Raw genomic sequence first — 452355 nt, forward strand, 5'->3', positions numbered from 1 at the left:
CGCGGGCTCTTGTTTTGCTCCGGGCGCGAAGGGATGCCTCGGTCGCCTGGGAGCGCCCGCCCGGAAAGGGCGCAGGGGAGGCGGCCCCGGCATCCTCCGAGGCCCGGGTCTGGCCTCGGCCAACGGGGCAGCGCTCGGGCTCCAGAGCTCCGCTTCGGCGCGCGTGAACTTGCCCGGCGGGCGCGCTCCTTGGCGGGCGGCGGGTGTCACCCGGGGAGGTTGCGCGGGTGAGCTGAGCGCGGCCCTTCCGCCCCGCAGAGGCGCAGGCGTGACGGGCGGACACCCGAGGCCGCGGCAGGAGCCGGAAAAGCCACTTTCGGGCCCCACTCGGGTTCCAAGGGCCGCTTTGCCAGGGAGGGAGGGAGCCTTTCCCAGCGGCGCCTTTCTCGGCCGGCCTCGGTGTCCTGCTCTCGGCCGGCAAGGCACCCAGGGTGCTGCTTGTGATGAAGCCAGAGCTCGGCACGCTGGGGCTGAAAGGGGGTGTTCTCCCTGCTGCTGCTTCTTAGGTGCCCTCTAGCCCAGGTGCACCAGGCCTGGACCCTCCTGCAGGCAACGCAGGGGCTCCACACTCAGGGCGGCTCCTCTCATCCCTTCCCCGGCACTCGTGGGGCTGGCGCTTTCCTTGGCTTCCCGGCACGTTGGCCTTTAAGCTGGCCAGGACTGTTAGCAACTGTTTGGTTTGCAGGCAGCCATGCGATCAATATAAGTTTGGGTGTCCAGTTGCTCGGTGTTCACCTTCAGAGAATGCACTGCTGCATATTTCCCCCTCCAGCAAACCTGTTGCGTCTTGCCAGCCACCCTGCTGGCTCTCCCGATGCCCAGCTTCCCCACCCCATCCGTTAGCCGTTGCTGTGGGCGTTGAACGTGGCACATCTAGCCACAGGCCTCGACCTGCAAGGATTCCCTCGGCTTGAAGCGGGAGAGCAGATGGTTGCCGGGGAATTGTGCCCGCTGTTTGTTTATGGCAGTCGCTCTGTTTTCCTCTGATCCCAGATCCCCGTCTGGGTGAGGAAGGATCCTTCTTGGCCAAGTGGCTTTCCTGGGAGTGGGACGGGACCCAGCCAGGACTTTCCTCTCTTCAGGAAAAAGCCAGTTATATCAGCGGTGGGACAGAACAGAATAGCCCGTTGAAGGCTATTCTGGTTGTATACTAAGTCCTTGTGGAAATCTGGGATCATAATGTGGTGTTGGTTTCTAGACAAAATAGGTTTTCAAGTGTTTTGGTTTGCTTCGCCTCACCCTAATGATTGAGCTTCCTGCCTTCTGACTCGCTTGGAAAAACGGTGTCATTTTTTAAGTATTCAGGCAAACACTTTCGTGCTTCTGAAGAGTGCCAACAATTGCAGGATCTTGGCTTTGCAGTGTAAAAAATGAACGACAGCCACATTCTGAGGCCCAAATTCTGAGAAATCTTGGCAGGGTGGGCAGCTTTCAGAGTGGCAGGTGAACTCCCAGTATTAAAAATAAGCGGTAGAGAAAGAGGATCTTGGTTGTCAAATAATCACTGATCCAGAAATATCAACTGTCCTCAACTTGTAGGCGTGTGTATTATTCAACGGCACAAAATCTCACATTGTCTATATGGGAAAAGGCTTCCCATGGATCTGCTGCTGCTTTAAAAGTTTAGCCAGACGTTGCTGCCTGTTTTTCACAGCTACATTTGTTTTGTCTGCAAAATACAACACAATAAATCGTAGCTCTGGCTCACCAGAGTTGAATTACAGCACCACCAACTTTTGTTTACTGCATTTTAGGCAAAACGGTTTCAGGCCAAACAGCCAGTCTGTGGGCCTGGGTTGTGTGGGGCTTTAGTTCAGAGGCGTTTGCAAACGAAACTGAGTTGGCACGGGTGGTCAGTGCCCATTTGGCCCTGCAGTCAGCAGGATTTGATTTCCTTGCTTGTCCTGGGCAGCTCTGGTGTTGCTCTCCGCTTAGTCAGTGGGAGAGGGACCCGCCGAAGAGCTGCGGAGCTGTTGGCGCTTAAACGGTGCTGCCAGGTCCCGGCTTGGTCACTGGGGGAGAAACGTGCTGTGCTGTGGGTTTGTAGGTTGGGGCATGAAAGCTGCTGGAGTTCCCCTGGGTGCTGTGGGCCGGGTGGGTGGAGGGAGTGGGCCAGTTGCCTCCTGACTCATCTTGGCCTAAACTTGGGAGCAGGAGCCGGGTAGGGTGAGGAGTGGCTGAGTGCAAAAGGCTTTGCTAAATTTGGCGGCTGGGAAGCTAAGCGAGTCACCTCAGGTCATCCCCGGAAAGCCGGCCAACGTGAGGCACTTTCTCCTGGTTATGGTCGGTTCCTCCGAGCTCCCAGAAGGGAGACCTGGCAGGGCGCTGCTTCCCTTCACCCTGTGTGCCCAGAACCCAGTGGGGCCGAGGTTCCTTGGCGTTCCTCTTCCGCCCTTCTCTGGCTTGCCTGCCTTTAAAGCCCCTTCCCCTTTCATTTGAGGACATTTTGGCCAGCCCTCCTGCCAGGCTCAGTCTTGGCGTGGAGAGCCACGCCAGGCCCCCAGGATGGCCCAGGGCTTTCCCCCAAAGAGCGGTCCAGTGTTGGCCCCTTCCCCACCGCTTGACTTGGTTGCTGGGCGGTTCCAGACACGATGCGCAGGGCAGCCATGTCTTGACCCAGAAACATTTTTGAACCTTTCTTGCAGAAACCAATGGGGGAATCAGGGGGAAAGGTTGGGGTGTGGCAGAGGGAGGTTTTCATAAGGCTTCCTTGACAGCCTCCCCCCTTCCCTTGGCCAATTCCTAAATTGGTGGGATCTTTTGCCATTCAAGTAGCTTCCCTGTTGCCACCCTCCTTTCCCAATTAAAACTAGCCATTAATAATCTCTCTGCTGGGGTTCTGGAGAGGCCACCGAGAGAAAGGACTGAGCTAATCTTCTTACCGCATTTTTGGGATTGCTGCAGAGAAAAGGAAGGAGGCAACAAGGAAGCATTCTCCCTCCCCTTCCCCTCCCCCACCCCCAAGCTTTTTCCTTCCCCTCCTCTGGAGTAGCGGGGGAGGCACCACCTGGCCCTCTGAAAGAGGTGGCCCTGCAGGATTTGCACCTGTGGCATTACCCGGGCATTGGGTGAACTGCAGTTTGCTAGTTCAGGCAGGGTTTTCCTTTGGAAGTGAAGCTAGGAGGGAATCCGAGGCCCTCCAGGCAGGGCCCCCCAAGCAGGTTTGGGGTTCTCCTGGAACAAGGCGGACTTCAAGGCTGCCACAGGAGTTTCCCCTTGAGGTTGGAGCCCAACTGATCTGCCTTCCCAGCTGGAGGGGCGTCATTGAAATGCTGCTTGCTTCAGGGCGCATTAACCCCCTCCCCAAAAGGTAGGCAAAGCGATGCCCGGCCGGAGTCTTCCAGATGAGGGAGGGAAATGGCCTCACCTCCCTTCCCTGCCTGATCTCTCTGCTTTTCCGCAGGACTGGAATCTGACATGGTACACGAAGCGCCCGGACTTCACCCCTGCTTCCAGAACACAGTCCTTGCCTGGACCCCCTGCCTTTACCTCTGGGTGGGCTTCCCCATCTACTTCGCCTACCTCCGCCGCCATGACCGGGGCTACATCCAAATGTCTCACCTCAACAAAGCCAAAACGGTGAGTCTGGGCCGGGCCAGCCCTTTGCAGCCAGAAAGCCCCTTCTCCCTTGGGAACCCTAGTGCTGGGGGGGCTGGAAGGAGCTTCTTTGGCCCCCCACCCCCCCGCCACCCCTTGGAGGCCTCTGCTGGGAGACTGTGTTGCAGCCCAGGGGGAATCGGGGAAGGATTGATCGGAATGCAGGTTTCCCCTTCCTGAGTTTTTCCGACTTTGCTCCCCTGCAGTTCTGTTGGCCTCTTGGTGTCCTTTCTGTCCCCTGAAAAATCACCTCTCTTGTCTTGCAGGCCTTGGGCCTCTTCCTGTGGCTCGTCTGCTGGACAGACCTTTTCTACTCTTTCTGGGAAAGAAATCACCACACTGAGCGAGCTCCAGTTTTTCTAATTAGCCCTACCATTTTGGGCATAACAATGGTGAGTGAGAGTAACTGGGATCGTTGGGCTTTGTGCATTTTTATCCATCAAACTTTCTCCCTTGTAACCACAGACGGCGGCCGTGATGCCCAGGACCGGAGCTGGGAAGCAAATCTTGGATCTGGCCTGTTCCGGGGCAAAGTGAGCAGCTGTGATCCCGGGAGAGCCTCCATAGGCAGTAACAGTCTATTCTTTTGACTTCCCTATCTGTAGCTGCTTGCCACGTTTTTGATACAGTACGAGAGGATCAAAGGGGCCCAATCCTCAGGAGTGATGCTCCTTTTCTGGCTGATTGCATTGCTGTGCGCAGTCGTCCTATTCAGATCCAAAACCATGCACGCCTTGTGCCCGGTGAGTGCCAGCTTTTTGTGGGCAGAATCCTTGGCGAGCTGGAGAGGCAGCTGAATGAGTGAGGCTGGGGTTAATGGCGGGCGGAATGCTCAGGGGCCTTGTGGCTTTAGAGGCCATAAATTGGCCCCTGGGGGTCTCACTTGAGGCTAACCCAAGCCTCCCTTTGAGCTGGCCCATCCTCTGGGAAGAAAGACCCCTCTGCCCACCCTGTGGCCGGCGGTTGAGGCCAGAGCTGGTGGGGGAATCCTTCCGTGGTGATCACTCGAAGACTTTGCTGCGGGGTTTTTCAAAACGAAAGACTCTGAGACGAGGCAAGCACAATGTGCATCTCGTAGCGGTGAGCTCCCTCGATTAATTCAGCACCTGGGCAGATTCAACCAGAATTTCCTCTTGGACAGCACTGAACTCTCTCATTGGGAAGAAAGGGGCTGATGTTCGCAATCTAGGGCAATTCCACAAACGTCACTGTGGCATCCTTGTTTTCCTTCCCAGGATGCGGAAGTAGACGCCTTTCGCTATACCACTTTCTACATCTACTTCGCTTTGGTGCTAATTCAGTTTATTCTGTCCTGTTTCCCTGAACGGCCACCTCTATTTTCTGAAAACATTCATGGCCCGGTAAGTGTTATCACAGCAATTGGCTGAATGAGTCATACTTGGGTATTTAAGTAATGTGTGTGCTTAACGAAACTCTTTTTAATCTTCCGCCCAACTGCATGTAAAGAACTTTATCTATTAGCAACCGTTTGTCCAACCTCGGTTGTTTGAATGTCCAGCCTGCGCTACAATTGTTGGCTGCGGTTTGGGTTAGTTGTTTGTTTTGCAAAAGGTTGTTCTTTTTGGGCAAATAATGTTTTGTAGAGATTCCTCTTCTCTACAGAGATTCCTCTGTAAATAATGTTTTGAAGAGATTCCTCTTCTTCCCATTGCGGAGTATTTAGGGAGGGCGAATGCTTCAATGCTTAGGAATGCTTCAAAAAGCCAGCAGGCTTTTTCCATCGTCTCTTGGATTATGGGCTTGAACCCCCTAATTCTGCTCCCACTTATGGACTATTTTTAGAGTGTGGTGCAGCTGGTGGCCACTCAGGCCTCAGTGACTTCAGTGGCTGCAGCCGCACCTGCAAAGCCAGGAAGGAGCTGGATAATTGGCTGAAGGTGGATTCTGCTGGGATCCTTCCCTAACAATAAACACACCGCAGGCAGCCTTTGCTCCCAAGGCACGTTCCCTTCTTCCTTGTATGCAGCCAAGTTGGGATCACCAACTTCCTGCTTCAGGAGGTGACCCAGTTAGGTTTTTCCATCCTGTTGAAGGGGCTGAACCCTAAAACTGGTGCTGCTTTCAAGGGGCTCTGAGAGAGGCTTGCCCTTGGCTGAGCTGGCGATTTGGACACAGCTGCCCTGCTTCGTGCTTGCCCCCCCGCCACCCCCCAGCTGTCTGAAGGCCATTAGAAGCCGGTGACCCTCGATAACCAGCTGAATCCTTTCTGCCCCCACCCCCACCCCCATCCAGAATCCCTGCCCGGAGTCCGGGGCGTCCTTCCTGTCCAGGATCACGTTTTGGTGGATCTCGGGGTAAGAAGACAGATATTTCTGTAGACATGAGCTTCTTGAGTCTCCAGGCTGAAACCTCCCAGCTGAGAGGGGACTGCACCTCCTCATGGGTCAGGATGGCTGGGGATTCTGGGGGTTGTAGTCCCACTTACCTGAAGGGCACCAGGCTGAAGAAGCCCGGCTGAGCCGACTAGCCCTTTGGGGGCTCTGTGGGGTGTTTTGCGGTGCCACCGTACCGTTTTTCCGAGAGGGGCCTGGGGCCCTCGGCTCGGGGTGGGCAGAGTGCCCACTTCTGTGTAATGCTGAGGCCGAAACCTCCTCTTCCCCTCAGGCTGATGATTCACGGGTACCGGCAGCCGCTGGAAGCCAAAGATCTGTGGTCTCTGAACAAGGAAGACACGTCGGAGGAGGTGGTGCCTGGCTTGGCTGCCCACTGGGCCCGGGAGTACGCCCGGGCCAGGAGGTGCGTGTTGCTCACAGCGGCTGGGAGCCCTCGGCTCTGCTTTGAAACCTCAGGCGGCGGGGGCCTCGGAGGGCCCGGCAGCGCCTTTGCTCGTGGGCTTCTCTCTAGGGCCCCTCCTTCCACGGAGGAGGCTGAGGCGGGCGGGCGGGAGGCGGGAGTGACTCCTGCCTCGGCCTGCCATTTCCTTTGGGGCCCTTCAGTGGAGTCGGCGATGACCAGCAGCCCCGGGGTCTTCCAGCGCTAACTGGGGCCGGGGGGCTTCTCCTCCCAGGGCAGAAAGAGTCTTGCGGCTGCTTTCCCGGCTGATGCCTCCGGGGTGCCGTGAGACGCAACTCTCATCCTGGCCGTGGTCTCCTGGCCAGGAGCCTGGTGGTGCTGGAGGGGTCCTGGTCCCGGGGAGTCCCACACGCCACCCGATAGCCGGTTGGGGTGACCTGAGCAGCTCTTTGGGCCCTGAAGAGGCCTCTGTGCTAGCATCCTTCTGCCTCCGCAGGCTCCCCAGCCCCCTGCTCTACACGCCCAAGAAGCCGGCCCAAGGGAGCAGCTCCAGCTCGGATGTGGCGGAAGAGGCCGAGGCCCTGATCCTCGGGCTGCCCCCCAGGAGCCGGGAGCCCTCGCTCTTCCGGGTGCTCTACAAGACCTTCGGCCCCTACTTCCTGATGAGCTTCCTCTTCAAGGCCTCCCACGACCTCATGATGTTCACAGGGCCCGAGCTCTTGAAGTGAGTGCCGGACGCCCCCCCTGCCCCTCACCGCACGGTTGGTGGCTTGACTGTTCCGTTGCTCCCTTGCCGGGGCTCCTCCTGGGGGCAGCCTGACACCAGGAGGTCAAGAGGCTGAGCGCAGCCACCCCTGGCTAGCAACTTCTCTGCCCTTTGATGTCCTGAATTGCAGGCCGTTTTCTTCTCGGGCTTCCTTTGCTGCTGTGAACCTGGCAGGTGTCTCCGCTTTTGTCCTACGGGCGTCCCAGCGCCCGGCCTGCGGTCTCCTGGCCTCGGGCGGGGGGATGTTTGGGCCGGCCAGTCCCAGAGCCCGGCCTGGGGTTCCTTCCTGCAGCAGCTCCACCTTCTCCTCCCTAGGTTGCTCATTAACTTTGTCAACGACAAGAGCGCCCCCAGCTGGCAGGGCTTCCTCTACACTGGCCTCCTCTTCTTCACGGCCAGCCTGCAGACGCTGGTCCTGCACCAGTACTTCCACATCTGCTTTGTGACGGGGATGCGGCTCAAGACGGCCGTCATCGGGGCCATCTACCGAAAGGTGCGGGGACAACGGGCACAACCCCCCGGCGAGGCGGCTGCCTTCTGCTTGCGGGGGGGGGGAGGCGCCTCCGTCCTTGGCTGGACACGGGGACCGGGAGCTGCAGCCACAGCCTGAGACGCCACTGTCCCCCCGAAGGAAGGGGCAGCTGCTCCTCTGGCGGGACAGGAAGCCTCGTGAGCCCCGAGGCCGGAAGGGCAGGAGCTCCCAGGGGCCGAGGGACATTTCCCTCTGTGTCCCTGCCAGCACTGGCTGTGGAAGGCGCCTCCTCTGGCGCAGGCAGGGGTGGCGCTTCGTGGATGTGGCTTCTGGGGGCAGATCTGGCAATTCATTAACTGCCAAAGCGTTGGGGGACCTTTGGTGGGAGGCTCTGTGGGCATCGGGCCCATCCGCGGCTCATGATGGGCTCGATCGGCCCCTAACTGGTTGCCCCTCCCCAGAGCAAGGCCTGGCTTGTGATCCTGGCTCTGTCGTGCCGCCTCCCTGTGTCCCCCCCTAGGCTGGCCCAGGGATGAAGCTGAGGAAATCCCACGATACTCAAGCCCTGAATGATGGTTCACGTTAGCTGTCTTGAAACTGTACTAAAACTTAATTAGGACGAAATGTCACTTGCTTGCCCCAATTCCACCCCCACCCCCAAAAAGAGCAAGGGAATTTGGCGTAGCCACCGCAGGGACTATAAGCCCCGGGCTGCCTTCGAAAGGCTTGTGGTGGCTAATGGGGCCTCCAGCTCTGATCTCCCACCCGGCTTCCGTGTTTCATGTGGTGGGCTCATGCTTGGCGTGGGGACTCCCTCGATGCTCAGGGCTCCCTCCCTGTCTGCTGTCTCTCCTGCCAAGGCCCTGGTCATCACCAATTCGGCACGGAAGACGTCCACGGTGGGCGAGATCGTCAACCTGATGTCGGTGGATGCCCAGCGCTTCATGGACCTGGCCACGTACATCAACATGGTGTGGTCGGCCCCCTTCCAAGTAATGCTGGCTCTCTACCTGCTGTGGCAGGTAGGAAGCGCACCTGGGTCCTGGGGGAAGGAGCTCCCTGCCTGAGGGGGGCGCCGCTCGCTCCCCGCGAGGAGGCCTCTCTGGATCGCGAGGCCTGACGAGCCTCCGATGGTCTCCTCAGAACCTGGGCCCCTCCGTGTTGGCTGGCGTGGCGGTCATGCTGCTCCTGGTGCCCGTGAACGCCGTGATAGCGATGAAGACCAAGACCTACCAGGTGGGAGGAGGAGGCTCTGCCGGGGCGCTCGAAGGGCCGTAGGAGGGGCTGCCGTCTCTCCCCATATTGGCCACAGCCCAGGAGGCGGCACTGCCTGCCTCCCCACAGTCTTTGGCCTCTCCAGGCCACGGTTCTCGGCCCCTTGAAGGTGGCTGGGCTTCAACTCCCAGGACCCCCCGGCCAGCCTCACCTTCAAGCGGCAGAAGCTGGGAGACGCTGCCTCCGACCCCTCGACTCCCCTTTGGAGTGCAGGAACAACCCAGTCGCTAAACGCCAATGAAATGCCCTGGGCTGTTTGGAGGTGCTGGAAATGGGCACTGCGTGGGGCTGATGGGAGTCGGAGTCCCAGGTGGCCAGAGGATGGTGGGCCAGGCTGCAAAGCTGCAGCCAGCCCGGGATTTGGGCCACTGTGCGGGGGTCTGACGGGCTCCCTGCGTGGCCGGTTCCAGGTGGCTCACATGAAGAGCAAGGACAGCCGCATCAAGCTGATGAACGAAATCCTCAACGGGATCCGGGTGCTGAAGCTGTACGCCTGGGAGCTGGCCTTCAAGCGGAAGGTGCTGCAGATCCGGCAGGAGGAGCTGAGGGTGCTCAAGAAGTCGGCCTACCTGGCGGCCATCGGCACCTTCACCTGGGTCTGCGCCCCGTTCCTGGTGCGTCTCTCGGGGGCCCTTGAGGGGCTGCCTGGCTCCTGTGGCCTTGGGGGGTTGCGCCTGCCCCCTGCTGCACACCTGGCCAGGTGCCCCTCCGGGCGTGTGTGCGTGACTCTGCCCGGCCTGCTTGTCGCCAGGTTGCTTTGTCCACCTTCGCCGTTTATGTGTCCGTTTCGGAGAAGAACATCCTGGATGCCCAGAAGGCCTTCGTGTCCCTGGCGCTCTTCAACATCCTCCGATTCCCCCTCAACATCCTCCCGATGGTCGTCAGCAGCATGGTGCAGGTGAGGCTCCCTCGCTCTGCCGTCCGGGGGACTCAGCGGGGGGAGCAGGTCTGGCCAGGGCTCAGCAGGAGCTTCAACCAGCCGGGCAGGCTGGGTCCTCCTTGGGCTTAGAGGGTCTCCAGGGGAGGGAGAGCCCTGCAGGAGGGACTCCCGACAGTCCCTCAGGGGCAGAGCGCTCAGGAGAGGCCTGTCTTCTGTCGGGGGCCCTTCCCTCGGGGGCGGCACTGGGGGCAGCTGGGAATTGGGTGGGCTCTTTGTTGGGCCGGCCGGCCTCCTGCTTCCAAGGGGTGACCTCCAGGCCCCCTCCCGGTCTCCTCAGCCCTTGAGGCAGGCACCCTCTGGGGAGGGCCACGGGCCACGGGCCCACTCTCACCCCCTTGGGGTCGGCCCTCAGGCCAGCGTGTCCCTGAAGCGTCTCCGGGTCTTCCTGTCCCATGAAGAGCTGGATCCCGACAGTGTCGTCCGAGGCAACCTCAGGAACGGTGAGTGGAGCCTTGTCGGCCAAGGGGGCCCTCGGTGTCAAGAGCAGCTGCCAGATCCTCTCCCCCCCCCCCATTAAACTCAGCAGGGCTCATTGGAACCCCCAACACCTGCACCCTCACCAGGGCTCCAGGTTTGTGACGTTCAGCCTGGTGGGCGCTGTGGGGCCTGCAGTGGAGGGGGTACAGAAAAGCACCCCTTGGGGAGGGCCAGGGGTCCCCACCTCTGGCAGGTGCTGCCCTTGGCCGCCTCTGCCCTGCTCAAGGGCCCTTTTCCTCTTGCCACTGGCTAGCGGGCAGCAACAGCGTCAGCGTGAAAGGTGCCTCCTTCAGCTGGTCACGGACGGAGCCCCCCGTGCTGAACAGGTAAGACCCTGGATGGGACCCGCTGCCCCTGGTTGATCTCCAGCTGGGCCCCAGAGGTGGCTCTTGGCCTCTCGGGCCCTGCAGGCACCTGCCATTGCTGAGGTCCCCCCATTTGGGCCTTCTGGGGGCCGAGGCTGAACTGGCGATTCCTTTCCTTCCAGCATCAACTTGGCCATCCCGGATTCTTCCCTGGTGGCCGTGGTGGGCCAGGTCGGGTGTGGCAAGTCCTCCCTCCTGTCGGCTCTTCTGGGAGAAATGGAGAAGCAGGAGGGGCACGTCTCTCTCAGGGTGCGGGGGCAGGCGGGGCCCCTGAGGTGGGCAGGAGGGCTTGGGGGCCCTTGGAGGGTTCTCTGATGCTTGGGCCACCGCAGCCCTCCCCCCGCCTGGACTGGGCTGGCCAGTAGAGGGGGCCTCCCTTCCCTGGGCGCCCCCTGTGGTGGGCTACAGCCAGGGGAGTCCTGGGGAGGGGCAGGCAAGCGGAATGGGGGGGATGTGGGCGCTCAGGGCGGCGGCAGCAGCAGGCAAGGGAAATTCAAGGGGGGGCATCTCTTCCTGCAGGGCTCCGTGGCTTTCGTCTCCCAGCAGGCCTGGATCCAGAACGCCACCCTGATGGAGAACATTCTCTTCGGGCGGGAGCTGGACGGGAGGCACTACCAGCGGGTGGTCGAGGCCTGTGCGCTGCTGCCTGACTTGGAGCTTTTCCCTTCGGGAGACCAGACGGAGATTGGCGAGAAGGTGCTGGAGGGGGCCGCCTCCATGGGCGCCACCCCAGAGCTCAGGCTCTCCTTCCCCCCACGCCCTCTTCTGTGGGGGCCCCGTGGCCCCTGGCTCCTGCCCAGCCCTGAGGGCGCTGCTCTCTTCTGCAGGGGGTGAACCTGTCAGGCGGCCAGAAGCAGAGGGTCAGCCTGGCCCGAGCCGTCTATGCCGACACGGACATTTACCTGCTGGATGACCCCTTGTCGGCCGTGGATGCCCATGTCGGGAAGCACATTTTCGACAAAGTCATCGGGCCGAAGGGCCTCCTGAAACACAAAGTAGGCCTGGGGGAAACTTTCGCCCTCTGGGGACACAAAGGGCAGTGGGGGCGGGGGGTCAGATCTCCTCGCCCTTTGATAGGCAGCTTCATCGGTTGCCTTCAGCCGGCCCGGCAAGCCCGCCGTTTCCTCCATCCCCCAACCCCCCTGCTTGGCCTCTTCCTTCCTGCCCAGACTCGGATCCTGGTGACGCACGGGGTCAGCTACCTGCCGCTGATGGACACCATCGTAGTGCTGTCCGAGGGCAAGATATCGGAGATGGGGTCGTACCAAGAGCTGCTGAAGCAAGACGGGGCCTTTGCGGAGTTCCTGCGCACGTACGCCGGGGTGGATCACAGCGCGGCTGGCGAAGGCAAGGAGCGGGCCCCGGCGGATGTAGATGCGGCCACTATTGCGTGGGCAGCTTTCTTTCCGTGCCCTGTTAGCGCCCTCTTGGGTTGCTGAGATGGGAAAGAGCCCGGGCAAAGGTGGGCAGGACCCCCTGGGTGGCTGAGAGCTGGAGGTTCCCTTCGACCTGTCTCTCGGATGCTTCCTGTGGCTTGTGTGTGTGTGTGTGGGGGGGGGGGCTGCTCCTGTGTTTGTTGTCTCTGCCCTTTTTCAGTGATTATTGACCAGGCATTTGTTATTGAGGCTTGTCTGATTGGCCGGTTGCTGTGCGATGTTGTGTGTGAATGGGGGCCCTAAGCATGCAGCCTCCGAGGCTGAAGAGGGGAAGAGGCCCAACCCCGGAGGGGTTTTCAGCTTCTGGCTGTTAGACATTGAGTCGGAAAAAAATCTGTCTTCTTCCTAAATCGTTGTTTTCAGACTTGGCTCCTCTTAAGTGTCCACTGGGGACTTCTGGGAGTTGAAGCCTTGAAGTTGCCATGGGACGCCACTGGTGTGGCTGCTCCCAAACCTAATTTGGGTTGCTTCTCATTCTCGGGCAGGATTGTAGGTGCCTGGTTCGGTGCCAGTCAAGGGCTGGAGCTGCTCCCTCAAAGCCAGCCCCGGCCTTCGGGTATCTCGGTTTAGAAACAGCCTCCAGGACTCCTCGGCTGTTATGGCCCAAATCGTTGCTCTGCGGGACAAAAAGCTTCTGGGCTTGCCAGCTGGCACTGCAGAAACAAGGCCGGGTCATCTAATACCCTGAGAACAGAGTTGCTTCGTTGGGCGTTTTCAAAGCTAACAAAACTTTACTTGATTGTGGGAAGTGGAAAGGATGAAGGGAACTCTGGAAATCGCTTGTTTAACTCAGCCAGATTGAATTACACTTTGCAGACTCTGCTCCCCTTAAACAAGCCAGCATAAGCTAAAAAGGGGCAACCGGGAAGAGCTTAAACCACCTTCGCCTCTTCTTTGTTCATTTTCCTCCTTCTCCTTTGGATTTATAAGAAGCACTTTGAGCAGAGGAGGGTGGAGAGAAGTTATTAAAATCCACACATTTTTGATGGCTTGTATTCTTTACTAGGGGAAAACTAATGGCCCAAATTCTTAGCGGCGGTTCAGCAAGTCGATTGAAATTAATAGCCTCGGTTCTTAACTACCTGCAGAGAAACAAACCTCCCTGTCCAGAGTGGAGGATAGTCCTGGATGGTCGCGGATTTAATGGGGAATCTCTTTTTCACTTTGGCTGTTTCGTTTCCTGCACCAACCCTCGGTCTGCCTCTCTTTAATTCCTGCAGAGACACCCGGTCTGGTCACAAAGGAAGAGAAGCTGCTGGAGAATGGGGTCGTCGCCAGCGAAAACTCGGTCCAAGTGAGGAGGTGGGCAAGGGAGTGGCCAGGAACGATCCCCCTCCCTGCCTTGGCTGCCTTCCTGGCATCAGCAGGTGCCTCAACCCCACCTGGGGCCCTTCGGTTGCTGGCCGAGGGGGTCTCATGGGGGGGGGGTTTCTGTCCTGGAGGCAGACTCTTCCAGCACAGGGAGGGGATTCCTGCTCAGCCTGGATCTTCCCCGCTAGAAGGGATGAGGGCCCAAGGGCTGCTTCCCAGCGGCTTCTGCTCTGTTGGAGGGCCCTGCCAGCGGTTGCCTTTGCCTGCCGTGGTCCCAGGCCTTTGCAACCGGCCCCTGGATCGGAGCCAACGGGGTGCCCACACGGTGGGAGGTCTTTGGCGGCTGGGGGAGTGGGGCACCTGCAGGGGGCACTGCACCAAGCAGCCCGGTTCAAGCAGGGCACGTGGGCCTTGCAGGCAGCTGAGCCTCTCCTCGACCTACAGCAGCGACACGGAGAAGTCCCCGGCCCAGGCGCAGGCGGCACCGGATGGGAAGAACGCCTGGAAATTAACCGAAGCGGACACTGCGCAGACAGGGAAAGTAAGGGCCCAGCCACTGCCCACCCACCCGGGGTCCCCCAGTTTGCTCCCGTTTAGCCCAGTAAAATTGGCTCCCCTGACCGGCAGCAGAGGGCTTCGGAGTTGGGGGCTGACCATGGTAGCCTCTGCCCAGAAAAGACCCTCAGTGGGGAAGATGAGGGCTGGATGAAGGGAGGGGGGAGGGAAGTGTGAGAAAGAAAGTCCAGGCAGTTTGGCAGAGCGGATCCCTTCCCAGATTCCGTGAATGTGCCCGAGAGGGATCCAGTGGCCTTCTTGGCTTCCCTGGCCGGCCTTGGAAGGGCTGCCAGTCCCTTTATTTGGGGATTAGTTCAGAGATTAGATGCATTCCTTTGTTCAGGGATAAAGTGCTTTAGCAGTATTTATGTCAACAATAACATGGCCTTGTCCTCTCCTTTCAAAAAAAAAAGAGCCAGCTGCTGATCACAAGCACTTCACACTTGAATGAGGTCACAGCAAATGGCTGGGGGCTGAACTGGCTGTTTTCCTTCTGGAAAAGGCTCCCGGCTGGAGTTTGGCCAGCTGGCCGCAGCCCCGGTGCCAGTGTCAAGTTCAGGGCCTTAACTCCTGGCCGCCAAGGTCGTGTCTGTTTGCCTTTCCCCACCGGGAGGCTGTGAACTGGCCATGCGGCAACGATTCCTGGCTGCCCTCCCTCGGCCCGCCTGGACTCCCTCGGCCTGTCTCAAGCCCCCCCCCACCCCCCCACCCCCGGGAAGGGATGTTACGGAAAGGGCGCCGTTGCCTCTGTCCCCTGATCAGCCAGGGGGAGCCTCCCCGCTTGAGAGCGGACCCAGGAGGAGGAGAGGCGGTGTGAGCTGGGACCATCTCTCACCCTGGCCGTCCGGGGCGGGGGGGAAGGGAGAGCTGGAACTGGATGCGGGAGCAGCGGGGGGCCTTCTGCGACCTGAGAAAAGGGGGCCACTTGTGGAGGCAGCAGATTCCTGGGCTGCTCTGAGGGCCGCCTTGTGTGTCGCAGGTGAAGACGACTGTCTACTGGGAGTACATGAGAGCCATCGGGCTGGGCATCTCCTTCCTGAGCATCCTCCTCTTCCTGTGCAACCACGTGGCCTCCCTGGCCTCCAACTACTGGCTCAGCCTGTGGACAGACGACCCCGTCCTCAACGGGACGCAGCAGCACACCAGCCTGCGCCTGAGGGTGTATGGCGCCCTGGGGATCTCTCAAGGTCTGCCTCCCCCGCGGCCCTGGCGGGTTTTCTCTCCTCCTGGCCTGCAGCCCACCTGGGGAGGGAGGGAGGGAGGGAGGGGACTCTTCCCGGCTGTGAATCCTGCACGTGGCTGGCCCAGAACTCCCCAAGTTTCCGGGTCTGCTGAGGATGAGACGGAAGGGACTGGAGAGGAAGAATGGAGGGGAGGCTGTTATGGGCCGGGCGCTGGCCTCGCCTCCTCCCTTCTCTGCCCTGGGGGCTTCAGAGTCTGCCCAGCGAGTAGGGTCTGGGGGCCCTTGCCCTGCTCTGGGGTGGCTGGAGGCCCAAAGCTGGTATCTGTGCCAGCTCCATGCGGCCTCTTGCTCTGAATGGGGTATTTCTGTGGTTGGGAATCGGGTCTGAGGCCCATCGGCTGGCGCCCTTAAAGGCATCCCCTGCAAGGGAAGCGGGCAAGGCAGCCTCTTTCGCTGGGATGGGCGACCACGGGCAGCCTCTGGGACCTCCCAGAATGCTCTTGGGCCCCCGATGGCCCAGGTCTCGTTGTTAGGGCTGAGCGGGCCTTCCTGGGCGGCTCCAGCCAGACCCACGCTCTCTTTGGCCTCTCGCTCCCCGCAGGTGTGGCCGTGTTTGGCTACTCCATGGCGGTTTCCGTGGGGGGCATCTTCGCTTCCCGCCGCCTCCACCTCGACCTGCTGCACAATGTCCTGCGGTGCCCGGTGAGCTTCTTTGAGCAGACACCCAGCGGGAACCTGGTCAACCGCTTCTCCAAGGAGATGGACACCATCGACTCCACCCTGCCGCAGGTCATCAAGATGTTCATGGGCTCGCTCTTCAACGTGCTGGGCGCCTGCGTCATCATCCTGCTGGCCACGCCGATTGCAGCCGTGGTTATCCCTCCCCTGGGACTCACCTACTTCTTCGTGCAGGTAGGGGCCCCGCGTGCTCTCCATGGGGCTCCCTTCCTGGTTCTGGGGACCCCTCTGACCGCCAGCCCTTCTCGTGCTTTCTCTGCAGCGCTTCTACGTTGCCACCTCACGCCAGCTGAAGCGCCTGGAGTCGGTCAGCCGCTCCCCGGTCTACTCGCACTTCAACGAGACCCTCCTGGGCGTCAGCGTCATCCGAGCCTTTGGAGAGCAGAAACGGTTCATCAGGCAGAGTGACCTGAAAGTGGATGAAAACCAGAAGGCCTACTACCCGAGCATCGTGGCCAACCGGTAACCCTGTTGGGGAGAGGACCGGGAAGCCCTCCCTGGCCTTTAACCTTTAACCCTTAACCCTGCTCTCCCTGGCCTGCGCAGGTGGCTGGCCGTCCGGCTGGAGTCGGTGGGCAACTGCATCGTCCTTTTCGCAGCCCTGTTTGCCGTCATCGCTCGCCACAGCCTGAGTCCGGGTCTGGTGGGCCTGTCCATCTCCTACTCGCTGCAGGTAGGACAGCTTCAGGGCGGCCTGGCGGGTTTGAGCCCTGCCCCCTCGTGAGCCAACCCTTCTCCGATGGGAGGAGGCATCCTGCCGTGGGAGGGATTCCGGTCAAAGGGGGGATTTTAGGATCGCATAGATGCGATGGCCGTAGCCTCTCGCACGAGAGGGCATTGGCTGGCCAGGAGGAGGGGCAGCCTGCTTCTTCTGGCCCCTAAGACCCGGTCCTGCCTTGGGCCAGGAGCCCTTCCCTGCCGCCTCTCGTGGGCTGCGTTCACCTTAAATCGGGGCCCTCAATGGCCCACCGTCCCTGCTGGCGGCTGCCTCCAAGATGGTGCCCTCCTGCTCCGATTCCTCCGGGCCTGACCAGTGCGCCCTGCCTTTGCAGATCACCACTTACTTAAACTGGCTGGTCCGAATGTCTTCCGAGATGGAGACCAACATCGTGGCTGTGGAAAGAGTCAAGGAATACTCGGAGAAGGAAAAGGAGGCCAGTCTCTGCTCACAGTTGGGATGGGTTGCTGGGCCCCAAAGCCTGGAGAGGGTGGTGGGGGGTCAGCCCCCTGAACCCCTCCTAGAATAGATCCTATGCGCCCCCCCCCCATTCCTTGGTCCACCAGTAAGAAAGACCTGCGCCCTCTCCTGTTCTCACTTCCTTAAGATAGACTGCGCCTAAACGAGAAGGTTCCGCCTGGCTAATGCTTCGGAATGCCCCGCAATTGGTTGAATCCTCTCTTTAGAAGCCTCTCAAGACCAAAGCCCGGGCACCCCCTGGCTTGCTCACTCTGCCTGAGCTTGGGTCCTGTCCATCAGAGGGCAAAGGGGCCACAGGGGCCCCATCCAGTTTCCGGGCCACTCCACTTGCAGAGCAACAGTGCCCTCTGGTGGCCAAGAGTGGTGGCATGGTTTGCCTTAGTCCATTTGCTGGGGATCGCCTGTTACACGGCGTTTGCATCCTCCAGAAAACCATCCCGTGGGGGGTGAGAGGCCAAGTGCTGGGCAGGGGGGCTGGGCCTAAGGGTTGAGCCGGTGGATGGTCTTGGAAGGTCCCCAAACCACGGAATGGCTGGGGCGCATGAGAGCCTAATTTCCCACCTCTTGCAGGCCGAGTGGACCTCTGAGCAAGTGGCTGCCCCACCCGGCTGGCCTCAGGAAGGGCGGGTGGAGTTCCGGGGCTATGGCCTTCGCTACCGGAGCGACATGGACCCTGTGCTGCGGGACGTCTCCGTGGTGATACGTGGTGGGGAGAAAGTGAGTTCCGGGCAGTGCTGGTGGTTGGAAGCAGGATGGAAGGTGGCAGAGAAGAGGTTTGCTGGCCCTGGGGGGCGGGGGGAGAAGCTGGTGAAGGCAGGAGCTCCTTCCATGCCCATCTGGACCTGGGAAGCAGTACAGAGACCGTGCCCCCCACCGAGGGTCCCTCAGCAGAGCCGCCTCTGCCTGCAGAGGTTGGGAGGGTTTCCTGAATGTCCGTCCGGTGCTGCCCACACATCCCCCCAAATGGGCTCAGCTCCTCTTGGAAGGCGGGGCCCTGCTTCTGCCCCAGCTCCAGCCTTCGCAGCTGCCTCGGCTGCAGGCCGTTCCATCTCTGCTCTCCGGCCTCGGCAGGTGGGCATCGTCGGACGGACGGGGGCTGGCAAGTCCTCCCTGATGCTGGGCTTGTTTCGGATCAAAGAGGCTGCGGAAGGAGAGATCCTCATTGACGGGGTCAACATCGCCAGAATCGGGCTGCACGACCTTCGCTTCAAGATCACCATCATCCCCCAGGTCAGTAGGGGCTGCCTTGGGGCCTGACCTTCTCCGCAAGGCCCCTTCTCCTGCCCCCCCCCCCCCAAACTGGAGTCCCATTGAAGGGAATCCCCTGGGAGGGAAGGCAGGCAAGCAGAGCCTGGATTTGAGCCCATGGAAAATGCAACGCCCAGATCCACCTCAGTGGTGCGTTTGTAGCTTTGAAGCCCTTTGGAGATTTTAAGCTTCCCACCCAGAGGGCTGTTTCAGGAAGCGGGGAGAAGCTGCCCCACGAAACGGCTGAGGGGCCCTTTCTGTGACCTGTCCTTCTCTCTGTCCCCCTTCCTCTTGCCCACCTAGGATCCCATCCTGTTTTCTGGCTCCCTGCGCATGAACCTGGACCCTTTCGAGCAGTACTCCGATGACGACCTCTGGATGTCGCTGGAGCTTGCTCACCTGAAAGCCTTCGTCTCCTCCCTTCCCGATAAGCTCCTCCACGAATGTTCAGAGGGCGGAGAAAACCTCAGGTATGCAGGCAACAAGGCTTCAAAAGCCCCAGAGTTTTTACCACGCACAAAGGTGCACGCATGTCAGGCACGTGTTTAAGAACAGGATGCTGAGCTCCGTGAAGCTTGCTTGCCTCTAAACTCTGGCTCTGCCGGCCCCTCGTTACGCTGGCACTGCCAAGGAAGCATCTGCCCGCTTTGCAGGCGTTGCACAGCTTTGGATCAGTTTTGGCTGCTCTCTGGCTGTGAGCCCAGCTCTCCCTCCAGGACTGATTCACAGGCTTAAGAACCAGGTGTGATTCTGGCTGTTTGGGAACCTAGGAAGAAGCAGGTGGCCCTGGCTCCGCCCCACACAGCGCCAGGAGTAAAACAGTGCCTGGTGTTTACCTGCTTGGTTCTCTTTCCTGGCGGGTGGGGAGGGGCGCAGTCCTTCAGAGTTTGCCTGTTTAGTCACCAACTCAAGGACAGGCTGACTCAGAGACCTTAGAGATAGTTGTGTTCTCCTAATTGTGTTGTTATGGAGGATCACACACCCAACTGATACAAGATCGTCTTTATATATTGTACCAAGTTAATACTTCCAGTTGGATAACAGAGAACGCATTTCTTCTTCCTTAATACATTTAGTTCTCTTTCTTCTTTGCTGTTCCTTTTTTCCTCTGGATCTTTTTCTGTTTTTTTCTGGTCCTCTTCTTCACTTTCTTTCATTGCAAAAAAGGGAGCTGCCCATTCCTGGCTGCAGCCTTTTTGCAAAAGGAGGATGCAACGGACGCCTTAAGTATTCAAGGAAATTGGTTTCTGATACGGGCTGTAATCAGGGGCAGTTTTTGCTAGGGCCCCGGAAAATGCGACTGAAATTATCAAAGTCCAACAGATCCGGGCAAACATCTCCACCCTTTCAGGAGCAGCTGTGAAAAGTCAGTTTTGAGATAAACAGAAGCCAGGCTCTGGATACACACGCACACACACACACAATACACAGAGCACCTTATGCCGGCCTGTGACTGGGAAACGGGCACAAGGACGCCCATTGCCTCTGTTTGCAAAATTCCTGCTTTGTTTCAAAGGAAACAAAGTTACCCTTTCTGTCTTCAAGCGTGGGTCAGCGGCAGCTGGTGTGCCTCGCTCGGGCCCTGCTGCGGAAATCCAAAATCCTGGTTTTGGACGAAGCCACCGCCGCGGTAGACCTTGAGACGGACAGCCTCATCCAGTCGACGATCCGGACGCAGTTTGAGGGTTGCACGGTCCTGACAATTGCGCACCGCTTGAACACCATCATGGACTACACGCGGTAAGGCTGCGGGGGCATCGACTGCTGGCAGGGGTTGGCCCAGGGTGGCCCTTGTGGTGGAGGGAAGGGAAGAGGGTGATGGACGGGGCTGTTGTACATTTAGGGTGATCGTCCTGGAGAAAGGCCGAATCGTGGAGTGCGGGGCTCCTGCTGACCTCATCGAGAGGAGAGGCATCTTCTGCAACATGGCCAAAGATGCCGGCTTGGTTTGACCAGGTGAAGCCGGCCTTCACACACACACACACACACACACACACAAAAGGGAAAGCACAGGCAAGCTGGCAGCATCTGCTGGGATTCGCAGTTGCCTGTGCTCCCATTTTGCACAAAGAGCTGTTGGCACCTGGACAGTAAGGCAGCTGCTTCCTCCTCCTCCTCCTCCTCCTCCTCCTCCTCCTCCTCCTCCTCCTCCTCCTCCTCCTCCTCCTCCTCCTCCTCCTCGCTGGAGGTGGGGAGCATGGCTGCTTGGAGCGCAGAAAGGGGCTCCCCTGACTTGAATCTTGCTGGAATTTCCATCTGCACCCAAAAATGTATGTTTTATCTTATTCTGGTGGTGGGAGAAAGGATCCAGAGAAGCTGTAGGTTCGGCTGCAGGAGTTTCAGAAAGGGCCCTTTCAGGTTTTTAACAGTTTCGTTCAAGAGTTGCAGAAGGTCAGATGCTGTTATGATGCAAAAATGCAACGTTTCTATGCCCCCCAGGCGCCTCCGCATCTCTTCCGGCATTTGCATTTGCCTTGTCCCATTTTAAGTGAAGGAAAAGCCCTCGGCCAGCTTGGGAGATTAGAAACATTTGTTTGAATAACGTGGACCTTTTTTAAGGGAAAACACCCTAGACATCTCTTTTCATAGAAGATAATTATTTAATTTTTGTAAATAAATTTCTCTAAAGTTGAGCAGACTGAAATTTTCTTTGCTATTTTTGTAGTAAATTGTTTTTGGTTGGAACACGACCCTTTCTGTTCCTTCTCAAGCGGCTTGGGGGTCTCGGGGGCCACATTTCCACCAGTCCGTTTGAAGGTGAAGTGGTGCCCCTGATCTAGGCTGCCTGGCCCCAGTCCCCCTGCCTCCCTGCGGCTGCCCAGCCTCGCTTTTTCCCCACGGCAAGGAGGGCTGGGCCAGGTCTCTCCCTTTGGAAAAACTAGGGTCGCCTGCAGCTCTTTCTTTTTGCGAGGCAGTTTTATTTCAAAAGCTGAAAAAGTCAGGACTAACGTTTGGAAGCAAATCAGAATAAAGTTGGACTTGCAGAGCCAACATCTTTAAAGTGCTCCAGAGATTCGCCTCCCTCTCCAGCTACGTTGCTCCCCCCCCACCACTAATCCCCAGGACAAAAGGCCCTGCTCCCTGGCCGCAGGAAGCCCCCTTGAGCCCCCTGGGGTCAGGCTGCCCTGGGCCAGCAGCACCCGTTGTGCTTCTCTCTTCCCGCTTGGAGGGCTGGGGCAAACGCTGAGACCGAAGGGAACACCCAGCCCTGGCATCACAGCAGGCCCTTCTGCCGCCCACATCGGTGGCTCCATTACTTGGCGTGTGCCCAGAGGCAAAGGGTGGGAGCCCTGCAGGGCTTGGGTCAAACCCTGGAAGCGTCCTGCCATCAGCCTCTGTAGGTGTTGCCGCAAGCTCCCCCTGCAGAGGAGGCTGGGCCCAGAGGGGCAGCCTCCGCGGGACCCTTTGCTCCCCACGGGCCTCTGTGCAGGCTGCGGCAGGCCGAGGTGGGGGGCAGAGGCTCGAGAGGCGGTCTGCGTTGCTCCAAAGTCTTGAGGAGGGGCTGCACGGGCCCCGCAAGGCTCGGTCCAGGGGGACGTGGGCGAAGCCAAGGGGGCTTTGGCTTCCTGGCACGGGGGCCCAGACCCACTCAGAGGCGCTTGTGGACGCCCAGGAAGGCGTTGCAGCAGGGGCAGAAGTGCTGGACGTCCTGCATGGCGTCTACGCAGAAGGGGATCAGGCAGCAGCCCAGCCAGCACCTGCGGGAGAAAGCAGAGCGTGGCTGCTGCTTTCCAGCTGTGCGGGGGGGGGGGCTGCCCTGCTTCCCATGGGACCAACTTACCCCAGCAGGGCGAGGCCACCACAAGAGAGCCAGGCCAGAGCTCCGGGCTGGTACGAGATGCGGGTCACAATCATCTGGTTGCAGGCAGGGCAGCAGATTTGCATGGGATGCTCCAGGAAGATGAGGGGCCCCGGGATGTAGACAGTTTGTAGGGGCACTGGAGAGAGAGGGAGAGGCGGGAGGTTCCGGGTGCCCATTGCGATGCCCCAAGACCAGCCCCCGGCAGCCTCCTGCAGGCGCCGCTGGGACTCACCTGGAGGCATCGCTGGGGCCGGCTGGGGTTGCATGCCATAGGGCTGGGCAAGGAACGGAGGCTGGGGCTGGGCTGGGTAAGTGGCCGGTGCCCCCTTTGCAGGAATTCCCCCTGCAGGCGGGTAGGGAAACGGGACTGGATTACTGGTTCTGGCCGATTCTTCGTAAGACGGTGGAGGAGCTGAGGGAGGAGCAGCCATGTTTCTAGGAGAGAGGCCAAAAGGAAGCTGGGGTGCTTGGCCGGCCCCTTGGAGGAACAGCCCTGCCAGGCGGAGGGGGAGCAGGAGCGGCCCAGAGGAGCTCCGCACTCCTGGTCATCCCCCCGCCAGGCTCCTTGCCTGCATTCCCAGAAAACAGGCGTCTGTTTCCTGTTCCAGGAATTAAACGCCACCCCTCCCCCAACAATATTTACAAAACAGGTCAAACAATGAAGCTCTGAGTCAGCTGCACAGCCAAGGGGGGGCACGAGAAAGACACAAAGCAACGCCATCTTGGTCTGGTTTAGTACCGGATGGGGGGAGAGAGAGGTACAGCCCTCAGTTGGCCTTCCTGGCATGCCCGGCCTACCTCGCAGGGCTGCCACTCTTGTGCCAGGAATGCTGCCACCCAGAGCAGGCCCTTAGCCCAGATCTCCTTTGCCCCGGGAGAAGGCTGCCAAACCAGGTGGTGTCACCAGGGTCCCTAAGAGGAAGAAAGTGCTGGGGGGGCGGGGGGGGGGCGTCTAATGACTCAGAAGAAAAAGGAAGAACTTCAGAGAAAGATACACACGCACACACACCCCAACTTGGTCTCAAACTTTTCATTCAGGGAAGTGGATTCTGCAAGGTCTGAGCAGCCAGAACAAAACCCAAACAGCTAGAAGTGAGGGGTGGCTGTGGCAGGAGGGCCCTTGGCAGGAAGGGGGCAGCCCCACCAGCCCTGAAAGGGGCTCCAGGAGGAGTTTGAGAAGAGGTTGCACAACTTGGTAAGTGTGCAAAAACATTGCTGGTCCTTGCAGCCTGCTCTCAGCACTGCCTTCCTCCTGGGGGCTGACCTTGGCTGCCCCCCCCCCCATGCAGGGCTTCAAGGGCCACGCAGGTGTCAGAAAGCCAGGCAGGGGCCGAGGGACAATTGGTCAAGGGCCCCCAAACCAGACCTTTGGCAGGCAGCCCCAGCCACTCTGCCTCCACACAGCCAAACCCCACCCTGCCATTCCCCAAAGCCGAAGCCGGAACTGCCTCTCCCCAGGCTGCCATTCTGCAATGCTTCTGGTTACACAACCGGGACTTTCGGCCTGATTGCCAACACTTCCCCGAATGAAGCAAAGCTGCCCCACCCCACTTGCTCTCACATGGCCTCCTGGGCCCCCCCCTTCCCCAGCGAAGAGGCCTGGGCAGAGGAGGCAGCACCTGCAAAGTGTGGGGGGAGGGGTCCCATTCTGCAAGGGGAGCAGCTAGCCCCCCCTGCCCAGGACCTGGGGGGAGGGGAGGGCATTTCCATCTCAGCCAAGCCAGTTGCTGTTAGAATTCCTCAAGGGGAAGAGACACACGCACCTGCTGAGGCCCCAGAGTGGCTCTGGAGAGGCCCAGGCCCCTAAGAAGCGGGGGAGGGGGCAGCCAGCCTTTGTGAGGTCAGAAGGAGCCACAGCTATGCCAGCCTCAGAGAGGGCAGCCCCTTTGACTGCCTGTGGGGCAAAGCAGCTCACCTGCCTGGGGTCACAACGCTGCCCTACACCGTCACCTCCTGTGTGAGTAATGGTCACCCACCATGACCGCCTGCCCCATCCCAGTGTGTGGGGAAGTGGTCAGCTGTCCCAAGCGGTGCTAGGACTGGGGGCGGGGGGGGGGCTGCTGTAGCAACGGGGCCTGGAGAGAAGACGGGAGGGAGAAACTGCCTTTTGCTTTTGGGCTGCTTTCCAGGGGCGATGCCATAATCCATACCCAGGGCTGTGATTGTGCCAAGAAGCCTCACCGGTGGGGCAATTTTCAGGATGCCAGGATGATGATGATTAAACTCTGCCACCAGAGTCACTTCATAAATGCGATGAATAAATAAATAAATAAATAAGGAGCGAGTGGAAAGTTTCAATGCCCAGCCCCACCAGGAAACCGGATGTGGGTTCAAAAGAAACTCTGCTTCAGAAGGAAAGCACAGGATAATGGGACAGAGGATAATGGTCCATCTGAAAGCCTGAAAAAGGCTTTCCCTCTTCTCCTTATGGGCCAGGGGCTGGACTAGATGGTCTCTAATGTCTTCAGTCCTTGCACTCTGTGATTCTAACCATTCCGTGTGCTACGGCCCCGCTGCCCTGCCTCCTGTCGCATCTATCCTCCATTACCTTCCTCATCACTCGTCCCCCAAAGGCCTGAGGCCCGAGCACTGAAAGAGCCGCCTGTGCCGGCTGCCTGCCCTGGGCTCGGGGCCTCTTTCTTGCCCCCAAAGCCAAGCACCGACCCCCTGGGTTGAGGGAGGGGGTCTCCCGAGGCCAGCCCGCCTCATTTGCAAAGCCCCCTTCCAGCCCGCCCCTTCCCCGAGCGGCTCCCGCTTGTGCTCCTAAGCCGGGGGCCGGAGCGGGGGGCGCCGGAGCCCCCTCCCCTTCCCGTCCTTCCCCTCCCCGGCAGAAGCGCCGCGGCGCCCCGATGGGCCTCCAGCCACCCGGGAAGGCGAGCCGAGAGTCCGGCAGAAGCCGCCCGCTTCGCCCTTCTGCCACGGGCTTCTTCGGGGCGCTGCTGCAGGTGGGAACCCCCGGCCGCGGTGGGGCTCGGACGCGCCCGGCAGGCGGAGGCTGCCGAGAAGGAGCAGCGGCCGCGCTTCGGAAAAGCTGCCCGCGCCGCCGCTGCCCCCGCGGGGCCAGAGCTCCCGGTCCCTCCCCGCCGGTCCCCGAGGGGCCCAGCCGGCGCGCCCTCCCGCGCGGGGCCCCGGCGGGCCAGAGCCGCCTTACCTCCCGGTCGCCAGGGACGCTTCACCTGCTCGCCGTCGGGCTCTTCCGCCTTGCTGGACCTCCAGCTCCGCGCCCCTCCCGCGCCTTCAGGGCCCGCCCCAGCCCAGCCCTCCTCGCTGGGCTCCCGGCCGGCTGGGCGGGCCGCCGCCCCGGGCAGGAAGCCCAGAAAGGGCCGCCGAGGTGCTTTGCCAGGCCGCCGAGCCCTCCTGACCGCGCGGCGCTTGTCAAAGCGGCCCAGACGCCGGCGCCCGCCGAGGGCGCCCGCTCGGGGACCGGGGCGCGCTGCCGAGAGGAAGGGGCGCGCCGGGGTCGGGCCGGGCGAAGGGCGCCCCCGGCCCGGCTTCTCCGCTCCGCTCTTCTTCTGGTCGGGCTTTGCGAGCCGTCGAGCAAGCGAGGGCTTTCTGCCGGAGCCGGCCCGGGAGGAGGCGGCGGGGACAGGCGGCTCTCCGGCCTGGCAGAACCAAGGCTTTGCCGGCAGCCTTCGCCCAGGGAGGCTCCCGGGCCGCTCCACCCATGCCCACCCGGACTGAAGGTGGCATTGCCCAGGGCCCAGGCGGGGAGCCATGGCTGCCCTTAGGCGTGTTCCGGAGCCAGCCTCGTCCGCTTGGCAGGGTGGCCGCCTGGGGGTCGCAGGCTTCCTTCGGTTCCTCCCGGAGATGTGCTGGAGGCCCCGGGGTGGGCCTCTCTGCTTTGACAGCCCTCAGCAGCCGAGGCTCAGCGGGAGCAACGGGGGTGGAGGATTGCACAGAGAGCGGCCATCCGGGCAATCTGGGCCCCTGGAGGACCCGAAGGTTTCTGAATGTTCCGGATGTCAACAGGTCACCACCTGCAGGGAGGGGGAAGAGCAGCTCATTGCTATAGCCTGGCTTAAAATGGGCCCCCACAATTAAGGGCTCCCCCCCTTCCCCTGCTTTCATTTCTGCCTCCCCCACCCTTGTTCCTCTCTCCGTTCTTCCATTTATTTCCCCCCCCACCTTTGCTGAGCTCAGACTTCCATAAAAAGATCCGTCCTGCTAATTAAAGCTCCTGCCTTTCTTGACAACTGACCTGTTTCCCTCTTTTCCTGGCTGCGCAGCCCCTGGACCCAATCCTGCCCCCCGCCATCACAGGCCACCTCACGGAAGAAAGATGGGGAGGGTGAGTGTGGGTCATCCCCGTCTCCCCTTCTGCAGGTTATGGTCCCAGAGACCATGCTGAACTGGGAAGACTGGCTGTGGTGGTGGTCCTGCAAGGGCCGGCAGGAGAAAGAAGAGATGGCCCAGAGCACCCTGCAGGTCGCAAGGATGGGAGTCAAGCCGCCTCCTCTGCCACCGCCCCCCCAGCCCCTCCCCTCTGAAACTGGAGACAAGGAACTGACTCCCAAAACACCTGGTGCTCGGTGGGACACCTGAAGAGTCTCTAGTCCACCTTACATTGAACAGAGGGACACGGCCCTTCTGCCACTGTCTTTGCTTAATTCTGTTCCAGAGATTGTCTTTGCTTCTCCGGCAGAGGTTGCAGGGGGGGGGGCAGCAGGGCACTTCCTTTCCCAAGCTGCGTTTCAAGCCAGGTGGGTCTTACTGAAAGTCAGTGAAAGCCATGATGCTGGGGCCTCCATTCTGAGTCAGGGAGCTCTGCCCCGATGCTGCTGCTGCTGCTGCTGCAGAAATGCATAGAGGGGGGCAAAAGGGACCCCCCAGGCCAAGAGCTCTGCCACCCCAGGGCCACGGGGTGAACTCAGCCCAGTTCAGCTTTCAGGGATAAGTCCAGGAGAGCCGCCGCCAGCTAAGAACTCGGAGAAACATTGGGCAGGAACTCAATGAAAAAGCATGGCTGAAGGTGGTGGTGTTTCCAGATCTTCCCTCGGGCTGCTCAAAATTCACTTCAGTCAGTGAAATTTACTTCCTTGGCTTCTGACATTCTCTACCTGTTTGCTAAAGAGCATTTATGGGCCAAGAACCTGTGGTGTCTCCTTGCTGTCCATTGCATTTTCTGCAGATAAAATACCCCTTTGTCTACTTGTGAGCATCGTGACATGTCAACCATCTCTAAAAATACTTTGCCTGCAGTTTCCTGCGCATGAGATCACAGGGAGGCAGTTGAGGGCTCTCTCACTCCAACGGTCAGTCATGAAGCCCGAACCCTTTGGGGCCAGGAGCAGCTGTCTCGCCTCCTCTCTCAAAGGAAGGCTCCCCCCACGAGCCATGTTGGTTTCCCAGCTGCACCAAGAAGTTGGATGCAGAGAGGGAATTCTTCCCAGTCTGCTCTGCTGGAGAGAAGATATAAATAATTTAAGCTTCCATTACAGGAAAAAGCAAAGAAGCCAGGAAACGTCTCCAGTTAGGTCTGTTTATGTAAGCAAGTGTGTCCAGGGTCATCATTTGTGTGATGCTGTTACCTGCAAAACCAGATTTTGTAGGACTCCCTTTCTCTCCACTGCTGCCTGGTGTTCTCTGCCAAGAGAGGAGACATGTGCAGCTATAGTCTCCCCCCATCCCCCCGTTTGTTTATTTTAAATATGCCATACTAACTTTTTTCCATAGTAGCAGTGCATGCAAAAATAGCTTAGTATAAAAATATAATATAATCTGACAATGTTAACCAAAAAGTATTTTTAAAAAGTCTTCCCCAGGAAGCAAACAAGCCAATCCTTTGAGAAAGAATGAGAAGACTTTGACAAAAATCCCACAAACTTTGGAGGGTCCCAAAGAAGGCCAGGAAATGATTCTAAAAATGGGGTGGCACTACAGACCTCTTTCTTAGATGGCTTTGCAGAAGGTCTGAGCATGTAGGCAGTGCAAACTGCTCCTCCTGGATCTGCTGCAAAGCTGCAAAGAGCGCGCAGGAAGTGATGGTCCTTCCTGTGGCGAGCAGAGCCGTGGCGAATGCCGCAGGTTCCTTCGAAAACAGCATCAAGAGGCCTTAATGGAGGATAGTGACCAGCACAATACCTGAAGACAGGTGCGTGGGTGGGAGAGAAGCTACTGAGCATGGCTTCCCTGGGCGGAAGGCCACTTTTGCTTACAATCAATCCCGCCATGGGCACAACTCCAAGTTACATCATGGCAGTTCCATCCGTTTGCAATAACATATTTCTGGATTTAGGGGCTGCTGGTTTAAGCACTACATTTGCTTGACCAGTTTTAGAATGACCACCTACAATCCTTTTTCAAAGCAAGCAGGGGAAAACCATCGGTCTGTCAGCTGAGACTCCTCTCTCTGTCTCTTACAGACAGGAAATACGGATGAGGTCAACCCAGGTATCCTGTTGAAGCAAAAACCAAGATGTCTCCCCTTCCGTCCCAAAGCAAAAGCCTCCCCTCAGTGACCTCTTCTTTCCAGGGATAAGGACCAAGGACAGCACCAAGTCACCCTCCCACTCCAGAGAGGGCACTTCCTGGGCAAGGGACTTGGCACCCCCCCCCCCCCCGAGCCTCCTACTCTTTTGGTGCCCTTTTGCGGGAACATTGATTGGAGTTCTTGCAATTGCTATGAAGGGTGAAAATGCTTTGAGCCTGCAGAAAGGGGCAGAGTCTGCAAGGAGGCAATGAGAGGAGACCCAGGACTTGAACCTTTGGACTAGCAAAGTGGGCAGAATTCCTGGGGGTTGAATTCTGGACAGATCCCTCCCTCTATGTGACTTCCTAATCCTGGGCTTCCTAATCCTGATGGAATCTGCTTTGGGAAAGCAGACCAGGATGAAAATCTAAGCACTGTTGAGTTGACAATGGCAGCCCTGATACCTTTGGGGTCCCCAGTGAGTCAGGGAGACGGGCTGAGAGAAATAAAGGCCAATGCTTGCTGATCAAGAATATTCCCCTGAAACTTGTGAAATGAGAAATCCTCTTTCTGCATTGCACAATCAGTTCCACATCAGGAATTTTCTAAATATAAAACTGCTAAAAGCAGTCAAATCTCTGCTGCTCACAAGGCAGAGAAATTAAAATACAGTTTCTGTTCAAAATGAGCTACATGAAAGCATTCTAATGAGAAGCTGCCAACATTAGTAATATTCTAAGTCAAGGAGGGACCAGCAAACAAGCCACTAATAAATACACCACAGAAGATGCCTTGACCGCCTCTAGCTAAACACAGGTGAGGTTGGTAAGTTATTTATGGTCTCTCTCTACCTTTGGATCTGATTTGGTCCCTCCCTAATGCAACACACAGCATTTACCAGGGCAAGTGACAGGGCTTCTGACATCACGGGGTGCAAACCAGTAGAACGAGGAAGCAACTTTTCTCCAGTGTTCCATCGAGCCTCCCTGGGCAGAGACTGGCACAGCCAGAAAGAGAAACGGTTGAGCATGGAGAGCCCTAGCTATGAAGCTGGACGGTTGGGCCCAGGTGGCCATCAGCTTGCAAAGGGGTTGAGCGGCTCACGTTGGTCAGCCCTGACTCTGCACCTCCCTGCTCTGAGATTCCCTCCAGCACTGGAAGCTCCGTGGGATGAGTTCCACGGGAGCTGCCAGTGGGAGGGGGGTTCTTGCACTCATCCTACTTGAGGTTAGCTCGGAATACCAGAGGGAGCCTTTGCCTTGATCTGTGGGACCCTCCAGGAAAGCTCCCTTCCTTGCTGCTGCCGCCCCTGGAGCAGATGGAGGGACTGGAGCAAAGATGGCTTCAGAAAGCAGCCAGGGCTTGTTATCGGGAAGGTGTGTCACAGCCAGCCAGTTTTCCTGCCTGGTTCAAATTATTCCAAGGTGCCTTGGAAAGTGAAACCCATCAAGGGAGGGAGGAGGGGACGGACCCCACCGGCCTCGGACCGGGCTCCCCTTTGCTCTGGGCCTGTGGGACCCCTGCCCTGAACATCCCCTGCGGGGGGCTGCCTTCGGTTCTCCGCCTTTCTTCTCATCACGCTTTTCCTGAGAGTCGGAAGAGGGAGCGGAGGATGGGCAGGAAGCTCTGGACTCCGCCAGGTCAAGAGACCACGGAGAGAGGGAGAGACGGTGCTGGGGGCCTCATGAGCAGGAGATCCGCAGGAAGGATCCACAGGAGGGCGAGGAGGCACCGGGAGGCTCCAAGCGCCCGAACTGCGGCGGAGCTCCCAAGGCCTCGGGGCAGGGACCCCGACGGGCTCCACCGGGGCTGAGCTGCAGCCCACCCGGCAGGGCGCGACGCGGCGAGGGAGCCGCCGGGGCCGGAGAGCGACGCCCCCGCCGTTGCCAAGCGGGCTCCAGCGCCCGCGCTGATTGGCCGCCGCCGCTCCTTATAAGGCTGCGCCGAGGCGGCGGCCGCCAGTGCGGGCGCTCCGCGGCTCCGGCATGGTGGCCGGGTGGGGGCTGCGGCGCGCGAGGGCCCGGGCGAGGAGGAGGAGGACGGCGGCCGGTCGCTCCAGCTCGACGCCTCCCCGGCTGGAAGCGCCGCCTCCCTGGTGAGCTGCAGGGCCGGGGCCGCCGAGCCTGGGGGGCGGGGGAGGAGGGGCGGGGGCCCTGCAACGGCGCCTGCGGCACAAGAGACCGCCGCCCTCCCCGGCCCCGCGCTGGGCGGACAAAGGGAGGCTGCTGCGCCGGGCCCGCCCCTCGGCTTCGGCCGAGCCCCTCCGCCCGATGGCCGCGTCGGCCCCGCGACGGCCTCCTTTGTTCGGCTGCGGCGAGCGCGCGCCTTTGCCCCGGAGCCCGTGACGCACTCGGCTCGGCCGCTCCGGCGCAGCTGCTCCCGGGTCCCGGGCTCGGAGGGCGGGCAAGCCAGGCCGGGGGGGCAGTTGGCCCGGGTCTGCGGCCTCACGTGCTCTCTGCCCTCCGCCGGGGAGAAGGAACCGCTGGACTTGACCCCGTCCCGTCTCCGCTTCGGCCTTTCCTGCCAAGGGAGGCGGCGGAGGGCAGCGAGGCCGAGGGCGCAGCCGCTGCCTGTCCGGGGGGGCTGTCATCGCGGGCCTTTGAGCAGCGGAGTCGAGCGCTGAAGCCGCCGCCCCGCCCCCACCGGGCGCCTTCCTCGCCCGGCAATGCCCGCTCAGGCGCTGGGAGACCGGAGACCGTTTCCGGCTGGGCCGGCCTCGCCTTCTCTGAGCAGGCCGGGGCAAGAGGCAGAGCCGGCAGGCTGGCCTGGAAGTGCCTGCTTGGGGCTCCTGCCCGGCCCGTGGAGAGCAGGCCCGGGCGCGCTCAACGTGGGGCGGAAGGAGCCCGGGGCTTTGGGGCGACACCCGGGAGAGGCGCCTCCCTTCTGCTCCGGCTCCTGGGCCCCGGCGTGCAGCTGAAGCAGGCCTGGGCTCCTTGGGCTTCCTGGCCTCACCGGTCTCTCTCTCTCTCTGCAGCCGCTGAGCCCCTTCCTCTCGCGAGGGAGGGAGCAGCGTCCCCCAGCAGGGCCCGGGGCCCCTTTGCGGCCGCTCGCCATGTCCATCATGGACCACAGCCCAACCACGGGGGTGGTGACCGTCATCGTCATCCTCATCGCCATCGCGGCCCTGGGCGCCCTGATTCTGGGCTGCTGGTGCTACCTGCGCCTCCAGCGGATCAGCCAGTCGGAGGACGAGGAGAGCATCGTGGGTGAAGGCGAAACCAAGGAGCCCTTCCTCCTGGTCCAGTACTCTGCGCGGGGGCCTTGCACGGAGAGGAAGCCCAAGCTCAGCCCTGGTGGCCCCAAGGCACACGGCTAGCAGGATTTGCACCGGCTGCAAATCCATGGATACTGTGAAGGACACGCAGGGCTGCACCTACCACCGTACCCAACGTTTGGCCACTGGCAGCCATGCCTGCCAGGGAAGACGACCCTCCTTGCTCGGGGGCATATTCTCCGTCACAAGGTCTGTTGCCAGCCATGGACAGGTGGAGGCCCAGCGTGAACCCCACTCACTCAACCTGCTACTTGAATCGCCCACTGAGCCCTGAGGAGATAATGTGAGCCTCTCCAGGAACTGGGAAAGAGCAACCTGCTGGCTGTGTGCCATGCTTGGATTTAGGAGACGCTGCATGACTCCTGCAGGGGTTTCTCCAAAACCAGCCGGGGGTGGGGGAGGGGGTGATGTTGGCCTTGCACCTCGTGTTCCAGGACAGATCGGTGCTTGCACTGGCAGCTGCAGCTGCAAAATGCTGCAGTTCTGGACGGCTGCTTCGTTGGTGTGCTTTAATGTGCAGATGGGACCACCACCTCTGAGGGCCCTGGCAATGCTGCCCAGGAAGGATGGCAGTCTGCTCTCCCTGAAGGAAGGGGGGGGTCTAGGGGGAGTAGGCATTTCCGACTGCTGAAAGCAACAGCAGCCCCTCCCCCCCCCAACAGCCAGTGATGACGGCTTTCCCTTTGGGGTGCAGTCTGAAGGCGGCTGGGAGTGCAGCGAAAGGGCGGAAAGGCCTTTGAGTAACTGGCCACTTCCTCCTTGCCTGCGGATGCACTGCGTTCCGCTCTCAGAGTGGGCTGGGGGCTTTGCTCTTGTTCCCAGCGAGTGTATTTTTGTAGCTAAACCCACCCTCTTCAAGGGGCTTCTGGGAATTCCCGGCCGAGCACCAGACAGCATCCTTCTTGCCTCCCAACATCTGCGACCCTCCCTTTTGCTCATTTCCACGTGGGCTTTTATGGCCACAGGGAGACCCTGACGCTTGGCAAGGCCCCCCCTCCTTTCTCTCTCTCTGGCTTAAGCAGCACTTTCTCCAACCAACGGCAAGGGGGGGGGGGGAGCAGCTTAGAATCCCACATTGCAGCCCCTCTGCTGAAACGCGGTAAATGGGGGGGCGGATGGATGGGCTCTTGCACAGCTTTGCCTGGAGCTCCCTCTCCTCTGTTCATGGCCAGCAGTTTGGTGGCCCCCATCCAGTTGCCCCCAACCGCTTCAGTGTTGCTTGCCACAGACGGCCTCTCATCAACCCCCCCCAAGGCTGCTTCATTCTCCCAGAGCAGGTCAGGCACGGCAGAGGCTCCCCCAGCCAGAAGGGGCAGAGAAGGGGGACACGGTGGGGTGGACGCCTTGCTCCCCCCACTCCTTAACCGTACAATTGACCTTCCTGGAAGTTCTCTAAACACAAATCTGGAAGGTAACCAGGTTGAACATTTTGTGTTTTAGCCCCCAATGGAATAATCTTGCTTTGTTTATGGGTGGGGAAAGAGACGCCTCATATGGCCACCCTGCAAATTGTTTAATTTAGGTTAAACGGATACAAAATCTTATCAAATTAGTGCAATTTTAAAGTGCAAAGAACAATCCCTGCAATTTGACAATTTCACAAATCCCAAGACCTGCCACTCTGGGTCCACGACGCTCTTAAAAAACAGCCCCCTCCGGTCCAGCAAAAGAGGAGGGGGGAGGCTTTCTAGGGACACTTCAATAAAGGTTGCCTAGAGGCCGCCTCTCTGCTCCAGACTCGGCTGTCTGTCTGTCTGTCTGGTCATCCCAGGTTCAGCAGAGCTACTCGGTCCAATTCTCCTTGCTGTGCTCTGCGGGGACCCTGGAGTCCAGCGGGGCAGCCCCTTCCTTTTCCACCGGGGGGAAGTGGCCACGCCCGGGGGACAGGAGGCCTGTGGGGTCCTCGGCAGGAGGGCTGCGTTCCGGGCCCGATTCTGCTGCCCGGTGTTTCTCTGCAATGGCGAGCAAGACTTTCAGGAAGGCGTTCTCGGTCAGGAGAGTCTCGGAGGCCTCGGCCAGCTTCCGCAGCTTCTCGGCCAGGTCCTCCAGCCGCCAGGTCCTCTGACTGCACAGCCCCTGCAGCTGCTCCTGGTGGCTCTGCTGCTGCTGCTTCAGGGCGCGAGTCTCTCGCTGCAGCCGCTGGCTCTCGCTGCGGGTTTCGGACAGCTGCCCCTGCAGCTGCCCCTGGGCCTGGTGCAGGGCCTGGATCTCTGCCTTCAGCAGCCCGATCTCCTTTTCCAGGTGGGCGATGCGTGCCTGCTGGAGACTGGTCTCTTGCCAGAGGCCGGGCCCCCAACCCGCAGCCGGAAAGGGTGGGCTGGAGTGGTAGAGGATGAATTTCAGGAGGCTGGGCACGCTAATCAGAGAAGTTGCAGGGAACTTGGAGCTCTGGTCCTTCCTAGGAGAGCAAAGAGAGGGGTGAGCCTTTCTGGGCACAGGGGGTCAATCATGGAATAACAGAGTTGGAAGGGACCTTGGAGGTCTTCTAGTCCAACCTAATCTCTTCTGGACAACCTTCTGCTGATGAGAAGCCCTCTTTGCCGACTGGACCCTTTTGGCTCGTCCCTCCCAGGCAGCCTTTCCTTTGGTTAAGTTAGGAGGGCAGTGGGGGGGGGGGTGTTCTTGGCTTGGAGCAAGTCTGGCTTCTGGTGCCGGACTGTAACACTCCCAAGAATCTACCCGAGGATTTGGAGACGGCAGGGTTAGGAAGCTGCTCTGCCAGTTTCTGTCCCAGGAGAGCAGTAGTGCAGGAAATGCAGGCTCTGGGCGGCAGCGGCAGCAGCAGCTGTGAAATACTGAGAAAACCAGCAGAGCAGCTGTTCCTCCTGCCCAACATCTGGGCCAAGATCCCTCCTCTCTGCAGGTCCAAGCCACAATCCGGCTGGGCCAGCGCTTCTTACGACTTCACAATAGCTGAAACTCCAACCTGATTTTCCAACCCGACTGGAAAGGAAAGGTGGCCCTGATGCTTCCAATTGCATCAGCCTGATTTCTTAGACCTTTTGGGGTCTGGGAGATTCCAAACGGCCCCTGAGCTGCACCGTGCCAGGAACTGCACCAAGGTGCAAAACACAAGTGGGGACAAGTGAGCTGGCATTTACAGCATTCTTTTCTTCAGAGGCAACAATTAAATGAATTGCAGCTGAAATTCAGTCCGCGTTCCCATTCAGATTACTGTAATTGGGGGGGGGGGAGAAGCAACCTCTGCTGCCCAGTTTTGCCCCCTGTGCTCTGCGGGTTGTGGGGGCCTCATTTAGGCCTCAGAATATCTCTTGTTTAATCTGGAAGGCAGGTGTGGGAAGAAACGGAGCAGGAAACACTCGGGCAACCTGCTCACCCACTTAATGGCCGCTTCACTTTGCTAGAGAAAGCAGGTCTGGCCTATGACGTCATGCCAAGGCTAAGGAGTGGCTCGATTATCCAGACCGACCGTGTGGCTTTGGGAGGTGTTTGTTTAACCAGGGGACTATGAGTTCCAATTGTGCCAAGACTTGGGCCAGTCTTCCTTTCAACCCTAGGAAAGGGCCTTGCCAAGAAAACTGCTCATCCAGGAATCAACACTAATTTGGAGGCAAGAACGACAACAAAAAAATGTTACTTTTAAGCAGCCCTTTCAGATACAAATCGGTTTCTTGTTGCATTGAAATTCTGCTTTCTGAAAAAAAAAAACTATTTTATGCTAATGATTTATAAAACTAGGGTGTAAACTGTTTTCATGAATATTTGAGAGCCTGAGAATCTGCTTGCTGTTTTATCTTCAGTTATCCTGCTTGTACAATTGCAATACATTTTTTCTCTGATAATCAAGGCTTATACTCAAGACTTAATCCAACATAGTATTGTCACAATTAAGTTTCCTTCCCATATTATACATATATTTTACTTAAACCTCACAATCCAGATGCAAAAATGTATTACTTGCCGATCATGAGGAAAAAAGAGGATGTTGGGTAGGTGGTCCGTCATGAATTCCCAGGGGAGGTCATTCTGAGAAACGTCAATCCTATTAAAACAGGGAAGGGGGTGACAGGCGGGAGGCTTTGGTAGAGGGGTGTCCCAAAGGTGTCCCCCCTTTGTTCCCGGGGAAGAGCAACTGGCCGGGGGATGAGTCAAGCGTCAGCAAGCTCTCCTCAAAATCTCTGACACACAAAAACAGCAAAATGGCTTCATTTGGATTTAAACAACTGGGATTTGTTCCTCCAGCATTCAGGTCACACCTGGCAAACACGAGCAAAACCACCAGGGAAACCACCTCTAGAGAGCACCTCTCCTCTGGCCACTGAGCCACGCACAGCACCTGCCAACTAGGGGTCACCCCGCATGTCTCCTCCCCCTCGAAAGGCATGGGGAAAGGGGGGCCGAGGCACCCCAGGAGACGCTTCCCGTCACTTTCCTAGCGTGGACGGCCAGGAATAGGCAGGAGGGGCCTCGGCTGCAGACAGAAAAGCCGGGCAGGTGCCCAGCCCCATTGGCCCTCTTGGAGCTTCCTGGGCTCCAAAGTGGCATTGGGACCCCCAAAGGCAGAGGGGGGGGGCAGGAAACGATCCCCTCGGATTCCAGGAGCAGGAAGGAGGCGCCTGCCTACCTGGCCACCGTGAAGCGTTTGGGGGGCAGAATCCGAGCCAGCTGGATGAAGATGTGGCTGAGAGAGGCGCAGAAGCCGCACCAGGGGGCATAATAGAGCAGCAGGACAGCCTGGCGGGGGGATGGGGAGAGGCAGGTCAGGAGACGGTGGAAGGAGACCCCGCGTCAGTCACCCCAACCTTTCATGGGAGGGTGGGGGCAGCCTTGGCCAACCCCCCACCCCCCCCCAAAGGCAGATCCCTGAATGGGAACGTCCTGGCAGCCTTCCCCAAGCCCTAAAGCAGCTGGGATGCAAAGGAGCCCCGGAACAAGCTCTGGGCATCGCGCCATCCTCACCTTTGGGCTCCTCAGGATCAGCTCGTGGAAAGTGCTGGTGGTGACTTCCTGAACCAGGTGCTGCTGCAGGCGGGTCTGGCTGGGCCTGGGGTCACCGACGAGATGCCTCTTCAAGGGGCTGTACGGCACAGTGTAGTTGCGGATGAAGGTTTCTGCAAGGAAGAGGCGGGGGGGTCAGTGGGTCAAGAGATCTGCTCTGGGTCTCCTTGGTATTTTGTGCAGCCTCAAAGGTTTGCAGGAAAGGAGAGAAATTGCAGCATTCCCCGGGCAAACTTTCTTGGCTGCCGTCCTCCTCCCACCGCCCCTGTCACGCAGGTGGAGCCGGTGGAGGGGCAGCAGCAGGCCGTACCGAGGCTGGCTCTTAAGAGGGCCCGTTTCTGGCCCAGGACGTAATGCACCTCTTCTTGGAGGTCCACGATGGCAGCGAACTCCTTCACTGGGGGAGAACCAGCAGCCCCCAGCCTCTCCGCGTACATCCAGAAGAGGTTGGAGTCCAACAGGTAGAGGTTGAGGGTCTTGTTGGTCCTGCAGCTGAGACCAGAGAGGCCGGCCTGCTCCTCCTCCTCCTTCGATGGGCTCTCTCCGAGGGGAGCGAGGGAGACGTCCTGCGGGTGGAAAGAGGCCCCTTTGGCCCTGACCAAGTCCAGCAGGTCCCTGTTCACTGTCCTGCAGCAGGCCGTGTAGGAGCTGAAAGGGCTGTAGAAGCTGAGGAAGTGGCTGCACCAGGAAACCGTCTTGGATACGACGTGGAAGGAGGCCTGTTCCTTGAGGTAGAAGGAGTCCACGGCGGCCTTGATGGCCACGAAGCTGCAGTGCACACGCACCAGGGGGCTAGGCTGCACCCCATCCGTCTGGCTGATGCACAGCTCGCAGACGTTGTGGGTCCGGGAGAGGCCGTGCCACTGGGCGGGCAGCAACACCGTGTTGCAGCAGGGGGGGCTGGAGGCAGCTTCAGCTGTGGGGAGGTGGAGGCCGGCAGCCCCCAGGGGATCCTGGGGCTCCACGTCCTCTTGCTGGCCTCGGTTGCAGCTCTTGTACTCTAAAGCCAGTTTGGAGATCTAGAGAAGAGAACAGGAGAGCAAACCATAAGCTCTGCCCCCACCGGGGAACCTCACTGCCGCAGACACAGCCCTGGCAGCACGAGGGCCCAACAGCTGTGGCAGGGCATAGGATCCCAAAGGACATCTAGGCTGGTCAGCAGCCATGCCAGGCCTCCTCCTCCTCTCCTCCTTGGGCTTGTTCTGGGATGCCTGGCCAAACAATGGCTTGGACCCCAAATTTCTGAACTGTAGATTCCCCAAGGGTGACCCTGCTTAGGGGCAGCCCTCCCTCACCTCATCCAGGAGGGGGTGGCTCTCGGCCAGCGGATCGAAGGGCAGGAAGAGGAGAAGGGCCGGCCCCTTCTTCAGCTCGTTCTGCAGCAGGAGGCTCTTCCCCCCGTGGGGTCGCAGCCAGCGGAGGAAGGTCTCCCGGTTCTCCAGGGCCCACTTCCAGACGTTCTCCGCAGTGAAGTTCAGGGTTTCGTGGGGATAGAGCTAAGCGGGGAGAGAGTCAGTTCTCACAGAAGAAGCAGCTGGACTGGCCCCCTGAGGGGATGCAGACCCCCCTCAGCAGACGCTCCCACCACCCACCTCTTGCACCCCAGGCCGGCCTGCCCACGAAACTCTGCAAGGGCCCCAGGAAGCCAATGCAGGGAGGGGCAAGCTTTGCTGTGGCTGATACAAGGGACGGGGTCAATTCCCAGCAGGATCCCTCGGGTCCCAGGGAAGGCACAGCTCCGAGCCCGGGAACTGCTGAGCAGAATGGGATTGCGGACTGGTGGAAGCGGCTTCTTCCAGAGGGACAGAGCTGCGTTTCTTTAGGCGCCGCCTTTGCTCAGCAAAACTGCCGCTGGGGCTGGTGCCCGCAGGGGAGGGCAGCGCTTCAAGCCAAGCAGGAGGATCTCTTGGGGGCTGCTGGGGCTCCGCTGGCTTCCTTTCGGGCCGAGACCTGGGATGGCAACACTCACAAGGGAGGCGTTGACATGTCTATGCAGGTAGATGGTGCCCGAGTCAGTCAGCGCGATTTCCTTGGCAAGCAGCCTATCGGTGATCACCCCAAAGTGAATGGTTCCCAGGTAATCTGTCAGAATATATCAGGGATCCCGTCAGGAAAACCACAGCTGGCTTTTCCCATTTCCAGCTGGCTCCCTCTGGTGGCTGGGAGCGAGAGAGAAAAGCCGCCAACCACCATCTCTGCGTAGGCAGGCAGACTAAAAACAGAAGCAGCAACTGGAACGCCGCCAGGTGATACTTGTCCCCTGTTCTTCCTCCCTTGCCTAATTCAACTGGTCTACTTTGAAAAGCATAGGAACGCAATTTCAAAATCGGGCAGAGGGGGGGAGGGAAGGCAGGCAGTGCCTGCAAAGAAATCCTCCCCTCTGTTGCTGGCTTTTCCCAGGCGGCTTCTCAGCAGCAGCAGCAAGGCATTTTTAAAGGAGTAAACGCACCCAGGGAGGTGGCTTTCCAGCCTTCTGGGACTCCTGCCCAGATCTGCAATTGGTGTAGCCACCGCAGCAGCCAACTGGGAAGCATGGGGCCTCCCCAGCCTCTGCTCTCCGCCTGTCATGGAACTAGGCGGCTGCGGGAAGACCCCTGCAGCCCTTGGACAGATCAGGACGGGCAGATTCTCCCTAAGCTCCACTATTGCCCTCAATCACAAGAACGGCTGCCTGTCTTCAGGTTCAAACAGGGTTAACAAGGAGTCCCTGCAGAAAACCGTTCCCAACCCCCCAACCGCCCCCAGGAGTGAGCAACCAGCTGCGCTTTTTGTCGCCTAGGCTGCTTCTGTTGCCATGGAGGCCAGAAATGGAACCTCCTGGAAAGCAGTGCTGGCCCCCTCCGGACACAGCAAGCCACCACCTGAAGTGGTGCAGCAGCAGAGACTCCATAAGGGCCATTCCTGCCCTCGTCTCCCACGAAAGGCCACAGCCGAAAGGGCGGCCCCGTCACTGACCTTTATTTAAGGAGTGCAGCGCTGAAGCGAAGAAGGTCAGGTAGCCGGGAGGCTGGGGAGAAGCGTTGAACTCAAAGTATCCCAAGACGACGGGCTGCAACAGGCACAGGAGAGGCGGGGCAAAGTGAACACGGGGATGCCCTTCGCGGAAGGGAGAAGGCCGGACTCGCTGCTGCCTGCCATGATGGGCCGAGGGAAGATAGACTACAAGCACCCCGTTTACAAAAAGAGCGGGACTTGCAACGGCAGCAGCTTCCAGCAAGTGCCCAAGCTTTGCAAGAGCAGGGAAGGTTAACACCTGACTAGGGCAAACTTATTTGGGGGAGGGAAGCAGCTACAAAGACTGGGCAGAAAAGCCTTTGGTGGCTGGGAGCAAGAGAGAAAAGCCGCCAACCACAATCAGAGCACAATCTCTGCTTAGGCAGGCAGGCGTTAAAAACAGAAGCAGCAACTGGAACGCCGCCAGGTGATACTTGTTTCCTGTTCTTCCTCCCTTGCCTAATTCAACTGGTCTACTTTGAAAAGCATAAGAACGCAATTTCAAAATCGGGCAGAGGGGGGGAGGGAGGGCAGGCAGTGCCCGCAAAGAAATCCTCCCCTTCGTTGCACAGAGATGAGCCTCCTTGTGAGCTATTGCCAGCTGTGCTGTACCAAAAAAAAAAAACACCCCATTCCTTGAACGGAACACACATCCTCGGGTTTAAAGTCTCTGCTCTGAGAACAGAGAGGCAATAGCTTCCTCCAGCAACTCCCTTAATTGACACAAGTTTCTGGCTTTGGGAGGGGTACAGATATTTCAGAATGTCATGCTGACACCCCCCCCCACAGCCATATCCCTCTTTCCAAACTTTATCAGAAAGAAATGGACTCAGCCAATTAGGAAAGATGACAACCAGTTTCTAGTTTTGAAAAGCTGCAATGAGAAACTTTTCAGGAGCCTCAAAAGAAACAGCTCTTGGCAGTGAGGGATGGCAGGATTGCCGCTGAAAGCAGCCAGAGCCAGAGGCCCAGCACCCCCAGAGCAAATCAGGTTACCTCGTAACTGGAGAGGAACCGCTGCAGTTTGGACTGAGATGAGATGTAGAGGAGGGGAGTCATCACTCGACGGACAAATTTCTCAATGTAAACAGCATTCATTGGCCCTTTGTATTCGATGGGCCCAAAACTGCCATGGAAGAAAACAGAATCTGTCAGAATCTGCCAATGCAGATCAAATTCCTCTGCTGAGAACAGCTGGAGCTGGCAAAGGCACAACCTCAGCATCGAAAGCCAGGAGGGTCTGCCAAAGAATTGAACATAAATGGAAAATCGCTTTCTTTGATCTCAAGACACAGCCCGCCCCTGCTGGCTGGGAAGGAGGTCGTGGGCACCCCAAACAAGAAAGGAGCTCACTGGCGGCCTGATGCCCTCCTCAGCCTACCGAAACTCCCTGCCTGGCCCCAAAGAGCAGCCTGAGCTGCTGGAAAGGTCGAGCAGCACTGAGCAAAAGGCTTGCAACAGACAGGCAGAAGATACAGCAGGTGAAACCAGAGCTGGAAAGAGCCTGACTGGAACTACCCTCAAGTCCCACTTCCTTCACTTGGCTCAGGCCTCTGGGATTACGCAAAGGTCAGTCCAACTTTTTCCCTCCCATTACAGCCCCAACTCCATTTCATGGAAGTTCTCACCTCTGATGGTACAAGTATATCACGGGAAAGTAGAAAAAATGCTTCTGCTTTCTGCATTTCCCTTGGTTCCACCAGCAATTGATGGCTACAAACAATACCTACCGGAAAAAAAACCGTAAGATAGGCGACCACGAAAGGCTCGATTCAGAAAGCCTTTTTGAGACACGCACAGTAATCAATGCGATCCCAAGCTGCAGGCTGCACATTAAAGGATCTGCAGCGGATCCCAACTGGCAGCCCCTCCAAGGCCTGGCACTGTGCTGACCCCTCTCCCTTACCTGATCGGCGAGGCTCTTTGCCACTCGCTCGATCTCTTCCCGCACGATGGCTGACTGGCCGCACCAGGGAGCATAAAAAAAAAACAGCGAGATCTCTGAACTTTGACGAATGTCCTCCGCTTGATCCAGCTGCCCAAGAAAGAGATCGTGGACTGGTGACGTCGAAGGGAAGAAGCTGAGAGGCAGCTTGGCAGGCATCGTCACATCTTTTGCACGGCTGGCAGGGGGAGAGAAGGGGGCTCAGAGACCCTCTCCCTACTATAGACAAAGCAGGGAAAACCCCTGCCTCCTTTCCAAGCCGAAAAGGACCCTCCCAAGGCCGGAGAAGGAAAAGGCAGAGGGTGAAGCCAGCCGGGGCTCAGCTCCTCCACACGTTCCCCGCCTTTCTCATCTTAGTCCCACTCGATTCCAAACGTGCTGAGGGAAAGTTTTCAACCGGCGCCTCCTGGGCTGGACCAGAGGACCCCGCAGGGTCACTTTGGAAGGCCCGCACTAGAGCTCCCGGCCCTTCGCATTCACACACGCCCGCAGCCCCGTTTGCTCGCTTCCAAGCAGGTCCCCGGGCCGGTCAAGCGCTTCCCTTCAGCCTTTCCCCCTCGGGAAAACGCGGTTCTCCCCGAGGCTCCACGCGGCGCCTCCACCGGCCCTTTCCTGCCCTGCCTGACCAGAAAGGAAGCGGGACGTGGCGGGGCGAGCCTCGTGGCCTTTCCCGGCCACCTCTCCCCGCACAGCCCAGGCTCGGGAGTCCGGGGGCCTCGTCCCCGCACGCCTTCCCGGCCCCTTCCAGGCCTTGGCATCCCCCGCCCAGTCGCTCCGCAGGGCCCGGGCCCGGCCGACCTCCCTCACCTGCACGAGGCCCGCAGGGCCGGCAGGCAGGCGCAGCCCAACACCACAGCGGCGCCGCACAGCACCTCGGGCCGCCGGGCCATGCGGGGGACGGCGGGCGCTCCGCTCTCCTGCGCGGGCGGAGGCGGCGGGGCGGCGGGGCCTTCGTTGGCCGACGACATCCCCTCCCCGGCGGCCGGGCCTGCCTGCCTGAGGCGGGGCCGAGCGCGCCTCCGGGTCGGGCCCGCGCCGGGAAGCCGAACGGGGCGCCGCCACGTCTCCTGGCCCGCCTGATGACGGCGTGACGGGGCGGGGGCGCGCCATGCCCGGCCTCCGCTTCCTCGGACCCGCCCTCCGCCGCCATGGCCCGCCACGCCAGGAGAAATCTATCGGGGGAGGGGCGCCCGCCTCCTCGGGGTCCCGTCCGGGCGCCGACACGGGGAAGGTGGAACGTGAGGAGGAGCCCTCGCCCCCCCGCGAGTATTCGGAGCAAGAGCGGCACCCACGCGAGGGCCCCGGCACCCCTCCTTTTAAACGGCTGGGCCGGCGCCCCAGCCAATGGGAAGGCGCCTGCGCGGGCATTGGCCCATCAGCGGGCCAATGGAAGGGGAAGCTGGCGTGGGTGCAGGTGTCCCGGGAGAGGCCCCCCCTCCCCTCCGGGCAGGCAGGTGTCACATCCTCGGGGCCTCCCTTAAGCAGGTTCCCCTGAACGGCCCTTTGGGGAGGCCGAGGTCGCTTTAGGGAAAGTCTTTCTGTAAAGTTCTCTTTATTACAGGCAATATTGGTCCGTACAATACACAATACTGACATACAAGCGGAATCTTTCAAAATCATCATTTAACAGTAACGACCAAGAAACAATTTTTAACTACTTGATTCTCAAAAAAGTAATGAGTATCTCTCTTCCAAGATCCTTTTTGGCAAGTTATATTGAAACATACAAATAGAGAAAAATACCCCATTCAACATATATTGTCGTCAAATGGTTATTTTGCTTAAAATCTTTTTAATAAGAAAATCCTTTTATTAAGCAACCTACACAGACATAAATAGCAAACTGGTTTTTAAAGAAATCCCTTCCATTAAAACATCTGAAGAATTTCATCCATCATTTTCTTCTGAGCTCAAACCCTCTGTCTGAAGAAAGGTTTCACCTTAAAAGGTTTCAGCTGGAAGGCCAGCCGGAGGGCCTCCCTTGGCATTACAACACCCTCCTCTGGCTATTTTCCAATTTCTTCTGTCCAACAGAAGGCGAATAAGCATGTAAGACTTCAGGCTGTGGTTTTTATTATAACTTCACCATTCTGTTTCATGAGAGCACAGACAGACCTGCCGACTTACTCCCCCTAACACATCTACTACATTTTGTTCTTCAGGAGGAACAATACGGGCCAATAAAAGCAGAAAATCTGCAGCTTCTGTCACATGCTTTGGATTATTGTCAAATTCTGATTTTATGCTTCCATCTGGCAACACAATGCATTGTTATCATTAGTTTAAATCTTTAAACAAAAAACTATATTTTCCAAAGTCATTATCATTGGGAGCAATCAAGTGGTCTTTTCGGGCCTTGTTGAACTTCATCCTTAGGACGTGTCTCCGCTCCTCCCATTCACCGAGTTCAGCTGGTCCATGTGCAAATTTACAGTTATTCCCCTCGATACACGAACCAGCCATAAATCTGCACAAAAGAACAAGCGAGTTACACCTTCTTCTTCCTCGGATACATCAATGCATGGCCTCAGGGACCCAATGCAATGCCCAAAGCCTTTGGCTTCCAACCTGGCTGGGCCTCTCTCAGCAGGCAATGAAAGCGGGGGAGGGGATGGCTTATTTATTGTAGAGACAGTGAAATGGATTAACCCTTTTACTACAACTCTGCTCAACTGGGAGCCTAAAGGAATCGTAACGCGGCATAGCCGGCTTGTGGATACGATAGCAGATCCCAAATTTTCAGAAGGAACCTACCTATCACAAATGCTGAAATACCCAGTTGGAAAGCGATGCTGCCAGCGGTTTTGGTCATCTTCAGTGTGGAAAACTTTCTCTTTATGTTTTTCGGAAGAAATGTGGCCTTGCCATTGTTTCTCACTGTTGCAGTTTTTGCCACACATCCAGCAATGGAAGTCCACCTGTTGATACAAACCCAAAGGAGAACTGCAGGGCAGGCCACACGTGTGAATCTAAGCCATTTGCACAGAGCCAACCCTGCAGCTTTCTGGCTGCGAATGCCTCAAGGCATTCCTCACAACACCTGCTGGCTCCTTCCAACAGCCATGGGCTTCAGCTGCCAGGTGCTGCTACCAACCAGCAAGTAGCCCTCCGGAGCTGGCTTTAGGCGTGCTTAGGTTATACCCAGAACAGAAGGTTTTGGACATCCTGACCTCTTGCACTTCAGACCATCACAAAGCTCACTCTCCTCTACCCAAAGGCCAAACAATCATCAAGCCAGCATTGCACAGCAAGATTGATCTCTGTGACTTACTGTGACTTCAGCATAATCGGTTGGCATATGAATTTGTTTCCCATTTTCTTTGTTTGCTTGAGGGGCTGGATCCTCTCCTTTTTCTGGCTTTTGACTCTTCAGCCACATTTCATACAGCTGCTCCATGTCTTGAACTGAAAGAAAGTCCACAGCAATTGACATTTGAGCAAGGAAACTCTCGGAGGGGGCATTAACTTACTAGCAGAATAAATTGAAGGACTCTTATTATTGTAACTTAATTCTGTCATAGAAACCTGGGGTTATTCTCTCATATCTTTAATCTCTCTGGGAACTGGACTACCGGAAGCCAAATGTTAACCAGATCATCCCCAGAAAGAGGAGACAGAAATGGGCAGACACACCTACTAAACGAAGGGGAAAGGGAGGGAGAGCACACTCGAAGGCAGAGCCACCAAGGCAGAAGGCCTTCCTGTGAGTCTCAGGGATTGTTTACTTACTGCCGTTCTCTTTCATGTACGTCCACATTTCTCGCTCTTCTTGACTGTGAGCAAAGGAGCAGTTCCCAACATACAAACACTTCTTGCCTGATGCAATATGATTGCACAGCTAGACAAAGGAAAGGAACAAGTCAGTGACGCCTTGCTCTACCTGAGGGGGAAGAGAAAGAGCTCTGGGCAATCCAGGGGGGAGGACGGAATGAAGGAACCAAAGCCTGGCGAGATCAGGAAAGGCCTGTTCTGGCCTGCAGAGGATTCTGAGGGCAGTCCCTAGGGCACTGAGGGCTTGGCATGTGCCCCTGTGGCCAAGCTCTCAGCCCAGCACCTTGGATACTTTCAGAGAAAAAGAAAACATCCACTCCTTTAAGGTAAAATTTAAACTTATTTTCCTAATTTAGGATTAAAATTTTTTTTTTAAAAAAGGTTGAAGACATTTTAAAATAGGATAACAAATTGACTTGGATAACATTCGGATAATCAAGCAAAGTTATTTCTCTAACGAAGGACCCATTAGGAAAAGGAAAGAAATGGCTTATAAAGACCTGCTCACATCGAATTGCAGAGGTGCCTGCTTCTTTGCAGGAAGGGGCCGAATTGTGTTCCATTTCCTGCGCTCGTTTGACATCACCAGCATGACGCGGCGATCTCTGGTCCACCTGTGAAGGAAAGGCCCCCTCTGCTACATCAAGTTGGCGGCCTCAAGATGGCAGCCTCCGAAACAAAATGGAAGCGTCTCAGCTTGTGGCTCTGAACAAAACTTGGGAGTTCACCATTGACACCCTCCTCCGAAACAGAAGGACATCACAGAGCTGTAACTTGGCTTCCAACAACTACTTGCCACCTGAAAGCACCTGGACGTCATCCTGGCAGAAGCTTGCCTACCTAAAGTCTCCTCCCTGAGTCCATCTTAACTGCAGATTCTGGGGCTTTAAACAGCACCTGCTTTGAGGTGAGAGGGGCTTATCTAGCTCAGCATTTCTCAACCTTGGCAACTTTAAGATGTGCAGACTACAATTCCCAGAATTCTCCTTCAAGAATTTGAGAAGCACTGCCGAAGAGCTTTGCCGCTTTTATAGCTCTGCCGTGGCTCTGAGGCCCTCTGTGGAGCCGAGGACTTTATTGAGGGGCCAGCGAAGCAGCTTTCAGGATCAGATAGCAGAAGGAAAGACTCACGCTTGGTCTCACAGCTTGAAGCTCTGCTGTCAGCCAAGTCAGGCAATACAGAGACAGACAGGCAACCAGATCTGACCAAAGGGAAGTCTACATCGTTGCTAAGGGTCAGCCTGCAAACACAGCGGGCCACAGATTCCCTCAGGTGGTGAATACAAGTGTCACTACGTGAATAAGAAACCCCCACGTAACTTGCTGCCTCCCTCCTGCACCTTTGAAGGCAGAAAAGACTTACGGGTGCCTGGCTTTTGCACTGCAGTATTTTCTGTTTTTGTCTGGCTCGCTAACTTGGCCATTTCTCCAACACTGAGCACAGACAAACTTCATTTTCAAATTCAGGGAGCCATGCTTCACCTGGCTGCTGAGAACCTTGAGAGACACAACAGAACACAACAAGGCATTTTAGATGGGTCAAAATGATTCTTTGGGAGGAGACAAAGCCATAAAAGCCACTTTCTCCAACGTGGCTCTACCTGAAATTTAAAATTTGGTTCAGAACCCTCCCCCCCCCCAACTGAATGCAACGGCAGGAGCAGCCTGGTGGATGGCAATTGTGGAGAGAGCTCTGGCGGCATTTATGGAATATCTTCCTCAGCAAGCAGTGAAGGGAACCAATGCAGTGAAGACAGCCGTTTAAGCTTTAAGAGGGCTTGTTAGCTTTTGGCATTTAAGTATTTCTGAGGCAAGAGATGGCTATAACATCTACAGGAATTGAACCTAATTCCTTCAGCAAATAAAGCCACTTTCAGGAGAGGGATTTTTGGGTGTCGTTCCCCACTCCCCCGCCCCCCCAAAAAACCCCAGTACTATATTTTCATCTCTTTGAGAGGCAGTCTGAGAGAAATACCTGTGCTCCGTGTGTAGTAGAGTCCAGATTCTGCCAATATTTTTTTGACTCTTGAACAATAGCCTCCTGAGTAATACCTGCAAGGAGGGAAAGAGCCAAGGAAGAAGAAGACTACTTCATGAACAGTTCAATATTGTGATGCAGTATTTCAAAACAGCTTCGTCTTGCCCAGGGATATGAGCAGAGCAATGCTAGGCGCTGATTTTCCCCTTCTGCAAGGGCTTACTTTCAGGTAACACAAGCAGAAGACCACAGGTGATTATACACACAAATTATTTTCTGCTTTCATACTGCTACATGAAGAACACCAAAAGCAGAAGAAAAGATTTGGCTCTTGAGAGATTTCTGCTTAAAGAGCGAGCACATTTAGAAAAGTTGTGTTTTACAGCATATGGATGGCTGGGTGAGAAACTGCCTGCTTAACTCCCGGAGGGCTGAGAGAGCTTTCTAAAAGCATAGTCTCACCTGTCTTACTCTGCATCATCCACACTTGGAGTTCGACAAGACTGTGAGCATAGAAACACTCATCATCCCGCGAACAGCCATAGCGAGCTTCATGCCTGCACAGGTCTAGCTGACCTTGAGGATGAAAGGGTCGTATCTTAGAATACTTCACGGTCGTTTCTCGCAAAATGTGGACAAGGCACCTAGGTTATGTTGTTGAGGGGGGCAGGTTAGAGAAAGGTCCAGTGTAAGTAAAGGAAGTATTTGAAAATCGTATAAACCATTTTCATTAGCAACACCTGGTCACTTAAGTGACACATTTGCACTCTTCTCTCTTACTGCAGCCACCCTCTCCTCCCACACTCACATTCTCAACGGGGAAGGGGGCACAATGGGAGCCCTGGAGAAGGAGCATACATGCACACCAGAAACAAAGCTGCACATCTTATCTGAATTGCAAGGCAGAAAAGGGACATACTTGTTCTCCTCAAAGTCGTGCATAGCAGGGTGAGAGCAGGAAGAGGAGTTATCCTTATTCCTCTTGCTGATTATTCTGGGTTTATGCTCAAAACATTTCTGCAATGCAAAACCAAGGTGCTTCAGCAAAACAGGCAACCCACTCCTGACCAATTCTGTTTGCAAGGACCAACCCAAAGGCAGTCAAGACCAGAGATCTGGGTAGAAGGAATAACTCTGGGGAGGAAATCGTTGTCCCAGGGAGAGGAGAAAACTGGCTTTACAGCCCAAGAGATGCTAAAACAGAGAAGGCGGCTAAAAGACCTTGGCCTTTTGCCCTGCTGCTGGGGGGCTCTGGGCGGGAGGGCAAAGTGTGGCTTTCCTTTTCTGAGGCTTGTTTGAGTAGCTACCTTCTATTGATTTGGTAAACCAGCAGAAAAGCAACTAGAATTTATGAGGGGCAGGTTGCCGGCAGCTATGCCTTTTGTTCCCAGACACCTACCCAAGGTCCTTGTAGGGGCCACACTGCTGCCAGGATGAATTGGTCTGATGTGGCTCAAAGGCTCACTTGACAAAATGGCAGCCAAAGCCAGGACCATCAGCCCACCCTTAATGGGACCATTCCCCAAAGCCACAGGGCCTCTACGGTGAAGTTCCCTCATGCGGCCTAAGAAGAAAAGCACCTCGCACAGAAACATGAAGAGTCCGTGATGCTCCTGAAGAAGGCGGGAAACGGTCAGGCTGATCTCTCCGCTGCCTTCAAAGAGGGCTTCGCGGCTGAAGGCCCCTTTCCGCTCCAGGGTCCACACGTCAATCTCCTCTTGACAATAGGCAAAAGTGCAGTGGCCAGAATATCTGCATTCCTCTCCCGCGGCCACATCTGCAGCACCACCAGACAGCAAGTGAGGCAGAGAGGAGGCTGCTGGAGCCCCCGGCTGGTCCTAGTTCAGTCTCCCCTGTGGGAAACCAGGGGCCTCCCAGGGAACGTCCTTCCAATAAGTCAATAAGGAAATGCTGCTCCCACCCCAAACCCCCCCCCCTGGGAAATGGGGCTCTCAAACAGGCATCTAAGAAAGGGCACCCTTACCTTTACATATATAATAGGGTCCCACGTACTGGGTTTTCGTTGGTCTTGGCCTTATTTTTTTCCAGAATTTATCTTCAGAGTTCTTTATTCTACCAATTAAGATGTCCTTCTTACATATATGCTCTAAGTTCAGATGGTAAGTGTACTCCAGTGATTTGGGATCTAAAGGAAACAGGAGAGAGGTTACGACGCTTGTCCCATTTTTTCCCAGCCCACTTGATTTTCTCTAGCTGCCAAATGCTGGAAGGGGGGAATCTGGAAGCTAATGTTATCAGGATCTGATGGGAGGAAGCTGAGTCGAGCACAACGGGGTCTGCAAGAGGTGTTGGGTCTCCGTCAGGGGAGGCTGATCTCTTGGGAGATCATTTAGTTTCCAAAAGCAACAAATTTTTACATTCTATAGTCTCACTCTTGAAATGCTCTGAAACTAACACATGGGCAGTAGGGTAATCGCTACCAGTTATATATACTGAAAAAGAAAGAAAGGGGGAAAAAACAGGTCCTGTGGCTGAGTTATAAAGCCTCAAACGGCAGGTTTCATGCGCAGAAAGCAAACTTCATACACACAGCTGCACATGCTGACCAAAATGTCCTCTTACACAGTCAGCCTGTATTTTAGGGATGCTTTTAGGAACCAAAAGAAAGAGCAATTGAAGAGTTGAAGCTAAAGAAGAAAAGGAAGAGGGGCAGAAAGGACGACGACCCTTCTGTTCTCAGAAAAAGCCTGAAATGTGGGAAGCTGCCTTCACCCCCCACGTCAAAGGCCAGGCCACCCCCAGAGCCCCCTTCCCCCCAGCTCCTCACCCTTCTTGATAAAGCACGCCTGGCAGGCCTGCCTGAGCTCGTGGGTGCCTTCCAGGGGGTTTCTTGCCACTAAAGAGGATGCCACCGTTGGCACAGGCATGTTGGCAGGTGTGCTGCTGAACATGCCAGAATAGTCGCTGCAAACTGGACTTGCAATCCCCATGTAGGACTCAGCCCCAAACAAACTTGTGGGGCCGTTCATCTGTTGGAGGAGACAGACACATTGTTGCTGGAAGACAGTCTCACTGCAGCTGTGGAATCCATTTTTACACCCTGCCCTCTTTTCCAGGAACCCAGGGAATTCTTTGGGGGTCTTTTCCTCTGCTCCTTCTTATCATTCCTACCATTTTGCAAACTGGCAGCTGACCCCAAGGCCATCCTGGGGCCTGACAGAGACCTGAATCCAGGCCTCAAGTCGCCCTACTTGTTTTAAAATGTATGGAGATTGCAATTCCAATTAAAAAAAGGACATGACCAAAACAAACTCATCTAAAATTTGCACACAACGGTATTAGAACTGCAAAGTGTTTGTGAAAGATACTCACAAGCCGAAGAGGGGAGTTGCTGTTTAATGCTGTGTTGACGTCTCTAGAAAGAGAATTGGGTATATCTATTGGAATTAAGAACAGCACACATTAGTTTGGTACAGATGGGTTATGCATGCAAAGCAAAGCGGGCCATGGCCTCACTCAGGGGATGGGATTTGTTTCTGTCAGACTCCAGTCCCCTCTCAAGACCACCTTTGATTTCAAGTGGGGAAGTCAGAACTTTTCCCCCCCTGAAATTGATGCCCCAATATGGCACTGCTTTCCTGGGGCTGCAGCCTTGACAGAAGTGCTTCTCCTCTTAGGCTTTGCTTAAGAATGATCTTACCTCTTTTAGAGTCGCCGATTGAGAAACTGTTTAAAGAGGAACAAAAGTTGTCCAGGGCAGAAACCAAGGGCTGGGAATACATTTCGGAAAGAGAGGCGGCAGGAACAAATCGAGCCCCAACTGACAATGTTCCAAGCAAAGGGGCAGAAAACGGGATGCTGGAAGCAATGGTGGCTGTTGGCATGGCTCCTCGGATGATGGCACTTGGCTAAGCAGGGAAGAGAAAAAGGCTAATTCTTGCCAGGTCCCTGCCCAAATTTCACTCCCTCCTGAGATTGATTCTGCTTCATGTGATGACCACTGCAGCTCTAACCTCCCCCTCCCCAAAGGAAAGAGAAGGCACAGAGAAGGGCCCGGACCGCTTGTGAGAAGCCCTGGAGGAGAAGGCAGCCCCCCCACCCGCCACATTCCCTAAAGCGAGAGAACTGACCATTCCACCATCCCCCGGATCAGACACCGAATCGAGCAATTCGTCCAGCTCATCTCCAATGATGTCGTCCCCGTCCTCACAGTCCAAGCAGCCGTCCGGGATAGAGAAGGGCCCTCCGTTGGCCAGCGAAGGGGCAGAACACGCGGTCTTCTCTGCCGGGAGAGCCATGCGGGACACGGTTGCTAAGGGAGGCAGGTCACTTGGCAGTTCAGGAGCAAAACTGGAAGAGGAAGAGGAGGAGGAAGAAAGAATCTTTTCCGCCCAACTGGAAAAATCTGAAAGAGATATTGGTTGGGGAAGAGAGCTTTTAGCAGAGATTCTCAAAGGAGGAGGGCTTGGAGGCTGCCACATCCTCTCTCGGCCCCCCACTGATTAAAAAAAAAGTACCAATGGATGCTTTCCCCAGAAGAGAGGCAAGGCTTGTGCAACAAATCAGAAGATCCGGAGAAGTGTGACTGTCCAAAATGTAAGCAAGCATGACTCTTTACCCCTCTTTAGAGAGAAAGAAAGAAACAAGCAGCATGTGTTGAATGGCGAGGCTGCAGCGGGATATTCCCTCTCCTTTTAAATTCTTGGATACCATTTAGCCCAGACTCTCTCTTGCTCACTTAGAAACCAGTGGGACCCAACTGAGACCTTGGGAGGGGAGAAATGTCTCTCCATCCCACAGAAATTCAAAGCAGCAAGAACAGACAGAGCCACCTCAAGCCACACAAAGTGGATACTGTTGTTTACAAAAACTTCCTCCCATTAAGTCCAGGAGGCCTCACCTGATTCAATGTCTTCTACAGAAGAATTTGAGCTCTGAAAGCAAACAAATGATCAGTCATCCAGAAGTATAAGCAGCAAAAGACTTACGCCAGCTATTTTGTAAAATGTGTCGGACTTGGCTAAATAAAAGACAAGATACTCCTGCAATTTTGATACCAGATATCCTTTCAATTAACCACTGAAAGTTGCTAGGAGTCAGGTGGCATATACTGTACATGCAATAAATTGCAAATCACTTTTGGCAAAGTGGCCACTGAAGCCAGTACTGTTTATATGGGAAACTTGAAATCAGCAATCAGCTGACCTCCTTTCAAAAGCAAATCTGACTTCTATTTTCAGTTATGAAAGGGGAATCTCAGCTAAAAATCCTAGTACACAGACCATTCAAATTGAACAGCTAATTATTCTAGATATTTAAATTGAACAAATCTCTAGCAGAGAGAGGTTCTAACTAGAATATTTAAAAATTAAGAAAGACATGTATCTTTGAACCGTCACATTTTTACTTCACTAATAGGATCTAAAGGGAAAACAGAACAAAATCTTACCTTTGCTACTTCTCCAGAAACAGCGTTGGGGGAAGGCTGCAAGTGAGCATATCATTGTAAGTAACAAACGCATTAGGAAAAACTTCAGAACAGAAGCACACAACTATTTTCACTTACTTTTGCCCTAACGTAGGCTTTTCTTATTTTCAGTCCAAGCTTCTGAGCAAGTTCTTGGGTTAATTTTATCACATTTTCATCCTAGAAATTAAAATAAAAGCAGGATGCAATGCACATTAGCAACAAAGGTTTTGTCAGAAATGTCACACAACTGCATCAGGTACATCAACGCCACCTGCATCTGATCTGGGTTCTGTAGGGACTCATCCTGAATCAGGACTGAACATCAAGAGGCTTCTGGAGGCCACTGGAGTGGGGTGCCAGTAAACCTAAATAATTCTTGCAGTGAGTCCAGGCAAGGTAATGATGTACATTTATGCATCCATTTATGCATCATTTATCACTTCAGTCAGCTATGATTCTAGGCCACATGCAACATTTCAGTAAAATAATACAACATATAGTCATTCACTCCCTCCCAGGCCATGGGATTGCTAGCCCAAAGAAGATAGGAATGGAGTCAAGCTTCTCCAGCATCTTTTTATTTTAGAGGAATTTTCTACTCTCTTCTTGTTCTGAAATCACATGCAGGTAAACTCTTATTAATGCGCCACCCCCGCCCACTAGCTGATGTGACATGCGTACCTGGGGCACTGCAAGAGAGCATTTTGCCACAGCATCGTAAGCCTCTTTATATCTTCCCAGTTCTTTTAAAGCTTTGGATCTCCGGTAAAGGGCTCTGAAATTATTTTCATTCAACTTTAAAACTATCCCACATTCTTCTAGAACTCTATCATGCGACCCCTGTAAGAATGAAGGACGAACAGTGTCAAGCATTTTGCGATTTGAATCTCAGGCTGCAAGCATATTCCAAGACAATACAATGCCGCACACACAAACAAAAAATGTACATCAGGCCAGGTCTTTTTAAGCTCTTAGGATCTCAGAATGCTCATTGCCAAGACTGCTATTATTGCTGCCATTTTAAGGTGATGAAACTGTTGTATTTTGCTACATTTGTGTTAACAATCATAGTGTTTGTTTTTAGTACTATACTGTTAACTTCCTGGGCTGATAAAATGCTGATTCCATCACACCCACCAAGGTTACAAAATGGAAACCTAGTTCTTGATAAGCCATGAGCTTTTTTTAGGAAGCACCTACCTTCTTGGAGTAACAGGCTATACGATTAACATGCAGTTTCTCTAATATCTCATCAGAAATGTGGATTCCTTCAGAATTGGCATAATCGGCTATGTTCAAAGCCTCAGAATAATGGTTCAGTGACCCTTCCCAATCACCTTCTCGGTATGCATCGTTTCCTTCATTAAACAGGTTTTTAACAAGTTCTCGTATGAAGATCTGAAAACATAAATCCTCTGTTAAGTCACACAGGTAGTTCTGCAGCTCGACAAGGGGCGCTTTGCTATCATCAATAATTTGTTCTGGAGGGACTCCAGGTAGCAGCGCATAGCAAAGCTTTAGATCAGTTTGGAGTAATGTTCCATCTAACAACATGTGGTAAAAAAATCCTGAAACCTATTGTCCTTCCGCTACTTCCACACAACGGCTACTAACAACCAAGCACTAACTAGACATGGCTGATGTGGGTCAATAAGGTAAGAGAAATCATCACATCCTACAACAGCCAAGATTCTAGAAGTTTCTACCCACTGTTGAGACCACAATGCCTCAGGTAAAGAAGTTCAGAAAGAAACATCAGTTACCTCATATTGTTCTTGAGACCCTGGGTAGGGTAGAGTAGATCTAGAAATCACAAAGATAAGAGTATCAAAGTCACATTCAAGGATCTTGCACACCCAAGGCACTTGCCACTGAAATTCTCGATCATGGCTTGTACCCGTGCTACACACTTCACACAAGAATTAATTTTGCAATCCAGATTATCTCCAAAAACACCAATAAGAAAATATGATTGGAGCATAATATTGCTAACAGGGCAGAATGTGCAGTTCCATGTATAGCAGATATTCCAAAATAAAGATGCAATCAAATGCAAATTAAAGAGTTCTACTTAACACAACATATGAGAGACAATGCACTAAGATAATTTGTTTGCCTGTGTTTTATTTTGTAACAGCAAAGCTATGTGATCTTTAATATAAACTTAGCACAATGTATGTAAGAAGGAAATATGTTGCATCATGTTTTAAGCAGTGGCTCAACAGTTCTCAGACACAGATGTCTAGTTACTCAAAGTACTTACTGTATAAACTGCAGCCCTTTCTTAATGTCCTGTAGCCTGATGCTCCTGTCCACTGAAACACTGGACATGTTATCATGAGCACCCTCGTCTTCAATAGGCAGCTTCTGAAACAAAAGTAATAGCCTGTCGCTGGTTTGCAAAACAATTTGTGAGAAGTTATGGAAACAATCAGCTCCAACATCAGCCTAAATTATTCAACATCAACTCTTATAAAATAAATCCATGTTTACAAAATAAGTTTATTTATATTAACTATATTGATAAACAACGTTTAGAGTTGTTTCCACCTGAATTGATCCATACGTTTATTAGCTCTGTTAATCTAGACCAAGAAAATAAATTAGGCAATAAATACTGCCTCTGTTCTATCATATCCCTCTGAACCTGGGATGTATATAAATATAATAACTTTCGAAATCTCATTTTCAAAAAAACCCAAAACCCAACATATCCAAGGGGGGAAAGCTACAATGCACTTTTGCTAGGTTCTCTTCCCAATACTTGAGATTACAATTCCCCTAAGATATCCACCCAGCGAGGTTGTTGCAATATATTTAAACCAATCCAGCAAACAGCAATAAAACCCTTTCATTCTCTGTGAAAATCAAATCTAGTTCACAAAAAATATGATGCACAATGTTATACAATTTTTCACTGTTTTAGCTAGAAACTAATCATTCTAAATACTACAACATAAATCCTATACTATTACAGTAAAAGTAAATGCAAATAAATACAGCCATATTTTAAAGAAATTTTCAAGATAAGTCCCACCATCTAGGGGAGAAAAACAAAATACTTCAAATAACGCAGGACTTTTGATTTGAGTTTACTGAAGCTAACCATTTCAAATATTTCCGAAACATTCCAGACAACTGGTCTACTTCAACATATTTTAAGAAAACATAATCTAAAGTAGGATTAAGAGATTCGCTATTAATTGTGAGTCGCTTTCTACATCTAATCCATTTTAACAAAGAACAGCAACGCCAAAAACAAAAAGGAAAACCAAAGCAAAGAACAAGGCACAGACAGTCCTTGACGTATAACAGTTCATTTAGTGACTGTTTGAAGTTACAACGGCATTGAAAAATGTGAGTTATGACCGTCTCACACTTATGACCTATGCAGCATCTCCATGATCAAAATTCAGACTTTTGTCAGCTGGCTTTCACTTCTGAATGTGATTCCATTTTGCAACCTTCTGATAAGAAAAATCAATGGGGAAGCCAAATTCACATAAAACAACCATGTTACTAACTTAACTGCTTAACAAATGTGGCAAGAAAGGTCACAAAATAGGGCAGAATTCATTTTAACAACAGTCTCCCTTGGCAACAGAAATTTGGGGCTCAACTGTGGTCGTAAGTCAAGGACTACCAGCAAAGAAGGAACGGCGAACCTCTGAAAGGCATCCCCGAAACGGTTGTCTCCCCCCCGCTCCTTCGCCCGGTCTCGGTCACTCAGAGGCAGCCGGGACGCTCTGCAAAACGCCGGGGACCTGGTTACCCCAGCGCCCCTTGCCTCCCAGGAGCATCCGGGAGCAGAAGCGGAGCCCGTTTCCCCTGCCAGCCACGCGCGGGACAAGCTCCCGCTCGGACACAGGATGGCGACCGAGGCAGCCGAGCGAGGAAGGGGACTCGCGCTCTATAGAACCAGGGGTCAGAATCGCTCCCGGCTCACAAGGAGCAAACGTGGCGGCGCCGGGCTGGGGTGGCGGGAAAGCCCCTCCTGGGGCTGGCAGGGGCTTCCCGCGGGGAGGCCGGGGGGCAAAGCGGCCGTTCCCCTCCGGGGGAGCGCGGGGCCCTTGCCCGCCGCGGGAGGAGCTGGGCGGCCCCGCGCGAGCTCACCTCCGTTGTCGCGTCTGCTCTGCCTGCGGCCTCTCCGGCTCCCTCAGGCCGGGGCCGAGTCGCGGAGTCGGCGGCAGCTATCGAGGAACGTCGCCGCGAGCCAGGCCCTCTGCCCCTCTCTCTCTCTCTCTCCCCCCGCTGCTTCCGCCTCGCCGGCGTCCCCTTCCGGCCTAGACCTCTGGCCACGCGAGCTAGAGCGCCCCCTCTCGACCGGAGGCCACCTGGAGGCGCCGCAACGTGAAACCGCGGTCGAAGCGGGCAGTCGCTTCGGGGGCGGGGCCACGGACGACTCGGCCAAAGAGCAGGGCCGAGATTGTTCTCCCTCTCGTTCCCATTGGTCTGGACGAAAAGCTGCTCCCTGCCCATTGGTTACTTTGCATGGGCGGGCGCTTATGATAGGCCAATAGTTTCGATCCTGGGTCCTGCACTGTACGAGCCCCCTTGAAAGGGCAACCGGATGTCCCTCAACTCTGCAAGGAGGGCGGCTAAACAGGAGGTGTGCCTCTCCGAAATTGCCTCCCCCGCCCTATACGCAGACTCGCTTGCAGTCCGGACGCTAACAAGCGAGGGAGGCGTGGAACGGCTTGCGGGGGGGTCCCGAACACCTGCCCTGGCCACAGACTTGCCCCTCCGCTAGAGGGGTGGCGATGTGCGCCTGCGCGCGCCTTTCCGCGAGGTGAACAGTAGCCCCTCCGTGGGCGGTGCTTAGTGGAGGCGAAGTTCGAAGTCGCGACGTCACAGAGGGTCTCCCTGTGACGCAATGGGCCTTCGGGGAAGCCCGCCAGCTGGGCGGGGGGCTCGGCCGCCGGCGCGAAAGGCAGCCGGAGGAGTGGCGCCTGTTCTGACGACCCCGGGGAAGACACGTGTCGCTGCCAGAGCCCCGCAGCAGAGCTGGAAAATGCCCGGCCGCCGCGCCTTTGGGGGGCTGACTCTGCCGCTGCTGCCCGTCTCGCTGGGGGTCTTGCTGGGCCTGGCCCCGCGCGCCTCCCCGCTGGACAACGGGCTGCTGAGGACGCCCCCGATGGGCTGGGAGCCCTGGGGGCGCTTCAAGTGCAACACGGACTGCGGGAAGGACCCCGAGAACTGCATCAGGTGTGGGAGGCGGCGCCCTCGGGGGCCTGGAGGGGGTTTTGCCCAGGGGAGAGATCCCTGCCCCGGCCTCCTGGAGGAGACCAAGGCCGCCTTTCCTGTGCCACCAGTGAGCACCTGATCAAGGCCATGGCCGACCGGCTGGCTGCGGACGGGTGGAAGAAGCTGGGCTACGAGTACGTCACCCTGGATGACTGCTGGGCAGCCGGCAAGCGGGACGCCCACGGGAGGCTCCAGGCAGACCCGCAGCGCTTCCCCAGCGGGATGAAAGCCCTGGCTGACTATGTGAGTGCAGGGGAGCCCTCGGGCGGGTGAGAAGCCGCCTCCTATGCTGAGGTGTAGCTTCAAGCCCCCCCTCTAGGGAGCACCAAGCGTCTGTGCGGTTTTAGGATCCATCAATGATCAAAGGAGGCTGCACATGTGTAGAAAAGCTCGACCTCTTGAACCCAGTGCCCAGGGTGGGTCTCGCAATGCAGTGACCTGGCCCGGCTCCAGCTGCCAGCCGGGCCCCTCAGCCCCTCAGCCCAGACAACTGCCCTGGGCATCCTCAGCCCCTCTTTCCTCCTCCTGCTCAGGTTCATTCCAAAGGCTTGAAATTTGGCATCTACAGCGACTTGGGCAATGCCACCTGTGCAGGTTATCCGGGCACAACCCTGGAGACGGTGGAGATGGATGCAAACACCTTTGCAGAGTGGGAGGTCGACATGCTAAAGCTGGACGGCTGCTTCTCCGACTCCTCCTTCAAGGCTATAGGTGCCCTCCCCCGTGGCAGAAGAGCACCTGGGGGAGCACACAGGGCACGGGGGGGGGAGGGGTCTGTGGGTCAGCTGGGAAAGAGCAAACCAGGTCATTCTAAACGCTGCCAACGCTTCATGGCTGCAGAGTTTTCATGAGGCTGTTGCTGCTCCGTATGGCAACCGTTTGTGTGTGTGTGTGTGTGTGTGTGTGTGTGTGTGTGTTCCCCTTCAGGGTGGCTTTGCTTCGGATGAAAGCCAGAACATGAGGCTTCGTCTTTTGAGGGAGGCCGGTGGAGTTGGGCTTCTCAAAGTCCATTGGCTTCATCCATGCCAAGGGCAGGACGGTGCTGCCAGGTTGCCCCTCCCATGCAAGCGGTGGAGGCCAATGGCTTCTGGGAACCCCCCGGGGTTGGTGGGGGAGAACTATGAGATAACTTAGGCAGCCTCTGCCTGCCCAGCTGACATCCTCACTGTTTTTCAGGTTACCCCAAAATGAGCAGAGCACTGAACCAGACTGGGCGGCCCATTGCCTTGTCTTGCAGTTGGCCAGCTTACGAAGGGGGCCTTCCGCCCAAGGTAGTCCCAGGCCCAGACTCCCGCCTTTCCGCAGCAGGGCCCCTTTACGGGCCTGGTTCCTTTCAAGGCTGCCTCTTGAGCTGCGGTTTGTTAAGGACCCCAAAGTGTGTGGCAAGGGTGGCGGGTGGGGTGGGGGCAGTAGGTGCCAATCCCTCTCCCAGGTTTTGGACAGGCTGTTTGAGGTCTCCTCCCCCCACCCTTCCTGAGAGCATAAAATGACACATCTGCCTCCCCATCTGAGATCCCAGCCCATTCGTGGTGGTGGCCATTCCTCCGCGTTTCCTTTGGTCTACTAAGCAGCTCTGAGGAGAGCAGCGATTCTCATGGCTTCTCCATGGCAGGCCTACCTTTCATTTCAGAAGTCTAAATCTGCTTGTTTCAATTCAGGTGAATTACACCTTACTGGGCCAGATTTGTAACTTCTGGAGGAATTACGCCGACATCGAAGATACTTGGGACAGCCTCTTCCACATCATTGAGTGGTACGGAGACCACCAGGATATCTTGCAGCCGGCCTCGGGGCCCGGAAGGTGGAATGACCCTGACATGGTGAGACCCTCTTCCCTACCTCCTGCCCAGCCCTGAGCCCAGGGAAGAGGTCGAGCTATGACGGCCACTCCTAGGGCACCCGGGGGAGGCGAGGGGGAAATGCAGGCCTAGAGATTCTGCTTTCAGTGCCTGACTCTGCAGCTCCGAAGCAGCTCCACGTTCTGGGTCTGCAGGACCCCCACGTGGGCTTCCTTTGCTTTCTCTTCCGGAGGGGTTGGGTCAGGCCACCTGGCATCCTGTCTCCTTCCAGCTGATCATCAGCGACTTAGGCCTGAGCCAAGAGCAGTCGAAGGTGCAGGCGGCGCTGTGGGCGGTCCTGGCGGCCCCCTTCTTCATCTCCTGCAACCTGAGGAACATCTCGGAGGAGGCGAAGGACACGCTGCAGAACCCGCTCCTGATCTACATTAGCCAGGACCCAAGGGGCGTTCAGGGCAGACTCCTTGCCAGGGTGTGTGTGGGAGAACCTCTTCCCCAGAGCAGGGCTGCCTTGTGCCCGGGGAAACGGCTCCGTTCTCTGGGCGCAGGAGCCATGGTGGGCTTGTGAATCTCTGAGCAAGTCGGGGTGAACAAGAAGCCTTTCTGTGCCCCTCGCTTGTCTCTCGGACAGAAGCAGAACTTTGAAGTCTGGAAGAGGCCCCTGGCCGATGGCCAGTATGCGGTCGCAGTCCTGAACAACAGAACTGATGGGCCCCCACGCTCATTTGCCACCACTCCCAGCCTCCTGGGCATTTCAGGCTGCAGAGCAGGCTATAGGCTCTACGATGTGCTGGGCAAGCTGTCCATGGGCGCTTACGCCCTCAATGACACCATCAGTGCCAAGGTGATGCCCACCGGGGTGCTGCTGCTCTTTCTGAACCCGCTGTGCTAATCCTGCCATTGCGCAGGGCAAGGGAGCCAGGGACGTTTCTGGGAAGGACCAGCTGCTTCCTGCTTGCAGTGAGGCTTCAGGTAAAGTGACCACCCCTCCCAAACTGCCCTGCTGATGCTGCTTCTCCTAGGGGGCCTCTGAATTTTCTGAGGCAGAGCCCCCACCCAGTTTACAAAGGGCAAAGGACAGAGCACCAAAGCAGGCCCATAGCAGGTCCACGGGGCTGGGAATGAGTGACTTGTCAGGAGGCCGGGATCTGCTGGGATGCTGGCTGCGCCCCCTTGCTTTCCCAATGGGAGTGAGTCCGGAAAACCCCCCATCATCCCTGCAATTAAATGGTTCTTATTTCAGTGGCTCCAGTAATCCTGTACGTGTTGCCTTCCAAAACCCAGGGAGGCAGAGGGGGGATGGGGCAGCTCACCTGCTTGCTCTCCCACGTGTCTCATGCGCTGGTGCTCCCAGCATCGGCTGGGCCAAACGAGGGGAAGCCAAGGAACCAGTGACGTTTCTGTGCTTGGTGGGGGCGGGATGTTTGCAGGTTGCTGGCACTCCTCTGGTTCAGAAAGGAGAGGAGACTTCTCTGATTGGCCTGTTTTCCTTCACCCAGCTTCAAATCTCTTCCCCCCCACCCACCCCGAAAACTTCTCTGAAAGGCCACATTCTGCTTCTGCTTGGAGACTCGGAGGAAGGCAGCCAGCAGAGCCAGCAAAGGGTCCGAAAAGCAGCTGTGCTGTGCAAGGCAAGTGATACCAGAGCACAGGCCTGAGAGGGTGCCCTGTAAGCCCAGGCAGCGGCCAGTTTGGGCACTGGCCGAACCCCTATTGAAAGTGTTGACCACTCTGGAGATGCTGTCCAAGGCTGAGGGGCTGCTGGGGGCTCCCCTGGGAGGGCTGCCAGAGATGGAAGCCAAAAGGAGGGAGCCTTGATCCAGTTGATCTGGGTTGCCTTAAGATCGTATCTAGATTGTACTCATCTGTTCTGAATCCTGATAGGTATTGGAAATTATTTTTCAATGTGTTCCCATGCTCCCCCTTGCAGTTGCCCATCGAAACATGGCCGGTCAACAGTGGCAGCACGGAGGCTCCCTGAAAGACCCAATGCCACATGACTGATGTGAGCACCTTCTGTGGAGCATTGTGCCTTGTGGGAATTTGACATCATTCTGGAATCCTTTACAGCAAACTGGGTTTCCACAGGAAAGGAGGTCAACACGAGAAACCGTCTTTTGCATAGAGTATCGGAAGGGTTGGTACACGAAGTAGTCAGAGCAGGATCAGCCTTTTATTGAATATCTTCTGGCTAAATGGCGAAAGTTCAAATGATGTAGTTAATTATAGGTTGTCTTCTTGGTAAATCAACTGAGTTATTAATTCAGTGATTATATTTAAATGAGACACCCAAAATCAATTTGGAAGTGATGACTAATATATTAATGATAACCAAATATATAATTGCAAAATGTATCCGGTCTGAATGATTTGTTAATTGCGTTTATGCATGTGACTGTGACAATGAAACTTGCACCAGTTTTTGTAATCGTTAAACTGGAAGATCTGTTGATAAGTGCATAGCTTCCTGTTCATCAGTGACACCTGTTGCACTGGCAACCCCCCTCCCTGCTCCCCTCCACCTTCCGGCCGGCCACCAAGATGGGCTTTTCACCAGGCGCTGGGGGGCATCCCTGGGAGACAGAAGGAGGCACCAGGTTTGGGTTGTGTTTTACGATTTTATAGTTTGGGGTTTTTAATTGTTATTGTGAGCTGTCCAGAGTTCTGTTTTTGAGATGGTCAGTCATGTGACTCTTTAAATTAAAATCAACCCACTTTGCACAGGAACTGTTGGAGGGGATTACAGGATCACCAGATATGTCAGCATCTCCAAGCTGAGACCCAGAGGGCACATCCCGTTTCGGCTGGGGCACATGTGGAAAGGGGTTTTACTAGATTGCATTTGGAGTGTGAGCTGGCAGGGTGATGCATCTCTAAGCTTTTACTGTGCTGTTCAGATACTCCGGATTTTTGCAAGGTCCTTGAATCCCGGATGGCAACATCTCGGCAAGAAACAGCTATGCGGAATTTCACCTCAGGCTCAGATTAATGGGAGCGGTCCTGAGACCACGGCTTGTTTTGGGCCTCTGCATAGGAAGAGGGATAATCACACACACACACACGCACGCACGCACAACCAGCAATGGACATATTCAGCCAGAGCTGCCAGGATGGCTGTTTGCATTCATGCCGATTCCTGCAGCTGTGAGAACACAATTAATAGTGTCTGGAATGCAGCAAACAGAACCTGCTGATTTACTGACTGCTGCTGCTGCTGCTGCCTTGTTGTGGTGCCAACTGGGCAAATATTGTAGAACAGATTCTGTTTACTTTAGAGCCAGTTTGCGTGCAGGCAACTTATGCAAGACGGCATGTTTCCAGAAAGTACAGGGCAAGCCGCCTGCCCAAAACTGCAATTAGCTGGATGTTCATGGTGCCGCCTCTGGGAAATACAGAAGAATGGATTTATTGGTAGGAAGGAAAAAAACCTTGAGAAAGTCTCAGGGTGCCTGTTGGTGCTCCATCTCCTGGAGGAGTCTTGGTTGTGTGCCTGGAAACGTGACTTCCATTGCAAGGGGGGGGGGAGGGGGCAGAGAGGGAGGAGGACACCCTGCCCCCCTCACGACAGGGCTGCCATGAGTAATTCTTGCCTGTCTTTGCAAAGAAGCGCATCATCCACCATCAGGTTAAAGAGCAAGTCAAAAGGGCGAGGCTTTAGCTGGCTCCAAGCAGACCTCCTCCCACCAAGGGAGCAGGGGGACCTTTGGAAGAGGATCTAGAGGGATGGGTGCCAAGGGCGGGCTGGAGGAAGGAAGGGGGATGAGCAGCCCCACCTGACTGCCCAACCGGCCCAGCCTGCTTTGGTGGTGCTGGTCAGACAGGATGAGGTGACCCAAAAGAACAGGCTCACCTACCCCTTCCCGGAGACACAGAAGCAGAGGTTGAGATTTACAGGACCTGCCAGCAGGAAGGCCAGTCTGTCCCACCCAATGGGCTGCGCAGGTGACTTTTGGGAGACGAGCTGCAGGGAGCGAGGGATTCATTTTGCAGCCGGTGATTTGCAAACACAACTTTTTCTTTTACCCAGAGAAAGCAGGAAGACCTGCTTGCGCTGCTGGGAGTCTTCAGCCACAAACACCTTTGAAAGCCAGAAGGCGCTGAATGGCAAGGAGGGCTTTTGTCAGGAACAAAGTGCTCTTCGCCCTTTTTATCTGGAACTAACCCATCAAACTGGAAATGGGGACAAACTTAGTCTAAGTTAGGTGTAAGTACACCTGTTCAGGAAGACCTGAGGCTGGGAGAAGGGTCCTCCCCCATTCGCTGCTCTCTGGCTGCCCCACACCACCTTCGGCTCAGGCCCAGCTGGAGGTCCCTGGGCTCGCTCTGTCCTTGAGCTCTTTCGTTTTCAGACTTGGCGGGGGAGGGGGCAGCTGGGGGCAGCTGTCCAAGGGAACCAAATCCCGCCTCCCTCCGGCCATCCGCTGAGCCCCAAGAAGAGGCGCTGCACCCCCCAGCCAGGGCAGGCGACCTGGGCCCTGAGCAGCCTCTCTGGCGCGTGCGGGGCGTGCGGGCGGGCGCGGCCGGCCGCGTGGGCGGAGAACGGGATGGAGGCCGGCGGGTGGCGGCGGCAGAAGCAGACGCTCCTGCGGCAGCGCCTGGACGGGACGGACGTCTCCCCGGATTGCAGCTGATGGCCCCGACGCTGCTGCTGGTGCTGCTGCTGCTGGCGCTGCTGCGGACCGGTGAGTTGGCGGCGAGGCCGCTTTCCCCGCGGGGTCCCCCCCCCTCCCGGCGGCCCTAGTGAGAGACTTGGGGCTGTGTGAACTCATTCGTTGGGTGAATCCAGAGTGGGGGTTCATTCGGCAACCAGGTGGAGGGGAGGATCGGTGGGCTCCCAGTCGGCCCTCACTCCCGGCCACTGCCTGGACAGTCCCTGCATGCAGCTTCCTCCGCTTGCCATTGCCGCCTCCCTAGGGCCCAGAGAGGGGGAAAGAGATGGACTTCTGCCGGTGTCTAGACTAGAACCGGCGTCTCCCTGCTTTTGTCTCTCGGTGGGGGAGATCTGAGTTGCCTCTCCCTGCAGGGATCCTGCTGGCGGCCGCTGAGCGGAGCCGAAGAAGCTGGGAGCAGCAGGGAGAAGGGGGGAACCTTTCCAGACCGGCATGAAGGGGAGCTGCCCAAATGGAGGTGCCCGAGAAAGGGACCCCGCTGCTTTGGGGGGATTGCCTTGGACACCCCCCCCCCTGTGATGGGCGGGTGTCATTTGAGGTATTGGGGATTCGCAAGCTTGGTGTCAGCCTTGTAGACCAGACAGCAAACAAGAAAGCTGCATTGACAAATCTTTTTCCCCAGCACCCCTGCCCCACTTGTGCCGAGGCGGCGGCTCCCCGTTTTACCTGACGCCCCAAAGCCAAGAGGGAGATGGGAAGAGGCGAGAAGGCTGGGGGCAGGGGCTCCTGTTAGTGCCCAAGGGAGCTGGGCGGGGGGAGGGGGGCTCCCACCTTCCCGCTTGAACCCTGGCAGCCCACCTTGGAAACAGCCCGGTGGACAGTCTCCTAGGACACACACCCCTGCAGCTGCTGGTGCTGCTGGAGGGGAGGCTTCTTGGGAGGGAGGGGCTCAGAGCGTTAGGTGGGTCCTGCTTCAGGGCACCTCCCTTAATGAGAGGCTCTCCTCATGTATGTCTTCCCTCCTCCCCCTCCAAGTGTATTGTTGGGGGGCCCTAAACAGCTTTATTGGAAATCCCCCACACACACACACACAGCCAGGAGCAGAGTCAGTTGGCAGTGGCAGCAGAGGATGGGCAAGAACCCCCCCTCCCCAGCCTCCAGAGCTGCCCTCTGATGCCACACATTCCTTCCTCCCCCATTACAGGACACCCTTTGGGCAAGGCCCCTTCCCGGCCCCGCAGAGGAATCCTCCAGCTGGCCGGGATGATCCAGTGCACCACAGGGCGAACTCCCCTGGCCTACATTCGTTACGGATGTTACTGTGGCTGGGGAGGCCACGGTTGGCCCAAGGACCAGGTTGACTGGTAAGTGCCCCCACCAGCCTCTTGCCCCATGGTTGGCAAGGGCTCTGGTTGCTTCTGAGCCTTGGAACCCTGGGTCTGGAGGAACCGGGCGCTCCTCCTGGGGAGCTGAGTTCAAAAGCCAGTTTGCCAGATGCCTTTGCTTGAAGCTGTCGTGGAGCCACACAATAAGAGTGTGCCCAGCGGATTGTGGGAAGGGCTGCCTACATCTGAAATTGCCAACGTGGAAGGCACACCATCCTGAGAGACTCGGAGGATGCCAAGCCACCCTCCACATCCTGCCACTGCTATAAACTAAACTCGAAATAGAAACTTCCCCGAAGGACAATATTTAGCTCCACTGTATTTTAAGCAGTTGGAAATGCACATTCTGCAGCTTCCGCTGGTTCGGCACCATGAGGCCTTTGTGTCAGTCGCGAAGGTCAGGCACAGCCAAGAGTGATCGACCCATTTTGGCCAGGAAACGTGTTTTCCTTGGTTCGTGTTTTGCCCCACATCCTGGCTGATGTGGGCCAGCTGCCCAGCTTCGTTTTTAAGGGTGTGGCTTCAGGCAAGCTGGCGCCGGCAGCACCATCACCTCATGTAGACCTGAGGGTTCTGGACGGATTCTGGCCACTGCCTTCCTGGGCATCCAGGATTCGCCCATGAACCGGATGCTTCCAAATCCAGCTCAGCTGTAACTTATTCAGGGTCATTTCAGGTGACTGAAGTGAAGTTGAAAGTGACAGCACTGGGGAATTGGGGAAACAGGCCCCTCCCCCAGGTTTTCTTTACAGAAGCCATTTCAGGCAAGAGGAGGAGAGATGAGGAAGGCGCCCCACTCTTGGAGGCCTGGAGCTCCAACTGTCCAAAAGAGCAGTAATCCTCCTCCAAAAGTTTTTGCCACACACAACCTGCCTACCTTAGAGATGTAAAAAGGATCCACCCACCTGAGTAAACACAGCCTCCCTTCCTGGTCAGCAGGCTGAGGGGGGCGGGGGCGGGTGAGGGGGCTCACCTTGGCTCAGTGGGACTCCTCTGGTTCTGCCAGGTGCTGCTTCAAGCATGACTGTTGCTATGGAAAAGCGGAGGAGGAGAACTGTGCCCCCAAGACGCGGAGGTACCCCTGGGAGTGCCAGGACAGCGAAGCCGAGTGCGTGAGTTCCCCCCCGAGACCTCGGCAGGAGGAGAGGCCAGAAGAACCTCCCCCAGCCAGGCACCACAGCCCACCTACTCGGAAAGCTGCCTTTCAAAGCTTCAGGGGGCAACTCCAAAAGTCGGCTTCACTGCTTGTTGGTCTCTTTTCCTTTTGCAGACGACATTGGAGACAAGTGCCAAAAGATGGCTTGTGAGTGTGACCGCGACGCAGCCAAGTGCCTGGCAAAAGCCCCCTACAACGTGACGCTTTTGTTCTGGCCAGACAGCCGGTGTGCAGAGAAGGGCCCCACGTGCCCAGACGACTGAGGCCGCCCTCGCATGGCTTCCCTGCCTGTCCGCCTTTCCCCTCGGACGGCCCAGCCTCGTCCTGCTGCAGGGACTCGGCACCGCGAGAGTCTGCGGGCAGCTCTGGGGTCTCACTTCAAGGATGTCACGCGACTCCCTTTGCTCCAAGGAGCCATGGCATGCGGGAACGAGGCTGGGCAAAGAAAGGCAGCTAGGGACAGTCAGAGAAAAGGCAACCTAGCCCTCAGCCAGAAAGTGGGAGGAGCAAGAGGGCTAAAAGAGCCCCTCCCTAGCTTTGGGGTTGTAAAGGAGATGGGAGGGAAATCTTAGGACTTCTAGGACGGGCGTCAGCCACGCGAGTGGACTGGAGAGGAAACACGGCCTGGGGGGCTATTTCTACTTGACTCTAAAGCTGCATTAACAGGTTCTTGCAGGTCTGAAAGTCCAAATCTCTCCTCGCCTCCTTTACAATCCACGAAAGTCGGGAGGGGCCCTTCTGGCCCCCTTGGCCCCCTCCTGGCCACTCCCACATTCCATCCCTGGACAGAAAGCAGGAGCACCAGGGTGGCAGAGCGGAGAACCGGTTGCAGGAACATCACAAAGTTCAACTCCCTTCGTCACAGCCTGGCCATGGATAGGCACCAGGCAGCCATGACACCTGCTGCTATTCAGCCCAGCCTGCCTCACAATCCAAACAAGAAAGGGAAGGAGGGAATACTGGGCAAAAAAAAACAACCATCACTATTTTTAGAAAACATTATTTAATTTGTAAAAATGTTCTATGCAAATTTAAAGATCATATTAATACAAATGCAGAGTCAAATTTCATTTATAGAGACATCACATTTAACATAAAGGTTCACTAGAGATTTAACACAAAGCAACACAGAGGGAATTTAGACACACAGAGAAACCAGTATTCACCTACTTACACACAAGGGGTCCTTTTCCAAAGAGATTGCAACAACCTCGGCTTCAGTTGGCTCAAAGCAAGATTTTGGATTATGCAAAGATTACATCTTCTCTGCTCTGAGGAAAATGTGCCTTTTCCTCCTGAAAAGAAAGGGGGGGCCGCAAAGAGCTGCAAAACGAGACCGTCCGGCTACCCATGGACGGAGCACGGGCTGAATTCAGAAGCACAGGCAGGCGGCCCTGATCCCTCAGCATCCAGACGGGGCCCTCCTCCACCTCATAGGACTTGTGTTTCCAGGCGGCGGACTTCCTTCACTACAAGGTCGATGTTAATGATTGGGTTGAAGTACAAAGCCCAGTAAAAGAGGCAATTACAGGCAAACTGGGGGATAACTGGCCAGAAAATGGCCATCAGGAACCCCTGGGTTGACATTTTCCAGAAGTGGCTCCACATCCGGTAGGGAATTCTCCTGAAGGAGGAGGAGGGGGAGAGGGGGGAGAGGGAGAAGAGGGTCAGCGCCTGCGCTTGGCAGCCTTCCGGTTCACCCAAACGACATCCTGGGTCCCTGCAGTGCAGGCCAGCCCACCCACCCACCCCCCGACTCACTTCAGCTCCCGCCTTGACCAGAGCCTCCAGAAGGAGAACAGCTCCAGCACGGAGAGCAGCATGGCGTTCACAATGATGAAGCGGGAGGTCCAGTAGTGGGTCTCCAGCCAGTCCCAAGCGAACTCGGCCAGCAGCTGATAGGGCAGGAAAGCAAACTTCACCAGGAATTCCCGCCACTGCTTCCACACCGGGTCCTTGGGGTCCTGCGGAGACAGAAGATGAGCGCCAGCTGCCTGGCTGTGACCCCTTGGGAGGGCGTCGGCAGTGCCAGGGCACCAGGGCTGCCCACGTCGAAGGCCAAACTGCCCGGGACTCCAGACCTACGTGCAGCTTTGCAATCATGTCTTCAAGCTCCTGGGCCTCCGAGACGGGGCAGACGGTGTGGATGAAGGGCAGGAAGGTGTCGCTGTAATCTGACAGGTACAAGTACAGCATGGCGAGCCGAGGGGAGCTCTTCAAGGCGTAGAGCAGGAACAGCGAGCGCCCGGGCTGTACCGCCTGCAAGGCAAGGGACCTTTGTGGCGGAAGGGCTTGGCTCCACCCCCTGCCGGCCTCTCCCAGGCACGAGGGGGCTTGCTAGGGAAGAGCCCCGCCTGAGCCCCCGCAGCACCCACTCACTTTGTACTCCCAGAGGTTTTGGGGCGGCTTCACCCCCAGCAGCTTCACCCGCTCGAGTTCCACAGTGATGGCCTTTCGGTGGCTGCCGTTCTCCACCTGGTAAGGCGCCTGCCGGAGGTCTTCGTCGGTCAGCGTCAGAAGCAGCCTGCAAGACGAACCATTCAGGCTGGGGCAGCCGCTTTCGGCGCCAGCACTGTCAAGCCCCCACGTCTCCATCAGGAAACTGCCTTAAGAAGCCACCGAGCAAAGCGAAGCTGCCTGCCCTAAATGGAGCGGAAAGGCCTGGCCGGGCAGCAGCCAGGCGCCTCTGACTCCCACGCAGGCCACAAGCCTTGCTCCCCGTTTGCATATCCCCTGGGAATGACAGGCCAGGTTTTGTGCTCGAATCCTCCCGCCCTCTCCCGCTGGCTCACCTTCCATTCACCCTCTCCTGCAGGAACCTCTCCCTGTAGAGGGACGTCCAAGGCCCCAGCTGCCCAAGCCAGTGGGCCACCTCCTCTGCGGTCCATTTGGCCACAGGCTTGCGGACCAGCAGGCCGTCCTCTGACTCCCGGCTGCTCCAATGATAGCCCAGCAAAACCACCTAAGAGACCAACCGAGAGCACCTGAGGCTGGGCTGGGGAGGGGCTGGGGGTGCTTAAAGCGACCACAATAAGCATCATGTTCAAAGGCTGGTCATCTGTGCCTGGAGAATAAGCCACGTGTGGCCAGTTCTCTGGGATAAGGTCACCTGAGAGGCCAGCCAGCCGCAGTCCCCTCCCTTCAGCTTCACTCCGTGAGTGCCAAAGAGAAAGGGCAGCACAGCTCTTAGAAACTGGGCAGGCAGCCAAGCCCCCGCTCCCGCCATTTCCAAGCAGGTAGTAAGAAAGCCCCACCAGAAGCTCAGCCTCCCTGGTGGAACCTGCTCAGCGCCACTGCTCAAACGGGGCCCTGTAAAGCCAACCCCCCCCCCACCAGGTGTGTCAGTGCTTGTGAAAAATGTCCTCGGGGAGCCGTACCGCCACACAGGTCAATGCGGTCAGGACACCGGAGAAAAAGCCACCTCCAGGTGGGTTCACCCTCCCGGCACTGGGGGCTGCCGTGGGCTGGTCGCTCCCATACTTCTGAAAAGCAGCCAGGCTTTGCGTCACCTCGTGGTTTTGCAGAATGTTGTCTTTGCGCTGCTCGATGGCGGCTGGGAACAGCTTCTCCACGGCATTCCTGGGAGGGGAGAAAGGGCTTGAGCCAACTGGTGGCCGTGCGGCCCCTCCAGGTGAGCCAGCTCGTCCATTTCCGGAACAGCCTCTTCTCCATTGCAGCGAGAGGCACGTCAGGCCTCCCCAAACCCTCCAGCAGGAATCACTTGCTGGTCCTGCCAGCCATCCTTGCAGAGGGTTGGGGAAGGAAGACCCGTCTGCCCTGGGAGGGAGCAATGCGATGTCAGGCTGGCTCCTTGCCAAGGCCGCACCCGGCTAAGAGGAGCAGAGGCAACTAGGCCAAAGGACGGCGTTCAATCCCTCCCTCCTGACTTGCCCAAAGGTGCAGCTGGGGACGCCCTGAGGCTCCTGGCCAGAGCAGAGACGCAAGCCCCACCTTCAAGCCTCGGGCCTGACGGCCTCCCCCCACCTGCCGGCCTCTGGATGCCTTGGGACCACTGCTTGGGTCTAGGCCGGCAACTGGGAAGGGTGAAGCTGGCAGGGCAATGGTCACCTGAGGAGGATGTTGACCTTTGGGAACCCTTCCCACTTCTCCCGGCACTCTGGACATTCGTTTCTCTTGGAAGACATCCACCACAATGCCAGGCAGTGCCGACAGAAGCTGTGCCCGCAGTTCAAGGTGGTGGGGTTGATGAGGATGTCGTAGCAGCAGTGGCAAGAGAACTCGCTGACCGAGATCCGCCGGCTGATCCCTGGAGTGTCCAGCCTCTCTGCTGGCCACGGAAGACTCGCCTCCTCCATGTCCTTTCCCCCGTGGCTGCCAGAGACGGCCAGCCTCACATTCTCCAGCCCTGAGGGCAACTGGAAGAGGGCAAAAGAGGCCCCTTTAGTTTCCACAGGGGAATCTCCGGGAGAAAATCTTAGCAGCTCCTGAAATGCCTTCTAGATATAAACCCTGCATAAGGACCATCATTTGTGCCAATTGAGATTCATTTTACATGCTGACTATTACCAGTTTCGCCTTCCTTCGGGGTAGAAATGGACAACTATTAATTAATGCAACATAAGTCTTATAGCACATGAACAATGTCCCCGTAGTACTGTGTCGTATACACATCTGCATTTTTAAATGGGTCCAAAAGGTGATTTGATTTGAAATAAAACAATAGGATAAAAAGTGAGGACATTGCTAACACCCCGAGCATGTAAAGGAAAGGTGGGGTTGCTTTGTAATAAATCCCATTCTGAAAATCAATAAACACGTGGCAATTTTCTTACTGAAGTGCAAACTTCCTGTGCCTTACCTGTGGTCAAGAACACACCTGGCACCTTTGTTGCTACTTCAGCGCAAATCAGCCTCTGAAAGGAGCTCCTCTCGCTCGGCAGTCAGCTATTTGTCCTCAGCCGCCGTTGAGAGCAGCCAAACGGACCTTTCTCCTAGAAAGCGGAATGAAAGCGGAGCTCCAGACCGCGTGTGCCTTTCGGAGCGCCGCTCTCCCCTCCCAGGCCCGCCTGGAACGGGAGGGAATATTCGGGTGGCCGCTTCGGCAGCCTTTGAGGAGGGAAGGCACAAAGGGCTGCCCTGGTCTGTCCTCGAGGCGGAGCGAAAGCTCCGTTTTGTTCATGCTGGAGCATTGTAACCCTTCAAACCCGGAGGGCAACGAGGGCAACCGCCTCGCTATTCACCGAAGAAGTCACGGGCACGTCGAGCCTCCCGCTTCAGAGGCAGTCTACCTCTCCCCACACCTGCAGCCCCTTCCGCCCGGCCACTCAGACCGGACCCGCCCGGTCAGCCTCGGGGCAGCAGATCCTCCACCTGGCAGGGCGGGGAAGCCCCTCCGCGTCGCAAGACCTCTGGGAGGCGCCCCGGGATGCAGGGGGGGTGGGCGCCGGAGGGAGCCTCCGCAGGCAGGGGCAGTCTACCTGGGGATGCGAGCCGGGATGGGGGAGGGGCGCAGCGCCGCTCACTCACCGTGGGGGGAGGCGCGCGGACCCCCTCTGACAGCCACTTCCGGCCGCGCATGCGTGCCGTCCGCGCCGTCTCACTCCTGGACCGGGAATGCGCCTGCGCGAGAGGGGGCGCTCTGCCGAACGCAGACCCGCCACAGCGCCCCCTGCCGCTCATTCCTGAGCAGCGGTGCTGGGGGGTGGGGCGGGAGGAAGAGCTGCCAACAGCCCTGCGAGGTAGTCCGGGCTCCGAAGGGCCGCGGCTGCCCCACAGGGGGTCGTTCGAGGCGGCGCCCGGCCCGGCGGCAAGGAAAGGAGTTTTACCGCCGCTTTCCCGGGCCGGGTCTCTCTGCGAACAGCTGCCTCCTGCGGCCCCGGGGATCTTTCTTGGGGGCTCCTGTGTTGGGGTGTGCCCCGCCCCTCCGAACTGACTCGTTCGGCCTGCCCTGCCCGCCCCCAACCGGGCTCGGCGCGGCGCAGCACCGCGTGGCCTCCCGCCCTGGTCCTGGGCTGGGCTGGCGCCTCCCTCCCTCCCTCCCGCGGCGGAGCTAAAGCGGGCTCCGGGCTCCCGACGGGGCTGGTCTATTCCGGGCGCAGCCAGGCGCTCCTGCCAGGCAGCCAGGCAGCGCAGGCTCGTCTCTTGGGGATGCGCCGCGGCTTCGGGATGCCGGCGGCGGCGAGCGTGGTGCCCGTAGCCCTGGTCCTGGCGGCCGCCTGTCTGCGGGGCGCCCTGCTGCAGTCTCCGGGGGCGGCCGAGCCGAGGCGGCCCCTCTTCGAGAGGCTCCGGCGCCTGGAAGCCCAGGTGAGCCGCTCCGCTCCCTCCTTCCCGTCCCTGTCCGGGCTCGGAGCGGGCGCTGGTGAGGGCAGGGGCGGCGGGCAACGAGATCCTTTTTCCTGCCCCGACGGGAGTCCACGGGGAAGCCCCCCGCCTTTACTCCGCTTCTGGCCCCAAAATGCGGACGGGCCGGGCAGCCTCATCCCCTTTCCCCCAGCCCAGGGGGCGGACGCGGTGCCCGGTCTGCAGGGCTGGTCTCCCGGTCCTTCTCCTTCTTTAGACTTTGCTTTGATCTCCTGAAAAAAAGACAGCGGCTCATCCCGGGGCTCCCTGCTCTCTCGGCGAAGCTCCTTTTCCAGGAGACGCTTTCAAGTAGATCACCTGCACAAAAGGCCAGTAAAATCGGGCAGAATAATGGACTCGGGAGCAGGAAAAGGAGGCACTGCTGAACTCGGCTGCCAGCTTTGATCCGAGTTGGATCAATGTGGTACTTACTCTGCTATCCAAGCTTTCCTTTCTTTAACTTGCAACAAATAAGCCACCCACCGAGTCCCTTTAGGAGGCTGCTTCTGTTCTTGAGCCCCAACATGGGGGGGGCGTTGATTCCAGATAGAGAGGAAGGGCGGGGGCAGAGGGGAAAAGGCAGCCTGGAGATGACAAGGATAAATAAAGTGATGGAGCCGTTTCAGGAAAAATAAAAGAAGCAGACGCAGCTCAGAAAAGGCCTGGATTTTACAGGTCCCAACAGGCAATAATGTGTGTGTGTGTGGGGGGGCAGGTTGCCAATCCTTGTTCCCTTGGGTTCTTTGGCCTCTGCAGCCTGGGAGGGCTAGGGGATGCTCAAAAGCCCACACCCCATGGTGGCTCCCTCCCTCCCTGCTCCAACCCACCCAGCTCCTCAGGTCATGTTTCACTGCAAAAGTTAGTGGCAACAGCTGGTGTTGTGATATTTAAGCGGTTCAGGTTTTGCCAGAGGCCATTTTAGGCTAAGATTAGCCACAGATAGTTGCAGATAATGGCCCAGTAAAATATATTTCTGCATTTTCAATGGATTTAAAGATAAAGTTATTTTGTGAAAGCCTTTCCTGGGCTTTCTTGCTAGCCTGGGCCTCCAGAGTCTTGTACTGCAACTCCCATCAAGCACAGCCAGAGTGTCCACTCCCCATGAGAGCTACGGGTAAGAGGAATAGTGATCCACATTTAGAAGAGCTGGCTGAGGGAGAGTAGCCAGAGTGGATAAATTAATACAGATTGCCACAAATAGCCTGAGCATTTCAGAAGACAAGAAAACAAGCTCAGGACATCTCAAAAGTGTAAAACAGTGAAATAGTTGTCACCCAAAATAGCAAAATAAGCACACCAATTGTTAATAGTTACACTCGTCAACCATTTACAGTTAGCGCTATAAATAATTGTACTTGTTATTGTAAAAATATCACTTCCTAAATATAGTTGAGATTACTCAGTAGCTCCAAGGAAGCTGGTGGAAAAATATAATCCTGTATTTTGGTCCAAAAATCTGGCCGCTGGCCGGTGTCCTTGTGCAGTGAAACATCTAAACACTTCACGAACACTTTCTATATAAGTTCAACACCATTGGCACATATTGGGAGGGAAATGCTCCCCCCCCCCCGCCCCCGTTTTGTTCCTGTTTTGGGACCCTGTTTTGCTTTGCTCGCAGAGGGCATCTTGAGCAGCACTTGAAGCCATAGTCTTAGTCCCACCTCTGGACGCATTCAGAAGTGCATGTTTTTAGTGCTCTGGGGTGCCCTAGGGTGAGGCTGCCAAGCCAGGCAGGAAAAGGGGACCTTTGGTCCTGGGCGTTGGTCGCAGGGATGCCAGGAACACCGCATGAAGGGCCCCTCAAGGCTCCTGGTGCTTCATAACCCGCCATGCCCGTGTCCTTCCCAGGGAAAGAGAGGGTCCCGCTTGTCTTGCCCCCACCCCTTTCCCGATGCTGCTCTCCTGGCCCTCCCCTCCGCTTTGAGGGGCCTGACCGCGCTCCTCTTTCCCAGTTCCGACAGTTTCAGGAGGTCACCCTGATGCGCCTTCAGGAGACGGCAGAGAACTACAATCTTTCTCACAGCCTCCACACCAAGATGGACAGGTTGCTACAGAAGCAGGAGAGCCTGCAGCTGGTGGCCAACGGGTCCCGGGCTTCCACCCAGGAGGAGCTGCATCGCTTGCAGACTTGGGTGAAGAAGCTGGAGAGGAACAGCAAGAAGCAAGCAGTGAGGATCCGAGCGCTGGAAGGGGCCTGGCAGGATACGCGGCAAAAGCACCTGGAGAGCCGCCTGTCCAACCTCACCCAGGAGCTTGAGAGCCACCGGGAGGACTTCCGGGACGTGGCTGCCCACCAGCAGAGCCTGCAGAAGATACTGCAGAGCCTGCAGGATGCCCTCCGCCGCCAGGGAAGCAAGCTGGGCAGCATCGAGCGGAAGCTGAAGAGCCTTAAGCAGAAGGAGGAGCTGCCCAGTCCTCGGAGCGCAGCCCGTGGCTCCGGGCCAGAGAAAGCATCGGAGGCAGCTGGAGGGCAGAGCCCCACCTTGAAGAAGCTGCGTGCCAAGCATCGCCAGCCGGGGGGCCACCTGGAGGTCCCGGCCGAGAGCCCAGCAGCGCTGCAGAGGGGCTCCCTTCTGGGCCAGGCGGCTTCTCCCCTGCAGGTGGATCCAGGCCCGGCCTCTTCACCTGAGCAGCAGACCCTCACAGAACAGCCTCCTGGACCGGCAGAGCAGAAGCCTCCAGGAGGGCCTCGGAAGCCAGGGACAAGTAGGTAGAGAGGGAGGATGTGCTGATGCATGAATGCTGCCAGGCTCCTTAAGCGCCAAGGCAGTGGCCCTTCTCGGCCTTAAAACGTGCTGGAGGCCACCCTTCAGCTCCCTGTCTCAGGAGGCAGGTTGGTTCCGCAGGTGGGGTTGGGCTTTCCTTTTGGAGAGACTTTGGAAGCTGCTGCCCTTGCTTGCTTCCACCTGGGTTGAACTTGGAGATGCTTTGTACTTGGCTTTTGCATTTTATCTGCTGTACTGACTTTAAACATTGTCTGGACCCCGAGTGACCTGCACGCTTTAGACTAGAAATCTTCAGTGTAACTATCACCACCTCGATGCAAAATTCCAAACTGGAGCCCCAAGCTGGGGTGGGCCAGTGCTGCAACTGGCTGTGAGCCCCTCGACACTTTTGGTCTGGGCTGCTCCCCAGACTCGCCCAGTTATTTCCAGCCTCCGTAGTTCAGGCACGAGGCACCTGTCTGCCCATACGAGCCCCTGGGTCTTTCCTGGGAGCTGCCCCACCGCTCTCTCTTCCCTGCAGGGTGCAACGTGGACTCCATGCTGGTCTTCCCCAATGCCTCCACCGAGAACTTCGCAGCCTTCCAGCCCGGCCTGCAGACGAGCTTGCTGGAGCTGAGCCTCTGCAGCTGGGTGAGGACCAGTGCCCCTTACCTGGGCACCATCCTGTCTTATGCCACGGAGGAGAACGACAACAAGCTGGTGCTCCACGGCAGGGACGCTGCCCCCCGCAACTCCCTCCATTTCGTGATTGGAGACCCCGCTTTTCGGGAGCTGCCGGTGGGGGCCGTCTTGGACGGCAGGTGGCACCACGCCTGCATCATCTGGTCCTCCATCCAGGGGCGCTACTGGTTCTACCTGGACCGAAGGCTGGCCTCCCTGGGCTCCAACTTTCGGAAGGGCTACGAGATTCCGCCCCAAGGGTCGCTCCTCCTTGGCCAGGAGCAAGACACTCTTGGCGGGGGGTTTGACTCATCTGAATCATTTGTGGGGCTCCTGGCGGGCTTTGCCATGTGGGGCCGAGCGTTGCTGCCGGGGGAGGTCTCCAGCATCGCCCTTGGAGAAGGCCTGCCCCACGGAACGGTGCTCACCTTGGCCAATGTCTCCATGCTCAGTGGTTCTGTGCGGAAGGTGGACTGCACCTGCCTTGAGCACTGCCTGTGACGCACACACACACACACACACACACACACCCCGGAGGCTGCTCGCCATCCCCGCCTCCCCCGAATGAGCTTGGCTGGATTTTTTCCAGAGAAGGGACCCTGCCAAACCTGCTGAAACCCCAAAGCTGCTCTAGTCCTCCCTTAAAAGAATCTACTCTAGCCCCAAAACAGGGTTGGTGCTGCCGATTTCCGGGATATTTGTGCAGGGGAAGGGACCTGCTCATCATTACTCTGCCTGGTGTTCCAGATTCTTCCTTCTGGCCTGAGAGAGGGTTGACCAAAAAAAAAATTTTCTCACGTGCCATTTTCATGATAAAATTCTTTTTAAAAAAAGATGGTGGGCTTTGTTGGTAAAGTACATTAGTTTCCCCCAAGATGAGGATTCCTTTTTACATTTCCAAAGCCAATTCTGGCTGCCTGCCTTGCTTAGCTTGTGTAATGCATTGGAGAAAATAGATTAATTTCATGGTTTTGATTTGAAACAATAAATATTTATTCAAGACCTTGGCCATTCCACTCTTTCCCTCGGAGAAGTGAAAAATTGGGGTGGAGTTTAAGATTGAATGCTGGAAACCCGGGATCAGCCCTGCCAGCAACCTTAGCTCGTCGGAGGGGTCTGCAGCTGGCGAGCGTCTCCTCCAGGTGCTCCTGGGCCCTCCGTCCATCGGGTCCTTCCAAAAGGTTCATTCCTCGCAACGTCCCAGCTCGTTCCCCCGGCAAAACCCACCGCCGCGAAAGAGGCATCGCAGTGCTCCCCGTCCGCTCAGGGCGGCACCGGGCGGGCGGGCCCGAGGGAACCCGGGTGGTATCCTCCTCTCCCTGGCAAAAGCTCCGGTAGCCTCCCGTGGGGAAAGGAAAGGAGAGGCGGCTCCCCCGGGCCCCCAGCCCAGCCCCGTGCCTGGGAAAGGCCGGTGCGGCGTGGCCGTGAGCAAGCAGCGCCTGACCCGCGGACACGCTCCCCTCCCCTTGCAGAGACGGTGCCTCCCCAGCTGCGAGCCGCCGGAGGGGCGGCCCGGCCGGGCGCTGGCTCGCAAGCGGCTGCAGGGCGCGAGGCTGGCCTGGCTGATGCCGGGGCCACAGGGACTCCATCCCCCGTGATGCTCCGGGGCGGGCGCATCACGTGTCTCGCCAGCTGCGGCAGGTCACATGATCGCCGCTGCCTGCCTCGCTCTCCAGTCGGCCGGCCTGCGGAGCGGCGATGGCGAACGTGGCGACCCGGGTGTCGTGGTCCGGCCGGGAGGCCGAGGCCGAGGCCCGGGGCGAGACTACGCCGCTGCTGAACGGCACGGGCGGACAGGTGAGGCTGGCGGAGCCCCCGTGGCCAGGAGAAGCCTACCGCTGGACGGGGAGGAGCCCGCTGGGCGGGCGGCTGGGGACCCGCGCCTTCCGGCGCGTTTCCTAAGGTTCCTGAGCATGTGCAGAAGGCCTTTCCTACGGGCTCCCTTGTTAAAGAGACAGCCGACCTCCAAGCCCCGGCATCCAAAGTGGGTGGCCTCTTGCGGGGGAACTGAGCTCTGGGCTCCAGGCGAGGGGAAGCGCCGGTGCGGCTGGAAGTTGACGGCGTGAGAAAGCGGCGCTGAGCAGGCTGAGGGGGCGACGGCCTGGGACCCTCCCTGTGGGCGCTCCTGGAAGCCCTCCCAGGCCTGTTGCCTGGCCCAGCCAGACGGCGCATCGGATCCCGGCCGTTCCCTTTGTGCCGCTCTCTTGGGTGAGGCCTTGTTTCTGGAGGGGCTCACACAGACAGCCCTTTGCCCATCAGCTTTGTGGCAATCTCTGGGCAGTTTCTGTTGATCCTACCAACACACAACAGTTTACAGGAAACGGTCTCTCCATGGCCTACAATATTGCTCTAAACTCAACACATTTCAATCTGCCTCTCTTGCATCCTTCAGTCACAGCCAAAGCAGGCCACCCACCCCCTCCCCACCCACCCCCATCCCCGAGAGTGACACAGAGGCTCCCCAGGAACCCGATCCCGATGCCCCCAAGCACTGCCTGATTGGGCGACAGGCCTGTGTTGGCTTTGTGAATCCCTTTCCCGTGACTTTCCCCGTGACTTTTCTGCTCTTCCTTCCTCTTCTGTTTCCCCCTCTGCCCTCCGGCCCCAGGGCAGCAGAATGAGGCTTTTCATTGCCTCACAAGCTCAGGGCTGAAAAGGGAAACTTAATAATTGTTGCTAAAACAGCCCCGCTGCCTGCGGAGCTGTTGGGCTTCCCGGGGATAAAGTGTGTTTGCCCCAGATCCTTCCTGCCCCAAAGGGAGCTGGGCAGCTCAAACAAGGCGGATGTGTTTTGCCTCTGCAGCTGAGCCCGTCTTCATCTTCCTCGCGATTTGGGCGCCTGAGCAACGTGGATCTTGGGGACCAGGAGAGCACGGTGAGCAAGCCGCCTGGTGGGAGGTGTGCAGCGGAATGGGGCTAAATCCAGGGGTCTTGATGGAATTTTGGTTCCTTGTAGGAAACGGAGGCCCCTCGGTCCCTCCCCAGTGAGATTCCGCACAACAACAAGCTTCTCTCCCTCAAGTACGAAGTGAGTGCCCCTGTTATTCCCGGGAAGGGCCCCGTGCGGGGCTGGGGTCAGTGTGGAAAGGGAGCCCTTCTCCCAGTGAGCCGGAGGCAAAGCTGGCACTTTGCAGCTGGGCTGGGGGTGCCCGCTTCCCCTGAAGGGGTTCTCCATCTTTTGGCCCCCTGCAGAGCTTGGACTATGACAACTGTGAGAACCAGCTCTTCTTGGAAGAGGAGAAGAGCATTAACCACACGGTGAGTGCCCTTGGGCCTCTCTTCTCTGGGGCAAACCCTTGGACGCTTTTCTTGGACCTGGTGCAGCCGAGGAACCTCAAGGGAAACCAGCAGGCACTCTCCCTGCTGCAGCCGCGGCTCTGGGGTCCTCCCACCCTCCCTTTGAGGGGGGCGATGCTCCCTGGCTTCCCAATGGTATTCTCAGCTGTTCCTGGGGCCGAGCCTGGAAAGGGGCATCTGGCAGCCAAAGGTAGCTTTGAAGGCTGGTTTTCATCAGCTCTGCCAGGAATGAGGGAGGGTGCAGAGGGGGTGGGGGGTGGGGAGCCCACCCGCATAGAACAAGGGGGAGTCCACATTAAGGGCTTGCAGGTCAGGTCCAGAACCTTGCTTTGCCAGTTGCCATGCTGCCTTCTGGGCCACAGTGCAGCAAACATCAAAGCCTGAGAAAAGGGGGGGCTGGGCTCTGATCACCCCCTCCTCTCTATACAGGCCTTCCGAACAGTGGAAATTCAGCGCTGGTTCATCTGTGCCATGATCGGCATTCTGACCGGCCTGGTTGCCTGCTTCATTGACATCATGGTGGAGACCTTAGCAGGGGTCAAGTACAAGCTGGTGAAGGGCAGTATCCTTGAGGGGGCCGGGGGGAGGGGGAAGGTCGCCCCCCCACCAAGGGGTGCTGCGGGGCAATTCAGCTCTGCTTGGCATTGGCATTCCGGGGTGTTCCCGTCCTCTCCCCCAGGCCTGTAAACGTGGGTGCCAAACTAGGAAACGGGGTTTTTCTTTTCTTCTTTTCCTTTCAGCCTATTTTTGCCCAGATATTGACAAATTCACCGAGTCTGGACGCCTCTCCTTCTCCCTGCTCCTCTGGGCCACTGTGAACGCAGGCTTCGTGATGGCCGGTTCCCTCATTGTGGCGTTTGTGGAGGTGAGGCTGGGCTAGGCTTGGGCGCGGCCTCCCTCCGTGATGGCTGTTGGGCTGCCGTGACCAAGCGCTTTGCCTCCTCTGCAGCCCGTGGCCGCCGGCAGTGGAATCCCCCAGATCAAGTGCTACCTGAATGGAGTCAAGATCCCCCACGTGGTCCGGCTGAAGGTCAGGCGCCTGGGGTGGTGTTGCGTTGTGGTTCTTCTTCACAAGGGCCGTACAGGCTTTGAGGGCGGGGGTTGTCGTGTGGCGTGGCTTCTGACTTGGGGGCTTCAGCTGCCAGGCAGCAGCAAGTCAGGGAGGAGCGTCCCTTTTGGGGTGCAGAAATGCTTCTGGCAAGGGCCCTTGGGGGCCTGGGAGGTTATGGTGGAGTCTGGCAACCCCCTGACCCATGGCCTCCTGTGTGCTCCCCTGGCAGACCCTGGTGGTTAAAGTCTGTGGCGTGATCTTCTCCGTGGTTGGAGGCCTGGCAGTGGGGAAGGTAAAGGAGGAGGGGGGGGGGGGGCAGCTGCCCTACCAATTTGATGCAAGGGGGTTCTGGGAAACAGCTTTCCTGCCCCCTCCCCCAACAGCCCTGGCTTAGCTGTGGCACTGGATGGACGGGGCCTGCCTTCGGGCCAAGCAGCCCCACAAGGGAAGGGGGAGCGGGATGGATGCCAGGCGGAGGAGCAAGTGAGGATGGCTGTCCCCAACTGGGGAGACCCTTCCCCCGCCCAGGGCCCACCCCCACTTGTCCCAAAGCCTCTCTGGCCCCTCTGCGCTCTGCTTCCAGGAAGGGCCGATGATCCACTCGGGGGCTGTCATCGCAGCTGGCGTTTCTCAAGGGCGCTCCACTTCCTTGAAGAGGGACTTCAGGGTCAGTAGCCCCCCTCCCTCCCGTGAGATCAGGGTGGGATCTGGGCCGAAGAAGCCAGCCTGGGGGTGGCACCTGGGAGTTTCCTTGGGCAGGAGAGGCCAGGCGTGTCCTGCCTGCACACAGGCTCCTCCTTTTGTCGGCCTGCAGATCTTTGAGTATTTCCGGAGGGATACGGAAAAGCGGGATTTTGTCTCGGCCGGAGCTGCCGCCGGCGTCTCAGCTGCCTTTGGGGCCCCTGTTGGTAAAGCCCCTTCCTTCTCCCCTCCCCGAGCCTCTCTTTGTCAAAGATGGGGCCCCCCTCCCGATGCCTAGGAAGAGCAGAGCTGGGCAGGGTGAGGGCCGCGGGGGCCCTGGGGAACGGCTGCCTGCTCACCCAGGTCCCCTCCCCTCCTCCACAGGGGGGGTCCTATTCAGCTTGGAAGAAGGCGCTTCCTTTTGGAACCAGTTCCTGACCTGGCGGATTGTAAGTGCCGGGGAGGGGAGCACGCGCAGCGCCTCGGGACCCCCCCCGAGGGCCTTGCTGCTGCCCCTTCCTCTCCTCTTCTCTCTCTCTCCCCCTGCAGTTCTTTGCCTCCATGATCTCCACCTTCACCCTCAACTCCATTCTCAGCGTCTACAAGGGCAACCCCCTGGACCTCTCCAGCCCCGGCCTCATCAACTTCGGCAGGTTCGATTCCGAGGTGGGCCCCCCACCCAGTCATTCCCGGGTCCCCTTTGCCACCCAGCTGGAGCTGCCTGGTCTCCCTTTCCTCTAGGGGACGAGGTGTCCAGAGGGCAGTGCTGGGGGGTGGGGCGGGTGTTTGAGGAACGGAGCGAGTGGCAGAGCCCCCGAGTTTCACTGGGGAAGGCCGGGCAGTTGCTACTGCCCCCAGGTGGGCATCAGATGGATGGCTGGGCGGAGGGTCCTACACTGAGGGGAGGGCAGTGCCAGGAAGCTGCTGGGTTCTTGGACGGACTCCCCGGCATTCCTACGCCTCTGTTCCTTTTCAGAAAATGGGGTACACGTTCCAAGAAATCCCCATCTTCATCTTCATTGGCGTGTTGGGTAAGAAACCCTTTTGGCCTGGAGAAGGGGCTTGGGTGCATCCACGGCTTGAGCACCAGGCACCAGCGGCCCTTTGGGGAAGGGCCCCCCGTGCTGCGGCTGTGTCTCCCTTGACAGCCGGTGGCGTACCCAGCAAATACGCCGACCGTTTGTTGGGGCGCCCTTTTTTCCTCTCCTGCGTGGCTGAGCCCCCCTCCATGTGATGTGGGTTCAGCCGGGAGGAAAGCGAGAGAGGCCGAGGGGACCCCGGGCTCCCCAGACTCTGCAGTGGTGCGTGTGTGCCCTCGAGGCCGAGCGCCAGGGCCCTTGCGGTGCCCCTTTCCTGACCCCACCTCTGACTCCCTCCGGTTGCAGGGGGGATCCTTGGTGCCATGTTCAATGCTCTGAACTACTGGCTGACGATGTTCCGGATCAGGTGAGGTCCTGGCGGGGCTCAGCCCGATTCTGGCCTCTCGGGGGCTGCCCTGTTCCACCCAGCCTCCGCCTCACCTGCGCCTTGGCCCCTCGGTTCCCCAGGTACATCCACCGCCCGTGCCTGCAGGTGATTGAGGCTGTGCTGGTGGGGGCCGTGACGGCGGCGATTGCCTTTGTCCTCATCTACAGTTCTACAGACTGCCAGCCTCTCCAGGACAACAGCATGGCCTACCCGCTGCAGGTAGGGGGTCGCTGGGTGGGAGGCATTGAGCTGGGAGGAGCCCTGTTGCTGAAGGGGCCCAGGCTTGGGCTCAACAGGTGGGCCAACAGCAAGCAGAGCAGAGTTTCAAGCACGGGGGGGGGGGGCAAGGGGGGCAGGTGCTGCCGGACTGGCCAGGGGCTCCATGCATCTCCTTCGGTTCTGAGGCTCCCCCCGAATAGGGTGCTTGTGCGACGAGCTTCTCCTCTTTCTCCCCGTTTCCTTTTCACCAGCTCTTTTGCCCCGATGGGCAGTACAACTCCATGGCGGCTGCCTTCTTCAACACCCCCGAGAAGAGTGTGGTCCGCCTCTTCCATGACCCGCCAGGTCAGCTGCCTCTGCTGCCGCACCCGCAGGGATGGGGCTCAGCAGGGCTCACCTGGGAGCTGCCTCTGTGGCTGCAGGGGTACCTTGAGCGGCAACTTGCCAGCCACGGGGCTGCTAAGCAGAACCAAACTACTCGGCGGGGTCTCCTTGGTCTTCTGCCGTGGAGCAGCCCTCAGGGTTGTGCCAGGGCCCAGCTCATCCACCCCACCCCCCCGCTTCTCTTGGGGGGGGGGAGAGGAGTGAGGGTCTTCTGTTGCCCCCCTCCAGGCACTTACGACCCCATGACCTTGGGCTTGTTCACCCTGGTGTATTTCTTCCTGGCCTGCTGGACCTATGGGCTGACGGTGTCCGCCGGCGTCTTCATCCCTTCCCTACTGATCGGGGCTGCCTGGGGCCGCCTCTTCGGCATTTCCTTGTCCTACATCCCCCACAGTTTCGTGAGTCCGGGGCTCCCCCCCCCCACCGGGAGAATCTTGAGGGAGGGCCTGGGGGTCCAAGAGGCGAGTGTCATTGCAGGGGCTGGCTGGAGCCCAGGATGCGTGTCTGGGCCACTTGGTCCTGATCCTGGGGTCAGTTCCTCCCCCTCCCCTGTACTATGGGGGCTCGTGGGGTAAGGGGGAGCCCCATCTGCCCTACTACCTGCTTCCTCTCTGGCTTCCAGATCAGGGCTGACCCAGGGAAGTATGCGCTGATGGGAGCCGCAGCACAGCTGGGTGAGTACGGAAGCCTTGGGCCCATTTCCAAGGCCTCCATGGTGGGGGGAACCGGTGGTGGGGGCAGGCTGTGCTTCAGCAGAGTCCAGTTCTGATGTGCATGTGTGTGCATGGTGGGGTGGGGGCGAGCTTGGCCCCTTTGGCAGGAGCAGAGCCAGGCTGGGGAGGGTCAATCTGGCCGCTCTGGCTGGGCCGACCGCTGGATGCAGTTGGGTGGGAAAAGGGCTTTGGACACGGTGGAGCCTTCCTGGCTATTTGGGTTCCTGGTGGCCAATATGGCCGTCGTGTCTGAGGAGGCAGCAGCGCCTCCTCCTGGTGGTGGGGCGGGAAGGAAGGAGACGTGCCAGCGGGGGTCTCTTGTTCCAGGGGGATCGTGAGGATGACGCTGAGCTTGACTGTGATCATGATGGAGGCCACGGGCAATGTCACTTACGGCTTCCCCATCATGCTGGTCCTGATGACTGCCAAGATTGTGGGGGACTTCTTTGCGGAGGTGAGAGGCTGCACCCTAGAGGGCTCCGGCGGGAGGTCGAGAGGCCCAGAAGCCTTTTATGCCCGTGGCGGCTGGGAGGGCACCACCCTCGAGGCCACCTTGGCGTGACTCAGGCCAGACGGGGCCTTCGGTGACTCAGTTTTCCCTCCTGGCTGCCGGCACAGACTTTCCAGCATCCGTCTGGCAGGACTGTCCTCCTGCCGCCAAACAAATTGTTCCGGAAAGTTCGTCTGCCAGGCCCTCCCCCCTGGTGGCCTCAGGGTCTCTCTCGCCCATCTTCAACCCCTTCTCCCCATTCCAGGGCTTGTATGACATGCACATCCAGCTCCAGAGTGTCCCCTTCTTGCACTGGGAGGCCCCGGTCACTTCACACTCATTCACGGCCACGTAAGTTGAGGGGTCGGGAAGGGGCCAATCGCCTCTCCCGCTTGTGCCCCCAGGGCTGCCCTGGGCCCAGCCTGAGCCTGGGCTCCCCTCCCTACAGCCAGGTGATGAGCACCCCGGTCACCTGCCTGCGGCAGAGCGAGAAAGTGGGGACCGTCGTGGACATCCTCAGCGACACGGCTTCCAACCACAATGGCTTCCCCGTGGTGGAGAGCAGCCCTGGCAGCCAGCAGGTAGGCAAGTGTCCGCATGGCCTGGGGCCCTCCCTGAAGCCCCAGGGAGTCGCGGTTGCTGTGACAGGCTCAGGTCTCTGTTGCTCCCGGGGGGTGTTCCCCTGCAAAGGGCCTCCTGGACACTTCAGCCCCAAGCAGCCTTTGGGGCGAGAGACCGCAGGGGGGTCAGGGTGGCGTTGCAGGGGCAGACAGGGAGACACTGAGCCCCCAGTGCCACCTGGCGTCTGCTGAAGGGGGGCCCCTCCTCTCTCCACTGGGCCTCCCACTGTTGCAGGGGAGCGACCCAGGAGAGCCTCTCTCGTTGCAGGCGATGGGCCTGCGGGGCCTGATCCTGCGCTCTCAGCTGATCGTGCTCCTGAAGCACAAGGTTGGTGTGCGCTGGCTGGGGGCAGCGGTGGGGAAGGCCGGGCGGCTGGGGCAGAGCCAGACCTTGAGCTGGGCTGCTCAAGGCCACCGTTGGCCGCAGGGGAGCCGGTCCGCTCCCTGTGGCCTGGGCCAAGTGGGCTGCCCCACGACGCTCCCTGTCTCACGGCAGGTCTTTGTGGAGCGGGCCAGCCTGTCTCTGCGGCAGCGGCGGCTGAAGCTGAAGGACTTCCGGGACGCCTACCCCCGCTTTCCCCCCATCCAGTCCATCCACGTCTCCCAGGACGAGCGGGAGTGCATGGTGGACCTGACCGAGTTCATGAATCCTCGCCCTACTGTGTGCCGCAGGTGGGGGCCCCGGGGGGGACACACTTCCCTAGCGGCCAGGCCAGGCAGCTGCAGGGGTGCCTCCTCGCTCCTGGGCCCAAGCTGGCCCACCTGCTGCAGGGGCAGTGCGCTCACCTGGGGCGCCCACCCTCCGCCTGACTGGCCTGCCTTCCCCTTGCAGGAGGCCTCTCTCCCGAGGGTGTTCAAGCTCTTCCGAGCCCTGGGCTTGCGCCACCTGGTGGTCGTGGACAATCAGAACCAGGTAGGGCCCCTGCTCTGGTCCTTAGGGGGTGGGAAGAAGGGGGTGTCTCTTGCAGGGAGGGGCTCCTCCAGCTGATGGGGGGCTGGGGCTGCTTGCCCAGCCTGAGCGGGTGCACCCGTCTTGCCTTGCAGGTGGTGGGGCTGGTCACGCGGAAGGACTTGGCTCGCTACCGGCTGGGGAAGAAGGGCATTGAGGAGATGCTCTTGGCCAAGACCTGACTTTGCTGGGCTGCTCAGATTCGTGTGCCGGAGCCTCCGGCTCTTCCCTTGCGGGGTACCGGCACAGAGGTCCCATCGGGGGCTCCTGCTCCCAGCTACACCCCTGGCTGCGCCCGCCTCCCCATGGCCCTCTTCACTGCTCTGCGCGGGGTGGGGGCTGCTGCAGGCTCCTCCGAGAGACCTGGTGGGGCCCAGAGAGTAGCGACGGCAGGCAGACCTGCTGCAACCTGGGCTTGGCATGGCTTTTGTGTGTCTCTCTCACGCCTTCACGGCTCTCGGCACATTTCCCTTGGCCCTCCCCTCACCGCCTGTGCCTTCCAAGCCCTCCTCAGGCAGGCACCATGCCAAGCAGGCCCAGAGCCCGCCTCCTTCAGCTCCCTCCCCTCCAGCAAGGAGGGGGGCTTGGCCTGGGTGGGGAGGTGTGTCACCAGAGGGCTCTTTCCCTGCTTTTCTCTCTCTGGTTGAAACGGACCAAGCAAGGCTGGCCTTGTGCCCCCCCTTCACTGCTGCCCCTCCCCAAAACATCCAGAGGGTGTTAAGTTGGAGGAGGGGGGCTTCTTCGTCAGTTGGGCCGACCAGCAGCCCTTTTCCCGAGACTTTGGTTTTATCCTTTCTTCTGCACTGCGAGGCCTCGAAGCTTTGCTGTCTTCTACAGCACGCGCAGCTGTACCTCAAAAGTCCTTTTTTTGTGCTGAAATAAAAACGAATTAGGTTTTTCTCCCTTCTGCTCTTGGTCCTGATTGCCCTGGCTGTGCCACCCACAGAGCGAAGAGGGGCTGCGGCACAAGAAATGGAGCCGGAACAAAAATGGTGTAGAAGTTGGATGTGGGAACCTCCATTCATTCCCCCCCACCCCGCCAAGCAGCAGTTTCCCAGCACCAAAGCCAGGTCTCTTAGCAACTGCACCCACAGGGGACCTATTGTGACGCTCCATTAGGCAGCAGCCTGGGCCCCTCCCTCCTGACTGGTGCACTGGACACCCCACAGGTGAAGAGATGGCAAGTGGGTGCAGCTTGCCGGACGGGCCATGAGGTCTGGCTATGCGGTCTTGGTGCTCGGGTCCCTGGTGCTGCAGAAGGACCTCAGCGGGGGACCCTCCCTCCGGAGCCGGACTGCTCGGGAAGCGGATGGAAGAGATGACCCTGCTGGCTCCTGCCCAGAGGGAAACCTGCTGCCCCAATTCCAGCACCTGTTGTGTTCGCAAGGCTTCTGCTGGATCTCGGAGACGACCTGGGGGTTCCCCCTGGCTGGGGCAGTCCTGCTGCTGTTCTGGTTGGCCTTCGAAATCTGGAGCTCCTCCTGCCTGGCCAGGTGGCAAGCCCAGCTCAGGCAGCCTGTCGCTACAGACAGCCAAGCAGCGCAGCCCAGCTCTCCTCCCCCCTTGGTAAAGAGATGGCTTTGCGTATTGCGTTCTCTGATGCAGTCCTGGGCAGCTTGCATAACACACCCACCAGCCCGGAGCTTGGCTGACCAAAGGCACCCATGAGCCTTTTTCCCCCAGGGCTTTTCTGCATGAGCTGAGCCCCGTCTGAACACGGCTCTGAAGCCGCCCGCCCCTCCTCCCCCCGTTGTGGCAGGTGGAGAGTCTAGGTTTGCAGAGGGTCCTGGGGAAGCAGGGAGATCAGCCAGAAGTACAAACTCCCACTTGCGGGGGTGGGCTTTGGAAAGGGGGGCATGAGTGTTGAGCGGAGTTGACCCCGCTTTGCAGGGTCAAAGTGGGCACCCACCATATCCAGCTTCCTGTCTGCAATTGCCGGCAAGAGGCTTGGGAAGCCGATGGGGTAGACTGCCTCTGAATATGGAGGGGTCATCTTTCAGTGGTACAGAATGTGTCCTTCAAGCATTGGAAGGGTGGCGTTAAAACAGGTGACCCTGAACCACCTTGTCCTTAATTTTCTATGGATCTATCTGGGACTGGCTGTATTTCAGAGGGAGGGCTTGTCCGGGGGCAGGTCGTTGGCCTAGATACGCCCAAGTTGACCCAAAGCATCCTGGTTTTTCTGAAACGATGGACTGTCCCATACAAGGACAAGTCACCATGGTTTACAATAAAACAACATTTGATAACAAATCCAAACCATATAAATCATCTCCATTCAAAACACGTTACACGTGTCTGTCCAGGGAAGGAAATTGGAAGCAGAAATCAACTCCCCCTCCCTTTGCTCAGAGGAGTCCTGGCAGGTCAAGGTGGCCCCAAAGAGACCGTTGTAGGGATCCCTCCAGAGTGCAGGTGCCAACTCGGCCAAGCCCTCCCCAGAGCTGGCAGATGGCACCCTATGGGCAGCAGAAGCAACCTGGACGTTGGTGCCCTGCTGAGCCTGAGAGAGTCCTCCACCCTCGTGCTGAAGCAGGCGAGCTGCCCATGGTTCCCCAAACCGGAAGGGACCAACTTAACCTTTTATTAAGTTTGCTACGATTCACCTCGTGCCTTTGGGAGGCCAGAATGCATCTTCACCATGAGAAAACTTGAAACCCAGTAACATTTTTCCCCATTACAGCCTGAAGCAGAGTGCGAAGAAGAGAAAGACTTTCCAGCCACACAAGCAAAACGTATGTTTATTCCAACCTCATCTTTCCCTGGACTACCGCTGGCCCCAGTGGCATTAGATCTCCAAGTTCACCAGGAATGGTGGCTGTTTGCGCTGTGAATGGGAGCCGGTGGCACCTCTCCCCCCATGAAGTTTCAATCCGAGCCCGCCCTGCCTTTTCAAGCTTCAGCAGGAAGGCTCCCCTCTTGCTGACCTAGGAGGCCTCTTGCAGTTGTAGAACTCAGGTTTAAGACTTTCCAAAGGCAGCATCGATTCTCTTCCTTCTCCACTGTTCAAAGAGATCCCTTGTCAGGTTTTTCTTTTCAATAGTAAGATAGTCAAGGCAGCTTGATGGATGTTTTAAAAATGCTTTCTATAAGTCGATTAAAAATAAATAACAAATATATCCTTTTTTCTGTTCTAGACTCCAGCTGCATTTGTGGGAGGCAACTAGCATCTGATTTTGAAAGGTAGGTGAAATCTCTGCCAATGCACTTTCTGCCCTCTCCATAATGGCAGAAAAACTCCTTTGTGGAGGCCACTCAAGGCTGTGAGGAGCTGGCTGGGCCCCTTGTGTTGCTGGGGAAGGCTCAGTGGGGCTCACCTATCTGGGCATCCTAAAACAGTCGTAACAGGTTCTCCAGGCAAATTAAGGTCCGGAGAATTCCCAAAAGGGCAGGGATGGGCATGGTGAAGAAGTGCAGTGGTTATTTTTTTTATAAATGGGGTCATCTGGAAGTGGAAACACTTTTTTCTCTGCTTTTTTCTTTATTTCTACAGTTATGAGCTGCCTTGTCAGGTGCACAGACATCCTTATGATCCACACCAAACTCCACAAAGCGTGTGTCAAGATGAGAACTTATACCAAAAGTACCTCCCCTGTCTACCTCCTTTGTTACGGAGCACTGCGATTCTGCCAAAGCACTCCTCCTCCTCCTCCTCTTCCTCCCCCTCCGGCTCCTCCTCCTGCTTGCCGCTCCTAAAACACTTGAACTTGCGCTGTCATGTGGCTACAGATGCTTCTCGGACAATGCACGATTCCTCTGAGGCTTCCGAAGCCAGCAGCTCTGATTCTTCTTCCTCGGATTCAGAAGATCTTTATTTTCTGAAGAAAAGAAAACAACATGGGCCATCATTTATCCCTTTATTCCCAGAAAGACTTCCTGAAATAAAAGGCGCACCACTGCTTCCGGAGAGTCATCCTGAAATTAAGGGAGCCCCGCAGATGTCTGTTGCACAAATAAACATTGTCGAGAGCTCCACTTTTGAAAAGGAGGATCAGGTCATTTTGGTGGAGAAATCTCTTGAAATCCGCATGGGGCCCCTGCCAGCCCCCACAGCCCCCGGCTCCCTTCCCAGCTTGAGAGTCAGGGATAAAGAGGCAGCGGGAGAGAGACCTTCGCCCTTCCCCTTGCTGGATCAAATGGCCATCCAGTGCCTTGACTTCAGGGTGAAGGAGCAGCAGGAGGAACTTGCAGAGAAAACCACAGAGAAATCCTCCCCCAAACCTTCCTCTGAAAAAGAGGAAGAGCCCACTCAGCCCTTCAAGGTCACTGCAGACCCTGTGGACGGCCTGCCTCCCAGGGACTCAGAGGAAGTCCCAGCTGTTCTAAAAGCAATGGACGAGAAAAGGAGAAACTTCTTGGAATTTCACATCAAGAAGAAAATGGTTCAGAGACGGTGTGGAGTTCCCACTGTGGTCATCAACTCTGTGAACCGGTTTCAATCCGTGGGGAAAAAATCCTTCCGTGAGGATCTTAAAAAAACGATGCAAAATGTTTTACTAATCCCAAGGGAGGCTGAAGCATCAGCGCGCCCTGCCTTCCTCCCGAGAAACGCCATGGCCTTCTACACGAAATCTTTGCAGGAACCTCCAGGAGCCAAAGGGCACTATCTTTTTCACAAAGCAAACCCAGAAGAAATCAGAAAAGTGGGCTCCTTCCCTGCTCCCGAGGAGCTGGCCCTTAAACCAAGAGATTCCCAGAGAAGTCAAAGAAATTGCGTTCTTTTCTCAGTGGAGCCAGAAAAACTCCGGAAGCTGCTTTTCCATTTAACAGTGAAAATGGTGGAAATCCAGAAGGAAGCCTTTCCTGAAATGGTGGAGGACTCCCTCCGCACCTTCAACATCCTGTCTGTAAAGCCTCTGCCGAAGCCAATCCGTTTTGGCAACAAAATCTCAAGGCCCCTCTCGCTGGCCTTCATGGCCCAGGAGGCGCTCTGCATCATTGATTTCAACATCAGCCACAAATACATGGTCTTCACCTGGGGAATCCCCACCCCGCACTCAAGACCCACGGAAAAGGCTACCCGGGGCCTGTCAAAGCCCGCCCAGGGAGTCCCTCAGAAGCCCCCCATTCCCATCCTGGTCCTGAAGTCTCCCAGGAAGGGGGCCTCGTCCCCCGGGGGGGCTGAGTCAGGGCAAATCCTCCTGATTCCAAAGCCCCCACGGCTCCAGGCCCCCCACAGAGCCTGCCTGGCTCCTGCAGAAGAGCCCCAGGAGGTCCAGTTCACAGACCACTGGAAGCAGAGCTGCTTGGCTCCCGGCGCTCCTTCCAAACCGGCCAGAGGAGCCCCTTCCCGGTCCCTGGCAAGGCCTCTCAGAGATGCCCCCGCCCAGGAACGTGTGGAAACCGAAGCTCCGGGTGAAGTGGCTCTTGCCAGGCCTTGTCCTGAGAGCCAGGGAGCTGCTGGCAAAGGCAGTCCCAGCACCAAGCCAGAAGCCGCAGGGGATGGGAAAACCAGGACGCTTCTCAGAGCTGCAGCAAACGTACAGGAGCTACAAGACCGGCCTTGCTCTACAGGTCTCCCGGCTCCCCTCGAGGAAGGAGAGAAGGCAGCTGCGAAAGAGGCAGGAGGCAAGAAAGGTGGGGGCCAGCAGGAAGAGCCGGAAGGCCCGCTGCCCTACAGGGCTCTCCCACTCTCCCTGGAAAGGGGGCCAAGCAGACGGGATGCAGGCAGGCAGGGAGAGCTGGAAGGGACCATGCACTACGCGTCCACGCCCCCCCAGACAAGAGCAGGGACTGGAAGCAGAAAAGGGGAGCCTCAACAGGCGGAGCTGGAGGCAACGATGCACTACAGAGCTCTCCCACCGTCCCCCGAAGAGGGGCCTGGCCAAAGAGACGGCGACGAAGAGGGAGAGCTGGAGGGGACCATCTGCTACCGGGCTCCCTCCGAGACCCCCAAGAAAGGCGCAGCGACAGGAAGGCCAAGAGATGCGGACCGAGCGGCAGAGCTGGAAGGCAGGCTGCGCTACGCCGCCGGCCCCGACACGGGAAGCAGAAAAGGCGGCGAGGGCCAGGCGGGGCTGGAAGCAACGATGCATTACAGGGCTCGCTCCCGGTCCCCGGAGAAGGGAGCGAGGGAGGGGGACGCGCTCGCAGAGCCGGGCGGGACAGCCGAGGCCGAGGGACAAAGAGCCGCAGCGGAGCGAGCCAGGAGCGCGCAGAGATTCCCCCGCCCGCGCAAGCGACGCCGGAGTCCAGAGCAGCGGCCAGACGGACGGAAAAGAAGCGGTGGCGCTCAAGGAAGGCCGGACCGGCCGGAAGGGCCGGGAAGGAGCGCCCCGCGGCGAGGCCCTCGCCCTCTCGGTGGGCCTGCGGGCGGCGGGGAGCCGGCGGGACGCGCCCCCACGCGGGCCAGCCTCTTCCTCCAGCTGGACCTGGCCCGGGAGAAGCTCCACCTGCGCTTGCAGAAGCGGCTGGAGGCGGCGCTGCGGCCGCGGCAGAGGGCCGGGCTGAGCCTCCGCGTGGAGACGGGCGCGGGGAAGCGACGGGGGCCACCGCCGGCCCGACCCTTCTGCTACGCCTGCCCGGCCCCGGAGCGCCGCGGGGCCGCCGTCAAGACGGTGTGCTGGGCGCTGCCGCAGCGCATCCTGGACATGAGCGGCGGCCGGGTGCCGCAGGTGGCCCGCCTGGAGCGCCGGCCCGGGAAGCCCCGCAGAGGCGGCCCGCAGAGGCGGCCGGACAGGCGACGGCGAGGCGCTGGACAGGGCCGCCCAGGGGAGGCCGCGCCGGGGGCCATTAAACCGTTTGCTTGACAGCCGAGTCTGGGGGTGTCTTCCGGGCGCGCGGCGGTCTGGGGTCCTCGGCCGGAATTAGGCCTCCGGGCTCCCGCGGGCTCCGCCGCTTCCCGGCCAGCCACGAGCGACAGGCAAAGGCGGCCCTGCGTGGCCGACTCCGGGGCAACGGGGCGGGAACGCATGCGCACGGAGAACCAACAGTCCCTTTTCGTGCGTTTGCGCAGCGCGGCACCGCGAAGCTCGACCTGCCCTCACTTCGGAGCCCACTTCAGGGCGGAGCGTCTCGCGCAGCAGGGCGGGGACATCCGCGCGCGGTTCTCGGGAGCGCCGCCAGCCTAGATGGGAGCGAAGCACCCCGTTCAACGCAGGCGCGGTGGCCAAGTGGTAAGGCGTCGGTCTCGTAAACCGAAGATCACGGGTTCGAACCCCGTCCGTGCCTCGCGAGTTCCAGCTGCCCTTGGCTTACCCCGGCAAGGGGGCGACAGGAGGAATGGAAGAGGGGCTCATTTTTAGGGCGGTCCGCCGCCGTCGGCGGCAGTTCCCACACGTGTCAGGGGCACCCCCCCTCCATTTTCTAGTGGGCAGCCGTCCGCGCTTCGAGACATCGGGAGCTCGGTCGACATCCCACGCGGGAAAGTGGACGGGCGGCCGCCTTATCTCCCTTATCACCCCGCAGTCACACACCCCGCCCTCCCGTCTGTGGATCCCTGCGGCTGCGTCCAGTGGCTGCCCCGCGGGCGGAGGAACAGGCCTTCCTTTCCAAGCGGCTAGTCCTCAAGGGCTGTCCTGCCGGGGGCGGGGAAACTCCCGGCCAGCCTCTCCGCGGCCACACCCCTGCCAGGCAGTCTTTGCCCCGCGGGCGAGGAGCGCCGTCCGAGCGGAGCAGCGGTAAGTGCCCCGGCGCGCCCGGACAGGTGGCCCGCGAGGGTTCAACTCCGCTGCCCGCCGGACGGGCCATGCGCCTGGGCTGGGCTCGCCGTCAGTCAGAGGGTCCCGGGCTGCTCTTGTGGCGGGGGTTCCGCGGGCGGAAAGCCGGGGAGGCGCGGCGGGTCCTCTCGGACTGGCGCGGGGAGGCTCTTCAGCGAGGCTTCGCAGCCCTGGCGCGGCCCCGCCCCCTCCCAGCCTGGGAATTCTGGGAGTTGCAGAATTGCAGTCCAAACGCCCGGGGAGCTTCGTTGTCTCCCCCCCCAGTGAGCTCTGCTGCTCGGGACGTTTCGCTGAGCGCGCTCAATTTCGCTGACGCCCCGTTTCCGTCCGAAAAAGAGCGAAATGAGCGAGATATCGCGGCTGACCCCGGCTGGGGGTCCGGAGAAACGGCCGCAGGCGGGAGGAGCCGGCGGGCTCCCAGCTGAGAAGATTCGCGGCTGACAGCCGGAGCCCGCCCGGCTGGGCAAAGAAAGGGCGCTCCGGCCGGGCTGCCTAGGGCGGGAGTGACCCCGCGGTCCCTCGGGGCGGGGGCTTGCCTTGCGGGAGGCCGCGGGGGCCGGTTTTGCGGTTGGAGGAGGAATCCCCCCCCCCCCCGGGAGGCTGTGAATCCAGAGTCGGGGTTTTGGGGGCGAGATGAGCTTGCTTGGTACCCAACTGGCCCACAAAGTCCCGCTTCCGGGCTCGCCTTCTGCTCTCGGGCGCCGCGGGGCTGGGGGCTGTCCAGGGAAGCGGCTGAAGGAAGGGGGTGGGGGGGCAGCCCAGCCCCTCCGTCGGCATCCGCCTTCTATGCAGGTGGGGGGGGGGGCTCAAAGAGCTCAGAGTCCCAGCCAAAGTGGAGGCTGTCCTAGGGAAATTGGGGGTTGGTGGTGGCTGGCAAGACCATCAAACAGGCCTTTGAGTGGCAGCAGGCACAGCGACCGAGCCCCTGGGCGGGGGGAGCAGCTTCTGGAGATCCGGAGGGGCTTCCGAGCGAGGCATGCCTGCGTGTCCTGGGGGGCTGGAGAACTCAGGCGTGCATCCTCTGCACAGGAACTGCTGGAAGGTCAGCTGAGGGAGGGGGAGCAGGTGGGCCCCCCAACCACCGGTTGCTCTTTGCGCAGGGAAAATGAGGGACTTTTGGGGGCAGCTGTGTTTTTCCATGCTACCATAATGCCCCTAAAAATCCTTATTGCTCTTGCCGTGTATCTCAAAGCTGGGCCAAGGAGTGAGTGTGCAGACTACGTTGTTTCAGGGCAGCTGCTGACCCGGGGAAACTTCCTCCCAGGGACCAGGCAGACTTCAGACTTGGCCTTGGACAACTTCCTGACTCTTCCCTCCTCCCCCAATTCATTGCTAAACGGGGCTGCCAAAAAGCCAGTCTTTCCATCCTTTGTCAGAGGCGTGAAGGTTGAGGACGGGGCATGGGGACTAATCGCAGCATTCGTGGGCTCCCTGCACCCCTAAGGCCACTTTGGCCATCAGAGAGTCTGCCAGAGTAACCCCACAACAAACACCCATTCCTGCCTGTCCAACTCAGCTTATCTAGGCTGAAGAGGAAGGGATTATCCCTGGGAAAAAGAGCCTCCCAGCAGAAGGGACAGTCCCCTTGACCCCTGGTGGTACAGGGCAAAGAACTGACCCTGCCCAGGTTTCCCTCCTACTGGACATTGCTTCGGACAGTGACACAGAGTGGTGCCCACAGCTTTCCACAGCTGGCTGCTACAAAAGAGGTGAGGCCGCTGAAGCAGCAAAAAGGAACAGCCCATTTGCTTGCTGGCTCCCCGTTTTCCTTCTGCCAGCAGCAACAGAAAGTGGGAACTCCAGGGAGGAGCTGGGGATACTACCTTTCCGCAAGGAAAATGGCCTCCCTCGGCTGTGCCAGCTGCTGCAGCACCCCCAGCAACTGTTATGTCCTCCCTCTGGAGCCAGAGTGGGTGCCTGGCCCTCCCTTCAATGATTAGCCTTCCACAGGAGGAGCCCCGTTGGTGGGGCGGCCGTGCTGCAGCCGGGCCAGCTGCTTATCAGGCAAAGAGAAGCCCACGAGCCACTCCAGGTGGAGGATTTACGTGGCTGCAGGAGAAAAAAAGGGCCCAGCCTTAGAAACATAAACAGAGTTAGATTCCTCAGAAAAAGATTCTTTATTTTTTCACTGTCAGGAAGTAACATTTTTCATTCCACGATACAAAAACGTTAAATATCAAACCAAGTTTATGAAATCTACCAAAGCAGATTGATTTTTCAAACTAATAAAAGCTGGTGAAGCTGCTGGTTTATCTTGTATCTTTTTAAATATAGAATGCTGGTCACAAATCAAAGGAAAAGGTGCCCGAGAGGCTTCCCTCCCCTCCAGGTACAGTATGCTGTTCTCAAACTTAACATGAAGCTTCATGACTCTTTTCTTTCCCAAAGTGAAAGGACAGTTTCTCTTTTAATTGGGAGGGGGGGAGAAAATGCACTTCTACTACTGCAAAAGACGGCAGGGAAGAAAGTGGTGGAAAGTGCCCGGCTGGCCGCTGATGTGCCTGAATGTCTGCAGGGGATCAAGGGGACCAGCAGAGCAAGCTGCACACAGACTCTGTGAAGTTTCTCAGCCACGCTACAGGAGTGGATGGTCCCGCCCAGGGTTTGGCCTTTCGATCTAATACACACGACAGCAAAAGGCTTTCACATAATCAAGGGAACGGACATGTACACACATGCATACACATAAAAACAGGGACTGTGATTGTTCAGTAGAGATCAACAAAGCAGATTTCCAAGAAGCGCCCTGCTTCTCCTTTGTGCACCAGCCACCTCTCTTCATTCAGGGTGGCTTGGGAGGACTGTGCTGCCGCTGGTTCCTTGGAATGGAAGCCCTTTCATTGGTGCTCCTGGCAGCTACCATGTGTCCGGCACGTCAAAAAGCCTGGCGGGAGTGGCCTTGAGCCCCCCTACAAGAAGCACAGCACAACCACACAACTGAGCAAACACAGAACCCAACCCTCTCACGCCAAAGCCTCTGTCCATGCTGGCTGGGATGCATCCTGGGCCAGCAATCGTCTTGTGCCGCCCCCCTCCCGCCGCAGCTCCCCCAAGGAGACTCCTCCTCCTCCTGGGCTGATTGTTAAGGAGTGTGGAGAGTGGCTGGGTGGGAGGATGGGGTTGAATCATCTGAGCGGCCTCAGCAGCTCCGTTTGGTGTGCTTTGAGTACCCCAATGCTGGGCAAAATAAAGACGACAACTGGGGTGCAGTGATCTCCTTTGCCCGTTCTTTTATCGGTCATTCAAAGTTCTGAGATTATGTAGAAAACCACAAACTGACAGTTTCCCCTCCCTCTAGGCCTGCTGGTCAGCAAACGAGCTGTCAGATCAAGCACCCTGCAGAGACCACCTACCATCCAATGTTTCTTCCCTTTCGCCCGTCCTGAGCTTCTTGGCTTGCTTCTCCTCTTCTTCAGGGGGCTCCTGGAAGGAGCCTGGGGGGGGCAGGTCTACCTCTTGCACCGTGGCCTCCTCCACGTCATCTGTGATGCTCTCCTCTTGGATGGGGCTCATGCTTCTCTTCCCCACAGAGCTGGGCGTTGAAAAACTGGGGCAATGGGAGAAGCCCAAGAGGGAGACATTTTAATCTGTGGGGGCTCCCAGGGAGCATCCTGAAGCAAGGAGGAGGAGGAGGAGGAGCGCAATCCTGCCCTGCTGTCCTTCCTAAGGCCATCTCCAGCTGTTCTGTTCTCCTGCACAATCCTGGTTTGTGTCACAGAACAGCTGCCCAAACTGGGTCTTCTTCAAGCCGGACTGGTCATCTGCAACGGCCCCGGTCATCCAAGCAGATGTTTCTGTCTCCTTGGAAGCGGCAGGCCTGCCATCAGCACTTACTCTCTGGCTAAGCCCCAACTGCCGCCATCTTTCTTGTGCCAGTTCAATATATGAGTGCTTCTCATTTCTGTTCGGCCCTTGAAATGTCATCCTGGCAGAGCAGCATGCCTGCTTCTTCACCTGTACTTTCAAACTCCTAGGCTGTTAGCAGGACAGGGCTGACTTGGTTCCCGCATGGGGCAACCGCACTGCCCCCTGGCATCCAGACAACCAGACTCCTCCGGCCTCCCAAACTCGGAAAGAAAGAGGGGAGGCTGGCACGGCATTTCTGGCTCGAACTTCTTTCCCCAGGTTGAGGAAAGAACTTGAGTCCCAGGAGGCGCCTGGGCTTCGTGCTTTCCCAGCCGGGGCTAACTCTCTTCTGCTGAACTGGCTGGGCCGGTTTCTGGCTGCGGGAGTTGCTCTCCTGCCCATGAAGCCCACCTGGTGCAGAACCAGCCGGTGCCCCAACGTGCCTCACCTGCAAATGCTGTAGCAGCGGCTCTGGAGTGCGAAGGGGCTGGCCTGCGTCTTTAAGCGCTTCACTTCCATCTCCTTCCAACTGTCTTCTGCCCATTTCCTCTTCGCCTGCCTCCTCTCCTCCTCCTTCTTTTCATAATATTCTGCGTAAGTCTGAATCCGGTAACTTTCAGCATACTTGCTGGTATTAACAGCTGTGGAAACAGTTCAGCACAAAATCACTCCGAGGGGAATCCTCTCCAGGACGGCTTCCAATCTTCCTGGCCCAAAGAGCTGAAGGGAGGGATGGCCCCTCCTCTTCCTCTTCCAAGGAGGGAGCAGGGGAGCTCTTTTTTTGAGGTGGGGGGGGGGACACTCAGGCTACATTCGGGAGAGCATAACCAGGATGCTGGTGAAGGAAACCAATATCCTGTTCCTAGGAAAATAACCAGAAAACTCAAGGGAGGACTGGTACAAATTGTGTGTGTGGTGGGCGGGGGGGCGGGGGACGACGACGAGCTGTGTGTTGGCCAGAGACCTCGCTCGTTTCTTTTAAATTGTCCTCAGCCTTCCAGAGAGATGCCAGAAAGAAAGTCGTCCCAAGCAACGGGTCTCTTTCCCCACCCGGGGGCTACAAGACTGAGCCTGGCTTGTTAGAAAGTAGCACCCAAAGCTCATCAAGTCATCCATTCTTCCTTTCCTCTTCTGTGCCAGAATTCTCCCAACCCTCAGGAACAGGAGAGGTAAAGGTGAGGCTTTGGCAAAATGAACCATCACCTCAAGGATTTTTTGAAAGTGATGTTGCAGGAGAAAAAGGGAAGGGCCGATGCCCCAAGGAGTGAAAGGCACCTGCAGCCCGTCTGCCAAGGGCTGTGCCTGCTGCAGCAACCAAGACGAACTCAGCCTTTGTTGGTCCGAGGCAGCCCTGCCACGTAACCGCCATTCCAGGCTGAACCCTTCAGACCCTGCTCTGGACAGGAGGTCAGGTCCTCCTGGAAGGTAGCTGGATGGGCGCCTGGACAGACGCTGCGGGGGCACGCCTGCCCATCACGCCCAGGCAGCGCACCTGCTCCAGGTGCTCAGCTCTCCTGCTGCTGACCCGGCAGGACTGAGAGCAGAGCTTGGCCTGCAAAGGGTCGAGGGGACGGTATTCCTTGGTCCCTCTTTTCCATGCCTTTCCTCTCCTGGCATGTGGCCACTCCCATCCGGCAGGCCCCCAGGAAGAGGGAAGCTAGCCCCACAAGAGCAATCGTGGAGAAAGAGCTAAAGATATAGGGAGCCGCTTTACACAGTCAGACTATTAGCAGAGGTTTAGTAAAAATAAGCAGCCGTGAACCTTACTTCTTCTCAAGGTTTGATGGTACTCACCAATCTGTACTTGTTCAGGCTGACTCAGGGATACAAATGCTGATGTATCGTCGATCCAACAGACATGAATGTTTCCTAAAATTGGAAGGGGAATGTAAACTCTGTTCTGATCAGATCTGTCCAAGCATAGTGAAGATGACATCACCCGGACAGGGGCAGCTCTCGCCCTGGAGCAGGGAGGGCCGAAGGGAAGAGCAGCACAGGGACGCGTTGAGGGTGGGGCGGAGGTTTTGCTGAGCTGTGCTGCCCAAAGGGCCTCGCAAACCCCACTCCCACCCGCTCTCTGCCCACCAAAGCCAGGACCCTTTGCCTTTGGCCCTCCATTTTGGCCAACCTCCCCTCCACCCACAGACGCCCCTCTGCCAAAGACGGGTCTACTTACCGAAAGCACTAAAAAGCTGGTAAAGGTCACTTGTCTTCCACTCTTTGGGAAAGGTAACATAAAGGACGTGATCACGTTTTGGCTGCACTACAAAACCAGAAGAACCTGATATGAGGAAGTGATTTATATTTTTGGTAAGAGCTGCTGCACGCTCCCCCGGCCGCACCAGGAGCCAAACAGCGAAGATCAACGTGACACTTTCCCCACTGGGCTTCCATACAAAAACACCCCTCTGGGGAAGGTAGAGACTTGGATCGGCTCACACGCATTTCCTACCTAACCTTCAGTCGATTCTTCCCTTTTCTGCAGCTCAGTCCCCCCACATTAAAAGAGAGAATGTTTCTCACAGGCTGCTGCGAAATCAAAAAGGTGTGAACCATCCCTCTTCCATTTTGAGATGGGGGGGAAAAAAACACTTACAATCTGGTCCCTGCAAATTGAGATACGGAATGTCCATCACCCTCATCAGGAATAATCTGAAGCAAAAGTTAGAGAGTCACTTGGATATTATACTGGGCTCTTATAAATAAAAACAGAATAAAATAAAAAGATGTCTTTGTCTCTGCTTATCCAGCTCCATGAAAAGCTAGCAAAAGAGCACCTCTGAACTACATGGCAAGAGCCAGGGGCCACTAGCCTCCCAAAGGCTGGGCCCTTGTGGTCTCAGCCTAGGGCAGCAGTTTGCACTATACGGCAGGGCAAGAAAATCTCTCTAGCAAACACGTTGGCACTGCTCTACATGCCAGCTTTAGACTACAACACAAACTTGGCTGAAAAAGCCACAGCAGAATTTCAGAAAACAACATTATGGTTTTCAAGGAGGTTGTTACTTACTTGTTGAAAAAAGGCTCGATCAGCTTTGAACGGGCAGAGACATGATTTGTGGGAGGGCTGAGAAAGGAACCTAATGAGCAAAAACAGGACAAAAATCACTACGATGAGCTGAGCGGAGGCTCTGGCGCAATGGGAGAAGGCCAGAGTACCTAGGAAGTTTGCCATGGAGATGAAGCAGAGGCCCGTGATGTATGCATCATATCCAGCTTCATGAAGCTGCTCTGATGCCGTGTTGTAGCTGGGAAACCCCTCGGCGCTTTCTGAGGAAGGAAAAAATGCTTTTACTCAAAGTCACCTGGATGGAAGGAGGGACGCTTTAGTCCAGGCAGGGGTGCAGAGAAAGCTTGAGGTACCCAGTTTCCCCCCAGAGACTGTTTTGCTGGCCCCATCCCAGCAGACTCAAGAATGCCTTTAGTCTGCCTCTGATGAAACAGTAGCATAAATTGCAGCCTTTTTCATCCAGCTACAGTTCAATATTGCCCCTCGTTTTGTGTGTTTCTGAAGCCCCGATCTAAATTGCCCATCAAAAGTATACAGAAATGCCAGCTAGAGAGAATCCAATAAGTTTCTCCCTACCAAAGTGAAAGCACAGCTTTAAACGCTCTTTTGCCACGCCTACTAAAAGCCGCATTTTTCGGCTGCTCTCTTTCCTTACCAACTCTTGGAGGGCTGAAGGGCGTCTCCTTCAAACGCTTTTCCAACTCTGCCAGGGATGTATTCTTAATGATTTCCTGAGGAGAAGAACACGAGGCATCTCTGATTGCAGGCTGAGGTCAGCACAGTACAAGTGCGTTCTCCCTCTTTCTCTCCCCCACGCCCCCCACACCGTGCAGGCATGGTTCCCAAAACCTTGGCCCCCTTGGAAAGACCACAGTGGTTGCAAAGTCTTTTTAGAAGTCAAAACAGAGTTTGAGAGTCTTAAAACCAGCACCATCTCAGAAGCTTTTAATTTTGCCACAATACACTAATGCAGTTTGGGCCACTATTATCAATACCAACTGACAACAAGAAAATGAGAAGAAGATGAAATCTCTTCTAATGTTTCACCAATGTCTTAAAACATTTGGAATTAACCAAAATATACACCCACTTGTGAGCTCTATGTAAATCACTTCCAAGGCATGTTCACCAGCATTACTCTTGCCTTCACTCTAATTAGCAAAAACAGTTAAAGGCCCCTGGTGGCACTGCTCCAACTGAGCAACAGGTAAGACTGACCATGTCAGAGGCACCAAGAGCTCCTGCTAAAGGCAGAAAGTGACACTCAGGATTTCTTCCAAGGCACTCGTCTCCCCCCGCTTCCCCCCCCCCCCAAAAAAAACAGGCATTTTAAGGAAGGTTAGCTTTTGTTTGTGCTTAGCGGTTTTGCCTTCTGGCAAGCACCAATGCCTCCTGAGGATAGGATTCTGTGGCCAGGAAAAGGTAGTTCACTGGGTGCATAAATGGCATGTTATCTTCGTTGCAAAACAGTCTTGTTTATCTGTCTGTTTCACTTCATTAACTTTGCTAATGACAATACTACTTTAACAGGCGCTATCAAGAAATGCAAATGTCCTACCTTGAATGGCTGAGTGCTTGCCATCAATTTAGTGTCCAATAGTCTGTAAAACAGATTTTAGAGTTATAAATTCTGGAAAACATACAAGGGATGGCAGGCTTGAAATAAGATGGCTGCAATGAAGAATCAGCAGGAGCTTCCTAGGTTCAAATGTTCCATAAGAGGATTATAGCAATACTTTAACTGAGATCTCAGCTGCTTGTGGGCATCCATGGTTCTTCTGCCAGGGGAAATGGGGGGGGGGGGCCTCTTTGGACAGTTGGAGGGCCACTGAGAGAACAGACAACTGAACCGAACTGGCTTACCTTGGAAAGACGCATGTTGCTAGTTCTTTGAACTCCCTGAAATCCTGAAATTTAAAAGGAATCAGATTGTTGAGAGCAAAAGAGATAATGTAAACTGCATCAATGCAATACTAATTTATTTGAGAAAAGCAAATATTGCAATGCTAAAGAAAATATTACATGGATGTTACACTGAAGACGCCATCCAAACCATATGGGGTTTTCAAAATACAACAGGTGGTTGCCAGCTTAAGAGAACTCCAATTGGAAAGTTTTGGAAGTTAAGAAACCTATCAAGCTTCCAGGCAAAAGCAGAGGGAATGTCAAAGGGAAGCAGTCCCACTTTGGCTATCAACTACTGGGAGGAGCTGTTGACTTCCCGGACCAACTAGAGGCAGAGCATCTTTCTCACTGGACCCAGGACAGGTGCTGGTCCCCACCTTCCACCCAGGATGACCGGTCTATGTGTGCCCCAGACAGGTGAGTCTCTGCTGGACCGAGTAGGGAAGAGGTGACTTTCCTGCAAAGGACGCATTGAGGAAAAGCAGGTTTGAGTGCAAGGAAGGAACCACCAACCTCGGGGAGGGAGCAGTAGAACTGATGGATGGTGTGCATGACGTCCAGCAACATGTTGTGTCCGACCACCAGCTTGCCCTGTGGAGAAGCAACCCAGCCCAATGCTCAGGGAGAGGCAGAGCATGCTCTCCCTCACCACCACACTACGCTGGGTGTGAGAACGTCTGTCTGGCTAACTTCAGCTGCCGATGGCATGCCTACTTTCCCTTCAACGTACCGAATTTGCAAGGGCGTGAATGACTCTGGAAAACCCCACTGCATCCCTCAGCTCCTCCTACAAGTGAGAAGCCCAGGGTGAGTTCCTTTGCCCAGTTCAGCCCAGCCTTCCTGCGAATCAGCCTCCCTGACTGGAGCTGAGAGGCTGCCCCCAGCCCAGCAAGCCAGTCCCTGCCCGGCATCGGAGGCACCTGCCTGCTCTCTCGCTCGCTTCTCCTGCTCTCTTCTCTTGCGCTCCTCTTCATCCATTTTGCTGATGATCATGTATCGCTCCTTCTAAGAGCCACAAAGGTTAATGCAGGCACAAGCAAGCAAGAGCACAATGACCGAGCACTCCTACACAGCTTCATGCATCAAATTCCTGGGTGGAGGAGGAGGGAGAATCAATCTGACTTTCTCACATGGTTTTCCCCGCCTGGGAATCCTGCAAGTTCCCACCCCAACGTATCTGGAGGGCAGCAGCCCAGGAAGAGCAACTTTTAACATATTGCTCCTCAGCTGCAAGGTTCAGAAGCGGGAGGCAAATCCATGAGCCATCCCACCAGAGGTCTCTCTTTTGTAAGGGCCCCAGATCAGACCAGCAAAGGAGCAGCTGCCATCTGCCCGCCGGAACTCGCCTAGGGATGCCTGGAAAACCCCACAGCCCTACCAAGGTGGGAAATGGAAAATGCAGAACTAGTCACCTGTTCTGTTTCCACGGTTTCAACATGGATGCCTTTTGGATATCTATGATGAAATTAAAAATAAATAAGGATTAATAATAATCCTCCTTAGGTTTGCAGAAAAGAAATAAAGTGCCACATTTGGCAATAACACCAGAAACACAAGTATCAGTGTAAACTCCATGCTTGGTGCATTAAAAAAAAAAAAAAAAAAAAGATGCCCGAAAGGAAAGCAGGAGCTCTGCCTCAACACTGCCCAGGAGACGGGGAGCTTGCCCTCCAAGGAGTGCAGCACTCCCAGCTGTGGCTCCCCAGAGGCGGAGAAGGCTGCTTCAGCTACTTCTCCTTGTAGTAACCAGCACCACTCACTTCCAGCTCAGCGTCTGATAGATTAGTTTCCTCTGAAATCTACAAGAGAAGAAGAGAAAGTTGGTAAGGTTGCCATTTCCCCTCCTCTTGGCTGCCCAATCAGCCTCCTCTACGCAAAGCTCTGCCCAAGACCCAGAGGAACAAACCCAGTGCACGGCTCCAGCTGCACGGTGGTGTTTCCTTCATTTTGCAGGAGATCTTCTATCCTTTCTCTGAAAAGGGGAGAGAAGCAGAAGGTGCCTTCTTTCGGGTTGGCCTCTTCCCACCATGGGGAGGACCGTCTGCAAACAGCCCAGACAAGGCAGAACCATCGTCCCCCTGCTAGTGCACAATGGCCTGTGTTCTCCAACATGGGAGAGCTGGCAGGTTTTACTGTTTGCTGGATCCACACTGTGCACATTATCGCAAGTAACTATTTAAGTCAGTACTTTCCAAAATTCAAAGTAAATGGGGCAAGTGGGTAAAACAATGAGGACCAACATAACTGAATTTCCATAAATGTAGCATCAATGGACACTAAGCAAGCAAATGCCTCGTAACCATCTCTTCCTGAAGAGCCCCTGGTTGGCACCACACCTGCGAAAGCCCTGTCCCTTGTTAAAACCTCCATACCCTGATCGTGAGGGAGCCCAAAGCCCAAAGCAGGGCCTCTCTGGCTGAAAGTGCTCCAGAGAAGTGTGCTGAGGTGGTCAGCCTCCATCAGCCTCTCCACTGCATGAGACAAGCTGCAAATCTATTTCCAGTCTGGCAGACAGCAGCAGGAGGTGGCTCCTCTTCCTGGCCAAACTTTGTCTGACCCAGGAAATAATTGAAAACCTAAATGCAACAATTACCAGTGGTGTTCTGAGTCCCTCTCCAAGCACAGACTAAATATTCACTTACACAACTTTCTTGATGAACTCCTTCTGATCCTCAGGAACAGCCGATGGAGGCTTGGCAGCATCCAAGCCCCCAAGTCCATTGGCTTGACAGCGCTTCTCGTCATATTGCTCCCGTAATTGTCTTTCTTCTTCTTGATTTAAGTAAGGGATACCTTAACAACAGGGGAAGGTGGGGATGAGTGGGTGGAAGGGACTCAGGTGAAGTTCTGTTTTAAAACTGTTCCAATTTAAACATCTGGGCATCTAGTCATCCTTTCCTATCCTAGTATCCTCCAGATGCATTGGAATAGAAGTTTTAACTCTCTTGGTAGGAGAGAATTCTCAGTGATGGAGATTAAACTTTAATCACAAATAATTACAGAATCATGATTTTCTTTCTTCAAGATCAGATCACAAAATACTGGAAAGAAAAAAGTTAAAGCTACAGCTATGGAAATGCAAAGTTACTTTTAAAATATTTACAAAAAGCTTACCATTTCGAAAAACTTTATTAAAATCAAATCCCTGGTTTGCTAAAAAATCTATACTTGAGCTCTGGAAGAAAAACAGGAAAACAGATTTATAAATGATTCTACAAATGATTTCAATCTAATAAAATTAATTTTTACCACTAAAAATGCCAATTCATGGTGGGTTATATACATTTTATTCATTTGACAAACCAATACAGTAACAATCTCCCAGATAAAATTCAAACTGCTGGCCTTGAGTAAGGTACAAGGAACTTCCAGGCAATTTACCTTTTCTCCAACATCAGGCTAGAAACCACATCTGTGGGTGACACTGAAGTATGGAGAGTGCAAAGAAAAAAAATACTTCCCTCTGAAGTCACTTCATGTTTATGAAACTTTTCTCAAACTGACAAGATCATTCTGACTTTAACAAAAACATCTTTTTAATAATTTATAATCTAGCTTCTTAACGATATATGAAACATTATGCAGCTTGCAGCACTGCATTTGTGCAAGATTGGTAGTGGAAGATTTTCCTTTGGATTCTCTGTTAGTTTTGAATCAGAAGGGGGAATACCTGACAGACAAACTTGACATCTGGTGATGTTCTGTTCAAAGGTTTGGGGAAAATATAGAAGTTAAACGATTTCATGTTATACCTAAAAGAAAACACAGTTGAAAATCAATTTACAAGTTATCATGCTACACACTTAATTTTAAAAACCAAGAAAAGGACATACTTAGATTCTGTGTGATCGTACTTAAAAGTGCATAGACCAAACTGGAAGAGCAGGAAATCCATGGAATGCTGGGTGGAAATGAACAGAAACTCTAAGCAACCAGTTATTGATCCAGAGAAACTGGGGAGGGGGCGGGTGGGAGGCGCCCAGAGGTTTTACAGCGTTCCCGCCGGGAGCAACTCACCTTCCGTAGCTTCTGGTACCGCTCCTCGGGCGTGTCGAAGCCGTTGGTCAGCGCGCTCACGGACGGCCCGTCGCTGATGCCTGCAAGCAGAGCGAGTCCTGAGGCCTCGGCCGGAGCGAGGGGGCTCGTGGCCCGGGAGGGGGACCCCGGGCGCTCGGGGTGGGGGCGGCTCGGTACCTGAAAACTCCCCGTCGATCGCCAGGAAATCGGCGTCTTCCACGGCCTCGTAGACGGTGCCCAGCGCGCTCTTGAAATCTGCGGACAAAGCGAAGGTCAACCGGGAAGCCGCCCGCGCCCCGCGCCCCGCGCCCCGCCCCGCGCCGCCACTCACTGCCCCGGGTGATCTCCATCCCGCCTGGCGCCGGGTCACCCCCCACGGCCGCGCCAGCACTTCCGGAAATAAACGCGGCGACCCGGCGCGCAGATGCGTCACGGGCACGTGACCAGAGAGCGTCGCGTCTCACGCATGCTCAAGAGCGCCCGAGAAGCCGCGGCTGCCCGTCCTTTCGGTGGGACGTCCCACGGGCGGATGGCTTGCCCCGCCCCCCAGCAAGATGGCGGCGAGATTGTTGGTTCGGCTGGTGGACCGGGCGGCCGGGCCTGGCGGGGCCCTTCCGCGCCCGCTGACTCGCCTGGCCTTCCCTGCGTGGCCGAGGCGCCGGATCAGCGGGGCCAGCCCGGTTTTGGTGGAGCTGGACGAGCGCGCGGGTGGGTAGGGCGGGCGGGGGTAAGCGGGGCGGCGGGCCTGCGGCGGCCTCTGACGCGCCCTTCCCCGCAGGCGTGGCGGTGGTGCGGCTGCAGCAGCCGCCAGTGAACGGGCTCAGCCTGGCGCTGCTGACCGAGCTCTGCCTGGCGCTGCAGAAGCTGGAGGACCGCCGGGCCTGCCGCGGCCTCGTCTTCACCTCGGTAGGTCGGGCCGGGCCGGGCCGGGCCGGGCCGGGCGACGGTTGCGGGTGGCCGGCCGGCCGGCCGAGGGAGAGACCCTAGCGCCTTCCCCCCGTAGGCCATCCCCGGGATCTTCTCGGCCGGGCTGGACATCACGGAGATGTGCGGGCGGAGCGAGGAGCGCCTGGGCGAGTTCTGGAGGGCCGTGCAGCAGCTCTGGATCCTCCTCTACGGCAGCCGCCTGGCCACCGTGGCCGCCATCAACGTAAGCCGCCGGGCCGCCCGAGTTGCGGGAAAGGCTGCCGGGCCCGCTGCGCCCCTGACCGGCAGCCATTCTGCTCCCCCCGCCCAGGAAGCGGTTTCCCTCGCTGCTCCGTGTGGGCTGCCTGCAGAGCTCCCGGCTGCCGAGCTCCCCTTCCCCGGGGGCCTTCCGAGGCACTCGGGCGGGGCGGGGCGGGGGGCAAGGAATGGTGAAGCAGGGACCCCTCCCCGCCCCCACCGACTCAGCTCTGTTCCTGGCAGGGTTCCAGCCCCGCGGGAGGCTGCCTGGTGGCCTTGTCGTGTGACTACCGGATCATGGCTGAGAATCCCAAGTACAACATTGGCCTGAATGAGACAAGATTGGGCATAGTGGCCCCTTTTTGGTGAGGTGTGGAGGAAGCTGTGCAGACAGTAGGATCTTTCCCGGCTTGTCAACCCTTTCAGGCCAGACCAGCTTCGGTTTGGCTCCAGTAGCTAGTTGGAGGACACTGTCTGAATGTCTCTTTTGCACCCAGGTTCAAGGACTCTTTGCTGAACACTGTTGGCCATAGGGCCACCGAGCGCTCCCTCCAGCTGGGACTCCTGTATTCTCCTCAAGAAGCCCTCAAAATTGGCCTCGTGGATGAGTTGGTGCCTGAAGAGAAGATTCTAGCCAGAGCTGCAGAAATCATGGGCCAGTGGCTGGCCATTCCAGGTGGGACACCCAGGCCCAGTCTCCTGCTTGAGGTCAAGACTCGAGGCCAGCCTACTCCTTGCTTGTGCAAGGAGAACCTAATTGCCTCGGGGAGCCCTCCTCTTCATTACTCTTCCCATCCTTGCGCCTAGATCACGCCCGACAGCTCTCCAAGTCCACCCTACGGAAGCAAACTCTTGACCACCTGCTGATGCATCGGGAGGCTGACATCCAGGACTTTGTGCGCTTTATTTCCAGGGATGCTATTCAGAAGTCTCTCCAGAAGTACATGGAGATGTTGAAACAGAAGAAGGCCTGAAAAGGAGTGGGGGTAGCCTTTCCTCTTGTTGGGGCTTGAGGGAGTTTCCTGGCAGCCTCACGGTTGCCCCATTCTGTCCTTGGGCCTCGGTAGACTGAACGTGTGGTGTCTGACTTTAATGGCCTTTGCCTAATTTGTTGCTGGAATTTGGACTGCAGGGCTCAGCTGGTGGCTGGAGAGGTTAGAAAGGGTTGCAGGGAGGCAGCTAAGCCACCTGGGTCTGCTTAGCTTTTGTCTTTGTAGGAAACAGGCGGAATGGCAGTTTTCAATAAACCCTTACAGTAGAGACTGTTTACGTTGTTGCTGGTGGATGGGGATGCCTCTGGATCTCTTTAAACCATCTTTGCCAGGCGAGCAAGGCTACCATGGCTGCTCTGGCCACCCCACTGCCTGTGCTTCACAGGATTGGAGCTGCTGTGAGGTGTTCCTGGGGTGGGGGCAGGCCACCAATTGGGGCATCTGGTTGTGTGAGTAAAATGGTGTGTGATTTTCTGTTTGACTGGTCTTTTTTCCCCAGTCTGGGGAATCCAGATCTAGAGATTGGTTCTCTAAAGCAGCTTCTCCTTTGGGGATGACTTGTGTGTTCTCAAGAGCTGCTCAAGCTACTTTATTTGGATGGGGATTGCTCTCATCAGTTAGGGGACCTGGGGAAGGGCGGGGGGGAGTTTGCCTTCCTGAGCAGTTTGAAGCTTACCAAGTGACTGTTTGCCCTGAGCAGAGATTCCTTTTGAGTTGTGCTGTGTTCTGAATGGATGGCTCTGTCTGTTAAAAAATGGAACTCAATTGTTTTGCTGAGTTAGTATTTTTTTATTACACTGTTTGTCCAAAAGCTGTAGACATAGTTGCACAACCCATCATTACATGAGGAAGGTTAAGCTGAGTGTTACGGTCTCAGAGTTCTCAAAAGACTTTTGCAGCCAAATAAGGATTTGTACTCCAGCCTGTTACAAGGACACACCGCAGTTGTCCCCATTTGGACCCCCTCCTGTGGTATGGAAGGACAAGGTCTGTCCAGTTGGCTGGAGGGAGACCTGGCCTCCTAGCCTTTCTAGCGTCCTCTGCTTGCCTCTGGCTTAGCAGGGGCTGGAAAGGAGAGGGAGGCCCAGCAGAAAAAGGATGGGAAAGATGGACTCAGGCTGAAGCAGTTGTGTCGGAAGTCCAAGCGCATTTCCAGCTCAGAAACTTTGAAGAAGCCGTTCCTTCAGGGTCCCAGTCAACACAAGGCTCAGCAGAAATCCAAGTCACTGGAAATCTAGAGATGACTTGCAAGGCAGGATGTGTGGTGCTGGTGCCTGCCAGAAGCCCTGCACCCCCTTTTCGTCCCACCCTTGTCAGGCCAAGCAGCCTGGCAATTGAGAGCTTCAGGGGGACGTCAGCTCCACTTCCACTGGGAAATGATCACTGACAGCCAGAGCCTGTGATCAGAACAAAGCAGGAGAGTCAGGTACCCCTTGGATAGTATAAGGAGGCTGGCTGGGGCTCGGGGACCGCAGGCAGAGACCTCCTGAGCTTGGCTGCCCAGCTGCTTGGAGACCCTGTCTGGCTCTGAGTGCCCAGGCTGCCCCTGGGAGCAGCCCCGAGGTGGCAGTCACACGCACAAAAGAGACATGGAGCAGAACTGGAGTCACTAGAGGGCTGCTTGGGTGATTCAGCTACACCCAGGGGCTGCTGACTCGGCATCCCTGATTTGAGGGGTCCACATTGGGTGGAAGTGCAAGAAGAGCCTTTGTGATTCTCTCCCCACCCCCCAAAAAGGAGATGGACACCAGGATAGGTGTGATTGCATACTTCAAATCCCTGGCTTCCTTTTATGGGGAATGTTTATTTTCCTCCACAGAAGAGGCAGGGAATGTTTTTAATTAATAGGCCTTAGTTATAGATCGGTATCTTTATCTAGGCCTTAAGTTAGAACGCTAGGCAACTTGAAGAATTATCAGGGCTTCTAGGGTGAAAACTTACCTCTTCTTGGCTCAGCTTGAATGCCCTCTGGAAGTCAAACACTTTAGCGGACTTGGGCACAATCCACTTCCTTAGTTTCGAGCCGCTCACAACAATCCTAAAAGTACAAATATGACACCAGTGAAGGAGAGCTTTCCTTGGGGGTGCCCCCTTTTGCAAGGAGGTCTCTGGGGAGCCAGGGGGGAGGAGGAGGCGGCAAAAGTCCAGGGACAATTGGGCTCTGATGCCCGGTCGTCCTGGGTACCGGAAAGCTGTTCCCTTCAGCATTTGTGAAGGGCTGCTGCCCCCCTCACCTATCGTAGGCACAGTCGGAGTTGCCCACGGTGGTGTCTGTGTCATCTGAAATGAGCCACTTGAAAACCTCGCTGGTGCGCAGACGGACGGAGCTCCAGTCTTTCTTCCCCACATAGCTGCAATCGGCATTAAAGTCCCCCAGGAACATGATGTTCTGCCAAGCAACCGGTTATGGGAAAGGTATGGAGGTTAGCTTCTCGTGCGTTTCCTGGATCTGCCCAGGTCGGGGCTCTCCCTGCCTCTGCATGGCCAGCTGGTTGCTCTGATTAACTCTCCTCCCGCCCTCTCCTCTCCCAACTCTCCAGTTGCGACAGTAAAGGCTGATGCTACTTTTGCTGCAACACTGACAACACCCAACCTCCTTCCTCCTGACGTCCTCCAGACAGTGACGGTGACTCGCTGCACTTCTGGAGGAGGCCAGTTTGGAGAAAGCAGGTGAGGGGGTTCATCAAAGGCTTCTGCATGGGCCAAAAGGTGTCCTGAAGAATGGCCTCCCTGCCTGCAACTCACACAGCGAGCGGCAGGGCCTCTGCTTACATCAGTCTGCCACCTGTCAATCATCTTCAGATAGACGTCGTAGAGAGCATCGATTTCTGCCACAGCCTCACTTGGAGGGGTATGAAGGGGCACCAGTACCAGCTCGTTCTCTGCAAAAGAACCAAGTCAGTGCTCCAAATGGCACTGGTCCCATGATTATCCCCGGGGAGAACGGGATTGGCAGGTGCACAACAGAATCCGTGCCCTGAAGCCTTTAGGGTGGCTGTGCTGGGAAGGAGCCACACTCACTCTGCGTTCCATCAATTACCTACTGTGTGATCGCACTAAAAGCAGCTTTGCTGATGACATTACATTAACACCACTGACAATGCTGCTATCCTACAAAGCGATCCTGACTATGTGTCAGAATGGTCGCGCATTAGGCAACTCCTAATCTCAACTAATAAATGCTCTGTCCTGCATTGGCAAAAAAAATCAGACCAAATACAAGTTGGATGGAAACGATCTCATAGGCAACCCTCACTTTGTCAAGGACCTAGTACTCATCAAACAATCTAAGCCCGAGCTCATTGTAGCAGCATTGCCAAAAAGGCATTAAGAGTTATTAACCTAATTTTGCGAAGCTGCTTCTCTGACATTGTATTGTTAACTAGGGCAAATCAAACCTTTGCCAGATCAATTCTTGAATACAGCTCATCCACCTGGAACCCACACTGTATATCGGACTAACGCGATTGAGAGGGTCCAGAGGTATTTCATGAGAAGAGTGCTCCACTCCTCACAATAGAATCCCTCATGCCACCATGCTCGAAATTCTGGGTTTGGACAATGTGGAACTCTGTCGCCTGAGGTCCGATCTAAGCATAGTACATAAAATGGTCTGCAATAACATCTTACCTGTCAACGACTTCTTCAGCTTCAGTCACAATAATACACGGGCAAACAATCGATACAAACTCAAGGTAAACCGCTTCAAACTCGATTGCAGAAAATATGACTTCAGCAACCGAGTGGTCAACACCTGGAAAGCTCTACCTGACTCGGTTGTTACAGCCTCAACCCCTCGCAGCTTCAACCTCAAACTGTCTACCATGGACCTTCCCCCATTCCTAAGAGGTCCTTAAAGAGGCGTGCATAAGCGCACCAGCGTGCCTACTGTCCCTGTCTTACTCTCCCCATCTTCTATATTTACTTCCTTTCTTCATGTTTATGTTTATACTTATGCCTGCTATCTTGTACATGTTTGACAAACAAACAAACAAAAAGCTGCTGCCTTGTGGATCTCTTTTCCTGGCCGTTGTCTTGGACCCTTGGCCTCCTGCCTGTTTCCCCAGAGCATTCCTTCCTTGATCCGATTTGTTCCCTGGCTTGGACTGCAGGAAATGCCCACTCTTAATCTGGTATGAAGCTGGCCCAGCCTTTGGCTTCACTCACTTGAGTCAGAAGCAGCGAACTTCACGATGAACGGAGGCCTGCTGAAGATGCTGTCGGGATTGGGATACTGGTACTGGTCCACAAGAGAGAAGCTCTGTGTCCTGGAAGGGAAGCCAAGGCAGGAGTGGGAAAAGCGGCCGGCTCCCACAATGACAAACCTTATCAGCTTTCCCTGAATCCCGAATTAAACGATCCTTGATTCACCCGCTTGCTTTCTGAGAAGGGCACCTGCAAGTCCTACCTGTACAGGAAGAGATACATCTCTTTGTAGTTCTCCCGGCCCAGCGACTCACTGATCACGTAGTCGTAAGAGTGCTTGGAGGCCCTGCAAGACAAGAACCAGGGCACGCCAACCCCAGGGTTGTGGTCTGCACAGAGCGACCAAGCAACACCCCGCCTCCATTTCAGGCTGGCCCTTTCAGCACTTCGGGTGTTTTTTCCAAGCCTGGGCAGGGGTCAGGACCTGCCCAGAGTTCCTTCAGTCTAGTCCTTGCTGCGTAAACCAGGTGGGCACCATTTCGCCCCCAGGAGTGCATTTGGCAAGGGAGAAAATCAGTCACAAGCCTCACTCCTCGTCCTGCTGACTCCAACCCCATTCATTACCTGTTGAGTCGCTCCCCCAGTTCCTGGACTGCGCTGAGGTCAGCATCCCTCACCTCTTGCACGAGGACAAGGTCATACCGGGACAGGATCTGAAACGGACGAGCACAGCTTGGGTTTGCATGGCAGGTGCTGGCACAGGAAGGTGGGCAGAAGGGCACCCTAGCTAGATGTGAGCCAGCCGCCGCCACAGGAGGACCTCTGGCAGGGCCCTTCTTCCCAATATACTTTTCAGCACCATTGCCCAAGCAGAGAAGCTCCACTTGGCTTGGATGCCTAGTGGTTACTGACAAGTCACCTTCCTCTGCTTCTGAGCCAGCCTGCCACCTGACCCTGTGGACAGTTACCTGCCCTCACCTTCACAATAATTTCGGAAACACTCTGGTCCAACAGTTTTCTATCTCCAAAACTCCGGATGTTGAAGGCGCAGATTTGCAGGGCCACTGCTGCATGGAGCATCCAGGCCAGCCCAAGGAGGGCAGTTGCTACTTTCATGCTGCTGCCTGAAGCGGGGAAAGAGAAGGGCGTGGACGAGGCGGAGAGTGGCTGCCCGCAATTTGACTTCATGGTCAGCTATGCTGCCAACCGGTGGTGGGGCTGTACTGGCAGCCCCCAAATGGCTCTGTCGCTCTGTCCGTTTTTGTACTCAAGGTGCGTTCCCAGTGCAATCCATGAGATGCAAGAACAGGAGCAATGCTGGGTTCCCTGGGGCTCTTGGGAAGTCAGCCCTGATCTTCCTGAATTTCCTGAGAACGCAGACTGGGAATTTTGCTCGCCTAACCATGTGCAGCTGCCCCCAAATGGAGCACCTAGACAATCCCTGGGGCTCTGCTTTGTGGCCCTGGATCATGGGACCCCTGCCCACCTGCTCTGCTGTCCAGGCGGCATCTCTGGCCTCTTTAGAGATCCAGCAGAGAAGAGCAAAGAAGCCCAGCAGATTTCACTGAATTGGGGCCTGAGGTCATCTGACTTTGTGTACTTATTACTCAATAAATGCCAAACCAACCAGTTGAGTAGCATAGTGAAGGATGCGTGCTGAAGTTGACCGCTCTGCTGCCCTGCCTGGCTTCATTTCCCCCGTTCCTCTGGGGCAGCTGTGCTCTGTTCCTCCCCACCCAGCCCACCCAGGGAAAGCGGCTGGCTGAGCACTTCTTGCTGGCACTGCTTCTCTTCGCTGTCAGCTCCCCTCTTGGCCTTTGGATGGCCTGGAGAGCACCCTAGGGCTGAGCAAGTAGTTAGGGTGGTCAGAGGGTTATTTCCCCCTTCGGTGAGTGTGTTGATTGTTCATGAGAACCAGCCCAGCTGCTGGCTAGCCAAACCGCTCCAAGGTTTTGTCGCTGTGAGCTCCAAAACTCTTGTGCCAATCCAACCAGCAGTGCATTTGCTTGAAGGGACCCCCAAAGAAGAGGGAGCAAGAAATGAGAAATGGCCATTCCCTCCCACAAGGGCAGAGCCAGGGAGCTTCAAAGGCCTCCACTAAGAAGGTGCCTACCTTGAATTGAGTCCAAAGGTGGCTTGGCAGAGCCTCTAGACTCCCTCCGAGCCCTGGCGCATCCGGTTTCTCCCTCAGCTTGAAACTCCGCTGCTTATTAAGGGGAGAAGAGAGATGCCTCCTCCTCCTCCGCCACCCCCCCCACCTGCCCCTTGGCTGCAGTGATGCAAGGGCCCTGCCCTGGCAGGGGTGGAGAGGATGCTCCAACTGCACCCTGGGAAGCCCCAGCAGCTCTTGGCTCATCAAAGCCGCAGAAGTTGTTGCGCAGGGCTTGCTCTTCCTCCCTTCCCACATAAAGCTGTTGCTCAACTCTTGCAGGTCGAACTTGCTAAGCATGGGGCATGGAGCACTTTTACCCGTTGGATTTTAGCTGAAGACTCGCTGCCCCTTGCCCTTAGTGCTGAGTCCATCCTGGGCTTGCCCGGCAACTTCTCAATTATAGAACTGTCACTCAGCTTTTAAAATTGGGTTGAAATGTTCTCCCAGTTTTAGAATGGAATGTGGGAATCAGGCTGAGCCGGAGAATTGCCAAGGGCTGAGCATGCCGTGCAAGAAGCTGGCTGGGGTGGGACCGCAGAGCAACTTGAACCTTGAGCCTTGGAAAGCAAGGGGGGGGGCATCCTGTGGGTCTGTCCTTGGGGTCAGTGGAGGCAGGAGTGGAGTGTGAATGCCCAGTGGGGATAGGAGGGGCAGAGCCCCTTGCTTACTCTTCCCAGGCAGGGATAAGGGGCCGCATCCGAAGCAGAAAGATGCAGAGTTTGGGGACCAAGGCGGCCGCCCCCCCCCCGCGCTGGTTCCAAAGAGCTGTGCCTGAGGGGCTCCAGGGAACCCTTGGGAGCTCAGCAGGGCCTGCTTGGAGACCTCCAACCAGACAGCGCCTTTGCCTTCACACACGATGCAGCTGCTTTGTGCTTAGTGTCTCACGTGAACCCAGTCATGGTGGGTTGTCCTTGCATTGCAGTAACTCAGCTGTGGTCTCCCATGATGTGCGTGTCCAGCCTTTGTTGCTAAGATGCCCATTTGCCTGACAAGTGGACAAGCCCAGAAGGAGCAGAGTGGATGCTGGCTGGCTGAGGGGATGGTACACCTGACTGGTGAGAGCAGCTGGAAGTGGGCGGCCATCCTTCTCAACTGCTGTGGCTGCTGCGCGTTGCACACCTGGCTGCTCTACAGGGTGCGAGTGGCCTTGGGGAAGAGCCCTTGGCTTGCTGCAAGGCCACATGGTTCACAACCTCTGGACCCAGCATGCGTTGCACCTCCAGTTTGGCCCCTGGGACTGGCCAAAAGCAGCCTGGAGCTTCCCCACCACCTGAGGCATGGTCAAGGACTGGGCTCGGCTTCCTCACGGGGCTGCCAGGGGCGAGGACGTTTGAGGAGCAGCTGGGGCAGCCATGACTGGTGCAGGCAGCCCCTCAGCACAGGGCGTGGAACAGCCCCTTTTGGCAGGCTGCACAGTTCCTGGGCCCACAAGGGGGCTCTGGCTGCAAGGGATGTGCCCTTGACTGCCCTGGGGTGGGGTGGGGTGGCCCGCAGAGGCACCTTTCCAGCAGCTGGGAGCCATTCATGCTCTCCAGGTGCTTATTGGTTCTCTGTGAAAGTTTCTCACCTGGCAGCTTCTGTCACTCATCAAATCCATGAAAGCATTTGAATGCAGCTAATCTTTTTATTATTTAAGCTTCCGTTGTGTCAGAAAGAGAGCCTGCTGAGGTATTGCCCGTGTCCTGGGCTTGGCGAGGGAGCCGTGCTGGGCTCCAAGGGAATCAGAGCGGCTTCTTTGAACTGGCTGTCTGGGCCTGGAGGGCTCAGGTGGATTTCAGGGTCACCTCCACCGGAAAATGATCACTTACAGCCAAGGCCTGCCAAGGGCAAACACACATCAGATCAGGGGCCAAATTTCTTGATCAGGCTCAGCGCTGCTGTGTGAAGGGTAGTCCAAGAATGGGCAGCAGGCTGCAAAGCAAACCTTCCACAACGTGTCTTCAAAACAAGGATTTGGGGTGAACCTTGGAAGAACCTTGGAACTTCCAGCCCTCTTTTGTAGCTGTGGCAGAGCCCGGAGTCGTGACCTCAAACCGCTTCAACTCACAAAAGTGGTTTTTCTCCTGGGGTCAGAGAGGCCCCGGGAGTGTTCCAGGATGGAGGCAGGTTCAGACCACCCCTCCTGACCCCTGCCAGATGTTTCACCCCTCCTCCCTCTTCTCCCCCAGAGGTTGCAAAGGAACCCTCACATCCTTGGAGCTCAACTTCAGGGTCTTCTGGAAGTTGTCCACTTTGGCTGTTGCAGGCAGGATGCTCTCTCTCAGTTTTGAACCCACGGCCACAATCCTGTAGCCAGACACCGTTGGAAAAGAGCACAAGAAGCCCGAGGGCGACCGGAAGCTCAGGGAGAGCTGAAAGCTTTGTGAAGGGAACTGAGGCAAGAGAGATGGTGGTGGGGAAGGAAGTCCTTGCTGGGCTCCTGGCCTTCCCAGGGATGCCTCTGGGGATAAGACTGGTCAGTCCCAGCCGTGGCCAGCTGGCGAGGACTGAAGGCAGCAGCTGCCTGCGTGGGAGGTGCCCGCCATCTCCCCCTCTGCCCCACAAAGAACGGCCCCGCTGCCTCCCACCTGTCGTAGGCACAGATGGTGTTGGTCACCGTGGTGTCTGCCGTGTCTGGGATGAGCCACTGGAAGTCCTTGCTGGAGCGCAGGCGGATGGAGGGCCAGTCCTCCGCCCGGACGTACTTGCAGGCGGCATTGAAGTCTCCCAGGAGGAGGGCATCCTGCCAGGGGAAAGAGTAGGATGGGTCTGCCTGGCAACTGTTCCACCAGCCCACAGCTCTCCACCTTTGTGTTGAATGGGGAGGGGAGGGGCCCTGGAGCCCCCCAAGGGAGGCGCTTACCGTGGTCCCCCACCTGTCTTTCACATCCTGGTAGACGTCGTAGAGAGAGTCAATCTCGGTCACTGCGGCTTCAGGAGCTGCGTGCAGGGGCACCAGGACCAGTTCTTTCACCACTGGGGGTGGGGGTGGGTGGCAAACAGAGAAGGTGGCTTGCAGAAGAGACAACTCCCCCCAGCCTAAATGCTTCCCTTTCCCGGGTGCTTCCTGTGGCCTTCTGGGTGGGCTGCCCCTCCCCCAGAAGTTGCTTGGCCTGCACTGAACCGTCCCAAGACGCTGGCCAGCCACAGCAGGCTTGCCAAGCTTACAGGCCACCTGAGAAGCCCAGCAGGGCTGCTCACCTGATTGAGGGACAGCAAATTTGACAATGAAGGGCTCCCTGCTGAAGGTGTCGTTGCCACAGGGCTCACAGCCGTCTTGGTAATAGTAGCTCTTCACTGGGGAGACCCTGCCCTGCCTGGACCAAGAGAATCAGCCGCCACTAGTGTCTCCCCCTCGGCGGCTCGTCCTCCCCCACTGCTAAAGATCAGACCCTCGAAGCTGGAGGGGCAGATGGAGAAGGGCGGGAAGGGAGAGGAGCAGAGGGACAGCGGGCATTCATTTTTATTGATCTCTCATCTTTCCAACAAGGATGCCCGAGGGCATTAAGAACGAAGCAGAAAAACAATTGCTCTATGCAAAAGAAAGCAACAACAGCAAAGGACTTCAAAGCCTGGTTGTGTGTGTGTGTGTGTGTGTGTGTGAGAGAGAGAGAGAGAGAGAGAGAGAGAGAGAGAGAAACGCAGAGAACAGTGAACAAAAGGAGACTTGCTGAGATCCAGAAACTGACTGGCAGCAGAAGAGGAGGCAACAATCCTCAGGATCTCTTTGGCAGCTGCCCACCAGATGTTTCCGCCTGGGCCCTACCTGTAAATGAAGAGGTACTGCTCCTTATAGCTGTTGCGCCCCAGGGGATTGCTGATCAGGTAGTCAAAGGGATCTGGCGAGGCCCTGGTGAAGAAAGATGCGGGGGGTTTTCATCTCCACTAGGCCTGCTGAATTCTGACTTGCTTTTCCCCAGAGGAAAAATCCACCCACCAGGAAAAAGTGTTTGCTAGGACTTTGCCCTCCTTCCCTGGGCTTATGCTGGAGTGTGCGGGGTGGGGGCTCCACGCTCTGCTTTGCCTCCAAAAGGGGCTTTGTCCCCCTCCGCAGCCATGAAGCTCACCCATTGACCAGTTGCATGAGCTTCTTGACGGCACTCAGGTCAGCGTCTCGGACTTCCTGGATCAGGACAAGGTCGTAGGCAGTCAGTATCTGGAGGGACAAAGCAGAGGAACCTGTCTGTCCGCAGCAACTGAGGGCAGGCAGCTCTGGGTCAGCAGGGCGAGAGACGCCATGCAGCCGAGTGGGGCAGGCGAGCTCTGAGGCAGCTGGGACTCAGCCCAAGGCACGCGGTTCCTGGCTGCCAGAGGAGAGTCGCCCCAGGGCAGCCGGAGGGACTCACTCTGGCAATGAAGCTGGAGATGGTCTGGTTGGAGACCTTTCTATCCCCCAAAGCCCTGATGTTGAAAGCGCCAATTCTCAGGGAGAGGGTGAGCTGCGAGAGGGAAGCCGCCCCAAGGAGCGCCAGCAGGAGGGTCTTCATGGCCTCGTCCTGTAGAAGAGAAGGGAGCAAGGAGGGCGCCACACTGGCGCCCCCAGGAGGCAGCTGGGTCCTGCACTCTCGGCCCTTCCACTTCAGGGCAACCAAGAAGCATTTCTGGAGCGTTGATAGGACATGATCCAAACAGGGTGAAAAAGAAAGTTGGCCTGGTGCAACACTTGTAGTGGCATGAAGCTCTGCAGCAGGGGCGTTCGGCCATCAGTCAAATGCAAAGGGGATTCACCTGTAAACTTACAACAGGGGCATGATCTGCCACACTGCATGACGTCCGGTATCCACAAATGCCACAAAATCTTTGCCAATAGCAGGAGGTGGCACTTCACCAGAATTTGGAAACTTACATGTGAGGCAGGGGAGGGCACTTCACCATCCCTGGGGAAAGTCAGAGGAGAATTTGGAAGGCTTTCGCTTGATTAGCTGGCAGAGTTGGATGTCCTGGGGCTTGGCGGTTACAAGGATCTCAGCCAGATCTCAGCCAGGCAGTGAATGAGCTAAAAGCAACCTGGGAAATGAACATTTCCCTCCCCCGCCACAAGGAGGATTTTGGACAGTCTATTGTCCTGTGGCTGGACTTTCTTAATGCAGCACTGTTGCGTCCAGTTGTTAGGGCCGGTTTTCCTGGCAGAAAGGCAGCCAGGGGAAGGCATGGAAAGGCATGCCAGAAATGGGGTCAAAAGCACCAATGAGAGGCACCAAAGGCCAAACTCACCCTCTCTTGGTTTTTAGGCAAGCACCTTCACCATTACCTCCAACTGGCTCTCTAGGTGGGCTCAGGAGGCAGGTGGTACCTAAGTGGGAGCATCCTGCTTCCTCTGTCCAGCCAAATTCTGAGGATCAGAAAGATCTCGCCCAGTGCCGGTGTCCCTGATGCTCTGGGTCTGCCAAAGGAGAGCTTCGAAATCTGTTCCAGGAGGGACAGAGCTGCTCCTTACCTGCACTGCTCCAGTCCCGCTAGTGGGGTAGCAGATTTCCCAGCTCCCTTAAATAGGCTGGACCCCTGGCCTTGGCAGCTGATTATTCTGTTTCTTATCTGAGCAGGTGTTGGCATTGGGCATGTTCCTTCTTGACCACGTCAGCAGTGATATGGTGCAAGGCGGACGGGCAGGGCACCCAGGCCGTTGCTTGCAACGCCAACCACTTTGACAGATGCCCAAGGGCCGCGTGGAAGACCTGGGCAAAGGTGGCAGGACACAAAGAGGGCACGACGGGGCGGCTGCGTCGGGTCATGGGGGTTGGTGTCCTTTCACGAGCCGTGGAGAAAGGCCGGCCTGAAGAGGAGGAAGGGGCGCCTTCTGCCAGGGCAGGACGGAGGAACTGAGGACGGGCGCTGCGCTGCCCACCTGAAGAGGGACAGCCTCGCAAGGAGCAACTCGAGCCGGGCCTCTTCTGCCCTCCTGGCCCGCCATGCCCCGTCCTCCGGATCAAGGCCTCGGGGCGCACCTGGCCTCGGCGGGCCTTGAAGCGCACCTGCCGGCTTCTCAGCTCCAGGGCCAAGCCGGCCAGCGTGGCAGCATCCCCGGGGGCGGGTCCCCGGCAGGGACAAGAAGGCGGGGGGCTCGGAGGCGCCGGGCTGGCATGCCCCCCGCGCCCCCTCCTCCCCGCTCAACCACGCAGCCGGGCGAGGCACGTGAGCGGGCGGCGAACGGCGGCGCTGCCGGCAGGGGGCGCTGCGGAGCGCCGCCCTTTTTGGCCCGGCCGGGCCTCCGTCGCCCGACGGAGCGCGGCGGCGGCGGCGGCGAGATCGGCCATGAGCGAGGTTCGGCACGCGCTGCTCCGCCGGGACGCGCTGAGCGCCGCCAGGGAGGCGCTCTACCACCTGGACGTGCTGGTCAGCGGGCAGCTGCAGAGCGCGGCGGCGCTTCCAGCCGGGGACGCGGGCCCGGTGGAGCTGCTGGAGGAGTTCGTCTTCCAGGCGCTGCAGGAGCGCGGCGGGGCGCAGCCCAAGGTGGGCGGGCGGGCCGGCGGGCGGGCGGGCGAGGGGCTCAGTGGGGAGCTGCGCGCCTGACGCCCCGCTGTGCCCGCAGAGGCTGACGGCGGTGCAGGAGCTGCAGCTGCTGGAGACCCTCTGCGGCTACTTCCAGGAGCAGAGCAAGGAGGCGGTGCGGCAGGTGGTCTTCTCGGCGCTCTTCGCCCCGCAGGGCAACAAGGCGGACGAGAGCCGCATGGCGCTGCTGGGCAAGCTGGTCTCCGTGGCCGTGGCCGTCTGCCGGGTGCCCGTGCTCGAGTGCGTGGCCTCCTGGCTGCAGGTGCGCCCCCGGGAGGCGGGAGGCGGCAGGGAAGGGCGGGCGTGCAGCCCAGCCGGCCTCACCCTGACCCTGGCCTGGCCCCGCTCTTGCAGCGCACCCCGGCCGTCTACTGCGTGAAGCTGGCCCGGGCGCTGGTGGACGACTATTGCAGCCTGGGACCCGGCTCTGGCCAGACCCTCCAGCACATCTTCAGCGCTAGCCCTCGATTCTGCTGCCAGTTCATCACTGCCGTGGCCATGCTCTACGACCTGTCCTCAGGTACCGTCTTCTCTGCTGGAGAGGCTGCTTGCTCACATTCAGCCATCCTGTATGCGCTAGGGGTCCTTGCTGCCAGAGTCCCAGCTGGTCCTAATGCACTCGCCTTGCTGGGATGTTGTATTTGGCTGTACAAAGGCCTGCAGAATCCCGGGCAGGGCCGCCCATGACCCAAGGGCTCCTTCCGGGGATGCCAATTGCTGCAATGAGTGCTCGTGTGCACCCACCCTCTGGGTAGGTACTTAGAGGTGGCTGAGTATCGGTTCTTCTGGCCTATCAAATGCCAGTTGTATGAGGGTTTGTATTCCTTTTGTTTCACTAACACTAACATTCAGTCTTCATTCACCTTTCTGCATTATTAGCTGCCTTGGGTGTTTCACGGAGAGATGGTACACAGAAGATCTCGCTGGTTGTAGCAAATAAATGTGACCATTGTTGAAATGCTGTGACAGACAATGGCAGAGGCGGCATCTGGAAGGAAGAGGAAGTTATGTCCAGTTCTAGACTATGTAAACACAAACTGTTCTAGAACTGAGGTCCACTTTGGTTTAAGAGTTCAGATACTGGCCTAGAGACCAGGAGATGGGGAGTTCTAGGCCTCCCTGGGGCATGAAAGCCACCTGGGTGACTTTGGGCCAGTCACTGTCTCAGCCCAACCCACCTCACACGGTTGTGGTTGTGTGGAAAATAGAAGGAAGAAGCATTGGTTATGTTTACCGCCTTGAGTTACTTATAAAACAAATAACAGTAAGATTTTAAAAATTCAAATCTATTTTCTAGCCAAGAGTCCCAGCCACAGGTTGATCCTTCTCACCAACATTTTACCACCCTTTTCCAGATGACCTCATCCCCTCCCCTGATTTGCTGGAGATGGTCGTCTCTTGGATTTTTGAAGACCCCCGGTTGATCCTGATCACCTTTCTGAACACACCTATTGTTACAAGCCCGCCCATTGGCTTTCTGGAGCTTACTCCACTCTGTGGCCTGATCTGCTGGTGCGTGAAAGCCCCCTTGGCTTACAAGAGACAAAAGCCGCCTCCCTCCAATGGGGCTTTTGGCGGGAAGATGGATTTGCTGGACAGCTTTGACAGGGACTGCCACCTGCTGTATTCCAAGCTGCACCTCAGCATCCTTCAGGTGCTGATGCTGCTTCAGGGGCACCTGACCGAGAAGAACCTGTATGGACGCCTTGGGCTGGTGACTGGGGAGCAAATGGCTTCCCTGGTGGAGGACGTGCGCCTTCTTTCTGACAAGCTGAACCCTCTCCATGCAGCCAAGGAGATCGAGCTGGCATTGGACCGGCTGGCCCAGGTCATGCAAGTGGCCATGGCCTCTGGAGTGTTACTTTGGACAAGAGGTAAGTATTTTGCGAATGGTCAACCTGAGGGCATGTTTTTGAGCAAAGGAAAGGGGGGGACAATATGGAACAACTCTATTTGCAGATCTGCTCCTTCTAATTTCCCTTATGCTCCTGCAGCCTTCTGGGGTCATCTGGGGCAGTCTTGGATGGGGCAGTTGTAATAAAGCAGATGGAGCACGTTGGTTTTTACCCCTTATTCTGATTACTGTGTCCTCTGTTTTCAGAGAATCTAAGGACAGTGTGCTCTGGGTTGCCACATAACAAGTAAGGAAGTGTGCCATACTTCATGGAAGCAGGGCAGAGGGGTGATGCTAACCTATTCACCACTGAGGCATGTCTCTTCTCCTTCCGCAGCTTGCTCCAGCTGGTGATTTCGGGTCCAGTCCAACCGTCAGCCCATGCTGCTCTGCCCCCAGGATTTTATCCCCCTATCCATACCCCTCCGCTTGGATACCCTGCCCACGCCGCTCATCCTGTGCAGGCCTTCATGCCAGGCATAGCATTTCCATACCGGCCCATTCGCTGAAGGCTCGGCTCCATCACTTCGTCTTTTTCATGCCTGGGGGGGAGGGGGGATTTCTATATTTATTAGAAAACAGGTCTTAAAAGAAAGAGATTGTCTAATTGGAAGAGAGAACTGATGGTGCTGGACTTTAACAAGGGGGAATTAACACCGATGCAGGCATAATGGATCGACCATAAGATGTACAGTTCCAGCTTTTGAATGAGCAAGAGCCTTTTTGGTCCTATTGTTGACTTGGTATGATGTTTACAACTATAGAGGAAGCTAGCAGATTGTGGTTTGTTTGTTTTTTACCAATAATGTTTTTGGGTAACTTTTCTTTTCCTGTCCCCCAAACAAAAGGAGTGGATAGTTATGTAAAAATGGCAAAAGAATAGCTAAATCACATTTTGTAAGCTGTTTTGGTGAATCTTTTTATGTGAAAAACCTGAATGCATTTTTAAAACAACAGATTTCTGCTTTAAAACTCGTGGTCTCTAGCATTTTCTATACAAGGAGTTGGATAGTAAATCCAAATTTGATAAAAGAAAATGTCCACTGAAATATCTTTTTAGTTAGCTGACAAATTATGATTAGGAATGTTTTATGATAAGCAGAGGCCCACTTGGAAGAGTTTACATTCTGTAGCAAAGATCCCTCCCTTTAAAAGTGTATGACATCTTCAAGAGATGACTTTCGTCTTAAATGCATTTCATGGTTAAGGAGAAGATGCATTACTGGACTTGAGACGTCAGTATTCCTGCTTGGTGGACCCTTGAAGTTTCACAGAAATCATAATTGTTGTTGATAACTTGTTTTAAAGGCCAGATTACTTCTTGACTTAAACCGCGATGCTCTTTCATTCTTTGAAATCGGGATGCACAACTTATATATTCATCAAAGTGGAAGGACTTGGCTTTGCAGCAGAGAAGAGCAGGTGTTTTGCTCAAATTGCACTTGGGAAGCAGCCTTCTGGTCCGACCCACGAATGATTCCCACAGAAGTTCCACAGGGTCAAAACTGACTTCTCTTTCGAGATGCAACACAGTTTAGAGTGACCTGTTTCGCAGCAATTCTTTGTTAGGGCTGCTTCTGATACACCGACAGCTGCGCCCCAATTTATTCCTTGGCTTTTGTTCAGAGCCGTCAGATTAGGAATTCCAGCGTTTCTCCGCCGATGAGCGGAGCTCAACCGCACTCCTGGGCTTCCGTCTCTGCCCTGCGGAGAGAGAACGACGCCGATGGAGCTTCCATGGCCAGGAGCAGCCCCGAGGCGGGCTGCCGGTTGCGTTCTCCGTGGGAGAAGGGCCCAGGAGAAGGCCGCAGCCGGTAGACTGCTTTTGGGCGAGGAGGCTCGCTCGGGCAAAGCGGCGCTCCGGGTGGAGGAACTGCGCCTGCGCCAACTCGCTTCCTCAGGTCACACCAGTCAGGTGGCACTGCGGCGGCCAATGGGGCGGCGCCTTATTGCGGGGTGCGCTGCCGCCGCCGCCGCCGCCTCTGGTCCGGGATGCAGTGAGCGAGGAGCTGGGGCAGCCGCCGCCCCTTCTCAGGTGAGCGAGGGCCGGCGCTTCTCGCGGGGTCAGGGCCGCGGCTGTCGGGCTTTGCCGGGGGGCTCTCCCGGGGACCGGGCGAAGGCCGCGCTCGCTCCGCTCACCGCCCGGGAAGCGCGACTCGCCCGCCGGATTCCCGCAGCCGCTGGCCTTCCAGGGGTCCCGGCGGCCCTGCTGGACGGGTGTGGACCGGAGGCTCCCCGGCCGCCCCTCTTCGCCGCCCAGGGCAAAAGGTGCCCCGCCGCCCCAAAGTTCCGAGCGAGCTCCCGGCCGGGATGGGCGAGGAGAAGAACGAACGGCGCCTCCGGAAGCTCTCGAGTGGCCGAGAAGAAGCGGCGCAGGAGGCTCCTCGCCTCGGGGCCGAAGAACTCCGCCGCAAAAAGGCGGCTCGGCTTTCCAGGAGCAGCCACGGCCTCCAGCGTTATTGAGCGAAGCCGCTTGACCCGCTTGCTGGGCTGCTTCGCGTCAGTCGGGAAGGCCGCCCCGCTGCGCTGTTAAAGGAAAGCAGCTCCCGGAAAGCTTGCTGGGAAATACGGGCTTAAGACGGGCAGCTTTGTTGCCTAATTGGGGCGGGTGGGGGGAGGGGCGCGGGATGGAGGACTTGACTGACTTCATAAGGAAGTTTGGATTCCGTTGTGTTGTCGGGGCGTAGGCGCTTACGTGTAAATAGGTCAACCTTAAATCCTCCATGCGTTGAATATCTAGAGATGTTCTGGGAAGAATCAAGATGAGCAGTTTTGCCGTGTTCCTTTCCATGCATCTGTCCAATTGACCGCAATGTATTTCTGACCTCATGTATTTTTAATTTCTCTCCTTCCTGACAGGCAAACGTCTGTATCGCTGTGGGTGTATACGGTTATTTATAGTGCTTTATGCAATAGCAACACAACTATTATCTAGATCCCTGGCTGAGGTTTAATTTTATCATGTAACTAATGTGCCTTTTTGGCATTTTTGTTTAAGAGTAAAGTACGGGTATCAATTTACCATGTCATGTAACATATGTACTCTTGCTCTCTTGCACTTGGTCAGTCAGCTTAGCATTTTGCTAAGCATTGTTTTAACCATGCCTACTCAGCCTGTTCAGGCCTTGCTGGCTTGATATTTATCAGTAATTTTCTGTGGGAAAAGGATTGTAGCTCAAAAGAAGCAGTAGATAAATTGCTTGAGCAGATAACAACAGACTTAGGGGCTTTGGAAACTGGACTCCCGCAATTTTAGAACCTCTGGATTTGGGCTAGGGCTGATGAACAGGAACTGTTGCAGCAAAACTCTTGGCCCCACCAACTGCATCTCTTTTCTTTGCAGGTGTGAATGACAGAGGAGGTGCCTCCGACCGCACTCAGCGAAATATACCTTCGCCTTTTGTGTCATGATGACATAGACACGGTCAAACAGCTCTGTGGTGATTGGTTCCCCATTGAGTATGTTGCATTTGTCTGCCTGTAGCCACTTGCTAGGCCAGAATGAAATCTGCCCTTGAACTGTGTAAAAGGGAGTATAGAACTGGGTTTCCACTTAAACACTTGACAACTTGGAAGTGATAATATTTTCATGAATGAAATTATCATCTCGTCCAATTCCCTACCCAGCAATAAGGCCATTCAATCTATTCTTGCCTGGATATTATTGTCTTGCTGGGAGCCTGTCATGAGCACAGAACAGTTGGGGAGGAGGCCCATGTGTTTTTGGAGGGTTTCTAGTGCCAGTGAAACTGCAGGCAGAATTGTAGGAGTCACTGACTTGGAAACATTGCATCTTCTGATAAGATAAAATTGGAACTTGCGTGATATATTTAGTAAATGTTACTAAAATTCAGTATTTTAAGAATTTAAAATATTAAAATGAATTCTATAAATTTCTCAGAAATTTTCCTAGTAAACAAAAGTATTTGATGGGAATTACATAATTAGTGCAAAGATGGTCTGTATTATGTTTAATGTCCAACATTTTCATTTTATTGGGTTGCTGTGGTTTGAAACAGATATCCCTGTATATGTGACAATTGTTGGTTCCTTCCTTTTACTACTCTGCTGTTTTCCCACAGATATCCTGACTCGTGGTATCAGGACATCACTTCCAACCAAAAGTTTTTTTCCCTGGCTGCGACTTACCGTGGCACCATTGTGGGCATGATAGTTGCTGAGATCAAGAGTCGAGCCAAAGTGCACAAAGAGGTAAAATGCTGAGGCTCTGCCCTGCACAGCCTTTGCTTTTTTGGGCCTTTGCACCATTCTATCTCCCAACCAAATTGTTCTTTTGCAACTCCCTGATCTTCAGGCTTTTATGGGGAAGCTTTAAAAGGGGGCAGATTGCATCAGTAACAGAGACTTGGGGTGGACTTCAAGGTCTCCTCTTCCAACTATCCTCTTGATAATTGTTGGGAACCACCTGTTTCCTTTCCTCTTTTTTTTAACCCTTTGAGCATAAGGGGAGATTTGCCCATGCGCCCGAAACCCTCCTTTGCTGCCTTCCTATCCAAACCATTCCCAGATGTTCAGTAGACATTGAGCATGCTTGAAAAAGAGGCTTGGTACATCTGTATCCTCACTGTGTCTTTCTTGAGTTTCTCTCTAGGATGGTGATATTTTAGCTTCTGGTTTTCCAGTTGATACTCAGGTTGCTTACATTCTAAGCCTAGGAGTGGTGAAAGAATTTCGAAAGCATGGCATAGGTAACCATGTTTTTAATATTTGTATTGTTTGCAAGTATTTAAATGGTATAGAAAAACTGGCTTCATGCATGTGTCAGGAGAGCAAGAGCTACATTGTTATTATATACACGGTACTTTTTAAAATGCAGATCTTAATTGTCTGACCCTAGTCTGTAATTGTAAGTGTCCCCTATCCTGGCAAGACCTTGTCCTCTGTGGATTCCCTGGTATGAAAGAGGATGGCCTGGGAGCGGAGAAGGAGTGTTCAGCAATTCCTGCTCCAGAATAAAGAGCCAATTATCTGTGAATTGATCAGTTTAAACAATAGAATGAATGGCAGTAGGTCCTTTCTAACACGGCTGCTGGTCTGGTGGCAGGTTCTCTTCTGTTGGAAAACCTGAAAGATCACATTTCGACCACTGCCCAGGATCACTGCAAGGCCATTTACCTACATGTCCTGACCACCAACAACACGGCAATACATTTCTATGAAAACAGAGACTTTAAGCAGCATCATTACTTGCCCTACTACTATTCCATCAGAGGGGTCCTCAAAGATGGCTTCACTTACGTCCTCTACATCAATGGGGGACACCCACCGTGGACCATTTTATATCCTTTGCTAATCATCTGGCTGCTCCTTGGCTGGTCTGTGAGTTTTGAGAAATGACCTCCTGGATCTGGGTGAGGCTCATTCTTTTACAGGGACATGGTACTCAAATCAAGAAGTCTGGGTTGGGACACTTTGCTGTGGGGCTCGTGGGTAACTGTGGGCCCACGTGATTCCCTCTGGGCTGCTGCTCCTGGCTTTTAGCAGCTCTCCTGGCCTGGTGGGTTCCTTAACAGCAGGGCACTGACTACCTTCAGCACATCGGCTCGACTTTGGCCAATCTGAGCCCCTGCACAATTCCCCAACGGATTTATCGCCAAGCCCAGAACATCCTCTGCAACCTTTTGCCCTGGTCGGGCATTTCAGCCAAGAGCGGCATTGAATATAGCCGGACCATGTGACCCGAAGGTAGGCAACCACCCAGCCCGCCCATTGCCTTGTTCTGTGGTCTTGGTGGATCAGGACATACAGGGCTGATGACCCATCATTGCCATGTTTCTCTTTTCCAAAAGCCTTCTAGCCCTTCTCTCTCGTGGGCAACGTAAGGGAAAAGTAATCCCAGTAATACGTTCAACTGGGGTGAGGAGGGAGAGATGTGCGTGTCCATGCAACTGAGCTCCTGCCTGGCTCAGGCCAACAATTTGGCTGTGTTCCTGGAAGGGTTGCCCTCCACGACCTTTGCTAGTTAATTCATCAACCATCTGTGTCATAAAACACTCCCAGGTTGGAGCACGCAGGGGGGTCTCTCTGTTCCTGTGGAGTTATTTGGGCTGAGCTCACTGATGGGCCCACATTGTGGTTCTCTTCTAGGGAGTCCTCTGCACAGCTGACATGGCTCCAGCCCTCAACCGTTTGTGAACTTGACAGAATTCCTGCTGCTGCTGCTGCTGCTGCTGCTTTCCCCTCTTTAGTCCAGAAGCAGAAGGAAAACAGGCAGTTCTGCTGCTCCGGCACGTCAGGGCGATGGCCTGGCTGCTCTACCCCCAACCAGCCTCTCTGCAGTGGGGTGATGCTTGGCACAAGGGGCACCGTAGAACCGAGCGGACTGTTGGCAGCTGAGGCCTCCTCCCAGGTGGTGGTTGCTCGGCATCTCCGCGTCCCTCAGGGATGCCTCTCTTGGCTGAGCAGTTCTTGCCCAGGGGAGCCTTTGGCTCTTTCAGGCTGAAATGTCTATGTGCCGAAGGACAGACACACCCTCTGTATCTTGCTTTCTGCTAGTCTGAACTTGGCCTTAAAGTGTGGACTGGAAGTAGGGAAAGATGCTGCCCTGCTCTCCCTCCCTCTGCCTTGGGCCCCAGAGGGCAGCTGCAGTGGAGCCCCTCTCCTTCCTGGCAGAAGCAAGAGGCTTGAACACTCCTCGCAAAATGGGCACGTCATCGTAAGCTCTTTCGGCCTGCTGGCCTCTGTTGGGCCAGCTGTGGTTTGCACAGGTGATTCCCTATCCTCGGTGTAAGCTCTTGGGACAAAGGGCCAGGTGTTCAGCCTTGCAGGTCATTTCCGGCCCCTCAATAGCAGTGGGAAAACATGGCTTCCCCTCTCCTGGACGAGCTCCAGCTGTCTTAAAGGCCAACAATGCTGACCCTTCTCGAAAGGTGCTGTGAGGAGCCTCTCCTCCCCCTCCTGCACCTGCAGCATAGATAAGTAGCATCACCTCCCAAGACCTGCCCAATTGATGCTCCTGAAGGAAGATGTGCTCCTGGTCACCCCTTTCTGCAAACACTTGAGAAAGCAGCAGGCTTCCACCTTTAGTTCTCGGCGCTTTTTTCTGTGGTAGGAAGAGCCTGGGAAGCCCCGATGAAGGTCCACACTCCCTTGCCTGCCCTGGGACAGTTGCCTTTCCAGGAGCTCCATCCTCCAATATTGGCTGCGTTTTCACACTTTGGCTCTTTGGCTGGCACTCCAAGTGGAAACCTTCCTCGAACCTGGGGAGTTTAGGCAGATTGTGTGTGCGTGTGTGTTTGTGTCTGGGTGGTGGTGGGGACACTGAATTAGGAAAAGGGCTTTGAAAAAGAGACTGGGGGAGGGGACTTGCAGGCCTCTCAGATTTTGCCCATCTTGCTGGCTGCACCGAGCAGCAAGATGCCCTGCAGAGGTGCTGCCCTTTGCTCCCAGCAGGCCTTGGGAAGAGGGCAAATCAGCCTACGAGACTCTACCAGTGCCTCAGGCAGAGGTTGCCCTCCTTTGGGGACCCCCTCAGCTTCCTGATGGCACCATCTGTGGTAAAAGGGAAGTCCGAAGGGCCGAGGGTCAATCCTGGGGACAAGCGACACCATCCTGATGTAATGAACACCCTTCAGAATTTGCTCAGTGGTGAGGCCACATCACAATGCCAGCAATGACGTGGCTTGTGCCAGAGACCTGTGGCATCTCTCGTCTTCCAAGTGGAAGGACCATTTAAAGGCCAGGCCCAGCGTAGCATCTTCCTGAAAGGTTTTGTGCTTTCAAACCACCTCTTGCTTGAAAATGACGGTGCAGTTTCATCTGTGTTTCAGTTTATGGTTTCTGAATAGTGCATCTCCATCGTTCCTGTATGCCTGCCTGTTGTGTAAGCAAATTCTCCCCTTCCTCCCTCAAAAGGCATTTGTATTGGGCCGTCTCCTTATTTATTGAACAGCACGTCAGCCAGTCATTTTAAATGTCTTGGATTAAAAGGGTTTGTTTTGTGGGTGATTCTGCAGTGTTGTCCTTAAACCCGGTGGGTGTGCACTGGGAACAAATGTGGAGCTTCATGGATGTACGGAGCGAGACCAAGGTTTGGACGACCTTCCATTTTTTCACAGAACTATATCCAGCTAGGACTCCTCCTTTCAGAAATGTTTACAGGGAGTGGAAACCTGTCCTTAAATAGCAGGCTGTTGATTCCAGGAGATGCAGCTGGAAAGGCCCTGACAGACTGCTGAGCCCTCAGAAGTAGTGAAATTAGGGTGAAAACTTCGGCTGTTAAGGAGGTGCTGAATTTTGCTGAGGGTGTGAATTGAATGGCACTGAGAGGTGATGCCATGTAGAAAATGTGGATTGATTCACCCGCAGCATTCTGCTCTAGAGAGCAGGATTTGGAGGACAGAACAGGGCAACCCTCCCCAGCACTTGGCGAAGCCAGAGTTTTAGTCTTGCTGTTTGCCAGAGGGATGGTTGGGTGGAAGTGGCACAGGATTATGGTTACTGGAGTCTGACACTTCCCCTTAGGGCTAAGTGAGACTCATGGTCCCTGATCAGCCTCTGCCTTCTACGGAGCATGAAATTCCCAGCTTTTTCTAAATCTGGCCTTCGCCCGTTAAGATTGTTAGTAATGGAACATAGCATTTTTGCCCAAAATGCTTTTAGCGTTGCTTTCAGTTTACTGGGCAACCTAGGAAAGCTTAGCCACCGCCCAGTATAAACACAAAACCGCCTCGGCAGTTCAGTTGCCAAAATTTCTTACTTTCAGGAAGGCCCAGAACCAGGTGGTGTCCACAGCCCCCACCAATGATCAGCCTCAAAGGCAGGCCAAGGCATTTCCCCCCCACCTCCAACACCAGGCACAACCTCATGCTGTCTGGTCACCCTTACAATAATAGTGGTATTAGAATTTATACTTCTGGTTTCCTGGTCTGGATTATCTCAAACAGCTGACAAACCAACCCCTCCGTTCCTTTGCTTCAAATGATGAGCAGCACCAGAAAGTGACTGACACCAAAAGAAGGTTTATTACTATAAATATAGGAACACACCTCCTAGGTGTGGAAAGAAGACAGGCACTAGAAGAGACTTGCGGGAGGGAGGCGGAAAGGGCAGCGGGGAGTGGCTGGCAGCAGAATAAGGGGCCTCCTCCTGCACAAGTCCTGAGGCCTGGAGGGGGAGAAGAGTCCCAGAACCGTGGCCACAATCAGCAGGTGGCAAGTGCTGCATCTGGCAGGGAGATGGAGAGAACAGCCCTCTAACACACAGGCCTGGACGTGGGGAGCCGCTTGAGGCTGGCTGCTCTCGCAGAGGCCCCAAACGGCTGACTGCGTCCAAGAATGCCTAAGTGAGAGAGCAGAGGCTTGGAAAGGGTCCCCACTGGGGGAGGACTGTCCATGGCAGCAGACCGGGGGTCTCCCATCACGGCTACAAAGGGGTCATGCACGTCCATACAAAGACACACATCCAGGAAAGAGGCAGGGTGCTGGCCTGAGAGCGGCCCAGAGGAGGAGGAGGGGGGGGAAATGGGTCCATCTTGCTTTGTGTCTGAAGCTGTGTCCCTTCCGGGAGGGAGGGAGGGAGGGAAAAGGGGCCCCAGCTTCTTGCAGGTGGGCGGCCTCAGTGCTCGGAGTTTGATTCTTGGGCCAGGTACTTAGGATGGGTTCGGCCCACTTTCAACACAGAGGTGAGGCTGAAGGAAGAGAAACGGCTGCCCGGAATTGCTGCTCCCGCGGTGTGGGAGGGCTCCGGTGAAGTCCGAAGAGCCTGGAGAAGAGAAGAGGCAGCTCGGCAGTGTGGCAGCCCTGATGCTCCTAGGGCTGTAGGGAGCCAGGCGGCAGAGAGAAGCTGTTTGGGTGCTGCAAAACTGCTGGAAGAGCCAGGCCCATTTCGTCCCCTCTGGATGGCGGTGGGCAGAAAGGGCCAACCGAACTCAAGAGAATGAGCGCCCACCCGGTTGTGGCTGCCCTTTTCCCAACCCAGCTTTGGAGAAGGCGCCTGCTGACGCACAGGAAGAAAGTGAAGACGTACCGACTTACTCCTCTATCCCAACAGAGCAGGCATCCGGGCCAAGGGCTGCCCAGGCAGGACAGGGCCAGAGGGCAGACAGAAAGGAGGGAGATGTTAGAAAAAAAGGCTCAGAATCGATGATGCCCCTTGTCGGGGCCAAACACGGGGCTCCAAGAGGGAATGGGTCCCACCTTTCCCGCCCAGCCCGCAAACACTGATCAGGCCCCATCTTGAGCCACTGCTTCTTGCCCTCTTGAGACCCACAAAACACACCCGGGCCTCCCACACTGATCTGCAAGCTGCCTGTGGGGCTCGACCTTCCTTGTGGAGGAAGGCTAGAAGGGCCAAGGGGGCAGACCCAGCTCTCCCCATTGCAGCCCCCAGGGAGTTACAGAAGCAAGGAAAGAAGAAAAGGAAGGTGCAGAGAAGCCAGGCTCTTTCCTGCCAGCTGCAAGGAAGGAGCCCAAGACCCAGGCCAGACTCCCTGAGACCTGCAGGCCCTTACCTGGCAGGTAGACATCAGCAGGCAGCTCACTCTCCTTTTTCTGGGGGGCCTCACAGGATTTGCTGCCCTCCTGGACAAGATCCTTTCTGGAGGAAGGCTGGCTACCTGGGGGGACAGCAGAGGAAGCCCACTGGGGTTGAGGCTGAAGCAGGCCTCAACCCGCTTCCTCTGGCTGCCCAGGACCTTCCCTCTGCACCCAGCAGGCGTCTGTCCTCTGTCTCATGGGACCTTTGGGGCTCAATTCCACAAGGGGGAATTATCTATCCCCCAGCAGCCCTGGCACCAAACAAGCCGCCTTCCCCAAGACATCCTGCCCCCGAATCCCCAGTGGGCTCACCTGGTGGCAGGGCAGTAACCACCTCGGCTTCTTCAGCTGCCAGGCTCTGGGGGAGAAGAGAACAGGGCAAGCTTAGCTCTGCACCTCACACTGGGTGTAAACCAGGGAGTTCTACTGCACCAATATCTCGTTTTATGTTACATGCCTGTCTCCACTTTGCCAAAGAAAACACTTCCAAGGCACAAGGGAAAAACTTCAGCAGTGCCTTCCGGCCCCTGTCAGAAGGGCCTCCCACAGCCCTTGGGTGGGGGGGTGGGGGGGAATCGTGACCTCCAAGCCCAGCAAAAACGATCATCTGTCCCTCCATTTCTGCCTGGATTTGGGCTGCAGGCTTGAAGAAGTAGGGAAGATCTGGGAATCGAGAACCCCCTCCCAAGGACAGCAAATCCTCTTGTGTGCTTGTGCCATGTGCTTGTGCTCATGGTCTCCACAGGAATCTCTCTCGGGAGCAAACCAGCCAAGTCCTGCACCAGGGAAGGCTGGGGGGCGGGGGAGGGGCGGCGCAGAGCTCAGCCACAAGATATGGTGCACTCTGGCGTAGCCTAAACTGCTGCTTCCAAGACACGTGTGGCTGTTCCTCAACATTCCACAAACCATGGTGCTGAGCTGACCAGAGCCTTCCAAGGAGGAAGAGGGTACGAGAGCCCTTCTAAAATGGAGAGAGGTTCACCTCAGGGGAGCTGTCTTCACCCAGGATGTGCCCTGTCCCAGCAAGAGGCAGCTCCAGGGCCAGGTCTTCCGAGAATTTTTCCTCGTCTTCTTCATGGATCGGTGAGGAGGGGGACCGGAGAGCACTGCAAATGGGGGGGGGGGGATTGCAGGGGTCATTAGGGAAAGGCAACACCTCTCCCTCCCGAAGGGAAGCAAGAGGGACCTGTGGGAACAGCCGGGCCAGCCAGCTCTCGGCCGCTCACCTGTCCGGGGATTTGCTGTGCTTGCTCTTCTGGTGGTTGTTCTCCACACCTCCTCGGTCAAGCCCCACGAGGGGCCGGCTAGGTGGAGGGAGGCCATCCAGCACCCCGGAGTAGCTGATCTCGTCATAGAGGGGAGCCGAGGGGATGGAGGGCGAGACAGAGCGCAGGCCGTTCAGGGCTTCCAGCAGGGAAATGGGCTCGTACCCTGGGGGGATGTTGTCCGAGCACTGCAGGGAGGCAGAAGGACAGTTCCAGGTGTGAACAGGGACCAGCACCCGGCTAGTTCTGCTCTCACAACCACACAAGAAATTGCCAAAGCCTGAATTTGTAACACAAACTCCACCTTTAAGGGCAACCCTCAAAGTTGGCCAGAAACATCAAGAATAAAAACCTCAGACAGGGACTGAAACAGAGCCAAGTGGTGGTGGGGGGGAATAATCTTAGCACCCCAAACTTCCTTCCCACGGTGGAGAGCGGCTTCTGGCGTCCCTGGGGGAGCGCTTTCGACCACTTTCCCTCCTTCCAGACCAGGAACCCGGGGGAGGGGCCCTGCCAGGCTCACCGAATGCTCTTCCCGATCCAGGCTCTGGGCCAAGACGGGGCTGAAGGAGAGTGGCGACAAGGTGCCCGGCTTCTTTCTCACTGCCCGGATCTGCAACAGCGCACGGAAGGCTGTGGGAGAAGGGAGAGACATTCCTTGGCGCCCAAGGGGTCGAGCACCCAAAGCACCCACTGGGCAAGGCATTAGGGGTGGGCCAGTCTCAGGGACCCCTGCCCTTCTGGCAGCCTCCCTTCGGCCCCTCTCAAACACCCAAAGGAAGGGAGGCCCCCCCACATACGCAAACGGCAGATGGGACAGTTGTTGGCCTGGTAGCGCAAGGTGTCGGCGCAGGAGTTGCACAGACAGAGGTGCCTGCAGGGCAGGATAAGAGTGTCCCGCAGGTCTGAGAGACACACCACACACTCGTTGCTGTTGTCGCTGTTTTCATCATCGCAGGGCTATCGGATGGACATGGGGGAGGGGATGAGCTGGGAGTCTCCTCACCTTTCTACCCCCACATCTCCCAAGTGGCCGGCCTCTCTGATGGACACGGCTAACCCGAAGGCCTGCAGCAAGGACAGCAGGGACCCCGGGTGGCATCCAGCGCCTCCACTGACCAGGAGAGGCAGAGAAGCCCCTCCCAGCCCTCAGGGAAGTCCTCTGGGCAGGCGCAGAAGCTGATGGGAGAACCAACCTGGCCTTTTCCTGGCTGGGGGTGGGGAGGGGTGGGGGGCTCCTTCCCTACCTTGGTCTCTTGGTGTTATTCTTGTTCTCGATGCCGTAGATCTCCTGGAGCAGGTAACTCACCCGGTCCACCTGCCGGGGAGGGGCAGGGGGGCAGGACAAGCAGACATTCAAGACCTGACTGCCAGTAGACGTGTCCCTGCCCATTCCAAGTCAATTCCGAGTTTTTGTTTCCAATTAAAAACGACTCTAAAATCCCTTTCTAAATAGCTCCACAAGATTTGGGTCAAAAAGAATCCTTGAAGCCCACTTTGAACCTGGATCGAGAAGGGGCCCAAGCTCACTGCAGCAGCAAGGGGGGCTGTGGTGCAGGCCTAGACTTAGCCTCCAAACACTCTTCATCTCCCGACCCAAGAGGGGAGCTGTGGGTCCCACCCCTTTTCCCTGCTGTCAGGCCCAGCACTCTGCTCAGGCTGGGGAGCGGCATCCTGGCTGGTACTTGTGGCGGAGGGGAATGAGGGGGGCAATCTGGGCATTTCCCTGCCACCCAATAGAGCTTCCCAGTTGTGGGAAACCAGGAAGTAAGAGAGCACGGGAAAGGGCTCCACTGGGGAAACATTCAGCCCCCCAGGATTGCAGGAAAACACTTACAATCTGCTTCTGTTTCAAGGGCTTTACAGAGAAGCTGCCATCGACATGCTGGTGAGCAAGAAAGAAGGGAAACAGATTAGCCCTGCCGGAAGAGAATGTAAGTAGCCCACGTTGCTTGCAACGGAAACTCCCAGCCCAATTTCTGAGGTTGCTGCAGAGATCCCTGAATTGGCAACATTAGAAGACCTAAAGCTTGGGATGCAAATGTTTCCAGCTGCAGCAGAAAAACATAGCAGTCAAAACACCACCTGGAATATTAAGAAGCAACCCAACCTAGTTTATACCTGCAATCACTAGAATGCAGACCCAACTCTCCAGATGCGGCACTGCATTTTAAAGGTACACATCAAAGCTCTGGACAAGCCAGCCATGGGGGGAGGAATCCAGAGCCCTGCAAGAGAACCTCTTACCTTCTCAAAGGCAGCCAGGAGGATGTGGCGTGGCCAGTCACTTCCACAACAACTAGGAGGCAATGATAAGACCTGTGAGTATCCAAACTAGGAGTCCAGCAGCTGGGCCAACTCTACGTCTCCCAGCAGGGAGGAGATAGTCAGGCAACCCTTTTGCTGGGTGAAACCTCTGTTGGAGACCACTTCGGCTCTCCCAGCCAAGACTGGAGTGTGTGTGTGTGTGTGTGGGGGGGGGGAGGACGACAAGGGATTCCCTTGGGATGGAGGCACAAGTGGACAAATCCCAAGGACTGAAGGGAGCAGCTGATGCTGGGATGCAGGAGAGCAGGAGGCTGGCAGAATGGGAAGCCTCTTCTTTGCAAGCATCCCAAAGGATTGAACGGTTGGCACTCTTGCCAACGTTAGGGGAGGTCAGACCACTCAACAAGCAGCTATCCAAACCCCTTTGGCCCTCCTTTTCAACCCGCCCCCTCACAACCTGACATAGCCCTAATGACATGCCCAATTACAGGCATGAATCTGCCTCATACCATCGCCTTCGTCTACTGTGGCTTGGATGACCACTGGAAAAATGCCCCGGTCCAGATCAAAGTTCAGCTGGAAGGAAAGGCCGAGAGATTAGCCACAGACTGAGTGCACAAGAGAACATCCCTCTGAGAGGCATCCAAGTAGCTGCTGGCTCATTCCTCTCCTGCTGAGATGGCGGGCAAAATGGCTCCTTGGACAGAGCAATGGAACCCTGGCTGATGCAATTGAGGCCCGGCAGATGCTACCTTCCTGCCCTCTCAGATCCTCCTTATGGTTCCCACAGCTGAACTCATTTCCCAGAGGCGGGCAGGTCGGCTCTGGTGCCACATGAACCCAATGGCTTTGATTCCAAAGCCCCGAAGAAAGACCAAGGAAGCCAAACCTCCCCCCAGTCGCAAAGTGCCCTGACTCTCCTCTACTCGGGAAGCGGCTAGAAGACAGCAGAGTCACCTCTTCATCCTTCCAGTCGGAGAAGTCGATCTTGAAGGAGGGCAGGGAGAACTGCTGGCTCACCCCTCGCTTGTAGTGCACTGTCTCCGACTGCAGAGAAGGGTTCTTTGTGCTGTAGCTGCAGGTGAGGAACAAGGTCGGAGGTGCATCCCAGGAAGCAGCGCTTGGCTCTACCTGGGCCTACAGACACCAACCCCTCATTAATTTCACCCACTCCCCCCCCCCCCATCTCTGCAAATGAGACTTGGAGCTACTGCTTGTCAGCAGCAGCCAACTGAGCAACATTCACATTCCCAGAAGCGCCACCAAAAGAAGCCAGATTCGAGAGGCCGACTGATTGGCCAACCCGACAGTCCCTGCACTCACACAGCCATGCCACCAATGAGCTCCTCTGCTGCTTGGCAGTAGATGGTGATGGCCACCCGGGCATCTGCATCAAAGGTGAATTCAAGGCTGTACAAGGCCTTCTGCTTCCCATTCTCCTCTGTGGGGCTGTCAACATCTTCTTTGTACCTGCACCAAGGAAGGCTACATCAGCAGAGGAACAAAATCCACCCACTGCATCTCCTGGATGGGCAAAAGGTCGATTCGGCAGCTAAAGCCTCTCAATCTCCTTACATTTCCCAGCCTTTTCCAAATACTGTTGCATTAACAGCCCCACAATTACACCGTTGGCAATCTCTGCTAATGTGTTTGCGCCTCCAAAGATTTAATCTTTAATACTTGTTACTTGCTTTTTTCAAAAAGAGTTTACAATATAAATAGTAACAAGAATAGACCAAAATTGTTTTTTTGATAGCTAGGGACACCCTTCATCTTCCCTTAATTTCTCTGCCCATGTTCTACTTGGGTCTCTTGGTCGCTTCCTTCCCAACTAACTGGTGCAACTCCCAGCTGCTGCCTGGCCATTTTACGAGAGGCCTTCAGAGACAGGAAGATCCGCTGAAGGCGGCCTCAAAGGCTGGGCAGCACAAAGAACAAGCGTTTGCAGTGCTGCAGCTCAAACCAAATCGACCCTGCTTGGCCACAAGTGAGAAAGGCCATCTCCCCATCATTGGCAAAGCATGAAAAACATGGCAAGGGAATTCCTGGACAAAGGGAAACACAATCCACCAGTAGGCAGCCCCGGCCTTAACCGCAGGGAACAGATCACAGAACCTTCCCAGGAGCGGAAGGACTCCCAGCCGCCAGTTTGGCTTGAAGTACCTGACCAGGCGCAGGGAGTCTTTGCGGATGTTCACCAGGCTCCGAAGGGTCTTCACTGGTTCATGAGGGGCTGGGGTCACGTAAGGAAACTGGAAAGGCAAACCAGAGTCTGTGAGGCAGGGCGAAAGGTGGATGGGCAGCATGACGTGGTCTAAACAAAGGGGGTGGGAGAATTTCTCTCCTCCCCTGCAAAAGGACAACGGCTGAGGTGGTTTGGCTTCCCTGGGGCGGCATCCATGTTACAGGCATGTCCATCAGTCCAAGACTTTGAAGCCCAATTAGCATTATAGGCTGGATTCATTCCTGGCTGGACTCTCTAGGCACATGGCGTGAAGCCAACTTATTATGTTTCAACACACTATGACTTCAGTATATCATTATCTACAAAAACAGAACTGCATTCAAATTCATAATTTAGAAAAAGCGTCAATTAAAATTCAGTATTTCCCACATTCAGTGGTTTTTTTTAAAATGCAGTGCAAATCTTAAACAAGAGCTATTTTTTGAAACACGTACACAAAATATATAAATATTAATTTATCCCCCAGATGTACCTCCCCCGTTCATTTGGACCCCGAATAAAAGGCGGGTTCTTAGGGGAAAAGCTCCCAGGGCGCCTGCGCTTACCTGGACGGGCCGGTTGCCCAGAAAGTTGAGGTCCATATTCTCCCCGAAGAGGTAGCCCTCGGGGTGCGGCATGTCGAACTTCTCGCCGCCCATGAAAAAGTGGCTGGCAAAGTAGTTCCCTGGCGCCCAGAGAAAGGGGGAGAGAAAGGGAGAGAGGACCTTCCACGGCCGACCTTCCCGCTTCTCCGCGGCCCACGCCCGGCTTCCCGGGCCTTCCGCACCGCCCAGAGGACCCCAGCAGCAGCAGCAGCAGCAGCAGGGCAGGGCGGCCTCCAGCGCGACCCTCCGGCCGACCCCGGCTTCCCACCGGCGGGTGGCCCAGGCGGCCTCCGGGGCCCTCCAGCTGGGCTCTGCGAGCAGCCCCGCGCCTCTTTCCCTCCGCGGCCGCAACCCGGTGCTCGGGTAGACTGCCCCCGCGCCAGGGAAGCTCTGCCCCTGTGCCCGGGAGGCCACCGGGGCCCGGAGAGCCCCCCCGAAGCGGGAAAGAGGGCGGGGAGGGGGCGGCCGGAGCCAGCGCCGGGCCTCACCGGACTTGGGCGGGTAGCGGTAGGCCGAGTTGGCCTGGATGTCGATGTCCTCCACGCCAGCAATGCGGCGGCTGAGCAGGGAGCCCATGGCTGGGCAGGAGCTGGCGGCGCTCGCCCCTCTGTGTCGCCCGTCAGGCAGGCCTGCAGGCCGCTGCCGCGCGGAGCACCACGGGAAAGCGAGTCATCACTCCCCGCCCGCCCGGCAGTCCTCGGCCCGTTCGCCTATCCACGGACGACGCTTCCCAGCAGGCGCCGCACTCGGCTGGGAAAACAACAAGCGCCCGTCAGGGGAAAGGGCGGGAGCTCAGGCCGTCAATCAACCCGAGAGCTAGGAAAAATGGACTCGGGCGGAAGCCGCGCTGGCAGAGCATGATGGGAGCTGAAGTCCGCCTTCTGCAAGCTGAGCCGGAGCGGGTCTCCGAAGGGGCTACCGGACTCTATCCAGGGTCCTGAAGATCGTGGGCGCCCGGCTTCCGCGCCTTGCCTCAACTTCGCGACTGCCGGCCCGCGGCGAGAATCCCCGAGCGAAGCTGAGGCTTCTCAACGGCCATCTGCGTCAACCTCCGGCCGCAGCGCCCCCCCTTCCCCCCCGCAGGAAAGCCAAGGATGGCTAGAAATGCGGTGCAGGAGCCGGGGTGGAGCAGCATCCCTGCCCAGCTGCCCTCCAGACCTCCTCTCCCGGGGAGTGCGAGGATGGGGACCCTGCTCTGCCTGTTACACACACACACCCCCCAGCCAAGGTGCTCCTGGAAAGGGTTCAGTGGCCCCTAGTGGAAGAGGGTGAAGAACTGCTTCTTTGGATCTGTACCCTTGAGCCCCCAGCCACCCCCCCCCCGGGAAAGGGAGGAGAGGCAGCTCTCTGCCTCCAAGGGCCTTTGGGTTTAGAGGGTGATAAGACTGTTGCAGGGGTACATGCCCACACTTATGGGGAAGGGAATGCAAAATCGCACAAGCCTCCAGCTGCACCTCATCTAGGTTGCATCTAGGTTTTAGGCTGCAATATTTCCTCTTGATTTCTTTCTACCAAGGCATCGGATGACCATTGCCAGTGGGCTTGGGGGCACCTTTCCCTCTCTTGCTAATCACCCACCAAAGGGAACTGTTCAAGTTGGAGGAAAAAGAACCAAGCTCCTTGCAGAACAGAGGCAGCAGTTCACAGCATGTAGAAAAAGAATCTTTATAGAATCATTTTCTCACTCGATGAATGCTTTCCTGTGCCATGGCTGAGACAGGGACAGTATCAGGAATATCTCTGGGATCCCATATGGAAAGGGAAGGAAAGGCACATGGTCAGGTTTCTGACGATGCCAAGGCCCAAACTGGAAGATCTTGGCCCCTGGAATTCGTGTGTTCACTGTCATCATAATGAATGTTTTGTTTGGGAATCCTGGTTCACTGGGGAGAGAAGCACCATTTTAGCCCATGATCTGCTGTACATCTGACGTAGGTCGGGCATGATGGTAGTTGTGGACACAGCCGCTCTCCTTTGAAAGCCATGCAAGTCTGTGGCCTCTGTTTCAGATGGACGAGAAGCAGCTTCTTCCATTACAGTGTCAGAGATCTGGCAGGGATAACCAAAATCTTCAGGGAAGGAGTCTGCTAAAAGCTATGGGTGCCCCTAGAAAGACACCATAATGGAGGCTGGCTGAAAGGCCTGGCCCTGATCACCCGGCTAAGAGGGAAGGAAGGGAAGACACCTCCACCTCTACCACCCCCTGTCCCATCTGGGAGGAACCTAGCGAGTATTTAAGAAGAGACAGGATATGAGGTGGGGCTCTTGAAGTTGAGCTCACAGGCCTGGAACGTCCCTTTCGTTCTGAACGTGGCTTTCTCTGAGGGCGGCACCCATGACTGTTCTGTCCACAGGGTCACAGCTAAGCTGCTGCAGTCGCTGGTTGCTGTTGGCTATTGCAGACCCCACTCGACGGAGGGCAGAGGCTGCAAAAGGGAGAAATTAGGCAGGATCAGGATTCTTTCCCGAGCCATTTCCCCCCATGCTACACTTGCCCTGCTCATGGCGGGAGGATCCCCCAAAACAGAACAACCTGAACCCTGGCAGAAAGGAGGCCAACTCACAGGGGTAGGGCACCGTGCTGATGTCTGCAAAGGCAGAGCGGACTCTCTCCATTCGCACCCCCGTTGGAGGCCGGGGAATCTTCAGAGCTGTGTGGGGAAGGGAAGAAGCACAACAGCCAGGCTGTGAGGAGGTTGTCAAGACTCTACAAGGCATGCAGAACGGGGAGAGGAGTCGGGGGAATGGGGAAAGCAAGCCGGAGCAGCCCACTGGCTCCTCCTGTGGCTGGGGAGGGGATTTCTAGCCACTTGGCTTCCCCCCACCAGGCCCTCTAAAGCAGTGGTCCCCAACCTTTTTTATGCCGCGGCCCGGTACCGGCATCAGCTGGGCGCCGCGGCCCAGTACCGGCATCAGCTGGGCGCCGCCATCTTGTTTTGATGAAAAAGTGCTTCCGGTGAGCTTTCTACCGGAAAAGCTCACTGGAAGCGCTGCCGCCGCCATCTTGTTTGATGAAAAAGTGCTTCCGGTGAGCTTTCTACCCGGAAAAGCTCACCGGAAGCACTTTTTCATCAAAACAAGATGGCGGCGCCAGCAAACCAGCGGCCCGGTAGGATTTGTTCCACGGACCGGTACCGGTCCGCGGACCGGTGGTTGGGGACCCCTGCTCTAAAGGATCTGGAGGTGCCAGGCTGGGAAAAAGTGACGACTCTCCCTGGCACGCAAGGGGGCCAATTCACCCACCTGCAAATTCCTTCTGCAGGGCAAACGTCCGCTCCGCTGCATGTGAGCTCACTCGGCCTTTGTAGAGAACCCCGTTCACTCCCAGAATGTCTACCTCGGTCTGAGACAAGACATGCACAGAAAGAAAAGGGGTTCCCCCCGTCCGAGCCACAGAGAGCAGTCTCCGCCCCACCCCAGGCTCGATCAGTCCCTTTTGGACGGCCCCGAGAAGGAACCTCCATCTCCAGAGGCCCAGGAGCACTTCTCCCTCCCTCCCTCCCTCCCTCCCTCCCTCCCACACCTGCTCACATTGTCGTAGGTGATGGCCGTGGGGTCCCCATAGGGGTAGAGGGTGGCGAAGTCCTGGGCCCGGGACAGGTGCTTGAGGGCGCAGGCTTGCTGGTGGGCTTGGCATTGCCAGCAGGTCTGCAAAGGGGGGTTGCCACTCATCTCACTCGGATCCTGATCCCTGGGAAGGGAGCCAGAGGCCCTGCTCAGCACCAGCAACAAGCAGGCCGGCTACCACCTCAGGTCTCCCGGCCCCAGAGACACAGACACCATGTAGGGGGCAAGCAGGAAAGGGAATGCAGTGCTGGGGCGGGGGGGGGGGGATGGGGGTTGATGGCCGGGAATGCAAAGCCTCCTATCCAGCAGGGAGGCGCTTCCTCTGGGCTGCTCCCAGAGCTCTCTCCCAGCTGGCCCAGGAAGCCCCCCCATCCCCAGCCGAGTCGCTGACCTTTTCTGCTGGTGGAAGAGGTATTCGTAGCCACTGGCACTGACTGGACGAGGCTTCAGTGTGGCCTTCCGGACAGTGATCATGTGCCTGTGAAGAAGCAGGGGCCAATGCAGCTGCTCCTCCTCCTCCTCCTCCTCCATCTGCTGCCCAACCCAGAAAGGCACCAGGGATACTTACGGCCCGGTCATCATGGTCACTGGCCGGTCACAGGAGATGCACTTCACTCTCTCAAAGAGCTGCCTGCAAGGCACAAACGGAGGGCTGTTGTGCCAGGGCTGGCTGCACTTCCCGCTCCGCCAGCCTCCCTCTATCACGGCCCAAAAGAGGGGGTGCCTCTGGCAGGCTATGCAAACCCCCCCCCTCCAGCTGGCCTCTGCCGTCCCCTCCTCACTTCTTGAAGCCAGCTGCGCTGTCGGCGTCAAAGCGGGGTCCCTCACTCAGGTACTTCTTGATGAACTTCCACACCTCCTCCAGCTGTCGGCTCACGGGGTCCAGGGCCAAGCGGTCCAGCTGTGGGGCAGCAAGGGTGGCTGAGTGGGCCCTCTTGCTCTGTGGCTGCCATGGTCCCCTGGGGGAGTTCTGGGCAGGGAGGAGTCACCTTGCAGTCCATGTCCACAAAGAGCTTCTCGAGCGCCTTCTGCCAGTCCTTGTCCTGCAGGGACATCTTTTGCAGCAGGTCCTGCATCATCTCGCTGAGTTGGCTGGTGGCCAGCTGCAGCTGCCCATGGTTCACCATGGCCTCCAGCGCGCTCTTGTCAGCTTTCTGGGGGAAGACAAAGCAAGTCCTCCCTGAAGTCCAGGAGATGACAGGGGGCAGTGGCAGGGGAGAACACCAGGCAGAAAGAGAGAGAGAGAGAGAGAGAAAGAGAGGAGCCAGATTTCCTGACAGCCAGGTGAGGAGGGGAGAGAAAGTGCTTCCAGAAGGGCTCCTGTGGCTTTAAGGACTGGAGGCGAGGCAGTGAAACAACTGCCTGAGTTGCTGCTTGGCGTATGCAGGCCCCAAAGGAAACTAGACCAGTTGAATGTCCTCCCCTTAAAGGCACAGAAGCCCCGCGACTGCCTCCAACTGGAAAAAGTGGCATCTTTCCTTCAGAAAGGCATCTCCTTTACATGGATAGTGATGGGACTTCACTTAATCACTGGTGATACTGGAGCAGCCATGCCGAAACCCCTGGGATTTCTCCAGGATGACTTCAGGTTGGGAAGAAGCAACTGGAAGCTTCATCTAACCCACTTCCTTTTCCACACCAGAGACTTAGTTGGGGTGTGGGAAAGATCGTCTCCTCCCATTCCCAGGGACTCACCACATTCATCTCCTCTTGGATCGAGTCTTTATCGGCTTTCTTGACATCCAACTGATGCAACAGGTTGCGTATGATCTGTAGAGGGAGTAAAACTCTGCTGCAGACTCTCCATTTTTTCCTCCTGCTCAAACTGCCTGGGCTGCTTCCCTGCTTCTCCGCCAGCCACAAGCTGTGACCAGACCCTCTGGCCGGTCACTGAGTGGCCATACAGCCCCTTACCTGCATCTCTGTGCTGCTCCTGGATAACTTCTCCACTCCCTGCTGCAGGTTTTCATACTGTTCCCTCAGCTTCTCCATCTGCTCCAGGGTCTCTTGCAGAGATTCCTTTCCCTGAAGAAGAAGCCAGCAACTCCATCTGGTGTGGCCAGCAACTTTGGCCCGAGTCGAGCCACTGCTGTGACCAGCACCTTCACTGAGGAGCCTGAGCAAACCCAGACCTGTTTTGCAATGGGCTTTTCTTGCATCCCCCAAAAGGCTGCCAAGCCTTTGCAGGCGGAGTCTCAACGCCTCCAACGGGCAGGATCCTGGAAGTACTTTGGGCTCTGTCTGTTGCCCAGGGCAAAGGGGATTCCACCCAGAACCTCTTCCCCACTGGACTGCCATCTTGGATGTCAGCTGTTGAGCATGTCCAGACCATAGGGTGAGATTTGCCCCCTTAGCAATTTGTCCCTAAATTTCTATTGTCCTGCAACTCCTGTGACCCTCCCCCATGGATGAACACTCTCCCTCCCTCCCTCCCTCCCTCCCTCCCTCTCCTTTGCACTTTTGTGGAAAAAAATTCATGGGGGGGCATGTCCATCCCCTGCCCAGGTTCCCAGGGCACCTGTTGGCTTTGAGTTTGCAATGTCTCCATCCGTTCCAGCAGTGACTTCAGCTCGGGGGGCATTTCAAAAGCTAGAAATGGGGCAGGGGGGAGGGGGAAAACAAAGAACTTGTGCCAGATTGCTCAGACTTAACCAGCCTGGGGGGTGGGGTTGAGGCTGGAGCCCCCAAGCTATGTTAAGCAGGAGCCAGAGCCCACCTCAAGGCAGGTAGAGGGCTTCATTTTGAGGGCCAGGAGACAGCGCCCCCAGTGGGACATCATCCCAATTCCCCCCCAGGGAGCAGCAGCTGGGCCCACCCGGGGTGCTATCCCCTTCTCAGCCTCACCTGCAGGGCATGCTGGGTACTTCAACTGGGCCTCCAGCTGAGTGATGTGCTTCAGGAGAGCATCGTGCTTCTCCGGCAGTTGGCTCAGAACAGCCAGGATCTCCCGAGATGTCTTCTCTCTGCCCCTGTCCTCTTCCTCTCTGCTCCGTTCCTCTTTCTCTCTGCTCCTTTCCTCTTCCTCTCTGCTCCGTTTCTCTTCCTCTCTGCTCCGTTTCTCTTCCTCTCTGCTCCTTTCCTCTTCCTCTCTGCTCCTTTCCTCTTCTTTTCTGCTCCGTTTCTCTTTCTCTCTGCTCCGTTTCTCTTTCTCTATGCTCCTTTCCTCTTTTTCTCTGCTCCCTTCCTCTTCCTCTTTGCCCACTTCCTCTTCCTCGAAGGTCTGAAATGCCAGAGCAGGGCAGGAGTGTAGCTGTGCCTTTCAAGGCAGTAGTCTCCTCCAAAAGGGGCACTTCTGCTGGTCAGCCATAGGGCATCAGCATGGCAGGGAGAAGCTGGCTGCAGGGACTGCCCCCTGCCCCCTTCCTCACCCAAGCAAGGGAGGTCCTGGCCTCCAGACCCACCCCATTCTTGCTGCCCTTTGCCTTCCCAGGTGAGTCAAGAGGATCCAATTTGTCCAAGGATGGGAATTGACTCACCTGTGTGTTGGCAGGCTTGCTCCCATTATGCCAAGAGAACTAGGCAGGCACAGAGAGGTGCCAGGTTGGCCTTCAGGGTGAGGATGCAATTCAGCCATACTCACTTTGCCGGTGAGCGTCTCGCAAAGGGCACTCCAGCACACCACATCCGAGGCACTGGCAGACAGGCTGACCCTTTCTTTCACGAGCCCCTGTGGCCACAGAGGGGAAGAGAAGGTTCAGCCCGTTGGAGAGGGGGCAGCTGAGGCAAACGTTTGCTTTCAGAAGCAGCAGAGGCTTAAACAGGGGCTGAGAGGAGGACAAGCAGGACCAACACTGGAGCCTCCCAGGGCCTGTCTGTCTGCAAAGCCCATCTGCCCAAGGAGTGAGATGGGAGAAAGGGCAAGCACTAAGGAGGGGAGAATGGTGCTCAAAACTGGACAGAAAGCCCTATACATTAAAGAGGTGGTGTATTTTTTCTAATTAAAGTTTCGGGTGCCCCTTATGGAAGTGCCACTCTGTAATTCTTGAAGCGTACAGTAATGGCCTAAATGGTTTTGAGGCCCAGGTGGGGGTGGGGGTGGGGTGGGGTGCTGTCCTTGAAGTTCCACCCATATTGTCTCACTCCCATTTCTGCACTCCCTGAGTCTCTGCCTGCCCACCTGAAGGCCTTGCCCCGCTCCCTCTGCCAGCAGGTTCAACAGGGGAGGCTGCAAGGGGCAAAGGGAGAGGCAAGAGAGGCAGGGTATTGGATTAATGGGGCTGGGGGGTGCCAAGGGAGTGGCAAGGGCCCGAGGGTTGGGGATCCTCTCACCAGTTGCTCCTTCATTTCTTCCATCATCCTGGCTTGTTTGTCCAGGCACTTCAGCCGCTTTTTCATTTCTTCTGCGTTGATCTGGTAATAGCAAAACCAGGATCAGAGCTGCAGCTGGGCGAGGAGGCTTTCTTTTCTGTCCACGGAGAAGAAGCACCTTTCTGGACCCAAGCCAGGAGTCTTTCTCCCTCAGGAGCACTCACCTGGGCAACGTCTTCTTTCAGCTGCGCCAGTTCTTGCTGAAAGCCCTCCGTGGCGATTTTCAGAGAACAAATGCTATTCAGCAGGTCCTGCAACGTGTTCATGGCCTGAATGGGGAAACAGGAGGCGTCACGGAGACTCGGCACCATTTGGAGGCCGTCCATACAGTTGTTGCAGTCTAGGGAAAGGGCGGGGCGGGAGATAGCCACGCCTTCACTCTCAGAACCTCCAGTGGCTCCACAGCCCCACCAGTAGATAAGGAACCTGGGATCCTTTCATGATGCCTGAACAGCCCACAGCTCCTTGACCAGGAGGAAGGTGGGGAATTAGGAATTTAGCAGAAAGATGGCAGAAATGATAGTGAGGCGCTGGGGAGACAGCGCGTGAGTCGCAGAAAAGGGAGGAAGGCACGGGGCATGTTCCCCACGGCTGGTTGCTCAAAGCCACCCAGCAAGGGATTCTCTAGTTGTGAGCCTCTTTGCCCGATGGGCAGCAGAGGTCTTGGAGAACTCTAGGCGAGGATGGCCAGCTGAGGCGTTGACTGGAAGCCTGGAGGTGCGGTGTGGTTTGGGGCCCTTGCCACCTGCTTGCAAAGGGCAAGGCCACGTGGGGCTACCTTGGTCATGCCCTCCTCATTCAGCTCCAGCTTCTTCTTCAGCTGCATCATCTGCCACATGTCCAGGGCGGGCTGGCCCATGCCCTGGCTGCGGGCCAGCAGCTCGGCGGTGTCAGGGGGCTCATTCAGGAACCGGAGCTGCCTCTCGATGGCAGTGATCCTCTCGTGCATCTGGTGGAAGATGGAGCTGGAGTTCTGCACCGCGGGGAGGGTCTCGGTGGCTGAGGTGGCAGCGGAGGCCGCGGAGCTGGGGGGCGGCTTGATGAACGCCAGCTCCTCCACCGACACCTCCTTCCTCGCCTCCTGCAGGCGCAGATGCTCCACCAGGCTGTGCAGGAACAGGTGCAGCGCATTGAAGTTGACATTGCCCAGCTCCGGCGTCCCGATGGCCAGGTTGATCAGCTCCACGAAGGAGAGGCTGTGGCTCATAGTCCCGCTGCCCTGGGGAGACTCGCGGCTGGCAGGCGGCCCCGGGCCGGGATCCGGCATCAGCGGCGGGCGGCGGCGGCGTTCTGCTCGCGGGAAAGTTTCTCCCGGTTGCTAGGAGACCCGGAACGCGGCGCGGGGGGGCGGGGCGGCGGCGGAGGCGGGCGAGCCGGGAGCCGCCGCCAGGGGCCCCGGAGCCAGGCTGGCCCTGGCGCCACCCCCACGCCCTCTCCCCGAGGCCCGGCTGCGGCGGCGGGGATGGGCTCGGCCTTCCAGCCCGGACCCACAGCGCCTCTGCCGTGCCACTCGCCTTCCCTCGCACCGGGGGCGCCGGCATCGCGGGGCGCCTGACTAATCGCGCCAGCCCCGACGGGTTCAGACAACCATGCCGACACGCGTCTCGGCCCCGGAGGGGGAGCCATCCCGGCACGCAGGCGGCGTTTCCTGAACGTGGATTGATCCCTTCCACCCCGAGGCCCCGCCCCGCTCTGCCGGGCTCCGAAGCGGCTCGCTGGTTCCGCTCCGCGGGTGAGGCGGGGGGGCGGCAGAGCATCCTGGGCTCCTCGCGCGCGGCATGCTGGGGCTTGTGGTCTCCCGGACTATCCTTCCCGGCGCCCCCGCGGAGACCTCCGCCAGCCCCGCCGGTCGAGGCCACCGCTCTCCCCGGCCGCGCCGCGTCTTCTGCTCCGGAGCCGCCGGCCTCGCAGGCGCCGCTGCTGACCCGGGAGCCTCGGCGCCGCTGCAGGTGTCGCCCGCCGAAGGGAGCCGCTGGGCCCGCGAGGGCTGCGGGGCTGGGAAGCCCCTGGGCGGGCGAGGGGGCAGGAGCGGCCCTCCCGCAATCTGCAGCCGGGCGGTTGCGGCCCCCTCGGGTCGCTCTTCCCAAGGAGGCTGCCGGGCCTCCGCTGGGGCGGTGCTGGGCGAGGGAGGGTTGCCCGCTTCCCCCCTGGGCTCCCGGGCGTTGGCTGGGCCGGGGGGTGGGGAGGGGTCAGGTCTGCCAGGGGACGGGAGCCGCGCCAGCCGCCGCCTGCCTGTCCAACCGGTCCAGGCCCCCCGCCAGCGGCCCGCTCTTCGTCCCGCGGGATTCCCGAGCGATCGGGGCGCGGGGCCAGGCCTGCGAGAGGGAGGCCGGTCCTTTCCGAGGACTCCCTTGGGCGATGAACCCCCGGCTGTTGCCTCCCACGGGGCCGCTGGGTCGATTGCACGGAAGGCGCATCTGGGCTGCCAACCTCAATGCAGTTAGTGGAGATGTTAGTGTGACTTTGAGCTGCTGGTTTGGGTGGATTTGTTGCTGTTGTTTTGGCTGGAGAGGAATGTTTGTTATTGCTGTAACTGCGTTTTCGTTTGCCTGATTTACTTGTCTGCGGTGAGCTTGCTGGAATCTTGGGAGCCGCATGGTGCTTACAGCAGGGCAGGAGCTGCCCCTTGGCGGGCCCAGGGTCTGTGCCCAGGCAGGGCTGGAAGCTGATGTCTAAAGTCATCTGCACAGGGAGAAACTTCCCCAAGGCAGCTCTCGCTCCCTTTCCCTTTCCCTTTCCGTGCACCAGCCCAGCGTGTCCCCTTCCGGTCCAGATGGGGTCTTGTCTGGCCACAAAGCCTGACACCTTTGAAGAGCTGCCCTAAGGAGAGACCACAGGTGTGCCCCACCCGCAGTCGGACAAGATCTTCTTGTGTCCCCCAAACGGTCAGACTCAAAACGTTTCCTTGTGGTCCTGGCTGATGCCCTCCCCCCCCCCTCCCGTCAAGGAGGTGACTGGCGTCTGACTCCCCCTGCAGGGACTGTGTGTCCAGAGGATCTCCGGCTGCAGCGGGATGAATTCACAGAATAGCCAGGAGTCCGTCTCCCCCAGCAGCCTCTCCCTGATGCTCAGCTGCTAGCAGAGACACCCTGGAAGGAGAGGAGGCCTCTGGGAAAGACGGGGCATCCCTCAACAAGGTCCTTTTCTTCTGGAGAGCTGAGCCAAGCACCCCGTCTGACTGCTGTGGTCGCTCTCTCTCTCTCTCTCTCTCTCTCTCTCTCTCTCTCCCCTTCAGGCTAGGCCAGCAGACGGGCAGGAGGAAAGCCTTGATTGGTCCTCTCCCCTGGAGGCACCAGCAGGGCATTGTGGGGGGTTTTGTGCCAAGAATCCCATGAGAAAAGCCCCCCCCCCCACTTTCCCCTTGGCTCTGAGCTCTTTTTCTCTTACCTTTCCTAGCCGGCCCTCCGACCATCTCAGCAACTCTGCATCTTTCTTTCAGCATGTCCAGCGACCCTCCTCCACCCTACCCTGGGGGGCCATCAGCACCCCTCCTGGAAGAGAAGGATGGGTTTCCCTTCCCCGCAGGTAAGGTTCTGTTGGTGACCCATTACCCACCTGGTCATCGTTCTCTCCATGTGACACCTCGTTCTTCCAAATCTTCTCAGGTAGGAGCCCTCCAGCCATGGTGCAGCCCCCTTCCGATGTTGGCCCCCCGCCCTATGAAGCAATGCCTCCCGCTCAGCCGGGCTTCATCCCTCCCCCTGCAGCAGAGAGCTCGATGCCCTACTTCCCCCCTGGTGAGTGGCATGGGAGGCCGGGGGCTTTGTTTCACCCTCCGGGGGGGGGGGGAGTATGTGCCAGCCTAAAAGCTGCTCAGTGATGGCTGGAGTGGCACATAAGCCAAGCGTGGCAGAAGAGAATGTCCTGTTGTCGTAACAGGATCTTATCTTGCCGAGCAACATCAAAGCAGCATATAAATCTCCAATCCAAGCAATATGAGGCAGAGCAAGAAATAGTTAAACTAGACTTTTGAAGCTCCAGAGAATGGAAATAAGGTGAGGGGCTGCTCTGAGTGGAATAGCAGGTGATTCTCTACTTGGGGTGTCGGTTCTGTCCTGCCCTCAAGTGGCCTTTGGTCACAAGGCCGTGAAACCCCTTGCGGCAGCTGGTCAGGCTGTGGTCCACTGAGCAGTTGCTCTGCTTTGGAAGCTCCGAGTGCAGCCAGGAATGAGGAATTGGGACAGGCTGATTTCTAGTCTCTGTGCCCTGGCATGTTAGGTTGGCAGTGGCCAGGCAAGGAGTCTCCCTTGGAGCTGTCTGGGCCTTAAACAAGTCCCTTCCTCCTCTGTAGGTGGCTACTGTGCGCCTCTGGGGCCACACGCCTCCACGGGCTACCACCCTCCCACTGGCCCCTATGCCCCTGCTGGAGGGCAAACGGCAACCGTGCTAGTGCCATTGGGCACCGCAACCACTGTGACGGTCCTGCAGAGCGAGATATTCCAGGCTGCCCCTGTCCCAACAGTGTGCCCGCACTGCCAGCAGGCCATCACCACCAAAATCACTCATGAAATCGGCCTCATGAACTTTCTCCTTGGCTTCCTCTGCTGCTTTATTGGGTAAGCGGGGGCGGGCTGTGAAATCTGAGTTTGGAGCTGGGGGGCGTGCCAGTCCCTGCAAGCCATTCCCTTGGGGCAGGCCATCTTGCGCGCTCCCAGGGGAGGGAGGGGGTGTCCAGGGCTGGCAAGAGGGCTGTGGATGCAAAATCCTGCCCATCACGATTTCTCCTCTCCCTTCCAGGTGCAACATGGGCTGCTGCTTCATCCCCTGCCTGATTGATGAATTTAAGGATGTGACCCACACCTGCCCCAACTGCAAGGCCTACATCTACACCTACAAGCGCAGGTGCTAGCAGGGCCTGCTCGGCTGGAGAGCTCTGCCATTGCCTCCTGATTTGCCTTTCCTGTCTGCTTTCATGCTTTTCTGCTCTCCTCCTTCCTTTGCCTGGGGTTGTGGTGCCCCGAGGCCGGGGGATCTGCTGGGCTGGCTCCTGGGGGAGGATGTGAAGGGGAAGCTGAGGCAGACGATGGCTCACCTTCCCTAGGCAAGGAGCTGCCTCTGCTTGGCTGGGGCCACCTTCTATGGGAGGACGAGGGCTTCACCCACAGTGGCGCCTTGGCACTAATCAGCAAGGAGAGGAGAAGGAGCAAAGTCTTGGCTTTTTTATTTTATTTTTTATTTTCTTCATTAAAGAGCTTAAATATAATAGTAAAAGCAAATACAAATTAAAGTCAGAAAAAGATAGCCTAGACATGCAAAGTAAGGAAAAGGTAAATAGGAAAAAGGAAAGAAAGTAAAATATGTAAAGAAGTGGCTTCCTATTTTTATCCCAAGTTAAAGCAAATTTCATATTGCCCCCTACAAAGTTACAAATATTTTTTCTTCCCATCTCTTATACACATAAAATCATAAATCATCAGCTTTTCAGTCCTGGTGTTAGCAAAAGGTCCATAAAGCCTTACCGGAGTTTTTTAAAAACCTGCCTTGATCAAGCAAAGCAACCGTATATTCCTTTCTTTTATTTCTAACCATCTTGATCTTCAATTAATTTGAATACAGCTTTTTCCATGGCTGCTTTGAGGCTTTAGCAGGCTCCTTTTGTAAATCCAGTGGAAAGTGCATCATCCAAGTCATTGTCTTGCTTTGCTTTTTGTATTTATCCTTTGACTTTCTAAGCCTTAACCAACATCTTTTATTTATCAGGTCTTTGTCTTGGCTCTTGTTCCTGGCATTTTTATTTCCAATTTGAGTATCTTGAATATTTTGTAATCCACACCTTTTTCTACGCAATATTTCTGATTCCACTATTTCTGCTTCAAGTAAAATATGTTGCACGCCTGTCATTCCTTCATGTTTTAGACAGTCTATCCAGAGAAACAGACGTTGCTACTGATACTGTTAATACTGATTTCTGGCCCTATTCTTCAAAGATCTTTAATTTAAATGTGAATGGTATATTGTATAATTTTGTAAATCCTAAAAGCAAGCTGGGATTTGGGGGGGACAACTGGATTTTAGTCCCCTCTCTTGTCCAATTTAAATCACAGGATCTCTTCTCTGTGTTATGACTTGAGGTAGCCAAAATAATTCTGGTTCTTACAAAAAGCTATTTATTTTATATAGTTAATTTCAAATTTTTATGGTACTTTCAATATTCCAAATGTGATTGGAGACTTCATTTATAACTTTATTTTAAAATCTTGTTTGGCTTTTTGCCTTTCATTTCAATTTTTTTTAAAGTTCTGAGGATTTTTTTGTTCAGGATGAACATTCATTCACTGGGTGATAGTTCAGATTTGTCCCTTTGAAGTGTTAGAATTAAGAGGTTTAAATGAGCAATTTCCAAATGTGATTAGAAGGGATGTTAGTAAACTTAATGTCCTTTAAAAGGTACCAGCCAATCCCTTTGTCTCCTGGAACTGATGCCTACAATAGACCACTCCCATGCAGTCCCCTCACAAGGAGCCGCTATCCGGAGCATATGTAGGTGATCCCTCACCCTCTCCTTAACTGGAGTAGTTCTGAAATCCAGTCTTCTCTCTCCTTCTATGTCTCCGCTCTCTTGCCAAACTCCAACCCCCAGAAGTCCAGAGCTGTTGGCTTTTCTGTTTGTCATTACTGTTGCTGAGGCCTCCCTTTCTATCTAAGGGAAAGCTTAAAGGTTTCATTCCGTGTTGGTGGTTCCCAAATCTATGATTGCTCCTTACATGTTTGAAGAGGCTGTTTGATTCTGCACAGCTCCCTGTGCTTTGTAGATTATGGCTGGGCACTGGGAGCCAGGCTGTTCCTTGCTTGCAGCTGCTGTGCCTGCTCAGGGACCTTATTTGGGAGAAAGAGGAGCCAAGGTGCAGGGGCCCCCATCATCTCTTATCTTGTTTTGTCTGAGCCATCTCTCTCAACTTGGGGGGGCAATGGCACTGTCCGTCTTAGCTGGACTTGAGTCCAGCTTGCCCATTGGAGGTGTGCAGGAGGCCCAGTGCCAGCCCACCCCCCCACCCCCGCAGGCTGTAGATATTCCTCTGCTCCGAGCCAACCCTGAGCCAAGAAAATGTGCTTGTCCCAGATTCCCTTTGTGACTGCTTGTTTCAGGTACTAAACTTAATAACTACTTTATGGAAATGTGAAAACGCCGAAGGCACACGCACACATCATTTTGCACTAGTTTTGCTAGAAAGCTCTTGTTTGGCCCTGATGAACAGGGTGCACAGGAGCTCCTGAGGTTTGTGTGGGATAGCAGGTGGCTGGTCTGAGTCCCTGGCTCAATTTTCCAAAGGCTGAGCTGCCTTGTCTCAAGCAACTTGTGCCCCTATGTGTGGTAATGCCCAGGCATCTGTTCGCCCAAAGACTGCCCACTGAGGCTGCAGAGCACGGGTGGGCCTGCCCTGGGTTTGAGGGGCTCTCTAAAGCACTTGGAGCCAGCCGGAAATTCCCATCCCGTTCTTCTTAGAGGGAAGTAACCTGTCAAAGCTCTTCCATGTTTGTAATCAAATAAAAAGACTGACCCTCAGTGGTTGTGTGTGCGGTGTGTCTGTTGGGGCAGAGTGGAGGGAGCCCTGCTCATCCCCCAGAGAGGAAGAAGGGGGAATTCCTTGGTTTTATGCAAGGGGGGACAGAAGTTAACCTGGAGCTCATTTTGACCCTCTTATTTTCAGAAGGCTGTGGGCAGCCTGCTTACATGCCCTCACGTGCCAAGCGAAGGCATTCACGGGGCAGAGAAGCAGGAAAGTGCCCTCCCAAAATCATGCAAACTGCAGAAACGAAGATCAATTTTATTATGTCAGAGGCATCGCCATAGTCTATAAGTCACATGAAAATTAAACCATTACCATTTTCCATATGTACAAATTGGAGGCCCCTCCTACAACTGAACGGGAATGAAGGACATTCTGCATCCAGGTGAAAGAACTGCCTGTGCACACCCCCCCCCCCGTCCTCTGTGTAGCAAGGAAGACAAAAGCTCAAGCCATTCAGGCTCCCCCTCCCCTCAAGCCAATAGCTCAGGTTTTCTGCCCCTAATTGTTTGGACACACAAGCATTTGTACACTGGTTTGGGTTTAATGTTTCCACAATTAAATCCGGCATTAAAAGTCCACTTATGTCAATGGAGAAAAGGAGCACTTTCTTCAAGGGCCAACGGGCAGCCGGTGCCCAGCCTCACATCACGTACCAGGCTGCAATGCCAGCAGTGACCGCAACACAGGCTGCCAAGACCAGCTGGATGGTGGGCTGCTTCAGGGCAGCCAGGGCGAGATGGCAGGGGCAGGCAGCGTCCTTGGAGCCAGCTGAGAAAAAAAAAGGACCATTAGAGGCTGGAGGAAGCCAAAGAGGGAAGGGGGAAGACTGGGACCTACCGAGTTTCGAGGCATAGTAAGGGCACTTGCGCATGTCTCCCTTCCCATCATGCACTGGGAGGCCGCCATCTTGGGCTTCTTCTGGTAATAAAGCCCCGATCTTGTCCAGCTCCTCAAAGACCTAAAGACAAAGTCCAAGGTTTGCCCTGAGCGCTCAGTCACCAGGAGTGCTCAGCTTATTTAGGCCCAGCCCTTGTGGACTGTTCTGGGCTCCAGCCAGACTGCAAACCAGGGCCGCCTCATAGCAGTACCTGCCTCAGAGAGCGATGGGCCCAGGACCAGGCTCTGGAGCAGAAAGACTCCCTTTGCTGCCAAAACATTCCAGCCCTGTCCCTCAGGATGTCAAAGCAGGAGGCAGGCAGCAATGGAAGGCCTGGCTCAAGCCTGACATGCCACAAAAGATGCTCCTCCCTTGGGCCACAGAAAAACCTGAACTTATAATTTATAATGGAAAAAGGTTTAAACATGTAATGGATAATGATGATTTGTGTGTTTTGAAAATTAATAAAACTTGTTTTAAAAAAAAAAGAAAAGAAAAGAAAAACCTGAACTTGGCACCAGTGGCTGGTTAGGGCCTCGTGGGAGCTGAGGAAGACGTGACGGGCTCTGCTCAAGAAGGCAACAGCAGGCAGCCTGAAGGCTCATCTGGCCTTGGGAGAAGAGGCACTCTAGCCCCCATCCAGCTCCAGAAGAATGGGTTCAGATTGGGGTGGCTTTAGCAGGCACCCTGAAATCCAGCAGCCGCACACCTGCATGTTGAATTCAAAGGCCCCGTTGGCCTCCTTGACGATCTTCTCCTTGGTCTCCTGGGACACATCCAGGGCATTCAGCCGGGCTCTGTAGAACTGCTTGAACTGCTGGGGGTTAGAAATGTTTTCAAACATGTAGAAGTTGATCCCTTCTCCACTGCTTGGCAACTTCAGTGCACGCTGAGCCACCCTCTTCAGCACCTGACCCCCAGAAAGGTCCCCCATGTAGCGGGTGTAAGCATGGGCCACCAGGAGCTCCGGCTCCTGCTTCCCAACATGGTGGATGCGATCCACGTAGCGCTGAGTGGCTTCTGAGCACTGGATCTTCTCCTCCCAGCCTTCCCCATACAAATATTCCAGGTCTCTCGCCAAGGCTTCCTTCCGGTGCAGCTCCAAGGGGAAATACAGAGGGGCAAAGCAAGGCTGGTCCTTGTTGTGCTCCATCTCCTCCTCCAGCGCAGAGTATGTGAAGTAAAGGGCTGTTGTGCCCAGCTGCAAGAGAACAAAGGAGCCATGAGAGGCCAGTGGCTACCAGTCTACCCTGTTGTCCAAGCCGTTGGGCTGCTGTGCCCGAGGCCACCTTGCTCCCTGAGGCCAATGTGCCAAAACCAGCAGCGACCCTTCGCTTTAGTTAAAGAAAGATCCCCCAGTTGGACCCATCCAGGACTGAAGGAGGTTTCATTTTCAATGCTTTGAAAGCCAGAAAAAGGAGATACAAATACATTAAGGGGCCCCAGAAAGATCTGGTGAGATGGAGTGGGGACTCCAGAGAAGCCAACCCTCTTCTGCCACAGATGGGGCTGTTCTATTCCAGAGCATGGGCTAAATTTGTCTCTTGACCCCAACTAGAGACCCAGGACTTGGATAAAGCAGGGTGTACCTTGAAGAGCTCCCTCTTGATGTGTCCCTTCAGGAAATCTTTGACAAACTGGGTGTTCTCAGCCCGGTCATGGGCCTCCTTGGTCCCTTCCTTCAGCAGCTCAGACAGGTCTGTGGGACTGTGAAGAGACAGGGGTCCTGGGGAGAGTGGCAGGGCACTCAAACCATCTGCAGGCCACAGGGCAGGCCCTCAACTCTGTGGGGCATCGAGGAGAGCATGCTTTGTGCCCCAAATAATGATGTCTCCCACCTTTTGCACCTCAGGCCTTGCTAGGCAAGCTCACTCCTCAGAGAAGGGAATGGGCAAAGTCAGAGACCGCAGACTGGCGTTGGCAGTCCCAGAGGGGGCCAATCTCTTTGTGCTCCAGGACTGGCCTCCCTCCAGGAGCCAGAGCCCCCTCCCCACCGCAACCCCCAAAAAAAACAGCATCCTCCCTTGCATGAAGCATTTGCAGGCGCTTCAGGCTCTCTCAGCCTCCACCAGCCTCTCACCACGCTACCTGGTGGTCTTCTTCTCCTCCTCCTCCTCCTCTTCCTCCTCCTCCTCCTCTTCCTCCTCCTCGTAAGAATGGCTCTCCCGCTCGTCCATCAGCTCAGTAGCCTCGGTCGACATGGCGCCTAACCTGCTGGGCTGCAGTGCCGGTTCAGCTCCCGCTCCTGCAGGGAAAGAGCCCGCCACCGTTTAGCCTCCCGGAGGTCCCGCTAAGGCAGAGCTCTGCAATGTCCGAGCGAGGCCGTCAGGGCGACCGGGAGCAGCCCGGTCCGCGCCTCCATCGCAAGCAACGGGCCCGGGATGAGGGGAGGCCGCCTCGGGCCCGCAGCTGCAGCGCAGGCCGGCCCGGGCCCTCGGGGCGCCCGCCGGGGAAGGGGCTGCTCCCCTTGGCCGAGGGGCCGCGCGGGGGTCTAGGCCGGTCCTCCCGGCAGCCCCGCCGGGCCCGGAGGTGAGAGGAGGCCGCTTGGAGGGGAGAGGGCCGCAGAGGGCGCGGGGCCGACGTCCCTGCAGCACCCGGCGGTTACCTGCCAGCCGCCGCCGTCGCGGCTCTTCCGGTCACCCCGCGGACACGGCTGGCCGCCTGGCTCCGCCCCCTCTGTCACGCGGACAAAGCGCGCTGAATATGCATGAGCCGCGTCCGGGGAGGCATCACAGCGCCCCCTGCAGGGCGGGGCTCGTCCTTGAGCGGCGCTCCGCCCTCCGCCGGCGAAGGCGCAAGACGGGCGGGCCCTTCCCGGCTCTGCGCAACCCCCCGTCGAAGCCGCCGCTTTGCCCAGCCAGCAGAGAGCGGAGGCTCGGAGGGCGCCGGCAGGGAGCGGTATCGTCCCCAGCTCCGCCCCCACCAGAAAGCGGCTCCCCTCCCACCGAGGCAGAAGCGGCCAGGCCCGTCGCTCTGGAGATCTTCCTCGCCCACGATTAACACGGAATCCTCCCGAGGAGAGCGGAGAGCTCCGCTGGGGCTGCTGGGCCAGCCGGCCTTCCTGGGCTCCCCGAGGCTGGCAGGAGCTCCTCGGCTGCCCCGGCGCTGGCTTTTCTGCTTCTTAGCAAGCCTCTTCTTGGGCCGGGGACGCAGCTCCAGGCAAGCCGAATCGGAGCGCTTTCCTACCTAAGACGCCCTTCTCTCCTTGGGACCCTTCTGGAGCAAAGCACCGTCACCCCGTTGCTGTGGGAGTGTGAGGCCGAGTGGGGTCTCGGGAGCTCCCTTCCTGGGGACCCTGTTCACACCTCACGACAGGACTCTGTTCTCGGCACAAGGTACACTTTATTTTTGCTCCTCAGCGCCCCCCCCCAAGTCTGCTCTGTCCAGAGAGAACCAAGTCCAGGAAGGCCAAGAACCTTTCACAACTGCCCCCCCCTCAACGCTGCAATCTGGCATCTAGAGGAGAGTCGCCTCCTTCCTTCAGTGAGGCCATCGAGCCATGGACCTTCAACGCCTGTCCGTCTTCAGTTCCAAGGCCACCGGCATCACACCTTCCAGATTGCCACCGCCCCATCCTCTAGTTTCCAGTGGAACGTTTACCTAAAGCCAAAAGAAAGAGGGACGTCTGTGACCTTCACAAAGACGGTGGGCAGATCTAGCAAACCCCTCTCTCAATATCCAAGCCAGGACTACAGTGGCCCCATCCCCCAAAGTCACTTTTAAGGCTGTGGATTTGCCGCAATGTTTTGGGGAGGCTCACAAATGAAGAATTGAGGAATGTTTAACTAAATACAAGCTCTTCTGCAATGATACCAGGAGTCTTTAGTAGAATACCAAGGGATGGAAACCGCAGCTACTAATGCCCATTCCTCTGGCCCTTATTTTTCTGTTCAGCTGTTGCTCTAGGAGTGCTGGGAGCTCCTGGGAGTAAGATGAAGCAACCTGACGTGCAAGAAAAGACCCAACTGGGTCTCTGTCCAATCACCAGCAAGGAATGTGGCAGCTCCCGGAGGTTTTCCTACAGCTTCATCCTCCCTCCCTCCCCGGTTTCTGCAAACAGTGAACACAGAGACCTGCGCATGGAAAGATCACAAGAGGCTTCCTACCTCTGGTGCAGTTAATCAGAAGCTAAACATTTTCTTAAGTTTAGCTAGGAATCCCTCTGTGCCGTCCCCTGCCTCAGGCCTCTCCTCGCCTGCCCCTGTGCTAGTCGTGCCCCTGCCACCTAGACACAAATAGCAGACAGCTTGGTCAATACACGTTGTGAGAAGGGCCCCTGTCTGCCTCAGGCCATTTCCCAGTCTTGCGGGGGAGGAGTTGAAGCTAAGAAGATGCCTCCCTTCCTCAGGCCATCTTGGTCCAGACCCAAGGAATGTTCAAATGACAGCTCCTGTTGTGCTATACGCGGTTGGTGACACTCCCTGCACACAGCAACCATTTTGGCTGCCTCCTCATTGCAGCTTTATTTATATCGCTTACCCTTTAGCCTCTCTATTCTTTTACCGACTGCAAAACTATAATCTCAACACAAGGTATGCATTCTAACACACGTCAGTGTCTTAAGAGAAACATCTGTATATTACAGCAAAGCACACACACGCATACGCACACACCGTCTCCCTGATGGACTTGCTAAACTGCTCTGAATGTCTCCTTGAGCAAACAACTCGGGCCCTGAATCCGTGGAAAGCCAAGAGTGCTCATGAAATGGAAATCAGCCAGTTGCATCTTGTGGGTCACTAGGAGGGTGGGGCAGGGAAGGCCAAAAGCTGCTTTCAATTGCGGGATTTGTTCCCTCTATTAAACCATCAGCCAGCCATGCTGCCAACTCATGCACTGCACTAAGTCAACTTCAGAATCAGTAGAATTGTGGAAGCCCAGAAAATTGAACAAAGCACAGATGAACTAACGGTGGGTAACCCTGTTAGGCAAACACAAGTAGTAGTAACCATTTCCTGCCTAAGGAAAAATGGTGACACCATCTGAGTAGAAGTTTGTAGTTCCACCGCGGTCGACATCACTCAAGGCCATAGTTTACACCACCAGAGCCAGCAGTTCAACTATAACCAAAGTGCAGCCAAGATCTGACGGCTCCACAGCCTCACCAGTATTTGTGCTGGCGATGCCATTCACAGTCCCTTCTACATCAGTTTCATCTTCTGCATAGCTCAGCATCAAGGCTCGCTGGCGATCAGTCAGCCTCCTGCAGGAGAGAGAAAGCAGGTGCAGTAAGACAGGAATGGAGGGCCCTGGAGGAAAGCCAGCCTCTCTGGGCACAGAGGTCTTGCAAAAGCAACAGACTGACACTTCCTCCTGCCTCAAAGTTCCCCTTTCATGCCATCAGTGACCTCTTCTATCCTGTTCCCCAAAATGCCCAGTCTTCCCACTTACTTGGGAACTTTGACCTTGATATGAATGTAGTGGTCTCCATAACCGTAGCTGTTCACCCTGGGAATTCCCTTCCCAGTCATCCGAATCCTCTGGTCAGCCTGGATGCCAGGGGGGATCTAGGAAAACACAGCAAAAAGATTAAAGCTTTTCAGTTTTTCACTCAATGCTCCTGAACTCTTACTGTGTCTCATAAATGTGAGAATCCGCTGCCGTTACCAAAGCACTCGTGGGAATGAAAGTTCTAAGATTTAACGCCCTGGGCTGTTCATAGAACATCACAGAAAATGTCCCTTTTCTTCTGAAGCAACATGAGGGCAACTGAAAATACCAGCAGAGCAGCAAATGACTACAACCGCTGCCAAACAGAAGCGCCAATACAAGACAGACAGAGCCTTTCCACAGGACAGACACACGGCTTTCCGTGCAAAAAGGGTAACATCCCCTTCATATTTTCGTGGGTCTCTAATCACAGGACAGATGAGCCATTTCGCTTGTTCTGCATTTGTGGCAGGGGACGTACCAGAAGGTTGATCGTCTCATACAGGCCGGGCGACCTCGCTGTCCCTCCAAGAACAGCTTGTGCTATGGAGATGAAGAGGTCGGAGTGGATATCAGCACCGTCTCTCCGGAACACGGGGCTTTTCTGAACCTGGAACCAGGGACAGTTCAAGGACTCAGCAAGTGCAGGCGGCCAGCCAGTTTTAAGCATGGCATGTCATGGCAAAACTGTAGGTCAGTACGCACCCTGAAGGTAATGAAAATTTCTTTCCTTCCAACAGGCATCCGAACGGTCTGCCCATCCTCCACACCTAAAGCCAAACAAAAGCACTCAGGATTACCTTTCATCCAGCGCCTCACTTTTTCTTCCCCTCTTGTGGCAACCCTGATTTGGAGGCTCGTGTTCTTACTGTTTAGAGCTGCAAGGACCAATTTCCCTCCCTGTTGTTTCACTTCAGAAGAGCAGCCGCTATTCTGCCCCAGGAGCACTCGGTACATACATACCTGCTGGGACTGGGACCATCATTGTCTTCTTCTGCTTGGTTTGGCCAGAGCCCCGACAAATCACACACGGGTTAGTTACAACTGAGCCCCGCCCACCACACCGCCGACATGTCGAACGCATGACGAACGGGCCTGTGTTGATTGTCTCCTGTCCAAAAGAATACACAAGGAAGGTGAGATGCCAGGAAATTTCACTTCTGTGTTGTAATGGCATCTCCGATGCCTGCTCAGATGATGAGGAGTTCTGCCAAAGTCTCCAAGCAGGGAGTGAAAGGGCTGCGGGCGGGGCAGGGGGAGACAACACCATCAGAGGAACAACCAGATCAGTGCCTGGCTGAAGTAGAAGGGAGAGCTGCGTTTGGAAGGTTCAGACGTGGGGGTGGAGAAGGAAAGCAACTGCCTGCTCTGCCAAATCCCAGAGCACGCAGGGATGAACGGAGGTTGGGGAGTCTACTTGCAAGGAGCAGCCTCACCTCTGCCAATGGCTACACTGGCTGGCAGCTACTTAGCTCATGTGAGCAGAGTGTTCCCTGCCATGGGTATGTTTTGTCTTTGTGACTCCTGCTTCCAGACCTTGCCTTGACTCTGTTACTGGGCTTTGGATCTTGGATTTCAGACTTGGGCTTTGATTTTGAGTATTGTGCTCAGACTACAGACTTGTACCTGAACATCAGACCTGGTGTGTGGACTTACAGATTTGGTCTTTGCCCTTGGACCTGAGGTTGTTTGGTGCTTGGACCCACTGGATTTTCTGTTTGTTTCCATGTGAGGTGAGCCCTGGGGAATATTAGGGGATCGTAAAGCCTTAATGAAGACTTCAGAACCTTTTGTGGTATGAGTGGAGCAGGAGATGTGTTGATGTAAATTGGACCCCAGTCAGCACATCATTATCAGGCTCCATAACCATCTGAAGCAAGGAACTGGCTTTCTTCTTCTAAAGCGTCAAGGTGCCCAGTCGTTCCCTGCACCAAAGCTTGCTCACACTGCCCTGCCCTTACTGTGCCAGTCCCGTTGCAGTAGGAGCAGTGCACTACTCTGGTGCCCGGTTCATGCCCTCTGCCATCACAGCGCTGGCAAGTGTCATTGATCTGCACCACGATCTCCTTGTTGACGCCCTTTGCCGCCTGGCTGAATGTCAGATCCATGATGTACTACAGAAGAGAGAGAAAATTCAGCGTTTGGAGCTCACAGTTCCAAGCCAACATTTTGCATACCATGTAGAACAAAAGGAAGCATACAAATCTGTCTAGATTGAGAAAAAGTACTACGGTGCCTAAGTAATATAAAATTAATTATATGTATGAGCAGCAGTAAGAGGGCTATTTTTGTGCAGTGATTAAGGCACCGAGCTAGACACTGGGTGATCGTAAGTTGCAGTCCTGCCTTAGGCACGGGAACAGGTGGTGACTTTCAACCAGCCCCTCTCTCTCAGCCCTAGGAAGAAGGCAAAGAAAATATTGCCAAGAAAACTGCAGGGACTAGTCCAGGCAATCACTAGAAGTCAACACTTTTGCTTTGTACCAAAGCAAACCAACCAACCAACCAACCAAAAAAGACCAACATAATACATATCAAATTTGCTAATCATAATGGATTAAAAATCAAATTTGTAACCTATTTCTTCACACTATTTTATTTTGGAAACCCATCTTTGTTAATAGATTTCTATATTGTTTCCCTCTTAAAATCTAAATATCAAAAAGGATAACTACTGAATTTGAATAAAAATAATGTTCAGTCTAGCCACGAATGTGGGCAAAATCATTGTTAAATGCACCTGATTCCCCCTTTAAAGACAGCAAAACCTCAATTTGAGTGATCACAGAGGAGTGAATTTATCTGCTAATTGTTGTGGTCTACGGGAGCCTGCGGAGCCTGCAGCAGAATCGGACAGTGGGGAAGAACAGGGACCAGTCCGGGAGTCTGGAAAGGACTCGGATGAGGGTCCTGCGTCCAATACAGAGATGGGGCCAGGGCCATCTGGGAGTTATGTGTTGACTCCGGAGCCTCCAGAATCTGACAGCAGCGAGGCAGAGGAACAAGGGGAGCCTGTTCCCAGTGCGCATGTGCACACAGCTGCCAGAAGGCAAGAGCAGCTAAGACAAAAGGGGGGGGGACTCAGGAGTAAGGCTTGGAGGTGATTGCCCCTCCCATAAGATATAAAGGCCGTGCAAAGGGACAGTAACCTTTGCAGGAAGCAATGTTGTTCACTCTGTTCGGATTAAACCTTGAAGCTCTGTGTGGACTTTGTACATTGGGCTTTTTACAGTTAATTTGGCACTTTAGTTGCTGGCAGCAATTCAAAGGAGATAAAGGTAGGTGCTTACCTCAAGAGATTGTTTGGGACTCATTATGGGCTGGGAATGAACATAATTCTCAGCATTTAAATAAAACGAGTTGTTTGGACTAAGCGTGTAGTTAATTACGGTCTCAAGAAGCCTTGGTCAGAACATTAATTCTGAATATCTGGTAGTTCCTAAAGATTAATCATTTGCATAGGATTTCTTATGCAGATGTTAAAACAGGAGGAGTGAAAGCCCCAAGGGACTCTACACACCAGTGGCTTGGAGTGCAATTCATCTTTACCTCCTGGGGCTGGTCAAAGACGGTGCTAAAATCGCCAAAAGGGGACTGTGAGAACTCCCCAAAGATCTTCCTGAACAGCTCCTCAGGGTCAATAGTTGGGCCAGTGTGCCTGTACTGCTGCCCAGAACCTGCCGAGCCAGAGCCAAAACCAAAGTCTGCTGTACCATAAGTGTCATACTGCTTCCGCTTTACTTCATCTCCCAGGACCTGCCAATGATACAAGAGCTCAGTCATCCAGGGGGCACTGCTGTGGGAGCCCCAGTTCCCAAGCCGTGGAATGTAAAAGGGAGAATAAAGCATGCTACCTCATAGGCCTCAGCCAGTTGAGAAAACTTCTCTTTTGCTTTAGGGTCATCCTTATTGGTGTCAGGATGATACTTCTTCGCAAGCTAAGTAAAGAAACAAAAAAGGCAAAAGTAAAAAGTAGTGGGCAAGAGATTACCATTCCTGTCTTTGTGTGTTGGGAATTCATGCAATGAATTTTAAATCAGCGATATTGAACTAGTAAAATAGTTTTTATCTTCTGGGGTATTTTTCCCTACATAGTATTTTAGATAGGAAAAAAACCCTATTTCATTTGTACCAAGATCATAATCACATATACTGAGCACCATGTATTTGTAGCGCAGTTTAGAATCCTCAGAAATAATGGATTTGAAAAAGCTGAATTAAACAAAAGCAACAGGGTAAATCTCAGTGACCTTCATCAGGAATAGTAGCCAAAGAAGACAACAGCAGTCTTGCTGGATCAGATACAGCTCTTCATATTCCAGCAATTAGCCCATAAGTACTGGTAGCTAGTGAAGTGTAAGGTCAGCCCCTCCTTTCCTTGGGTTCTCCAGCAAACACTTAGAAATCGGCCTGGGAATGTTAGAAGAATCCAATATCGCAGAATGAATTCCCCAAGCAGGATGGGGAGGCTGCTGTTTACCGCTGCTTTGCTTTTGTGTATGAGAGTAAACAGAAATATAAAGTAAACCAGCAGCCTTTAAGCAATTACGACCCCAAATGATAGAGGCAGGGTGGAGAAGGCACCCCACACAATGCCAGCGCTAAAGCTGGGGAGGAAAAAGACTAGCATGCAAGCGGGTTAGGCCAGGGCTTCACCGGCCAGTCCTCCAATCCAGCCAGTGCTACTTGCCCCCTTATGGTCCGACAACCACCCCCCCCCACGCCCTGCATCCCCTCCGAGAAGCGGCCGTGCCTGGTAATAGGCCTTCTTGATCTCCTTCTGGCTGGCGCAGTGGGGCACTCCCAGGATCTGGTAATAATCCTCTTTGCTGTTGCTGGAGGAGCTGGTGTGAATCGAGGCCGCCCAGACGGGAGGAAGCGGTCGGAGTCCTGCGCAAAGCGAAGCAGAAGGTCAAGCCGGCTGCCGGCGTAGAGGGAAGGGCGGAGGCGCAGAGGACCCCCCGCCGGCTCCATTTCTGCGGGCAGGAGGCCCGCGCGCGGCCAGGGCCGAGGATAATGGGCCGACCCCTCCGGAGGCCTCTCGAGACCGGCGACGGGAGGGGGCAGCGCTCCGCTCGTCCTTAGAGACACGTTTGTCGTTCCTCTTACCGAAGCGGTTTCCCATCCGCGGCGCCAGAGTCGCGCGAGAGGCGACGGGGGCCACGCTCCGCCAGCGGGCCAGAGTCAACACCAGCGCCAGGCGCCGCGGCTCCCCGCCGCCAGCCCGACAGCTCCCGGCAGCGGTTGCCACCTCCGCCAGCCAGCGTGAGACGCACCCGGCCGCCATCTTGCGTTACTCAGTCGCAGTGCGCCTGCGCTCCTCAGCCCGGTAAGCCGGGAGTCCGAGTACGCAAGCGCGCAGTCCCGTGGTAGGGGGAGGGCGCAGCCGACCTTTCTCAGAGGTCAACCCCGCCGACGCGAAGTTCGGGCTGCTCCTGGGCCCTAGTGCCCCTCTTCTCACTTCTCGGTCAAGGCGCGGAGATGGGTTTTGCACCTCCGGAGCGACCGTGTGGACGTGGGTGCGCTCTGAACTCCGGCTCTGCGCCGCTGCTTGCGCATCCCCGAGCGGGGCTCCTGCGAAGCGGAGCTGGGCACTACCTGGTGGGCCCGGGGTCGCGGGAGCCCAGGACGAGACCACCCGTCGGTCGGCGTCCTTCAGAGATGGGGTGTGTGGAAAGCCCCCGGAGAAGGGCTGGGTGGACGGAGGAGACCAGGCGCGGCCCCTCGGTTGGAGAGAGTGGGAGCGCCGCCGGTCCAAGCGGAGGGCATATCCGAGACAGGGGCCGCGCGAACCCGGGAGAGCCACGAGCCTCCCTGCCGGAGAGGGGCGAATCCCGCTTTTCGAGCTCGATGCTAATAGGGGAAGGGAGTTCTAGTGGGGAAGGGGCCCCGTTGGAAGAGCCGAAGGGCCGGCAGGGGACGGAGCGCCCGTGTGGTAGACAGGAGGCGACCGCGGCCAGGTGGCCCGGGGAAACTCACGTCCGGTGGCCCCTGCTGGGCTCCAAGGCGCCCAAGTTCACACAGAGCCCCGGAGCCCTCCGGCCACTGGTCTCTCCGGGGCCGCTGAAGTAGCCGGCTGAGAGCCAATTCGAGAGTCCCTGGGCCCGCCCGCCGTCAGCTGAAGGCTGCTCTGGAGGGAGACCCCACCAGAAGGGGCAGCGGCTCTGGGGAAGGCGTCGGAGGGAGCGGGACGCGGCGCGGCAGGAAGAGGCGAAGAGGAAGAAAAGCGGCGATGCGGGGTTCCTCAGAAGCCTGGCGGGCGGTGCGCTTGGCCGGTGCGGAGCTGCCGGAGGAGCCCCCTGCGGGCGTGGCGCCTGAAGACAGGAGGTCCCCACGGGCGCTCGGCGGGATTCTCCCCGCCCGGAGCCCGCCCAGCTGCTCGCCAATAAAGCGCTACTTCGGCCTGGCTTCTAGGTCGCGGGCGCCGCCTGAAGGGCTTCGCGGAGCGCGCCGTTGCTCAGCCTGGCGCGGGTGGCCCCGCCCCCCTGGAGAATTCGGGGCCCGCGTGGGCGGGGCTGTGGGCGGGGCCTCCGTGGAATCCGACCCCAGGCTGGACGGCGGCGGCGGTGGCAGCATGAGCAGGTTCAGGGTGTCCAAGTTCCGGCACGCCGAGGCCAAAGTGGCCCGCAAAGAGGTGGGTGGGCGTCGTCGTCGTCGTGAGTCGTACTTGCCGCCAAAACGTCTCCTTGGTGAACCGCCGCACCCACCTGCCGGGGCGCGGACGGCGGCTCGATGGACGCGCCGGTTCTTTGCTCGCTCCCCCGCCCGATCGGGTGGGTTCGGCGGTTCCCCGATGGGCGCGGGAGGAAGCGACCGGCTCAGCCCTCGGCCTGTGTCAGCGATCCCACCGAAGAGGGACGCCGGCGCTTCCGGAGGTGCCGCCCGATTGCAGGGCTGAGCAACGCGTGGGCGCCTTCCGAGACACGGCCGAGCCCTTTCTAGGGGAGCAGCGGCCAGGGCCGCTCCCGGCTGCTTCTTGGCCTCGGGGCAGCCGAGGCTGAGACAAGCCGAAGGGAAGTTGCCGGGACTGCATACGGGAAAGCCTCGCCCTGCAAATTTAGTCCGGTCGGGGGCGAGCAAGGCGGTTTCCCCGCCAGCCCCTCGCTGCTCAGGGGCCGGCTGGCCTGGGGCGGCATCCCCGGCGCGAATTGGGCTGGGCTAGGGCCGCCCGGCAGGTGTCTTTCCGCCTTCGCAGCAGCCAGAAACGGGAGGCTGAGCAAGAGCGGGGCCTGCGCCGAGCATCGTCTGCTTGCGAAGCCCGATCCCCCGACCGTAGCCCGGGCAGCCCCTGGCTAGGGAAGGCTGGCTGACGCTCTTGGCGGCGGCGGCGGCGGAGAAAGCTTCGGAAGAGCCTCTTGCAGCAGAGCCGCCTCGCTGCTGAAGCTTCCGGCTGGAGAGGAAATGCGAGAAGCGCTCTTTCTGCAACAATTCCGCTGTATGATTTGTTCTCGGGGCGCAGCAGGCCCGGCTTCCGTTTCCCAGCAGGAGGGGCCGCCTGGGACAGCGAGCACCTGAGCTTCCCTACGGTTCTGCCAGGCCCGGCCGGCGCGCAAGCACGGGACCTCCTGGGATTTGCTGGCCTGGCCGTTTTCCCTGCCATGCCAACTGGGAACCAGTCTGGGCCTCCCTGGGAAGCTGCTTCAGCCGAGTTCAGGGAAACGCTGAGGGAGGCGGGGGTGGGGGGGAGCTGAATTGGGCAGCCTTGTGCAGTGAAATAAAATCTTGGTTTGGGGTGGGGGATTCGAAAAAAGAATGGGGGAGCACACCTCAGGTAAGAGGCCTCATAAGAGGCCCAGCCAGCCAGAGGGAGGACTCTGCGGTTGGACCCTGGAATCCAGGGAAGCGACTGCAGTTTGCCAAGGAGGCTTTTCTGGTTCCTCCTTTCTGGATGGTTTGGCCAAAGCGTCCGGAAGCGCCTTCTCCCTGTCCTTGGCCATGCCCCAGTCACCTCTGCTGCTTTAGTCCCTGCTGGAGAGAAAGCTGCCCTTTGCTCAGGGCCAGATGTCCCCCACTGCCTCCTGGTCCTTGACCCACTTGTGGAACAGTGTGGGAGGCACTTCCTCTCCGCCGCCCCAGCTTGCTCTCCTCTCTGCGCAACAGGCCTGGATTGGAGATCTACAAAGCAGCTGCCCTTCAGGGAAGCCCCACATCAAGGCCAACACCCGCTGGATCGCATTCAGCACAGACTTGGCAGGTAAGACCCAGCCCAGCTCCTGCCCTTGCACTTTGACCTGGCAAGGAGTTTGCAAACATCTTCTGGGTGTGTCCCTGCTGAGGGTAGTGGGCTCCCTTTCAACTGGCCCCAGCCCAGGAGGAGTTTTCTTTCCCTTCTGCCCTTCCTTGCTTGTCTCCTGGTGATTGGCACTCAGAGGGGAAGAATCAGAACAGGGGCCCATTAGGACTGGCTTCACTTGGGTGGGGGCCAGGAACTTGGTGCCTCCCTGCTGTATAGTGACCACCTTGAGCCAGGTCTGGCCAGAAGCCAAGATTTCTGAAACTGACCCCTACTGATAGCTGTCCAGCCTCAGGGCAGCTCTTGAGGGGAAGGCAGACCAGGGACACATTTCCTTCTGGCTGGCAGGTGGGCTGCTTGGGGCTGGCTTCATGATTTTTCCCCTGTTTTTGCCAGGTGTGTTGGGTGCTGTGCCCCTGGAGAGCCCAAAGGGGATCAAGAGGGTTATTTCTCATCTGCACTGCCATTCAGGTGAGCTGGAGAAGCTGCAGGGGTGGCCTTTGGGGAAAATGGGCTGGTCTCCCATGCAGAGAAAGGAAAAGCGTGCTGCTTGGGTGAGAAAAAGACTATATACAGGAAGGGAGAAGCAGGCTCTCTGCTTTCGGTTCTGCTGGCCAGTTGCTTAAAACAAGCTGCATTCGCTCTCTTGTGCAACTGCCGAAAGGAAGGGTGTCACATGACTCTTCACACACACACACACACACACACAGAGAGAGAGAGAGAGAGAGAGAGAGAGAGAGAGAGACTTGTCCTACTCTGAGACAGACCCTAAGTCAGCAGCAATCCAGCCCCTGCCACACTGGGTCTCATTTGATGGGCTTGCTTGTAGATGAGGGTGGGAGTTTCACATTTAACCTGATGTGTAGGCATCATAGAAGCAGAAGCCAGCCTGCCCGTGACTTTCTCAGACATCCACATGGGGCAGGGCGGACCCCCGTTCTGCTCTATGCTCAGCCAGAGGGCATGTCAGGCACTTTGTACCCCCAGCTCCAAGGGCCCAGGACTGCCCAGTGGAAGCCATAATCTGGACAGAGGCTGTTATCCAACAGCTGCACTGCCTGCCTACCTGTCTCGGAGGATGAAGCCCCTGGTCTCGGAAGCCTCGCTAGGCCAGCCCACAGTGGGAAGCTGCTGCTCTCCTTCCTGGCCGAGGCACTTTGCCCTGGTGGCTCTATGATCCAAAATCTGCAGCTGGAGGGGGGGAAGCAGGAGAAGCCCCTGGGTGGCACTGCTCGCTCCCACCCCCTTGGAACTGAGGAAATGATGCCTCAAAGCACTTAGTTCGGCCCACAGGCCCACATGTGAAAGCAAAGGGCAGGGGGCTAAATCATCCCACACATGGGGAACCCGAGCAGAAAGGGGAGTTGCTGGATTGTGGGTGCCCATAGCACGATGGGCAAGTGTGCAGATGGGCAGGGAACTTGGCTGTGCCTTTTCGATTGCAATTGTCAGAGATTCCAGAAATGGAAAATGGCAGAGTGAACCAAATAATAGCAGGATCAGACCTTCCTCTGCCCAAGCCCCCCAGACAAAGGTAATTTCATCCTGCTGGGTGGAATAGAGTGGGTGATTTGGTGTCAGACTGAATGGACGCTGGGGGGGCACTGGCTGGGAGAAGCTGTGCCCCTTTGCTTGGGGTGAATAAAGAGTCCTCGGGAGATCCCCCTCTTCAAGCCCAATTGGCTCTGCGCTGCAGTAGAATGGCACCACATCTGGCACCTCTGCAAAGACCACAGGCCCCCTCAGTCCAGGCCCAAGCCCAGAAGGCCCAGCCAGGAACCAAGGGCAGGCTCTGCGGTGACCCTTTGGCTGCAGAAGCGAGAAGAGAATCGCCATGTCTGCCACCCTCCAGTTCCGATCCTCCCCGTCCCATCCGATGCTGGGAGGCAATTCCTCAGGGAGAGAAGCAGCCCTGGGACTGCCGTGGGCGCCCACAGCCTTGGCTGCCTGCTTCTCTTGTGCTGCCCTTCCCTTTCCTCTCCTCTCCTCTCAGATGTGGTGACCGACTTTGACTTCTCTCCCTTTGACCAGCAGCTGTTGGCCACCGGATCGGCAGATGAAGTCGTAAGTGCAGCCTAGCTTCTCCCCAAGGTCGCTCTCCCTGCACGGGCGGCTCCTGGGAGAACTGGGGGCCGAGGGAAATTAGCTGAGAGCTTTCCCCTCGCCCTCAGCCCTGCCTGCCCCTGAGGGAGCCTGGCATCCTCTGAGCACTGCCAGCGGTCTCTTTTCTGCAGGTGAAGGTGTGGCGTCTCCTGGAGTCTGGCCAAGACCTCTCATCTTCCCCCCATGTGACGCTGGGGCCAGAGGGGAGCCGGGTGGAGGTGCTTCTCTTTCACCCCACGGCGGATGGTGTCCTGGCCAGTGCGGCTGGGAAGGCAGTGAAGATTTGGGATGTAGAGCAGCAGCAGATCCTTACTGGTACGATCCTAAGTGGGCGCCCTTTGATTGCCCTCAGGGTGGGCTGGAAGATGCCCATTGGCCCCCGGGGAAAGTGGAGCAGCCGTCACCCAGGCCAGCCCCTTCTGCCCTGGGCTTTCATCGTGCTGCCCAACGCTCTACCAGCCTGGAGCTCTTCCCTTCGCCCACTCAAGCCTGGCCAGGCTCCCCCTGGGCTGTGGTCCTCCCAGAGAACCCGACCGATTTCTGTGGAAGCAGAGCTGAGGGACTCCCTTCCTGGAATGGGCTGGCCTCTTGGGCCGCTGCCCACATGGGTAGATTTTTGGGGGAAGGGGGCCAGATAGAGGGGGAAGGCAAGGCTCAGTCAGGAAGACTGGCCGTGGCAATCCCAGCAAGAGGAGAAGCCCAGAGAGCCCGTTGCCAAGCAACCTCATGGGCCCTGCACAGGCGCTGCCACTCCGATTCCAGAAGGCAGAAAGAGATGAGGGCATTTTCCAGGCTGAGGACAGGAAGGGCTTTGTTGCCAAGGATTGTGCTCCTCCTAGGAACAGCAGTGTGTGTGTGTGTGGGGGGACACCTTGGAATTGCTCAGCTGCTGCCTTGCAGAGAAGGGGGCTGCTGCAGCTGGAGGGGTTGCAGCTCTCCACATGTTCACCTTTGAACCGGTTGTTCAGGGGTCCCTGCAGCAGCCCCTGCCCCAGGGACGGGAGCCAGCCCTGCAGGTGAAGCCCGACCTGATGTGGAAGTGGGAAGGAGGGGCAGCAGGCGGAAAAGCTCTGGGTCAGAGGGAGACAACCCAGAGGCCACTGAGCAGTACTTCAGCCACTCAGTTGTCTCCGTGCAAAGTGTGTGTGTGTGTGGGGGGGGGGGTGTCCCTTTGGTATGTTGTGCAAGTCGTGCCACTTGTCGGTAAATCAAGATTCACAATTGTGGTTTGGAGGGATCCAGGCTGGAGGGATCGGCCTCCCATCCAGTGGGGGAGGCTGCCTCTCAGCCGCTCTGCCCCGTTAGGCAGCCCTCACTGGCCTGAGCTGGGGAGCCCTCCTCGTGATCTGGGTGTCCAAGCAGGGTGCTGGAGGGCACAGCACCAGGCCCGTTTCGTTCTTCTCTTCAGAGCTGGAGCCTCACCTGAACTGGGTGCAGAGTTTGGCCTGGAAGCCGGACGGATCCCTCCTGGCCACTTCTTGCCGGGTGAGTGCAGAGGCCAGGGCCAAAACAAGGAGCTGGCTCTTGAGTGCCGGTGGACACCAGGGGGCGCCGTGCTCCATGCTGTGGTGTGGGCACCCTGGCAATGAGCAGCCGCTTGCCCTTGGCTGCCATCTAGTGGCACCTCCAGAGGGGTTCTGTTGCCTGGTGCATGTTGGGGGAGGCCCTGGGGGCGCCTGCTTGGGAAGGAACATACTTGCATCCCCCAAGGAGAGTAGCATCTCCCTGGGGACCCCCAGGCCCATTCCAAACCAGGAAGGGGCAGGGCCGCAAAGAGAAGGTGCACCCCTGGGGGACCTGGTCTGGCCTCAGTCAGGTGGCTGTGACAATCTGGGGCACCCCCCCACCATGGGCAGGCCAGAAGTGGACGCTTCCCCCAAAGCCAGAGCATCAGCAGGCACTGGCACAGCTGCCTGACACCCACCCACCCACCCCCTGCCCCGTCCTACTGGCAGCCTCAGCATAGGGGATTAGGTTCCCTCCCCACATTTTCTGGCCTGGCTGACTGTGCCCAGGGTTGGGAGGGGGGTTGTGGGGCTGGGCAGAGCAGGAGCTGAGCTGATGACCTCTGGGCCTCCCTTTGCTCTGCAGGACAAAAGGCTGCACATCTTTGACCCACGGGCCAAGTCGGTGGCCTGCCAGGTAGAGTATCTGGCGGGGGTTGCCAAGGGGAGGATCCATCTGGAGCAAACTCCACACAGCTGACCCCATCCAGTCCCATCTAACGCACAGACGCCACACCCCGGGATAATTCTCAGGAGGAGGCAGGAGGGGCGGTCTGGGAAGCAGCTCCAGGGGCAAATGGTGCCGAGGGGAAGCCGTCCTCCAAGTCCGGGCTCAGCTCCCTGGGTGTAAGAGGAAGGCGAGGGGACTGCTGCTGCCCAGGGTTCGGAGCTGAGGCCGGGCTGCGGTCCCCTTTGTAGCCTTCCAGGCAGACTCTCCCCGGTTCTTGATTGGCTTCCCAGGAATGAGCCAGCCTGCATTCGGGGGCCCTATTTACAGCGCCACCCTGTGGCTTGCACTCTGCGCTGGGCCAGAGACTCCCCTCCTGGTGCATCTCCCCCCCACCATTGCACATCTGGGAGAATGGTGCAGGGGCAGAGAAGCCACGGCAGAGGAGGTGGTTGGAGCTCTGCTCCGCTTGGGGGTCATTGCAACCTCCCCTCAAGGGCCATTCTGTAAGCAGGGCTACTGTGGCAAGGGCCCCAGGCAAGGAGGGGTCCTTGGGGGCTCTCTAGCAAAGAGGCACGGGAGTATCTTGAGCCATGGCCTGGATCTGAGCTGGGGCTGCAGGCTGCCTGGGGGGGCAGACTCCCCTGAGTTAGCCAAAGCAGGGAAGGGGGGGGGTGTGCTGAAGTCAGAGGAAGCCGTGGCTGGCCAGAAGACGTTGCTGGCCTGGCCGGGAGTCAAACCGCTGAGCTCCACACCGGCTGTGAGTTGATGATCTTCTTTGAGGAGGCAAGTGGGGGGGCTGCTCCCCCTCCTCTCCATGTAGTGCTGACGTGGCTGTCTTCCTTTTGTCTGGAAGTTGCCCCTTCTCGCCTGTTTCCCCACAAAGTGGAGGGACTCATCACATGCGTCATCTCTCCTGTCAGTCTCAAGAGCTTTCCTGAGGGATGGTTCATGCAGGAGAGGGGGGGGGCGTGGAAGAGGGCCAAGAAGGGGGTGGGGAGCCTCTGCTCCTTCCAAGCAGCGGAATGTCTGTTTCCTCCCTCCTGCTTTGCTCTGTGGCTGAGGGCGGTGGGAGAGATGGGGAGAGCCTGCCTGCTTGTTCTCCCTCGGTAGGAGGGCCTGATGTGGCTGGATCAGACCCTGGGCTTTGTGCCCCCTTAGCAGCAGCCTTTCAATCCTCCAGCCTCTGCCCCTCCCAGTGCAGCCTGCGTGGGTCTCTCTCCAAGGTCTGTCCCCCAGTGAATGGGGCCAAAACCTTCACTCCACTAACTTTAGCCAGGAAGAACAGGGGCTGGGAAGGAGGGTGTTGGAGAGCACAGCCCGGATGATGGTCCCTGCAGCTGGGAGAGAAGAGGCCCTTATCAGGTGTTGGCACCCCAAAGGGCTCTGCCGGTATCCGCTGTGCCCGCCTGGCCCCTCCTGGTCCTGGAGAGGGCAGCTGAATCGCTGCTCTTGCCTCCTGTGTGCAGTTTGCCCCCAAACCTCCCAACTCCCCGCAGAGCAACCCACAAAACCCCTATGGGCTTTAAAAGCAGCACACACCCCCCGGGCATTGCAGTCCTTAATCTGGCCAGAACCTGCTCGACCCTCCAACCATCTGAGGAGAGGCCAAGGGCTGTCTCCCCCACAGGGCAGTGCAAATGAAGGGGGTTCCCTGCAACCCTCTTGTCTCCCGGCAGCATTAAGGAGAGCCAGGTGGGACCCCTCTGCAACTTCTTTGGGCTGGGAGCACCAGAGCTGCCCCTCCAGTTGCCCAAGGCCTTCTCAGCCACTAAGAGTTGCAGCCGACCCCTGGGGGAGGGAAGCACTGCCCCCAGTTCATTTCACACAGAATCTGCCCAAGATCCAGCAATCTGGAAGAGCTGCAACACAATGCCAGCTCAAGGATTCAGGAGCCTTTGGGGCACTGCCCTAAACTGGTGCCCTCCCTGAGTCCAGACTGGTTGGAGGCAGCGATTTGAAGGGACTCATGGGAGGGAAGGAGGAGTGGGGGTTGTCCCATTCCAAGGGTCTCCTGCCTCTCCTCACTCCAGATGGGGAAGGCAGCCCCTCTCCAGCCCTCCTCCTCCTTCCCCCCAGACTGCCCTGGCACATAACGGGGGCAGGGAGGCCCGGCTCCTGTGGGTGAATGCGGAAGGCTGCTTCCTCTCCGTGGGCTCCAACCAGGTAGGGATTCCGTCTAACTCTCCGGCGGGGCTGGGAGGCTCGGGCGGGGGGGGAGGGGTGGAAATCCTGACAGGCTGCTGGGAGCACTTGCTGTGCGCCCTCCGCAGACGCCTCTTTGGCACAGCCTGCCAGGGCTTGGGTCCTTCCGAGGCAGCCCCTCAGCCTCCGCTCCCTTCCAGGTGATGGAACGGGAAGTTTGCCTCTGGGACAGCCGCCGGTTGAGCAGCTCCCTGACCTCCGTCACACTGGATGCCTCTCCCAGGTAAGGGACTCCCAGCGTTAGGGGGTGCAGAGGGGGTAGAGTGGCAGGGGTGGGCCAGACTGGCGTTCCTCCGGATTGGCCCAGAGGTCGCTGGGCACGGTGGAAGGCCCCAGGGCTGCGGCCACTGCACCCCACCCCATGCCACCTGGCCCCACCTGCATGGATTGGCCCCTGCACACGCAGCTCCTCTAAAGGAAGGGTTGCAGGGAGGCTCTCGCTTGAAGCAGGCTTGGGCCCACCGGCTCTGACAGGAGGGGGGAAGAGGCGGAGAAACATTCGGTGGACATTGCATCGGCCACCCCTCAAACAGCCCCTCCGGGTGACCCAATGGGCCTCTTCGATGGGTCTTGAAGTGGCTTGATCAGGGCACACCAGTCCCTCGTGGGGGTGGGGGTGACACCCTCGTGGCACTCAGGCAGGGGAGGCATGGCTTCCTGGTAGGCTCCGGTTTCCCCCTCTGGTCCAAGGGGTCAAGTGATGCCAGGTTGCTGGCTTGTTTGGGCTACCACTGATAACTCGCGCAAGGAAGGTGTGGGGCTGGTTGGTGCCGCTTGTCTGCCTTGCAAGGCTGCCGTCTTGTTGCCATCAAGCTGATGACCGAGGGAAACGAGGGGCTGATTCTGACCGGGGGGGTGTGGAGGGCTGTACGTGGGAAGGAAGCAGCTCCTTCCCAGCAATGGGGCTGTTTCTGGAAGGCTACTTAGCTGGGCTCCCTTCTCGCCCCTCTGGAAAAAGAGGGATGGTTGGGCCTGGCTTCTCTCGGGCTGTCTCCCCATGGGGAATTGCTCTGGGCTCCTCTTTTGGACAACTTCTTCACTGCTTGGCTACAGAGAGGAGTTGGTGGCTAAGGAAAAGCAGCTGCAGTGAGCCCCCGTGGCAGGGGCTGCTGTGCCCTCAGACCTTCAGCGCCAGCGCCCCGCTGTCCGGTTCCCAGGGCAACTCTGGGAATGGAGGAAGCTTCAGCAAAGGGCACATTAGCTCAGCAGGGGGCAGCAGGTCCCGTTGCTCAGGAGATGTGGGAACGCGGTACAGGTAATGCCACGGCTTAGTACAGCCCTGGCCCCCTCCCAGGAAGGGCTGGCGGGCACGTCAGAGCAGCCTGCCCCCTGAAGCAGGGGGGCTTTGGTCCAGCCGTGGCTCCCCCATGCCTGCCCTGCCGCCTCCCACAAGAAAGCCTGCTTGCCAGGCTACCCATCTAGCCTGGTGGAGCTGCTCCCAGCCACCCTCCCTTCAAGGTTGTGAGGAGGAGGGCCTGTGTTCTGACAGCATTGAGGTGGGTGGACAAACTTCAGGGCTGGGGGTCTTGGGCTGGAGCCCCCTCCTCCTCCCAGCCTGCCACATCCCACAGATCTGGCCCTGCCTGGAGAGGCTATGCTGGAGCTGAGCCTCATCTGACTGGGGGACTGCAGCTGGCAACTCCCCTAGGAAGGTCATCGCCAACGTGGATGTCTCGGCAGGCCCCGTGACCAGGCCACCCTGAAGGGACTCTGCCCACTTCCCTCAGAAGGGTCCAGGAAAGAGGAGCTGGCACCCCGCTTCGGCCAGGCCGGGTCCCTGCCCTGTGGCTACAGCCGGCAACATTTCCAGGGGGCACCTGATATTTTTGCCATCCCCAAGGACTTTGAGGGGCTTGCAGAAGCCTCTGCTGCCAGGAAGGGCCCTACCCTGTCCTTGGAGGCTGCGGAGTCAGCCCTTTTCTCTCCCTGGGTGACTCAAGCGGCTGGCGAGCTCTGAGCTCCCTGCCTTCCAAGCCCGGAGGAGCTGGCCAGGACTCCCGGGTGGGACTGGCTTGGCTTGGCTACAGGGCTGCTGCCTGCCTCCCCCACCCCATTTCTCCTCTCCCTGCGGTTGGAAAATCCACGTGGCTTATAAGGAAAATATTTGCTCAACAGCCCTTTTTGCAGGAATCTGTGATGTTAATTTGAACAGTCTGCTGGGGATGACAAAGGGCCCATTCAGTGGGTCAGCTGGTTCCTGTGGGGACCTTCCCGCTTTCCAGCCCTGGGGCCAGCAACTCCCGGGGGCCCTCTGGCTTCCCTGACCCCTGGGGCCTGTCCAGCAGCTTCCCGGCCCGGAGGGCAGGCCAGCTTTGGTGCAGCCTGCCCCCTTTCCTGAATTAGATACCCTCTGGCCCATCATTGCTGGCATGAGGCTGGGTAGGGCTGGGAGCCTTGTCATGCCAACAAGCAGATGGTTGAACTCTGGGAAAACCTTGGTCAGCGGATCAGGCCCGCCTGGCGCTCTCTAAACAGGGCTGCAGCGATGATGCTTCTGGCCTCGGAGCCTTTCCCTTGGCCACTGCAGTCTGCAGCAGCCACCTGCCCAGGAGGGAGTTGCTTTCTTTCCCTTTTACCACTGGTGTTGTGAGGTTGCGCCTTGCTAGATCTGCGCAGGTGGCCTTGCCCAGGTGTTCCTGGTGCAGTTGAGAGACCATCTTGGAGGTGGAGAGTGCAGACCAGCTCCCACCTCTCCAGGACCCCTGCAGGGAGCTCATTAGAGCAGCGGGGCCTTCTCCTCCTGGGCTCCATGCGGGAGGGTCTGCTTGCCTGGGCTTCAAGGGTCAGTCTGCCCGATGAGCAGAGGGGCTTCAACTGTTCCCTCCTCCAGAGGCTCTTCTGATACGACCAGCCAGCAGCATCCCTTGAGCAGCTCCCTGGAGAATCCACCTGGAGTGCAGGGGAGGGGTGGACTCTGAGTCAGGCCAAGCTGTGCAGGCGCCCTGAGGGGGCTTTTGGGGGTCAAAGCAGGGAGGGCTTCAGAGGTTAAAGGGAGGGGGCCTTATTTTGGCTGTGCTGCTCACAGCCCGGGTTCCCAGCAGAAGAGCCATTTGTGAACGAGCCCTGGTTTATCAATTGAACCCAACTGGGTGCATCCCTTGGAGCTCCAAACCAGCAACCACGATTTAGCCAGTTTGGGTCTGGCCGTTGGCTGACATTCAGCTGTCCCGTCTCCTGCAGCCTTGAGGAGAGAGAGCTGTGTTGCAGCATTCCAGGCAGATCCCCTAATGCGACCCACGTGGTACCTCTCTGATCCAGCAGCCGCAGCCGCAGGCTTGGGAGGTGGGAGACGCTGGCTGGACCCAAGGTCGGCCAGGCAGAGCAGCTGTGTAAACACCGCTCAGCTTGGCCGGAGCACAACTCTGGCTGATGCTGCCAAAGGGCGGGGGAGGCCATAGCAGCCCTGACAGGCTGGAGTTGGGGTGGTGGTGAGGGGGGGCTGCTTTAAGAGGTGGCTTCTCCCCCTCTAGGCCTGGGCATCCTCTGCCCGTGCCTTGGCCTGCTCCGGGGGCATTTTCTCCCTGGTGCCTGTCCAGCGGAAGGGCTTCAGCCAGGCCTGCAGTCAGGTGGCCCCTCACTCTTCTTCGGACAGAGGCCTCCCCCTTGCCTGGGTCCAAAGCACCACGTGACTCTGCCTGCCGGGCTCCATGTAGTGAGCAGCGGCTGAGCAAAGGGCAGCACGGAGGCTGCATCTAATTTTCAGCCCACTTTTGGTGGGCTGAATGAGATTCCTCGACTCTGGTGTGGATCCGTTCCTGTGGACACAGCTGGTGGCCCTACTCTGCCAGCCATGGAGATATGCAAGGCTGGATCAGGCCCAGTGACATGCCCCCCCCCTCCTCCTGGCTTAATGCATTCTGTGTATCCAACCATGTGTCTCGCCTGATCTACCCAAAAGAACCTGCTTCTAAGGACAGGGAAGGGCCAGCAGAGGCCCCAGAGGCCTAATGGGCCTGCCCAGCCTGGGGTGTAACTGACTTCCTGGTGCCTCTTTCCAGCTACTTGGGAAAGGCATGGGGGGGCTCTTGTAAAGACCCTGTGCTGTGGAAGTCCTTTGGCCCCCAGGGCTGCAGCTCAAAGGCTGGCATTGCAAGCAGGTGGCGTTTTGTGTGGAGGAGGGGGCAGCTAGGCTCAAAAGGGACAGGGTCAGTACGAGGGTGTCTTCCACAGTCTGCTCCTTCCGTATTCTCCGTCTGCAGTAAGAATTGGACGCCGCGTGTTTGCATTGTGCACCTTTTCTGCAAGGGCAGCCTGTCAACAAGGCTCTCTTGCTCACACTCATATTTTTATACAAAAGCATTTGTAACCTGCACAATCTGCACAAAACTTATTTTTGTAGAAAAACATTTATCATCTGGTTTTACAAAACAGATCAGTCCGCTAGGAAAGTTACTGCCCGGAAGGAAGGGGACCAGGCAGTGACAACTAAGTGTTCAGTGTTGGGCCCTTGGGGGCTGCTGGAGCGTGGTCTCCTCCTCGATTAATGGAAGAGGCTCTGCTCCTTCATGGAGTTGTTTTTACAGCTCCCCCCATAGTTCTGTAGGGCTGGGGCTGCCCTCGGCAGAGGACTCGGGGGCTGGCACATGGGGTCCCCTTGCTGTGGGAGGTGGCCTCTCTCTGTGCCACTCTCTGGCCTCTCCCTGGGCACTGCCCAGACGGTCACCAAGGAAGCCACCCACATCCTGCTTTGCCTGAGTGCCCCTAAAAGTAGGAAGGTCCCAGGGCCCGAGGGGGGGCTGTGCCTGTGAAATGGGGTTGCATGAGAGGCACCTCATATTCCAGGCTGAGGGGCGCCGCAGTCTTGGGACTCTGCTCACTGCTCATCGCTACGCCCTCCAGCTCCAATGGGCTGGGGCTGGGGGTCCCGGGGGCAGCCTGGCCCTTCCTCTGCTGCCTGCGCTGTCGCGCATAGCAGGAGCTGGCAACCGCCAGCCCCAGCAGGAGCAGCACAGCTGCCACAGAAGGCGCCACCACCAGAGGCAGGTCGGGGCCTTTGCTCTGGGTGACGGGCGCGTGCTGCTGGTGGGTTGGGTGCAGCGTGTGGGCCTCCACGCAGAGCTCCTCCTGGGGCGCCTTGTCACCCAGGGCCCCAATGCAGATGTGGTACGAGGAGTTGGGCTTCAGGGCCCGCACCGTGTATTCGGGCAAGGTGGCTGGCAGGCTGAGGGTGACAGGCCGCTTGTCTGGGCCTGAGAGGTTCCAGTAGGTCAGGCGGATCCCCTTGAGCTGAGGCTTGGAGCGGATGTAGTTCTGCAGGCCCACCTTGATGGAGGTGCTCCCCACGTGCTTGACGGCTATTTGTTTGGCCTGGGTGGGCTCTGGCAGAGCAGTCGTGCCCCCCCCGACCACCTCACAAAACAATCCGGTGAAGCCCAGGGGGCAGAGGCACTCCAGGTGGCGGTTGGGGCCTGGCTGGCACAGGCCCCCATTAAGGCAAGCATGCGGTGGGCAAAGCCAGGCCTCAGGGCTTGGCTGGCCCTCTGGGGCAGGCGAGGCCGTGGTCATGAGGCTGCCATGCCTGGCGGTGGGGCGGGCCTCTGGGGGAAGGGGCCTGCTGCTGCTGGGGAGTTTGGGGCTGGTTGCTCGTAGGGTGCTGCTGGTGCTGGTGCTGGTGGTGGGGCAGCCAAAGTCTGCGTACTCCAGCTGCTGGAGCAAGCGGCCTGCGTTTTTTGGGGGGAAGTGGCAGCGGGTCTCTTCTGGCCTCCGGAGTGAGGCTTTGCCGAGCCTGGCCCAGCTGACGACCCAGCTCATGGGGCAGACGCAGTTGAAGGGGTTCTCGGCGGCAGTGACCGCCCTGAGCCTGGGGAAGGAGGCGAAGAAGTCCCAGGGGAGCCCGTTGAGGTTGAGGTTGCTGATGTCCAGGTCCTGGAGCTGCTGGAGCTGCTGGAAGTCCTCTGCCCGCAGCTGCGAGATCAGGCCATTCCCTGCCAGGCTGAGCCTGGTTAGCCCGGGCAGCTGGCTCAGGACCCCGGGCACCCTGGCCAGCAGGTTGTCCGAGACATCCAGCTCATGCAGGTTGCGTAGGCTCTGCAGGAGCTCCTCATCCACACTGCGCAAGCCCAGCCCGGCCATCTTCAGGGACTCCAGGCTCCGCACGTGGACGGTGCCTGTCTCGAGGGCTGCGATCTTGTTCCGGCTGATGTCCAGCAGCAGGAGGGTGGGCAGGTTGAGAGGGGGCACCGTGTGCAGCTGGTTGTCCTGGAGCTTCAGTTCCAGGAGGCTTTCCAGCGAGTCGAAGGCAGCCGGGTGGATGGTCTGGAGCTGGTTGCGATCCAGGTAGAGCCGCTCCAGCAGGCGCAGTCCATGGAAGCTCTCGTTGGTGACCTCCTGCAGCTGGTTGGCGGACAGGTCGAGATTGTGGAGTCCCGGCAGCGGCTGGAAGACGTTGCGTGGCAAGCTAGATAGGAGGTTCTGGGAGAGGTCCAAGAGCCGGAGAGCGGGCAGCCCTGCAAAGCTGTCCTCGCTCAGTGTGTGGAGGCCACTCTCAAACATGTACAGGTGGGCTGTGTCTGGTGGCAGCCCCTGCGGGATGGCAGGGCTGCTCCTGGCGATGCAGAAGACGGTCTGGGGCTGGTTGCACTGGCAGTCGGCTGGGCAGCCCTGGACAAGGCTACCAGCTGAGAAAAGCAGCAGTGCCCAGATCAGGGGGAGCCTCATGGTGGAGCTTCTGCAGACAGAAAAACAGAGGGGGTGGGTGGGTAGGTCATTTCCAAAGCCCCCATGGGCCACCCCTGCCCAAGCTTTTCTCCTAGTGCAAGTCCTGGATATTTGCCTGACCCCCAGGAGTTTTTCTGAGAGGCAATCCTCTTACACAGACAGACACACACACACGGTTCAGTCTATGCCCCTTCTCAGGGATCAGCACAGGGCAGGAATGGATGCTGGCTTCCTTCCCAGGGGAGAAGAGCCTAGCCTCCCTTTGGTCCTGCCAGCATTCAGTCATCTCCAGGGATCAAGCGGGGAGGGCACCAGAGGAGGGGGCTGGCCATTTGCAGAAGAGACCCTGGCTTATTGGGAGGCCACGGGGCTGCTGGGCATCTTTCCTTTTGGGGCTGACCCCCATTCGCCAGCAGCTGGCATGCACTGCCACTTTGGGGTAACCCAAACTTGCCTCCTGTTCTACAGACCCTCCAAGGCTGGGCAGGGGGGCAGCATGTGATGTTGATTTCATGGAAAGCCAGCAAAGGAGGGTGCCCCCTATGCAGACACCCACATTGTGGTTCTGCCCACCCCTGTCCAAGTGCTGGGAAGGGCAAAGCACACACACACACACACACACACTCACTCACACAGAGGCATTCTTGGCAAGGATGAGCCGCTCGGCTTGGAGAAGGCAAGGTAGATGCCAGCCGGCTCAGGTGTGCCCCTCACCCCTGCAGTCCCCTCAGCCAGCCGTCACAGGCAGCTGGTCTGTCGCCTCATTTAATAAGGGAGATGATTAACTTTGGCTGAGAGGCTCTTAGAAAGGCTGCTGCTCACCAGGTGATCAGCTCTGGAATGTGCAGCTGAAGGAGGGGGAGAGCCCTGAGTTCGCTTGCAGAGAGAGGGAGGGGGGAGGCCTCCCCCCTCTGCACTTTGAGCGATTGAGCCCCTCCCCTCCCTTGAGCCTACATTACTCCTCACCCGGTAACCCTCGTCTGGCTGTGAGCCTCCCAACATTTGCAGTGGGGCCGGCCCTGAGGACGGCATTCATTGACATGCGGTCAATGCAACAACCCTGGTTTTCTCCATTGCCCTGGAACTAGCTGTCTGCCACTGTGCTCGCCTTGGGCTTAGGGACCGAGACTGGAAGGGGTCTGGCCAGGAGGAGGGCCCCTGGCTGCAGGGAAGCTGCAGGAGGACCTTGGCCTATGGATGGCTCTGCCCCGTCCCTTTATTTGTTGACCTGGCTGGGGGTGGGATCTCGCCAACCTTCCCCATTTGGGGCCTGCGAAAGAGGGGGGCCGGAGCAGCTCCCCGCCCCACCTGCCACCTCCAGGCTTGGGCCGCTGATAAGCAACCTCTTGCCCCCGACAGCCTATGGGGAGACATGTCTCGCCACCCAGCAGGCTCCCTCCACACCCCGCAAGGCTTGGGAGTGCCCTGCCTGGCCTGGAAGCCATCTGGTCCCAAGATGCCGCCAGGAAGGCTCCCCGCAGGCTCAAGCTAAGAAAAGCGCCCGTGTGGGGCAGCTGGCAAGGGATCAGAGGCTCCTTGACCCACAGCAGCCTTCCCTGGAGCCAGCCCTGGGTGGCGGGGGGGAGCCACAGGAAACGCCCCATGCAGACTGGCTGGGAGGGGGGAGCACACTGCAAACACCTGGAGTCACTGTGCCTTCCAACACAGCCGTAGGGCAGGGAGCCCCACTTCCGGTCTTTCCTCCCCATATCATTCTGTCTTTCCATGAAAACTGGGGCGGGGGGAATGCTTAAGGGGTGCAGCAGGTCAGAGGCCCTGGCCGCTTGCTGGGTCCAGGAGGTTTGCTCCCCAATCAAGATTAAGGGGCTGCTTGGGCTCAGGCTGGGTTGAAATGCTCTGGAGGGGGGTGTTGCATAATCCAGGACCCTTCAAATGGGGAGCAATTGGGGGGGGGCTGAGAACTGAGAGGCTCAGGTTTCCCAAAGATTCAACTGCTCTTCCATGGCCAGGCAGAGACAAGGGGACCCAGCCCCTCCCTTGGATAAGTCCTCCCCCCACCCTTGCTCCTGCATGCTGCCTCTGCTTCCTTCTCCAGCCAAGCGAGGCATGGAGTCCCCCGGGCTGCTCCTCAGGTTAGGCACCCCAAGCATCCTTTCCTCCCTTCAGAGCCATGGGGGACCCCAGCCAGGAAATGAGTCCCCAGCTTTGCCCTGCACAGAAGGGGCAGCTGGGTCTTCTGGGGCTCCTGTGGGAAGAGGGTGCCCTGGGTCTTTGGGCGGCAGGCTGTCATTAGCCTGGCACAGGCGTAACCCCTAATTAGGCCAGGGAGGAGCCGCCTAACCACATTTCCACGGCCAGGAGGAGGAGGAGGCTGCAAGGAGTCGGGCAGCAGCTGTGGGGCAGTGGGGGAGGGAGCGGCCCTAGCTTGGCTTGGACTTTGGGGTCAGGACCAGGTGGCACTCCTTGCAAATGGAGGGGGAGGAAACCCCCCCTGCGGTGTGGCTGGAGTGTCTCCTGATGGGCAGCACAGAAGAAGCCTGTTCAGAGGGGCTGTGAACCACCTTGCCCAGCTTGGGGCATCCTGCAAGCCTGGGGCCAAGGCGCTTTCACACGAGGTTGCATGGTCCAGCCGGCCCACCAGCCCAAGGCTGGAACCATATCAGGAAGTGGGCTGAGGGGGAAGCCCCGACATCCATGCCCCTCCCAAGATGGCAAGAAAATGCAGGCTGTACCCCGTATTGCAAGGCGGTTGCCTAGGCTGTGCTCTCCAGGGCTGGGGGAAATGTTGCCTCCCATCTCACCTGGGGGTTTGGGGGTCAAGCAGGTGTTAGCTGCTCTGTAGGAGCCCTCTGGCCCCTTCCCTGCCAAATTTCTAGCTTCCCCTCCACTCCAGCCCTCCCCCCTTGGAGGACTCTGCAGCCTCTCACCTCCCCAGCCACAGCATTCCTGCCCTGGCTTCTCCAGCTCCCCCCAGGTGTTGGGGAGGGGGCGAGCCAGCAGGTAGCGACCAGGGGCTCATCTGTGGTGTGTGGGAGGCCTCCTGCCCACCACACCATCTCCCAGGCTCCGAAGGAGAATTCCATTGTGTGAACAGAGTGGCAGAGGGCTGGCTGGGGCTGTTTTTCTGGTTGGGTCCTGGGCTGAGACATCGTGCCAAGTGAGAGACGCGCTGATGCCCCTGAACCCAGCCTACGTGTTGGCCAGAGGCTCCCCCAGGAGGCGTGCCAGTCCTTAAGCCCTGCATGTGGGTGTTCCCAGCTGGGTGTCCTCTGGGCCAGTTGGACTGCTTAGTCATGAGAAATCAGAGCATTGCACACCCGCCTTGAACCCACAACTGTGTACAGTCTTGGAACCAGGTTCCTCCAGAAATGCAGTTCAACTCCTGGCCAAACCCAATCAAGAGTGCAGATTTCTGGCTTGTAAACTGAGCACATCGGCCGCTCCGGCACCCTTCCTAAGATTCCTGACACCCATCCCACCCTCACCGGAAACAGGAAACTGGTCTTCCCTCTGGCTGGCCTAGCAGGCAGGACCTGTGCTCTCTTCCTAGGAAGGAGCAGCTTTCCTCCCCAGGAGGGGCTCAAGGGATGGGCTCCGTTGGGTTGGGTCCACTCAAACAGCAAGGAGGTCTTTGCTAAGCTGAAGCTGCTGCTGGGAATCCCCTCCCTCCACCCATCCTCACTTGGCCCTGGGCCCACAAGCCGCTGGCTCTACCTGAGCAGCAGCACTGGAGGTCCAGCAGCTCTCCAATGCCCCCTCCCCACAATTGTCTCTTGGCAATTCCTTGAGGGGAGAGAGGGGGGTGGTGGTGGTGGTGTCTGGCAGTGGTCCAGGTGCCTCCCCAGCCCCGAGGAACAGGAGGAGAGGGACGGACACTGCAGGGCCCACGGCTGGCAGCCTCAGTCTCAGGCGCCCTTCCCAGCCAGATGCCCAACCAAGTTCCTGAGCAGAGGCCTGGGGGGCAATTCAACAGAGACGGGGTGAACGCACGGCCACCTGGGTCGAGGAGGAGTGGGCCACCCAGCAGCTCCACTTCCTCTTGCTGAGGGGGGGGATGGTGTGGGGAGAGCCAAGATCCCACCAGTCTGCCTTGGCAAGAAACGGGGAAGGCTGCCCACCTCTGCTCTCCCACCCAGGCCGGCTTGTGCTCTGCTGCTCCGGGGCCTTTGTGTGGACGTTCACTAAGTGGGGAGGGCCACTTTGGGGTGGCACCGAGAGCAGGGCGGGAGAGGCTCCCACACGGCATGCACTTTGCCACCCCCCCTCCCTCCAGTGGGCCAGAGAAGCTGGCTGGCATCTGGAAGGGTACTTTGCACATGCTCAGGGTTGCCCAAGGCTGAGCCAGATGCAAACAAGTCGACGGTTCCTCTCCCGAAAGGGAAGCGGGCTCTCACCGCCGCTTGCGGGGGCGACAGGCGAAGTGCCTGGAATGTAGAGGGCGAGGAGGCGAAGCGTCCGGGCAGCTGGAGCGCCCTTCCTCGCCCTGCCGTTTCCTACGGAGCCGCTCCGATCCCCTCCCTCCGCGAACCGAGGCGCTTTCCGGGCGGCGGGGGCTCGGGGCACTTACCGAACGGGCTCGGCGAGGCAGGGCCGGGGTGCTGCTAGCGCGCGGTGCGTCGGGGCTGCTGCGGCGGCCGCTCCATCGGCGGCTCCGGGAAGCGGTGGCGCCTGGCGGCTCCTTGCCTGCCTCCCTCCCGGCCAGGCTGGCCGAGGCTCTGCTGACTCGGGTTTCAGCGCGCGGAGCCGCGGAGGGGCGGCGGGCGCCGATTGGCTGGGGGCCCGGGAGGCGGAGCCTTCCGCCCCTCCTGCTGGCCGGTCGCGGACTGGGGAACGGGGAGGAGGGGGATCGCCGGCAGCGCTTTCCCTGCTGGGCGGAAGGTCCCCGGCTGGCCCCGTTGCCCGCGGCGGGCCTGCCTCTCCGGGTGCCTCAGCCCCTCCGCTCCTTCCAGCCTTGGCCCGGCAGGCGGGGAGCAGCTGGGGCCGCCTGCGGACCCACCTCCGGGAGGAAGGGATTTGTGGCCCCGACTCTCCTCAGCTTGGCCGGGCAGGAGAGCCTCGGTGGGTCAGGGCAGGCCCGTCTCCTGCACCGGCGGCTGCGCCCGGCCAGTCGTCCCGTCGCGCCAGCCTCCCTGGCAGCCCGTCAGACGAGCCGCTCGGCGAGATCCTCCCGTCGCAGCAAGGAGGCGGCTTGAAAGACCTGCTGGGCCTGTTTGGGGAGCGGGAGGGGCCGGGCTGCCCTTGTCATTTGGCCCCTTCTCAGGTGGCTGCAACCGCCCCAGAGGAGAGGAGCCCCAAAGCGGCCTTTCCCTGCCCACAACCGCTGCTGCCAAGACTGCTGCGCCCGCCCGTGGAAGGGGGTCCCTGCCGAGAAGCCGGGGCCCGCCGGGCCTGTCCCTAGGCTGGGCTCTGCCATGGCCGCCCCTCTCCTTCCCTCCCTCCCTCCCCCGCCCTGGTCCCTGCAAGCAGATTCCCCTCAGGCCTTCCGCCAGGCCCAGCCCTCTCACTGCCCACCCCTGGGGGAAGGATTGGGGCTGGCAGGGCTGGTGTGGTGGGTCTTGCCTTCCCAGAGCTTGCCTTCCCAGAAACCGGCAGTGTGGAGGAAGCGAGTGGGGTGGGGTGCAGGGTTGACTGGCTGCCAATGCAGGGGCACAGAAGGGGCACTTTTCTTCCAGCCCCCCTCCCAGTCCTGGGAGTCTCACTCCCAGTTGCTTAATGGGAGATGTAAGCGGCTGCAAGGATGAGCTGTGAAGGGGTCCCAGCGAGGAGTGACTCAGCCCTTTGCCCAGGCGCATGCAGGGCCGAGAAAGACAAGGGTGGCCAGGGGGAGGCTGGGAAGAGTGGGAAGCACAGAGGCCTGGGGCACATCCCAAGAGCAGAACAGGCACCCTGGCCGGGGAAGGCGGGGGGTGCTGGATGATCCGGGCTCTGGAGAGGGAGCAGCAGGTGCCCTTGGCAGGAAGGGGGCTCTTGTCGTGTCTCCAAGGGGCTTCTTCTCTCGCAGGCCTCTGATCCCGCTCTTTGACCCCAGCACCGGCCTTCTTGTCCTGGCAGGGAAGGTAAGTGCCGCTGGTCTCTCTGGGAGTGGCGGGAGGGGGGCGTTGCAGCAGCCGCTCAGGTAGCCATTCTCTTCCAGGGAGAGAAGGGGCTTCTCTGCTATGAGGTGCAGCCTGCGCAGCCGGCCATGGCAGAAGGTGAGTCCCCCTCCCCACAGCTTGCTTGCCCAGGGTCCCCGCCCAGGAGTTGGGCGCCTCTCTGCCACTCACTCAGCTCTCTGCTCAGTTCACCGGTGCTTTCTGGAGACCCGGACTCAAGGGGTGGCCCAGCTGCCCAGACTGGCCCTGGATGTCACAGCCTGCGAAGTGATGAAGGTTTTGCAGCTGAGTGACTCGGCCGTTGTGCCCATCAGCTACCTGGTGCCCAGGAAGGTAAACCAGCCAAGCTGGCCGCATGGGAGTAGGTGGGGCCTCTGGCTCCAGCAGGTCTTATTCAGCCCTGGCCTTTCTTGCAGTCCACACATGAGTTCCACAAAGACTTATTTCCTGACTGTCCTGGAAACATCCCGGCAGCATCCGCTCAGGCCTGGTGGGCAGGGGACAACACGCAGGTAAGGAGGAGGGCTGAGCTCTCCCCAGTTGGTGGCCCCCAAGATCTTCAAAGACCCCACCACCACCCTGGTGGCTTCTTGAGCTGACCACCGTCAAAGCAGCAGGTGGCCTCTCCTGCCCACAGGCCTTCTCCAGGGAGAGGCTGCTCTGGGCCTGACGTGGTCAGCCCTGGCCAGCATTGACCTATGCCTTTGATTGCCCTTCCCCATAGCGGCCCCCTCCTGGGCCTTGGCTCCTCTGGCAGGGGTTAAACCTTTCCTCTCCTGGCTCCAGGTGGAGATGGTGAGTCTTGATCCTGCCTACAGGCCCAGCCCGGGCTTCCTCTCTGCCTGCCTGCCTCACCTTGACCAAGACAGCCAGCACCCGCTCTCTGCCCACGTGGAGGCAGGGGATCAGGCCAAGGATCTGGACAACAGTGTGAGTGGCCGTGGCTGACAGGGCACCTGGTAGCTTTGCCCACTTTCCGGGGTGCCCTGGTCCCAGCTTCCTTTGAGCAGGGATGATCTGGGCCTGTCCCCATTCCTCCCCTCGGTGTGCTGGACTCCAGCCCGCTTGCAACTGGCTGACACATGCCATTGCTTTTTGCCAGGTGGGCAGCCTGTCGTCTCCTGGCAGTTCTCTGGCATCTCCCTCCAGCGCTGCCCCCTCTCTCTCTGCCACCAGTGGCTTTTCCTCCAGCCCAAGCCAGCGGTCCCTGCAGAATATTCTGGGTAAGGGTCTGTGGGCCAGGGACACCGGCAAGAATGCCCGGGCTGCCTTAAAGGGTGCTTTATTGAGGTGTGGATGCTGTGGGGCACAAGGAAGATCCATGGGGCAGCCCACCCCCAGCCCACCCCCACCCCCTTGCCTTCGTCTCCAGGCCCGAGTTCTGCCTTCCGGCACATCGAGGGCACCGTCTTGCCTCGCAGCACCCACATCACCAACCTGCGAGGCTTGAGCCTCACCACACCAGGAGAGTGCGATGGCTTTTGCGCCAACCGGCATCGCATCGCCATCCCACTGCTTGCCGCAGGTGGACAGGTGGCCATTTTGGAGGTGAAGCACCAGCCCCGCCCTCAGCGTCATGGCCGGCTACAGGCTGCCGGGGGGCGGCGGGGCTTCCTCTGCCTTGGCAAAAGACAAGGAGGAGTGGCGGAGGGCACCATGCACATGGCTTCCTTCCCTCTCTCCCAAGCTCTCCCAGCCAGGGCGACTCCCTGACACCCCCATGCCCACCATCCAGAATGGGGCACCCATCTCGGATCTGTGCTGGGATCCCTTTGATGAGCAACGCCTAGCCATCGGTAGGGACCGGGGGGGGGTCTTTTTCCAGGGGGGCGTTGTCTGGGCATCCCAGCCTTTGGGCCGGCTGAGCCCTGCCACAGGGCCACACCCCATCCCAAGGGTCCTTTCTTCCCTCTCTGGTGCAGCTGGAGAAGACACCAAGATTCGGCTGTGGCGGGTTGAGCCAACCGGGCTGCAGAAGCAGCTGCTGGAGCCAGAAGTGGTCTTGAGAGGTCAGCACCCCCATCCCTCCACCCCATTCTCCTTGTGGCTGGCCAAGGCAGGATCGGCCTAGGGAAGCCTGGCGCTGCTCTGAATGCAGCCTCTCTCCTTCTCATGCCAGGCCACACAGAGAAGATCTACTCCATCAAGTTCCACCCTCTGGCCGCCGACGTCTTGGCCTCCTCCTCCTATGACAAGAGTGTCCGGATCTGGGATGTGCGCACAGGGAGGCAGGAGCTGGGACTGCACGGCCACACGGACCAGGTGGGGAGCACAGCGGCATCTCCAAGTTCTTTGTTACCTCCAGAAGTGTTCTGTCGAATAGCCAGCAATGAAGTCGGCCTGGCAGCCCAGCATCCACCCTGATGGCGGGGCATGCAGTCCGCCTTGCGCGGAGGGCTGGCCGACCCAGCATCCTGGAGTGCAAGCCTCCCTCAGCCAACCTGTTGTTGCTTTCAGATCTTCAGTCTGGCCTGGAGCCCCGATGGATGCTGCCTGGCAACCGTCAGCAAGGATGGCAAAGTGCGAGTTTACGAGCCTCGGCAGGCTGGGCAGCCCTTGCAGGTCAGGGTCCGGCCAGGCTCTTCTGGAGGGCAGCGCCCGCATGTATCCCGGACAGCCCACGTGGGCAGCTGTAGCCCATTCTCTTTCTGAAGCCTCTCCCCCCTTGCCCCCGCACAGGATGGTCCAGGGCCTAAGGGGGGTCGAGGTGCCCGTGTCACCTGGGTCTGTGGTGGCAAATACCTGCTGGTCTCCGGCTTTGACAGGTGAGCCCTCCCCCCCAGCAGTCTCCCAATTGCTTGCAAGAGCACAGCCTGTCTCATCTCTTTCTCCCCTTCCTCTTTCAGCCGCAGCGAACGCCAGCTCTCCTTGCACCAGGCTGAGGCCCTGGCTGCTGGACCTCTAGCCACCCTCGGCCTGGACGTCTCTCCCTCCACCCTCATCCCTTTCTATGACGTAGACACCAGTGTGGCCTTCTTCACAGGCAAGGTGAGCCAAGAGGGAAGGGAGATCCTGCCGCTCAGAGGGCAGGGGCTTTGGGGCATGTCCAAGGGAGCAATGCAGGCCATCTGGCCCCTGCCCTGCAGTATCTTTAGGGGGGGGAGAGACACAAAAATGGCTCTTCTTTTGCCTCTAGCCAGGCTGGGCATCTGGTGTGTGGAGCCCAGTTTCCCACTCAGGTGGATTCAGCTTCCCCCCACTGCATTTCTCCTGGCTGGTTCCCATGGCGCCAGTTTAGCCTTTGTGTAAGGCTTGGACAGGAGCCCCCCCGTCAAGGCTGTGCATTCGACCTCTTCTCTCTCCTGGGAGCTTAGGGTGACACGAGGGTCTTTGTCTATGAGGTGGTCCCAGAGGCCCCTTTCTTCCTGGAGTGCAACAGCTTCCTCTCCTGCGACCCCCACAAGGTGAGGCACCTCCTGGGACCTGCGGAGAAACAAGGTTGGGATGCTGAGAAATCCTTTCAGGCTGGAGTCTTTACTGGACTTGGCTTCTTTTGACACTGTGAGGGCCAAAACTTTGCGTGAGACTTTTGAAAACGCCGCAGAGGGCAAAGAATGGAGCAGCAGCCCTCCTGCCTGCTCCCCGCCCCCCAACACTGGCAGCCAGGGAGCGGTGGTCCCTGCCAGAGGCTGGAATGGCATCCCAGAGGGGAAGAACTTTGGGGCCACCCTTCCCTCAGTGGCTGTTGACCTACCTGGCCACCCGGAGGCCTCTTCCTCTGCTGGGGGATTCTTTGACCAGCATTAGGTGGCCTGCCCTCTTGTGGCCATCCAGGGCCAGAGCATCCCAACAGCAGAGAAGCTTTTGCAAGATCTCTGGGGTGCTGGTTGGGGAGTTGTTCCTTGCAAGGCAACTGGTCAGTCTCTCTCCTTGACTGCTCCAGGGTTTTCACTTCCTGGCCAAGACGGCGTGTGATGTGCGGGAAGTCGAGATTGCCCGGGCACTGCGCCTCCGGCAGACCTCCATTGAGCCGGTGGCCTTCCGAGTCCCCAGGGTCAAGGTAGAACCCCAAGGCTTGGCCTGTAGAGCCATGTGTGTGTGCGTGCGTGCGTGCATGTATGGGTCTGCAGTCGGGGGAGGGGTGTATGGGTGCATTGCTCAGACCTTCGGTCCACACTGCCAAGCAACGCTTGCAATTGGCCAGCTTCAGTTGCATGAATCAGTCGTTCCGAAACCCAGAATGCCTCCCTGTGCCCGGTATTCCTTAGAGGTCCAATCATTTGCTCCAACCCCCAAGGAGGCTCGCATGGGGAAAGTGACCTTCCGTGGTGCTTGCTAACTCCAGGGCCCTTTACTTACCTACAGCCAGACATGTCCATGGAAGGGCCCACCCTCATCTCTTGCAGCTGCCCGGCAGCTTTCTTCAGGGGAAGGACCTTCGCTGGAGGCCCCCAATCTAATACCTCGCCCCCTCCCCAGTTCAGAGCCTGTCTGAGAGGCTCAGCATTGCCCCTGAGGTGCTCCAGCCTCTCATCAGCCGTGGGGCATTTCCTTCCCATAGAAAGAATTCTTCCAGGACGACCTTTTCCCGGCCACGCAGGTGTGGTGGGAACCTGCCCTGCCAGCCACAGCCTGGCTGAAGGGCGCTAACAAGCAGCACCAAACCATCAGCCTGCAACCCCAGGACATGACCCCAGGTAAGGGGGGAGGGGGGCTGAGCAGGGAGGGCTGAAGGAGTTCAGGGGACAAGAGAGCAAGGGGCTCCTGCTGCCTTCCCCCACGCAGTGAGCCAAGTGCCCAAGGAAGCCCCCAGCCGGAAATACCTGCCTTCCTCCACCTACCTGAATGAGAAGTCCGATGAGCAGAAGAAAGAGGAGGTGAGCCTTCACTCCCTTGGATCTCCTGACACTGGGGGAAGGGGCAGTTCCTCTGCCTTGGGGTGAAGAAGCCCCCTCTAACTCCCGTTCTCTGCAGCTGCTCAGTGCCATGGTGGCCAAGCTGGGGAACCGAGATGACCCCCTCCCGCAGGACTCCTTGGAGGGAGTGGATGAAGAGGAGTGGGTAAGAGCAGGGCTGGGAGGGCAGCCCCCTCAGAGCCCCGGATGAAAGGAAGCGTCAGACTTGGGGGGCAGGCTGCTCCCCACCGGCTGGCTTCTCCAGCTAAGCCCAGAGAGATCCGACTCTCCCCTCTCTCCCTCCCTGCCTCCTTTATTCCAGGGTGGGGAGCCACTGAGGGCTGGCTAGCACCAAAGCTCTGTCTGTGGAGGGTCTTTCACTTCGGAGGGATGAACTTTGTCCCACTACCCACAGCAGGTGACTTCAAGCAGCTGGCCCGACATTGCTCAGCCATGCTCATCTCTTATTGCTCTGTAGGAGTAGCTGCAGGCGCTGGAAAGACTGATGCTGCCTCTCTGCCTGCAGCCCCTGCAGAGCCCGGGATGGAAGGAAGCGTCAGAGTCGGGCTGCAGGCTGCTCCCCACCGGCTGGCTGCTTCTGCTCAGGGGCTGCCCTCCTGCTGGGATGGGGACTCAGACCACCTGTGTACTATTGCCTGACTAAGGCTTCCACCCAATAGGGGGTCCTCGGGGTCTGTCCTTGGCAGGAGCCTTCCTGTTCCATCTTGGCTTGTTGCTTTGAAGCTGGTGGGCCAGTTGCAAGCATTCTCGGGGCTCGTTCACTGCCCACATGTGCCCATGATTCCAGGCTGGCATCCTGAAGCTGCAGAAGCTTTGTTCACCAGCTGCCTTCTCAGGAAGGAAGAAGCTCCTTTCTCCAGCTGATTCCCTCTTGCTGGGTGTAACCCTAACATGAAAACCTCCTTCCTCCTGTTCTGGTGTCTCCTGTGTCTTTATTCCTTCTGTGGCTTCCCAGCCAGGATGCGGCCCCCTGGCTGCCTCTTCCCGAGGAGCGCTCTCTGCTGATGTCACTGTCACTGCTGATGAAGGACTGGGGGGCGGGCACAGAGTTACACCTGGGCTTTTTGGCAGCTTACCACCAGCTCCCCTAAATCCACGGGTTTCACTTCCCCAGTTCTGCCAGCTATAAAACTGCAGAAGCCCAGATCCCCTGGCTGGGAAGGCAGAGAGGCCCTTCCTTTGGGCACCGGGGTGGTCCTTACACACAGCTCCTACCAAAGGCTCTCCACCCCCAGGCCCCTTTGGAGGCAGGTTGCCCCTGGCCGCGGTCAAAGGAAGCCCCCATCCCCTCCCCCCGGCGAGTTGGGCGCAGCTCAGGGCTCCGTCCCCCTGGTAGATGGCGGGAAGGGTGGCAAATTCCTCGCAGCAGCTCCCGGTTGCAGCTGGGCCGAATCTTTCCAGGGTGCCTGCAGGGCAGGAGGAGGCAACGCGGGCCGCCTCGGAGCGATCGCTGAGCTCGGAGAAGTCGCTGCGCTCGCGATCGCCGTGGGGTGTCTCCCGCGCAGTACCCGAGGCTGCCGCTGGAGTCGCCCTCGCGTGCACCGCCGCACGAGGCGCTCTGGCCGCTCCTCGTGGCTGCTTCCGGGACGAAGGACCGCTCCTTCCGGTCGCACTCCTCTCGGGCGTTCTGAGCTGCGCTCCCGTGGCGGACATGGTGAGCGGGCGGCGGGGCGGGGCGGCGGGAGCGGGCAGGCGGCGGGGGGGGGCCTGACCGCCGTTGTCTCCGCAGGCCAAGTACCTGGCGCAGATCGTGCTGGTGGGCGTCCAGGTGGTGGGCCGCGCCTTCGCCCGCGCGTTGCGGCAGGAGTTCGCAGGTAAGCCGGGCCGGGGGGCGCCGGGCGCGGGCTCTCGGCCCCTGGCGGGACGCTAAGCCGCCTTGTCCCCGAGCAGCCAGCCAAGCGGCCGCCGAGACGCGCGGGCGGGCGGGCGCCCAATCCTGGGCGGCCTCCAGCCTCTCCGGAATCAGCCTGCAGGAAGCTCAGCAGATCCTTAACGTCTCCACGCTCAGCCCGGAGGAGATCCAGAAGGTGGGCCGGCGCCGCGGGTTCGGGCCGGGAGGGCTCTCGGGCAGCGGCCCCTGCGCAACGGCGAGGCGGAGAAGCAAAGGGCCGACCCTCTGAACCTGACCCGGCGTTGTCTGCTTTTCTTCGGCAGAACTACGAGCATTTGTTTAAGGTGAACGACAAGTCCGTGGGGGGCTCCTTTTACCTGCAGTCCAAGGTGAGTCAACCGGCTCTCCGCCCGGGCTGAGGGCAGGAATGACGGCTGCCTGCTGGAGCGTCGCTGCTCTCTGTCGAGGGCCAGCGCTTTAGGTCCGAGGCATCCCTCGGTCCCTCCCCCTTTTCTGGCAGCGTTTTGAAGCCCTCCAGGTCCACGTGGGTGGGCTGCGCGTGGCGTCCGGGCAACCTTGGAAGGTCGCGGCTGCGCCCCCCAGCTGTTAAAGCCTCCTGTCATCTGCCCCCCCCTTCTCCTGGGCGGTGCTGCCCTCTGGTGGCTGCTTGCCGCCCACAAAGTGGGTGGGCGCTCTGCCACACGTGTCTCTGGAGTGCCAACCCTCTGCCCTGCAGGTGGTCAGAGCCAAGGAGCGGCTGGACGAAGAGCTGAGGATCCAGCCCCAGAGGGAACAAGACTCGCCACACAAGCCAGGCACGTAGCACACCCTCTCTCTTGCACTGGTGTCCCATCTAAATTATAGCTAGCAATAAATACCCCTTGCGTAGCTGGTCTCGCATTGTCTTCAAAGAAAGGAGGTTCCAGATTCCCACCCCAGCTCGGTTGCTGAGGTTATAAGATGGCAAGGCTGGTTTGCTCTCTTTTTCTACACAGCTTCCCTAATAGCTGCTTCCTCAAGCCCAGAGGAAAAAACATGCTTGCCCCTCTTGCAGTGAGAAGCCAGGGAGCCAGCCTGCCTCCCTGCAGGACGTCCCTGGTGGCATTTCAGTTAAGACTCGCCTCTCAAAGGGGGACATTATGATTGACTGTCCAAGCATGCCCTGTTCTCCCAGGTAGGCCAGGCACCTGACCAGCTGCTTATGGGGCCTTGCCTTGGTCTGATTGCCCAAGGCCAGCTCTGCTGCTACGGGCTGCACATGACCGAGCCAGAAGTGGATAGCTTGGGTTTTGCTGTAGCATCACAGCTTAAATGGGCATGAAGTCCCCTTTTCTCCGAACGCCCCCCCATCCCTAGACACAGACATCACCAGCACCGAGCAAGGCTTTTTTGTGTACTTTATTGTTCTTGTCATAATCATCCTCTCTTCTGGAGGACCAAGTGGGTCAAGTTATAGCTTATCTTTTTCTCTCTTAAAACTATGCTAACATAACAGAGGCAAGAGGAGGGCATCACCCCCCAGCATAACCTACAATCAAAAGGCACTTAGAAACAGGGAAACACTGGCAGCCTGCGTGCATCAACTCTGAGGCCGGGTTGCCCAGCGGGATGCTCTGAGTGGGAGCCCCAGAGCAGGCATGCATGTGCTTGGGAGTCCAGCTCCCCTGCCCGGCTGTTCTGGATCCCTGGCACTATGTGGACCACTGAAGGCCTGCCAGGAATTGTCTGCCGGGGCTGTGCAAGGGTGGTATGTAGATGGCAGAGGGACAGTTGCAGGTCCCTTGAGGGGGATTTATTGGGGGCTACCCAGAGATGCCCTTGTCTAGGAAAGGCGTTTGGAAACAGAGTGACCCACCAATACAAGGAGGGCAGTCAAGAGGTAACCTGGGCTGCTGCAGGAGGAGCAGGGTGAGGGGTGCAGAGCAAATGCTCCTTCTCTGCTGGGCTCCCGAAGCTGGTACAGCTGGCAGAAGGGCCTGTTTTTAGGGGAAATGGGATGTTTTTCCCACCCGTCCCTAGGTGGGTGCCAGCTATCTCCTGGCCAGGCTTGACAAGTTCATGGCTTCCTGCTGGAAACGTAGCAGGTCATCTCGAATCTGCATAAGAGGTGCCAGCTTGTCCAGTGCTCTGCTTTCCTAAAAGCAAGGAATGCTTCCCCCCCCCCCCCGCCCCCAAATGAAGAGGAGGGCAGGAGCAGCCCAGGACTCTGCACAGACTGAACCTCCATCCGGGGATGCTTTGCCGTCCTCCCATCCTCACTGCCCCTGGAAGGGGGTTGCACAGCTTTAACATAAGAAACTGCTCATAGAGGGAATTCCTCCGCGTCAGGGAACGGTCTCATCAGCAGCAGCACACGCCACGGTGTGCCTTGTCAGAGAGGCCTGGACCAGGCAGAAGCCCTGGGCTGGAGGGAGGGAGGCAGCCCATAGCAGCTCTTCCAGCATTGGTTTCTGAACAGCAGGCAAAAGGGGGAGGAAAAGGCCTCTGAGCCACAGGGTGGCACTGCTGGGCTCCAGAGAAAAAAATGGGGGGGGGCAGGGGAAGCACCCCAAAGGCAGATAGGAACAAACTGGGCACAGCGAGGCCTGCAGCGTGGCTGCTGCTGCCAGCACCAAAGGGGCCAAAAGAAGGCAGAGGATTCTTCAGGTGGGCTCCCCCAGTGTTGCTTGAGCTGAAGCCGGGCTGGGAAAAGGGGGTCTGGGTTGAGGGGATCTTGCTGGGGATGAACCAACCAGCTCTGCTTCGTCCATTGGCGCTCCTGGGTCGGCCCTGCCTGGCATTCGGCAGAACAGGGAGAGGGGAGGGCGGAGTCCCTGGCTGCTGCCCTGGGAAGCTTCTTATTGCTTTGCTCAGAGATGCCCCCCCTCCCCCTTGAAAAGCCCCAGTCGCCATGTAGAGGGGGAGGAAGAAGGGGGGTGAGGGCAGAAAGGAAGAGTCCCAGGAGCAGCTCAGCAGGTCTTCCTCACAAGGAGTCTTGCATCGCTCCCTCAGATTGAATGCCGGAAGGTCCCCTTCCAGTCCTCCTCCTTGCTCTTCCCTACTTAGCTCACCACAGCTTCCTTCAGCAAAACGGAACCAGGTGGGATCACCATCCAGCCCGGTGGCAGAGTGTCAGCAGCTGCCCCTGAGTTCATGCCAGTGGACAGGTCCAGGACGCCCCCGGGGAGCAGAGAGAGGCTGTCCGTGGTTGTCCGCAGCCTGGCCAGTTTCACTCTCTCACTGGTCTCCTTGCATCGGCTGCTGCCGCCAATGTCGCCTTTGAAGGGCCGGGCCCTGCTCTCCTGCCCTCGCTCAACAGCCGCCTTGGCGGAGGTGCCAGCCAGCAAGGACACCACTGGCAGCCCCAGGTGGCCCACTGAGAAAGGAGAGGCCAGCAGGGGGTTCTTGGCCAAGTTCAAAGGGGCAAGCGTGGGGCTGGGCAGGCCTGCGATGGCGGCCGTGCCCAGCCCACCACAGGCTAAGGTGCTGAGGTCCAAGGGGCCCTGGGGGAGGGGCAGGGGCAGGCTGTGGCTGCCAAAGAGGGCGGCCGGGTTAGGCACAATGATCTGTGCCCCGCTGAGGTACGATGCGTCAGCCATGAGGGGGGGGCCCTTGGGGGGCTGCAGCTTCAGCAGCTCCTGCTGCTCGCGGGTGATGAAGTGCCCGTGGGCCTTGATGTGCTTGCGGAGAGAGCTGGGGTCGGTGTAGCGCTTGTGGCAGCCGGGCATCTTGCAGTGGTAGGGCTTGTCCACGTAGTGAGTGCGGGTGTGCTTGAAGCGGTCGCTGGAGTTGGAGTAGCGCTTGCTGCAGCCTTCGTAGGGGCAGAGGTAAGGCTTCTCCCCTGCGGGAAGAGGGTGGAGCAGGGCTGCTTCAGGGAGGAGGGACTTCGGGAGGGACCCCGACCCCCAGGCTATCCCACTGCCCTCTGCAGGACCGGTCTGGGGCAGATTGGATCTCTGCCCAACGGGAGAGTACATCCGGGGGGGCTGGCCGGTCTGGAGGGAAGCCGTGCTGATGGGGGAGGGTCAAACCCCAGTCAGACTCACCTGTGTGGGAGCGGTTGTGGATCTTCAGGTTCTCTAGCCGGGAGAAGCTCTTGTTGCAGGTGGGGCAGCGGTGGGGCTTCTCATTGGTGTGTGTGCGGATGTGAATCAGCATCTTGTACCTGCAGAGCAAAAGCCGCTCGCAAGGGGGGGGGCTTTCCACCGCCCCAGCACCTCAGCAGCTGGGGCTGCTTCCAAAGACCAAGGCCGGGCTTCCTGCTGTCCGCTGACAGGAGGGATGGCTTGGGCAAGTTGTGGCCATGGCCGGGAGAGCAACAAAATGGCCATGCGCAAGCGTGACCAGAGCAGCCTTCCCCAGGCATTTCATGCTCACTGGAGCATTGCGGTTGGTGAGCCGCAGCTGCCCCACCCCTTCCCAGCAGCACGGAAAGTTACCTGGCATTGAAGCCCCGGCCGTGGCGGGCACAACCCTCCCAGTGGCAACGATAGCCAGCATCCTTTTCTGGCTTCACGTGGAAGTCGTTGACGTGGTCCACCAGGTCTTGCAGGAGCTCAAACAGCTGGTTGCACTGGGGGCGAGAGCAAGGCCTGGGGGTCACTGGAGAAGAGCACAGGCACCCCGGCTTGGCAGAGGCAGGTTTGAAAGGAGACTCTGCTCACCTTTGACCAGCGGCACACCAACTGCTTCTGCACAGCCGTATCCAAAGGGAGCCGCTTCTCCTTGGGGGGCGCCAGGAAAGCGGAGGCAGGCAGGTGCAGGGACCCTCCCGCATTCAGAGGCAGGAAGAAGTGAAAGGAGCTGCGGAGACTCTCCAGGTAGCGCAGGGATTGCAGGTCCTGGGAGAGGCAGGAGGGGCAGTTGGCGGGCAGCCCATCCCCCCCCATAATGAGTGGGGGTGTCTGTTCTGCCACGGGCAGAGGCCCCTTCCCAGGCTTGGCAACGGAGGGGAAAACCTCGGGAAGAGCTGGAAGCAGATTCGGCGGCTCAAAAAAGATGCTGGGGATGGCCAGGCCAGGGGGAGTCCCTCTGCTTGCCCCCCCCCCAACTTGCTCAGGAGCGCCAGTGGCCATTAGACACAATATCCCCTTGAAAGCCACGGGGAGGGGGGCAGCAGAGACCTCCACAGCACAGAGCCTGTCACTGCTTCAGGCCTTGAGGGAGATTCAGAAAAGCTCTGGCACACCTGGGCTTTGTGAGCTCCCCTCGGGAGTTGGAATGCCCTATTGCACACACACCCCATCCCCACACTTACACGCAAGCTGGCGCAGTTTACCAACCCTCCATTGCTCTGCCTGTCTGGGGAGGCGGATGTGCTCCCACTGGGGAGGGTGTCCCGGCCTGGTGGAGAAGGAGACAGGCTCAGGTCAACGGTAGGAGGCGAGGAGAACTGATGGTCTCTCTTGTCTTGGCGTTGGGGGTGCGGCTGGAGGCCTGGAGGGGGCAAAGATGGATCAGGATCAGCAAGTGGGGCACCCCTTGCCCGCCAGCGAGGGAGCAGCCCAGCCCCCCCTTCCCAGCCTGCTACTCACCCTCCGGAGGGGAACGAGGGGAGCCCGGGCCTGCTGCCAGGTAGCCTGCGTCTTCTGAGATCTGGCACAGAGCTCGGCCCTTGCGGCTGCCCAGGGCCCAGTCATGCTTCTCTCTCGCGGCCGGGAGTTTGGAGACACTCAGCTTGAGGTCCAGGGGCTCCTCCAAGGAATGCATGGGGGGCCAGCAGCGAGGGAGCAGACTGCTCTGGTCAGCTGGGGGGGACTCGGGGGCGGGGTCTTCTGTCGTCCTGTGTGAGAATCGGAAAGGAAGGGATGCCAGCCTGTGCTGTTTCCCCAATGGATCCTCTGGTGCCACCAGCCCCAAAGCTGCTCTATGGAGAATCCAGCAGGAGGTTTGTCCCTCAATGCTTACTACTTCTGGGGGTGCAGGAGGCGGCTGGCCTGGGCAGCCTCCTTTCCACAGGGAAGGGTCCGAGGGGGCCAGCAATCAATCGGGTGGGAAAACCCAGCTGCTTGATCCCTGCCCTCCTCCTGCTTCATCAACCAATGGGGCACAGTGGGGGAGGGGGTTGCAAAAGCAAGGCCATCAGGCTACCCTCCCTCCCATCGGGCTTTCACTTTGTGGGTGCCAGCACCCCCTCCCCCACAGGAAGACCTTCCAATTGCAAACAGCTGCTCCTAGTTCTTGCCTGCAGGCTGTGGAGCTTTGAGGTGGGGGGGCGCTTCCTGGCCCAGGCTGGGGAAAGGGCAGCAGCAAGGCCTCCCGAACCCACCCACCCCAGGCAAAAAGCAGCCAGCGGGCGGCCAAGGAGGGGAGCCGGGCACAATGCGACACCTTGGGAATTGGGAAGGAGCCCCGAGGCTTGCTAAAGCCGTTTCCAAGGGGGCCTGGGTGAAGTCAGAGCGCCCACTTCACAGGGAGGGGCGGGCTTCTTTTGCAGGGGGGCAACGCTAGTTGCTCTTGGGCGTTTGGGCAGAGGAGCGAAAGGCTGCTAGGCTCTCGCGGGCCGTTGCTGCCCAGCCAGCCCTCGCCCCCTATGCGGCCCCCTCCGCGCAGCTCGGCTGCCTGAAGCGGCGCCCGGACGGCCCGGGGATCAACACGGCGCAGCATCCACGGCCGCCCGGCGAGCCAAGCGGGCCGCCTGCTGACACGTGTCTCCCCCTTCCTCCCACTCGCCCGGCCGGCCTCCGCACTCGAGCCCCGCCGGCAGCGCCGCTTCTGACACTCTGCCCATGCTCAGAGGCGCAACCCCTGCTCGCCTGCCTGACCTGCCGGCGCTCCTTGGAGGCGGTTCCGCCCGAGGCCGCGGCTGTTGCTTTTCCTCCGGCCGGGGCCCCTCCGCGCCCCCGGCCGCCAGCAGCGCCCGCCCCGTTTGTCGCAGCCGCATCCGAGGGCAGGCCGGGCGCAGGAAGGGGTAGCGTGCCTTCCCTCTCCGGCAAAGCCGCCGGGCGGGCATCGATCCCCACCCCCTCCGGCGCTTTCCGTGGGCCTGGCATGCCGCGCCCCCGCCCGGCTCTGGGCGGCACCTGCGAACTCACCCGACCCGGATGGCGCAGGCCAGCTCCTGCTCGCCCTCCCCGCCGGCCTTGGCGCTGGGCCCGGCCGGGCTGCGGCTCAGACACGCTGGAATGCGCAGGCACCTCCCTGGAAGTGGGGGGCGGACAGGCGGAGGGAGAAGCACCCCGGCGAGGCCAGCGCTGAGTCTGCAATGCAGAGACGGGGAGGGGGGAATCCGCGCATTTGAGAAAGGGGCAAAGATCTTTGCAAAAACCCCCCAGACCCACGCTCCGCACTCCGGGCCAGCCTGAGGCCCAGTGGGGAGGGGGCGCTTCTAGCACCATCTACACCCCACCCTCTTCCTGGACTGGGAGAAGAGGGGAGGGCGGTGACAAAGGAGGTGCAGCCTAGCCGGCCGCAGAGCAGCTGGAGGGGTGAATGCAGGTGTCAGGCCCCACTGTGGGCCTCTCCCGGAGGAAGCCCTGGCTTAACCCAGGCCCTACCCTGACGCAGCCGCACCCCACACCTGGCGCAAAGGGCTCAGGAGTGAGTGATTGAGTGAGTGAGTGTGCCCAGAGCAGAGACAAGGCAGCTGGGAAGGATCAGACCCCCCTCCCATTCAAGATGCCGGCCACAACAGGGCAGCCGTAGTTCAGGGGAGCCCTTGCCTACCTCCCCAGCACTGATCCTCTTCCACATGGAGAGGCCGCTTTGTCCAGCCCCGGCCCCTCCCCCAGGAGGAATGCCTGAACAGAGTCCTGCCTGCCCCAGAGGCTCTCCCGTGCCAGCGGCCCCCTGGCAGAAGAACCTCTGGCCGGCTTCAACCAAGTCCTGGCAGGCACCCGAAGCCAAGCGCATGGCCAGGGGCCTTCCGTCTTCTGCTGCCAGATCCATGCAGCAAGCATTTGCATCAGGGCTCCAGGATGTTTTAGTGGCAGCAGATCAGGGCACAGGCAGTCTGGGGGAGGCCCCAGCGTGGTGGCTCAGGATGTGGGCACCATTTCCCAGGCAGAGAGAATGGAGTGCCAAAGGAGGAGCTGCTGTGCAGAGCAGCCTCCTGCCTCCACGGAGTCTGGCTCCCCACCCCCCACCATATTCCAGCGGCCTCTCGCTGGATTCCTGAGCTGCTCCCAGGAGCTGGGCTGGGTGGGACACTGGATGGGAAGCAGCTCCCCCGCCCTGCGAGGCAGCAGCAGCTGCCAAACCAAACTGGCCCCAGAACAGAACATTCCTGGGAACAAGCCTTCCCAGAATCCAAAGGAAGTCGACCGAGGGAGCCACTTCCAGGAGGGGCCAGCAGGCCTCCTTCCACAGATGTGCAGAGGCACCTAATGTCCCTCCAGTGTTGGCCAACAGAGGATGCTGGGGGGAGGACAACAAGGAGCGTCCAAGCCAAGCCTGGCAGATGGACAGAAGCTGTCCTGCTGGCAAGACCCCCCCCCCCAGCTGTTCTCTTAAGACTTGGACCCTTCAGAGGGAGGCGGGACAGCTGGGCATTCAGGCCAGAGCTGCCCCCACCCACTCCATGCTTGGGCGCAGCTCCCTGTTCCTTCATCCCTGGCAGACCCACCTCACCACTTCCCTCCTGTACTGACTCATATTGACGACAGCCAGGCAAGGACTGGATGTGGTCAGGAAGCGGCCAAGAACACAGAGGCAGCTCTCTCAGGCACCTCTCCAGGACTGGCACTCCGGAGGGGTCTTCCAGGCACTCTCGTTGTTCAGGACTGCACCGCTGGCAGGTGAAGAGCAGTTGCCTGACACAGACCGCATCAGCCTGAAGGAGACCCCCTACTCAGCCACCTCTCTGGTGAGGAAGGCAGGCTAAAATCCAGTGGACAGAGCGCCAGCCAGTCTGTAGTGGTCCCCAGCCAAATCCCCCAGATCGCCTCTTTGCTGAGCGGCTCAAGGCTCAGGACCATATGGAGAAGCAGCCACACAGTTTAGCCAAATCACAAGCCACTGGTCCTCAACTTTCCGGTAAAGAGATGGATCTGCCTTTTATACTCTCCAAACCCCCAAATATATATCAGGAGCTAATGGAGCCACCAATAACCTAACAGCTCAGTTGATTACAGCTCATTAAACCTTTGGAGTAAATACGTACACCAGGGTGTATTCCTTTTTATTTATTCGTGATATTTATCTTATTTTACCAGCAAAAGATAACACAGGGCACCTATAAGAAAATACCTGCAACATCCATCAAATTACCTGTTCCTCCCCTCCATGAAACAGAACTAAAACATCAGCACTCATGATAAACAAAATCAGCACGAACCCACAGCACTTATTAAGTTGAATTAAACACCCAAAGCCCATCTAGTAGGGATGCAGGGAGGGTGGGCACTGGCGGGACTTCTGGCTGGGAGTCTCCGGAGGTCCCTCCAAACATGCCCCCACCCCCTGGCAGGAAGTCAGAGGAGGCTCTGTCCAGCTGGCCCACCTAGGAGTCACTTTCCTCCCACTCGGCTCCAGGCACTCCTTGACTGGGGCCCCGCCTGTTCTGGGCTGCCTGGCTGTGATCCGGGCACCTAGCAGGCCCTCCCAGTCTGTCCAGCACAGCCCCATCTTCTCAGATGTGTAGAGGCCTGGGAAAGCACCATACTTGGGGAAGGCACAGGTGGGATTCGAGGCAACTGGGCTGTCAAGCACCCCAGAAAGCAGCTATGGATAGTGCCTGGATGGGGCAGGGATCCATTCAGTTTGCAGCACCCCATCGGCTCAGTGGCCAGCTCACCCCCCTTCAGGTGAGAGCAACTCCTTTCCTGCCTATCTCACCTTCAAATGTTCTGCAGGCCACAACATCTGCCCTCACCCACCTGTCTACCCAAACAGCCCTGCCTCCTTGGATGCAAGGCAGCGGATGGCACCCTGGGTGACCACTTCACCTGGGCAGCTGCCAGCCACTAGAGGTCTGCTGCAATGCAAATTCAGCCAAAAGGGAGTGGGTGCAGGGGGAAAGTGGGAAGGAGACCAGCATGCCCCAAGCCGTTGAGCGAGGACAGTCCTGGGAGGACTCTTCTTGGGGGAATGGCCCTTGCAGCTCCCTGCCCTGGCAGTCTGCCAAGATGGGTGGCAGCCTTTTTCTCCCTCCTGACACTTCTGGAAATCAGAGGCAGCTGGACACACAACCCTGCGCTGACCAATGCCCCAAGGATGCTCCCGGCTAGCCCCTTAAATAGCTTTAGAGAAATGCGGCTGAGAGCTGGATCCTGAGACTCACCCAGAGGCCCCAGACTACAAAGCAAGGGGGCCCCCAACAGCAGCAGGAAGACTCTCAAGGCAGGGGAGACAATCAAGCCCTGCCAGTTTCAGCCATTGGGGGTCTCCAGCACGATGAGAAAGGGGGGTTGCCCTGCCTGTATCTCAGCCAGACTGGCTCCCCCAGGGGCAACCTGCTCCCCCTCCTGCCCTCCAAGCTGCTGCTTCTGGCTGCAGGACCCATTCAAGCACAGACAGTGGGCAAGAGGTCAGCCCTGGCTGAGCGGGGAAGTTCATTGCCAAGGAAAGGGAGGGTGGCCAGGCTGAAGGGCTGGTGAGCCCATAGAGACAGGCGGGGCAGTTTCAGGAAAGCCCCCCCCCCTCAAAAGAACAGGTCTCAATGGGCAGGAAGGTCTCAGAGCTGGGGGGGGGGGCGGGCTCATCCCTGCAGCCCCCTGCTCAGTGAAGCTGGGAAGGGCGTCAACTGGAAAGGGAAGGGGAGACAAGGTCAAGCCCACCTCCCACTCTGGGAAAGCCGCTCGCCTTCTAGCCAGAGTACCCCCTGTGTCCAGTGTGGCCAATGGTTGTCTCTGGCGCCTCCTCTTCTGGGCTACAACTCCTCATCATTCCCAAAGGAGCTTTTTGGGGGGGAGCAGCACAGAGTGCAGTGGCCACATCCAGGTTTTCCTGCTGTCTGCTGGGAGTTTGCGGCTATGGCATGCCTGGGTGGCTGTCCGCAGGGAGGGGCAGGATGTCTTGCAAGGACATTCCTGCTCCTCCTGGCTCCCCAACAAACCACAGATCCACCCCACTTGTTCAGACCCCACACTCTCCGGCCTTGGTCCTTCCCACCCGACCAGGAGATGATGTCCCCCAACGGGTTGTGCCCTGGAAACCCCCTTTGAGCTGGAGGATATGCAGCCGGCAGCCGGAGCAGAGCAGGAAGGGGATCCCCGCTGCCGGTCCCAAAGGATCTTCGAAGAAGGGCTACCCGCGTCCCCGGCCCCGCGGTTTCTCCTCCCTTCTCCCCCCTTAGGCTGATCTGGAAGGGTCATTTCGAGCCCGGAGGGGCTTTGCTCGGGCCGAGGGCGCCGCCTATCGCGGTCGGGGGAGCGAAACCCCAGGCAAGGCGCGGGGCGGGGGCGTCGCGCTCTCAACCGCCGAGGCAGCGAAGGGCAGCGGGCAGCGGCCGGAGGGATAATGGCTTCCAGCAAAGGGAAGGCATGTTTTGCCGTCGCGACGGCCTCCCCCATCTGGGTCCGATCCATCGCCTCCCCCACGGTCTCCAAAGGCGCCCCCTCCCTCCCCGACCGCCCCCGTCGCCTTACCTTGGCGCTGGCCGGGTGGCGGAAGGGAGGGAGGCGTCTCGGCGCGGCTTTGTGCGCGCCCCCGGTGGCGAGGCGGCCGGGCGGAGGGGCTCGGGAGCGGCGCTGGGGCTGCCCTCTGCGGGCTCCTGGCAGGCTTTCACCTGTGGGAGCGACCTCCGGGGGCGCCTCGCCGCTCCGCCTCGGCCACCCCCACCGGCACCGATGGGGCGCACGGCCGCAGCGCCACATCTGCGCCTCGGCAGGGCGGGCGGGCGGAGAAGATGCCGCGCGCGCGAGCGAGCGAGGGCGGCGGCGGCGGGGGTGAGGCGAAGGGGAGGGTCTCTCCGGCTCCCCTCCCCCGCTCTGGGACGCGAGCGGGGGGAGGGCGAGTCCCGCGCGGATGGAGGAGGCGGCGCCTGCTGGAGGGGAGGGGAGGGGCGGGAGGCGGGGAGGGAGGGCGGCCCCTGCCCCTTGTCCTGAGCGACAACCTCCGGCTGCGGATCTGCGGAAGAACCAGGCTGGGCGGAGCGGTGGCCCCGCGTCCTCCGAGGGGGCGGAAGGGGGGCAGCGCGCCAGCCTGCCACTTCCGCCGGCGGGGAAGAGCCGGGACAGGCCGGGATCACACGGCTCAGCACTCTCCTCGCCGGCTTCCTACGGGTCACCTCCGGCCCGCTGCCTTTCTGGGCTGGCGGGCAGGGCGCGGAAGGCAAAGGGCGACGGCCGGGTCCGCTCTGGGATTTGCCTCCTTCAGCCTCGGGCGCAGGCCGGCCGGGGCTTCCCCTCGCGTCCGCCTGCCGAGGAGGGAACCTGCTGCCCTCCCCGCCCCGTAGCCTAAGCGGGCCCGGACTTCGGGCCCCTCCGCCCAGCAACGTAGGGCCAGCCCGGCGGCGCGGCTCCTTCCGGGGGTGGAGGCGGCGCCAGTCCGCCCAGATAGGGCGGGCGGAGCGGGACGCCCTTGCAGGCCACGGCTGAAGCTCTTTGGGGCGGCTCTGCCGGGCAGCAGGCTAGTCGGGGCGGCCATTCGCTCCGGGCCTGAGATGCTGCGACGCCGGCAGCGAGATCCCCGAGCTTTTTCGCCTCAGGCCGGCCGTGGCGCCCTCCTTCCTCCGGCCTTGGGGTCGCCCGCTCCGTGAAAGGCGGCCAGCGGCTGGCTGGCGTCCCGAGGCTCCCGGTCGGTATGCGGCCTCCTTCGGCAAAGGCGGCCAGCTGGGGCTCCGCAAAAGCTGCTTTCTCCCTTTGCTCTCCTTCTGCCGGGCCCCTCGGCGGCCCCTTGTGAGGGCAGAAGGCGCTCAGATCTCTGCCCGGCCCGTCGCTCCTCAGCCTGGGCCACCGATCCGCGCCCCTCGGGATGCCTCGGGCACCGTCTTCCCTGGCCGAAGGAGGGGATGCCAGAGGGCCGCTGGGACTGGCCGCCATTGCCTGCTGGGGTAAAGCTCCCGGCCCTTCCTCCTCTTTGGCAGGGAGCGGCCTGGCCTGGCAGCAGTCCCAAGGCCTAAGGCTGCTCTCTAGTCCGGATGGAGAAGTTCCCCTAATGCCACAGCCCTTCTCCTGGTGCCCCCGGGGCCCCTCTTCAGAGACTAGGCACCTATGCAGAATTGGAGGCACAGAACTTCCCCATTGTGGAGCATCTGCTGGGGGTTTCACGGTGAGTCATGTACCCCTCCTGCCACCAGAGGACGGCTAAGCCTGACCTCAGCACCCCTGAACGCGGCTTCTTCAGTGGGTTTCCCAATAAGCAGCAAACGCTGTACCTGTCCCCTGCCATTTCTATTTCAACGCACAGCCCTTTTGCCACGGAGGTTTAGAATCTGGCGCAGGATTCTTCTAGCTGGTCTTCACAACAACTTGGCAAAGTACATTCTGGCAGCGGGGACTTAAAATCACCTGATTACCATGCTCGGGCTATCTTTGGGGCCTGATCCAACCAACACAACTAGAGGCCACTGCCTGGGGAAAGCATCCCAGGTGCCTCCCCCACCCACCTTCCCTAACAATTGAGCCATCATGTGTCCGGATGTTTGTGTGGGAGAGCTGAAATTGATTAATCTGACACTGGGTTGGAATTGATGGCCTCCCATTTAAATTATTTCAGTGCTTATGTCTGGGTCTGCCTTCGCCCAGCACAAGCTGCTAATTTGGAGGGGGGGGGGGAACGATGGCGGTCAGGGGATTGCTGGTAACGCCTGGTGCTTTGCCATCAGCCCAGATCAAACAGCTCTATGGGAGGCTGAAAGGGGGCACTTAAGACCCATTTCCCAGCTGAGCTGTGCCAGGGCAGGGAAGGACTCCAGCTTTTTCAGCACCTCCAAGAGGAAGGCTTTACTCACTCAAGTAATTCAGGAACTGAATCGAATCCTTTGCACGTTTTCCTTTTGTTGCTGGAATTGTTCTTATGTGCCTGTGATGATTCTATCTGGTTTTTCCTGCTTTGCCTTTCTGGCACCTTGTATTTTATGTTTGTGATTTCTGTCATATAGAAAGAGAACTTTGGATCCGGGTCAATTTAAAATGGGAGAAAGCAAATAAACTCTGAAACTAGATGGCTGTGCTGTATCCTCTTAGCCACAAGGGGGAGGACCTCTGGCTGTGGTGCAGACCCTCCTCAGTCACAGCACTTAGATGGTGAGGGGGCACCGAGCATTTCCCCAAGTGGTTCACTCCTCCAATTCGTTCTGGGACATTTGGCCTCTAACAAAGACGTTTGTCCTGTTCTGGCATCCCTTTCTATGGGGCAAAGAGGAAGAGGAGACGTCAAAAGGAAAACCAGACTCTTCACTCTTGGGAACTATAAACATGCAAAATGGGAATTGCAGTCAAGCTGGTTCAGTTCGAAGGCGTGGAAGGAGCTATCCTTTGACTCCCCAACCTTCCAACCTGATTCTCAGCATGCTATCCATGAGTTCTTTGGTTTTGGCTAGCAGAGTGTAACCCCACTGCAGCAACTGTCTTGACTATAGCTAAGGGTTCAGATTCTGCCACAGGGACTAACCCGGTTACTTGAGCATGTGTTGCCATGGCTAGATCCAATGCTGTTGCTGTTGCCCACGGGCTCAGACTGGATCCAAGAGAACTCCAGATGCAGGTTCATCTCCCCATAGCCCAGCCTTCCCTTCCTTGCCGTATCTTCCCTGGACAAGCACTTCAGGAACAAAGAGGCACCAATGCTGGCCAGAGTCAGTTCTCCCATCGGCTTTTCAAGTGACCAAGACCACACTCTTCTGCTTGCATGGGCTGGGTGTCCTCCCCAGGCCGGCACTAAGCTTAAAACTGCATCCAGCCATAATGTTGACACTTGGACTTTGCTTTGCATTCTCCAATTGGACAGGGCCTATGGCATGAAACCACCCAGAATGGTGGGAGTTGGTGGGCTATGTCTTTCCACAGCACTGACATAGTTCACCTTGGTTAGCTGATCATGTAAATGTTAATTGAGGTGCTGGGTCGTACAAGCTAGAAGGAACCTTAATTCACTTTGGCTTAGTGTTTTGTGGGAGCCTGACCAGGTGTCTGGTCACTTCATAGGTGGAGGAAGGGGGAGGTGGCAGTGGAAGGCTGATCAGTAGCACACCATAGCAGTTGGTCAAGTGGGACCCCTGTGCCCAGCTATATCCACCGTTGTGGCGTGGCCAGAAGACCGCCAAGCCTAAGAAGCCCGTGAGAAGAGGCCCAGGCAATCCTTCAGCAAGAAGGACGGGCCCAGGGCAGGCATTGCCTGGTACATCAAGGGCCAGCCGCCAGCAAGCTGGCAGAGTAGCCAGGCTTCTCCAGCCCTTGCCTGTGGCTGGCCTAGGACAGGGCTTGGTTTGCTCCGCACAATGCCATTGGTGGGGCTTGGCCTGGCCTACTCCTTAAACTGGTTGTTTGAATAAGTTGCAGGGAAATTGGCCCCTACTGAAAGTTCCAGTCAAGGCAGACCTCTGTCCATATCCAGTCAGCTGTGTCAGAGTACAAATCCCAGCATCCCTACTTGGCCAAAGTAAGGCTTCCACAGAGGCCCTGGCCTCTCCTCTGCCACAGCCTTAGCGGCTGAATCAGGCCGGCCCCCAAGTCAGTCGGGGAGCACCAAAGCCTCCCCACACTCGCCGGTTCCACCTGGAGATGCCCGCTCTGGCAGCTGCTCTGGGGAGTAAGGCAGCTAGCCTGTCCTGGCGGGGAGAGGCCGGGCTCTTCCCCCTCGCCTCCCGCCCTTGGTAAGGCTCAGCCACTTCGCCCCCCTCGCAGGCTCCCCAACTGGGGGCCGGTCCTCGCCCCTTCCACGCCGCCAAGAGCCCCGACGCCAGGAGGCTGCGGGCCGCCGAACCAAGGCCGAAGGAAGCGGCCGAGCCCCGGACCGCTCGCTGCGAGTTCCGAGCGCCCCGGTCAGCGCCGCGCTCGGGCCGGGCCTTCCTCGGCGGGTCTGCCGGCTGGCACTGCTGCTGCTCCGGCTGGCAGGCGGGAGGGCGGCGCGGCAGCCGCGGCGATTCGCCCTTTGTTTACATGGGCCGGTGGCTGGCGGAGGCGGCGCCGGCGGAGGGAGGGAGGCGGGCTGGCGGGCGGGGGAGGCAGCGCTGCGCTCGCCCAGCTGTTTCCCGCCTTGAGCAGACACGCGCAGGGCCAGAGCCGGAGACGCACCGCGGGACCGGCGGACGCGTACTCGCCCGCCGCCCGCCCCTCGCGCTCGCCGCCGCCCCCGATCCCGGCCGGGCATGGAGTACTTCGTGGTGCCCGCGCAGAAGGTGCCCCCGCTGCAGCACTTCAGGAAGACCGAGAAGGAGGTGATCGGCGGGCTGTGCAGGTGGGTGCGCGCGCCGGGCGGGCGGGCTGCGGCGCCGGGCCCGCCGTGGAGCGCGGGAGGGACGGGGATGGCGGCGGCGGCCGAGCACGTGGGTCTGTTTGCCGGAGCGCGGCGGGCAGCGATGTTCCGCCCCGGCCGGCCCCGGAGGGAGCGGGGGCGGGCGGCGGGGCGAGGAAGGGCGCGGCGGACCCCGCTTCCCCCGGCCCCCGCGAGTCCGCGCGCCCCGCCGGGCCTCTCCCAGCCCGCCGCGTGTTTACTGGCAGCGCGGCGGCCGGGCCTGGCCGTGACTGTGCAGCCTCCGAAGGGGCGGGCCTTGCCGCCGCGGGCTGCCGGGACATGTAGTGCCGGGCTCGGCCGGCCACGCCGCGCCGCCTCGCACAAAGGCTGCCCTCCGCCGCCGCCGCACGTGCCGGCCGGGGCGCCGCTCTTTGTGCGCTGCAGCCCGCCCGGCGGAGCGGCCCCCCTCGGCGTGCCCGCCCCCCGCCAGCTGGGCCTCCACGTGGGGCTCTGCGCGGGCCCGGCAGGCCGCGGGCGCCTCTCTGGGCCGCTCCGAAGGAGCCCCGATTCGGGCCGTCCTGGCAGCGGCTCTTCCCCGCTTCTGCTCGCCGGGGGCCTCCCATCCCCGCCGGCATGCGAGGCGACCCTTTCCCGTGAGGGCCCTGTGGTGCCCGCTGGCTCTTCCTCGCGGGCAGAGGAAGCGCGCGGTAGGTGCCCCGGGGTCCGCGGCTGCAGGCCCGGGGTGATGCGGGAGACGGAACCCAACGACCAAGTAGTCGGGCCCCCTTTTCTGTTGTGCAAAAGCCCAGAGATGCGCGGGGTGGAGGAGGCAGCTCCCTTCTTCCGGCCTGGATGGTTGTGGGTGAAGTTGGGGGCGCGTTGGGCCCGCTGTGGGTTTCCTTAGTGGGGAAATGCTGTTTTACTTGGGCTGCTGCCTCGGCTCCGGTAAATGGAACAGCAGAAAAGACACTTTAGCAGCTGGACTGGAGGGTCAAGCGTGGCCTGGAAATGGTCAAGGACCTTAAAATGGATTGAAAGGTGCTTAAGCAGAGTACCGTGTTGAGGTTCTTTGAAAGCCCCACCGGGACAACAGACTGACAGCACGCAACGGCGCACCCCACCCTTTCAAAGAGCCCGTGGGTCAGTTCGAGGCTTGAGCTGCCCTTTTCCCCAGCAGCGGAGAGCCCGTAAACCCTCTGAAAGCAGAGCTGCTCCGTGTGCCTTCCTGAGTGAGGGGCCTGCTCCTCCCTGGATTGCAGGGCATCTCCGAAGTAGCCATCAGAGCGCACCCTACTTGGCACCACAGGCCGGTGTGCTGTGGAGCTGCGGGCATGGACTCTGTGCTACAATGAGGAACGGATCCGAAGGAGCCCCCCTTGGGAGGGAGGGAGGGTGGCCAGGAGAGGCTATGGTGCAGGCGGCTCTGGCCAGAACACACTGCTGGGCACTAGGGCTGGCCACTGGCTGGGGGAGCCTCGAGGGCCCATTTCTAACCGTGCTCCTCTGCTGCAGCCTGGCCAACATCCCCCTGACCCCAGAGACGCAGAGGGACCAGGAGCGACGGATCCGCAGGGAGATCGCCAACAGCAACGAGCGAAGGCGCATGCAGAGCATCAATGCGGGGTTTCAGTCCCTAAAAACACTCATCCCACACACAGACGGGGAGAAGCTCAGCAAGGTGAGGGGCTAAATCTCCTCACTGATTGGAGGCGGCTGCAAAGCCACAGTAGTGGTGCCGGCAGGGGGTCAAGCAAGTTCCTGCCAGGCCCTGATGGCAGGTGGGGCCCACTCACCAGGACTGGGGAGCAAAGGCCTTGGGGCATCATGCTTAGGAAAAAATGGGGGCGATGTGCTGAAGAGCCTCTGCAGGTTGAATGCTGCAGCTGAAAGGGGAGAAAGGGGGGCTGCTCCCTGGGGAACAGTGGGGTGCAACCAGCTGCTGAAAGCCATGGCAAGCCGGGGCCTCTGGGAACAGAGCACGGGAGGGGTTTCCCCAGGGGAAGCTGGCTGAGCAGGGAATAAGGGGGCTGGCTGCCTTGTTTGGGGGGTGCCAGGTCTACCCCCTCAGGTGTTCTCTACTTGCCTCTTCCTTGGTCAGGCAGCGATCCTGCAGCAGACGGCGGAGTACATTTTTTCTCTGGAGCAGGAGAAGACGCGGCTGCTGCAGCAGAACGCTCAGCTCAAGCGCTTCATCCAGGTGGGCCCCAGGAGGCCTTGGCTGGGAGGGGGTCTTTTCCCTGGCCCCTACAGCCCCCCTCAATCTGGGCCTTCTTGGCAGGAGTTCAGCGGATCCTCCCCGAAGCGGCGGCGAGCAGAGGACAAGGACGAAGGCATCGGATCACCGGACATCTGGGAGGACGAGAAGGCTGAGGACCTGCGCCGGGAGATGATCGAGCTCCGGCAGCAGCTGGATAAGGAGCGCTCGGTCCGGATGATGCTGGAGGAGCAGGTGTGCCCTGCGGGTCTGGAGGCAGCTTGGGGGGGCATTTTCTGGGCAGTGTGCCAGCAAACAAATGCCCCTGTGGGCAGACAGGGCCAGGGCGGGTAGCCAGAGGGCCCTCTTGTGCCCAAGCGTCCTTTGCCCATTGGGGAGGGTGACCGGGTCTTTCTCTGGCTGGCTGATAGGTACGCTCTTTGGAGGCCCACTTGTACCCGGAGAAGTTGAAGGTGATTGCCCAACAGGTGCAGCTCCAGCAGCAGGAACAGGTGAGGCTCCAGTGCCCAGAAGCACCTGAGCAGCAGAGCTTTGGCAGCGCACGGCCCCAGTCAGTCCCCCTTTGCAAACAGGGCCATGGACAGCAGGAAGCCGCAGCGCTGCCCCAACCGTCCCCAGCAGATACTCCTTGGGAGGGTGGCGTATCTTGGGTGAGGAAAACAAAGTGGGGATACCCAGATAAGATGGCTGTGCCCAAAAGCCCTGAGGAGTTGAACACCCACCTTGTTGGTCCTGAAGCATCTTTGGTGGCTTCTGCCCCATCCACTGATACACACTTCTAGATTTTTGTGGCCCTGGGAAGGAGGGGCTTCATCCTTGGGGCTCCAAGTGTGGTTCAGGGCTGTTGGGGTCAGGTGTTGAGGAGAAAAGCTGGAATGAGAGGGCTCTCCAATCCACCGGGGCATGACAGGGCTTGAGCTGTCCAAGGGCCTTCCAGCTGCTGCCTCCCCCGTGTCTCTGTCTCAGGCCCAGGGCGGCGTCTGGTACGGGAGCCCTGCAGTTGTGTGCTGTGTGCCAGGTGTCTTTCTCTCCTCTCACCAGCTCCTGCCTGCTCACGGCCCTCCGGCACCCACCCAGCACCCAACGGTGATTGTGCCTGCACCACCTCCACCTTCACACCATGTCACCGTGGTAACCATGGGGCCCTCCTCAGTGATCAACACTATCTCAACGTCCAGGCAGAACCTGGACACGATCGTTCAGGTGAGCGCACGACGCAGCAGTTCCTGACCTGGAGAAAGGCGGGGGGGCTTGGCCTCCCTCAGAGAGGCTGGGAAGTGGGCCCCTCCCTGGGCATGGAACAGGCCCTGGCAGATGCCCCCACAAGTAGCTACCAACCTCAGTGTGCAGCTCTGCTTCAGCGCTCCCCGAGAAAATTGCCCTTGCTGCACCCCACCTCCTGGCCTGGCTACACTTGAGAGGAAGGCCTCGGGGGAAATTCCCTTTGAAGCTGGCATTCGTCCCAGTGGCAGCTCAGGGCCAGGCCCTTGCCTGTCTCGTTTAGGATCTGCAGCCTCGTTCTGACCAGTCCTGGCACACCGTTGTGCCCCTGATGGTTCCTCCAGGCTGGGTAGAAAAATGGGCACTATCCTCTTGGCCTCTACGGGGGGCGGATACGTCCACCAAGAAGGTCCTTGGCTTGCCCCAAGGAACCGGCAGCCAATCCCAGGGCAGGAAGGGCCCAGCAGAAGGCTGCCGGTCAGTCCTTGGGCAGAGAGCCCACTGGCATTTACTGTGCCGTCTTCCCCCAGGCCATCCAGCACATTGAGGGGACTCAGGAAAAACAGCTGCTGGAGGAGGAAGAGCAGCGCCGGGGGGCAGTCATTGTGACCCCAGCCCGAGCCAGCCTGGACCCCTCAAACTCGGACACGGCCTCTGACCTGGAGGCGGAGGACGACGATTCCATGGAACACAGCAAGGCCCGGATGCCCTGACCTCTGCCTGGCAGCGGGAGGGTGAGCAGGGTGGGGGCGAGGGGACTTCAGGAAATGTGCTGAAATTTTTACAAAATACCACAACATTTGGGTCTATTTTGTGACCTTCCAATACTGTAAATGAGAGGAGCGTTAGGACGGGGGTAAGCTGGACATCGGGCTCTCCAGCTTGAAGCAGCTGGGGGAGGGTCGGCAAGCTGCGAGCGGCCAGGCTCTTCCTGGACACGGCTAGGCAGTCCGTGACTCCTGGCTCAACGGATATGGGTTTTCTCGGGCCCCTCTTCGGCCTTGCTGCTGGTCCTTGGGGGGGCCGGGGGGCCTCCGAGGCCTTCTGAAAGCTCCAGGAGAAGGCTGGCGGTGGTAGCCTTGGGGTTGTCTCTGCCTCACTGGTCCTCCTCATGTACCTCTTGGTGCAGGGAGACCCCTGGGGCCCCTCCATTCTCGGGGCTGGTTCAGGCTTGGAGCCTTTTCAGAGCCTGGGAAAGAGCATTGACCTCGGCCTCTCCCCTGGGTGGTTTCGTTCTTGGAAGCACTTAAATCCGTTCGGTGGGTTGACCAGGTCCGTGAAGAGCGGTCCTGCTCTGTGGCGGTTGCTGTCGTTGCATTCTGTGCTCCCCCCCATTCCCCCCGCCCCTGAGATCTTGGCCAGGGCTTTTTCGTGCTGGTTGCTTTTGGTAGGTTCCCCCCAGCCACAGCTGTTCTTTTGTTCTTTCATATTTTTATATGGGTTTCTTTTTGTTCTTTTTTTTACAAGTTTTGGGTCTTTGTGTTCATTGAGATGCTATTATATTTTGTTAAGAAAGTGGAAAAATGAGGCTTGTGCCTTTGTAAAGAAACACAATAAAGTTTGTACTTTGTTTTTTATGTCTTGTTTAGTTTTGCTGAGTTGGGGGACAGAGGCCAGAAATTGTGGGAGGGGCTTCAACTCTGCATACCAGAAGAAAAATAAGGTCCTCTATAAGCACTGCAGACCATTAGCAAAGGTTGCTGTCCCCAGGCCAGGAACCACATCATCCCCTTCTCAATGTTCTGGAATTTAGTTCCCAGGGCCTGCCTTCACTTCCCTTGCTTGCAGTTTCTGTGGTGCCCAGCAGAGGGAGCTTGTGCTTGCCCCTCCCCTTTGTGGACCAAGAGGATGGGGGCAGGATGGATTTTGTCCCCCTGGCCTAAAGCGCAGTTGCATCCAGTGGCCCTGGCGTCAGTTAGTCCCTCCCCACTTTCCCTCGGGCAGGAGCACCCCGGGAGTTTGCGGGTGGCTAATTACAGAGGTGGGGTGCAGCCAAAAGCAGAAACATGGAAACCACCTGGGCTTCAATCTTTGGTGCAGCTCGGTCTTCCCGTGCCTTTTCTGGAAGGTTGCTTGGCAACTTTTTGGCATGGGTTGCTAGGGCCCAGATCCAGCATTATGCTGCCCCCTGCAGGCACACTTTGCCGAGGTCTCTTGTGACAAAGCCGTGCCCTTTGTCTTGTGCCCACCAATTTGCTTTTCTTGCCCCGAATGGCTACCAACTTCATACACCACCACCCTTTGAGGCATTTTGCAGGCTGTGGGGGGCTGCCCAGCTCCTCCATGGCCATTCAAGTCACCTAGAATGCTGTACCAAGACAGGATGGTGTGGTTGGACTGCTGCTCCTGCTGAGGCCGTGGGCAGGAAGAGCTGGTCTCTGCCCCCCCGCATACACACACACTGCCCGTCCTCTGGGACCTTGGCTCCAGGCTCAGCCCTGGGCAGCAGCTGCCGTAACGCCCCTCCTCTTCCCCCCTTAGTGGCTGCCTCTGAAGGGGGACTGAGGAGGTTGGTGAAGAGACCGGGTGGGGAGGGGCCTCCAGTAGTCCAGCACCGGCACCATTGCCTGCGTGGGCCCTGCGGCCAAGCGGCCACCTGCTTCTCCAGAGCCTGCCCGGGTATAAATAGTGCGGAGGAAGGGGAGAAGGTTCCTGGCAGCCAGTATGGCAGCGCTGAGGCTCTTCTGTTTCTGCCTGGCACCAGTTGTGCTCTTCGGGGCGGCAGGTAGGGTCCCTTGTCCGAAGGCTGAGAACTCATGGGGAGGGCCAACTTGCCAGGCCCATTGCAGGCAGCATGGGGGGGTGGGGGGTGGCAGCCTTGGGGCCCCTTGGGAGGGCAGTCGTGAGGCTGGGGGGGAGCCAGAGGAAGAACAGCTAGGCCGGGAGGTCTGTAGGTGCCATGCTGGGAACACCCTGCTCCTCTCCTCTGCGCTTGGAGACCTATTACCCCCGGGATCCCCTCCGTCTTAAGGGCCCCGGGGCTGCCCCTCCCACCTGGGTTTTCCGCTGCCTGTTTGGGGCCCCTGGGCAGAACTATGTGGCATCCGACGCCTTCCCCTTGGGTGCCCTTGAGTTAATTTGGTTCTGCTGGCTGGGCGATGCCTCCCAGCTGCCTCCTAAGCTAAGTATGGAAACAGGCATGTAACTGGAGCCCTGAAGCCTCTGGAGCCCTCCCGCCTTCCCTGTTGCCCTCATCAGCTCAGCTGCTGCCTTCTCACCCTGTCACAGGCGCTGTGGACCAGCTGCGGCCTTTTAAGGCCATATTTTATCATTCCCAGTACTAAAGGGAGATGGACAGCCAGGGCCAAGGGCTCCTTTCCTCCTCCCTCCCTTTCCCTCCCTTCCTTCCCAGCAGCAGGGCACCCCTGGGGGTCTGGGAACAAGGGGGCTTAGCCCCCTTTTCCAGCTTCCACAATGCCCCTCCCCAGAAAGGGCGAGGGGGAATCTCTCCCGACTCTGGATGGGGGCACACGGTAACCAAGGATGGGCTCTAACTGGACAGTGCTGGTCTAGCATGATGCTGGGGGCGGGGGGGGAGGGGAGAAGAGGGTTCTGTGACCTGGAAATCATTTTTGGGATGCGTTGAGGGGTTGCTCACAGGGCTTTAGCTGCATCCCAGTACTGGACGAAGGTCAGAATTAACGCCATAGACAATTAATGTGCCTGGGGAGGTCCAGGAGAAAAGTGTTGTGTCTCTGAGAGTTCATGGGGAAGGCGAAAGGCCGCCTGGCTGCCCAAATACTTGTTGACCAGGCGCTTCCCGCCTGGCTCTCACCAGGATCTCCAGGCGGAGTACGAAGCACTTCTGCTCCCCCTGCTGCGCTGAACCAATTGGGGGGGGGGCACTTGCTTTTCTTGGCAGTCTCACCAGCTGTGTGTTTCCTGTGGTTGGCGTCAGTCCTCGGGCTGGCTGGCTGCACAGCAGGAAGCACCCACTGGAGCTCTGGGCAGGAGGCTGGGTGAGGGGGCAGGCTGGCTCTCCTTAGAGATCCTCACTCAGCCCGGCCACTTGCCGGGGACCCTGCTTGGCCCTATGGAACTCCAAACAACCGAGCAGCAGCTGGGAAGGCGGTGTGTGCGTGCATGCGTGTGGAGGTGGGGCAGCACTTCTGGCTCCCCACAACAGTACACTGGGGGCTTTGCCTGACCCTTCCTGTTGCGCACCCATCCAGAACAGGCACCGGGGGGGGGGGCAAGAAACTGCCCCCTTTCCAAAGGCCAGAAAAGCAGGCGCGTCTCCCTCTTTTCTCCGGAGTTGCAAAGGAAAACCGAAATGACGCTTCTTTGCCCTTTGGCATGCCCGTCATGCTCTTCTCAATCTGGCCACCAGAGGGCACCCTTGAGACGGGCTGGCTGGGCTGCTCGGCTGGGCGGCTTTAGGCAGTGGAAGACCCGAGGGCTCAGCTGAGGGAGGGTCCCTTGGGGGCAATGGCTTGCTCAGGGGAAAGGTCGAAAGGATCCCCCTTGGCGCGAGGCCCCTTCTACCTGGCTGCTTCTCCCCTTGGGGCGCCCCCCACGTCGCTTGGCCAGGCTGCCCTGTCCACCATGTGATTTGCTCAGCCCTGCCTGGCGCTTGCCTGTCCCTCGGGGTCATGTCCTGCGACCGGCACCCTTAAGGCTGAGGGCAGCTGTGGCCCTCAGCCTGAGCGGCCATGACGTTGCTTGGACTCGGGCGGCCAGCACGGATCCGGCCTTGCCCTCCCAGGGCAGCAGGCGGAGCTTTTGCTGCAGGTCAAGGGGGGGGGCTCCAATTCCACGCTGCCCCCCCCCCCCAGCATCCCTGAAGTGCCCCTGAGGCTAAGCGGGGAGCCAGCATCGGTCCCTCCTTGGGACGGGCTCTTGCCTTTGTGCCTGCCGCCTTGCCTAAGGCCCGCAGCCAAGGACCCTGCAGGTGGTGTCAGGTGAGGCTTGCATTCAAGGGCCAGCTGGCTGCAATGGGCTACAGTCCCCCTGCCACATCATTTCTGGGGCAGATGTATCTCTCCCCCTCCCTGCTCCGGGTACTCAGGGAGGGGAGCCTGCCCAGCCCCCAGCAGGAAGCCCTGCCTCTCCCGGGTAACAGTGGCTCCCTTGGCCCTCTGCCCAACCCTCAGGGGCGGCCGGGGCCCTGGCAGGCTCTCCTCCCTCACCTTCCCCACCTCAAAGTAAGCCTTGTGGGCTCATTGCAGCCTGCCATGTCTGCAAATCCATGTTTGCGGCTGGCAGGCGCAGGTGGGAGGAAAGGAGTTTCTTGGCTCTGGGCTTCACCCAAGAGTGACTTTGCCCATTGCCCCTTCCAGGGCTGGGGGGTATTTTTAGCGCAACGAGGAAGCTGCTGGTGCACCTTCGGCCCCTTTGCCATACTGTGGTCCGCCCTCCCGGTCGTCTGCAGATCAGCTTGGAGGTTGCTTGCATAAGCCCGGGGGGCTGCCTACCCCAGCTCTTCAGCCTCTTCCTGTAGCGTTTTGGGCTCCTCTGCTGGGTGACCACAGACCCTGTCTAGCTTTTTGGCACAAGAGGCAAGGCAGGACTGGGTCCTGCTCAGGGGAAGCAGGTTGCCCAGCTAGAGAGGATCTTGAGCCGTGGTGGCGTAGTGCTCAGAGTGCAGTACTGCAGGCTACTTCTGCAATTTGGCTCACCAGGCTCAAGGTTGACAGCCTCCCATCCTTCCCAGGTGGGTAAAATGAGGATCCAGCTTGTTGGGGGCAAGAGTTTGCTTAGAGAAGGCTTTGAAGCACTTTGAAGGAGTATATTTGCTATTGCTATCCCGTTGGGAGATGGAGAAGCCACAGTCAAAAGCCCGAAGTGCCCCACTTCCTTCCAGGCAGCAAAACACCCAGCCCCCCCGGATCTTTTCCTCCCAGGAAGCCCTGAGCACAAGGACCAACGCCCCTCGCCTGCCCCTGCTGGGCCCCACTTGGCTTTTTAATGCACTTCAACACCACCTGGCTGTAAGGCCCCTCCTCTTTGGGTTCTCATGCCTTCCTTGCAAGTAGCACCTGGCTGTCTACCTGAGGGTCAGGTGTGGCGGGGGGGGGGAGATTATGCCTCGAGGTGAAACTGTTTCTGTTGGAACCATCATAGAGGGAGTCCCTGCCTGCCAGGCAAAGGGCGAGGGACAGTGGGAAGCCCAGGCAGGGCATCTGAGCTTCCCTCCTGGGCGACTGGCCAACCCCTCGTCAGCTGGCAGGCCTGGCTCAGAGCCCACAAAGCAGCAGTGACAGCAACATCTCTTTGCCCCTCAGCCAGTTGGCATCACCTTTGGGGATCCTCTTCTCCAGGAGCAATGGAGGAGAGTCCCCCTGGCATCTTTCTGCTTGTAGATCCAGCAATTCCTCCTGTCGAATAGTGCCACAATCTGGAGGGAGGGGTTTCTTAAGCAGGCCCTGACACTTGAGAAGAAAGCCCCCTCCCACTACCCCGGGGGGGGGGGGGAGGGAAATAAAAGTCCATTCCAGAGCTGCCTTCTCTACTTGCATGGCAGAGAAAGGGCTTTGCCAAGAGGGTTGCTCTTTAGCCTGTGCCAGCCCCGCTAGTCTTCAGATGGTTGGGATTTCTTCACTGCAGTTCTGCATGCCAACGATCTGGACAGGCAAAACTCTCCTTGACATCCCTGCAGTGCCCCTTTTTATTCTGTTCGGATTTTTAATAGAAGACAGTCAGGAAGGCGGTTAGGTGGGAAAAGGTGGCAGCGTATTTACTGGCCAGAGCCCAGGGGGGTGACTTCAAGGGGGCAAAGGCCCCTGAAAGGACTCTTAGGGATGCTCCCACTGTCCATCTGTCTCTGTCTTGCTAGACTGAAAGGGACAGTCACAGTGCTGGCTAGGAGGCTGGTTAAGGGCAACATGTGTTATCCAAGAGGGACGCCCACCTTCTCCAGCCCACCCTGGCACCTGGGACCAGGCCAGGCAAGCTAGATTCTAAATCTGCTGGTCAGGTCAGGACTGAAAATGGATTTAGAAGAGCCTCAAAATGTGCCTTTTCAGCCTCCTTTGAGTCCAGTTCCGCTTTTCATGCAGAAGCACATTTGCAATTTGAGGCAAAGATGAAACTGACTGATCGTGTTCTAACTATCTAGAACTGCAAGTTTCTGCCCTGGAGGGCGCAGAAGACTCTGCCAACTTTGCTGAAGGTGGCTTCTTGCCTGGAGACCCAAGTCTAGTGAAGAAGCAGAGGCTGCTCAATGGACACGTTGCTGGGACAGGAATCCCCCTCCAGTTCTCAGGCAACCCAGAGAAGTCTCAGGATGATGGCTCCACCAGTACAGGCCCCGCCGTGGACAGCACAGAAAGGGCCCGTGTGGACATGAATGGAGCGGGCGTGGCTGAGCTTGGGGAGGTCCTTGGCCGAGAACAGGGGATGGCTGGTCACGAAGAAGGTGGAACTAGCTCAGGGGAGCTGGAGCAGGTTTCTACCCATAGGGCAGAGGGATTGCAGGAGGAAGAAGAGGTTCCACCGAAGACGGAGGCTCCTGTTGAGGAAGGTGCCCAAGGGGTTCTCCCAGGACGAAACCAAGATATTTCTCAGGATCTTCTCCACTCTCTTGAGGCACAGCTGGATGATAACTTTACCAATTCCCCTGATGTGGATAAGAATTTGGAAGGCAGCTTTGGGGAAGGGCACTTGGGCAACCCTTCAGCAAGAGAGAGACCCAGGGAGACGTCCAGCGCTGGTCTGCAGGATGGGGGTGAATCAGGAGAGGCAGAGGAGGCAGCACAGGAAGGAGCTACGAAGGAACTGGCAGGGGGTCCCGAAGACGCTGATGGCCAAGGAAGAGCTGCAGTGGCCGAAGGTGGAGATGCCACCCCACTTCCCATGGAAGGACTGGGGTTTGGCGAAGGGCAGCCAGGTGGCAATGGGGTAGAAGGTGCAACAGCTTCTGAAGTGAAGGTTCCACCAGCAGAGAGAAAGCAACCCAGAGGTGATATCTGCACAGCAGTGGAGGCAGAGGTGGAGTGGGAGGGCCAGGGAGAGGGGCTGCCAAGGGGAAGGGGAGAATGAGACCTTCCGGGGTCTCTTTCCAAAGGGGGCAGCCCAGAAGGTGGCCTGTGTGGAGCAGCAGAATGGGCCCTCTGTCAGGGAGGAAGTAGAGCTGCCACCCAGCCAGCCAGGCACAGCCACTCCCAGCAGAGACCAGGCATTTTTGGCCAGGAGACCACTTGGGCAGGAGGCAGAAAAGCCGACTCGGCCATTCACTCCTCTTTCTAGGCCAAATCTTCCCAGGCCAAGGGAGGCACCGGGGAGACACCTTGATCTGGACTCCCAAGGCAGCCTCTGGATTGCAAGGCCCACCCCTTGTCCTCATCCCCCCCCCATCCCTATTCCTTTCACCTGGGCTCGGTGCTCTTTCAGCTCAGGCTGGCAAAGCCTGGAGGGTCCCTCGGAGCAGAGTCTGCTCTGGAAAGGATCCTCACGGTCTGGTTCTGTATTCCTACCTCTGCCGGATTCCAAGTCCATGACACCTGAGCCATCCTGGCTCTTGTTAAGCCACAGGTGTATCCCCAACGTCTTTAGGTCCTGGACTAGAGATGACGAATATACTCTTTCTAAGTGATGGGATGGAAGGAACTGCCCTCAGGCAAGAATTCCTCCCTTTGTTGCTGTTTTTTAATCACAAGCAGCAAAATGGCACAAGCTCTCTAGGCAAGCGGTTCCACAGAAGAAACGGGGCTGCAGTTTAGAGGCTGAAAAGGATTTCATTTGACAGGCGCGTTGTCTAAAGGAGGCTGCACAGCCCAGGCAGCTCATTTTTTTCAGCTCTGAGCTGTGCCGTTCCTTTCCATGGGCTTCTGCCCTACCTTGCCCAGATGAAGCAGCCACTGATTTTGTCCACTGGTGGGTTTGGTCAAACCAGAATGCAAGGCAGCCTGTCCTGAGCGGCGGGGGGGGCTGTCAGGAGGGGTTCTTGGAAGGGAGGAGTTAGTGCTGCGTGGAGGTGGTGCCAGCAATCGTCAGCGGGAAGAGGGTGGGACATCAGAAGGAAGGCCTCTTCTCCCTGCTCCCCGTTTGTGCAGCTGAGGCCAGCGTGTCTCCAGATCATAGCCGTGGCTGGTTAGGCAGCTGGAGACAGCTGTCTTGGGAGAAGCTGCCCTGCAAGATGCACCCAGTTTTCCCAGGAGAGCATCCCTGGCCAGGGCTCCCCCGAGGCTGGTGGCTTGAAAAGGCTGGGCAGCCAGGCTGGACGAGGGATGCCATTGGCCAAGAGGCTTCCTAGGGGATAGATGGATGTCCCTGCCTGGACTGACTCAGAACTATGGGCCACGTCCCCCCCCACTCACCAGTTGGGGCTTGGAGGCACAGGACAACCCATCCTGCCATTGGGGGCACTTCTCAAAGGCCTGCCTTCTGCCTCCCTTTCCCCTTCTGTCTCCTCTTTCGAGAGACTTCCTGGCCTGGCCCGTCATCCAAGGCGGAAGTCTGAACTTGGCTCCCTGGCTGGGCCTTTTGCACCAGTAGAAATCGGGGAGAAAATGAACCTGATGTTGAAAATGCCTCTTATTTCCTTTGGCAATTTGGGCCTGACTGCAGCTCCCCCTCTGGCTGCTTGTTTTGCTCTTTCAGCAGAAGAGGTGGAGAACGCCCAGAGGGATCGGTCCCACATCGAAAGCACCCTGAAGCTGAAGGAGGAGAAACCCGCAGACGACTACTCAGGTAGCAGTAGGGCTGCACGCCTGGCCAGGAAGGACCCTGCAAAGGCTCCCCCAAAGGCAGTGGATAGCTATAACAATAGCACTTATATACTGCTCCAAAGTGCTTCGCAGCCCTCTCAGAATGGTTTACAGTCAGCCTATTGTCCCCAACAATCTCATTTTACCCTCATTTTACTGATCCCGGAAGGATGGGGGGCCTGAGTCAACCTTCAATCAGCCAGGATCAAACTCCTGGCAGTGGGCAGAATCAGCCTGCAATCCTGCATTCCAACCACTGCGTGACCATGGCTCAAGATAACACATACACTTTTGAGTCAGTTGCAGCTGTTGTTCCAAGGGTGCCATTTGACTGTTTACGTTACCTTCCGCTTGCTATCGGCCAGCCTTAGATCCACCCAGATAAGTGAGGGAGCTATACAAACTTTTATATTGCATGTACGTGGACAGACCCCTGGTTTCCAGCCTGACTGCCCCTTGCCACCTTTGCCTGCTAATCTTTTCCCTTGCAAGGAAAGCCATGCTTGAGGCATTGTCCTTAAGCAGACCGGACCAAAAGTTTCCCCCCTCTTCTCTTGGCTCCTTATAGCTCTACCCAGCCCCACAACAGCCGTATGATGCTAGACTCCGTCCTGCAGAGTGGGAAGGGTCAGAGGTGTCCTGGAGGGGCTGCCAAAGGGTTCGGGGGCAAGTGCAGCCCTGCACCTCTGCGTGACAGGCCCCACGAGCCCCTGGAACAGCGGGCTGGACTGACTTTTCCTTTTTCTGCCTGGCGTCTCTCTCTTGCAGCCATCCTGCAGCGACTGAGAAAAATTTATCACTCCTCCATCAAGCCCTTGGAGCAGTCCTACAAGTACAATGAGCTTCGGCAGCATGAAATTACGGGTAAGGCAGGGGGGCTGTGGGTCTGGCTGTTGTCGTGCTGCTTGCAAGGGTCTTGCTTCCAGGGGTGGGGTTGGGATGGAGGAGGGGGCAGATTCAGCATAAGACGGCCGAGCAAGGAGAGGTTTTTGGAGAAAGTGGGGTGCTCTCGGGATGAGGCATGCACGGGGGGGGGGAGGGAGGGGGGGCTGCCGCAAGATAATGCATTCCCCCACAAGGCCCCCCCCTTTCTGGCTCTCCTACACAGAGAATTCCATGCTGGGAGGATTGAAATGCTGGCCCTCCCCACGGAGTTTCCCCCTTCCATAAGGCTCCTTGTATTTCTGCAATTCTGGGGGTGTCCTTTGCCTGCTGAAGTCTCCCCGTGGCCGGGGGGTTCCCAGACTGACCCAGTGGGTGGGTCGCCTTCCCAAAACTGATGCCCTTTGAGCAGCCCCTGGCCTGGCTTGCCAGCACTGCTCGGGGCCACGGTCTTGGCCCGCTCCCCAGGGCTGGTGGCCAGTGTAAATCAACTTTGGAACCCAAGCGGTGTAGCTTTTCCAGGGCACAGCAGCCTTTGGCTCCCCTGGCTTCTGTCCTACCAGGCCCCCTTGCAAGGGCTGCAGGTGTTCTGGGACTGGGTGCGCCCTCACTTCATCCTTCCCACAGGAGGGGGGTTTCCAGGTGGGGATGGCACCCCTTCTTGCAGCATGAACACTAACCACAGGGGCTTCCTGGGAGAACAGCTGGGCCCCTTCCGTGGCTCCTTGCCCTCCCTGGAAGGCCAAGCTCTGCTTTCGTGCTTTTCTGCCCCAAACTAACCCTCCCCCTCCCCACCCTTCCCTACTCACGTTCCTTTTTCTCTTCTCCAACCCTCCTCTCCTGCCCCACAGCTTACCCTGGACGCACCCTGGGCTCTTCAGCCACAGGTGGGTAGAGCTGCCTGTCCTGTCAGTCAGTCTTGCCAGGCAGTTGCTCCCCCTTCCAGCGCTCAGTCACAGTCCTGCTTGTTGTGGTGGAAGAGAAAGTGGGCCACCCTTGCCTCTCCTTGGCAGCCAGGGAAATGAAGGACATGGAGCCCCCCACACACACACACACCTTGCCTTTTGTGGCAGTAACGGGAAACTTGGGAGAAAGAAAACCGGGAGGGGGTATTGCAGTGGCTTGAGGACTGCGTGGCTGCCAAGGCCCCTGTGCTTCTGCGACTTCAGCCCTTCCTGGGCAAAGGGGCAACGGTCTTCCACCCAGGCATCTGCGGGAGGATTCTGCAGTGTGATTTGGAAGCCTGTAACTGGCTTTTGTCATAATGCAGAAAGGAGTCTCAGGTGCACCAGTTTCCTTTCTGAAATGCAGCAAATGCGGCACAGGGGGGGCTTTCCCTGGGGAGGAGGGACAGAAGTGCCCCCAACTCTTTCCAGGTCTCAGCTGCGCTGCCATCCTGAGGAAGATGTGCTCCCGGCAGCAAATGCAAATGCCTTGCTCAGGGGATCTAGGGGAGGTTGCCCCCTCCCCCTCTGGCCAGCCTCCCTCTCCTGGGGGCTCTCCAGCGTCCAGCCGTTGAGGGGTGGAGAGAGGCTGCTGTGGCATCCCACAGCCCAGGCCCGGCAGTTGCTTCCTGCAGAGCTGAAGGCTGGTTTCTGTCCATGGGGTACCCCCAGCCCACCGTGCCTCCCTCACTTTCCCTCAGTGTTGGTCTTCTGACGCCTTCACCCTGCCTGGAATAGATGCCCCAGGGAGGGCAAGGACACCTGGAGGGTGGCTCATGAAGCGATGCCCCCAGAAGCTCCAGGGAAACAAGGCCTCAAGAGCCTCCCCTGCTTTGTCCCAAATCACTGCTCTTCCCTTCCTTCCGCAGACGGAGAGATTACTTCCAAGCCAATGGTGCTTTTCCTGGGACCCTGGAGCGTTGGCAAGTCCACCATGATTAACTACCTTCTGGGGCTGGACGACACTCCCCATCAGCTCTACACAGGTAGCCTGGGGCCCTGCAGGTCTCTTGCCTGGAGTAGCCAGAGCGTCCAATCCAGGAAGGGCATGCTGGCAAAGCTGGAACAATAGGAAGCACCTTCCCTTCCCCTTGCCAGCCAGCCGCCCCTTCCTCCCCCTGCTGCGCTGGCTGAGCCCCCAAAGGCGTTTGCCTTGGAGCAGGGCGCGGGGTGGGGCGCTGGCATTTGGCTTCCCTCCTCACCCCAGAGGGCAGCCAGGACCCACCAAAGACTCAGAACTTTCTGGCTTCTGGCCCAGAGCCAAGTCATTGCAGCAGGCATAGCCCTTCTTTCCTCCCATCCCTCTGAACTGGTTCTCGGTCCAGAAGGTTCCTCCATTTGCAGACTGAATTAATTAGCCAGAATGCCTTTTTTTTTTGGCTGTGGGCAAATTCATGCCAGCCCCAGACACTGTGACAGGGGAACTGAAGTAGACCCTACAGAACACACCTCTTTCTCTCCCCACCCCCAGCTCTCTTGACCCCATGTGCAACCCACAAATCATGCTGGGTTTATGGGAAGCCAGCAGAAAATGAAGTGTGTGAGAATGGCCTAGGAAACAAAACTCGCAGTGGGCCTAAGTCTTCAGAGGGTTCTAGAAGAGCAGCTGGGCTTTGGGAGTTGCAGACCTGGCCCCTTGTGAAGAGTGGGGGTTCCGGAGGGCGCCTGCTTGCAAGGCAACGGCCTCCGGAGAAGCACCAGGGGCCATAGCTGACCTGCACCTTGCTTCCCTTTCTCCATGGACAGGGGCTGAACCCACCACCTCCGAGTTCACCGTCATAATGCACGGCCCTAAAGTCAAGACCATCGAAGGGATTGTAATGGCTGCAGACAGCGCCCGCTCGTTTTCCCCTCTTGAGAAGTTTGGGCAGAACTTTCTGGAGAAGCTGATCGGAATTGAGATCCCTCATAAGCTCCTGGAGAGGGTCACCTTTGTGGACACCCCCGGCATCATTGAAAACCGGAAGCAGCAGGAGCGAGGTGGAGTTCCGTGTCTTCTAATTCCAAATCTTGGGAAGAATGGTTTATTCTGGTGGGCATTTTAGCTGCTGCCCATGTTATCCTTTACATAAAACCATCTCAATCCACCTTTGAAAAGGGGATTAAAAGCTCGCTCAGGGCCAGGTTGAAGCAGTTTTTTATACACATTGGTTCCATTCCAATTGTTGCAAGATGCTGCCTCAGTCATTTGTATCCGTATTCAATATTACTTAAAGGAAACTGAATTGAAAAAAGGATGCAAATCATTAATAGAAAAAATACCCAAAGCAAAACATTCAGATTTTGGAACATGTGCTTTATTTACAAAGCGAAAGCCCAAAGCAGGGTCAAGCAGGCGAAGCTCTTCTGCGCACAGAACCCTAGAATTTGGAAGAACCAGTTTTGGGTGTCTGGAAATGGAAGCGAGCAACTGGCCTTTAGGGGCCCTGCCAGGATGGGGGGCAGTTTAGAAGGCAGCAAACTCCAAAATTAATGCTGTATCCCTAAGTACCCCAATGTTCAAAGCTTTTCAAAGCTTACCTAAAATAAGAATCAAACGTTTTAAGCATCAGAGCTGTTGCCTGAGAGACTTTGCAATTTGGCTTATCCACCTGCTATTATTTTCTTCCTCTTGTTAAGTGCTCCTTCTTGCATCCAGCAAATCATTGCCCAGAGACAGGGCCCTTTGCTGCTCTGTCCGCACGGTCCGGAGCCATGGCTGAGTGGACACCAGCTCCCCCTTTCAAAGACCACCAAGCCCTCTCTCCTTCTCTTGCAGGCTACCCATTCAATGACGTCTGCCAATGGTTCATCGATCGAGCCGATCTCATCTTCGTGGTGTTTGACCCGACCAAACTGGACGTGGGGCTGGAACTGGAGATGCTCTTCCGCCAGCTGAAGGGCCGGGAGTCTCAGATCAGGATCATTCTGAACAAGGCGGACAGCCTGGCTACTCAAGAGCTCATGCGGGTATACGGCGCCTTGTTCTGGAGCCTGGCCCCCCTTATTAACGTCACTGAGCCCCCCCGCGTTTACGTCAGCTCCTTTTGGCCCATGGAGTACCAAGCTGAAACCCACCAGGACCTCTTCTCCAAGGAGGAGATCTCCCTTCTGGAAGACCTGAACCAGGTGATCGAGAATCGGCTGGAAAACAAGATCGCCTTCATCCGCCAACATGCCATCCGGGTTCGCATCCACGCGCTCTTGGTCGACCGCTACTTGCAGACCTATAAGGACAAAATGACTTTCTTCAGTGACGGAGAGCTGGTCTTCAGAGACATCGTGGAGGATCCAGACAAGTTCTACATCTTTAAATCAATCCTGGCCAAGACCAATGTTAGCAAGTTTGATCTGCCCAACCGCGAGGCCTACAAGGATTTCTTTGGGGTTAACCCCATTCACAGCTTCAAGCTGCTTGCGCAGCAGTGCTCCTACATGGGAGGCTGCTTCCTAGAGAAGATTGAGAGGGCCATCACCCACGAGCTGCCTGACCTGCTCGGGAGTATCGGCCTGGGGAAGAAGCCCAGCGCCCTCTCCTGCGACACAACCGGCTGTGGGGAAACTCCAAAGAACCGCTACAAGAAGCACTAACAGGCTGCCAGTGTGACCCTCTTGTGCCCCGGTTGATGAATGAGCTTATGTCTTATCTGTCCAAGAAGCCAAGGTCTGGTAGCCCTTCTGGGGGCCACAGAGCAAGCAGCTGGTGTCATAATGGCAGGGAAGTTGGGTGGGCCTAGGAAAGAGAATAAAGCACTGTGAACACCTGTCACGGCTTAATCTTTCTTACTTAAAAAAGAGGCAATGTATCAAGGAGAGGTAAAATTGGCTAAGGCCTTGCATAGGCTAAGCAAGAAGGAAGGACCAGAATGTTGATAGAAGGCAAAAAAGGCCTCCTGACCACCAGGGGAAGCCAAACATGGCCCGTCCCTCATAACCTCTGGCTGCATTACATGGAGCTGAGAAACACAGGATTTCAGCACACAACCAGTTTGACTTGCAGGAGCAGCCATTTAACCAGACACAAAAAGCAATGGAGCCACAGAGGCCTTAGAAGAATTGGCAAAGGGTAGCTCTCGGGTTGCCAGCTCCTCCTCCTCCTCCTCCTCACCACCATTCTAAGTTAGCTCCTCTTCTCATCTTGGTGAGCTTTTTCTGAATTGTTTGGAGAACTCTCCGAAGCATTGCTCTCGTCTAGCAGGAAGAAGTGCTTTTACCCAGTGAATGGGGCCTGTTCCCTGAGGAATCTGGATGCCCTTTCCTTCCTTGCCTACTTTATATCCTTGATTTTTTTAAATATGTATTTCCCTTAGCCTTCTGTTCTCAGGCTTGCTGGATTCCCCTCATATCCCTCCTGCCGTTCCTTTCACACATCAATGTTTTGCAAGTTGCATGGAATGAAAAGTTTTTGCAGCCTGTGTACTCTATTATTTGCCCGGTTTGGTGCCCTACCGAACTTACAGGCTGCACAGTGGGAAACCTCACCCGTTGCACTGAGTTGGGGGCTAAGAGGTAAGCGGAGTCTGAAGGGGTGGTGTAGGTAGTCCTGTCCTTGGCAATGCCGAAAGGGAGGGAATGGAAATGTGTGGTTTGCTGGGCAGGACACGGGGGTGGGGGGGTGGGCAGGTGCCTTGGTTCGGTTACAAGAAGGATCCTGCAAGACCACTGGATCTTCCTAGGAGCCCCAAGCCCTGGCCTTGCCAGTCATGTTCCTGAGAAGCTGACCTGTGCCTGTGCTAATAACGGGGCCTGGGATTGCTTGGCAACCAGATGGACTTCCACAACAATGGAAACACAAAATATCTCAGAAGGTAATTGATCCTGGGTCTGGAGGCATCCAGCCGCTGCCCACTTGAGACCTGAGAACAGATGGCTGTGAGAACAGTGAGACCACCTCTCCCTTCCTGCCTTGGGAATTTGTGCTCTTGTGGTCCATGGATGTTCCGCCTGAGCATCCTCTCCCTTTGGTAAAATGTCAGACCCAAACCATCCACCTGTGGTTGTGTGCTTCTTTTGACCAGAATTGTGGACAGATGTATTTAAAGGAATTACATAGCTGTGTAATACATTTCAGTGGCTCACAGTAATAGTCTATATTTCGAGACACTATGTACTTCAGCCCTTCTAATAAATTCTGGTATTTTTCAGCCACATTTCTTGGTGTGTTGCCTCTCTTTCTGAGTGGAAAGGATGAAACAATGAGATCTCACCAAGGAAGAGGGCCAACAGGGACTTTTCCACAGCTGATCCACCCAGAATTCATTGCTGGGACTTCTTTCCATGGGTAAAAACCCTCTGGTTGACAGCAAGGCCTGTGCAAGTAAGAGCCACCACTTCAGAGAGAAGTGTAAAAGCTTTGCTTGGAATAAGGCACTTTCACAATCAACAGGGCAAAACAGGGAATCTCCTTCCAAAATGAACGGCTCCCTTCTTTTCCCCTCCATGCCTGGATTTGCTTAATGACTTCATCACTGATGGGGACATTTTTGTGTGTGGAAAGTATCCATAGGCCAGGCAGGAGAGTCAAGGCTATGCTTCTGGGGGTGTGGGAGGTGTGTGTGCGTGTGAAGCGGGAAGGTGGCTGGAATTAGGAAGCACCTCCAGCATAGAAGCTGTTTTTTTAACTCGGCTTTTTCATTCCCCCCGCTCTTTTTTCCTTTTTCAGTCCCTCTTCCCTCCTCCCCACCCTCAACTTTCTCCGCCTTCTCTGATCACCCCCCCTTTTTTGTCCAGCTACAACTGGTGACAGGGGAGGAAATGCCCACAGGATGCAAGTTAGTTACCTCTGCATCAAGGAGTTCTGCCCCCATCCCACCCCGTTTTTCCCCCAATAGAAATGATTTCCAAAACGAAGATGCTTCCAAGCATGGAAGGTGAACACCTGTGCTACCACTGGGTACAGCACCTCTGCCCGCCGGCCATTGCTGAGGGGGAGGCACCCAAGGATGCCCAGAGGACTCTCGAAAGCCCCGTCAGTCGCTCTCCCGGGAAGCGGGCGGCGGTTTGTGTTTTGCCGAGATTCATGAAGCCGTTTCCCCCTGGAGGAAGGCGTTCGGTTGAGTGCCGAAGCTGCTGCGGCCGGGAGGCTGCGAAAGGATCCCAGGCGGCAGCGCCCTCTCTTCCCCTCACACCCCATTTCCCAGGCTCCCCTCCCCGCGGAGCCACTTGCGGGGCGGCCCGTCGGTTTTCATGTTCAGGCGCAGCAGCCTTTCCGGCCTCTTGCTGGGCAACCGCCGAGAAACTCAGTCCGCGGAATGACTGGCACGGCCGGCGACCCTCCCCAAGCAAAGGGCGGCCGTCCCGGTCCCCTTCTCTCTCTCCCGCCTTCCCTGCCGGCAGCAGAAGCGGCTCCTCCGCCCGCAGCTACCAGGCTCCCACCGGAGAAGCTCAGGAGCCGCCCACCCGGGGTCGCCGCCGCGCTCGCCTCCTCCCCGCCCCCGGAGCCCCTTCGGCCAGGGCGGGTCCCGGGCGGCGGCCTGGCGGAGTCGCTTCCCGCGGGACGGGCCCGGACCCCAAGCCGGGCGATCGGGGGCGGGTGGCAGGCCGGTCGGTCCCCCCCCCCCACGGGCGCTCGCGGGCGGGGTACGAAGAAAGCGGCTGCGCAATTAGCCCCCGCTGCGCGTGCGCAGATCGCGCCCCTGGCCGTCTCCCGCACCGCGCGCAGGCGCTCCTGGTCCCGCGCGCCAGTGACAGCAGCCTCGGCGCCGCCGCCGCCGCCCCTCCCCCTCCTTCGACGCGGCCCGTGAGGCGTTTCCAGGCAGGCGGCGGCGGCGGCGGCGAGGGCGGGGGGGCAGCCGGGCGGGGGCTCCGGCGTGGCGCCATGCGTCCAAGCCCGGCGCGGCTCTACGGGAGCAGCGGGAGCCCGGGCCTGAGAGGCGGGGGCGGTGAGCTGGGCTGAGCGGCTCCGGGTGAGGCGAGCCGAAGCGAGCCGGGCGTGGCCATGGCGGCGGCGGCGGCGGCCGGGTCCCCGCCGCCCCCGCCGCGTGGCACCGAGGTGAGCGTGTCCGGGGGCGGCGGGCGCGCGGCGGTGCGGCTGCAGGCGGGGCGGCGGGGCGGCGGGGGCGCGGGCGGCGCGAGCGCGCGGGGACGGCGCTGGGCCCGGGGCTGGGGCTGGGGCTGGGGGCCGGCCGGGCGCCGCAGCTCTTCGAGCGCGCCTCGCCGCGCTGGTGGGACCCGCGCTTCGACTCGAGCAACCTGGAGCAGGCCTGCCGCGAGCGCCGCTTCCCGCAGACGCGGCGCCGGCTCCGCTACGCGCTTGGCTACCTGGGCGCGGCGGCGCTGCTGTGGGGCGCCTACCTGGGCTGGGGGCGCGGCGGCGGCGGGGCGGCGGCGGCGGCGGCGGCGGCTCTGGCCTTCCTGGCCGCCTGCTTGGCCGCGCTGCTCTTCACCTTCACGCGCGCCTACGGGCGCCACCCGGCCGGCTCCTCGCTGGCGCTGGTGCTGCTGGCGCTGGCCCTCCCGCTGGCCACGCAGCTGCCGGCGGCGCCCGGGGGCAACGGGAGCGCGCACGCCGCGCCCCCGCCCTGCCTGTCGCCGGTGGGCAGCTTCTCGCTGTGCGTGGCGGCGCTGCTGCTGCTCTACGCCGTGCCGCACCTGCCGCTCTACCTGAGCCTGCTGCTGGGGCTGTGCGGCTCGGCGCTCTTCGAGGCGCTCGGCTACGGCTTCCGCGACGAGCGCTGCTTCGCGCCCCCGCCGGGCGAGCGGCTGGCCCCCTGGGAGCTGCTGGGCAAGGCCCTGCTGCACCTCTGCATCCACGCCACCGGCGTGCACCTCTTCATCATGTCGGAGGTGCGGTCCAGGAGCACCTTCCTCAAGGTGGGCCAGTCCATCATGCACGGAAAGGACCTGGAGGTGGAGAAGGCCCTGAAGGAGCGCATGATCCACTCGGTCATGCCCAGGATCATCGCAGACGACCTGATGAAGCAGGGGGACGAGGACAGCGAGAGCTCTTCCATCAAGCGCCACTCCGCCTCCAGCCCCAAAAGCAGGAAGAAGAAACCATCCATTCAGAAGACCCCCATTGTCTTTCGCCCCTTCAAGATGCAGCAGATAGAACAAGTCAGTATTTTGTTCGCAGATATTGTGGGCTTTACCAAAATGAGTGCCAACAAATCTGCACACGCCCTGGTGGGGCTTTTGAACGACCTCTTTGGCCGCTTTGATCGCCTCTGCGAGGACACCAAGTGCGAGAAGATAAGCACTTTGGGGGACTGCTACTACTGTGTGGCGGGGTGTCCCGAGCCCCGAGTGGATCACGCTTACTGCTGCATCGAGATGGGCTTGGGCATGATCAAAGCGATTGAGCAGTTTTGCCAAGAGAAGAAAGAGATGGTGAATATGAGGGTTGGCGTGCACACCGGGACGGTCCTTTGTGGCATTCTGGGAATGAGGAGGTTTAAGTTTGATGTTTGGTCCAATGATGTCAATTTAGCTAACTTAATGGAACAACTGGGCGTTGCTGGGAAGGTCCATATTTCAGAGGCTACTGCAAAATACTTGGATGATCGCTACGAAATGGAGGATGGAAAGGTGATGGAGCGCGTGGGCCAGAGTGTGGTAGCAGACCAGCTGAAAGGTATTTCTCATTTTTGACTCTGAATGAGTTGATTTGTTTTGGAAGTTAACTTTTTCCTTCTCTTGTGCTAATGTCAGCAAATTTGGATCAATTTCATATTTTACCTGAAACCAGCCACGTAAACGTGGTGCCTCTGCCCTTTGAAGAAAACTAAAGATGAGGGAAGGTATGCATTGTAGCTGCAGTGTCTTTTAGTTTCCAAGTGGAATTTTAATTAACTGATTATTTTGTAGTTTGTGACGTGTGATTTAACACTACAACGTATACATTCATAATAAAAATATACTTTTATTCCTATGCAGGTAAGTCATGTGATGTTTGATAAAAAGAAATTATCACTTTGTAAGGAAAAAACCCTACAGTATTCTGGAGGGCAGTTTAAGACTGAGCTCTTCCATAAGATTGTTGAGCAAGGAAAAATGTTGCTTTTGATGCCAGTTTTTGGGGGGACAGTTTTCAGGATTCTATGAGTGTTGTAAACTGCTAGAAGTTGGTATGTGACCAACTTCTAGCAGTTTAGTATCAGTTTTTATTACTGTCACAGACCACGATTAGTAAGGGCATCTTAAAAGCACAGAGTGTTGAGATAAATATGAATAGTGGGTGAGACTGGAGTATAAGATGCTATAAAGCAGGGATCACCAACCTTTTGGACCTCAGGGACCACCAAACTCATAATTTTAAATCCCAGGGACCACTAACTGGTTCTGTGGGTGTAGTCTAATTTGTGGGTGTGGCTTGGTGGTCATGTGACTGGCTGGGCATGGCTTGTATGTAAATATTATAAATATTTATATAAATATTGAATTTTTTTATTTAAAAAAGAGCAACTTTTACCCAAAATCAGGCAAAGCAGACAGGCAGATTGAGTTGTTCACAGAATCATTCAGTGATCTATCTATCTGCCATCGGCTACCTGAGTCTGTCACATAAAATTTGCTTGCCGTGAGTCTGCACTGAATAATAGCACCTTTAATCCTAAGGGAGGTCCTAAAGACTAGCTAGAAAGCAACAAATCCAACCATTTCCTGCTTCCTAGCTGATCTAAATCTCCCGGCACAGCGAACAGCTTACAGTAAAAAAAAAAAAAAAAAAAGGAAAAAGCAATTTAGCAGGCAAGTTTGCCAGGTAAGGAGTGAGTGGGCGGAGAGGGTTCCCGCCGGCCATGTGGGTGGCGCAGCCTTGTGTTTCTGTGCAGTCTGCATTAATTGCTTTGGGGGGTGCTCTTGAGGTGAGATTTCTCTGTGGCCCACCAAAATTTTCTTGCGGCCCACCGGTTAGCGACCGTTGCTATAAAGTACACAAAAGTCAGTCTGTTTTCAGCAGTGAGGCCCTATTTCCACACTAAGGGAATGCTGTGGATGTAATAGTAGATTTAGATTTCAGTAAGGCATTGGATAGAGTATAAGACAGCCAACTACTTATCAAGAGAACAGTGTGGGACGCGCTGTGCCATTACCAGATGGGTTTGCAGTTGGCTGACCGACTACACTCAGCATGTGGTCCTTATGGAGCAACAATAAGGGAAGCGTGTGTGGAGGGAAGCATGTAGTGGGGTACCTCAAGGTTCTTTCTTGGGGCCATTTGCTCTTCAGGGTCTTCAGAAATGACCCAGATGAGAGGATGGAAGGGATGCAGTTGGCAGATGACACAAAGCTGTTCCTAATCTGGTCTTTTAAGTTTGGTCATTTGATACAAAAAGCCTTTTTGAAGCTAATATTAACAGTGACACTAAAACATGGTGCTCTTAAGTAAAACCAAAGTAAGTACAGTATTTAAAAATTCTAAAATACTGCTGGGTTATATTTCAGAATCCTATTTTTAAAAACATATAAGAGAAAAATAGCCAATGAGAAATAAATTACTACTGTAGTTGTTGGCCAAGCAATTTATAAAATGCAGATTTGTTGCTAAAAAGTGGATTTGGCTGTGAGAAATGAGTTATTTCTCAACTGACTCTGCAAGCTGTGATGGCAAGGGATGTAGGATGGCCAGCTATAGTAAACTGCTTTTTGCAGAAAGGAGCTCTACAGGTAAGCTGGGGAAGTGTAGAGTGGAAGAATAACAGCAGATGTGTTAACTATAGTTTCCCTGTAGGTTTGAAAACATACCTGATCTCTGGCTTGAAAAAGAAGGAGATCCATTGCAGCTGCTCGGAGATGCTCCTCCTTCCAGCTCTAGAAGCAGGAGATGGAAGCAAGTCACATGGAACTTCATCAGAGAATGTGGATGATTTAGCAAAAACATTCAAGTACTTCGAAAAAAATAAGGTTTGACAAATGCAAATTCTGTACATTTCTGTGGATTTATTTTTAGAAACCTGTTTTCACAACCTACCCAAGCTTGGAAACTTATATCTGCAGTTATTGATCCTCTAAGAAGGCAAATCATAAATTGCTTTATTTTTTTGGTCTGGAAGTCCTAACACAAGAACGTGTGGATTATGAGTTGGCTGTGTGGGGCTTGATTTAAATGTTACGCAGCTTAGGACCTCTTGCATTGTTAATTGCAAAAGTTGAAAAATGCTGCTCTAAGCGCTTCTGAGAAAGAGCCAGCAAGTAGCTGGCATAAAGGAGCAAGGATCAGGATTGCCAGCCTTGGTAGACTGAGTGATACAAAATCATTAAATACAAGTAGGAAAAAAGTCCATAACTGTTGGATGGGTCTGTCTTTGCAAAGGGTGTATAAGAGCATTTGTTCCAAAAACTAAATGTTTGCTTTTCTAATATGTATAGAAATATTACAACTGCTTTAATCGGTTAATCTGTACAAATCAAAGTGAGATGTGAGATGAGGAAAAGACAGAGCTGCTAAATGCTAACGGTCTTCTCATGTGCACAATAATTTCTTTCGATGTTCAAGTGCCTTTCATTTTGTTCTGAAACATTTAAGGGAGGAAAAGTGTCACATGCAGACTAAATAGCACCTCAGGAGTTACACAAAATATGTGCCATTTTGAAGAGCATACAGACACCCGCAGTAGAGGCTGGCCAGAGACAAAAGAAAGAATTCACCCTATAGTAAGTTTCTTTGTGGTTGCAGATCTGCCAATCATGCAGTGTTACTTTTTCCTCTGGCTGTGCTGGGAATGCAGAGGAAGGAGCAATTCAGAATGGATGCCAGGAGGACCATAGGACCAGCACAAAGGTAATTTATTCTCAAGACACCTTCTACTCTTCATTCATCCACGGAGCAGAAGCTGATGCAGATTGGTCATGAGATGAGACAGACTCAAATAGGGTGCAAGCAAAACTTCAGAATGAGATGGCCTTCAAGCGCTCGCCTCGGTGTCCTTGAGTGCAGATGGTTCCAAACCCTTTTCTTATTCTCAGGACCCGTATGTATGAGATTTGTTCCTAGGATGATTTGAAGAGCACTGTGATGTACAGTTGGATACTTTTAAAAATCCCCTTTGCTATCTTGTAAGTTGGGCTGCTTATCGTGCATTTTCTTTTGCCTTCCCATTAATTGGGTTAGTGTAACTGCTTTTGTTTTAATTTTTCAGTGCTTTACAGGGATTCTAAGAATTCTTTTTTTTTTTTAAGAGTTGGAACTTCAGCCCCTGGTAATATGGCTGTTTTTAAGTTCCTAAATTTTTTAGCTGGAAACTCTGAAAAGATAAATTGTATGTTTAATTTTGGTTTAAAACGCATTTTCTGTAGCTTTTAAAGAAATGTTAGCGTTTGCCTTTTTTAAAGATGCTTTCTGAGCATAAAGAGCTAGAGAAACCTGACTTCAGACTCCTGTTTGCTCAGGAGTTCTGAATGCTGAAGGCCTCTGGTGGTCTGCCCTGATCAGAGGAAGTCCTGGAAGCTGACCCAATGGTGTGACTTTAAAAAAGGTGTATCTCATGGGATATAAACCTTTGGGATTATACATGGTGATAATAACGTGATTCATGACATGATACAAATCTTTCTGCTGTTGTTTATTTGTTAAAAGCAACAATTTATCGGCCTTGTGTTTTTCTTTTTCTTGCAAGTGCTGTTTTATACATTCAAAAATATAACAAAATCTTTGAACAGAGATGATTTTTCTACCACAATATACTTGTAGATACAGACAAGTATAATCTGAATTCTCTCTGGTTTAATCATAAACCCCTTTAATTTTTCCCTTTTTGTCTCCATCAGAGTCCTGGGGGAAGCAGCCCAAAGTCTCGGAATGGACTTCTCAGTCCCCCGCAAGAGGAGAAACTGAGCAACAGCCAAACGTCTCTTTATGAGATGTTGCAAGAGAAAGGAAGATGGGTTGGAGCAAGCTTGGATCATTCAGCTCTTCTGCCATTGCGGTTCAAAAATATCAGAGAAAAAACAGATGCTCACTTTGTCGATGTCATTAAAGAAGACAGGTAAGGCAAAGCATCCTCATCCCTTGGACCTTTGCGCTGAGGCCTGGTGGAGTGCAGGGTCTCAGCATGAGAACAGGAAGCCAACTTGTTGTATGCATACCTTGTTAAGTTGCAATGACAGGGAGACCTCTGGCCTTGGCAGGGGGTCTTTTTCTTATTTAATGGTGGTCTCTTTTATGCAGTTTTTATGTTGACAGATAAGAGTCTGGCTGAAATGCTTGGAAGACATGAGCTCTGTGGGTTTTTTTTTCAGCTGCTGATTGTCCTAATTCCTCTGTGCTGAGGATGAGTGATCTGTTTGCAACAATCAGAATAGGTGCTTTGTGATCTGTGGTCTCATTCTTTGTTTGACAACAAGTTTGTGGCAGTGCTGAGATTAGAAGTGGGTGCTTATCCTTGACTCCTGCCTTAAACACAAAGCCAGCTGAATGACCTTGGGCCAGTCTTTTTCTCACCGCCCTAGGAAGTAGGCATTGGCAAGCCACTTCTGAAAAAGTGGCTTGCCAATGTCAAGAAAATTACAGGGACTTGTCCGGGTACTCTCTCTGAGAATCAACCACAGTAGAGCAGAAGGAAAAGTAGTAGAGGTGTCTGTGTTTCAGCAATCTATCAAAGGAGGATGGGTATTCATTGTTTCTTTGTTGGAGAATAAACTTTCCTAAAATGAATCTTTTCCCTCAGCTTGATGAAAGACTATTTTTTTAAGCCACCCATAAACAAGTTGAGCCTGAACTTCCTTGAACATGATTTGGAGATGGCCTACAGGAGCAGCTACCAAGAAGAGGTAAGGTTTTGTGTGTGTAGATCTGTGTGCATGCAGGCACATAGTATCTGAGGAACACGGTAACAAAATGCCCAAACAATTTATGTTTATTTTAACTGTTCATGTTGACTGGGGAGAGAACAGTAATTGTTATGCTGCCTGTTGTCTACGCTGATATTCCCTCTTTTTAAAAAAGAAGCTTGGTTGGCAGTTTGGCAGTTACTTTTCATTTAGGCTTTGTTTTAAGTCACTTCAAGCAGTCTGTGCTTTTGCCATTGGTGAAGGGATGCCTTTGAAAGAGAAACTGAAATTGCAGCATCCGCAGTGTAGCAACCAGGGTCCTGTCCAGAGTCTCCAAGCAGGAACATGTAATACCTGTTTTGATAAACTATGTTGGCTTGCTGCTAAATTTAAAGAGCTTGCTTTTACGTGTAAACATTCACACCCTTCCTACTTGAACCCTATAAATTAACAAATAAAACTTTTTTCTCTTCTAGCATTTTACTGCTTTTATTTAAATAGATAAATGAAATTCTGGCAACGTATCTGATAAAGTATTTGCTTTTATTTTACTTCTGCAAGAGACATCCTATCCCTCAGGCCACTAAACTCCACATATAAATTTGGGCTCAAATGAGCAAACTTCCCCAAGAATGCTTTTCATTGATAATTTATTTTACAGACCGTTGTCCTGGAAACAGCCCCTGTGGTGACTGCTTTAAACTTTAGTCCTGTATCACTTCTTCCTTTGCCTATCTTTTGTCATTAAGAAGACCTAAGTCAGCTTTTTTCCCTATCTTTCCATATAGAGTGGGCAAATGTGCATTGTTTCTATACAAAGGTAATTAAAAAATAGACGGTTAAAAACATAGCGCTTATACACTGGAAGGCCTGGTTATAAACAGAAATATCCCTTTGTTGTCCTAAATAACAATCTGTGACTTTTGTAATAACCTCGCATCAAGTAGAAGTTATGAGGGTCTGATTTCTCCTAAAGAGGTTTTGAAAATAATTTCCTCTAAGAATCTAGATTTGGTTTGTTGTACTCACTTTTGTTGATTGTTGTCATTCTGGTCATCTTTTATAAACTGATTCTAAAAACTGCTGCTGTATTTTAGTAATGTTTTTCTAAAGTAGAGTGCAGAGCACCTTTGTAAAGAGTGGAGGTCATCTCTGGATCAGATTCTGAAATCAAACCAAAAAGCAGAGTTGGGTGACTTTTGATTTCCCTGCTTGGTGCTGAGTTCTGAAGAAGTCCGTGTGTGGCCAGCCAACTTCGCTCTCCTCGTTCTCCCCAGGTCATTAGAAGAGTCCCCGTGAAGACCTTTGCCAGCGCTACCTTCAGCTCGCTCCTGGACGTGTGCCTATCTGCCACCGTCTTCCTCATCCTCTCCATCGCTTGCTTCCTAAAACACGGGGTGGCGGCCTCTCCTCCCCCTCCTACAGCCGTGGCTGTGGCAGTAGTGGCCGTCCTGCTCGAGGTGGTGTCTCTTACTGTCTCCATCAGGTGAGCCAAATGCTGCGCTTGTCCTCCCTCCCTCAATACGAGGGCTATCTCGTTGGGCACAGGTGGCAGCAAATGCTTCCCCCTGCCCATGCATGAGAGAGAGGTCCCAGCAGACCCCCTGCCCTTGTAGAGCAGCTGGAGCTCCAGTGCCGCTATTTCTGTGCCTCTTTCATGCCCACGAGAAAGAGGGGCTGCCCTGATTTTGAAAGGGGGGAAGCTCTGATGTCACTGATGGGCACTTATGGGGAAGAGGCTAAGGGCAGGGAAAGCTCAGCAGCTGTCTCCACGGTTTCCAGGATGGCTTTCTTTCTGGAGGATATGATGGTCTGCACCAAGAGACTCTTGGAAGTGATTGCTGGGTGGCTGCCCCGACACTTCATCGGAGCCGTTTTGATCTCTCTGCCTGCTCTTGCAGTCTTCTCACACTTCACCGCTGAGTTTGGAACCAATCTCTATGTACGTTGGCCTCAGCACCAGCTCTTGGTGGGCAAGCAGAGCTTCCAAGTGAGGAAGAATTGGGGGAGAGGGGAGGTTTAACCCTACTTTTGGTCATTGGAAGCTTTGGGTCTAAATGCCAAATCATACGCAGAGACGTCTTTTCCAGGAGTGGAAATGGGTAGCCAGAAGAGGGGCAGTGGCTCCCTTTGCCCATCCCAGTCCACTAGCCTCGTCCCGAAGGGCTCCGCTTCTCAGTCAGAGCTTTGCTCCCAGCGTCGGGAGCCTGGGGGTGGGGGTGGGGGTGCCTCAGATTGCAGTTTATCTACCACCCAAATTTGGTCTATTGCAATTCCCTGGACGCCTTCTGTCTAAGAAGCCAGTGGATTCTGATTCAGACTGCCTGCCTTTAGGGAACTTTTCCTTGGATTAGGTGCTACTACTTCAGCCTGTGGTCCGACTATCTAGGAATCTGCATGGCGGAGCCACCCCGTTTCCCTCCTCCCAACTCATAGCAAAATTAGGCATTTTCTGTCAGGCACAGAAGGGGACAGACCTTAAATATGACTTTAGTCAAATCCATGGAGGACAAAAGATTCCGTGGCTGCCCTAATCTTGTCGCTTATTTTAATTTTGGGATTTTTTTGAGGAAAAGTGTAACTTCTTTGCTCTAATTTCCTCCATTGTTCTGACTAATATTTCTTTTGTTGCAGTCCACCATGTTTATGTGTTCTGCAGTTCTCATCACAATAGTCCAGTACTGTAACTTTTGCCAGCTCAGCTCCTGGATGAGATCCTCTTTGGCTACCCTTGTTGGAGGGATTCTTCTCCTCCTCCTCCTGTACGTGTCCTGGTGTCCTGACAGGTGAGCCAAGGCAAATCCACTGCACTTCTAATGACAACCAGGCTACCGTATCCAGTAAAGGTCCCAGGATGCTGGAATGAAGCCTGCTTGCTTCAAGAGAAGTGCCACAATTGTTGCCGGTTTTGCCGAGGAGGTTGGCTAAGCGCTGAAGGGAAAAGTATGAAGGGGGCTGGTGGTGTGCATGCATCACAAGGACTAGCAACTTAGTGAGAGAAGAAGTCCTACTTTGTGACTACAGTGGTTCCATGTAGTTGCCCTTGTTTTGGTCCAGACTCTTGGTTTGTTGGTAATGTGAGCCCCTTCTGTTTCTGTTCCAGCGTCTTGGAGGATTCAAACCTTGTGTCATCGAGGAACCTAAGGTATGTTTTTAATAGCTATTGGGCTTTATTGCATCTCAGCCTCCAGTCTTTGGTGTATATTCTCTAAGGATCCAAACTGCTCTATGCTGCCAGCTGAGAGTCAGAATAGAAGTTGTGACCAAAACTAAAAAGATTTTGAAGAGGCTAAAATTTGGACTGTGAACCACGGGTTTCCTTTCTGCAAATCTCAGAGTACATCTAAGTTCTGAAGCAGTGAGATGGATTATTTCCAAGCACAATATTTTTATAGAGCAATAACATTATAAAGCCAGGTGTTGTTAAGGTGTCATGCCTATATATTCACAAGTCTCTCACTTGCAGGGTGGGTATCTCTTCTGTTAACTGCTAAGAGAGAAGCTGTAATTATCTGAGCTGTTGGACAGGTTCTATATGTATCAAGATGCATATCAAAATTGGATGTTCTTACAATGAGTACAACGCTCACTTGATTTAAGGAAATTCTCTTTGGAGTTTGACTTGGAAAAAAATATTGCATCGGGCTGCCCGCCCTCAGTGCACATGCCCTATGCCACTTGCTCAGAGCAAAGGCCATATTTTAGCACATCCCAGCTTCACATGTACCCTCTGTGCCAACACTGAGTCTGTTGATACATGATATCCTAAAAACTAGATTATAACGATTAACAGCACTTGTTTGAGATCCCAAACAGAATGATCTGAAGTTACCCTTAAAGTATGCATTCCCTTTTTTGTTTTGTTCCTCTCCCAGCTTCGTAGAGAATGCCTGCAACAGGTCTGCGTCGGAGGACTTCAGTAGGCCCGCCGATCTGATCGGCCTGGAAGTGATTTTGGGCCTCTTCCTTCTCCTTGTCTTAGTTTGGTTCCTAAATCGGGAGTTTGAGGTGAGTTACCGTCTCCATTATCATGGGGATGTAGAAGCTGATCTTCACCGTACCAAGATTCAAAGCATGAGGGACCAGGCGGACTGGCTCCTGCGGAACATCATTCCCTACCATGTGGCCGAGCAGCTGAAAGTGTCCCAAAGCTATTCCAAAAACCATGACAGTGGGGGGGTGATCTTTGCCAGCATTGTGAACTTCAGTGAGTTCTACGAGGAGAATTACGAAGGAGGCAAGGAATGTTACCGCGTCCTGAATGAACTGATCGGAGATTTTGATGAGCTGCTAAGCAAGTCCGATTACAACAATATTGAAAAAATCAAAACCATCGGGGCCACCTACATGGCTGCCTCTGGGCTGAATGCTTCCCAGTGCCAGGACAGCAGTAACCCTCATGCGCATCTGCAGACGCTCTTTGAATTTGCCAAAGAAATGATGCGTGTGGTGGATGACTTTAACAACAACATGCTGTGGTTCAATTTTAAGCTGAGGATCGGCTTTAACCACGGCCCCCTGACAGCTGGGGTCATCGGCACCACCAAGCTCTTGTACGACATCTGGGGGGACACTGTGAACATAGCAAGCAGGATGGACACCACGGGAGTTGAGTGCCGGATCCAGGTGAGCGAGGAGAGCTACCGCATTCTTCACAAAATGGGCTATGATTTTGATTATCGTGGGACAGTCAATGTGAAGGGCAAAGGCCAAATGAAGACTTTCCTCTATCCCAAATGCATGGACAGTGGGGTGGTGCCCCACCATCAGCTGTCTATCTCTCCAGACATTCGGGTTCAAGTGGATGGCAGCATTGGGCGATCTCCAACTGATGAGATCACCAACTTGGTGCCTTCTGTACAGAACTTGGACAAGATGCTCCCTGACACAGAGCTCAAAGATTTGCTTCCCCGCTTCAAGAAGTTTCCCAAAGAATTGATTAAATTAGACAGTCGCCCTCAGTTTGGTGCAGCAGGTGAGAAAGGTGATGGTGAGGAGGCTGGGCCAGAGGAGGCCAACGAACTGACCAAGCTGAACAGCTCCCGGAGCGTGTGATGCCCTTCGATTCTTCTCTGTGAGAAATCTGAGCTCTCTCCATCCAGCCTTTTCTCTTGCACGGAGGGGTGACAGGAAGTGGCACAGCTTGGCTCAGTTGCTTGGGCACCTGAATTGGAGAGGATCGTAGCCATGCCAGGCTCTGGCCTCTCTTTTTCACTTCCCTTAAAATGTTTATTTTTTTCCTGAGAGGAGACATCAAGTGCCTTCAGACAGACTCTGCTGGGCTCCTCTCTGGACTGAGGAGGAGTGGTATAGATTTGGGATTGGAACACATTTAAAGGACAAGCTGTGGTTACTTCATTTTTGCTTCTCATCAACAGCTTCCTTTGCACTTCCAAGAAGAGTGAATAAATAGGTGTGGGAGTGTGTACAGCACTCACATTTTATACTATGTAAACCCAGACAATTGCATGTTTGCCCACCTTCTGTGATCGAGACAAAGAACTGCTCAAAGGAGATACCGGGGGCCGGAAGGAATGAGAAGATTTCATTCAGAGTTCAACACTTACTAAAGAAGCAGTTGAGCTGCTGTTTGCCAAAATCAGATTCAAGTGCCATTGTGCTTTCTGGACTTGCCATTTCCCAGCAGATCAGAAGGGGGCGGGTAGTGTACAGCCCCTTTGCCCAGCCAGTCGGATGTGCTGGTGCCGCCAGTTTTGGCCTTGGCGATTCCTCCTTTTACCTTTGCCAATATAGAGGGTAGGTCGCAAGGCCTGACTTGGGCCTGCCCCGCATTATTTTCTGCTTTGGGGGCCCTGCTGGCATATTCTCACGTCAGCTTACCTGTCCACATGCAGGAGCCAACCTGTCCCTCAGCAGAAGTGGCCCCAAAGGGGATGGTAACCCATCCAGTGGGATCTGGATTAACTCATGCAGTATTTGAGTCATGGCTGTTTGTGTGTCACAAGATGTCAAAACAAATGGGAGTAAGATAAGCCCTCAGCCACGTAGCCTTTTTCTGAAGAAATGATATACTCTCCTATTCTAGTATACTCTAGTGAAATATTGGCCCACCTAAGAAAAAGAAATCCAATCATAAATCTGTAATATTTATATGCAAAGATGAATAGGGACTTATCTACTTTTTTCCCAAGCTCAGATAACCTGAAAATGCTTTCAGGGTTAGACAAACTTAGACTACTTTAAAAGTGTAAAGTCTTTTGGCACTTTTTCACCACCAGAATTGAAGCCTAAAAATGACAGAGTTCCCTCTTTTGGGGGGTCAGCTGACTCCATTATTGAATGCACCCCAAAAATTTGTGGCCCAAAGGAGCTTTTCTGCACCCCATTCTTTCTTTGAATGTACCACCACAGCTGTGCCAAACAGCACTACAGTGCACAAGCTCCTTTTCCAGCATGGGCTGAAGGCACAGCAATGCAGGCTGCCCTCCACGCTTTTCAGGGAGAAAAACTGGGAGAAAAAAAGGCAACCTTTTGTTTCTGCCTAGCGTATTGTGGTTAGATTCCTAAACACCAGGATTGGGAATTACCAACGGTATACGTGATAGGTTCTAGGAGTAGGCTGCATTCATTTGGATGCATCTTATTGCCTCCCTTCCAGTTGAGCTTCCAGAAAAATCGAGTGTCAATTTATATTCCCTATAAATAAATAATCTGAGGTCACCTTTTGAATCCTAGGTTCTGTTTTCCTTATGGTAAGTGGTTTGTGTTTAATGCCAAGCCTCAGCAGGCAGGCAGCTTCTAGAAAGAACTTTCTTTGGGTGGTGGCATTTTGCTTAAGGATCAAAAACAACCAGCAGTGCAAAGCCAGCTACAGTCCTTTGATTTCTTCCTGGGTTCTGCTCTCAGTATATGGAGGAGATTGTTGATCATCTTGGGTTTCCTGCCAGAAGGGACCTGCAGAGTTAAATTCAACTTTTTCAGATAAGAGCAGCAGCACCACCTAGATTGCTGCGGAGAGTAGCTTTTTCCCATGTCAAAAATGCAAAAGTTCTGAGTATTTATTTTACTTACTTCAGTTCCAGACACCGATGGTCTTGGAGAGGGAAAGAGCTTGGCCATTTTATGGTGCTAAGGTCTGTCGTGTTCAGTCAAAGTAACCTGAAAAGTAAATTGAGGACGGAGTTGTGCACCTCCTCTTGAAGAATGCAGCACGCTTCCTTGAAGCTTTTATCCATGGCAAACAGGGTAGCTTGCTGGCCTAAGCCATCTTGGATCCCAGAAAGCCAAAGAAATAACTGCTTCAATCAAGGTTAGTGGGGTATTCCAATCCTTTCCCTGTCAGAAAGGTCCAGAAGACAAGTTAAACAGACTTCCACAGACAGTTTTGATTCTAAAAGATGTTCACGTTGCCGCTATCTGCAGATAACTAGATGGAAAGATAACTTGGGAAAATGGAGTAACTGTTGAGCATTTCAAACATAGCAAAACAGCAACAAAAATTCTGAAAGAAGAAAGGTTGTGGGTCCATCATGGTAGTTCAGAAGTTTTGGGTAAGTGCTTTATTAAATGCATATGTAAATAGTATGTCTTCAGTACTGTGCAGTGTCCTGTATTTTTGGCTTAGAATATTCTGAGAGAACTTGATAATGCAGGCTGATAGAAGCACTGAGGAGAAGCAGCAATTTCCTGAAGGGTAGGAGGGACGGTGGGATGGCAAGAGCAGCTTGGGCTGTACTGTAAAGAGGCTTAAGGAGACATCAGGGCCCAATGTGGAAGAGAGACAGAAGACTTTTGTACAGAAGAGGACCAGGAAGGAGCTCTGCCTTGCTTTGCTGAAAGTGGAGTTTCATTAGAATTCTTGGCACTTACTGAAGCTAGATTCAGTCAAATCAAGGAAGTGTCTGTTAAGGAGTGGATCAAAACTTGCACCCTCTTCTGCAGAGATTAGTCTTTGCTTTTGACTTCCACAACAGTTTCCTCCTTTCCTGTCGTCTGGGACTTTCTGGTGCTCTCTAGTAAATCCTGGCAGGAATAAGTTTCTCCTTTTTCTGCATAGCTTGCATTTCCTACAGAGCATCTGCTAGTTCCGTAGTGTGCAGGGATCACAATGGTGCCAATGGGGCATTGTTCCCATTTTACAGAAACAATACCTCTAGAATAGGCCACAGGACTACTGACCTCTGAGAAGCTCCTGAGCATTGGAGAATTTGAGCGCTGCCCAAATATATGTTGGTTCTTCACTGCTGCTGCTCCATAGCAGGAAGGTTTGAGTGTCTGCTTTCTTAGATCTCAGAAGCAAGATACACCAGATCATCTTAATCTGGACAGGAACGTTTTATGCCTGATGGCTGGTTGGTGTCTGTTTTAGTTTTCCGGAGCTGTTCTCATCTTAGCAATAGGCCCTGGGAAATAGGAAGTGGTGCACCTCCTCTGCCTTTGTCTTAAGTTTGGGCTATGCAACACCCTTGCCTGTCCTCACAGGAATGGATCCTTTGTCACTGTTGCCTCATGTGCTGAAATGTTAAGGGAAGAGCAAGAGATAAACAATGAAAGTTGAAGCCTCTTCATTGGCTTGAAATGTGTACGTGCTCAAACCATGTGCCTACATACAATGAATTGGATTGCGGGGTACTCGGGCCAATTTATTGTGTAAACACGATATAATTTATTAACTAATCTTCAGCTGGTTTTCAGGGTACGTGAAGTTCAGTAGTGCCCTATGAAGGCATCAGGGCTGTTGGGCTTCCCTTGAGCCAGGCTTTCTGAGGGAAGGCTCCTGAGCAACTGGGCTGGCTTTTAAAATCCATTCTTTGGCATGGCCTTGACTCCTCTCAAGCCTCTCCTCTTGTGCTGGGGTGGCCCAGAGGTGCCAGGGGTTAACTGACTGGAAGCGGGGAGTGTTGCCAGATGTAGGAGCTGTAAATAGCTGCTGAGAATAGGCTTGGCTGACACCTGACAGCAAAGGTGAAATGCTGCAAGATGAATGAGGAAGAACGGTAGAAACCTTTCCTTGTTACTTAGGCAATGTAATCAACTCTCTATTAAAGTCTTTTCTGTATTGGATATGCAGGATCATTTGTTTGTTCGTACACCAGATCCAGAGAGCCACCACACACAGCCCAATGTTTACCGTCAGGTGACTGCAGTAGAAATGATGAAAAGGGTAAATAGTGTTCAAAGCCAGGAATTTATTCTTAGCACTAAGCAATCAATCTTGTCACAAAACTGGATCTTTCCAATCCTGTTCTCAACCATAATTCTTTGTTTCACCTGAGAAGTTTTAGTACTGCTATTGTTGGACATAGGGGGGAAAAATAACCCTTGCTAGGCTATAAAAATACTTTAAGCCCTGTTAGTAAAAACCACTCATAATCTCTTCCCATTCTCAGTCTACTTCAGCAACATTTAGGGACCGAGAATGATCTCATGTGATGTTGGGGAAATGCATGTCAACAAAAGCTGAGGTTCAACTTCATATTCTGCAACCTCACTCTGAGCCTAACCTGAAACCAGAGTTGCTCCTACGACGGAAAACGCCAACTAAAATGCATACTGTGTGCAAGACACCATCTCTGTTGCAAGCAGAGACGAGTTGTCTGCCAAAAAAATATTTATCTAGAAAAAATAAACTTGTGATCCTTCAAAACAGGTCCAGATCTTTTTTGGGGGGAGGGATGTATTAAGTTGTGCCCTCGTAGTTCTCTGGCATTTAGGCAATGCTTGTGAAGGCTTAGCAAAAGCTCTGCCAAGGCCAAGTTACAAAAGTTGCCATGGTAAGCGAATAGGGCTGGGCCAACTCTGTTGAAGAGACAAGGCACAGATCCTCATTCTTTGCAGGACCAGCTCTTGGACCCTGTGCTCAAGCTACAGAAATGGCAGAAACGGGACACAGTGATGGTGGCAGTAAGCCCAAAGGTCAGCTTCATAGTTTTTGTAGCGATTGGCCTGCCAGGCTTTCTTCATTTTCTTCCAAAGTCAAAGGGCAGCCTCCCTGGGCATCCTTTGTGCTAGCCAAGGGGGCTCAAGTCAATGAGGTTAATAGGCTAACGAGACAAAAAGAAATAATCTGGGTTTATGTGTACTGTGTGACAAACAGTAAAGAGTAACCACAACCATGAGAATCTGGTACTTGCGAGCAGTTGATACGCTGCAACTGGGAACATTTTAAGTAAGGCACTTGCTGTTCAAGGAGACCTAGGCCACTTTCTGCCTTCTGGCTTGGTTTCAGGAGATGCCTCCAAGGATAGAAGGCAACCTTGTAAGAAATGCCAAGAAAGGTACCAAGCTTCTCTGCTCATTCCACTTTAGAAGCGGGGCAGCCCATGGCAGTTGAGCTCCTGGGCATGGGAGTTGCAGCTGGTCTTTCTCTTAGTCACATTTGGCTGTGACCCCAGCCCTCAGCCACTTTCAGCCACTGTAGCTATTGCACAGGAAGGCCTTTGGGCTGGCCGCTGAAGGTGGCACTCCTACGGGCTTTGATGCCGTTAATTTCTAAAGTGGCTGAAATACTTTCTCTGAAACTGCAGGGAAAATACATGATGTGCATGTTAGTGAAGCACGCGCACAAGGGTAAAAGGGAGCTGTGTGCTCCTTTGTCCTTAATGGCACCCACGTTGGCCCTTCTTTTCTCCCCGCATCACCAAAGGCACCCCTAAGGCTCCCTGTGGAAGTTACAGAAAGCTCCCCTCCTCTCAAGCTTGTGAACCAGGGCTGGGCTGTTGCCTATCCTCTTTCCACATCACACATCCAAGCCTGCTCGAGTTCAGCCAAAGCCTCTTGTGAGAAGGAGAAGCAAAGAGAACTACAATCAACCTGCAGGTGACAGAAGTGCTTCTGATGGTCTCAGCAGCACCAACAGCCAGTTCATTCCCACCCAGAGTTCCCCCTCGTGATTCCGGTTGGGAACTGGGTGCCAGTGGTGCAGGCTTCTCTCTCTTCTTGGGCAGCCAATGGGCAGTAGAAGGCTGGCCACCCTGTTCTTTCCTCACTGTCTGGTTCTCCGCAATGGTCCTTTATCTTGAATGCAGGTTTTAGGACGAAGAGCTGATGGGGAGAGAAGAGAAGACTGCCCTCAGCTGTGATGTCTTTACCCATTTGAAGAAACTTCTAGCCATCGCAGGAAAGGCAACCGGACTGGCACCCCTACCCATCCCTGCTAACCAAGGCAATGAGGGTGGACCAACCTGGATCAGCAGCTCCCTGTTGCTTCTTTCGGGAAGAGGATATAAGGTGCTTTTCATTCGTCAGCCGCACCTCCTGGTCTTCCATTTGGTTGCTGTTGAGCCAAAAGGACCAAAAAGGTCATTTTTTCTGAACATTCAAGAAAGGTCATTTTTGGAGTGGAACTATCTGCATACCGTATTTCCCTACCTATTCTGCTCTCAAATGACTGCCCTCCCTTCCCAGTGTGCTGATTTGATGGGGGCTGTATACCACTGTGGCTCTTGTCTCCCCTGGGGGCACCTACACCTCTGCACCCAGATCCTCAGTGGAAATCAGGAAAAGGAATATGGAGCTAAAAGAGCAGATGGGTTTGGCACAGGAACATTCTTGAGCCAAAGTATTATCTAGCACGGAAACCTCTTAATAGAAGCTCACATCAGATCATGCTTGTCAAATTACTTACCTATGGTTTGCTTTTATCTAATTGTCAGATGAATCATATGTCAGGCAGAATGTCTTTTTATGTTACTGATGTTTATTATTACTCAGGAATTGAAAGTAAGCTGAAAATGATCACCTGCTCCCTAGAGAAAAAGTTACAAATGTACCCACACACCTAACCATGGTGCTCCTCTCCTGCCTGCAGATCTTCTCGTCCTCTGTAAAGAGGAAGGTGTGATGGGGAACGACAGGCTCACAGGTAGGAAGAATGCCAGGGACCAGGTGGCTCACCAGGTCGAGAATGCCGTTGTATACCAGTAAATCATCCACAAGGAGCTGGGTCCCAAAAAGAGGGGGTAAAAAGTTGGACGGTTTCATCATGACACAAATGAATTTGCACCTTCTGCAAGAGGCCAGAGGTGCACTGAGTTCCCAACCCAGGCAGGTGGCTTGTACCCCAAAGGACCCCCAACTGCAGGCCCCAATTTTAAGCCCTGCTGCTTCGTGTGTCCTCTCTCTCTCTTTGTCTCTCCTCTCTCTCTCTCTCTCCTGAAATAGAGGTTCAAGATGAGATAGTTTCTAAACAGGCACTTACTCCAAATTCCTTGACTCCTCGCTGTGGAGTTTTTGCATAATTCCACAGCTTGATCATGGAAATGGTAGTTGGCAAGTCAAAGATAATGTAAACTCGATTCACCTACCACCAGGAATGAAACAGAGAAGAAATTCTTTAACCAAGAGAAATAATCTCACTGAGGACTATTTTAACTCCAGTCAGAACTGTTTTGTACATGTTTGAAACTAAATCTGATTAACAGATTAAAGTTGGTCTGGGCTGTGAAACTGGATGTGGATCAGTGTTCTTCCTCCTCCCGTTAGTGAAAGAAAAATGAGGCTGTCCAGGACATCACCAGACTTGTTCTTTAACAAGTAACCAAGTGTGAGAGCGAGAGAAGACTTCTTTACTTAGAAGAAATCACATATACATACAGAAATACCAAGACAATAACGTCTGGATAATGGACATTGCAATACCTGGAAACAGTAGACTAGAAAAAAGAGAAAATCACAGAGTATAAATACCCACAAATAGAAGTAAAACAACTGCCAAAAGAAAGCAAAGATAATATCAATAATTATGATTATCTTGGGACCAATTCCAGGACATCTGGAGCACCACTTGAACACTTGGCATTAACAAAATCAATTGCAGAAGGCAGCTTGATGTGGAACAGCTGACATCCTACCTATGCTCACACCTTTAATACTTTCAAACAATATGCCAATCTCAAATTGTTGGGAAGGACTCAATAGGTGGACAAAAATGCCAAGTCCGGTCTAAACAATAGGCTGTCTATGCGACCAATCTCTTTTTCCTTGAAAGACCACCTGCTCCCAAAATCCCAAAAGAGGATATAGTATTTTTTCAAGCCCTGAAATGCTTCTTCCACAAAACCCAGAGGAAGCACCTAAATAAGGCAATTAGAGGCTCATCCATCAGCCGTTGGGGCAGCTGTTCACCTGGTCTTTTGGACAGACTGTTGGGCAGTGCCTGTGACAGAATGCAAGAGGGAACCATACCAGCCCTGGCAGAATTGGTGCAAGCCACATGTGCCTTCCGTCATTGCTGTGATTCACACCGTCAATGAGCTTGTCTGGTGTTCGAATATCTCCACAGACTCCGTCCAGGACATTGACGCTGTCAGGAAAAGCTGCAATGTCTGAAAAAGGGCATCCATCAAGGAGAGCACCTGGCCTGGATGGTCTCCCAGCCCCAATGCAATGCAAGTCCCACAGCCTCTGAGGCTTCTGCAGGAGCAAACAAAGCTTGGGGTCCTGCTTGGCTCTCCTTCAACCTGAAGAGAAGCCTTGGAAGGCAGAGGAGGGAAAACTCCAGCTGCACCATAAAAGCATCACAGCAGGAGCAGCAGGCAGCAGGCAGGCAGATCATGCTCCCCTGTTCCTACAAGAGCCCTGCTCTGGCCTGCTTTCTCTGGCTTGGCTGTGAGCTACAGGGGAAGGGAATGGTTCTGTCTACATGGCAGAAAGGATACTGTTCTGATTTAAAGGAATCTTCTCTCCGTGTTCATTATACAGCTCCAGCCCATTTAAACCAATGTAATATGGATCACTCCAACTCGTGAGTAGCTGGAACTGGAAAATGACTGATGGAGGTTATTGAGAAAATATGTCTTTGTTAAAATACTTCCGTCCGACTTTCATTCCTTGGGGACCCGCAGCAGGTGGCAAAAACCCTAAGAACAAAAGCCAGCCTTGTGGAAAACAAAGGCTTGTGATGTCTGCAGTGAGGAGTATGGCAAGGAGGGACAGCTGGGCACTGACGGGCACACCCAGGGAAGCTGGGAATCGAATGGGGCACCCCTTCTGGAGAGAGCCCCCGAGCCCCCAGTGTCACCCAGCCCAGAAGTACAACCGCCAAGGCCAAAGGCCAAAGGCCAAAGGCTCCACAAAGAAGGATACATCCACACGGCATCAGTGGTGCTTCGTACTCCATACTGCTTTGCTCCCTCTTCTTCACTTCACTCCTGTCCAGTGAGGATGGAGACTATCACAGCACTGCGAGATGCTATCATTACTAGCCACAAAACCCATTTCAAAATGACTGTTGTCATCCAGTGGAACAATCCGTTGCTCAGACTCACCCCTCACATGCTGGAGCAACTGTGGGACCCACAAGGTAGTTGATGAAGAGGATCTCTTGAGCAAAGTCAAAGTGACAGTTGCCTGGTCCTTTGCGAATAAGAAAGCCCCCCGGAGGGGAAATGCAGCAGCCGTCCAACCACACCTGGACCATCTTTGCCTAGGGAAAAGCAGAAAACCAGGAATGGCACCCACTGACGAACTGACGGAGTTAGTATCAAGAGTATTAAAAGTGAACTCCCTCACCCGCCACTCCACCTCCCAGCATGCTACCCAAAGGTTGAGCAGAGAGAAGAGGCGGGAATGGCGCAGAAAATCTTCTGCCAGGGGATCCGCCTCCTGTCTTTGTCCACCTGGGGTTTCCTGGAGGGTTCTGCCTTGGGCCTCACCCCTCGATAGGTGTCCTCAGGAGATTTGTTGTAGTTCCAGATGCGAAGCCCCGCAATATTTTCTACTTGGGTAAAATGGATGGTTACCAGGTGATCTTCTCCCGGGCAAAAGGGAATGAGCCACATGTGGTTATCTTCCATAGTGATGTTTTTTCCATCAATCAATCTAGGAAGGAAGCACAGGAACTGGTTGGGGAGGGAATTTGGATACGCACAGATTTATTGCAGAGATATATATGCCATGCCACTTGCTCTACAGTTAATAGCATTTCAGCCTCTCTTCCGTTACGATGACCTTTTAGCCGCAAACCATGGGAGCTGGGACTGTCTTTCCTGCCTGGAGGGGGTGTACCACCCTTCCTGTGCCATGGTCAGGCAGTCTCTGCTAGTTTTCAATATCAAGGTTCCTGGGAGCTGGAGATTTTATGGAGAACCATTATGGACAGCGTCATCCTGAAATATTATCAGTAGCAGCCTACATCTGCCTTATACATAAGCTTCCAGTTTCTTGAATGATGCTCACTTATCTAAGGTCCTTGAATCATCCACATACTCCACAAGATCATTGAGATCCTGAGGAGAAGCAGAAAGCTGATCCACAGAAAATGGGATTGCTTGGCCATCCTTTCCGACCACTTCAAGCCCTGTCAGTCCAAGGTAATGTGAATCTCCCCAAGAAGCGGTGAAATTCAGCAACAGGCCTGAAAGGAGACAGAAGCAGCACAGGATCAGCCTCTGAGTAGACATTAAATGTACTGCAAGGAGGAGCTGTAGCACAAAAAGGAACTAGACAGTTTTGCTCCATTCCTTCCAATGAAATGGATCCTTTATTAAAAAATGGTTGCCTTGGAGTTCTGTATTTTTAACTGTAATCCAGCCAGGGTCTATGAGGGGTTGGCAACTACAATAAATCTAAAACAATATTAATAGTAAGAATTAGAAAGCAAAGGTAGTACCAATAGTGTTAGGCACCTTGGATGCAATCCCATATGAACGCCACCAGCATTGATAAAATCACTATCAGTCAATAGCAATGGACAGCTCTACTTGGAACAGCTTACATCCTGTGACAATACCTTTAACCCCATTGAACCATATCTGTCTATCCCAGGTCCTTGGAAGGACCTGATGCTGTAGATGGACAGAAGTGCCAAATCCAGTCTAAACATCTGGCTGACTGTGCAACCAACCATAATAATTATCAGGAGGAATCCAGTATCAGAGAAAAGCAGGGCTGAGCTACCTGAGGCATATATTTGTGTGCTATGTTTTACGATTAAAAATATCAGAACAGTTAGCAATTAACAAAAACATCCAGAATGGGAAACTACAATATTTTCAATCATAGCATTCACTCAGAAAAGGGCATCGTAAACAGGAAAGTCACTCAAAGGGCACTACAATCTGCAGAGGTTTCAGAGGGAACAGCATTCCAGGATGCTGATGTCATGCCAAGTCCTGGTGGTATGAAACTTGAGGCTCTACAGTTTTTATCAAGCAACAAGATCTCCCCCCAAAACCTTAACAATTGGCCCAGCCTCTCTCTGATAGAGCACACATTGTTCCTCTGCTCTGCAAGCTGCATTGGCTGTCCATCCCAATTCAAGGTGCTGCTTTTGACCTTTAAAGCCATTAGTGGCATAGGGCTGCCAGCCCCATCAGGTCTGAGTCTCACAGGCTAAGGAATAATGTTTGGGGCGACCCAGGAGAGGGGCACCCACCCTATGGCACATTTTCCCTCTGATGTGAGTGTATATGTAGCTATTATAATCATTAGTCAATTGTTTTCCTTCTGTTAAAATATTGAACTTTTAATCAACAGCACATTGCGTGAAGAACCTGTCTACATAAAGCACCCTCCTTCAGAAGACAATGAAGATGGGAAGAGAGAACGTACATTTTCCAGAGTAGACTCCAGGTTCTCTGCTTGTCATGACCTCGGAGAGGGAATCTGACCCTGCAATTTGCTCCTCACTCTAAAAAAGTTTGGAAAATCAAGGGGCAAGTCAGAACAAAAATCAATTTCTTTTGATTGCAGTAGAAACATTCTGAGAAATATAGCAGAGTCCTTTAAAATTTAAGCAGTTGGAATAAAATATAAACATGTCAAGCAGTCAATTACAGAAAAGTATCCGAATGTCCACCAAGACCTCTAACACCGGCCCAATATCTGATTTTTTTCAACAAAGACCACCCTGTCCTTGAATGGCTGGGTGGACTGGACATTAACCTTTGAACCACTGTAAGCCCATGTATTTGCCATATGCTAAATAAATGAACAGAAAAATGTTTCAATTAAGCACCAGAGTAGGACATTTTCAAAGCCCTCTTAAAGCCACTGCAGTTGTGCCCTCATCTTAATTCCCAGAGAAAGCCCACTTTCACAACTGGGACTCTCACCAGCTTGTCTTCTGTCCTGGAACCCGCCTGAGTGAAGGGCCTCTCGTCCCCTTCTCCATCAGCTGTTCTCGGCCTCTTCAGCTCCTCCTCGTAGCTGAAGCTGCACCTGCTTTCAATTTCGTCCTCGCAGGACTCATCATAACAGTAAATGGCCTCGAGAATGTCCTCATCAGTTGTGAACAGGATGGTGTCTCCAAATTGTTCTGGACCTGAAACATTGTGAACTTTATGGTGACCATATCCACAAAATTAACCCTCTCCCTTCTTGGAAGTAAATATACAGACTCCTGCAATGAAGGAGCTAATATCCAAAAATAAAAACTATCTTAAATCTGTATGAAGATATTGCCTTGAAGTCAGAAGCCTGTTTCTGCAATAAAGAAAAAAGGCTATAAGGAAAAAGTCAGGATGTCCTAAACAAACTTGCCTGTCGGGTCTAGGACTAGTATATGCTTTGGCAGGATTTTATCAGCTTGTGGCAACTTCATTTGTTTTGACTTATATCTGGCCCTGGCTTCCTCTATGAGTGGACATAACCACAGAGCATCCAAAGTTCTTATACCAGGCAACCTTCAATACAAAAGCCAAACAATGGAATACCAGACAAACTAAACCAGAATGGCTGAACAAGATTGTTCCCCCAGCTTACTATTGGCTTTAATGAAAAGTCGTCTTGTACGATTAATAGAGGAAAGAAGAAAGGCTGGCTAGTTGGATGACCAGGGTCAAGATCTAGCAGCCATTGGCCCTCCTCCTTTGAAAAGCCAAGTTTAAAATCAGAGACAGTCTGCCCCTTACCTCCAGCAAGTGTCCCTGAAGCCTTGGCGATTTCTCCTTGGAAAATGCAGCATTCATCCAGGAGAATGGAGAGGTCCTTCACCCCCCGAAAGGAATGGATGCGAGACTTGTTGTAATTCCAGATGCGAATCATGGCTACCTCACATGGCTTTGCAAAGTCCAGGCAAACACAGTGTGATTTTCCTGGAGTGAAGGGAGCCAGCCAGAGGTGCATGTCATCCTGTGTCCGGTTCACTCCATCCAGCAGATTAGTTACTATCCGGGGGTCTTTGCCATACGCAGGCAAGACGTTGATATCAGGTGGGTTGGCAGTGATTTTTACAATCTGGATGGGCTCACCTTTTGAGCTAAACAGCTCAAGTCCATTCAGACCAACATAGTGTCTGTCTCCCCAGGTTGACCTGATATCAATTTTTAAGTGCTGACCATGAGGTAAGATGGGGATTTTAAATTCGCTCTCATCTTCTAGATCTAAGTAGCTGTTGGCCGCCTTCTGCACTGGCAGCCCCCGTGTCTGGTCCTTTATCCTGAGCTTCTGATCTTCTTGCCGGCTAATTTTCTGCTGCTGGAGAAACTCATCAAAAATGTCACCTTGGAAATCCATGTTAGAGATTCGACCACGATGCAAACGATTGAATTTCAATAATGAATTCCAAGATTCCTGCAGCATGTACTCCTGAGAAGTGCCCCACTTGGCTCTCGAGGGCCTCGTGCTGCCTTTGGCTGGGAAGAGCTCCTCTGAAAGGGAGAAATTAGTATCATGATGAGGGGGAGGCATCTTTTTTTAAAAAAACGTACAAATAAGATGTGAGCAGCAAGGAGCCTGTAATACTTTCTGAGTTCTTCAATTCAACACAATATTCAAAGAACTCAGGAAGGTCAGATTCTGCTCAAAATGTGGGTAACCAGACAATCCCTAGATTTTGACTGGTGGACATCAGCTCTTACCTTTGTCAAGGGAAGCTTTCTCTGTGTAGAAGGGGTGGCTGAATTCTTCCTGCTCTCTGTCTTTCAGATCTTGATCAGGGCGAAGTAACTCAGTTGGACCACCGTGTTTATAAAGAAGTGGTTTCAAGAAATCCAGGTCAGGAATGGACTCCTGGTTCTCGTCTGAGGGTCTCTTGCCTGCCTCTGGGGCCTCACTGCTGGTTTGCTGTTCCTCAGTTGGAGAGAGATGGGGACTCCCATCAGGTGTTCTTAGACAGCCTCTCTTGATGCTCTCTGAAGGCAGCTGGACTTGTAATCCCAAAGGAGGCGGTTTTTGCTTTCCACAGCTAAGCTGCATCTCCCCCTTTGCCTCAGGAGAAGTCAGAATATCAGGGGAAGTCAAAGTGGCTGATTGAGAATATTCTTCCGTTTTCTCACTCAGGGAACTGTCATCCTCAGGGGAGACACACCTTGCAGTCTCCCACGAGATGAGGCTGCTGATCTTTGGGTTGGGTTGCAGATCAGAATCACCAGTTCCCTCTTTTTCCTCAAGGCAGTTTTCTTTTATAGAAGGCTTCCAATCGAACAGCAGCAGCTTGTCAAGCTCCTCTCTTGGATCTGCAGAAGCCCAATTCTTGTCTATCTTTCCCTTTGGAGGAAGGGGAAGGTCCGTTGGGAGATCAATGGAGGTGCAGCCATTGCCATCAGGATCATGAGCCAAGCAGCCCTTCTGCAGCTCCCCAGCAAAGATTAGACACCCATCAACATATACAATAATATTTCTGGCTCCAATATTCAGATCCTGGTGAGACAAAGAAAGATGTCCTGATGGGCAAGCAAAAGCCAACCTTCCTGAAAACCTCCAGATCTAATGCACATGTTTCTAACTGATAGAAAACTGAAAAGGCCCCTGCTGAGATCTGAGATCTCAATATGCAGAGGACTTGGGTCAAGTGTTCAGCTGGCTCTGAGTTTGGGATGGGTCCTGGAAGACTGGGCAGCATAGTTAAGTCTCCTTATAGCCTTCTGCAGTGGGGCAACCTTCCTGTTTCCCCTGTTGTCACCCAAAGCTGCTCATCCAAGTGCTTTGCTCAGAAAAGGAGAATGACAGAAAAAAGTAAAAGGGTGGACCCATCCACTTTTGGCTCTGCCCTGGCTGGCACGGATCACTCTGAACAGGAACAAGGTGATTTGTTTTGGGGGTTGCATGTAAGAATCAGCCTCAACCTGACTAGCATAGCCTTTGCTCCTAATATGACTGAGCAGGGAATCCTCTTTGGGTTGAATATAGTTTAGGATGGCACGCTAGACTGTGCTTGGTGACAGATGGTTGGATTTCCCCCACAAAGCATTTCATTTTGGTTGAGGAAATGACTTCCCTCCCTTTTTTGGTGTTCCATTGACCTTCCCTGAGTTTCTGGAGAACAGGGCCTCCCACTCCCTGCCCAAGAGAAGATCTCTCTGGAGTCATCAGCCCCAAAGAGGCAAGACTGAGCTCAAGAAGTCAAATGGGGTGCTTCTAATTCAGATGCCATTTGAAAACCTTGGAAGGCTACATGACAATTCCATGAGTAGATTGCTTGATGCAAAGGTGTACACACAAGGACAAAAATGCATAGCTGAGAACAAGTCATAAAGGATCAGGATTTGCTGCTCTCTAATACAGCTCGTTAAATCCTCTTTGCCACACTAGCTGGAGCCAAAGCAAGCAAAGCCGCTCTCTCTACAGAATATCTCAGACTCAGGGCAGCAGAACTTGGATTTGGTTATTTTCGTAAAGTAACCCTGTTCCCTCCACCAATAGGCACGGCATGAACAGTGGCACTCTTGGGCTGGCTGGAGTTCCCAAACAGAAAGGGAAGCCTTCCAAAAGAGCTGCGGGGCGGGGAGGGGGGGGGCCTCAGTGGCCTCTGGATGCAGGCTGGCAGGAGGGCGGCACCTTCATACAAAAACATTCCGTTGCCAAACATTTCCACCAGCAACGTACCATTTCAACCTTATTTAAAAAATAGATTTATTTTAACCTAATGTTAGAATTAACTCAAATAAAAGTTAACGCAGTTGTGGCTGCTTTGCCCCTCTCCCTTTTCCTTCCCCTGTTAGCTCCTACTAGGTATGAAAAAGCAAAGCTCTGACATAAGAGACTAGAGCGGTCACTTACACCACGAACGGTCGAGCTGTAATTCCAGATCCTGATTCTGGATAGGCCAAAGTCTCCTGAGAGGCTGGGGTTTCGGACAATGAAGTACAGCTGCACCGGAGGCTGGAAGAGGCATGACCAGGGGAGAAGCTCTCTGGGAACCTACAACACAAGGAAGCTGATGGTTGGCCCGTCACCCCGGAGCAAAGCACAGCAGTGGCTTTGGGACTCCAGAAAGAAGCCAGCAAGAGGAAAAGCTGTGTGCTCCTTCTGGCTTGCTCTGTCACTGAGCAAGCAGAGTCTGCTTGAAAGTGTGAGGCCAGTTCCAAGGCTGACCTGCTCAGCCTAATCCGCTTTAGTGCTAGTAAGAATGCCAAGGGGCTCCCGGTGAGGATTAGCAGGGGCTAGCATTTCTTATCATCTCCTTTCTCCTAGGAAGGAATCAGTTAGCCTAGTCTCACCACAGTAAAACATGACAGTTCAAAATTTTATTATACCTTTTTATCATACAATTACAACTCTGTAAGTGAGAAGATACGTTGTTTCTGTCTCTCTCTATTTAGTGCAGTTCTTATGCTCGTTATTAAAACTGACTGCTGAGCTGTCAGCTGCTGTGCAGGCCCTGGAACTTGACTGAGGTAAATGGAGTAGGCTTGTTCTTTGCAACAGCTAGCAAAGCTTTAGTTCCAAAGCAACCATGGCCATCACAGCCCTGATCCACTACCTGAGCAGAAGAAACAATGCCCGACATCCCACCAAGGGGTGGAAAGCTGTGCAAGAACCCAGGAACACTTTTGTATAGCTCCAACTTGGACGCTTAGCTGTTTTAGAAATAAACTATCTCTGGGGCAGATTCACTTGGTTGAGATGGATGGCCATAGAAATTAAATAAATAAACCTGTGTGCAAAATTTTGTCTGCCGTTCCTTGAAAAGCAACCATGGGAAGCTTACATTTGTGCTTCGGTTAACTAAGCAGCTCAGCTCTCCAGGTGGATCCGCATGTCGGATGTCCACATCGTGAGGAGACACAAATACTCTCTCAAAATTCAAATCAAAGAACTCCACTTCTGTCAGACCCACACGGGACACGTCTCCCCAGTTGGAGAGGATCTCTAGAGTAATATAGATGGCATCCTGGACCTCCGTTTCCAATCCCACATGGCCCTGAAAAGAAAAATTTGGGACGTCACTGGAGACCCTGATCTCAAACTGACCTGAACATGACATTAATGACAGTGCCCAAGAGACCCGGAGGGGCCCAGATGGCTCCTGTCTGGCTTCCTGGAAGGGGGATGAGCCCATGGCTCAAGCAAACCTTCCCCTTCGGTCCAACACCAGGCATGGAGCATCAGTATTCCAAGCCCACATTTCTGCTCTCATAGTCTACACATGATGTGCTGGAAGGCGCTTTTTTCAGAAGAAAGCTGCCTGGCATTCACATTCTCTTCAGGACCATCCAACCCATTCTGATTGTTGCTAAGTAACCCAATTGGAATGAAGATGAGGAAACTGCTGTTCAAAAATTTGACTTGCTTCCTACCGGAACAGGAAGCTGTAGCTGTCCAAAGCCCAAAGCTGCAGGGCCACGGCAGACGGACAAAGTCTCGGTCTTTTGGAGAGCTTTGAGAAGTTTCTTTTGTTGCCTAAACATTGAAGAGATCACAGGCAAACAAGCAGCAAATCAGTGCTTTTTTCTTTGGACCCAGAAGGGCCATTGATTTGAACTCATTCAGATGCTCGGAAGCTCTCAAGACAAGGATGTGAAGGAGGAGGGTGAGGATTAGGTAGCAGTGCTGGGAACAATTCAGCCCTGCTTGTTAAATGGCTCAAGCCTTAATGGACCATCAGCAACTTGAGCAAATATGTCCCCGTTAGTTTTTTGATCAAGAATACTGGTGCAAGTTTGCAAAATACTGAATGTTATAAACCAAGAACCAGAAAGCTGAAATTCTGTTCCTTGTATTGCTCAGAGCACAAGGTTCACCCTTCATTATGGAAATATTGACATTGTCTCGAATTTTTATAAAGCTCAGTCTCCGAATCACCTTTTGCTCTCCCATGCCCCAGCCTCCACAGACACCCTTTGCAGATGAAGATACTTGCGGTCATCTTGCCTTCCGGATGCCCTAGTAATCAGAGGCAGTGGAGAGCAGGACTAGCAAAGGAGCCCATTAGACACCTCCATGCAGAGATACACTCAACTTGTACCTAGGAACAGACTCAAAGGATTCAAAACTGCCACCTGTTTTCCAGAAGTCCAATCTGTTCCAGAGCTGTGGAGACAACTACATCCTCCTGCTGTTTTGGAGGAAGGCCCACTGTTGCAGAACCGGAAGCCAGCAGTGACTGTACAGAAGGGAAATAAGAACAAACTCACAAGACAGCTTCAGTCTCCAGGCAATGGAGCTGGGGATTGGTCTGAATTGGGAGGTCAGGCTATGTGCAAAACTTCCACACCCTATTCAAGCAATCAACGTGCCTCACCAAAGACTCTTGGCAGAGAATATTTTACCTGTCTTTCATTTCACTAACCACAATTAGCAGCTAGATGATTCTAGACAGCGATTCTACAAATACCAGCATGGCAATTTTTAGTAAGATTCTGCCATGGCCACACAAGAATTGATTGCTTGTACATACAGGAGCTTCCTTTTCAGGAATGGAAAACACGAGGGACTTCTCTTCTTTGAAAGTTACTAAACCACTGCCTTCCTGTCACTAACAGCTTCTAAAAAATGTGACTGAAGTAAAACCAGCAAGTAAGTGAATGGGTATTCTGTTATTTAAGAGAGATTTCTCTGGTTTCGATCCTTACAGATCAAGTTTCCACTGGTCAAAACATTAAATAATAGACTACAAAAAGGAGACAGGAGAACTCTTCTTAAGAAAACTAGTCTCTATTTCATTGTCTGCAAAAAAGAAAAAAATTCTAGGAAGCCAAGGAAAATAAAACCTTTGTTTAACATTGCACAGAGCACACCGTCCATTTCAAGGCAAATGGTTGCAAAGCAACATTTTGGAAGAACATCCTGATCCTGTCAAATCCCTCTGTACAGTGGCCAAATTGTCAGCTTCCATGGCAGAGGCCAGGTGGAGCAAGGAAATCCAGCCACCTGCTGTGGCTGACTTTGAATGAGACAGGTCCCCCGTGCCACTCACCTCTGCAGAAACCTCCAGTTGCCTACAGAGCACCTCCTTTTGTAGCGTCTCATTTTCTGCTTGCATAGCTTTGAGGACAATGGAAGCAGCATGTGCTGGATCCTTCTTCTCGCACACATTTTTGCGAACAGCTGAGAGTGGTCTTTCTGATCGGCTTATTGGTCCTGACATTCAAAAGAAGCAGAAAATAATTTTTGACCCTTTAGAGGGAAGCAAGTTGGGCCTCAAACATCCCCATGCTAAGATTCTTGAGTCACAGAATGGAAACTCCTAGACAGTATAGAAACTAACAAGAGCAAAACTTAGTGGCAGCCCAAACGTATGTCAGAGGAAAAATGCAGTCTTCTGGAAAGGAGTGGGTACCTGGTTCCAGCCAAGACTAACAAGACCCCACCAAGCGAAAAGGTGTGGCAACTGACGATCATACAATAAGCAAGATCTGATGATTCTGGGCAACAATATTTCAAGAGCAGCAGCAGAATTATGGTGGAGAATGTTAAGTGTTCAACAAGCTGTAGTGGACAATTGTAGAAAGATTGAATGTGGGAACATTACTAAAGGAGCATTTAAGGTGATGTGAAAAACAGAATGAATAAGAAATATTTCAGTGATGTTGATGCTGAACTATGTTTATGCACCAAGAAAAATAAGGAGAGTGACAGGCAAACGAATGGAAGAAACAGCAGAAGTTAAAATGCTAATTAACAGGAAGAAAATTGAGTAAAGTGGAACATTTGGCTGGCCAAAGGCAGATTCTCAAACTAATGTTCCTAAACGCAGCTACCATCCTGAGGGCTGGCATCGACATCTAAGAAACCTGCCATCCCAATCCAGAGAATTACACTGGGCACAATCCTCTCCTTCTCTCCAGGTGTTTTCCTAACCAAGGCGGTCTCCAGGGGCAGCCAGCATCAGAAAACTAATATGTCAACACCCAGAATTATTCTGAGCATGGGCTTGTTCAGAGAAATGACAGGCACATTTCTGCTGCCCTTTCACCACTGTGGCTTCTGTATGCCTGTCAAGCTCTTAAGGGAGGCACTTAGAAACAAACTCTCTCTTACTGGAGGCGTTTCCTTCCTGTTCTTCCAGGTACCAACGACCTGCAGCTGCCGGACTCATGGGCTTGATGGGCATGTAGGTTTCAGCAGTGCCCTTCCTTTTTGCAGAGAGACTTTGCTCCTTCTTAACACCTGCAGAAAGAGCAGACACCAGAACCAGGAACTTATTCTGAAGGTATCCAGCACAGCCTTCACAGCATATTTTAGACCGGGGACTGTCTTTAAATGCAACTGAGCAAAAGATAAGGAAAGCACCATCTCAAGAATTAAGAGACTCAAAGACCATCTCTGTCCTCGTTTACCAAGCACATAAAGGACCCTTTCTTTTGAGGATTGCTTCAAGGCCAAGCCAGCCAATCACTCTTTGATTCTGAAGATAAAAAACAATCAGCGCAGTATTGGATTTATCCAGCAAATTTTTAAAATACTTTTTAGTGAAGATTTATTAACAATGGTAAAAGACAATATACCCTAAGCTCGCTCACTCTCAAAAAAAGAAAGAATAAACAAAGGGAGAATAAAAAGTGTAAAGGACACAAGAACAAATAAGGAGAAAAATACTTAAAGAAGTGACTTCTAATCGTCATCACAAAGAGGACTAAGTTAGTAATTCTCCACCCCGTTATAAGTGAAAACCTACCTGGGCAGGTTGGCTTGAACTCCAACACAAGAGGCTCAGCGGCCGGAGCAGAGCCTGCGCCAGGCAGAGGGGAGAGCACTGCTTTGGCAAGGAGCGGCTCAGCGGCCCCTCCCAGACATTCAGTGGGTTCTTTCTCCTCAGGGACTTCAGTGGGAACCTCCTCCTCAATGGAGTCAGAATCCTCGGAACATTCCCCTTTCACCTTGTTTTGGCTCTTGCCAAACTCCAAGCTTTGCCGGAGTTCCTAGCACAAAGAGAAGGAGCTCAAACGTCATATAACGGCTTGGCAGATTTCAGCTCCAACATCTCCAGATATTACTGAAGGAAAACTTAGGAGGGCCAATGTCAATCAATGCAGATGTAGACAACTCAAATTATTTTGTCTTAACTTCTTTGAACAGGATTTCTTCTGCTCTGAAGAAAACATCTGATTTAAAATAAAATCTGGATTTAAATATAAATGAATGAAATTTGCATTGATAGTTACTTCAAACTTAATAATTGCCTATTATCAAATGAACTGAGAAAAACACACAGATATCAAATAGTTTGGTTGCAATCTCATGTATAAAAAATTAAAAGGAGAAACAATACAAAATCTTGTGATGAGGACAGCTGTAAAGAGGTAGCTTTCTTACTTTGAAATATTAGAACCCAAAAACTTCTTATGCCCTCACTTAACTATAGCTAAGATACAGGAGATGTGACAATGGCTGCCAACTAGAACAGGACAGGGAGGCTGCTTAAGGTTGTTATCCGTGATGGCTACTTAAACCCACCCAGATGAAAATCTGAATGCCAATTGTTGGGCTGGAGAGCCAGATGCTTGAGAAAATATGCCTTTGATCTGACCTGCAAGATTCCCTTGATATCCTGCTCTCTCTTTCTGGCATGGCTTTGAAAGCAACGAGAAGCAAGGCTATTTTGCCCAAGATTATTTTCTAGGAGGAAGGAAATAATGCTTCCAAATGCCTGTGCTGATGATTCATCTTTAATAAATAGCAGATTTGAGCCAACAGATCTATTTACCTGGAAAGTACCATTCTCTTCACAGCCAGTTGTCTGAAGATCTAAACTTTCCTCAGATTCAAAATCCTCTGAATACTCACAAGGGGGAGCAATGCAGAGCCTAGATCCAGTTTCTGTCTTGATCTGCACGGCTTTCTGAAAAATTGAGAAAAATCAGTACACAGTATTACACTATTGCAGCCTTGAGAAATGTTGCTTTTGGAACTGTAGCCGCCACAAAACTCAGGAACCCTTATAATCAGACTTGATCCAGACTGGCTCCACAATTCTATTCTTGTTTTGGGATCATCTTTATGTCTTCCAACAGATATTTGTTCTCAGTGCTTCTCTCTTATGTCTCTGTCTATGATTGGACCTCTAACCTTAAGGGTCTTACAATATTAACAACCTGAAGAATGCTGCATGCCTGACACATCATTTATTTATATTTCATGCATGCTGCTGTAATCCAAAAAGATGCCAGGCTGGGAACTCTAGTGCTCCCTTCTCTTTTTTATACCTGGAGCCATTCCCGACGTTGGATTTTACTAGGTGCACTTTGGGTGCTCCTCTCTCGCTGTTCTTCTTGTTTTAACAGGTCTTTGGTACTCACAGCTGAAAGGAAATGGGAAGCAGTATGAGTAAACGGATCAAAGTCCAGACACCCTGCATAGCGGAGGAATTTAGTTTATTTATTAGCATGATTTCTATGCTGCCCCAATTAGAGACTCTGGTCAATAAACCATTTTCGAGTTGCCAGGATGGGTCCTTTGAACTTCAGCGTAGACCTTTGGGACTGTATGGCTCATATGCTGCACTACATTATCAGAGTTATATAGTAGCTCAATGACAGCAATTATTCTGCTGCTGCTGCTTCCTCTCACCTCCTAAGCCGTCTTCCAAGCAGGGGAGCTGTGAAAGCTGTCACAGAGGGAAAAAAGCCTCGGTCTGACAGCTTATGTCAACTTTCACAATTCACACAGCTGGTATCACTACCAGGAAACTCATGACTGAAAATGGAAACTGAAACAAGTTAAGGAAAGGGATTTACTGAAAGCGAAGAAAAAAAGTTCATGGCTTATGTCGGCCCTTCCATACTTAATTAAAATCCTCTGCGCTCAAAAAAATTAGACGTTTTCTCAGATCGGATGCTACGTGTCAAATTTCTTATTTACTGTTTAAAACTTCTACTTTTCATGTTCGAAAAATCCCAGACTGAGGAACCTCAACCAGAGCCGACGCTGATCTCTGGGTGAGCTTCTCCCCTTCGGTGGAGCCTCCGGATGGTCGCGACCGGCAAGGAACTCACGGTTCGCTCTGGGGGTTCGCGCGCCGCCGCTCCCGAGAAGGGCCGGAGGGCTGACTTTGCGGCCGCGGCTCGCCTCCGAGTTGGCACCGTTCACGTACAAAGTGAAGCCCTGCTCCAGCTGCTTCAGCCGGAGCTGCAGAGGGTCCTTCCTCTCCAGGGCCTTCAGGATCCTGGAACCGAAAACACGGGCTGTTCCTGGCGGCGGGCGGGCGGGCGCCCCGGCCCACCCCGGCCCTCCCGCAGGCAGGTGGCCCACCTGTTTCTCTGCTGCAGCAGCACCAAGTGCTCGTCGTGCTTCTCGTCGAAGTCGGTCACCATGGCCTCGGGTTACGCGCGCCTGAAAAGCGAAGCCTGAGGAGCGCCTTCCGAACCCCGTCAGCTACCTCGAGGCCTGATCCCTGCGGTCTTCCGGCGACACAGGCAGCTGGGTGGCCGAGTCCGCGAGAACACCCTCCCGTCCCCAACCGGGCCGCCGGGCCCAGCCAGGCGCGCCGAAGCTGCCCCAGCGCCAGGCCCGCCGCCGCCTGTTGAGCCGTTGCCTTGGTTACCGCGGTGGTTCGGGCGTCGTGCGCCGAGGCGTCACTTCCTGCGCGCCGCCGCTCATCGGGCGTCCGGCAGCCATGGAGGCGCTGTGGGCTGCGCTGGACGAGGTGGCCCTGGAGGGGCTGGACGGCGTCACCCCCGGCGCGCTCTGGGACCGGCTGGCGGGCCGCGTCCCGCCCTTCCCGCTACCCCTGGAGCCGGGCGCCCGGCAGCTGCTGTGGGCCACGCTGGCTGCGCAGGCCGAGCTCCGCTTCCATCTGCTGCCCCAGCCGCGCCCGCCGCTGCGCCTCTTCGACCGGTGAGGCCTGGCCGGAGGGCCGGCGGGGGGGGCGATTGCGGACGCCGCAGTTGGCTCAGCCGGGGTGGGGGTCGCGGTGCTGAGCGTTCCGGCTTTCCCTTTCCTCCAACGGACTGGGGGGAGTCGCGGGTCGGAGCAGTTTGCCCAAAAAGGTTTTGTTCGTTTCCAGATATGAGGAAATCGATCTTGAGACGGGAATTCTGGAGACCAAGCGGGATCCCGTTCCATTAAGCGACATTTACCCGGTTCATATGATTTTGGACGAGGACGTCCAGGGCTCCTGCCAGTATTTGAAAGAGAGGCTGGACATTACTGATCGGATCCGGACCAAAGACATGCAGCCCTGCTGCACCTACGTGGAGGCTTATGAGAAGTGAGTGAGTTTTAATTGGTGCGGCCCTCTGCTTTTTAATACCCACGTGCACTTGAATTGCCTGTCCCGTTTAGAAGTAAACCGTGCCCCGATCAAGGAGCGCCAAACAATCTAACAGTAAACAGCCCAACCAAGGTATCACCAAAACCATTCCCAGCAAAGTTTGAAAGGGCAAGCCACTAAAATATAAAAGGTGGACAAACTGCTCTTCCTGCTAGAACTAATGTTACCTAGTTTGGGCAATGAAATGTCTGTAAGAAAAGAACCCAGCTCAAAAAGCACCAAGGAGCCCACATTTATCTCTGGAGGGAGCTTATTCCAAAGGGCAGGAATAACTGGATGCCACCAAATTGTATTCTTTTAATGTACGGAACATGACGTACATTAAACGTGAACATGACGTTCTCATTCATGAGAACATGACGTACTCAGCTGGATTGAATTGGACAGGCATAGGCAAATGAAGAGAAGTAATTCTTCAGGTAGCCATGGGGGGCTTTAAAGGTGTGGTCACCAGAAGAAAAATAACAGTTGCCCATTAATCGATGGGCTGTGGGAGAAATTGCTATTGCTTTGTGCACTTCTGGCTGACATGATCTACCTACAATTTAGTTAGCTGACAACAATATTGCTGGAGCACAGAAAGTGCTGTCTTTCTTTTGGGGATTCTTAAAGTGACTCTTCTTTTTACTTTGCAGTTGGGGAGAAAGGCTGGTCCTTGTTGCCTCGCAGGTACTGCGCCATAGGGCACTAATAGGTTGGGAAGGGGATCCAGACTTAAAGCTTCCTGACTTTTCCTACTGCATTTTGGAGCGATTAGGACGAGCTCGCTGGCAAGGAGAGCTCCAAAAAGACCTCAGTGTGGCTTTTAAGTAAGTTGTAAGTATTGGCTTATGTAATAATGCCAGAAAGGAAGGTGCACAGATACTCCCACAGATAACAACTTGGTTTGCTACTGACATATTTTATAAGCTAATTATGACTGCAACTTCTCTGTTAGCCAGGAGGATGCATCCCTTCAGAGGGAAGCATAAAATACTGCTATAACAATGGGAGAACGTTATCCCAGAGAATTTCTTTGCACTGAGCCAAGCTTCAGTTTCATTGTAGGTACAAAACCTTTGAGGCAAGGGACCATTACCTTTGTTGGCTTAGCAATTATCACCTTAAGATTTAGGCTCATTTAAGAAATTTAGTTGATGCAGAAATGTAGGTTCTTGTTTGCCTTCTCGTTTTTTGTTAAAAAAGAGAAGCGGGGGTGTTAGCTGTTGTGCCATCTGTATGTTCCAAACATGATGGAGGCTAATCTTTTATAGGGTGGATGCTGGAAAGCTTCACTATCATCGAAAAGTCCTGATCCAAAATGGGCTGATCTCAATGCAGTCCCATGTGATTAGGTTGCCCTCAGGGATCCAACAGCACTCCATTCTTCTGCTGCTCAGCCGCTTTCATATTGACAGGTATGCGCTTGGCAAGTTCACACTTGAGCTTTCATTTGTGCTCCTTTCAAGCGGTTGAGCATGTTTGAAAGCCCCAAATGTCACTATTCCCACTCTGTCTCTAATCATATCAGGTTTTATCACTTTTGGTTTGCTTTTTTGATCTGAGTTTTCTTTTCTTCTGCATTTTGGAGACAGGGGACTAATCTCTGCCTCTGATGACTAACTGATTGCCTAAGAGAGATACTTCAAGAAAGAGAAGGCCTCTTTCATTACAGAAATTTGTTCATTGGGGTCTCAGAAATTAGCAGAGGGCCAGGAGTCTTGGTAGCTGTCAGTTTTTGCAAGGTGTGAGTTTCCTTATGAGGGTAGACAAGACAGTGGCACTATAGCATTTGTTCATTGTTGCATCTTGGGTTTTAGGAGGAGCAAATATGATATTCTTATGGAGAAGCTCTCTGGCATGCTGAGCAGCCGGCCAGGTCAGATGGAAACACTGGGCAACATAAAGGAAGAGCTGGTAAGATTGAGGGCTTTTGAAGTCAAAGACTGCATGTCAGTGCTTGGATATCTGTTGGCAGCATCTGCCCCCTCAATGGGCAGAATCTTCAGACCTGGCACCTGTTCTTCAGAGTGTCACAAGCATTACAAATGTCTATCTTTGAGACCACATGGACCCTGGGGATTTTCTGCAGCTGTAACAAAAGCTGAGGGGAGGTTCAGCTATAGGATCTCCAAGAGCACCCTTATTTTATTTCTGTACAGGCTCCCTGTCTGAGAATCCACATGTTTGTTTCTGCTCTTTCCGCTTTTCCCCAAAAGTCTCCTATCCTGTTGCCAAACCTTGGAAGTTATGGGCACAAAAGAATTCCAAGCCCCATTAGGGTCTAAGTGGTTGTTGAATTCTTGCTGTTGCTAGGCTCTTGGTAGCCAACTCAAACTGAAAGCAAGATTCCCATCTTTAATACAAGATAAAGAAAAAGATAAGGTTATAGGTATCCTAGCAAGTAGGTTCCTTTTATTTTACAACCCAGTATATCTTTTAGTCTATTAGAGCAGGTTTTCTGTTCTATCCGGTGAACTGGCAAACTTGCGGCTCTCTTCCTGAATAACCAAGGTGGCTGTTTTTCATGTGAACTTTCATGAATTTCTGAATAGGCAATGGTGAGAAAATGTGTGTGTGTGTGTGTGCTGGGGGTGGGGGTGGGGGGCTGTCCAGGTTTGCCGTCACTTCTTTATTGGCTCCTTCCATGTATGGATGAACTGGAGCTCATCGCTTGGGAGTATTTTCCGAGCCCTGGATGCCAATTCCACATTTTTGTTGGCACAAAGCAGGACCTTCTCAAAGCAGATGGTATCTTTGCCTCGGGAGCCAAATAGAGAATATTCTGCCTTGCTTTTCACTCAATTATTATTAATGCAGCGTTGTAATAACATACTTGGAGGGGTGTTTTAGAATAGCTGCTGGTAAATTAAAGTTACTTTCATTGGAATGGTGAGAGAGCATAAATCGGAAATATATTAGGAATGCAAAAATAGCATTAACTTTTCATCTACTTTGTTCCAAAATGCATGAATGTGGGAAAAACCATACTTTGACTGTGTCTTAAGTTAACTCATACTGAGCAGGTGGGAAAACTTGGCTAATTGGGAAAAATACACATTTGCTTCAATGCCACCCTCCTCTGGCTGCTGTACAGGGTCTGTGTGAAAAAACCTTTAAGCGCCTCTACCAGTACATGCTGAATGCCAACTTGGGCAAGATAGTCTCTGTTCCGCTGCGGGACGTGTGTTCTGACGGGAGGCCTCTCAAGACCAAGAAGGGTAAGCGAGGGGAAAGCCACTTGGAGGTCGCCCAGGAGGAAAGGGGAGCGGGGACTTGTGCTTTTCCTGAGGACTCAGATCTGCCCAGACTTTAAAGTAATCGCAGGGTTAAAAGAAGCGCATGGACAGGAGTCTCCCCGCCCCCAGTTACCTCTCTGGCATTGAACTGGCGCACTGGGGCCTTTGGGAGACGCTGAGAACGGGAGCAAGTGTGTGAGGCTGAAGCAGGACTGCCACCGCGATGCTGGTGGGGGGGCAGGACTGGGTTTCTTTGGCAGCGCCATCCAGCAAGGATTCAATTGGGCTTCAATACTGCATCTTCGATGCCAGGATTAGGGGAGACGATGCAGACTGTCTCCAGCCATTCCATAATCCTTTTGGGTTTATTCATTCTCAGGAACTCAAGTCATGGTCCGTTGTTTAAAGCTAGTGAAGGAATATCAGAAGAAGGTGGCTGACTTCCACGATGATGACGATGAAGAAATGATTGCCAAAACCGTGCAGCCTGTGGACATTGTGTATGAAAAGGACATGCTGGCACAAGCATATGAGCTGAGTGGGTATTGTCTGGGTTGCTTTTGCTGTGGCTTTCAGCTGATGCCATTTGGTTGCAGGGTAAAAACAGCTCGTTTGACCATTGTGGCAGAGGGACAACTTAGTACTCATGAAGTCTAGCCTTGCTTAATTTTTTCAGTGCAATTTGAATTTGGATTTTCAAAATGGAACAGATTTTTATTTACTTCTTTATTTGTTGGGTTTGTAAGCCAGCCAATTCTTGGCAGTACACAATGTAACTTCACAGTAGCCTAACTCAAATAATATGTGAAGTTTTCTGCTTATCTAATAAGGTTCATGAACATGTGGGAAATCAGACTGTGACATGAGTTTGGCACTTACTACCTCCAGCCTTGTTAACTTGTAGGGTTGTTTCTGTTCTACCCCCTGAATTAGTCACAGACCCTTCTTTCTAGCTGAAATATTTAACCCCAGACCCCAAATGGGATAGAGATTTTGCAACATGACTCCCCAGATCTCTTGACTCTCACAGAGACTGTACTGAGCAGGACTACCAGCCCACCCTCTGGGTTTCTTCTGAGCTTCAAGGGCCAAACTTTCCTCTAGCACCACTGAGGGTGTAAGGCCTGGCAGCCCCCCTTCAGCAGAACAGGGCTGATGCTCCAGGAGGACATTCCCGGCCAGGATCAAAGCTAAGTCTACCTTCCCCTGGCAGGAAGAGTTGAACCAGTAGCTAAAGGTGGGTCTGGCATCATGGCTGAGGTCTGGAACATCATTTTCTCCAGGTAGGCTGAGTTGATGCTGCTTCAGACCCAGTTCTTGCTGTTGCTGGGACTTGGTGCTCAGCGTTCTCCTTCCGACTTGCTCATTCCCACTTTCTCTGCTTCACAGTTGAAAGCTGGGGGACCAAAGGTATTTCTCAGGCAGAACTTCGAGCTGCGATGAACGTGGGAAAGCTGGAAGCCCGGATGCTGTGTCGCTTGTTAGAGAGATATAAAGTGATAAAGGTAATACTCCAGAGTCCCTTTTGTGGTCAGTAAAAACGGGGGGAAGGATTGTCCACTGGCTTTGCCCCGTTTCCCAAAGACATTTTGGGAGCCTTGAGGACAAGGCAGAGATGACAGCTGTGCTCTTATTTGTTTAGGGGTTCATGGAGGACGAGGGCAGGCAACGGACAACCAAATACATTGCTCGGATGTATGCAGAACAGAGCAACCTGAGCCGGCAGTTTGAACGGGAGAAGGCTCGGAGTGAGAAGCTGGCTCAGGCCAGCATAGCTCTTGCACATGATGACCCTTTGCCTGGAGAACAGCTCTCGCTGGCAGAGGAAGAGGAGGAGGAGGAGGAGGAGGAGGAGGAGGAGGAGGAGGAAGGGCAGGCAGTCGCCCTGGAACCGGAGAAGGAAGAGGAAGAGAAAGGCGGGGCAAGGCAGAAGAAGGGCAATGCACAGGCCCTGCCCAGGCTTGATTTTGAAGGAGGAGGTGGGCTATGCCAGTCAGCAAGAAAGAAAGGTACTGAATGGGCTTTGCATGTTGCCAGGCAGAAGGCACCAAAAGCACCGGGGATCAAAAATGTTTCCTTTTCCCTAGGAAAACCCAAACCTTCCCTTGGCCACGTGTCCCTGGCCACGTCTTGCCTTTATGGTATCAGCTTGTGCCGGGAACCCCTGTTCTGCTGTTCTTAATACAACCAGCGTAAACCTTCCTCTACATTGGTTGAGAACGGAGTTTGGGGCCCTGGGAAAATTGCCAGGCTCTGAAATGGGATATTAACTGGAATGAGCTCAGGAGAGAAGACTCGGAGCACTTTCTAAACATTTGGAGTTGCTCAGAGCATTTTCTATTATTATGGCCAATACAAGGTGGTACACATACCTCCCCGCTTTGCCAGCAACAACACTGAGGTGGGATGAGAGAACGACTGGCTGAAAAACCACCCAGCCTCTACCTTTCCAGCCAAAGGGAAGCTTAAAACTCACACTCTCCCGATTCTTAGGGTCAATGCCTTCTCCCCTACCCCAGACCAACTGACTGTATTAAAGTGAAAAGTTACTAACCAGTGTCTAAGGGCAGATTGTTTGCCCAATACTTGTTTTCTTTGGATTCAATTCCTGGCTCAGCAAAGAGAGTGGTTGGAGGGGCCCTTCGCCTTCTCTTTCAGCAGCAAAGCCTTGTGGAAACTGCCTGAGGAAGCCACTCACTTGGGGTGTCCTTCTTCCCCAAACAGCTAAGAAGAAGAGGTCGTCTCTGCTCCCTCTGGAATACTTGGAAGGCAGGGATTCTGCTCTGGACTGGCTCAGGTCGGAAGCCAGCCGCTCCAGCTGTGCCCGTTTCAAAGCTGTCTCTGGTGATGCAGCCGTGGTTGAAGAGGTCCTGCCGGAAACCCTCAAAGTAAGAATCCAAGGCTTGGAAGCTGGTGATGGCAAAGCTGGGGGGGGTGTCTCCCTACAACCCATATCCTTAGACAGTGCAGATGGGCTCCCCTAGGCACAGGCAAGCCGAGCCAAGCAGACCGTGGCCCAGTCCAGGTTGAGGGGGGCCCTTGCCTGGCCAGCTCGGCTGTCCTTGCTCTCTTTTGTGTTGTGGGAAGCTTTCTCGGGGGCTCAGGTCCGGGTTCTCACTGGATTTATCAGCTTTTTACCAGACTTGCTTACGTGCCGTTTTCTGGCCCTGCCCTAGAAGAGTTGTGATGAAAAGAAGAAAGAGAAGAGCTCGCAGGCACCCCCAGTGGAGCGATCCCATGAGACCTACCGCCTGCTGAAACGTAGGAACCTCATTATCGAGGCAGTCCGAAATCTGCGCTTGATCGAGAGTTTGTTTGTGTGAGTTGGAGTGGCAGAGCCTGCCTGCCAGGCAGCGAGCAGGCCAGGGGGCAAAGAGACTGCCAGCCCTTCGGGTCCTCGTAAGCTGCCTCGAGAAGAGTCGCTCCTGCGGCGAGTCCTCCTCTCCTGCTGCCCCTGCAGAAAGGAATCCTCAGTTGGCTCCTTCTTTCAGGCTCCAGAAGATGATCATGGACCAGGAGAAACAAGAGGGGGTCGTCACCAGGTGCTGCAAGAAATCCATTGTCCGCTTAGTCCAGAAGCTCTCCCAGGAAGGCCTCCTGCGCCTCTTCCGCACCACCGTTATCCAGGACGGCATCAGCCGCAAGGTAGCCCTCCTCCCTTTCCAAGAGGCTGGAGGAGAAGCTCCCAGGGTGGGCAGAGCAAGGAAGGACCTGCTCTTTCTCCCCCAAGGGGCTCATTTTGCCCTCATAGAGGAGTCTTGCCAAACGACTGAATTCAAGGGAAGGAGGCTGGGAGTTCAGGGCTCAGCGGACAGAGCCGTCCAGCCCCTGCCGGCTCCGCCCGAGGTTTTCTTATCAAGTGCTTCGGATTTTTTTTATGGGTTTTTTTTCCCCCCTTTTCAAATAAATAAATAGTTTGGAAGCAGCCGACATCCTTTTGTGAGGCAGCCTGTTCTCCCCAGGGAGCATTGCCAGCTGCGCTCTCTTTGCAACTTTGAGCCCCTCTTGCTTAGCTTGCATAGGCTGGAGCTGTGGGGCAGGTCGGAGGATTCGTTTCAGCAAGGCTTCCCCGCTATCTTGAGGGCTCTGTCCCAACTGGAGAATGGAAAAATCAGGGACTCTTGCGGAGTGAGGAGAGGGCCGGTGTGCTAGTGGTTAAAGCAGCAGGCTAGAAGGTGGGGGACCGTGACTTCCAGTCTGCCCTCTTAGCCATGTAAGCCAGCTGGGTGACTTTGGGCCAGTCTCTCAGCCCAATCCACTTCACAGGGTTATTGTTATGGGGAAAATAAGAGGAGGAAGTTGTGTTGATAAGTTTGGTGCCTTGAGTTTTATAAAAATAATAAAGGTGATACATACATAAATAAATAAATGCGTGCCCTCTGGGTTCTTTTCTTGACAGGTTGAATTTGTGGTTGATCCGTCTGTGACTCCAGGGGACCCCCTGGTGAAAAGTGCCATTGAGCAAGTGCGTTTCCGCATCTCCAATTCAAGTTCTGTGAACAGGCAAGTTCCCAAAGGTCTGGTGGATGGGAGGGAACTGCTGCCCAGTGCTGGCTGGCTGGAGGCGGGGCCCTTCTGAAGCCCAAGAGGTTCGGAGGGCCTGTCATGGACTCCTCTCCTGGCGGGGTTCTTTCCCCCACAGACGGGCTGTCCTGCGTTTGACTTGCAAATCTGACTTGCAAATCCTTGCAGAGGTTTTGAGGATAAATAGATGGGAATTCGCTGGCAAGAGCTGCCCTGACCTTGCGGTTCACTGACGATAGTAGAGTTTCTGTCCAACCAACAGATTATTGAAGCCAAGATTTTGCTCTGTTTTTCTCCCTCATTTTCAGGATTAAAGTTCAGCAGATCCCGTCGTCTCCGGACTCAAAAGGGCAGGAGTCTGGAGCTGAGACCACCCTGAAGGAAAGGAAAGATTGTACTTTTTCTTGTCAAAGCGAAATAGCCGGTGAGAAGGTGTGCATTGCCAAATTCAACTACCACCCCATTACAGGTAACGGGGAAGCTTTTCTGCTCTGCCATGGGAAGTGAGTTAAGGGCTGCAGTTTGAAACACAGCAGCAGGTGTTTGACTCTGGATTTCCTAAGAAGAAATAGCATCTGGTTTTTTTTTCAGTGCCAGGCCTTGGGCGCTCCCTGGGTTTCCTACCCAAAATGCCACGCTTAAAGATGACTCACCTCTTTGTCTGGTACCTGATCTATGGACATCCTGCCAGCTGGCAGAGGAGGAGACCCGGCTGTGGGCTGCTGGGAGAGGACATAGACTGTGCCTCCTCCAGCCGTCCACTTGATGCAGCAGGTGACAAGGAGTCTCTGCGAAGCCCAGAGGTTCCTGCCCAAGAAGGAGACCTGGAGCTTGGAGAGCAGAAAGGTAAAGATCCAGCTCAAAAGCATAACTGTCAGGAAATGTCTCCCACCTTATTCACAGTTTAGCCAAGGCAGCCCTCTCTGACAAAGCTGTATCAATTCTGGCCTGCCCGTTTCCATAACAGGCAGCTTTCTGCTCGGGGGACAGGATGGCCTCCATAACGTATCCTCTCCCATTCCCTCTGGAGCCAGTTCTTCTGTCCCCCAGCCACTCCACCCCAAATCCAGGCAACCAGGCCTATCTGAGCTGCTGTCATGGTCGGCACAGCTTCCCAGTCTGTCTGCAGCAGCCTATTTCAGTAAAGGCTGAAAAGCGAACGTATCCTGAACCCCCCCTGGGTGAAATGCCCTGCACCACTTCCCTTTTTCCTTGCAGTGTATGTGGATGAGGCCTCCTGGAAGCGTCACATCCCTCCTCTGCCAGGCCACCGGGAGTTTGGACATGGCTGGGCACTTGTTAGTGACCTCCTCCTCTGTCTGCCTTTGTCCATCTTTGTCCAGATAGTTCAAGTGAGCTATAAGGTGAGGGCTTCAAATTTAGAGCTTTTCAGGAGCAAATGCACTTGAAACCGCGTTGACCCCAAGCCTTTTCTGGGAGGCCAAAGCGGGGGACTAGTGGGCCTATAAAGTCCTCTCCAGGTCCTATGTCACAGGCCGGAGTCGGTCGGTCTCCTCCCTGAGGAATCTCTGGGCTTAGCTCTCAGCTGCAGGATGAAGCGGATTAAGGCTTGGTTGCCAATCTTGCATTCTGCTGTATGAAATTAATATAGGTAGATAACCTGGAAGATTATCTGAGGGACGCTCTAAGGAAACATACACTCATCAGAAACCTTCCCAGATCGGTTCGACAGCAGCTCCTTTACAAGCGGTGGGTTCTGGTTCATTGGGGCTGTTCCAGGAAAGGGGAGAGGGTGCAACTATTCCAAGGGAGGCTCTCCGGGCACTGTTCGATTCTGATTAGATGTAGAATGTTGGCAAGAGAAGCTCACTAATACGACTTGCCCTAAAATGTCACCTGGCACAAAAATGTCCTTATCTTGAGGGATGACTTTGGGGATCAGAGAATGGCATGTTAACGTTACCAGTACTTATCCTTTGACTAGCTGGATTGATTGATTATGTGCCATCAAGTCAATGTTCTGGTCTGAATGACCACAGATTTTCTGTAGGAAGATCTCTCCCCCAACCTGGTCCTTCAGACTTCTGATAGCGCCCCCGTCCCCACTGTAGCTGGTTGTTTTCTTATTCCCTTTCCGTCCCCCTTTCCTAGCATTCTCCAGAGCTCTGGTCTTGACGTAACAGCGTGCAGAGTAGGATCCTTTGAGCCTGGTCATTTGTACCTCAAAGAAGAACTCTGTGGATGGAGGGTTTCTGCACTGCTGACCCTCAGAGCACTGTTACAGTCAGTTCCTTTCGTGTGGAAATTCATCAAACAGAGGAGGCTGCCACATATTGGGTCTTATATCTTGTAGTATGTTCTTAGACCTTGCACTTTGATAACTATGCAGCGTGTTTAGCTTTTAGAGTTGCTGTTGATTTGAGTTAACAGTAGAGATATTTGGCTGATTTCTTACAATTGAGAAGCAGTCCAATAATTTTCAACTGCAATGTATGACTACAGGAGATACATCTTTTCAGTAATGGAAAGCCTACAGCGGTTATGTTATATGGGATTACTGCAGTTTGGCCCCACAGAGAAATTTCAAGAAAAAGATCAGGTAATGTGTGTTGTTATTTCTGTACTTTTTTATGAAACTGAATGCTATGCTGTATTATTTAAATTAATGCAAGAGAAACAACATTCTTCAGGGAAAGGGTTCCCTGCGAAAGCAATAGTGTCCTACTTTAAGTTGAAGACTTGAACGCTGATTGTGACAGACAGTAGTTGGAAAGAAGTTGATCAGATGCACAAAATATGATATTCTAAAGATGGTTCTGATATTAGACTACAACTGAAATGTCTGCAGAGGCTGTTGTTGACACCATCAACAATTCATAGAACATAGAATAATAGAGTTTACTTCATGCAGGATAATTGATTTATGATATGCCATCAGGTTGGTCTTGCCTTTTAGGGACTATGTGAATAGGATGCTCCCCCAGCCTGCATCTTCAGAGCTTCCAACAGTTTGCCTGTTGCTGCTCCTGCAAATGAGTCCATCCCTCTTGCTGCTACTGACCGTTCTGTTCTCCTTCCCTGCCTCTTTCCCAGAGTTACGGGGAACTTCTCAGGAGAACTAGGCCTTTGTATAAAAGGTGCACTGGGCAGAATAGGGCAGTTTGAGCTTAGTCATCACATACAACCCTTATAATAAGCCTGAGCACCATTTCCTATATGTTATAAGGGTTGTGAATGAAAGTGGGGCTTTCCAGGAAATACGTCAAAAGTAATAGCTAGAGTGACCCGATGCCTTTGCTTGTTTTCAAATCAAACTGGATGCCAGGATTACTGGCCTGTCGCTTTTCTGTTGCCTGAATCTAGAAATCTGCATGTTTGCATTCATCCTGACCGGAAGGAGCCTTAATCTGAGCCTTTTCAACCTCATGCAGGTGTTTGTGTACTTGAAGAAAAAAGCAGTGATTGTGGATACCACCATCTGTGAACCCCATTACAACCTGGCTCAAAGCAGCCGCCCGTTTGACAAGCGGCATTATAACCTGGGCACTCTCCAGGATGTGGAGAACTTCTGGTTTGACCTGCAGTGTGTCTGCCTCAACACACCCCTCGGTAGGATGCTGGCAACCAGCCCCTGACCCTGCTTCCAGGATGGATGGCCAGCCACCCAATTCTTCTCCATCCCTGGCTTGCCTGTCCCTGGCCTCTGGCTCACCCTCAGCCCGCCCCCCCGCCCCCGGCCCTCCCACTGTGAGGGGACCTGTTTGCATCTGGCTGCTGCCTCTGCTGACGGCATCTGTTGCTCGCTTCAGGGATTATTCGCCAGCCCCGTGCGAAGAGGAGTAGCGCTCCAGCTGGAGAGGCCGAAGCGCTCTCAGACGTAGCCCTGGAGCAAGAATCAGCAGCTCACAAGCACAACCTGGAGCGCAAGTGTGCCATGCTGGTATACACAACGTACGTCTCCCCTGCTGTGGAGGGTTGCGGGAAAGACTCGGCCCCCTTTTGCCTGGAGATGGGTGGTGGGAGCAGGCTCTACGCCTTCTCTGTCCGAGGGGCGAGAAGTGCTTCCCCACCCCCACCCCCGGGTGGCTGCTTATACTTTCCATTCTGCTAACAGTGGCGTGGGGTCCTGCTGGAGGCGTGGCTTGGTTCTTGGGAGAGGGCAGGCAAAGGGCCATCCGGATGGAGGCTTGGGAGAAGAGTGGCTCACCCGGCTGTTTGTCTTCCAGAGGACGCCGAGAGGTGGAGGACGAGGGCTCTGTCCCAGGGGACGGGCTCGGGGCAGGCGGTTTAGACTCCAGCTTTTACAGCCACTTGAAACGCAACTGGATCTGGACAAGCTACATCATTAATAAGACTCGGAAGGTGAGGCTTTTCCACAAAGCTGTCATTTTTCTCTGCCCTGCTCTACTACGTGGTTAGCAAAAAAGTAGACTTTCAGGAATGGCAGTGACCCTTTTTTCTGATAAACGTTTGGATTTCTGCCTTATCCTTGGAAATCTCTTTTTAATTGTCCCAATTCTGACTAGTGCAAGAAGGCGAATTATCTGGGTCCCTTCCCATAGTGAATGAGGCCGGACACCAAACCGAACGCCCCTGCCCTCTAGTTCAAGTGCTTGGAAGGAACCTGGGGGCAGTGCCCCCTCCTGGTCCTGCTAGACTTCCCAGCAGTGAGGGCTGGCAGCAGAAGAGTCCTGTCTCGGTGGTTCCCCCTGGGGTAGGGAGAGAAACGAGGGGAAACCCTTTTCGTTAAATTAGTAGCTTTTATGTCCACCCCTCCACCCCCCCCAAATTTGTTCTTCAACAGCCTTTGCTCTCCTCCCCCCCGCCCACAATTCTTTACCTCCAGGAAAACGCAGCCTCTGAAGCTGGTCACCTGGTCCGACTGCAGACCTTCCTGCCCAAGCGCTCACTGCCGTTTGGCCTTGGAGGAGGTAAGGGGACAGAGCAGGGAGGCTGAATGCACGAACTACAAGGAGGGCGGTTTAGGAAGGGGCTCTCTTTGATGCCTCAGCTGCAAATAGAGCGGCAGAAGCTGATCTCAGGATGTTTTTACACTACAAGGAGAGAACAGATTGCTGGGATTACTCAGCATGAAGGGGTTTGATCAGCTCCTATTTCAGTGACTAAATCCTCTGCTGGCTTTGATTTGTGCACGGGCCGCCTCTGTTGAATGCTAGGTTAGCCTGTTAACACGGATAGCAGGGAGTGGAAAGGGGTTGTTGGGAGTGTCCCTTCAACCTTCCAATTCCTCATGGGAAGGACTTCCTGGCCAGCCGATGGGCTAAGGGGAATGCAGCCAGGATGCTTACATCCTCCGTGCTTTTCTCCTGTCTTTCTCGTCACCCTCAGGGGCCCACAGTGCCCTCTGGAAAGAGGGTCTGTTCACTTCGGAGCCTGCTCTACAGAGAGAAGACCTGGCGATTGAGAAAGAGGCAAACCTGAACCGGAGCCAGAGGGTGAGGGGGGGCAAGAGCCAGAAGAGGAAGCGGCTGAAGAAGGACACGGGGAAGAAGACAAAGAAGAGGAAGAGGAAGAGAGGTAGCGCATCAGCAAGAGGCTCCGGGTGCAGAGCTTGCCTGCTCGAGAGCAGGGAGCTGCTTGGCACATTCTTGTGGTGGTTGGCCTTCCTGTTCAGCCTGCCCTTTCAGAGTCCCGTGGATGTAATTATCCATTGCTCACGACAAGTCTGGGCAGCAGAGCGTTAAGCCTCACCCGAGGCAGAAGCTCTGGCTTGTGAATGAAGCCTGGCTTGCTTGCTCTCCCTCTGCTCAGACGGGAATCCCGAGGCAAAGAACCCAAAGCCACGCTACCACGATGAGGTGGACCGGAGGGCTTTGCAGAGGATGACCCGCCTGCGCGTGATGTGGACCGTGCAGGAGGACAGCCTGCTGATGCTCTGCCGCATTGCAAGCAACGTTCTGAATGCCAAGGTACTGGCTGGCATCAGCCGAGGGCCACAGCCATGGCCAGCCCCTGCCGCCCTGGGAGGGAAGGGAGGTGGGGCTCTGAAGGGGAGCTGCTGCTCTTTTGCTCCCTGCAGGTGAAGGGGCCGTTCGTCCCCTGGCAGGTGGTCCGGGACATCATGCACGGCAGCTTTGAGGAATCGCTAGACAAGACTTCCCATTCCGTTGGGCGACGGGCTCGCTACATTGTCAAAAACCCCCAGACCTACCTCAGCTACAAGTGAGGCTTCCCTTGGAGCAGCTTTGACTTGAAAAGTTACCCATTTGTGGAGGGGGGTGGGTGTAATCCTGAACTCCCCTCGCCTGCTTTTAGGTTCCTCGGGGCTTTGCTCTCCAGCTCTTTGATCTCCACCAAACCCTTGCCTGCACCGAGTGACCCATGGCCTCTGCAGAGATCTCCCCCATCTTCTTGGAGTGGGCCCTCGCCTCCCTTGGGGGAGAAGCTGGGGTTGAGCCCAGTGCTGCTGCCTGCCTGTCCAGATTGTGGGGAAGACTGTAGCTCCTGGACGTGCATATGGGGAGGGGAGGGCTTTCCCCAGAAGGACGGGGCAGTCCGGAAGAAAATTGCTCCTCAGGTTGGGCTTTTATCCTTTGCAGAGTTTGCCTTGCTGAAGTTTACCAAGACAGAGCCCTGATTGAGGACTTCATGAGTAGGAAGAGTGACTATCAGGATGCCAAGGTGAGAAAGGTTGCTGGAGTTGGTTCTCCTGGGTTCTTTCCCCAGAAAGGCCAGTGGGTTGCCACCCATTCATGAGAAAGGAGAAGGGGAAGGGGAGGGAGGCAGGACTGCTAATTCCCTTCCTTCCAGCAGCTCCAGACCCAGCATGCTCTCAAGAGGCACATTCACTCTGCCGCGCCCCCCACTTTTCAGTCCTTCTGCAGCTGCTCCCAGGGGGTCGGTGCTCTTGAGGCAGAATTGGGGGGGGGGGGGACACATTGCTTGCCTGACCCATTAAAAAACCTTTGGGATCTTAGCTTTCTCCAACCTGGAATTCCTAGCCAGTCTGTTACTTCCCAGAGCTGCATGGTCCTAAGATAGGATTTCTGGTGTTCTTGTGAAAAGGTTTGTTCCGAAGAGTTCAAGGACTTTGTGGAGAGACTGAAGGAGAAGTTCAGCTCCACGCTGGGCATTCCCAGGCCAGCCATTCCGGACACCTTGCAGGACCTTTTCCTCAGGTGGGTGGCAACCTTTGCCAAGCCCGCCCGTCTTTAGGGCTCTGCATTGCCAGGGGGGCAACTGCCTTTGCCTCTGTTCCAGGGGGAGCTTCACTAGAGGGCGCAGGGGAGAATGTGCTGTGCATCTGGGCAGCCGGGGCTTGGGGGTGGGGGTGTCTGTTCCAGGGAACGGGTCTCTTTCAGTTCAGCTGCACAGGCAGAGCTCTGTCTCGACCCAGGCAGCCCCTCTGCCGCTCTGCGGTTGCTTTCCAGCTCAGGAAGAGGGCCCAGGTCCCATTCCCCTCCAGAGCCTGAGGAGCGTTGCCTTCCTTCTGGCCTTTCTCCAGGTTCCGGGTTCTGGCTATTGGAAACGAAACCAGCTGTGGCAGAAAAGAAGACGAGCTGTGCAGGTGAGGCGGCAGGTTCTGCTCTTGGGCCTCTCTGCTTGCAGAGCCCCTTCCTTGGGAAAGACAGAAGCCCTTCCCGACACCTGGCCTCCACACGAGGGGCTTCCTGGTGGTCTCCCTGATTGAGAGTTGCCGTCACACAGGAGGGTCATTGAAAGCCAGACAGAGCAGAACGGCTTCAACTGGTGGTGGTGTGGGGCGGGGGGGCTGCTGAGCCTGCCATGGGGATGCCTGAAGTGAAACTCCGGAGCCAGGCTTGGGCTAAGTCAGCTGTGGCTTCCTGCCTCTTCCTCTTCCTTTTAGCGTGGCTGACATCCACTTTCTGGTGCTGCAGAACCTGATCCAAAGCACGCTGGCTCTCTCCAACAACCAGATGAAGTCCTTCCAGTCCTTCCAGGTGAGAAGAACAAGGTGGGCTTTACGGGTCTAGGAAGGGCCATTTTCTAAAGGATACCAACAAGTGGTGTGGGAGTTATAAGCCTGATTTGCTCTGCAGCAGAGAAAGCTTTTGGCCACTCTACAAATGTTCCTTGTTCCATCCCATCCCAGAAGTGCACCTATCGGTCAGCGCTTGGCTCTGGACTCCCCTTAGCCTCCCTCTGTGACACTGGACCTAGGAGTGGCCCTGACACTGCAGAGGGACTGGGGCCTCAAGTCGGGGATAGGGTGAGGGTCTTGGCCAGGTGCCCCCTCCTGTCCACAGCTAGACCAACAAAGCGGCTGTGAAGCATCGGGGGAGGTGCCCCTCCTCAAGGGGAGTTTGGGGGGGGCTGCCGAAGGCACTGAAAGGGGCGTTTCCATCGGCAGACCTTCCGCCTCTACCGTGACTATCAGGACGACATCCTGGTGAAAGCTTTCTTGGATTGTCAGAAGAGGGGCTTGGTGAACCGCCGCCGGGGTAATCACAGCCTGGGCCCCAAGAAAAATCGGGCACTGCCCTTCGTGCCCATGTCTTACCAGCTCTCTCAGAGTTACTACAGGTTGGTGCCTTGCCTCTCCTTCCATCCTGAGTCGGCAGGGCCGAACACGAAGGATGTGTAGCCAGCCAACTGGGAAGCGGTTTTCCTCAGGGGCTGTGGCCAACAGTTCCTGCTGTCCAGAAATTGGGGAGCCCCTGGTCTCCTGCTTCCAAGTCCTGTCTGTTGAGACAGTCTCTTCTTTCCTGGTTCTCCCCAGAGTGTTCACCTGGCGGTTTCCCAGCACCCTTTGCAGCGAAGCTTACCAGTTTCTCTTAAAACTCAAAGAAGCTGGAAAACAGGATGCTGTTTCCAGCTTTTCCTTTAAGGATCAAGACAACCTCCTCCCCGGGGCTGAGATGGTAACGTTTCCCTTAGATGGGCCAGGAGGCTACTGCTCTGCTCTGCTGGCCCTCTTCTCTCTCGGCCTGGTTTCTGTAGACGTTGCAATCCCAGAGCAGATTGTCGTGGTTGACAGCACCATGGTGGAGAATGAAGTCATCAAGAGGTAGGAAGCCACAGTGTCTCCAGCCAGATTTGGGGGTTTGGATTCAATTAATATTTTTTAACTGAATTTCTCAAACCTTTCATTGTGCCGTGCCTTTCTCTTGGAAGGTAGGCCGGCTGCAATCTTCTGCTTGCTGATCCAAGTGTAAGACCAGCCTTCTACTCCAGCCCTGCTGACATTTCACTCCTCCCTGCCTCTTGTAGCTTAGGGAAAGATGGGCTGGAGGAGGAGGAGGAGGAGGACGACGACGACGACGATGTGGAGGAGAATCAAGTCAATAAGCGCCAGATTGAGGTGAAGGCCCGGCAGGCCTCACGTACTAACTACCTGCTCATGAGAGGCTATTGTGCCCCAGGGATCATCAACACCCGGAATTTGAGCCCCACAGACAACATTGTGGTTGATTCCTGTCAGGTGAAAGTGAAGCTGAGAGCAACACCTGCCCAAAACAGCCTCTTGGCTGAAGGTCAGTCTCCTGGGTAGAGGCGTTCTTGGACAAACGGTGCCACAATAGTTTCTCCTTTGTCCTGTTTCAGAAGAAGCCATCATTATGGTGGCCTCTGCTTGCCTTTGGCCTAGGCCTGGGGAGCAGCTATCTGGGTCTGCGCTTCCTGTCAGCCGAAGGGTTTCTGTTTGTGCCCACAGTCCCATCTGATCTGGAGGACATGCCGGTTGGAGCCTCTTGCCTCCCCAGCTCCTTCACCAAATGTCTCCGGGTCCCAGAAGAGGGTGATCCCAAACTTCAGTTGCTGGATCATTACAATCACAGCCCTGGAGATGCTGCTGCAGCCCTTGAGATCTTCTCTGCCATAGAGGCCACTTCACACTTTGGGGTGGACCAGGTGAATCTTGCCAGGCAGTTCCAGCATTACAAAGAAGCGGTTTTGGGGCGCACTGAGGTTTTGCAGCAATATCTTCAGGTTGGTATGGACGAGAGGGAGAAAAAAGCCCAGAGTGGGAGCTCCTTTGCAGCCTCCTAACCAAAATGCCGTCCTAGAGCACTGCACAATTATACTACCCCCCAAAAAAAAAAAAAAGAATTCTTAACTCTGCTGGCTGGGGTAGGATGGCTGGGGTCCCATTGTTAGATGCAGTTTGGATACATGATGGATGTATTCTCCAGGTGGATGTTAATTTCTTTTATATTTTATCTGGTTCTTTTGTTTAAAATTGTCAGTGCCCAGCATTGCCTTGGAGTCAGGCAGCATCTAAATCTAATGAAACAAACACTGCAATTGAGCACGTTCGGTTCATGTTGGGGAGGTGAATTTTCTGATCCTTTGTGGGTCAGAAGCCTTTCACCATCTGCCTGTTTTTCACCTACAAACTTTGTGGGTCATGACACCCCTCTCCTCCCATTTAGGATCTTCTTAATTTGGAGCAGGTGTTGGAAGTAGGTGGGAAAACTACCCGGCTGGTGGCAAAAAGATTTGCAAGTCCGTGGCTGTTGCATTCTGTGGGTCTCAAGGACATCAGTCAGAACCTGCCAGGCAAAGAGCCACATATGAAGAGGGAGAGGGACCATGCTGGGCAAGAAGGAGAGGCTGCCTCCTGTGCTGCAGCAGCAAGAGAAGAACCAGCCAGGAAAAGACCGAGGGGAGAAGAGGGGGTTCCAGAAACAAGGACTTTTCCCTCAAACTCCCCATGTTTGGAGGCAGCCAGGACCCCTGCAACACAAGGAGGAGCTGCCATGCAGAAGTGCAGGACGGGCATCCCTTCCTGTAGGGAAAAAGCCATGGCCCTCCCTGGCAGAGGAGCCTTGGATGGGGGAATGCCCAGCCAGGAGCCCCATGAGGATTCCTTATCATTCCAAGAGGATAGTGAAACTCTCAGTGGTAAGTTTGAAGCCCTCCTGAACTGTACTGAGACCCTCCAGAAAGGAAGCGGGTTGGAGGGATTGGAGTAGGTAGCTGGCTTAAATTTTGCACCGGGGGTGGGGGGTGGGGGAGGCCCTCTCTCCCAGAGACAAGAAAATCTCTATCGACACATCCCATTGGTGATCCTTGTCTCGATGCTGTTTTCTTCATCACTCCATGAAACGGAACCTCCTCGATCAGCTAAAACTTGTTCAGTAGCAACTCTGCTGATCACACTAAATACTTATTCAGTAGAAATAAGACGGGTGTTTCTGTGGCTCATGGTCTTTCTTGCTCTTCCCTAGGATGTACGGCAAGGCAGTCACTTCAGGTTGAAACAAGACGGTAAGCATGCAGATGGTAAGCAAAAACAACTTTGTAGCAGTTATGTTTGTTGTGCAATTGGGAAACAGCAAGGAAAATAGGAAGTGCTTTTATTCCAGCCATTCATCTATAGACGCACTAAGGTCTGGAATTCTCATCTTGAGTTGTAATCTTTGGAGCTGCAGCAGGAGCGTCTATGTTTTGCTTAGTTTTATGCAGAGCAAGCTCTCTATGAAATAGCTTTCTCTGGATTGATTTCCAGGGTTTTATGAAAGGCATTCTGTGCAGATACGGTAAAGAGGGCAAAGCAGGGACGGCCCTCGGCTTCCCAGATGCCAAAGGAGCCTCTAATTTGATGCTAAGATGGGAGTGGACTTGGAGGTAGGACAGATAGAGGAGATAAAGCAGAATGAATGACAGTGTTGCACCACAGTTACTGGATGCATCTTCACAAACATTTCCTGATACCAGGAGAGAGGCTATTTGCACCCAGTGAATTGGCTCGTTCTCCTAAGCAGGGATAGCATCTGCTTTGTGGGGCGGCCTTGGCGCATTGTGGACGGCAGTCTGAACAAACCAGTCTGCAAAGGGATCATGGAAGGAGTGCTCGGCCACATTATGACCAAACCTGGCATCACAGAAGCAGCCCTGCAGCACCACTACCTGGGCGTCCTGCAGCCAGTGGCTCTCCTGGAGATCCTACAGGTGGGTGTGCTTGGTGGGGCAGGTCATGTAATGGCAGCTGTTCAGATCCAGAAGGGCAAACAGGTTTGGGATCTGGCACGGGCACCATCCAAAACCAGCTTCCCAGCCTGGGACAACCCTTTTCCTGACCCCCAGAATGCCGGGCCTCCTTTCCGTACGTTACTGCAGCTGAGCTGCCAGGCAGTTCCTAACTGGAGCGCCCCCCTCCCTCCCCAGCTGACGGCCCCTCTGTGCTCCTTGCAGGCTCTGGAATCTCTCGGCTGCATCAGGAAATTCCACTTCCAAAGGCGCGGCACCGCCTCGCTCTTCTCCAAGCCTACCTGGGAAGAAGCGCTCCCCGGCGGCAAGCTGAGCGACGCTGCGGCCGCCTTCTACGAGCCGGCCATGGACTGCACCCTGAAAATGGGCAGGGTCTTCCCCTATGAACTGAATTGGAACAAGTGGGGCGCGGGGGCGGCCCGGTGAGAGCGAATAAAGCGGCTTTATTAAATCGACTCCTGGCTGCCTTCCTCCTCCGTCGGGCCGCTCAGTCCCGCCAGCGGTGGCCGCACCGGCCGCTGCAGCACTTGTAGAAGGTGGTCATGGGCTCGTCGGCCGAGCGCGTCTGCAGCTGCATGAAGTAGGCGCGCGGGTGGCCGCACTTGGGGCAGGGCTCTGCGGAGGGAGGGGGGAGGAGTCAGTCGGGGGAGGGGCTGACGCGCGCCCCGCCCCCACGCGCCCCGCCCCCACGCACCTGCGGTCGAGTCCACGTTCTCCCAGGCGGCGGCCCCGCCCAGCACGTCGTCCACTTCCTTCAGCTTCGGGTACCGCCGGCTCGTCACCTGGCAACGCGGGGAGGGGGTGAGTGGAGGCAAGTGCGCGCGCAAGGGAGAAACCCTCCCCGTCCCTCGCGGACACCCACCTTGCGCGTGACGTTGCGCACATAGGGGCAGGTGGTGCAAGCGAAGCGGTGGCAGCGGGCGCCTTCCTCGGCCACCAGCACGTTCCCACAGGCCGGGCAAAAGAGCAGCATCTCGGCGCGCCTCGGACGTCCGCCTGCGCAATGGAAGCTACTTCCGGTTCCGGCCGCGCGAGGATCCGGTCACGACGAAGATGATGGAGGAGGAGGAGGAGGAGGCGCACGCGGAGGCGGTGGCACGCTGGCAGGCCGGCCTGGCGCGACTCGTCAGGGACCCGCTCCTCTGCGACCTCCCGGCGCAGGTCAGTGGCCGAGGGGGCGGGCGGGGGATGCCGTAGCCGGCGGTTCACGCGCCGCATGCGCGCTCTGTCCTGCAGGTGACCCCCGAGGAGATCTGCTCGCAGGTGGCGCTCGAGTACGGCCAGGCGATGACGGTGCGCGTGCGCAGAGTCGACGCCCCCGAAGCTCCCATGCGTAAGTCGCTGGCGGGACGGGTGGGAGGAGGCGGCGCGCCCCCTTGCGGCCGCCGCAGGGACACCCAGCTGCTCCTCTCCCGGCAGCCGTGGTTGTGGTGCAGAGCGCGAGCGTGCTGGAGCTCAAGAAGGCGCTGCGGCGGTTCGTGCAGCTGCGGCAGGAGCGCCAGGGCGGCGCGCGGCACATCAGCTGGTGAGTGCGGGCGCTGCGGGGGGGCTGGCTGGGGAAGCCCCGCTCATCGCCGCCCCGCTGCCCCGCAGGAGGCACGTCTGGCGGACCTACAGCCTGACCTTCGGCGGAGAGAAGCTGGCGGACGACCGCAAGAAGCTGCGGGAGTGAGTGGCGTCGCGAGGCGGGAGGCTTTCTGGGGAAGGTGCCGGTGGGCTTTGCGCGACCAGCCCTGCTCCTCTTGTCTTCTGGGGAGCGGGCAGAGCACCCACCGCTTCGAGGTGACCCCCTCGCCTGCCTCTGCTGCTTCTAGGTATGGGATTCGCAACCGGGACGAGGTCAGTTTTGTGAAAAAGCTCCGGCAATAAACTCGCAGGCAAGTGCACCCTCTCGCCCCTTCCTTTGGCTGCTGCCCGGCCTTGCCTGGCAATGTGCCTCCTTAGCCCAGGCAGGACAGTAGCCCCAAAGCCTCGGAGCCGCCGTTTCCCACCTCAGTCAAGCTTAACTGATTTTGAGGGGGATTTGGGGTCCACGAGTAAGCTTACCCTTCATTAACAGGTGACCATCCTGGTGCTCTTTGGGAATTTGTCTGACCCTCTCTGGGGTCTCTGAGTGAACCTCTTTAAAAAGGCTCTGTAGGAGGGAGCAGAGAAGAAGCCACTTCAGATCTCCTTCTGTTCTGAGAAACCCCCATAATTGGTACTCAGTTCTGCACTTATGGAACAGCTGCCCCCCCACCCTTTTTTTAAGAAACAGTGACTGAGAATCCACATTTGAAAAGGTGCTGGATCTTTTTCTGAATACGAAGATATCAGTGAATCTGAAGCAAGGAACAGCCAGTAACATTAAAGTTTCTTAAATTATAATAAAGTACACTGAAAGTTTTTTCTATTAAATTACCATCCATCCAGTTACACACACACACACACACACAGAGAGAGAGAGGTTACCTCTACACTCAGTTGCATAGTGTATAGCATCAGTAAAATGTGAATCTACAACTGGTACGGGTGGTTAACATTTTTCTTAGTATTTGATTGGTTTCATGACATCATGTGACTGTCAACTCTTAGTGACCACATAGATTTTCTTCATGATGATTTTGCATTCACAGTTACTGCCCCCTCTGCACACAGCTGCACATTCCAACAAAATATGAGCAATTCTATTTTTTACAGGTAAGAAGTTGTGCTTGACATTTGCCTATAAAGTAGCCAATAACGGAACATGGCTAAATGGTTAAAAACAATTTTTACAGGACATCAAAGTCAGCTGTTGAATCAAACACAGGCAGTCTTTCATTTTAAATGTTACAATTCATCTAAGTTCAGTGTATGTTAGAAACTGAGTCAACACTGAATGAAGAACTGCTCTTTCCTTTGGGAGGCACATGGTCAGCAATCTCAATTTTGGCACAGATACACTCCGAAACTTAGTGGAAATGTAGCTAAAACGCTACCTTCGCTTTTAATCACCACCAGGGTAACAATTAACAAACCTCATGAAAAGGGTCGCTTTGAAACTAGCATAATAAAAATGCGGCAGCAGAAAAGGTTCAGTAAAATTGAACAAGGCACCAATTTTCTGTGTGCTGAAAGACTTCCAGTCGCCAAGATAAGGCAGCACGAGGGGAAGCAGGGATTTTAAATTGGCTGGCAGTCTGGCAAGTAGCACCACGCCAGCTTTGCCCAAGGCAGCTAGTGACTGCACCCCACCCCCGCTCAGTGGAGCTGCGCATCCAGGTCATACTTTTCGCAGAACTTGTCGGTGAAGGGAAGGCAGGTGAGAACCTCACACCACTGGCAGCGAATGGGGTAGAAGTAAAACAGCACCACCAGTCCGGAGAGGAGCCCCACAAAAACCGACTGGAAAATGATGATCTGACACCGCTTTCGGTACAGGTCAAATTTGCCAAAGCTGATGTACGGGAGGAAGGCAAAGGACAGGAAGAGGCCACTGATAAAGCCACAGATGTGAGCAAAGTTGTCTATCCAGGGGAGGAGTCCGAAGGCAAACAGGAACAGCACGATCGCCAGTAGTTTGAAGAAGGCCCTCCAGGGCCGAGCCAGGATCTGCCAACTCTGGAAGAGCTCCACAAAGAGGCAGGCCAAGATGCCAAACTGGGAGCCTGCTGGGCCAACCTGCACAGAGGATGCGCTATTAGACAGCTGCCCTGCAGGGAAGGCTGGTTGGGTAGGGTAGGCCTTACTCAAACCTGGTCAAGGCCCTGGCTTGTGCTGCCAACCGCTCCGATAAGCAACTCGGGGGTGGGGTGGGGAGCATCTCAAGTCTTCAAGTGAGAGTTCGCGAGACTTGCCAAAATAAGACCCACCCGCCCCCAGGGGAGGCAGGAACCGCCCAGGAGGGTTCTGTCCCCAGCCCCCAACTGCTATCACCCACCCTCGCCCGGAGGATAGCAATAGTACTTAGACTTACATACCGCTTCACAGAGCTCGCTCTCAGCGGTTTACAGAGTCAGCATATTGCCCCCAACGATCTGGAGGTCTCCCTGGGCCTGGTCTTCAACCTGGGACACGTTTTGCTTGGGAAGGAGGACCTCCCCCCCCCTTCATGAGCCGCTAGTGAGACATACCTCAGCTCGGTAGGGGAGGAAGATGGCGCTGGCCAGGTTGCCTGTGATGCCGCTAAACAAGTAGATCAGGGAAATGCGGTGCCAGCCAGCCAGCTTCTCCAAGTCACGCAAGATGGTCATCTGGAAGCACACGGACACAAGGCAGTGCAGGATCCTGTCGGGCAGGAAAAAACAGCAGTGACCAAGTGGGAGAAGGACTTGAGTTCCAAGAGAGAGGGGCTTGTGGCCCTGGGCTGGGCTTACCCTGCATGGAGGAACAGCGACAGCCACAGGCGGTAGACCTGGTCTGGCACCTCGGGATTGAGGAAGGGGAGGAGGCCGCAGACATCGTCCATGCAGTGCACCTGGCAAGACAGAGAGCAGCCAGGTCAAAGAAGGCCGCCTGCTGGAGCCAGCCGGGAGAGGAATGCGGGTACCTGGGAGCAGAGTGTGGCCTCTTCGTGGAAGTAACCATGCATGAAGGTGCAGTATTCCCGGGAGGTGATCTCACACCTGGGAGGAGAGAACCAGATGCCCAGAAGTTAAGCCGGGCTGAAGCAGCGGCGGCAGCAGCAAGTAAAATGGACTGGTGAGCATGAGCCAAGCGCTGGGGCAGCTGAGCCCCCCAGTCCTAGAAGAGGGGTGGTCCCGGGCATCTCCCAGCAGAATGGGCTGGCCACCCCATCAGCCCTTTCGGGGCCACCCACCCTACCTTCCCTTGGTGCCGATACAGCAGGGCCGCCCAGTGATCACACAGTCCATGTGCAGGTGGTTGGTGTGGTTTCCAGCACTGTTGTTGGTGCAGATCTGGAAGGAGACAGGCAGGCCATGCTCCTTCTCCTCCTCCTCCTCAAGAGAAGGGCCCTCTGAAGCCTCCACCCACCCCGCACTCCATGGGCAGACAGACATGGGACGACTGGCCAGAGCCACTCACTGCTCCCTAGTTCTCCAGAAACCTACAGGCCACTTGGTGATGTCATCAGGCCACTCATGAGGGTCCATGGATGCCGGCTGCTCACACACCCTGCGGAGGGAGAGGTCCCAGGCAGCTTTATGTGTCGGATGCAACTGCAGACTCTGCCCCTGCCAACATCTGGAGCCCCACGCACGTGCCCTGCCCCCCCCAACCTACCTCGGGTCTTGGTGACACACAGAGCCAAACTTCCTCTTGCCCCCGGCCAGCAAGGGGGTGCTGGGGTGACTTGGCCACTTCACCCACACAGCCAACGTGGACTGCAAAGCAGAGGGGCAAAAGTGAGCGGGAGCAGGGTCCTCAAGGGGCGCCCTGTGCCCCCTCCCCAAAAGCAGGGGACAGGCCAGTGGGAAGGAAGGATGCAGGAAGGAAGTGGGCTTACGGAACACTCCTCCTCGGCTGTCTGCACACAGCCCGATTTGTCGTTGCGCACACAGCAGGCAGAGTGTTTCTCCTTCTCCCGGGCCGTGCTGATGAAGCTGTGCACCTGCTGATCCTGTCGCATGCAAGGGGCGAACTTTGCTCCCAGGTGGATGAGAGCTTCCTGAAAGGGCGGCAGAGACTCAGCCGAAGCCCACGGAAAGACCGATACCCTGACGAGGATCTGGCCAGGACAAGGCTGAGCCATGGAGGGACGAGGCAGGTGGGGCTGGCACTCACCGAGCTGGGCCCTATCCAGAAATTCTCTTGCTGGACATATTTCACGTTCTCATATATCCCCGGGTTTCTCAGGACCTGCCAGTAAAAAGGCCCATTAAAGGGAGGAGGAGATGGGCAGAATGCCCCCTCCGGCCCCTTCAGGAGCAGAAGAGGAAGGTCTCCTCGGCAGTAGAGGAGGGGCAGGCACGCTCTAGGAGAAAGGAGACCAGGGAGGCTGGTCGGGTGCTGCCGCTCACCGAGTCCACCGTCTCGTGCTGCGAAAACCCCACAGGAGCAATCCCGTAGATGGACACAGCCAGGATAGTGATGAGGGAATGCACGAAGGTGACCCAGTAGGTGAAGAACGGCCTGTGCGGAGCAGAGGGCGATGGGGCCATCAGGCCACAATCAATTGCTCCCCCTCCCAGGCACCCAGGCCTCCACCCACCGGTGGTCATCCATGTCCTCAATCTGCTGCTTCACAAAGCTATCAATGCGCTTGCGGTATGTCCGGTTGGTCAGCCGGCCCACCATGCCCAAGCCATAGGGACGTTTCTCTTTGGCAAAGAGTTTGCGGACAGGGACAGTGATGCGTTGGCCACGCCGCTGGAGGCCCAGGCTGACCACCTCTTGCCGCAGACGGACCTTCGGTTGCACGGAAGCCCCCTCTTTCTGTTTCCGCCAGCCACGCTCCAGGGGGCTGGAAGACAGGGGGTGGGGGGAAAACAGGCTCATTCGTCAGAAAGCAAGCGCTGGAATCTTGGACAAGTGTTCCCATATGGTGCACTTAATTGCAGCATGCACACAACCCTTTTCCCCTGGTGCCTGAGTCCCGGGTGGAATGGATGGAGCCAGGTCTTCTTTTAGACGCCACCCCCGTTTCCCAACTGCAGGTCACCCTTCCAAAGGGCTGCAGCTTCTGGCACAGAAGATCACCCCCGGGGTAATTGCAAGGGGGAGGGGGGTTCCCTTCCTCCAGAGGACTCCAGCTCCTGTTTGTTGGCCTCTTTGTGCCTCCCCTGCAACACTCACAAGAGCAGGTGGCTCCTCTCTAGTTCACTCCGATCCAGAGCCCCCCCTGTGAGGGCTGGCTGGGCCTGCAGGGCCTTCGCCTCAGGGACCCTGAGGGCTGCTTCGGAGGGGGACTCAAAAACTTCATCGGGATATGTGGAGGGCTCTTCCGGCAGGACTCCTTCCTAGGCAAGGGAGGGAAGGCCCAGCTGTGAGTGGCTGCTGGGGCCACCAGCAGTTCCTCCCCTTCTTTTCCCCTGTGGCTCAACTCCTACCCTGGCAAAGAAGGAGGTGTCCAGCTCCTCTTCTGGGAACTCCGTGGTGAAGTCTTCCTCCAGGAAGCTGGCTGGAGTGAAGCTGCGCTGTCGCGTCCTATGCAGGGCGCCATCTCTCACGGAACGGCCCTGGCACAGAGAATTGTTCAAGAAGCGGGAAGCATGCCATCCCTCAACAGCCACGAGTGGGCCGACCCGCCACAATTCATCCAGGACGTGCTGACCACTCTGCCCCAGCACCACAGAAGCGCCTAAGGATCCCACCAGGCCTTTTTCAGCTGTCCTGCTCCACTGGACCAGGATCGAGGACAGGGCCTGGCCACAATGCTCCCAAGAAGTAATTAAAAACCAAGCACTTCAGCCAGCCCTGGATTGATGTCCGTGTGTTCCTCTTGCTTGTCCATTGCCAGCCCCGGGTGGAAGAGGCTGACCACAACTGCTGACCAGACCATGGATGGAGAACGCGAGGCAGGCTGCAAGCACTGGCCTACGTCTGTGCATAGAGGCAGGAGCCCCGAGGTGGGCTAGTGAGATGGCACATGCCCCTGGCGAGATGCCCCTTCCCTCTCCCTCTCAGCCCCTCACCTTCACTAGCGCTGCTGCTGCACGGAAGCTCATCTTGGCCACCGACTCCCTTTTCCGCCGCCGAGGCCAGCGACCAAAGCCGGAGCGTGAGCTAGTGAAGGAGCACAACGAGGTGGCTCCAGGCGTGGCTGGAGTGGGGGGCACGCTGCAGCCATCGCAATCCTCCGCCACTCGGAAGGCCCGTCCACGGGCCAGGGGGTCGATTATCTGACAGCAGAGAGATGGAAACAGCCCTGAAGGCAGCAGCCACGGCAGCTCCTCCACCAGCTGGGCTTCAGCAGGTATTATAGGTTCCCAGGAGGAGCTTTGGGGGGTGGGGTTATCCCAGAACTGCTCCCCATATAGTGTCTGCCATTTTCTTTAGCCTTGTCGCACCCTTATGGGAAGGTGCCCTTCCTTCCTTCCCCCTCCAAAATCGCGATGCCAAGAAAGGCAGCCCAGAGGCTGCTTGCTCCATCCCACCAAAGTCATGTGACCCCAGGCTACCTACTCTCTGCATGCCAGGTGGGTAAGGAGGCAGATAGAGTGGTGGCGGGGTCTCCGTGCTGGCCAGAGAGATGTTGTCTTGGCTTGGAAGGTCCATTTCACGGAGGGCCTGAGGTTTCAGCTTTCCGTAGCGCAGGCTGCAGTGGCGCAGGCTCTTCCGTTGCCACTTCTGGGTGGCATCACTCTCCTTGCTGACCCCAAACCAGTCTGCTGTGCCCCTGATGAGAGAGTGGAGGGCCAGGAGGAGACCTCACTGAAGCCATTAAGCCTCCCCTCCCAGCCACCGACATTGCTATATCCTTCATCTTCCAAATACTCTGGGCCCAGAGCCAGTGGTCAAGGTGGGGTGGGGACTAGGGGGTAGTTGCCAGTGGGAGTGAGCTACAGAGCTTTAGTTGTTGGTAGCATCTGCAGGACGGTGTCACGAGAGACCCTTCCTTGGCCGGCAGAATTCTCAGCCCCAGGGTGGGTGCAGCCACTCATGTGCCAGGACCAGGACCGCAGCCCAGGAGGGGGCTCAACTGTACTAAGAGGCAGCAGGAGGGGGGCAGGAACTGTGTGTTTTCCTGCACCTCTCCTGCCTGCTGGGCAAAGGGCCTTTGGGGAATCTCCCCAGGGCTGAAGGTCAGAACAGCCAATTTGGGTTTTTTTGGGGGGTGGGGGGTGTGACAGGCTGCTTGCTGGCAGCTGAAGCAGCTCTGCTGCCAGGACCCACATGCAGCTCACACGCATGCAGTCACCGGTACCTGAACAGCGTTTGGGGCAGTGACTGGCGCTTTCTCAGTGGCCTCCTGCCCACCTGGTGTCCCCGAATGGGCAGGGTCTGTGTCCTCCCAAAGTGCGCCTGTCTGCTGCAAAGGAGAGAGGCCTGAATGGGGGGGGAAGGAAGGTGGTGCCGGTGCCTCTTGGCTGGGTTAGAACAACTGGCTCTTCCAGCTGGTAACAGCTTGGCAAGACGTGGAGAGAATCCCTGGCCCGCGAGGAGGGGCAGGAAGCCATGTCCCACTTGGCTGGGTTCTGTCACATCAACACCCAACCTGGGTCACCCACAGACCGAGGAGCCACTGGAGAGCTGGGGACATCGACGCTGCCTGGTGGGTCGTCCTCTGGATCGCATGCTCCCTTGACACTGGGCACACTGTCACTGGATGCCCACTCCCTTGGCTTCTGCCCAGTTCTGCTTTCCTGGGCATGGGCAGAGGCACCGGGGAGCGAAGACGCCCCGTCCTTTTCGCAAGAGCCGGAAGACTGTGCAGCCCTTCTTGGGCATGACCCTCCAGTTCCTGCCCTCCTTCAGCTGAATTTTTCAGATGAAGAAGAGCTGCGGAGGCTCCTTTATCGTCAGAAAAGGCCGTGGCAGAGAAAGCTGCCACCCAGCAGGCAGGGAGGACGTCCGGCAATCTAGCTGCCAGCTGTGCCTCAGCAGGGACCCAGGCCAGATGTCCAGAATTGCGCCAAGGCACGGGCTCTAGGGCTTACCTCCAGATGGTCTGGGTGATGGACGCCTGTCGCTGCAGGACAGGCCGCCGTGCCTCGCTGCAGGCAGCAGGAAAGAGGCTGTTCTCGGCAGGCATGCTGACGCTTCGGAGGAAGGCCTGGCGCTTCAACGGCTGCAAAGGAACAGTGCCTGGGCATCAGAGCGCTGGCAGCCAAGTGCAGAGGGCCACCGCTGAGGCCAGAGAGCCCCACCCCCACCCCTCCCGCCTGGAGGCTCCAAAATGGGGTGCTCCTCAGGCCCCCCAAGGAATTACCCAATCCTACAGAAGACCCACCCAGGTTTTGGGGAGGAAGGAGCGAGTCGGGTATGGCAAAAAGGCAGAGCAGAGCCCACTGCTGTCCGGCCGGGTACCTGAAGCGAGGAGGCCGGTTCCTCTGCTGCAGCCAAGAGCGGGGCAGCTGGAATGTCCAGTTTCAGCCAAGGCGGCTTTTTCCTCTGCAAGCTGCTAGAACTGTCCCGGCAGATCTCGGCCATCTCCCCTCTTCAGAAGCCCAGCCTAGAGGGGGCAGAGTTTATGGGCAAACAAACCAAATGCCGAGGCCAGCCTGCTTGTGGCGACGAGCACCGACTCTCTTCCCCTTCCACTGGAAGGGCTGGCCAGGGACCGTCCTGTCACCCTCCAGCCACCAGAGCGTGGTGCCACGGCCTCCTAAGAGCCAGGGTCCACTGAGCTCTGGGAACAAGCCTACATTAAACAGCTGAGGCTACACTTGCCTTGAAAGGAAGCTGGGTTTGCCTATCTGATAGGCAGCCCTTCCAAGCCCCTGGCAAACCCCTGGTCTCCAAGCTCTGTGTGGAGTCCTTTGGTCTGACCAGTCAGCCTTACCAGCCGGATCAGGCAGAAAACGCAACAACCTGAGCTCGTTCCACTTTATTTATAAGGCTACACTAACAGAATTAGTCTGTAAGTGCTATTCTCCCGCCATCTCCTTTGCAGCCTGAGAAACCGGGCAGGGTCCCTCCTGCGCCTCTCGCCCTGCCCGCTTTCCAGCCACGGGCTCTGCTGCCCCTTCTCGGACCCTTCCCTAGGCAGCCTCTCTTCACCCCGTCTCCCACAAAGACGTTTTGGGACATACCATTATACAAGGATATAATGGTACCTGCCACCATTATTCAACCTGCCAAGGCTGGAGCCTGGGCAGAGAAGTCCCTAAGCAAGGGGGACATGACCACAGCTGCTTTTGGCCATTTCCATCCTCTTCTAGGCCAGGAGTTTCACATGAAAATGAGGAAGCACCCAAAGCAGCCCATCTATTCTAGGGAATGGGAATGAAAGGAGGGTGACTCCCTTCCCAGAGGGATCCTGTCCTAATGGGGGCCTTCCAGCAAGCAGGGCAGGGCTGGGCTGAGAGAGCTTCCTGGAGCACCTCACCAGCCAGCTACCTTCCACTGGTCCATTTCACAGTCCCTCCGTGCCCAGGCCCCTGGCTCAGGAACGGCTGGGTGTTCTCACCCCGCTGCCTCCAAACATTAGGCTGTCCTCTCTTCCCTGCTTTGCCTACTGCATCTGACCCTCCCTTAGCTACCCACTGCCCCACTAAGCCCACATCTGCGGCTGGGAGGGCCTCCCTGTTTCAGGCCCTGAGCCACCCCTGGCTGGGGCCTCGCTCAGTCCCCTCCTTTCCAGCTGCTTGACCCACAAAACCAGACTCTTTTGGTTTGCTGCAGGCCTTCTAAGGTTACCTCTTCCATGTTCCACACACCCACTGATGGGAGGGGTCTCCTCCCCCTCTTAGAGCTCCCTGGCCTGCCTGCCTGTCCTACGTTCCCCCCCACCCCACCCCAGAGGGTGGAAAAGTCGAGAAGGCTGCTTCTTCCTGGCTGTCCTCTGCTGGGATTGGGTGGGAACCATTGGCCTACGACTGGTCTCTGCAACTATGCACCAAGCCAAAGAGGGAACGCGGCAGGAATCAAGTCTGGATTTGCACTCAAATCCTTCGCACAGCACTCTGATGGGGTGGGGGTTCGCGGAGCTGTCCGCCCTCAGTGGGGCTCTGGGTTGTAGGGCGCCACCCTCTTCCTTCCAGGGCAGGAGCAGCCACCCCAGGATGAGACAGTCCTCAGAACTGGGAAGTTCCCACTTTGGCCAGAACCAGAAAATCCAGTTGACGCTTCAGATTCTTTCCACAACTTCCTGGCTTTCACATTTTCTTAGGGGAGCATAGCAGCACATTTCTTACAGCTCTGCGGGAGGTGCCAAAAAATGCTGCCCTCCTTTTCTCCTAGCAACTAGCTTCCCTGCCTACAAAAACAGAAGGGTGGAGACCTTGTCATCCAGGCAGGCCTCTCTCCCAAGCAAGGCCCATTCACACACACAGTTTTCCCCTCGCAAGAACAGGCTGTTCTCTGTGTTTTATTTAGAAATGCACACTTCTAAAGTACTGCATGGGAATGTACAAGAGGATAAGACCAGCTATCTCCAGCCATGGGTGCACCCACCCACCACAGGGGCTCCTGTGGCACTCTTGCAAAAGGCACTTTCCGGGCACTTTGCCCCTTCAGGAAACAATGTCATGAGGGTAGGATCAGCTACCAAGTTCCAATGGACGCCTGGCTTCTTTTGAACTCAAAATAAATCTTTTCTGTTAGTCAAATGGGACAGAAGGTGAGGGGCACTGACAGAGACTAGGTGATTCCTTGCGGGAGAATGGACTTGCGGTATGAGGGGCATGCTGGCAGTCAGCTCCATATTCCTATTATATAGTTCTGGCCCAGAAGCCCTATGGCTTCCCCCTGTCATCGTTCTCCCCTGCAGTCCTCTCTGCTGGAGGAGGACAAAAACAGGAAGAAGGGCAGAATTCCTGCTGTTGGCCCAGCCATCTCACTGGAGGCCTTTCGGCTGAATCCTCCTCCATGGCGCCAGAAGGCCATGCAGGGTGCAGGGTCCTTGCCCGTCCCCCCGCCTGATCGAGGCAGGGATCCAAAGCAAGCAGAGTCCTCCTGTCCAAGCAAAACCTTCCTCCTTTTCCTTCACCTCCACTCTTCAGGGCTCTGGCAGGCCTTCACCTCTCCAACACCCAGGAGTGTGCTGTGCTCACCCCTGCTTTCTCTTTCTGCAGGTTCCCTGCTCTCTTCAGGGGACTTGGTTCTAGCCTCATGGCTGCCTTCCTACCTCCTCAAAACTTACATGGTGGGAGGCCCAACCTAAGTATGAAATCTTCCCGAGATTGGGAAACTGTGTCTCCGCCTGCTTCTCTCTCTTACGGCCTGTGGCTAAGCGCAGCCTCAGCATCCTTCCACCCCTGCCATTGGCAAGCTGGGCATTGCTCACCCGCCCCTAGGGGGCCACGATGCCCGGTCGGTCTCTGGAGGGCAAGGCATCAGCCGGCAGAGTCTGCCCCACTTCTTCCCCCCAGTGGGAGCTTTCAGAACTCTCCCCACCTCCCAGCTTGCCTGTCAGTGCCACTTGTAGGCTCAGCCATGGGAACTGCAGGCCACACTTAGAAAAGAAAGGTGGGAAAGCTTTCAAGGAAAAGGATCAGCCCAGCCACATCAGAGCAAAACCTCCCTTTTGTGGTCCCAGCCCCAACCGGATGCCACAATAGGAAATCCAAGAGAGGGAGGGGAGGGGAGGGGAGGGCTTAGCTTCTCCAGCAACTGTGGGCAGCTGCACTAAGAGGAAAAGGGCCAATTCTTCATCTGGTCCAGCCCAGCTAGGCATGACTGCCTTCCTACCTACTTCTCTGAAAGAATTCAATGTACAGTTGACTGGGGCAGGGAGCAGAATTCTCTTCCTTCCCTGCCTAGTTGTGGGGTTCCCATGACCCGTAGCTCTGTGCTGTTTTCCTGCCTCTGCCTTGGGGGGAGGAGCCCCCTCATTGGTTTTAAGCCCCACCAGGGCTGATCCCTCTGCCACCTGAGCTCCATGGGTAGGAAACTGAAGGGAAGCCCAGGGCTCAGGCAGGGATTAGATGCCACACACACCCCTCCACACACACACCGTCGCAAGCGTTTTCTCCTGGGCCTTCGGGACGGAAGCGCTGGGGCCCCACGGCCCCCAAACGGCGGCCGCCGCCGCCGAGGGAGGCTCTGGCTGTGCAGGTGCTGGGAAAGCCCCACCCCAAGACCGAGAAATGAGGTTCAGCATCGGGCCGGGAGGAGGCCGCAGGTGGGGCGCCGCTGCACTCTCCAGCCTAGCTGGAACGGCTCCCAATCGGCCCACGGAACCAGCCAGCAGGAGGGCGGCGACGGCGGTGCGCTCGTGGTTTCTGTCCGCCTGCAGGGTCGAGCCGGGCCCCCAAGTGCCGCCTCCGGGTGCCGCCCGTCCTCCGCCCGGCTCGGAGGGAGAAACGGGCCGGAGATTCCCTGGTAGACGCGTCCTGGCCGCCACCGCGCCGGCACACGGGTTCCCCGACACGGCCAGGCTTCCTCCCACCGCCAGAGCGCACGCCGGCAGCCGCCGCCGGGTCCTTGGAGACCGTTGGGAGCGGAAGACCCGCCGCCCACCGCAAAAGGGACAAGGCGGCCGCGGGGCCCGGCGCTTCCCTCCCGCCTCGCCGAAACTCACCGCGTGGCTGGGGCTGGCCGCCGCTCCAGCCGGGGCCGTCCAGGGAGTGCTGGCCGGGCGGCCATTCAGCGAGGAGGGCCGGCCTCGGCGCAGCCGGCCTGCAGACCGAAGGGCGGCCCGGCGCGGAAGGCGGGTCGGGCCGGGCCGGGCGTGACTCAGGCCTCAGGAATGCGCCGGAGAAGCGGCTCCCTCCGCCCGCCTCGCCTCCGCCCGGCGCCACCACGGGAAGAAAAGCGCCACGCTGGAGTTTGGCCGGCCGGGCGGCGGGAAGGGCCGCGGCTGCCGGCGGGCGAGTTTCTCCCTCACCTTCCCTGACTAGGACGCTGCCTGCTACCCTTCTGGCCTGGGCCTAAGCCGGGCCGCCCCCTCGGCGGCTCGGCTTAGGGGGCCGGGGCCCTTCTCGCCTGGCCGGCTAGACAGCTGCTGGCAGGGTGGGGGTGGGGCTGCTGATCCTTTAGGCCGAAGTCCCCCGGCCCTCTTCCCTCTCAGGCGGCGGCCCCGTCCTGCCCTGGAAGAGCTCTTGCCGCTGCGGGGATCCTGGGCGGCTTTGCTGGGGGCTGCTGACAGAAAGCCCTGAATCCCTCTTTGTAACCAGCGCTGGGTGGCCCTGCAGACAAGGCTTAGCCCTCCCCATTTTAGGCAAGCTGCCCCAGTAGTGTATTAACTATGAAGCAGACTAAGCCCGTGCTTAGGGCACCAGGCCCAAAGGGGGCACCACAAAGTTGAGAATATGGCTTCGTTTCTACAGTATGTACAAAGGGGGGGGGGGGGCAAGATTTGTCAGTGTTTAGGGCACCAGTGGCCTTGGAGAGGAAGAAGGTTGCCAGCCCTCAGGCCCAGGGCTAGCTGAGCACCCAAGGAACCCATAGCACCCCCTTCTGCACCCCCCTCATATTGAGAAATGGCCAACTTAGGACACTCCTAAGAATAAGTGTTTCCTGCAGTTTGGCATCCTGCGAAGTCTGGAACTGAAAAACCAAATGAAGTCCTGCTTTCTTCTTGCTGGATTAGCTACACCACCCAAGATGCCTCGCCTTTCGCTGGCTTCCTAGCAGCATCCTTGGTCACTGCCCCTTGGAAGGCAGGCAGGGCTGAGCCTTCAACCTCCAAGGAGCTATAAACTCAGGTGCAGCCTCTCCCCCGGCACCACAGCACAAGGCCACGGCTCTTCTTGAGTGTGGTGAAATGCAATCAGGATTCCTGTAGTTCCTGCAGGAGATTTCCTGCTAGTGAAAAGAACTGTCCAGGTTCCCTTCTGCAAGACAAGTAATCTGAGCCACACTGTTCTGCATCAGCGGCCTTTGAGCACCACCTCTGCCTTGGATGTACAATGTGGGCTTTGCACCAGCTACAGGTGGCAATTGCAGTTAGGCCACATCTGATGTGTTTTCATTTTAAAGATTTCTGACAATCCATCCTGTTATTTGCATCCTTAAGGTTTGCCTCTACTTCTGACTATTGGTTGATATTTGATCAATTCATTTTGCAACTCCAGCCTGGCTGTAAATTGTAAATGCCTGAATATCTCCCAATAGTTCCAGAATGCTTCTAGAGACAAAAGAAGCAATGGGTAACTATCCATGGTAAAACCACATCCGGCCCCCTTCCTCCCCGCTCCCCCTTTGAGAATAGCAGGGCTGAAGGGACCAGTGCCTGCTGGGAATTCCTTGGCAGCCAGCAAGGCTAGCCATGAGATGGCATCCTGTACTATTTCCTGCAGCAGGAGACATGGAACCTGGCGGGTTCCCTGGCAGAAGACATAGGGTCATTTTTAGACAATATCAATAACATCAAGCAGTTTCTTGCACCAATGGCAGAGGTTGAGCCTCGTGGAGCAGGTCTGTCCCACACTGCTTCAGGGATGGGCCCATCTGTGCAGCAAGCCCAGCCCGTCAGGCTTTTGGGCTACTACTTCCTCTGCAGCTGCTGCTGGCTAAAAGCGAACATCCTTAATACTGAGTGGGCGCAGTGCTTGGGTCTGCAAAGGGAAACATTCCTGCAACTGTCATGTTAAATGCTGCGATACAATTCATCCGATGTACAAATCGTAACCACTGTGCCTCCTTCTGGATTAAGAAAGCAGAAGGCATCAAGCTGAGGCTCGTTGTCCAAGGATGATAAGAAAGTCCAGGGACAGAGCGCAGTTTTTGGGCCATGGAGTAGCTTAACCTGGGTAGGAAGAGTTCCCCACCCCCAGATGTTCAAATATGGCTAGGATCTAACGGGAGTTATATTTAGCCCCCTTCCATGTCTTCCAACTTAACTGTCAGCCTCGGCAACAGCTGCTACTTTTCACCGCTTTGAAAGCAGGCAGGCAGGCAGGCTCTCAGATGCTGCTGCCTTTCCAAGTTTACTTCAGCTATTTCTGAGACATTGGGTGGCTGGGTTCCCTTCTTCCTTTACAGCAGCCTGGAAGAAAAAAACAGGTTTTGTACCTTCCCGCCATCCAATTTGCACAGATGACCATTGTAAATGAACAGGCTGGGGGGTGGGGGTGAGGGAGGCAAGGGGCCCCAGAAGAGCTGCTTGGTGCAGCCCAAGCATGCCTGCTCCTAGCAAAGCTGTCCTAAGGTCAAACCCAGAGCAGCTGCTGCACTGCTGCACTGCCATAGAAAGTGAGGGGACACTTGCTTGACTAAGTGGGGTGGGCTTGTGCTGGCAGCTGCTGGGGCGATTTTGCCTTGGGTGGGGGGTTATTTGAAGTTGGCAGATAAAGCTGTGGTTCCAGGTGGGAAGTAGGAAGATTCCACTCAGGACAACATCGCACTGCCCAGAGAGCATCCTCATCCAGCTGCTGGAAACAACTGTTTTCCAAAGAAGGAGAAAGGGGCCCGTGACATTTGTCCAGCCTGAACCAGGACCTTCCTCACCGCTGTGTCCATTTTCTGAGCTGACCCAGCCTGCTTATCTAGGGTACAGCAGCTGCAACTGGATTCTCCGGACAGATGAGGCTGAGGTGGGTTGTGGGAGTGTGGGTATTTGGACCCCATGTTGGTTCAGAAGACCGGGTGACTCCGGCTTTTTAGCTAACTGCCAGGATGGCTGCTTTTGATGGAAGTGGGGCAAGAGCCCCTCCAGCTCTTAGCCTTTTACGGAAGGCTCTTGTCGAGTAAAGGGCCTTCGTGACCAGGAGGCCAAGAAACTCCACGGACGTTGATCCTTCCTTGTATAGGTTTAGGCAGAGATCGGGCAGCCCCGCCCTCCTCGGGCTTCCCTCCGCTCTTTCGAAAAAGTCTCCGGACGCATCCAAGGAAGTGGCGGGACGGGGTGCCTCTGGATGCCGCACTCCGGGTGAGTCCTTCCGCCGTTCCCCGGCTGTCTCACTCTATGCTCAGCCAGCCGCTGGTCCAGCCCCGGTTTGCGCGAGGGTCTTCCTGGGAAGAGCGCAAAGCCATCGCCCGGGGACCGCAAGAGGCCGGAGCCGGAACTGTTGCCGGGCGAAGGTCGAGCCGAGAGCGGCTTGCTCGGCTACGGGAAGGCGGAGGAGCTCCCGGGGTTTTTGTGGCGCTCCGCCTCGCCGCTGAGCTCGGCTTCCCCTTTTTGCAGGCCGGACGCCTCCCAGCCAGCAGCCATGCCCGACGCGCCGAGGCCGCTTCCTGCCGAGGCGGCGCGGAAACCCGGCAGCGGCTCGCCTGACCGCCTGGGCGCCGCCTACTTCGACCAGCCCTGCATCCGTCTGGCCAAAGCCCTGCTCGGACAGGTGAGCTCGTCGGCCGGGGGTGGAGGAACGAAGGGCAGTTGCAAGGTGGGCCTTAGACGGCCCGTCCTCCCTGGTCAGCTCCTCTGCAGGAAGCGGGCCGTCCCAGTCGCTCTCCCGCCTGGTCGAAAGATGTCATGCGGGCCCTCGCAGCCGGGGCGGCGCACGGGGGCCGGAGAGCCCGTTGACTCCCGGCAGTCTCGCCTTGTTTCAGATTCTGGTTCGGAAACTGCCCGACGGACGGGAGCTGCGGGGACGGATCGTTGAAACAGAAGCCTATTTGGGAGGGGAGGACACCGCTTCGCACTCCAGGGGGGGTCGACGAACCGCAAGGAACACAGCCATGTTCATGCGACCAGGCACGCTGTACGTGTACCAGATCTACGGGATCTACTTCTGCATGAATGTCTCCAGCCAAGGTAAGTAGGCCTCCAGCCCCCCCTTCCCACTTTTGGATCAGGGTGAATCCCGGGGATGCCCAGCTTCCCTGGAGGCTTCTCATTCTCGGGGGGGATTTCTGCCCTTTGAGCCACCCCCACCCTCCAGTCTGCGTTGCCTTTGAACCACTCAGAGCAGTTCTGCCCACCTCCTGCACAGGTGAAGGTGCTGCAGTCCTCCTGCGCTCCCTGGAGCCCCTGCAGGGGCTGGAGGCCATGCGAGAGCTGCGCCTGACCCGGCAGCAGAAAGCTCCTGCACGCCCTCTCAAGGACTGGCAGCTGTGCAATGGGCCCTCCAAACTCTGCCAGGCCCTGGCCATTGATCGGAGGTTTGACCAGCAGGACCTGGGCTGCAACTCTTCCGTATGGCTGGAGCCTGGCCTGGAAGCCTCCAGAGACCAAGTCCCCGTCTGCGCCCCCCGGGTTGGCATCAGTGGGGAGTGGGCCCAGAAGCCTTTGCGCTTCTACCTCCATGGCAACAAGTGTGTGAGTGTCACTGACAAAAATGCTGAGGGGAAACTGGCACATGGCGCCCTCAGAGAGAAATGTGTTTAGCTTGCAACATGAAGCGGGCATGAATACTGATGCCAATAGATTTATTTATGTAAATAAACATGTTTTGTTCTCTTCCAATGACTGGGGTCAATGGAGCCAAATGCACAATGTACCACATTCAGCAAGAAAGTGCACGCCCCAGGCCCACTTTGCTAGAATAACCCCTTCCTCTTTATTCTGAAGTGCCACCGCCTCGCCCCGGGACAATCCCAGGGCAATTGATTTGAGCTGGCAGTGCCAGAACAGTAGGACTTGAGCAGGCACGCCAATCAATGCTTTGGAGTTGTTGTCGGAGGCAGGATGGGTGGGCTATGAACCCACTGCTTCATGTGAGCATTCAACCTGCGGCAGAAGGGAAGTCATGGGCACTCTTTCACCAAAGGGGCTTATCCCTGGATCCCCATACTCTTCCTGCTTTTCAAAGTCAAAGACCAGCTTGTTTTCCTGCTCCACAGTTTGGGGTGGGAAGCCCTCACGGCTGCTCTGCCGAGTCCTCCTTCCCTCCAAAGAAGGGGACAGAGCACAAAACTGCCAGACTGCAACCCCTGGAAGAGCGCTCCTGTGATGTCCAGCAGGAGGGGCTTCCTTGGATCCGGGAGCAGCATCTAGCCTCGACTGGGCTCCTTCCTGGCCTCAAGAAAGCCTCCTCTCCTCACTTATGGAGGGACTGAAAGACAGAGATGACGGGATCCTCGTGGTTCGTCACCACCAGCACGCTACGGAACTTGTCAAAGAGCATGAGCAGATGGGAGCGCCGCATGTTTTCATTGTACATGATCTCCTCCAGGTGATGCCGTCCACGGAAATAGTGCAGCAGCCTGCAAAGCGGGGGGAGAGGTATGTTTCTGCCCTGCAGCCACAGCCCAAAGCCTGAGATGCTTGCTCCCCAAGTCCCCACCCAGGAGGGGCGAGCTTGGCCCTGCTGTCCAAGCATCAAGCTTCCTCCCGGGGCTTTGTGAAGACTGTACAGTCTAGGCCGGTGGCCCCAAAGAGGAGGACTTTCACTCCACGGCTACCTGGCAAACATGCGCAGATCATCTGGATTGTGAGCTGCGGGGACACTGAGAATGGCTTCCCGCTCATGCTCTGAGAGGCTGGTCAGGAGGTTCTCCGTCATGCGTTTGTTCACGGGAGACTCGCCCCCAGGCAACAGCTCCGCACTGGAGTTGTCCATGCTGGGGCTTGTCAGGGTCATGTCATCACTGCTAGCTGTGAACAAACAAGAAGGCACTGTGAGGGACAAGAGGAGATGGGGCCCCATGATGACAGCTGCCACCTTTTCCTTTCCTGCTGTTCCTAGACAGATGCAACAGTGGGGCTGAAGGGCAAGACAGCTTTCAAAAAATTGTTGACAAAGTCCTCCTCCACTAGCAATGGCCCTTAGACTTATATACCCCTTCGTAGTGCTTTACAGCCTTCTCTTGCAGAGTCAGCCTATTGACCCCAACAATCTGGGACCTCATTTTTTGCCAGGCAGGGTCAAACTCCTGGCAATCAGCAGAGTCAGCTGCGATGCTGCATTCTAACCACTATGCCACCATGGCTCTTCAGAGCCTGAAAAAAATTATTCCAATCCCTCCCTCCCTCCCTCCCACACACACAATTCTATCATGCTGCCCTTTAGGAATAAGCAGAAAAGTATCATGATATGAACTGACTTGAATATTGGACACTAGACATCCATTAGGCATGAAACAGGTCTGGGTGATTTGGGGCCACTCCCCCTCTCTCAGTGCAACCTCCACAGGGTTGTTGTGGGGAAAATAGGAGTATGACATAAGTTCACTGCCGTGGTCTCTTCTTTCTCTTTCATCCATCCATTTATCTTACCTATCTTCCCCTTCCTCTCTGTAGAGGATTTGAAACCCGGGAGCCAAGCACTGTTCCCCTGGCTGGGCTGAGCTCTGGGCAAAAGAGGGCTGCCACTTACTGGGAGAACCAAAACTGAGTGCGCTAGGAGTGCTGAGGCTTCGGCCCCCAACTCGGGCAGGAAAGGGCAGCTCTTCTACTCTGGTGCGAAAACCCTCCTCCTCCTCCTCTTCCTCCTCCTCTTCCTCCTCCTCCTCCTCCTCCTCCTCTTCCTTTGGGGGAACCATCAGGCAGGCGTAGCTGTGCAGCTGAATGAGAAGCCGATGCTGGAGCATCCAGGCCACCATCCGAATGAGATGTGTCTGGGAGAGAAGGAGAGGCCGTCAGAGCGGCCTAAGATCTTGGCCGTTAAAGCACCTCGACCACCCTGTGGGTTGAGACATTGGGCGGGGGAGGTTGAGGAGCTAGAACTTGCCTCCTGAATCACTGGAGCAAGAGGGTCCTTGAGCTCAGACAGAGAAACTGGCCAGGAGAACTTGGACAGAACTGCGGGCAGGTCGTGGCCTGGAAACTGAGAGGAGAACTCCTCTGCTAAAGGGGAGTAACTGCAGAAGGGAAGGGAAAGGGGTTGAGTGGGCTGCCCTCCTCCCTTGCTCCTGCCTGGCCTCTGGGTGCCGCGAGTCAACCTAATCAGCACCTGTGAAGCCTAGGAGACAGGAGCCGACACACAAAGCCATCCCTTCAGCAGAAAGAACCAGCTGAGCAACTCACAGGCAGACACTGGCGTTGGGGGACAGCATGTAGACGTTGTTCTCACACAGGGGATAGACCATGAGGGCCTTGCCCCAGTAGACAAGATGTGCAGCCAGCTGAAACACCTGCCACAAAAGAGAAAGCACCTGTTGGGGCAATTCAGCAGCACCTACAGGTAGGACAGGCTGGGCTGGATCAATGTGGCAATGAGTTCCGGCTCCAAGGAGAAGAGTTACTCTCTCTTCTGCTTATGCAGATCACATTAAGAAAACACAGCCTGGCAGCCAGAGGAGAAAGCTCCCGTTCCCCTGCTGTGGGTTGAGACCAGGGGTGCAGCTTTCATTTCTTAAGAGGGCCCCCAAATCCCAGCTGCCAGGAAGCAGCGGGAGGAGAGATTCATTGCCGTCAAGCTCAGCCTGTGGGCACAATAAGCAAGGGAGGTGATCCACACAGATCCCACAGGGCCTGATCCAGTGGCTGGCTGCTCTGGTCCTCTTAGAAGTAGGCAGAAGGATGTGCTGCACCTAATACAAAGGTGGGCTTTAATGCCTCAGTTGTTGTAGTGGAAAAGATCTTCCCGCCCTCACAACATTTTCCTTTCCCTGGGAATTCTCACTGCCTGTTTGGGGGTCAACTCGGACCCTATGTTTTGGAAGAGGAGGTCCACCTGTGGTTTATGATGTAGCAGATGTATCAAAAGGCTTTGGGGTCCCCTCTGAGCTCACCTGGAGCAAGGCCAGGTCGGCATCCTGAGCCAGCTGCTGAAGGTTCTTCACCACAGAGGCGGTTTTGATCACTCGCACCAGGGCAGGGGAGCAATCGAGGGGCAGTTCGCTGAGGAGGGACTTCTCATCTTTAAGCAGCAATAAGGCATGGTAAGGCCTGCAGAGACAGCAAAACAGGTGCGGGGTGGGGGTGGGGGGTTAAGATAACCTACAATGGCTGGGGAAAATCTCCTCGATTAATTTGTACAATTTCTCTATTTCACAAGACTTAAGAGAGGTGCAAGAACCTCTGTGTAGCAGAAGTGGTGACCGATTCATCAAAAAACAGAGCAGCTGAATGTGTAATGTGAAAAAGTGATTTTCATAGGATTTATGAAAAAATCAACACCTTCAGGGGTAAGATGGGTGGCCTATAAATTTTATAAATAAATAGATATACAAATGAATAAATAACAAACTCAATTTTCCAGGTGAACTAGAATGAGACTCTCCCTTAAACCACACAAGTTGAACATCATACCATCAAATCTTGTTTGGCAGAAATCCTGAGTCTGAATTTGGTGAATGAGTAGCTGAGAAGCTAAATGTTGGTAGACGAAGTAACAAGACCTTGTGGTTCAGACTGAGCATGTTAGATGCATGAAGTGAAAACATTTGGAGCATCGCCATAAGTCACAGAATGGGGATGATGCCTGCACAATTAAGTAGCTGGTAATCGAAGAACAAAATGCTTTCTAAAGATTTATCTTGGGGCTTGCAAACCATGGGATCATGGAACAAAATGGGTCGAGGAGGCCATGAATTCTCAGGTCCTGCTTCCAACTATTCATCTTTTAAAACTTTGGACATTCTCGCCCACAGTCACCAAAAAATTTCAGAGACACATTTTCAGCTCTCAAGCAGGCTTAGCCACATCTACATCCCAAGAGGCCTGACTGTGGTGAGAAAAGATTCTAAACCAAGTTGCATTCAGAAAGACCAAAATAAAATAATAAATGTATTAGCAATAAAGTCCTGTCTCACCGAATAGCCTTCAAGCTTCTTTCAATGGCTTCTGGGGGGATGAAACTGGATGCCACATCATGGATTTTATGAGGCAGGCAGAAACTCACTTCCAGCCAGTTATTGATCTGTAGTTGGACCAACCCTGTTGTGCACAGACTGAAAGGAAAGAAAGAAGCACCAGGAGGTTCAGGGATCAGCCTTTTTGCACAGAAGCCTCCAGGCAGCCTGAGCGAAATGTTCTCAAAGGTCCCCTCCACCCACCCTTCCCCTTATTTGACTCAATTAAAATACAGTATTCCCTTTTACATAGACACAGGCATCGCCACTTGCTGGCCACCAACAAGCTGTGCAAGTCAAGTCATGCTAGCCCTGCTCAGCCCAGAGGAAGGCTGCTGCCCACCAGGTGGAGCTGAGCAGCTGTCTCAGAGGGGCATCTGGCTGACTTCCCCAGGAAGGCTTTGTCTTTGCCTCCTGTGCTCTGCTGCTGGGCATCAGAAGAGAAGGAAAGCGACAAGCAGGAAGAGCAGGACCAGCCTCAAACCAGCCCAGGGAGGGGAACTAAGGCTCACAAGGCCCACATCATGGGGAGGTGAGGGCATGAGATGGAGGGGCCTCCAGAGAGCTTACAAAGGCTCCAAGGGAAGAGAGAGCCTGGCCAGCTTTATGCAGGCTTCCCCCTCCTCAAGGAAGCAGTGCATGGACAAGCAGAGAAGCGAGAAGGGACTTTCAGGTTCTAGACCGGATGGTGATGGTTTTGATGGTGATGGTGATGAAGGAAAGCAGCCAGATAATGCTTGATATTATGAGGAGATGAGTTACTCTCTATCTACTTTAATCTCCCAATCCTAAACTGAGGGGTAGTGTTTCACATAAACCTTGGGGAATAAAAGATAAGGGGGAGCCAGCTAAACACCCAATACCCTGAAGGTTTCATTCCAATTACCTTGTGTTTTTTTGGGGGGGGAGGGGGCAGCTACAGAATCGGACTCTGCACCTCCATAATTGTCTTGCAATGAGTTTCCCCCCTGGGCTCCCCAATTTTGGGATGAGGCTGTCCTCTCCTACTGAAGGGCACCATGACAAGGCCTGTGGCTCTGTAAGGAAGCAGCCGGTAAGAACTGCTGATGGGGGAGTGGGGGTGGCAAGGATATTATTACCTGTCATAAGCTTCTTTAAGGTCTCTGGCCAGCTTGCACTTGGGAAGGATGTGAGGGAAAGGTGACTGAGGGCCATCCCTTGCTGTGGAGGGAAAAAAATCATTTTGGAGCCCCAACCTCAGGCCCCTGCCCTCTTCCCAACCATTCATTCTTGGGACATACCTGACGCTGGGTTTTATTATTCATCTAATTAATTAATCAAATGTGTATAGCTGCCCATCTCACAAAGACTGAAACTTGCTTCTTTGTGTCATCCAACTGCTGGCTGCACAGCAAACAGCAGCCGGTCCAGCCTGGGCCTTTGAGGGGGTCAAGTCAGGGGGGATAAAACAGCCTTCCTTGGACAGTGGCTCTCAACTCAGGGGTCCAGGCTGGCAACAGTCCCCTGCAGGAGCCACGTCCTGGAAAGCGGCCTCCCAAGTGGATGAGACCATAAACTGCTTGCAGCTTACTTTCTGACATGGCTGAAACTTCATCTTGAATGGCCAGAATGAGTTTGGCCTCCCTGGTGAGATACTGGCAGCGTCTCTCTTCATGCTGAAGCACAATGGCGATGCGCCGGGAGAGGTTATGCAGGCAGCTGATCACGGAGGGGTCCGCAGTGGCCTGCAGACAGAAGTAGAAACTGTCCATCAAGGGTGGCCTGGCAAGCCAGATGACCTGGAAGGAGGAGGAGGAGGAGGAGGAACCCACCTGGGGCCAACCCAGCCATTCTCTCCCCTCCGGCCATCCAGCAGAAGGCCGTCTCCCATTGAAAGCATCAGGGTAATAAGAGCTGCTACCACAAAATATGTGAACCAGTGGTAGCATCCCTTCAGCTACTCTTATTTGGACAAAACATCTCAGTCACTCACACACATACACACCAGCATCTCCTTCTGACCTTCCCCTGACCCCAAACAGTTACTTCCCATTGAGAGATGTCCTAATGTGAGGACAGAGGGGCAGGCTCATTGCCCTGGAACAGACCTTCCTCCAACCCTCAGTCTGAGCCTTGCGGAGCCTTTGGCTAGAATAGATTCCATGAGAACCTAATGAAGCACCAACCCTGGAATTTCTCCGTCACATCATGCACAAGTGACCATCTTGCATAGCCCAGAGAGGCTGCTTAATCCACTCTGAACCAGGGAGAAGGCAGGAATCCAGCTGTTATCAGCCACACCCAGCTGAACAAGTGAGGCTCAGACACTTAGTAGCCAAAGTGGACAAACCAGCTGTTCAAGGCCTGTTAAAGAAATGGAATGCAGGGCAGTGATAACGTGTGCCACCCAAAGTCATAAACTATGACTCGGCACTACAAAACGAGCCACATTTCTGCTGAGTCATAGGATGGGGCTAAACTTCAAGTTTCACTGCAACTGCCTCCCTGTTGATAACACCTTGGGCCTTTGCCTGTCCAGCTGCCACTATTAGATGGGCCCCACCCCGGAGCTGGAGTGCTACGCAGAGATGCAGAGCCATAAGTCCCGAGAGAAGTCCAGGCCAGCCGAGGTGGGGGAGAGTGCTGCTTTTGCCAATAAAGGCCAAAGAAATGACCAGGAAGACCTGACCCAAGCGAGGGCTCTACAGCTGGTTGTCTCACAGCACCGTTAGGTAGTATTACTTCTGAGGCAGTCTTACCCTTAAAGCAAAGACCACGTTGAAGAGAATCATGGTGGGCATTTCCCTCTTGGGAGAAGGATCTGTCTTTGATACCTGCACAGCAAAAGAGGACACTTAGGAAGTGTAAAAGCAAGTAGGTCCAGGAAGGGTGGTTGGGTGCGGTGGTGCATAAAAGGCAGATCTGTTCTTGGTATATTGAGATCTGGGGAAAGAGTTCCCTCTCTTGGCCTCAGTGAGGCCATCTGGCCTGGAGGTCATGTTTTTAAGAAGATCAGGCATAAACTAGAGCATATCCAGGTTGAGACCAAAGTGAGGAAGTCTCAGAAAAAGAAGTTCTGCAAAGGGCAGGAGCTGAAGTCGTCCAATGGCTGAAGGAGGCTACACAGAATACACACCAAACCTTGGATTAAACAAATAACAGAGCTGTGTGGCACTGAAACGGACTGTCTTGGGGAGGCAGCAGAGTGGTTCTATTTAGGTAGAGACTGGGGCAGGGGCTTAGGTGGGGGAATAATCCTCCAGCCATGGCGTTCCTCAATCAGTAGGGCTCCACATGGCTTACAGACTCACACAGCACACCCCAAATGTGTCCGCCTTTCCAGTTTCCAATGAATAAACACAGGTTAACGAGGGGGGTGGGGGAGGGCAGCTGTCTCCCAGGGTGCTGTGTCCACCTTCACCAGCAACTCTGGAATGAATGGCAGGGCAGCTCTTGTCCCTCCAGAAATATGTTCAAGAGAAGACAAGAGGAACCTCCACAGAGGTACAGTCCTGAGAACTTAGATCAGGAACATGGGAAATAGTATTTCAAATTAGTCACCCCATTAACCTATGGGGAATCCAAATTTTCTAAACTGAAGGAAAAATGAGTAATATAGCAAAGCAATAGGAATTGCTGCCTCTTGTAGGAATTACATGACACGATGGAGCAAAAAAGCCCCAAGTGGCCTGTCAGGAGGAAGGCCTCCGCAAAATGCCTGGTTAATGGGTTAACCCCGTTCCCTGGATTCACACAGCACATTAAACAATGAACTAGCCAAACAGAATAAACCACAGAGAACCTATTAAAATATTTGCAATTGCATCTGCTAAATCTACTGATCTAGTTAAGCCTGCTGTGTGAACACCAACCATGTTTAAAGATACAATTGCCATTCCCAGGGGAGATTCAAAAGTCAAGTAGCTGGTGCCGGTTAAAACTTGGCCCAATCAATCAATTTTTATACAGCACATACTTCCAATATTGAATCTTGTTTTACAATGGAAGGGGAAAATCTTCACAGGGAAGACTGGCCACAAAAAGAGCTGAAATGGACTCTTACTAGTATCAACTTTATTGAGGAATATGGGAAGCAGAGTTGGGTTTGAGACCCTAGCCACTGGATTCTGCAGGTTGTTCCAAGCTGAGAAAGGGGCAAGAGTAGAAATTTAGCAATATGAAAGGAGCCTCTAAGTTTCAGCTGTTGCAAAGGTGTTCTGGATCTGCGACATACCTGGCCAAAGGCATGCTGCAACAGAGTTGGGTGCCCAACAAAACGAATGTTATCGATCTTCAGCTCAAACTTTTTGCCACACATGTCTGATTTAGTAGCCAGAATTGTTGCCAGAATGACATCCGAAAACCTTCAAAGCAGAAGAATAAGAGAAACAGGTATGACTGTATTTATGGCGACCTAAAGACATCCCAAAGCCAGGTACCATTTGTATTCAACATTAAATATTATTCTGCAAGCATTCTAAATAAATAACACTAGGACCCATTTGAATGCCATTAATTTGTCCAAATTTTATATTTAGAATCATCAGAATTACTGAAAGGAAAGCATCACAGCCAACAATGAGACAGTCATGCCACTCTCAGACAGAAGTGGAGAGGTTAGAGAGGGTCGCTTCTGTTGCAGGGTCCAAGCAGAGCAGTTGCAGCAGCTGAAGCAGATTCCCAAGTACAGGCTGCTCCTGAGCTGGGTTATAAAGGCTCCCAAAGTCAAGGAATACCTGCTCAGAGCATCAAAAATGTTTTCCTCCCCTATTCCCATCCTCTGTTTGCTACATAAGCTGCTATCATGTAACCTCTTGTCTCTGCATGATCTAAAGTTTTCCTGCTCTGTGGGGAAAGATGTGGCCTCTTTCAAAGTGCCAGTGCCCCAGAGGACCCAGCTGGAGGCCTGCAGGCTGGCCAGCATCACCTGCAACACCACGAGGCTCAGCTTGTTTGAGCCTGGAAGGACTGGTGAGGATGGAAGTTCAGCCCTCTGGGCAGAAATACATCTTCTAGCTCTGAACTTGCTTCTTTCTACGTTTTCACATTCAGACTTTTAGTCTCAACTCCCTCTCCCCCCACTCCACTGCTGGTCAGGGGCAGTTGCCATACAAAGGCTTCTCCGTGGTAGACTGCAGCGTTCTGCTATGAGGCCTGCGGCCAGGAGAGTTATGAGCTTATCAGCCCTCCCAGGAGGCGGCGGCGGCAGCAGCAGAGGCAGAATAGTGGCTTTGCAATCTTTCTCACCAGAGACCTAGCAACGGAAGTTTGAACTCTTATTTGGATTAAGACCAAAAATAATTCTAAAAGATGTTCTCCTCAAGACAGAATGGAAATCCCAGTGGTTCTGTATTTGGAAAAAAATGGAATGAAAAAATCAAATTCTTGAAACTGTTCATATTCAGTCTGTGGAAATCTCTCCCTTTGCTCTTTTCTAGCAATGGAAAATTCCAAAATTTGGTTCTTAAAAAAGTGGAACTTCCTGATAAGTATCCTCATCTCCCTATCTTCTCATGATGGTTACACTCTGGCTAAGCATTTGATTTTAGCCAAGCACCCTGGGTGAACTTAAGCAGCTGTGAGCCTTTCTTTGGAAGACCAGCTTCCCAGAGGCAATTTTGTGGAGCTCATTGGTTTGTTAAGGGCCTCTGGGATATTGCTCAAAAGTCCTGGTTTTGACAGCGTTTGGAGACCCTTGTTTCAATAATGCTGCCACCTACCTCTGTGTTCAATAGAAGAACACATTTCTTACGCAAATAAATGTTCTGGGGTAAATAACAGCCTTGTCTCACCTTTTAGCAGCTTCTACTTCCCCAATTAAAGAGAACTCCTATGAATCCTTCAGGAGTCCCCACCTCTCTCTGAAAGAAAGGGGTTGCAAAAGAGATTCAAAGACCTTTAGCTGCCCTTCTGCCTTTGGGGCAGGCCATTTTCCTCAGCTTTTCCTTTTAACCCACTTTTTCTGGCTGCAACTTAAGTGACGCTGAGTCTTAGGAAAAGATTTAGACCAGTACAGAACCACACAACTAGGACAAATCCATCGGGGATGGACGCCTGACAAACAATTTTGTTTCCTGCCTAAGCAGGGGGTTGCACAGAAGAGTTCCAAGTCCCTCCCAACTCTGCTATTCTATTCCTATTCCTATTCTTATTCTATTGCAATCCTCCTCATTCTAGTGTTACACTGACTAGAAATTCTAAAGCCTGTAATATAATATGGTTAAGGGAGAGCAAATTGGAAAAGAACATAACAGCTCGAATGTGGAGTGGCCTCAATATTCTATCATTCAAAGTATTATTACTCTACATCCTAAAAACTAGAGAGGAACCAGCTGTTAAATGCTGCATCCAAATGCCTTCACAGACAAAAATGACGCATTACTTATATGAGTTGATTGCAAAGTGCAGAATGGTGCACCAGTCTTAGGTTTGACCTCATACACTCCAATCAACTGAGTCAGCTTCTGGGTCCACCTTGTCTCCACTGAGACTGACAGGCAACCAGAGAGGAAACCCAAAGCCGTTCTGCATGCAAAACACACACTGCCACAATGCTGCACTTCTCTTTCTAGACTGGCTCCTCCTTTAAATTTCTTACAAGTTTATCCATCTCATCTGCACTCCACTATCGTTCCATTCGTTTACAGCATAGTCCAAGACAGAAATTAGAAATACAATACAAGAAGAAGATGGTAAAAAAGAAAAGCCATTGGAGACAGATGAATTTGGTCTTACCCTGATACCACCTGCTCATCAGTGAGAGGACAGGGCTCTCTGAAAATAGGAACAGGGGCCATAAGCACCACTCAGAAACAAAACTGGAGAATCAACCAGACAAAAATCACACAAGGCACACTATTCGCACACTTATAAAATGGGACAATGGAATCCTGCCAGTTTTCACGGTTACGAGTAAATGTTTCTAAAGTAAAATGAAAACAATGAAACTAATGTACACCACACCACCACCACCCGTGTAAATGGATGGCATAAGTGGGAAGGAAGAAAAAGACTTGCAATGGCTGCTCATAGTGCAGCAGGTACCATGAGCTTCCCCCAAAGAGACAGCAGAATAAGCACTGGGCAGGCAGGACAGAGCTTGCAGGAATGTCTCAGGGCTGCTGGAATAAGAAAACTGGGCTCCAGGGACCACAGCAGGCCCTTCCTTCATGGCTGATGTTACTGTGCAAACCATTCAGCTGCTTCCAGCCATTTTTTCCCCTATTCCTGAATTCTGCTACAGCAGAAGAAACCTGTACATTGTACTACATGAAAACCATTAAATTATAGCTGGCCACCTCCTCAACAATTCTAGACAATAGAGAAGGCAGTTCAGGACCAGAGTGGGCCCTGAAACTGTTGTTATAATCACAAACATACCCCAGATGCTTTGGTTCATATCAGCTAGCTAAGAACCAAGAGGGGGATGGGTCCAGCTTCACGCAGTTGTGAAAATTCCCCAGCTTCAATTCCAGAGGCTGAATAATAAGCCAGGGAAAGTCAGTGTCTCTTGGCAAATGGGAATCCTGGAGCTTTTTCCCCACTTGTCAGACCTACCAGCAGGGAAGAGTTGCCTCCTCCCATTGCTAACACCAGAGGAGCAAAAAACTTAAAGATCATTCACTGGGATAATTGTGATCATTAAAGAGTACAAGAGTTGGATATAATATTTTTATGTTTTCCTCAAAACCATGACATTCAAAAACCCCTTCACAAAAAGAATTGAGCTCAACTTTGCCAACCAACATGCCCGCAAGAAGGAGATCTGCAAAACAGAACCAAGGAAATACATACCTGGAATCTCCATCTGGATCTTCTACATTCTCACCAATACTGTTTACTGCATACTTACTCCTTGACATCCCTAAAAAAGATGGAGGGGGGGGGGACTTCAAGCCTGGAGACATTATTCACTGTCCCATTCACACAGCACATTTTGCATGGTGATGGGGAGGCAGCATATTTTATGGGAATCCTATTATCTTCCTCAGACAATTAACCCAGAGGCATGCTTTGGATAATCTGTCTCAGTCAGCACGTCACTTGGATCAAGCCTACCAACTGCCCTTTCAAAACTGAGCTGAAATAGTAGGCCATGCAAAAATCAGACTCTGGAGGAACAAAACTAGCACAAAGGGTAGATGAGGAAGTCCTCCCCAACTCTCTTCATGGTGTTACTGACTCCAGATAGACTGCCACACATATTTTTAAATTCCCTTTTCCTCACTCTGTAAGGAAAGTATTCCAGGGGAATAATAGTCTGCCAGTCTCCTTAGCAGCAGTGTCATATGGTGCCAGCAGATTTAACCAGAACACTTAGGTGGTACAGATACGTCATGATATACAAAGATTGGTTTTCCACATTAAGCACAAAAGGTGCATTCTAGGGATCAGTTAAGCTCATCCTTCCTACTTTTTTCAGTCGCAGACCATGGTTACTTTCCCATCTTTCGTTAACAAGTCATCTGACATTTAGGAAGTTTCCCCCGCAGCAAGTCACAGGAACTGGCATGTAAAAGAACTGACTGATCACGAACAGGCCACGGACTGATCACGAACAGGGGCACGAGACCATGTTGAGGCCTTTGCTCCGGACTACCTACACCTGCCCAGAAAAGCAGCCAGGAAAACCTCCGATCTTGAAAGCCCTGAACAGGTGATGTCCCCAGGCGAACCTCTCACGGATGAAGCACTGAGTTCAACCGTGAAATCAACGGAAACCAGGGCCAAACGTGAACGGGGCCGCTTCCCTATCTTCGGTGAGGAGGCAGAGCTGCAGGCGACGCCCAGGTGGGAAAGGCGACGCCCAGCCCACCTGAACAGGTGGGAGGTCAACTGGGCCAGCTGCCCGGGAAAAGGCAACGCCAGGCCACGAGATCTCCAGGGGGCCCCGGGGAGAACCGCCGGGTCATCCGAGCGGCCGGAGCACAGCGGGACCGCCCGGCGGCGAAAGGGCGAGGTCGCCGGGTCACCATAGCAACGGGGGCGGCCAGGCCTTCCGGGGCGGGGCGTCTCCCGCCCACCGCGCGCTCGCCAGTTCCTCACCGATCAAGGCGGCCGGGTTGCCGGGCCCCCGCTGGAAGGGGAAGCGGAAGAGCAGCTTGTTGCCTCGGCTGCCGGAGCTCACCAGGATCACGCTGACGGGGCTCGAGGTGTCCCCCATGCCGCTGCCGCTCTCGCCCGCGCAACCGCGTCACCACAGAGCCAGAGCCGGAGCCGAAAGGGTAGAGGGCCCATCGCCCTTTGACACCCGGGCGCGGCGGCTGCGCGGTCGTCACTTCCGTTTGTCTTCCGGTAGCGGGACGGCCTTCAATTTGCCGCCTAGGACCGGCGAAAGTCGGGGATGATGGGCGCGTCGCGAGAGCTCTCGAAGGCCGCTTCCATTCCCCCCGTGCTTGGCCGGGGCCTGGCTCACTAGCCGCGGAAGCTTACCTCACCAGCACGCCAGAAACGGGGGAGCCCCTGCGTCGGCAGCCTTCCCGTCAGCAGGTGGCGCCTCAGCTAGGGAGTTGGGGCGGGCTCGGCGCCCCGCCTCGGCTTGGCAAGCGGACGATAAGGCCGTAGGGGCGCCCTGGCTTTGGAGAGATACCGCCGCCCGCCCGCAATCGTGTCTCCAAGCGGGGGAGACGTGGCCTTCCGAACGGAGGGCAAGAAGGAGACCCCCCACCCACCCCCACCCTGCGGCCCAGAAAGAAGAGCTGGGAGAATATGAGCTATTTTCAAAAACATTGACTTAACCCAACTGACAGGAAAAAGATATATACATATTTTTAAAATACTACGTAACATTAAAAATAATAAAAGGTCTGGAAAAATTAATTGTAAACAGTTCCCAAATGTTGATCAAATTACTTAAAGGTCTAGCCCTTTTACTGGGAAAAAAAATCTATGACTATATTACCAATCAAGTGTATTACCTGTCGTTCCAGTAGTGTATCATTTCATCTGTGAAAAGTCATCCAACCTTGCTTTACACATTTTTAAGTACGGGAGCTGACAAACTACAGAGAGGAGTTCAATGTCACTAATAAATCTGATTTACCACTTGTTTTGGGAGTTTTGGAGCCCCATGGTTAATCAAGCAGTTTGTGTGGGTGGGGGGAGCACAGCAGTAAAATGAGAAAATAGCAAAAGGTATTCCCATGTTTCTGGCCAGAATTTCAGATTTTGCCTTTTTGTGCTGAAAGCAATAATGTTTGGCTAGGGCCTGTTTCTATGCCCTTGCTAACTGCATTTTAAAATATGCTCCTAAGTTAGAGGAAGCTACCAGCAGGGCAGTCCAAATTATCCCAACCAAAAGGTTTCTTGTAAGTTCAGAGTCACCCAGACTTATATTCCCACACACTTGACATCCTATAAAGTATAGGAGGCTGAATGCAGCATTTTGTCTGGAACCCAAATTGTCTGGCTTCATTTATTTATTCAACAGAATGGAAACTCCCAGCATATTTTTATTTGTTTGCTTGCTTTGTTCCTAAGTGTCTTCACATCCCAATTCACATGGTGCTGCAGGGAGTCTTCTGCTGTTACAAACACACACACATACACACAATACTCAAGCAGAATCCAAGGTTGGCATGACAAATTAACTCCCCATTAAATGTCTGGAGAAATGGGATAGCCTTTCTCAAGATGCAATCCTGCAAGGCATTGAGGTTGTATGTCAGGCAACTGACTTCCCTGGCCACAACGTTGCTCCAGTCAACCAATGCAATTTTGTAGGCTGGGTCTTTGTGTCAGCCATGCCTGGTGGGAGACAAATTTCAGTGTTTCCTATTGTCAGGGAGACAGCTGGAAGGTCCTGTGGAGGATTTTTGCACCACAATCCCCAAAAGATAATCTCCTATGGATCAGGGAGAAGGACATCCATGAGGCAGCAGCTTGCCCTTTCCCCCTTACTAATGGCCTTCTAAGAGAAGCTCTGGTTCTTCAGCATGTCTTGGTAGCACTTTCTTCATTATATTTCTGGAAGGAAGAAAAAGTGGAAATAATACGGTGAGAGTCAGTTTGGTGTAGTTCAGGTGCTGGCCTAGAAACCAGAAGACTGTGAGTCTATAGCTATTCTCAGAGCTGAAGAAGCTTCTTGGATGAGAAGCAAAATATCTTCAAAGAAAGAACAAAGGCCAGTTGCCTCCTGAAAAAGCATCTTTGGGACGGGAGACTCTGAGTTCTAGACCTGACTTAGGCATGAAAACCAGTTATTGATTTTAGGCCAGTTGCTTGCACTCAGCCCAACCTACTTCATAGGATTGTTGGGAAAATAGGAGGATGGAGGAATATTAGGTATGTTTGCCACTTCAAGTCATTTATAAAGAATAAAGATGGGATAAAAATCTAAAATACAAAATATGCTCTCAAGCAAGAAAAAAACATTAAATATTCAACTTAGGCTGTAGGACATCAACAGGTGGGCTGCTTTTTCCCCAGGTCCTATTCCGTAGATTTTGAGAGGACCCAGACTTTATTTTTTACCTGTCCAGGTAGGCTGAGAAAGAAAGGCCAAGGCCAAGTCACTGCCTAACCCATATTAGGGTGTAAACTCTAAAAAACTTACTTTCATGCACATAGGAAGCCAGGACTCAAGCCAAACTGTTATTTAGCATATTGGCAGGGGGTTGTAAAGTCAGCCAGTTGTGGTTAAGTAATAGCTGTTGAGAAGACAAAATTTAGCATATTGACTTTTACTTATTTACTTGTTTATTTACTTCCTCAATGGATTAGACCCCTTGGTACAGTACCTGACTGTGAAGCGGGACCACTTTGGGCAATCATAATATTGGTTGGTGAAGGGGAACAATATTCTGGATGCATGTATTCTGTTCACCTTGTTTCACTGTTCTTTTTTATTTTCTGAAGTGCCCAGTCAGGTGGAGTCACACATTCTTTAAATGTTTAGGGTCTCTGAGGGGAACCCAGTATGGTGGGCAGGGGCTTTTCTTCCATGCACAGCTGTGTCAGGATTGAGACTGAACTTCTGGGCTTCCCTCTAGGTCAGGAGCGCTTTTCCTTCGGCTTGGCTATTCCCATCCTAACTCGTGTCTTCAGGGTCCAGCGACACAGGCACACGCACACACGTCCATCTTTAGTCGTCCCACAAACGCCTGGGAATTTCATGATCGGGGCGCTCTCCGCCGGTCGGGCATTTTCCTGTGAATCGGTCGAGACGCTCGACGGAAAGGTCGAGGAGACCATCTGGGCGCGACAGCCCTCCAGAGGAGCCCCCCATCTGCCTTCCACCATTCCCTTGAGTGCGGCTCGAGAGCTGGTCTGGGAAGCCGCGGCGAAGCGTGTCCCGCCCCGCAGCGGGCAGCAGCGCTCCTGACCGCGACGGCGATAAGATAAGAGGGGCGGACCGAGGAGGGGGGCAGCTATAAAAGCGACGGTGGCGCCCCGGCTCCCAGTCTGCTTCTGCCTAGCGATCCACAGGCCTCCCTCGATCTCCTCCTGCTCTGCCGCAACCATGGTGCTGACCGCCGAGGACCGCAGGCTGCTTCAAGCCTCCATTGGCAAACTGGGCTGTCGCCTCGAGGACATTGGCGCCGATGCGCTGAACAGGTAGGCGAGCGAGCGGGGGCAGCCTTCCTTTCCCGCGACGGGCGCCGCTGCCCTCCATTTCCCTGCCACCAGGGTCCCCTAACGGACTCCTTCCTCTTCCTTTTCCCTGCCGCAGGTTGTTCATAGTCTTCCCGCAGAGCAAGACCTACTTCTCTCACTATAACTTGAGTCCCGGCTCGAAGGACATCATCCACCAGGGAGAGAAAGTGGGCAAGGCGCTGGACAGCGCCCTGAAACACCTCGATGACATCCGCGGCACCCTCTCCCAGCTTAGCGACCTGCATGCCTATAACCTCCGCGTGGACCCGGTCAACTTCAAGGCAAGTGGGGGCAAAGTGACTGCAGGGTGGGAAGAGCGGCGCCTGTCCCACCCGCCCAGCTAACTCCTGCTTTCCTCCTCCTCCCTCTCCTCATTCTTGCAGCTGCTGTCCAAATGCTTCCAGGTGTCTCTGGCCACTCACCTGCGTACTGAGTACAGTGCCTTAGTCTGCCTGGCCTGGGACAAGTTCCTCGAACAGGTGTCTGAAGTGCTGTCTGAAAAATACAGATGAGCTCCAGGGGCCACAACCAGGTGCCTTCCTTTGCCTTCCTCTGAGCTGCCTGCCTTTGGGGGTGCCTCACCTGGGCCACTGACCAATAAAGTTGTCTTTGAACCGCTGCCTGACTGTTGCACTAGCTTTGGGGGCTGGAGGGAAGAGCAGGACCGTATGGCTATTGGGAAGGAACTCTGAGAGTGTGCCTGCCTTTGAGCTAGTGTTGATCCCTGGTGGCTGTCTGGGTTAGTCCTTGCAGTTTTCTTGGCAAGGATTGGGAAGTGGCTTGCCTCTGCCTTCTTCAGATGCCTGAGAGGAGTGACTGGTCCATGGTTATCCATACCATGGACTTCATTACTCCTGGTTTCTAGCCTGGTGCCTTAACACTGTACCAAACTGCTTGCATATAATAAAGGAAAAGGGCACCTTCACCTATAATGGAGAACCCTGTCATTTATAGCTAAGAACCATTTGCCTCTGGGTGGAATCAGGCTTGTCTCCCCTCCCAGAAATCCTATCCCAGAGCAACCTAAGGAATAAGGAAACCAGGGTGTTTGCTGTGGCAGGAAGACCAGAAGTGGAGGAGAACTAGGAGCAGAGTTGGCAAACTTACTTCGCTATTTGGGCTAGATCACACAATAATTTCCCCCCCCCACACACACACCTAATTTCAGCAGCACACTTTTGGGCACTTGGGAAATACCAGATTGGGAGCAGAGAAGACCATGGAGAGGCAAGCGGCCATTGCCAGGAATATATTCGGAGTAAAGATTCCTTTCCCAACACCTCCCAATCCTGGGGCCCCTTCCACAGTCACAGCAAAAGTGGCTCTCCTCCACACTGCTGTTCCTGCCAGTGAGACACACACCACTAGGCAGGAAGACTTATTGTCCAGCTCAGGGCCCTCAGCCACAGATGAGCTAAGCCCAGCCCTTGGCTGAAGGAGGAACAGTGGACATGGTGGAGCCTGCCATCTGAGCAACAGGGAAGGCTGGGCCACCGGTTGCAAGTGGTGCACCAGGGTCACTGTGAACCAATGGCCAGTGTTTCCTTCTGGCAAGGTCGACCTGGAGGGAAAGGGGGTTCTCCTTCATTTCAATAAAAGGGCTATTTAGGATCCAATGCAGTGACTAGCGGTTGCCACTGTGTATCTGGTCCAAAATCAACCCCCAGGAGGACAGTGACCAGACCTGTGCAGATAATTTCCCTCACTTGTGTAACATTACCCTGAATCCTGGACCCCTGACCAGTTAGACCCACCAGCACACTTTGGCCCAGATCCCATCTTAGCAGAGGCCAAGTCACATGGTGGGTAGGGGGCTGGGGTACTTTCAGCACCTGTGGCAGCATCCTGCCTAGGCTCAGCACCTCCAAGCTGCACAGGGACCCCTAAATAGCCTAGAGTCCTCTGGGGCTGCAGAGGTTTATATCTGCAATAGATAAACAACTTTCCATTGAAGTTGACCAAAGGGCTTCTTCCCCCACCTATTACCACCAACCATGGGAGCACAGGCCCCCAGTCTACAGTCACCACCCCACATGCCCTAAGCTGGCCTTCTTCCTCTAAAATCCAACCTTCATGGAACGATTCCAGAGATGGCTTTATTTGCCTGGCAACTCTCTTGGGGCTGTGGAGGGAGGGGGAGCTCCTTCTCTCAGTGGGAAAGCAAGGAAACCCACTCAAGCAACCCCAGGCAATGGAAGCCCATCTTGATGGCAAGTTATGTGTCACAAAAGCTAAGCGCACTGGGCTAAGAAAACCATGCCTCAGGTAACCATGGTACAAACCCTGCTGGGATTAGTCCCACTCCTGTGCATGCAAGCACATGTACGTGCACGCACACACACACACACACACACACACACACACACACAATACATGTGTATCTTTTCCTGGACTGAGGTGTCCTGGAGAATTTGGAAGAAAAGAGTACAACATGGAGAAAGAACAAGCACTTTTTTCAAGGATTCATTTCATTTCATTCTATTTATATTTTAATTCATGTATTTTTTCACTTTGTTTCCTCCCATATGAGCACAATCAGGTGAGGATCCACTCCCCAACTGCTTAACGTCAGTCAGGGCTTGTTCAAATCTTCTGTCCTTGTGCATAAGCAGCTTCAATTTCCTCTCGAAGAATCAGGAAGAACTTCTCCCAGGCTAACTGGGCATCATCAGTAAACTGTTCTTTGAGGAGATCTTGGAAGACAGAGAGAATGGCCTGAAATAGGAACTAGGTAAAGGCAGAACTATGAGAGGACAGCCTGAGACAAGTGCTAGGGGACTCCCACCCACGTTCAAGATCACTCACCCTGGCAGCCTCCAAAAGGGAGCTACCAAGCAAACAAGGGCACCCCCACCAGTCGCAGAAGCTCTCGTGGTCCACTGGGGTCCAGATCATGGACACCGCAGGCAGGCAGGCAATTATTGGCCAAAAATCTCCCCTCTGTGGAAGGGGTGGCCACCATGCAGTTACCTCAGCTGCCCCTTGGCAGACCATGGGTTTCCCTTCTTGTGTACCTGGAACATGCCTAGTGGGACCTGGTGTATGTTCTTGTGGCTTTCCACCAGCCGCCCAATGAGCTTGCAGGCTTGCTTCCAGTGATTCATGCTTTCAATCAGCTGGTTCAGGGTCACCATGATCCTCCGGCCATGGAAGCCCACCTCCGGGATCATCATCAGGTCCCCTTCAGTCGGAATGTTCTTGAAATACTGCTTACTCTCTGGGTATTCTGTGAAGAACCTGAGCAGAAGGAAAAGAGGCAGGCAAATTTTGCTCAGCTGTTCTCTCTCCCTATGCTGTGCTTCTGGACTGAGCAGTTCTGCATTATATAGCAATAGCACTTACACTTACTGCTTCATAGTGCTTTACTAGCACTACTAGCGGTTTACAGAGTCAGCACATTGGCCCCAACAATCTGGGTCTGCATTTTACCAACCTCCGAAGGATGGAAGACTGAGTCAACCTTGAGCCAGTGAGAATCTATGTTTTTATTTCCCCAGGCTGACCAAGCAAGATTTCTTACCCCTGTCAACCAAAAGAATCCAGACGCCGGCATCTGAAAGAGTGGAGGCCAGTGGCTCACTGGCCTAATGCAGGTCTTGGTCAGGGCTAAACTAGAGTGCTCAAAAGGCTGAGAAGAGGCAATGACCAGACGGTTACATGGCTGCAGACTCCCCTGCTGGTGCTCTGGTTCAGGCCTGATTGAAGACCTTAACCCCAGGACATAAAAGAGTATCAACCCACCCTCCTGCCCGCCCACCCCGTTTATTTATTTATTTGGTTTGTTAATTGCTTACAAGATAATAGGTATAAGTAAAAACATAGTTATGAATACATGGATACATATAAGAAAAATAAAAAATAAAAGAATCAACAATAAACATCTGATTTGTGCAGTAAGTCACTGGGGGAGGCTGTGTTTATGGTCTCCAATGGAGCTCAGTGGCACAGTGATTAGAGTGCAGTACTGCAAACTGCTTCTGCTGACAGCCAGCTGCCTGTAATTTGGCAGATCGAATCCCACCAGGCTCAAGGTTGACTCAGTCTTCCAATGATGACCCAGATTGTTGGGGACAATATGCTGACTCTGTAAACCACTTAGACAGGGCTATAAAGTGGTATATAAGTCCAGCTGTCTTTTTGGTAGCAGGAGAAATCATGTCATTACTTCACCAGCAGTTGGAAGACAATGCCATGAATCTGGGAAGAGGCCCAGTCCCACTATTGGGCTGCCCAGAAGGCTGGGTCTCTTGGTAGACTTCCCCTAAGCCCCAAACAGAGCTTCCAAGTGGGTGTCCCCCACAAAAGGGGACCCAGTTTTCTACCACCAGTACCTGATGATAACAATCCTGCCATTTTCTTCAGCATTGTCAAACACCTTTGCCCAAATATCTCGGATAAGTTGCTGGTCCACTTCTGTCAGACCATTCAGTGGATCTGAAGTGGGTGGTCTGGGAGGAAAAGAAGATAAGCTTAGGGGCACATTTCCCAAAACACATTCCGACCCTGGTCCCGCTGCTGGTCACTTCAGGGATTCCCCCCTCCACCCGCCAGGCAGCTGGCAGAAGCACCAGAGACCAATTTGGGGCAGCGGGCCACTCACCCCACCTTCAGCTTCCCGCTGGGACCCCCAAAGATGGCCATGGCTGGCACAAGGGAGCGCCCGTTAGGATCGGGAGTGGGCCGGGCGGGCGGGGTACGAGTTCGCGGAATCTTCCGGCGGCCGCATTCCTGGGCAGTTCGGGGGGAGGGGGCCGCTGGCCCGGAGAAATTCAGCGCCGCCCAGAATCACGCGGAGCTGCGGGCCACGCGAGGCCGAAGACAAAGGCCGGCAATGAATTTGGCCGGCGCAGAGGCGGCCTCTCCCCCCGCCAGCTGGCCGCCGGCCGAAGAAGCCGCGCTCTCCGGCCCCGCGCTCCGGCCACCGCTCCCCCCGGGCGCCTGAGGGTGGTGCCCGCCCCTGCCTCCTTCCCGGTCAAGCGCCGCCCGCAGCGCGTGCCCAACTGCCTTCCCTCCTGCCCCGCGGGTTCTCCCTGGCGCCACCGCCGGGCGGCCAGTCCGGGTCCGGAGCCTTGGTGCAGATGGCTGGCAATTCGCTCGGGCGTTGCCGGCTGCTCTTCCTGCTCCTCGCCGCTGCTACCCCCTCCCCGCCGGAGAAGAAGGAGGTTCAGCTGGCCGAAGGCGCCGAGGGTGAGCCGCGCATCCCCCGCTGCCAGGCGCCGGCGGCGGATCGGGGAAAGCCGCGCCCGCTATCTTGACTCAGCCGGGCGCGCCGGGCGGCTTTTCTGAGTCGCCCCAGCCGCCTCTCCTCTGGCAAGCGCGCCGAGGGCGACGGGACAGCGGCTGCTCTTCTGCTGGGGGCCGAGGAGGGCGGGCTGTCTCGAAGGAGCCTGTGGTGCTTTCCCTGGCAGGAAGCCCAGCAGGCCCCTTGGAGAAGGGCCGGAGAGCAGGTGACTCCAAAGGGCCTCCTCCTGGCAGGGCTTTGTGGCATCTGGTCTGGGGCTTCTTCCTGGGCACCCAGTGCCCATGCACTCAGGGGCAGGGCTTGGCCTTCCTGGCTTCCATTCCTGGGACAAGGCCGCTGGGCTTCAGGGTAGGCTGCAGGCAGGCAGCTCGCTTCCTCCCTTCTCTCCTTCCTTCCTGATACCCGTGTCTAGATTTCCTTGCCTGGCACAGCTCTTCCAGGCAACGTGAAGGACAGTAGGGGCAATTTCATGCCTTTATCCAAAAGTCCCAGTGTCTGGCTGTGCCCAGCCCTCAGGCAGCGGGAAGACCAAGTCCTCTTTCCCGGAAATGGGCTTGCTGCTCAAAGTCCAAAGGCGGTGATGCCTGCAGGCTGGGGTGTGCCTGCCTGGCCTGGCCTGGCTCGCTGTGCTTTGTGACTCCCTCCCAGGACTTTTGGAGGTCTCGTAATGGACACGTAGACACTTCCTGCACACAGGCTGCCCGTGTGAGTGATGGTTACTCCAAGGTCATTCCTGGGCCCGCCAGCCAGTTTCACTGCCCCAGAGCAGCTACTGAGACTCAATGGAGACAATGGCATTTGTGGCCAGTCAAGCTGCAGGACATCCATTATGTGCTTGACCAGTAGCCCAGCCCCTCCCCACCAGGACCTGTCTGCAGCTATGGCTGGGCACCTGAGGGTGGTTCTTCTTTTCTTCCCAGATCCGGCATTTCTTTCTGAGTATTTTTCCCAGAGCTCACAGACGCTGTCCTTCTACAGTTGGTATGGAAGTGCCAAAATTTTCCGTTTCCATATTCCAGAGGACACAGTGCTGTTGCGATGGCTCCTGCAGGCTTCCAGAGACAAAGGCCCTGAATGTGGCAAGACTCAGGTCACCTTGTGAGTTCCCCCTGCTGCTGCTGCTGCTGCTGTGGCAGGGAGTACCAGCTCCAGAGGGCTCAGGGTCTCTGTCCTAAGGGCCTGAGAGAGTGATCGATCCCTTCTCTTGACCTCTGTCCTCCAGCCACATCCGCTATGGTGCCCCTCCAGTCATCAATCCCCTGGGCACACAGTTTCCTATGAACACAAGCGTCCCTCCTTCCTTCAGCCAGACTCTGACCTTGGATGCTGCCCTGCAGAATAGCACTTTTGTTAACCTCACTAACCCGGCTGCTGGGGACTGGTTTCTAGCTGCCCACCTGCCTGCAGCATCAAGCAAGATTGAGATGAAGGTGAGAACTGGGCTGGCAGGAGTGAGGGAAACAGCCTGTGGAAGTCCTGAGGCCAAATTTGCCATGATCCAAGATGTGCCCACCGTGTTAGACAGGAACTGGTAGAGCTGGAATCGAGCAGGGCAGTTTCCCTGATTGGCCTTTCTGCCTGCAGGGCTTCTCCAGGTCTTGCAGCTACACCTTCCAGCCTGACCTGTTTGTGCTGCGCCAGGTGGACGTTGTAGTCCTTGAGCCTGATGTTCCTGTGCAACAGGTTCTGTCCAAGGGGGCTAGTAGGCCACTTCATGCCAAGTGAGTAGCATGGGGTGGGGGGTAGGGTGCATCGGCTGGCCCCTTTAAGGCCAAGAAGCATCTGCTGATTTCCTCTGTCTGCATCGTAAATGTGTTGCAGGATCTTTGTCCCCGAATACACTGCTGGGATGCACTTTGAGCTGGGGAAATGCATGGAGAATGGCTCTGCTGCGGCTTGTGCCCTCCGGGTCACCTTGGGTTCGGCTGTACTCTCTTGGTCTTCCCAGAAGGTGCTTCACTGCCTGGAGGCCTGCAGCATCTTCTTGGCTTCCCCACCATGGGGAAGGTGGCTTTGGATCACAGTGGAGAGCCTTGGTGGTGCCAGCGCCAGTGTGTCCTTTCAGATGGTGGTGTTCTTCATAGGTGTGTGCCCCCGATCAGAACGCTTGGCATCGGGAATGATTTCTGGCCACTGTGGGTATCTGAGCAAAGGCTCTCTCCATTCCTGTTCAGACCTCTGCTGCTTCTTTTTTTCTCATCTGACCAAGAGAGTGGTGGTCCCTGCTTTGAGGAAGGGGGGGTCCTGTTTCCATCCAGAAGGGTCTTTTGCCCTCCCCATTCCTCCTACCCATTTGTGTTGTGGTAGGTAGGTGCTGGCTTCTCTCCTTGCAGCATGCAAGCCAGGAGACGCGGCCTCCTTCCTTGGCTTCTACCAGAGTTTGAAGCAGAACCAGGGGATGGTGATGCCGGGAAGCCACCTCAACAGCACACTGCTTACCATGGGCAGCAGCCACAATGTCTCTGGCCCAGGAAACACCTGCCTACATGGCCAGCCGATTGTCCGCGAGGAGCTGGACGTGGTGTCTGTGCGCTTCCGCATTCTTGGAGATTCCACTGTAACCGTTCAGAGCGATATTCCCACTCTGCTGCTCCTTAACCTAAACTCAGGCATGGATAGTGGAGGGAACCTGGTGCTGAACCTGATGCTGAACCAGGTGAGAATGAACCCCTGCTGCGTGGAGGGCCAAAGGTCGATAGGTTTTGCCTGCTGCCAGAATTCAGAACTGGGATCAATTTTGTCATGGCAGACTTCCGTGGGCCTTGGAAATGCCACTGTGTTGGCCTGCTTGAGCCCTATGTCTCCTGCACTTTCCCTGAATGGCTCCTGGGGCTGCTGGACAGGTAAGTGGCTGGCAGAGCTGCTTGCCAACAGTCCAGACAACTGTATTTCCCCTTTCCTGGAGCACTTGTGGGTTGACTCCAAAGAAGCCAATGGTTTTCAAATGACCAAACAGCAGTTGATTTGCTTGCTTCTTCCCCTCCCAACAGCCTTTGCTCAGGGCTACCTCCTGAACGTGAGCATGTCCTCCAGGGAAGCTGCAGTCATTGTCCCTTACCCACAATCCGACAGCTGGTATCTGTCCCTGAAGCTGCTCTGCCCAAAGCAATCAGAGTGAGTATTGGATCTCCAGGTCGGGCCTGTCTCTCTGTAGCATAGGGAGAAAACTGCTGCTGGAGTGGCTTTGTGCTTGCACCCCCTCCCCCCATTTTCCCTTTGTGGAGGTGGCCATTCCCGATAGGACTGAATCTGCTGCACAGTGGAATCTCCCTGGGCCCCTCTTCTTTCTCTCTCCCTCTTGTGCAGAGGCTGTGATCAAGCTCAAGGCCAGGTAGCCATGCTTGCCTACCTCACCCCCTGCTTTGACGATTGTGGGACCTACGGACAGTGCAGCCTCATGAGGCGCCATGGCTATCTCTACACTGGCTGCATCTGCAAGGCTGGTAAGAGAGGTCCTAGCCAGCACTCTCTTGCTCCTGTCCCCCAGGCTTCTCTTGGGGGATTTAGCTCCCAGGCTTCCCAGCCGGGCAGCACTACCCCAAGTCCCCTCCTGCAAGAAAGGAGAGCAAGCCCCACTAGGACCCACCTTCTGCATGGAGCTGCCCACCTGCATGGATATCCCTGGGAATGGCTGTACTACTCCAAAAGCGCTTTGTAAATGAAGCCAAGTGTATTGGCAGGCCAATGGCCGCATCACTTTAGAAGCACACAGGTGGACCCAAAAAAACAAGGACAGAGGTATAGTTGAGTTGGAGAACGTGCCTTTGGCAGTGCGTTGCTTTTTGTAGCTAATGTCTTCCCTCTCTTTCCCTCTTGCAGGTTGGGCTGGCTGGGGCTGCACAGATGGAACCAAAGCCCAGTCTGTAGGCACCCAGATCCTGGCCACCCTCTTGCTCACCCTCAGCAACCTGTTCTTCCTGCCAGCAATCGCTGTGGCCCTTTACCACTATCACCTAGTTGAGGCCTCCGTCTATACCTTCACCATGTTCTTTTCCACAGTAAGTTTTTCATTTTTCTTTAGTCTAATGCATGCTGTAGAGCAGTTCAGTTCTTTGCAATGGAAAGTGGGCAAGTTGGCTTTCATTTCTTGCCCTGCCTGGGTGAATTAGGGTTTCTGGAGTTCTCTTGGTCCCACAGGACTTCCAAACCAGGAGGGATATAGGAGCCTTTCTGGGCCAAGCTCTTGAAGATGCAGACCTGCTGCAACAGCCTCCCTTCCTAGCACCACTTCCACTTCTTCCTTACTGTCATTACAGTTCTACCACGCTTGTGACCAGTCTGGCATTGCTGTAATGTGCATTATGGACTACGACACACTGCAGTTCTGTGACTTTCTGGGCTCTGTTGTCTCCATCTGGGTGACCATTCTGTGCATGGCACAGGTCAAGAAGATCCTGAAATATGTATGTATGGGGAGCCATAGGCAATCCCTAATGAAAAGTTGGGAAGAAATGGGGGAGGAAGCCAAATTATGGGATGGAAGAGGTGAACTTTTCCCCTTGAGCCATTCTTGCCTGGTACTTCTTGGCTGCAGTGTAAGCAACCAGCACAAGTGGTAGTGGTGCCTGTTGGCTAGGAAGCTGGCCTTGCAATCTCATTTGTGCTGGGCTTTTGTGTTCCAAGGCAAGCAAAGGAGAAGGGAGTGGGTGGATCCCTCATTGTCATCAGCAACATCCAAAGCAGCCCTGGATCTTCTTGTTTGGGCTTTTCTCCTTTGCTGTAGGTACTCTGCATGCTGGGGACTCTGGTCATCGCAATGTCACTACAGCTGGACCGCAGGGGTGTGTGGAACATGATGGGCCCTTGTGTCTTTGCCCTCACTGTCATGGCCAGCATTTGGGTATGTCGCTGCTCCTTCCTAAAGCTCCCTATGATCAGCAAATTTCTGAGCCCAGGTGACAGGAAGTCCGCTGCCATTTGCTCCTCAGGCATTTGACTGCAATTAATTGGGCCTGAGGGCGCTTTGTTTTTGCAAGGAATGCAAGGCACGTGAAGAGCAGGTTCTGCAACAGGCTGTTCTCTCCGTGGAGTAGGCTGGCAAGTCCCTTGGCTGTGCTGCTCCCAGTAAGTCGTCTTTCCTCCCAAAGGTCTATCGTGGAATCTCCCGGCGCCGCTGCTACCCTCCCTCTTGGAAACGCTGGGTCTTTTTCCTCTTCCCCGGGACCAGCTTGGCACTCGTGGCCATAGCAGTGTACACCTTCATGGAAACCACTGAAAATTACTATTACACCCACAGCATCTGGCACATCCTGGTGGCAAGCAGTGTGGCCTTCCTCCTTCCTCCTGGAGATAGGCAGAAAGACCCATGGGCCTGGTCCCGTAAACTGCTGTGCCATTACCAAATCTGTAGGAATGACCAGGAGGAACTCTACACAGTGAGGTAGAGTTGGAAAAGGAGAGCTGATGCATCCACACTCCCTCCCAATGGAATCACTTAATTTGGCAGGAGGAACGTGAACCCTATGAACATTCCTGCTGCTGTGCTGGAGGGAAATGAAGGCGGCCAGGCAGTGCAATATCTGGCTGGAGAGGGGGCTGTCTGATAGAACCTGGGCCTTTCTGAATTTTGGGAAATGTGGCTTCATCTTGTGGCAGCCTTAGAAATAATGAGCAACAAGGAAATAGGTGTTTCTGCAGCCCAGAAAATGGCTTAGGGTTGAGACAATTCAGGGGGACTGAAGGCAGGAGCATCCACGGTGGACGCATCATCACCAGCCAAGCCCCATTGCTTCTGTACTGCATCCACCACCTTGCCTCCACAGGCGAGACCATTGGCCCATGAAAATAGGCTCAGAAGGAGCTTTCTGCTCAGAAGAGTGTCACACATCCTGGATTGGCTTGTTTGAACTCAGGTAATGAGTAGCACTTTATTGGCACACCAAGACTCCTGGTATGTTCGTTTTTCAAACACAAACTCCCTTCCTGGGCGGGGGCAGGGCAGCAAAAGTAGGAATCCAGGGCCAAAGATGGCCCAGGACCAGGTCAAATTTTCTGTGCAGCAGAGGAGCCCGTCCCTGAAGGCAGAAGAAGTCTCCCATTCTCAGGCACAGAGAGTGGCTGCTGATGCTGCATTAACCTGCACCAGAGAGAGTCTTGATTCAGGGTTGATGTGGGATCACTGCAGTGAATGAAGAAAGTTCAACTTAGAAATGCAAACATGGATATATTATTGTCTCAGAAAAAACTTTAGCAACTGCAGTTCGCAATATCCTATTATTTATATTCCATCGAGCCACCTGGCATTTTAAAGCTTTTTAAACGGAACAGCTGCCTTTAACTTTCACGTCTTTAATTAAAAATATTCAATTCAAAGTAATGCTTGCATTGGTTAAAAGGGGGAAGGGTTCTATGGAAGGGGTTCATCTGAACAAGAGAAGGCGGGGGGGCACATCGGTGTAACATCTTGCCGGGATGGGCAGGAAACATTTCTGGAGGGCGAAGAGATGACGAATGCCTGCCCATCCCGCTTGGACGGCCTGCGGGACGACAGCCAGCCAAGGCCCCAGGAAGAGGCGGAAAGCCCCTCCCGGGAAGGAGGCCGGCTGCCCTCCCCTTCCGGCTGGCCTGGGCCAACGAGACGCAGGCGGAAGCGGCGGGCGGGCGAGGCAGCGGCAGCGGCTTCGCGCGATGCCGCTGCACAAGGTGCCTCCGCGGCTGTGGGACTCGCTGCGCCTGCAGCGCGGCATCCTCGCCCGGCTGCCGCCCCACTACCTGCGGGCCTTGCGCGAGGACGCCGCCGCGCCGCCCCCGCCGTCCACTGGAGGCCGCCCGCCGGCGAGTACGTGCGCCGCCCGGGGCCTCTGGAGGGCGTGCGGCAGCAGGTGGTGCCGGTGCCCGTCTACTTTCCTCCCGAGAGCCAGGAGGGGCTGTGGGGCGGCGAGGGCTACGTGGCGGGCTACCGCTACGCCCACGACGACAAGGTGGGTCCGCGGCCCTGCGCTTGGAGCAGGCCGGGGCGCTTGCCCTCTGCCGGGGGCTCCTGCGCGTCACCCCCTGGTTCCATCTCCTTCCTTGGTGCCTTCAGCTCTCGAGGCGGTTGAAGAAGGTCTGGAAGCCGCAGGTTTTCAACCGCGAATTCTACAGCCAGATCCTGGACAGGAAGTTGAGAATTGCTGTCACCATGAGGACGCTGGAGCAGATAGACAGAGCTTTCGGCTTTGACTTCTATATCTTAAAGGTTTGCAGCTGGTTTTGGACCTGAGACTTTCCTTCCCAGGCCTGGTCAGTGCATGATGGCAATGACTTGAGATTGTGCAGGCCGTCCTTTGAGGCGATTGCGGTTGCCTACAGGACCACCTGTAACTCATAAGGTAGACTGTGGCATTTCATCCCTTCCGTTTACAGACCCCGAAGTCTGAGTTGTGTTCCAAATTGGGCATGGACCTGAAGCGCACCTTGCTTTTGAGACTGGCACGCAAGGACCCTTCTCTCCACCCAGATGATCCAGCCAAGAGGGAAGCTGTTTATAACAAATACAAGGTGACTGTCCTTTGCAAGAGTGTCTAGGAAAGCCTACAAGAGGTTTCTTGCTTCCGGATGCGTTTTTTTCACCGTCTGTTCATCTGATGCAAGAGAATAACGGAGAGGGAAGTGCTATCTTTGTAACTTTTGACTACAGTCACATCTCTCTTGGAAAAGAGCTTTCGTTCCAATAGTCTGTTGTGTTGGCATATAGCTTTCCCTGCTAGAGATTTTCCTCCTATGTTTACCCATATCTGCACTTTTTCCATTAATCATAGCTATCTGGCTTCTCAGTAAGTTTCTGTGCTGCAGTTTAACAAACTGAACTTTGCCTACAGGAGTTTGTCATTCCAGAAGAGGAGGCCGAATGGATTGGACTGAGTTTGGAGGAAGCTGTGGAGAAGCAGAGAGTCCTGGAGAAGAAGGTACGTGGCTTAGGCAGCTCACGGAGGGATTGTGCCAGTGAGGTTGGTGGGCCAGTCCTTGTAGTTCCATGGTTGTGCAACATCTGCCTAGAATATCTACCTACTCATAACCAAAACCAGTTGCATTTCTTTCCATCAATTCAGTATATTTTTTGGAACCTTGCTTTCAGGAGCCCCTCAGTCAGGCTGAGACCAGTTCTCATGCGGTGCTATTAGTTGAAATCAAGGGCAATTAAAAGACTGACCCTCTGTATCTGTATTTTCCTAGGACCCTGTTCCCTTGTTCAGAGTTTATGCAGAAGAACTGATCCTACACCTCCAAAAACAGCAGAAGTTTTAACAAGGAAAATTTAACTTGGGCTTTGAGAATTTTCTGCTCTCTTTGGTTTCTCATGCATGTCAAATACAGCAGGACTGAATACCAAGAAGCTTTCTAACGCCTAATTGGTGAATGAGAGGATGGATTGACACCAGTCTGTCTTGTTATTTGGCATTTGGGAGAGCCAGCCATCCTGAACTGCATGATCCCCCTTGTTCACTATGCTTATTACTCAATACCAATAAAGAAGGCTGTTCCATCTGCTGCCGACATTGTGTTTTTGTCTTCATCTGCTGAGACTTTGTACCTACTTTGGCACCTTAGATTTTAGTTGGACACTGAGTGAAGGGGGTAATTGACACAATGCTCCCCCAGTAGCCATCTTTGTAAAAAGACTGGGGGTGGGACCAGTGGCTCCCTTGGACATGTCATTTTCCTGCTTTTTGGCCAGAGAAGCAAGTGTCTGCATTGTAGAACAAAATGAACAAAGTCACTGGCCCTGAGCATAAACAAATCACTCTTTTAATTTCTGTCTGTGCAAGAGACTTAAAACAGGGCAGCAAAAAGAAAATAATAGTTTCTATTACTGAAAGGTTACAGCTACACATTTATTAATGTAGCCACTAATCTACCAATGGAACAAAGGAATAATACAGAAATATGTTGATACAAAGAAGCAACTGGCTCACAAGCCACCCCGCTCGGTTCCCATCAACCACCCTATGGCTGTGCACCCTTGGGTCTCATTCCGGAATGTTGTGCAGCCATCCCACCCTTTCATCCAGGATCCAACCATGCCCCACAACCCTGCTCCCAACCCTCTGACACAGCTGGAGGAAGCCCGGCGGCGATTGGAGGAGGAGGAAAAGAGAACCGGCAAGCCAGCTGCTAAGCAGAGGTAAGCAGGAGGGAGGGGAGGGACCTCTCTGGTAGTGCTGGAGCTCTGGCTTGCCCCAGAAACCCCTCACTCTCCCGTGGGTCCTACTGAACTGCCGTTTGAGGGTGCCAGGAAGAGCCTGCCAGGGAAAGGAGCTGGGCCAGGCCCACGTCAGTGCCGGGAACATCAGGAGGGGCCCCATGCTGCTGCTCCAGCTGTGTGTCCTGCTCTAGGGATCTCCCCTACAGGTTTGGAAGGCCAGGAAGCCAGAAGAGAAAGATGAGAGGTTGGGAAGAGGAACTGGTTAGTCCTCTCTGCCCATGGTGGGAAAGCCCCTCCTCTTGGCTGGCAGAAGCAACACAACATTTTGGCAGCCTAGAGAAGTTTCTAATCCCCTCTCTCATGCTTCTGAAGCTCGAGGGGCTTGGTTTCTGGTCAGGAAGGCCATGGAGATGGATTCCTACTCAAAGAAAATAAAAGGCTTGTTCATTCCCAAGTGACACTAGTAGTAGTGCTTGGATCAGCTGTCAAGAGAGGTTTTCAACCAAAACTAGTCAATGTATCAGTAATAACACAGTTGGAAGGGACTTTGGAGGTCGTCTAGCCCAACCCCCCCCAACCCCCCCCCCAACCCCGCTCAAGCAGCAGACCCTGTACCATTCCAGACAAGTAGCTGTCCAATCTCTTCATAAACACCTCCAGTATTTAAGAACAGGGGTCCTCAACCACCGGGCCGCGGACCGGTACCAGTCCGTGGAGCACTCTGTACCGGGCCGCAAAGAAAAAAAAAAATTAAAAAAATGGCGGCTTTCTTCGCCTTCGGTGAATGCTGCTGGGATCGGGGATCAAGGACACAAATGAAAGAAGGGGAGGGAGGAAGCAACCGAAGCCTGTCCTGCTCTCTGGCCTGTCCTGCTCAGCAGCTTCGGTTTCCTCCCGCCTCGTTCCTCTCTCAGTCGCTCTCTCCGCCGCAGCTCCTCTGAAGCGCCCGTTTACCCCCACCCCGCCCGCCCGCGAGCGCTCCAATTCAGTGCTCCGTTCTGCCTGCCTGCCTGCCTGTCTGGTTGTTTGGGAGCAGCTTCGGCTGAGAATAATAACTATTTGCCTCTTTTTATCAGCCGAAGCTGCTCCGAAACGAAGGCAGGCAGGCAGGCAGAACGGAGCACTGGGTTGAACGCCCGCGGGCGGGCGGGTGGGGTAAACGGGCGCTTGGAGGAGCTGCGGCGACAGGAAAAGCCACACACAGGCCCCCCGCTTCTTTGAAGCAGTTTCTTCCTGGGCTGGTGGAGCAGCGAGAGAGCGACTGAGAGAGGAACGAGGCAGACACCTGAGGGAGGGAGGGAGACACCTGAGGGATGGGGCTGAGGGAGGCAGGGCCAGGCGCTCCTGAACTTGGTGGTTTGCTGGCAGACGTTTTATTACCCGACTAGGTAACAACATCAGATGTTACCTAGTCAGGTAATGAAACGTCTGCAAGCAAACCACCAAACTCGGACTCTCCCCCCCCCCTCCTTGAAAAAGTGTTTGTGCTTGAAACTGGTCCCTGGTACAAAAAAGGTTGCGGACCACTGTTTAAGAAGAACACCCACAACTGATTCATTGTTCTCACTGTCAGAAAGTTTCTCCTTACTTCCAAGTTGGATCTCTCTTTAATGATCTTCTACCCATTACTTCTTGTTCTGCCCTCAGGGGCGTTGGAGAATAGATTGATCTCCTCTTCTCTGAAGCAGACTCTTAAAACATTGGAAGTGTTGTCATGTCAGCCCTTATCCTTCTCTTCCTTAGTGTAGACATACCCAGTTCCTGCAACCGTTCATCGAATGTTTACCCTTCAGCCCCCTAATACTCTCTGTTGCTCTTCTCTGCACTCTTTCTAGTGTCTCAACATCTTTTTTGTATCTTGGTGACTACAATTGGATGGAGTATTCCAGGTGTGCAGCATGAAGCAGCATCCGCATTTCTTGCGAGCTGCATTAGCAGCCTCCTGTGGATGCACCTTGGCTCTTTTGCAGCTGCCGCCGCCCATTGCTGGCTCGTGCTTCAGGGCTTGGCCACCAGCCGCCCCTTCCTTACCGCCGTTCAGCCAGGCCCTTCCTGAGGAGGAGGAGGCGGCCCACAGGGACAGCGCGCGGGGTTTTCCTTTCTTTGCTGCCGCCCGGCTACCGCGGGATCCTCCGGGCCGGTGGGGGCGCTGCCGGGCTGCCTATCGCCGCGGAAGGGCGGACGCGAGGGCGAGGCGCGTCGGCCGAACTGCGCTGGGCCGGGCCGGGCAGGCGACGCTCCGGAGGCCATGGGGGGCCGGCGCCCCTTGCCTTCTTGCGCTGCTCCCGTGTCAGCCTCGCCTGGGCCGCGGCGCCCCCCCGCCGCTCTCCGGTGAGTGTCCGGGGCCTCGTCCCGCCTCCGTCAGGTCCACGGGCGCGGGGGATCCGGTCGCGACCCCACGTGCGTGGCCTGGCCGCCGCCGCCGGGCGGACAAAGGGGGCGGGCGGCGGCTGCGGCCTCGGTCTGGCGCGAGCTGCGAGCCCGGCCTGGGGAGGCGGGGAGCGTCTCGTCCAGGTGGCTTCTGCGACGGAGCGCCCCTTCTCGCCTCTGACGGGCCTTCCCCGCAGTTGCAGGCGGAGCCCCCGCTCCCGTTGGCGCGCTGAGCCGGTCCGCCGGCCCGGCCGGGTCCCGGCCGCGAGATGACCGCACAGGAGAAAGTAGGCTTCTCGCTGGACCTCGGGGGCGGCTTCACCGAGGACGCGCCCAGGCCTCCGGTCCCCGGGGAAGAGGGCGACCTCGTTTCCGCGGACCCGCGGACCGCCAGCCACGGCTTTTCGGCCGGGAAGGGCGACGGAGGGAAAGGCGAGACGACCACCGCCACCCCGCGGCGTCCGGACCTGGATCTGGGCTACGAGCCGGAGGGCAGCGCTTCCCCGACGCCGCCTTACCTGCGATGGGCAGAGTCCTTGCACTCCTTGCTGGACGACCAAGACGGCATCCACCTTTTCCGCACCTTTCTGAAGCACGAGAGCTGCGCAGATTTGCTGGACTTCTGGTTTGCCTGCAGCGGCTTCAGGAAGCTGGCCCCTTGCGACTCCAAGGAGGAGAAAAGGTTAAAGCTGGCCAAAGCCATTTACAAGAAATACATTCTTGACAATAACGGGATTGTGTCCCAGCAGGTCAAGCCAGCTACTAAGAGTTTCATCAAAGACTGTGTTCTGAAGCAACTTATTGACCCGGCCATGTTTGACCAGGCCCAGATGGAAATCCAGTCCATGATTGAGGAGAATACCTACCCCTTGTTCCTGAAGTCGGATATTTATTTAGAGTACACGAGGACAGGTGGGGAGAGCCCAAAAGTGCACAGCGATCAGAGTTCAGGGTCCGGGACAGGGAAGGCCCTGCCTGGGTACCTGCCCACCTTGAATGAGGATGAGGAGTGGAAATGTGACCAAGACATCATGGAAGGAGAGGAGGGGCAGGTGGCAATTGATTCGGAGTCTGCTGCCTCCAGCAGATTCACACAGAAGCTCCTTCTGGAGACAACCAGCCAGCCAGCCCCCAGGACCAGGCATTACAGCGAGGGGAGGGAATTCAGGTGAGAGCCACAGTCCCAGGGACGCCTTTGTTTACAGCTTGTTCCTGTCCACCTGGCTGCAGGAGAGGGGGCGCAGATGCTTGCAGCTGGGAAGTGCGGAGAATAGGTGCCCATCTGTCAGATGATCTGTTGGTCTCCTAAGTCCAGGCTGACTTCCTGGCTGTCAGAAACCAGTTCATCTTTGCAGCTGGGTCATCCTTGAACCCTGAAGCTCCCTCTGTTTGTATGTAGTCACCCAGACATCCTGGTGCCTTTTTTGGGATGTCAGGTCAAGCCAGTGAAGGGCAAGGAATTTCATTACAGGGTTATAATCCAAGGCCTCAGGCTGCAGACAGGTAGCCACCTCCTTTTTAAGACAAAGGTGACCAGGGAGTTTTGAACTAGGCAGAACTAGAACTCCGGGCTTTTGTGCCTAATTCTGCCTCTCACTTCATGAAGATGGAAAGTTTTCCCAAACCGAGGGGTTTATTAAAGTCAACATAGATTGTGAATTGGATTTCAGTTTAAAATTGCTTCTCTCTGTTTCCTCTTGGATGTTATCAACCAACTTTCTAAAAAAGGGCAAACTCCAGATCCGTCCTGAGTAAAGCCCACCCCTCATTTTTCCCAAGTGCCTAGAGACTAGGAGTTTCTTTTTTTTTTTCTTTGCTGAAATTCCATTTTTCCTTTGCAAAAATTAGACAATCTAGAGGTCTGAAATAAAATCCATATGATACCAAATATGGATTAGAGGTCGCAGTATATATCGGGATTTGGGTGACAGCCCTTTTTCCTCTGAGTTTAGAGGCAGCTGATGGGCTGAAAAAAGGAGGAAATATTTTTGGTTGTTGTTTTATTTATGTGAGAAAATGCTTACAGATGCTGGAGTTCTTTATGCAAAAGGTTGAATCGTTCTGGATAAGGCAAAGATGAGGCAATCCTCAGAATCAGTCAGAAAGATGTTTCATATGGCCTGTTCAGGAAAGCCATTCTCCCCATTCAGAGACCCCCCATTGGGGATCCAGGTCTCTTGCCTCACTAGGAGAGGGCTGGGGGGTACATTGGTCTTTTTTGTCCAAAAGCTCTGTGGCCTTGGAGAGGTAGAGAACATGGCCAATGCTGTATGCCAGATGCTCACCGCAAAGGCTGCTGAAGGAAGATTCAGAACTTGGCTTCACTTGGTCTAGGTTTGCAAAAATCTAGAACATGTTTGGCTCTGCCAAAGCTCAATTTTGTAAAACTGTCAGTAACTCTTTTTTTCCCTTTGCATATTACCTAACAAACTCAATAGATAAAGGCAATTACAACATTTTGTAAACATTATTGTACCTTTTACAATAATTTTTGGTCTTTTCTGAGTCTGATTGTTTGCAGATGTTTCATTACCCAACTAAGCAACATCAGTCGAGTAAGTGGGGGCAAACCAGTAAACTCCACACTTATTTGCACCGATGGTGTTACCTGGTTAGATAATGAAATACCTGCAAGCAAACAACTAAGCTTAGAAAATACCAAGGACTCCATAAAAGTCTTAACATTTCAGCAGTTTTTTAAAGAAGAATGAGAGGTCTTTATTGGGGAACATCATAATGTTTGGAATATTACTTTATAATATGGACGCTTGCCCTTCCATCCATCCATCCATCCACCCACCACTTGTCTTGTGGTCCAAGGTGACTCTGTTCTGTCCTCCCCTGACATACTGGTGGGCATGAATGGATTTTGTTGGGGACAGTCCTTCCAGCACGGATGGATGTTCTGTGGGGTTCTGAGCATTGCCTGGTCTCCTCTTCGCAGGCCTGGGCCTTGGAGGGAGACAGGGCATCCGTATTATGTCAACACGGGCTATGCCCTGGCACCGGCCACCAGCGCCAATGACAGCGAGCAGCACAGCATGTCCAGCGATGCTGACACCATGTCACTGACTGATAGCAGCCTGTGAGTATTTGGAAAGGGCGGGGTGGAACCAAGTGGGAGGGTGTCTCTGTGGGCCGACATTCAGTCTTTCCAGCAGCTCTTCTAACCATGGGCCCAGGCAGCCATGGTGCTGCTTATAAAAATGCCTCTGGCTCCTTACCGGTCTGGAAACGGAGTGTTCCTGGAGCTGGTAACATAACGGAGGGAGGACCCTTGCGACAGCAGGAGGCCAGGCTCCTCGTGGGCAAGTGGGAAGAAGGTCCTGCTCAGGCAGGAGGGCTCTGGGTCCATCGGATGGGGGTTTGGGCATTGCGCACTTGCACTGGCCAGGGTGGCTCTCCCCTGAGCAGCCTTTTAGTTTAGGCATTGTGGCTTCCTCACGGCAGAGACGGGGTTCCCCCTTACCGGCTGCGGAAGCAGCATCGCAGAGAGATGCAAGAAAGCGCCAAAGCAAATGGACGTGTGCCACTACCTCACATTCCGGTAAGGGGGCGAGAGCGCTTTGGGGTGTGGAGGCCCTGTTTCCAAGGGTCTTCCTTTCCTGGCATCTAGCAGTGGCCGCACATGTGGATTCTGACCTGTGGGTCCAGTGTCAGACTGAGTCCAGCCCAGTTGGAAAGTTGTTTCCCACCTTTTTCTCCCCCACAGGCCCTTCCCAATTGGTGCAGTTAGTCCCTCTTAGTGAGTGCCTCCAAACCTGGCCTCTACCCCATTCCCCACCCCCCAAATCTGTCTGGATTTCTTTGGGGGTGCCAGAGGAAGCTTATGGGTTGCCTTGGTGGAGTCCGTCGGTTACCTGCAGTTTCAGGTGTTCACTTGGAGTGGGGAGGGAGTCCTGGCAATGATCCATCAGTGGACAGACAGGATCCCTCTGCTCTCTGTCCCCAAGCGAGTCCTTATGGGCACAGCACAGGCCAGCTGATGCCACTCATTCCAGCTCCTTTGTGGAAGCTTCCCAGGCCTGAGGGAGTTGCTGAGCAACTTCTGGGAGGCTGGAGGCTTTGAGCAAGAGCTGGCAGGTGGGGGAGGATCCATGGCTACTCTGAAGGGGCTCCCATGCAGGGGAATTGGTGTGCCTGGGCAGAAGGACCCACTGGGGAAAGGCCATTTTTCTGCTTTGGCACAGAGATCAAGAGGAAATTCTCAAACGATCCCTGTTCCTCCCCCAAAAGGAAGACCGGGGAGGATGGAGGGCCAGGTTGCTTTGCACACCAGTGCTTCTTTCCCACAGCGAACTTACCGAATGCCAAAGGACATCCACGTTGAACCCCAGAAATTTGCTGCCGAACTGATTAACCGCCTCAAGGAAGTGCTGAGGGACCGGGAAGCAGAGGCCAAGCTAGAGGAGCGCCTGAAACGCGTCCGAGCCGTGAGTGAAGTTGCTGCCTTTGCCACGCTCCTGGTCCTTGGAGGAGGGGGGCAGCTACCCAGTGGAACCTGGGGGCTCCAGAAGAGCCGGGTGGGAGGGAGGAGCTGGGCCTGAAAACCCAGAGCTGTTGCCCTGGACGGGAGGGCTTCAGCTGGTCTCTGAGGCGGCTGGCGGCTCGGTTGAGCTCCCTTGTTGCCGGGTGAGGGGAGCTCCTGGCTGCCACCCTTTCCCTGGACTGCCGTAGGCCCTGACCAGATGGCTGTGTCTTTGTGACAGGAGGAAGAAGGGGAAGACGCAGAGCTCCCCTTGGGTCCATCCCTCATGAGCCACAAGCTGGTCCCCACACAGCTCTTGCCCCACTTTGCCCCCCGCTATGCTGAGCTGCAGGTGCGCGATGCACACGAAGAGAACCCCGAGAGCATTCTGGATGAGCACGTGCAGCGGGTGATGAAGACCCCTGGCTGCCAATCCCCCAAACCCCAATCTCCAGACAGCGGGCTTGTCGGCAAGCTGCATGGCCTGATGGGGCCCGTCCCGCTGAGCCACAGCAAGCATGCCAGCAAGTCTGGGCTGAAGCTGGAGGCTGCCAACCTTTACCACCACAAGCACGTGTATCACCATGTGGTCCATCACCATGCCGGCCTGAAGGCCAAGGAGGCACCAGAGGAGGCGGCCGGCCAGCGCATGCAGGGCCCTTTCGCCTGGAGTGTGGACCCTCACAGCTGCACCGCCAAGTCACGGGCATATGGGGAGAGCCTGGGCTTGGCCCCGGGCCCTCTGGATGTCATGGCCTACAGGTGAATTTGGCCAGAATTACATTTTGTCTTTCTCTAGGAGTTCGAGGGAGCTTAGGTGGATATCTCCCTCCATTTGATCCCTGTGAGGTGGGTGGGGCCGAGAGGACTTGCTGGTCCAGAGCCTCCCGGGAAGTTTCCAAGGCTGAGGGGGGAGGGAGGGGCGTGAGTCTACTAGACTTCTTAAGAGGAGCAGCTGCAGAGTGGAAGAGTGGGGGATCCAGTCAAGAGGTTCGAACCCCCCTGCTCTTGGGGGAGTCATGGTGTTCTTTTCTTCACTTGCTGAAGCCCTGCAGGGAGAGCCGGGGGTGGGGGCGCTGCAGATGTTGCCTCAGCTTCTCAGGGCAGAGTTGATGCGCTATTGTGAGGGCCAGGCTGTGGTGGGGGTCAAAGCCAGGCTGGCCCCAGGAAGCGCTGTTTCTTCCCATGCTTTGGGAGAAGCGACGAGAGGAAGGTCTGAGCTGCCAGGTTCTCTCTCCTTCTCTGGCTAGTGGGAAAGCTGGCTTGCTCTCCAAGCGGAGTGCCAAGAAGTCAGACCCTGGGAAAAATGAAGGTGCCAGCTACGATGTGCCTGGCTCTCCAGAAGACCTGGAAAGGAACCAGAAGATCATGCAGTGGATTATAGAAGGCGAAAAAGAGATCAGCAGGCACCGGAAAACAACCCATAGGTCAGTGGGGTTAGGAGGGGAAAGGCACGTGGGATCCCAATGTTGGCAAGTGGTAGAGGTGCCAAGGCTGCATAGGGCTGCGGAGCCAGAGCGAAGCCACTGCCTGGGGAACAAGATGAAATGGGCGCCTGGTGCTGAGTCTCAGGTTGGCAGAACTGCTGCTCTGGGCTACCCTCCCTGCTCTGTTTGATTTCTCCCTTTCTCCCATCAGAGCAGCAAACCGGGTGCTGTAGCCCCCTTTCCCCAGATGCTTTGCCTAAGAACAGACTGTATTGCTTGGTTTCTGGCCTTTGTTATTACTGGACTTGCTCTGTACTGCAGGAGCTGGAAGGGACAGAACCAGCTCTCAAGTCCATCCTCCTCTCAGCTTGGGCCCTCTTCAGTCCTGGAAGCCTCCACGGCTTACACTGCAGACCTTTTGCAGATCCGTCCCTCCTTCCCTTCCCCCTCTCCCCAGCCTCCCATGTCTGAGTGTGGAGGATGTCTTCTCCTCTTCAAGTGGGAGACAAGACGAAAGCACCTGCTGTTGCTGGCTACCTCGGGTTCAGGTGCTCTGGGGCCGGGGGGTGGCAAGACTGTCCCCTTCGGACAGGCAGCTGACCAGCCTTTTTCATCCAGCAGTTCTGCTTTACTTGCTGCTCCTATCTGTAGTTTGCTGCAGTAGTCTTGGGACACTCCGTCAATTTCTGTTTGTTTTCCTTGAAGCTCATCGGGTACAAAGAAGCAACTGGCTCACGAACCACCCCGCCCGGTTCCCATCGACCGCCCTATGGCTGTGCACCCTTGGGTCTCATTCCGGAATGTTGTGCAGCCATCCCACCCTTTCATCCAGGATCCAACCATGCCCCCCAACCCTGCTCCCAACCCTCTGACACAGCTGGAGGAAGCCCGGCGGCGATTGGAGGAGGAGGAAAAGAGAACCGGCAAGCCAGCTGCCAAGCAGAGGTAAGCAGGAGGGAGGGGAGGGACCTCTCTGGTAGTGCTGGAGCTCTGGCTTGCCCCAGAAACCCCTCACTCTCCCGTGGGTCCCACTGAACTGCCGTTTGAGGGTAGAGCTTGCCAGGGAAAGGAGCTGGGCCAGGCCCACGTCAATGCCGGGAACATCAGGAGGGGCCCCGCTGCTGCTCCAGCTGTGCATGTCCCGGGCCTTCTCTGTGCTGCCTCCTGGCCCAGGGATCTCCCCTACGGGTTTGGAAGGCCAGGAAGCCAGAAGAGAAAGATGAGAGGTTGGGAAGAGCGACTGGTTGGCACTCTCTGTGCTCTGGGCCCCTCCTCTTGGCTGGCAGAGAAGCTTCCGGTTTTCTTCTCTGTCCCCCCATCCCATCTCCTAAGCTTTTGAGGATGGAAAGGCTTGGTTTGTGGCCCCTGAGATGGATCTCTGATCAGAGGAAATAAGGGTAAAATAACAGAATTGTCTAAGGTCCACGTTCTTCTGATACGTTCATGGGGTTATCCAGGGTGCCCATTCATCTGTGAGGGCAGTTGGCTGGCAGTGCTGAATGTAATCACCCTTTCCAACCTGCGTCTCCAAGTCTGTTTTGCAGTTCTTTGGGTCCTTCTCCCTCTTCTCTGGAAGCTAAGCCATCCTCCTCAGGCCAGCCTAGTGGTTAGAGATGGCTGTTGAGCCAAATTGTGTTTCATAGCCTCTTCCAGCCCTTCTGTGCCCAACTTCCAGTGGGGTATCCAGCCAGTTCTCATAGATTGGGCTCATAGTGGTCCACAAAGGAGCCACTATTATTTGCGCTGCCTGAGCTTTCTGGTCTGTGACTCCCGTCAAGTTTGAAATTCTTTTGGGTTCCCTGCGAGGGTGATTTATTTATTTGTTTATTTTTCAGTTGGGACTTGAGAAAGGTGCCTGGTAGCATTGCTGGGAGAGTCACTTTGCTACTGTGCCCAAGGTGGCTCAGCTGGCGGAGAGGCTGCAGGGGTTGGGAATCGTTCTTTTCCCATGGGTTGCAAGCAACTTCCAAATTAAGGCTGTTGCATGAAGATGAGGCCCCAGAGAATTTAAGGATCGGCTACTTTTAGCTTGCCACACTTTTGAGTGCAGAATCGGCTGAGCCAGGAGAAGAGGAATTGGGCCACCCCTGCTGCCACTGTTGTTCTTTGGAAGGGCTGCTGAGACCCTCTGGAACTGTTAGCAGCACATCGGGCCTTTGAGAAAGCGGTGGCAGGAGGTCACCTCCTCCTGCTTTTCTTCTCCTGGGGTGAGGGGCTCTTGGCAAAGACTGAGGGAAGTAGCAATCAGAAGCCTTGGGGTGGCACAAGCAGTGCCCCTTTCTAACATGAGTTTTGGAAATTGTTTGCCCAGTTAAGGCTGGAGCAAGAGGGAGGAAGCAGGGTCTGCAAAAAAAGAGGCACCTCTGCCTGCTGATGGTCTTGCCAGAGGTTGGTTTGGCTTCTCCCCAAGAAAGCTTTGCCCCCCACCCCCCACCCCCCGCCCTCCCCAGTCCTGGGCTCCCTTTGGTGCAGCAGTTCTCCCACCTGCCCTCATTGGAGGCTGGCTGCTCTTCCTCCGAGTCTCCTCAGAAGAGGATCTCTCCTGCTGAGGCAGGCCGCCAGCTGTGCCGCCATGTGCCTACCAGCGAAGGACTCGCTTTGTGTTTGGCCTCCTAGAATGAAGGCACCCAAGAAATTGGGCGGCAGTTTCTCCCAGCCCTGTGAGAATATTGTGGTGGCGTATTACTTCTGCGGAGAGCCGATCCCCTACCGCACCCTTGTCAAAGGCCGCGTGGTCACGCTGGGCCAGTTCAAGGAACTGCTGACCAAGAAAGGGAATTACAGGTAAGAATGGTGCTTTTTATATGGTCCTGGCTGGGTTTGCCCCCTAGAAACATTTCCCAGCTGGTCGCCTTCTGGGTGTCTGCAGAGCTGATGAGGCAAAACCTTTGGGGCAAAACCTTCTCCCCTCAGTTGCTCTCCCATCCCTGTTTTAAAGGTATTACTTCAAGAAAGTCAGTGACGAGTTTGACTGTGGAGTTGTGTTTGAAGAAGTTCAAGAGGAGGATGCAGTCCTGCCTATCTTTGAAGAGAAGATAATTGGGAAGGTAGAGAAGATCGATTAACCCGGGTGAGCCAAAAGGCTTGGCAATCACAGCGTTCTTCCTTGCTGCTTGCCTTCTCCGAGGAAGTCACAACGTTCTCCACACCATCGAGGATCTTCAGCTTGCTGCGTTAGAACATTACACAGCTATTGACAGAAGCTGCACCAAAGGCGGTCTTTGAGATGAACCCGGGTTTGCAATACTATGGCCATGCCACCTCCACCATGGGACGGTGGGCCAAGCCAAAAGCTGGAGACCCCTGTGGGAGGGGAGGCAGACTGAACAAGGTGTTGGTTTTCATTTTGAATAGCCTTGGAATGAGGCCTACTTGATAAGAGTTGCGCCTTGTCCCGCCTGGTGTGTTCCCCTGATAGGTCTTCCTATTCAGATGCTGTCAAGGGGCTTAGGACCACCCCATGCCTTTCTACCTCTCTCATTTTCTTGCCATTCAACAGCTGGAGGGGGAGAGAGTGGCTTAAGTAGATGTCTCTTCTCCTTCCTGAACTGTGTACTTCTCCCGCCTGTCAGTCTTCCTGTTTCACTGCCCTCCCCCATGCTACACACACACACAACCTGGGCTCCACATATCCATGGCAGAGGAGGTGGAGCAGCCCTCAAGATTGCCCCCACCAGCACCTGCCCCTTGCGAATGTCACCGAGTGCCTTCCAACCTCATGCTTGTTCCCTCCCTGGTTTGGGCTCATTCTTGGGCTTGGATTGTGCTCCACATCGGAATGGACATTTTAATGTGTGGTGCCCGGCTGGAGCCGGATCTTCATTTCCCCTTTTTCTGAAGGGTTCAGTTGTAGATATGTACATTTTCTAAACAAGGCTCAGATCTCAGTAGCTCAGCAAATGGCTGGCAAATCTGGAACTTTTTTTTCACATGTTGACTTGTACAATTGATCTTTTCACAAGTACAACAATGGAATAAAGGCCGAAGTTCCAATGATTTCTGGGCATATGTGTGCATGCAGGGCTTGCTCCGCAGGTCCTGCATGAGCTGAGGATTCAGTTCTCATAGGAGAGGATTGGCCAGTTGTCAAGTGAGGGCTGACTTCTCAGAATTTGGAGCAGTTTGATTTTCCTGGCAGGTGCAGACCAGGAGACCTGCGACTTGACTGGTGCCAGGCTGAGGCTCAGCTACTGCCTTGTCCGGAGCACCAGAAAGGCTGAAGCTGTGCTGATTTTGGAGAGTTATGGCAGCCATGTTTGTGGCTTGTTAAGACACTGATGCACCAACCAGCTGCCTTTCCTTCTGCCCGGGCCACCCTTGATGCCTTGCAAATCATTTTGCAGAGCTTTTCTGTGGCAGGGACTAGAGTGGATGGATTCACGTGGAAGGAACCAGCTCTGGAAAGTGCTTGAGAGGGCCCATAGGGTAGAAACACATACAGGCAAGTAACTGATTGTTTTGGGGGTTGTATGTACTGCACAGCTTGAAACACGAGTTTCATAGAATCCTCTTTTGATATTCAAGGTCTTTATATTGTTTATGATGCTGTGGGGACCTCCTGCAGAAAGTGAGGCTTGGGAGGGGGCCAGCAGGATTTATAACTCCTCCCTGGGCTCCGTGATCTCTGGTGGATTCATGCCATCCTGCCGTGGCTCTTTGGGGGTCTCAGCAGCCTGGAAAAGCAGAGGCAACCTTTACTCGACCCAGGTATGGACTGTTCTCCAACAGCAGCCACCGTGCATGTAGGCACAGCACTGTTTCTTTGCAAAACGGACTTAGGAAGCTGAGGCTGAAGGGAAGGTTCAGGAAGAAGCCCCTCTGTGAGAGCAAAACCCAAGACTGTTTCCTCCCTGCCCTCCCTCCGTCTCTTGGGGCAATTGTCCAAAGTAGCATGCATGAATTTTCATTGTGAACCTGGGAACCAAGAACTACAATCCACATTCTAGCAAGACCTAGAGGCTGGCTTATATCACTGGGAATTACAACTTAGGCAATCCCAGGAGTGTCTCCCCAAAGTCCAGATGGGAACCTGAGAAAAGAGACTCCTCCAGGCATTCCAGATGGCCTCTCTAAGTAGAACCACCCCTTTGGGCTGGGCGGAAAAGCTGGGCGGACTCCAGAGCCCCTTGTCTGTAGGCATCTGGTACTTACCCCAGTCTCTTTGGTGGAGAGGGCCTTCCCTCCTCCTTCCAGGAACGTGGAGAAGCTCTCAAGATCTCTGCCACCTGTGTACTCAATCACCTGGGCAGGAAACTCTCAGTTAGCATGGCTCCACATCCTTCCTACCCCAACCAGCAGCCAGGCCCCCCTCCCGCAGCCAAGTCTTTAGAACAGGCTAGATGCTGTTGTACCTGCTGGCCCGGCCCAGTGGGAAAGAAGTACAGGGTTGGATAGCCACGGATGGTCAGGTCTGCCACTTCGTTGGCTGTGGCATCCATCTCTGCAATGACGATATTATTGTGATCTTTGTATTTCTCTCCTAACTCTTCCCAGGCCGGGGCCAATGCCTTGGAGTGGGGGCACCAAGGGGCATCTGGGGAGGCAGAATAGGAGAAGGACTTCTGAGACCGGGGTCTTGTTCTCAGGTTAAAAATATTGAACACTGCCCTCGGTTGTGAGTTGCGCAAGCTTGGGCTCCGATTGTCTGTGGCTGCTATGCACAATCCATCTGCCTAAATCTAACAGGTGGTTGGAGATTCAGCATGGCACCCAGTTTCTGTCCCAGTTGTATCGTGGTTATCCGGGCAAAGCCTGTTCTGGAATGCAGCTAGCAGGTTTGTGGCAGCGGGGGGAGGGGGATAATTCAGTAGGGTGTTTTATATAACACCCTCCCCCCGCAACTGAGAGTAAATTGCTGCTGGGAGAGGCAAAACCCTTTGGGCAGGTGTGCAACTCGACAGCCCTCTGACAGTCCTTGTGGTCATAATAGGTACCCACCCCCAATCTCGGGCTATGCTGGGACCTTTAGAAAAGCTACCCATACAGTTTCACACGTTAAGCCAGTGGAGCAGGAGTGGTGGTTAGTCCCGTTTGCTTTGATGGCCAGAAAGTCTGGCTGGGCCACTGACGTGAGTCTTCTTGTGGGAGGCATGTAGCCAGTTGGTTTGCCTAGAGACCCTCCACTGACTGGTCTCTCTTAGTATTAGCTTTGTCTGTGTTTGAAGTCCAGATGCTTACAGAATTTCACAAACACGTTTTTGGTTTCATCAAATGCAACTTGCTCAAAGTTCTTGCCCACCACGACTTTTACCGGCTTCTCCTCCCAGTCATTGGGGATCTCCTCGCTCATCAGGTGGGGCTGGAAGAGAAGGCAAACCAGAGACGGGGCTGCTGACAAAGGTAGCACCTCATTGGCAAAGGGGCACCTTCCAGTTTGTTATAAGACCTCCGGGGGGGGGGTGTTGGTGGAAGTATGCCCAGAAGGGCCTTTCCTGTTGACATCTTGGAGACGGATAAGGAAGACCTGGCTAGGGGGACTGCCTTCCTCCCCAAGGGTCCACATGCACCAGGGTGACACACACTTCGCCAGATGTCAGCTGCCCACCTGAATTTTCCCTTGCAGAACCTCTTGGCAAAAGGTGTGGATGCCATGAGCCGTGAGTCCTTGTGTGGCTAGCCGGTATTTTTTGTTGGCCTCAATATTGATGAAACGGAGGGCGGGAGCATCGTGGCCCTTAAGGCCGAAGTACTGCAGTACGCTGGCCCCTTCCCCACTGACATCCACCAGCACAAAAAGCACCTGTGGTCTCAGACAGAAGCCCCCAGCCAAGGATGATGGGTACGAATTTGCCCTGGTGGCCATTTCATCATAGCCAGCTGGGTTTCCCTCCCCCTGGCTGGCTTAGCAAGAAACAGGAAGGGAGAGGAAATGGTCTCCGCAGGAGCAGTCCCACTTGCTCCTCCATCTCCTCCCTGGACTCACCTGACCCCGAAATGCAGTGGCCCCCTCTCGAAAGGGATCCAGGAGCCCCAGCTGGCAATCCACTGACTTGTTGATAAAGAGCAGCAAATGGTTTGGGATCTTTGCCCCAAATATCTTGGAGGAGTTCTAAGGGAAAACCATTGACAGTTACCTCTCCTGGGCAGAGAGACCTCAAGCCATTGAGCACAAAAAGCCCACATAGTGCAGCTGGGGTAAGCAGGCCATCCTAAAGGTCTGGAGCATCCCTCCTCTTCGACCTTTGAATTCTCCTGACCTAACAGGACACCGGCAGGGGGCTCCTGCACAGGGCAGCAGAACAGCAGGTCTGAAGGAGGTACCTCCACATTGCCCCAATGGATGAAGTGCCCACTGCAGTCCCTTTGATGGAGCCCACCACATGCGGGGGGGAGGGGCCACATCTGCCAGCAAGGAGGCTGTGGGCTCCCTGATGGGACCACAGCTACCTGACCTTATTTGTGAACTCCATCACTAGGTCCAGGCTCTGCACAGAGATGAATTGAGCCAGGTCTTTTTCATCCAGGCCTAGCTCTGTGTCAGCCAAGAAATCTACCCGCTGACCATCATCCTGCAAATACATCAGTCAGGAAAGAGTGTCTGCAGAAATGCAGCTGCACCATCCCCTCAAAGCATCTTGAAGATACCTGCACATCACCATCTTACCTTCCGGAAGAGAGAGATGGTGTCTTCAGTAATATTGTAGTGTTGGAAGAGCAGCAGGTTGTCCGTGATGGCAAAGGCTACCTCAGGAGTGTCACTGGCCACATCACCAAAGAGACCCACGTCTGGATCGTGCAAATCCTAGAGAGAACAGGACAGGCTGAGGCAGCTCTGGACACAACCAGCACAGAGGGAGGGATGGCTGCAGTGTAAGGCCAGAGGAGACAGCACACTTCTGCTTTCTGGACAAAATCTGTCACGGGACAACAACAGTGAAATCTCTGGCCACATCCTCCATGGAAAAGATTCAAAGGCTCTGGTTATTTCTGAGGCACCCCCTCCAGTGCAGGGAGTGAATAAGGGTGAAATTTGGAAGAGAAAGTATGTCTTGCCTATGGCAGCTTCCAAAGGGAGAAGCCTAGGATGTCACTCACCTGGAAGAATCCAACTACTGCAACATTGTGGAGATTCACAAAAGCAGCCACTTCATCAACTTCTTCGAGCAGCACCGGACTAGGCCTGGCTTTCCATTTTAGCCACTCCACTATGCTTGCAGCCTCTTGCTCACCTAGCATGGAAACCAGGGAAGGGGCTGAGAGGATATCTGTCAACCCCCTTCCTCACCAGCAATTCTTTGGAAAAAAAGGACCACAGTGCTTATCAGGGAATATGGGAAAATTTGAGCAGTGGCTGAAAGACTACCATAACGTCCACGGAACAGATATTCTGCTCCTCTGTTGAAAAAAAAAACATGCTTACTCGATAACAATAAAAGGGAAACAAAAGGCTGGGCTGGTCATAAGAGGGAGAGGGGCAGTGAGACAGTAGGCATTAGCAGGTCCCCACTGCAAAGGTCTGGGAGTGGCGGGTTTCCATCCGTTTCCAAAGAAGATGCTGTCAGCTAGTCTCCTGCAGTGAGTTCCTCTAGTCGGGCTGGTTGGGTTTCATCCACTTCCTGGCTAACCTGGGAAATCCATGGGGTGGGTGCGGTTCCCATCTCGGAAGAGTTTGAGGACAGGGTAGCCAGTGATCCCAAACTCTGCCCTCAGTGCCTGTTCCTGGGTGCAATCCACCTTGGCCAGTCTCACTAGGGTTTCCTTTTTTAGCAACATGGCTGCTCTGGCATATTCTGGGGCCAGGGCCTGGCAATGCCCTGACCAGGGGACATCTGAGGGAGAGAGAAGAGAGGCAATCAAGAAGGGCAGCAGCTGAAAACCAAGATACACAAGAGAGTGACAGCCTTTTCCTCTCTCTATACAAGAATCGGGGGCACCTTCTGAGACTGATGGGAAGGGAAAGTGCTTCTTCCTGCAGGGCATCATCAGAAAGGGGCATAGCTCAAAGGTCAAACCAACCCAACCACTAAAATCTCCAGTCTTGAGCACTGCCGGAAAAGGGAGGAGCAGCGCTTAAGGTTATAACGAAGGCGAGGTTGGCTTCTCTGCGGGTCTGACAGCTTCCATGGCATACCAGCTCAGCATACCAACCCAGGTCGGCTGAGGGACTTTTTGGATTTTATGACCAGTGAGAGCCAACTTCTACCACTGAAGTTGAACAAAGAGCAGCTGCTTGGAGCTGGCCAAAAATGGACTGTCAGGCTTGTAGAACGAGCACTGGATCTGCAGGTAGTGGGAGGCATGGTGCGCACCTTGTGTGAAGTGTGCACCACTCTGTGTGCTCCCCAATCTATGCTGTTATCGGGACTGGCTTGGGGTATTTGAGGCCATTGGCTCTTTTGGGAACAAATGCTGTTTTGTGTAAAGATCCAATCTGTGATTTGTGGGATAGTTTGTCCAAACAGGCACAGGCTTATGTACTGGCTGCCCCCAGAGCAGCAGGGAGCAGGAAGAACAAGAGTTGCCTTCTGAGGCCATAAATGGCACCATGATGGCACTGCCTTGCACATGAGACTTGCGCAGATTCAGTTCTCTTCACTCAAATTGGAAGGTTGCCCCTCCCCTAACCCTAACCCTGCAATAAGGTGGCATCTGCCTTACAGAGGCCCCAAGGGAGCCCTGTGAAGATTTCCAGGCGCCTGTCCTGCTCCTCTCCCCCCTCCTCCTCTCCACCGGTACTCACAGAATTCCACCAAGAGCAGCTTATATGTCTGCAAAGCCCTGGCAAAATTGTGCTGATTCAGCACCAAGATATTTTCCTCCTCCACCCAGCTGTTGTCCTCCTGTGTCCACACAGGCTGAAGAGAAGTAGCGGCTAGCCACAAGAGCAGCAGGTAACCCATGGCGGTGTGAACAGTGGAACTCAGCATACCAACACGGACCCAGAAACGCTAGGTAGGGCAGGGCTGGTCCTGATAAGGCCCCTGTGCCCAAACACGTGAATGGTTCTGCCAATCCCGACCAGGAACCTCCACCTGCCAACTTGCTTGCTCTGACCTTGCTGCAAGGGGGAGGGGAGTCCTGAAGGAGCCCTTGTTCTCCTTGTCAAGAGGAAGGCCCTCCAGCACTGGGGCTCTCATGGCTAGTTCTGCAGGCTCTTCTGGGCTTTCAGGTGGAAAGAGTCGGAAGGAAGGTTGCTCAGAGCAGACCCTGAAGACCTCTGAGCTACAAGAGCTTCAGCTGCACTTCTGTCCAGTTGCTCTTTGGGGCCGGAGTGGGAGACCCAGGGGAGTCTGAAGCTGCTTTGGCTTCCTGAGGCCAAGGCTAGCAGGGGTGGGTGGGTGCCCTTATGGCAGCTGAAGGGAGTCATGGGCATTCTCAACAGTGGCTGCCCCATGGAGACAAAAGCCCAAGTGAAGGCTGGTCCTCACTCCTGCCCTTTTTTTCAGAAATGCAAAAGGGTTGGAGGGGAGAGCTCCATGGCTTCCCAGCAGACCTTTGGGGACTGGCGTTGGGCTGGAAGGTGATCTTCCCAAATGTTCCCAGAAGTCCCCTTATGGGTGATGCGTGAGCTGCTTCCTCAGGGTGATAGATGCACAAAGGGCCAAATGTCGGAACGGGTGAGGAGGAGGTGGCGGCGGCAGTGGTAGCAGCAGCGGCAGCATGGGTACTTTTCAGGACCAAGATATTCTGGTAAGATCATCCTCTTGTACTGCCCAGCCTGGGCAGAACCCAAGACCATTCTGTGGAATGTCCATCACCTGGGTCAACTGCTGAATTCTTTAACAGTTTTAGTGTTGCTAGGAAGCAGCATGGGCCTGAATGGTGAGGCAGGCCTGACCCTGGAATGGGGTGGGGGGGAGGCCAGAACTGAGAGGTGGGGATCCAGAGCAAGTCAGCTGGTCCATAATCCATCAGGCAGCATATAACCGGCTGCTTTCTAAGGGGTGGGGCAGGGCCCAGACTCCCACAGCAATATATCTGTTGTAAATTCCTTCCTGCAGAAAGCAAAGAGTCAGGCCTTAACAGAGATTCTCCTGAAAGACAGGTAAAGGGGAGCACGGGAATGGCAGAAAGCTCTCCGGAATGGCGCCAGCCTCCCTTCCTCTTGGCCTCCGAAGCGCCGGTGAGAGGCTTCATTCACACTGTCTCACTCTGCTTTGCCTCTGCTTAAACTGAGGTCTTACCCAGAAATTCAGTTCAACCAAGTCCGATTGGGGAGAACGGTGTGTGTGTGCACATATCAGGGCAAGATACACTGGGAGGTTTCTAATTGTTTTGAGCATCTCCTGCAGCAGGAGGAAGATGAGACGGCGGCCCTTTTGTCTACAGCTGCAAGGAAGGGTTGCTATGACGTGGCCCAGCAGCTCCTCTCTCAGGGAACAAGGGCCATCAACAGTCAGGTAGTGTAATGTGGAAGAACCCGGGGGGGGGGGTGTCTCCCTTCCTGCATCCACCCAACAGTCCGACTGGCCAGATGGCTGTGAGGGCAAGACTGCCTCTCGATTTGGGTCATCTGTTTCTCCTCCAGGATGCCACTGGCAGAACCCCACTTTTCTGGGCCACAGAATACAGGCACGAGAGACTGGTGGAGCTGTTGCTGTCCCATGGGGCAGACCCAGATCTCCGTGACCAAGTATGTGCAAGATAGGGGTTGTGGGGGAAGGGAAGGGGGCACATCCAGCAGCTGCCTCATACAAACCCTATAAGGGCTGGAAAGAGGCAAGACCCAGCCAGGGGCCCCAAATAGCCACCTAGTCACACCTGGCCCTCCAACTGCCCCTCCAGACTCAGCTTCATGGATCTTGTAGCGGTGGGCCATTGGGCCCCAACAACCCTCCAAAGGTAAAGGAGGGAGTCTTGGGGGCAGAGGGTCCCTACTGTGGGGCCCTGTCCTACAAAGGGGAGCCACTTTTCCACAGCCTTCCAGACTGACCCAGCCTTTCTGTTCTACTTATCTGGAAGTTCTTCCCTTCAGCAGAGGGGTCTGAAAGTCTCATCTATCCAGCCTTTGAGAAGGGAAACCGTTTGGCAGAGGGCCTCTCCTCCCCCCACTGCTCTTCCCAAGGCGCTGGGATTTCAGGGCTGCCTGAAGAGAAAAGTGCTTCGGAGCAGGCCCTTCAGCCAATTCAGTCGAGGGTCTCTGCCCTTCTGACCCCATGCAGGAGGGGAATCTTTGCCTGCACAGGGCGGCCCATTTCGGCTCACCCACCATTGCTAGGATGCTACTGGAAGCTGGCTCAGACTTGAATGCGACAAACCACCTGGGTAACTCACCTCTGCACCTGGCAGCCCAAGAGAAGTGCCATGAATGCCTCAGGTGAGATAAGTGGGGTGGGAGGGTCTTCACGTGCTTAGGTCACTACCCTAGGCAGAGTTCTGGAGGGAAGCTGAAGGCCTCTTCCAGGCCTGGGGTTAATTGCTCAGTCTTCTAGGCCTATGGGGCAGTTGTCTACTCTCATCCCTCTTGGTGAGAAGCCCATTTTGGTTGTTGGGAAGGATAGGAGGGGTTGCCTGTGGAACGGGAGAGATCTTTGAATAAGATGCTTTTGACTGTATGGAGTTCTCTGGAGTTCTCCTTGGGGACCACAAAGCCCACGGCCCTGGCCTTCTCCTGATCAATGCCTGGAATGCACTCCCTGACTCTGTTGTCACATCCTCAAACCTCCCCCACTCCTTTAGCCTCAAACTATCCATTATTGGCCTCACCCCGTTCCTAAGAGGTCTGTAAGGGGCATGCATAAGCGCACCATGGTGCCTCCCATCCCTGTCCTATTGTCCCCATTTATTTGTACCTATTTCCTGTATTCTTACTCATGTTTATACTTATACCTATTATCTTGTAAGCAATTGACAAATCAAACAAATAAATAAATAAATCTTGCAGCCTTTTCCTGGCCTGTGGCGCAGTTTCTCTGAGGAACCAAGCAGGGCAGCTGCCCCAGCAATGCACCCAGCTCAGCTCCTCCTCCTGCAGGGCTCTGCAGGCCTTCTCTGCCCAGTTGCCCAGTCAGGTAGAGCAGGTACTCAGCAGGTGAGTCAGTCGCGCTTCCTCCCTCCCTCCCTCTTCTACCCATCATGACTATATTGCTGCCCATCTCACAAAAAATATATTCCCAGTTGACGGGCACTTCTCAGAATGTGGACGGTGCTCAGCACCGCCCGCTTGCTGCCTTGCCTTCTCTTCCCAGGGACATCTCCCGGGGCTTCGAGCAGGTTGCTATTCCCTGCCTCAATATGGTAGATCAGGAATCCTGTCCCGGGGATTTCCTCTACATCACAGGGAACATTGTGTCAGGCTCAGCACTTCTTCCCACAAAAAAGTGGGATCAAAGTCAGGTAAGAGATTTTCCTTCCTTGCTTCCTTTGGGATGGGAAGAGCAGGCATGCCTCCCCAGCATTGGAATCACATTATCTGGGGCGTGTGTGTGTGTGCGTGCAGGACGGCAGGAACCAAACTTTAGCTTTTGTGATAGCATCTTTTGAATCAAAGTATTGCGTATATGCTTCCTTGGTGGCCTTTCCATCGCCAAGATAAGTCTTTGGGCATTTTCAGATTTTTTACTGAGTTTCTTATGTAATACATTTATTTTTATACCATCTTCTTTTCCCTGTTGCTGGAATTATTGAACTGTAATTTGGAAATCCTTCTTTGGAGGAATGTATGCCATCTTTCAGGCTTCCTGCCCTGGATTTTACTGTAGATTATGGATTTAAAACATAATTTTCTGAAGTCCAATATTTGTGTTCAGTGTACCCAGTTTACTTTCACCTAAAGATCTCCAATATTATTGCTGTCTTCCAGGGTTTCTGTTACTGCCATTTATTTGATTAAATTTTTCCTATTGCTTAAAATCAAATCAAGAATGGATTCTTTTGTGGCTTCTTCCACTTTCTGAAGGAGAAAATTACCACAAAACAGGCTAAGAACTTGCTAAAAGGACCATGTTTGTCTCCTAGTACATGTCAGGGTCATTAAAGCCCCTATCAGTTACAACTTAATGCCCTTGGAGAGAACCAGTTTGCTTCTAAGAAGCATCATGAACATTTTATATCTGATACAATATATTTGGCACAAACCACAATATTGTTTTTATTCTTCATTTATTTTTTTAAAAAGGAGAAGGCTTTTTTGAAGGAATTCCCCCAGGTAACCCTAGAAAAGGAACCTTTTATTAACCCCGTTTCCAAAGCCAGTAATTCACTGTCTGTGAGCATAGATTGGTAGTCATTCATTGTGGTATTATTGTCGGTCTCCACAGAGATGGGAAGGAAATGATGCCTGTCTGGGAGCCTGGTGAACCTTGGCAGCAGGGCTACCCCTTCCTGCTCTTTGCCAGAAGACTGGCCTTTGCCAGTCAGCCTATGCAGTATGACAGGCCCAGATCTGGTTCAGCTTCTTCTTTGCAAAGAATAACTGCACTCCCTCTACAGTATCAGCCTCTCTTCTCCTTCACTGAAGACTCAAAAGCTTGTGAATATTTTTTTTTTCCTGAAAGCTGTTCTTGCTGGCCTCTCTTGATCACTTTTTTGAAGAGAGCATCTTTTCTCTTGGCTCTTTCTTCAGTGTCTCCTTGGTTGGACCCAAAGAGCCCCTCATGTGATCACTTGGCTTCCATCTTCAGCTTAGCAGTGTGTTGGTTTTGCTGCAGACAAATGCTTGCTTGGTTTCAGCCAGAAGGGCTGTATGTCACAAGCCCTGAAGGCTCCACTCCAGCTGCCCTTATTCCTTGTTCCTACCCACTTGGGGAAGGTTTGTGGGTGACTTTCTCTCAATCCTTGGTGAACTTGCTTTCTCAAAACTTGCCTTGTTATTTAAAATGAGGAGGAGATTTGGAGCCTCTTACTTCAGGATTAATCTTCTTGAGTCAATACATCCACTTCATAAAATACATATTTAATATTATTTTAAGGGGGAGAGATTCATACATCATCTTTCTTGGTTTTGTCTTATGTTGGTGTGTGAGGCTGTATGAGAGAAAATTGTTCAGCCCAATACAAAAGAAATGCAATGCAAAAGATACCTAGTTCTGAGACTCTCCTCCATTATTGATAGTTTAGTATGGGGAGGGAAATCCCTTAATCAACTGTAGTTCAAAGGATATGCATTGGGTGGGATCCTTTCTCTCCATATTAGATTTTTCACCATTTTGGGGAGACTTTATCCATAGTAATTTCTCTACAGGTTGAAGAAAGGAGTATATTAAAGGCTATTTAGTGATTCAGAAGTGATAATTGCTGCACACCTGAAAGCGAGGGGTACACAATGGCAATGAAATAAAAATGAACTTGTTTTTTCAGTGGTACCAACTATTAATATTTGCCAGAAAAACTTCCATATTTCATGCTGAGTAGAATTATGTGGGCTAAGGCCAGATCTTGGCTGCAGTCTCTTGAGTGAAGAGTAGCAGTTGTGGTAAGAAACAGCAAAATCACCAGGAGAAGCATTTTGCTTCATGCAGCTGCTGCTCTACCACCCACCCTTGGGGATCAGAATGTGACTGGGTGCCAGTGGCTACCTGGTGTATTCACATCTTGCTAGCTCTCTCCACAAAGAGGGGTGTGTGCTGAACTAACGTGTGGCCTGTTGCTTTGGTTCATTTCAGGGCTGCAAGTGTGATGGAGGTTGCACCATGGCCAACTGTCCCTGCATCCTGCGCAGTCAGTGCTCCTGGACCCTCATGGTGAGATGCCCAGGCTTACTACTCCCTACTGAGTGGATGTTACCACCCTAAGTGCCAGCCAGTTTCTCCTTCCTCCCGATGCAGGGTGGCCAACTCAGGCTGGATACCACTGGCACAGCCCCTGAGATGGGATCCATCTACGAATGCAACATGCTGTGTGCTTGTCCCAGGTCCTGCCCCAACCGGGTGGTGCAACGTGGGCTCCGGTGAGTGTGTTGAGGTGTCCTGGCTCCTGCTGGAATACTGGGAGCAACCTAAGGTGTCCCTAGCAAGCTCCAGGTCCATCTGGCAAGCATCATCAGAGATTGACTGATGTTCCAGCAGGTCAAGATGCCCACGAACCACCCTGGGCTGCTCTTCCTTCCCTGCAGGGCCAGTTCACCTGTATGAGCTAGGAGGGATCTGTTCTCCCACGGCTGCCCTACAACAACCTAGTTCTGCAAAGGGAGTAATCCAAGGCCTTTCCTCTACTTGCAGAACCCAGCTCCAAGTTTACAGGACAACTGCCAAAGGTTGGGGTGTGCGCACAGTGCAGGATTTTCCCCAGGGAGCCTTCCTTTGCCAGTGAGTTCTGCATCGGGTTCTTTTGCCCTGTCCCGTTGAGGAGGGGCTCGGAGGAAGGGCAGAGCAACCTACCTCTTTCACTGCCTCCCCTCTCTACCAGGTACTTTGGGGAGCTGATTTCCAACACTGAGGCTGCACACCGAGAGGAAGACACTTACTACTTTGTGGTGGACATGCAGGTAGAATCTGCCTTACTCAGGGGATGTGACTGGGGGGAAGGGAGATGGATGCAAGAGCATCGCTTGATATGTCCCCATTGTTTCTATGAAGGGGTCAATGCCAGAGTAGCTCTGAGCTCACAGCTTGTGTCTTGCAGGATGGGCGACAGTGCTGTCTCGATGGGCGCTATTATGGCAATGTGGGCCGCTTCCTAAATCATTCATGTCAACCCAACTTGGTAGCCCTACAAGTTGCTCTGGGATATGAGATCCCTGGCATTGCCTTTTTCAGCACACGAGCCATCCAAGCTGGTGAAGAACTTGGGTAGGTGATACTGGTCCAGATCCAGTTGCTTTATGGCAATCCCAGTTGAGATCAGTGGATACTTTGGCCCAAAGTCTATCCAGAGACCATGTTATGCCTGACCATGAAAAAAGCTCCCAGGAATTTGATAGCTGATTAACTAAGGGATTAACTTTCTGACTAATCTGTTTTATTAAAAGACATGAGAAGTTGGAATGGCACTAGCAATTCCAGATTTGTTGCTACGGTACCATAGACTAAAAAGCCTCTCCTTCTGTGTCTAGAAGTTCCGTAGAGTTAAAGGGGGAGGGGGTCCCTTCTCCCTGAAGGCTTCTGGGGAAAAGGAGGGGGTGGCATAAAGGCGAGGCCGTGTCTGGAGAATGTGCAATTTTGCGTGCGAAATGATCGCCCTTGGAACCTGCCTTGAAGGTTGGGGAGAGCGAAGTTACTTTGCCGGGCTTCCCTTATTGCTCTCCCTGGCCGGCCGCGGCTTCCCAGGCGGCCGGTCGAGACGCGGGCGGTGGGTGCGTGGGCAGCGCAGGGACGGCCTCTACCTCCGCTCCCCCTTGCAGATTCGACTACGGCGACCAGTTCTGGGAGGTGAAAAGCTGGAACTGCACCTGCCTCTGCGGCTCCCCCGGCTGCAGGCGCTTGGCGAGGAGTCCCGCCCGTCTTCCTTCGCCGGCCGCGGGAGACCCTTGTCCGCCGCGGCCTCCGCTCCGCGGCTTCTCGCGCTCAAGACCAAGCGCTCGAGCCCCCTGAAGAGGGTCACTCGTTCCCGCCTGGCTCGCGAGTCTCGGCCGCCCTAGCGCTGCCCAGTGCCTCGTCTGCGCTTCTCGGAGTGCCCCAATAAAGAGTCCGCCAGCCCCGCCGCGCGTCTCCGTGTGTGTCTGTGTGCCGGGCAGGGGAGGGAGGGGGAGCGATCGGGGCCGGCCCTCCTGCGCTGACTCCCGGCCCTTTGCCGGCCCCGCTTGGGCGAGGCAGGTGGCATCGGCGGCGAGCTGCGAGCCGCCGCAGAGCGCGCGCGTTGGTTTGCTGGAGCGAGCGCAGAGGCCCTGGGACTCTAGGGGGTGGCCGGCCGGCAGGCAGATGGCAGCACAGAGGCTCGCCGCGGCGCCGGGAGTGCCCGCCGCTTGCAGAAGCGCTTAACCGCCCGCGTCGCCGCCTCCATGACCATCAGCGCTCTCCGCCCGGGGAGCGCCCCCCGCCGCCAGCTGCCCTGCCTCGCCAAGGTGGGGTGGGGTGGGGTGGGGCGGCTGGCCCACTGTCGAACCAGGGCCCGGCGCTGAGCCGCTATGGATGCCTCCCCCGTAGATGGAGCGCGTCGTGATCGGCATGCAAGACCCGGATCTGGGCGTCCCGGTGCGGAATCAGCGGCTGCTGCTCAGCATCATCCCGCACGCCGTGACCGGTGAGTGCCGCTCTGTTCCCGGGCTCCCGGCCTCTAGCCGCCGCCTCGGGGTCGGCGCTCGCAGAAGGGTCCCGCGGCTCCCTCTTGGGCGGTTCCCGGGGCGAAAGCACCCGGGCGGCGGAGGCTCTTGCGGGGAGACCGCGGGGAGAAAGGCCTGTTCCTCGGCTGGCGCTCTGGGCGGGGTCGTCCTCCTGAGGGTCTTCAGCCCCTCGGGTGTAGCCTGGCAGCGGACTCCTCTTTGCTGCACCAGCGCCCTCCATCCAGGCCTCTCTCTCCTTTTTAGGGAGTGACGTTGTGGAGTGGCTCATCCAGAAATACAACATCTGGGAGGAAGGTGAGCTACCTGGGCTGGGCTTGGTGCGGCTGGCAGGCCTCTTCCCCTCCTGCCCCCTCTCCTTGATTTTGCCTCTGTGGCTGGGAAACCTAGCTAGGGGCAAGCAAACATCCTATCTAGCCTGGCCCAGGGAGGAAGGTGGCTTTTCTCTGCAGGAGTCTTGGTTGTCTGGAAAGGCTGCCCTGCCTTGGTCACCCACCCCTCCAGCTATCCAGCCAGCACTCTCACCCCGACCCCCTTTCCCTCCTCTAGAATCCTTGCATCTGGGAAATCTGCTTGTGAAGCATGGCTACATCTATTCTCTGAAGGATCCTCACACTCTGGTCTTGCGAAGGGATGAGACTCCCTACAGGTTCCAGGTAGGTTAGGGTGAACCAGAACCTCTCTGAGACCTGGCATGGAATTGGCTATGTCACTAAAAGGGATGGATGGGTAGATGGCTTGGAAGGATCTTCCCTCTTAGCCTCCAAAAGGCCTTGGGGGAGCTATTGAGAAGAGCTTGGCTCTCTCAAGCGGAGAGAGGCCCCCTGCTTCTGCCCCAGGGCAGCTGAACTGGGCCTCTGCCTCTGTGGCCTACAGACCCCCTATTTCTGGATGAGCACCCAGTGGCTGGCTACCGACCTTGATTATGGTGAGTACGGCAGTGGCTTTATCCCCAGTAGCAGGGGAGCCTTTGGGCACTCCTACAGCTGCGGCATGCCTGAGGTCACGGTTTCCTGTTTCAGCCATCTATTTGGCAAAGAAAAATATCCGCAAGCAAGGTGAACTCTGGGCGCTTGAGAAGGTAAGGGTGCCTGGGGCTTAGGCTAGTCCCCGCGGACTACGGAGTGTGACTGGTTGGAGGACTGAATGAAGGAGATCCCCAGGCAGCCTCTGTCCTTCCCCTGGGTGCATGGAGCCCCCTTTCTCCCCTTTCTCTCCAGAGCTGTGAGGAGAGCACTGACTCTCGTGTGATGGGGTGGGCCATCTTCTGTAGGAGGATTATAAGCAACTGTGCAAGAGGATTAATCACATTTGGGACTTCGTGGTGATGCAGGCTCGGGAACAGCTCCGGTGAGCTTGCAGGAACAAGGTCTGCCCCTTTGGGACTGGGGAGCAGGGAGGCAACGGCTCTGATGAAACCCTTGCTTTTCCACAGGGCAGCTAAACAGCGGAGGAGGGCTGACCGGATTGTCATTGAGTTCCAAGAACAGGCCTATTGGATTGTCAACAGGCCCTCGGTGAGCGGGAAGAGGAGAGAGCTGGGTGCACCTGCACAACCACTTTGGTTCTGAGCCAGGGCATCAGGGGAAGAGCAGTCAGGATTTGCATTGGACTCCTTGGCTCTCTTTGTGCTTTGAGTCTCTTGAGCCCAGCACTTGCAGCAAAACAGTTGGTGTTACCCCTCAACTGCTGAAGATCCGTCTCTAAACTGTGCCTGGAAATGAACCTTCCATGGCTCATTTACACACCAGGTGTTTTTCCATTGCCCACAAAGCTTCCCTTTACCTGTGACAGATGAATGCTGCCTTCTGCCTCTAGCCTGAATGTAGAATGGGGCTTGTAGCAAGGTCTGTACTTTGGTAGGGAAAGGGGGGAAATATTGGGCATTTGCACTGCCCTGCCTTTAGGTCAGGGATCAAGTGATGCAGCTTCTGTCTTCAGGGATGACCAATCTCCCCCTGCGAGTGAGTCGCAGAATTGCAGATTGGGGGTGCTCCAGGAAGGGTTCCCCGGGCAAGAGAATGGCAAGCCAGCCAGCCTTTATTCTGCTTAACCTACAGGGGGGAGTCTTGGATGCAAGGGGTCAGAGGCCAGAGCTAAGGAGCCACTCCCTCACGCCTACGCAGTTGGTAAGTGCATGTGGGTATCTTGGTATGTGCGAGGAGCTTTCTTGCTGGGGTGGCTGGAGAGCGACTGAGCTGGCCTTTCTTGCTTTCTGGGAAAGGAGGGAGAAAGACACCCTGGCCTGTGGTCCATTCCTTGCTTGGGTCCCCTTAATGGGATGCTATTGTCTCCTTAATCATGGCTGCCTCCTGCCCAGTCAACATCTGTGCCAAAGGCTATGGTGTTGGGATTCTTTTGGGGTCCTTGCTCCTTCTTTCAGGGTTTGGTTTGTGATCTCCCCTTACCTTGTCCATTTCCTGGCACCTGAATCCTTCCTCTTGACCACCAAGGTCTGCACTCTTGTTTGTGGGCTGTATGGGCTTCTTCCCCCCCCCCCCACCCGCCCCCGATTTCTAATTCTCAGCACCAACTTGCAAAATGGGGTTTTTAGAGAAAGGCAGGAAACTCTCTGGGCCAGTGAGGGCACTCCAAAGGTTTTCAAATGGTCATTTAGAAGTAGCAGAGACGTTTCATGTTCTCTGAGCAGCAAACAAGTCGGGTGCTGAATCAGTACAAGCAATGGACAAAAACTGTGGATGACTGCAAGGGAGCTTCCAGCTGGTGTGGCTAATGAGTTTTGCTCTTTTTTTCCCCACTGAAGAACATGGACCACTACAAACAGCAGGTGAGTGTGTGCATGCACATTTGTGGCAGTGGGTGAAAAGCAGAGGTTGGAGGCCCACAGGAGTCCAAGCTCCAAAGGGGAACAAGGTCTGACCTCCTCCTGCACAGGGGAGGGGTGGACTCTAAGGGGACAGGAGGTGGGAAAGAACAGGCAAGAGGCTCTTGATAGGAGATAGATACTTTCAAACATTTGAAAACGTGTGTACACGCATACACACACACACACACACACACACACACACACACACACACAGAGTGTTCAAGGCAGCCTTCCTCAGGGCTCCTTCCCACCTGGGTGTGGCGATGAAAGTTGGCAGTTGGTGGCACAAGTTCTTTGGCATTCTCTGTCCTTGGTTGCAGATCCGTTATTACTGCGCTGCCCTGGGTAGGATGCGCATCAAGTCCTCCCTTTGCCTGCAAGGGTGAGTGGAGAGCCTGTGGCCGCCAATTTCAGCCTTGTTCTCAGAATTTTAGCAGCAGGTGTTCTACTCTCCTCTCTCCCCAGTGACTAGTACCAATCAAGAATACCAAACAACGGAGTTTATTTCTGAATGCCTCTGTATGTCCCGTTCTAACTTTTTCTCAGTTTTGGGAAGTTTTCCCCTACTGGGGCACCTTGGCTGCTGCTTGTCCCCTCCATGTATTTGGAGCAGTGAGAGGGAGCTCTCCTGTCCTCTCCCCACCTCCACCGTCTTTTGCAGATATCTCAGGTTCAATGAGCAGCATATGTCCCACGACCCCATCATCTCTGGCTGCCTCCCTGGCAATCCCTGGATCACTGATGACATCACATACTGGGCCATGAATGCTCCACGGTAAGAGATTGGTGTGCCTAGCTTTCCCAAGTAGGAGGTATTTGCTATTGGTGCTCAGCTGTTTTTATTTATTGATAATATTTATATGCCACCCACTTTGTGAGAGACTTTGGGCTGCTAACAACGATAAAAATATCCCAACAAACATAGAAGAAAAATGCCTGCCTCACAGGTCAGACAGTGGGCACACTCCAGGTCCCTTCCTCAAAGGCGGCCATCTGGTTCGGCCTAGGAAGAATGCCTTTTCCATAGTGCCCCTGTTTTGTGGAACACCCTCCCCTTGAGAACAAGCAGTCCCTCCCCCTCCCAAGTTTCTGGAAAGCTGTTCAGAGCCAGCTGTTCCCGCAGGCATCGGAATAAAAAGGTTGCAGCCCTGGGCACTCCACAGTTGGATGGTGGCTGTTGGGAGTGTGCCCACTGTCTGACCTGGGGCGGAAGGCAGATATCCTTAGGGAGCAGCAGTTAGCTTGAGCTTGTGTGATATAGGGTGATAACCAGCACCTTGAATTACACTCGGAATGAAACTGGGAACCAGTGCACCTCAATGGTATAACTTAGCTGAGCTAAAAGGTACCGAAAACTTTGCAAGAATTCTGCAGCAACTCTAATTTCTGGATTATCTTCAAGGGCAGCCCCTTGTAGAGTACACTGCAATTGTCCAACCAGGATGTGACTGACAGTGAGCAAGGCTTCCCAGGCCCGGAATGGGTACAATTGGCACATAAATTGTATTTGTGCAAATGGCTTTCCCAGCTACGGCTGCCATCTCAAGCCAGGAGGAAGCCCCCAATTGCACAGCAGCTCTGTCTGAGATCCTTTTGCCTTGCAGGGTCACAATTCCCACCAAGCTGCGGGTGGAGCGTTGGAGCTTTGGCTTCAGTGAGCTGATGGGCGACATCTTGGGCCGAGACCAACTCCTGGAGTTTCTCAAGACAGAGTTCAGTGGTGAGCACTTGCTATGCTGGAGGGAAAAGGAGAGGAGGGTCCATCACGCTCCTAGGAAGCCAGCAAGGCTCTGCCCTGCTTCCTGCTTGGTCAACCGGGGACCTGCCTTCTCTCCCACGCAGCTGAGAACCTGATGTTTTGGGAGGCTTGTGAAGAGTTACGCCTGGGGGAAGAGGCCCACATTGCAGAAGCTGTGGACTCCATCTATCAGTAGGTGGCTTTCTCCCCTGGAGCAGGGAGGAGAGTGGGCTGAGGTTGTGCTCCACTTGGGGAGCAGGGGATGGCCACGCTGCTGCCTTGCTTCTGGGGCTTGTGTGTGTTTTCCCCTTTCCCTCAATCCCATCTGGTGCCCCGACCTGAGGCTTTGCTTTTCAACCTGCATGATCACTCCTCTATTGTTCCTCCTCCAGGGAGTTTCTAGCACCCACTGCCACTCGCTGGGTGAACCTTGACAGCAAGACTATGGAACGCACCTTGAAGGGCATCAAGACCCCTCACCGCTATGTGATGGACGATGCTGAGATGCACATCTACATGCTGATGAAAAAGGTCCTGAAGCTACCAGACAAGCAGGGAGAGAAGTAGCACTTTGATTCTCTGTGTGTGCGCGTGTGTGTGCATGTGCTACTCATCTCAAGGCCCGACTGACCAGACCAGCAGCAAGAGCAGACTGATGCTGCTTCTTCTGCTCTTGGGCTGGAGAATCTCTCTAAATTGCCCCTTCTCTGCCACCAGGACTCCTACCCACGCTTTCTGAAGTCTGAACTTTACAAGAAGCTGCTTGCTGAGGCCCTTGTGCCACAAGAGACCAAGAAGCGGTGAGTGGGTCAACCTTGGAGGAAGCTCTCCTAGACAGGGAGTCGAGATCCATTGCTGATGGACCCGTTTTGCCTCCTGGCAGGGCATTCCCATTCATGCGGAAGCAGCCACGACACTCTGGCACAAGCCCTGCCTGCCCAACCCCTCCTGGGGCCCATGAAGTGAGACCTGAAGAGGAGAGCCAGGCGGGGCCCCAGGAGCAAGGCTAAGGGAAATCCTTCCCCTCACCCAAAGCACTTGTTTCCTGGATGCTGCAGGCCTCTCGCCCCCCTGCCCCCCAGCAGGCATCAAGATGTAGGCCTCTCCCTGACTCACCTGGACAAGACTGCCGCTGGCTATTCTCCCCCTTTTCTGGCTTAGCCTTCAGTGCAGCCAAGCCTCTGCCCTCTTTGAGCAAGGCTGGCAGCACTCCTGCCTCTTCCATGGAATATCCCATCCACAATAAAGTGCCCTTGTTGACCCAGGCTGCTGTCATCTCACTGGGTATGGGGGGCCAGTCTAGCATCAGCAATACCCTCCCCCGGATCTATCTGGTATGTGTGTGTTGCTCATTCATGTGCTTCTTCTCAATATGACCAACAGACCTGCTTTTGTCGATTCTGCCAAGCTAGCTCCTACTCGGCCATTAGTTAAGAGCACCTAGTGGAGCAGCATGCCCAGTGTTGGTATGCAGGGGACCTCCACAGCTTTGGTGGCTAATTTGCCTAGCATTATGCAAGGCTGGATGAGCTGGAGGAGATAATGCCCTTCTGTACTCCTCTGTACTTAAGCAGATTAGCTGAGCAGCCTGTTTTCCCAGCTTCCAAATGGCTGCCAGAATGCTACCCTCACAGGTTTTATCCCAGGCCAAAGGCAACCTGGTCTGATGCTGAAACAAACAGTGACCACTTTCTGCACCTCTTTGAGGAAGATCCACCCAAGTCACCTTGCAGATGGTCCTATCTAGGATTCTGTGAATGCATTGAAATATTCGGACAATTTCATAGTTGTTGCTCCTGCATAAGCAGGGAGACCAGGCTGAATAGAATTAAGGTGGAGTGCTGGGAGTTGTGTATTCCTTATGGGTTTAATTGAATTGAATTCTTTATTGTCATTGTACATGTATACACAGTATACATACAGTGAAATTCACATAACACCCAGAGACCAGACCAAACACCCCCCACCCGCCAAAATTCCCCAGCCCCTAAAAACACACAAGGATCCACACAACAGACCAAGTAATAGTGTCCAACAGCTCACTGATGGTGGTCCTTAAGTTCATTAAGTGCCATTATAGCTCTAGGATAAAAACTGTTCAGAAAATGTGTGGTCCAAGTTTTAATTGTTCTGTATCTTCTGCCAGAAGGCAACAGTTCATAAAGATTGTAAGCAGGATGGGAAGAGTCTCTGAGAATGTTGTGCAACTTCCTCAAACAGCGAGATGTGAAGATATCATCCAGGGCTGGTAGCTGGAGCCTGATGATATTCTGGGCGGTTTTAATGATTCTCTGTAGAGCCTTTTTTGTCCGCTACAGAGCTGCTCCCATCCCATGCAAGGATGCCGTATGTCAGGACACTCTCACTGTGCTGCGGTAGGACAGAAGTAGATGCTGAGATAGATTTATCTTCCTGAGCATTCTCAGAAGTACAGCCTCTTCTGTGCCTTCTTCACAAGCATGTTAGCATTCATAGTCCTCCAAGATATAAGTGCCTAGAAATTTAAAACTACCACCCCTCTCCACCTCCTCACCATTTATGTACAATGGTAAATGTACATCTCTTCCTCCTGAAGTCAATGATAAGTTCTTTAGTTTTTGGGGTATTAAGTGTAAGATTATTTTCTTTACACCACAGTGTCAGCCCTTGTACTTCTTTTCTATAAGCAGACTCATTGTTCTTATTAATGAGCCCCAACACTGTCGTGTCATCTGCAAATTTGATAATTGCGTTGGTGTTATACAATGGGGTGTATTCATCTGTGTACAAAGAATAAAGGAAGGGGCTTAGTAGATAACCCTGGGGGGCTCCTGTGCTTAGTATCAGAGTAGAAGAATGTGGAGATCCCATCCTTACTGACAACCTGTTGGGTCGAATGGTGTTAAAGGCAGAACGATAATCCACAAATACAGCCTTGTGTATGTTCCCTGTTGATCCAAATGATTCAATACAGTATGGACAACAATAGACGTAGCATCATCAGATCTGTTACTCTTATATGCAAATTGGCATAGGTCCAAAGTAGATGGAAGACTAGCCTCAGTGTAGTTCAACACCAGTCTCTCAAAACATTTCATGACAACAGATGTTATAGCTACTGGTCTATAATCATTAAGAGATACCACTACTGTCTGCTTAGGGTCTAGCACTATAATAGGATGTCTTCAGGCAGGTAGGGATAGAGCACTGCTATAGGGATAGATTGAAAATGTCCGTGAACTCCAGCTAACTCTGCAGTGCAGTCCCCAACAACTCGCCCCATGATTCCATCTGGCCCAGCTGCCTTCCAGGTGTTAATATTCTGGAAAGCATGTCTCACATCAGAAATCTGCAGGTAGTTGTCAATTGATAGTAGATGTTAGTGGTGTACTATCAGTGGTAGATGCTAAAATGATAGTCATTCCTGTTTCCACCTCAAAATGGCTGAAGAATTGATTTAGCTGCTCAGCCAAAGAATCACAACTGCTAGACAAACTATTTTTGTTGCTCTGCCCTATAATTTGTCAGAGACCTTGCCATACCCAATGAGAGTCTGAACTCCCAAATTAATGTTCAATCCTCCATCTGAATGTAGCTTTAGCGTCCCTGATGCCCTTTTTCAATTTAGCTCTTGCCTCGCTGTACTGTAGCACATCACCAGAATGGAAAGCAGCATTTCTAGCTCTTTAATAAAAGACACACGTTTCTATTTATCCAGGGCTTGTTGTTAGAAAACACCTGTACTTGTCTGGTGGTAGTGACATCAATGTAGCTTTTGATATAAAATAGTACTGTTGAGGTGTAAGTATCAATATTGTCGTCCTCAGTGCCCATTCAGTGCTCCTAAAGCAATCTCGAAGTTGCTCAGATGCACCCACTGGCCACACTTGTATTTCTCTAATTGATGGTCTGATTCTGTTGTGACAAGAGGTCTGTATGATGGAATCAAGAACAGAGATATATGATCTGATTGTTCCAGATGGGGTAAAGGCATAGTCCTGTATCCATGCAAGAGGTTACTATATACCTGATCAAGTGGGTGGGCTTCCTCCAAAGGTTAAATTTTGCAAGGAGGCCTATACCCTACACACTTGGAATATCTTCACCATGAATCTGCCAAAAATAAGCAGAACTGGCCATTACGGTAAAACCTGGATTTATAAACCAACAAACCCAATGTGAGAACATTTCCCTCTAGAAAAAACAACTAATACAAGAAAGTCTTTCTCCTGCTCTTAAGCTGCAGCTTTGAAGCTAGGTGCATGTTTTTGGGAAACTGAGTCAGATTTCTCAGGATAGAGATGTTGGCTACATTAACCGCCTTTGCCCAACTTAAGGCCAAAGAGCACTTGCAAGTAGCAAGGGGAAGGCTAGATGGAGGCTAAGTGAGTTAAATTGTGAGTCTGGTTTCCCCCTCCAGCTAAATTGGCTTCAGTGGCTTCAAGCAGGGAAGGAGCCTCCACAGGGGATCTCCACAGATATGCATTAGAGTAGCTTCTTGGCTGGCAACAGCTCTCCTTGCTGACATGATTAAATAGCCTTCCCTAGTAAATAATTGTGAGAGGCTAGTTTTAGCCTGAAGCCATGAGAGGCAGGGGAACAAATCAAGAGCACAGCCTAAGAAGGAAGCTGGGAATGCTTAAGCTGCTTCCCCATCAGAAAAGATTATGCTGGGGTTGAATTAAGCCAAAGCTCCCCTGGCCACCCAAAAATTATGAAAGCAAAACAGCACCGCTTGCAACCACCACCACCAGCAGCAGAACAGAGCAGGCCAGACCAAAAAGCAATAATATGTGGGCTTCCTTTGTGGTCAAAGATCCTGGGGACCCAACTGACTATTGTGGAGTCTCTCTCCAAAAGGCATACAATTTATCACATCTGGCAGAGAAGAGACAGGAAAGCACTCTAAAGGGAGAGCCCCCTTCCTCTCCTGCCACGTCCTCAGAATTGGGAACGAAAGGACCAAATGGAGCCTTGATGGCTTCCTCAAAAGCACCACTCAGTGACTGCCTCAACTTCCTGGATAGATGGGATGCAGAACCTTGTGTATGCCACATCAACCCCTCCCTTCTGCTCAGCCGTAACCAATCTTGCTAGGCATGGCACGGAAACGTGCTGCTCATTGCCCCCAATCAGGAAATCCAGTTTGTCCCAATTCCTACTCTAGTGTTCCTGGGCTGTTCCTAGCTCTTACAGGTACAGGGAGAAGCACAGAGAACAAATGACATTTCAAACATTGTGGCCAAAGCTGAATTTATTGAAATTGAAATTATCTGGGGCAGGTCAGATAAATGAACTCCAGCTCTGCAAAGCATGCCCATCTTTGAAGTGTGATGGAAAAAGCCACACCTGAGGCTTGGACACAGCACAGAAAAAAGGAGGCAGACAAATTGGATGCCCCGGTCCTGGCAAAGCCAACCTGCATGGCTCGGTGCCTATGAGCTGGAGATCAGCCCAGTTGCATCACTTTGGGAACAGAGGTGGCCAAGGCCAATGAAGTTCCTCTGCAGATTCTTCTGGGAGGTCATAGGATCCAAGCCAGCTATGACTCTGAGAGGACCAAGGCACTTCTGGGGCTGGCGCAGTTATACAGCCAAGCTGCACAGAGTCCACTGTTCCAGTGGGAAGGATGACTAAGAGGAGCCAGATGGCCAGGCACCCATCTGTTAGAATTGCCCCGCCCCAGTTGCACCATCTCCAGGTTCTTTCTCCTCTGGGACATGGATGCCCCTGGTGGTCAGAGGAGGCAAAATGCGCGCGTGTGTGTCGTTGTCGTCCCCACCCCCACCCCCCACTGTTTAATCTGGTGCCTCTCTGCACAATCCAGGGAACGGGATCCAAGTCCTAGTGGGAAACTAGCCAAACTGTTCTAGGAGCCAAATGTGGTTTACTCTTCTCCCTGGTGAGCTTAAGGTTTGAAAGTCTTTGAGGTTGTACTCCTCACCCAAAAGTACGGAATCTCATCCGATGGAAATAGTCCCGGACATTCTGGTCGGTGTCTTGGGGCATCTGGTTGAGCCAGATCACATGACTGCTGAAAATATCTTCCTTCAGCTTCCGCTTTGAGAGCACCACTCTCCCACGGGAGCTGCCAACCTGGGGGCCTGCCAGCAGCACGTAACAGGCATGGCGGTTTCGCTCAAAAAGCAACCCTAGAACCAAAAGGGGAAGTGTAGCCAGAGCCCCCAACGGCCGGGCAATTTGGCTAACAGCTGGAGCATCCACTTACCTTCAAAGGCCACTATGGGCTCAGTGCTGTTGCTCAGCTCCAAGAGGACAGTAGGCAGGGAGGGATGGAATAGGTACAGCCGCTGCTGCCGACTTGCATGCCAAGATCCCTGGAGGAGAAGAGTGAGAGGGCCAGGGCCCCACAAGGAACAGATGGGTTGGTCTACTTATGCCCAGGAGCTGCCATGCTCCCGTGATCCTTTGGTGAAGACCCCCTGAACAATAAAGGCCACCTAATTACTCCATTTGCTGCACCCACTACAGATGGACAACTCCAGGGCTGCCTTTACTACAAGGAGTCAACTTTTCGTCCAGTGACCAACATTGACAGTGCTAAACAAAAGGACCCGTGGCCCCTACCTGACATTCTCACCTCTGTAGCAGCCCCGTGGTCAAAATTTGGGCACTTGGCAGCATGTCGGCCTTTATGCTCGTGGGAGTGCTGCAATTCCACTGCCCTGCCACATCCAGATCCACTTGCATTCCCACTCATGCTAGTAATACTATTGCTAAATTTGCAGATGATACAACAGTGGTGGGACTCATCTCCAGGGGGGATGAGTCTGCCTACTGAGATGAGGTGAACCGGTTGCTTTTGTGGTATGGAGACAATAACTTGGTCCTCAACACCAATAAGACCAAGGAGCTTATAGTTGACTATAGAAGGAACAGATCAGACATTCAGCCCTTGCTTATCAATGGAGACTGAGTGGAGCAAGTGGCCAGTTTTAAGTTTCTGGGTGTTACCCTAAAAGAGGACCTGACCTGGGGTGTCCACATTGCAGCCCTGGTCAAAAGGGCCCAGCAGAGATTATACTACCTGAGGCTTCTCAGGAAGCAACAACTGGATGGAAAACTGCTGGTGACCTTCTACCGCTGCACCAGAGAGAGCATCTTAACTTACGGCACCTGTGTATGGTTTGCCAATTGCACAGGGGCAGATAGGAAAGCACTCCAGAGGGTTAACGTCATTGCCCAGAAGATCATTGGTTGCCCTCTCCCCTCTTTGGAAGAGCTTTATAGCTCCTGCTGCCTTAAGAAAGTTCAAAACATTCTCAAAGATCCATCTCATCCTGGGAACCCTTTTTATTACCATCTGGCAGACGGTACAGAATATTAAAAACAAGCACAAATAGGCTGAAAAACAGCTTCTATCCCAGGACAGTAGCTCTTTTGAAATCTACTACATAGTGCAGTGTTGCGGGTTTTCAGTTCAATGTGTGGAGTGTGAAGGATGTGTGTTTGTGTTTATTTTCACAATCATGATGTGCACTGAAAATGGTGTTTGATTTCGTTGTACGAGGTGCAATGACAATAAACTAAACTAAATTAAACTTTCTCTTCCCCTACCCATAGGTGCATCCAACCAGTGAGGCGCATCTGAAAAGCTAGTGAAGGCAATCTTCCTAGGTGGCAGTCGCCACCTCTCTTTTGCTAGCTTTCTGTGTGCAAAAGGGAGAGTGGGGGCATAGGGCGGGGCAGGCTGATGGGTCTGGCCTACCAAGGCCTTTAACCCACTGGAGGTTTCCACCTGCCAGTGGACTGCTCAAGGTCTTCCCCACCTTACGGCCCTGCTGGATGGCTGCTTAATGACCAAAAAGAAGAACTGGGATTGTGGTTGTTGAGTGAGGCAGTCTTGTGGGTGTCTTGCTTAATAACCATACTGCACAATCAAGACTCGAGCACTACCCATACAGATTCTTCCCAGAGCTTTCTGGAGGAAGCTGAACCCAAAGGAAAATCCCACAAGAAGACATGGAGCTGCTAAGGCCTTCCTCCACTCCCAGTGCTGGTCAGAGTGCAGCTTCGGATTTGCTACTGCTCTGCAAGGCTCCTCGTGGGCAGCCCCACTTCATTTCCATCTGTTACACATCATTTCCTACTCACCGTTTCATTTCTTTCGTCCTGGTATAGGCCCCAAAAGAGGAAGATGGATCTGCGATCAGCAGTTGCAAGAGTGGCTGGCTTGGGACTCTGCATTTCTGAACGCAGCTCCACTTCCCACTTGATGACGCCAGAGCTGCCCTCCACAATTGTAACCTACAGGGTAAACGGCGACTTGAAAGGACAGCTGGGCTCCAGGCTGTAATCTCCTTTCTCAACCACCATTTTAGCCCAAGGATCAGGCTGAAATCTGAGAGCAGGGCTGGGCAGTTACCCAACCCAACATTTGTGAAGACGAGCACAAGGCATGACAGCTCCTCACTATTTTTTCTGTACATCTTTCTAGTAACTTAGAGCAGATAACCTTAATAACCCTATCACACAAGTTGGAAAGTGGAAGAAGGCAAAGGAATCACCAGGCTCTACTGGGTGTCAGTGACAAGCTCTTTTAACAAACATGGAACTAGAGAAAGATCCAGGAGCCAGGGAGTTCTTAGTTACACATTTTATTCCTCTGGGCATATGTAAACTACAAAGGAGTTTGGACTAATTTGGAATTAGCTGGTAGATCATCAGCCACCACCCAATTCTTGTGCTATAAGAAATGTCATCTGCATCTCAAGCTCAAACCCTGGGAATATTGCAAGCATGGCTCATTTATTTTGGTGACCTTTTCGGAGGTCTAACTCAAGCCCCACCAAATCCAATCATATGGTTGAGTATTTTATGTGATGCTGATGCCACAATGTCAAATATGTAAACATGTCATAAAACGTTGGTGGATTTGGCATTGGCAGAGAAAAAAGGAGAAAGACAAAACCTGTTTGTGTGTGTGTATTTTCATGGCAACAACACATCTCCAGCTCCCTTGGCTTAAGTAGATACAACTGTACAATTGGTACTTCCAAAGAAACCAAAAGATCTGCGTCTTACACCCCCTCGCCCCCGCCCCTCCGCACAGGGCCCCTTGCAAACCTTTTTTGTTTCATGTGAGACTCTGCTTTCAACGGCCACGGCAATCTCATCAGGACCAAAGGCTCCGAGAACAGGCTCCCTGCAAGCAGGACACAAGATGATGATCAACTGGTGGCATCTCTGGCTTTTCACCCTTCTTTCCCTATCCCAGGTTCAACTTGCTTATGTATTCATTCATTCATCTGATCTGAGTGCCACTCATCCTGTCAAGAGGTGGCCTATCCAGGGAATACCAGAAACAGGTAGCAAAGCCCTCTCTTTCTCCCTGCAACTCAGGAGAGTACTAAGCATTCACACAAGGCCCTATTGCGCAGACAACATTCCTAATACTGGCATTACCTCAGGATGTGTGGCATACCAACAACCCACAATGAAGTCAGCTGCTGTCCATTCACCAGCTCCAACATAGCTGATCTTGCAACCAAAATATGGCTCCCCGATTTCTCTGACATCTTTGTCACGTATTGAATATCTCCAGAGCTAACAGGGAATAAAAAACCCCGTTATCCCTCGTCAGAGATCATTCACCTCTTCTTCCAAGCCTTCAGGGCAGCAGTGCAGGTCAAACCTTGGTGCTGCAGCCACTTACAAGCCTCTGCTCTGCATGGCAGCAGATCCAAGGGTCCTCTGCTTTCCATTAGTAAAGGGGCTGGCAGGGAATATAGAAGACCAAAGGGCTTCTGCAGGTCTTAGGTCAGGAGGGATTCCAGCACAGATACCTGGCAAGGGGCACCTGTCGGGCCTTGTGACGCATCGCCATCTCCCACTCTGCATCTTCCTTCAGGCTGGCAAGGGCTGCGCTTGCTGGGCCCACAGCCATGTGATAGAGCTCCTTCAGCGAGTAGGCAAAAAGAGCCTTTGCTAAAGCGAGAAAGAAAGGTCTAAATGAAGCAGGCGGAAGGGCAGATGTCCAGCTGCCCTCCTCCCTCGCCCTTGGAAGTACAGGACCCACCTGTGTAGAACAGGATGTAATGGGCTCCACTCTTGGTGACGTGCAAGAGGTGCCCAATCAGTCCTGGCAAATGCAGACTTCCGCTGAATTTCATTTGCGTGCCAAATGTTCCTGAATAGAAGCAGCTCTTAATCTGCAGAGAAAACCGAAGCCAGGATAGTTCAGCATAAGCAGGACTCTGGCATTCATGTTACCTTCAAAAGGGTTAGCAAAAAGCACGGAACCTTAAAAAATGGAACTAGATCGTCATTGTTCACGGTATTAACAGCAACAGCACTTATACACCACTCTACAGCCTTCTCTAAGCAGTTTTTCAGAGTCAGCATAGTGCCCCTCAACAATCTGGGTCCTCATTTTACCAACCTCGGAAAGATGAAAGCTGAGTCAACCTTGAGCCAGTGAGGCTTGAACTGCTGGCAGCCAGCAGAATTAGCCTGCAGTACTGCATTCTAACCACTGTGCCATCACAGCTCCCAAGTTGAGTGTAAGCTGGAGTTTTATAGACAAGATACTTTTCAGTATCAACACAACTTGTGCTCAAAGCTTGGGGAAAGAAAATGATTCTTGGGACTGACAGGTCTGTTGTGCCTGCTGCTCCCTGCTGACCTTCCAAGTAGCTCGATAGTGGGGCACCCCACTCTGAATTCTTCCACAATGGCATTGGCTCCTCCCATAAATGCCTGACAACCCCTTTCAGTCAACCGGAATTAATAATCCCCCACCCCACTAATACTTTTTAATTCTTAAAGATTTATGGATCTTTAAGGATGAGGAAAAAGACAGAAGGGAATGATGCAATCCTTTGCTCCCATTCCTTCCCCTGATCACCCCTGCTATGGAAAGCAGTTATTGGTGGCCATTCCTCCAACCAGCTGCTGCCGATTGAAACACTGAGCTGAAGAATACTGGGACCCCAGGCCCTTTACTGCAGCACGCTGTATCTGACAGGGTAAACTGGGTGCAGCTGGGAAACCCAGAGGCTGAAATTAGATGGCAAGAGCTCCTTGCTATCACTGGCTCCCAACAACTGTATTTCAGGCCTGCTGCCCAGGATTCTTAAGATTCAGAAACGGCACAAATGTTAAATGTTTGGAAAAGCTGGAAGATACTAAAACAGAAAGTTTCTATGTAAAAGTTTATAAAAACCCAAAAGGGATAGAATAAGACAGGTACAGGAAAACATGATGGCTTAGTACGTGGAAGACTGTGAAATTACAGAGCAGGCAAACAAAGGGCTCACTAGTTTATAACACAGGTCATCCAATTAATTTTTGAGTGCTGCAGTGCAGAAATGATGGAGCATATTTTTTAAGGCTCCGAGCCCCCATGCTGCTGTGAATGTGGCCAATTCTTCTGCAATAGGGAGGAGGATCCTATTGCTTCAGCAATCCTTACCTCCTGTCCTGCGGCAGCAAAGACCAAGAAATCAGGCACACCGTCTTTGTCGATATCAGGAATCTTCAGTAAGGGACTCAAGACTGTAGAGTTAGCCCCCAAACTGACTGCCTCATTCCACCGAGTTTGGCCTAGGAAAAAAACAGAGTAGATAGTGCTGATTCTGAAGCCTTGACAGTTAAGATGCCTGCCTTTCCAATGTAGTGGCTTTTGACTCTGGAATTCATCCTGAGCATTTATTTCAGTTAATCACTGAACAAGTCTACTGCAACACATGACTTCACATATGGCATCTAAACTCTGGCATTCACACCATCAAAACTGGGAATTCCCATGTCACCCACTCCCCACATACAGGTGTCCAGAAACCTAAGAGTTTTACCAACTGCTCTCCTAAACATCTTTTTCAAAGATGGGCTGAAAAACCTTTCAGCAGTATCTTGAAGAAATGCAGCTTCTAAGCAAAGGAGAAACATCACACTTGTTCATTTGTTCCACTTGCTCACCACAAGGGGAACCAGGCTCATTTTTCTGTTTTCACTTCATCAATATTTCTAAGGATAGAAAAAAAGTGCAAGGAGGAAACAGCAGACTCACGAGTCTTTGCAGCTGAAGAAGGAACAAAAACCTTGCCACCAGGGGAGCCAAGATTTCCCCGGATGCCAAAGTTCCAAATGCTTCTGCAAAGTGTTACAGCAGGATTCCGTTTCGCTAGGGCGTCATCCTGTCTGATCTACGAGTGGGATCAGACCTGAGTGTGTCCCAGAGCAGAATTAACCCACACCTGTCAACTACCAATGGCTGCTAAACTCTGCTTCGAAAGTCACGCTAACTGTCCCCACCATGTAAGCAGGAAGAAATCCATACTCCGCTTGTTGGAGCACCCTCCTATGGCACAAAGGCCCACAGGACCAATGCATTGGCGCTTTTACAGCCCTTCCTTCTGGGTGTCTCTTTGCCCCAAAACGGATGCATCTTCCCGAGGCGGCTGGCTGGCTCAAAAGAAGGAAGGTACCTGTTTCCAGGTCGAGGAGGGTGAGGGAAGCCGGGTTCCCCACGAGAAGGCAGGCCGGAGAGCCGCCGTGCTCCACCGAGCAGTCCATCAGGAGCAGCTCCTGGGCCACCGGCCTTTCCCACAGCGTGCTGCCGTTGGTGCCCGAATGCGCCGCCACGAAGGCGCAGGGAGCGGCGAAACCTGCGAAGAGGTTCGAAACCTGCGATCACCCCAGCCGCGTCCCCCCCGCGCCGCCGGCCCCGACGCCCCTCCCATTACCTCCTTCTGAGCAAGAGCCCTCCTGGTCGGCACCGCTGGCGTTCCGGCTGCCGGGGCCGGCCTGGAAGGCCACGAGGAGGTCTTGCACTCGGTCCCGGTCGGCGTCCCCCGCGGCCAGGATGGCGTACGCAGCTGCGAGAGCGGGAGCCAGGTGGGTGAGGCCGGGCTTCGCGCGGCCTCGGGAGCCCAGCCCGCCCGCCCGCCCCCTCACCGGCGTCGTCGTAGGCCCTGCTCCAGGCCGTCCGCGAGGCGGGCCTGACCGGGCAGGGGATGACGAAGGAGAAGGGGCGAAGGCCACGCCGAGGCAAAGGTAGAGGGAGAGGAAGAAGGCCGCGGTGCGCCACTGCGAGAGACGCCCAGGCTGCGCGCCGCCGCCCGCCTCCTTCTCGGCGTCCCGAACCCCGCTCCCGGCGAGGCCGGTGCCTCTCGGGCCTTGAGCGGGTGGATCTCCGCCTCCGCCTCCGGGCGCGCCATCGGCCAGCCAGCCGAACGCCACTTCAGCGGACACGGCGCCGGACGGGCCCGCCCCCTGCGGTCGTGACGTCAGTAGCGCGCCCTCGCCGGGTGTGACGTCCCGCCAGCGCCGGAAGCGGCGGAGCTCGTGCCGTGGCCATGGGGCTGGGGAGACTGTCGCCGCCAGTGCTGCTGCTGTTGGGGGGCTGTCGCCGCCGCACCTCCCTGCCGGTCCTCCGCGCGGCGCGTGAGCACAGTGCCGCAGCCCGCGGCCGCCGAGCCCCGTCTAGGCTGCTCTCTGCGGCGAGGCCGCCTCCCTCCCCCGGCCTGCCCGGTTGGGCTTGGCGGCGCTCGTGCAGCAGCCGCGCTGCTCGGGACGACAAAGAGGCGCCCCCCCGGTCGCCTAGTAGGCCCGAGATCGTCCCAGGTAAGTCTCCCGCCGGCCGGGCGAATTCTCCTCGCTAAGAAGTCGGGAGGCAGCTCCTGTTCTTCCCCTTGAGGGCTCCTTGGTGCTCTCTGAGCCCGGTGGTTTCTTGCAGACGTTTCGTTACCCAAAGTAGGTAACGCCATCAGCACTCATGCTGATTAGCATCAACGAGCCCTCCTGTCAACCCTGAGCTTGTTTTAGCAGGTTCTGCCTCGAAGCACGAGTTCCAGGCCGAAACCCAGAAACTTTTGGACATCGTGGCCCGCTCCCTCTACTCTGAGCAGGAGGTAAGCCTTCCAGGGCGAAGCCAATAACATGGGTTTAAGACGTCCCCTCGCTCTGCAGAGCTTAGCTGCTCTTTGACTCTTTGACAGGTATTCATCAGGGAGCTGATCTCCAACAGTAGTGATGCTCTGGAGAAGCTGCGCCACAAACTGGTCTCTGAAGGAAGGGTCTTGCCAGAACTCAGGATTGATCTGGAGACAGACAAGGAAAAGTGCTTGGTTGCCATCCAGGTAGGAGGACCTATTTTTCTGCATAATGTATAAAAGCAACACGTTCCTCTTGCTATTCAGTGAGTTCTCTGTTTTCAAGGGTTAGCTGAAATTTGCTTAGTAAGTAGAGCCCAGTGAGGTTGATTCCAGGAGAATCTAGCCTTGCTTGTCCCAGAAAGAAACTGGGAAGGGAATTGGAATGCTTTGAAAGTTTTCCCAGAAGGGAAAGTGTTTATAATTTAGTACTGCAGCTACGCTGAATGTTGAGCTTGACTTAAGCGACATGGGTTTTATGGCGTGGGAAGGAGGATTTGCTTCTGCCTTTTCTGCACTGCACTAATGTTTAGACCATAACTGTCAGGGCAAAATATCAGAAGCAGTGCTGTGAGTTAATCATGATTCTTGTATCTTATGTGGAAAGGGGGTGGAGAAGGGCAGAAAAGGAGCCTGTCTCTTCCCACACATCCCAAAGTGCAGTGCTGGATTTGCGAGGGGCTCCTTTTCTGTTGCTTGCAGGACACTGGAATTGGGATGAACTATGAAGAACTTCTGTCCAATTTAGGGACCATTGCGAGATCTGGCTCCAAGGTAAGATGAAAAGGGGGGCTCTAATCCTGTTGCCGTGGCTTTGCATTCTCATGTACCTTTGAAGAGCAAACAGAGACTTTGTTTTCATAAAATTTCTCATATGTTTGTTGAATAAAATTTGCTGTAGTTTTAGCTTTGTTGTTGGATTGCTTTGCATTTTAAACATTTTAAAGAACATTTATATTGCTTGTCTGGGAGTAATTGACTTTGTTTTGCACATTCCCATGTATTGTTTATAAAGCTCTCTATTCAAGTAATGAGAGACTGTAGAATAACAAAAATAAATAGTAAACTTACTTGCATATTGGTGTGAGTGATATGCATATTTATTCATTTTTCCTTCAGTTTAAAACATGTCTGATTCTCAGAAACTGCCTGGACAAGTCCCTGTAGTTTTCTAGGCAAGATTTTCAAAAGTGGCTTGCCAGTGCCAACTTCCTAGGACTGTGAGAAAGAGACTAGCCCAAGGTCAGCAAGCTGGTTTTATGCCTAAGGCGGAACAGGAACTCGATTAGTCTTCCAGTTTCTAGCCTGGTGCCTTAACTGCTTCACCAAAATGGCTCTTGTAATTTTTATTTACAAAATACACAGACTGCATTTTCTGTAGTGATATTCCAATAACAGTTTTGGGAAAGAATGCCCAGGTGGTATGCTGGCTGTGGACTCTCAAGAATCCGAATGGCATTTGATGCTTTGCAAGCAGAGGTGGTAACAAGGTGAGGCAGACCAGCTGGTTCTTGCTTCATGCACTTAGCCTGCCTTATTTTGTATCTACAGGACTTTCTGGATACACTGAAGAGGCAAACAGAGACCAGCAATAAGATTATTGGCCAATTTGGAGTGGGCTTCTATTCAGTCTTTATGGTGGCTAATCAAGTGGAAGTTTTCTCCAAATCAGCAGAGCCAGATAGCCTTGGTTACTGCTGGCGTTCAGACGGGTAAGGATGTGGCAGAGGCTGCAGCTGAATAGTTAAAACACTTTATGGTGTTCTAAGCTTTGCTGGAAAATTGAAGGGCTTTGGATTCTACCTGCCTCCCTGATTGGAATCCAAGAATGAAGACAAATTTAGAAGAGCTGAGCAGAAGAGATGCCCAATTCTTTGCAAAACATTTCTGATGCTTCTGCAGAAATTGTGCTCAGATAATGAGTGCTATATTACTTTTCACCAGGGAGACTTGGTCTTGCAATTTTTGCATTAGGATGGGAGTCAGCTATGTACTGATTACTGCGTGTGGGATAGCACTTAGTCAGTGGGTTCATATTTGTAGTTTGCTTCTTTCCTCTGATTTGCTTTTCTAACTCTAGTTATGGGACGTTCGAAATTTCAGAAGCTTCTGGAGTTCAGGTTGGAACTAAAATAATTCTCCACATAAAGGAAGATTGCAAGGAGTTTGCCAGTGAGGAGCGAGTCAAAGGTGAGTAATGGCAGAAGGGATCTTTCTTTCTTATCTATGAATGGAGACCAGTTCCATGTCTCAGACCAGTGGATGAGATGCGGAGTCTGACTTGGGGGGAAAAAGCAGAACTGGGTGGCCTGTCCAAACCTGTTTTGAACCAGCTTTGGTCTCTGCAAATGTTGGGGGAAGCTCTCTTCTGCCCATATCCTGGTCACTGAGCCACATCTAATCCAAGGAGTCCTTGCTAGAGTGGAAGGATTAATGGCATAACTCTTTGTAAAGTACTTTCACATATGGCAAGTTGCTTCCAAATTTGGGGGGAAACGTCCTCCTTAGCTTGGCGGACTAAGGAATAATAGCTGTAATAGATGCTTTGCAAAATGCTTTCAAAATGTCCTGTGTATCCCTTGCCATTTGATAGGACGTGTTTATTTTTTTTAAAATTTGTCCATTCCTTCGGTGTAGCCCTGGTTAGCTTCTGCGGGAGCGTATTCCAGACCCTCCAAGTAACGCTTCTGAAGATGACTGGAAGGAATATTTTTGGAGATGGTGCCCAGCCATGAAAAGCTTGGTAGCTTGATTGCAATACTTAGAGTGGGTTTCAGAATCAAACTGGTTCAGGAAAAACTTCATTAAGTAGTAATATATTAGGTGGTCCTATTCTGTAGTTCTGAATTTCTTTTTCAACTCTACCCTGTCTGTATAGTGGCTGCCTGAGATTAGCGCCTAGTCCCAGTTACATATTGGTTGGATGAAGATCCCTACTGGGAGTGCAGAGGAAGTTGGCAGAGTTTTCAGCCCGTCTTTGTTCCCTTTCTAGACATCATCACAAAGTATAGCAACTTCATCAGCTTCCCCCTCTATCTGAACGGGCAACGTGTCAACACCTTGAAGGTAGAGGAGATACTGGGTGGTCCTTGGAGCTGGACTCGAGCTAAATGGCATATTAGCAAGTAGACGTCACACAATCCTCTGGTATCTCTAGAAGATCTCTGTGGAGGAAATGCCAGCTGCCCTTTTCTACCTTGCCACCCATGTACTATGGAAACACTTAATTGTTCCCTATGGTTATTTGGATCTCCTGTGGTTTTTGGGATTGATAAAAATTACTGCTGGCACCAGCTCCATCTGCAAAATGCTGCTATGTTCATGGAAACTTGCCCTTTTCTCCTTCATTGGGGCTCCTGCTTTGGGCATGTGGCTGGCTTCAACTAAGGATGTCTTCTCTCTGCTCAGGCCCTTTGGATGATGGAGGCCAAGGAGGTTGGAGATTGGCAGCACACGGAGTTCTACCACTTCATTGCCCACGCGTATGATGAGCCTCGCTACACCCTGCATTACAAGACCGATGCACCTCTCAACATCCGCAGCATATTTTACGTGCCAGGGGTGGTGAGTGGGAAGGATGGGCAGCCTTGCCTCGTTTGGCTGGTCTCAAATCTAAAACTGACATGGGAGGAGATTGTAACAGGATCGCACCTCACCTCAGGAGGATGGTCTTTGCACTGCAACTCTGATTTCCACTTGTTCTTCTCTTTCTTTCATACTTTCCTAGAAACCTTCCATGTTTGATGTAAGCCAGGAGCAAGGCTCCAGTGTTGCCCTCTACAGTCGTAAGGTCCTGATCATGACCAAGGCTACTGAGATTTTACCCAAATGGTTACGTTTCCTGAAAGGTAGTCAGAAGACCCCTGTTTAGGAGGAGGAGGAGGAGGCTGCAAATCGGCAGGACTGTTGCAAAGCACAGCCTATCTCTTTATTTACCTCCTTGCAGGGGTTGTGGACAGTGAGGATATCCCCTTGAATCTCAGCCGAGAACTGCTTCAAGAAAGTATCCTTGTCAGGTGAGGAAAAAGCTTGGTTCAAATGGTCTTGGTAGGCAGTGACGTGTGGCTTCTCTGGAACCTGCTCATCACGGCTGTAATCTGAAAAACTAATATTTTTGAAGGTGGTGTCCTAGCATTGTTGATATAAAAACTGTAGTAGTTTCTGCTTATCTGGGAGTCTGATGTTTTGTCATTCTAAGCAAGTACAGAAGGGGGCTACCAGCTTTCAAAAGAGAACCCAGCCATACTATGATGCCACTTAACAATTCAGCTGACCTCCCTCCATTGCAGTCTGAACTCCTGGTATGTTGGGATGGTTTGGATCAAATCAGGCATAAGTTGTGGAGAAGTAATGCCTCACAAGTTACTGCCAGTTTTGGCTTTACAGAAGGTCATATCCTCTTGATCCATTTCTTCTCTTGCTAATTAATGCATTATTGTTTGATCTTCTTGTGTAGAAAGCTCAGAGAGGTTTTGCAACGGAGGCTGATCAAGTTCTTCGTTGACCAGAGTAAGAAGGACCCTGAGAAATACGCCACATTCTTTGAGGACTATGGATTGTTTATCCGTGAGGGAATTGTCATGCTGGCTGAGCAGGAAGCCAAGGTATTGTGAGTGGCCAAGGAGGCTCCCATGCCTCTGAAGCCCTCTGTCATGGTTCCTTTCCTTTGATAATTAGGGCCCTACATAAGAGAGGCCAATTGGAGCTAGTCGTGGAGGGAAGGGTAGGCAAGCACACCTACCTTCCTTTCCCTCATTACTGACAAAACTTTCGTCTTAGGAGGAAGTAGCAAAGCTGTTGCGTTATGAGTCCTCGGTGCTACCTCCAGGCCAATTAACCAGCCTCTCGGAATATGCTAGCCGTATGCCAGCTGGCAGTAGAAACATCTATTATCTATGTGTTCCCACTCGCAACTTGGCTGAGCACTCTCCATACTATGAAGCAACAAAAAAGAAAAATGTTGAGGTGAGCAAAGACATTCAGAGCGAAGGTGAGTTCCGGGGAGGATGTAGCGGTAGTGGTGCTTGGTTTGTAAAGTTTCCCGCCTGGAGCAGAATATGGTGCTGTTGTTGCATCAACTTCATTCTGCAGGAAGCTCTCTACCAACTTGTTGTAAATGGTGGGAATGGGGTTTTAAGATTGTTGGAGACTTAGTGATGCTCAGTGGTTGAGAGTTTCCCAAGGGATCAAAGATAAGTATATAATCTTAACTAAATGACCTTACACCACCCCTCTCTGGGCCACAGGTGCTCTTCTGCTATAAGCAGTTTGATGAGCTGACTCTTCTGCACCTACGAGAGTTTGACAAGAAGAAACTGATCTCAGTAGAGACAGATATTGCTGTTGACCACTATAAGGAGGAGAAGTTTGAGGAAAGTCACTCAGGTAGGTGCCTAACGGGACCATTTCTGATCAATGGGGCCTGCCTTGGCCAGAAACGATTCCCTTGTGCTCTGGTGAAGAAAATACATTCTTGTGCTGTCAGTCAGCCTGTGATTTTGACGGGTGTGTTTAGAGAGTAAGGAAGAGTTTCTATCAGTTACTTGTAGAAAGATCAAGGAAAAGCTTGTTAGATCCCTTTAGAGATGGAAAGGGAATGACTGGAAAGAACTCTGATTCTCTCCTCAAAATGCTGTTTCAATCCTCCCATTGCAGCTGAAAACCGCCTCAGCTCCCAAGCAGTGGAGGATCTCCTGGCCTGGATGAGGAATGCCCTTGGCTCACGGGTCGCTGCTGTCAAGGTGAGGGATGAGGGAGGCCATGCTCGGTGGATGAGGTGGTGGTGGGAGCCGTAGAGCCCCCGGGGCTGTGTCATCCTAGGGAGCCTGGACTTCAGCTGCGTTTCCCGTAGCACATAACCCCAGTGAGATGAGGAGTATGGAGACTGGGTGCATCCCTGGACAGCCCCTCCTGCCCAGTGCTGCCCTTGGTGCACACACCCATAGCAGCCAGCCATCCTCTTTCCCTGGCTGCTTCAAGCACTCCTTGCAGGTGGAGTCTTACCTGCTGAGTCCTACTTGAGCTCCCTCCCCATTTCAGATCACTGAATCCTGGGCTTAATGGACATTTCTGCTGGTGGTCGTGATCAGTTACTTCTGCAGCAACATGTGAAATGCCACAAGGGCAAGGGGAGGAGTGAGTCAGCCGAGAGTCAGCAGGCTGAGGGAAGAAGTTATTTGTGTGAGCTTGGCAGTTTCTGGGGTGCAGAACATGTCCAAAGGTGTTTGTTGCCTACAGGTGACTCCACGTCTGGATTCACATCCAGCCATGATCACAGTGCTGGAGATGGGTGCTGCCCGCCACTTCCTGCGCATGCAGCAGCTGGCAAAGACCAGTGAAGAGCGAGCCCAAATCCTGCAACCCACGCTGGAGATCAATGCCGGGTATGGGGAAGAAGTCATCTGGGGACTCAGGCCAATTTTCTCTTAGGGAAGGGTCTTCTCCTTCCTGGCCTGCAGCTCTTACCCTGTCACTTTCTTCACTAGACACACACTAGTCAAGAAACTCAACCAGTTACGAATTGACCAGCCTGACCTGGCCCAAATGCTGCTTGACCAGGTGAGTTGCATCGACTGCTGGACAAAGTAAAGCTCTGAACCACCTTGACTTTTTCTCAGGGCATCATCAGGAAGACACCATTCTAGGTCTGGTAGATAACTTGGGAATTTGGCAAGTTACTACCATCCCTATTTTATTTTTTCTCTCCCGCCCTCCCCCCTTACAAGAACAGAGAGGAAGCTTAAACAAGTGGTGCAACCACACTCCTTTTGACGTGTATGAGTCCTGGTAGCACAGTAATTAGAACGCAGTATTGCAGGCTGATTCAGCTAAGTGCCAGGAGTTCAAGCCTGACTGCCTTAAAGTTGGCTCAGCCTTCCATCCTTCAGAGGTTGGTAAAATGAAGACCCAGATTGTTGGAGGCAATATGCTGATTCTGTAAAATGCCTAGAGCAGGCTGAAAAGCACTGTGAAGTGGTATATAAATCTTTAGTGCTGTTGCTATTTTAGATCCTGCTGCTGGCACATTAACGATGAGGGAGTTGGGAAGAGCTGTGTCAGCTGAACAGGGCCAGGTCTCCTTGGCACGCGCACACGCACACACACCGGGCAAAGGAGAATCTGCATGCCTCCTCTCTGCCCTCCTGGTCCAGAGAAGGACCCTTGCCTTGCAATTTTTGGCTGCGTTCCGACTCTGCCGCCTGGGTTGCGTGACCACCTCTGCTTCCTCCTCCTTTGGCTGCAGATCTATGACAATGCCATGATAACGGCAGGACTGAGCGAAGACCCCCGGCCGATGGTGAACCGGCTGAACGAGCTTCTTGCCCGGGCCCTGGAGAAGCACTGAACCTGTGCCATAAGCTCAACGGCCTCCTGGGGCTGCCTTCTCTGCCTGGGGTCCCAGATGGGGCAGCCTGCTGCAAGAGATGGTTGTGCTTCGTCTCGGATAAAATACTCAATAAAAACCCTGCACGGCTCCTGCTTCTTTACGCGGCCCTTCGGTCCCGGCGCGGGGCTGTGGCGTCGGCGGCGCCTTGGGTGGGTCGGCGGCCTGGCGGCAGGGGCGCTCGCGCGGCGGGAAGGTGGCGCCTGCGCTGCCAAAATGGCCGACTCGGAAGATGAGTTTCGGCTGCGGGATCCGCCGGGGAGATGGCGGCGGCGGCCTCGCGAGGTTGGCACAGCCGCGGCTTCCGCCGCCCGCCCGCCCCCCTCTCCCCGGAGCCCGGGCAGAAGCGACGCGGGGCCCCTCGGCCGGCCGGGAGGAAGAGGCGGCGGGAGGCGGCCGGGGAACCGCTGGCGGTCCCGGCCAGGTCGCGCTCGGAGGCCGCGCACGGCGGGAAGCGGCCCAGGAGGGCGGGTGAGTCCGGCGGGGGCGGCGGGGACGGCGGAGGCTGCCGCCGGGGAGGTACTGACTGCCGCCTGCTCTCCGCCTAGAGACGAGGGGCCGCGGGAGGTCGCCGCCGCCGCTGCTGCTCCAAGGGCCTGGAGGAGGCCCGCCGAGGACTCGAGGCCCGGGCGGCCCTACTGCTGTCGGAGGCCCCGGCTGCGCCTCGCACGCCCCCGCTGCCCGCCAGCCGCTGGAAGGGGCCCCCGGCTAATGCGGGCCCGGCCGGCTGGCTGTGGGAGCTGAGCTCGTTGACGGGAGTCCCGGCCGTCGCCCCTTGGGGGCTGATCAGGTGCGGGGAAGCGGCGGGCTCTTCTCCGGGGACCCTCCTTTCCCCTCCGGGGCAGCTGAGCCGTCGCTCTTTTGCGGCGTTTCTGTCCCCGGAGACCCAGAGAGACGCCGGACCGTCTCGAGGCCGAGATCGTCTCCCCACGGCCAGGTGGAGGTCTTCCGCCCGGGCGCTCGGCCGGTCCCGCAGAGCGATTCGGTCTCGCCCGGGCTGCCATGGAGCCGCCTCCTCCCTTTTCAGAGGTCGGCATCCAGCCTGCCTGGGGCGCCAGCGGAGCTTCCGGAGACGGAGCGTTTCCCAAGCAGAGCCGGCGACTGCTACGAAGCCGCCAGTCCGACAGATGCCGCCGATACCCTGCGAGATCTCCTGGCGTTGGCCGGGGAAGGACTCACGTTCACCCAGTGGAGCCTTGATGTGGGGCGGCTGGAGCACCCGGGTGAGGCTGCCTGGTGGAGGACTGGGAGGTCAGAGGGCTGTAAAGACCTTGGCTGCCTATAAGGGTGGTGACATCCCTGGCTCTTGATGAGCAAGTAATGCAGCCTTTTAAGTTTCACCTTTTGTAAGCAGCCATTGGAATTAGGGCCACAGAAGATAAAATGTCCAAAAATGTTTCTCTTTGGAGCTGTGGTTCTGTGTGCCTGTCTTGGCCTAAATAGATGTTAATTCTGCTAAATCTCACCCCCCTTGAAGGAATCTGTAGTATCTGAGACAAACAGGAAGGGAACAAAGCCATGGTATAAACAAAACATTTGATTTGTGCTCATGTGTAACAGTGACAATATTCTGGGCCAGGTTTATATTGATGATGGTGGTGGTGATTTTTTATAGAAGAAGAACAGATGCCACATGCTCAGCAAAAGGCTTTTACTTGGTTGTTGGAGAAGCAGCAGCAGCAGCAGCAGCAGCAGCAACTATCCCGAAAGTGCTCCTGTGAAGCAGTAAGGATGTAATTGTACGCAAAGGGTATCTAAATGAGGAATGATACTGAGCATCTACCCAAACTCAGTTCTTCAAGTTGTATAATTGCTTGGCAGCAGCATCACAATAGGGTTAAAGAAGTAACTGGATCTCTACGTAATATAAAATGCCCTCATTTCCTTTTTGCCAAGTAGAGAACTTCTAAAGATTCTGGGACAAAGCCAGGGTGTGAATTGCTGGCAGTCCTTTCCCCAAATCTTCCTTTTAAATGGGAGACCTAACTTTTTAGTGAGAAATTTAACATCTTCTATCTGCCTGTGGGCTGTGAAAGAGGAACGATTATGTTTTTTTCTTCCTTCCTGTTCTAGTTCCCTGTTGGCTCACTGACTGCTGCCTTCAAGGAGATGGTCAATAACCCTCATTTGAGCGACATCCAGATCCAGGTGGATAGCGGGGAAGTCTTTTATGCCCATATGTTTGTATTGTATGCACGGTGTCCTGAGCTTTTACAATTTGTAAGTAGCCATAAAGTGTTTAAGGCCTGTACATAGAAAACATTTTAACATTGTTCATTCTTGATTGTAAATTATGGATCCATATTTGTGGACTTTTTCCGTTTTCTTATCTCTAAATTTTCCTCTTGAGGTTGATTCTAATAGCATCGCTTGGAAGAGGAATACCAGTGAGGGGCACACCAGTTATTTCACAGCAACCAGCTATGCCTTACAATAGGCAAGTGCAAAATGAGGCCAATTCAGCAAGATGGAGGCTGTAAGAGCAGAAAAAAGGGTCTCTGGTCCAAGGGATTTAAAATTATGAGTTTGGTGATCCCTGAGGTCCAAAAGGTTAGCGACCCCTGCTTCCGAGTATTTAGTTGGTTGGAAACCATTGTGAAATTTACCGTATGATAGTTTTGAACAGAAGTGGAAGGCCTTGAAAAAACTAAAGATTTAATTGGTGGAAGGGATCAAAGGAACTTTGGATAGCTTATAGGACTGTAAAGTTGGTATTCTTATACAGGTAGTCCTTGAGTTATGAACGTAATGGAGCCTGCCAATTACATTTATAACCCAAAGATTTGTTGTAATGAATCACGTAAAATGAACATGAAAACTCCCTGCTTTCACCCATGCATTGGATAATCAAATGTGCAGGTTATTAGGTGCGCATGATGTATTTCAGGGTGGGGAAGGCCATGGGAGGCCTAGTGCTTCTGACCACCCAAGGCCTCCCCGACTCACTGAGATACCCCATGCTCCCCACAATTCCACCCCCCTCCCCCCATCCTGCCAAGCGGGTCTCCACAAGCACTCACCTTGTGAAAAGCAAGCAAGCTGTGTCCGCTCTGCCACAGTTCCTTTGCCTGCTCCTGGCGTTTCAAAAAGGTGAGAGCAGAGGGAGAGTGGGACGAGCACGCCCTGCTTGGCTTCATTGAGTCACCTAGGCTGCCTGCCGCTTTTAGAGTGATGGGTAGCCTCAGTGAGTCTCCCCCACAGGCTTCCAGTCTCGGTGCTCAAAGCGTTTACAAGCTGACGGGAGGCTTTGAGGCAGCAAAATGATGCTGCCTCAAAATGTCCCATTGGCTTGCAAAGGCTTTGCATGCTGAGGCTGGAAATCTCAGCACGCAAAGCACTGGAGATCACGCAGCTTCAAGCGGCCACCCGCTTTTGCAAGCCAATGGGACTCTTTGAGGTAGCGTGATTTCACTGCCTCAAAGCCTCCCGTCGGCTTGTAAAGGCTTTTGCCACGGATGTCGTCTGGTCTCTTGATCCAGAGAACCGAGGCCTAAAGTACTATGAGATCACTCTTGCGTGAACTTGCAGTACTTTAGGCCTCAGTTCTTTGCGAATGTACCAAAGCAAGCAAAGAAACCGAAGGCTTGCTAGATCAGGGAATAAGCAGGGTGAACGTTGCAGTTCCTCTGCGGTCAGTCGTAAGGGCGAATGACTGTTGTGGTGCTGCAACATTCATAAACTTGAGACTGTCATAAGAGCTTGGGGTGTGGATGTGTGGGAGATTCATGTCACAACTTTGAACTGTCGTAACAAGGATTACCTGTATTGTACAAAATGCAGATGTGTTTATAATTGCTGAGGCAGGAGGCCTTTTGCCTGGCAAACATAAAAACGGATGGTGGCAGAAAGCTTAATGCTTTTGAATGTCTGCAATACAGAACAACTTCCACATGTGGTCAGGAAAGTTTGAAAGAAGAAGGGAAGGAGCTTTGGGTTATGATTGCTGCTGCAGAGATTGGCGTCCCTTTCTGTTCTGCTACCAGATTGACCACAGACGTTTTGTGGTGGCTGAAGAAGGAGAAGTTGGAGCCTCCCGTGTGCTGCTACATGATGCTCCAGGGGATGCTGTTGCTCTGTTCTTGAAGTACCTCTACACAGCTGAACATTTCATACCCCAACATTTGCTGTCAGATGTGATTGACCTAGCAATAAGGTTGGTGTGTTGATGCTTGAGAGCAGTGGTTGCCAACCAGTGGGCCGGGGACCACTGGTGGTCTGTGAGAAAATTTTCATGGTCCGCAGAGAAATGTCACCCCCAAAACACCCCCCAAAGCAATTAATCCAGGCTGCATGGGAACACAAGGCTGTGCCACCCACATAGCCTGCGGGAACAAACAACACAAGGTAGTGAGGAGGGGGGAAAGGGCGGGGGGAACTTGCCCCATTCGCCCCAGGCGCCTCCCCTGGCCACCAGGCTGCTTCATGCCGCTTCTTTCTTCTGCTTTTGGCTGCATGCAAGGAAAGCAGCAAAAGTGTTTCTTTCTCTCCCCCAAACTCCGCCAGAAATGAGTCTTTGGGACCCTGCAAGGCATCCTGCTCCAAGAGGCTGTGCCGGCGCGACAAGTCTCATAAAGACTCATTTCTGGTGGAGTTTGGGGGAGAGAAAGAAAGACTTCTGCTGCTTCTGCTGCTTTCCTTGCATGAAGCCAAAAGTCTCTCCCTCTCTCTTCCCCCCTCGAGAATGGAGCTGGAGACGGTATCCTGCGATACCAAATAATGATCGATCGGTAGGAAAACAGGGTGGGGAATTTTCCCAGGGTCTCTGGTCCAAGGGATTTAAAATTATGAGTTTGGTGATCCCTGGGGTCCAAAAGGTTGGCGACCCCTGCTTCCGAGTATTTAGTTGGTTGGAAACCATTGTGAAATTTACCATAAGATAGTTTTGAACAGAACTTGTTTTGGTTTGCTATATGAAGCATGAGTAAGGATTCCATTATCTTATACCATGGATTGAATGAATGAATGAATTCCTTATTGGCTAAGTGTGATTAGACACACAAGGAATTTGTCTTGGTGCATATGCTCTTAGTGTACATAAAGAGAAAGGTACATTCATCAAGAATCATAAGGTACAATGCTTAATACAGTCATAGGGTACAAATAAGCAATCAAATCATACTAGGAAACAGTCAATATAAATTGTAAGGATACACGTTACAGTCATACAGTCATAAAGTGGGAGGGGATGGGTGATACGGAGTGATGAGAAGATTAATAGTAATAGTAATGTAGACTTAGTAAATAGTTTGACAGTGTTGTGGGAATTAGTTGTTTAGCGGAGTGATGGGAAAAAACTCCTTGTGTCTAGTTGTTCTGGTGTGCAGTGCTCTATAGCATCGTTTTGAGAATAGAATAGAATACTTGATTGGCCAAGTGTGATTGGACACACAAGGAATTTGTCTTGGTGTAAATACTCTATACATAAAAATACGTTCGTCAAGAGTCGAGAATCATAAGGTACGACACTTAATGAAAGTCATAGGGTACAATAAGCAATCAAATCATACTAGGAAACAATATAAATCGTAAGTATACAAGCGACAAAGTTACAGTCATACAGTCACAAGTGGGAGGGGATGGGTGATAAGGAGTGTTGAGAAGATTAACAATAATAGTAATGTAGACTTTGTAATAGTTGAACAGTATTGAGGGAATTGGTTGTTTAGCAGAGTGATGGCTTTCAGGGAAAAGTAGTTTATGTCCAGGATATGAGGAATCTGTAAATATTTTCACAGCCCTCTTTTTGACTCGTGCAGTATACAGGTCCTCGATGGAATGCAGGTTAGTAGCAATTATTTTTTCTGCAGTCCTAATTACTCTGTGAAGTCTGTGTCTGTCCTGTTGGGTTGCAGAACCAAACCAGACAGTTATAGAAGTGCAGATGACAGACTCCATAATTCCTCTGTAGAACTGTGTCAGCTGCATCAATCAGCAGGACTGTACTCAAAGAGAGAAAGAACATTTATGTATATTTGTATGTTTGCAGGTTTGGAATGAAAGAATTGGCTGTTCTGTGTGTAGGCCAACCTAGTGAAGAGGTATCTGTAGAAAAGCCAGCTGATGATAAAGACGAAGTTGAAAATTTTGAAGAACTTTTGAAATCCATGTGGCAGGATGAAGATGAAGAAACTGCAGCAAAATCTGTATGCAGAGATGAAATCAGTGACAATATGAATGAGCAGGAATTAGAGGAGATCTATGAGTTTGTGGCTACCCAGCGCAGAATGACATCTGATGAAGCCAGGAAGGAAAAGGTTTGCACTGAATACAGACGTGATGAAGTGGAAAAGAAAATTGGCCAAGATGGTGCTTCTTGCCCAAGAAAGGTGCTAGAGAAGCCCAGAAGAGGCATGACACTTAGGAAAAGTGAAATAAAAAGTGATCAAGACTCATCCAAATTGAAAACCTCTATTGCCAGCATGGAAAAAGATCTGAAAAAGTATTCTGTTGAGTTCCAGCGAGATTTTAAGGAAATAGTGTCCTTCGGAGCAAGTACTAGAAAAGAGCCCACAAGTGAGATTCATCTCAGGTTAGCGGGGGATTCCACTCATAGTAATCATCTGGAGAGGTCTACAGCCCAATTTTCTATGTCAGAAATGAACTGTTGTTCTCTGTGGGAGAAGAATATTAACACAGCCAAAGATGAAATTACAGCAAGAAATTCTCCAAGATTTTTTCAAGTGCCAGCAAAAGATCTCCAGATGACTTTGCCAAGAGACCTAGAAGTTCTTTTCTCTCCAATAACATCTGCATCACAACCAAACATATTAGATAGGCTTCCCTCTCAAAATGATAAGCAAGAGAATATAAACAGGAAGGGAGAGGCTCCTATTGGCAGCCTAGAGAAGTCTGGTGTGGTGAATCCTCATGATCTGAACATGACGGGTGATCATATTGTAGTACTGGATTCTGATGAAGAGCTGGAGCAGAAGGCAGAAAAGAAACAGGCAGAAGCCGCTTCAAGCTTCTCTGAGCAACACTCATGGCATAAAGAGAGCCCTGTTGGTGATGTCATGAACTGCTGGAGCCCAGGCCCTCCCCAGCAGGATGTAAGTAAAGTGGGAGATGGATTGGGCACACTAATGTGTAATGAGGCACAATCTTTGGGTGAATGCCATCAGCCCTTGGACCTGAGTAATCACAAAGAAGGCAGCTTCTGGGGAGGTTTAGGCTGGAGTGAAGAAAGGACATTGGTGGTGCCTGAAACTCCTGTGGCAGCCTGGAATAGCTTGGATGATGTGCAGGTTGAAAAATCCAGGTTGAATTCTTCCCTTGAAAAACAATGGACTTATGAAACCCAGACAGAACTGTCTTGCAACTATAAACCTCTGCCGGTGCTTTCATCTACTTCTTTGCTCGAAATAGTGAAATCTGACAATGGCCTGTGTGCAGCAGAGAGAGATGTGGTGGTTGTGGATGATAATGAGGAGGAGCAGGAAGCAGTGCCACTATGTTCAAGGGGCATCTTTGTAGAACCTTTGGAGGCAATAATTGCAAATGCCAGAAATCCTTTGAGGACTTCTGTGCACATGTTTGACATTCAGAACAATCACCCTGTGACTGTTGCTAGTAGTGTAACTAATTCAGCAGCTACATTCCATTTTGGAATGGGAGATTTGCACAACTCTCAAAATTGGCCTGGAGAAGACTCTGATAGCAATGAAGCTCTTCCTGCCTCCTCAAGTTTGTCTGCTTCCATACCTGTTCCAAAGGTTTCTGGTAAGTTGCTGCTTTGGGTCAGTTATGACAACTTCTTTGACAGTTAAGGCTGCTTTGTAACATGGCCAAAAAAACCCCAGTTACTTAGTTGTTAGCTGTCAAGTCCTTTGAAGCTCGATGAATGTTCACACTGAAGCGCAAGACCAGAATCCTGGCTAAGCTGCATTGGGTCCTTAGTTTTGCAAAAGACAGTGATCTTTGGATGTATCCTATTTCCTGTAGATTCTGGGAGGGGAGCAACAATCTAGAAATTCAGTTTTGGCTTCCTCCTTTTTAAAGCACTTTTCTAATTAACTGTTGAATTTTTTTTTATTTAAAAAAAATTGTGCATGATGGGGATTAATATCTGATAGCTGTCTTCCCAGAGGTTTGGAATGATTTTACTGTGGACTAATAAGTGCAGTATGTATGGTGGTGATAGACAGGTTTTGCAGCAGAGTATAGCCCACGTGGCTGATTTGATTTAGTTTTGATCAGTTACAGATCTTGCCTGCCAAGCCAGGGACATCTCTTGTGTTACTCCGCTCATGCCCTTTCCACCTTATTCAAGCATGGACACCCCAGAACTGAAGAAGGAATTGAGCAGGTGGGTGCTGTCGGGATTGAAGCAGGACCCTTCTGTAGGCAAGAACTTGCAAAAATACTTTACAGGTTGTGCTTACTTGCAAATTGTGATTTGGCCTCCTTTTTCCTTAGATTTGGTGTTCGTGCTCTCCCAAAACGGCAGATGATTTTAAAACTGAAGGAAATTTTTCAGTTTACTCACCAACAGGCAGGAACCGACTCTAAGAAAAAAACTGTGCCGGTTTCTACCAGTTCCTTTTGGAAACTGCAGCAAAAATGTCTTTCCCCTTATCGACTGCTTCAGGGGAGCCCAAATAGAACTAAACATATAGATCTCTCTGAAGGAGATGCTCAGGGGCCACAGGCTGGACTTGTGTGGCCGAAGGGAGTTGCTCTTCCTGCAAACAGATTAACTGATGGAGAGGGTAATGGAGATTTAATCCTGACAACTTCTGAAGCGTCAGCTGGCACAACAGGAGCTGGAAGTGAGACTTATGCAGCATCTCAAAGGTATGGGGCAGATGTGTTCATTCTTCCATTCTGACTTTTTAGGCTGTTGGCATGTTTCAACAGATGTTGAGGAATGAAGGCAAGAACTTTGAAAATCACCTGTCCATCCCCTGTCCTCAGACAGCCATATTCTCTACCTTTAGTTAGCCTTAAATTGGGGGAATGGTTATGTTGATGCTGTGTAGTGGATGTGAGTAGTTCTGGTCTGGGTTATACCAAGTACCCACCTTTTTAAAAAATAAGGTACATTTAAGAGATTGTCTAGGTATCGTAATGCCTTTTCCTTTCTTATCCTGTTCCTAGTTCATCCACGGAGTGTAAAATCAGTATGCTGGCAGAGAAAGAGGAAAATGTACTTGCTTCTCAGATTGCCGCTAGTGGTGAGGATCAGAAACTGGAAATCTTGAAGCACTATATTCATTCCAACCCATCTCTTTGCCAGCAAATCCTGCTGTATCAGCCCATTAAACTGTCTGTACTGCATGCAGAACTAAAGCAGAATGGCATGAGGATTGCATTGGACAAGTTGTTGGACTTTTTGGATACCAACGGGATCACGTTTACCACTGCAGAAACTCGGAGAGAGAAAAAACACCACCTGCACAGATGCAAGAAAAAAGGGCAAAGTTGATGCTAAGCCCTTTGGCTATTTGATATTCTTCGAAAAGGTGAACTCCTGGAAGTTTTTTTCCTCTGCAACTTTCCAGTCAGTTCATTTTCATGTTTATATGTTTTTCTTTGCTCAATCCTTTTTTGAGGGGGAAGCAGGGGGGAAATAATTTGTGTTGGGGTTTGAAGTGAGTTTGATCCCTTTTAGCCAAACTTTGGACAATGGATAGTGTGCGTCCTTAGAGCAGCTTTGGACAGGTGTGCTGATTGCAGGGGCAGTCCATTTTCTCGTTGACTTAGATATGGGTTGTCCCTATTTGGTAATAAAAGATGTTTTCTGCGGATTTAAATGCAGAGTTTTCCACAGACTGCAGCTGATGGGGGCAGGTCATGCTTAATTTGGTTAAGTCAAAACTGCCTTGTTGCCCAAATTGAAGATTTGAGCTGCTTGATGTCAGAGTTGGTCACTCCCATCCAATCCTGAGGAATGATTTCAGCATGCCTGTTGGGATGACCGGTTAAGGCCAAGAAGTATCTTTGCCCTACCTTTCCCCTATGGCTGGCTGATGTTGGAGGAAAAAGCATACTCCTTCATTTGTAAAGACAACTTTCAAGTTTATGTTGCCTGAGTACCACCCAAGTAATTTACTACAAAATTGTCTCCCAGGGGGTGGTGTTGTGTAAAAAAAGCAAAACTGGGAAGAAGAGAGCAAGATGATGTGATGTGAGAAGGCAGCATTTTTACTGAACACTAAATTTTTGCTTCTCAAAGATTTGGGAGGACTGGAGGATCAAAACCGTTAATACTTGCATAGGGGGGTGGTAATGCATGTCTTCTTTTAGACTGCTTAAATTATATAATTGATTTCATTACTTACTTTCCCTGTTAAAAAAACAAGAAATCATTTTATGTACTAAATGTGAATAAATCTTTTAAAAATGTCATTGGTCCCACATTGCAACGTTTTTAATCGTTACTGCCCAGAGTCATGTATATAAGATGGGCAGACGTGTTTATTAAATAAATAAACATTAACATTATGTCATGCCCCTATGTAAGAGGTTTTACATGATTTCCATACCACCACCACCACTCTTCGCCTGAGGAAGGATTTCTCTGTATTTAGTGTACAACCTATGTGGTATTTTCAGTTACATTGAAACTGTAATACATTAGATACAATTGTTAGTTATGGTATCTGACAAAACCCATCATGAGTGATAATGTATGAGGCAGAGTAAGAAGCCCAATTTTGCTCCCCTCAAAAACAGTATAGCCATCCTTGTAGGGGACATCGTAGATAGAACCAGGCTGAGAAAATCAATAGAAAGAGATGAAGTTGTCCCTTCTGAATCTGTTGTGTAGTTTCTTCATTGTTATTGCACAGAAAACCTTGTTCTTCGATTTTACTTTAGGAAGCATCTATTTCAGTCAAACTGGTGTTCCTTCCCCAAAATGTGTTTTTAAAAAACGAATACTTCTCATTCCTTCTGTTAATTCTTACGAATTAGTACAGCCAAGTATGAGTACTACTTCCTTACTGGATGCCTTTCAATGAACTCAAACCTATATTCCTATACTTGCACTGGCACACAATCAAATACAAACTTGACAATCTTACATGGATTTAAAGGACAGAAACATTTTAAAAACTTCAGTAATTTATATCACTTTTAAGCAATACTTTATATACAATGGAAAAAAGACATGCATAGTCCAAATACAATGTTGAAAACAGCATTTTCATAACAAAAAATCCAAACACTGTTAATACCATGTACATGAATTCAAGGACATCCTTTTTGTCTGTTGCACACAGTTTATTTAACAATATGCTATAGAAGTAAGAAATGAGTTTGTTCCCCCCTCTATACAGTGATTGAATCTTGAATTGTTCATATTTATAGTAATAATAGTTTGCATGATTTACACTGTAATTGCTTTTCCTCAGTTCAAGTTCACATCAAAGAATTACAGAATACACTTCTTCCCTGTTAAAATTAATATGTCCTAAGTAGTGAGTGTCCCTATTTTTTTTTAAAATCTAAAACCAGTTTTATCAGAGAAACAAGCAACAATTTCTACATCTGCAATGTGTGTCCATGTGTGCAAGAGTCAGTTCCTATCTTTCCAAGGGGTAGTAATACTTAGGATACTTGCAAAATCCAGAATAGAATAAGACTAAAACAAAACAAAACTTTCTGCCAAATGTCAGAAATGTAGCAAGATACATTAGAATGTGAACATTTTTCTCCTTTGCTAAACACCGCTGCTTAGTCTTGAAAGTACAAATAAAAAATATGAATATAATGGACACATTTTCCCCTTTAAAAAAGTAAAGTCAACAATAACAACTAAAAAAAACCCACAACAAGGAGACCAGATATTTTAACCACACCTGGCTGGCTTTAACAAAAAAATATATATTCTCTTTTTTTTTAAACAGCCATTCATCTATTCACAGGTAGAGGATGAATCAGTCCCATCTAGGGCTTAGCTTGAGCTACAAGTCTTTTTCAGTTCAAGAAGTCCAGGAACATGAGAAACTATGGGATGCTACAAGCCCTCCACAAATTTTTCTAGTGTGTCACCTCCTGTGGTATCACCAACCAGGGACAGCTCATTTGGTAACACGTTCCTATTTGGGGGGTTGAGCTGGGGAAGCATTGCACTCTGCTCTGGGTTGCCCAAGTGTCCCTGTTCCATGGAGCCAGCCATTGTAACAGCCAACCCAGGATGAGGTGAGCCAGTCTGCGGTGAGGCATGGTGAGGAGAAGGCTGGGGCTGAATCCTGGGGGATGGGCTGGAATGTGGTGGCTGGGATTGGGGCCTGGGGGACTGAACAGGTGCTGGAGAGCGCACCTGGCTGCTGAGGGAGGCATTGATTGGTTGGCCAGGGAGGTGGGACGGGGGGGCTTGTCCTGAGAGCAGATGCTGTTGGGGGCTCATGGAATTTGGCTGGCCTGGGGAGCCCATTTGTGGCTTAAGTTGTTGTTGCTGCTGCTGCTGCTGCTGCTGTTGTTGCAGGAGTCGCTGGATGTTAGGGCTGCTATCAGCTCCCATGGCTGGCTGCCCCATAGGATTCAGCTGTCCCATCTGAGCTAGCTGCCCCATGGCCCCTGCTTGGATTGAAAGATGCTGCTGCTGCTGCTGCTGCTGCATCCGCTGCTGCTGAATGGCTTGGGCATAAACTCCAGGGCCTGGAGGCTGCGGGAACTGGCTGTGAGTGGCCAGCCCAGCTCCACCTTGCTGCTGCTGCTGCTGCTGCTGCTGCAGTAATTGTCTTCTCAAGATCTCCCTGTACTGAGGACTCATGTTGGCCATAGCCGGATTGTGAGCTGGATTCATGATGCTGATTGACTGGCCCTGTGCAGCCAGGCCTCCTATGGCTGGTTGCTGGGGAGGGACCCCTGGTCGTGGGACACCTGCTGGCAGTGCACTCAGATTCTGCAGGCCTGTTTGAGCATGCAACCCTGCTGGTGGAGGTGGCTGCTGCAGTGGACTTGGAGTTTGTGGCATGCCTGTCTGGGGTTGAATGCTTGGCTGGGGCTGCATGCCAGGCTGGTTTGCTACGTATTTGGCTGTTCTCTGCTTTATAAAAGCTGCCATGAGCTGTGGGTTCGACTTCAAAATATTCAGCACCTGTTGCTGCTGCTGTGGGGAACTGGGAGATTTCAAAGTCCGCAGTAACTCTTGCAAAGCATTTGGAGGAATCGTTCGGGCTGGTGGCTGCACGCCTGGCATCCTTGGGCCAGTTACTGTTTGTTGGCCAGGTATGGCCAGGACTGGCCTTGGCATTCCTGGCTGCTGTTGGGGCACCGGAGTTGATGACTGCCACTGCCCAGGCTGCAGGTTGGGCAATATTGGGCCACTGACGGAGTTAGGTCGGGGCACATTCATGCCAGCCTGCTGCATGGGATTGACCGCCCCCACTGCTGTGCTCACCATTCCTGTTCGGCCTGGAGGCAACCCATTGCTGCTCACCCGGTAGAGTTGCTGCTGCTGCTGCTGCTGCTGCTGCTGCTGCTGTTGGGCTGCTTCGATTTCAATCTGCCGGGCTGCTTCCACAGCTCCTGGTGGGGGTTGGGCAGGCGGAGGCGGAGCAGCCACCTGGTTGGAAGGCTTGCCTGCTGAAATGGGAGGGGGCGCTGGCGTTCTCCCTACAGTAGGAAAAGCCGCTGGTGACATGCTAACGGGGGAAGGCTGGGGAGGGGGCTGAGGAGTCTGTGGGGTGCTTGGCTGCTGTGTCGGGGTCCCAGGTGTTGCTGAGGTAGGAGAAGGCAAATTCTGCTGAGGCACGTTTCGGGTGGTCATGGTTGCCATCCTGCGGCGAATCAACTGCGCCTGCTGCAGACGGTGTTGGATCTGCTGCTGCCGGAGCTTATGCTTGATGTTGAGGCAGAAGGGCACTGGGCATTTATTCTCTTGGCAGTGTTTGGCATGGTAGCAACAAAGAGCAATCAGCTGTTTGCACACAGGACAGCCTCCATTGGTCTTGCGCTTGCAGCCTTTGGTGTGCTGGACAACACGCTTCATCTTCTGGCAGGATGGCAACGAACAATTTGCATTGCGACACTGGCAAGCGTGCACTAAAGATTGAATGCATCGCTGGATGCTGAGCCGACGGGATTCCTGGGGGCTCTTGGACTGCTGTTCCCCTTGGCTGTTCCCGTCATCATCCAGGCCCAAGCCCCACTTCAGCATCTTATGCTCATGGCTCTTGCTGTTATAGCAGTTAATGCAGAGGTCGTAATCCTGAAAAGCAAAGTGAGAGATATCAAGATCAACAACCTACCATGTGAAAAAGTATGCATGCATGCAGTTCTCCTGCATAAAAGAATAGGGAAGAGTTTGTTGAAACTAGGTGTATGTACCTCAGACATTCCATCTGTCACAGTTTTAGTTCTATTAAAAGTCATTCAATTATCAAGAACATAATGAAGAACTCCAGTGGCCACTAATACAGAACAGCCTTGCTCAGAAAATAGGATTCTTACAGAATTCCCACATAGAGAAGTGTTACTATGGCTTTGTTCATTGTGTAAAACTGATGCTCAAATCATAATAATTGGGCCCACAGTTATGTTATTATATATTATGTATTAATCATAATCATACATTATTTTTAAAAGTATTGTAGAAAAGAAGAGACAGGTTTGCAGGCCAATTCAAACCTGGAGTAGCATCACAGCAGGCAACATATACTTACGTCACAGACAGTGCAATGCCACCGTGTTTCCACATGATGTTTACACTCATTGCAGGTATAAACAAAACGATCTTGCCCCTGGGTGTGCAGCTCCACAAGCATGCACAGAGTGGACCACTTGGAGCGACGTAATGAGGAAAACTCCCAGTGCTTGTCCCTTGCTAAAGTGAGGAAGGCATCCCGGCCATCCATCAGATCACAACTAAGTAACGGGTCTGGATCCACAATGGGGGGTAAGGTGTTGATGACGGGCCCCGCGTGTAGGTGAATTACAAAGAAGACCTGCCATGTGAAGGCAAAGGAAGAGGTGAGCACAAGACAATTTCCAACAATGAGAACTGCCAAGTCGCCAAGATACCACATTACTTAATGTGGTCTACTTCCCTCCCTCTCTCTTTTGTAACATTAAATTTTGCAAATGTGACTGCAAAAAAAGGAAATGAGAAGGGCTTGGACATAGTACCTCTTTATGTTTCTCCATTGTGGCATACAACTTCTGAGACAAATCATTCGACACATTAGGCATGGAGGGTTTCTTCTTGTTGGCTCGGCTAAGGCTGCTCTTATTCTTGTTTGTTTTCTTATTATTCTTCTTCTTGGCATTCTTGCTGTCACCCTGGCTTCCCTGTGAAAACATCAGGAAGCTGCTCAACTCTTCCTCTTTTAAGGCATGTGTGAAGAGAACACCTGCTTGCTAGGAGGAGTGGGCAAGGGAAAATCAGACAAGCTAAGCGAAAGTGATTCCCCACAATAATAGACTGATTTTCTATAAGAAAAATATACACCTCTCAGCAGGACTGCGGACAGTCCCTTAATTGTAGAAGGAACCTTCTTCCTTCTTGCATCTGTATGAGACAGAGGGAGCAGCCTGTGCTACTTTTGGCCCATCAAGTTCAGAAAAACTGGCCACGGTCATAATTAAACAAAAAAAATCCCAATGAATTACATGGTTTTTCTTTCATTTTAACTGAACTAGTTCTCTTTGCTACCTACCTGTGTTCTGCAGCTGCAAAAAATAAAACTGAAGTAAACTATTGCTTTACTCTTTTATGAATATCAATATTTTAAAACCAAATATATATATATTGTCAACTGTTCCAAAAATTTAATGTGAATTGGGCACAAGAGCATGAACAGAATATAAATATAGTGCAAAGCCAGTAAACAAACCAAAATTATTAACATTATAGTAATAATGATATTTGTATGTACCTTCCTGTTTAAAAAACTTTCTTGACCTGCTTTCTTTTGTAGGCTACTTGCCTATAACAAAAAATAAGCATGAAACACACATTTACCCCACTCATCTGAACACAGGAGACTGGCACGGAAGCCAGCTGGGCGGGCTAGCCACTTTCTCTCAGCCCAACTACCTCATAGGGTTGTTGTGGGGAAAATAGAAAGAAGGTGTACTAAGTATGTTCACTGCCTTGAGTTATTTATAAAAGTAACCAAGGTGGGATTAAAAAGATCCACCTCCTCCTTTCCCTCAGCAAATAATTTAAAAAGCAACAGAGGCAGGCAAGCAAGGCTTCCTGCTGTGTTGCTGTAGCACAAAAACCCTTTACATCATGCCTTCCCGTCTAAACTATCAGCATAATCAATCCATGATGGGCTTGTGCAAACATATGGAGGGGGGAGGGGAACCCTAAGTAGAAGCTACAAATTAAAGCGTAATCTATTATTGGAACAGTTGGGACATCAGAAACACCACCATGCAAAACACCACCAGATTGTATTTTGACCCTCAGTCATTCTCCCCTTGCACAAACTCTCCCACAGGTTCTTGCTATGGGGTTAAAATGAAGGGAGCCTCCCCTGGAAGCCATTTTGATTTTCTAAAAGGAAATGTGGCATGTAACTCAGTTATGTTGGATTGAACGAATTTGTGGTTCATCTAGCTCACATAATGTGGCCACATCACCCATCAATGTAGTCACCTCTATTGTTTCACTAGCTGCTGTGCTTTCTTCCTTTTTTCTTTCTTCCTCCTCCTGTTCTAGCTCTTTTATGCTCTCTTCTAATACATTGGGCCAAAAATCACCCTCAAAGTAGGGCAACTCCTTGGCACTTGTCAGCCGATCTTCCGTTGCTTGTTTGAAGATATCCTAGAAAAAGATCACATGGTGTTGTTGATGGTGCAGCTAAGAGCAATGGCAAAAGTATAGGAGTCAACAAACGTCACATAAATTGAAACTAACTTACTATACTCTCATTTTGTTTAAACGAAGGATGGTTTAAAATAGTTTTCTGTGTTTCATTATGATTGTAAGCATATTTACACATCCAATGCCTTTGCTTTAGCCAAACCTAAGATACATGTTGGTGCTTAATTTTGGATTGACGCAGATCTAGAAAAGCATCACTAATTTGCTCCCCAAACTGTAGCCATCCTAATTATCAATTTCCTTTTCAACTGCAGAGAAAGGACTGCTATCTAGATACTAATGTCTCCAGATTCTCTGAGGAAATCCTCACCTTGTAATCATGAATGATCCGCTCTGCAAAGGCTTTGTCCAACATCTTCTTGTACCACTCTTGCAGACGTTTAGGTTTGGGGATTTTTTGATCAGGGGGGTGACAGTGGAAGATATAATCATCACCCTCACTTGGTGGGCAGGCCCAGATGTGGCCTGTCACATACCTGTGAATTTCACACAAGCAAGACATCACAGTTAAGTAATAGTTTTGCCCAGAATTGGAGGCAGCCATCCTAACTGTTCAACTGCAATAGAAAGGATATTTAGATAACCAACACTTACACTCAATCATTCATTCATACTTCAGTATGCCTCTTGAGTCTATAACCATTGTTGATACAGTACCTAAAAAAAAAGAGGTGGATCCTGCTTGCACAAGCTGCATTTCCCTGAAGTCTGTGAAGCCCTAACCATGTTGTTCTCTGTGAAGGTCATAAAAATTGGCTCTGGGTCTGCAAAACTATCAATCTATACCAATATTAAATTTGGGCATTCACTGTGTGGTAATTTGCTATTTAATTCATCTTTTATTGTTGTATTATGATTTTAACTTGTCCCATATGTCACCTTGATTGTTTGATGATGTTACAAAGAAACCCAAACTGGGCAGGACATTAATCTCTAGCTGTTTCTGGACCCTGGGCATTCTCTGCCGCACAACAGCATTGGCAATATTTTAATAACAATTTTAATACTTTAATTCAAAGAAAATACAGAGCTATTTGAGCTACTTAACTCAATGCCCAAGCATTGAGGTAAGTTTGTTGGTTTATAAAGTTTATAGGCCACAGAGTTTATTTTCTTCATGTTCTCTTTGAATAATCTTGGACCCAATTCCTGGAATAACTTTCTTTGGATGCTTTCCCTCCCTTTCTTTGGATCCAATAAATACTACACACAGTACAACTGATTCTTATTTTTACTTGTTTTCTCGCAGGGTGGCTTCCTACTTATTTTTTTATTATTGTCATGCTTAATTGGTAATTGCCTTTTGTATTGTGCTAAAAAAGGAAATAAATGTAGTGTTCTCTGGTTGATTTTAATTCAAAAATACCAAAAATAGCCCTAACCTCAAGTTCTTTAAGGTTAATAGGCAAAATACAAATATCTTACTTAAAAAAAAAAAAAAGAGGGGAAAATCACTTTCCACTTGCATCTGCCCAAGGAATTACTTTCTCCAGATATTCTGTCAATTGTAGTCTCTTCAATAATTCCTGGGGTGGAAGGAAGTGACAAAATGCATCCTACAAAACTCAATTCAGAAAGCCATACTGAGCTTACATGGTCACAAAACTGGGTTAATATGTATATGGTTCTTATTTTTTATCCCATTCCCTAGAAATGAAACACCTGCTTCAAGCACACAAGCTTCTGCAAGTTTCAATAGGGCAGCTTGACCAGAATTTCTACCTAACTGCTTCACCTCTAATGACAGTTTGGATGTTTAAATGTAACCCATTGAGGCATAAGTTTGAGGCATTTTAACACACACAGGAGGTAGAACAATTTTACACAACACACACATATACTAATCGTAACACAACGGTCAGACCTTGAACCTTTTTATGCAAATAAAATAACAAGTTAGTTTGTGCTACAAGAATGTTATTTCCTATTATTCATTAGAAAGCTGTGAGCTTCTTGCATTAGAAAGCTGTTCACATATACAAAAGGAAAATGTCAATATTATAGGCTGTTCAAACTTTTTTAGTTAACAGCAGGAAAGAGAGTTGTCTGTAAGTTTGTTGCCCATAAGTTTATTTCCCGTAAGTTTCTGGGATTTTCAGGCCTTATGTTTTTGTACAAGTCTCGATGAACAACATACAGAGAATAACTTACATGAAAGCTAAGAGTTCCACTGAGTTTCTGAGTTTCAGAAAGCTGAAAAATCAACACTTGGCTACACAATTGTACATATTTTTGGAATGTGTGAATTGTTTAATCTGAAGAGAAAATTACCATGCACAATATAGGAAGATTACTATGAGGTGTTTAGGAACTGACAATCTACAGGACAGACAGAAGTGTTGAGGTCTGCATTTCTGGCTGGTCTACCTCCCTCTGCCCTTCCCCTTCTCACTGTAGTTTGCTGCAGGGAAATCAAGATAATCCAATGAGATCAAAAGATGAAGACAGGAAAGAGCAATTTTCCAAGTGACTGAATTTGTTCCTAATGTCTAACTTACACTGCGCTCATTTCACTCTGCTTGCAATGAGTGCTTTGTACCTCTCTACAGAAACCACACTACCTGCATCAATCTGAATTGCTGCAGCAGCAGCACTGCTGCTGAAGCTGATTTGGAAAATGTATATGTGGGTGAATGAATGTGTTTGAAGAATGGAGAATCAAGACATACAGAAAAAGACAGTCTCCTGCCTACTTATGATTCTTTTTATGTTTACTATGAAATTAGTATCCCCTAACATCTTTTCCTGGCCTTTCAACTATGCTTCCCAATCTCATTTGGCATTTGCTTTTCCATTCCCCAGTGCAAGGGAAATGTCCCGACTGACCCTGAAGAAGTTAGAGGGATATAACAAATTCCACCTGTGTCCGTTCAAGAGGAATGCATGCCATATTTAAATAAGGGCCATTAAGATGTCCACTGCTAAAAGGTCCTGGCAGAACACTCACCCCAGTTTCTTGACATATTCCAGATACCCAATAAGGATTTCATGATAAACAGCAGTCCGGAGGCATCTTGGGCGAAAGAAATGGATACTGTCCAAGTAGGAGATGTACACACGCCTGTGACAAAAAGGAAAGAAAACTCAGTGGTTCATTACTTGCTCCTTTGATTTGTATCCTGAGCCCTAGTGGCATGGCGGTTAGAATGCAATATTGCAGGCAAACTTTGCCTGGAGTTCAATCCTGATGGGCTCGAGGTCAATTTAGCCTTCCATCCTTGCAAGGTCAGCACATTAAACCGCTTTGTAAACCGCTCAGAGAGTAAAGCATTACGGAGCAGTATTGAAAGCCTAAGTGCAATTGCTATCCTGCCTTTCCTTCAGAAGTTCATATCTTATCTATTTGGATTACTGTAATTCATCTGCCATAGGGCTGCCCCTGAAGAACATCTGGAAAGCTCAGCTGATTGAAAATGCAGCAGCCCTCCCAATTATTAGGCTGTTCCCAAATTGCCACATTTTATCACTCTGGTAAATGCTTCTTTTTCTGAATAAAATTTGAACTGCTGGTCACCACCTGTAAGGACCTATGCAGCTCGAGGCCTGGATATCTAGGAGATACCTTTCCTGCCCTTGGTTTGGATGATTAGGCACCCCTGCCAAAAGTCCCTCAGATGGATAGGACATTAATAACAGTCATTTTATGTGGCTCATCTCCGTTGGAACAATCTGTCCCCCAAGGGGGAGGGGGAGACTTTCATGGCCTTCAAAAGAAGTTTGGGAATGGATTGTCTGGCATTACTGGCACCAGACAGTTCCATACTGATGTACTGTTATCTATTTACACTTCAGATTTATATTCTCCCTCATGTCCTTCAAGATCGAGGCAGATTGAGTCAGGCAATAAAACGATATATATAAATAGAAAGCACTTCATTTAATTTTCCCCACAACTAGAATTATGTGAGACAGCCTGGGGTGAGATTGAATAACCAGAATCCTTCCTTCGTTTGGAAGGAAGCAAAGCAAGACCTTGTGTTTGGAGGTGGACAATCCCATCCGTATTCTTGCACGTGCATGCCAAAAAAGCAGACATCCACACCATCAATTTCTTCAAAAGCAAAAAGAGCCTTTGTTCGGTAGGGGAAGGCCTCAGCCATTTCACGAGAATCCACAAATCTACAACAAAGAGAAATTCACACCATTTTAAGGTAAAAGATAAAAAGCTGAGGAATTAATTATTTGATGTTAGAAAAAAATGTCCTACTCAAGCAGGCTTACTGGTTATTGATTTATTTTCAACTATTATTGGTTGATGAAAACCAATAGATGAAAATGGCAAACACAACCTCCACCCAGAGGCTGTTCTGATATACAAGATTCTTTGGGTCCTGCATTTGGCATAAAATGCCAAGCTGTTTAGAATTCTTCCTTAAAGGATGAAGAGAACTGAGAGTGACATTTCTAATTTTTTTTTCCCAAGCAAAAAACTGCTCTATCTGCTAGGCTTTCATGAGAATCAGTTCTCTCATAAGAGTGAGAAAAAAAAGATCATAGCAGATATGACCATTGCAGTATTAAAATGGGGTTAGGGAGAAATCAGGTCTCCCCCCACGCTCCAAAAGGGGGAGCTGGCAATGGCTTGAACATTTTCTAGAATATAGCTAGCTTGCTGTTGAAACAAAAACAATTGCTTTCACTCATCTGTTATGGCCTCTGTAGTAATTGTTGTTCAGTAAAATACTCATCAGGAATTCTTTAGTTTAACTAATTGATCCTAATCTTCCTTGTTAGCTGTTGTCATGAACACAGCATAATAGGCTTTCTGCTTCAGTGTATAACATACTTTATTCTGAAATTATGCAGACAAAAATTCTCAGAATATATGGTAAAATGGCACTGTTCAGAAAAAAATAAAATTTGGGATGCTTAAATAAGATATTATAGAGAAATGGATTCAGTCAGTTGGTAATGGCAATCAGATGAATCCAATAAAAGAAAGGCAAAACTCACCGAGATTTCATTCCTGGTTTGACTTCTACTGTTTTATCTGAACTGGCCACTACTCTCACAAACACTTCCCCAGCTTCTGGATGATTCTGCCTCCGGAGAAATTTGTTTACACGCTCTTCCAAATGATTCCCTAAGCGGGTAGTTTGTAACCCTAGTAGGTGGGGAGGAAGAAAGGAAGAACAGAAAGAGATCATCCTGTTCATTGCTCGTATATCATTACAGCAATGTTTGGCTTTATTCTTAAAGCTACAATCAACATCCTTTATCGACTGTAAGTAACCTCCATAGGAAATTGATAAGCTTGTTTCCAAACGATAAAGGAATGGCTCTTATACACCATCGCTGTCAACTCATAAAACATTCCTATGCCTGTTTTAGTAGTTGCCATTAAAAAGGGGGGGGGGGGAGGGAGGAAATATGGAAGAGCAGTGCAGCAGTTTGAAAGCGAAAGTACGTTCCAACTCTTTAAAAGATTGTAACTAAAATACCAGGGCTTTTGCCTGTGAATATATTTAATTGGAGAACGTGATGACACCCAGCCCGTGAACGTGCTCAATTGGAGAATCTGGTTTATGAGACACCCGGGGGGAGGTGGGAAACAGAGTTAGAGGTGACTGTGAATTACGTATGCCAGAGTTGGCTTCATACAGGGCAGTGCCGGTATGTCGCATCTAATAAATCCTTTGAAGTTTTTTGAAGTTTGGCTCGAGAATGATTTAATTAGGGCGATTGCTGGAATCCTGACAATCGCCTTGTGATACAAACCATCAACAAAAAGAGAGGTTCACAAGACCAATCATGGAATCCAGACCTGAAGGTGGGGAGAGGTGGCTGTATTCATGAGATACGTAATAACAATAGCACTTAAACCTATATACCACTTCACAATGCTTTACAGTCCTTTCTAAGTGGTTTATGGAGTTAGAATATTGCCCCCAGCAATCTGGGTCCTCATTTTACTGACCTCAGGAAGGCTGAGTCAACCTTGAACTGATCAGGATTGATCTCCAGACTGTGGGTAGAGTTTGCCTACAATACTGCGTTTTAACCACTGTGCTGCACGGCTCTTATGGACCATATGGAGACAGGAGCACCAAATACTTTACAACATTTGCCGTTTCTCAAACTGGGAATACTATGCATGCGCCCCCCCCCCCTTCTACTGGGGAAACGAGGAAAGTGGAGTGCTGTCAGTGTAATTCTGCTTTTTATTTAGATCTGTAATACAATTATTTTCCAACTCCATTACTTATTTGAATAAAAACAAAATCCAAATATGAATGGCCTTCCACAGTATTATTTAAACAATAATGGGATTCTTTAAAAGATGCATTAAGATATTGTTTAAATATAGTTAATATACAGTAAAGGTGGCCATAAACTTACTTTTGGCACTGAATTTATTCTCTTTGCGTGTTCGGCCAGTTTTTTTCAAGCAGTTGTCACACACAAAACTAAAACACAATAAAGAGTTAATAAATGTATCCTGAGCTGAAAATACTATAAAAGATTTTTAAAAAGAACAAAAAATACTTCACAATATACTATTTTCTTCACAAACAGAAAGTGTGCCAAAAGGCTTTTTTTTTTTCTCACCCCCTGGGCCATTTTTAACTTGGCGCTGAAGCCCACCTTAATTCCCCACCTTAATAAGGGTATGCTGTATGATTGGGATGGCAGGGTTTGTAGGGCTGCCCCGGCAGAACATGTTATTGCAAGGCTGAATCCAGGGACTTGGGCTGATGGCAAAAAGGAGTATTAGACTCATAAGTAGCTCAAGTCTCTTAGCCAAGCGATGGTGAGGCAGACAATTTGAAATGCTCAGCTCAACATTCCATTACGATCTGGCTGGAAGAGCTCTTTGCATCCCAGAGCAGTCGGTCAAAGAGAAAAGGCAAGTTCTTGTCAGCTGGGTATCTGTGTTCATTGCTCAAAAAGAGCACTTCTTTAATTTATTTATTTGGCATTTTTATATGGCCACCCATCTCACAAGAGTGTGACTCTGGGCAGCACACAACAACGAATTGGATTTCCTTGACTTAGTGAATGCACACCACATCCAGTATCACACACATGGAATCTCATATTACATTAAACCTGGTGTGTGTTTATATTATTCCTTTAAGAAATTCACAGAATGACGCTTAACAGTATTCTGAGACAGCCTGGCCTGATGAAAGACAACAGCCAACAGAAGATTGATTCTTTTCTCAGATGCAGACAAGATTTCAACAAGTGCCTTCTCATTTGCATAAAAACGCATAACCAAAGCCTATGGGAAACCCATGTGAGGTAACAAGACTACAGAACCCCCAAAGCCTAATGTCTAATGTTGTTAAGAAACAGAGTAGTTCTTTAGGAACAAGTTGAATTCTAAGGATTACTTAGAAATAAGTACAAATTTAATATATAAAATCTGTATATTTCTTAGGCCCCAAAAAATGCAAGATGAAGCAAGTCACTTTCAGTGAAATAAACGAAGAAAATTTAAAAACATCATTGCAACCACATATTACAAGCATGTTGAGCAGATTTTTTCCAGAGCCACAGAACAAAGATATTTTTGTTGCAAATCATCTACATCTACACAGAATTCTGAAACTTGTTTAATACAAAACAAACACTCTATCCCAGGGTATACTAGTTTTTATCTTAGCTAATTTTAATCTTAATATTTTTATTGTCATTTTTCTCATGTTGTAAGTTGCCAGGATTTGCTTGATAGAGAGAGGGTGGCAAATAAATTTAATAAATAAAATAAATATTCACAGTAGCAAAACATGGCAGGTCTCAGAGCCACTTACCCAGAAGGCCAAATAATATCGTAGTGTAATGCGCATATCTGGTGCATTTTCCGGCCACATTCTTTGCAATCAACAAAACTGAACAATGTAAGAGAAGAAGTTTTAGCTTCCTTGAAACAGAAATACGTATTAAATACACTTTAAAAATGTTAAAAGTGTTTCTGCATGAGATAGCTGTTTCAGACATAAGATTTCAGCATTATACTGCTTTCTAAATTACTGGATATTTACTTTTTAAAAAACTTTTTCTGCATTAGTTTTCTGAAGAAGTTCCATTTTGTAGCTACTGATGCAATAGAACACTATACTTACGGCTCAGGATCAAGTGTGTCATTTTTTTTCTTCTCAAAATGATCTTTTGAAATGGTTCTGCAAAGTAACACAAGAATTTAGGGCCAATTTTGGTTTTGGCTACATTATAACCCATAAGTATACTTCTGTAAAAAAAGGCAGCTGCATACAATAAAGCTGCATATACTTCAGGAGTTTCTCATAAAGTTAGTCACTCTGGAATTTGATTGCCACCTGGTATTCTTTGACAACGCTGGCTCATAATTTGTAATTATACAAATTAACTCAAATCAAGTAGAATTTTTAACATTAAAAAAACTGTTGCAATTTCTGTGTGATATTCATCGAACAATGCTTGCAGGAAAGCAAAAAACTTGTAACTACCAGTAAAAAAAGGTCTTCGGCACCATAACTATGAGAACAAGCTATCTAGGGTTGGTTGGCTTCTTTTTTGTTCATTGCCAATAATAATTCATTTTTAACAATATGTTTCAGACAGGACTATTTATTCTCCATATATTCCAGAATGTGATGTTGAGAACAGGGTATGCAATGTGTTCATGGCTGAATGTGATTTGAATTGAAGTCTTTTTAAACTGAACATTCATTAAATGTTGCTCAGTATTGAGGATGGAAAATGAACAGCTGCCATGCCAGAAAATGGTTAAAGGACCCGGATTCTACTGAGAGGGTGGGCACCTAATATGCTGCAAAGCTGCAGCTTAAGAATTTTCTGCAAATGTAAACAAGGCTAAAGTCTATGAGAAGGCATGCCTGTTGGTCTGCTATCTGATACGCCTATACTGTAATTGAAATGGTTTCTTCCTTAGTTAATACTCAGCATGTAAAAAACTGAAATACTTACGTTTGTGTCTGGGCAGGATCATCACCCAGGGTAACGTTTTCGCCCTGGATTTCAGTAAAACATCTCTCACAGAAGTGATACCTGTCAGCGAGAAGGCCATATTTGGGTGAACTGGTCCATCAAAACACATAGCCACCCAAGCAATGGAACCACCAATCAGAGCAGGGCAGATCACCACGACGAAAGGGGGAGCGTTGTTTGTTGATTGATGGGCCAGTGTGGACAATGAAAAGGAAAAGAGGAGGGGAAGGGAAGGGAAGGGTTAGAAAAGAGGGAAGAGGACAAACAGCACAGACAGAAGTAGTAAGACACAAACACCAAGACAACACAGAGCAGAAAGCCAAGGCAAAGTGCGGGTTAGCATTTGGTCTCATTCCACGGGTGATAAAGGAGAGCTCCAGAATCCCAGTTTATTGTGGGGTAGCCTCTGTTTAATCTGTAAGTATCCTTTAAAGCAAGCAGTTACTAAGTTCAATTTTATTGCAGCCAAAGTAAGTTTATCGCAATATTTATGAATACAACAGAAATAAGAATAGTTTTAATGTTGTCCTCTATACCAAACTGTGTTTGAAAGTTATATTAAATGTGGCCAACTGCTCAAATTAAATGCATACTATATAAACAAAACCAAGCTCATACTTTTTAAACAAGCATGTAACCAAAAAGGATCATCCAGCCTATGTTTATTTTATACATGTATGTGAATGTGAACTATTTATGTGGTTTATATTATAATACATCATAATGAAGTGATATATTAAGGTTTTGCAAACTGAAACAGACTTGTTTCCATTTTTTGCTAACCAGAATGAAGCTTAGCCAATTCTTTCTCTAAACAAAGATGAGAAAATATGGAAGCAGAATTGTATCAATGTAAGACAAAGTTAGCAAATGTATGGAAAAAGCTGAACTAAAATATAAAAACAGAGAAAGAAAAAGTTACATTTTTAAAAGCAAGAAAAGAAAAAAGATATAAACATTCATGAGTATCTTTATAACAGCAACAGTGGTTCTGATCATCCCAATGAAATAACAATAGGGAGAATTTAAAGTAACATGGTGGCTCATCTCCATGCTATTAAATTTTGCACTTGCTGAGCAATGACCAAGATTGCCTTTTTGTGAATTGGAGACTTTTAGAGATTATTCGGCTGAACCAACTTACTCAGTTTACAAAGAAATATCAAAGACTGATCTACAAAGCATAACAAAATTAGCCCAAAAGTCAGGAAGCTAAAGCATGCCTCCATCAATAATCATCTTGCCCCCAAAACAGCAACAGCAGCAGATTGCCTAGCTAAAGGCAAGGTTGATTCTACTACACCAGTAACCAAGATTATCCAGATTTTTTATCAAAGAGGGTCGTCACAGCAGACCAAATCCGAATCTATTACAATGAATTCCAACCACGTATATATCAAAGCCAAGCATCAACCATCTGCCCCTTTAGATGTTCTTTTCCTGAGATTTTGCTTCTGTTTGCAAGACTCCCACTTTCCTTGCTAAAATAGAAGTTTGTGAGAGGGCACCCATATAGTCAGTGAGACAAAGCATTTGTCACACTCTCCTATTAGGGTAAAATCAACCCTCAGAATCAATGTGAGGACTGCAGGACACATCTTTTTCAAAATAAACAGCTGCAGAATTTTGGTGGACAATATTTCAACCCCTCACAGAGAGCTGACATCCCATACAGCCACACAGTGTCTCCAAGCTGAATACAGCTCAGTGTTGTAGCCTGCCTTAGGCATCCTGTAGTAATGGTAGGCTGTAATAGTGGGACATGAACAGGGAATGTAGGATTAGGCTTTCTTACACATTGGACAAAGCAAGATCACAGCATAGATGGACATGTTGTGGGAAGGAGAAAGCAGTAATCTAAGAACTAATCAACATTGATTTATTATTTCTGTCTGCCCCCTCCACCCATTTCCTAAATAAATGAAAATGGTCTCAGAAGTCACTGCATTTTCTAATATGAGAAAACTCCTTCCAGATTCCAACAGGAAGAAATGGCAAGCACGCAAAATTAAACTTTAGTCCCTGCTTCTGACCTGGTCAGGAGGACACCAAGGCTCACCTGTTCTGGTAGCTGTAGTAGGCAGCATCTCTGGGGATAGTACACAGCTGCTTGCCATAGCAACACAAAGTCTGAGGAGAAAATTCGTACTACAAAAGAAAAAAAATGGTATAGAGAAGAGTTTGCTACAGAACAGAACTCTCTATATGCATCAATAATAATTACTGTCATGCAGTACAATCAAGTTTTTTTATGTTCTGCTTTCATATCTCATAGGACACCCAAGGTACCATCTCTTTCCTTATAGAGGAACTGGATGAAAGCCCATGGGGTCACTCTGTTCATGTAAATTCAATCTGTAAAATTTAGAAACAAGCCTATAATTCTCTAAGATCATTAAATAATTTTTATTGGTCACCCAGAGATACCCTGTGATAAGATGGGCAACCAATAAAGTTGATAAAGAAGCACAAGGTTAAATAAGAATGCAGAGGTTAGCTGCTCCCTTACTAAAATATTGCATTTATTAATCATTGCTATTGTAATAATATTATATGAAGGAGTTGGATGCTATTTTTAACCTCCTCTTAAAAGTTGGAATATTTGATTTTAAAATACATCAGATAAATAGGATATGAGCAGGACACTCTAAATACCTTATTTAAGATTTCATATAAAATGCTTGGAATACAGATTTTTATGGCTTTAACATACTTTAATTTCACCCAAAACATTTTCACTCATATGTATAGCAACAACAGTTCCACAGTATTTGTTCCACGGTTAATTTGCACATGGAGTGTAAGTTATTTTATACTCAGTGTAAAATGATTTAGAGCAGGCTTGTCCAACCCGCGGCCCATGGGCCGCATGCGGCCCAGGTCACCTCGTAATGCGGCCCAGTGCCCACCCCAACCTTCTGGCAAGAGCCAGCAAGGAGGAGGAGGAGAGGCAGGCGCGAGGCGGGGCGAGGCGAGCGCCACACCAAACAGCAACAGAAAAGGCGGGCGCTGCCTTTGCTGCTTCTGCCCCCGCTGCCGCCGCCACCGCTTCTGCCCCCGCTGCCGCTGCCGCTTCTGCCCCCGCTGCTTCTGCCCCCACCGCCGCTGCCGCTTCTGCCCCCACCGCCACCGCTTCTGCCCCCGCCGCTTCTGCCCCCGCCACCGCCGCTGCTGCCCCCGCTGCCGCTTCTGCCCCCGCCGCCGCCACCACCGCTTCTGCCCCCGCCGCCGCCGCCACCCCCCGCCCTGCAAAATTTGGCTGGAAAATTAATAAAAAATAAATAAATAATAATAAATAATTAATAATAAAAATAATTTATAATTTATTATATAATTTTATAATATAATTATTTTATAATAATTTATTATATGTGCGGCCCAAATGAAATTTTCATCTTCTAATGTGGCCCAGGGAAGGTGAAAGGTTGGACACCCCTGATTTAGAGCCTTTTTTGGGGGGGGGGGGGAATCAAAAAGGTCTTATTTGCTCAACTGGAGCTCATATAGTCCAGAAACAATGGGGACATCAAAAGTAGCTAAAGAAAATACAACAGTTTATATTGTGGAAGAGCAGCTTATTATTAAGCTGATGTCATAATTTTATAATGCTTGTAAATGCCATCATTTATACAATATATTACACCTGCTCAGAATCTTAGTTTAAAACAAAACACTGGAAAAAACAAGAAAAAAAGTGTTTTCTTTTTCTTTATAAACTTATATTCATAGATAGGATGAAACCAAACACACCTTGCGGCCACAGCAGTATCCTAAGGACTGCATTACAGGATCAATTTCTTGTTCAAAGACCTCCGCAAGCTTAGTGCAAAATTTATAGACTCTTGATGTTTTGCGGTTGTAAAGCCAGGCATTATTGAACATTAGCCAGACATCATCCACATACTGCCATGGTTCTTGGTATTGCCCTGTATCCAACTTGCGTTTAATGGTAGAAAGGTCCATGGGGTTCTTCACAATGTCAAAATAATCCTTTGTATGTAAAAAGAAAAAGAAAGTAAAAAGACACGTTAGGTCAGCTGAAGAACTGAAGAAGCTTCTTGGATGAGAAGTGAAATGTCTTCAGGCAAGAACCAAAAAAGTCAGGTTGCCTTTTGAAAAAGCACCGTTGGGACAACCATGACCTGGATGGCTGTGAATCTCCATAGACAATTAGGTCAGCTTGATAGTTGAAGTCTTGTAACTGACTTCCAAGATTTTATGAGCAGAATCCAAAGACAACTGCTCCTATTCCAATGACTTCCAACTTTCAAGTATACATGAAATACTGATTAGACAAAAATGCATGGAAGTTCTTGGAATGAGAAAGGCTCCATGACAGGAGAGAAGGGGGGGGGGGAGAAATGTTGCTTTTGTGTGCAAACTTCTTTTCCTGTTTTGATCGTGGTAGAACTGGAGATGCACCACTTTCTTCAGCACAAAACAGGTGAAATTAGAAACAGAGGACAGCTTCTTGTAGAACTCCTGGAACCAGCCACTGCTAGGCCACAAAAGCATGTGAGCTATCTAATCCCAACCTAGGAGAATTGCAAGTTAACAGTCTGAATTCTAGGCTGATCTGGCCAGATAGTGGTCTATGTTTGTAAAAAGAAGGAACTGAGTTTACTGGTCAATCCATGCCTTTATTAAGCTTCCAGAGTTCTGAAAGATCCTTCTCTTGATTCCCCTGGGAACGATACCAAGGAGAGGAGGGGCTTTTCTCAGTTCCCATGCCAATTCCTGAGCTTGGAAAAAAGCTCCTCTACCTCAGAGTAAGGATTATCTTCCCTTCCTCCTTTTTCTATCATACACTAGATACTTGAAAGACGTTTCATTATCTAAAGCTTCATTACCCAACATTAAAATCTAGTTAGATAATAAAATGTCTGCAAGCAAGCAACCAAGCTCGGAGAGCACAAAGGAATGAGAAGAACTGTTGCACAGGAATTGCCCCACTTTCAAGACCTCAAAACATCTACTGGGCTTTTTACAGAGATCAAGATATGGGACTCTTTTGGTTTTCACTGAGAGGAAAAGAGACCTAGTAATATTCCCAAAGTAAAGTAAATAATGCCAGAGTCTCTGCATTCTGCAGAGCCCTTTGATGGCTTTCTTGGTCTTCCAGATGTCAAGTTGTTACAAACCATGCAGTATATCTACCACCACAGACACTCATCATAGCTCTCTACTAACGGTCAAAATATTCTTAATATAAAATACAAAAGAAATTAATAGGAAAATAAAGGAAAAAGGAAAAGTGTAGGGCAAAGGGAAAAAAGAAAGAAACTCACTCACCGGAATACCTAGAAGTTGAGGATCCACTGGCTGTCTGAAAGGTAACGATTCTGGATCCTGACGATACAAAGCTTCCAGGGTAGGCATGAGGGCCTGGCGCAATTCTTCAGGTTTAAAGACTGTTAAACAGAAATCTTATTATTATCTATCTATACATCCATCCATCTGTCCATCCATCCATCCATCCATCCATCCCAACTATACTGCCCTAAATTTCCATAATTCAAGGCAGTTTACCTAACAATTAATGCAATCAATCACAAGTTATTGCTTTATTTCTCAAAATAAATATTGTTGGAGAAAGGATCAGTAAATGATAACTAAAGCTAAAAAAATATGATCCTACCCATATACACCCACCCCCCTCCGAGATTAAGGACAAGCCACAAGGAACAGCTATCCATTAACCCTGCTTCTCATTCTCCATGGTGCCTGGATGGCTGATCTTACTGGGAATAGAGTGATAATGCAAGGAAGGCTTAGGCCTGACTGCACAAGAGGCTTGACTGATTTGCTGTCCAGCCTCAGAAGATATCCCAGAGTTACAGAGATGCAGACTTACTTTTTTTCCGTAACTGAGATGGTGATGTAGACTGCGATATGGTGCCATTGCTGTTCCCATCTTCCTCCTCTTTTAGCTCTGATTTTTTTCCTTCTATCTCCATTGATTCTTGCTTGCCATCTACCCCATTAGTTTCTTCTTTGGTTCGTGCAGGTCCCGATATGCCCTCCTCCAACTAAAAAGCAAAGGGGAAGTTGAGTATTTATCTCCAGTGCAACCTACTAGATTTGTCCATTTTTTTCAACTAAGCAAGAGTAGGTCATGTTTTTTTTATTAATCTACTGATAATGATTTGGTTCTCAATTACCTCTGGTTTTGGCTCCAGCTGAGCCTCAACATATTCTGAGTCAGCTTTTTCTATCATGACTTCTGGTTTATTTTCTTGCATTTGTGTTTCCTGGCCAGGTTGCTGGGCACTGATATCAGCACTGGCAACAGAGGCTGGTGTAGGTATCCTATTGTCTGTACTTGCTGCTGCTTGGGATAGCTGGAAAGAGAGGGAGGGAGGGAAGGAGGGAGGGAGGGAAGGAGGAAGGAAGGAAAATATGGAAACCTGGCTTTAGAGAATGGCACTGAATCTGCAACATTAAACTGAGATGACTGTCTGTAAATATTTCCATGGGGTGAATCTGCTTTACCTACCCATCTTAGAATCCATAATATATTTGAAGGATTGTGGCAGAGTTCAATAAGGGATTGCTCTGTGAAGCACTTATAGAAGAGCAATTGTTTTGGTGTGCCATAAGAAAGCTACAACAATACCCTTGAAAAACAACACATGCAGAAAGATCTGTATCTTGTAAACTTCCAATTTAGAGCTCTTAAGAAAAGTTCAGAAATGGTAGATGATGCAAAATGTAAAAGTGCTAGCTGGAACCATCTGCCAATCAATGCTAAAACATCTGTTGTGACCAATTAAAGTGCTTCATCATTAATCTCTTTATGGAAAACAATCAAAGATGGGAAACAGCAACTAAAGGCTGCCTGTAAAGAGTTGCATTGTGTCAGTCTTTGATGGCATTCAGGATGAGGTACAAACATTCTACTATAAAAAAAAATTAATGGCTTGCTTCTGCACAAGATCACAAGTTTGGATAGTGCTGCTTCACTTGCTGCTTGATTTCTAAGGAGCTTCTAATTGAAATGCAGCAGAAAGCCCAGACAGGGAAAAGATGAAACACTTACCGGAGTACTGGGTGCCTGGGTTGACAACGGCGGTGGCTGCGGCTGCAGGGGTTGTGGGGTGGGCACAGATGGAGGATGCACAGGAGTCTGAGGCTGGGGGGTGACCTGAGCTGGTGTAGCCAGTTGCCCCGAAGGGGTGCTTTGCATCTGCATGGTGTTGGGAACTGAGCCAGCAGCTGGAGTGGGAGCTTGGCCTGACGAGGAAGCAGGGGCAGATGGCTGGGCGGGCACAATTGACTGTGGTGGAGTAAGTCCTGGAGGGGTTTGGTGTGGAAGAGGTGGCGCTCCAGCCACTGTGGATAATGGAGGTGCGGCTTGATGAAGGGGTGACTGGCTCACTGGAGGACACGAGAGCTGATTGTTTTGTGATCCAAGTAAGGTAACTGAATTAGGAACAGCAATGCCAGGAAGCTGACCCTGTTAGAAAAACCTACACTTAACAGGATATACAAAACTTCATCAAATTCTTGTGCGCATACTGAGACACACATATGCATCACATTTTCTTCTTGTGCAAGCAACAGCCACTGTGATATCCATTCCCCACAACTAGAATTTAGTAGAAGATTCCATATTTTGCAAACAGGTACCCCAAAAAATTATTGAAACAAATTTGCCAGAAAAATCGAATACATTTTGGTTCACTGCAAAACTTACCTGTCCTACCCCAGCCTGTGCTGCTGGCTTCCCTAGGGCTGTATTGTTGACATTCAAAACTCCACTAGAGGCAGAAAATTGATTCTGGGACAGGAATTGGGTTTGGCTGGTGGGCTGACCCAAGAGGTTGCCAGAATGAGCTCCCATCACATTTTGAGACTGAGGCATTCGGGAAGGAGACAGAGCCATCTAGTAAACAAAACAATCTACCTATATTAGGATTCTGGATCACAGGTTTCAGAAGGCACAGATAGTAACTACAAAAGGAAGAATGGCTTTGCAAGGAAACACTGAACAAAACACAATGCTCTTTTAAATGGCTTACACTGAATATTTCCCAGGTTCCCTTGTATAATATAGAGAGCTGGGTGAGATCAGAAAATCAGTGAATATTGCAATAAAGTTCATTAACTGAAAATTCCAATGTGGCAATACTGGGAAGGATGCAAAGCAACCAATAGCTGAATTGACTTTCTAAAAGTATTCTAACAACAAAAGAAAAATAATATAATACGAACCGTCGAAACAGAGGCCATGGAGTTCATCTGAACAGGGTGATTCAGTGGAGAAGCCGCACGAGGCCCGACTGATGCTGGGGGCATTTGGGCATTCCCTATGGACATGGAGTTAAACTGATTCACTCCTGCAAAATGTACCCCCAGAACAGCTCATTAGACACACAATGTCCAAGTCCTGCTCAAACGGGCAGGAAAACCTGGCCCAGGCAATTCAGTAAACAAGTAGGAAGAAACAACAAAAGACACTTTGAGAGAACACTGGTGGGAGCCTAATGGACTCCAATTATCATACGTGGGACTGCACTGGGTCAACTGGATCTTTGGAAGTCAGACTTCTGGACTAAATTATGGAAATGGAACCATTCCGGTTGCCCTCACGGATGACTAGTGGTGGGATTATACAGAACAAATATTCCCTGTTCTAGGTAAAGCCACAATTGGCACAACTGAACTGATATTGAACAAAAGTCCTTTAGTTGCAGCCACCTGCTTTTCCAACAGGAGCTGATGGACTGTCCAACTGCAATTCCTCAGCTGGACTGCTAGGAGGCGGCAGGAGGTTCAAAAAAGAACTCTTGCAATGCCTTTGAAAATAACTGTTGCTTTGGGTCAGGCTGGAGTAGCTTGAATTATTTTATTATAATTGCAATTTTCCTTTCCTGGGGAACTGATAGAAGAGGCGTGTCACAAGTGCATCCTCTTTCTTCCTATTTTTAATATGACTTCTGCGTAACTCCATCTTTGAAAGGAGAGTTTTTACTTAGTGTAGGGAGAGAACAAGTTTAATAAAACTATTTTGCCTGCAATACTGCTGACACTGACAAATCTCTAATTCAGTTCTAAGTGGTAAGCAGAAGTGACCCACAGCTATTTGAAAAATTTCAAGGATCTTATGTTTTCATATTCTTTATGCATGGGAACTGCTTTGGGCCTTCCCTTATTCCGCTTGTGCCTCTACTTTAGTTAGACCCCTGTGATGAGAAATACAGTTTCTGCAGAATAGCTAACCTCTGGAGATCGTGCCACAAGGTGCCAGTCTGTGTAAGAGCTTGCTGAGGGTAGAGTATCCGTTTGCAAGACTGCAAAACTTCCAGAGGATGCTTTGCTTTGATAAAGATTCAGGCTAAGTGTCCCCCTTAAGGTTCACGCAACACCACTTGACCAAATGCATACCTATTTCCCTTTTTTTTTTTTAAAAAAGCTATTAATTCTGTTTCCTTGCAGAGGCTCATCTGATTAAAGCTGATTTTTGCAGTTTTATCATATTTGTTGATCCTGTAATGGTGTTCTTCCTAAAGTCTCATTAGAAAGTTTCCATTTGTTTTTCATCAAGACTTCACAGAATATAGATACTACCTTTTCATCAGCAGCAATTTTGAAGTTTCTGCAAGGACAGTTGATTTCAGTATATCTCAATTTAATACACCATTTGGGAGAAAGGAATGTCTGTTAACTCTGAATTTTTTTTAAAAAAAAATGGGCATAATGTATGTCATTTGTGTGATTATGTGAGTGGCATAAATTGATTCAAATGAGGAAAAACATAATTATGCCATTTAACAAACAACATAAATTGCTTCAGAAGCAACAGACAGTAAACTCTCAAGTAAAATTTGGAGTTATAGAGAATCAAGAACTTACTGGGAGATTATCACACAGACTTGGGATAGAAGGTTATTGGAACAAGTGGCATAATTGGAGGGGCTAGGTAGGGTACCCTAGCTGAAAGCAAAAGCCACAGAAGAGATGCTAAGTAAAAGAGAAAGCAATGGATGTTAAAATACCTTGAGAGGTTTGCATACGGCCCAGAGGCACACTTGGCATGGATATAGGGCCATCTATAAGAGAATAAATGAACATTAAACTCTGGTAGAAATCTAAATTATGTTAGAATTATTTAGGCAACATCTGTTTTAAAAATGATTGATTATTCATAAAATCAGAACATTAAAAATTGCAGATAGTGCTATCTTAAAAGATGGATTCTCCTGTCAGTCTTCCACAAGCACATAAGGAATAAATAGCAGTTTTATCAACTGGAGAGGTTCCCAAGGGTGATAGTATTTATTTACTAGATTTTTTTTCCTGCCCTTATTACTTTATAAGTAACTCATGGCAGCAGGCATACATAACTTTCCTTCTTCCCCCTACTTTCACAACAACCCTGTGAGTCGGGTTGGGCTGAGAGAGACTGGCCCAGTCAGCCAGTCAGCTTTCATGCCAAAGGCGGGACTAGAACTCACCCTCTCCTGGGTTCTGGGCCAGCAGCTTCACCATGAAACCTGTATACTACAAATGCTACACCTGTTACACTTTTGGAGGAGCCATGGTGGTAAACCTTGCTTCTCACACTACTAAGTAAACATCTAACAGCAGCTGTAAGCAATGTGGGAACCTGGTCTAAACTTCTCCAGCCTCCACCTCAGATGATGTATTCCTACAATGATACCTGAAGGCAGCAACAGAGCGATGCATAACAAAGTCAAGCAATCCATTTGGGAAGGAAGTGCTGAGAAGGGTGCTTTGGCTCATCTTCATCTTGATGCTGGGAAAGGTTCATATTGTCTGCTTAAGAAAATTCATTCGGGGATGCTAGGGAGGCACAACATCAGGACTTCCTTTCCAAGGAAATGTCATCTCTTCAGAATTTCATAAAATGGTTATAGATCTGTAGGCAAATTCAAATTTGATCCTGCTTCCCTGTGGTTTTAGAAATTTTCATTTTTTAAAACTTGTTAAGATTGGTTTTTGAATACAACACGATAAAAAGAAGAAGTAGCAAGGTCTTTCTTGCTCTGTATTTTCAGTGAATCACTTACTGGGAGGTCTCACAGGCTGCGCTTGACCCACAGTTGTTGCCACTGATGGAATGCCAGGGGGTTGAGACCCAGGGGCCTGTAAGGTGGGCTGGTTACCCAAGATCCCTTGCTTATGCAAACGAGACCGCCGTTTCTCTTCTAGCTCTTTTTGTATCTTATATATTTTCTCTGCTAATAAATGGTAATATTCATCCTGAAAAAAGAAAATTTTAGGATCAGATGAGCACAGATTGAAGTTATAATTTGAATCCATTTTGGTATATGAATAGTGACCATTTGAAGCAGCTACCTCATAACCCTAACCCTAAGTGAAAAAATAATTCCTGAAATTTTGCACAACACAGTCTCTAGATGAGACAGGCAACATATCATCCTCCAGATGTTACTTGATATGATCAGCTGTGATCTAAGATGGAGGATAGGAATTTAAATCTAACATCTGGATAGCCATACATTGTCCATCAACCTATGCTCTAGATGAAAAGAAACTTGAGCAAGCTGCTGCAATACAGTGATAGGATTGTGACAGCAATACTGTGGATGCAATTTAATTGAACAGTAGTATAAATTGAAGTGATAGCCTTTTATTACCTAAAGATTGGATATCATGTTTCACTTCAAAATTATTTTCCTCAATGCCCCCCCACCCCATCTGAACCTGATTTAACCCGTCAAAGCCCTTCTGGAAATGTGGTGCCCAGAAGTGTACATAGTACTTCAAGTACAATCTCACTGGCCCAAAGGGCTTTACACATCTGTGATGTAATGCTTTTGACAACGTAGATCATGAACAGCACTGTTTAAAATGCTGGCCAGATCTCATCTTCTCGCACAGGTATGTAAGATAAAGAACTGAGCCTGGCTCCTTTTCCTGGCAACAGTATTGCCACGACCCTTTTCAACTTCTCCTGTTCTGGGATTTCCTGGCAGCCTCTTGTTCAAGGGCTAAACAGAAATTGCATATAGCTTTAGATTCCTACAGTAACATAAAAACACTGTGACATTCCAGACTTCTTCACTTTAGAAGATGTTCCTATAAATTCAGATGCTAGACTTAAAACTAGAACAGCTTCTTTCCTGTGAGAAAGAAACTTTCTAAGCAGTCTTTCTAAGTACTGAAGATTGAAGTAGTTACCTAACTGGCAATCTTTTAAATCATTATACCACATAGAAGAGCCCTGCAGTGGAAGTTCATGATCTTGCAGAAATGTACCTGAATCCATAATTTTTCAAAAGTGTGGCATTCTACAGCATTTGACATATCCAGCCAAACCTTTTTTTTTTCAGATCAATAACATACCCTACTGTTAGCCGATTCATACATATCGCCTTCAACTTTCCTAGCATAAGCCACCAGATTTTCCATCCGCCGATCTTTCAAAGCTGCTGGATCTGGAGTTGGAAAAATGGCTTGTACACTGAAAAAAAGAAAAGATTTAATTCCCTTTAGAATCATGGCAAGAAAACACCGTATAGTGGAAACACGCTTAAAATTCCAGCTCTTAAGAAATTCAATGAGAACTACTCTTCCTTTAGAATGATATGCAGCAATTGAAACCTTAGTTTGGCGGCACTGAGAGAAAAATGAAATTGGGAAGTAGAATAAATGTGTGAAATAGTTTTTCTCATGAACTACCTTCTCATATAGTGAAGAAGAAATCAATGTTTAATAAAACTAGCCAGTTTCTCATATTCCCCAAATCTAAGGAATGGCACCATAAAGTAACATAATTAACAGACTAGTTATATCCCATAGTGAGCTATGCCTTCACCTGGTTAATACTTACAGTTTGTGTACTAAGTGATTGCGCAGATCCTGGGTGACATGCTCATGCCAGGTCTTCCTCACCCCAGTACTTGAAGGTGGCGCAGCTGTTGGCATAGAGCCACTGAGATTTCCAACACTGCCAGAATTTGTGCCATCACTCATTAAAGTGCTAAAGAAAATATAGTTAGGGGACCTTTTGTAGATCTCTCTTGTATTGAAATTTATTTCTGTATTTAAATGTCCTTATTGATGACCAAAGTTAAGACGTTATCAAATAACTACAGCAAGCACAAGCAATGAAATTTTACTGTAATTTTATCACTGAGCCCTCCCTAACAGCGAGATACAAAATGTCTATGGAAAGTAACATTACCAAAACTCTGTAATTTTTAAAACTAGAACTAATGGTCAACTATAAATAAGAAGACTTTCTTACTTTGCTGTTCCAAGTGGAGTCGGAAGAGACGTTTCTGAGATCATGCTAGTCTGTTGATCAGTTATTCCTCCTGCAGCCAGATTCATCTGATTAGTTCCTTTGGAACAAGAATGTACTATGTTAGTCACGGAGCATTTTCAGGCAGTTCTTATATTTATATTAACATAATTTATGGATGCACTGTAGGAAAACTCAACCAAGAAATACATTTCTCAAATAACAAAGTAAAACACATATACATGATTAAAAGTGAGATGCAAATGAAATAAAAGTTATAAGCAACAGTACATGCATTGCAATCAGTGAAAATTAACTTATATTTTCCACCAAAGTGCTAACTTGCCCTCCATCCTCAACATCCACACTTTGTGTGCCAATGAGAACCAAAAAACTCCATTCTTTACCTATCTCAAGATACTAAGTACTCTTAAGCACAGAGAAAACTCATTCTGATTAAAGGAAAATGATGATGATGATGATCCCAGTTTCCAGCCAAAGCTAATCTTGCACTTATCAAGGATTCTTTGCCTTCTATTCTTTTCCATTTTCCTGAACACATCAACTGAAAACAAAATTCTCACTTTCTCTCTACTGCTAGAAGCAGCTCCCTTGCTTACCCAGTGCACTGATAGTCCTCATTTGCTGGTGGGTTTGAGGTGGTGTAGGCTGCTGGCCTGGTACCTGTGGTTGCAACGGTGCCTGTGGTTGATTGCCGTAGGGTAAGCCAAGAGCAGCATAGGCTCGTTGCATGGAACTGGGGTCAATAGGGTTAGGATTAGTTAGGGAAGGAGTTATGGGCTGTCCTGTTCCAGATGCCACAGAATTCTGGATTGCACCAGCTGGTGACCCAAGGAGAGCTAGGGGCAGGAGAAAAAAGTACTGAATTATGCAATACATATACCACAAGCTAATGCACTAATGATAAAAAATTGAAACACAAGCTCATATCTCTATGGAGATTCTCAGTCATCCAGGTCGTGGTTGTCCCAAAGGTGCTTTTTCAAACAGCAACTGGACTTTCTTTATTTTTCCTTGAAGACATTTCACTTCTCATCCAAGAAGCTTCTTCTGAAGAACCTTTGGGATAGCTCATAACTCAAACACATTTTTCAATCTATGTTCTCTCCTGAGATAAGTGAAACTAAGAGAGCCATGACTAACTAAATACGAGATTTGGGGCTGGATGGAGATCCAAACCTGAGTTTCCCCAGTTCTACTATGGGGAAACTGTTGAAGTTTCTACCACATATATACTCTCAAGGTTTGGTTTGTGCTGAGTTCACTTCCAAGATAGCTCCAGCATTTTTAAAGGGACCATTTAACCTATCAGCAAATTTACATTAGGGTTAGTTTGTAAATACTGAGAAGTACATACATTTCTTGATGAACAACACTCCCTTCTGTTGATCTACAAGTGCATACAAAGGAATCATTTGTAGATTCAAGATCAAAATAACTTTCCCTCCCCTCAGAACAGCTGTAATTCTAATTCTATTGAAATGGGAGAATTTCAATAGCGCTCTGAGAAATATATTCAAAAATTGTAATTAGATATCAGTACTTAAGAAAAAACAATTATGTGATACTTATACAAATATACACATATACACATTACACTGACTAAATGCTGGCTAAAACCCAAGTTGTCCAAAGTAGCAGTTATTCTCATAATGATAATTCATTTAGCTGACTACACTTTAAGTTTCTTTGCTGTTTAGTGACCATTTCCCATCTTGCTGAATATCCAATCAACTATTTCCAAATAATTAATGCCGGAAGTCCTGATTAGAATTCAGTCACTATAAAGTATACTTCAGGACCAGCAATTTATCACTCAAATCCTTAGGACTTAGCATTCTTTGTTTTACTTCTCTACCCTGCTGTTCTATCCCCTCATATTCTTTAGTAATTGACCCTTCAGAATGATTGGTTACCAGATCCATTGATTTATCTCATCTCCATATTAGCAAACAGAACAGAATATAATTATGCTCATAATTTTTATTTTTATCTATTTATATAGCAAATTTAGAAATCATCTTTCTCACAGAGTGATTCTGGGCAGAGATAGGTTTGACAGATTAATGAATGATTTTAAAGAAAGTTTTAAAATCTGAATACATTTTAAAAAAATATTTTCAGACCATTACATTTTATATCTAACAGAAAGGCTCTCGTGATTTTCCTAACTTGGAACCTATGTGAACAGAGTTACAAAAAATAATGGAATTTTACTTTATCGATAGAGACTACAGAATCTTGAAAGCCTAACAGGATTTCTTTTTTGCCTTCCTTTTATACCCAAAGGACTCCTGGTAGGCCAATCTTTAGTTCCTTCCTTACTCTTTCTCCTCTTTCGGAACTAAGCAGGTGCCTTTGTAATAGCTGCCAGGTATTTTTTCCAAGGTTATTTCTATTCCTCTACATTACAGGCGACGTATTGTGACGGTTTTTCCCTTTGGGGAGCTGGGGTAGGCGTGGCTTGCACGTGACGCATCCGGCCCATGGCCCACTAGTTTGGCACCCCTACTCTTCATTTACCCTGGGAGGCTTTTTAGCCAAATGCAGGTAAGCAATCAAACTATTTAAGATTAAACATCCTAATAACACTGTGGCTTTATATTTTCTTAATTCGATATCATTTTAAAGGAACAAGTTTCAAAGGAAAGCAGGAAATGGAGACAATGTATTTGTTCTGAATTTTTCTTTACTCCCAATAAAAAAACATTCTTCAACAGAAAAGGCTACTTACGTTGCTGGCTTCTCTTGTCACTAGCATTTTTCAGTGGGAGACACACTGGGCAGTCATGCCGTGTACAATTTTTCCAGTGGGATATGATCTGACGTGATGATGCACAATGTGCCACTACGGAAGAGAAACCATAAACTAAACCTCTGTAGTCCTGAATAAACTTAATTCCAAGTTTGTTAAATCACACAGTAGCATTTGCAAAGCTTGGATCTATGAATAGGGGGTATCCACTATTTGCTATACTGCAACATAGAATTCGCTATGCTGAGAATTCTGCTGATCATATACTGAGGATATCACCTATTAAACAAAGGACCAGTAACTGGAATGACTGTATTGAAATACCATAAAGTAAGTCATATTTTTCTAAAAAAGACCTATGCTGCAAAGCCCTCATAGCTCAAATGAGTTACAAGAAATGCAACCTTTTGAGGTTGCTTATTGGCTTTGACACATTTGAAGACATTTTTGAAATTAGAAGGAAAAACAAAAGATTATCCTTAGCAGTCAAAACTATCTTCCTTTAGGTTCCAAACATACAAAGGAAGCAGAAATGCCAGCAGAACATTAAGAGTAAACTTTAAAACTCTTAATAAGAGAACACTAGTTATTCAAAAGCAGCCCAACTAAAATGGATTGGAAGCAGTTTTTTGCAGTCCCACAGAAGATAACAAATGCCTGTGCTTTTGTGAGTACTTTTAACTCGTGAAAATCAATGCAAACCCAATGAAGGTGAAAGCTGAAAACATGCATGAAAACTCATTACTTTCCAGAAGATTCTATTTCACCAAAGCAAGGAAAAAGAAATAACCCAGCCATTTTGATTTCAAGGGACTATATGACACCATATCATGAGAACCATCAGGTTGGACTTTGGGTCAATTTCCATCTCCTAGATGTTGTATAAAACCATATGAAAGGGACTGTTTTATACCAAAGCTAGGGAGCAACACACCACATGTTGGCTCTTACCTTGACAGGCCTTTCCCGCTTGACAATGTGTCATGTGATTCAGGACATTTTTCATAGTTCGGCAGTGTGGAAGAGCACATGTCCGCACTTCTCCATTGGCTTGTTCTCGCCTCTGACACTTATGAGCATGAAGTAGCAGAACCAGCTGTTGCTGAATCAGTTTGCGTTTTTCAGGGTCCGCTGTTGGCCCTGTTGACATAGCCTGTGTAGATACAATTCCCACTTGCTGTACCTGGGTTTGCATCTGAGACTAAAAGCAAAAAATGCAGTACATTAAGTTTTATATGTGCAGGACAACATATGTGCTTAATACATATGTTAGTTTGACTACCATCTTAAATCTCTTGGGAGTGATAAACTACCTCCTAAGAGGCCACAAGCCATTTTATTTTTAATGCTAAACTTTAGCAGAATTTTGCGGCTTACATAACAATATACACAGTACATTGTTTAGGAATAAAAGACTCAGGACTTAAAAAAAATAGTGCTATAGTCAAAATATTTTACAAGCCACAACCTATTTTTCCCTAATGAAAAGTAACTAAATTACATGAACATTACAGAGCCTCCACATACTGAATGGAAGCCTGTTCAACTTGGGGCAGCTGCAGGGGTACATAATGACATACATTCTAAAGCGATCTACCTCCATCTAAAAGTTTTTTGGCGTTTGCTTTTTTTTTTTCTCTTTGAGAAATCTTTCTGGTCTCCTAATTTGCACCCCGAACAACTTGACAAACATAACCAAATAAATCTTCCATAGGAAAACAATTCCTTATTAGCTACCTCAACTTCACCAAGGTTGCTACTAAACGTATCCCAGCTATTCGAAACAGCTCCTAAAAATCTACTAAAATGCTAAAGGCACAAGAAGGTTCATTCCAGAGTTCCTAACAGGTAACTTCATAACCCAGAGCTTGTCAGAAAATTTTATCACTACTTCAGTTCCAGGTTGTTTAGAATGTAGTTTTCTGCATATCTCTTGCCGTTATTCTCATGGAATACTATGTTGTTATTGTTTTACCATCTTGCCCTAGTAGTAATGACAACAAAACCCTAAGTACTGTAGCAAACCTCCAAATGAGTTACAAGCAACTCACCATATTTGGCACATTGGTAACTGAAATACTCTTGATATCTGAAGGAAAGGGGGACAGGTTATTTGCTATGCCTTGTTTATTTGGTAGCGGTGGGTTGACTCCTGTTGCTCCCATTTGCTGCCCTCCAGGTTGACTAAATGGTTGCCCAAAGGGACCTGGGTTACTGGCCATTCCCATCTGGAATGAAAGTAAAATTAACGATGTTAGATTCCTGTATCCACTTAAGCGCAGGTACAGACTGAAATGAATAGTATATAATTTTCCAAGCCCAAAATGCAAATTGTTTGAATTAATAGTACAAGTAGTCCTTGTTTAATGACCCAACTGGGACCAGCAACTTGATTATTAAGCAAAGCAGTTGTTAAGTGAAACTGTTACTGTGCTTACAATCTTCATTAAGCTTGTTTTTGCTTTACAGGCCTGGGAAGGTCATAAATACAAGAACGGTCACAAAGTTACTTTTTCATCACTGTTGTAACTGCAAATGATTATTGTTTGAGACAGTTGCTAAACAAGGACTTCCTATATACCTAAAGCTTAACAGTTAAGACTATTACAATTATGTGCATGGTTTTGTTGCTATGATCCACACAGTCATGATTTTCAAGTATTACTTTTGAAGGAACACTGCACATTTTACAAGAAAAAAAAATCATCACTGGAATGAGAATAAGTATATTTCACATGTAGAAGAAATTACTTGCTCTTCATTTTTTAAATCTTATTTATAATATTTCAACATAAGGATGCACAAGAATAAAACTTCCAATAGTTTTAGCTGAAATTAGCACCTGAAGACTTAAGTACAAAATAAATCAAAACGCCTTCTTCTGACAAACACTGTTGCCACTCGATAGAGCAATTCCTTCCGATATATAAACCACTTGCTCTGCTCTCCTGTGATTTTCTTGGTGGCCATATTAATTTTAAAACATTGTACGTCAGAAATTGAGACTCTGTGACCCTCCAGAGGCTTTGGAATAAGAACTCCCAGCATTCATGCTCTACAATTATGTTAGTTGGGCCTGATGAAAGTTGGCATTTAACAGAGAGAACTACAATGTAAGCTTAAAAAACCACTTGCGTAATATGCATTCTCTACATGCAATAATATTTTTTCATCTTGCTTACGGATTATTAATATAAAAATTGCTAATATCCAAGCATAATTTTGCAAAGATTTTGAAAAGAAAAATTGTTGCTGGATCTCAAAATTGGCAATTAAAAAAAACCTGAATCAATGAACAATATTTTTAAAAATCAGACAATTATTTTGAAGTGTTAAATTATTAAAGAACAATTAAGCCAACAAAAAATTAACTATAAATACGTCAAGTAATTTGCTACTAGATTATAAATGACAAAAGCATTCAAATCCTGCAGCCTATTTTATATGACCAACGTGTCTTAATTTTTTAATCCCCAAACTATGCCCTAATACTTTATAGCCAACTATTAACTATTAAAATCTTTGCAAATTATTTGGATCTAAATAAGAGATAATGCTCCTTCAAAAATAACATTATACAACATCTGAGACTGCATAATTTAAGGAAAAAAGTGAGTAAAAGAGCATTGTAGAGATGTAAAAATGCATGTTAAAGAGCCATTGAGTACAGAGGCCCTTCTGCTTTCTCTCCTTCCTTCTGAAGACGACCAGTACTCAGTCATTCAAAGGTGGGATATGCAGCATGGGGAAAATGAATAACTTCTCCCAATGATGGGATTTCTTTCCAGAAAGATAGTAATGGAAGAAATTCCTTAATTTGTCCTGGAAATTGGTCTATCAACAGCTATCTGTCCTAAAGGCTTTAAGCCAGCATTGCTCTGATTACCAGTTTCTACAGAGTAACCAAAGAAGTGGGTTAGGGTTGTGTCTATGTCATTTGCTTGTGGAATATTCTCAGGATTAGAGCAGCCCTCTCAATAGGGTTTCTGGTTCTCCAGAAATTTCTGAAATGTATTTTTATATTAATTGATTTCAAATATTTATATATCCCTCTGTAGTCCACAGTTGAAAACTGCAAATAAAACCTATACTATACAAATGAAAAACAAGAGAATAGAGCAACCATATCAGTTAAAACAGAAATTGTTCAATATACAGAGTTTAAGTATTCTGCTGAAGACTGAAAAAGATAGGATAGCAATCTTCAGAAATATAAAACTTGTCATAATACAGGAGGAAGTGGACTTGTTCTCTGTTACTCCAGCAGGCAGGACCAGAACGAATGGGTTGAAAACGCAGGGAAGTAATTCAAGTTAGATATTAGGAAGAATTCCTGAGAAAAGTAGAAGTCACCTTGTGAATGGATACATTTCCCTTCACAGGAGGTCTTCAAACCAAGGCTGGATAATGGTAAGCTGCGTGAAATCCTTAGTGTACCCTTCATTGAATAGTGGGGCCAAACTAGATGATCTCTAAAATACTTTCACACTTCACTATTCTGTATCTATGTAATGTAATGATGGCCTGTCACTGAGTTTAATACATTTAATCTACAGGTTGTCAGGGGAAACGTGTCTTTAGTTCCTTCTACAATTAAGTTTTAACACTGAATATTTTATTTGCAATGCACAAGTTGATTTATTCAAAGAATTGCTGATGTGCTTAAAGTCTCTTTCATCGGTAGTGACATAAAACTTAGACATGATATTTTCTTGTTCAAAGAAAATAGTGAATCTGACAAGGAGATGACATCTACAGAACCACATCACAGCTCCATCCAGAGCATCTCGAGGCCTTAGAGCATCATCCGCACCCCAAATTCCATTTTTGCAATAACTGGAATCATGAATTGAATTCCGAATTGAAATCTGAATGCAGCTGCTGAAAACTAATGGCATAAAAGTCAAAACATGGGTAGACTCACCATCCCAGAAAATCCTGACTCTGCATTGTTAATCCATCCACTACACCCTCATCTACACATAAAAAAAGTACTAAGAGCAATCTGTAACCAACAAAAGATTGCTCACCCCGATCTTCTTTAATTCTAAAATTTCTTCAGAGGCATTGATCATGTTCAATGATTCGGCATCTGCTACTTTCCAGAACTACCTTCGGTATAACAGGAGACCAAAAATTCACGCCACACCAGTTCACTGTACTCCTTTCCTACCACTTAATATCCTTCCCTTTGTAAGATAGAATAACAATATCATTCTTCTAATCTTTCCAATCCTAACTCCTTCACACCGATACTGAAATCACACAGCCACTTCATAGGCAAATCACAAGGCATGTAAATATTTCTCCAATTAAACCATCTATACTGGCAATGTTACTTTTCTTCAACATTCATACAACATTCACGACTTGTTTTTTGTTATATTTTCATTGGATGTTACATTTGTAGCATTTAAGATGCACTGCCTTGCCACTCTTATTGGGGCATTATAAAACAATAGTCTTTCAACGTATACATCTTTGCAGAGATGCAGTAGAGTCCTTGAGCTGTATGTTCTTTCACTGGTCTCTAGATAGAGAATCCTGAAACAGTTTTACTGATCCCATCTTAAAGAACACATTTTGATCAAGGACCTATTTCCATTTGTACCTCCTGTTTGTTGGGATAGATCTTTCCAGATTGTCCAATCCTGCGCTTCTGCCTCTCCTGGAAAATTCATATTGATTTGTTTTCTAGTCAGTTTTTATGCATCTTCATTTTTCAGTTTAGTTCTTTCTGACTGCTGGCCATATAATAGTAACAATAACAGCAGTTGTGACAATTCCTGTTTTTACTGACATTTCCATACAAGGCTCTAAAGTATTCTTTCTGCTATTCCCTCACTGCAGCTTCATCCCAAATAATTTCATAATTTTTATTTTTAATTCCACTCTACTGGTGGCTCCTCTTCACCCACTTCCAAAACAACTATTTGCTTCCATCAAAATCATTCTGCATTTTTCTACCCCTTTTAATCTTAACTATCCCATTTTCTCTTTAATTACATTTTTGTATTTATTTTTTCTATATATACACATTATACAATATCTTTCTCTCTTCCTTTCTTTTGTAGCATTCTCTTATATGCATTTTCTAAACCACAGCTTCTTTTATTTAATGATTTCACCAAGCTCCCCTTTTGAAACATTGCACCAGCATAATTCCCCTTTTTGGGGGGCATTCTATAATATAATTTGTTTTACTATGTCCCAAGAAGCCCATGCATTTAATTTCCTTAATTTTCTGTTCCTTCTCTTAGGAGATTAAATAATCAACTAATGTTTATTTATACAGGATTTGTAATTTATCTTCTCGCAGTCATTCCACTTATTATAGTAGATTCATTCTTGGTACAACCAAAACAAAAAAAGTTCTGTCTTTTATTCAGAACCTATAATTATGCTTCTTTGCTTTACTAATCTCTCAATTGCTCATCATAAACGATCATATAGTTTTATATTTATTCCTTAGATGTATGTTCATTTCACATAAATCGTATGTTTGAAACAGACCTCTTTGTAATAAAGCATTCCATTTTTTGGACTTCATAATCTTATGTCCAATAATCTGATGACAAAGGTGTTAAAATTATACTATATTATCCTTTTCCTGGGTGTCTGCAAATTAAAGTGCCTCTCTAGACTCTGCTTGGATATACACTTCTGAATGCCATTTTGTCTCTCAGCTACAATGACACAATTCCCAGAATTTGTTGAAGGGATTGCTATAACTTTCAGTGGAATATTCTGAAATCTGTAGAATCCTAGCCAATCAGCTGTCTAGACTATCAAACTTCTATATATTCAAATTAATTGCCTTTCTTGACATGGCTGTGTCAGTAATAATTTGAAAATAATACAGCAGTTACCAGAAGTCAGCATAGATTTATGGAAAACAAATCTTGCCCAAATATCTTGATTTCATTTTTAAAATCAAATCTATAGAAATACTGTAGATATATCTTGATTTTGGTACATTAAATCTTGTTTCTGATTAGCCAACTACTTAGGGATGATGAGCATGACACTTAAATGGAGATACAGATAGCTCAAAATCATATTCTCAATGGGTTCATAAACAGATCTTCATTAAACTGAAATTGAGAAGAACTGAATATGATATCACAAGGGTCAATCCTAGGCTCTGTACCATTCAAAATGTTTATTAACTAATTTGATGAAAAAGGAAATGTTGAACAAATGTACAGATGACAGAAAACTGATTAGGGCTTGATTAAAGAAATGGCCTGAAAATAACAGAAAAATGCAAAATTCTTCACTTAGGAAATAGACATTAAATGCACCAATGCTGAATGGCAGATACCTGGCTTGGCAACAGCATTTTCAATACTAAACTTGGAATACCATCTTATTATTATGCACCAAAATTAACAAAGCAATGTAGCTGCTTGGGAGGAAAATTCAGTGTTAGATGGCATTAATCAAAGTATAATTTTTTAAATGGCAGGACGTGATATTTCTATCTGAAATATCTGAAATCTGACTCTTGAGGATTGTACGTAGTAAATGGGCACCAGAGTTACAAACCAATTCAGATAATCAGGATGATCAAGGGATTAAAAACCTCAGGTCATCAGAAGAAAGGCGGAAGATTCTAGGAACAGCTAGCTCTGAGAAGGCACGGGATAGGGGTAGGGGTGGAATGTGACAGCAGTCTTCAAATATCTGGAAGGAAATCATACCAATTATTGTGGCCTGTGCCACAGTATTCCAAAATGCAGGATATGGAATAATATGCAGAAATTATACGATGGCAGATTCCTACTAGAAAATGCCCTAACCCCAACAGGAATCCAACAGTGGAACCAATTACGCAAAGAAGAGGCGATTATCCAACCTTAGGTCTTTGAGCAGAGGCTAGATAAGCCATCTGTTGGAGATGCCTTAATGTGGATCCTACAAGGAGTAGAGTTCATGCCTCACTAGCCCCTTCTAAGTTTATAGTTCTATGATCATTTCATAAATCAGCTGTTGAAAGAAAAAATATTGTCACAAATAAATACAGAGCAAAGAGTCCAATCCAAACATTCAGCATATAACAATGCCAGAAAATATTAATTGTTGCATTCCAAGCAATTCAGGTGATATGATACCATGAATGACCAGTGGCAACAATGCTACCATAGCCAGAACTCAAGACAACTATTTCTTGCCGTCTTTTAAAAAACAGCAAAGACCTGATTAAAACACCAGCTTTTAAAAAGAGAAGTTTTCCCAATTCCAATTTGGGGCATTATCTTCAGGCAGCCAGCTCAAAGATATAACTCAATGTTTCAGGGAAATACCATACTTGGGAAAATTATGATCAAGTACAAAATCAAGTTTAAATTCAGCACCAGTCTCAAATAATTGCCAACTATTCTAAACTAGGGAAAGGCCGTGCTGCCCCCTCCCCTGCCCCACTATTTTGTGACCCCCTGATCCCGATTGCACCGATAAATTTTGGCAGTGTAACTGCAAAATTCAGCCAGTTTTGTACCAATCTGAGATTTAAAAAACACATGGACTTGAAATACAAGTCCAACTATATGCCTGTGAGATTTTAAACAATACAGATAGCAAGGAAAAAACAATCCAAAAAAATCCAATAAGACCAAAGAATGCAAATCATTATTTTGTAGCTCTTACTCTATTTCCCAAAATATTGTGTAGCACTTGGCCACCTCTGCTCTAGACCTTAGATAATTAAATTACTTATTCCGATATCTTTTGAAAATTAGTTATTTCAATGAGAGCTGCAATGATATAATAAAATTACAAACCATTCCCCAGTTCAAGTGACCCCCACATACTTTTGCCATGGCTCCTGCCTGGCTTGTGTGCCCTGTTATTTGAGGAGACACCTGCGTCAAGGTCTCTGCCAGCACATTGCTTGCATTTCCCTGTATGGTGGGGACAGAATATTGCAATCCGGCACCTCGGCCTCTTCCAGTTGTCCCAAGGGAACCATTCATTACCTGCCCTTGTCCTTGTTGGCTCTGATTCATTAAACTGTGGCCAGAGTTATTGTTGAGAAGACCTGGATGAGCCTGGTTGAAGCCAGTGTTCATACATATCCCAGAACCTGTCTGGGAGGTTGCTGGACTGTTTGTCACCATTCCCACTTGTTTCTGTGCTTGAGAATTCAGGCCTGGAGTGGCTGTGGTGTTGGGCCCAGATGTGCTGGCTGCTTGTTTGGCCAGGCTTGAAACACCAGCGTCTGCCTGATTTAATGGGCTCTTGCCCATCACATTCAAGTTGCCAATATTCACACTGTTCGGTTGTGCCGGGACCTGGCTATTGATGCTCTGCTGGACAGGGCTGCCGGAGTTCACATTCCCAATTCCTTGGTTAAGAGAAGAGCCACTGCCTCCCCTCAGAAGTTCAGAAAGTTGTGTGTGTTTAGAAACTGCATCTGGAACAATGTTTCCACTGCTGCTTACAAGGTTCAGCTCTCCATTGGGGATCAATTCATCAGGAAGATCGTTTTCCAAATCAAAGAAAGTTCCAAATTCTGTAAAGTTAACAGAAATTTGTGTAAGCAAGAAAAAATTTATACCCAGTTAAATCAATTCTGAACATAGTTTAGAACACAAAACAAATGGTGTACAGCACAGCTTTTTTACCTAACATATTGATGGAGGCAGTTGCCAGAGAAAATAAAAATATCATATAATAATACTTCCTTTAAAAACACATAAAGCAAAAGTAATGAAATTAAACAAGGAACAACAGTAAATTAAATGATTCAAAAACATTTTTATCATTTGTTTTCCTATACAAGGTATTATTTTAACATTTAGAAAATGATTCATACGATCAGAAATCCATGAACAGAAAAATACACGTAAGAACATGAACTGTATTACCATGGTTTAGAAAACCTCAAACAAAATGTAATTGATAGAAATGCAAGCAGGACCAGCTAGTTCAGTGGATTCCTATATTTGTAATAGTAATGAAGGGTTCTGCTGCTATAAGGAAACTGTACATTTGTTTAAACCCTAAAGCAAAAGCTAAAGTGTAAAAACCATCCAGATTCTCACACTAGCACAGCTAGCATCTTCAGAATGTAAAAATGAGTTTGAATTTTCAAACGTATACATATAACTATGGTTTAGGAATATTCAAAAAGGCACGTTTTTCAAACGGCAACAGGACTTTCTTGATTTTTCTTGAAGAAGTTTCAATTTCTTGAAGATGTCTTCAAGGAAAAATCAAGAAAGTCCTGTTGCCGTTTGAAAAAAGCATGTTTTGGCACAACTATAACCTGGACAATTGAGAACCTTCACAGACAAATGGTTTAGGGATGCTGATTATGTCTGTGGGCAGTGGAATGGAGGAAGAGATGTTTCAAAAGTAAACAATTGTTGCATATGGTTTACGGAGATTGTACCACATTACAATTAGCAACGCATTCTCAAAACGTAACTTCTAAGCTTCCCATAAACCGCATCAGTCAGGCTGAACATAATAGTAAAATATAGTTTACTGGCAATCAGATAAACAAATAGTTTACCTCTAGGCCTGAACAACTCTTTAAGTTTTGTTCAAGCCATTACACAGATAGGAACATTAAAATATGAGACATGTATATTAACATTATCTAAATCTGAAGGTGACAACTGTTTCAAACAAGTATGTAATATACATCAAAAAGTGTTTTCAAAATTAAATAGACATGCGTGTAATGGAATTTTGCTAATGCAGTATTTTATTCATTGTGCTTATTTGAAGGACTGTCTTTTCCTGGGTCCCCCCCCCCCTCCCTAATTAAGAAAGTCGAGCTAGTGAGCCTTTTCTATAGCTGCTCCCTCCCTGCATTTTATAGATTGGGACACAATGTCAAAAAAGGAAAGCAGGAAGTTCTCTCGTTTCTATAACATAATGTATGACATTGCTGAAACATGTAATAATTTTGAATCCACATCACAGCTAAGCACCTCTCTGAGTTTACCTTATACCACAGTGGATCAAAGAAAGAGGCTTTTGAACTCTGCAACCACAACTTCACAAGCATCTTTGGAAGACCGCCTCGTAATCAGATCCAACTAAAAGCCCTACACGACGGAATCGCTTGGGAGTCGGGAAGAACACTCATTGAAGTAAACTAAATACTTCCAGAAGACAACCACCATTCTAGTTGACAACGGAAGATCATGGAAATGTTTTGGCATTTGTGAGGAAGCGACGGGGGGCATTTTAACATGCCCGGCACCAAAGAACGTCCAAGGGAAAGCGAGAAGGGCCGGGGCTGCCGCTAAAGCCTCCTTTGCTCGGCACGATGCGCCTCCCGGGAACCCTGGCTTGACAGAAGCCGGTGACCTTGTGGAGCGGCACCTTCCAGTCCTCCCCTCGCCGCCACCGCCCCGGTTCCTCCTGCCCGATCTTTCGGGACCCGCGATTGCGGCCCCCATCTCAGAGCCGCTGCCTCGCGGGCTCGGGCAACGAGCGGCGGAACAGAAGCCCAGCGCCGGGCGGCCCGGACATCCGCCGAGGACCTCCCCGCTGACAGGCCGCCCGGGCCGGCAGCCTCGGCTCACCTGTGGTGTCGGAGGCGGAGAAACCGGGCGAGCTGAGCTTGGCTCGCTTGGCGTTGGGCGGCCCGTCCAGCAAGTTCTCCGCCATGGCCTCCGCCGCCCGCCGCCGCTGCGGGCTCGGTCTCTCCCGCGGCTCCGCGCTCTGCCGGCCGCGGCTTCCTCCGCCGCCGCCGCCTCCTCCTCCTCCGCGTCGTTCTCCCGCTCGCCGCCGTGGCGGGCTGGCCGAGAGGCTGGGCCGCCTTCCGCTCCTCAGCGCTTCATTACCGGCCGCCCCCGCCGCTGCGCGACCCCCCATCTCGGCGGCCGCGACGGGCAGCAGCAGCAGCAGCAGCAGGACCCCCAGTGGCGGCGGCGGCGGCGGGAAGCGCGGCGGCGCCCCTCCCCCTCGCGCAGTGCCCGGATGGCGCCCGCGCCCCCTCCCTCCTCCTCCTCCTCCTCCCTCCGTCAGGCGGGCGGTCAGTCGCAGCGGACGCCGTTCTCCCTGTCCTCCGCCGGCCCGCCGCGCCTTCGGGGCCCAGCGTCCCCACGGGGAGCGGGCACGGCGGGACTCACGCCGCTAGACCGGGGCGGGCGGGTGGCGGCGGCGGCCCGCGGTGCTGGCAGCGCGTCCTGGAGGGACCAGGCGGCCGAGGCGCAAAAGGACCCGTCCGTGAGGCGTCAGCGGCCCCGCGGCGGCTTCCCCGCGGCCCGGCTCCCGCCCTGGGCCGGCCCGGCTCCCGCCCGCGACACGCTCCGGCTCCGCGACAAGATGGCGGCTGTTGATTCCTCAATTAAAAAAAAAAAGTTTTTTCTCTTCTCTTTTCCACAGACAAAGGGGCGGGGCCGGGCGTGCGCGCTCGCCTCATTGCGCACGGCGCGTCCCTCGCTTCGCCGCCGCCACCGCCGGAAAAGCACGAGCGCAGCCGAAGCTCTGCCGGCCGCTCGTTCCGCCGAGGCAGCCGCTGCCGGGAGCGCGCAAGGCTCTTTTACCTGTGGGAGTCGGTTTACCTGTCACAGGTTTCGGCCCCGATGCTCCCTTGGGGTCACGGAAAAAAGCTCGGATTCCCCACCCTCCGCGCGAGTCCTTCCCCGCTTTGTGCCACAGCTGCGGGTGGGACCTCTCCCCCGAAGCCCCCCCCCCGTTGCCCTCCTCTGCCCTGCCGTGGGACCCCCGAGCCAGCCTCGCGGCCCACCTGGCGGCCAGTCCCTCTCCCGGCGGGCCGGCGCAGCCTCTCCGCATTTCTGCTTCCCTCGTGCGCTTCCGGGTGGGGTGGGGATGGGGGCAGTACAGGTAGGCCTAGGGCTCGGTCTGTCCGTTCAGCAACTGTTTGAATTTACGACTGCCCTGAAAGGATAGTGTCCCTGGTGCCTCCGGTACAGGCTCCGGCTGTCCCCACGGTCCCATTTTCACAATTTGCGGGCTTCCCCCAAACAGCATCAGTGAGGAGGCCAGCTGGACCAGGTCAGCCATCGTGGCCAGGTGAGGTTCTCGCTTGGCAATGAGAAGCGTGATGTCCCACTTTACAACCTCCACGTGGCTCAGTGATAGAAATTCTGGTCGGAATTGGTCGTAGCCTGAGGATTACCTGTAGCGTAAAGATGCCGTAACCAGCATGGAATGGGAAAGAATAAGTCTTTATTATAAGAATAAGGTTAAGAGGGTGGCCCTCTGCTGGTGCTGAGGCCGGTGATGCAGGCTCCAGCTCGTGTACTCAAACCCTTTACTGTGCCCTGCTTCACACAGGCCTTTGAATCAAGGACTTTGCCTTCGTTTTTGTTGAAATTCTTCCTGACTTCAGCCCATCATTCCACCATGTCAAGGACCTACTGTGCTTCAAAATGATAGCTTTTCCTCACCCTAACTCAGAGAAATATGTATTGAATGGAAGAGTATATCTATTTCAGTGATCCGTTACCTTTCCGGCTTGATGAATTGGCCCCGGGATGTGTGGAGGTGGATGGTTCTGTGTGAAGCCCAGGTTTGTGTGTGCAGCTCCATTTGTGCGAGTGGCAGACACATGCACCCACCGCTCGGGCAACTGGAGCTTTGCATGCAAATGCAAGTGTGCCCACCGCTTGCATGAATGGAGCTAAGCACATGCACACACTCGCCTGCCACATGCATGGCCCGGTTCTGAACCGACCATGGCCAGGTACTGGGCTATGACTAGGGGGCTGTGGACCCCTAGTCTCACTCCCAGCTGTTATTCCAGATGTTGTCCATACATTGGGTATGACTTTTAACCTGCTACTTATCCATCTAATAGTAGCATAACTCAAGGCACATTTTGTCTTATTTAATCTATTCACATTTGTTACGAATGAAGGCATATTCCAGGATCCAATCAGTCCCAGGAGCCAATCGGTCACCGGGACCAGAGATTTAGTCTTCCGAGCTTTCAGATATGTGCTGGAGCCCATCCTCAGGAAGCTTCTCTCTAGCAGAATGTGTCACATTAAGAATGTAAATTGAAATAATGAAAGGTTCTGAGTTAACTCTCTGGGACCAGGAGTAGTGGTGACAGATCAGATGAACGATCACCAGCTACTGCTTAAGTTCGGGGCCAACGTATGGAGGGAATTTATTAAGTTTCTACACTGCCCATCTCACCTAATTGATTGGGCGGTTTATAACAACACGATAATATAAACACACAACTAAAAGCACCCTAAAAAGAAAAGAACTAGGTTAAAATTTACACACAAAAAATGAAAATCAATGTTAAAACAAGTTCTAAAAAATCAGAAGACTAAAAAGTTAATAAGGTAGAGGAAGTGCCCTCAAGCCACCGGGTGTTCCAGAGTCGCATCACCCTCTTAGACTCCTATGCTGCTAACACTCTTCTGGGAAAGCAGAAGATAGGAGCTCGCCCTGAGGTATTCCTGCTAGATCCCACCGGTTAAAATTCTTTGGCCAATGAAATGCAGAGAGAAGCCAGACAATTATTAATGCCATTGCACTTCAAATTCCCAGAAGTTGTGGGACAAGCCGCTGGCTGCTTGCGAAGGAAGCAGAGGGTGAGTACAAAGGAGAGAGGCAGCTTGAATTGCTTCCATTGCATTTCAAATTCCCAGAGGTTGTGGGCGGAGCTGCTGGCTGCTTGTAATGGAAGCAGAGGGTGAGCAGAAAGGAGAAAGATAGTTTTATATAACTAAACCAAGAATACCGATAAGACATTTAGGGTAAGTGCACTTGAGATTGAGATTGTGATTTTATTTTATTTTGAAATGACTGGCTTAGTTCAGTATAATACTTGTTTTACAGCTGTCTTTTGCAGTACTCTTTTCAAACTTGGATACTGTCCTCTTTGTAAAAAAAATACCAGTCTACATGGACAGATTACCTATCTAGAATCTCTAATCTGTGCTCTCCAAGCAGAAATTAGGTGCCCAGTCCAGCCATCTATTGAGCTGCCGTGCTACCAGACCCCACTACCACAAAGATCTTACAGGAAAAGGGCAGTATGGGCAACCGTGGGATCTGGCAGGGTGAGAGCTGTGAACCATAAACGCAAAGTCAGCAGGGCACCCACGTTTGTATTTGTCGAGGGGAGAGGATGACCCTTTGAGAGCTGTATGAAATTTAATTTTAACGTACCGCATGCCGATTAGTTTACATTTAAAGTGACAATAAAGTTGTAACGTTCCAGCTGCGCCACCACTGGGCAGTGACCCTGATCTTGCCGCTCTGTCCATTAATCATAGCCTGTTTTTCGTTTCCCCTCCTTGACTTTAGCGCCACCCTGCTTTTCCTCGCCCAGATTTACCCACCACATCTTCTCTGATTTTCCCAGCACCCGCACGCCTCTATTCCGGCACCACCACCAGTAGGCCTGACTAACCAGCCTTCTGGCTTTCTCACACATCCATCAAGGCTGCAGATTGCCTCTGCAGTCTTTCTTACCTCCTCCCCACCCAGAAACAAAACTTAAAAGATGCATATGGGAGAAATGATGTCACCACCACTTTGTTTTCCTGAAATTGCATTAACGTTCACTGCTAGCATCCAGATTGTGCGATCGTAATGCGATGTATGGGCTGATTATGAAATAGACACCTCCCGCCCTACTTGGGTCGAAGGAGAAGACGGTCACCTGATAGGAGAACTGGTAAAACGGGCCCACTGTTTTTTAAAAAAACCTATATTAGAACTCACCTTTTATACAAGTCACAATAAATAATTGTTAAAGTTTTTGGGGTTCGGGGAATAAAACCACAGAGTCAGGTAGAGTATTCCAGACATAGACCACTCTGTTTTCAGACATAGACCACTCTGAAGTCGTATTTCCTGCAATCGAGTTTGGTGCGGTTTACCTTGAGTTTGTATCTATTGCGTGCTCTTGTATTGTTATAGTATTGAAGCTGAAGTATTGTATTGAAGCTGAAGTATTCATTGACAGGTGGGACATCGCAATATATAATTTTATGTACTATACTTAGATCGGACCGAAGGCAGCGTAGTTCTACGTTTTCGTCTCTTCCCACGGCCACAACTGTCTGCTCTTTGGGAAAGGGCCTTTTCTGTTATGGCTCCCGGGCTGTGAAGCAGAATCCTCCAGGTATTTAAGAACAAGGTACGAACTCCTCTCTTTTGCTGAGCTATAATTTGACAGCTTCCTATTTTGTTTTAAGAATTTTAATGGCATTCACGTTGCTATAAATTTAATCATTCTGAGGTGCCTTGATGGCAGAAGAAACAAAAGCTGGCTAGCTATAAAATAACGTATCAAGTGTAAAATTAGAAAATAACTATATAGATTACACCATAAATCTTAACATACTAAATTAAACTGTAGCAATAAATATAGCTGTAACCTAAACTTTGAAAATCCTTAACAACAATCGCCACCTCCATTTCACCCTAAACTCACGGAAGAGTAGCCTTAACAGAGCATGCCTCTAACACCAGTACTTTTGGTTTTTAAACCATCAAGGCACTTAATTTGAGACAAATAATAGCAAGTGAAAACTAGAGCAACATTATGCCATTGAAATGAGTTCTGGTTAAGAGTCTGGAGAAGTTGAAGCTCGGTCCAAGAGACGGAAACATCCCCTATTCTTCAGTCTTCCGAGAGTCCGGGAAAGAGCCGCTCTCCAGGGTCCTGACGCAGAGTCCAGTAGCTCCTGCAGAGAAGGCCCCATTCCTACGGGGCCGGAGGCTTTCCTTTCTGGCCAGAGGAGAGATTGGGAAAGGACACACAGGGCCTTCTAAGCAGCAGCAGCAGAATCCAAAACCGAAAGGGAGGAGAAGGGACAGGCTGATGGGCAACTTTGCAGACAAAACACAGGGCGGGTTCCAATATTTTGGGTCCCATCGCGTACGGCATTGTTTTCCCAAACACACAGGGGCAACTTCAGTAGCTTCTTTGTCTTTTCCCTTGCCCCCTTTTGGAGAAAAAGTCTGCCTGTATAACCCCGCTTTCTCCCTCTTTCTAAGAACCGGGCCCATTGGACAGATGCAGTTGGAGTCCTGCCGAGAGGACATTCTACCAGCCTGCCTTTTGGGAAAGAAACAGTCTGGCATGTTGTGGCCAAGATGACTGTTAGGGTAATAAATAAAGGAATGAAATAAAATATAGCATTAAGTAGAGAGTTACTCTATAGGCATATTTTATCTTGATGTTAGGCAGTTGTTTTCCTATGTATATAGAAGTATTTATCTCTATAGGCATTTCTTATCTTGCTGTTGTGGATTTCTCTAACCTTTCACGTGTTGTAAAACTAGCCTGCCATTGGTTATCTCTCTCTCATACGAAGACACATGATTATCCCATCTATATCAATCTGAATTCATCTGGTTTACGTTCCACCCCCCTGAGAATGAAAGGTACTTTCCTGAGAAGTAACTCCCTATATCTGAAGGAGTAAACACTTTTGAAGTAGGTTGTCAATAGCCCTCTTAAGTAATCAATTAACAGACAATAGGAGAAGGGATAATGAAAGATAAAGAAGTGCCAGAAGGACGTTTGTCTTTTTGCAAGAAAGATGTAAATCTAAACTCTACTTCTAAAAGAATATTAAGATATAAGAGTTACTTTTGCCTATATGCTTTGTAACTTTCCTCACATATCTCTGCGTATGTGAGGAGAGGTGTTACCCTTTTATTGATCAATACAAGTTGGATTTTGTTTTTCAAAGCCTCCGCTTAAGTTCATTTTCGGCACATCGCGATCTTAAGTTACAGCCGAATTTTACACGACCATCCTATCCTTTCCGCAGGGGGAGAGGGAGAGCTTGGAGTTTAAAGGTAAGGAAGCGGACGGTTGGTATTATATTTCTTAACGGCCGCCACTTAGACCGGTGACGTAGATCCCAGCCTCTCAAGCCACAGCAAAGTAGATTGCGTTTTCACCGGACTGGACATCCGTCTGCGTCCCCTGGGGGGAAGGAGGAAGCCATTGCGGTTCCCCATCTATGGAGGTTCAAGAATAACTTTTGTTGTTTCTTTTTCTCGCACAATCGGGAGGGTAAAAGGTATTGGGCCGGAGTCTTCTTCAGGAGACTTTACATCCGCCCGCTTCAGAGATACAAGGAAAGAGCCGTCCTAGATCACTGCAGATGGAACGACCTTGCTGCTATCAAGGG

General features: G+C 53.3%; 48 protein-coding genes and 1 non-coding gene across 136 annotated transcripts; 28 read left to right on the forward strand and 21 right to left on the reverse strand.

The window, feature by feature from the left end:
- Positions 1–3186: 3186 nt before the first annotated feature.
- On the forward strand, positions 3187–20403 carry LOC113422411 (multidrug resistance-associated protein 1-like). 2 transcript variants are annotated; one of them, XM_087942322.1, is made up of 31 exons: positions 3187–3310; positions 3404–3579; positions 3864–3989; positions 4203–4340; positions 4833–4958; positions 5851–5912; positions 6223–6354; positions 6848–7075; positions 7433–7610; positions 8450–8611; positions 8733–8825; positions 9275–9478; positions 9616–9762; positions 10157–10244; positions 10535–10607; positions 10769–10895; positions 11166–11342; positions 11474–11641; positions 11816–11993; positions 13303–13384; positions 13811–13934; positions 14928–15135; positions 15733–16043; positions 16132–16331; positions 16416–16542; positions 16922–17023; positions 17638–17784; positions 18139–18297; positions 18619–18785; positions 19861–20055; positions 20159–20403. In XM_087942322.1, the coding sequence occupies exons 2-31, from the start codon at positions 3418–3420 to the stop codon at positions 20265–20267; spliced, it is 4500 nt and encodes a 1499-aa protein (XP_087798448.1). In that variant the 5' UTR covers positions 3187–3310; positions 3404–3417; the 3' UTR covers positions 20268–20403. The 2 variants fall into 2 exon arrangements, with proteins under 2 accessions (XP_087798448.1, XP_026539126.2); XM_026683341.2 differs by lacking the exon at positions 3187–3310 and having other exon boundaries at positions 3426–3579.
- Positions 20404–20895: 492 nt separating this feature from the next.
- LITAF (lipopolysaccharide induced TNF factor) lies at positions 20896–25886 on the reverse strand. Of its 5 annotated transcripts, none has more exons than XM_026683348.2 (4): positions 25269–25886; positions 22350–22552; positions 22097–22253; positions 20896–22013 (listed from the first exon to the last, which is right to left on the reverse strand). In XM_026683348.2, exons 2-4 carry the CDS (start codon positions 22546–22548, stop codon positions 21905–21907), a joined length of 465 nt encoding a protein of 154 aa, XP_026539133.1. In that variant the 5' UTR covers positions 22549–22552; positions 25269–25886; the 3' UTR covers positions 20896–21904. The 5 variants fall into 5 exon arrangements, with proteins under 5 accessions (XP_026539133.1, XP_026539134.1, XP_087798451.1 ...); XM_026683349.2 differs by lacking the exon at positions 25269–25886 and adding an exon at positions 24299–24367; XM_087942325.1 differs by lacking the exon at positions 25269–25886 and adding an exon at positions 24268–24352.
- Positions 25887–30489: 4603 nt separating this feature from the next.
- On the forward strand, positions 30490–33197 carry SNN (stannin). The gene is made up of 2 exons (XM_026683351.2): positions 30490–30621; positions 31501–33197. The coding sequence occupies exon 2, from the start codon at positions 31579–31581 to the stop codon at positions 31840–31842; it is 264 nt and encodes an 87-aa protein (XP_026539136.1). The 5' UTR covers positions 30490–30621; positions 31501–31578; the 3' UTR covers positions 31843–33197.
- A 101-nt stretch (positions 33198–33298) lies between these two features.
- TXNDC11 (thioredoxin domain containing 11) lies at positions 33299–42692 on the reverse strand. Of its 3 annotated transcripts, none has more exons than XM_087942329.1 (12): positions 42506–42692; positions 41660–41713; positions 41382–41479; positions 40750–40879; positions 39715–39808; positions 38729–38841; positions 38055–38255; positions 37070–37778; positions 36721–36872; positions 36386–36495; positions 35719–35803; positions 33299–34194 (listed from the first exon to the last, which is right to left on the reverse strand). In XM_087942329.1, the coding sequence occupies exons 4-12, from the start codon at positions 40849–40851 to the stop codon at positions 33583–33585; spliced, it is 2178 nt and encodes a 725-aa protein (XP_087798455.1). In that variant the 5' UTR covers positions 40852–40879; positions 41382–41479; positions 41660–41713; positions 42506–42692; the 3' UTR covers positions 33299–33582. The 3 variants fall into 3 exon arrangements, with proteins under 3 accessions (XP_087798455.1, XP_026539129.2, XP_087798454.1); XM_026683344.2 differs by having other exon boundaries at positions 33299–34198; positions 35723–35803; positions 41660–41876; XM_087942328.1 differs by having other exon boundaries at positions 41660–41876.
- Positions 42693–43233: 541 nt separating this feature from the next.
- On the reverse strand, positions 43234–57357 carry ZC3H7A (zinc finger CCCH-type containing 7A). 2 transcript variants are annotated; one of them, XM_087942330.1, is made up of 23 exons: positions 56992–57357; positions 55142–55242; positions 54642–54681; positions 54079–54276; positions 53560–53718; positions 52975–53055; positions 52858–52893; positions 52309–52342; positions 51539–51813; positions 51109–51316; positions 50781–50845; positions 50236–50437; positions 49432–49593; positions 49028–49224; positions 48367–48464; positions 47910–48091; positions 47445–47521; positions 46833–46966; positions 45978–46083; positions 45428–45536; positions 44970–45103; positions 44453–44616; positions 43234–44165 (listed from the first exon to the last, which is right to left on the reverse strand). In XM_087942330.1, exons 1-23 carry the CDS (start codon positions 57355–57357, stop codon positions 43976–43978), a joined length of 3318 nt encoding a protein of 1105 aa, XP_087798456.1. In that variant the 3' UTR covers positions 43234–43975. The 2 variants fall into 2 exon arrangements, with proteins under 2 accessions (XP_087798456.1, XP_026539130.2); XM_026683345.2 differs by having other exon boundaries at positions 55142–55245.
- Positions 57358–57562: 205 nt separating this feature from the next.
- On the forward strand, positions 57563–61553 carry LOC113422414 (alpha-N-acetylgalactosaminidase-like). Of its 6 annotated transcripts, none has more exons than XM_087942354.1 (8): positions 57563–57674; positions 57712–58083; positions 58191–58365; positions 58656–58833; positions 59299–59393; positions 59781–59942; positions 60154–60390; positions 60550–61122. In XM_087942354.1, exons 2-8 carry the CDS (start codon positions 57752–57754, stop codon positions 60808–60810), a joined length of 1440 nt encoding a protein of 479 aa, XP_087798480.1. In that variant the 5' UTR covers positions 57563–57674; positions 57712–57751; the 3' UTR covers positions 60811–61122. The 6 variants fall into 6 exon arrangements, 2 of the variants coding, with proteins under 2 accessions (XP_087798480.1, XP_087798479.1); XR_015745203.1 differs by adding an exon at positions 61418–61549 and having other exon boundaries at positions 57644–58083; positions 60550–60890; XR_015745204.1 differs by adding an exon at positions 61464–61549 and having other exon boundaries at positions 57644–58083; positions 60550–60890.
- Positions 61554–64304: 2751 nt separating this feature from the next.
- Positions 64305–67483, forward strand: PLA2G10 (phospholipase A2 group X). Its single transcript, XM_087942359.1, has 4 exons — positions 64305–64600; positions 65733–65892; positions 66920–67029; positions 67184–67483. Exons 1-4 carry the CDS (start codon positions 64549–64551, stop codon positions 67330–67332), a joined length of 471 nt encoding a protein of 156 aa, XP_087798485.1. The 5' UTR covers positions 64305–64548; the 3' UTR covers positions 67333–67483.
- Positions 67484–68055: 572 nt separating this feature from the next.
- BFAR (bifunctional apoptosis regulator) lies at positions 68056–72699 on the reverse strand. 4 transcript variants are annotated; one of them, XM_026683256.2, is made up of 9 exons: positions 72557–72699; positions 71889–72021; positions 71138–71445; positions 70447–70648; positions 69862–70031; positions 69449–69593; positions 69155–69328; positions 68831–69033; positions 68056–68693 (listed from the first exon to the last, which is right to left on the reverse strand). In XM_026683256.2, the coding sequence occupies exons 3-9, from the start codon at positions 71383–71385 to the stop codon at positions 68501–68503; spliced, it is 1335 nt and encodes a 444-aa protein (XP_026539041.1). In that variant the 5' UTR covers positions 71386–71445; positions 71889–72021; positions 72557–72699; the 3' UTR covers positions 68056–68500. The 4 variants fall into 4 exon arrangements, with proteins under 4 accessions (XP_026539041.1, XP_087798484.1, XP_087798482.1 ...); XM_087942358.1 differs by having other exon boundaries at positions 70579–70648; positions 72557–72633; XM_087942356.1 differs by having other exon boundaries at positions 72508–72630.
- A 325-nt stretch (positions 72700–73024) lies between these two features.
- Positions 73025–77757, forward strand: PTX4 (pentraxin 4). Its single transcript, XM_026683280.2, has 3 exons — positions 73025–73333; positions 75322–76075; positions 76616–77757. The coding sequence occupies exons 1-3, from the start codon at positions 73178–73180 to the stop codon at positions 77254–77256; spliced, it is 1551 nt and encodes a 516-aa protein (XP_026539065.2). The 5' UTR covers positions 73025–73177; the 3' UTR covers positions 77257–77757.
- A 631-nt stretch (positions 77758–78388) lies between these two features.
- On the forward strand, positions 78389–86948 carry CLCN7 (Cl-/H+ antiporter 7). Its single transcript, XM_026683241.2, is given in 26 exon segments — positions 78389–78552; positions 79559–79630; positions 79712–79783; positions 79948–80013; positions 80482–80614; positions 80808–80917; positions 81002–81082; positions 81333–81395; positions 81687–81770; positions 81918–82011; positions 82169–82233; positions 82334–82450; positions 82761–82815; positions 83170–83230; positions 83332–83470; positions 83722–83815; positions 84083–84252; positions 84477–84528; positions 84894–85021; positions 85323–85408; positions 85506–85638; positions 85946–86005; positions 86174–86327; positions 86330–86349; positions 86510–86590; positions 86722–86948. Coding segments are annotated over 26 exon segments (2376 nt in total). The 5' UTR covers positions 78389–78453; the 3' UTR covers positions 86809–86948.
- Positions 86949–89304: 2356 nt separating this feature from the next.
- Positions 89305–93375, forward strand: LOC113422379 (uncharacterized). Its single transcript, XM_087942351.1, has 3 exons — positions 89305–89361; positions 89764–89809; positions 90120–93375. The coding sequence occupies exon 3, from the start codon at positions 90370–90372 to the stop codon at positions 93373–93375; it is 3006 nt and encodes a 1001-aa protein (XP_087798477.1). The 5' UTR covers positions 89305–89361; positions 89764–89809; positions 90120–90369.
- A 349-nt stretch (positions 93376–93724) lies between these two features.
- Positions 93725–93796, forward strand: TRNAT-CGU (transfer RNA threonine (anticodon CGU)). The gene has a single exon. It is a non-coding gene; the product is annotated as a tRNA-Thr (tRNA).
- Positions 93797–96377: 2581 nt separating this feature from the next.
- Positions 96378–107437, reverse strand: PARN (poly(A)-specific ribonuclease). 14 transcript variants are annotated; one of them, XM_026683244.2, is made up of 24 exons: positions 107394–107437; positions 107240–107317; positions 107063–107142; positions 106879–106946; positions 106716–106797; positions 106160–106220; positions 105688–105838; positions 104952–105017; positions 104806–104844; positions 104458–104500; positions 103970–104047; positions 103776–103832; positions 103559–103636; positions 103004–103047; positions 102699–102741; positions 101796–101871; positions 101290–101400; positions 101141–101210; positions 100727–100782; positions 100307–100393; positions 99925–99999; positions 98579–98771; positions 97638–97831; positions 96378–97193 (listed from the first exon to the last, which is right to left on the reverse strand). In XM_026683244.2, exons 1-24 carry the CDS (start codon positions 107410–107412, stop codon positions 97141–97143), a joined length of 1902 nt encoding a protein of 633 aa, XP_026539029.1. In that variant the 5' UTR covers positions 107413–107437; the 3' UTR covers positions 96378–97140. The 14 variants fall into 14 exon arrangements, with proteins under 14 accessions (XP_026539029.1, XP_087798487.1, XP_087798489.1 ...); XM_087942361.1 differs by having other exon boundaries at positions 100307–100411; XM_087942363.1 differs by having other exon boundaries at positions 97638–97816; positions 103970–104050.
- A 171-nt stretch (positions 107438–107608) lies between these two features.
- On the forward strand, positions 107609–109486 carry ECI1 (enoyl-CoA delta isomerase 1). The gene is made up of 6 exons (XM_026683253.2): positions 107609–107770; positions 107841–107968; positions 108066–108212; positions 108470–108591; positions 108724–108902; positions 109034–109486. Exons 1-6 carry the CDS (start codon positions 107617–107619, stop codon positions 109198–109200), a joined length of 897 nt encoding a protein of 298 aa, XP_026539038.1. The 5' UTR covers positions 107609–107616; the 3' UTR covers positions 109201–109486.
- Positions 109487–109993: 507 nt separating this feature from the next.
- LOC113422366 (deoxyribonuclease-1-like 2) lies at positions 109994–116457 on the reverse strand. 2 transcript variants are annotated; one of them, XM_026683252.2, is made up of 9 exons: positions 115478–116457; positions 114343–114488; positions 113989–114077; positions 113627–113710; positions 113386–113486; positions 111991–112100; positions 111453–111607; positions 111160–111256; positions 109994–110615 (listed from the first exon to the last, which is right to left on the reverse strand). In XM_026683252.2, exons 2-9 carry the CDS (start codon positions 114478–114480, stop codon positions 110562–110564), a joined length of 828 nt encoding a protein of 275 aa, XP_026539037.1. In that variant the 5' UTR covers positions 114481–114488; positions 115478–116457; the 3' UTR covers positions 109994–110561. The 2 variants fall into 2 exon arrangements, with proteins under 2 accessions (XP_026539037.1, XP_026539035.1); XM_026683250.2 differs by lacking the exon at positions 115478–116457 and having other exon boundaries at positions 114343–115262.
- A 669-nt stretch (positions 116458–117126) lies between these two features.
- LOC113422365 (deoxyribonuclease-1-like) lies at positions 117127–121640 on the reverse strand. 5 transcript variants are annotated; one of them, XR_015745208.1, is made up of 9 exons: positions 120933–121192; positions 119842–120025; positions 119563–119651; positions 119262–119345; positions 118697–118812; positions 118372–118471; positions 118084–118238; positions 117706–117802; positions 117127–117333 (listed from the first exon to the last, which is right to left on the reverse strand). XR_015745208.1 is itself a non-coding variant. In XM_087942372.1 (9 exons), exons 1-9 carry the CDS (start codon positions 121046–121048, stop codon positions 117280–117282), a joined length of 1008 nt encoding a protein of 335 aa, XP_087798498.1. In that variant the 5' UTR covers positions 121049–121640; the 3' UTR covers positions 117127–117279. The 5 variants fall into 5 exon arrangements, 4 of the variants coding, with proteins under 4 accessions (XP_087798498.1, XP_026539033.1, XP_087798499.1 ...); XM_087942372.1 differs by having other exon boundaries at positions 118359–118471; positions 120933–121640; XM_026683248.2 differs by having other exon boundaries at positions 118359–118471; positions 119842–119991; positions 120933–121637.
- An 80-nt stretch (positions 121641–121720) lies between these two features.
- On the forward strand, positions 121721–124850 carry INTS15 (integrator complex subunit 15). 2 transcript variants are annotated; one of them, XR_015745207.1, is made up of 7 exons: positions 121721–121945; positions 122025–122246; positions 122339–122504; positions 123340–123858; positions 124086–124125; positions 124216–124498; positions 124559–124663. XR_015745207.1 is itself a non-coding variant. In XM_026683245.2 (6 exons), exons 1-6 carry the CDS (start codon positions 121748–121750, stop codon positions 124385–124387), a joined length of 1317 nt encoding a protein of 438 aa, XP_026539030.1. In that variant the 5' UTR covers positions 121721–121747; the 3' UTR covers positions 124388–124850. The 2 variants fall into 2 exon arrangements, 1 of the variants encoding a protein (XP_026539030.1); XM_026683245.2 differs by having other exon boundaries at positions 124216–124850.
- A 944-nt stretch (positions 124851–125794) lies between these two features.
- Positions 125795–131839, forward strand: NAA60 (N-alpha-acetyltransferase 60, NatF catalytic subunit). The gene is made up of 7 exons (XM_026683254.2): positions 125795–125913; positions 127222–127337; positions 127961–128090; positions 128491–128587; positions 128944–129178; positions 129421–129584; positions 129987–131839. Exons 2-6 carry the CDS (start codon positions 127228–127230, stop codon positions 129575–129577), a joined length of 729 nt encoding a protein of 242 aa, XP_026539039.1. The 5' UTR covers positions 125795–125913; positions 127222–127227; the 3' UTR covers positions 129578–129584; positions 129987–131839.
- Positions 131840–132839: 1000 nt separating this feature from the next.
- Positions 132840–141384, reverse strand: MGRN1 (mahogunin ring finger 1). Its single transcript, XM_026683238.2, is given in 18 exon segments — positions 132840–133601; positions 134350–134454; positions 134687–134732; positions 135357–135480; positions 135601–135827; positions 136163–136272; positions 136440–136599; positions 136887–136898; positions 136901–136957; positions 137477–137524; positions 137887–137915; positions 137918–137938; positions 138417–138483; positions 138865–138982; positions 139231–139377; positions 140071–140159; positions 140698–140816; positions 141225–141384. Coding segments are annotated over 18 exon segments (1680 nt in total). The 5' UTR covers positions 141313–141384; the 3' UTR covers positions 132840–133488.
- Positions 141385–142376: 992 nt separating this feature from the next.
- C12H16orf96 (chromosome 12 C16orf96 homolog) lies at positions 142377–150305 on the reverse strand. 2 transcript variants are annotated; one of them, XM_087942376.1, is made up of 17 exons: positions 149390–150305; positions 148776–148880; positions 148573–148653; positions 147884–147970; positions 147148–147523; positions 146822–146892; positions 146218–146328; positions 145999–146073; positions 145293–145457; positions 145086–145204; positions 144872–144934; positions 144695–144781; positions 144268–144427; positions 143980–144079; positions 143301–143387; positions 143018–143162; positions 142377–142785 (listed from the first exon to the last, which is right to left on the reverse strand). In XM_087942376.1, exons 1-17 carry the CDS (start codon positions 149876–149878, stop codon positions 142770–142772), a joined length of 2337 nt encoding a protein of 778 aa, XP_087798502.1. In that variant the 5' UTR covers positions 149879–150305; the 3' UTR covers positions 142377–142769. The 2 variants fall into 2 exon arrangements, with proteins under 2 accessions (XP_087798502.1, XP_087798501.1); XM_087942375.1 differs by having other exon boundaries at positions 142377–142842.
- Positions 150298–156115, forward strand: CDIP1 (cell death inducing p53 target 1). 4 transcript variants are annotated; one of them, XM_087942383.1, is made up of 5 exons: positions 150298–150560; positions 152008–152136; positions 152217–152348; positions 152903–153167; positions 153349–156115. In XM_087942383.1, exons 2-5 carry the CDS (start codon positions 152052–152054, stop codon positions 153458–153460), a joined length of 594 nt encoding a protein of 197 aa, XP_087798509.1. In that variant the 5' UTR covers positions 150298–150560; positions 152008–152051; the 3' UTR covers positions 153461–156115. The 4 variants fall into 4 exon arrangements, with proteins under 4 accessions (XP_087798509.1, XP_087798511.1, XP_087798510.1 ...); XM_087942385.1 differs by having other exon boundaries at positions 150301–150343; positions 152051–152136; XM_087942384.1 differs by having other exon boundaries at positions 150303–150343.
- Positions 156116–156361: 246 nt separating this feature from the next.
- On the reverse strand, positions 156362–159847 carry HMOX2 (heme oxygenase 2). Of its 2 annotated transcripts, none has more exons than XM_026683388.2 (6): positions 159605–159847; positions 159088–159244; positions 158589–158706; positions 157709–158200; positions 156960–157080; positions 156362–156890 (listed from the first exon to the last, which is right to left on the reverse strand). In XM_026683388.2, the coding sequence occupies exons 2-6, from the start codon at positions 159198–159200 to the stop codon at positions 156763–156765; spliced, it is 972 nt and encodes a 323-aa protein (XP_026539173.2). In that variant the 5' UTR covers positions 159201–159244; positions 159605–159847; the 3' UTR covers positions 156362–156762. The 2 variants fall into 2 exon arrangements, with proteins under 2 accessions (XP_026539173.2, XP_087798507.1); XM_087942381.1 differs by having other exon boundaries at positions 159088–159241; positions 159605–159674.
- Positions 159848–160324: 477 nt separating this feature from the next.
- DNAJA3 (DnaJ heat shock protein family (Hsp40) member A3) lies at positions 160325–168567 on the reverse strand. 4 transcript variants are annotated; one of them, XM_087942378.1, is made up of 13 exons: positions 167539–168567; positions 167183–167319; positions 166284–166367; positions 165979–166185; positions 164391–164543; positions 164086–164169; positions 163393–163540; positions 163135–163199; positions 162911–163039; positions 162391–162506; positions 162105–162202; positions 161106–161224; positions 160325–160599 (listed from the first exon to the last, which is right to left on the reverse strand). In XM_087942378.1, exons 1-12 carry the CDS (start codon positions 167714–167716, stop codon positions 161121–161123), a joined length of 1503 nt encoding a protein of 500 aa, XP_087798504.1. In that variant the 5' UTR covers positions 167717–168567; the 3' UTR covers positions 160325–160599; positions 161106–161120. The 4 variants fall into 4 exon arrangements, with proteins under 4 accessions (XP_087798504.1, XP_026539169.1, XP_087798505.1 ...); XM_026683384.2 differs by lacking the exon at positions 164086–164169; XM_087942379.1 differs by lacking the exon at positions 161106–161224.
- Positions 168568–168661: 94 nt separating this feature from the next.
- On the forward strand, positions 168662–195622 carry CORO7 (coronin 7). The gene is made up of 28 exons (XM_026683376.2): positions 168662–169063; positions 170530–170623; positions 171059–171133; positions 172656–172726; positions 172897–173080; positions 174174–174250; positions 174857–174907; positions 177017–177103; positions 177283–177365; positions 189762–189816; positions 189894–189951; positions 190040–190185; positions 190269–190364; positions 190639–190782; positions 190955–191075; positions 191225–191400; positions 191540–191648; positions 191775–191861; positions 191972–192114; positions 192310–192414; positions 192532–192617; positions 192699–192840; positions 193167–193256; positions 193736–193852; positions 194354–194489; positions 194578–194669; positions 194767–194853; positions 195166–195622. The coding sequence occupies exons 1-28, from the start codon at positions 168662–168664 to the stop codon at positions 195169–195171; spliced, it is 3120 nt and encodes a 1039-aa protein (XP_026539161.2). The 3' UTR covers positions 195172–195622.
- VASN (vasorin) lies at positions 181473–188908 on the reverse strand. Of its 2 annotated transcripts, none has more exons than XM_026683383.2 (2): positions 188328–188908; positions 181473–183809 (listed from the first exon to the last, which is right to left on the reverse strand). In XM_026683383.2, exon 2 carries the CDS (start codon positions 183797–183799, stop codon positions 181844–181846), a length of 1956 nt encoding a protein of 651 aa, XP_026539168.2. In that variant the 5' UTR covers positions 183800–183809; positions 188328–188908; the 3' UTR covers positions 181473–181843. The 2 variants fall into 2 exon arrangements, with proteins under 2 accessions (XP_026539168.2, XP_087798503.1); XM_087942377.1 differs by lacking the exon at positions 188328–188908 and adding an exon at positions 184766–184959.
- A 325-nt stretch (positions 195623–195947) lies between the features above and the next one.
- PAM16 (presequence translocase associated motor 16) lies at positions 195948–197427 on the forward strand. Its single transcript, XM_026683377.2, has 5 exons — positions 195948–196362; positions 196438–196522; positions 196599–196735; positions 196863–196928; positions 197276–197427. The coding sequence occupies exons 1-5, from the start codon at positions 196045–196047 to the stop codon at positions 197360–197362; spliced, it is 693 nt and encodes a 230-aa protein (XP_026539162.2). The 5' UTR covers positions 195948–196044; the 3' UTR covers positions 197363–197427.
- A 492-nt stretch (positions 197428–197919) lies between these two features.
- GLIS2 (GLIS family zinc finger 2) lies at positions 197920–208420 on the reverse strand. The gene is made up of 7 exons (XM_026683381.2): positions 208044–208420; positions 202053–202300; positions 201776–201954; positions 201183–201359; positions 200958–201091; positions 200565–200683; positions 197920–200359 (listed from the first exon to the last, which is right to left on the reverse strand). The coding sequence occupies exons 2-7, from the start codon at positions 202225–202227 to the stop codon at positions 199581–199583; spliced, it is 1563 nt and encodes a 520-aa protein (XP_026539166.1). The 5' UTR covers positions 202228–202300; positions 208044–208420; the 3' UTR covers positions 197920–199580.
- Positions 208421–208941: 521 nt separating this feature from the next.
- On the forward strand, positions 208942–217806 carry TFAP4 (transcription factor AP-4). 4 transcript variants are annotated; one of them, XM_087942380.1, is made up of 7 exons: positions 208942–209667; positions 214306–214471; positions 214892–214990; positions 215072–215242; positions 215419–215499; positions 216050–216211; positions 216760–217806. In XM_087942380.1, exons 2-7 carry the CDS (start codon positions 214397–214399, stop codon positions 216940–216942), a joined length of 771 nt encoding a protein of 256 aa, XP_087798506.1. In that variant the 5' UTR covers positions 208942–209667; positions 214306–214396; the 3' UTR covers positions 216943–217806. The 4 variants fall into 4 exon arrangements, with proteins under 4 accessions (XP_087798506.1, XP_026539175.1, XP_026539176.1 ...); XM_026683390.2 differs by lacking the exon at positions 208942–209667 and adding an exon at positions 212528–212796; XM_026683391.2 differs by lacking the exon at positions 208942–209667 and adding an exon at positions 213118–213500.
- An 894-nt stretch (positions 217807–218700) lies between these two features.
- SRL (sarcalumenin) lies at positions 218701–231445 on the forward strand. Of its 8 annotated transcripts, none has more exons than XM_026683299.2 (8): positions 218701–218954; positions 223287–224129; positions 225773–225859; positions 226645–226740; positions 227610–227645; positions 228572–228688; positions 229449–229682; positions 230461–231445. In XM_026683299.2, exons 1-8 carry the CDS (start codon positions 218894–218896, stop codon positions 231270–231272), a joined length of 2286 nt encoding a protein of 761 aa, XP_026539084.1. In that variant the 5' UTR covers positions 218701–218893; the 3' UTR covers positions 231273–231445. The 8 variants fall into 8 exon arrangements, with proteins under 8 accessions (XP_026539084.1, XP_026539093.1, XP_087798527.1 ...); XM_026683296.2 differs by having other exon boundaries at positions 218735–218954; positions 225770–225862; XM_026683297.2 differs by having other exon boundaries at positions 218735–218954; positions 225770–225859.
- Positions 231446–234496: 3051 nt separating this feature from the next.
- ADCY9 (adenylate cyclase 9) lies at positions 234497–250412 on the forward strand. The gene is given in 11 exon segments (XM_026683270.2): positions 234497–234763; positions 234766–236253; positions 238351–238523; positions 239296–239400; positions 240387–240604; positions 241286–241388; positions 242666–242874; positions 243171–243330; positions 244023–244174; positions 244492–244533; positions 245264–250412. Coding segments are annotated over 11 exon segments (3975 nt in total). The 5' UTR covers positions 234497–234618; the 3' UTR covers positions 246444–250412.
- A 105-nt stretch (positions 250413–250517) lies between these two features.
- KATNIP (katanin interacting protein) lies at positions 250518–270009 on the reverse strand. Of its 4 annotated transcripts, XM_026683290.2 has the most exons (25): positions 269703–270009; positions 269447–269616; positions 268658–268752; positions 268159–268293; positions 267130–267373; positions 266493–266621; positions 265429–265592; positions 264512–264615; positions 263810–263912; positions 263221–263433; positions 262290–262430; positions 260150–260930; positions 259202–259939; positions 258404–258612; positions 257901–257979; positions 256527–256704; positions 256004–256169; positions 255617–255774; positions 255435–255499; positions 255008–255118; positions 254535–254674; positions 253549–253650; positions 253129–253289; positions 252533–252624; positions 250518–252392 (listed from the first exon to the last, which is right to left on the reverse strand). In XM_026683290.2, exons 1-25 carry the CDS (start codon positions 269762–269764, stop codon positions 252334–252336), a joined length of 4599 nt encoding a protein of 1532 aa, XP_026539075.1. In that variant the 5' UTR covers positions 269765–270009; the 3' UTR covers positions 250518–252333. The 4 variants fall into 4 exon arrangements, with proteins under 4 accessions (XP_026539075.1, XP_087798518.1, XP_087798517.1 ...); XM_087942392.1 differs by lacking the exon at positions 255008–255118 and having other exon boundaries at positions 269703–269997; XM_087942391.1 differs by lacking the exon at positions 253549–253650 and having other exon boundaries at positions 269703–269997.
- Positions 270010–270030: 21 nt separating this feature from the next.
- On the forward strand, positions 270031–290794 carry GTF3C1 (general transcription factor IIIC subunit 1). 4 transcript variants are annotated; one of them, XM_087942386.1, is made up of 37 exons: positions 270031–270287; positions 270457–270660; positions 271359–271532; positions 271977–272120; positions 272523–272619; positions 273800–273923; positions 274321–274479; positions 275331–275446; positions 275584–275950; positions 276666–276829; positions 277118–277260; positions 277433–277631; positions 278341–278444; positions 278774–278934; positions 279057–279311; positions 279684–279829; positions 280078–280175; positions 280929–281025; positions 281858–282035; positions 282236–282377; positions 282653–282788; positions 283273–283357; positions 283776–283964; positions 284199–284356; positions 284467–284609; positions 284987–285068; positions 285453–285565; positions 285892–285954; positions 286255–286348; positions 286759–286931; positions 287128–287415; positions 287619–287881; positions 288061–288335; positions 288779–289250; positions 289577–289616; positions 290114–290300; positions 290544–290794. In XM_087942386.1, the coding sequence occupies exons 1-37, from the start codon at positions 270067–270069 to the stop codon at positions 290763–290765; spliced, it is 6276 nt and encodes a 2091-aa protein (XP_087798512.1). In that variant the 5' UTR covers positions 270031–270066; the 3' UTR covers positions 290766–290794. The 4 variants fall into 4 exon arrangements, with proteins under 4 accessions (XP_087798512.1, XP_087798514.1, XP_087798513.1 ...); XM_087942388.1 differs by having other exon boundaries at positions 277433–277586; XM_087942387.1 differs by having other exon boundaries at positions 277121–277260.
- POLR3K (RNA polymerase III subunit K) lies at positions 290763–291334 on the reverse strand. The gene is made up of 3 exons (XM_026683315.2): positions 291202–291334; positions 291034–291121; positions 290763–290954 (listed from the first exon to the last, which is right to left on the reverse strand). The coding sequence occupies exons 1-3, from the start codon at positions 291310–291312 to the stop codon at positions 290827–290829; spliced, it is 327 nt and encodes a 108-aa protein (XP_026539100.1). The 5' UTR covers positions 291313–291334; the 3' UTR covers positions 290763–290826.
- Positions 291335–291363: 29 nt separating this feature from the next.
- On the forward strand, positions 291364–292731 carry SNRNP25 (small nuclear ribonucleoprotein U11/U12 subunit 25). Of its 2 annotated transcripts, XM_026683311.2 has the most exons (6): positions 291364–291500; positions 291576–291672; positions 291759–291864; positions 291933–292007; positions 292154–292216; positions 292597–292731. In XM_026683311.2, exons 1-5 carry the CDS (start codon positions 291393–291395, stop codon positions 292206–292208), a joined length of 441 nt encoding a protein of 146 aa, XP_026539096.1. In that variant the 5' UTR covers positions 291364–291392; the 3' UTR covers positions 292209–292216; positions 292597–292731. The 2 variants fall into 2 exon arrangements, with proteins under 2 accessions (XP_026539096.1, XP_087798543.1); XM_087942417.1 differs by lacking the exon at positions 291933–292007.
- Positions 292732–292849: 118 nt separating this feature from the next.
- On the reverse strand, positions 292850–304753 carry RHBDF1 (rhomboid 5 homolog 1). Of its 3 annotated transcripts, none has more exons than XM_087942394.1 (19): positions 304387–304525; positions 300231–300375; positions 299861–299991; positions 299128–299229; positions 298386–298599; positions 297896–298102; positions 297311–297439; positions 297057–297220; positions 296473–296724; positions 296282–296393; positions 296046–296120; positions 295768–295929; positions 295545–295645; positions 295373–295436; positions 295125–295219; positions 294850–294925; positions 294677–294777; positions 294434–294587; positions 292850–293981 (listed from the first exon to the last, which is right to left on the reverse strand). In XM_087942394.1, the coding sequence occupies exons 2-19, from the start codon at positions 300351–300353 to the stop codon at positions 293562–293564; spliced, it is 2682 nt and encodes an 893-aa protein (XP_087798520.1). In that variant the 5' UTR covers positions 300354–300375; positions 304387–304525; the 3' UTR covers positions 292850–293561. The 3 variants fall into 3 exon arrangements, with proteins under 3 accessions (XP_087798520.1, XP_026539077.1, XP_026539079.1); XM_026683292.2 differs by having other exon boundaries at positions 299128–299232; XM_026683294.2 differs by lacking the exon at positions 299128–299229 and having other exon boundaries at positions 304387–304753.
- A 2563-nt stretch (positions 304754–307316) lies between these two features.
- On the forward strand, positions 307317–309153 carry MPG (N-methylpurine DNA glycosylase). Of its 2 annotated transcripts, none has more exons than XM_087942415.1 (4): positions 307317–307342; positions 307933–308086; positions 308298–308502; positions 308681–309153. In XM_087942415.1, the coding sequence occupies exons 1-4, from the start codon at positions 307332–307334 to the stop codon at positions 309073–309075; spliced, it is 765 nt and encodes a 254-aa protein (XP_087798541.1). In that variant the 5' UTR covers positions 307317–307331; the 3' UTR covers positions 309076–309153. The 2 variants fall into 2 exon arrangements, with proteins under 2 accessions (XP_087798541.1, XP_026539152.1); XM_026683367.2 differs by lacking the exon at positions 307317–307342 and adding an exon at positions 307543–307677.
- On the reverse strand, positions 309100–323015 carry NPRL3 (NPR3 like, GATOR1 complex subunit). 16 transcript variants are annotated; one of them, XM_087942402.1, is made up of 15 exons: positions 322818–323015; positions 322431–322706; positions 321180–321249; positions 320121–320159; positions 317620–317749; positions 316145–316219; positions 314977–315130; positions 314525–314606; positions 313386–313523; positions 312363–312519; positions 311656–311762; positions 311360–311489; positions 311006–311246; positions 310092–310284; positions 309100–309893 (listed from the first exon to the last, which is right to left on the reverse strand). In XM_087942402.1, the coding sequence occupies exons 2-15, from the start codon at positions 322546–322548 to the stop codon at positions 309728–309730; spliced, it is 1800 nt and encodes a 599-aa protein (XP_087798528.1). In that variant the 5' UTR covers positions 322549–322706; positions 322818–323015; the 3' UTR covers positions 309100–309727. The 16 variants fall into 16 exon arrangements, 15 of the variants coding, with proteins under 15 accessions (XP_087798528.1, XP_026539144.1, XP_087798540.1 ...); XR_015745209.1 differs by lacking the exon at positions 322818–323015 and having other exon boundaries at positions 311006–311277; positions 322431–322655; XM_026683359.2 differs by having other exon boundaries at positions 322431–322831.
- A 2360-nt stretch (positions 323016–325375) lies between these two features.
- On the forward strand, positions 325376–326598 carry LOC113422343 (hemoglobin subunit alpha-D). Its single transcript, XM_026683212.2, has 3 exons — positions 325376–325940; positions 326056–326260; positions 326363–326598. The coding sequence occupies exons 1-3, from the start codon at positions 325846–325848 to the stop codon at positions 326489–326491; spliced, it is 429 nt and encodes a 142-aa protein (XP_026538997.1). The 5' UTR covers positions 325376–325845; the 3' UTR covers positions 326492–326598.
- Positions 326599–328441: 1843 nt separating this feature from the next.
- LOC113422342 (myoglobin-like) lies at positions 328442–330789 on the reverse strand. 2 transcript variants are annotated; one of them, XM_087942416.1, is made up of 4 exons: positions 330580–330789; positions 330311–330427; positions 328994–329216; positions 328442–328672 (listed from the first exon to the last, which is right to left on the reverse strand). In XM_087942416.1, the coding sequence occupies exons 1-4, from the start codon at positions 330618–330620 to the stop codon at positions 328634–328636; spliced, it is 420 nt and encodes a 139-aa protein (XP_087798542.1). In that variant the 5' UTR covers positions 330621–330789; the 3' UTR covers positions 328442–328633. The 2 variants fall into 2 exon arrangements, with proteins under 2 accessions (XP_087798542.1, XP_026538996.1); XM_026683211.2 differs by having other exon boundaries at positions 328442–328706.
- Positions 330790–330963: 174 nt separating this feature from the next.
- PGAP6 (post-GPI attachment to proteins 6) lies at positions 330964–337533 on the forward strand. Of its 4 annotated transcripts, none has more exons than XM_026683210.2 (13): positions 330964–331166; positions 332142–332319; positions 332444–332651; positions 332806–332942; positions 333043–333305; positions 333555–333877; positions 333971–334064; positions 334212–334335; positions 334528–334664; positions 335041–335219; positions 335478–335624; positions 335945–336061; positions 336309–337533. In XM_026683210.2, the coding sequence occupies exons 1-13, from the start codon at positions 331058–331060 to the stop codon at positions 336603–336605; spliced, it is 2313 nt and encodes a 770-aa protein (XP_026538995.1). In that variant the 5' UTR covers positions 330964–331057; the 3' UTR covers positions 336606–337533. The 4 variants fall into 4 exon arrangements, with proteins under 4 accessions (XP_026538995.1, XP_087798523.1, XP_087798522.1 ...); XM_087942396.1 differs by having other exon boundaries at positions 331037–331166; positions 332241–332319; XM_087942398.1 differs by lacking the exon at positions 330964–331166 and adding an exon at positions 331361–331426.
- A 262-nt stretch (positions 337534–337795) lies between these two features.
- MRPL28 (mitochondrial ribosomal protein L28) lies at positions 337796–339690 on the forward strand. Its single transcript, XM_026683354.2, is given in 6 exon segments — positions 337796–337963; positions 337966–338141; positions 338246–338398; positions 338566–338700; positions 339021–339107; positions 339376–339690. Coding segments are annotated over 6 exon segments (738 nt in total). The 5' UTR covers positions 337796–337848; the 3' UTR covers positions 339448–339690.
- Positions 339691–342487: 2797 nt separating this feature from the next.
- Positions 342488–352606, forward strand: AXIN1 (axin 1). The gene is made up of 9 exons (XM_026683352.2): positions 342488–343883; positions 345660–345800; positions 346166–346262; positions 347011–347148; positions 347425–347945; positions 348434–348610; positions 349316–349555; positions 351227–351394; positions 351549–352606. Exons 1-9 carry the CDS (start codon positions 342985–342987, stop codon positions 351673–351675), a joined length of 2508 nt encoding a protein of 835 aa, XP_026539137.1. The 5' UTR covers positions 342488–342984; the 3' UTR covers positions 351676–352606.
- A 599-nt stretch (positions 352607–353205) lies between these two features.
- PDIA2 (protein disulfide isomerase family A member 2) lies at positions 353206–358449 on the reverse strand. Its single transcript, XM_026683355.2, has 11 exons — positions 358290–358449; positions 357175–357378; positions 356645–356778; positions 356214–356351; positions 356002–356118; positions 355533–355658; positions 355155–355349; positions 354788–354908; positions 353962–354143; positions 353762–353851; positions 353206–353283 (listed from the first exon to the last, which is right to left on the reverse strand). The coding sequence occupies exons 1-11, from the start codon at positions 358447–358449 to the stop codon at positions 353206–353208; spliced, it is 1545 nt and encodes a 514-aa protein (XP_026539140.1).
- A 3097-nt stretch (positions 358450–361546) lies between these two features.
- LOC113422421 (histone-lysine N-methyltransferase EHMT1-like) lies at positions 361547–366018 on the forward strand. The gene is made up of 7 exons (XM_087942419.1): positions 361547–361885; positions 364153–364230; positions 364315–364436; positions 364708–364794; positions 364895–364973; positions 365111–365277; positions 365829–366018. The coding sequence occupies exons 1-7, from the start codon at positions 361625–361627 to the stop codon at positions 366016–366018; spliced, it is 984 nt and encodes a 327-aa protein (XP_087798545.1). The 5' UTR covers positions 361547–361624.
- Positions 366019–366209: 191 nt separating this feature from the next.
- RGS11 (regulator of G protein signaling 11) lies at positions 366210–372534 on the forward strand. 2 transcript variants are annotated; one of them, XM_026683333.2, is made up of 17 exons: positions 366210–366488; positions 366571–366667; positions 366951–367001; positions 367254–367360; positions 367581–367632; positions 367727–367785; positions 367978–368054; positions 368140–368221; positions 368765–368833; positions 369469–369492; positions 369852–369913; positions 370193–370306; positions 371136–371251; positions 371374–371461; positions 371662–371800; positions 371987–372069; positions 372153–372534. In XM_026683333.2, exons 1-17 carry the CDS (start codon positions 366426–366428, stop codon positions 372277–372279), a joined length of 1410 nt encoding a protein of 469 aa, XP_026539118.1. In that variant the 5' UTR covers positions 366210–366425; the 3' UTR covers positions 372280–372534. The 2 variants fall into 2 exon arrangements, with proteins under 2 accessions (XP_026539118.1, XP_087798544.1); XM_087942418.1 differs by lacking the exon at positions 368765–368833 and having other exon boundaries at positions 366339–366488.
- Positions 372535–376484: 3950 nt separating this feature from the next.
- Positions 376485–384469, reverse strand: FAM234A (family with sequence similarity 234 member A). Its single transcript, XM_026683327.2, is given in 13 exon segments — positions 376485–377400; positions 377478–377586; positions 379364–379516; positions 380336–380414; positions 380675–380815; positions 381055–381196; positions 381288–381420; positions 382683–382813; positions 383698–383877; positions 383956–384087; positions 384167–384239; positions 384242–384354; positions 384357–384469. Coding segments are annotated over 13 exon segments (1671 nt in total). The 5' UTR covers positions 384430–384469; the 3' UTR covers positions 376485–377188.
- A 59-nt stretch (positions 384470–384528) lies between these two features.
- On the forward strand, positions 384529–392606 carry TRAP1 (TNF receptor associated protein 1). 2 transcript variants are annotated; one of them, XM_026683324.2, is made up of 17 exons: positions 384529–384835; positions 385037–385122; positions 385210–385350; positions 385846–385917; positions 386695–386855; positions 387224–387333; positions 388136–388209; positions 388552–388707; positions 388871–388991; positions 389090–389159; positions 389600–389747; positions 389923–390108; positions 390390–390528; positions 390799–390884; positions 391381–391526; positions 391629–391701; positions 392387–392606. In XM_026683324.2, exons 1-17 carry the CDS (start codon positions 384568–384570, stop codon positions 392486–392488), a joined length of 2139 nt encoding a protein of 712 aa, XP_026539109.1. In that variant the 5' UTR covers positions 384529–384567; the 3' UTR covers positions 392489–392606. The 2 variants fall into 2 exon arrangements, with proteins under 2 accessions (XP_026539109.1, XP_026539110.1); XM_026683325.2 differs by having other exon boundaries at positions 385040–385122.
- A 184-nt stretch (positions 392607–392790) lies between these two features.
- On the forward strand, positions 392791–402874 carry SLX4 (SLX4 structure-specific endonuclease subunit). Its single transcript, XM_087942352.1, has 9 exons — positions 392791–392998; positions 393238–393750; positions 394143–394252; positions 394601–394747; positions 396511–396680; positions 398514–400246; positions 400724–400832; positions 400943–401320; positions 401624–402874. The coding sequence occupies exons 1-9, from the start codon at positions 392791–392793 to the stop codon at positions 401949–401951; spliced, it is 3696 nt and encodes a 1231-aa protein (XP_087798478.1). The 3' UTR covers positions 401952–402874.
- Positions 402875–403573: 699 nt separating this feature from the next.
- On the reverse strand, positions 403574–446568 carry CREBBP (CREB binding lysine acetyltransferase). Of its 3 annotated transcripts, none has more exons than XM_026683321.2 (31): positions 445795–446568; positions 443230–443765; positions 436303–436479; positions 435203–435452; positions 434231–434344; positions 432096–432335; positions 431479–431575; positions 431062–431211; positions 430575–430692; positions 429275–429467; positions 428240–428293; positions 426456–426580; positions 425938–426126; positions 425281–425697; positions 424403–424582; positions 424096–424270; positions 423534–423652; positions 421992–422231; positions 420301–420389; positions 418221–418301; positions 417377–417433; positions 417065–417142; positions 415647–415714; positions 414261–414411; positions 413280–413426; positions 412255–412368; positions 409618–409783; positions 409080–409247; positions 407603–407764; positions 407140–407421; positions 403574–406685 (listed from the first exon to the last, which is right to left on the reverse strand). In XM_026683321.2, exons 1-31 carry the CDS (start codon positions 446084–446086, stop codon positions 404487–404489), a joined length of 7428 nt encoding a protein of 2475 aa, XP_026539106.2. In that variant the 5' UTR covers positions 446087–446568; the 3' UTR covers positions 403574–404486. The 3 variants fall into 3 exon arrangements, with proteins under 3 accessions (XP_026539106.2, XP_026539105.2, XP_026539104.2); XM_026683320.2 differs by having other exon boundaries at positions 426456–426550; positions 443065–443765; XM_026683319.2 differs by having other exon boundaries at positions 443065–443765.
- Between the last annotated feature and the right edge of the window lie 5787 nt (positions 446569–452355).

The sequence above is a fragment of the Notechis scutatus genome, chromosome 12 (assembly GCF_049901735.1).
Source record: "Notechis scutatus isolate UNSWTSFEM ecotype Mainland chromosome 12, rNotScu1.2, whole genome shotgun sequence".
Taxonomy (NCBI): Eukaryota; Metazoa; Chordata; class Lepidosauria; order Squamata; family Elapidae; genus Notechis; species Notechis scutatus.

Excerpts from the sequence above, each read along its gene's own strand:
- LOC113422411 (XM_087942322.1), top strand. The coding sequence starts at position 3,418 with ATGGTACACGAAGCGCCCGGACTTCACCCCTGCTTCCAGAACACAGTC. Across the intron at positions 13,935-14,927 it reads ACACTGCGCAGACAGGGAAA|GTGAAGACGACTGTCTACTG; the intron begins GTAAGGGCCCAG and ends TGTGTGTCGCAG. Across the intron at positions 18,786-19,860 it reads GAGGGCGGAGAAAACCTCAG|CGTGGGTCAGCGGCAGCTGG; the intron begins GTATGCAGGCAA and ends TCTGTCTTCAAG.
- LITAF (XM_087942324.1), bottom strand. The coding sequence starts at position 23,151 with ATGAAAAGTTTGAGACCAAGTTGGGGTGTGTGTGCGTGTGTATCTTTC. Across the intron at positions 22,553-22,915 it reads AAGAGTGGCAGCCCTGCGAG|AAACATGGCTGCTCCTCCCT; the intron begins GTAGGCCGGGCA and ends CCTCTCTCCTAG. Across the intron at positions 22,254-22,349 it reads GGCCCCAGCGATGCCTCCAG|TGCCCCTACAAACTGTCTAC; the intron begins GTGAGTCCCAGC and ends CTCTCTCTCCAG.
- SNN (XM_026683351.2), top strand. The coding sequence starts at position 31,579 with ATGTCCATCATGGACCACAGCCCAACCACGGGGGTGGTGACCGTCATC.
- TXNDC11 (XM_026683344.2), bottom strand. The coding sequence starts at position 42,666 with ATGTCGTCGGCCAACGAAGGCCCCGCCGCCCCGCCGCCTCCGCCCGCG. Across the intron at positions 41,480-41,659 it reads CAAAGAGCCTCGCCGATCAG|GTATTGTTTGTAGCCATCAA; the intron begins GTAAGGGAGAGG and ends TTTTTCCGGTAG. Across the intron at positions 37,779-38,054 it reads GCCACCCCCTCCTGGATGAG|ATCTCCAAACTGGCTTTAGA; the intron begins GTGAGGGAGGGC and ends TCTCTTCTCTAG.
- ZC3H7A (XM_026683345.2), bottom strand. The coding sequence starts at position 57,357 with ATGGGCAGGGAGCAGCTTTTCGTCCAGACCAATGGGAACGAGAGGGAG. Across the intron at positions 53,719-54,078 it reads TAGCCTGTTACTCCAAGAAG|GGGTCGCATGATAGAGTTCT; the intron begins GTAGGTGCTTCC and ends TCATTCTTACAG. Across the intron at positions 53,056-53,559 it reads GCTCTCTTGCAGTGCCCCAG|GATGAAAATGTGATAAAATT; the intron begins GTACGCATGTCA and ends TTTAATTTCTAG.
- LOC113422414 (XM_087942354.1), top strand. The coding sequence starts at position 57,752 with ATGGGCCTTCGGGGAAGCCCGCCAGCTGGGCGGGGGGCTCGGCCGCCG. Across the intron at positions 58,834-59,298 it reads CTCCTCCTTCAAGGCTATAG|GTTACCCCAAAATGAGCAGA; the intron begins GTGCCCTCCCCC and ends ACTGTTTTTCAG. Across the intron at positions 59,394-59,780 it reads AAGGGGGCCTTCCGCCCAAG|GTGAATTACACCTTACTGGG; the intron begins GTAGTCCCAGGC and ends GTTTCAATTCAG.
- PLA2G10 (XM_087942359.1), top strand. The coding sequence starts at position 64,549 with ATGGCCCCGACGCTGCTGCTGGTGCTGCTGCTGCTGGCGCTGCTGCGG. Across the intron at positions 64,601-65,732 it reads GCTGGCGCTGCTGCGGACCG|GACACCCTTTGGGCAAGGCC; the intron begins GTGAGTTGGCGG and ends CCCCCATTACAG. Across the intron at positions 65,893-66,919 it reads CCCAAGGACCAGGTTGACTG|GTGCTGCTTCAAGCATGACT; the intron begins GTAAGTGCCCCC and ends TGGTTCTGCCAG.
- BFAR (XM_026683256.2), bottom strand. The coding sequence starts at position 71,385 with ATGGAGGAGGCGAGTCTTCCGTGGCCAGCAGAGAGGCTGGACACTCCA. Across the intron at positions 70,032-70,446 it reads CCGCATTGACCTGTGTGGCG|GTGGTTTTGCTGGGCTATCA; the intron begins GTACGGCTCCCC and ends TTGGTCTCTTAG. Across the intron at positions 69,034-69,154 it reads ACATGATTGCAAAGCTGCAC|GACCCCAAGGACCCGGTGTG; the intron begins GTAGGTCTGGAG and ends CTGTCTCCGCAG.
- PTX4 (XM_026683280.2), top strand. The coding sequence starts at position 73,178 with ATGCGCCGCGGCTTCGGGATGCCGGCGGCGGCGAGCGTGGTGCCCGTA. Across the intron at positions 73,334-75,321 it reads TCCGGCGCCTGGAAGCCCAG|TTCCGACAGTTTCAGGAGGT; the intron begins GTGAGCCGCTCC and ends CCTCTTTCCCAG. Across the intron at positions 76,076-76,615 it reads GCCTCGGAAGCCAGGGACAA|GGTGCAACGTGGACTCCATG; the intron begins GTAGGTAGAGAG and ends TCTTCCCTGCAG.
- LOC113422379 (XM_087942351.1), top strand. The coding sequence starts at position 90,370 with ATGCACGATTCCTCTGAGGCTTCCGAAGCCAGCAGCTCTGATTCTTCT.
- PARN (XM_087942360.1), bottom strand. Across the intron at positions 105,839-106,159 it reads TAATAAAGTTTTTCGAAATG|GTATCCCTTACTTAAATCAA; the intron begins GTAAGCTTTTTG and ends CCTGTTGTTAAG. Across the intron at positions 104,501-104,805 it reads TATCAGACGCTGAGCTGGAA|ATATCCAAAAGGCATCCATG; the intron begins GTGAGTGGTGCT and ends ATTTCATCATAG.
- ECI1 (XM_026683253.2), top strand. The coding sequence starts at position 107,617 with ATGGCGGCGAGATTGTTGGTTCGGCTGGTGGACCGGGCGGCCGGGCCT. Across the intron at positions 108,592-108,723 it reads GGCATAGTGGCCCCTTTTTG|GTTCAAGGACTCTTTGCTGA; the intron begins GTGAGGTGTGGA and ends TTTTGCACCCAG. Across the intron at positions 108,903-109,033 it reads CCAGTGGCTGGCCATTCCAG|ATCACGCCCGACAGCTCTCC; the intron begins GTGGGACACCCA and ends CCTTGCGCCTAG.
- LOC113422366 (XM_026683250.2), bottom strand. The coding sequence starts at position 114,552 with ATGAAGTCAAATTGCGGGCAGCCACTCTCCGCCTCGTCCACGCCCTTC. Across the intron at positions 114,078-114,342 it reads TTTCCGAAATTATTGTGAAG|ATCCTGTCCCGGTATGACCT; the intron begins GTGAGGGCAGGT and ends CGTCCGTTTCAG. Across the intron at positions 111,257-111,452 it reads TCCGACTGTGCCTACGATAG|GATTGTTGTGAGCGGCTCGA; the intron begins GTGAGGGGGGCA and ends TTGTACTTTTAG.
- LOC113422365 (XM_087942372.1), bottom strand. The coding sequence starts at position 121,048 with ATGCCAACACCTGCTCAGATAAGAAACAGAATAATCAGCTGCCAAGGC. Across the intron at positions 118,472-118,696 it reads ATTTGCTGTCCCTCAATCAG|TGGTGAAAGAACTGGTCCTG; the intron begins GTGAGCAGCCCT and ends CCCCACCCCCAG. Across the intron at positions 117,803-118,083 it reads ACCATCTGTGCCTACGACAG|GATTGTGGCCGTGGGTTCAA; the intron begins GTGGGAGGCAGC and ends GTCTGGCTACAG.
- INTS15 (XM_026683245.2), top strand. The coding sequence starts at position 121,748 with ATGAGCGAGGTTCGGCACGCGCTGCTCCGCCGGGACGCGCTGAGCGCC. Across the intron at positions 121,946-122,024 it reads GCGGCGGGGCGCAGCCCAAG|AGGCTGACGGCGGTGCAGGA; the intron begins GTGGGCGGGCGG and ends CTGTGCCCGCAG. Across the intron at positions 123,859-124,085 it reads AGTGTTACTTTGGACAAGAG|AGAATCTAAGGACAGTGTGC; the intron begins GTAAGTATTTTG and ends CTCTGTTTTCAG.
- NAA60 (XM_026683254.2), top strand. The coding sequence starts at position 127,228 with ATGACAGAGGAGGTGCCTCCGACCGCACTCAGCGAAATATACCTTCGC. Across the intron at positions 127,338-127,960 it reads GGTGATTGGTTCCCCATTGA|ATATCCTGACTCGTGGTATC; the intron begins GTATGTTGCATT and ends GTTTTCCCACAG. Across the intron at positions 128,588-128,943 it reads ATTTCGAAAGCATGGCATAG|GTTCTCTTCTGTTGGAAAAC; the intron begins GTAACCATGTTT and ends GTCTGGTGGCAG.
- C12H16orf96 (XM_087942375.1), bottom strand. The coding sequence starts at position 149,878 with ATGCCGGATCCCGGCCCGGGGCCGCCTGCCAGCCGCGAGTCTCCCCAG. Across the intron at positions 145,458-145,998 it reads TCCAAGAGGAGATGAATGTG|AAAGCTGACAAGAGCGCGCT; the intron begins GTGAGTCCCTGG and ends GTCTTCCCCCAG. Across the intron at positions 144,935-145,085 it reads AGCGCAGCTGGCTTCAAGAA|GCAGCTCTTTGAGAGAGTGA; the intron begins GTGAGGAGGGGA and ends TGTGCCTTGCAG.
- CDIP1 (XM_087942383.1), top strand. The coding sequence starts at position 152,052 with ATGTCCAGCGACCCTCCTCCACCCTACCCTGGGGGGCCATCAGCACCC. Across the intron at positions 152,137-152,216 it reads TGGGTTTCCCTTCCCCGCAG|GTAGGAGCCCTCCAGCCATG; the intron begins GTAAGGTTCTGT and ends AAATCTTCTCAG. Across the intron at positions 153,168-153,348 it reads TTCCTCTGCTGCTTTATTGG|GTGCAACATGGGCTGCTGCT; the intron begins GTAAGCGGGGGC and ends TCTCCCTTCCAG.
- HMOX2 (XM_026683388.2), bottom strand. The coding sequence starts at position 159,200 with ATGTCGACCGAGGCTACTGAGCTGATGGACGAGCGGGAGAGCCATTCT. Across the intron at positions 158,201-158,588 it reads TCAAGAGGGAGCTCTTCAAG|CTGGGCACAACAGCCCTTTA; the intron begins GTACACCCTGCT and ends GTTCTCTTGCAG. Across the intron at positions 156,891-156,959 it reads TTACTATGCCTCGAAACTCG|CTGGCTCCAAGGACGCTGCC; the intron begins GTAGGTCCCAGT and ends TTTTTTTCTCAG.
- DNAJA3 (XM_087942378.1), bottom strand. The coding sequence starts at position 167,716 with ATGGCGGCCGGGTGCGTCTCACGCTGGCTGGCGGAGGTGGCAACCGCT. Across the intron at positions 166,368-167,182 it reads TCAAGAAGGCCTATTACCAG|CTTGCGAAGAAGTATCATCC; the intron begins GCACGGCCGCTT and ends TTCTTTACTTAG. Across the intron at positions 166,186-166,283 it reads AACTGGCTGAGGCCTATGAG|GTCCTGGGAGATGAAGTAAA; the intron begins GTAGCATGCTTT and ends TATCATTGGCAG.
- CORO7 (XM_026683376.2), top strand. The coding sequence starts at position 168,662 with ATGCGGGGTTCCTCAGAAGCCTGGCGGGCGGTGCGCTTGGCCGGTGCG. Across the intron at positions 191,649-191,774 it reads TGAGCAACGCCTAGCCATCG|CTGGAGAAGACACCAAGATT; the intron begins GTAGGGACCGGG and ends TCTCTGGTGCAG. Across the intron at positions 194,670-194,766 it reads ATGAGCAGAAGAAAGAGGAG|CTGCTCAGTGCCATGGTGGC; the intron begins GTGAGCCTTCAC and ends CGTTCTCTGCAG.
- VASN (XM_026683383.2), bottom strand. The coding sequence starts at position 183,799 with ATGAGGCTCCCCCTGATCTGGGCACTGCTGCTTTTCTCAGCTGGTAGC.
- PAM16 (XM_026683377.2), top strand. The coding sequence starts at position 196,045 with ATGGCGGGAAGGGTGGCAAATTCCTCGCAGCAGCTCCCGGTTGCAGCT. Across the intron at positions 196,363-196,437 it reads GCGCTCCCGTGGCGGACATG|GCCAAGTACCTGGCGCAGAT; the intron begins GTGAGCGGGCGG and ends TTGTCTCCGCAG. Across the intron at positions 196,736-196,862 it reads GCCCGGAGGAGATCCAGAAG|AACTACGAGCATTTGTTTAA; the intron begins GTGGGCCGGCGC and ends TTTCTTCGGCAG.
- GLIS2 (XM_026683381.2), bottom strand. The coding sequence starts at position 202,227 with ATGCATTCCTTGGAGGAGCCCCTGGACCTCAAGCTGAGTGTCTCCAAA. Across the intron at positions 201,955-202,052 it reads CCCTCGTTCCCCTCCGGAGG|GCCTCCAGCCGCACCCCCAA; the intron begins GTGAGTAGCAGG and ends TGCCCCCTCCAG. Across the intron at positions 201,092-201,182 it reads TGGTGTGCCGCTGGTCAAAG|TGCAACCAGCTGTTTGAGCT; the intron begins GTGAGCAGAGTC and ends TCTCGCCCCCAG.
- TFAP4 (XM_026683389.2), top strand. The coding sequence starts at position 214,142 with ATGAGGAACGGATCCGAAGGAGCCCCCCTTGGGAGGGAGGGAGGGTGG. Across the intron at positions 214,472-214,891 it reads ACGGGGAGAAGCTCAGCAAG|GCAGCGATCCTGCAGCAGAC; the intron begins GTGAGGGGCTAA and ends TTCCTTGGTCAG. Across the intron at positions 215,500-216,049 it reads AGCTCCAGCAGCAGGAACAG|CTCCTGCCTGCTCACGGCCC; the intron begins GTGAGGCTCCAG and ends TCCTCTCACCAG.
- SRL (XM_026683296.2), top strand. The coding sequence starts at position 218,894 with ATGGCAGCGCTGAGGCTCTTCTGTTTCTGCCTGGCACCAGTTGTGCTC. Across the intron at positions 224,130-225,769 it reads AGAGAGAAAGCAACCCAGAG|CAGAAGAGGTGGAGAACGCC; the intron begins GTGATATCTGCA and ends TTGCTCTTTCAG. Across the intron at positions 227,646-228,571 it reads CCTGGGCTCTTCAGCCACAG|ACGGAGAGATTACTTCCAAG; the intron begins GTGGGTAGAGCT and ends TTCCTTCCGCAG.
- KATNIP (XM_026683290.2), bottom strand. The coding sequence starts at position 269,764 with ATGGTGACCGACTTCGACGAGAAGCACGACGAGCACTTGGTGCTGCTG. Across the intron at positions 267,374-268,158 it reads AAGAGAATGGTACTTTCCAG|GAACTCCGGCAAAGCTTGGA; the intron begins GTAAATAGATCT and ends TCTTTGTGCTAG. Across the intron at positions 256,705-257,900 it reads TGGAGTCTACTCTGGAAAAT|GCCTGTTGCTGAATTTCACC; the intron begins GTACGTTCTCTC and ends GTCTCCTTTCAG.
- GTF3C1 (XM_087942386.1), top strand. The coding sequence starts at position 270,067 with ATGGAGGCGCTGTGGGCTGCGCTGGACGAGGTGGCCCTGGAGGGGCTG. Across the intron at positions 274,480-275,330 it reads GGCACAAGCATATGAGCTGA|TTGAAAGCTGGGGGACCAAA; the intron begins GTGGGTATTGTC and ends TCTGCTTCACAG. Across the intron at positions 275,447-275,583 it reads AGAGATATAAAGTGATAAAG|GGGTTCATGGAGGACGAGGG; the intron begins GTAATACTCCAG and ends TTATTTGTTTAG.
- POLR3K (XM_026683315.2), bottom strand. The coding sequence starts at position 291,312 with ATGCTGCTCTTTTGCCCGGCCTGTGGGAACGTGCTGGTGGCCGAGGAA. Across the intron at positions 291,122-291,201 it reads TGCGCAACGTCACGCGCAAG|GTGACGAGCCGGCGGTACCC; the intron begins GTGGGTGTCCGC and ends CCGCGTTGCCAG. Across the intron at positions 290,955-291,033 it reads GAACGTGGACTCGACCGCAG|AGCCCTGCCCCAAGTGCGGC; the intron begins GTGCGTGGGGGC and ends CTCCCTCCGCAG.
- SNRNP25 (XM_026683311.2), top strand. The coding sequence starts at position 291,393 with ATGATGGAGGAGGAGGAGGAGGAGGCGCACGCGGAGGCGGTGGCACGC. Across the intron at positions 291,865-291,932 it reads GGCGCGCGGCACATCAGCTG|GAGGCACGTCTGGCGGACCT; the intron begins GTGAGTGCGGGC and ends GCTGCCCCGCAG. Across the intron at positions 292,008-292,153 it reads GACCGCAAGAAGCTGCGGGA|GTATGGGATTCGCAACCGGG; the intron begins GTGAGTGGCGTC and ends TGCTGCTTCTAG.
- RHBDF1 (XM_026683292.2), bottom strand. The coding sequence starts at position 300,353 with ATGGCCGAGATCTGCCGGGACAGTTCTAGCAGCTTGCAGAGGAAAAAG. Across the intron at positions 299,233-299,860 it reads ATCACCCAGACCATCTGGAG|CAGACAGGCGCACTTTGGGA; the intron begins GTAAGCCCTAGA and ends TCTCCTTTGCAG. Across the intron at positions 296,121-296,281 it reads AGCACGAGACGGTGGACTCG|GTCCTGAGAAACCCGGGGAT; the intron begins GTGAGCGGCAGC and ends TTTTACTGGCAG.
- MPG (XM_026683367.2), top strand. Across the intron at positions 308,087-308,297 it reads CCAAAGCCCTGCTCGGACAG|ATTCTGGTTCGGAAACTGCC; the intron begins GTGAGCTCGTCG and ends GCCTTGTTTCAG. Across the intron at positions 308,503-308,680 it reads CATGAATGTCTCCAGCCAAG|GTGAAGGTGCTGCAGTCCTC; the intron begins GTAAGTAGGCCT and ends CCTCCTGCACAG.
- NPRL3 (XM_087942402.1), bottom strand. The coding sequence starts at position 322,548 with ATGGGGGACACCTCGAGCCCCGTCAGCGTGATCCTGGTGAGCTCCGGC. Across the intron at positions 314,607-314,976 it reads AGTTTCAGCCATGTCAGAAA|CAAGGGATGGCCCTCAGTCA; the intron begins GTAAGCTGCAAG and ends TTCCCTCCACAG. Across the intron at positions 312,520-313,385 it reads AGAAGCTTGAAGGCTATTCG|GCCTTACCATGCCTTATTGC; the intron begins GTGAGACAGGAC and ends CTGTCTCTGCAG.
- LOC113422343 (XM_026683212.2), top strand. The coding sequence starts at position 325,846 with ATGGTGCTGACCGCCGAGGACCGCAGGCTGCTTCAAGCCTCCATTGGC. Across the intron at positions 325,941-326,055 it reads GGCGCCGATGCGCTGAACAG|GTTGTTCATAGTCTTCCCGC; the intron begins GTAGGCGAGCGA and ends TCCCTGCCGCAG. Across the intron at positions 326,261-326,362 it reads TGGACCCGGTCAACTTCAAG|CTGCTGTCCAAATGCTTCCA; the intron begins GCAAGTGGGGGC and ends TCATTCTTGCAG.
- LOC113422342 (XM_026683211.2), bottom strand. The coding sequence starts at position 330,620 with ATGGCCATCTTTGGGGGTCCCAGCGGGAAGCTGAAGGTGGG. Across the intron at positions 330,428-330,579 it reads AGCGGGAAGCTGAAGGTGGG|ACCACCCACTTCAGATCCAC; the intron begins GTGAGTGGCCCG and ends TTTTCCTCCCAG. Across the intron at positions 329,217-330,310 it reads GGCAGGATTGTTATCATCAG|GTTCTTCACAGAATACCCAG; the intron begins GTACTGGTGGTA and ends CCTTCTGCTCAG.
- PGAP6 (XM_087942397.1), top strand. The coding sequence starts at position 331,058 with ATGGCTGGCAATTCGCTCGGGCGTTGCCGGCTGCTCTTCCTGCTCCTC. Across the intron at positions 331,167-332,141 it reads GCTGGCCGAAGGCGCCGAGG|ATCCGGCATTTCTTTCTGAG; the intron begins GTGAGCCGCGCA and ends TTTTCTTCCCAG. Across the intron at positions 336,062-336,308 it reads CTGTCATGGCCAGCATTTGG|GTCTATCGTGGAATCTCCCG; the intron begins GTATGTCGCTGC and ends TTCCTCCCAAAG.
- AXIN1 (XM_026683352.2), top strand. The coding sequence starts at position 342,985 with ATGACCGCACAGGAGAAAGTAGGCTTCTCGCTGGACCTCGGGGGCGGC. Across the intron at positions 346,263-347,010 it reads TGCCACTACCTCACATTCCG|CGAACTTACCGAATGCCAAA; the intron begins GTAAGGGGGCGA and ends TCTTTCCCACAG. Across the intron at positions 349,556-351,226 it reads AAGCCAGCTGCCAAGCAGAG|AATGAAGGCACCCAAGAAAT; the intron begins GTAAGCAGGAGG and ends TTGGCCTCCTAG.
- PDIA2 (XM_026683355.2), bottom strand. The coding sequence starts at position 358,449 with ATGGGTTACCTGCTGCTCTTGTGGCTAGCCGCTACTTCTCTTCAGCCT. Across the intron at positions 357,379-358,289 it reads GCTGCTCTTGGTGGAATTCT|ATGTCCCCTGGTCAGGGCAT; the intron begins GTGAGTACCGGT and ends TCTCTCCCTCAG. Across the intron at positions 356,119-356,213 it reads CCATCTCTCTCTTCCGGAAG|GATGATGGTCAGCGGGTAGA; the intron begins GTAAGATGGTGA and ends ATGTATTTGCAG.
- LOC113422421 (XM_087942419.1), top strand. The coding sequence starts at position 361,625 with ATGACTATATTGCTGCCCATCTCACAAAAAATATATTCCCAGTTGACG. Across the intron at positions 364,231-364,314 it reads AGTGCTCCTGGACCCTCATG|GGTGGCCAACTCAGGCTGGA; the intron begins GTGAGATGCCCA and ends CTCCCGATGCAG. Across the intron at positions 364,974-365,110 it reads ACTTTGTGGTGGACATGCAG|GATGGGCGACAGTGCTGTCT; the intron begins GTAGAATCTGCC and ends TGTGTCTTGCAG.
- RGS11 (XM_026683333.2), top strand. The coding sequence starts at position 366,426 with ATGACCATCAGCGCTCTCCGCCCGGGGAGCGCCCCCCGCCGCCAGCTG. Across the intron at positions 368,834-369,468 it reads CCCTCACGCCTACGCAGTTG|AACATGGACCACTACAAACA; the intron begins GTAAGTGCATGT and ends TCCCCACTGAAG. Across the intron at positions 370,307-371,135 it reads TGGGCCATGAATGCTCCACG|GGTCACAATTCCCACCAAGC; the intron begins GTAAGAGATTGG and ends TTTGCCTTGCAG.
- TRAP1 (XM_026683324.2), top strand. The coding sequence starts at position 384,568 with ATGGGGCTGGGGAGACTGTCGCCGCCAGTGCTGCTGCTGTTGGGGGGC. Across the intron at positions 385,123-385,209 it reads CCCTCTACTCTGAGCAGGAG|GTATTCATCAGGGAGCTGAT; the intron begins GTAAGCCTTCCA and ends ACTCTTTGACAG. Across the intron at positions 388,708-388,870 it reads TATTTTACGTGCCAGGGGTG|AAACCTTCCATGTTTGATGT; the intron begins GTGAGTGGGAAG and ends ATACTTTCCTAG.
- SLX4 (XM_087942352.1), top strand. The coding sequence starts at position 392,791 with ATGGCGGCGGCGGCCTCGCGAGGTTGGCACAGCCGCGGCTTCCGCCGC. Across the intron at positions 400,247-400,723 it reads ACCTGTTCCAAAGGTTTCTG|TTACAGATCTTGCCTGCCAA; the intron begins GTAAGTTGCTGC and ends AGTTTTGATCAG. Across the intron at positions 401,321-401,623 it reads ACTTATGCAGCATCTCAAAG|TTCATCCACGGAGTGTAAAA; the intron begins GTATGGGGCAGA and ends TCCTGTTCCTAG.
- CREBBP (XM_026683319.2), bottom strand. The coding sequence starts at position 446,086 with ATGGGGGGTCGCGCAGCGGCGGGGGCGGCCGGTAATGAAGCGCTGAGG. Across the intron at positions 443,766-445,794 it reads CTCCGCCTCCGACACCACAG|AATTTGGAACTTTCTTTGAT; the intron begins GTGAGCCGAGGC and ends TTAACTTTACAG. Across the intron at positions 414,412-415,646 it reads GAATAAATTCAGTGCCAAAA|GGTTACAAACTACCCGCTTA; the intron begins GTAAGTTTATGG and ends CCCACCTACTAG.